Below are 540750 nucleotides of genomic sequence, written 5' to 3'. Positions count from 1 at the left end.
ATGAGAAACATCTGATTGGGCAATAGTCATCAGGATTGATTCAAAGTAGGAGAATCAAGTTGCAGTGAGGATGTCTGTCTCCGTGCTGGAATAGGAAAAGGTAAGTTAAAAGGCCTTTTTAATGTTTTATTTTAAAGAGAGGCCCTTATCAAAACAACAAATGGAACATATCGAATAAAAAAAATAAAAAATACATTCATAGGAGTAGTAGCACAAACTGAATAAAATTTCTGAACATATTTACATAGACTTTCAATCCCTGAACTAAATCCACCAGCCAGCAACAGTATACTGAAAGTAAGAACTCCAATAAATATCAGCCAAGCCTGGACACACATTTTGAAGTCCGACTGAGATGAAGATAAAGTGGAGATGAAATATGATCTGATGAAATCATTTATGTAAACTGCAAACCTCAATGCTTTTCATTTCAATTGACTTCAGTAGTGTTTATAATGTCCTCTGGTTCTCCAACTTATATTGTTAGAAAAAGAGTTAAGGGAATTGTGTAAAGTTGGGAGAAGTATGAATGGGGGGTAACCCCAAAATTATTAGAAAAGAAAAGACAAACGCACTTTTATTTACATCAGCTAAAAACAAGTTCTAAATTTCAATCATTACAACGTATCTACAGTACAGTGCATAGAAAGTGGTGTCAGCCTCAAGTGAATCCTAATAACTGTGTGGAAGAGACTGTAAAATGTAAATACAAATTAGATGCAATAGTATATCTGCTGTATAGCAGAGCGTTTAAAAACTAACCATACTTTGTTAATAATTAAATTTTACCACATGATTGAAGTTATTAGTCTTGGTAACCTTGTCTTTATTGAAGTCTTAAATTACTCTGTTTCAATTACCTTTACTGTATGGGGGTGGGGTTCATTGATAAATCATGTACTATTGAGCACTCCACTTGTTCTTGTATTTAAGTAACTCCCCGTTATAATAATTTGGCTTAGCACCTTTACAGTGCCAAGATATAACTTAGCTGTGACTAGCTCTACAACCATTGAGTTTCATAAGATAGATTCTCCAAATAAAGACATCACTCACGTTGCTGTACTATATTCTATCTGAATTTCTTTACTCCTCCCACTTTCATTTAGGGACATCTGAGTGGTTAGACTCAGGAGAAAGCACTATTTTTAAAGAGATGCAGTACTCTTCTCAGTACCCCCTTGAAGAGCCATTTGTAGGTGAAACGCGCGTTGGGGCTCTCTGTGTATGCTGTAGGCAGAGAGGCCTAATATAATCACAATTAGGCTTTCCCTTGATGAAAGCGTGAGGATTAGGCAACCACGGAGCACACTGCATATGTTATATTGTGGTAGACTGCTTTAAATAGCTCACGCCTTTACCATAAACCAGTCTAATTAGCCACATTACTTTTGATAGACAGGTACCTTCAAAGGCAAGATAACAGTGATATAGATTAAAGGGATTCTATAGTGCAAGGAAAACAAAGCCGTTTTCTTGGCACTATAGGTGTAAAAGGTCCCTCCCTCGTGCTCCCGCGGGGCTGAAGGGGTTAAAACCCTGACCCTCAGCTGTTGGTCAGGCTCTGCCCCTCCAATGCCAGCTGGTGGGGGAGACCCAATGCGCATGCGCACATTAGACCTCTCCATAGGAAAGCATTATTTAATGCTTTCCTATGGGGAAAATCTAACACATGAGGGCCTCATGCAGAGCGTGAGGATGTCCAGCGCCCGGTAACAGACCAAAGGTCCATTTCGATTCCGGAAGCGCTCCCAGTGAGCCACTGAGGGCAGACTTAGAGTTGCAATGGAAACATTGCAGTTCTCTGGAACTTCAATGTTTAACATTGCAGCACTAGGTGCAATAGGGTCACAGCACCCAGACCACTTCAATGAGCTGAAGTGGTCTGGGTGCCTACAGTGCCCTTTAAGGACATGTTGGGGTGATTCCTCCTCTTTCAGGGTTAAATTTTCTTTTTTTACAATACAATGAATTTCACGGTTTAGTTTTAAAATAACATCTATTCTTATAGGACTGTTTTATTTGGGACTTTGTAATTAATTTGCAACTGACTCTTTTTGCCTGCTAATTGCTTAATATCAAGCCAAATATGACAGTAGTTGAAGAGGTTCAGGATACCAATTATAAAAGCTCTGTAGTAGTTAATTGAAATGTAATTTTTCATTGCAACCAACTTTGTCAGCTTGTTAGTCATTTACGTTTAAAGTCTTATATAAAATATGGCTACAGTTTGATATATTTTAGGTTATTAATGTTCTAATATCTTACATAAGTTTTTGATACTATTTGCTACTCCATATAATTTATGTTTAAACAAAGGGCTCGCAAATCTATTACCACTTGACAATGAAATTCTCTAATAAAAATGTATTTTTCCAACAATCTCTGCCTGCTTGCTAAATATTAGGAACCAAGTTCAACATCGTGCTTAGCTAAAGGCACTGATTGAGTGCATTATCCTTGTTTATCCCGTTTGATCTTAATGTTTTTATTATTATTGGTATTTGTATAGCGCCAACTAATTCCTCAGCGCTTTACAATATTATGAAAGGCGGGGAAATTTACAATAAATGAGACCATTACAATGACACAGGAACAATAGGTAGATGAGGGCCCTGCTCAAACAAGCTTAAAATCTAGAGGATGTGGGGTACAAATGCACAACAGGGCAGCAAGTGTGACAGACACCAAACAAGGTGGAAGTGTAGCAGCACTGAAGGTGAGAGTGGAGTGTGGCTCTTTAGGAGAGTAAGAGACAGATTTGGATAAGTATAGATAAGTTACTCTGGGAATCCATAAGCATTTCTGAACAAATGTGTTTCGAGGGACTTATTAAACAATTGAAGACTAGGGGAGAGTCTGACGGGGGTAGGCAGGTTGTTCCAAAGGAAGGGAACCGTCCGCGTGAAGTCCTGCAAATGCAGTAAGGGTACGGACAGGAGAAGGTCACCTTCAGGGCGGAGAGACAGAGAAGGGACATATCTATGAATCAGTGAAGAAATGTAACACGGGCTAGAGTTGGTTAGAGATAAGGGTTAGTATTTTGAATTGACACCTATAGGATACAGGAAGCCAGTGTAAGGATCAACAGAGGGGCAAAGTATGTCAGGAGCGACAGGTGAAAAAGATCAGTCTGGCAGCAGCATTTATCACAGATTGTAGTGGGGCAGTTTGGCTTCTGGGGAGACCAAATAGGAGAGAATTACAGTAACCTATGCAAGAGATTACCAGAGCATGAACAAACTCCTTGGCAGCATCTTGCGTGAGAAAGGGGCGGATGCGTGCAATGTTTTTAAAGTGGAATCGACGACAGGTTATAGCAACATACTGGATATGTGGCGCAAAGGTGAGGCCAGGATCAAAGATAACACCAAGAAAATGAGCTTGCAAGGATGGATTGATGCAAGTACCATCAACTTCCAGGAAAAGCAAAAGAGGAGGATCAGCATTATGGGGGGGGGGGGGAGGGATAAGAAGCTGAGTTTTAGAGAGATTGAGTTTCAGAAAGCAAGAGGATATCCAATCAGAGATTGTAGAAAGGCAAGCAGTGACACGTTGTAGAATTGTGGGGATCGATCAGGGAAGGAAAGATATATCTGGGTGTTGTCGGCATACAGATGGTAGCGGAATCCAAAGGAGTTAATGAGTTTGCCAAGAGAATATAAAGAGAGAACAGAAGGGGACCAAGAACAGATCATTGGAGGACTCCAACCAAGACAGGGCGAGAGGAGAAGGTGTCATTGCAAAAGAAGACACTGAATGGAAGTTTGAAGAGATAGGAGAACCACGAGTGGACAGTGTCACAGAGACCGAGGAATTCAAGAGTTTGGAGAAGGAGGACATGATCAACAGTATCAAAGGCAGCCGAGAGGTTTACATAAGATTCTTGCATTAGCAATCAAACATTTACAGTCACCATTTTTTTCTTAACATTATTTAAATTAAAAAAAAGAAAATTACTCTGTTTGCTAATCTTATCACTCCCCTGTCATGAACGTACCCTACTTCAAGAGTGTGCATGACGTAGTTGTGGTGGTGAAAGGGCTAAAGTTCACTTTTTGTCTGCACTAGACCGGAAATAATGACAAAATCCCTGTTAACATCCACCCACACTTAAACATAGCTCCTGAAACTTTACTTAATTTAAGCTCCTAAAAGCCGGCAAAATTCTCACCCAACAACTGGCAGCTGAGCACCGGTGCAAGAAGCAGCCCTGGTCCCGAGGAGAGGCTTGCCGCGAGGTTCTAGTCCCTCGGCGGGGCGATCCACATCAAGTAGGATGGGGACCGCTCGAGCGGTGAGCGGGGTGGACGGCCGCTGCCCAGCTATCCGGCAGAACCGGGAAGCTAGGGGGTCCGGCCCTGTTCCCCCCCCCCCCTCTGGGCTGGCGGGGGTGATCCCGGCCTCCACCTTGTGACCCATCGGAGCGCCACGAAACCAGCGAGTACCCGCTCCCAAAATGGCGGAGACCGCATGGCGAACAACCCTGGCGCGTGAGCAACCGCACGTACCTTCCTCTCCTGATACCGCACTCTGCATGAGAAGTCTCCGGTGATTAAGTGCCAAAGCCCGCAAACAAGGGAAGAGCAGCACTAATACCCGCAAAGCCAGAGGGTAATAACCCCAACACGGGACAGCGCTACCAAGCCCTACCATGCCGTTCAGCCTCCTATGGGAGGGTAGAAATAAAAAGCCTAACACCCTAAAGCCACCATGCAGGGACTCTCCCCTCGTCTGAGACAGGCACCAGGAAGGACAGCATTCCCTCAAGAAGGAAACATTGCCTCACTAAACGGACACTGAACAGAAGTATAACTACTACCAGAGACATCAAACCTTCTGTCCCATCATGACAGGCTGCAGACGGGCTGCCCGACAAGCCACCACGGACGATCGCCCGGCTGATATTGGGCTGACATGGGGTGGACATTCTAGACAAGCAAAGCTTGTTCTCAATGTTGATGTTACTGATATGATCTGCTCTATATGTTTAAGCTACTCATACTTTATAGATAACATGACATGCAATTATTTAAGCACTGCTTAGGCAGACAAGTGAGACATATCACCGTTTAGCCAATCAGCCTAGCAGTGTCAGGGTCTTACCTGAGTTGGGAGTCTGTAGCGCAGATATGTTGCTCACCCTTGCAGATAGCCACAGGCAGAGGTGGTCAGGTAAGAATTCACCTGGCCTGTGGGTCTGTGCACGGGGGCTGTGCAGGATGCAGTACCAAATACGCAGGACAGGCAAGGACAGAACCAGCAGGATAGTCGAGGGATAGCCGAGGTCAAAGGATGCCAGAGGTCAGGAACAACGAGGAGTAGCCGAAGTCAAGGGATGCCAGAGGTCAGAATAAACGTAGTCAGAAGCAGAGGTCAAATATACGAAGCAGATAAACTGGAACACTGGTACGACACAGGAACACTAGATCAAAGACTTGACACTGAGCACAGGGCGAGGCTGGGTTTAAATACCCTGCTGATGATCGATCAGAGTCAGGTGAGACACAGACAAGTCAAGGTGCAGCCCCCGGTGTAGTAGCCATGCCAGGATGAACAAGACCGGAATCAGTAGTCTCTGTGTAAAGCTGCTGTGGCTCAGAGGCAGAAAGCAGGACTAGGATTGATAAGTTCCCCGGTTCAAGTCCCCTGTTGGGAATTCCAGGAGCGACCACGTCTGGCCGTCTGTCTCACAGGTGAGAACCCTGACAGTACCCCCCCCCCCTTTAAAAACGACCTCTGGGCGTAAGTAGGTTCTCCATCGAAATAATCCGCATCTCCAGAGTCACTATCAGAATCCATTGAGTCCCATAGTGAAAGTCCTCAGTATGGAATCCCTTATTAGCTCGGGATTTCCCAGTACCAGCTTCTGGTACGGCTGACGATCTGTCCAGGTTTTTTAGGTTCCGGGTACAGGTGGCAAGAACTTCCACAACTTCGGCAGGAACAGTGCTCGTAGCTAGCAGTGCTTTTTCGAACACTTCTAGGTCTTTTTTACAGACCGTAGTGCCATTAGAAGCAATGACACAATCCATAGGTAAATCCTTTTCAAGTGGGCAGGAAGTAGTGGTGGTACTACAGGAAGTAACTTTGGTAGTAGATGCAGACGACTCTGGAGCAGGAGGTGTAGTATTTTCCATGGAAGCCAAGCCTGGGCAGGAATAACGGCTCCCTTGTAGCTCTTTAGGCTGATATGCGGTGTACACTGGACGAAGGATATTATTACCCAGTCGGAGAGCTGGAGGTCTAGGAGGGCGAACAGGACAAAGCGTGATGAAGTGCCCTCTTTCTCCACAGTAGAAACACAGACCATGGCTTCTCCTTCGGTCCCTCTCCCTAGGTGTGACTTTGCAGTGGACAAGTCCAATTTGCATAGGTTCCTCAGGGTCAAGTGGAACACAGGATACCTCTGGAGTTTTCCTGGGAACTGGATCATAAGAGGGCATCACTGGGGTGTGGTGATAGTACTCGGTTCCTTGGTTACGTAGACTCCGCGATTTTTTAGTAGGTGGAGCTGGCTTGGGCTTAGTGGTCCTGCACTGTGAGTCCATAGCAATAATAAAGGATTCCCAGCTGACAAGGACAGGACTCTTCCTCTGCAACATTTGGTAAGACCAAACTTTGATGCGTCCAGACAACAGGTTGATAGCCGCTCTGATCTGATGAAATCCGTGGCGTAAGTTCGAGGCTTTAAAGAAAACAATACCTCGCAATCCATCCTGAATGACTGAAAGGACGTGTAGTTACCATCAAATCTGTCGGGCATGATGACAAAGGGTTCCGGAGCTGGATGTACTGCGCCTTTAAGAGAAAAAATTTCTTGCTGCAACTCCGAAACAGTCTGGGCCAGGCTGGACACTTGCTGGAGTGAGGGTGAGCACATTTCTGCGGACTCCATATTGGTCAAGTCTTTTGTCAGGGTCTTACCTGAGTTGGGAGTCTGTAGCGCAGATATGTTGCTCACCCTTGCAGATAGCCACAGGCCGAGGTGGTCAGGTAAGAATTCACCTGGCCTGTGGGTCTGTGCACGGGGGCTGTGCAGGATGCAGTACCAAATACGCAGGACAGGCAAGGACAGAACCAGCAGGATAGTCGAGGGATAGCCGAGGTCAAAGGATGCCAGAGGTCAGGAACAACGAGGAGTAGCCGAAGTCAAGGGATGCCAGAGGTCAGAATAAACGTAGTCAGAAGCCGAGGTCAAATATACGAAGCAGATAAACTGGAACACTGGTACGACACAGGAACACTAGATCAAAGACTTGACACTGAGCACAGGGCGAGGCTGGGTTTAAATACCCTGCTGATGATCGATCAGAGTCAGGTGAGACACAGACAAGTCAAGGTGCAGCCCCCGGTGTAGTAGCCATGCCTGGATGAACAAGACCGGAATCAGTAGTCTCTGTGTAAAGCTGCTGTGGCTCAGAGGCAGAAAGCAGGACTAGGATTGATAAGTTCCCTGGTTCAAGTCCCCTGTTGGTAATTCCAGGAGCGACCACGTCTGGCCGTCTGTCTCACAGGTGAGAACCCTGACAAGCAGGAGCTTACTGGCATAATCTTGGTGTATAGACCCTGCTTAACACTAACTACAAGACACACTATGATGTTCCCTATGTTTTAGTATAACTTGGATTACTTTTTCATATTGTTGAAGCATGTTATTGAAGTTTATGTTTGATCACCAGACTAATACTTCTAAGCAATACTTTAACCTGAAACTGAGTAGCTTTAACCTCACGCTGTAGTGGTCAAACACATTCTTCACATAGTCCTGCATGCAAGTCATGCCACAATACACTGCTAGACCAGTCGAGATAAACTTAATGTGCGAGCACATAGCAACTACATAAGCGACTAAAGTACTGACTTAGCTAGCATATAATTTAACATATTGTTCTAACTACACTAACACAGCTAAACTAGCATTGTTAAGCATTAATTGTTTTTATTTGTCACATTTACTTCTACTCAGACAATATAACCGTTTAGTTAAGCTGGATAAATATAAAAAAAAAAGTGTGAATTCTCATGCCACTGCCTCACATGTACTAATCTTGCAATACGCTGTTGTGGCGTCTGTCGATACCATGTAATCACCTGCACAATAAAAATAAAGAATTTAAAAAACGAATTATTTACACCAACAACAAATAAAAACAAAAGGGGTAAAATAACAGAAGTTCTAAACACTTAAGGGACTCTCCAGTGCCAGGAAAACAAAACATTTTCCTGGCACTGCAGGTCCCCTCTCCCTCCCACCCCCCATCCCAAGTTGCTGAAGGGGTTAAAACCCCTTCAGTGACTTACTGGTATCCAGTGCCAATGTCCTTCGGCACTGGTTCAGGGTCCGCCCACGCTCCTCCCCCCGCCGACGTCATCTGGCGGGGGAGACCGATTGCGCATGCGCGGGCAGCGGCGGGGAGAGACCTAATGCGCATTAGACCTCCCCATAGGAAAGCATTGAAAAATGCTTATATTGCTTTCCTATGGGGATTTCAGCGACGCTGGAGGTCCTCACATAACGTGAGGATGTCCAGCGATTCTATAACACAAATGTGTGCTATAAACCCGGAAGTGCCCTCTAGTGGCTGTCTAGTGCCCCTTTACTCACCCCAGGGGGTCTCCGGCAAGGAAGATGGTGACTTACTCAAAATTAGATTTTGGCCCCAAGCAAGGACACAGACATTTCAGTATTATTGGATATATAACCTGTGGATTACAACAACTGGTCTAGAGGTGGAGTTAAGGCGTATCTAAAGAGATAATGAGTGATCACCCCCTTGTGTTCCAGACAAACCTCAATCCAAATGGAAACATTTGGTTCTATCTTCTCTTATGTACCTGCCACAGAAAGAATAATTGCATCTACAAATTTATTATTTTCCCATTGTATAGATATGTTGCACGCCATACTATGCGACCCAATATGGCAGACATCACAATTCGTTTACCTATAGTTAAGTTATGCAAATCATGTTTGGGCTTGTTTAGAAGATGGCGCTGGTCACATTCCAAATATAACAAAAATGAGGCTTAATTATTCTGTAGGAAAATGTTAATGTTTTTTTCGATATGATACTGGAACAAGGCTAATGGCCATTAACATATCAAAGAGATTGACTCATCAATTAAGAGTTACATGCCATATGCCTGAAGCCAGACCTTCTGGCTTTTTAAGTGTAGAATCTCACATCTTGCAGGGCCTTTGATAAATCACAGGATACATACCCATCTTAACCCTCCTACATTTCAGCTGAATTCCTTTCTATAATAGATATATTGTCTTTGTTCTTAGTAGAAAACTTCCCCTTTTCTTGATGTTTAGCAACTACTCTAGTCTAAGTGGCAGTTGCTTATTGATTATAGACACTGTTGTAGAGTGTCAAATTTCTATCTATTTGGCTAATCTTGATATGTTTCTGGAAAAAAAAACATTTAATTTGCAATTGCTTTTGTCTGATTGTAAATATTAAGAACCTGGTCTATTATTAAAGATATATTTTATAGAGTGCTGTTAAACCAATATATTTTCACCAATATACAATTCAATCTCCTATATAAATACTAGGCAAATTGACCAGAATTGACCCCATATAAAAGATGGTGAGTTAGTGTAATTCTCTTGTGTAAACATCTTACCTCATCATTAGTGATGTCGCGAACATAAAATTTTCGGTTTGCGGACGGCGAATGCGAACTTCCGCAAACGTTCGCGAACCGGCGAACCGGGCGAACCGCCATAGACTTTGTGACAAAACGCATTTTAAAACGCACGAAAGCCCAGCGGTGTTCAGCACGGATTTCATGGAACTAAAAACGGACACTCGTTCTGCCGAACACCGCTGAACCAACGGGTCGCTTGGCTGTTTCGACGATCACGCACGAACACCGGCTGTTCGGGAGTTTTACTGCATACGAAAGTACTGACCTCAGGTAGCCTTCCCATGGAGTCAATCGCATACCGAAGGACTGTACGAACTTTGACTCCATGGCGATTGAACTATACGCATGGGATCTGAGCGCTATTCGTCAATAATATGCCCTCAGATCCAGGCTATCTGGGGATATGTGATACGAATGTAGAATATTCGGTTATTATAAAGTTATATATTTTCATGTACTTTCTGTGTTTATGTTTAAAATGGCGATGTGCCTTTGTCCTGGAGATAATTGCATTACTTCCCAATTATCTCCAGGGCAGAGGGGAGGGAAACATAATGCATTGTGGGAGAAGTCTGTGACTGTATGTCTGAAATGTACTTTTGTCCTACTGTAATTACAGTCTTCCATTTGGTCCCCTAGGGGAGTGTCCACCAAGTGGGAGACCCGCATAAATACGGGCGGGTAGCCCACAGTAAAGCCAGATCTTGTTTGACCCTCAATACGGAGCTTCTGTCTCGTTTGTGGGGAAGGGGAATTACAATTGGAACAGCGCTTTCGTTATTTTTAGCTGTGGAAGGAGTTCGACTGGATTGCTGATCGGGAGTTGCCGTGTTCGTATGCTCCGTTCGGGAGTTTGACGATCGGCGGAATTAAACTGCATTTCTGGAAAAAGGGGATTATCTACTACACGACGGCTTTACCTACCTGGCGGTGAGTGTCGTAACAGACTTCAATGGGCAGGCGAATTTTAAAACCCACAGGGACTCTTTCTGGTCACAATAGTGATGGAAAAGTTGTTTCAAGGGGACTAACACCTGGACTGTGGCATGCCGGAGGGGGATCCATGGCAAAAATCCCATGCAAAATCACACAGTTGATGCAGAGTCTGGTTTTAATCCATAAAGGGCATAAATCACCTAACATTCCTAAATCACAATGGATATGGATTGACACCTGACATATGACATATTGACCCCTTGACATATGGATCGACACCTGTCCTCAGAGACCCTGATACACACTGACACAGAGCAGAATAGGAACTGTTCCCCCTACATAGGGTCACTTGGCAGATATGGATTGACACCTGTCCTAAGGATCCCTGATACACACTGACACAGAGCAGAATAGGGACTGTTCCCCCTACATAGGGTCACTTGGCAGATATGGATTGACACCTATCCTAAGGATCCCTGATACACACTGACACAGAGCAGAATAGGGACTGTTCCCCCTACATAGGGTCACTTGGCAGATATGGATTGACACCTGTCCTCAGGGACCCTGGTGCACACCGGGGGGAGGACCTACTGTCCTCCCCCCGCCCCCATCCCTGCGTGGTGGGTGGGGGCCATAAAAATAATGATGGGGGGACCTACTGTCCTCCCCCCGCCCCCACCCGTGAGTGCTGTCCTCCCCACCCCGGCCCCCACCCCTGCGCGGTGGGTGGGGGCCATAAAAATAATGAGGGGGACCTACTGTCCTCCCCCCCGGCCCCTGCGCGGTGGGTGGGGGCCATAAAAATAATGAGGGGGGACGACCTACTGTCCTCCCCCCCCTGGCCCCCACCCCTGCGCGGTGGGTGGGGGCCATAAAAATAATGAGGGGGGGACCTACTGTCCTCCCCACCCAGGCCCCCACCCCTGCGCGGTAAGTGGGGGCCATAAAAATGAGGGGGGGCCTACTCCCCCCCCCGGCCCCCACCCTTGCGCGGTGGGAAGGGGCCATAAATCACAATGGGGGAAGGACCTACTGTCCTCCCCACGCCCCTACCCCTGCGCGGTGGGTGGGGGCCATAAAAATAATGAGGGGGGGGACCTACTGTCCTCCCCCCCTGGCCCCCACCCCTGAGCGGTGGGTGGGGGCCCTAAAAAAAACAATAAGGGGGGACCCCACCTCCCCACCCCAAAATAAGTTACCCCCTACCTACCCCTTCTCTTTGTCATTTTACACAGCGTAGGAAAATTCTAAAGAACTTTCCCACGCTGTGTAAAATGACACAGAGCACTCTGATTGGTTAGATTCCAAGCCCACCAATCACAGTGCCCAGTGTGTATCAGGGTCCCTGAGGACAGGTGTCAATCCATATCTGCCAAGTGACCCTATGTAGGGGGAACAGTCCCTATTCTGCTCTGTGTCAGTGTGTATCAGGGATCCTTAGGATAGGTGTCAATCCATATCTGCCAAGTGACCCTATGTAGGGGGAACAGTCCCTATTCTGCTGTGTCAGTGTGTATCAGGGATCCTTAGGATAGGTGTCAATCCATATCTGCCAAGTGACCCTATGTAGGGGGAACAGTCCCTATTCTGCTCTGTGTCAGTGTGTGTCAGGGATCCTTAGGATAGGTGTCAATCCATATCTGCCAAGTGACCCTATGTAGGGGGAACAGACCCTATTCTGCTCTGTGTCAGTGTGTATCAGGGATCCTTAGGATAGGTGTCAATCCATTTCTGCCAAGTGACCCTATGTAGGGGGAACAGTCCCTATTCTGCTCTGTGTCAGTGTGTATCAGGGATCCTTAGGATAGGTGTCAATCCATATCTGCCAAGTGACCCTATGTAGGGGGAACAGTCCCTATTCTGCTCTGTGTCAGTGTGTATCAGGGATCCTTAGTATAGGTGTCAATCCATATCTGCCAAGTGACCCTATGTAGGGGGAACAGTCCCTATTCTGCTCTGTGTCAGTGTGTATCAGGGATCCTTAGGATAGGTGTCAATCCATATCTGCCAAGGGACCCTATGTAGGGGGAACAGTCCCTATTCTGCTCTGTGTCAGTGTGTATCAGGGATCCTTAGGATAGGTGTCAATCCATATCTGCCAAGTGACCCTATGTAGGGGGAACAGTCCCTATTCTGCTCTGTGTCAGTGTCTGGGGGGAGTATCTGCAGTAATACAGAGTGTCTGGAGGGAGTATCTGCAGTAACACAGGGTGTCTGGAGGGAGTACCTGCAGTTACACAGGGTGTCTGGAGGGAGTATCTGCAGTAACACAGAGTGTCTAGGGGGAGTATCTGCAGTAACACAGAGTGTCTGGAGGGAGTATCTGCAGTAACACAGAGTGTCTGGGGGGAGTATCTGCAGTAACACAGAGTGTCTGGGGGGAGTATCTGCTTGTAACATTTATATGCACTGAAAAAAAAAAAAAAATGAATGAATGCAGCTTCCGAATGAATCTTAAATGGATGCTGTCCAGGAGGTGAGAGGGTCTTGAAGGGAGGGTCTGCTGCTGATTGGCTGGATTGTGTCTGCTGAATGTGAGGTACAGGGTCAAAGTTTACTCAATGATGACGAATAGGGGGCGGACCGAACATTGCATATGTTCGCCCTCCGCCGAGAACACGCTATGTTCGCCGGGAACTATTCGCCGGCGGACCGTCCGGGACATCACTACTCATCATGTATTGACTAAGCCACAAAGGGCGCACACCTGTCATTGTTAACATGTCAGCAATTGGCAGGATGAATCACAGAAAAAAAACAAACCCAAACAAACAAGATTACTGTATACATTGATCAAACATCCTGCAAAATTAACCCATAAGTACCTTATATAAACAACATATATACCAGTAAGTCCACCTACTCCATTGCAATTACACTCTACTATACTGTGGCCCTGTATGAACAGATGGCTCACTCCTGATTGACACGGGTCCCTCTTATCGTTAAGCATGGCTCCTTCATAAACAAAGGCCCGCCAACACTCCAATAATTGTTACCCCTAAGTCAAAAGGAGATTCATTTGTTATTTATTTTGTTTTAATTCCGATCTAGAGTAAATTCTAAACTACATAGGTAATATGGTAGCATAGTGAAAATGTACACAGCATTATCTTAAATTATTTATTTTGAAAAAAAAATCAAAACATTGTGAATTATTTAATATATTTTTTATTAGAAAGTAACTACTTATATGGGCAATGTTCAGCATAAATTAATACATAAACTTACACTGCATGCATGTAAGGTAGGCAAAATTTAACAAGAATTCATTATTTCAGCTATATCTTTATCAACACTCCTAAAAATACCATAAATAAGTACCTTAAAAATAAATTAATAGAAAGTTGAATATATTTCAAAAACGACATTTTCTTTTTAAAACATGAATACATATTTACATGAAAAAGATGCATTTTAAAGTTGTATTTTAGAACAAATAAACAAAAAACATATGTAATATTTAAAATATCATATGTATTGTATACAGTTAAAAGTTTAAACATTTAATAACTATTATATACACATTAATAATGTTTTAGCGTGTATAAATACATACACACACCCACATGTCTTGGTTAAAACTATTTTTAAATATTGTGTTATCATAGAAAATTAAGTGTGTTTTTAAGACAAATGTGGAAATAGGCAGGAAATTAAAAGGTTATTAATCTGTTCATATACAGCAAATTGATCATTGGATACAGTTACAATTTGTCTGAGCAAAGCTATACTGTCCTTACTTAAATAGACACTGTAGGCGCACAGTCCAACTCGGTTCATGACATTCGACGTCCTCACACATTGCATGAGGACTCAAACATTCAATCAATAATTCTCACAAAGAAGCATTGGATTTAATACTTCTCAATTGGAAGCATTTGATTGAACAAGATGTTGGCAAGATGTCGGCATTCTTTCTGACACAAAAGAGATTAGAGTCTCTTTTGGGTCCCTCTTGAGTATGTCTCTTTTAATCCTTTTGCTGTTTGTGTGTCTCTTAACCCCACCTTATACTACCTCCAAAAATAGTACGGCCTCCCAGTACCACGTTTAAGGATCTCCATTATCCTTTGTATGGTCCGACAGACAGCTGTTTGCAGTGTGTAGATATAATGTTCATTCATATACCTTCCCCCTTTATTCTCTATATGCCTGAAGCAGCACCAGGTCAGAGGAGGCAGATGATAATAGAGATCCTCTACTGCGGTACACGCAACGCCAGGCGAGAGAATTAGTGCTTTATGCACTCCCTCCCATATGTCAAAAAGGGTGGATCTATTCCTATGCCACCGACTACAATTTACACCGTACTTTGCTTCCTTTTGATGCAACATGTAAAACTGGAATTTCACATGTGCAACTTAACATTATTACAAAGTTTATGGTGTGGAACGTAACCAACACTATTCCCCAGGCCTAAGCATATATCTGCAGTGATTTTAAAACATCACTGAGACTACAATTCAGCCCCATGAATGTACCTGCCACAGAAATAATAATTGCATCCAAGGAGGGATTTTCTTTCTACGACATGTCAATTTATGACCAACTTGTTTGTGGCAGCTATTCATTTATAAAGCAGTTCCATTCAAAGTGATTAGTGTAACTTTGATTGGAGATAAACTACTTATCCAGCAAACTGCTGGACCAGAGTTTATGGATTAAGACCTGACCTTAAAGACAAAAATGAGAGAGGCTGGAAAACAGTGGAGGGTAGGATTTGTCTTAAATAGTAATCAGCTTCTACAAACAAATGCATAGACCTAAACTGTTTTAGGTTTTTGAATATAATATATTTTCTACATATATAATATAATATATACTAAATTTCACACTAGTATACACTATAGCTATTAAAATCACAAAAGCTACATTTACAGTACTATCCTCCTAGACACACTCAAAAATATTTATACGCTTTATGAAGAAAGTATTTACCAAAATCTTCTATATCTACAGAAATTTTTTTTTTTTATTTTTTTTATGGACAACATGTCTTATTATTTAAAATAAGCTCAAAACATACCCCCAATATTGGGACTCTGACAAAAGTTTGCAAAAATTTGACTGTTTTTAAATGTAAAAGAGATGTAGTTGGATTTGTTCCTGACTTCTAGAACATGTTTAGCTCTTTTTGACTTTTATGCTTATAGCATGGCTTCATCGCTTGCAGTGCACACTATGGGTTCATGTTTGACTTGCCATTAAGAGGGTTAATGCAGCATTTCACATGGTCTGTTTCACCCACTGCCTAGGACTCAAGTGTCCACTCACAGTTCATCATCGTCAAATGTTTCTGTACATCTTAGCAGCACTGTCTCATAGTCATACTGCAGAGTGGCATTCTATGCAAGAATAAAAAGTTACATATTAATATTTTTTTCCCCAAACTTGCTCAACAAACATTACATGAAGAAATAAGTGACAAAACTGGAGATGTCATACTCCCAAAGACAGTTCCTTCATAAGCTAATGGTAACCATTTATGTACTTCAGTAAGTCAATTATAGAGAGATAATGTGTGTTATGAATATGCCAAATATCTCTTTTTATTAGTGTATCATCAGCAAGTCAGGAAAATTAACATTTCGGTCCTCAACGGGGACCTTTTATCAAGGTATCTGGAGGGACAGTGCCAATGGACTCAATGCACTATAACCAATTCATTGGGATGTAATGGTTAGTGTCCATTTAATATCATTACACAGCATCACTCGACCAGCACTGTGGGCTTCAAAAGCTGCTAAACTGCACATTTCAGGGAGTCTGATTAGTTGCAAACAGCATTGCTGATATCAGCTGCTTGTGAAAAGTGTAATAACTTCCATCTCTATAAATTGCATCCCCAGGCAGGCATATTTTGCCATATTTTTCTTCCTGTAATATTTTTGGGTTTGTCTATTATATCCCCCACCATCACCTCTTGTGTTATCTTTTCATCTTCACTTTGTGCTCAATACCATGCTGCCATCTGTCAGTCACTTTGATACTGCAACAGATGAAACGAATACTATACTATAATACGATTAGGAGGGTCTAAAGTAGATTTTAAAAAACACTTAACGCGTTTTGCCAAATCACAGGCTTTCACTTTTGATAAAGCCTGTGATTTGGCCAAACGTGTTAAGTGTATTTTTACATTTTATGTAATAAAAAGAGCATACTTTTTTTTTTTTTTTTGACGATGATCACATTTTAATGGGTTATATAAAATGCCAAAATATACAAGTAAAACCATTTGAATAACAACATTTAAGTTTAGTAAGCTGCAAAGGAACTTGTTAGAGTAGCTTTTCTTTTTTTTTTTTTAATTCTTTATTTTAGGTGTGCACAGAATAAACAGGCAGCCGGTATGCGCCACAACAGCGACATCCAGTAAAATCGGAATACATGGGTAGTACAAGTCGTGGCATACGTTATACAGGCACAATTTTATAGTTATTATAAAGCATCATACGATTAGACATCGTGTTTGTAATATAACTTGCTAGGCTAAACATGCATTGAACAGAACCAGTTGCTCTTCAGGTGATGCGTGTGTATCTTGGCTGTAGCGTGACATATAGGCCTTAGGAGCCCAGTGATTGATTTAACTAGACATGTAGTTAGCAGAGGTAACAGTGGGTGTATGCGTACTCAGCGCTTTAAAAAATAAAAAGAAAACTAAGTTATTAACAGTTGCGTTAACAGGTTAGAGTCAACGAGTTAAGTAGTCAGGGAGGACGGAGACAAGTGCTTAGTAGTGATAAGCGGTTTTGGTCCGCAGCGGGCAGACAGGTATAAGTAGGGGATACAGCCTAAATATATGTGATATAGATATGTGGTATCCTATCCCTCAGTGCGAGTGTGTAGAGGCTGGGTAGCGTTAGGTGAGGGGCGTTGAGTATGCGCTGGCACCCCTTTTGGTAACATGAGTAAAATTAAACACATAGCTGCTTCCTAAAAAAAAAAAAAAACAGAAACAGACATATTATTTAGGAGATAGGCATAACAGCTGACTGAGTGCTATACATGTTTCACGGACGTGCGGTTACTAAGAAGGACGTGTGTCGCTTTTATGCTAGGGCTAGTTAGGTCATTGTGGTGACGTTAGCTGAAATAAAGCTACACCTTGCATCCCCAAAGCTCTTCTCTGTATCCTCAGAGCTACATTCCGCATCTTCAAAGCTGTACTGTATGTAAAGAGTAAACTTGAAGAAAAATCATACATAAGGAAAATAGTGATACTGCATAAAAACAGGTATTATAAACAAGTATAGTGGAGTCTCTAGCTTAGTAGGGACTTTACTGATCAATGATCTGTGTCCAGTCAGCCAATTCCCAAGTCTGGGAAACAGAAACCTTGAAAGTGGGGGTTCAGTAAGGCGATCATAGCTTCCCTGGGTGTGAGTCCCTCTCCGGTTTGTTGTAGATCAGAGTGCATGAGTATGCAGGGACACTTCAGGTTTTGGGACCCAGGTGAGAGACGGCAGGTTGGATCAGAGACCGTGAGCAGGGCTCTCCATGACACCCTCGGCTTGTTGCTAGTTTCAGACTTGGACTGTGATATCTGTGACCACCGCGTTGCTTTTAGTGCGCGTAAGTTCCGTCGCTTGCGTCTCCACCATTTTGGGGCCCACACTGCCGGTACTATTGTGGATGCCCGGTGGAGCTTTGATGCCCGGGGACTGTGTGGAGGACCCTGCGGCTGTCTCCGCCGGTGTCGGGCTTTAGTCATCCCCAGTGGCCTCTTTCTCGTTTGTGGTACCGGTCGGCTGTCAGTGAGGTGGGTCGCAGTGCGGCTGGGTAGTCGCAGGTTCCTCTCTGGGATGACGGCACTGAGTAGTGGGGCAGGTATGTGTAGCCTGCGCTCCAGCTCCCTCCAGAACCTTGCAAAGTGTTTGTCAAGCCTTGCTTGTATGTCGTCTGCCTCTTTGATGGGACGCTCGGTATCTGTAGCGTCGGCCATCTTGGCTGAAGCTTCATGCTCGTTTTCTTCCCCCAAGGCATTCTGTGACACCTCAGCTCGCCTGGGGTAGCCTCTGCTGGGCGGACCGGGATCTCCCCCACCGGTCCATGGGGGGGGTGACGGGGCTTGCTTGTGCTATGTGCTTCGTTGGAGTGCCTCCAGGTCGGGAGAGCGGCCGTCTCACCCGCCCGTTGCATGTTAGGCCTCACTATCGGTCCCAGTGTCAGCGGGCCTCTAGCGAGTCTCTCATCTTCCCCCTGCCCTTCCACTGTTGCAGGGTGTTTATTGTCGTGCGGTGTCGCTTTTTTCCTCCGCAGATGCAGTTTTCCGTCGCTTATTATATCAGCGTTAAGCAGGAGCTTTTGAGATGCACGTCTAGTCGCCATGATGGTTAGGCCCCGCCCCCAAAAGAGCATACTTTTTATCCACTTGCGACCCTCCTAATTGCTTTTACTAATTCTTTATTTTACCGTGCATGAAAAGTACAAAGCAACAAGCAATGCCACAACGGTGATTGCAATCGTAATGGTCAACATATTAGAGACATTTGTTTGGCATAATATAACATTGCACATTTTATATATTAATGTAGATTTATCCAGAGTGGAACCAACATGTCAGCTAAATGATAAGACAGGCGGGTTATTCATTTAGCATAAACAAGCTGGCAATATTGAGGTATTATGGGGTTGCATGCTTAACAGAAACATATCTTATCTGTGCGCTGTCTAAAATAACATGGCTGGACAATTTGCTGAATCTGCTCAAGTTCTAAAATAAAATAATAATACTGAACATATAGGCAACAGGCTTGTTCATCGTGTCTAGAGACATAGTGGAGGATAAGCTGACTAGTATGGCTAAAAATCTTAGTAGATAGGCGTTAACACTAGGGACTCTCCAGACATCGAGCTCTAATGCCACTTGGTGTTCAAGGTAATTGGGAGGTGCTGCATTCTAAGTAAAACAAATTAAGACTTAGTAGGTGGTAAAGAATTTGATGGCCTTGTCACGCTTAAGCAATCCAGGGAACACAGTGCTAGTGCTGGGTTATTAAGAGTTATCATACTAGAGATTAATGCATAGGCACTGGCTGCATAACTTAGATGAAATAAGGGCTCTATGCCCACGAGTAAAGTATGTTAATGCCATTGAGAGATAAATAAAAATCACTGGATGCATATCAGACTGTAATTGCTTCTACATTTAGAGTATGTGACTTAAGAACAAACTATAGAAAGGCATAAACAATACATTAGGCAAAGCGTAAGTAGCGTCTCTAAACAAGCTTGAAACGGCTGGGTTTGTAGTATATGGCACAATAGCATCTGCTGGACTTGAGAGAGTCCCAGGATGTGAGCCGGTGTGCTGCCTCCCCAGCAATCTGTTATTCAGCCGATGCCTGCGCTTGGGAGACTGGGGGCATCTTGGTCGCTGGGTCGCTCGAACCTCTGCAGACAGTCTCTATCCAGAACAAGGATGGGATATGCAAGGTGGCTGGATCTTTCTCGGGTTCCATGTCCCACCGCCACCAACTGTCCTCGCCTGCCACCCTCTCTCCATGTAGCTTTTGGGCGAGATCCTGGTGCTTTCAAGTAGCCCCGATCAGCTTTGTAGCCAAGGCCGTACGTGGCTTGGTGGGTCTGTGGAGGACCTCCTGTGGGGGAGAGTCTCTGCGGGGGGGCTCTGCGAGCAGGCCTACCTCCAGGAGCTTGTCGCTTGGGTGATCTCCTCTTCCGGCACCTGGGTGTTTTACCGTTCTCCCTTGGAGGTCTCGGCACGGACCGCTGAGCTGCAGGAGGTGAGTGATGTATCAGAGTTTCCTCTCTTTGCCTCTGCTCGAGCTTTCGCCAGAAGGCTTCAAAGAGTAAGTCGATTTTCGTTAAGGTTAGCTCCATCTGGGTTAGTGGTGCGGCAAAATGCCCGGCATCCGCCATCTTGGGTCGGCCGATAGGGCAGGCTTAATGCCACTGCATATGCTTGTGCCTGGCCTCAGCTCCACCAGTGACCGGGAAGCGTGGCTTAGGTGATGGGGCCGGGATAACCCCCACCGGCAGGGGGGGGGGAAACGGGGTCCCGTGCTTTGTCAGCTTATTCTGGTCGGAGAGGTAGCAGAGAGAACGGCCGCTTCTCCCATGCTCTCACCTCCAGGTAGGCCTCAGTAGTGGTGCGGGCTCAAACTGCTTGCCGGGCGCCTGTAAACCTTTGGGCTGAAGCAGAGTTGCTTGTAGGTGAACACCAGCGCATAGATTGTCGTTTGTTAGCTCTGAAAATACAGATTTTGGGTTAATTTTGTTAATTCTTTGTCAGAGCTCACACTGCATGCGGCCATGCAGTTTGGCAGCTAGGCCCCGCCCCCCTCCTAATTGCTTTTAGAAGATTTTTTCCAAGACGACTCCAGAAATATCCCTGCCACCTATGCTATTTGGATTGAGCAAAACCATTTTGTTCTCCTTTTGTGAATACCCCTTTATTTTTGTTGTGCGGGTGGGTACAACATTTTCACAACACAAACGCCACAACAGCGTATATCAACATATATCAACATATACAAAGAATATGTCAGTGGCTTGCGTGGTCGCACATTTTTTTTTCTCTATACGTAAGCAGGGTTACAATTATTGCCTGTAGTCGGTTCATCATTTAGCATTAGTAGTTTAGCTTAGCAAGGCAGTAACTCAGTTTGTGTATTAAGGCATTGTAGTTGCATGCAAAAGTATCATCACATGGCAGGAGCTAGTTATGGCAAGCTAGGCCGCATTACTGAGTGACCCCCTAACTTATGCGCTGTAGCATGAGTTCAACTAGTTTAATCACGTTAATGCCAGGACATAATTATACTTAAGGCCGTAAAGATAAAATAGTTAGTGCTTGGTAAAGCTTAGGCACTACAACTATTGTTAACTACACTGAGTTTTGAGTGATAGTATGAGGCTTTCCCCATGCTTAGCACACTTTAGTAGATATTATAATTCTTTTTTCATAAATGCACAGTAAACAGCAGGGTAACAGTAGCTTTAACAATTATTGAGCAATTCTTATCATGGTTGTCATAGCGATAAGCTCGTTGTGTCTAATCAGTTGAGTAATATGCTTATTGTGTAAGACTGACTCGTGTGCGTCCTAGCAGTGTTCGTGTGTGGTCAGGTGTGTAGCCTAGGGCTGGAGTAGTGGGTTACTATGTAGTGCACATCTGAGTGTTGCGGACCCAGTGCCAGTCCGGCAGGGCTCCCCGTGGAATGAATGGAGTGATCTTTGCTGGATTCCAAGCGCGTGAGGGACCTGGAGCGGTGGTGGGTTCTTTATTGCTCAGACTGTCCTGTGGTAGGCCCAGGGCTTGTAGTAGTACAGTTGCTTCTTGGTTGTCTTGTAACAGGTGCGTGGAGTCTCTGTGTGTTACCATGAGCGTGCGAGATATGCGTATATTCTTTTGCTGAAGCGTATATTCTTTTGCTGAAGGAGGGAGGTGAGAGGCCTGAGGGATCTCCGCCAGGCCATGGGGCTGTTTGAGAGGTCCTGGTAGAAGGCCAGCGACATACCTTCCATTTGGTATGAGGACGTTCCCTTGAGGGCCATAAGGACTGTTACTTTGTCAATTCCCGATTTAAATTGGACCACCAGGTCCCGCGGGACTGTTGCCGGGGCCTTGGCCGGTTTGGGGATTCGGAATAGGCCGTCCAGTTGTATAGCTTTAGCCTGCCGTGGGGGAAGTAGTGCAGCCATAAGTCTCCTCATTAGATGTGGTAACTCGGCATCAGGTATGTCCTCCGGGATACCTCTAACTTTCAGGTTATTCCGGCGTCGGGCGTCTTCTTGTGCCGCGAAGCACAAGAAGACGCCCGACCTCTTGTTGTAGTGTGACCATGCTTTGTGAACCTGTGCGTGATGCTCCGATGCCTCCGATGCGGCCTGTCAGGCCTTGCAGGCCACTGCGGATCGTGGCTATGTCTGCCTGCAGCGTTGTTTTCAGATCAGCCAGGAGCTTCTTCAAAACTGCCGTGGTGACCGGAGCTGCGTCTGGTGTCGTCAAGCCAGGTTTCGGTTTTGGGGTTGCAGGTAGGATTTCGTCATCCCCGTCCATGGATAGCTCATCGGAAAAATCAGAACAGCCCCCACTGAGGGCGGCCATTTTAGGCCCGTACGCTCCCTGCGCCTGCTTCCACATTTCACCAATATTCATTCCCATGGTCAGTTTTTCCGGCTTGGGCTTTTTGGATTTGCGCCCCATGATGCCTGTGCGGACCGGTACTGCTCTCCTGGTACAGTTAGTGGTGTTTTTAGTGGCTGAAATTAGGCTTTTTGTGGCATAAAGCTCGGAGCTTCAGGGACATGCGACCAATTGCTTTAACAGCTTGGCTCCGCCCCTCTCGAGTACCCCTCTTTTTAATTTGTTTTAATACTGATTTTTTTTTTTTTATCAGTGAGCTCTATTGGTTGTTTTTATATTCATTTTATGCACCATCTGCTGATGTAGAATTATTTAAAAATCTTTATTGCACCTGTATTGAATTATTGTACTAACTCCATTTTTTTTTTTAATTCTTTATTTTATTCGTGCTTAGTATAACAACAGACGTGCAAGGCCACAACAGCCGTTGCAGGCATAGTATCAGTATTTCAAATTGTGGCAGAGTAGACAGCACATTTTTATATATGAGGTTAGGGAATGACAAGTTATAAAACATACGCAGTGAGTAGTATATTAAGGTTAGAGAGTGACAAGCTATGAAACATACGCTGTGAGTAATAGGCACGCTGAGAAATAAGCCTAAACAGTTATGAGACTTTAGCAAGTTACAGTGAGTGTGCTATTACTTGTGGATGACATGCTATAAAACTTCAATGGTTAATCTTTAGATATGAGTATGCTAGTCTAGATATACAAGCTAACATAGTACGTTTAAACTTTATGCTCAATTCTGGTTGCTCAGTAAGTGTGCTCCGGTCGTATCGCTTAGTGGCAGGCTCAGGAAGCCATGGCCTCCGTCCCGCGGTTTACGCTAGTGGGAGATTTGGGTCTGGCCCGGTGTCCCCTGTTCAGGCTTACAGTGGGTGCGATGAGTGCGTGTGGATGTTTGTGGTCAGCTGGGTAGGTAGATGGCTTAGCTCCGTTCGTTTCGTATGCGTGAATTAGTGGCATGTCATGTATGGTCTGGCACTAAATATGTTGCTTATTGGTGAGTCGCTTAGGTAGTTCACACACACATTAAACATACAGCATCAATTGCCTAAATGTGCGCTCAAAACAATTATACACTTTCAGGGTACTGGTGTCAGAGTTTGTTAGGAGTGTAGCCATGTGCAGGGCTGGAGCGAAGGCAAGATTGGCATTAGTGGGTAGTTAGTCCCGTGTACTATGGCTGTCTGTGCCAGTGTGCTGCAGGGTCTTGGGTCATCTTATGCTCAGTGTCCGGCTCGGGGGATGATGTGAGGGCAGCGTCCAAGCAGTTTCCCCCCCAGAGTCCCGAACTGACTGTGAGGCCTGCTCCTCTTGGCCTTGTACCTGGGACCTCGAGCAGGAGATCGCGGCTTTCCCTTTCACTTGTTCTCGGCGTTTTGTCGCCGCCAGCGGTGTCCGGTCTGTAGCATTAGTGGCCGGTGCTCTGGGATTGCGTCACCGGTGGCCTTCAGCCCGGAAGGGTCTGGTGAGTAGGACCGTGGTGAGAAGGGCGCCCGGGAGGTCCTGGTCAGTCTCTGCCTCCTGTTCAGCCACTGGGTTGTACTTTGTGGTGTTGGTGATGCCAGAAGTTCCAGCGGCTGTCAACTGCCTCAGCTCTGCCGTGTCGCCCCTGATCCGCACTACCTAATACACGAGGTAGTCGATCGGCAGCCATCTTGGGGTACTGTGTCCAGGCCGCGTTCCTCCACAGGGTGGGTGAGTTTGAACGGGTGTAGCGGCGGTTTACCATGGGGACCGGGATAACCCCCACCGGTCCAAAGGGGGGGGAACGGGGCAGCAGAGCGCCGATCGGAGAACTGGGAGAGCGGCCGTCTCACCCCAGCTCAAGCCTTCCTAGGCCGCAGTCCTCAATCGGGTTACTTTGATCTCGGGTAGGGACTTGAGGGGTATTCTTGTGTTCAGCATCAGCCCGTGAATGTTGTGAGTCCAAAATTAGGGCCGTAGCTGTGTTCGGATCGCCGTTAGCGCCGATATTCCGGTTCTGGTGCAGGAGCTCAGACGAGATGCGTCTGATCCGATCGGCGGTCAGGCCCCGCCCCCGTACTAACTCCATTTTAATCTCACATAACCTCACATTATGACAGACCCTCCATTTTGTCTACATTACATGACAGAATTTCCCAGCAACATTTAGTACAATGAACAGAGACTGTATTTTCTATAAAGACATGACTAACCCCGGAATTGCTGAATCTCCTGTAATTTGCAACATAGTATAATCTGAAGGCCATGAGAACACTGTACTAATGAAATGTTCTATTCATAAAAAGAACCCTGAGCCTGATCACGAGTCTGACATCACTAACTACCCAAAATGGCTAGCCGCCAGATTACCCCCCCCATCGAGTAAAGACGACATCCCATGATGGGAGGGTGCCCCACTAGTCACTCAAATCCCTGAGCCAATTAATAATATTGATGGGTGGACACTGACATAAGCCACTTAACATTTAATCCAATTAATGATGTTTATTTGTTATTATCTGATATTCAATGATGATGTCATTTTGCCTTTAAAAGGGTCTGCATACACGTTTTCTAACCAGATGCCATTAAATTTTCTGAAGTGCTTTTAACCTGAACTCCATGTGTCAGTGTGAACTTACTTCTGCGTATACGCAATTTAATCATCTCAGATTTGGACAGGAACAGATAGACATTTAAACATATTTGTTTATTTCTAAATTAATCTACATCACTGCATTGGTGAGCTTCTACTACCCACGCCAGGACTCCCATACAGTACATCTGGATCCTGACACACTTCCCGGGAAAATGGTTGCTGCACCAGTATATGCACAGGTGGGAATCATACCGCCCAAGTGCTACTATTTGGAGCTGATCAGAAGCTTCAAAAAACTATTAGTGTATTTATATATTTTCTTCACCAAGCAAAAGTACCTACTACACTATATTATGTCTCCTGCTCTTTTACATGCACTGAGCACCATCTGGATCAGAAGACACTCACAAGGCGCTACGACCCTCTTTCTTCATCTTGCATCTTACCTACTACCAGAAAGAAGAGACTCTGGCTTGTGTTGTCCTAGCTGCCTAATAACCTTATCGGAAGCACTAGAAATGATTTTTTATTATATTTGGAATCGCCTGGGCACTGCAGACATCATAATCACTATAGCATGCTGAAGTAGTTATGGAACTTGTAGTGCTGCTTAAAATAATATTTTTAAAGTTCAGTATGATCATTTGTTCAATTCAGTTTTCATAGAATGCAAAATTAGCCCGTTTTCATCTTGTGTAACTATTGTCCATTCTAGAGGTAGCGGGGAGAGTGAGAACTAGGTCCCAGATCCAGACTGATCTATCGGACAGTTGGGAGGTATGCAGTCACAACAAGCATAGCTGACTAATCAAGGAGACAATTGTTTGAGGGTTATCAGTCTTGCTTCATAAAAAGAGAGTTTCAAAAAACTTTTTCTTTCATTTTACCACTTTTTTTTTTGAGTGTGAGGCAACAGACAAATTTTGTTTCTTAAATACCTATTGATTGAGAGGAATATTAAACATTGTACATTACCTTGTTATCCGCGTGGAAATGAGAGCGCAGAAAGCTAGTGATCTGATCATAGAGCTGAGAATCATTTTCTGGACTTCCCCAGGAAGAACATTCATACGTAGAGCTTCAGAAAGACAGTGCATGTTTTAATGTTCTGGAGGCTACCAGGGTCCTATATGGGACCTACTTTTGGATATTTTATAATTTACTTACTAAATACCAAATTGTAGTGCATTGAAAAACAACACAAATTAGGCAAATTTAAAAGACAAAAAATAATCCAACTTGTCTTAATTTTGCAATTTGGTACAATACATTGCTTATTAAATAAATGTTTGAGCAGGTCATTCACTTACTTATTCTGAGAGCCCTGACACAAAACTAAACTGAATTATCACTTTAAGTATGAAGGTGGGTGAAGCAGTTTTAACAGAGCTTAGACTCAAAAATGAATGTTTCACAAAAAAAATAATTAATAATTATAGGTTGTATATCGGTAATATAATATTAGTACTTCACAATATTAAAAAAAATTGTAGTGATTATACTAATAACAAATGGCTTACCAAACCATGATATATTTATTACACAATCCAAAAACACTTGGAATGTTACATTAGGCCATGCTCCATGAACATGCAGATTTTAAGTGTAGCAGGTTAACAGCAGATAACAGACATCTCATTCTATTCAGGGAAGCAGCTTTCTGTTCTCATTTTGTCAAGGGAAGCTACTTTCTGTTCGCACATGCACAATTTGACATCTCTTTGTACATCACTTTACACCCCCACTTGAACCCTGTGATGTTTGCCAATATTTTCTGAAACCAAAACTTTTTTTTTGTATTCTTTTTTTTTTTGTAATGGCATAGACTGTATTCTTCAACTTTATAGACACTGTAGTGTCCAGTGCGTCAGGGGAGGGGATAGTGCAAGTCATTTTGTGTATCGACCAAGGGGGGTGGGGTGGGCTTGATAGGGAGGGGGGAGGATGAAGATAGGCTCGAGGAAGGTAAAAAGAGTGAAGAAAGTGGTGTAGCACTTTGTGCGTCTGGTCTTATTCGTCGCCAGACTAAGGGGAGGTGCATAAATCCCTGGTTCCATTGTGAGGGAAGCAGTGGGTCATGAACCTCGTCACCGGGGTTGTCCTCCGTATTATCTAAACAAGGTTTCTTGCAAAACTCAAACAGCATTTGAAACATAGTAAATTTTGATATAAAATAACAGTATGACGATGCACTTTGTGTTAAATTGTCATTGTGGGCGGTCTGTAAGCTTGTTTTGCTCAGTAAGCTGCGTCCACGAATTGGTGGGGGGGGGGAATTAAGGAATTAAGGAGATGGGAGGGGGTATGTCCTTGTGGGTTGTGTGAGGACCTTAGGTGTATCTTTGTCAGTCACAGGGGTCCGATTCCCATTTGGATATCTGAGGTGAGGGAAAGGTGGGTAAATGGGTGGTAATTGTGTCCTCTTCTTTGTGTTTGGGTGTTCGTTATTGTTGTTTGTACCCATAATTTCATTTGTTTTTGTTTTTTTTGTTTTGTTTTTTCTTTCTATTTGTATATGTTATTCTTTTTCTCTTTTTCTCTAATTGTATTCTGTTTTCCATAGATTGGTAGTGTTGTGGTACTGTGTTTGGCGTGGTGGTAACGAAGAGGTTTGGGTTCCAGTGGTCGTCTGTCTCCCATGTGGGTAAGCTAGCAGGGGGTCGGTGAGCCTCAGTGAGTTGGTGCCCTTCTGAGTTTTCTGGGGGGGGTATCCATCTGTCTCTGTGGGTGGTTTCCTACCTGGGCCATAGTGCGTATCGGTGGGTCTTCACGTTGTTGGGTATGTGTCAGAGTTTAACATGCGTGGTGCACACTGGGGGTGCGGTCCTTCACGAGTGGGGGATGCGGGGGGAGGTCATGTCGTTGGGTTGTCAGCACTTAATGGTCATGAGTTTCGGGGTTTCTTGTCCCCTGTGGTCATGGGGTCTGTGTGGTGTATACATAACATATAAGTATTGCATTTAGTATAGAAGGCGTTATATTCACGTTGCGTCCTGTTGAGGGGAGCCTTTGGTCTGTAAAGTCTTGAACAGGTTCAATGTTAGGGGTGCCAGTCCTGAGGTGGTCACATAACAGAGCAGGGCCAGAGAGGGCGGTTGGTAGGCGACAGTGGGGGGCGGGGGGGAGATGCGGTCTTTCCTTACTGGTGACTGGTGCCAGTTCTTTTGGGTCAGTAAGTCTCTGGGGGGTTCTCCGTTCCTGCTGGAGTTGTAGTCCCAGGGGTTGGGGGTAGATCCCTGTACCTGTGTGCTCTTTCTGTGGCCAGGCTGTGGGTCCGTGTCAGCTAGGCAGAGTCGTCTCTGTGGTTGTCGGTAGGTGTGGGGCAGTGGGGTTTGCTGTTACTCTGTGGCTGAGTACCAGTCCCGTGGCAGGGTTGGCAGGGCGGGAGCAGCAGCTGTCGGCAGGGTGATGGTGTCCATTGTTGTGATTCCCAGGATTTATAATAAGTGATTTGGATCCGCGCCTGGTACGAGGATGTGGGGTCTGCCATTTGTGAAGATGAGCAATTTAATGGGGTGGCCCCATGCGTATTTCACCGCGTTGGCTCTAAGTACATCGGTGACAGGCTTCCATTCTCTCCTGCGCTGGAGGGTGATGGGGGCGAGATCCTGGTAGAAGGTAAGGTCTCTGTCATTATATATTACTGGGCCTTCGCGGGCTTTCCTCAGCACTGCCTCTTTGGTTTGAAAGTGCAGGAAGCGCACTATTATATCTCTCGGTTGTGTAGTGTCCTCTCTTCTCGCGCATAGGGGAAACCATAACTTTTAAACATGTTTTTGTTTTTTTAAAGTGGTATACTGATGTAAGAACAGTGCTTCAAATAATGTTTTTAAGTAAGAATATTTTATAAAATGGCCCATCTGACACTAAATGGGAGCAGCAATGCAGTATCATGCACAAGCACATGATTTTATCTAACAACATTTAATTAGTCTAGACACTGAAAAATGTTGGGAAATTACTTTGCTTTTAGATTTTATATCAGAACTGTCCCTCTAATATTCAGCTTCTACGCGCACCTAGAAATCTAGGTTAAAGTGAAAAAAAAAATCTACTTACCTGATATCGCTCGTATATTCATTGAATATACCAGAAGTCACAAATGTACATGATGTCTTCAATGTAAAATATAGAGATTTACTTACCTCTCCATCATTCTTCATGTAACACCCACTCCATGCTGTCCTCCACTCAGTTCTTCTTTGTTTTGATGTTTTCAGCCATGCCCGGATAGCCCTTCCTCAAACTGCACTGCTGACAGGAACAAACACTGTGAGGCAGGGGCATTGTTGCATCAACTTTGTGGTTAAACCATTGCCAAATGGTTTAGGCCCTGAATGCAAGAGAGCGCCTGAACATTCATGCCCCCTTAAAGGGACACTCCAGGCACCCAGACCACTTCTGCTCATTTTAAAAACTGCAATAATTACCTTGCAGGGTTAACTCCACCTCTAGGGGCTGTCTACTAGACAGCCACTAGAGGTCTCTTCCTGGTCCATAGCACAGGGAAACCTGTGCTAGAGCGTCGCTGGACGTCCTCACGCTGTGTGAGGACCTCCAGCGTCGCTCAAATCCCCATAGGAAAGCATTGAAAATAGTTTCAATGCGTTCCTGTGGGGAGACCTAATGCGCATGCGCGGAATTGCCGCGCATGGGCATTAGGACTCCTCGGCCGGTGGGCGGGATCAGTCTCGCCCGCTGGCCGACGGAGCCAGTAGGAGGAGCGGCGCGGAGGAGGAGACAGCGGCGAGGGACATCGCCGCTGCCTCAGGTAAGTGACTGAAGGGGTTTTTACCCCTTCAGTAACTGGGGATTGGTGGGTGGGAGGGAGAGGGACCCTCCAGTGCCAGGAAAACAGATCGTTTTCCTGGCACTGGAGTTTCCCTTTAACAACTTGGGGCATGAAGCTGTGGATCCTTTCAGCCAGTGGGCCAGTGCTTAGTTCAGGGTAGCTAACAGAAGATCCTTGCAAGAGGAGGCAACTAGTGCCCAGCAGACCCCAGATAAACTGTCAAACTCCTGACACCATAAACACTACAGAGGCTGTATTGGTTATGGAACCCGCAGTGTTCCTTTAACATTAATGCAGGGAAATCACCCTTGTGGGTTTTGCAATTTCCATTTTTTTACTAAAGTTTTTACTCTTCCCTACTGCACAGAATGTTTACAGTTCATTGCCGCATTTCAGTCAGCGGATACTTATCCTTTAGTGGTATTCAACATACAAGACTCACCATCTATGTATACTACAACATGCACTTTAACGTACCAAAACAGGAGGTGCATCAACAACCTAATTTACTTCCAAACATTCAAAGCTGAGTTGGTGATATTTTTTTCCCCCCAAATCAGCTGCTGTGACATAAGATTTGCAACTGGGTTATCAATTTGCTACAAATCTGTGCTAAGTGCATAAATGTAAAATGTTTTATGCTACAGTTTTGCATAGTTTGTTGCTATTTATCTTTTGCATTTATTGTGCAGAATAAAACTGAAATATTTCAGCTACTTTAGGATCTATTTTGTTGTCATAGCTTTTTGTTTTGCCCTATATCTTTTTCTCTGGTAGGCTTGTGTTATTATTTATAGGATATTTTTACACGAATGGTGTGCATTCCTTTTCTTAAGATATTCATTTTGTTACCTGGGACTGGTTGTGTTTTGAGCTGTGCTGTGGTCCAGTATGCTAGCAGCTAGATCAAATGCATCTTCAAATAGAATCTAATGAAAAAAGAGAATAATGCTAAATATAACATGCTAAATGCTATCCAATATCCCATAATCTGGACATACTGACATTGCTATGCCTGTCTATCTAAGTCTCACAAGCTTACAATGCAGCAAAACAGCTCAGAGATTAGATTTATTCTCTTTTACCTCTTCTGGAGTAGATGACACTAATGAGCCACTGGCCTCCTGACTCTCTGTTCCACTGTCCCTTATGCAACTATAACCACAGCTTGGTTCCTTGGGGCAGGATACGAAACATGCAGTGCTGCATTCTTGCTGCTGGCAATGATAGTAGAGATCTGCTCGGCCTTTCTGTGATAGCTCTTGCCATAGATTGCAAATGGCTTTAGACACCACAGGGTGGGTGACATTCTCCATAATTACCACCCCATTTTCCACTAACATATCCACTGTTTGCTTGTAGAAGCTCAAATACCTGCATGCAGTCAATGTAAAATCATGTAAGAAGATGAACAAATGCACATTAGACAAGTAAAAGTGACACTCCACTGCCCAAATCTAAAAAATAATCACTATTCAGTATATATACTCAGAAAAAAAAAACATTTAATAATAAAAAAATTGAATTGGGTGTATATCTAAAATCAGCTTGAAAAACTCCAGTTGTCTTGTCTGCTGCCTTTTCAAGCTCTCCCCTTTGAACCCCGCCAAGACTTTCTGAAGCTTTTTCCAATCACAGACTTCCCAATACAGCTCCATGAGAAGTGTTTCCAAGGCATGTACTCTGAGCAATTGATGTATCTTGAGTCTTGCTCCACTGAGCTAACCAAACCAGAAAGTAACAGGACCAGTTGTCTGATTGACAGTCAGTGGGTATAACAAGTTTAATTTATAAACCTCTCAATTTCTATTTAAATTGTCATATAAAAAAGAGGACATTAAGCTAAAGTGCTTTAGGTATTTGGAGTGTACCTTTAATGTGCGTGTATGCGAGTCAAATACCTAAAATAATGTTAGGATTTTTTATTTTTTTTAATTGACAAGAGTGATTTGTAATTACGTTCATGTATAAAGGTCTTCTCTTATCTCAGTTTTATAGATACAATGAAAAATTATCTTATCTTACTGTTTTATGGCACCTAACAAAATATCTGGAACTGCATTTCATAAATAAAGGCCTGTTGGGAAGGTCTTTCAATTTCTGCCTTACAGCAATGAACTAAGCAGTGAATCAATGTGCTTTTAAAATGGAATTGTTAAATTGAGGACAAAGTAATTTAGTTTGAAAAGCCTTCAAATGTATCTTTTTCCCAGCTTCCCTAATATAATTTATCTTTTTCCCAGTTTTACTATTTTAGTCTAGTTTTAGCATATTGCTTTTCAATTCCCACAATGTTTTCTAATAGAGTAGTATAATATCGGAGTCATTCACTATATAGTGAATTGCCAGGAATTATAGTAATGGCTTGAAAATATCAAGGCCCGGTTATCGGTAAACATAGCTGACTGACTGACAATGCACTGGTGAATTCTTAATAATTAACAATTTTGTGAATAGCCCTGCCTGTGTGTATTTCATGGACAGTGGGTGGTTGTAAATATGAAATTTGCAAAACAACTCGTTATGATGAAATGAGGATAAAGAAATGTAGAAGAGTTGGAGAGTTCTCTAAATGGGACTGCCCTGTTAATACTTAATAAAAATGGTAGGTGAATTCCCCCTCTTTCACATGTCCTTTAAATATTGGTTTGTTAAAAAAGGAAAGTCGATGTGGATCCAGTAGCATAGAGACCATACAAACAGGTTTATTTTTTTAAACAATGTGTTCCAATACAAAGCCAGCTGGAAATGTACAGAGTGGAAGATTTTTGGGGGCCAATTTTGTGATACTGGCCTAAATTTTGAAAATCTCTCGTCCATTTAATACAAATCGATTTCAGTTTTCATACTGACTAAAAGAGAGGATTGAAACAGCAGTTCAAGTTGTACAATTGCACTTTATCTCAACTGTTAAAAAAAAAAATCATTATTTATTTAACTAAGGTAAAATTGCCTTTAGCAGCCCCCCAGTGCATCATCCAAATTTATTAAATGTGTTTTGTAAATATGTTTTAATAAAAGTTTTCAAGATTTATGACAGGCTGTATGTGTGGCATAATTAGGTGCGTGTATGCTTACTAGCATGACACAAAGCATAAGAGTGCATGAAAAATCCATAGTAAAGCATTTACAATAAAAAAAAAAATTGTATTTCTCTAATATGAAGAAACAAGGTACATTCCAATAACAATGGAGTTATTTACTAAACTATGAATTGCAAGGCACTGACCAGCTAACTGGAAATCATCTTAAGCCAAAAACAAATGAAATAAAATAAATGAGTTGGAGATTTTTTTTTTCATTTCTGGTATTTTAATCTGAAGTGTGAATTGCCATATTCTGATCCTGGTGTTAATGAATAACCATGCAATGTAAGAATCAACAGGAAGTAACATAGACAAAACAACCCACAAATTACCTAAAACTATCCTTAACTATTTTAAAAAATAAGAAGACCTTTATCAAACAGAGTTATTAATTTTAATTAATATCAAATGTAAGGCCATAATGGATACAAAATTGATTTGGAGATTTGTTCCTGTATGTCTAACCTCTGTTGTTGCAGATGATTGTTGATGATGTGTACTTTTCCCCAGTCTTACTGACCATACACCTGTAGGTGCCCTGCTACAAAACAGGCCTCTGACCTTTAACTATAATCAAACAGTTTCCACTAGCCACTGGTAAGTAAAAATGTAGTCTTAGCAAGTACAAATACAACCCCAGTAAATGTGACAGGAACCCTCCAGGCTTGAGGTGGCGAGTAACCTTTAAAGCCTGGTGCTTTTTTTTTTTAATTTTAAATCCTAATCCAGAGATGATTAGCCATGCCTCTTGTTCTACATATTCAGAATGCTGTGGATATTCCCTACAAAAGAAGTACAAATATGACTAGTTACCTAAAGCCATTTAGGGGAATTAGGGAAGTCTGCTATTCTATGTCACAGCCAGGTCTTATAAGGTGTCTTTGCTACAGATAAATTGTGATAATTACACACATATAAAGCATTTGTTCTGTACCAGGTGTACAGCAAGAGATATGAAAATTGTTCTAAACTCTTTTATGCAAATTGATGCTTTAATCAACAAAAGTTGAGATGGAAGGTGTAATCAAACTATAATTTCTATAGTTACGCCTACCAACCACCCTTTACAGTATTTTAATGCCCCACCGGTTCAGAGCCCAGTGAAAAGGTAAGTAGCTTGAGTATAGATCTAGCATGTAGTTTCAACCATAATTGTGAGCACAGTTTTGTGGATTAGCTGCTATAGGCCTTATATTCATCACGATTGCCTCCTTCAGCAAGAAAATGCAATACACTGCAATCTTAGTTCCCAGAGCCCCAGAACCATAAATGCCTCCGTGGTGTGGACCATGATAACCGGTGGGTCCAAAGGTGGAGGGAAGCAGGAGAGCCATACCACACAGAAAAGGGATGCCTCAGGTGAATGGATCATCTTCCTCCCCCACCGTAAGTTCTGATTAGGTACTAGACCAGTGGTAGTCAACCTTTTTTCTACCTACCGCCCACTAATGCATCTTTCTTGATGGAAAAATGTCCTTACCGGCCAGCGGTTTTCGCGCAAGTGCAGAATATTTTTTAGAAAGGAGGGTGTTTTAAAAAAATAAATAAAAAATGTACGTACATTTATCTTTTTATTTCTACTTTATGCATGTTTATAATGTTTTTAACTTTATGAAGTTTAATGAGAAAACAAAGTAAATTGAAATTACCTTTACTAGTGATTAATGAGATCCTTGAGGTTGATGCTGCGAGACTAAATATTTGATACCTGGTTCGATTTTCGTAAGGAACAAAGGAAGGTCTCCTCTTTCGGTGATATTCAGACGATTTCTCTGTTTGCTCATAATATGGTTTATCATCTGTGCACCAGCTCCTCTCCTCTCCCTCCTCAATTCCCCTCCACACCTATTTTTTCTTCCTTTTTTCTATTTTTTAACCTTCCTTATAGCAATGCCCAGTAGGAAGGCTGAGCTACGCAGCCCACTTACTATTATTAGCCAACAACAATTCTCTCCTTTTCCTTTTTATTTTCCTTCTTTCTCCTATTCTACAAGTACTCTGCGCCTTCTTTCTCCTTTTTACAAATACTCTGCTCCTTCTTTCTTCTATTCTACAAGTACTCTGCTCACAGACAAACACACACACACACACACACACTTACAGACACACACATTCACAGACAAACACACAAACATACACACACACTCACAGACAAACACTCACACGTACACTTACAGACACACATATACACTTACAGACACTCATAAAGAAACACATACACACAGACAAACATACACACACTCACACATACACTTACAGACACTCACACACTAACAGAGAAACACATACACACAGACAAACATACATACACTTACAGACACTCACACATACACTTACAGACAGACACACATACATACACACACTTACAGACACACACACACACACACACACACGCACTTACGGACACACATACACTTACAGACAGACACACATGTACTTACAGACACACACACATACTTACAGACACACACACACACACATACATACACACATATACTTACAGACACACACATACACACACACACACACATATACTTACAGGCACACAGATACACACACACACACACACACACACAGATATACTTACAGGCACACACATACACACATATACTTGCAGACACACACACACATACACAGATACACTTACAGACACACACACACACAAATTATTAATATTAAATGTCTACCCAGCCTCCCTACCTGGAGAGCTGGTGTGGATCTGTCCCTGGGGTCCAGTGGGGCTTCACTTCGGCGGGCGGCAGAGTTCTAATCCGAGGCGCGAGGGAGCTCTAACCTCTCTGCTCTGCTCCCTCGCGGGCTGTCTACTGATGCCAGGAGCTGGAATATGACGTCATATTCCGGCTCCCGCGGCATCAGAAAACATTGCGTGAGGAAGCAGAGAGGTTAGAGCTCCCTCGCCGTGTCTGATCTTACCACTGCCGCACGCCATGCCGGGGGGTTCAGAAGGTGGCCTGGCAGGAGGAAGCGCTTCCCTCCTGCCGGTCACTGAAATCTTGCACCCGCATAGCCGCTCGCGCCCGCCCAAAAGGAGAAATCCTCTAAAAAAGAGGATTTAGCCGCTGAAATCCCTACCGCCCACCTGGAATCCTGAAATGCCCACTAGTTTGCAGTAGGGACCAGGTTGACGACCCATGTACTAGACAATGGAACTACCAAATACTGTAGGAAGGTAGAGGAAAGTGGAGGTGCTTGGTACTCCTATGGATATGATGATCCCAGACAGGTATTAGTCAGTCATTTTATAACAGAGATAAAGTATGCAACCATCTGGCATGACGGTAAAGGACTGTTCTTTTTATTTTTAACTGTTTGTTGGCGTAAATAATTTGTTTATCAGCTATTATTTGGTGTAACTATTTTTGTTCCAAATACATATCCCTTTACTAAGGAGATACCTAGTTAATAGTATTCTTTATTACATGGATATTTTGTTATGTTTTGTGTGGTAAATCTTGCTTATTGGAGTAATTTAAGTCATCCCATTTATACCTTGCCTTGGTGGTGAAATCTTTTATATGTGTGGGTGGTGTTAAGAGTGATTTGTTTATCATTAGTTTTGGTCTATTGCAGACAAGTATTGATTTATTTTTTTTTAACCCTTTTGCTGTCAGAACCTAGTTGCCGGCACGCTTGGAGTAGTGTGGTCCGTGACAAACTTTCACTACCTTTTGTTCCTGTATGTCCAAACTGTCTGGCTGCTGGTACTGCTACTATGGTCATCTTTCCTTAAGAGAAATCTGACAATTATTTACTAATTTGAAAAACGCTTTTATAGTATTTGACATCTGAAGATGGCATGACCTTTAAATAAGTAAAACTATGCTGCACTGAATGTAGAGTTAATTTGTGGACTAAGTTGAGTTTAAGGTTAATTTTGAGTTTCTGAAACTAAAATTATTTGGAAGATATTTAGTCCTGTGCAAACTTCCATGTGACTTTTTAAAAACTGACAATTCAGCAAAGCTCATCAGCACTGAAAGAACTCAACAGTCTTTGAGCAGCTAGCTTGTATCCTGACCATATCTAACACAATTGTCAGCCACTAGCACCCGTGCTGCCCTGTATCTGTCACAATGACTTCCATTACTTTGCACCTTCACCTTTCAAATTCCTTCAAGCCTGGCGCTGAGAAGCCAGGGGACTGGCCTAACTTAGTCTTTGCTTCCTCTGCAGTCTCCTGGAGATTCTGCTCATGTCTTTGCTGGAAACACCAAACTGCAGGCTCGCTCTCTGATCTCACTTCAATTCCTGATGTGCTGTTAAAAGATGATTAATACATATTACATATGCATTCAAATGGTGATATATATACATGCATAGATCCAGTATTTTCTTTAAAGGGTTACTCCAACCCTTTTTTGCTAGTTGAACATTATTTATGAGGTCCCTCCCCAATAAAACCTAAAATGAGTAAAAATGAAGCTATAACTTACCTGGGATCCAGGGAGGCAGGAAGGTTTCAAGGTAGAAGAGAGAGGAAGTAAATACTTGAAGTTCATTACATCTGTCGCAGGTGCACTGACGACAAACGTAAATTTTGCACAGAATTGATATTAGGCAGTCCAGAAAAGAGTTTCGGGCTGCCTAAGTCATGTGTGCCCTGGGTGCAAATTGTCCCCTTGTACACAAGTGTAAATGTCTCTGGAGGCATGCTAAAAGAAATTCAGAAGGGGGAAATTGGATAAAAATCGCACCTTTTGAATAATAAACCTAGATATACAAATAATTACAATAAAATATCTCTAAACCATCTATTTAAAAAGTGTTTTGGTGTAACAAACAAATGTTAAGAAACTGCTTCACACTTTAGTGCTATACCCCAATACATATAAACCATACAATAAAAACAAATAAGTAGTCAAACCAATTTAGAACAGTTAAACCCTGCACTGCCAAGCTTAGTACAGGCCGAGAGCTTCCAGCTCTACTGGAAGCTGCAGAGAGTCTGAAAGTGGTACCCAGTAGAAAGGAGGTAAGAAGTCTAATCGTTCCAGTACATTTTGGCTACTTATATTGGGTGGGTGACAGGGTCCTCCCGGCACCATAACCAGTACAGTGCACTACAGTGGTTATGATATTTAGAGTGTGTCTTTGAATGGCCACAATTCGAGTCTTAGAGTTTAGCAAAACTGTCACTTCTATGCATGTGTATTTGAATTTTCTACATGTTTATCCCACCTGAGTTCACAGCAATAAATCCGTAAATAGTCCTCCTTCACTTCCTCCAAGCTGCAAGGAATTCTTTCTTCTGAGTGGATATGATCTATCTCAGAACAAAGAGACAGAAGAAGAGATTAGCAACAAACATATGCGTATACTCTATCTGAAGTTAGACATTTACCGGCACTATTTAAAATATACTGTGCCTGAAACATGAATATACAAAATAATAAATGGTAACAGTTACCATTGTAAGACTACAACTTCACTCAATTTTTATATGTATTTAATATATCTTATTCTACCTAGTTTGATGAAATATTGACTTTACGTATGGTTTTGTAGAAACACGGACTAGTCTAGAGTGGAAGTAGTGAAGATTATCAAGGAGTGTTTTAGATATGCCTATGGCTAATACTCAAGTGAAAAAAGACCCAGGTACTCTGATTGTAAGCTCTGAGCAAGAGACAACTTGAAGGGATAGGAAATGTTAACTGTGAAATAGTTTTCTTTACTTATGTGCTATAAAATGGTCCATCTTAGCGGCACCATGTAAAAAGGGAACATACATTTACAAAGGCACATTCTATTTACAGGAGGAGTGAAGGGCACTTTCTCATAGCAATGATAAAAACCCAACAGGAAAATAGATCTAGTTTCTAAATCTAATTTATTAAATGCACATATAAAAGTTTTTCTATAATAGCTATAATTAAAGGGACACTATAGTCACCCAGACCACTTCAGCTCAATGAAGTGGTCTGGGTGTCAGGTCACTCAGGTTTTAACCCTTCAGATGCAAACAGAGAAACTGCTTTGTTTACATTTGGGGTTAAGCCAGCCTCTAGTGGCTGTCTTCCGGACAGCCACTAGAGGCGCATGTGTGACGCTGGAGGCATATTATGCCTCCATGGTGCAGAATGTCCATAGGAAAGCATTGAGAAATGCTTTCCTATGGACACTTTGAATGCGCGCGTGGCACTTGCCGCGCATGTGCATTCGGCTCCTGTGACGTCGGACGGGGGAGCTCACGTCGGAGTGGGAAGAGAGGTCACCAGTGCCGAGGGAGCCCGGTGCTGGAATAAGGAAAGCTGCTGAAGGGGATTTAACCCCTTCAGCGCCAAGGGAAGGGGACCCTGAGGGTGGGGGCACACTAGGGGCACTATAGTGTCAGGAAAACCGCTTTGTTTTCCTGACACTATAGTGATCCTTTAAGACTAATTAGTTTCCCAAAAAAAATTTTTTTGTCAAAGTTTCAACCCATCATACAAATGGTATGCAAAATATAACAAAATGAATTCTAAAAAGCACCCTCAGTAGATTATTTCTAGTATAACAAGGATCTCCACTGCATTCTTGAAGCCAGCATTGCTATTGTAACCATTTTAACCAAATAGCTTGTTTTAAAAAGTGGGGAGCCACCGACAAGGCATGGGGATCCTTTGCTTAAACAATAGTAGATCTTTGATTAGTTACAAAAAAAATCCCACCTCTCATTTTCAGCAAGCCTTCCAGAGTATTTTCCAGCTCCTGAATATAGTTTTTGGTTTGGTGTAAAACCTGGTGCTATAGATAAGGAATTTGTAGTTAATAAAAGTAACTGTTGACAAAGTTGTCTATGAAATATGCTGTGCTTTTAATACACAGGTAATTGCAGTATGATGTAGAATTATACTAGCTGCAACAAGAGGATATAACCCAAAGTTGGAGAGGTAACATTTTTCATAATCAAAATTTTTCAAAATTGCCAGGATATTGAAGGGGAGCTGTCACTTCCAAGGATTACTTCCCACGTAACAAATTATATTCAATTAGTTATTGAATGGTTTATTTTGAAGAAAAAGTTCAGTTTTAACCAGTTCCAACACATCAATGCCAAAGATCCCAGCTATAGGAAGCCCAGGCAAAGGTCACAATTTGTATCAGAAATCTGGTAAGAGCCCCACTACCTAAATATATCCTCCTGGAGAGAGACTGGGAGAGGCCAAATTATCTTGGACCATTAAATCTATAACAGATGCAGACTTGATATTACACTGCAATGTGATGAGCCTCACAGTGGCCCAAGAAAATTAAAGGGACACTTTACACCATAACCACTTCAGCTTATTTAAGAGGTTGTGGTGCCCAGACTGTGTTCCTGCAGGCTTTCGTTTGACATATCTGTCAATCTTATAAAACAGGACTTTAAGCTCCACTGTCTCCAAGAGGCAGGAATTACACCTATGGGCTCTTAACATTCATAGCGTGCTGAGAGCAAGGACATGCATGCACTGCTCCAGTCTCTCTGATAATTGGTGTTTGCAAGAACCAATTCCTGGGGAGCATCACCTGCAAGTTCTTCTCATGTCAGCACTAACATAACATCTCACTGGTATGAAAGCCAGAATGTATAATTGTCAGGTCTTTGACAGTGCTTTAAGGTGGAGCCCTGATTTACACTTTCAATACCTATTTTGTCAGTATGACAAATCTCTCAAATAATAAGCTGTAGGGACAGGGCCCTGGCACCATAAACACGTCAACAATCAAAGTGGTTGCAGTCCCTTTAATGGATGACTTTGACTAAGTCCAACCTTTGTTTTGTGTTTATCAGGATCAGTGAACACAGTTTCTCTAAGTTGCTTGATGAGATGTGGCACAGATTTAACTTTCTGTGTGCGTCCCAGGCGTCTCCTTGCAGGCCCTTTGATGTATTCGTGGTTTCGTCTCACAGATCTACTGGTTCCTTCACCAGATGCATCCATTCAAAATTATACACGTGATGTATGCATCACATGATGTCTGCCTCTGGAATATAACAGATAAATTAAGGAGAACATGCACTCCAAGTGTGTGGCTAGGTGCAGATCCCAGAGGTTATCATTCAAATGCCTTGCAAATAATAGAAAATAACAATAATTGGAAATGCAACAAACAAAAAATATATTTATTCTGTAATGGAGCACCTGTACTCAGTGTGGTACCTCCGTTGTAGATTCTCCCAGATCCCGTAATGAAGCAGTTATCTGACACTGGACGTCCTCACGCTATGCATGAGGACCTCCAGTGTCAGATTTTTTTAACACATGCCGCATATGTGTATTATGTCTCCCCCGCCGGCACGGGAGAAGTGTGGGCGCAGCCTGACCCAGTGCCGAGGAACATTGGCGCTGGATTCAGGTAAGTGACTGAAGGGGTTTTAACCCCTTCAGCCACGCGAGGGAGGGGGGCACTGCAGAATTCTAAAGTGCCAGGAAAATGGTTTTGTTTTCCTGGCACTATAGTATACCTTTAAACCCATCCAGGCGTCTCTGTGTCTGTGAGATAATTGAGTTGATAACCGGTAAGCTAATTATTTCCCAGACACAAGGTACAACACAATAATACCTGCAAAATATCCCTTAAACATTAAGTTATCCCCAAATGCTATATGTCATTTTAAAGGGCGGAGCCGCCTATTCTGAGAAAATAGCGCTCGGATCTGTGCAGAATTCTTCAAACGCCACACATTCAAAGTTTCGCCCGATAGTTTCAATCCTCTGTAATTTACAGAAGCTTCCCTCCAAAAAGCGTTCTTCTGGGTCACTGGGAAAGTGGAGAAAGTGAAGGTACAAGATGAAATCCTGAATTAAGTGGCCAGGCCGAAGTTCCAGATCAGTTTTAGGTTTGTCTGGTTAACAGCGTCTGGACACTCCAGCTCTCAGTGAGGGTTCAAAGGGTTAGGGAACAGGACAGTGAGGTAGGAGCTTAGTGGATCATAGTCTTTTACCAGTGAGTTCATCACATATTCCACTGTGTTATTTTATATACTAGTATATAATATGACACGTAATTCCTTTTTTCATGGAAATTTCAATCAACATACAGGTGAGGAAACAGAAGGCAGCTTAGGTGTCCCTCCTGGAAGTGTACTCTTTATCATTGTGCAAAACAAACAAAACACTTGAGGAGGAAGTGTGATCAATAAACATTTATAATAATCAAAAGCAGCTCTGAAACACTTGTGTAGGAATACCCTCTTACCTACACCAATAAAATATTACAAATTAAAAAAAAGTGTAATATTAGTGGTCAAAAATTGCACACGTTTTAAATCCATACAAATAGTGGAGTGCTTTAAACCATACAAATAAAAGTTATTATTACCCTTGTGATATGGATAAGTGGGAGTATTCACCGATATGACATAAAAATTAAAATAAACAGAAAAGTTATATAGTGCAGGTGGTATTGGAAGAGTAATTGTTGTAAATGTGAGTGGTTCTCAATATAATTTTACAACTGCTCTTTCGATACCATCTGCACTATATGTTTTTTTCTTCTTTTTTTATTGAAATTTTGATGTCATATCAGCTAGTGCTTCAACTTACCTATATCACAAGGGTAAGAATAACTTTTAGTTGTATGTTTTTTAAAGAGCTCCACTACCTTGTATCAGTTTTAACTACTCTTGATAATTATTTATTAATCTGCACCCACTGGACATAGGTAATTGGATATAAGGGATCATTAATTTGTTGGCGCTATATAAATAATAATAATAATTAAGAACATTCCTATGAAGTGTAGAGTATCCAATGAATATCTCATAATAACTGTCAAATATAAATGAGAGAATGGAATACCATTATCCAAGAAGATTAAACTTATGTTGTTCTTGGCTAATTCAGAAATTGCTTAAAGGGACACTCCAGGAACCCAGACCACTTCCCATTGGAGTGGTCTGGGTGCCAACTCCCACTACTCTTAACCCTGCAAGTGTAATTATTGCAGTTTTTTATAAACTGCAATAATTACCTGGCAGGGTTAACTCCACCTCTAGGGAACTTCCTGATTTATTGCAAAGATTTTCTTTGCTAGAGCGTCGCTGGACGTCCTCACGCTGTGTGAGGACCTCCAGCGTCGCTCATTTCCCCATAGGAAAGCATTGAAAATCTTTTTCAATGCTTCGCTATGGGGAGCGCTAATGCGCATGAGGTCTCCCCGGCCGATGGGCGGGATCAGTCTCGCCCTCCGGCCGACGGAGTAAGTAGGAGGAACGGCGCGGAGGAGGAGGCAGCGACGAGGGACATCGTCGCTGCCTCAGGTAAGTGACTGAAGGGGTTTTCACCCCTTCAGCAACTGGGGTTGGGGGGTGGGAGGGAGAGGAAACCTCCAGTGCCAGGAAAACGGATTGTTTTCCTGGCACTGGAGTTTTCCTTTAAGATGTAATTTTTGAGAAAATACTTAGCTTTTTGTACAAGCTTAGCATTCCTCTACATGTCTGCTAATACTCCCACTTGACATTAATATCAATGCTAGCACCTCTCACTTACCGCTAGTCCCTCCCATTGGACTCCGCTGAATCTTGTGTTTGTCCAAATTCCATGTCAGTCTAAATGCGCAACTGAAAACATACTAAAGTTAAAGGACGGACTTCTCTGAGGACCAAAATTGAATCACCCAAAGTGCAATGCCACATATGAGATAAAATTTCACTTTATTCCAAGTATTAAAAAGGAGTATTCACAAGTAATACCCAGAAACGAAGGGGGAACAAAAAGACAAATTAATAAAGCAACCTAAAGTGTTTCATAAAAATAAACGTACTTAGTCAATCTAATTGTTTGGACCCGTTCAGGTGAGTTTATTATTTATATTTTAGTCATTTTGCAAATTGGATTTCACTTCAAGATTTCAAGAAAACTCTTATGTCACAGCAAAAAAAATTATATAAAAAAATTTCAATAAATAAAAAAATAAATAAATAAATAAATATATATATATATATATATATATATATATATATATATATATATATATATATACACATACACATATACATAGTGTAGATTGGATTAGCCGTATTACCGGTAGTCCAGTAGACAAGATGGCAAAATACCAGAGTATTGTAGTATGTAATGATACCTTTTTTATTGGACTAACATAATATTTCAAAGACAAGCTTTCGAGAGTTTCCTATCTTCCTCGGATCTGAACAAACACTGATCAATCTGAAAGAGTTTACACACAGAACAGATTGATCAGTATTGCTTGATAGAATTGCCCAATGTTACAAGCCATGAAACCAAAAGTGGAAAAGTGGTGTTGAGAGGCATTTCATACTGTCTTATAAAATATGTATAAGCTGAAAGGTAAACTATATGTCTAAAAATGTATATTTGAATGCATATAATTAATCATTACAAAAAATGTGTTTACTAAAATACATTTGCTCAAATAATTTGCTAAAAACAAGCCCTGATAACTTTTTTTTTTCATAAGATGCAAAACTGAATTCTACAGCTACCGAAGATCTTTCCACCTTAACCTAGCATTTACTTCCTTGTAAATGTTGTTGGATATGATCCATTCAAATGCTTCTTATATGAAAAATCTCATAAAGATGAGTGGTTATATTTAGATGTATATAAAAATAAATCATACTTTAGGGCTGTATGAGTAAAAGTGCTGTTTTTAAGTATTCATTTTTCATTCATAAATGCCCATCGGAGAGGCTGATCCATTCACTTAGAAAGAGAACAAAAAACAGAACTGACATATTTTTTCTTTATCAGGGAGTAAGTTACATTGCCTGAGAGTCGGTAGTTATGTACAAAAAGTGCCACATTCACTTTTAAAGTTGGTTTTCTCATACTTTTCCTATTGGAGCTTATTTATTCCAAAAAAAAATTATTTACTGCACCTTTTCTATCATTTTATTTTACTATGCCATTATGTAGTTTTTGTGTGTTTGGTTTTTGTTTTTTTAATTCACACATTTCGTACTTTCAATGTATTAAATAAAAGTGCAAAACTGAGCATTTTTCTGGAGAATTTTCCTTCAGACAGATGTTCCCACACTGTCAGAATGGCAGGTTTTCTCTGACAGGTAAGCAACTGTCAATTTCTTATGCATCCTTTTAATGCATAACAAAAGCCTACCAATCGAGAGTGTGCTTTTTTCAAGTAATATTACTCATTTGTGTTATTTTGTGTAAGTAATCAAGGATACACTCATCAACAAAATAAAAAGCAAAAAATCCCAAAAGAGGAATAAAAAGTGGGGGGAAATGCATTATTTTGGCACTCTAGAGTAGAGGTGCAAAAAGGGGATACCAACCTCTAAAGGATGGAGTAAGAGTTTTATACATAGACAAATGTACACATGCAGAGGTCTGGCACAGCCATGAATTACACTTTGTATCATAACTCACTGTGAGGGTTACTCACCTAACTATGGGCAGTTTATCCAAAGAGCTTTGTGTTAGCAGGCTGTGGGTGCTGACATAAGACACAAAGGTTGGACAAAACTGATATTGCCATACAGAGAGAGATTTTTTTCTGGCGGCTGACTGACAGTCCAGGGAGGTGGCCAGCACATGCACAAAATGTTTTTCTCAGACATCATTTATAAAAAGAAGGGTTGTAGGGACAGTGCATTTACGCCATAACCATTCACTCTCTATGGGTTATAATAGGCAGTATAAAAAAATCAATGATATGGCTCCTCTTTATAAGCAGCCAAGATCAAATAAAAATAAATACTACCGAGCGACTTGTTTCTATTGCCTTGTTTGCGTTTTACTGAATAGTATTTTGAACTGCCTTTTATATTTTATTCTACTGCTGCTTTTTCCCGCATAAATCTGATTATAGTTTCCTGTCATATTCAGTAAAATGATTTACAACAAATATGTGTATAGTTCAAATGTCTCATGTCACTTAAATAGGTAGCAATAATGTAAATTTAATTATCTATCTTGAAACATACAATTTTAAACAATATAGTTCAATTACTGTTCCTCCTATCCACCCCGTCTCCTCAGAAGTAAGCACTGAAACCATGTGACTTTCCATCATATTTAAAATGATCAATACGTGAAAACTTCTGCCCCAGAGCCTAATTAAAACATAGCACCCATAACATAAAATTACTACAATAATGCACAGTATTAACCTAGATATTGACATAGCTGACTGAAAAGGTTCACATAATGACAGAAAACAAACAAACACTAATCAGGCAGAAGAGCACATAAGAATACAAAAACATTGTTAAGTGCCTTGTTTAAATTCTAAACAAAATCTTTATAATTGCTACAAACACATTCAAATCATAGATTTCATTTTAATATATTTTTACCAAAACTCCTTTTTGCCGACTGTGAATATCTTGATAGTATCAGAAACGACATAAAAATCACAAGAAATATAACCAATAAATAAGTAAGTGAATATCTCAAGACTGCAGCTCCAGAGGTCAAACTGAGTCACCTGGGGGCTATCTCCAGCCAGAAGGCGCAGTATTCGAGCCAATCAGATTGCTCATGCAATAAGGGAAACCAATCGCAACGCAGGGTATCAGAAGCAGTTCGACCAATCCGAAGAGAGCAGTTATTAACAAAGTAGCACGTTCTAGAAGGCAGCGGCTATAGAACGTTTGGAAAGGGCGGGAGATTCAGAGGGTGTGAGGGCGGGCAGCCGGGCATGGAGTTTAACCCTCTCATGCTCCTTAGGTAAAAACACAGCGATATTACATTCTGACTTAAAGTACTTATTATTACAAATAAAGTAAGACAATCATTAGCTGTCAGATCGTAGTTCTACAATATAATATAACATGTCCTAATCTGCTATACCACATTTCCTTGCCATTTTTTAAACTAAATGTGTATTACACGTGTTTTTACGTCACAGTATATTTGTTCTTTCGTTTAGTCACTATTTACATTCACAAAATGGTATCTATGAATTTTATATACAGTACTGTAAATTAAGTAAAACTCTGGGTCTATTCGCTAAAATTGGAAGACCACCTTTAGTCATGGAGACCTAACAGAAGGGCAAGTGAAAAACAAATCCACATTTAAACTGATTTGAAGATATATTTTCCTCTCAGCTGTGGTGTAAAGTTGGAAAGGCATTATTTATATTCCCAAACAGATTCAGTGGGACAGTCACAAAGTTTGGGTCCCTCTTTCCTGCCATCTCATGTTTGTTCTATGATGTCCATTGGGAACCAGAGAAGAGTACCCGTTAAAGGGACACTATAGTCACCCAGACCACTTCATTGAGAGGGTGGAGTGGCCCTGTCATTTTAACCATGCAATATAAAAAAATTGCTTAAAAAAAAAAAAATTAAAAAAAAGGACAATGCTTACATTGCAGGGTTAAGTCCACCTCTAGTGGTTGCACAAAACAGATGGATAAAAGAAATTGGATTTCAAAGTAAAAAGTTCATCTTTATTCTACCACATATGGGTGTTAAAATGAATTCAGCAACATGTGGCATGCAAAGTGTCAGATAACTGCAGTTTACACATGATAGCCATAAGAGGCGCATCTGCTGAACTGACCAAGTAAAACTCGGTCACATGGGGCGGAGCTAACTAGCCAACGGAGCGGTCGCATGCACCCTGAGCTCTGACACCGAAAACTCTTGAAACCCCAATTTACCCTAATCGACACAACGGGTTTGCACTCCAAAAAACATCAATTGGAGCAGGAGAACATGGGCAAACACTCCCGCAAATCTCGGGCAACACCCGGGATATCAGCTTTTTACTCACCCAGACACCCAGGCCTAAAATGACGGATCGCATGGCAGAGACACCACGCGGCTCCACATCGGCCTCCGAGGGGGAAGATCCGGAACAGACTCAGCCGCACACTCGAAGTGGCAGAGTGGCCCCCCAGCGGCAACCCGACCCGCAACTGGCCACAAAAACAGATATAACCGCGATGGTGGCGGAGCTCAAAGCCTACATAGCCTCTGAAATGGCGGTCCTGAAAACAGACCTCAGCACTCTAGCAGGCAGGATACAATCCACGGAGGAAAATGTCCGCGGCCTCGGAGTTAAACAGGACATCACTACAGCCCAACTGCAGGGGGTAACCCTTGCATGTGCAGAGCTGACAGCAAAAGTGGGACAGATGGAAGACGCAGCAAGACAGCGCAACCTCTAAATCAGAGAGATTCCAAACGCCATTGATGCTGGAGAGCTCCCACAGTACGTCAGGAGATTACTCTCCACTACTCTGACACCCAAACAGGCTAAAGGTATGCAACTTGACGGGATATACCGCCTCCCGGGAAGCCTCACAACCAAACCCTCGGGGTCAAGGGATGTCATTATTTGCTTTGGGTCACAAACTGACAAGGACACATTTATGGCACAGATTAAAGGCCAATCACCATTCATCTTTGAACAGCACTCACTGTGCTTTTTCCAAGACCTCAGCAGATCCACACTGCAGTGGCGCGCCACATTGAAGGAGGTGACCTCGCAACTGCGAACAGCAGAAATTCCGTACAGGTGGGGGACCCCGCGGGCACTTGTGGTAGAGAGGAATGGCAAAAAACACAGACTCACCTCAGTGTCCGATGCCAATGACTTTCTGCACTCCCTGGGACTGAATGCTACTACCACCGCCAGGCCGAACGGATCAACACACGCGTGGAATGTCGACAACGTTGCGTTTTTTACGCCCACCTACTCAATGGCCCCAGGATGAGGTGCCTCACTGAAAGACTCTTCTTTTGCTGACCTACAGCCCACAGTTATACCTGCTTTATGTTCTGTTGTACTTATGCATTTTGTTTCGTTGATGTTCTTTTTTATGTTCCGACTTACTCTCCTTTAGATAAGTCCCACGGGACTTTCAGACCTACATGGTCATTCATACCTTTGCGCAATACGCTAATACTAGCAATCGCTCCTCAAACGCAACCCCCCCCCCCCAAAGCGCCGGGGATATGGAGCTTACTTAACTCTCCATTGGGCTCAATTGCACCTCTGCTGATAATAAGCACAACGCAGCCCATTAATGCTGACAGATCACCGCTATATTTAATAACCACCCGCAATAGGGATCCTAGAAACCAATTCTCTCTGTCACCCACCTGTCACTAACCTTACTCTTCCATGCCTTGGTATGGCTCATTCGCCGAGCTAAAATTTGGCAGCTACGCTGACTACTATTTCTCTTAAGACAAATCATCTTGCGGCTGGCTATCGGTGGCAAACGTACAAATGTATATATCGTGATAACCCCTAGCCTGTTTCTCATGTCCTTGCTGGCCTTCTTTAAGTGAAGGGTAGTACTGGAATGCACTTGCTCTATTATCACAGCACTCCTTAGCATTACTGCGTAATGTACAGTTTTCACCAATGTCTCGTGTTATTAACATAAAAGGTGCCCTACCGATGACATATGTTGACAATGCAGATATTAACCTCATTATATATAATATTTTTTTCTCTCACTAACTGTCATTATATCCTTGTTACCCATCTTAGCACTACAAAAATAAAGAATTTAAAAAAAAAAAACTCGGTCACATGACACTGAACCACCAATAGAAAAGCATCAATTCAATGCTTACCTGGGGGGGGAAATTTCAATGTGCTTGCCAAGCATGCACATTACGTTCCCAATGCTCCTCTATGAGAAGCATTAGATTTGACCATCGCGGAGGAGGCCATGCCTCCTTTGTGAGGTTGCAGGAGGTAAAGATGCAAGGTTTCCTCCATGAGGTCGTGGGAGGTGGAAAAAGGTAAGTCTAACTTTTTATTTGAATTCCCGGGACGGGACACCTTAATACAAGTAAGAAAGGACAAGGACACTATAACAAGCAATGAAATGTTGTATACATTTTTTTTTTAATAAATAGTATGTCTCTGGACATACTTTGTTCGGATTAAACTAGACCATTATCTTACCTATTGTTTCCTATCTGGTTGTCTGTAATATCTCATATCATCCATCATTGAACTTTGTTGGATGTAGCTCAGCATAGACAGAGTATTCTTTAGTCTCCCTTCAGTTCCCCTTTACTATACTCTGCCCCCTTCATGTAATCTTTGTTATCCTTGGCTTTGTTTTTGTGAAAAGAGTGCCAACATGGGAAAAATGAACACACAGCTATAAAGGATCGTGTCACCGCCCTATTAACAATTTATTGCAGGCAAGGAAATAGGAAGTAGTGGGTCAGATAATGCCTTTATCCTGCTAATGGAGAAAAGTAATCAAGGTTATTATTATTAGAAAAAATCAATTTACAATATAAAAAAAAACAAAAAAACACTTCCCTGTTATCATAGTTTATCAAGGTAAAATCAAACTTCACAACAATCTTCCTCTAAGTAATTTCTTGATTTCCCTTCTTCAGTATATAAATTGTATGTGATTTGGTGCCTCACTTGTCATGTGTTGGCTGCCAGGTTGAAAAACTAGCTTGTGTCCTGGAATAAGTGGAACTGGTGACCCTAGTTACAAAGCAAAAGTTATTGCTTCTCAGCAGTATGCAGAATATATAAGCGTTCAAATGAGATCAATCAACTGCTGTTATTAATTAACAGATTTTCCTCTTGCAGCAGGAGGTGTCTACATATATTGTATATGCAGTCCAATATTTTCCTTTTTTTTTTTTTTTTTTTTTTTTTTTTTTTTACTATGGACATATAAACCCCCAAAATCTAGAACAGACAGTAATTTTCCAATAACATGTGAGTCCATCCTTACTGAGACAGCAGGCATCAAATGTGGTTTTGTGCAAGCAAAAATACACACAATGCTTTATGCCATGTATATACTAACTACACAATTGAGTAGGTTTACTAAAAAGTAATTGTTATGAACGGAAGAATCAGTTTTAAAATTCTAACCAAAATAGCCGAAATAAAAATTCACCAACGAAGCAATTTCTGTCTAAAACTTGTAACTCAATATCCCACTATTATTGATACAAGGTAAATAAATATTCCTGTGTGTATTTTTATGAGAATGATAGGAGGAAGTTGACAAATATACATTTCTATATAAAAGAAACCCTTCACTCACCATAACCACTATAGCACAGTGTAGTGGTTATGGTGTCAGGAGTTTCCTGGTAAACCCCACAATGTAAGTAGTGAAATGTTTTGCTAATAGTTTGACTTCATATCTGGGGTTTACTTAGTTCTGCTCCCTATCTGCCTGTATTTATGGGCAGTTGATTTTATTCTATTTACTCAACACAGACTTGCCTTGTTTCTAGATTCTTACATATATGCATTGCTCAGAGCTGTGGTCAGAGGAGAATGTGTCTAAAAATGCCAATCTGCACAGAGCTCCTTTGTTTACTTGATTGAAAAATATGCTTTCTCCTTTGCACAGAGCTCCCTTTTTACATTATGTTAAGATATTTCCATTTTACAATGCACAGAGAAATTTTGAAATTTTAGCTATATTGCACTCTATCCAGAGCTCCATTTTGAACGCATAGTATGTGTTTTACACTGTGGATCAAGCTTTTGAGAGAAATCTGGCTCAAAAACGAGTGGTGGCCCTATTACCCTAACCAAAAGGCAACCTGGATGCTACAGCAGGGTTACTTGATATATGTTATCTAATAATGGTGTTAAAACTTACATATATTTTCTAACATACCTTTTTGTGGTGTTAAACTATGAAATGGAAAATTCTCTTATTCCAAGGTAATCTAACAGTTTCTTTTCTTATGCAATATTTTTCTTTGTATATGATGATCTGGACTTTACTAGTACATTTTAGACTTTTTAACATAGTGTTCATAGTGTTTCAGTAGTAATAATTATAAAAGTATGGCAAATGGCTATTGCCAAAGAGCGCTGGGATAGCACATTAAGGGCTGCCATTTTGAACCTCTGTACAAAACCACTGTTTACCCCTCCAGCATGATTCCATAAAACATAAGACAAAACTGTATTCCTAACGCTATAATATCCCTCTGACTCCACTTCACTTACCTCTTTCTAGTGCTGAGGTCCCTCTGCGCTGGCGTGGTCTCCTCCTCCAGTTGCATCACACCATTTGAGGAACCTAATGCGCATGCACAGAGAGCACTGTGGGCTCGTTAGACCTTACACATAGGAAAGCCTTGAATCAACCAGGAAGAGAACTAGAGGAGCAGTTAACACTGCTATATAATTATTTTAGTTTCTTCAAAACTACAGTAATTAACATTGCAGGGTTAAAGAGACAGGGATACTGTACCCAGACCGCTTGAATGAGATGAAGTGGTCTGGGTGCCTATAGTGTTCCTTTAACTGGGGGACTACTGTACGGCCAATCTCCCTCACTTTGTATGTTTTGGGTGGAAGATATTATTAAGTATTCCTTTATCCCATGGGTGAGTAGCTAGACTAGTGGGTAATGTTACTGTGGCACCATTACACAGCTGTAATGTTTCAAATAGTATTGTAGCAAGGTGGTTAAAATGTTGCAAACTCCAGAGGAACATCCATCTTCAATTGGAAGCACAGTAGACATAAAATAAACTGTTTTCTAACATACTCCAAATTACTTTATTTAAAAAAAACACAACATCCAGCACTAATTTTTTAAAATAGCTTTAATTTATTCGCCCAAATATGGGCTATTAAAACAACATAACATTTGTAAGTTAAGTTCAACAAAGGAAGAGTAGGAGAGAGCAGATTTACATTATTAGGGTACAGTTCCTCAACATGACCCTCAGCCATCCATCTCCCCCCTTAATAGCCAACAATCCACACGTATTATCACCAGCTAAACATCAACACTCATAATCACAGCCACATGCATCAGCCCTAGCCATCCATATGTACCCATTAATCCCAGGCAACCTTCAACAACCATCACACCAACACACCCAACATACCTTCCATAATGTTTGTTGAAATGCTGGCAGACTTCACCTACCTGCACCTCCAGTTCAGCTTCTTTGACTGTTTCCTTTCCTTTACTGCTGGATCCACTGCATTGCAATTTGAGGCATCCATTCTTTTCATTCAGGAGTGAATCTGTTACAGATTTGTAAAAGGTCTACTGACATGTGCACAATACTCTCAAGCAGTGATCATAGAATTTAGTCATGAGTAAATGTGGCCTAAAATGAAAGTAAAATTTCAAGTACTTTCAAAGGAGTTTGTTATTGGACATAAATCACATGTAATTGAGTAATCTACTTAAGGATATTTATCACACAACGTATGTACTTATGTAAAAAAAATCCTCTTTCAATTCAAAGATCATGCAAAATGGAAATTGCTCACTTTTCTTTACTACAGGATTTAACTGAACAAGTTTAACTCTGCCCCCATAGGAAAGCAGTGATACAATGCTTTTCTGTAGGGAAGTTCGAATGCAGCAACTGCATTCACTTTGCAAGTTGTGGAAGACCTATTTGTGACTAGGAACAGGGACACTAAGCGTTATGGATTGTAAGTTGGCCCTGCTAGTAGTAGTCAATAGGTGTCAATACAACTCCTCAGCAAAACATGCCCAAACACCCTGTGAAGGTAGCCCCTGCTAGCCAATAGGTGCTCTGGCATCCCTGGTAAGGGCAAATACTTTTGCTTGGATACTAGTTAGGCAAAATAATTGTGTCTAGACACATGATATTTTAAAAGCTTTTGGATGATATTTTAACAACTTTCATTTCTTTTTAAAAACAATTTTTTTTGTGCATCAGGAGAACAAACAGTCTTGCGCTGCCCCCAACAGCAGTGGCAAGAAAAATAGCATACATATTTCAACAGTAAAGGGCAGTCGATAGTACAGCACATTTTTTGTCAATAAGTGTTGACAAAAGCAGGTAATTACAGGATGGATCGTTAGTGTGTCATCTAAATAATGTCATAAGATAGACCGCAAGACTTATTTTCTGTTAGTTACTAATATAACATGCAAAGAACGTCTGCACAGTTTAATCAGCAATTAAGCAATGGTGTCACATTAGCTAAAGGGTAGCCACCAAGCCCATAGTAAGTGCCCTGGGAGTAAGCCATCACTCAGTGTAGTGTAAAAACAAGATAGGCATAGTGTTAGCATGATGGTCAGTAATGTGGATAGATGTATAGGTGGTGGTACGTGGGGGAAACTGTGCAAGCACATATTAATGACTGAACCACAGGACATAAGAGGGTAAGCATAGGGGATCACCGATTATTGCAGGCAAGTCAATGCTGCTCTCCGAGGAAAGTTAGTGTGTCAGAACAAGACAGGTGGCTATGGTAAGTGTAACGGACCGCCTGGCACCCCGACCGGGTACCTCAGTCAATCGCTGCTTCCTAGTACTTGTGAGCACCATAAGCACTGTAGTGGAACACCATAACCTCCGTAAACCCCACAAACTGACGCAGCTTGATTGGGGTTTCACCGTCCTCCACCCACCCTGGACCCAAGACCAGTATCCAGCTTCCAGTGGGTAGACTTCTCCTAGTCCAGAGAGCATAGCAGGAACACTCCCATAAATGCCCGACACTCCCATAACAAACATACAATCTCTCCTCCCTGCTTGTGAGATAATTGGATCAGTAACTGTACTAATTTTAATCCAATTATCTCCAAGCACAGAAAAACACAATTTTTCTCAAACACACCAAAAGTATCCCAAAAACATATAAAACCCCACAAATGTTACATCCCCTGATAGCCCTAATCTGGGTGACCAACATATCTAAAAATTACCCAGATCAGTTCATGGGTTCAGAAATTTTATGGAAGTCATAGTTTTTACCGACTGCAGGCACAGTCCCATAGCCGAAAATAGTTCTATAGAATCGCAGCTAAGTGCCACTGGAGGACCGACCGAGAACCGCAAGGTTTTCATGCCCAGGGCATTCGCGGCTAAGTCCCCCTGAAGTCTATTCACGTTTTTGTCCATGCGAACAAGATGGGCGCCACCTCGTTGTCGTCCATAGGAATTGCGGCCACCCAGACGAACACTTAGACCACAGAGGTGAAAATTGCAACCATGTATCAATTAAGCTTAACGAGCTCCAGGGAGGTCTCTGGTTCATGCGGCTGTTCGGTAAACGAACCATACAGTCCCAATTGCATGAACGGAGCCTGTTATAAGTCCAAGAGGCACAATTGGGGTTTTCAAATAGGGTTTAACACAGGGGCCAAAGTCACAGGGTAGGAGTCTGGCAAACAGGCCCCTCCAAAAGCTAGTGCCAAAGTTACTTTCGTCACAGTAAGTAACCCATAGAGCTCAGCTGTGCAGGCTAACATATGGCTGCGCTGATCATTAGCACTGGTCCGTTCAGCCTATGCCAATCGCTCTCCTGCGATTCTCAGTCGGAGTCAGGGGTGTTGTAGCCGACATCCGTGCCTCCAAGGCATCCCAAAAGAGGTCAAAAAGGTTGAGTCGTTTCAGGAATAGGTCCCCTGTGTGCGGTTGCATCAGAGCCAGCTGCACAGGCCTGTCTGCCCTAGATGAGTACTCAGCCGCAATCTTGTCTGATGTTGCGGCCACGCATGGCAGATATTGTCCGTGTGTTTGTGCATGCCGTGTGCACTGACAAAAGCAGTCTTTTTCTCTGGATAAGTTACCACCACCAGCAGCCCATTTAGCTTACCATCTATTTGCCTTCACTTGGCAACTTGATGAGAAAGAACCTCCTAGGCAAGCCACAGTACGGACATGGATGGGTCTTGGGGCTGAGAATTAGTCCTAACCGGGGGGATGTACCTTGTTCAATGACATAACGTCTCACATCTGGCAAATCTACCCAGGACAATACCTAGTTCTCCTCAAAAGTTTGAAGCATTGTACACAATCCATGTATGTATCAATTGCCAAGAGATGTAATATGATGTGTACCTAAATGATATATAGTATACTCACTGTTTGAATATGAACACCCTCTTTCATTCTGTACCCAACTGCCTCTTCATTGACTCAATAAAAATTGTCAAATAAAAAAAAAAAAAGAAAAACTGGAACATAGTGATCACGGAGTATGAGTTTTTACTTCAATAATATTGAATGATATTCTATTCCATCAACTGTCAAATAAACTATTAATGAATAGTCATTTAAATTATGTATCATCTTACTTGTTCCCAATAATTTAGGTGACCAGATCCATTATGTTTTCAGGGACACATACCACATATACATATTGATGGGCAGCACGTCATAAGGGATACCCTGTAATATGTAGAATCAGAAGAATGTGCATACAATTAAGTATTTGGCAATTAAGCATCCTGCAGATTATTCATTATACATACTGCAGGACAACATAAAAATGACAAAACTATGTGTCCTTGAAAACATGGTGGATCTGGTAACTACCTATAATAATTATAGACAAAGACAAGCTAATAGAGATGCGTGCCGCTTTCATATGTAGCTGCTCTATTGATGTGCGTCTTCACTGAAGCCTCCAGTTGCTTTAAATTGAGCTTTTGAACATGTGTAAATCAATGCAAAAGCTAAACTAGACTAGCATAGTTATTCACCTAAGTGAGAATTCAAAGTGAATTTCAAAATTAAAGCCAAATTAGCCAAAATTAAGACCAGATTAGCTGACTGGGATATTTTTTCCAGTTTGGCTATTTTTACCTTAACCCCTTAAGGACACATGACATGTGTGACATGTCATGATTCCCTTTTATTCCAGAAGTTTGGTCCTTAAGGGGTTAAAGTTGAAATTCACCCGAATTCTCACTTTAGTAAATAACCCTGTAGAAGACATTCTCAACCTTTGGTTCTTGCAAGAGCGTCTATTGAAAGGCTACTCACTGCAGATATGCTTCTAAAGTGGCAGAGATATACATAAATAGTAAATTATCCTACAAAATAAACCTTTGTAGGCCATGCTGGTCCATCCTGATTCACATTTTAAAATAGCCAGTACCTCAATATCTATGGCAGGGTTCATGCCTTTAGTAAAACTTGACAAAATGAACCCCTAAATCGTGCTCAACATAATCCTTCCCATAGACAGATTTGTTACATATATTGATCTCTTTGCACATTAGTATTTAGTAGCTTGTGAGGTCAGATAAAATGGCAGATTGAAAGAAAAGTATCCATCCCAAATTTCACTCATGAGAAGCAGAGAAGCACCCAGATAACTCATTCAAACACAGACTGCATGTGATCAGGGCCAGATTAACATAGGGGCTGATGGAGCTGCAGCTCCAGGCCCAGGCCCAGGCCCAGGCCCAGGCCCATAGGGCCCATTGATTTGAAGAAAATTTTTAAAAATTTGGAACTTTTTTTTTTTTTAGACACTTAGGGTTACCATCTGGCTGGTATTTTATGGTATTTGAGGCTCCCTGGCAAGTGTCAGTATTGCAGTAAAACCGGCAATACAAATCCCGGCACATTTCTATGTATAAACAGAGATTACTCTGCAATATCTGTGTCTGCCAGTAGGGGTCGCTTTGTGTGTGGAGAGAGGCAGGGACAGAAAGTTACAGCTTCTCCCTGCATCTCTCTACTACTCACTGATCTACACAGCACAGAGAGTCCAGACAGCAGCTCCCAGCCTGCAGAGACAGCCTACAGCTCAGGGAAGTGAGGGATGGGGTAAAGGCTGCAGGGAGACATGGGGACACTGAGACACTAGGGGACATTGGGTGACCTGGGGACACTGGAAGATCAGGGGACACTAGGGGACGCTGTGAGACACTAAGGGACGCTGAGGCACTTGGGGACACTGGGAGACATGGGGACACTGAGACACTGTGTCCCTAGCATCTGTGTTCCCATGTCTACCAATACAGCGCTCTGGAGCACCCTTGGCCGTTGGGACTGAGTGCTGTTCTCATCACTTACTCTGCCCATGTCTACCAATGTCCCCAAGTCTCTCAGTGTCTCTATATCTCCCAGCCAGTGTCCCTAGTGTCTTAGTGTCTGCATGGCTCCCAGTGTCCCTATGTCTCAGTGTCTCCCAGTGTCCCCTAGTATCCCAATGTCTCACAGTGTTCCCATGCCTTTTAAGTGTCCCCTGGTGTCCAAGTGATTGGGCAATATGGACACATGGGCCACTGAGACACATGGGGCACTGAAAGACTGTGATACATAGGGGACACAGACACTATGGGATACTGGGAGACATGAGGACCCTGGAAAACCAGGAGACTAGGGAACACTAAGACACGGGGAGACAGGAAGACACGGGGAGCAATCCATATTTTATTCAGCAGAATAAATGTAAGTAGTTTTTTTTGGTGATTTTACAGAATTTTCTCTTAGGTCACTCCTTGCGATTTACACGCATACATAATTAATTATGAAAATTAGTAAGGCTGGTATTTTTTTTTTCCAAGAAAGGTAACTATCCTTCACATACTCTTGCTTAAATATGGAATCTTGTGTGGAATCTAAATATGGAAAACTTGTGTGGACTGGCTGACAATGAAATTAGTAAAGCACAATGCAAATGCTCTTGCTGCTTCAGTCTCTCTAACACTGTGGCATGTTCCCTTTCTTCTACATTCACTACATACACCTTTTCTCTGTCTAAGACTATATACCAGGAGCTTCTACCTGCCAGTAAGGAGGTAAGGAGAGGAATGGACCAGCGAGTGCTAGGGGACAGTCCTTAGAAAGCGTGGAGGAAACTCATCATTAGATGCATTTATGCCAAGCTCAGGGTGCTGTCTGCATAGTATGCATTCATGCCAGGCTAGCCTTCCAACTTTTTTAGGCAGACATGCCCCCTTTTTAAGACATGTTAGCCTCTTTTGGCAGTTCTGATTACATGATTTGCGTCAGTGGCCCACCCTTTTACCCCGCCCATTGACTGCCTGCTTCACTGGACACTGCTGTTAGGGGGTATGGATTTATTTGAAAGATGAAAGCATAAATTAGAGAGAGATTAGCATAGAGTGTGTGTTTTCTCATAGCTGCATCCTATGAGTTTCCCTTCAGCAACACTTCCGCCAGATACATGACGATTGGGGGTTATGACTGTTTTAGAGTTTTTGGTCGATAAGATTCTGTAATTAGGCCCATCATAATTGTCAGCACCAGGCCCACCCGGCTCTTAATCTGGCCCTGCATGTGATGTATTGAGGTGTCAAGGTGCAATGGGGACTACGTATTGGGCTGTCTCAGTGTAATTGCTACAGTTTGTGTGTCATACATTTGGCTGTCTGACTGTAATGGGGACTAGATGTGATGTATTATATTGTCTGTGTGTGATAGGAATAGTTTGTGTGTATTGAGATGTTATTGAGTAGACATGTGCAATTCGTTTCAGTCCGAATAGGAATTCGGACGAATTTCAGACAATTCGGACATTCGGGTACTTCCGAATGTCCGAAGTTCCGAAATTACCGAATTTCCAAAGTGTCGAAATGCCAAAGTGCCGAAGCGTCAAAGTTCCAAAGTGCCAAAGTGCCAAAGTGCCGAAGTTCTGAAGAACAGTATTGCCTAAGTGCTAATATACTTACCCAGTGAAAGAAGAAGAATGTTACATTGTATACAATTTTAAATAAAAAGTATACAAACATAGCCAGGATTCAGCTGTAAGCATTTGCAACACTTACAACAATCAAGTAACATACATTCATATAAAATGTAAGTAACTTGGCCAGTCAGTGTAATGACAGGAATGAATAAGTAGGTAACTCCCTAATTCCCACGGTATTAGGGAGCTATCTACTAAAAGGCTGAAAGACCTAAATTGGTCTTTCAGACAAATTTACTAATACTAAGTAAAGATTACTTAGTATTAGTAAATTATGCCCCTACTCGCTATACCGCGAGTAGGGGCATTTCTATTAAACAGTGAGCAGCCTGTGGCTAAAATTTAAAATAACAAAAATAAGGTCCCCCCTCCCGAACACCCACTCGCACATCAAACTAAGGGGGGGACCTATTGCCCCCCCAGCCCCCACCCCTGAGTGGCGGGTGGGGGCCCTAATGTAAAATAATGGGGGGGACCTATTGTCCACCCCCTGGGCCACCACCCCTGAGCGGTGGGTGGGGGCCCTAAATTGTAATAAGGGGGGGACCTAATGTCCTCCCCCTGGCCCCCACCCCTGAGCGGTGGGTGGGGCCCCTAAATTATAATAAGGGGGGACCTAATGTCCTCCCCCCTGACCCCCACCCCTGAGCGGTGAGTGGGGGCCCTACATACTAATAATTACCCCTGAGCGGCGGTTGAGGGCCCTAAATCAGAATAGGGGGGGGGGGGGACCTAATGTCCTCCCCCCTTGCCCCCACCCCTGAGCGGTGGGTGAGGGCCCTAATGTAAAATAATGGGGGGGGACCTATTGTCCTCCCCCTGGGCCACCACCCCTGAGCGGCGGGTGGGGGCCCTAAATTGTAATAAGGGGGGGACCTAATGTCCTCCCCCCTGGCCCCCACCCCTGAGCGGTGGGTGGGGGCCCTAAATTATAATAAGCGGGGGACCTAATGTCCTCCCCACTGACCCCCACCCCTGAGCGGTGGGTGGGGGCCCTACATACTAATAAGGGGGGGGACCTAATGTCCTCCCCCCTGGCCCCCACCCCTGAGTGGTGGGTGGGGGCCCTACAGTAAAATAAGGGGGGGGACCCAATGTCCTCCCCCCTGACCCCCACCCGTGAGCGGCGGGTGGGGGCCCTAAATTGTAATAAGGGGGGGACCTTGTGTCCTCCCCCCTGATCCCCACCCCTCAGTGGCGGGTGGGGGCCCTAAATACTAATAAGGGGGGACCTAAGGTCCTCTCCCCTGGCCCCCACCCCTGAGCGGCGGGTGAGGGCCCTAAAAAATATGTCCCCCCCAGGTGACTAGGGGTCCCCAAATCTCTAGTCACCCCCTCCCCCAATACAACTTATCCCCCTATCTACCGCCCTTACCCTAAAAACTAGCCCCCCCCCTTATTCTTGTTTAGGGCCCCCACCCACTGTGGTGGGGGCCAGGGGGGAGGACACTAGGTCCCCCCCCTTATTACAATTTAGGGCCCCCACCCGCCGTTTAGGGGTGGGGGCCAGGGGGGAAGACATTAGGTCCCCCCCTTATTAGCATTAAGGGCCCCCACCTGCCACTCAGGGGTGGGGGCCAGGGGGGAGAACACTAGGTCCCCCCCCTTATTAGTATTTAGGGCACCCACCCGCCGCTCAGGGATGGGGGCCAAGGGGGAGGACACTAGGTGCCCCCCTTATTAGTATTTAGGGCCCCCACCCGCTGCTCAGGGGTGGGGGCCGAGGGGGCACTATTTTTTTTTAAACAGTGAGCAGTCACAGGCTGCTCACTGTTTATTAGACATGCCCCTACTCGCGGTATAGCGAGTAGGGGCAAAATTTACTAATACTAAGTAATTTTTACTTAGTATTAGTAAATTTGTCTGAAAGACTAATTTAGGTCTTTCAGCCTTTTGGTAGATAACTCCCTGATACCGTGGGAATTAGGGAGTTATCTACCAAGCGGCTGCAAGAGAAGTCCCGTGCTTAAGTGCTTATGTGCTTAAGTGCCGAATTTCCGAAGTGCTTAAGTGGTTAAGTGCCGAATTTCCGAAGTGCTTAAGTGCTTAAGTTGCCGAATTTCCGAAGTGTCGAATTTCCGAAGTGCTTAAGTGCTTAAGTTGCCGAATTTTCCGAAGTGTCGAAGTGTCGAATTTCCGAAGTGCTTAAGTGCTAAAGTTGCCGAATTTCCGAAGTGTCGAAGTGTCGAATTTCCGAAGTGCTTAAGTGCTTAAGTGCTTAAGTGCTTAAGTGCTTAAGTGCTTAAGTGCTTAAGTGCCGAATTTCCAAAGTGCTTAAGTGCTTAAGTGCTTAAGTGCTTAAGTGCCGAATTTCCAAAGTGCTTAAGTGCTTAAGTGCTTAAGTGCCGAATTTCCAAAGTGCTTAAGTGCTTAAGTGCCGAATTTCCAAAGTGCTTAAGTGCTTAAGTGCTTAAGTGCCGAATTTCCAAAGTGCTTAAGTGCTTAAGTGCTTAAGTGCCGAATTTCCAAAGTGCTTAAGTGCTTAAGTGCTTCAGTGCTTAAGTGCTTAAGTGCTTAAGTGCTTCAGTGCTTAAGTGCTTAAGTCCTTACGTGCCGAATTTCCGAAGTGCTTAAGTGCTTAAGTGCCGAAGTGCTTAATGCTTAAGTGCTTAAGTGCCGAAGTTGACGAATTTCCGAAGTTGCCGAATTGCTTAAGTGCTTAAGTGCTTAAGTGCCGAAGTTATCGAATTTCCGAAGTGTCAAAGTGCTTAAGTGCTTAAGTGCCAAAGTTGCCGAATTTCTTAAGTGCTTAAGTGCTTAAGTGCTTGAGTGCCAAAGTTGCCGAATTTCTTAAGTGCTTAAGTGCTTAAGTGCTTGAGTGCCAAAGTTGCCGAATTTCCGAAGTGCTTAAGTGCTTAAGTGCTTGAGTGCCAAAGTTGCCGAATTTCCGAAGTGTCGAAGTGCTTAAATGCTTAAGTGCTTAAGTGCTTAAGTGCCGAAGTTGCCGAATTTCCGAAGTGCTTAAGTGCTTAAGTGCCGAAGTTGCAGAATTTCCGAAGTGTCGAAGTGCTTAAATGCTTAAGTGCTTAAGTGCCGAAGTTGCCGAATTTCCGAAGTGCTTAAGTGCTTAAGTGCTTAAGTGCTTAAGTGCTTAAGTGCTTAAGTGCTTAAGTGCTTGAGTGCTTGAGTGCTTGAGTGCCAAAGTTGCCGAATTTCCGAAGTGCTTAAGTGCTTAAGTGCTTAAGTGCCAAAGTTGCCGAATTTCTTAAGTGCTTAAGTGCTTAAGTGCCGAATTTCCGAAGTGCTTAAGTGCTTAAGTGCCGAAGTTGCCGAATTTCCGAAGTGCTTAAGTGCTTAAGTGCCGAAGTTGCAGAATTTCCTTAGTGTCGAAGTGCTTAAGTGCTTAAGTGCTTAAGTGCCAAAGTTGCCGAATTTCTGAAGTGCTTAAGTGCTTAAGTGCCGAAGTTGCCGAATTTCCGAAGTGCTTAAGTGCTTAAGTGCCAAATTTACGAAGTGCTTAAGTGCTTAAGTGCCGAAGTTCTGAAGTGCTTAAGTGCCGAATTCCCGAAGTGCTTAAGTGCTTAAGTGCTGAATTTCCGAAGTGTCGAAGTGCTTAAGTGCCGAATTTCCGAAGTGTCGAAGTGCTTAAGTGCTTAAGTGCCGAAGTTGCCGAATTTCTGAAGTGCTGAAGTGCTTAAGTGCTTAAGTGCCGAAGTTGCCGAATTTCCGAAGTGTCGAAGTGCTTAAGTGCTTAAGTGCTTAAGTGCTTAAGTGCCAAACTTGCCGAATTTCTGAAGTGCTTAAGTGCTTAAGTGCCGAAGTTGCCGAATTTCCGAAGTGCTTAAGTGCTTAAGTGCCAAATTTACGAAGTGCTTAAGTGCTTAATGCTTAAGTGCTTAAGTGCTTAAGTGCCGAATTCCCGAAGTGCTTAAGTGCTTAAGTGCTTAAGTGCTTAAGTGCCGAATTTCCGAAGTGTCGAAGTGCTTAAGTGCTTAAGTGCTTAAGTGCCGAAGTTGCCGAATTTCTGAAGTGCTTAAGTGCTTAAGTGCTGAAGTTGCCGAATTTCCGAAGTGCTTAAGTGCTTAAGTGCTGAAGTTGCCGAATTTCCGAAGTGCTTAAGTGCTTAAGTACAGAAGTTGCAGAATTTCCGAAGTGTCAAAGTGCTTAATGCTTAAGTGCTTAAGTGCCGAAGTTATCGAATTTCCGAAGTGTCAAAGTGCTTAAGTGTTTAAGTGCCGAAGTTGACGAATTTCCGAAGTGCTTAAGTGCTTGAGTGCCAAAGTTGCCGAATTTCCGAAGTGTCGAAGTGCTTAAGTGCTTAAGTGCTTAAGTGCTTAAGTGCTTAAGTGCTGAAGTTGCCGAATTTCTTAAGTGCTTAAGTGCCAAAGTTGCCGAATTTTTTTTTTTTATATATAATTTATTTGATTTTAGTTGTCAGACATACAAAAACATACAAAAAGACAGTACACACTACACAATGCATTACCATCAACAGGAATATATATATATATAAAGTGCATAATTAACAATTTCTCTCTCCTTTGAGAGGATATTACTGCCTTATCCCTAATTCAAAATTAATCCGCCTATCTTGTACTCAGAAGTGTCATTACATCGTGAATCGATTCTTAGAGTTAAAGTGGAGTTATTTCTATATATGTGAATTTCTCGTATTCTTTTTTTCGTCTCTCTTTCCTTTCTCTCACTTTCAATGCTCTCTTCTCCTCCCTCTTTACTTCACTCTTTATTCCTCTCTCTCCCAGTGGAGGCACTTCTTAACTATCTTATTTCATGTGCCTTCATTACTGTGATGGACTTAACATACACATAACACTAATATGCATTGCAAAACCCTTCTTGGGGAACATACGTGGGCCGCTGTATCTTAGTCTATGTTCAAAAAAGCAAAAGAAAAATGATGTTATCCTAATTGTTTTGTCCAGGAATTTGTCTAATCAATCTCTATTTTTTCCTTCCAGAATTTACTGACTTTTTTTTTCTCTTCCTTTTTTATATAAACACTGATGTAATAGAAACCAACAGTATTGATAATTGGTAATATGCACAAGTAGTAGGGGAAGAACCAGGGGCGTATTAGCCGCGAGGCAAACAAGGCATTTGCCTTGGGCGGCATTTTCCAGGGGGCGGCAAAAAAAGCCGCCCCCCAAATGCCCAAGGCAAATGTCTTGTTAGCCTTGCGGCTAACAGACATGCTGGGCTGCTTCTGGGCGGTCGGGCGGCGCTGCTGGGCGGGCGGCGAGGGAGCACTCCCCCTGAGCTGTCTGCTCAGCTCCCTCGCGCGCTGCAGAGTGAGGCTGGGAGCCAGAATATGACGTCATATTCCGGCTCCGCCTCCCAGCCTCACTGTGCGGCGCGCGAGGGAGCTGAGCAGACAGCTCAGGGGGAGTGCTCCCTCGCCGCCCGCCCAGCAGCGCCGCCCGACCGCCCAGCAGCCACTGGACCACCAGGGAGAAAGATGACCCCCCCCCAGCATTCCCAAAGGTAAGGAGGCTGGGGGGGTTAAAGTAAAAAAAAAAAAAGGTGTTAATGTGAGTGAGTGTGTGTGTGTCTGTGAGTGTGTGTCTGTGAGTGAGTGTGTGTGTGTCTGTGAGTGAGTGTGTGTGTGTCTGTTAGTGAGTGTGTGTGTGTCTGTTAGTGAGTGTGTGTGTGTGTCTGTTAGTGAGTGTGTGTGTGTGTGTGTGTCTGTTAGTGAGTGTGTGTGTGTCTGTTAGTGAGTGTGTGTCTGTTAGTGAGTGTGTGTCTGTTAGTGAGTGTGGGTGTCTGTGAGTGAGTGTGGGTGTCTGTGAGTAAGTGTGGGTGTCTGTGAGTGAGTGTGTGTTTTGCCTGTGAGTGAGTGTGTGTTTTGCCTGTGAGTGTGTGTGTGTTTTGCCTGTGAGTGTGTGTATTTAGAATGCGGGGCGGGGTAAAGGTTGGATGGGGGTGGCGCGCGGGGGGGGGGGGCGCCTGAGTTTTGTGCTGCCTAGGGCAGCACAAAACCAGGATACACCACTGGGAAGAACTATTACTATTACTATTAAAGGATTGATTGTGTTACACTGTGGGGAAAACTATACAGTTTTTGGGTGGATTGGCTATGCGTTTCAGTAGACTTAAATTCATACGAATATAGTGGGGGTATACATAAATTTGAGGAATATATATGTAAATAAATCACGTTTCTTTTTTTTTTTTTTTTTTTTTTTTTTAAAGGGAAAAGGGAGAAAAAGAAAAAGAGGGGAAAGGGAGGAAAAGTAGTCATCCGAGATGGTAGAGTGTTCCCAAATTAAGGAATAGGATAGGATTTTTGGTCATCCCGATACTATATCGCCCCACCAAGTGTCAACTTTTCGTTGACACAAATACCGAGATATGGTAACTAAAGATATCATATCACGTGGACATAGATGGCCCTTTGGGGGCAGGTTGAAAGACAACCCTCTAGGAGCTAGGCTGTTTTGGGTCAGACTGGGTGTATTGCCCATAAGGCTATTTTTGGTCTATGATAAATGGACTATTTGTGTTCTATGTAAATGCATTGAAACTCTCTTGGGGACAGTGGTATTTAGGGTCTATGATTTAAAATGGTTAAGATGATTTCGGTTAATGTCCAGGGTCTAAATACTGCAAATAAAAAAATCTTTAATATATAACTACATGCTAAGAAATAAAGTAGAAGTGGGTTTCTTTCAAGAAACCCACTGGTCAGATACGGATAATCATGGTTGGGGGGGTGGAAAATTCCCTACTGTGATACATTCCTCATTAAGTGGGAAAAAGCAAAGAGGTGTAGCAATAGTCTTTTCTCACACACTAAAAGTAGACATATTACATCAAATTATAGATAAGAACGGTAGATATGTAATAGTTTGCTGTAAATTGAATGAGATACCATATACACTGACGAACATATATCTTCCTAATGATTTTCCCGCCCCAACCCTAAAAAAAGTTCTGGGTTTAATGGAACCTATTAAAATAGGCATGTGTTTGGTAGCTGGGGATTTCAATAGTGTATTGGACCCGATACTAGATAAAAAGACAACAGTAACTTTATTACATCAAAAAAGAACAGATAAGTTAGCGAAATCTATTAAGAGAAACATGATTAACTTTGACTATTTCGATCTATGGAGAACGATTAATCCTGACTCATTGGAATATACTTATTTTTCCCATGTGCATCTGTCCCACTCCCGAATCGATATGGTCTGGGGTAACATAACAGCATTATCAAATATCAAATACTGTAAGATATTGGATAATACCTGGTCAGACCACAGTATTAATATGTGGGAGACGAAAAATCAATGGACCAGGATTAATCGTGAAACCTGGCGCATGAATGATAATTTGTTAAAATCTAAGATCCATATTGATATATTAGAAAAACAAATTGAAACTTTTTTTCTTGAAAATGATCCAAATGACACTTCATATACAAACAATTGGTGTGCATTTAAATCTACCATTAGAGGCAATATAATAAGTATACAAACAAGGTATAAGGCACAAAATAATAAATTTTTTCTGGAACTTCAAGAGGAATTAAAAAAGGCTTCGAATGAGAATAAGCAGTCTCCTTCTAAATTAAATGCAGATGCCCTGAAAAAAATCCAAAATAAAATTAATAACTTCCTTATAGAAAAAAACTCTAAGGTTATGAAGAAACTGAAAGCGAATTACTATTATAAAGGAAACCGAGCAAACAGGATTATGACTAAAAAATTAAGAGATAAAATCAGCTCCAATAAAATAGTAAAGATAGTGGATGAGGAAGGAGTTTATCTAGATCCAAAAAAAATAGGTGAGAGATTTAATAAATATTATGAGGCCCTGTATAATTTAATTCCTTCGAAAATGAATGATGAGGATTTTTTGAGTAACAGTAATATACCTAAACTTAAGGAGGAGCAAAGAAATAAGTTAAATGTTCCTATTACAGTCCAGGAAGTGGAGGCAGCAATAAACAAGTTAAAACCAGATAAGACGCCAGGCCCAGACGGTTTTGTAAATATATTTTATAAATCCTTTAAAAACCAGATAGTTTGTCATTTAACCAATATGTTTAATGAAATAGTCTCAGTAGCTAAATTTCCTCCTGAGATGTTAAGAGCAAATATCCTTCCAATCTTAAAAGAAAATAAGGATCCCTTAAAGGTGGAAAATTACAGACCTATTTCTTTAATCAACACGGACGTTAAGATTTTTTCATCAGTTTTGGCCAATAGACTAAAGGGACTCATGGATAAGATTATAAAAAATGATCAAATTGGCTTTATACAGGGGAGAGATCCAGTTGACAATTCTAGAAGATTACTCGATTTGATAGATGCAGCTCAAAGGAATAAAACTTCTCTGTTTATTTTGGCAGTAGACGCGGAGAAAGCTTTCGACAGGGTCGGTTGGGTCTTCTTAAGGAAAACTATGGAAAAGTTCGGCATACAGGGGTGGATGCTTAAAGCAATTCTGGCACTATATGAAGGTCCAGAAGCAAGAACAGTGGCTCCAAATATATGCGCTGACTGGTTCACACTAAAAAATGGAACGAGACAGGGTTGCCCCCTATCGCCCATTTTATATATTATGACAATGGAGATACTAGCTATTAATATAAGAAATAATCTTCAAATAAAAGGCTTTAGCTATAGAGAGAAAGAATTCAAATAAAATCTATATGCAGATGATCTGATTTTGACCTTAACCGACCCTGTCGAATCGCTTGGTGCCTTGATGGAAGAGGTAGATAAATATGGTTTGATTTCAAATTATAAAATAAATGTAAATAAATCCACTTATATAGCTATAAATATCTCTAGAGAATGTTGCCAATATATAAGAGACAAATATAAATTTAACTGTAACAAAAACATAATATCTTATCTGGGAATAATGATTACTGATGACTTAAAAGATACAATGCAAATAAATCTTTTAAAAACATATAGATCAACCCACGAGTCATTAAAAATATGGAGACAAACTGAACTGTCCTGGTGGGGTAGAATTAATTTGGTCAATTCATATTTACTTCCCAAATGGTCCTACTTATTCCGCATGATCCCCTTGAGAATGCCACAACCATGGCTATATATGATACAACGAGATATAAATAATTTTATCTGGAAAGGAAAAAGGCCGAGGATGAATAAACAACTTTTGATGCAGAAAATTAGGAAAGGAGGGATAAATTTTCCGAATATTAATACAATCTATGTAGCTAATATGATGTTTCATATTTATAAAACGCAACTCTTAAGTTCTGAGGAACTGGGTTGGTACCAATTAGAAAAGGAGATGACAGAAACAGATAATTTGTACCAATTAATCTGGTTAACCAAACAAGATGAAAGAATTAAGAAGGTGTGTTCCTCAAATAGTTGTTTGCAATCAATTCTGATGGAATGGGAAAAGTTGAGGACGAAATGCGGAATAAGTAATAAAATATTTGGAAATTTTAACTTCAATATTATTCATCTAAGGATGAAGGATATAAATATAAGTGCATGGACAACGAAGGGTATTAACTTTATAAATCAAATAATATTGGGAGATAAAATCAAACCATTCGAAACCCTGGTACATGAATATTCGCTACCCAGGCAGGAGTGGTATAATTACCTAAGAATCAGAGGTTTTATCCAACAATTTTTGTTATATCGACCCATAGAGGGAATAGAAAATTTGACAGCTCTATTAAAAAATGATAATGTACCGCAAATAGTGTCGAAGGCAAGAAACGCGCTCCTACAAATTGAGGCACCTAGTAGGAATGTTAATATGCAGAAATGGAGTAGCGAAATGAATGTACAGATTTTCAAGGTTGAATGGGATCAAGTAATATTTCAAACAGGCAAAATAATCCACTGTCTGAATCTTCTTGAGGTATTATTTAAATTAATGAATCGATGGTATTTAGTTCCCACCAGAATGTCCAAAATGAATACCTCTAACTCTTCATTGTGTTGGAGATGTAACGAAAAAGAGGGGTCTTTTGGTCATATATGGTGGGAATGTAGTAAAGTTAAAAATCTGTGGTACATGACCTTTGAATCTTTGGAGTATATTACAGAGACAAATATTCCTAGAGGTCAGCATAACGGCCTATTCCATTTAAACCTACAATTACTTCACTTTAAAGAAAGATTTATATACTTTGTGGCTGCAACAAAAATAATAATCGCAAGAAATTGGAAGAGTAGTGCGATTTTTACACAGGACCAATTATATTCACAAGTCCAATACCAATTAACTATGGAGGCCTTGGGGTACCAGTCTACAAAAATCAAAGTTGCCGAATTTCTTAAGTGCTTAAGTGCTTAAGTGCCAAATTTACGAAGTGCTTAAGTGCTTAAGTGCCGAAGTTGCAGAATTTCCGAAGTGTCGAAGTGCTTAAGTGCTTAAGCACTTCGGAAATTCGGCACTTAAGTGCTTAAGTGCTGAAGTTGCCGAATTTCCAAAGTGTTACATAGTTACATAGTTACATAGTTAGATAGCTGAAAAGAGACTTGCGTCCATCAAGTTCAGCCTTCCTCACACCTGTTTTTTGCTTTTGATCCAAAAGGCAAAAAAAAAAACCCTGTTTGAAGCACAATTTTGCAACAAGCTAGGACAAAAAATTCCTTCTTGACCCAGACCCAGAATGGCAGTCAGATTTATCCTTGAATCAAGCAGTTATTACCCTACATTGAAAGATTATATCCTTGAATATTCTGTCTTTGCAAGTATGCATCTAGTAGCTGTTTGAATATCTGTATGGACTCTGATAAAACCACTTCTTCAGGCAGAGAATTCCACATCCTGGTTGTTCTTACAGTAAAAAAACCTTTCCTTTGCCTTAGACGTGTTGAAGTGCTTAATGCTTAAGTGCCGAAGTTCCGAAGTGCCGAAGTTCCGAAGTGCCGAAGTTCCGAAGTGTTGAAGTGCTTAAGTGCTTAAGTGCTTAAGTGTTTAAGTGCTTAAGTGCTTAAGTGTTTAAGTGCTTAAGTGCTTAAGTGTTTAAGTGCTTAAGTGCTTAAGTGCCGAAGTTGCCAAATTTCCGAAGTGCTTAAGTGCCGAAGTTCCTGAATTTCCGAAGTGTCAAAGTGCTTAAGTGCTTAAGTGCTTAAGTGCCAAATTTCCGACGTGCTTAAGTGCTTAAGTGCCGAAGTTGCCGAATTTCTGAAGTGCTTAAGTGCTTAAGTGCTTAAGTGCCGAAGTTGCCGAAGTGTCGAAGTGCTTAAGTGCTTAAGTGCTTAAGTGCCGAAGTTGCCGAAGTGTCGAAGTGCTTAAGTGCTTAAGTGCTTAAGTGCTTAAGTGCCGAAGTTGCCGAATTTCCGAAGTGTCGAAGTGCTTAAGTGCTTAAGTGCTTAAGTGCTTAAGTGCTTAAGTGCCAAAGTTGCCGAAGTTGCCGAAGTTGCCGAAGTGTCGAAGTGCTTAAGTGCTTAAGTGCCAAATTTCCGAAGTGTCGAAGTGCTTAAGTGCCGAAGTTGCCGAATTTCCGAAGTGTCGAAGTGCTTAAGTGCTTAAGTGCTTAAGTGCTTAAGTGCTTAAGTGCTTAAGTGCCGAAGTTGCCGAATTTCCGAAGTGTCGAAGTGCTTAAGTGCTTAAGTGCCAAATTTCCGAAGTGTCGAAGTGCTTAAGTGCCGAAGTTCCGAAGTGTCAAAGTTCCGAAGTGTCAAAGTTCCGAAGTGTCAAAGTTCCGAAGTGTCAAAGTTCCGAAGTGTCGAAGTTCCGAAGTGTCGAAGTTCCGAAGTGTCGAAGTTCCGAAGTGTCGAAGTTCCGAAGTGTCGAAGTTCCGAAGTGTCGAAGTTCCGAAGTGTCGAATTTCCGAAGTGTCGAATTTCCGAAGTGTCGAATTTCCGAAGTGTCGAATTTCCGAAGTGTCGAAGTGCTTAAGTGCCGAATTTCCGAAGTGTCGAAGTGCTTAAGTGATTAAGTGCCGAATTTCAGAAGTGTTGAAGTGCTTAAGTGCTTAAGTGCTTAAGTGCTTAAGTGCCGAAGTTCCTGAATTTCCGAAGTGTTGAAGTGCTTAAGTGCTTAAGTGCTTAAGTGCTTAAGTGCTTAAGTGCCAAATTTCCGAAGTGTCGAAGTGCTTAAGTGCCGAAGTTGCCGAATTTCCGAAGTGTCGAAGTGCTTAAGTGCTTAAGTGCCAAATTTCCGAAGTGTCGAAGTGCTTAAGTGCCGAAGTTGCCGAATTTCCGAAGTGTCGAAGTGCTTAAGTGCTTAAGTGCTTAAGTGCCGAAGTTGCCGAATTTCTGAAGTGCTTAAGTGCTTAAGTGCCGAAGTTCCTGAATTTCCGAAGTGTCAAAGTGCTTAAGTGCTTAAGTGCTTAAGTGCCGAATTTCCGAAGTGTCGAAGTGCTTAAGTGCTTAAGTGCCGAATTTCCGAAGTGTCGAAGTGCTTAAGTGCTTAAGTGCCGAAGTTGCTGAATTTCCGAAGTGCTTAAGTGCTTAAGTGCCGAAGTTGCTGAATTTCTGAAGTGCTTAAGTGCTTAAGTGGCGAAGTTGCCGAATTTCCGAAGTGTCGAAGTGCTTAAGTGCTTAAGTGCTGAAGTTGCCGAATTTCTGAAGTGCTTAAGTGCTTAAGTGCCGAATTTCCGAAGTGTCGAAGTGCTTAAGTGCTTAAGTGCTTAAGTGCCGAAGTTGCCGAATTTCTGAAGTGCTTAAGTGCTGAAGTTGCCGAATTTCTTAAGTGCTTAAGTGCTTAAGTGCCAAAGTTGCTGAATTTCTTAAGTGCTTAAGTGCTTAAGTGCCGAATTTACGAAGTGCTTAAGTGCTTAAGTGCTTAAGTGCTGAAGTTGCCGAATTTCCAAAGTGTTGAAGTGCTTAATGCTTAAGTGCTTAAGTGCCGAAGTGTCGAAGTTCCGAAGTGCCGAATTTCCGAAGTGTTGAAGTGCTTAATTGCTTAAGTGCTTAAGTACCGAAGTTGCCGAATTTCCAAAGTGTTGAAGTGCTTAATGCTTAAGTGCTTAAGTTCCGAAGTGTCGAAGTTCCGAAGTGTCGAAGTTCCGAAGTGTCGAAGTTCCGAAGTGTCGAAGTTCCGAAGTGTCGAAGTTCCGAAGTGTCGAAGTTCCGAAGTGTCGAAGTTCCGAAGTGTCGAAGTTCCGAAGTGTCGAAGTGCTTAAGTGCTTAAGTGCTTAAGTGCTTAAGTGCTTAAGTGCTTAAGTGCTTAAGTGCCGAAGTTCCTGAATTTCCGAAGTGTTGAAGTGCTTAAGTGCTTAAGTGCTTAAGTGCTTAAGTGCTTAAGTGCTTAAGTGCTTAAGTGCCAAATTTCCGAAGTGTCGAAGTGCTTAAGTGCCGAAGTTGCCGAATTTCCGAAGTGTCGAAGTGCTTAAGTGCTTAAGTGCCAAATTTCCGAAGTGTCGAAGTGCTTAAGTGCCTAAGTTGCCGAATTTCCGAAGTGTCGAAGTGCTTAAGTGCTTAAGTGCTTAAGTGCTTAAGTGCCGAAGTTGCCGAATTTCTGAAGTGCTTAAGTGCCGAAGTTCCTGAATTTCCGAAGTGTCAAAGTGCTTAAGTGCTTAAGTGCTTAAGTGCCGAATTTCCGAAGTGTCGAAGTGCTTAAGTGCTTAAGTGCCGAAGTTGCTGAATTTCCGAAGTGCTTAAGTGCTTAAGTGCCGAAGTTGCCGAATTTCTGAAGTGCTTAAGTGCTTAAGTGGCGAAGTTGCCGAATTTCCGAAGTGTCGAAGTGCTTAAGTGCTTAAGTGCTGAAGTTGCCGAATTTCTGAAGTGCTTAAGTGCTTAAGTGCTTAAGTGCCGAATTTCCGAAGTGTCGAAGTGCTTAAGTGCTTAAGTGCTTAAGTGCTTAAGTGCTTAAGTGCCGAATTTCCAAAGTGTCGAAGTGCTTAAGTGCTTAAGTGCTTAAGTGCCGAAGTTCCTGAATTTCCGAAGTGTCAAAGTGCTTAAGTGCTTAAGTGCCGAATTTCTGAAGTGCTTAAGTGCCGAAGTTGCCGAATTTCTGAAGTGCTTAAGTGCCGAATTTCCGAAGTGTCGAAGTGCTTAAGTGCTTAAGTGCTTAAGTGCTTAAGTGCTTAAGTGCTTAAGTGCCGAAGTTGCAGAATTTCCTAAGTTGCCGAATTGCTTAAGTGCTTAAGTGCCGAAGTTGACGAATTTCCGAAGTGCTTAAGTGCTTAAGTGCCGAAGATGCCGAATTTCTGAAGTGCTTAAGTGCCAAATTTCCGAAGTGCTTAAGTGCTTAAGTGCTTAAGTACAGAAGTTGCAGAATTTCCGAAGTGTCGAAGTGCTTAATGCTTAAGTGCTTAAGTGCCGAAGTTGCAGAATTTCCTAAGTTGCCGAATTGCTTAAGTGCTTAAGTGCCGAAGTTGACGAATTTCCGAAGTGCTTAAGTGCTTAAGTGCTTGAGTGCCAAAGTTGCCGAATTTCCGAAGTGTTGAAGTGCTTAAGTGCTTAAGTGCTGAAGTTGCCTATGCGTTTCAGTAGACTTAAATTCATACGAATATAGTGGGGGTATACATAAATTTGAGGAATATATATGTAAATAAATCACGTTTCTTTTTTTTTTTTTTTTTTTTTTTTTTTAAAGGGAAAAGGGAGAAAAAGAAAAAGAGGGGAAAGGGAGGAAAAGTAGTCATCCGAGATGGTAGAGTGTTCCCAAATTAAGGAATAGGATAGGATTTTTGGTCATCCCGATACTATATCGCCCCACCAAGTGTCAACTTTTCGTTGACACAAATACCGAGATATGGTAACTAAAGATATCATATCACGTGGACATAGATGGCCCTTTGGGGGCAGGTTGAAAGACAACCCTCTAGGAGCTAGGCTGTTTTGGGTCAGACTGGGTGTATTGCCCATAAGGCTATTTTTGGTCTATGATAAATGGACTATTTGTGTTCTATGTAAATGCATTGAAACTCTCTTGGGGACAGTGGTATTTAGGGTCTATGATTTAAAATGGTTAAGATGATTTCGGTTAATGTCCAGGGTCTAAATACTGCAAATAAAAAAATCTTTAATATATAACTACATGCTAAGAAATAAAGTAGAAGTGGGTTTCTTTCAAGAAACCCACTGGTCAGATACGGATAATCATGGTTGGGGGGGTGGAAAATTCCCTACTGTGATACATTCCTCATTAAGTGGGAAAAAGCAAAGAGGTGTAGCAATAGTCTTTTCTCACACACTAAAAGTAGACATATTACATCAAATTATAGATAAGAACGGTAGATATGTAATAGTTTGCTGTAAATTGAATGAGATACCATATACACTGACGAACATATATCTTCCTAATGATTTTCCCGCCCCAACCCTAAAAAAAGTTCTGGGTTTAATGGAACCTATTAAAATAGGCATGTGTTTGGTAGCTGGGGATTTCAATAGTGTATTGGACCCGATACTAGATAAAAAGACAACAGTAACTTTATTACATCAAAAAAGAACAGATAAGTTAGCGAAATCTATTAAGAGAAACATGATTAACTTTGACTATTTCGATCTATGGAGAACGATTAATCCTGACTCATTGGAATATACTTATTTTTCCCATGTGCATCTGTCCCACTCCCGAATCGATATGGTCTGGGGTAACATAACAGCATTATCAAATATCAAATACTGTAAGATATTGGATAATACCTGGTCAGACCACAGTATTAATATGTGGGAGACGAAAAATCAATGGACCAGGATTAATCGTGAAACCTGGCGCATGAATGATAATTTGTTAAAATCTAAGATCCATATTGATATATTAGAAAAACAAATTGAAACTTTTTTTCTTGAAAATGATCCAAATGACACTTCATATACAAACAATTGGTGTGCATTTAAATCTACCATTAGAGGCAATATAATAAGTATACAAACAAGGTATAAGGCACAAAATAATAAATTTTTTCTGGAACTTCAAGAGGAATTAAAAAAGGCTTCGAATGAGAATAAGCAGTCTCCTTCTAAATTAAATGCAGATGCCCTGAAAAAAATCCAAAATAAAATTAATAACTTCCTTATAGAAAAAAACTCTAAGGTTATGAAGAAACTGAAAGCGAATTACTATTATAAAGGAAACCGAGCAAACAGGATTATGACTAAAAAATTAAGAGATAAAATCAGCTCCAATAAAATAGTAAAGATAGTGGATGAGGAAGGAGTTTATCTAGATCCAAAAAAAATAGGTGAGAGATTTAATAAATATTATGAGGCCCTGTATAATTTAATTCCTTCGAAAATGAATGATGAGGATTTTTTGAGTAACAGTAATATACCTAAACTTAAGGAGGAGCAAAGAAATAAGTTAAATGTTCCTATTACAGTCCAGGAAGTGGAGGCAGCAATAAACAAGTTAAAACCAGATAAGACGCCAGGCCCAGACGGTTTTGTAAATATATTTTATAAATCCTTTAAAAACCAGATAGTTTGTCATTTAACCAATATGTTTAATGAAATAGTCTCAGTAGGTAAATTTCCTCCTGAGATGTTAAGAGCAAATATCCTTCCAATCTTAAAAGAAAATAAGGATCCCTTAAAGGTGGAAAATTACAGACCTATTTCTTTAATCAACACGGACGTTAAGATTTTTTCATCAGTTTTGGCCAATAGACTAAAGGGACTCATGGATAAGATTATAAAAAATGATCAAATTGGCTTTATACAGGGGAGAGATCCAGTTGACAATTCTAGAAGATTACTCGATTTGATAGATGCAGCTCAAAGGAATAAAACTTCTCTGTTTATTTTGGCAGTAGACGCGGAGAAAGCTTTCGACAGGGTCGGTTGGGTCTTCTTAAGGAAAACTATGGAAAAGTTCGGCATACAGGGGTGGATGCTTAAAGCAATTCTGGCACTATATGAAGGTCCAGAAGCAAGAACAGTGGCTCCAAATATATGCGCTGACTGGTTCACACTAAAAAATGGAACGAGACAGGGTTGCCCCCTATCGCCCATTTTATATATTATGACAATGGAGATACTAGCTATTAATATAAGAAATAATCTTCAAATAAAAGGCTTTAGCTATAGAGAGAAAGAATTCAAATAAAATCTATATGCAGATGATCTGATTTTGACCTTAACCGACCCTGTCGAATCGCTTGGTGCCTTGATGGAAGAGGTAGATAAATATGGTTTGATTTCAAATTATAAAATAAATGTAAATAAATCCACTTATATAGCTATAAATATCTCTAGAGAATGTTGCCAATATATAAGAGACAAATATAAATTTAACTGTAACAAAAACATAATATCTTATCTGGGAATAATGATTACTGATGACTTAAAAGATACAATGCAAATAAATCTTTTAAAAACATATAGATCAACCCACGAGTCATTAAAAATATGGAGACAAACTGAACTGTCCTGGTGGGGTAGAATTAATTTGGTCAATTCATATTTACTTCCCAAATGGTCCTACTTATTCCGCATGATCCCCTTGAGAATGCCACAACCATGGCTATATATGATACAACGAGATATAAATAATTTTATCTGGAAAGGAAAAAGGCCGAGGATGAATAAACAACTTTTGATGCAGAAAATTAGGAAAGGAGGGATAAATTTTCCGAATATTAATACAATCTATGTAGCTAATATGATGTTTCATATTTATAAAACGCAACTCTTAAGTTCTGAGGAACTGGGTTGGTACCAATTAGAAAAGGAGATGACAGAAACAGATAATTTGTACCAATTAATCTGGTTAACCAAACAAGATGAAAGAATTAAGAAGGTGTGTTCCTCAAATAGTTGTTTGCAATCAATTCTGATGGAATGGGAAAAGTTGAGGACGAAATGCGGAATAAGTAATAAAATATTTGGAAATTTTAACTTCAATATTATTCATCTAAGGATGAAGGATATAAATATAAGTGCATGGACAACGAAGGGTATTAACTTTATAAATCAAATAATATTGGGAGATAAAATCAAACCATTCGAAACCCTGGTACATGAATATTCGCTACCCAGGCAGGAGTGGTATAATTACCTAAGAATCAGAGGTTTTATCCAACAATTTTTGTTATATCGACCCATAGAGGGAATAGAAAATTTGACAGCTCTATTAAAAAATGATAATGTACCGCAAATAGTGTCGAAGGCAAGAAACGCGCTCCTACAAATTGAGGCACCTAGTAGGAATGTTAATATGCAGAAATGGAGTAGCGAAATGAATGTACAGATTTTCAAGGTTGAATGGGATCAAGTAATATTTCAAACAGGCAAAATAATCCACTGTCTGAATCTTCTTGAGGTATTATTTAAATTAATGAATCGATGGTATTTAGTTCCCACCAGAATGTCCAAAATGAATACCTCTAACTCTTCATTGTGTTGGAGATGTAACGAAAAAGAGGGGTCTTTTGGTCATATATGGTGGGAATGTAGTAAAGTTAAAAATCTGTGGTACATGACCTTTGAATCTTTGGAGTATATTACAGAGACAAATATTCCTAGAGGTCAGCATAACGGCCTATTCCATTTAAACCTACAATTACTTCACTTTAAAGAAAGATTTATATACTTTGTGGCTGCAACAAAAATAATAATCGCAAGAAATTGGAAGAGTAGTGCGATTTTTACACAGGACCAATTATATTCACAAGTCCAATACCAATTAACTATGGAGGCCTTGGGGTACCAGTCTACAAAAATCAAAGTTGCCGAATTTCTTAAGTGCTTAAGTGCTTAAGTGCCAAATTTACGAAGTGCTTAAGTGCTTAAGTGCCGAAGTTGCAGAATTTCCGAAGTGTCGAAGTGCTTAAGTGCTTAAGCACTTCGGAAATTCGGCACTTAAGTGCTTAAGTGCTGAAGTTGCCGAATTTCCAAAGTGTTACATAGTTACATAGTTACATAGTTAGATAGCTGAAAAGAGACTTGCGTCCATCAAGTTCAGCCTTCCTCACACCTGTTTTTTGCTTTTGATCCAAAAGGCAAAAAAAAAACCCTGTTTGAAGCACAATTTTGCAACAAGCTAGGACAAAAAATTCCTTCTTGACCCAGACCCAGAATGGCAGTCAGATTTATCCTTGAATCAAGCAGTTATTACCCTACATTGAAAGATTATATCCTTGAATATTCTGTCTTTGCAAGTATGCATCTAGTAGCTGTTTGAATATCTGTATGGACTCTGATAAAACCACTTCTTCAGGCAGAGAATTCCACATCCTGGTTGTTCTTACAGTAAAAAAACCTTTCCTTTGCCTTAGACGTGTTGAAGTGCTTAATGCTTAAGTGCCGAAGTTCCGAAGTGCCGAAGTTCCGAAGTGCCGAAGTTCCGAAGTGTTGAAGTGCTTAAGTGCTTAAGTGCTTAAGTGTTTAAGTGCTTAAGTGCTTAAGTGTTTAAGTGCTTAAGTGCTTAAGTGTTTAAGTGCTTAAGTGCTTAAGTGCCGAAGTTGCCAAATTTCCGAAGTGCTTAAGTGCCGAAGTTCCTGAATTTCCGAAGTGTCAAAGTGCTTAAGTGCTTAAGTGCTTAAGTGCCAAATTTCCGACGTGCTTAAGTGCTTAAGTGCCGAAGTTGCCGAATTTCTGAAGTGCTTAAGTGCTTAAGTGCTTAAGTGCCGAAGTTGCCGAAGTGTCGAAGTGCTTAAGTGCTTAAGTGCTTAAGTGCCGAAGTTGCCGAAGTGTCGAAGTGCTTAAGTGCTTAAGTGCTTAAGTGCTTAAGTGCCGAAGTTGCCGAATTTCCGAAGTGTCGAAGTGCTTAAGTGCTTAAGTGCTTAAGTGCTTAAGTGCTTAAGTGCCAAAGTTGCCGAAGTTGCCGAAGTTGCCGAAGTGTCGAAGTGCTTAAGTGCTTAAGTGCCAAATTTCCGAAGTGTCGAAGTGCTTAAGTGCCGAAGTTGCCGAATTTCCGAAGTGTCGAAGTGCTTAAGTGCTTAAGTGCTTAAGTGCTTAAGTGCTTAAGTGCTTAAGTGCCGAAGTTGCCGAATTTCCGAAGTGTCGAAGTGCTTAAGTGCTTAAGTGCCAAATTTCCGAAGTGTCGAAGTGCTTAAGTGCCGAAGTTCCGAAGTGTCAAAGTTCCGAAGTGTCAAAGTTCCGAAGTGTCAAAGTTCCGAAGTGTCAAAGTTCCGAAGTGTCGAAGTTCCGAAGTGTCGAAGTTCCGAAGTGTCGAAGTTCCGAAGTGTCGAAGTTCCGAAGTGTCGAAGTTCCGAAGTGTCGAAGTTCCGAAGTGTCGAATTTCCGAAGTGTCGAATTTCCGAAGTGTCGAATTTCCGAAGTGTCGAATTTCCGAAGTGTCGAAGTGCTTAAGTGCCGAATTTCAGAAGTGTCGAAGTGCTTAAGTGATTAAGTGCCGAATTTCAGAAGTGTTGAAGTGCTTAAGTGCTTAAGTGCTTAAGTGCTTAAGTGCCGAAGTTCCTGAATTTCCGAAGTGTTGAAGTGCTTAAGTGCTTAAGTGCTTAAGTGCTTAAGTGCCAAATTTCCGAAGTGTCGAAGTGCTTAAGTGCCGAAGTTGCCGAATTTCCGAAGTGTCGAAGTGCTTAAGTGCTTAAGTGCCAAATTTCCGAAGTGTCGAAGTGCTTAAGTGCCGAAGTTGCCGAATTTCCGAAGTGTCGAAGTGCTTAAGTGCTTAAGTGCTTAAGTGCCGAAGTTGCCGAATTTCTGAAGTGCTTAAGTGCTTAAGTGCCGAAGTTCCTGAATTTCCGAAGTGTCAAAGTGCTTAAGTGCTTAAGTGCTTAAGTGCCGAATTTCCGAAGTGTCGAAGTGCTTAAGTGCTTAAGTGCCGAATTTCCGAAGTGTCGAAGTGCTTAAGTGCTTAAGTGCCGAAGTTGCTGAATTTCCGAAGTGCTTAAGTGCTTAAGTGCCGAAGTTGCTGAATTTCTGAAGTGCTTAAGTGCTTAAGTGGCGAAGTTGCCGAATTTCCGAAGTGTCGAAGTGCTTAAGTGCTTAAGTGCTGAAGTTGCCGAATTTCTGAAGTGCTTAAGTGCTTAAGTGCCGAATTTCCGAAGTGTCGAAGTGCTTAAGTGCTTAAGTGCTTAAGTGCCGAAGTTGCCGAATTTCTGAAGTGCTTAAGTGCTGAAGTTGCCGAATTTCTTAAGTGCTTAAGTGCTTAAGTGCCAAAGTTGCTGAATTTCTTAAGTGCTTAAGTGCTTAAGTGCCGAATTTACGAAGTGCTTAAGTGCTTAAGTGCTGAAGTTGCCGAATTTCCAAAGTGTTGAAGTGCTTAATGCTTAAGTGCTTAAGTGCCGAAGTGTCGAAGTTCCGAAGTGCCGAATTTCCGAAGTGTTGAAGTGCTTAATTGCTTAAGTGCTTAAGTACCGAAGTTGCCGAATTTCCAAAGTGTTGAAGTGCTTAATGCTTAAGTGCTTAAGTTCCGAAGTGTCGAAGTTCCGAAGTGTCGAAGTTCCGAAGTGTCGAAGTTCCGAAGTGTCGAAGTTCCGAAGTGTTGAAGTTCCGAAGTGTCGAAGTTCCGAAGTGTCGAAGTTCCGAAGTGTCGAAGTTCCGAAGTGTCGAAGTTCCGAAGTGTCGAAGTGCTTAAGTGCTTAAGTGCTTAAGTGCTTAAGTGCTTAAGTGCTTAAGTGCTTAAGTGCCGAAGTTCCTGAATTTCCGAAGTGTTGAAGTGCTTAAGTGCTTAAGTGCTTAAGTGCTTAAGTGCTTAAGTGCTTAAGTGCTTAAGTGCCAAATTTCCGAAGTGTCGAAGTGCTTAAGTGCCGAAGTTGCAGAATTTCCGAAGTGTCGAAGTGCTTAAGTGCTTAAGTGCCAAATTTCCGAAGTGTCGAAGTGCTTAAGTGCCTAAGTTGCCGAATTTCCGAAGTGTCGAAGTGCTTAAGTGCTTAAGTGCTTAAGTGCTTAAGTGCCGAAGTTGCCGAATTTCTGAAGTGCTTAAGTGCCGAAGTTCCTGAATTTCCGAAGTGTCAAAGTGCTTAAGTGCTTAAGTGCCGAATTTCCGAAGTGTCGAAGTGCTTAAGTGCTTAAGTGCCGAAGTTGCTGAATTTCCGAAGTGCTTAAGTGCTTAAGTGCCGAAGTTGCCGAATTTCTGAAGTGCTTAAGTGCTTAAGTGGCGAAGTTGCCGAATTTCCGAAGTGTCGAAGTGCTTAAGTGCTTAAGTGCTGAAGTTGCCGAATTTCTGAAGTGCTTAAGTGCTTAAGTGCTTAAGTGCCGAATTTCCGAAGTGTCGAAGTGCTTAAGTGCTTAAGTGCTTAAGTGCTTAAGTGCTTAAGTGCTTAAGTGCCGAATTTCCAAAGTGTCGAAGTGCTTAAGTGCTTAAGTGCTTAAGTGCCGAAGTTCCTGAATTTCCGAAGTGTCAAAGTGCTTAAGTGCTTAAGTGCCGAATTTCTGAAGTGCTTAAGTGCCGAAGTTGCCGAATTTCTGAAGTGCTTAAGTGCCGAATTTCCGAAGTGTCGAAGTGCTTAAGTGCTTAAGTGCTTAAGTGCTTAAGTGCTTAAGTGCTTAAGTGCCGAAGTTGCAGAATTTCCTAAGTTGCCGAATTGCTTAAGTGCTTAAGTGCCGAAGTTGACGAATTTCCGAAGTGCTTAAGTGCTTAAGTGCCGAAGATGCCGAATTTCTGAAGTGCTTAAGTGCCAAATTTCCGAAGTGCTTAAGTGCTTAAGTGCTTAAGTACAGAAGTTGCAGAATTTCCGAAGTGTCGAAGTGCTTAATGCTTAAGTGCTTAAGTGCCGAAGTTGCAGAATTTCCTAAGTTGCCGAATTGCTTAAGTGCTTAAGTGCCGAAGTTGACGAATTTCCGAAGTGCTTAAGTGCTTAAGTGCTTGAGTGCCAAAGTTGCCGAATTTCCGAAGTGTTGAAGTGCTTAAGTGCTTAAGTGCTGAAGTTGCCTATGCGTTTCAGTAGACTTAAATTCATACGAATATAGTGGGGGTATACATAAATTTGAGGAATATATATGTAAATAAATCACGTTTCTTTTTTTTTTTTTTTTTTTTTTTTTTAAAGGGAAAAGGGAGAAAAAGAAAAAGAGGGGAAAGGGAGGAAAAGTAGTCATCCGAGATGGTAGAGTGTTCCCAAATTAAGGAATAGGATAGGATTTTTGGTCATCCCGATACTATATCGCCCCACCAAGTGTCAACTTTTCGTTGACACAAATACCGAGATATGGTAACTAAAGATATCATATCACGTGGACATAGATGGCCCTTTGGGGGCAGGTTGAAAGACAACCCTCTAGGAGCTAGGCTGTTTTGGGTCAGACTGGGTGTATTGCCCATAAGGCTATTTTTGGTCTATGATAAATGGACTATTTGTGTTCTATGTAAATGCATTGAAACTCTCTTGGGGACAGTGGTATTTAGGGTCTATGATTTAAAATGGTTAAGATGATTTCGGTTAATGTCCAGGGTCTAAATACTGCAAATAAAAAAATCTTTAATATATAACTACATGCTAAGAAATAAAGTAGAAGTGGGTTTCTTTCAAGAAACCCACTGGTCAGATACGGATAATCATGGTTGGGGGGGTGGAAAATTCCCTACTGTGATACATTCCTCATTAAGTGGGAAAAAGCAAAGAGGTGTAGCAATAGTCTTTTCTCACACACTAAAAGTAGACATATTACATCAAATTATAGATAAGAACGGTAGATATGTAATAGTTTGCTGTAAATTGAATGAGATACCATATACACTGACGAACATATATCTTCCTAATGATTTTCCCGCCCCAACCCTAAAAAAAGTTCTGGGTTTAATGGAACCTATTAAAATAGGCATGTGTTTGGTAGCTGGGGATTTCAATAGTGTATTGGACCCGATACTAGATAAAAAGACAACAGTAACTTTATTACATCAAAAAAGAACAGATAAGTTAGCGAAATCTATTAAGAGAAACATGATTAACTTTGACTATTTCGATCTATGGAGAACGATTAATCCTGACTCATTGGAATATACTTATTTTTCCCATGTGCATCTGCCCCACTCCCGAATCGATATGGTCTGGGGTAACATAACAGCATTATCAAATATCAAATACTGTAAGATATTGGATAATACCTGGTCAGACCACAGTATTAATATGTGGGAGACGAAAAATCAATGGACCAGGATTAATCGTGAAACCTGGCGCATGAATGATAATTTGTTAAAATCTAAGATCCATATTGATATATTAGAAAAACAAATTGAAACTTTTTTTCTTGAAAATGATCCAAATGACACTTCATATACAAACAATTGGTGTGCATTTAAATCTACCATTAGAGGCAATATAATAAGTATACAAACAAGGTATAAGGCACAAAATAATAAATTTTTTCTGGAACTTCAAGAGGAATTAAAAAAGGCTTCGAATGAGAATAAGCAGTCTCCTTCTAAATTAAATGCAGATGCCCTGAAAAAAATCCAAAATAAAATTAATAACTTCCTTATAGAAAAAAACTCTAAGGTTATGAAGAAACTGAAAGCGAATTACTATTATAAAGGAAACCGAGCAAACAGGATTATGACTAAAAAATTAAGAGATAAAATCAGCTCCAATAAAATAGTAAAGATAGTGGATGAGGAAGGAGTTTATCTAGATCCAAAAAAAATAGGTGAGAGATTTAATAAATATTATGAGGCCCTGTATAATTTAATTCCTTCGAAAATGAATGATGAGGATTTTTTGAGTAACAGTAATATACCTAAACTTAAGGAGGAGCAAAGAAATAAGTTAAATGTTCCTATTACAGTCCAGGAAGTGGAGGCAGCAATAAACAAGTTAAAACCAGATAAGACGCCAGGCCCAGACGGTTTTGTAAATATATTTTATAAATCCTTTAAAAACCAGATAGTTTGTCATTTAACCAATATGTTTAATGAAATAGTCTCAGTAGGTAAATTTCCTCCTGAGATGTTAAGAGCAAATATCCTTCCAATCTTAAAAGAAAATAAGGATCCCTTAAAGGTGGAAAATTACAGACCTATTTCTTTAATCAACACGGACGTTAAGATTTTTTCATCAGTTTTGGCCAATAGACTAAAGGGACTCATGGATAAGATTATAAAAAATGATCAAATTGGCTTTATACAGGGGAGAGATCCAGTTGACAATTCTAGAAGATTACTCGATTTGATAGATGCAGCTCAAAGGAATAAAACTTCTCTGTTTATTTTGGCAGTAGACGCGGAGAAAGCTTTCGACAGGGTCGGTTGGGTCTTCTTAAGGAAAACTATGGAAAAGTTCGGCATACAGGGGTGGATGCTTAAAGCAATTCTGGCACTATATGAAGGTCCAGAAGCAAGAACAGTGGCTCCAAATATATGCGCTGACTGGTTCACACTAAAAAATGGAACGAGACAGGGTTGCCCCCTATCGCCCATTTTATATATTATGACAATGGAGATACTAGCTATTAATATAAGAAATAATCTTCAAATAAAAGGCTTTAGCTATAGAGAGAAAGAATTCAAATAAAATCTATATGCAGATGATCTGATTTTGACCTTAACCGACCCTGTCGAATCGCTTGGTGCCTTGATGGAAGAGGTAGATAAATATGGTTTGATTTCAAATTATAAAATAAATGTAAATAAATCCACTTATATAGCTATAAATATCTCTAGAGAATGTTGCCAATATATAAGAGACAAATATAAATTTAACTGTAACAAAAACATAATATCTTATCTGGGAATAATGATTACTGATGACTTAAAAGATACAATGCAAATAAATCTTTTAAAAACATATAGATCAACCCACGAGTCATTAAAAATATGGAGACAAACTGAACTGTCCTGGTGGGGTAGAATTCATTTGGTCAATTCATATTTACTTCCCAAATGGTCCTACTTATTCCGCATGATCCCCTTGAGAATGCCACAACCATGGCTATATATGATACAACGAGATATAAATAATTTTATCTGGAAAGGAAAAAGGCCGAGGATGAATAAACAACTTTTGATGCAGAAAATTAGGAAAGGAGGGATAAATTTTCCGAATATTAATACAATCTATGTAGCTAATATGATGTTTCATATTTATAAAACGCAACTCTTAAGTTCTGAGGAACTGGGTTGGTACCAATTAGAAAAGGAGATGACAGAAACAGATAATTTGTACCAATTAATCTGGTTAACCAAACAAGATGAAAGAATTAAGAAGGTGTGTTCCTCAAATAGTTGTTTGCAATCAATTCTGATGGAATGGGAAAAGTTGAGGACGAAATGCGGAATAAGTAATAAAATATTTGGAAATTTTAACTTCAATATTATTCATCTAAGGATGAAGGATATAAATATAAGTGCATGGACAACGAAGGGTATTAACTTTATAAATCAAATAATATTGGGAGATAAAATCAAACCATTCGAAACCCTGGTACATGAATATTCGCTACCCAGGCAGGAGTGGTATAATTACCTAAGAATCAGAGGTTTTATCCAACAATTTTTGTTATATCGACCCATAGAGGGAATAGAAAATTTGACAGCTCTATTAAAAAATGATAATGTACCGCAAATAGTGTCGAAGGCAAGAAACGCGCTCCTACAAATTGAGGCACCTAGTAGGAATGTTAATATGCAGAAATGGAGTAGCGAAATGAATGTACAGATTTTCAAGGTTGAATGGGATCAAGTAATATTTCAAACAGGCAAAATAATCCACTGTCTGAATCTTCTTGAGGTATTATTTAAATTAATGAATCGATGGTATTTAGTTCCCACCAGAATGTCCAAAATGAATACCTCTAACTCTTCATTGTGTTGGAGATGTAACGAAAAAGAGGGGTCTTTTGGTCATATATGGTGGGAATGTAGTAAAGTTAAAAATCTGTGGTACATGACCTTTGAATCTTTGGAGTATATTACAGAGACAAATATTCCTAGAGGTCAGCATAACGGCCTATTCCATTTAAACCTACAATTACTTCACTTTAAAGAAAGATTTATATACTTTGTGGCTGCAACAAAAATAATAATCGCAAGAAATTGGAAGAGTAGTGCGATTTTTACACAGGACCAATTATATTCACAAGTCCAATACCAATTAACTATGGAGGCCTTGGGGTACCAGTCTACAAAAATCAAAGTTGCCGAATTTCTTAAGTGCTTAAGTGCTTAAGTGCCAAATTTACGAAGTGCTTAAGTGCTTAAGTGCCGAAGTTGCAGAATTTCCGAAGTGTCGAAGTGCTTAAGTGCTTAAGCACTTCGGAAATTCGGCACTTAAGTGCTTAAGTGCTGAAGTTGCCGAATTTCCAAAGTGTTACATAGTTACATAGTTACATAGTTAGATAGCTGAAAAGAGACTTGCGTCCATCAAGTTCAGCCTTCCTCACACCTGTTTTTTGCTTTTGATCCAAAAGGCAAAAAAAAAACCCTGTTTGAAGCACAATTTTGCAACAAGCTAGGACAAAAAATTCCTTCTTGATCCAGACCCAGAATGGCAGTCAGATTTATCCTTGAATCAAGCAGTTATTACCCTACATTGAAAGATTATATCCTTGAATATTCTGTCTTTGCAAGTATGCATCTAGTAGCTGTTTGAATATCTGTATGGACTCTGATAAAACCACTTCTTCAGGCAGAGAATTCCACATCCTGGTTGTTCTTACAGTAAAAAAACCTTTCCTTTGCCTTAGACGTGTTGAAGTGCTTAATGCTTAAGTGCCGAAGTTCCGAAGTGCCGAAGTTCCGAAGTGCCGAAGTTCCGAAGTGTTGAAGTGCTTAAGTGCTTAAGTGCTTAAGTGTTTAAGTGCTTAAGTGCTTAAGTGTTTAAGTGCTTAAGTGCTTAAGTGTTTAAGTGCTTAAGTGCTTAAGTGCCGAAGTTGCCAAATTTCCGAAGTGCTTAAGTGCCGAAGTTCCTGAATTTCCGAAGTGTCAAAGTGCTTAAGTGCTTAAGTGCTTAAGTGCCAAATTTCCGACGTGCTTAAGTGCTTAAGTGCCGAAGTTGCCGAATTTCTGAAGTGCTTAAGTGCTTAAGTGCTTAAGTGCCGAAGTTGCCGAAGTGTCGAAGTGCTTAAGTGCTTAAGTGCTTAAGTGCCGAAGTTGCCGAAGTGTCGAAGTGCTTAAGTGCTTAAGTGCTTAAGTGCTTAAGTGCCGAAGTTGCCGAATTTCCGAAGTGTCGAAGTGCTTAAGTGCTTAAGTGCTTAAGTGCTTAAGTGCTTAAGTGCCAAAGTTGCCGAAGTTGCCGAAGTTGCCGAAGTGTCGAAGTGCTTAAGTGCTTAAGTGCCAAATTTCCGAAGTGTCGAAGTGCTTAAGTGCCGAAGTTGCCGAATTTCCGAAGTGTCGAAGTGCTTAAGTGCTTAAGTGCTTAAGTGCTTAAGTGCTTAAGTGCTTAAGTGCTTAAGTGCCGAAGTTGCCGAATTTCCGAAGTGTCGAAGTGCTTAAGTGCTTAAGTGCCAAATTTCCGAAGTGTCGAAGTGCTTAAGTGCCGAAGTTCCGAAGTGTCAAAGTTCCGAAGTGTCAAAGTTCCGAAGTGTCAAAGTTCCGAAGTGTCAAAGTTCCGAAGTGTCGAAGTTCCGAAGTGTCGAAGTTCCGAAGTGTCGAAGTTCCGAAGTGTCGAAGTTCCGAAGTGTCGAAGTTCCGAAGTGTCGAAGTTCCGAAGTGTCGAATTTCCGAAGTGTCGAATTTCCGAAGTGTCGAATTTCCGAAGTGTCGAATTTCCGAAGTGTCGAAGTGCTTAAGTGCCGAATTTCCGAAGTGTCGAAGTGCTTAAGTGATTAAGTGCCGAATTTCAGAAGTGTTGAAGTGCTTAAGTGCTTAAGTGCTTAAGTGCTTAAGTGCCGAAGTTCCTGAATTTCCGAAGTGTTGAAGTGCTTAAGTGCTTAAGTGCTTAAGTGCTTAAGTGCTTAAGTGCCAAATTTCCGAAGTGTCGAAGTGCTTAAGTGCCGAAGTTGCCGAATTTCCGAAGTGTCGAAGTGCTTAAGTGCTTAAGTGCCAAATTTCCGAAGTGTCGAAGTGCTTAAGTGCCGAAGTTGCCGAATTTCCGAAGTGTCGAAGTGCTTAAGTGCTTAAGTGCTTAAGTGCCGAAGTTGCCGAATTTCTGAAGTGCTTAAGTGCTTAAGTGCCGAAGTTCCTGAATTTCCGAAGTGTCAAAGTGCTTAAGTGCTTAAGTGCTTAAGTGCCGAATTTCCGAAGTGTCGAAGTGCTTAAGTGCTTAAGTGCCGAATTTCCGAAGTGTCGAAGTGCTTAAGTGCTTAAGTGCCGAAGTTGCTGAATTTCCGAAGTGCTTAAGTGCTTAAGTGCCGAAGTTGCTGAATTTCTGAAGTGCTTAAGTGCTTAAGTGGCGAAGTTGCCGAATTTCCGAAGTGTCGAAGTGCTTAAGTGCTTAAGTGCTGAAGTTGCCGAATTTCTGAAGTGCTTAAGTGCTTAAGTGCCGAATTTCCGAAGTGTCGAAGTGCTTAAGTGCTTAAGTGCTTAAGTGCCGAAGTTGCCGAATTTCTGAAGTGCTTAAGTGCTGAAGTTGCCGAATTTCTTAAGTGCTTAAGTGCTTAAGTGCCAAAGTTGCTGAATTTCTTAAGTGCTTAAGTGCTTAAGTGCCGAATTTACGAAGTGCTTAAGTGCTTAAGTGCTTAAGTGCTGAAGTTGCCGAATTTCCAAAGTGTTGAAGTGCTTAATGCTTAAGTGCTTAAGTGCCGAAGTGTCGAAGTTCCGAAGTGCCGAATTTCCGAAGTGTTGAAGTGCTTAATTGCTTAAGTGCTTAAGTACCGAAGTTGCCGAATTTCCAAAGTGTTGAAGTGCTTAATGCTTAAGTGCTTAAGTTCCGAAGTGTCGAAGTTCCGAAGTGTCGAAGTTCCGAAGTGTCGAAGTTCCGAAGTGTCGAAGTTCCGAAGTGTCGAAGTTCCGAAGTGTCGAAGTTCCGAAGTGTCGAAGTTCCGAAGTGTCGAAGTTCCGAAGTGTCGAAGTTCCGAAGTGTCGAAGTGCTTAAGTGCTTAAGTGCTTAAGTGCTTAAGTGCTTAAGTGCTTAAGTGCTTAAGTGCCGAAGTTCCTGAATTTCCGAAGTGTTGAAGTGCTTAAGTGCTTAAGTGCTTAAGTGCTTAAGTGCTTAAGTGCCAAATTTCCGAAGTGTCGAAGTGCTTAAGTGCCGAAGTTGCCGAATTTCCGAAGTGTCGAAGTGCTTAAGTGATTAAGTGCCAAATTTCCGAAGTGTCGAAGTGCTTAAGTGCCTAAGTTGCCGAATTTCCGAAGTGTCGAAGTGCTTAAGTGCTTAAGTGCTTAAGTGCTTAAGTGCCGAAGTTGCCGAATTTCTGAAGTGCTTAAGTGCCGAAGTTCCTGAATTTCCGAAGTGTCAAAGTGCTTAAGTGCTTAAGTGCTTAAGTGCCGAATTTCCGAAGTGTCGAAGTGCTTAAGTGCTTAAGTGCCGAAGTTGCTGAATTTCCGAAGTGCTTAAGTGCTTAAGTGCCGAAGTTGCCGAATTTCTGAAGTGCTTAAGTGCTTAAGTGGCGAAGTTGCCGAATTTCCGAAGTGTCGAAGTGCTTAAGTGCTTAAGTGCTGAAGTTGCCGAATTTCTGAAGTGCTTAAGTGCTTAAGTGCTTAAGTGCCGAATTTCCGAAGTGTCGAAGTGCTTAAGTGCTTAAGTGCTTAAGTGCTTAAGTGCTTAAGTGCCGAATTTCCAAAGTGTCGAAGTGCTTAAGTGCTTAAGTGCTTAAGTGCCGAAGTTCCTGAATTTCCGAAGTGTCAAAGTGCTTAAGTGCTTAAGTGCCGAATTTCTGAAGTGCTTAAGTGCCGAAGTTGCCGAATTTCTGAAGTGCTTAAGTGCAGAATTTCCGAAGTGTCGAAGTGCTTAAGTGCTTAAGTGCTTAAGTGCTTAAGTGCTTAAGTGCTTAAGTGCCGAAGTTGCAGAATTTCCTAAGTTGCCGAATTGCTTAAGTGCTTAAGTGCCGAAGTTGACGAATTTCCGAAGTGCTTAAGTGCTTAAGTGCCGAAGATGCCGAATTTCTGAAGTGCTTAAGTGCCAAATTTCCGAAGTGCTTAAGTGCTTAAGTGCTTAAGTACAGAAGTTGCAGAATTTCCGAAGTGTCGAAGTGCTTAATGCTTAAGTGCTTAAGTGCCGAAGTTGCAGAATTTCCTAAGTTGCCGAATTGCTTAAGTGCTTAAGTGCCGAAGTTGACGAATTTCCGAAGTGCTTAAGTGCTTAAGTGCTTGAGTGCCAAAGTTGCCGAATTTCCGAAGTGTTGAAGTGCTTAAGTGCTTAAGTGCTGAAGTTGCCAAATTTCTTAAGTGCTTAAGTGCCAAAGTTGCCGAATTTCTTAAGTGCTTAAGTGCTTAAGTGCCGAAGTTACGAAGTGCTTAAGTGCTTAAGAGCCGAAGTTGCTGAATTTCCGAAGTGTCGAAGTGCTTAATGCTTAAGTGTCGAAGTTCCGAAGTGTCGAAGTTCCGAAGTGTCGAAGTTCCGAAGTGTCGAAGTTCCGAAGTGTCGAAGTTCCGAAGTGTCGAAGTTCCGAAGTGTCGAAGTTCCGAAGTGTCGAAGTTCCTAAGTGTCGAAGTTCCTAAGTGTCGAAGTTCCGAAGTGTCGAAGTTCCGAAGTTCCGAAGTGTCGAAGTTCCGAAGTGTCGAAGTTCCGAAGTGTCGAAGTGTCGAAGTTCCGAAGTGTCGAAGTTCCGAAGTGTCGAAGTGTCGAAGTTCCGAAGTGTCGAAGTTCCGAAGTGTCGAAGTTCCGAAGTGTCGAAGTTCCGAAGTGTCGAAGTGCTTAAGTGCAGAATTTCCGAAGTGTCGAAGTGCTTAAGTGATTAAGTGCCGAATTTCCGAAGTGTCGAAGTGCTTAAGTGCCGACGTTGCAGAAGTGCTTAAGTGCTTAAGTGCTTAAGTGCCGAAGTTCCTGAATTTCCGAAGTGTCAAAGTGCTTAAGTGCCGAATTTCCGAAGTGTCGAAGTGCTTAAGTGCTTAAGTGCCGAATTTCCGAAGTGTCGAAGTGCTTAAGTGCTTAAGTGCTTAAGTGCCGAATTTCCGAAGTGCTTAAGTGCTTAAGTGCCGAAGTTGCCGAATTTCTGAAGTGCTTAAGTTCTTAAGTGCCAAAGTTGCCGAATTTCTGAAGTGCTTAAGTGCTTAAGTGCAGAAGTTGCCGAATTTCTGAAGTGCTTAAGTGCTTAAGTGCCGAAGTTGCCGAATTTCTGAAGTGCTTAAGTGCTTAAGTGCTTAAGTGCTTAAGTGCCGAAGTTGCCGAAGTTGCCGAAGTTGCCGAAGTGTCGAAGTGCTTAAGTGCTTAAGTGCTTAAGTGCCGAAGTTGCCGAATTTCCGAAGTGTCGAAGTGCTTAAGTGCTTAAGTGCTTAAGTGCCGAATTTCCGAAGTGTCGAAGTGCTTAAGTGCCGAAGTTGCCGAATTTCCGAAGTGCTTAAGTGCTTAAGTGCTTAAGTGCTTAAGTGCTTAAGTGCCGAAGTTTCCGAATTTCTGAAGTGCTTAAGTGGCGAAGTTGCCGAATTTCCGAAGTGTCGAAGTGCTTAAGTGCTTAAGTGCCGAAGTTGCCGAATTTCCGAAGTGTCAAAGTGCTTAAGTGCTTAAGTGCTTAAGTGCCGAATTTCCGAAGTGTCGAAGTGCTTAAGTGCTTAAGTGCTTAAGTGCCAAAGTTGCCGAATTTCCGAAGTGCTTAAGTGCTTAAGTGCCGAAGTTGCCGAATTTCTGAAGTGCTTAAGTGCTTAAGTGCCGAAGTTGCCGAATTTCTGAAGTGCTTAAGTGCTTAAGTGCTTAAGTGCCGAAGTTGCCGAAGTGCTTAAGTGCTTAAGTGCTTAAGTGCTTAAGTGCTTAAGTGCCGAAGTTGCCGAATTTCCGAAGTGCTTAAGTGCTTAAGTGCTTAAGTGCCGAATTTCCGAAGTGTCGAAGTGCTTAAGTGCCGAAGTTGCCGAATTTCTGAAGTGCTTAAGTGCTTAAGTGCTTAAGTGCTTAAGTGCCGAATTTCCGAAGTGTCGAAGTGCTTAAGTGCCGAAGTTGCCGAATTTCCGAAGTGCTTAAGTGCTTAAGTGCTTAAGTGCTTAAGTGCCGAAGTTGCCGAATTTCCGAAGTGCTTAAGTGCTTAAGTGCTTAAGTGCTTAAGTGCTTAAGTGCCGAAGTTGCAGAATTTCCGAAGTGTCGAAGTGTCGAAGTGCTTAAGTGCTTAAGTGCTTAAGTGCCGAAGTTGCCGAATTTCTGAAGTGCTTAAGTGGCGAAGTTGCCGAATTTCCGAAGTGTCGAAGTGCTTAAGTGCTTAAGTGCTTAAGTTTCCGAATTTCCGAAGTGTCAAAGTGCTTAAGTGCTTAAGTGCCGAAATTCCGAAGTGTCGAAGTGCTTAAGTGCTTAAGTGCTTAAGTGCCAAAGTTGCCGAATTTCCGAAGTGCTTAAGTGCTTAAGTTCTTAAGTGCCGAAGTTGCCGAATTTCTGAAGTGCTTAAGTGCTTAAGTGCTTAAGTGCTTAAGTGCTTAAGTGCCGAAGTTGCCGAAGTTGCCGAATTTCCGAAGTGTCGAAGTGCTTAAGTGCTTAAGTGCTTAAGTGCTTAAGTGCTTAAGTGCCGAAGTTGCCGAATTTCTGAAGTGCTTAAGTGCTTAAGTGTTTAAGTGCCGAAGTTGATGAATTTCCGAAGTGTCGAAGTGCTTAATGCTTAAGTGTCGAAGTTCCGAAGTGTCGAAGTTCCGAAGTGTCGAAGTTCCGAAGTGTCGAAGTTCCGAAGTGTCGAAGTTCCGAAGTGTCGAAGTTCCGAAGTGTCGAAGTTCCGAAGTGTCGAAGTTCCGAAGTGTCGAAGTGCTTAAGTGCCGAATTTCCGAAGTGTCGAAGTGCTTAAGTGATTAAGTGCCGAATTTCAGAAGTGTTGAAGTGCTTAAGTGCCGAAGTGCTTAAGTGCTTAAGTGCTTAAGTGCTTAAGTGCTTAAGTGCTTAAGTGCCGAAGTTCCTGAATTTCCGAAGTGTTGAAGTGCTTAAGTGCTTAAGTGCTTAAGTGCTTAAGTGCTTAAGTGCTTAAGTGCCAAATTTCCGAAGTGTCGAAGTGCTTAAGTGCCGAAGTTGCCGAATTTCCGAAGTGTCGAAGTGCTTAAGTGCTTAAGTGCCAAATTTCCGAAGTGTCGAAGTGCTTAAGTGCCGAAGTTGCCGAATTTCCGAAGTGTCGAAGTGCTTAAGTGCTTAAGTGCTTAAGTGCTTAAGTGCCGAAGTTGCCGAATTTCTGAAGTGCTTAAGTGCCGAAGTTCCTGAATTTCCGAAGTGTCAAAGTGCTTAAGTGCTTAAGTGCTTAAGTGCCGAATTTCCGAAGTGTCGAAGTGCTTAAGTGCTTAAGTGCCGAAGTTGCTGAATTTCCGAAGTGCTTAAGTGCTTAAGTGCCGAAGTTGCCGAATTTCTGAAGTGCTTAAGTGCTTAAGTGGCGAAGTTGCCGAATTTCCGAAGTGTCGAAGTGCTTAAGTGCTTAAGTGCTGAAGTTGCTGAATTTCTGAAGTGCTTAAGTGCTTAAGTGCTTAAGTGCCGAATTTCCAAAGTGTCGAAGTGCTTAAGTGCTTAAGTGCTTAAGTGCTTAAGTGCCGAATTTCCGAAGTGTCTAAGTGCTTAAGTGCTTAAGTGCCGAAGTTCCTGAATTTCCGAAGTGTCAAAGTGCTTAAGTGCTTAAGTGCTTAAGTGCCGAATTTCTGAAGTGCTTAAGTGCTTAAGTGCCGAAGTTGCCGAATTTCTGAAGTGCTTAAGTGCTTAAGTGCCGAATTTCCGAAGTGTCGAAGTGCTTAAGTGCTTAAGTGCTTAAGTGCTTAAGTGCTTAAGTGCCGAAGTTGCAGAATTTCCTAAGTTGCCGAATTGCTTAAGTGCTTAAGTGCCGAAGTTGACAAATTTCCGAAGTGCTTAAGTGCTTAAGTGCCGAAGATGCCGAATTTCTGAAGTGCTTAAGTGCCAAATTTCCGAAGTGCTTAAGTGCTTAAGTGCTTAAGTACAGAAGTTGCAGAATTTCCGAAGTGTCGAAGTGCTTAATGCTTAAGTGCTTAAGTGCCGAAGTTGCAGAATTTCCTAAGTTGCCGAATTGCTTAAGTGCTTAAGTGCCGAAGTTGACGAATTTCCGAAGTGCTTAAGTGCTTAAGTGCTTAAGTTTCCGAATTTCCGAAGTGTCAAAGTGCTTAAGTGCTTAAGTGCCGAAATTCCGAAGTGTCGAAGTGCTTAAGTGCTTAAGTGCTTAAGTGCCAAAGTTGCCGAATTTCCGAAGTGCTTAAGTGCTTAAGTTCTTAAGTGCCGAAGTTGCCGAATTTCTGAAGTGCTTAAGTGCTTAAGTGCTTAAGTGCTTAAGTGCTTAAGTGCTTAAGTGCCGAAGTTGCCGAAGTTGCCGAATTTCCGAAGTGTCGAAGTGCTTAAGTGCTTAAGTGCTTAAGTGCTTAAGTGCTTAAGTGCCGAAGTTGCCGAATTTCTGAAGTGCTTAAGTGCTTAAGTGATTAAGTGCCGAAGTTGATGAATTTCCGAAGTGTCGAAGTGCTTAATGCTTAAGTGTCGAAGTTCCGAAGTGTCGAAGTTCCGAAGTGTCGAAGTTCCGAAGTGTCGAAGTTCCGAAGTGTCGAAGTTCCGAAGTGTCGAAGTTCCGAAGTGTCGAAGTTCCGAAGTGTCGAAGTTCCGAAGTGTCGAAGTGCTTAAGTGCCGAATTTCCGAAGTGTCGAAGTGCTTAAGTGATTAAGTGCCGAATTTCAGAAGTGTTGAAGTGCTTAAGTGCCGAAGTGCTTAAATGCTTAAGTGCTTAAGTGCTTAAGTGCTTAAGTGCTTAAGTGCTTAAGTGCTTAAGTGCCGAAGTTCCTGAATTTCCGAAGTGTTGAAGTGCTTAAGTGCTTAAGTGCTTAAGTGCTTAAGTGCTTAAGTGCTTAAGTGCCAAATTTCCGAAGTGTCGAAGTGCTTAAGTGCCGAAGTTGCCGAATTTCCGAAGTGTCGAAGTGCTTAAGTGCTTAAGTGCCAAATTTCCGAAGTGTCGAAGTGCTTAAGTGCCGAAGTTGCCGAATTTCCGAAGTGTCGAAGTGCTTAAGTGCTTAAGTGCTTAAGTGCTTAAGTGCCGAAGTTGCCGAATTTCTGAAGTGCTTAAGTGCCGAAGTTCCTGAATTTCCGAAGTGTCAAAGTGCTTAAGTGCTTAAGTGCTTAAGTGCCGAATTTCCGAAGTGTCGAAGTGCTTAAGTGCTTAAGTGCCGAAGTTGCTGAATTTCCGAAGTGCTTAAGTGCTTAAGTGCCGAAGTTGCCGAATTTCTGAAGTGCTTAAGTGCTTAAGTGGCGAAGTTGCCGAATTTCCGAAGTGTCGAAGTGCTTAAGTGCTTAAGTGCTGAAGTTGCTGAATTTCTGAAGTGCTTAAGTGCTTAAGTGCCGAATTTCCGAAGTGTCGAAGTGCTTAAGTGCTTAAGTGCTTAAGTGCTTAAGTGCTTAAGTGCTTAAGTGCCGAATTTCCGAAGTGTCTAAGTGCTTAAGTGCTTAAGTGCCGAAGTTCCTGAATTTCCGAAGTGTCAAAGTGCTTAAGTGCTTAAGTGCTTAAGTGCCGAATTTCTGAAGTGCTTAAGTGCTTAAGTGCCGAAGTTGCCGAATTTCTGAAGTGCTTAAGTGCTTAAGTGCCGAATTTCCGAAGTGTCGAAGTGCTTAAGTGCTTAAGTGCTTAAGTGCTTAAGTGCTTAAGTGCCGAAGTTGCAGAATTTCCTAAGTTGCCGAATTGCTTAAGTGCTTAAGTGCCGAAGTTGACAAATTTCCGAAGTGCTTAAGTGCTTAAGTGCCGAAGATGCCGAATTTCTGAAGTGCTTAAGTGCCAAATTTCCGAAGTGCTTAAGTGCTTAAGTGCTTAAGTACAGAAGTTGCAGAATTTCCGAAGTGTCGAAGTGCTTAATGCTTAAGTGCTTAAGTGCCGAAGTTGCAGAATTTCCTAAGTTGCCGAATTGCTTAAGTGCTTAAGTGCCGAAGTTGACGAATTTCCGAAGTGCTTAAGTGCTTAAGTGCTTGAGTGCCAAAGTTGCCGAATTTCCGAAGTGTTCAAGTGCTTAAGTGCTTAAGTGCTGAAGTTGCCAAATTTCTTAAGTGCTTAAGTGCCAAAGTTGCCGAATTTCTTAAGTGCTTAAGTGCTTAAGTGCCGAAGTTACGAAGTGCTTAAGTGCTTAAGAGCCGAAGTTGCTGAATTTCCGAAGTGTCGAAGTGCTTAATGCTTAAGTGTCGAAGTTCCGAAGTGTCGAAGTTCCGAAGTGTCGAAGTTCCGAAGTGTCGAAGTTCCGAAGTGTCGAAGTTCCGAAGTGTCGAAGTTCCGAAGTGTCGAAGTTCCGAAGTGTCGAAGTTCCGAAGTGTCGAAGTTCCGAAGTGTCGAATTTCCGAAGTGTCGAAGTGCTTAAGTGATTAAGTGCCGAATTTCAGAAGTGTTGAAGTGCTTAAGTGCCGAAGTGCTTAAATGCTTAAGTGCTTAAGTGCTTAAGTGCTTAAGTGCTTAAGTGCTTAAATGCTTAAGTGCTTAAGTGCTTAAATGCTTAAGTGCTTAAGTGCTTAAGTGCTTAAGTGCTTAAGTGCTTAAGTGCTTAAGTGCCGAAGTTCCTGAATTTCCGAAGTGTTGAAGTGCTTAAGTGCTTAAGTGCTTAAGTGCTTAAGTGCTTAAGTGCTTAAGTGCCAAATTTCCGAAGTGTCGAAGTGCTTAAGTGCCGAAGTTGCCGAATTTCCGAAGTGTCGAAGTGCTTAAGTGCTTAAGTGCCAAATTTCCGAAGTGTCGAAGTTCCGAAGTGTCGAAGTTCCGAAGTGTCGAAGTTCCGAAGTGTCGAAGTTCCGAAGTGTCGAAGTTCCGAAGTGTCGAAGTTCCGAAGTGTCGAAGTTCCGAAGTGTCGAAGTTCCGAAGTGTCGAAGTTCCGAAGTGTCGAAGTTCCGAAGTGTCGAAGTTCCGAAGTGTCGAAGTTCCGAAGTGTCGAAGTGCTTAAGTGCCGAATTTCCGAAGTGTCGAAGTGTCGAAGTGCTTAAGTGCCGAATTTCAGAAGTGTTGAAGTGCTTAAGTGCCGAAGTGCTTAAATGCTTAAGTGCTTAAGTGCTTAAGTGCTTAAGTGCTTAAGTGCTTAAGTGCTTAAGTGCTTAAATGCTTAAGTGCTTAAGTGCTTAAGTGCCGAAGTTCCGAAGTGTCGAAGTTCCGAAGTGTCGAAGTTCCGAAGTGTCGAAGTTCCGAAGTGTCGAAGTTCCGAAGTGTCGAAGTTCCGAAGTGTCGAAGTGCTTAAGTGCCGAATTTCCGAAGTGTCGAAGTGCTTAAGTGATTAAGTGCCGAATTTCAGAAGTGTTGAAGTGCTTAAGTGCCGAAGTGCTTAAATGCTTAAGTGCTTAAGTGCTTAATTGCTTAATTGCTTAAGTGCTTAAGTGCTTAAGTGCTTAAATGCTTAAGTGCTTAAGTGCTTAAGTGCTTAAGTGCCGAAGTTCCTGAATTTCCGAAGTGTTGAAGTGCTTAAGTGCTTAAGTGCTTAAGTGCTTAAGTGCTTAAGTGCTTAAGTGCCAAATTTCCGAAGTGTCGAAGTGCTTAAGTGCCGAAGTTGCCGAATTTCCGAAGTGTTGAAGTGCTTAAGTGCCAAATTTCCGAAGTGTCGAAGTGCTTAAGTGCCGAAGTTGCCGAATTTCCGAAGTGTCGAAGTGCTTAAGTGCTTAAGTGCTTAAGTGCCGAAGTTGCCGAATTTCTGAAGTGCTTAAGTGCCGAAGTTCCTGAGTGCCGAATTTCCGAAGTGTCAAAGTGCTTAAGTGCTTAAGTGCTTAAGTGCCGAATTTCCGAAGTGCTTAAGTGCTTAAGTGGCGAAGTTGCCGAAGTTGCTGAATTTCCGAAGTGCTTAAGTGCTTAAGTGCCGAAGTTGCCGAATTTCTGAAGTGCTTAAGTGCTTAAGTGGCGAAGTTGCCGAATTTCCGAAGTGTCGAAGTGCTTAAGTGCTTAAGTGCTGAAGTTGCCGAATTTCTGAAGTGCTTAAGTGCTTAAGTGCTTAAGTGCCGAATTTCCGAAGTGTCGAAGTGCTTAAGTGCTTAAGTGCTTAAGTGCTTAAGTGCTTAAGTGCTTAAGTGCCGAATTTCCAAAGTGTCGAAGTGCTTAAGTGCTTAAGTGCTTAAGTGCCGAAGTTCCTGAATTTCCGAAGTGTCGAAGTGCTTAAGTGCTTAAGTGCTTAAGTGCTTAAGTGCTTAAGTGCTTAAGTGCTTAAGTGCTTAAGTGCCGAATTTCCGAAGTGTCGAAGTGCTTAAGTGCTTAAGTGCTTAAGTGCTTAAGTGCTTAAGTGCCGAAGTTCCTGAATTTCCGAAGTGTCAAAGTGCTTAAGTGCTTAAGTGCTTAAGTGCCGAATTTCCGAAGTGTCGAAGTGCTTAAGTGCTTAAGTGCCGAAGTTGCTGAATTTCCGAAGTGCTTAAGTGCTTAAGTGCCGAAGTTGCCGAATTTCTGAAGTGCTTAAGTGCTTAAGTGGCGAAGTTGCCGAATTTCCGAAGTGTCGAAGTGCTTAAGTGCTTAAGTGCTGAAGTTGCCGAATTTCTGAAGTGCTTAAGTGCTTAAGTGCTTAAGTGCCGAATTTCCGAAGTGTCGAAGTGCTTAAGTGCTTAAGTGCTTAAGTGCTTAAGTGCTTAAGTGCTTAAGTGCCGAATTTCCAAAGTGTCGAAGTGCTTAAGTGCTTAAGTGCTTAAGTGCCGAAGTTCCTGAATTTCCGAAGTGTCAAAGTGCTTAAGTGCTTAAGTGCCGAATTTCTGAAGTGCTTAAGTGCCGAAGTTGCCGAATTTCTGAAGTGCTTAAGTGCAGAATTTCCGAAGTGTCGAAGTGCTTAAGTGCTTAAGTGCTTAAGTGCTTAAGTGCTTAAGTGCCGAAGTTGCAGAATTTCCTAAGTTGCCGAATTGCTTAAGTGCTTAAGTGCCGAAGTTGACGAATTTCCGAAGTGCTTAAGTGCTTAAGTGCCGAAGATGCCGAATTTCTGAAGTGCTTAAGTGCCAAATTTCCGAAGTGCTTAAGTGCTTAAGTGCTTAAGTACAGAAGTTGCAGAATTTCCGAAGTGTCGAAGTGCTTAATGCTTAAGTGCCGAAGTTGCAGAATTTCCTAAGTTGCCGAATTGCTTAAGTGCTTAAGTGCCGAAGTTGACGAATTTCCGAAGTGCTTAAGTGCTTAAGTGCTTGAGTGCCAAAGTTGCCGAATTTCCGAAGTGTTGAAGTGCTTAAGTGCTTAAGTGCTGAAGTTGCCAAATTTCTTAAGTGCTTAAGTGCCAAAGTTGCCGAATTTCTTAAGTGCTTAAGTGCTTAAGTGCCGAAGTTACGAAGTGCTTAAGTGCTTAAGAGCCGAAGTTGCTGAATTTCCGAAGTGTCGAAGTGCTTAATGCTTAAGTGTCGAAGTTCCGAAGTGTCGAAGTTCCGAAGTGTCGAAGTTCCGAAGTGTCGAAGTTCCGAAGTGTCGAAGTTCCGAAGTGTCGAAGTTCCGAAGTGTCGAAGTTCCGAAGTGTCGAAGTTCCGAAGTGTCGAAGTTCCGAAGTGTCGAAGTTCCGAAGTGTCGAAGTTCCGAAGTTCCGAAGTGTCGAAGTTCCGAAGTGTCGAAGTTCCGAAGTGTCGAAGTGTCGAAGTTCCGAAGTGTCGAAGTTCCGAAGTGTCGAAGTTCCGAAGTGTCGAAGTTCCGAAGTGTCGAAGTTCCGAAGTGTCGAAGTTCCGAAGTGTCGAAGTTCCGAAGTGTCGAAGTGCTTAAGTGCAGAATTTCCGAAGTGTCGAAGTGCTTAAGTGATTAAGTGCCGAATTTCCGAAGTGTCGAAGTGCTTAAGTGCCGACGTTGCAGAAGTGCTTAAGTGCTTAAGTGCTTAAGTGCCGAAGTTCCTGAATTTCCGAAGTGTCAAAGTGCTTAAGTGCCGAATTTCCGAAGTGTCGAAGTGCTTAAGTGCTTAAGTGCCGAATTTCCGAAGTGTCGAAGTGCTTAAGTGCTTAAGTGCTTAAGTGCTTAAGTGCTTAAGTGCCGAATTTCCGAAGTGCTTAAGTGCTTAAGTGCCGAAGTTGCCGAATTTCTGAAGTGCTTAAGTTCTTAAGTGCCAAAGTTGCCGAATTTCTGAAGTGCTTAAGTGCTTAAGTGCAGAAGTTGCCGAATTTCTGAAGTGCTTAAGTGCTTAAGTGCTTAAGTGCTTAAGTGCTTAAGTGCCGAAGTTGCCGAAGTTGCCGAAGTTGCCGAAGTGTCGAAGTGCTTAAGTGCTTAAGTGCTTAAGTGCCGAAGTTGCCGAATTTCCGAAGTGTCGAAGTGCTTAAGTGCTTAAGTGCTTAAGTGCTTAAGTGCCGAATTTCCGAAGTGTCGAAGTGCTTAAGTGCCGAAGTTGCCGAATTTCCGAAGTGCTTAAGTCCTTAAGTGCTTAAGTGCTTAAGTGCCGAAGTTGCCGAATTTCTGAAGTGCTTAAGTGGCGAAGTTGCCGAATTTCCGAAGTGTCAAAGTGCTTAAGTGCTTAAGTGCCGAAGTTGCCGGATTTCCGAAGTGTCAAAGTGCTTAAGTGCTTAAGTGCTTAAGTGCCGAATTTCCGAAGTGTCGAAGTGCTTAAGTGCTTAAGTGCTTAAGTGCCAAAGTTGCCGAATTTCCGAAGTGCTTAAGTGCTTAAGTGCCGAAGTTGCCGAATTTCTGAAGTGCTTAAGTGCTTAAGTGCCGAAGTTGCCGAATTTCTGAAGTGCTTAAGTGCTTAAGTGCTTAAGTGCTTAAGTGCCGAAGTTGCCGAAGTGCTTAAGTGCTTAAGTGCTTAAGTGCTTAAGTGCCGAAGTTGCCGAATTTCCGAAGTGCTTAAGTGCTTAAGTGCTTAAGTGCTTAAGTGCCGAATTTCCGAAGTGTCGAAGTGCTTAAGTGCCGAAGTTGCCGAATTTCCGAAGTGCTTAAGTGCTTAAGTGCTTAAGTGCCGAATTTCCGAAGTGTCGAAGTGCTTAAGTGCCGAAGTTGCCGAATTTCCGAAGTGCTTAAGTGCTTAAGTGCTTAAGTGCTTAAGTGCCGAAGTTGCCGAATTTCCGAAGTGCTTAAGTGCTTAAGTGCTTAAGTGCTTAAGTGCTTAAGTGCCGAAGTTGCAGAATTTCCGAAGTGTCGAAGTGCTTAAGTGCTTAAGTGCTTAAGTGCCGAAGTTGCCGAATTTCTGAAGTGCTTAAGTGGCGAAGTTGCCGAATTTCCGAAGTGTCGAAGTGCTTAAGTGCTTAAGTGCTTAAGTTTCCGAATTTCCGAAGTGTGAAAGTGCTTAAGTGCTTAAGTGCCGAAATTCCGAAGTGTCGAAGTGCTTAAGTGCTTAAGTGCTTAAGTGCCAAAGTTGCCGAATTTCCGAAGTGCTTAAGTGCTTAAGTTCTTAAGTGCCGAAGTTGCCGAATTTCTGAAGTGCTTAAGTGCTTAAGTGCTTAAGTGCTTAAGTGCTTAAGTGCCGAAGTTGCCGAATTTCCGAAGTGTCGAAGTGCTTAAGTGCTTAAGTGCTTAAGTGCTTAAGTGCTTAAGTGCCGAAGTTGCCGAATTTCTGAAGTGCTTAAGTGCTTAAGTGTTTAAGTGCCGAAGTTGATGAATTTCCGAAGTGTCCAAGTGCTTAATGCTTAAGTGTCGAAGTTCCGAAGTGTCGAAGTTCCGAAGTGTCGAAGTTCCGAAGTGTCGAAGTTCCGAAGTGTCGAAGTTCCGAAGTGTCGAAGTTCCGAAGTGTCGAAGTTCCGAAGTGTCGAAGTTCCGAAGTGTCGAAGTTCCGAAGTGTCGAAGTGCTTAAGTGCCGAATTTCCGAAGTGTCGAAGTGCTTAAGTGATTAAGTGCCGAATTTCAGAAGTGTTGAAGTGCTTAAGTGCCGAAGTGCTTAAATGCTTAAGTGCTTAAGTGCTTAAGTGCTTAAGTGCTTAAGTGCCGAAGTTCCTGAATTTCCGAAGTGTTGAAGTGCTTAAGTGCTTAAGTGCTTAAGTGCTTAAGTGCTTAAGTGCCAAATTTCCGAAGTGTCGAAGTGCTTAAGTGCCGAAGTTGCCGAATTTCCGAAGTGTCGAAGTGCTTAAGTGCTTAAGTGCCAAATTTCCGAAGTGTCGAAGTGCTTAAGTGCCGAAGTTGCCGAATTTCTGAAGTGCTTAAGTGCCGAAGTTCCTGAATTTCCGAAGTGTCAAAGTGCTTAAGTGCTTAAGTGCTTAAGTGCCGAATTTCCGAAGTGTCGAAGTGCTTAAGTGCTTAAGTGCCGAAGTTGCTGAATTTCCGAAGTGCTTAAGTGCTTAAGTGCCGAAGTTGCCGAATTTCTGAAGTGCTTAAGTGCTTAAGTGGCGAAGTTGCCGAATTTCCGAAGTGTCGAAGTGCTTAAGTGCTTAAGTGCTGAAGTTGCTGAATTTCTGAAGTGCTTAAGTGCTTAAGTGCTTAAGTGCCGAATTTCCGAAGTGTCGAAGTGCTTAAGTGCTTAAGTGCTTAAGTGCTTAAGTGCTTAAGTGCTTAAGTGCTTAAGTGCCGAATTTCCGAAGTGTCGAAGTGCTTAAGTGCTTAAGTGCTTAAGTGCCGAAGTTCCTGAATTTCCGAAGTGTCAAAGTGCTTAAGTGCTTAAGTGCTTAAGTGCCGAATTTCTGAAGTGCTTAAGTGCTTAAGTGCCGAAGTTGCCGAATTTCTGAAGTGCTTAAGTGCTTAAGTGCCGAATTTCCGAAGTGTCGAAGTGCTTAAGTGCTTAAGTGCTTAAGTGCTTAAGTGCTTAAGTGCCGAAGTTGCAGAATTTCCTAAGTTGCCGAATTGCTTAAGTGCTTAAGTGCCGAAGTTGACGAATTTCCGAAGTGCTTAAGTGCTTAAGTGCCGAAGATGCCGAATTTCTGAAGTGCTTAAGTGCCAAATTTCCGAAGTGCTTAAGTGCTTAAGTGCTTAAGTACAGAAGTTGCAGAATTTCCGAAGTGTCGAAGTGCTTAATGCTTAAGTGCTTAAGTGCCGAAGTTGCAGAATTTCCTAAGTTGCCGAATTGCTTAAGTGCTTAAGTGCCGAAGTTGACGAATTTCCGAAGTGCTTAAGTGCTTAAGTGCTTGAGTGCCAAAGTTGCCGAATTTCCGAAGTGTTGAAGTGCTTAAGTGCTTAAGTGCTGAAGTTGCCAAATTTCTTAAGTGCTTAAGTGCCAAAGTTGCCGAATTTCTTAAGTGCTTAAGTGCTTAAGTGCCGAAGTTACGAAGTGCTTAAGTGCTTAAGAGCCGAAGTTGCTGAATTTCCGAAGTGTCGAAGTGCTTAATGCTTAAGTGTCGAAGTTCCGAAGTGTCGAAGTTCCGAAGTGTCGAAGTTCCGAAGTGTCGAAGTTCCGAAGTGTCGAAGTTCCGAAGTGTCGAAGTTCCGAAGTGTCGAAGTTCCGAAGTGTCGAAGTTCCTAAGTGTCGAAGTTCCTAAGTGTCGAAGTTCCGAAGTGTCGAAGTTCCGAAGTTCCGAAGTGTCGAAGTTCCGAAGTGTCGAAGTTCCGAAGTGTCGAAGTGTCGAAGTTCCGAAGTGTCGAAGTTCCGAAGTGTCGAAGTGTCGAAGTTCCGAAGTGTCGAAGTTCCGAAGTGTCGAAGTTCCGAAGTGTCGAAGTTCCGAAGTGTCGAAGTGCTTAAGTGCAGAATTTCCGAAGTGTCGAAGTGCTTAAGTGATTAAGTGCCGAATTTCCGAAGTGTCGAAGTGCTTAAGTGCCGACGTTGCAGAAGTGCTTAAGTGCTTAAGTGCTTAAGTGCCGAAGTTCCTGAATTTCCGAAGTGTCAAAGTGCTTAAGTGCCGAATTTCCGAAGTGTCGAAGTGCTTAAGTGCTTAAGTGCCGAATTTCCGAAGTGTCGAAGTGCTTAAGTGCTTAAGTGCTTAAGTGCCGAATTTCCGAAGTGCTTAAGTGCTTAAGTGCCGAAGTTGCCGAATTTCTGAAGTGCTTAAGTTCTTAAGTGCCAAAGTTGCCGAATTTCTGAAGTGCTTAAGTGCTTAAGTGCAGAAGTTGCCGAATTTCTGAAGTGCTTAAGTGCTTAAGTGCTTAAGTGCTTAAGTGCTTAAGTGCCGAAGTTGCCGAAGTTGCCGAAGTTGCCGAAGTGTCGAAGTGCTTAAGTGCTTAAGTGCTTAAGTGCCGAAGTTGCCGAATTTCCGAAGTGTCGAAGTGCTTAAGTGCTTAAGTGCTTAAGTGCCGAATTTCCGAAGTGTCGAAGTGCTTAAGTGCCGAAGTTGCCGAATTTCCGAAGTGCTTAAGTGCTTAAGTGCTTAAGTGCCGAAGTTGCCGAATTTCTGAAGTGCTTAAGTGGCGAAGTTGCCGAATTTCCGAAGTGTCGAAGTGCTTAAGTGCTTAAGTGCCGAAGTTGCCGAATTTCCGAAGTGTCAAAGTGCTTAAGTGCTTAAGTGCTTAAGTGCCGAATTTCCGAAGTGTCGAAGTGCTTAAGTGCTTAAGTGCTTAAGTGCCAAAGTTGCCGAATTTCCGAAGTGCTTAAGTGCTTAAGTGCCGAAGTTGCCGAATTTCTGAAGTGCTTAAGTGCTTAAGTGCCGAAGTTGCCGAATTTCTGAAGTGCTTAAGTGCTTAAGTGCTTAAGTGCTTAAGTGCCGAAGTTGCCGAAGTGCTTAAGTGCTTAAGTGCTTAAGTGCTTAAGTGCCGAAGTTGCCGAATTTCCGAAGTGCTTAAGTGCTTAAGTGCTTAAGTGCTTAAGTGCCGAATTTCCGAAGTGTCGAAGTGCTTAAGTGCCGAAGTTGCCGAATTTCCGAAGTGCTTAAGTGCTTAAGTGCCGAATTTCCGAAGTGTCGAAGTGCTTAAGTGCCGAAGTTGCCGAATTTCCGAAGTGCTTAAGTGCTTAAGTGCTTAAGTGCTTAAGTGCCGAAGTTGCCGAATTTCCGAAGTGCTTAAGTGCTTAAGTGCTTAAGTGCTTAAGTGCTTAAGTGCCGAAGTTGCAGAATTTCCGAAGTGTCGAAGTGCTTAAGTGCTTAAGTGCCGAAGTTGCCGAATTTCTGAAGTGCTTAAGTGGCGAAGTTGCCGAATTTCCGAAGTGTCGAAGTGCTTAAGTGCTTAAGTGCTTAAGTTTCCGAATTTCCGAAGTGTCAAAGTGCTTAAGTGCTTAAGTGCCGAAATTCCGAAGTGTCGAAGTGCTTAAGTGCTTAAGTGCTTAAGTGCCAAAGTTGCCGAATTTCCGAAGTGCTTAAGTGCTTAAGTTCTTAAGTGCCGAAGTTGCCGAATTTCTGAAGTGCTTAAGTGCTTAAGTGCTTAAGTGCTTAAGTGCTTAAGTGCCGAAGTTGCCGAATTTCCGAAGTGTCGAAGTGCTTAAGTGCTTAAGTGCTTAAGTGCTTAAGTGCTTAAGTGCCGAAGTTGCCGAATTTCTGAAGTGCTTAAGTGCTTAAGTGTTTAAGTGCCGAAGTTGATGAATTTCCGAAGTGTCCAAGTGCTTAATGCTTAAGTGTCGAAGTTCCGAAGTGTCGAAGTTCCGAAGTGTCGAAGTTCCGAAGTGTCGAAGTTCCGAAGTGTCGAAGTTCCGAAGTGTCGAAGTTCCGAAGTGTCGAAGTTCCGAAGTGTCGAAGTTCCGAAGTGTCGAAGTGCTTAAGTGCCGAATTTCCGAAGTGTCGAAGTGCTTAAGTGATTAAGTGCCGAATTTCAGAAGTGTTGAAGTGCTTAAGTGCCGAAGTGCTTAAATGCTTAAGTGCTTAAGTGCTTAAGTGCTTAAGTGCTTAAGTGCTTAAGTGCTTAAGTGCCGAAGTTCCTGAATTTCCGAAGTGTTGAAGTGCTTAAGTGCTTAAGTGCTTAAGTGCTTAAGTGCTTAAGTGCCAAATTTCCGAAGTGTCGAAGTGCTTAAGTGCCGAAGTTGCCGAATTTCCGAAGTGTCGAAGTGCTTAAGTGCTTAAGTGCCAAATTTCCGAAGTGTCGAAGTGCTTAAGTGCCGAAGTTGCCGAATTTCCGAAGTGTCGAAGTGCTTAAGTGCTTAAGTGCTTAAGTGCCGAAGTTGCCGAATTTCTGAAGTGCTTAAGTGCCGAAGTTCCTGAATTTCCGAAGTGTCAAAGTGCTTAAGTGCTTAAGTGCTTAAGTGCCGAATTTTCGAAGTGTCGAAGTGCTTAAGTGCTTAAGTGCCGAAGTTGCTGAATTTCCGAAGTGCTTAAGTGCTTAAGTGCCGAAGTTGCCGAATTTCCGAAGTGTCGAAGTGCTTAAGTGCTTAAGTGCTGAAGTTGCTGAATTTCTGAAGTGCTTAAGTGCTTAAGTGCTTAAGTGCCGAATTTCCGAAGAGTCGAAGTGCTTAAGTGCTTAAGTGCTTAAGTGCTTAAGTGCTTAAGTGCCGAATTTCCGAAGTGTCGAAGTGCTTAAGTGCTTAAGTGCTTAAGTGCCGAAGTTCCTGAATTTCCGAAGTGTCAAAGTGCTTAAGTGCTTAAGTGCTTAAGTGCCGAATTTCTGAAGTGCTTAAGTGCTTAAGTGCCGAAGTTGCCGAATTTCTGAAGTGCTTAAGTGCTTAAGTGCCGAATTTCCGAAGTGTCGAAGTGCTTAAGTGCTTAAGTGCTTAAGTGCTTAAGTGCTTAAGTGCCGAAGTTGCAGAATTTCCTAAGTTGCCGAATTGCTTAAGTGCTTAAGTGCCGAAGTTGACGAATTTCCGAAGTGCTTAAGTGCTTAAGTGCCGAAGATGCCGAATTTCTGAAGTGCTTAAGTGCCAAATTTCCGAAGTGCTTAAGTGCTTAAGTGCTTAAGTACAGAAGTTGCAGAATTTCCGAAGTGTCGAAGTGCTTAATGCTTAAGTGCTTAAGTGCCGAAGTTGCAGAATTTCCTAAGTTGCCGAATTGCTTAAGTGCTTAAGTGCCGAAGTTGACGAATTTCCGAAGTGCTTAAGTGCTTAAGTGCTTGAGTGCCAAAGTTGCCGAATTTCCGAAGTGTTGAAGTGCTTAAGTGCTTAAGTGCTGAAGTTGCCAAATTTCTTAAGTGCTTAAGTGCCAAAGTTGCCGAATTTCTTAAGTGCTTAAGTGCTTAAGTGCCGAAGTTACGAAGTGCTTAAGTGCTTAAGAGCCGAAGTTGCTGAATTTCCGAAGTGTCGAAGTGCTTAATGCTTAAGTGTCGAAGTTCCGAAGTGTCGAAGTTCCGAAGTGTCGAAGTTCCGAAGTGTCGAAGTTCCGAAGTGTCAAAGTTCCGAAGTGTCGAAGTTCCGAAGTGTCGAAGTTCCTAAGTGTCGAAGTTCCGAAGTGTCGAAGTTCCGAAGTTCCGAAGTGTCGAAGTTCCGAAGTGTCGAAGTTCCGAAGTGTCGAAGTGTCGAAGTTCCGAAGTGTCGAAGTTCCGAAGTGTCGAAGTGTCGAAGTTCCGAAGTGTCGAAGTTCCGAAGTGTCGAAGTTCCGAAGTGTCGAAGTTCCGAAGTGTCGAAGTGCTTAAGTGCAGAATTTCCGAAGTGTCGAAGTGCTTAAGTGATTAAGTGCCGAATTTCCGAAGTGTCGAAGTGCTTAAGTGCCGACGTTGCAGAAGTGCTTAAGTGCTTAAGTGCTTAAGTGCCGAAGTTCCTGAATTTCCGAAGTGTCAAAGTGCTTAAGTGCCGAATTTCCGAAGTGTCGAAGTGCTTAAGTGCTTAAGTGCCGAATTTCCGAAGTGCTTAAGTGCTTAAGTGCCGAAGTTGCCGAATTTCTGAAGTGCTTAAGTTCTTAAGTGCCAAAGTTGCCGAATTTCTGAAGTGCTTAAGTGCTTAAGTGCAGAAGTTGCCGAATTTCTGAAGTGCTTAAGTGCTTAAGTGCCGAAGTTGCCGAATTTCTGAAGTGCTTAAGTGCTTAAGTGCTTAAGTGCTTAAGTGCTTAAGTGCCGAAGTTGCCGAAGTTGCCGAAGTTGCCGAAGTGTCGAAGTGCTTAAGTGCTTAAGTGCTTAAGTGCCGAAGTTGCCGAATTTCCGAAGTGTCGAAGTGCTTAAGTGCTTAAGTGCTTAAGTGCCGAATTTCCGAAGTGTCGAAGTGCTTAAGTGCCGAAGTTGCCGAATTTCCGAAGTGCTTAAGTGCTTAAGTGCTTAAGTGCTTAAGTGCTTAAGTGCCGAAGTTTCCGAATTTCTGAAGTGCTTAAGTGGCGAAGTTGCCGAATTTCCGAAGTGTCGAAGTGCTTAAGTGCTTAAGTGCCGAAGTTGCCGAATTTCCGAAGTGTCAAAGTGCTTAAGTGCTTAAGTGCTTAAGTGCCGAATTTCCGAAGTGTCGAAGTGCTTAAGTGCTTAAGTGCTTAAGTGCCAAAGTTGCCGAATTTCCGAAGTGCTTAAGTGCTTAAGTGCCGAAGTTGCCGAATTTCTGAAGTGCTTAAGTGCTTAAGTGCCGAAGTTGCCGAATTTCTGAAGTGCTTAAGTGCTTAAGTGCTTAAGTGCCGAAGTTGCCGAAGTGCTTAAGTGCTTAAGTGCTTAAGTGCTTAAGTGCTTAAGTGCCGAAGTTGCCGAATTTCCGAAGTGCTTAAGTGCTTAAGTGCTTAAGTGCCGAATTTCCGAAGTGTCGAAGTGCTTAAGTGCCGAAGTTGCCGAATTTCCGAAGTGCTTAAGTGCTTAAGTGCTTAAGTGCTTAAGTGCCGAATTTCCGAAGTGTCGAAGTGCTTAAGTGCCGAAGTTGCCGAATTTCCGAAGTGCTTAAGTGCTTAAGTGCTTAAGTGCTTAAGTGCCGAAGTTGCCGAATTTCCGAAGTGCTTAAGTGCTTAAGTGCTTAAGTGCTTAAGTGCTTAAGTGCCGAAGTTGCAGAATTTCCGAAGTGTCGAAGTGTCGAAGTGCTTAAGTGCTTAAGTGCTTAAGTGCCGAAGTTGCCGAATTTCTGAAGTGCTTAAGTGGCGAAGTTGCCGAATTTCCGAAGTGTCGAAGTGCTTAAGTGCTTAAGTGCTTAAGTTTCCGAATTTCCGAAGTGTCAAAGTGCTTAAGTGCTTAAGTGCCGAAATTCCGAAGTGTCGAAGTGCTTAAGTGCTTAAGTGCTTAAGTGCCAAAGTTGCCGAATTTCCGAAGTGCTTAAGTGCTTAAGTTCTTAAGTGCCGAAGTTGCCGAATTTCTGAAGTGCTTAAGTGCTTAAGTGCTTAAGTGCTTAAGTGCTTAAGTGCTTAAGTGCTTAAGTGCCGAAGTTGCCGAAGTTGCCGAATTTCCGAAGTGTCGAAGTGCTTAAGTGCTTAAGTGCTTAAGTGCTTAAGTGCTTAAGTGCCGAAGTTGCCGAATTTCTGAAGTGCTTAAGTGCTTAAGTGTTTAAGTGCCGAAGTTGATGAATTTCCGAAGTGTCGAAGTGCTTAATGCTTAAGTGTCGAAGTTCCGAAGTGTCGAAGTTCCGAAGTGTCGAAGTTCCGAAGTGTCGAAGTTCCGAAGTGTCGAAGTTCCGAAGTGTCGAAGTTCCGAAGTGTCGAAGTTCCGAAGTGTCGAAGTTCCGAAGTGTCGAAGTGCTTAAGTGCCGAATTTCCGAAGTGTCGAAGTGCTTAAGTGATTAAGTGCCGAATTTCAGAAGTGTTGAAGTGCTTAAGTGCCGAAGTGCTTAAATGCTTAAGTGCTTAAGTGCTTAAGTGCTTAAGTGCTTAAGTGCTTAAGTGCTTAAGTGCCGAAGTTCCTGAATTTCCGAAGTGTTGAAGTGCTTAAGTGCTTAAGTGCTTAAGTGCTTAAGTGCTTAAGTGCCAAATTTCCGAAGTGTCGAAGTGCTTAAGTGCCGAAGTTGCCGAATTTCCGAAGTGTCGAAGTGCTTAAGTGCCAAATTTCCGAAGTGTCGAAGTGCTTAAGTGCCGAAGTTGCCGAATTTCCGAAGTGTCGAAGTGCTTAAGTGCTTAAGTGCTTAAGTGCTTAAGTGCCGAAGTTGCCGAATTTCTGAAGTGCTTAAGTGCCGAAGTTCCTGAATTTCCGAAGTGTCAAAGTGCTTAAGTGCTTAAGTGCTTAAGTGCCGAATTTCCGAAGTGTCGAAGTGCTTAAGTGCTTAAGTGCCGAAGTTGCTGAATTTCCGAAGTGCTTAAGTGCTTAAGTGCCGAAGTTGCCGAATTTCTGAAGTGCTTAAGTGCTTAAGTGGCGAAGTTGCCGAATTTCCGAAGTGTCGAAGTGCTTAAGTGCTTAAGTGCTGAAGTTGCTGAATTTCTGAAGTGCTTAAGTGCTTAAGTGCTTAAGTGCCGAATTTCCGAAGTGTCGAAGTGCTTAAGTGCTTAAGTGCTTAAGTGCTTAAGTGCTTAAGTGCCGAATTTCCGAAGTGTCTAAGTGCTTAAGTGCTTAAGTGCCGAAGTTCCTGAATTTCCGAAGTGTCAAAGTGCTTAAGTGCTTAAGTGCTTAAGTGCCGAATTTCTGAAGTGCTTAAGTGCTTAAGTGCCGAAGTTGCCGAATTTCTGAAGTGCTTAAGTGCTTAAGTGCCGAATTTCCGAAGTGTCGAAGTGCTTAAGTGCTTAAGTGCTTAAGTGCTTAAGTGCTTAAGTGCCGAAGTTGCAGAATTTCCTAAGTTGCCGAATTGCTTAAGTGCTTAAGTGCCGAAGTTGACAAATTTCCGAAGTGCTTAAGTGCTTAAGTGCCGAAGATGCCGAATTTCTGAAGTGCTTAAGTGCCAAATTTCCGAAGTGCTTAAGTGCTTAAGTGCTTAAGTACAGAAGTTGCAGAATTTCCGAAGTGTCGAAGTGCTTAATGCTTAAGTGCTTAAGTGCCGAAGTTGCAGAATTTCCTAAGTTGCCGAATTGCTTAAGTGCTTAAGTGCCGAAGTTGACGAATTTCCGAAGTGCTTAAGTGCTTAAGTGCTTAAGTGCTTAAGTTTCCGAATTTCCGAAGTGTCAAAGTGCTTAAGTGCTTAAGTGCCGAAATTCCGAAGTGTCGAAGTGCTTAAGTGCTTAAGTGCTTAAGTGCCAAAGTTGCCGAATTTCCGAAGTGCTTAAGTGCTTAAGTTCTTAAGTGCCGAAGTTGCCGAATTTCTGAAGTGCTTAAGTGCTTAAGTGCTTAAGTGCTTAAGTGCTTAAGTGCCGAAGTTGCCGAAGTTGCCGAATTTCCGAAGTGTCGAAGTGCTTAAGTGCTTAAGTGCTTAAGTGCTTAAGTGCTTAAGTGCCGAAGTTGCCGAATTTCTGAAGTGCTTAAGTGCTTAAGTGTTTAAGTGCCGAAGTTGATGAATTTCCGAAGTGTCGAAGTGCTTAATGCTTAAGTGTCGAAGTTCCGAAGTGTCGAAGTTCCGAAGTGTCGAAGTTCCGAAGTGTCGAAGTTCCGAAGTGTCGAAGTTCCGAAGTGTCGAAGTTCCGAAGTGTCGAAGTTCCGAAGTGTCGAAGTTCCGAAGTGTCGAAGTGCTTAAGTGCCGAATTTCCGAAGTGTCGAAGTGCTTAAGTGATTAAGTGCCGAATTTCAGAAGTGTTGAAGTGCTTAAGTGCCGAAGTGCTTAAATGCTTAAGTGCTTAAGTGCTTAAGTGCTTAAGTGCTTAAGTGCTTAAGTGCTTAAGTGCCGAAGTTCCTGAATTTCCGAAGTGTTGAAGTGCTTAAGTGCTTAAGTGCTTAAGTGCTTAAGTGCTTAAGTGCTTAAGTGCCAAATTTCCGAAGTGTCGAAGTGCTTAAGTGCCGAAGTTGCCGAATTTCCGAAGTGTCGAAGTGCTTAAGTGCTTAAGTGCCAAATTTCCGAAGTGTCGAAGTGCTTAAGTGCCGAAGTTGCCGAATTTCCGAAGTGTCGAAGTGCTTAAGTGCTTAAGTGCTTAAGTGCCGAAGTTGCCGAATTTCTGAAGTGCTTAAGTGCCGAAGTTCCTGAATTTCCGAAGTGTCAAAGTGCTTAAGTGCTTAAGTGCTTAAGTGCCGAATTTCCGAAGTGTCGAAGTGCTTAAGTGCTTAAGTGCCGAAGTTGCTGAATTTCCGAAGTGCTTAAGTGCTTAAGTGCCGAAGTTGCCGAATTTCTGAAGTGCTTAAGTGCTTAAGTGGCGAAGTTGCCGAATTTCCGAAGTGTCGAAGTGCTTAAGTGCTTAAGTGCTGAAGTTGCTGAATTTCTGAAGTGCTTAAGTGCTTAAGTGCCGAATTTCCGAAGTGTCGAAGTGCTTAAGTGCTTAAGTGCTTAAGTGCTTAAGTGCTTAAGTGCCGAATTTCCGAAGTGTCTAAGTGCTTAAGTGCTTAAGTGCCGAAGTTCCTGAATTTCCGAAGTGTCAAAGTGCTTAAGTGCTTAAGTGCTTAAGTGCCGAATTTCTGAAGTGCTTAAGTGCTTAAGTGCCGAAGTTGCCGAATTTCTGAAGTGCTTAAGTGCTTAAGTGCCGAATTTCCGAAGTGTCGAAGTGCTTAAGTGCTTAAGTGCTTAAGTGCTTAAGTGCTTAAGTGCTTAAGTGCCGAAGTTGCAGAATTTCCTAAGTTGCCGAATTGCTTAAGTGCTTAAGTGCCGAAGTTGACAAATTTCCGAAGTGCTTAAGTGCTTAAGTGCCGAAGATGCCGAATTTCTGAAGTGCTTAAGTGCCAAATTTCCGAAGTGCTTAAGTGCTTAAGTGCTTAAGTACAGAAGTTGCAGAATTTCCGAAGTGTCGAAGTGCTTAATGCTTAAGTGCTTAAGTGCCGAAGTTGCAGAATTTCCTAAGTTGCCGAATTGCTTAAGTGCTTAAGTGCCGAAGTTGACGAATTTCCGAAGTGCTTAAGTGCTTAAGTGCTTGAGTGCCAAAGTTGCCGAATTTCCGAAGTGTTCAAGTGCTTAAGTGCTTAAGTGCTGAAGTTGCCAAATTTCTTAAGTGCTTAAGTGCCAAAGTTGCCGAATTTCTTAAGTGCTTAAGTGCTTAAGTGCCGAAGTTACGAAGTGCTTAAGTGCTTAAGAGCCGAAGTTGCTGAATTTCCGAAGTGTCGAAGTGCTTAATGCTTAAGTGTCGAAGTTCCGAAGTGTCGAAGTTCCGAAGTGTCGAAGTTCCGAAGTGTCGAAGTTCCGAAGTGTCGAAGTTCCGAAGTGTCGAAGTTCCGAAGTGTCGAAGTTCCGAAGTGTCGAAGTTCCGAAGTGTCGAATTTCCGAAGTGTCGAAGTGCTTAAGTGATTAAGTGCCGAATTTCAGAAGTGTTGAAGTGCTTAAGTGCCGAAGTGCTTAAATGCTTAAGTGCTTAAGTGCTTAAGTGCTTAAGTGCTTAAATGCTTAAGTGCTTAAGTGCTTAAATGCTTAAGTGCTTAAGTGCTTAAGTGCTTAAGTGCTTAAGTGCTTAAGTGCTTAAGTGCCGAAGTTCCTGAATTTCCGAAGTGTTGAAGTGCTTAAGTGCTTAAGTGCTTAAGTGCTTAAGTGCTTAAGTGCTTAAGTGCCAAATTTCCGAAGTGTCGAAGTGCTTAAGTGCCGAAGTTGCCGAATTTCCGAAGTGTCGAAGTGCTTAAGTGCTTAAGTGCCAAATTTCCGAAGTGTCGAAGTGCTTAAGTGCCGAAGTTGCCGAATTTCCGAAGTGTCGAAGTGCTTAAGTGCTTAAGTGTCGAAGTTCCGAAGTGTCGAAGTTCCGAAGTGTCGAAGTTCCGAAGTGTCGAAGTTCCGAAGTGTCGAAGTTCCGAAGTGTCGAAGTTCCGAAGTGTCGAAGTTCCGAAGTGTCGAAGTTCCGAAGTGTCGAAGTGCTTAAGTGCCGAATTTCCGAAGTGTCGAAGTGTCGAAGTGCTTAAGTGCCGAATTTCAGAAGTGTTGAAGTGCTTAAGTGCCGAAGTGCTTAAATGCTTAAGTGCTTAAGTGCTTAAGTGCTTAAGTGCTTAAGTGCTTAAGTGCTTAAATGCTTAAGTGCTTAAGTGCTTAAGTGCCGAAGTTCCGAAGTGTCGAAGTTCCGAAGTGTCGAAGTTCCGAAGTGTCGAAGTTCCGAAGTGTCGAAGTTCCGAAGTGTCGAAGTGCTTAAGTGCCGAATTTCCGAAGTGTCGAAGTGCTTAAGTGATTAAGTGCCGAATTTCAGAAGTGTTGAAGTGCTTAAGTGCCGAAGTGCTTAAATGCTTAAGTGCTTAAGTGCTTAATTGCTTAATTGCTTAAGTGCTTAAGTGCTTAAGTGCTTAAATGCTTAAGTGCTTAAGTGCTTAAGTGCTTAAGTGCTTAAGTGCTTAAGTGCCGAAGTTCCTGAATTTCCGAAGTGTTGAAGTGCTTAAGTGCTTAAGTGCTTAAGTGCTTAAGTGCTTAAGTGCTTAAGTGCCAAATTTCCGAAGTGTCGAAGTGCTTAAGTGCCGAAGTTGCCGAATTTCCGAAGTGTCGAAGTGCTTAAGTGCCAAATTTCCGAAGTGTCGAAGTGCTTAAGTGCCGAAGTTGCCGAATTTCCGAAGTGTCGAAGTGCTTAAGTGCTTAAGTGCTTAAGTGCTTAAGTGCCGAAGTTGCCGAATTTCTGAAGTGCTTAAGTGCCGAAGTTCCTGAATTTCCGAAGTGTCAAAGTGCTTAAGTGCTTAAGTGCTTAAGTGCCGAATTTCCGAAGTGTCGAAGTGCTTAAGTGCTTAAGTGCCGAAGTTGCTGAATTTCCGAAGTGCTTAAGTGCTTAAGTGCCGAAGTTGCCGAATTTCTGAAGTGCTTAAGTGCTTAAGTGGCGAAGTTGCCGAATTTCCGAAGTGTCGAAGTGCTTAAGTGCTTAAGTGCTGAAGTTGCCGAATTTCTGAAGTGCTTAAGTGCTTAAGTGCTTAAGTGCTGAAGTTGCCGAATTTCTGAAGTGCTTAAGTGCTTAAGTGCTTAAGTGCCGAATTTCCGAAGTGTCGAAGTGCTTAAGTGCTTAAGTGCTTAAGTGCTTAAGTGCTTAAGTGCCGAATTTCCGAAGTGTCGAAGTGCTTAAGTGCTTAAGTGCTTAAGTGCCGAAGTTCCTGAATTTCCGAAGTGTCAAAGTGCTTAAGTGCTTAAGTGCTTAAGTGCCGAATTTCTGAAGTGCTTAAGTGCTTAAGTGCCGAAGTTGCCGAATTTCTGAAGTGCTTAAGTGCCGAATTTCCGAAGTGTCGAAGTGCTTAAGTGCTTAAGTGCTTAAGTGCCGAAGTTGCAGAATTTCCTAAGTTGCCGAATTGCTTAAGTGCTTAAGTGCCGAAGTTGACGAATTTCCGAAGTGCTTAAGTGCTTAAGTGCCGAAGATGCCGAATTTCTGAAGTGCTTAAGTGCCAAATTTCCGAAGTGCTTAAGTGCTTAAGTGCTTAAGTACAGAAGTTGCAGAATTTCCGAAGTGTCGAAGTGCTTAATGCTTAAGTGCTTAAGTGCCGAAGTTGCAGAATTTCCTAAGTTGCCGAATTGCTTAAGTGCTTAAGTGCCGAAGTTGACGAATTTCCGAAGTGCTTAAGTGCTTAAGTGCTTGAGTGCCAAAGTTGCCGAATTTCCGAAGTGTTCAAGTGCTTAAGTGCTTAAGTGCTGAAGTTGCCAAATTTCTTAAGTGCTTAAGTGCCAAAGTTGCCGAATTTCTTAAGTGCTTAAGTGCTTAAGTGCCGAAGTTACGAAGTGCTTAAGTGCTTAAGAGCCGAAGTTGCTGAATTTCCGAAGTGTCGAAGTGCTTAATGCTTAAGTGTCGAAGTTCCGAAGTGTCGAAGTTCCAAAGTTGCCGAATTTCCGAAGTGTTGAAGTGCTTAAGTGCTTAAGTGCTGAAGTTGCCAAATTTCTTAAGTGCTTAAGTGCCAAAGTTGCCGAATTTCTTAAGTGCTTAAGTGCTTAAGTGCCGAAGTTACGAAGTGCTTAAGTGCTTAAGAGCCGAAGTTGCTGAATTGCCGAAGTGTCGAAGTGCTTAATGCTTAAGTGTCGAAGTTCCGAAGTGTCGAAGTTCCGAAGTGTCGAAGTTCCGAAGTGTCGAAGTTCCGAAGTGTCGAAGTTCCGAAGTGTCGAAGTTCCGAAGTGTCGAAGTTCCGAAGTGTCGAAGTTCCGAAGTGTCGAAGTTCCGAAGTGTCGAAGTGCCGAATTTCCGAAGTGTCGAAGTGCTTAAGTGCTTAAGTGCTTAAGTGCTTAAGTGCTTAAGTACCGAAGTTGCCGAATTTCTGAAGTGCTTAAGTGCCGAAGTTGCCAAATTTCTGAAGTGCTTAAGTGCTTAAGTGCCGAAGTTGCAGAAGTGTCGAAGTGCTTAAGTGCTTAAGTGCCGAAGTTGCCGAATTTCTGAAGTGCTTAAGTGCCGAAGTTGCCGAATTTCTGAAGTGCTTAAGTGCTTAAGTGCCGAAGTTGCAGAAGTGTCGAAGTGCTTAAGTGCTTAAGTGCCGAAGTTGCAGAAGTGTCGAAGTGCTTAAGTACCGAAGTTGCCGAATTTCTGAAGTGCTTAAGTGCCGAAGTTGCTGAATTTCTGAAGTGCTTAAGTGCCGAAGTTGCAGAAGTGTCGAAGTGCTTAAGTGCTTAATTGCCGAAGTTGACGAATTTCCGGTGTCGAAGTGCTTAAGTGCTTAAGTGCCGAATTTCCGAAGTGTCAAAGTGCTTAAGTGCCGAAGTTGCCGAATTTCCGAAGTGCTTAAGTGCTTAAGTGCTTAAGTGCTTAAGTGCTTAAGTGCTTAAGTGCCGAAGTTGCCGAATTTCCGAAGTGTCGAAGTGCTTAAGTGCTTAAGTGCTTAAGTGCCGAAGTTGCCGAATTTCTGAAGTGCTTAAGTGGCGAAGTTGCCGAATTTCCGAAGTGCTTAAGTGCTTAAGTGCTTAAGTGCTTAAGTGCCGAAGTTCCTGAATTTCCGAAGTGTCAAAGTGCTTAAGTGCTTAAGTGCCGAAGTTGCAGAATTTCCGAAGTGTCGAAGTGTCGAAGTGCTTAAGTGCTTAAGTGCCGAAGTTGCCGAATTTCTGAAGTGCTTAAGTGGCGAAGTTGCCGAATTTCCGAAGTGTCAAAGTGCTTAAGTGCTTAAGTGCTTAAGTTTCCGAATTTCCGAAGTGTCGAAGTGCTTAAGTGCTTAAGTGCTTAAGTGCTTAAGTGCTTAAGTGCCAAAGTTGCCGAATTTCCGAAGTGCTTAAGTGCTTAAGTTCTTAAGTGCCGAAGTTGCCGAATTTCTGAAGTGCTTAAGTGCTTAAGTGCTTAAGTGCTTAAGTGCTTAAGTGCCGAAGTTGCCGAATTTCCGAAGTGTCGAAGTGCTTAAGTGCTTAAGTGCTTAAGTGCTTAAGTGCCGAAGTTGCCGAATTTCTGAAGTGCTTAAGTGATTAAGTGCTTAAGGGTCTTAAGTGCCGAATTTCCGAAGTGTCGAAGTGCTTAAGTGCTTAAGTGCTTAAGTGCTGAATTTCCGAAGTGTCGAAGTGCTTAAGTGCTTAAGTGCCGAAGTTGCTGAATTTCCGAAGTGCTTAAGTGCTTAAGTGCCGAAGTTGCCGCATTTCTGAAGTGCTTAAGTGCTTAAGTGGCGAAGTTGCCGAATTTCCGAAGTGTCGAAGTGCTTAAGTGCTTAAGTGGCGAAGTTGACGAATTTCCGAAGTGTCGAAGTGCTTAAGTGCCGAAGTTGCCGAATTTCCGAAGTGTCAAAGTGCTTAAGTGCCGAATTTCCGAAGTGTCGAAGTGCTTAAGTGCTTAAGTGCCAAAGTTGCCGAATTTCCGAAGTGCTTAAGTGCTTAAGTGCTTAAGTGCAGAATTTCCGAAGTGCTTAAGTGCTTAAGTGCCAAAGTTGCCGAATTTCCGAAGTGCTTAAGTGCTTAAGTGCCGAATTTCCGAAGTGTCAAAGTGTCAAAGTGTCAAAGTGCTTAAGTGCTTAAGTGCCGAAATTCCGAAGTGTCGAAGTGCTTAAGTGCTTAAGTGCTTAAGTGCTTAAGTGCTTAAGTGCCAAAGTTGCCGAATTTCCGAAGTGCTTAAGTGCTTAAGTTCTTAAGTTGCCGAATTTCTGAAGTGCTTAAGTGCTTAAGTGCTTAAGTGCTTAAGTGCTTAAGTGCCGAAGTTGCCGAATTTCCGAAGTGTCGAAGTGCTTAAGTGCTTAAGTGCTTAAGTGCCGAAGTTGCCGAATTTCTGAAGTGCTTAAGTGATTAAGTGCTTAAGGGTCTTAAGTGCCGAATTTCCGAAGTGTCGAAGTGCTTAAGTGCTTAAGTGCTTAAGTGCTGAATTTCCGAAGTGTCGAAGTGCTTAAGTGCTTAAGTGCCGAAGTTGCTGAATTTCCGAAGTGCTTAAGTGCTTAAGTGCCGAAGTTGCCGCATTTCTGAAGTGCTTAAGTGCTTAAGTGGCGAAGTTGCCGAATTTCCGAAGTGTCGAAGTGCTTAAGTGCTTAAGTGGCGAAGTTGACGAATTTCCGAAGTGTCGAAGTGCTTAAGTGCCGAAGTTGCCGAATTTCCGAAGTGTCAAAGTGCTTAAGTGCTTAAGTGCTTAAGTGCCGAATTTCCGAAGTGTCGAAGTGCTTAAGTGCTTAAGTGCCAAAGTTGCCGAATTTCCGAAGTGCTTAAGTGCTTAAGTGCTTAAGTGCAGAATTTCCGAAGTGCTTAAGTGCTTAAGTGCCAAAGTTGCCGAATTTCCGAAGTGCTTAAGTGCTTAAGTGCCGAATTTCCGAAGTGCTTAAGTGCTTAAGTGCCGAAGTTGCCGAATTTCTGAAGTGCTTAAGTGCCGAATTTCCGAAGTGTCGAAGTGCTTAAGTGCTTAAGTGCTGAAGTTGCCGAATTTCCGAAGTGCTTAAGTGCTTAAGTGCCAAATTTCCGAAGTGCTTAAGTGCTTAAGTACAGAAGTTGCAGAATTTCCGAAGTGTCAAAGTGCTTAATGCTTAAGTGTTTAAGTGCCGAAGTTGATGAATTTCCGAAGTGCTTAAGTGCTTAAGTGCTTGAGTGCCAAAGTTGCCGAATTTCCGAAGTGTCGAAGTGCTTAAGTGCTTAAGTGCTGAAGTTGCCGAATTTCTTAAGTGCTTAAGTGCTTAAGTGCCAAAGTTCCCGAATTTCTTAAGTGCTTAAGTGCTTAAGTGCCGAATTTACGAAGTGCTTAAGTGCTTAAGTGCTTAAGTGCTGAAGTTGCCGAAGTGTCGAAGTTCCGAAGTGCCGAATTTCCGAAGTGTCGAAGTGCTTAAGTGCTTAAGTGCTTAAGTGCTTAAGTGCTTAAGTGCCGAAGTTGCCGAATTTCCAAAGTGTTGAAGTGCTTAATGCTTAAGTGCCGAAGTGTCGAAGTTCCGAAGTGTCGAAGTTCCGAAGTGTCGAAGTTCCGAAGTGTCGAAGTTCCGAAGTGTCGAAGTGCTTAAGTGCTTAAGTGCTTAAATGCTTAAGTGCTTAAGTGCCGAAGTTCCTGAATTTCCGAAGTGTCAAAGTGCTTAAGTGCTTAAGTGCCGAATTTCCGAAGTGCTTAAGTGCTTAAGTGCCGAAGTTGCCGAATTTCTGAAGTGCTTAAGTGCTTAAGTGCCGAAGTTCCGAAGTGTCGAAGTGCTTAAGTGCTTAAGTGCTTAAGTGCCGAATTTCCGAAGTGTCGAAGTGCTTAAGTGCTTAAGTGCTTAAGTGCTGAATTTCCGAAGTGTCGAAGTGCTTAAGTGCTTAAGTGCCGAAGTTGCTGAATTTCCGAAGTGCTTAAGTGCTTAAGTGCCGAAGTTGCCGCATTTCTGAAGTGCTTAAGTGCTTAAGTGGCGAAGTTGCCGAATTTCCGAAGTGTCGAAGTGCTTAAGTGCTTAAGTGGCGAAGTTGACGAATTTCCGAAGTGTCGAAGTGCTTAAGTGCCGAAGTTGCCGAATTTCCGAAGTGTCAAAGTGCTTAAGTGCCGAATTTCCGAAGTGTCGAAGTGCTTAAGTGCTTAAGTGCCAAAGTTGCCGAATTTCCGAAGTGCTTAAGTGCTTAAGTGCTTAAGTGCAGAATTTCCGAAGTGCTTAAGTGCTTAAGTGCCAAAGTTGCCGAATTTCCGAAGTGCTTAAGTGCTTAAGTGCCGAATTTCCGAAGTGTCAAAGTGTCAAAGTGTCAAAGTGCTTAAGTGCTTAAGTGCCGAAATTCCGAAGTGTCGAAGTGCTTAAGTGCTTAAGTGCTTAAGTGCTTAAGTGCTTAAGTGCCAAAGTTGCCGAATTTCCGAAGTGCTTAAGTGCTTAAGTTCTTAAGTTGCCGAATTTCTGAAGTGCTTAAGTGCTTAAGTGCTTAAGTGCTTAAGTGCTTAAGTGCCGAAGTTGCCGAATTTCCGAAGTGTCGAAGTGCTTAAGTGCTTAAGTGCTTAAGTGCCGAAGTTGCCGAATTTCTGAAGTGCTTAAGTGATTAAGTGCTTAAGGGTCTTAAGTGCCGAATTTCCGAAGTGTCGAAGTGCTTAAGTGCTTAAGTGCTTAAGTGCTGAATTTCCGAAGTGTCGAAGTGCTTAAGTGCTTAAGTGCCGAAGTTGCTGAATTTCCGAAGTGCTTAAGTGCTTAAGTGCCGAAGTTGCCGCATTTCTGAAGTGCTTAAGTGCTTAAGTGGCGAAGTTGCCGAATTTCCGAAGTGTCGAAGTGCTTAAGTGCTTAAGTGGCGAAGTTGACGAATTTCCGAAGTGTCGAAGTGCTTAAGTGCCGAAGTTGCCGAATTTCCGAAGTGTCAAAGTGCTTAAGTGCTTAAGTGCTTAAGTGCCGAATTTCCGAAGTGTCGAAGTGCTTAAGTGCTTAAGTGCCAAAGTTGCCGAATTTCCGAAGTGCTTAAGTGCTTAAGTGCTTAAGTGCAGAATTTCCGAAGTGCTTAAGTGCTTAAGTGCCAAAGTTGCCGAATTTCCGAAGTGCTTAAGTGCTTAAGTGCCGAATTTCCGAAGTGCTTAAGTGCTTAAGTGCCGAAGTTGCCGAATTTCTGAAGTGCTTAAGTGCCGAATTTCCGAAGTGTCGAAGTGCTTAAGTGCTTAAGTGCTGAAGTTGCCGAATTTCCGAAGTGCTTAAGTGCTTAAGTGCCAAATTTCCGAAGTGCTTAAGTGCTTAAGTACAGAAGTTGCAGAATTTCCGAAGTGTCAAAGTGCTTAATGCTTAAGTGTTTAAGTGCCGAAGTTGATGAATTTCCGAAGTGCTTAAGTGCTTAAGTGCTTGAGTGCCAAAGTTGCCGAATTTCCGAAGTGTCGAAGTGCTTAAGTGCTTAAGTGCTGAAGTTGCCGAATTTCTTAAGTGCTTAAGTGCTTAAGTGCCAAAGTTCCCGAATTTCTTAAGTGCTTAAGTGCTTAAGTGCCGAATTTACGAAGTGCTTAAGTGCTTAAGTGCTTAAGTGCTGAAGTTGCCGAAGTGTCGAAGTTCCGAAGTGCCGAATTTCCGAAGTGTCGAAGTGCTTAAGTGCTTAAGTGCTTAAGTGCTTAAGTGCTTAAGTGCCGAAGTTGCCGAATTTCCAAAGTGTTGAAGTGCTTAATGCTTAAGTGCCGAAGTGTCGAAGTTCCGAAGTGTCGAAGTTCCGAAGTGTCGAAGTTCCGAAGTGTCGAAGTTCCGAAGTGTCGAAGTTCCGAAGTGTCGAAGTGCTTAAGTGCTTAAGTGCTTAAATGCTTAAGTGCTTAAGTGCCGAAGTTCCTGAATTTCCGAAGTGTCAAAGTGCTTAAGTGCTTAAGTGCCGAATTTCCGAAGTGCTTAAGTGCTTAAGTGCCGAAGTTGCCGAATTTCTGAAGTGCTTAAGTGCTTAAGTGCCGAAGTTCCGAAGTGTCGAAGTGCTTAAGTGCTTAAGTGCTTAAGTGCTTAAGTGCCGAAGTTCCTGAATTTCCGAAGTGTCAAAGTGCTTAAGTGCTTAAGTGCCGAATTTCCGAAGTGCTTAAGTGCTTAAGTGCCGAATTTCTGAAGTGCTTAAGTGCTTAAGTGCTTAAGTGCCGAAGTTCCGAAGTGTCGAAGTGCTTAAGTGCTTAAGTGCTTAAGTGCTTAAGTGCCGAAGTTCCTGAATTTCCGAAGTGTCAAAGTGCTTAAGTGCCGAATTTCCGAAGTGCTTAAGTGCTTAAGTGGTTAAGTGCTTAAGTGCTTAAGTGCTTAAGTGCTTAAATGCCGAAGTTGCCGAATTTCCAGTGTCGAAGTGCTTAAGTGCTTAAGTGCCGAAGTTGCTGAATTTCTGAAGTGCTTAAGTGGCGAAGTTGCCGAATTTCCGAAGTGCTTAAGTGCTTAAGTGCTTAAGTGCCGAAGTTCCTGAATTTCCGAAGTGTCAAAGTGCTTAAGTGCTTAAGTGCCGAATTTCCGAAGTGCTTAAGTGCTTAAGTGCCGAATTTCCGAAGTGCTTAAGTGCTTAAGTGCTTAAGTGCTTAAGTGCCGAAGTTGCCGAATTTCCAAAGTGTCGAAGTGCTTAAGTGCTTAAGTGCTTAAGTGCCGAATTTCTGAAGTGCTTAAGTGCTTAAGTGCCGAAGTTGCCGAATTTCCGAAGTGCTTAAGTGCCGAAGTTGCCGAATTTCCGAAGTGTCAAAGTGCTTAAGTGCTTAAGTGCTTAAGTGCCGAATTTCCGAAGTGTCGAAGTGCTTAAGTGCTTAAGTGCCAAAGTTGCCGAATTTCCGAAGTGCTTAAGTGCTTAAGTGCTTAAGTGCAGAATTTCCGAAGTGCTTAAGTGCTTAAGTGCTTAAGTGCCAAAGTTGCCAAATTTCCGAAGTGCTTAAGTGCTTAAGTGCCGAATTTCCGAAGTGCTTAAGTGCTTAAGTGCCGAAGTTGCCGAATTTCTGAAGTGCTTAAGTGCCGAATTTCCGAAGTGTCGAAGTGCTTAAGTGCTTAAGTGCTGAAGTTGCCGAATTTCCGAAGTGCTTAAGTGCTTAAGTGCCAAATTTCCGAAGTGCTTAAGTGCTTAAGTACAGAAGTTGCAGAATTTCCGAAGTGTCAAAGTGCTTAATGCTTAAGTGTTTAAGTGCCGAAGTTGATGAATTTCCGAAGTGCTTAAGTGCTTAAGTGCTTGAGTGCCAAAGTTGCCGAATTTCCGAAGTGTCGAAGTGCTTAAGTGCTTAAGTGCTGAAGTTGCCGAATTTCTTAAGTGCTTAAGTGCTTAAGTGCCAAAGTTGCCGAATTTCTTAAGTGCTTAAGTGCTTAAGTGCCGAATTTACGAAGTGCTTAAGTGCTTAAGTGCTTAAGTGCTGAAGTTGCCGAAGTGTCGAAGTTCCGAAGTGCCGAATTTCCGAAGTGTCGAAGTGCTTAAGTGCTTAAGTGCTTAAGTGCTTAAGTGCTTAAGTGCCGAAGTTGCCGAATTTCCAAAGTGTTGAAGTGCTTAATGCTTAAGTGCCGAAGTGTCGAAGTTCCGAAGTGTCGAAGTTCCGAAGTGTCGAAGTTCCGAAGTGTCGAAGTTCCGAAGTGTCGAAGTTCCGAAGTGTCGAAGTGCTTAAGTGCTTAAGTGCTTAAGTGCTTAAATGCTTAAGTGCTTAAGTGCCGAAGTTCCTGAATTTCCGAAGTGTCAAAGTGCTTAAGTGCTTAAGTGCCGAATTTCCGAAGTGCTTAAGTGCTTAAGTGCCGAAGTTGCCGAATTTCTGAAGTGCTTAAGTGCTTAAGTGCTTAAGTGCCGAAGTTCCGAAGTGTCGAAGTGCTTAAGTGCTTAAGTGCTTAAGTGCTTAAGTGCCGAAGTTCCTGAATTTCCGAAGTGTCAAAGTGCTTAAGTGCTTAAGTGCCGAATTTCCGAAGTGCTTAAGTGCTTAAGTGCCGAAGTTGCCGAATTTCTGAAGTGCTTAAGTGCTTAAGTGCTTAAGTGCCGAAGTTCCGAAGTGTCGAAGTGCTTAAGTGCTTAAGTGCTTAAGTGCCGAAGTTCCTGAATTTGCGAAGTGTCAAAGTGCTTAAGTGCCGAATTTCCGAAGTGCTTAAGTGCTTAAGTGCTTAAGTGCTTAAATGCCGAAGTTGCCGAATTTCCAGTGTCGAAGTGCTTAAGTGCTTAAGTGCCGAAGTTGCCGAATTTCTGAAGTGCTTAAGTGGCGAAGTTGCCGAATTTCCGAAGTGCTTAAGTGCTTAAGTGCTTAAGTGCCGAAGTTCCTGAATTTCCGAAGTGTCAAAGTGCTTAAGTGCTTAAGTGCCGAATTTCCGAAGTGCTTAAGTGCTTAAGTGCCGAATTTCCGAAGTGCTTAAGTGCTTAAGTGCTTAAGTGCTTCAGTGCCGAAGTTGCCGAATTTCCAAAGTGTCGAAGTGCTTAAGTGCTTAAGTGCTTAAGTGCCGAATTTCTGAAGTGCTTAAGTGCTTAAGTGCCGAAGTTGCCGAATTTCCGAAGTGCTTAAGTGCCGAAGTTGCCGAATTTCCAGTGTCGAAGTGCTTAAGTGCTTAAGTGCCGAAGTTGCTGAATTTCTGAAGTGCTTAAGTGGCGAAGTTGCCGAATTTCCGAAGTGCTTAAGTGCTTAAGTGCTTAAGTGCTTAAGTGCTGAAGTTCCTGAATTTCCGAAGTGTCAAAGTGCTTAAGTGCTTAAGTGCCGAATTTCCGAAGTGCTTAAGTGCTTAAGTGCCGAAGTTGCCGAATTTCCGAAGTGCTTAAGTGCTTAAGTGCCGAAGTTGCCGAATTTCCAAAGTGTCGAAGTGCTTAAGTGCTTAAGTGCTTAAGTGCCGAAGTTGCTGAATTTCTGAAGTGCTTAAGTGGCGAAGTTGCTGAATTTCTGAAGTGCTTAAGTGGCGAAGTTGCCGAATTTCCGAAGTGCTTAAGTGCTTAAGTGCTTAAGTGCCAAAGTTCCTGAATTTCCGAAGTGTCAAAGTGCTTAAGTGCTTAAGTGCCGAATTTCCGAAGTGCTTAAGTGCTTAAGTGCCGAAGTTGCCGAATTTCTGAAGTGCTTAAGTGCTTAAGTGCTTAAGTGCATAAGTGCCGAAGTTGCCGAATTTCCGAAGTGTCGAAGTGCTTAAGTGCTTAAGTGCCGAATTTCCAAAGTGTCGAAGTGCCGAATTTCCGAAGTGTCGAAGTGCTTAAGTGCTTAAGTGCTTAAGTGCTTAAGTGCTTAAGTGCTTAAGTACCGAAGTTGCCGAATTTCTGAAGTGCTTAAGTGCCGAAGTTGCAGAAGTGTCGAAGTGCTTAAGTGCTTAAGTGCCGAAGTTGCCGAATTTCCGGTGTCGAAGTGCTTAAGTGCTTAAGTGCCGAATTTCCGAAGTGTCAAAGTGCTTAAGTGCCAAAGTTGCCGAATTTCCGAAGTGCTTAAGTGCTTAAGTGCTTAAGTGCCGAAGTTGCCGAATTTCCGAAGTGTTTAAGTGCCGAAGTTGCAGAAGTGTCGAAGTGCTTAAGTGCTTAAGTGCCGAAGTTGCCGAATTTCCGGTGTCGAAGTGCTTAAGTGCTTAAGTGCCGAATTTCCGAAGTGTCAAAGTGCTTAAGTGCCAAAGTTGCCGAATTTCCGAAGTGCTTAAGTGCTTAAGTGCTTAAGTGCCGAAGTTGCCGAATTTCCGAAGTGTTGAAGTGCTTAAGTGCTTAAGTGCTTAAGTGCCGAAGTTGCCGAATGCTTAAAGTGCTTTAGTGCTTAAGTGATTAAGTGCTTAAGTGCTTAAGTGCTTAAGTGCCAAAGTTGCCGAATTTCCGAAGTGCTTAATTGCTTAAGTGCCTAAGTGCCGAAGTTCCTGAATTTCCGAAGTGTCAAAGTGCTTAAGTGCTTAAGTGCCGAATTTCCGAAGTGCTTAAGTACTTAAGTGCCGAAGTTGCCGAATTTCTGAAGTGCTTAAGTGCTTAAGTGCTTAAGTGCATAAGTGCCGAAGTTGCCGAATTTCCGAAGTGTCGAAGTGCTTAAGTGCTTAAGTGCCGAATTTCCAAAGTGTCGAAGTGCCGAATTTCCGAAGTGTCGAAGTGCTTAAGTGCTTAAGTGCTTAAGTGCTTAAGTGCTTAAGTGCTTAAGTGCTTAAGTGCTTAAGTACCGAAGTTGCCGAATTTCTGAAGTGCTTAAGTGCTTAAGTGCCGAAGTTGCCGAATTTCTGAAGTGCTTAAGTGCCGAAGTTGCAGAAGTGTCGAAGTGCTTAAGTGCTTAAGTGCCGAAGTTGCCGAATTTCCGGTGTCGAAGTGCTTAAGTGCTTAAGTGCCGAATTTCCGAAGTGTCAAAGTGCTTAAGTGCCAAAGTTGCCGAATTTCCGAAGTGCTTAAGTGCTTAAGTGCTTAAGTGCCGAAGTTGCCGAATTTCCGAAGTGTTGAAGTGCTTAAGTGCTTAAGTGCTTAAGTGCCGAAGTTGCCGAATTTCTGAAGTGCTTAAGTGGCGAAGTTGCCGAATTTCCGAAGTGCTTAAGTGCTTAAGTGCTTAAGTGCTTAAGTGCCGAAGTTCCTGAATTTCCGAAGTGTCAAAGTGCTTAAGTGCTTAAGTGCTGAATTTCCGAAGTGTCGAAGTGCTTAAGTGCTTAAGTGCTTAAGTGCCAAAGTTGCCGAATTTCCGAAGTGCTTAATTGCTTAAGTGCTTAAGTGCTTAAGTGCCGAAGTTCCTGAATTTCCGAAGTGCTTAAGTGCTTAAGTGCTTAAGTGCTTAAGTGCTTAAGTGCCGAAGTTCCTGAATTTCCGAAGTGTCAAAGTGCTTAAGTGCTTAAGTGCCGAATTTCCGAAGTGCTTAAGTGCTTAAGTGCCGAATTTCCGAAGTGCTTAAGTGCTTAAGTGCTTAAGTGCCGAATTTCCGAAGTGCTTAAGTGCTTAAGTGCCGAAGTTGCCGAATTTCCCAAGTGCTTAAGTGCTTAAGTGCCGAATTTCCGAAGTGCTTAAGTGCTTAAGTGCTTAAGTGCTTAAGTGCTTAAGTGCCGAATTTCCGAAGTGCTTAAGTGCTTAAGTGCCGAAGTTGCCGAATTTCCCAAGTGCTTAAGTGCCGAAGTTGCCGAATTTCCAGTGTCGAAGTGCTTAAGTGCTTAAGTGCTTAAGTGCCGAAGTTGCTGAATTTCTGAAGTGCTTAAGTGGCGAAGTTGCCGAATTTCCGAAGTGCTTAAGTGCTTAAGTGCTTAAGTGCTTAAGTGCCGAAGTTCCTGAATTTCCGAAGTGTCAAAGTGCTTAAGTGCTTAAGTGCCGAATTTCCGAAGTGCTTAAGTGCTTAAGTGCCGAAGTTGCCGAATTTCCGAAGTGCTTAAGTGCTTAAGTGCTTAAGTGCTTAAGTGCCGAAGTTCCTGAATTTCCGAAGTGTCAAAGTGCTTAAGTGCTTAAGTGCCGAATTTCCGAAGTGCTTAAGTGCTTAAGTGCCGAAGTTGCCGAATTTCCGAAGTGCTTAAGTGCTTAAGTGCCGAAGTTGCCGAATTTCCAAAGTGTCGAAGTGCTTAAGTGCTTAAGTGCTTAAGTGCCGAAGTTGCTGAATTTCTGAAGTGTCAAAGTGCTTAAGTGCCGAATTTCCGAATTGCTTAAGTGCTTAAGTGCTTAAGTGCTTAAGTGCCGAAGTTCCTGAATTTCCGAAGTGTCAAAGTGCTTAAGTGCTTAAGTGTCAAATTTCCGAAGTGTCGAAGTGCTTAAGTGCTTAAGTGCTTAAGTGCTTAAGTGCTTAAGTGCTTAAGTGCCAAAGTTGCCGAATTTCCGAAGTGCTTAATTGCTTAAGTGCTTAAGTGCTTAAGTGCCGAAGTTCCTGAATTTCCGAAGTGTCAAAGTGCTAAGTGCTTAAGTGCTTAAGTGCCGAATTTCCGAAGTGCTTAAGTGCTTAAGTGCCGAAGTTGCCGAATTTCTGAAGTGCTTAAGTGCTTAAGTGCTTAAGTGCCGAAGTTGCCGAAGTTGCCGAAGTGTTGAAGTGCTTAAGTGCTTAAGTGCTTAAGTGCCGAATTTCCGAAGTGCTTAAGTGCTTAAGTGCCGAATTTCCGAAGTGCTTAAGTGCTTAAGTGCTTAAGTGCCGAAGTTGCCGAATTTCCAAAGTGTCGAAGTGCTTAAGTGCTTAAGTGCTTAAGTGCCGAATTTCCGAAGTGCTTAAGTGCTTAAGTGCTTAAGTGCCGAAGTTGCCGAATTTCCGAAGTGCTTAAGTGCCGAAGTTGCCGAATTTCCAGTGTCGAAGTGCTTAAGTGCTTAAGTGCTTAAGTGCCGAAGTTGCTGAATTTCTGAAGTGCTTAAGTGGCGAAGTTGCCGAATTTCCGAAGTGCTTAAGTGCTTAAGTGCTTAAGTGCCGAAGTTCCTGAATTTCCGAAGTGTCAAAGTGCTTAAGTGCTTAAGTGCCGAATTTCCGAAGTGCTTAAGTGCTTAAGTGCCGAAGTTGCCGAATTTCCGAAGTGCTTAAGTGCTTAAGTGCTTAAGTGCAGAAGTTGCCGAATTTCCAAAGTGTCGAAGTGCTTAAGTGCTTAAGTGCTTAAGTGCCGAAGTTGCTGAATTTCTGAAGTGCTTAAGTGGCGAAGTTGCTGAATTTCTGAAGTGCTTAAGTGGCGAAGTTGCCGAATTTCCGAAGTGCTTAAGTGCTTAAGTGCCGAAGTTCCTGAATTTCCGAAGTGTCAAAGTGCTTAAGTGCTTAAGTGTCAAATTTCCGAAGTGTCGAAGTGCTTAAGTGCTTAAGTGCTTAAGTGCTTAAGTGATTAAGTGCTTAAGTGCTTAAGTGCTTAAGTGATTAAGTGCTTAAGTGCTTAAGTGCTTAAGTGCCAAAGTTGCCGAATTTCCGAAGTGCCTAAATGCTTAAGTGCTTAAGTGCTTAAGTGCCGAATTTCCGAAGTGCTTAAGTGCTTAAGTGCCGAAGTTGCCGAATTTCTGAAGTGCTTAAGTGCTTAAGTTGCCGAAGTTGCCGAAGTTGCCGAAGTGTCGAAGTGTCGAAGTGCTTAAGTGCATAAGTGCCGAAGTTGCCGAATTTCCAAAGTGTCGAAGTGCTTAAGTGCTTAAGTGCCGAATTTCCAAAGTGTCGAAGTGCCGAATTTCCGAAGTGTCGAAGTGCTTAAGTGCTTAAGTGCTTAAGTGCTTAAGTGCTTAAGTACCGAAGTTGCCGAATTTCTGAAGTGCTTAAGTGCCGAAGTTGCCAAATTTCTGAAGTGCTTAAGTGCTTAAGTGCCGAAGTTGCAGAAGTGTCGAAGTGCTTAAGTGCTTAAGTGCCGAAGTTGCCGAATTTCTGAAGTGCTTAAGTGCCGAAGTTGCCGAATTTCTGAAGTGCTTAAGTGCTTAAGTGCCGAAGTTGCAGAAGTGTCGAAGTGCTTAAGTGCTTAAGTGCCGAAGTTGCAGAAGTGTCGAAGTGCTTAAGTGCTTAAGTACCGAAGTTGCCGAATTTCTGAAGTGCTTAAGTGCCGAAGTTGCTGAATTTCTGAAGTGCTTAAGTGCCGAAGTTGCAGAAGTGTCGAAGTGCTTAAGTGCTTAAGTGCCGAAGTTGCCGAATTTCCGGTGTCGAAGTGCTTAAGTGCTTAAGTGCCGAATTTCCGAAGTGCTTAAGTGCTTAAGTGCTTAAGTGCCGAAGTTCCTGAATTTCCGAAGTGTCAAAGTGCTTAAGTGCTTAAGTGCCGAATTTCCGAAGTGCTTAAGTTCTTAAGTGCCGAAGTTGCCGAATTTCTGAAGTGCTTAAGTGCTTAAGTGGCGAAGTTGCCGAATTTCCGAAGTGTCGAAGTGCTTAAGTGCTTAAGTGCTTAAGTGCCGAATTTCTGAAGTGCTTAAGTGCTTAAGTGCTTAAGTGCCGAATTTCTGAAGTGCTTAAGTGCTTAAGTGGCGAAGTTGCCGAATTTCCGAAGTGTCGAAGTGCTTAAGTGCTTAAGTGCCAAATTTCTGAAGTGCTTAAGTGCTTAAGTGCCGAAGTTGCCGAATTTCTGAAGTGCTTAAGTGCCGAAGTTGCAGAATTTCCGAAGTGTCGAAGTGCTTAAGTGCTTAAGTGCTTAAGTGCTTAAGTACCGAATTTCCGAAGTGTCGAAGTGCTTAAGTGCTTAAGTGCTTAAGTACCGAATTTCCGAAGTGTCGAAGTGCTTAAGTGCTTAAGTGCTTAAGTGCCGAAGTTGCCGTATTTCCGAAGTGCTTAAGTGCTTAAGTGCTTAAGTGCCGAAGTTGCCGTATTTCCGAAGTGCTTAAGTGCTTAAGTGCTTAAGTGCCGAAGTTGCTGAATTTCTGAAGTGCTTAAGTGGCGAAGTTGCTGAATTTCTGAAGTGCTTAAGTGGCGAAGTTGCCGAATTTCCGAAGTGCTTAAGTGCTTAAGTGCTTAAGTGCCAAAGTTCCTGAATTTCCGAAGTGTCAAAGTGCTTAAGTGCTTAAGTGCCGAATTTCCGAAGTGCTTAAGTGCTTAAGTGCCGAAGTTGCCGAATTTCTGAAGTGCTTAAGTGCTTAAGTGCTTAAGTGCATAAGTGCCGAAGTTGCCGAATTTCCGAAGTGTCGAAGTGCTTAAGTGCTTAAGTGCCGAATTTCCAAAGTGTCGAAGTGCCGAATTTCCGAAGTGTCGAAGTGCTTAAGTGCTTAAGTGCTTAAGTGCTTAAGTGCTTAAGTGCTTAAGTGCTTAAGTGCTTAAGTACCGAAGTTGCCGAATTTCTGAAGTGCTTAAGTGCTTAAGTGCCGAAGTTGCCGAATTTCTGAAGTGCTTAAGTGCCGAAGTTGCAGAAGTGTCGAAGTGCTTAAGTGCTTAAGTGCCGAAGTTGCCGAATTTCCGGTGTCGAAGTGCTTAAGTGCTTAAGTGCCGAATTTCCGAAGTGTCAAAGTGCTTAAGTGCCAAAGTTGCCGAATTTCCGAAGTGCTTAAGTGCTTAAGTGCTTAAGTGCCGAAGTTGCCGAATTTCCGAAGTGTTGAAGTGCTTAAGTGCTTAAGTGCTTAAGTGCCGAAGTTGCCGAATTTCTGAAGTGCTTAAGTGGCGAAGTTGCCGAATTTCCGAAGTGCTTAAGTGCTTAAGTGCTTAAGTGCTTAAGTGCCGAAGTTCCTGAATTTCCGAAGTGTCAAAGTGCTTAAGTGCTTAAGTGCTGAATTTCCGAAGTGTCGAAGTGCTTAAGTGCTTAAGTGCTTAAGTGCCAAAGTTGCCGAATTTCCGAAGTGCTTAATTGCTTAAGTGCTTAAGTGCTTAAGTGCCGAAGTTCCTGAATTTCCGAAGTGCTTAAGTGCTTAAGTGCTTAAGTGCTTAAGTGCTTAAGTGCTTAAGTGCCGAAGTTCCTGAATTTCCGAAGTGTCAAAGTGCTTAAGTGCTTAAGTGCCGAATTTCCGAAGTGCTTAAGTGCTTAAGTGCCGAATTTCCGAAGTGCTTAAGTGCTTAAGTGCTTAAGTGCTTAAGTGCCGAATTTCCGAAGTGCTTAAGTGCTTAAGTGCCGAAGTTGCCGAATTTCCCAAGTGCTTAAGTGCTTAAGTGCCGAATTTCCGAAGTGCTTAAGTGCTTAAGTGCTTAAGTGCTTAAGTGCTTAAGTGCCGAATTTCCGAAGTGCTTAAGTGCTTAAGTGCCGAAGTTGCCGAATTTCCCAAGTGCTTAAGTGCCGAAGTTGCCGAATTTCCAGTGTCGAAGTGCTTAAGTGCTTAAGTGCTTAAGTGCCGAAGTTGCTGAATTTCTGAAGTGCTTAAGTGGCGAAGTTGCCGAATTTCCGAAGTGCTTAAGTGCTTAAGTGCTTAAGTGCTTAAGTGCCGAAGTTCCTGAATTTCCGAAGTGTCAAAGTGCTTAAGTGCTTAAGTGCCGAATTTCCGAAGTGCTTAAGTGCTTAAGTGCCGAAGTTGCCGAATTTCCGAAGTGCTTAAGTGCTTAAGTGCCGAAGTTGCCGAATTTCCAAAGTGTCGAAGTGCTTAAGTGCTTAAGTGCTTAAGTGCCGAAGTTGCTGAATTTCTGAAGTGTCAAAGTGCTTAAGTGCCGAATTTCCGAATTGCTTAAGTGCTTAAGTGCTTAAGTGCTTAAGTGCCGAAGTTCCTGAATTTCCGAAGTGTCAAAGTGCTTAAGTGCTTAAGTGTCAAATTTCCGAAGTGTCGAAGTGCTTAAGTGCTTAAGTGCTTAAGTGCTTAAGTGCTTAAGTGCCAAAGTTGCCGAATTTCCGAAGTGCTTAATTGCTTAAGTGCTTAAGTGCTTAAGTGCCGAAGTTCCTGAATTTCCGAAGTGTCAAAGTGCTAAGTGCTTAAGTGCTTAAGTGCCGAATTTCCGAAGTGCTTAAGTGCTTAAGTGCCGAAGTTGCCGAATTTCTGAAGTGCTTAAGTGCTTAAGTGCTTAAGTGCCGAAGTTGCCGAAGTTGCCGAAGTGTTGAAGTGCTTAAGTGCTTAAGTGCTTAAGTGCCGAATTTCCGAAGTGCTTAAGTGCTTAAGTGCCGAATTTCCGAAGTGCTTAAGTGCTTAAGTGCTTAAGTGCCGAAGTTGCCGAATTTCCAAAGTGTCGAAGTGCTTAAGTGCTTAAGTGCTTAAGTGCCGAATTTCCGAAGTGCTTAAGTGCTTAAGTGCTTAAGTGCCGAAGTTGCCGAATTTCCGAAGTGCTTAAGTGCCGAAGTTGCCGAATTTCCAGTGTCGAAGTGCTTAAGTGCTTAAGTGCTTAAGTGCCGAAGTTGCTGAATTTCTGAAGTGCTTAAGTGGCGAAGTTGCCGAATTTCCGAAGTGCTTAAGTGCTTAAGTGCTTAAGTGCCGAAGTTCCTGAATTTCCGAAGTGTCAAAGTGCTTAAGTGCTTAAGTGCCGAATTTCCGAAGTGCTTAAGTGCTTAAGTGCCGAAGTTGCCGAATTTCCGAAGTGCTTAAGTGCTTAAGTGCTTAAGTGCAGAAGTTGCCGAATTTCCAAAGTGTCGAAGTGCTTAAGTGCTTAAGTGCTTAAGTGCCGAAGTTGCTGAATTTCTGAAGTGCTTAAGTGGCGAAGTTGCTGAATTTCTGAAGTGCTTAAGTGGCGAAGTTGCCGAATTTCCGAAGTGCTTAAGTGCTTAAGTGCCGAAGTTCCTGAATTTCCGAAGTGTCAAAGTGCTTAAGTGCTTAAGTGTCAAATTTCCGAAGTGTCGAAGTGCTTAAGTGCTTAAGTGCTTAAGTGCTTAAGTGATTAAGTGCTTAAGTGCTTAAGTGCTTAAGTGATTAAGTGCTTAAGTGCTTAAGTGCTTAAGTGCCAAAGTTGCCGAATTTCCGAAGTGCCTAAATGCTTAAGTGCTTAAGTGCTTAAGTGCCGAATTTCCGAAGTGCTTAAGTGCTTAAGTGCCGAAGTTGCCGAATTTCTGAAGTGCTTAAGTGCTTAAGTTGCCGAAGTTGCCGAAGTTGCCGAAGTGTCGAAGTGTCGAAGTGCTTAAGTGCATAAGTGCCGAAGTTGCCGAATTTCCAAAGTGTCGAAGTGCTTAAGTGCTTAAGTGCCGAATTTCCAAAGTGTCGAAGTGCCGAATTTCCGAAGTGTCGAAGTGCTTAAGTGCTTAAGTGCTTAAGTGCTTAAGTGCTTAAGTACCGAAGTTGCCGAATTTCTGAAGTGCTTAAGTGCCGAAGTTGCCAAATTTCTGAAGTGCTTAAGTGCTTAAGTGCCGAAGTTGCAGAAGTGTCGAAGTGCTTAAGTGCTTAAGTGCCGAAGTTGCCGAATTTCTGAAGTGCTTAAGTGCCGAAGTTGCCGAATTTCTGAAGTGCTTAAGTGCTTAAGTGCCGAAGTTGCAGAAGTGTCGAAGTGCTTAAGTGCTTAAGTGCCGAAGTTGCAGAAGTGTCGAAGTGCTTAAGTGCTTAAGTACCGAAGTTGCCGAATTTCTGAAGTGCTTAAGTGCCGAAGTTGCTGAATTTCTGAAGTGCTTAAGTGCCGAAGTTGCAGAAGTGTCGAAGTGCTTAAGTGCTTAAGTGCCGAAGTTGCCGAATTTCCGGTGTCGAAGTGCTTAAGTGCTTAAGTGCCGAATTTCCGAAGTGCTTAAGTGCTTAAGTGCTTAAGTGCCGAAGTTCCTGAATTTCCGAAGTGTCAAAGTGCTTAAGTGCTTAAGTGCCGAATTTCCGAAGTGCTTAAGTTCTTAAGTGCCGAAGTTGCCGAATTTCTGAAGTGCTTAAGTGCTTAAGTGGCGAAGTTGCCGAATTTCCGAAGTGTCGAAGTGCTTAAGTGCTTAAGTGCTTAAGTGCCGAATTTCTGAAGTGCTTAAGTGCTTAAGTGCTTAAGTGCCGAATTTCTGAAGTGCTTAAGTGCTTAAGTGGCGAAGTTGCCGAATTTCCGAAGTGTCGAAGTGCTTAAGTGCTTAAGTGCCAAATTTCTGAAGTGCTTAAGTGCTTAAGTGCCGAAGTTGCCGAATTTCTGAAGTGCTTAAGTGCCGAAGTTGCAGAATTTCCGAAGTGTCGAAGTGCTTAAGTGCTTAAGTGCTTAAGTGCTTAAGTACCGAATTTCCGAAGTGTCGAAGTGCTTAAGTGCTTAAGTGCTTAAGTACCGAATTTCCGAAGTGTCGAAGTGCTTAAGTGCTTAAGTGCTTAAGTGCCGAAGTTGCCGTATTTCCGAAGTGCTTAAGTGCTTAAGTGCTTAAGTGCCGAAGTTGCCGTATTTCCGAAGTGCTTAAGTGCTTAAGTGCTTAAGTGCCGAAGTTGCCGAATTTCCGAAGTGCTTAAGTGCTTAAGTGGCGAAGTTGCCGAATTTCCGAAGTGTCGAAGTGCTTAAGTGCTTAAGTGCCGAATTTCCGAAGTGTCGAAGTGCTTAAGTGCGTAAGTGCCGAAGGTGCCCAAGTTGCAGAAGGTGCCGAAGGTGCTAAAGTTGCCGAAGGTGCCAAAGTTGCCGAAGGTGCCAAAGTTGCCGAAGGTGCCAAAGTTGCCGAAGGTGCCAAAGTTGCCGAAGTTGCGAATTGTGAAAATCCCGAATTTCGGAATGCCGAACCGAACCGAAATTTTTTCCCATGCACATGTCTATTATTGAGCATTGAGCTGGCTGTGTGTGATGAGAATGTGTGATAATGTCACGACTGCTACTGTGTAGCATCTACATAGAAAGAACATAAAGGACAGAACGTAAACCGGTCCTTAGAATGGCCGGACTAATAAGTTAAGACAGAGAATGGTAAAGGGATAGCTGAGGTCAAGGAAGCCAGAAATACACAAATACCGTTAAACAAGCCAAGTCAGGGGAACCAGAAATAGAGTAGTCAAGAATAGCCAAAGTCAAAATACCGGGAATAACAATAACAGGAAAAGTAAACGCACTCTCGGGAACCAGGACAGGAAACCATGACAAGGCAAAGAACTGGGAAGCTTTAGGGATTTATATATCCCTCCCTAGACTGCAATTGGTCAGAGGGTGACCTCTGACCCTGAACGTGCGTTGGCGTCGTAACGTCACACGCACATTCGTATAACCCTTGGGGGCGTAGTCATTGATGGCCGCGACTGCATGGTCGGCGCCATCTTTGTTTTTGGCAAACTGCCCAGAAGATCCAGAGGAGCGGTTCCTGGCTCGCCGCTGAGCAGGTAAGCTCCGTTTGTCGGCGTGTTAGTGCCAGTCGGGCGCGAATGTGCCTCGCGGCAAGCCAGGAGCCATGACAGATGGGGACTGCTTGTGTTTGTGATGGTTTTGGTATGGCTGTGTATGGTAGGACTAACTGTATTTGTCTTTGAATGTTAGTAATAACCACTGAGGAGTAGATAGCATCATGTAACTGGTCATCTGTGACCTGTATAAAAGTTGGTGAATCCTAGAGCAACACAAACTAAAATTACATGTTTCATTCTCACACAATATGTAATCTTGGGTATATACACAGGGCCGGACTGGAAACTAAAAGCAGCCCTGGAAAAAAATTCTATACCAGCCCAATAATGCGTCGCGCCAGCATAGTGTGCTGATATAGAGGGTGAAAAAATAACTTGAAATTGAAAACTCTTACTCCAACGAAAGAACGCATATAGGGCTTCAAAATAAACAAAAAAGAGTGCCTTTATTTTAAGTAGACGTACATTTGCATGTAATCAATGTTTCAGTACAACTACTTTGGCCTATTAAGGACATTTTAGTAATGATACTGAAATGCTGAATGTCTGCAATTGCACAACTAAACAAAAATGAAGTTAGCTTGTTTATTTTGAAGTTCTATGGGTGCGCTCTTCACTTTAAATATGTTATGGTGCATGAGTATGCAACTAGCAACAAGACTGGGCCAATACGTGCTCATTACACACACACACACATATATATATATATATATATATATATGTATATATATATATATATATATATATATATATTAATGACATTTATGTGTGTATTATGCATATATAAATGTATATTACTATATGTGTAAATATTATAGGCATAAATATATGTTACTAATATATATATATATATATATATATATATATATATATATATATGTGTGTGTGTGTATTACTGTCAGGATCACATCAATTTACATCTATTACCTTTACCTCGTTTAGTGTATCTTGTCTCCAATTGTCTCCTTTTTTTCTCTTACAGCGACCCTTGTGCATCTTTTACTTCATCCCAGTCCCTGTGTGTTTCTTTTTACCCTTCTCCAGCCTCTGTATTTCTCTTTCCCTAGCCCCTTTTGTGTTGTTCTTAGCCCCAGCCAACAAACCTTCTGTGTCTCTTTCTTCCCTCTCCTCCCTGTCTCTCTTCCCCCTCTCCTCCCTGTGTCTCTCTCTTACCCCTCTGTCTCTTTGTACCCCCATCCCATGTGTCTCTCTATTACCCCTGTCTCTTTGTCCCCCTTCCCTGGTGTCTCTCTATTACCCCTCTCTTTATTTCCCCATCCCCTGTCTCTCTATTACCCTTCTGTCTCTGTGTCCCCCCTTCCCCAGTGTTTCTATTACCCCTCTATTTGTCCCCCTTCCCCTCTTTTTGTCCTCCACTTCCCCTCTATTTGTCCCCCCTTCCCCTCTATTTGTCCCCCCTTCCCCTCTTTTTGTCCCCTTCCCCTTCCCCTATTTTTCTCTGTACCTGCTGCTGCTACAGGAGGACTGAGGGAGGGGGCGGAGCTAACTACCATGCTCCCTCCCGGTTCCCATAATTCCCAGCATCTACAGATCATAGAGTAATCCCTACTCTATGATGTGTAGATGCTGGGAATTATGGGAACCGCGAGGGAGCTTGGTAGTTAGCTCCGCCCCCTCCCTCAGTCCTCCTGTGCTGACAGCTATGCTGCTGTCAGTATCAGTGAGTGTGCTGCTGCATCGCTTAGGCGGCCGCCCGGCACTCTCACTGATACTGACAGCAGCATAGCTGTCAGCACAGGAGATGGGGCTGCCGGCCGCAAGGTGAGTAATCACCTCAGAGTGTGCCGCCGGACCGGCCACCCGGCGGCACTGACATGCGGCCGGTGGCCGCGATTTTATTAGACAGCAGGGCTCCCTCTCACTCTCCAGCCCCCCAGGTGCCGCGGCCCACCGGGAAATTTCCCGGTATCCCGGTGGGCCAGTCCGGCCCTGTATATACATACAATTTATTCAAAAGCTTCACTTCGATACCTACAGGGCCGGTGCTAGGATTTTTGACTACACAGGCAAAGATGCATTTTGACGCCCCCTCCCACCCCCCAAAATAAACAATTCATCTTCACCTCTGTGTCTAGTAGCCCCCTTTTGAATTTCTTACCCCCATTAGTGTTGCATTTCCACTCTCTTGAATGTCTTACCCCTTTGGCCCCTTTGTGCCTTACACCCCCCTTTAGTGTGTCTCCTACAACCCCTCTTATGTATTTCTTACTTCCCCGCCAGCCCCTTTCTTCCCCCCAGCCCCTATCTATCTCTCTTTTTCTCCCACATAGACATAGATACAGGCAAAAATACATACATGCACAAATACACAAACATACAGACACACAACCATCCAAGCACACAGACATAATTATTCAGGCACACAGTCACAAAGATATACAGACACACAGTCATAAAAGGCACACAATCAAACAAACACAGTCATACAATCTACACATACAGGTACATTGTAGTACAAACACAGACATACATTCATACACAGGCACACACAGAAATACAGACACAGACATAAAGAAACATAGAGATAGGCATATAGAGACATACATACACAATGATACAGAGACATACATACACAGACAAACAAAGAACCTTGCACACTGATACCGTGTAAATGCTCCGGCCATCCACAGTGGTGGATGCTCCGTGTCAGGCGGACGTCGCTGGATCCACCAGTAAAGTCTTCAAAAGGAATAAACGCAGGCAACACTCCAATAGTAAGGATGGTATATTTATTGGTAGGTGAACCACTCCATAGAAAGTGTGACGTTTCAGCTCATGCAATAAGGCTCTGCTGAGCCAAAACGTCGCACTTTCTTTGGGGTGGTTCGACCAATCAATAAATATACCATCCTTACTATTGGAGTGTTGCCTGCGTTTATTCCTTTTGAATACATACACAGTCATAAAGAGACATACAGACTGTATGTCTCTGTATGACGGTCTGTGTATGTACACAGGATGGCTAAAAGATAGATCCCCATCTGTCGTGCAACTTCAACAATGCTTTGAAAGCTGGGGCTCTACCGATTCCCCATGCTTGCAGGAATGATAGACATACACAAACACACAAAGACACACTGACAGACAGACATATACACACACAGACACACAGACACACTGACAGACAGACATATACACACACAGACAGACAGACATACACACACACAGACACACTGACAGACAGACATATACACACACAGACACACTGACAGACATACACACAGACATATACACACACAGACACACTGACCTGACAGACTGACAGACAGACAGACACACACACTGACAGACAGACATACACACAGACACAGTGACAGACAGACATATACACACACTGACACACTGACAGACAGACATCCACACAGACACACTGACAGACAGACATCCACACACAGACACACTGACAGACAGACATATACACACACAGACACACTGACAGACAGACATATACACACACAGACACACTGACAGACAAGTTCAGGAGGGTGGCTTACCTGGGATCCAAAGTGCAGCCTGAGGTAGTTGGGAGTTGGAGGAGCTGGTCCTGCCTAGCCCCCCTCCTCTCTGCCTTCTCTTGCTCTTGCTGCACGAGTCTTCTTGGGAGGACTTCCTCCCATGCTGGCCAGAAGGTGGCCGGCAGCAGCTCCGCCCCTGCTGGGCGCCAGCCGCGCCGTGTGCTACAGAGGGAGCAGGGATATGACATGTCATATCCCCGCCCCCTCCACACAGTCGGCGGCGCTGCATTTGGCGCTCGGTCACGCTAAAAGAAGTGACCGGCAGGAGAGGGGAGCTGTGCGCTTCCCTCCTGCCGGTCACCCGGACTTTTGCGCCCCCCGGGCCGGTGCTGTCTTAGTAGTAATGCCATGGTCTGGAATTTCCACTCCACACGCTCCCTTAGTCCCTATGCCAACTGCAGTCTCAGCCAGGTAGGTAAAATAACAAACCTTAGGTGTAGCCACATTATCCACTCCGCTCGCCCATCCCTAGTCCCTCTGCATTCTCCAGGCAGGGTAAGATGTGACTGCACTCTCCACTCACTTCTACCCCCTCCCATCCATGTCTCTTCTACCCCCTTCCGTTCTCTGTTCCATGTATCTTATCTTCTATCCATAACTCTCTCCTCCTTCCATGTCTTTCCTACCTTTTATTTATATCTCCCCCCTTCCATCCATGTCTCCCCATCCATGTCTCCCCCCCCCTTATGTCTCTCTTCCATCCAAGTCTCCCTCCCCTGTTCCATCCACTTCTCTCCCCCCGTTGCCAACCTACCCCCTTTCATCCATATCTCCCCCCTTGCTATGTTCTTTCTATTTATTATTTTTTAGGTATATCAGCTGAATCCCATGTGTATTGTGTTTTTTGGCTTGTTTAGACAAAACACTATTTGGCAGGTGTTCGGTGGGAAGCTGTTTCTGTTAATTGATAAGTATATGTTTTTATATTTTTGTTTGTTTTTTGTATTTGATATGCATAATGACTCCTTGCATTTGGTATCAAATCATTTGTTAGTAGCTCTTCCTTCAATATTAATTGAACCATCATCTTATCGAACAAATGATTATAAAGTATTGAATATAAAGAACAAACTCTTTCAAATAAGAAAACACTTAGTGTTGGTGAATTTGCTCAGAATTTAAATGTTTTGTATCTTTTTTTGTGTCCCATTTAAATTGACTCATTCCATATCCCCCTCGCCACAAATCCCATTGAAAATAAAGAAATAGCAGCTTAATTGTCTGCTATGAGGAATCACTGATATATCATCATATCAAATATATGAACTGCATTTTACAGATGTTTCCATTTGTTCATGTTAAAGGAGCACTATACTGCCAGGAAACGAAACCTGTTTTCCTGGCACTATAGGGTTATTAGGTCCCCCCCTCCCTCGGGGCCCCTTCAGCCACTTGCCTTAATCCAGCGCCGGGCTCCCTCGGCACTGGTGACCTCTCCTACCCCTGTCGACATCAGCTCCAATGCTTTCCTATGGGGATCTGAACTCATGCTGCGTGAGTTCGATGCGATTTTCACACTGAGAATCGCGGAAGCGGACAGATTTCCTTTTTATTGCCTTTTTATACATTACCAATAAACCTGTTTTCAACTTATCTACCTGTCGGAGTCCTGCATGGTTCCTGCTACTGGGTGATACCTGATCCTAAGAGGGATCTATTAGCCCCCCAAGACATCGGGGCTGGCACCATTAGAGTGCATATAACATCAAATTCTTGTGAGTGCAACCTTTAGCAGGGAATATTATATTTCCACTAACTATATTATGCTGTGCTCTTTTTATTAATTATTTTTTTTAGGTATATCAGCTTAATCCCACGTGTATTGTATTTTTTTTGGCTTCTTTAGACAAAACACTATTTGGCAGGTGTTCGTGGGAAGCTGCTTCTGTTAATTAATAAGTATATGTTTTTATATTTTTCGTTTTTTTGTTGTATTTGATATGCACAATGAGTCAGGGAGACAGCCACTAGAGGCTGGATTAACCCATATGTAAACATAGCAGTTTCTCTGAGACTGCTATGTTTTCAGCTGCAGGGTTAAAACTAGAGGGACCTGACACTCAGACCACTTCATTGAGCTGAAGTGGTCTGGGTGCCTATAGTGGTCCTTTTAAAGGTAGAATATTAATTAACAATCTGATATCTAATTAATCATCTTCCATGTGAAAATAAATTATTAGTTTCAGATTTGAGGGACAATTAAAACTCTGCAGCACTTTTTTTCCCTGAAATATTGTAACTTCAGAGGTTAGAAGGAGAGACTTGAAGTTCTGTATCTGATGTCAAGGCAAGAGATCTAGAGCTCTGCAGACAATTTTCACTCTTTCACTTTCTGGTGGAACAGATCCAATAAAAAAATAACAAAATATCAATCACTTTAAAACTTTTATAACAAACTAAATAACTTAAAATGTTTAATGAGAGAGTTGTGATACAAGGGGGAACCATATGTTGCGGTACTACATAGGCACCCAATGTTTTTCTAATTAAAATAAAAAATAAAGGAAAATCAACAAAATAATAATTAAATAATAACTTGTCACCAAAATCCAGACATATCAGCTCAACTAGTCTTTCCTCCTCCCCACCAATCGCAAGAATTATATTATCAAGGCAGGTACCTCTAAAAGAGAGATAAATGCGCAGCTTTAGTAAAATATATAACGTGCATTGAACTTATTCCTAAATTGCATATTTTATTTTAATTATTTGAAATAAATGAGTTGACAATTATTTTGTTTCACATTTTCAAAAGAAAAGAAAATGGGGTCAATTAGACCCCTGCCCACTATGTACCTCTTACCACTTACACCCCCATTAACAGATATCAAAAAAGGAGGTTAAGTATATAACTTATAATTTCAGTCTAATAATCAGTCTTCTTTATTCATTGTTTTTTCTTCAGCCAAAATTAGAAACATAGAATATGACAGCAGATAGAAGCCATTCGGCCCATCTAGTCTGCCCAATTTTCTAAATACTTTTATTAAACTCCTATATCTAGGATTGCCTTATGCCTATCCCACGCATGCTTGGGTACTCCCTCACTGTGTTACCTCTACCACTTCAGCTGGGAGGCTATTCCACATCCACTACTCTCTCAGTAAAGTAATGCTTCCTGATATATTAAACCTTTGCCCCTCTAATTTAAGACTATGTCCTCTTGTTGTGGTAGTTTTCCTTCTTTTAATTATACTCTTATCATTTACGGTGTTGATTCAGTATATGTATTTAAATGTTTCTATCATATCCAACCCTCCCCCTCCCCCCATCTTGTCTTTCCTCCAAGCTATACATGTTAAGATTCTTTAACATTTCCTGGTAAGGTTTACCCTACAATCCATGAACCAGTTTTATACCCCTTCTCTGATCTCTCTCCAAAGTATCAATATGCTTCTGGAGATACCGTCTCTAGTACTTCATTCAATACTCTCCCTATACAGCCAAGCACTCTGCTAGCATTTCCTCCTGCTCTATTACATTGTCTGCCTACCTTTAAGTCATCTGAAATAAATCCCTTTCCTCAGGTGTTGAGTTTAGGACTGTATCAAATATTCTATACTCTGCCCTTGGGTGTTTACGCCCAAGAAGTATTATCTTGCATTTATCCACATTAAATGTCAGTTGCCACAACTCTGACCATTTTTCTAGTTTACCTAAATCATTTGCCATTTGGCTTATCCCTCTTGGAACATCAACCCTGTTGCAAATTTTTGTATCATCAGCAAAAATACATACTTTACCATCAAGAATATCTGCAATATCACCTGTGACGAACTGAGCCTCTTGCCTCAGGACTATGGGCCCTGCAATATACCTTGCCCAATGCACTTGTTCATGTGAGATATATACTTTTGTACTCCAGACAGAGAGACCGACCGTCAACTCTGATTCCCTGGAACTGTTTTGTGCATAGGACCATGTGCACGGTCGGTCAAAAATAAGACTTCCAGGAAATTCCTGAACCCCTGAACTGATCTGGGTGATTTTTAGATATGTTGGTCACCCAGATCAGGGCTATCAGAGGAAGTAACATTTGTGATGTTTTATGTATTTTAGGGTACTTTTGGGGTGTTTATGAAAAGTATGTTTTCTCTGTACTTGGAGTTAATTGGATTAGAATTAGTACAGTTACTGATCCAATTATCAATGACGCCTAGCCTCAACATTTCTTGTATCTTCCCTCTCATCCCTTCCCTGATGGCGTTGGGTATCCGGTAAGGGGGCTGTCTAAGGGGACTTTGTCCAGGTGTCTCTACCTTGTGGGTGGTGAGGAATGTAAAGCCCAGTTCCTGTGAAAATGTCTGGCGTCTACTCGCTAGCAATTGGAGCATCTGCTCCCTTTCTGTGGGGCTTAGTCGGTCCCCTAGCTGGACTTGGCTTATATGGTCAGTCTGGGGTTTCTTCTCTAGGAGGTCGGGTAAGGGTAGATTATCTTGGACGTTGGTAGCTGGGGCACATACAGTCCTACGTCCTCCTGCCTCTCCTGGTATTCTTTCAACATATTTACAAGAAAAGAACCTTCTTATTGTCTCATCCTTGCAACTAGCAATGACATATGTAGTGTCACACAGCTGTTCTACCACTTTATATGGGCCTTGTCAGGCTGCTTGTAACTTATCTGTCTTGACAGGTTTCAAGACTAATACTTTTTGCCCTATCTGAAACGTGCGCTGATGGGCACCTCGATCATACCATACTTTCTGTCGCCCCTGGGCCGCCTGGAGGTTCTACCTTGCAATCTGGGCTAATTGCTCCATGCGGTCCCTGAGCTCCACTACATAAGATACGATGGGAGTCCCTTCCCTCTCGGTCTCTCCCTCCCAGTGCTCTCAGATGAGATCAAGGGGACCTTGCACTCTTCTCCCATAGAGCAGTTCAAATGCTGAGAACCCAGTGGATTCCTGCGGCACCTCTCGGGCGAACAAGAGGTGTGGTAGGAATCTCTCCCAGTCCCAGTAGGTGTCTGAAGGTTTTCAACATTTGTTTGAGGGTCCCGTTGAATCATTTACAGAGACCATTGGTCTAGGGTGGTATGGGGACCACAAAGAGAGGAGCGCGCAGGAAAGAAGAGTAGGCAGAGTGGAGTGGGGCTGACCGAGAGAGCCAGACCTCAACTCCCAACACCTACAGCCACCAGCAGGAAAGGTAGGAAACTGGAGGGTGGGTTTTAAAGTGTAAATCTTTTGTGTGTCAGTATGTCTGTGTCAGTATGTGTGTGTGTGTGTGTATGTATGTCTGTGTCAGCATGTGTGTGTGTGTATGTCTGTCAGTATATCTGTGTGTCAGTATATCTGTGTATGTCAGTATGTCTGTGTGTGTCAGTATGTCAGTATGTCTGTGTGTGTGTATATATCTCTCTGTGTGTGTGTGTATATGTGCATACATCTCAGCATTCACACAAATACACCCCTGCATTCAAACTTCAACACTACGTACAAACACATGTCTGTGTTACACAGCAAAATGATATGTAAATACACCCCTGCATTCAAAAACCAACACTACACAAATACATACTTGCAATCACGCCAACACCACATACAAACATATTCCATACAAAAACCTGTTTACAATAAAACACACAAAAACTGCTTAGTGCTAAATACAGACCTGCAAACATGGGTAAATGGTAGAGCCCCAGCTGTCAATGCTAAATGGGGATCTACCTTTTAATCACCCGTGCGACAGGGAGGCCCCCAAAAATTATTGCACCTCTCTACTTTAGGTCCACCACTGCATTGGGGTGGAGGACGTGATTGCATGTCTGGGGAGGGGGGACAGGGTCCAGGGGGCCCCAAGCAAATGCTTTGCCCAGGGTCCAGTCAATATTAACCCCTTAAGGTCACATGACATGTGTGACATGTCATGATTCCCTTTTATTCCAGAAGTTTGGTCCTTAAGGGGTTAAAGACGGCCCTGGTCAGGGGCCTCCAGTCCCATTCTCTTAATTCGGGTTATAGAGTTGAGAAAATGTTCCAGAAGAAACAGGTGCAATACGTCCTCCGCGGTCATGGCTTGGCATCCCTTGATCCAGTGTGATGCTGTACGGTGCAGGCAACATGCCCACTCCGTGTAGGAATCTCCCCCCTTCTTTTTGGACTCCCAAATCGGCATTGGTAAGCTTCAGGGGTAACAGCGTACCGGGCTAGTAGAGCTTCTTTAACAATGTGGTACTGTTGTATGTCCTCAGAAGGAATAGCACGGAAAGCATCAGCGGCTTTCCCAGATAGTTTTCCCGACAGGATGGTAACCCATTCCTCAGTGGGTACCCGGTGTAGGGCACATTGCCGTTCAATTTCCTCATCATTTTCATGGAACTGTTTAAACACTGCAAACTGAATCTTTTTCCCCTCTGTGGGACCCAGGCTTGGGGACACAGGAGCGCTGACAGGTTCCTGGGCTGTGAGTTGGTGTTGCTGTTCTTCCCTGCGTCTACTTGCGGTGAAGACTTTATCGATGATATCCTCAGAGGGGTTCGGGCCATATACTGCCAATCTTTTTCGAACAGCTTGGATGAGCTCTTCATCTATCACTCGGCACATCGGTTTCGGTCATAGCTGCTACACGATCCATTTCGACCAGCTCAGCTATCAGTCCCCACCATGAACGGTTGCTAGTGTGCCTCCCTCGGCTCTCAAGTAAGTCTTTCAGAGTCAGCCTTTTCAATTTGTCATACTGAGTCTCCATCAGGGTAGCACTCTCTCGGTGCTGTAGTAATCCCAGAGTCATCTGTAGGAGAAGCAGGAACAGCTCTTACACGAGCTAGTGATTGTGATATAGCAGCTTCACCTCAATAAGAGACAGAACTCAGTATTGAGGGTGAAGAAATCTGAAGGTTTAATGATACAGGTTTGATTTATATACAATTTTCCCAACGAGGTTGACGCCCAGCTGGACCTTGTTGGGCACCAGACATAAAACATACAGGCCAATCAGAAACAGTGTGATCATGAATAACACTCCCACATACTGTACACAATCCCTCCCCTCTGCCTGTGATATAATTACTGAAGACAAAGGACTAACTCAATTAACTTTAACAGAAAAAACACACATTTTTAAAATATGGCACAAGTACCCCAAAATTACACATATTACCATAAGTTATATCCACTGATATCCAAAAATCACCCAGATCAGAGCAGGGGTTTAGGAAATTCATGGAAGTCCTATTTGACCGATCGCAAGCATGGCTCCATGCCCAAAACAGTTCCAGAGAATTAGGCTGTGCGGCCGGTGTATTTTCAATGTCTAAGTTTAGTTCGAATAGTCGAACAGGAACCATTCGTGCACATAGTCAATGTTAATGTGCCGTTCGAATTGATGAACGCCGTTCGATTCCCGTCGAAGAGTCGAAGTCCCGGAGAAGGTAAAGTTCAGCGGTGTTCATGCCATCGCGTGTCCAATTTAAGTTCCATGAACTCGATGACAAAACACCGCTGACCTAGTTTGACTAAATAAAATGGCCACCGCCATGTGTTCAACTATACGAATGGCGGCCACTTCGACATTTCGACTGTATCCGAAGTGCAATTTTGTTGAAGTTTTTTTTTTTTGGTGAATAAACAAACAAAGAAATTGACGAATTTCTAACCCAGAGACAAAGGAACAGTCACATCAGTCTACCATTTGGTCCATGTGGGCGTACCCCTTGCATGGGGATTGTCATATAAGGCCAAGTGTGGCTCCCATTAAATAGAGATTTGTTTACCCCTTCATGAAGTCTTGGCTCATGTTTGGGGGATTGGAGAACTACATTCACTCTGGGGATTGCTATATCACAATACTCCCCCGAGTATAATCACTAGCTCTTATAAGAGCTGTTCTTGCTATGCTCTCTGGACTAGGAGAGATCTACCCACTGGAAGCTGGTCTTGGGTCCAGGGTGGGTGGGGGATGGTGAAATCCCAATCAAGCCGCGGCTATTTGTGGGGTTTATGGAGGTTTTGATGTTCCAGTACAGTGCTTATGGTGCTCACAAGTACTAGGAAGCAGAGATTGACGAAGGTACCCAGTTGGGGTGCCTGGCGGTCCATCACATCACCAATACAAATATTAAAGACAATGGATCCAAGTAGAGATCCCTGAGGTACCTCATTGGTAAGAAGACCTTGCTTTGAATATAATTCATTGACTACAACCCTCTGTTGTCTGTCACTCAGCCACTGCCTCATCCATTCAACAATATTGGCAAGCAAACTCAAATATTGCAGTTTATCAATAAGCCTTTTATGTGCGACAGTGTCAAAAGCTTTACTGAAATCTAGGTAAGCAATGTCTACTGCACCACCTCGATCTATTATTTTAGCTACCTAATCAAAAAAATCAATACGATTACTTTGGCATCATCTCCCTGTTGTCTCTGATCTTAAAATCCATGTGATTTTACTATAGATGTTCAACAATTGTATCCTTTAACATGGTTTCCATTACTTTCCCCACTATTGAAGTAAGGCTTACTGGCCTATTGTTGTCTGACTCATTCTTACTACCTTTCCTGTGAATTGGCACAACCTTTGCTAATTTCCAATCTGCTGGGACTACTCCTGTTAACAATGATTGTTTAAATAAATCAGTTCATGCATTTGCTAGTATACTACTAAGTTCTTTTAATAACTTTGGGTGTATCATATGAGGCTCCATTTACTTATTTGTCTTTACTTTAGACAGCTGAAATAGAACAACTTTCTCTATAAACTCCCATGTAACAACTGACTCAGTCTTATTTACTAATTGAGGTCCCTTTTCTTTCATTGTCATCTTCAAATACTGAACAAAAATATTAATTGAGAAAGGTCAGCTATACCTTTATCCTCTTCTACATACCTTTCGTCTTTTGTTTTTAGTCTAACTAATCCTTGTTTTAGTTTTATTTTCTCATTTATATATCTAAAAAATGTTTTATCATGTGTGGTCCAGACCTAGGTCATTAGGGATTGAGCTGTACAGACCCTCTACATTGAGACTACACAGTTTGGCACCAGGAGGAATATTAATTTTAGAGAGCTCGAATAATGTCTGCTGGTGTCCTGGAGGTAGGAGGGCAACTTTCCACGAGGGGTTTTAAAATCTTATCCACATAAACACTGATGTTCTGTGTTAAATTGCTGTTCACTGAGACTATGGGTCTCCCAGTCAGTCTGGCTTGTTGTTTGTGGACTTTAGGTAAGGTGTAGAAAGACGCAATTCGTGGAGTGGTGTTCAAAAGAAAAGACATCTCGTCTTTACTAATAGATTAAGGCCACTAACTAAAATGGTCTTTAACCCCTTAAGGACCAAACTTATGGAATAAAAGGGAATCATGACATGTCACACATGTCATGTGTCCTTAAGGGGTTAACTTATCCAAGAAAGTTTTGGTCGGATCAAATTTGAGGACAGTGTACAGTTGCAAGAAAAAGTATGTGAACCCTTTGGAATGATATGGATTTCTGCACAAATTGGTCATAAAATATGATCTGATCATCATCTAAGTCACAACAATAGACAATCACAGTCTGCTTAAACTAATAACACACAAATAATGAAATGTTGCCATGTTTTTATTGAACACACCATGTAAACATTCACAGTGCAGGTGGAAAAAGTATGTGAACCCCTAGACTAATGACATCTCCAAGAGCTAATTGGAGTGAGATGTCAGCCAACTGGAGTCCAATCAATGAGATGAGATTGGAGGTGTTGGTTACAGCTGCCCTGCGCTATAAAAAACACACACCAGTTCTGGGTTTGCTTTTCACAAGAAGCATTGCCTGATGTGAATGATGCCTCGCACAAAAGAGCTCTCAGAAGACCTACGATTAAGAATTGTTGACTTGCAAAGCTGAAAAGGGTTATAAAAGTATCTCCAAAAGCATTGCTGTTCATCAGTCCACGGTAAGACAAATTGTCTATAAATGGAGAAAGTTCAGCACTGCTGCTACTCTCCCTAGGAGTGGCCGTCCTGTAAAGATGACTGCAAGAGCACAGCGCAGACTGCTCAATGAGGTGAAGAAGAATCCTAGAGTGTCAGCTAAATACTTACAAAAGTCCCTGGCAAATGCTAACATCCCTGTTAGCGAATCTACAATATGTAAAACACTAAACAAGAATGGATTTCATGGGAGGATACCACAGAGGAAGCCACTGCTGTCCAAACAAAACCTGGATGTTCCACAGCAGTACTGGCAAAATATTCTGTGGACAGATGAAACCAAAGTTGAGTTGTTTGGAAGAAACACACAACACTGTGTGGCGAAAAAGAGGCACAGCACACCAACATCAAAACCTCATCCCAACTGTGAAGTATGGTGGTGGGGGAATCATGGTTTGGGGCTGCTTTGCTGCATCAGGGCCTGGACGGATTGCGATCATCGAAGGAAAAATAAATTCCCAAGTTTATCAAGACATTTTTCAGGAAAACTTAAGGCCATCTGTCTACCAGCTGAAGCACAACAGAAGATGAGTGTTGCAACAGGACAATGACCCAAAGCATAGAAGTAAATCAACAACATAATGGGAAAATACGCCTTCAGAGTCCTGACCTCAACCCGACTGAGATGCTGTGGCATGACCTCAAGAAAGCGATTCACACCAGACATCCCAAGAATATTGCTGACCTGAAACAGTTCTGTAAAGAGGAATGGTCAAGAATTACTCCTGACCGTTGTGCACGTCTGATCTGCAACTACAGGAAACGTTTGGTTGAAGGTATTCCTGCCAAAGGAGGTTCAACCAGTTATTAAATCTAAGGGTTCACATACTTTTGCCACCTGCACTGTGAATGTTTACATGGTGTGTTTAATAAAAACATGGCAACATTTCATTCTTTGTGTGTTATTAGTTTAAGCAGACTGTGATTGTCTATTGTTGTGACTTAGATGATGATCAGATCACAGTTTATGACCAATTTGTGCAGAAATCCATATCATTCCAAAGGGTTCACATACTTTTTCTTGCAACTGTAGGTGAAAGTGTCTGTGAGGAGTTGCATGCAAAATGTTGACATACTGTTGTCTATTAAGAAGAACAATGTTGCCCCCTTTATCAGAGGGCTTGATGACTATATGATTGTTATCCTGCAGTCAGCTATACCTTTATCCTCTTCTACATACCTTTCTTCTTTTGTTTTTAGTCTAACTAATCCTTGTTTTAGTTTCCTTTTTTCATTTATGTATCTAAAAAATGTTTTATCCCCCTGTTTTACTGACTGAGCTATTTTTTCTTCTGTGTGTTGTCAGTATATTTTCACTGGCAGACATTTTGGGGTAAGATAGAATTTAAAAATGTATACTGTAAGTCACCACTTAGCAGATGTGACTCCATTTTGTAACAAAATGCAAAGACAGACACATTTTATTTCTCTGCAACGTTGTTCTCGTTCAAACTCTAGAATGTGGTTAACATAAACATTGGCCAGAGATAAGGCTCTTCTTACAAGAACTTATGTCTGCAACAAGGGGGTAGAAAGAGCCCAGCCCAGACACATATTAGATATATAACCATATAGACCAGTGGTAGTCAACCTGGTCGCTACTGCCCACTAGTAGGTAGAACATATGTTAATAATGTTGAATCAGATTTCTAACTTTTGAAAACTTAAATTAGCTGAGGAAATATATGGCTCCATATTCTATTCCTGCAGGTGGAATAAATTAACAATATTTGCCAAGTTTAGCATATCAAGCCATTATCCAGATATATTGACCTACCTGAATTTAGGGTTAGTTAACCTTTAATCAGAAAAGGTATTCATGTAAAATTTTGGTTGCCTTATTCTTTTGAGTTACTGTATGGGAAATGAATATTTGAACTGATTCTGGTGTGAGAAATATTGCATTTTTTAATTGCAATATTAAAGGTGTTTTTCCTGTGAGAATTTGTCAGGATTACTATATGATCCAGCACATAGAATTGTGTTACACAGATGACTAATAGGTAACGTATTAGTCATGAGAATAGGTAATAGGTAACATATTAGTCATGAGAATGGCTGGACTAACGTACCAAAGAATAGTCAGGGTACTAGCCGAGGTCAGGGGACACAGCTAGGGACACGACGATAAAGGAAAGCCAGAGGTCAGGGATACCAGAAATAAAGGGAAGTCAAAATCAAAGCCAAAGTCAAAAACAAGAAGAAACTTGAATCAGGAACGCGCTCTCGGACAACCACTAGGGAAACCACGACAGGGCAATGACGGTTTAAATACCTGCGTCACCTTTCCGATTGGCTGAGATCGCTCTTTGACCCCAAAACATGCGCACGCTGCGCTTGACGTCACGTGCAAGTCAACGTCGTCAATCACGTGAGCGGATACGGGGGTATAATTGTCCATTAACATGCCGCAAGTGTTATTCATGCAGATGCATGGCCGCTGACCGCAAGGTGAGGAAGAATATATTACACTGAGGAAATGGATCTGACCTATCCTAACCAAAGGGGATAACCAGCCAGGTTACCCAGGTCCCGCTACAGTCAGCTTTAACGTTGTTGGGACAAGGTCTGTAAGTGATAATAAAGTTAAAGCGGGACAACAACAAAGACCACCTAGCCTGTCTAGAAGACAGTCGTTTTGCATCACTAATATAAGCCAAATTTTTGTGATCAGTTACAGTCAGGTCCATAAATATTGGGACATCAACACAATTCTAATCTTTTTGGCTCTATACACCAACACAATGGGTTTGAAATGAAACAAACAAGATGTGCTTTAACTGCAGACTTTCAGCTATAATTTGAGGGTATTTACATCCAAATCAGGTGAACGGTGTAGGAATTACAACAGTTTGTATATGTGCCTCCCACTTTTTAAGGGACTTCTTCTCTGCTGGTTACTCCAACAGCTGCTCAGGAATACACAGGATAATTCAAGAAGGCAGACATAAGCATAAGATGATCCACGAATATCCCATCACCCTTCCCAATAACTGCATGACACTCCGTATTAGGAGCAGAACTGAACTTTTAATGGCCAGGCTGGCCTTTTATGCTGGTTTTGCCCAAAATGTTACCACCCAGGTGGACCTTGTTGGGCACAGGTAAAAACAGAAAACAACAAATACGCACAGAGTCAGGCAATAAGTCACTCCCATATTTCACACAATACCTCCCCTCTGCTCAGGAGATAATTGAGTTAATTACTGTATCAACTCAATTATCTCCAAACAGAAAAATCACAATGTTTTATACATTTCTAGAAGTACCCCAAAAACATATCATATTCCCACAATTCAGGCATCCCCTGATAGCCCCTAGCTGGGGGAGCAACATACAGAAAAATCTCAGGGGTGGGGTCCCCCCCTTATTAGTATTTAGGGTCCCCACCCGCCGCTCAGGGGCGGGGGCCAGGGGGAGGACACTAGGTCCCCCCCTTATTCTTGTTTAGTGCCCCCACCCATCGCTCAAGGGTGGGGGTCAGGGGGAGGACATAAGGTCCCCCCCTTATTCTAGTTTAGGGCCCCCACCCATCGCTCAGGGGTGGGGGCCAGGGGGGAGGACATTAGGTCCCCCCCTTATTAGTTTTTAGGGCCCCCACCAGCCGCTCAGGGGTGGGGGCCAGGGGGCAGGACATTAGGTCCCCCCCTTATTAGTATTTTTTAAAAGAGTGAGCAGTCACAGGCTGCTCACTGTTTACTAGACATGCCTCTACTCGCGGTATAGCGAGTAGGGGCAAAATTTACTAATACTAAGTAATTTTTACTTAGTATTAGTAAATTTGGCTGAAAGACCAATTTAGGTCTTTCAGCCTTTTGGTAGATAACTCCCTGATACCGTGGGAATTAGGGAGTTATCTGCCAAGTGGCTGCAAGAGAAGTCCCGAGGTGCCGAAGTCCCGAAATTCCGAAGTTCCAAAGTTGCCGAAGTTCCAAAGTTGCCAGAGTTCCAAAGTTGCCAGAGTTCCAAAATTGCCAGAGTTCCAAAGTTGCCAGAGTTCCAAAGTTGCCAAAGTTCCGAAGTTGCCGAAGTTCCGAAGTTGCCGAAGTTCCGAAGTTGCCGAAGTTCCGAAGTTGCCGAAGTTCCGAATTTCGGAATGCCGAACCGAAAGTTCCAAAAGTTCCAAAGTTGCCAGAGTTCCAAAGTTGCCAGAGTTCCAAAGTTGCCAGAGTTCCAAAGTTGCCGAAGTTCCGAAGTTGCCGAAGTTCCGAAGTTGCCGAAGTTCCGAATTGCGAAAATCCCGAATTACGGAATGCCGAACCGAACCGAAATTTTTTCCCATGCACATGCCTACTGGCCATGCATCATGAGTAATAGTACCACCCAGTGTCCATCTGTGAACAAAAGCCCAGTTGGAAGTCACAACCCTTTAACAGTGCAGTGGACTCATTCCCTGTCAGATGATTGTTTACCCACATATGCTTGAAAGAGATGATCACAGTTAATTTTCTCCTGCAGCAAACAGCAGATGCACGGAGAGAGAGGGAATTAGAACAGTCCACTCCCATCAGCCAATCCCTGTCCCATGTGCTGCAGACGGCTCCCTCTAGATCCTAAGGAAATCACCTTCATGCACCCAAAAAGGACATTGGATGTGTTTTTTGTCGCCCCCTAGATAGTGCCGCCCAAGGCAAATGCCTAGTTTGCCTTGGGCAAGAAACATCACTGCTGGTAGGATGCGATCCAGCAGCCCCTGGGTCTTCATTCGATTCCCGATCAGGGAGCGAGCATGCCATGGGCACTTTGTGGACCAGTTGAATTGCCAAGGTTTGCCAGGTATCGCACTCCACAAGCATAGAAAGCCACAGCTGCAGATAGGGCTGTTGGTTTCAGTCCAATATTGCCCTTGTACTCCACTACTCCAGGCCCAGAGTGTTACAAGAACTGGCACATAGCTTCCACTGACCTCTAAATGTCATGCCACGGCAACTAGGAATTTTGTCCTGGCCCTGGGTGTTTGCCAACTTGTTCAACCCTGCACCGATGGCTGCAGGAACGCAGGGTTCACAAATGCAACTGGGCCCTGTTTGTTTTGTCTGTCATAGAGGGCCCAAGAGCTAGCCAGCTGGTCACCTTAGGGACCCCCCCAATGCAGGAAGCTGTTCAATGAATGTAATCTTTTTGCTCTGCTCCCTCACATGCCCAGCTGTGATGGGAGCATGAATATGACGTCACTCCTGCCCCGGTATCACTAAACAGCATGCGAAGGAGCAGAGAAAGAAGGGCTTGAAGCTTACAGGGTCAGAGTAGCTCCACTGGACCAAAGCAAAAGGATCCACTCCAGCTCTCCCAAAGGTAGTGAGGCTCTGTGGACGTAAATTAAAATAAAACAAATAATAATAATAATGAAACATAATAATTTGTTAGTGTGTAAGAGAATGTTTGTGTGTCTCTCAGTGAATGTGTGTTTCTGTCAGTGAGAATGTGTCTGCGTCTGCAAGCAAGTGTGTATGTGTCTGTCAGAGAGTATGTGTGAGTATCAGTACTTTATTTCTAAAAAAACAAGGCATGTTCATGGCCACAAAAAGCCAAGTGAAGAAACCCGATACGTTGCATAAAACACCTGGTGTGTCACATCAGAATATATTATTATCTGCATAAGTTAAAGGAACACTATAGTCACCTAAATTACTTTAGCTAAATAAAGCAGTTTTAGTGTATAGATCATTCCCCTGCAATTTCACTGCTCAATTCACTCATTTAGGAGTTAAATCACTTTGTTTCTGTTTATGCAGCCCTAGCCACACCTCCCCTGGCTATGATTGACAGAGCCTGCATGAAAAAAAAAACTGGTTTCACTTTCAAACAGATGTAATTTACCTTACATAATTGTATCTCAATCTCTAAATTGAACTTTAATCACATACAGGAGGCTCTTGCAGGGTCTAGCAAGCTATTAACATAGCAGGGGATAAGAACATCTTAATTAAACAGAACTTGCAATAAAGAAAGCCTAAATAGGGCTCTCTTTACAGGAAGTGTTTATGGAAGGATGTGCAAGTCACATGCAGGGAGGTGTGGCTAGTGTTCATAAACAAAGGGATTTAACTCCTAAATGGCAGAGGATTGAGCAGTGAGGCTGCAGGGGCATGTTCTATACACCAAAACTGCTTCATTAAGCTAAAGTTGTTCAGGTGACTATAGTGTCCCTTTTGCACATGTGTGGCAAAATGTCATGCTGCTCCAATCAGCATCTCCTTATAGAGATGCATTGAATCCTGCATCTCTTTGGGGAGCGTTCAGCGCCTCCATGCAGGGTGTGGAAATGCTGAATGCCAGTGCTGCACACTGCAGCACCACCCAGGAAGCTCCTATACAGGCAGTGACTAGGCAGCATTGTAAACACTGCCTCTTCTCTGAAAAGGTAGTGCTTACATTAAAAAGCTTGCCGGGACAGAGTATAGACACCAGAACCACTACACTAAGCTATATTGGTTCTAGTGACTATAGTGTCCCTTTAAGACCTGTTATTTTTGTGATTGAAAATAAAGCTCTTATTTTTAAAAAGCAGGCTCCTAACTGTTTTAGAGTCAAAGCAAATTTACCAAGCCCTGTTAGAAGTGTTTACTGTTCAAGCACAGTAACAGAGAATGCAGTCTTTGTAAAATAAAAAAATATATATACGTAAATATGTATATATTTATATAATTTTCCCCCACACTTGTTATATGCTATATTTACTAATTTGTATATAAGTATTTTACTGTTAAAAGGAAAAAACAGTCCTGGTGTATACCGTCAATAGGGCAGGTAGTATAAACAAGTAGTTTTGTGCTGCCTCGTTTTGGAACAAACATGGCGGATGTGAAAGCTCTTTATCTAGCCCACGACCTCGTTTTGAAGCACTAACGCAGGCTATTGATATAGGGGACTTTCACATTCCCTCGTGACCAGCGCTTCCTCTTTGTGTCATGTGATTTGAGCCGCCCGAATTGCACAGTGACAGCATCCTGAGGAGTTCAGATGAGGCTGTAGTGGCATAGTAGGTATCGTCTAATCTTAGGGTGCAGTGGGGTGTGTGTTATAGGGACGTAAATCGTAATTCAGTCGTGTCTTTTGAAAATATTTTTTTTCTGGTGTTTTTTTGGTTGATTACATAATCCTGCATTAGATCTCAGATACATGAAAGTGGAAATTCCTTGGAGAATACATAACATATTACCCAAGAAACTTACCTTATTAGATACATAAACTACTTTTCACAATAGCCTGCAGCAGTTTGCATGTATGATGTTATTTCAATTTATTGTTTTTAATACCTTTTCAGTAAGTGCATTCTTAATCATTCATTACATGAGAACATAATCATGTAAATGTGTTTTTGTTGTTGTTGTTTTTTTATTCTTTTTTTTTTTATTTAAATGTATTTATTTTTAGTAAACTGGCGGGTCCACACATACAGTGTGATGTGATGACGTCTGCAGTGGAACGCACAGATGACCTGGTCAGAGAATACCTCACCTTCAGAGGGTTCACCAACACTTTGAAATTCTTTGAAGCTGATATCAAAGCTGACAAAGAGAAAGGACTCCGGGTAAACCTCTTCATATGTGATAAACGCATCTCTTTACAACTGATGTAGACTTGTATATATGTTACTCTTCTCAAGATTTCAATAGTGTGTTAAGTAAATAGCAGACAATGCATTAAATAGGGAAATAGTTGAAATAATTGTCTATGCAAATCACTGAACTGTATATGGTAGTTGTAGTCAAAACTTTGCTAAGTCTAACTCAAGTGGCTATTCCCAAAAACATGTAGTTGTTCAGCTGTTTTTGCACTTCTTTATATAGTTCTATAGGTCTCAATGGATTTGTTAAATGCATACAGAGAAGAATTGCAACTGAATTAACTTAATTATTTTGATTCAATGCGATTAGCGATTAGGGGAATTGAACCTACAATCCAAGATTACTTAATGCATGTGTTCCTAACCTCCCTCCCCCCATGATGGTATACTAACCCTAAATCCCACCCTCCTTCCAAAAACTCTACTTGTACTCCTGTGACAGTGACTGACATTCAGTAGTATTTGGTTACAGTTCCACTGTAAAATCAATTGGAGTACTATTCAGTGAAATCTTACTGCTGCCGCATCCAAGCCATAAAGTTGAGAAAGTGACCTGTCACCTGGTCTCACATAACTGGGCCTGACGACAACACATTTCCATTGACCAACTCTGACGGCAGGTGTGCATGCTCACTTGTTGCTACGTCGAATTTTGTAAGCTGTGAGCCAGTGGTCATGTATTCCTGACCGGATTTTGCCTGGCTGCAGGAGGTTGTGCACCCAGTGTCTCTGATGTATAAAGTTTATAAATGGTTACATACTCCTGGCAAATACTGCAAAGCTGTATAATTGGAAACTAAAACAAATCAAGCAATTAATAAATGATGCCCAAGAAGTTAGCGTGGACATGACATTTAATAATAATTTAAGAAGGCACATTTATTGTAAATCGTACTCCGTCAATATAAATCAAACAGTCACAGTACATTTAAAAAAACAAAAACAAACAAACAAAAAAAAAATGTAATTTTTTACATTTACAATTTTGTCCCTAACACCCAGGACAGGGGTCTGTACAGATAGTGTGGAATGATATGAATCTAGGACTAAACGCTTAAGTAGCTAGAACAACAGTAATAGGCGAATAGCCAAGAAAAAGTATTTTGTATAAACTCTTACTGATTAGTGATTGATTGGCCATTTTTATAATTTAATCTGTTTTCTGTCACGATGACTTCCAGCAGTCTCCATCGTTTAAGGGAAGCAGTATTGCACTAGGTTAATGTTAAACGTTTTATGAAGATCTTGAAATGTATTGGTACTCTTCTCTGCACCTCCATCTCAGCTGCATTCATAAAATGTGAAATTAACACTTGAATGTAACCTGTAAAATATTGATTTAACCGTGCGTGTCCCTTTATTAATTTTTGGTGCAGCACTGTCCGGGACTGAATCGGCACAAATCCTTCTTTGTTTATAAATACAGGAAGTAAAGTTTTTGCAGAATATCTTGCATATTTTAATTATGTATATAAATGTTCACCAACAGTTTCTGGCTGTAGCTGGCAGGCGTTTTAACTTTTTTAGGTGGTATACTTTTAAAAAGACCCAGAGGTATGAAGGCCACCTTAAACCGTCCTGCAGCAGCTTGTCAAGGTCGCCAAAATAAGATATTTGCCTAAAGGGGGTAATCTGAATGGCTTGCTCTATAATTGTATGACCATATGGTAGTTGATATATGCAATATATAACTGTTTGTCGGGTTGGGTTAATATCATTGGCAGGTGGATAGAATTGTGGATCAGCTCCTGCAGTTTATCCAGAGTTATGATCTGAATGGCTTGCTGGATTATTGGGCTTATCTTGAAAGACGTCTTTTCAGCCGCCTCGAAGATGCGTATCGTCCAACCATCCACAAACTGAGGACCAGTCTGTTCCGCTATTATCTTGTCAACACAGTGCAGGTGGGTTAATTAATCTTCTATTGATACTAAGGTCTCTGCAGCCAACCATTTATGATGTAATACATTTTTTTTTTTTTTTTTTTATCTTTGCCCTCCCTCAGATTTAGGGCATCCTTCACCATAATTCTGTTTTTAGCTACAAGGCCCACCTAATTTGCCTTCAATATTAAATGTGAATGTCATAGGAACCTCTGCTTAATGTATTATTACTGTATCTGGTTATCTTTGCATCACAGACCAGCCGGACAGATAAGGCACATGACTTCTTCCAAAAACAAGCTGCAGAGTTACAAAATCAGCCTGAATGGAAAGAATGGTTTGCCTTACCCTTCCTGCCAACCCCTGAAGGGAATCCAATCTTTGCCTCCTATTTCTCCCGAAAGTGGGCAGACAATTTCACGGTATCACTACATAACTTCCTCAGTGTCCTTTTTCAGTGTATGCATATCCTTTTATTTGCTATTGTTGATTTTCTGTGGAGGAAATTTTTTTTTGTAAAGAACATATCTGGAAGTAGCTGAAATTGTATTATCAAGCAAACTGTACATTAACCTGACACTAGTGTTTTTTTTTTCATTTAAAAGCCTATAGAGTAGCTGTTCAGAAATAGGTCAAATGTATGTATGCTGTGAAATATGATTTTAGTGAGAACATTTTGAGGTCAAAGTCAACAAATTCTATTATTTTAAAAGATTCATGTTTGAGAGTCTTATTCATAGTTGTCAGTGTGCACTATAAAGCATTTATCACAGATCCTCTCATTTTATTGAATTGAACTTGTTATGCTGACTTATCTTGTAGGCTTCCATACTGATGGCATGCAATTATTTTATTATTTATAAAATACCTGTATCTTTGTAGTGCTGTACAGTGGGTGTTCATGGTGCTTGGATTTTATGTTGAACCCAATTGTCTTCTGGAATGCATGAGTGAACAGTGGATCAATTGTTCTTGGATTTGGTTTATTGAGTAAACCCTTAAAAGGTTACTGTAACCTTTTATTTATAAAGAAACAAAAGTTTAAAGTTACTATGCCCTACTGACAACTGTTTATAGGTGAAATACAACACGCAAAAAAAGTTTTTATTTTACTTACTTGGAATACAGATCTAGGCAAAGCTCCCAGACTGCATTTTTTTTTTTTTTTTTTTTTTTTTTTTTTAAACTCTTCCGATGTCACCAAGTTTCTTGAGTGGTCCAGTTGATGTGGAATGTTTTGTTGGCTCGGAGCTCGTGCGTGCCTTCTGATCAGGGGAGGGAAGGGATTTAAAGAAAACCAAACCATATATCAGCTATAGAGTAAGGGAGAGCAAGTAATCCACTTTTGGTTTTACCTTCTTTAACCTTCTTGCACCTGTGCCTACAATCTTGAACTTTGACACAGAATTTCAGAAAATTGTCCACATGCAGGAAGAGAATGATGTCTTGAGACAAAAGGTCAGTAGAATGTTATCCACTCATTTCTCAGTGAAGAGCCTGTACCCTTATTGATTTTATCTAAACCTTTCTTCTATTCGTTCAGCTTTTTGCTCTGCAATCTGAGACCCAACGAACAAGGAAGGATGGTGACGATGGGCCCTTAGTCCACCACAAGCTGCCGCACTATGTGTCAAATATGGATCGGTTGGGGGATTCAGAGCTGTCAGTATGAATAATTTGCACAAACAGCATTCAGTATACCAGTGATGGCTAACATTTGCCACTCCTATTTTGAATTTTGCTTACCATGGTGATCAGCCTTCATTTTGACCAGGAAAGCCTCGTGAAAAATAGTGTCCAGAGAAACAGGTGCTTTGTAAAAAGAAAAGAAGAAAAGGAAAATTATGATAGTCTACTACTTGTACTGAAACTTTAAAGGACAACTGTCATTAAATTCTTACATTTAAATAGATTTAATGATATATATGAGAGAGAGATCTCATTGTGTTTATCTAAATGTAAAAAAGAAATGAAAAATGGTGTGTGTGTGTGTGTGTGTATGTATATATATATATATAGTCTGAGAAACTTTGGCTCTGCAGTCATGTTGGGTGAGTCTGTACTGTTATCTGACAAACTGCTGCTCATTAACTAGCCTGCTGCAGCAGTTTCACACCGTGCATTCACAGCAGGCAAGTTAGGTTGAGCAGCAGTTGGTCAGATAACCGGACACAACATGGCTGTTCAGCTATGTAAGAGTAAAATATTCTCAAAAATGAAAAACAAAATCAATATACGTCATGAGGATTCTTTAAATGTTCATTAAATTACAGTTGTCCTTTAAATAAATGTACATGTACATATCACCATATAGGTGGCGGCGATATGGAATAGCTCCCCAGAATTCCAAGGAGAGGCACCTTAAGGTGATATACTCATCAATCATCTAGTGCAGGCATAGGCAACCTTCGGCACTGCAGATGTTTTGGACTGCACCTCCCATGATTTGCCATCATTATGTGTGTAAGAGCATTATGGGGGATGTAGTGCACAACATCTGGAGTGCCGAAGGTTGCCTATCCCTGATCTAGTGAGTGTATTTTTGGCAGCGCAATTTTATGTCTACTGTACTGTATCACTATGTCAGTTTTTTTTCTTAAATTCACAGCTGCATCCACTATTTTGGTTCTGTCATTAATGAGTATTACAGATCGTGCCATTTTGAACAACCATTTTGGTTGGCAGTGATAGACTGGGGCCTGGGCTAATCCTGTTTTTCATTGCCAACCAAGGTCTGGAGACTTGTAAAATCTGTGTGTGTGTGTATATGTATAAATATAATTATGAAGAATGGTGAGCACTCACGGTCTTTAGAAGAGTTTAAAACTTGTACGTTTATTAAAGATTCATTTAAAAGGAGATTGACGTTTTCAGTCCATGTACTGGTTTGGTGTGCAGGCAGATCCCTGCTTATTTTTATTTCTCATTATAATATATTTGTATTGGGGTTTGCTTTGTCAAACCTCTCAAAGCTGTTTAACCCCTTAAGACCGGAGGGCGTACTATTACGTCCTTTTAAAAGCGGCTCTAAACGCCGCAGGACGTAATAGTACGCCCTCCGGTTTTTTGTAACTTACCCGGTCGCCGGCGATCTCACGCCGGCGATCGCGGTTGGGGGGACTCCCAGGGAGCCCCCCACGGCACGTCTGCTCTCTTCAGCCCCCCGGGCCATGTGAGAGTGAGGTCCTTGCGAGGACCTCACAATCACATGACCGGTATAGCTGGCTGCAGAAATGCCAGCAGGGGGACTAACTGTAATGACAGTTAGTCCCCCTGCTGGCTGGAAATCAAATTCAAATTAATTAAAATAAGTGTAAAAAAAAACATATATACTTAGATCATATATATAAGTATATATATATATATACACATATACACACACACACACACACACATAAACCGTCTAGGTGTATTTTAATATTAATATATATATATAATTATATATATATATTAATATCAAATTACACGTAGACTGATACTGATTAAATATATATAATTATTGTTATATATATATTTATATATAATATAAAAAATATGTAAATACGTAAATAATAAAATAAAAAAATTATTACAAATAAAATATAAAAAAATATATAGATGTGTTTTATTTCGTTCTAACTGTATTGTGATATTAATATATATATATATATATATATATATATATCTATATCAAAATACACGTAGAACGAAATAATATATATATCTATATACATAAATATATACGTATATATCACTATATATATATATATATCTATATATAAATACAAATATTTTAAAAAAATTATATATATACGTATATATACATATATTTATGTAATAATTTTACATAGTTAGGTATCCTAATGAATTACAATTAGCGGGACCTGCCTGACAACCCATGCCGAAAGTATAGGGAATTTAATTTGCTAGCACTATATTTAACCCTATAACTTTCCAAGACACCATAAAACCTGTACATGGGGGGTACTGTTTAACTCGGGAGACTTCGCTGAACACAAATATTAGTGTTTCAAAACAGTAAAATGTATTACAACGATGATATCGCCAGTAAAATGAAGTTTTTTGCATTTTTCACGCACAAACAGCACTTACACGGACGATATTATTGTTGCAATACTTTTTACTGTTTTGAAACACAAATATTTGTGCTCAGCAAAGTCTCCCGAGTACAACAGTACCCCTCATGTACAGGTTTTATGGTGTTTTCAAAAATTACAGCGTCAAATATAAGGCTTGTGTTTCATTTTTTTCACATTAAAATTCGCCAGATTGCTTACGTTGCCTTTATGACCCTATGGTAGCCCAAGAATGAAAATTACCCCTATGATGGCATACTATTTGCAATAGTAGACAACCCAAGGTATTGCAAATGGGGTATGTCCAGTCTTTTTTAGCAGCCACTTAGTCACAAACACTGGACAAAATTGGCGTCTTTTGCATTTTTCACACACAAACAAATACTAACGCTAACTTTGGCCAGTGTTTGTGACCAAATGGCTACTAAAAAAGACTGGAAATACCACATTTGCAATACCTTGGGTCATCTACTATTGCAAATGGTATGCCATTATGGATGTAAATTTATTTCCTGGGCTACTATACAGTCTCAAAGGCAACGTAACCAATCTGGCGAATTTCAATTTCAAATGTAACACGCTATATTTGACCCTGTAACTTCCCAAAACATCATAAAACCTGTACATAGGGGGTACTGTTTTACACGTGAGACTTTGCTGAATACAAATATGTGTATTGTATTGCAGTAAAAGCAAACAGTATTATGACATTGACAGTTAAAATGTCATGTAGAACAAAAAAAAATAAAAAATAAACGTATTTTCTCCCATTTTTTTCATATTAAATTATGTTTCATAGCTAAATATTTGATATTAAATGAAAGCCCTGTTTCCCCTGAATAAAATGATATATAATAAGGGGGGGTACATTTAATATGAAAGAGGTGAATTACGGTTGGACAGGCATATAGCGCAAATGCCAGGTTTTGTTTACATTTTGTTTCGTTCACAACTTGTACTTTTGGCTGCGGTCTAAAGGGGTTAACAGAATGTCAGGGGACAGTACCCTCAGACTCGCGGCACATTAACCATTGCAATGAGTTTAGTGGATGTTACTTAACGTAGCCCTTTACAAATAATAAAAAGACAACAATTGACGTGAGTAATAGATATCGTATAATGAAAAAACAAAACAATCCTTTTTTTTTTTTTTTTTTTTTCTCCACTGTTTTAATGTGTGTTTTGTTTATCTTGTGATCTGTTGCTGCAGTAACATGGTATCCAGTCAGAGGAATTCAGGGCTGGCTGTTCAGTCTCCAAAAACAACCAGCTTCCTTTCATCCCTGCTTCCACAAAGCAAGAAACCTCCAGCCAGACCAACTCTTCAGCCCTCTGTCTCTTCACCAACACAGAGTGTGGCTGCCTTGCCTCTAAAGAAGGAGGCTGCTAATAATCAGGTAATGTTAGATAAACACTAGAGTGTAGAAAATGTGTTGTGTGTATTTATTACTTATATTTTGCACATGTGGTACTCTTGATGGAGAGATTATCATCAGTGTTAGAATTACACTAGTGTTATGTGGTGTGAATTAAACTTAGGACAAACTTGTAGGAATGTGGCTGTTCTTGTTTAAGGTATTGACTTGACTTGTGAATAAAAAAATAAAAGAATAATTTTTTATTTTTTTTTTAAGTATTTATGAGAAGTAATGCTGAATGAACCTGTCCTCTTCCACAAAATATTATTTATTATCACATAGATTGAACTTTAATTCTACTTTAATTATGTTTACCGTGCCATGTACACTTTGTAACAAAATTGTAAATCTAGTAATACACAGTCTGCATTTTTTTTATCTATCAATACTGTTACCATGATGCTCATTATCATGATGTATGATGCTCATTATCATATTATTCATGTGTCACACTTCAAGCTTTATTAACTGGTTTGATAGAGCTAAGATAGAGCTAAGATGTTGAGCTATCATGCAAGGGGCATACCGGTCTTGGTAATGTGTTCATTTATATACACATTTAAGTTTCATTGTGTTGTTGTTTTTTTTTTTTTTAGAAAGCAAAAGAGGTTGTGACGGCACCTAAAGAAGCCAAGGCTGTCCAAAATGTTCTTGTTGTGCCAGGATCCACTGAAGCTAACCTGGCACGGCAGAGGCGTTTACAAGAGAGGAAAGAGCTCCTGTCTAAGGGATCGTCGCAGGTAAACCTATTTTAAATTTCCTGTACACGTCCACTCACTGTTACTTTATTACCTGTATCCATGTACAAATGGACCTGGTTTACGTGCTTTACTGTTGATACATTATATCCCTTACTTAGGTCAATGACAAATCCTAGGAGGCAGGAAGCCTTGGCGTCAAAAGAATATTACAGCATTTTTATTTTTCTTTTTGTGTATTTTACAGTTTTCTGACTGTGGTAGAAGGAAACCTAGGTGGTTTCGTTTAAATTAAAAGCTGTATCTGGTTTATAGACTGTCTAAGGTCATTTGTCAAGCACTGGGCTGTTTCAAAATAATTAGCAAAGACATTTTTTATTCGTTGTTTCCTTTAAAGACTGATTATGGCAACTGACCATTTCTTGTCCACCAAAGTGTTACATTCCAATTGGCCTTATTCTGTCCACACAGTACTGTGCAGTTTGTTGGAATCCATTTTGAGTGGGCATAGGATTTGGCAGCTTATTTGTTATTATATGTAATATAATGGCCCAATTAAGAGGGAGGATTAGGGTTAAATAGGCCATGGAACCCAACCCCCAATTACATGCATTTTGCCCTAAAACATATGTATATATGTATTTATTTATATTAAAGGGATCCTATAGTGCCAGGAAGTTTTCCTGGCACTATAAAGTTAATAGGTCCCCCCCTTCCTCGTGCCCCCCTCCTGTGGAGCTGAAGGGGTTCAGCCACTTGCCTAAATCCAGCGCCGAAAACCGGTTTGGATTCCAGAAGCCCTCTAGTGGCTGTCTAACATAGATGGCAGACTTAGAGCTGCAATGTAAACATTGCAGTTTCTCTGGAACTGCAATGTTTTACATTGCAACACTAAGTGCAAAAGGGTCACAGCACCCAGACCTCTTTAATGAGCTGAAGTGGTCTGGTTGCCTACAGTGTCCCTTTAAGAAAAAAAGGTAAAGTCGGATTTAAAAGTTGATTGTAGTTTACATTTGTACAGCTGCCAGGCGGGCCCCAAGTAAGCTGTCAAGACATTCTTAAATGGTTTGCCTACTTAGACTGGGAGGGCAACAGGGCACACATGGCACCATAATCACTTAAAGGACCACTATAGTGCCAGGAAAACATACTCGTTTTCCTGGCACTATAGTGCCCTGAGGGTGCCCCCACCCTCAGGGTCCCCCTCCCACCCGGCTCTGGAAAGGGAAAAAGGGGTAAAACTTACCTTTTTCCATCGCTGGGCGGGGAGATCTCTGCCTCCGTTCCGCCCCGTCGGCTGAATGCGCACGCGCGGCAAGAGCTGCGCGCGCATTCAGCCGGTCGCATAGGAAAGCATTTACAATGCTTTCCTATGGACACTTGCATGCTCTCACTGTGATTTTTGTGAATCACACAAGCGCCTCTAGCGGCTGTCGGTGAGACAGCCACTAGAGGATTTGGGGGAAGGCTTAACCCATTAATAAACATAGCAGTTTCTCTGAAACTGCTATGTTTATAAAAAAAAAATGGGTTAACCCTAGCTGGACCTGGCACCCAGACCACTTCATTAAGCTGAAGTGGTCTGGGTGCCTAGAGTGGTCCTTTAAGTGGACTGTAGTAATGATGCTTTGGAGAATTCCTTTGAAGCCTTTTTGTGTTACCCTTATTGATGTTTGCTCATTTTTGTGATATCAATATGCCCGTAACTGTCTAAAGCAGGCTTCCCCCAACTCCGGCCCTCCAGATGTTGCTGAACTACAACTCCCATGATTCTTAGCCGATCTATTTCATTCATAGAATCATTGGAGTTGTAGTTCAGCAACTCCTGGAGGGCCGGAGTTTGGGGAAGTCTGCTCTAAAGTGATGAACGTCTGAAATGTATTTCTTGCATGTTTCTACAATCCTGAATTCAGAGCATTGAGAAGAAGTTGGACTCAGTAGATGTGGATCCTGATGTCCGGTCTGAAACACATAGTGATTCAGGAGATGCACTAACCAGAGTTCTGGGAGCTGGTACCTCAGGTGCGAATGATAAACCAGAGCAGCCTTTTATAGTTTTGAGCCAGGACGAGTATGGAGAACATCACTCTTCGATAATGCACTGCAGGTACTTGGCATTTTATTTATTGACCACCGTTTACTTATTCAGAACTAAAACTATCATGCAAGGCTGGATGATTTCTCATAAAGCATAGTAGACCGTTTCAAAAGAAGACGTGCAGGGAGAACGTCGTACAAGTTTGTGTTTTCCAAATTCAAGGTAATGTAACAAATGTGGTTGGAGGAATGGGAAATCAAAATATGTAACAGCCTGTATACAATTTGAATTCATGGACCAAAACTAATCTAGTTTATTGTAGTGGTTACCTACCAATCTTTGCACATTTTCTTTATTTCTCCTTAATGACTTACTTCAAATACCATGTCCACTTTTAAATGTGGTGTATGTGGGGAGGGGGTAGGTTGTAGCTAAGCCTATTTAAGGGATGAGGAGGGGGCTACTGGCTTGGGACTTATAGCCATCTAAAGGCTAGATAAGGGACCCCTCGCCCCCTGTAATTTACTAGCCCCATCCTAATTGTTTTCTTTTCCAATCTTTCTTTTATTGAGGCATAAAATTTACGGGTACAGAATAAAGAAAGGGAGACACTTAGAAGTCATACAGGATGGGGTATCACAGTTCACTATAAAGGGAGTGCAGAATTATTAGGCAAATGAGTATTTTGACCACATCATCCTCTTTATGCATGTTGTCTTACTCCAAGCTGTATAGGCTCGAAAGCCTACTACCAATTAAGCATATTAGGTGATGTGCATCTCTGTAATGAGAAGGGGTGTGGTCTAATGACATCAACACCCTATATCAGGTGTGCATAATTATTAGGCAACTTCCTTTCCTTTGGCAAAATGGGTCAAAAGAAGGACTTGACAGGCTCAGAAAAGTCAAAAATAGTGAGATATCTTGCAGAGGGATGCAGCACTCTTAAACTTGCAAAGCTTCTGAAGCATGATCATCGAACAATCAAGCGTTTCATTCAAAATAGTCAACAGGGTCGCAAGAAGCATGTGGAAAAACCAAGGCGCAAAATAACTGCCCATGAACTGAGAAAAGTCAAGCGTGCAGCTGCCAAGATGCCACTTGCCACCAGTTTGGCCATATTTCAGAGCTGCAACATCACTGGAGTGCCCGAAAGCACAAGGTGTGCAATACTCAGAGACATGGCCAAGGTAAGAAAGGCTGAAAGACGACCACCACTGAACAAGACTGACAAGCTGAAACGTCAAGACTGGGCCAAGAAATATCTCAAGACTGATTTTTCTAAGGTTTTATGGACTGATGAAATGAGAGTGAGTCTTGATGGGCCAGATGGATGGGCCCGTGGCTGGATTGGTAAAGGGCAGAGAGCTCCAGTCCGACTCAGACGCCAGCAAGGTGGAGGTGGAGTACTGGTTTGGGCTGGTATCATCAAAGATGAGCTTGTGGGGCCTTTTCGGGTTGAGGATGGAGTCAAGCTCAACTCCCAGTCCTACTGCCAGTTTCTGGAAGACACCTTCTTCAAGCAGTGGTACAGGAAGAAGTCTGCATCCTTCAAGAAAAACATGATTTTCATGCAGGACAATGCTCCATCACACGCGTCCAAGTACTCCACAGCGTGGCTGTCAAGAAAGGGTATAAAAGAAGAAAATCTAATGACATGGCCTCCTTGTTCACCTGATCTGAACCCCATTGATAACCTGTGGTCCATCATCAAATGTGAGATTTACAAGGAGGGAAAACAGTACACCTCTCTGAACAGTGTCTGGGAGGCTGTGGTTGCTGCTGCACGCAATGTTGATGGTGAACAGATCAAAACACTGACAGAATCCATGGATGGCAGGCTTTTGAGTGTCCTTGCAAAGAAAGGTGGCTATATTGGTCACTGATTTGTTTTTGTTATGTTTTTGAATGTCAGAAATGTATATTTGTGAATGTTGAGATGTTATATTGGTTTCACTGGTAAAAATAAATAATTGAAATGGGTATATATTTGTTTTTTGTTAAGTTGCCTAATAATTATGCACAGTAATAGTCACCTGCACACACAGATATCCCCCTAAAATAGCTATAACTAAAAACAAACTAAAAACTACTTCCAAAAATATTCAGCTTTGATATTAATGAGTTTTTTTGGGTTCATTGAGAACATGGTTGTTGTTCAATAATAAAATGAATCCTCAAAAATACAACTTGCCTAATAATTCTGCACTCCCTGTACATCATCTCCGAAAATTGTCTGCCTTTTTTTTTTTATAAAGTGTATTAACCACTTAAGGACCAAACTTCTGGAATAAAAGGGAATCATGACATGTCAGACATGTCATGTGTCCTTTAAGGGGTTAAAGGCATTGTATAGCATTGTAAGTGTGGCAGTTGTTGCGCGCGTGTCAGCAGTGCAGGCTCTGCAAAGAAGCTAACCTCGTCCGAGGAGTGTGAGGCATAGATCTCGGGCGCCATCTTGGACTCAGCAGGCCGCGATGCGGCTTGGAGAAAAGCCCCTATATCTCCGGATCCCGTGCCCGGATCCACTCTCTGCTTCTTGCTCTTCTTCCCCATATTGTCGGTAAGCTGTGAGCCTGTTTAGGGGTCCAGTATGTGCGGGGATTATGGCTCCGGGCGAGTTAATTGAGCGTGTGTTTAATGCTGTGAGCAATGACTGGTTAATGCAGTCTGACTGGCCCTGTACAGAACCAGATGTTTTTTCTCCATTCCGAATTTGGCAATGTACCCATTACTGTTTGAATTTTCACCTCCCTCTCTCTGAAACTACAAACCTATTTTTTGGTGGAACCCAGCTAAATGTATTTGCATGTGTTATGTCTAATTTCTGCCAGGGTGGACTGCTCAGGGCGTCGGGTGGCCAGTCTGGACGTTGATGGGGTGATTAAAGTTTGGTCTATCGATGGCATCATGCAGACCAAAGCTTCTTCCATATCAAAGTCTGCTCTTCTATCTCTGGAATGGGCGACAAAGAGGGACAGGCTGGTGAGTGTTACTTACAATTAGACCTTCGTATTACATTCACATTGGATTGCATATGAATTGGAAGAAAATATCTCTCCTCTAGCACACACTTTCATGGATTAGTTTTCCATCTTAACTTTTCAGCAGTTTTATTAAAGGGACACTATAGGCAACAAGGCCACGTCAGTTTATTGAAGTGGTCTGGGTGCAGTGTCCCTATTGCACTTAGAGCTGCAATGTTAAACATTGCAGTTTCATAGAATTGCAGCACTAAGTCTGCCTCCAGTGACTGTCTGAGATTCACTTCCTGAATCCTAACGGACCTTTGTTCCGGTAACTAACGCTGGACATCCTCACGCTCTGCATGAGGACCTCCTGCGTCAGAGTTTTCCACATAGGAAAGCATTGATTCAATGCTTTCCTATGGGAAGGTCTAATGCACGTGCAGCATGTACATTAGCGCCCGCTCATCAGGGGACGGAGAAGAAGCCGCAAACCAGCGCTGAGGGACATCTGCGCTTGGATCAGGCAAGTAAAGGGTATTTAACCCTTTATTCACTGACTGGGGGGGGGGGGGGGGGGCCAGATGGAGCTATAGTGCCAGGAATACGGCTATTAACAACCATTCGGTCAAAGGGGGATAGTTCTGTAAAACACGGTCATCTTAAAAGTGAAATAATCTCCAATAGTATTCGCATTGTGATTCTATTTGGTTTCCATGATGACTGTACCAAACATTACCACTTTTAAAACTTGGCACCACTTTTCAGATCATGACATAAACCCTCATCAGCATGTTTACAGGAGTCTACTATACCATAGCATGCAGGTTGAACACTGGGCTTTGAATTAATATTTATAGCCTGGTATGCAGTAGCAGAAGAAATGTTTGAAGTATAATTCTTTCAATTGACCAGCAAAATAACTATGCAGTTGCACTAAGCACAGTAAGTGAGCCAAACTCTTTTTCACTGTAGTTAGATCCAATACTAACATTGTTGCTCTTTTCTCCTATGGTTGGTTGGAGCAGCTCTTGCTGGGCAGTGAAGTAGGCACCGTTCGGCTGTATGACACAGAAGCAAAGAAGAACTTATGTGAAATTGGAATTGCTGATGACATGCCCAGGTTATATATAAAAAAAATGTTTTTTCTTGTTGTAAATGAAGACAATAAAAGGTACAAGTGAAATAGGCATACATAACCACAAATATTACTGATCCAAGGCACCGACATGTCACCATCAATTAATGCATAAGAAGAACAATGCCAAAACAAAAAATATAATTATAAAAAAACAAAGTAAAAAAAAAAAAAAACTAAATGGAGGGTGTGCATCTATTGTACTTCTCCCCCCGCCCTTCCCCCATCTGGCCCCCACCCATGGGTGGGGGCCCTAAATGAAAATGCTGGGGGGGGAATACTGTCCTCCTTTCCTCCTCTCCCCCATTGGAGACGGGTGGGGGTTAAATCTGAAAATACTCACCCCCCCCAGGTGATTTAGGGGTCCCCAAACCCCTAGTCACACCCTCTCACCCCAAAAAAACATTTAAAGTATTACCTACCTCCCTCACCCTAAAAATAGTGAGGGGGAGACCATAAATCTAAATCCCTGTAAATAAATAAAATCCTTACATTATTTGATCCTTAATCCTTATTTGATGTCTTCTTTTTTCTAAAACCTTATTTTTTTCAGCCCCCAAAAAGGTCAAACAAAAAAACAGAATACCCGTCAAATTTATAAAATAAAAAAAATCAGACAAAAAAGAAAAATCCAGACGCTAAAAAAAGAATCCATCTTCACCCATGGAGGGCACGGCGCAGACTGAGCTTTCCCACGCCCTGCAATTGGGCTCAGAGCGCTTTGATTGGTTGGCTTGAAATCCAGAGTGCTCTGTTTCATTTTACACAGCGTGGGAAAGTTATTTTCCCATGCTCTGTAATTTGACTCATAACCCTCTGGTTGCTTTCAAAAAGATGGGTTGTGGGGATATTTATGGGATAATAATAGTAAACAGTTGAGAATTGCCCACTATTTCAATTCTCAGATCCCAAAGATCGTTATTGTGTAAGTGAAATGTATTCCATATAAATAAAATAACAATTTGTTATAAAAATAGATACAATTTATTGTGACAATTTAAATAATAATAATAAGTAACATGCGTGACAATAATCAATGAATATTCAGTATAACATGGTATGCAATACAATGGTAATACGCTTTCCAATGGTTAATATAGCTTCAATTGTCAAGACAAGATTTATGACTGTCTTTCACAGAGCTTCGAAAGTGAAACTTGCACACAGACCTTGCAGCTTAAGGCTATAAAACTTTAGCTGACAGTTAAAATAACCCTTTCAATGCTGGCTAGACCTCCTAAGTAATTAAGACCTATTCTCATGTGATTTTAAATAAAATAAAATTTATACCAGCTCATTAGTCATTTCCTGGAACCATCCAATAAGAGTAATCTACCATGTTCTATAAGCAGAATTTTAACTTGCCTAAACAGATATTTTATCTTATTTTAGAGCAAATCAATACACCTGGATAAATATCACGATATGCTAACATGTGATATGTCACATTAAATACATCATTAATCTTTTCTATCTGCAGAATAGAATGTTTAATCATATACTTCTTAGTTAACTAAGATTTCTAAATATCAAAATCTGATCGTGATTTATCCAGTCATATATCATGCTATTAGAAAATGTTTAATTAATTTTAGATGAATTAAATGAAACCAGTATAATTACCAGTTGAGTAGATATTTTCATCAGATTAGTAGGTAGTCTCAGGAACTGAATGGATTTCTTGCTCTGACTCTGCTTTTCTTTCTTAGCCTGCGATCCTGACTGCCTTGCCCCCTTGCTTTGCTTTGCTTTCTCTGCATACCTCCGCATACCTCTCTCTTCCCTTTGTCTTTGTCCATTAACATTTAGCTAACAGTCTGTCCATCCCCCGTTCTCATTTCTTATCACTCGATTTGTATATACTAAGCATTCCTTTAGCTTCTGGCAAAGTGGTTAGTTTTACAGAAGGGATAGAAATCTTGTGTCTTTTGTTAACTTGACAATAACAAAATGGAGTCTGCTCTGTTCAGATTGACTCTGACGATATACATTTTAATTTCTATCATAGCACAACATGTCTGCCGATATAAATACCCTGACAGGGTGGGGACAATTGGTCCCCCCTACCCCCCCCATTTTCATTCAGGGCCTCCACCCGCCGCTCATGGGTGGGGGCCAGTAGGGGCATTCAGGAGATTTTAATCTCCCTTATACTATTATGGGGGTCATATTAACCCCCACTGAGTGAGGGAGGACATGGGGGCTTAGGAAGTGGCGGGGAGCACTGCTCCCTGCCGCTTCTATTTTTACATATTACAAGGAGGGAGCTGTGAGAAGTTACTTGTCCACCGGAAGCTAGAGCATCCCATATGTACTGCCATGATACTAAGGCAAATCTAATCCACGTTAAGTAAAATTTTCTGTTTTCTTTCTTTTTTTTTTTTTTTTTATTCTTTTTTTTTTTGTGGTGCAAATAATAACAGATTCTTGCATTGACATGTTATAAACAACTTTGTATACGTTTTTGAGTAGAAAGGTCCAGTAACAGGTTATAATAAGCTGCACCATTTTTTTGTTAGAAAACATATTAAAGGATTATACATGCTGATAATGACTTTAACCCCTTAAGGACACATGACGTGTGACATGTCATGATTCCCTTTTATTCCAGAAGATTGGTCCTTAAGGGGTTAAGATCATTTGAGGGTTATATATGCTAATAACTTATGGTTTTGAGAACATTTAAGGATTACATATGGTGATAATGTACGACTTTACTAACATTTAAGGAGTACATTTGCTGATGATACATTACTTTAGAAACATGTAAGGAGTATATATGCTGATAATGTATGACTTTGAGAGCATTTAAGGAATACATGATTTAGAAACATTTAAGGATTATATATGCTGATAATGTGCAACTTGAAGAACAGTTAAGGAGTACCTTTGCCGATATTAAAAATTTCTGTTTTCTTAAAGCAGAGGTTTATTCACTAAATTCTGATTAGTGGTGAATTAAATAAAAATCTGTAGTTTTGTGTTTTTAATTTTTTTTTTTTGTGTGTGTGAATTGGCTATTGTTGCCTACATTGTGCAATTTTGTTTTCAATTAACTACAGTTGAGTGTTTAATGAATGTATAAAAATAAACTGGATAACCTATTTAATAGTGTGTGTGTGTAGATGTGTATATCACGTTTTGTGATATTATTTTGCTTCAGTAAATTAAAGACTTTTTCTTATACAGTGTGAACTAGTGGATATATTGATATGGGATTTTATTCCCTCTTCTTATAGTACCATGTGAATTTGTTTATTTTTTTTAATTTGATTTTTGTTTTATATACGTCTAGGCTGTAGTAATCATTTGCAAGCAAATTACATTCATTTTCCTTTGGTTATGAATAAAAGGGATATTCTTACCTTTTTAGGATACTTTCTTTAGCCTGCAATCCTAGCGGCACGTCGTTTGTCTGTTCAGCAGCAGCTCCAAATTCTCCTAGTAATGTGGAGCCAGTGATTCCTGGTTCTGGGGAATATGGTGGAAATCAGGTTGCTGGGAAACTCCTGCTGTGGGATACAAAAACAATGAAACAGCAGGTACAATCCAACTTTACGGAATACCTCATCTCTCCTTTTAGTTGGGCGTTACAAACTGCCATTTAGAAATGCAAGAAAATGAAATCATCCCTTTTCTTCTGTCGCTAAAGTAAATATTTTGCCTTGTCTAAAGTTTGCTTCTTGCATCAGTCTTGACAAAGCTAGCATTCTTATTGTCCCCCACTGCTTTATTTCACCCTTTTCATAGAAGCTCTGCTTTGGCAGCTTCAAAATAAAAAAAATAATAAGTGAACATCGAGGTGGCTGGTGGATAGAGAATTCTGCAGCATTTATCGCAAGGGGGACAATACAATGTGAGGCAGAGGTTTAGAGTACTAAACTAATTAGACTAAGGACTCCAAAACTATTTCACTGTTTGGAGGGTAGAATACAAATATCACCGGAGAGAGAGATTTTACATTTAATGTAATCAATATATGAAATTAAACACCATGAATTAAGGTTAAAATCTACCCCTATCACTCTTATTGTGGCAATGCGTTCTCCCTATACAGCATTATTTGGGAATTACAGCTGGAAAGTGAAGGTTCTGCAAGGGCTGTGTCGGAATGTTAGTCATTGATGTAGTACTGACACATACCAAATAGAAATTCACTTATCCTATTGTGTAGACTAAAATGTATTGCTCCAATCACTACAGAGACCTTTATTTCTACATTGTTGGTGTTTGGGGAGAAATAAATGATCACTAATTATTTCAGTAGATGAAACTTTCACGCCTTCAATTACAGTTATGTAATAAAACTGCATTCTTAATAAACCGTAAAAAGGTTGTGTTTTTACTTTTTTTTTTTTTTTCTTTTTTTAGCTCCAGTATTCCTTAGAACCTGTACCCATAGCAATAAACTGTACCTCTTTCAACCACAATGGGAACCTGCTGGTAACGGGAGCTGCTGATGGGTTCATTCGTCTTTTTGGTAAGTTTGGTTGGTTGTTTATGTTTTGTTTTTTTGCTTTCCTTCTTCCATGGCTTTGTAGTTGTATTTATACTATGTACACTATTTAAGTGGGCATTTGGGAATTTTGTCCTCTGATATTTGCCTACAATAAGGCCAATGTGCACTACCTAGAAGATGGTTTCCATTTTGTATTATTATTATTACCATCACTGCTAACTTCATAAATCTAGAAATCCTAAATACAAACCTGTCCATAGTTAATATTTCAGACATTATGTATGAGTCCAAGGCAGGGCAATACTACAGTGCTTATATTTAGTCTCTTTAGCTTTCCCAATCAAAAGCTCTGTGAATTAATTCTGAGTTATGGCAAAAATAATATGTGCATTCTGGATTTACCAACACCATGCCACGCATGGATACTGGAATTCTTGGCTTTATGGGCAAACGGAGAACAACTCTAGAAGCCAATTTCACATGTGAACATCAAATGTGGCATATACCAAGGTGATGTCATATCCCCCATGCTGTTCGGCATAGGCCTCAACACCCTCAGCCAGATCATCATGAAGAGAGGAAACCGGTTCAAGAGTGGAGATACGAGGGGGCGGGCTGAGCTGAGAGGACGCAGAACAGAACTGCTCCTGCTCTTACAGGCAATAATCACTACATACAAGCCACAAACCGTTTTCAAACGACCCAAATGGGTTACCATTTGAGAGGTGATCTTGCGGGGCACACACTGACACCAAATATGCTGCCATCCCTGCAGGAATCACCGGAGCGACATTTGCGGCCTACAAGCTTGGTCGGTGCTGGGGAGACTGCCGCTTCCCGGTTGCCCCCAAAGGCAAAAGCTGGCACTTGGGCCCTCGTTCCTCCCCCTATGGACTGGCGGGGGTTATCCCGGTCCCAGAAAGACCCCTACAGGCTCGGAGGAAGCATCCTCAAGTGGCGCTTATCAAGCCCAAAATGGTGGCAAATGCCACTGGGCCACGAGACACAGCACAGTGGCCCGACATTCTAACACGGCTGGATGCTATATTTGCAGCCTTCTGAAGGAAACTGACAGAACAGCAAGCACTTAACGATGGCACCCTCCTCGTGCTCCCGACTACAAAGCACACCTCACAGAAAGAAGCGAGCACAAAAATAGTGCCGCCGACAGCGACACCTACAGCATGAGTACATACCCACTCGGCTGCGACAACAGACTTGTTTCACGCATGAACAAACCACCTACATCAAAGCACACCACCATGTTTTAGCTCAACATGAGATCCATGGACTTGGCTATCATAGGTTCCCGAGACGGCTGTCCAGGGCTGCACGCCCTCTCGCAAGCCTGGAGTTGGAGGTATCCTTTGCCCTGCTACACTACAGCTGATCCAAGTCCAAACTCTCCTACACGACACGGATCGGCTGATCTGTTACTTGAGCACACATCCAGCACTTTAGTCTATGTGAGGGGGCGGCAGACTGGGAGTCAAGCTGTTGAAACATAGTTACTTTTCTGTTATATGCCTGCTCTAACATATCTATTCAGGCCCTATGTATAGCACAATAGGGTGTAGTGTCTCATTACTTCCTAGATGCCTGTAGCTCTATACATACAGCACCTGGTTTAGCTATAAAGCATGTTACTAATCTATGTCAGTCATGTGAACCTATTTCTTGTAAACCTACTTCTAGCTATTGTTCTTCATCTCCTGACCTAATTAGCATTACTCTTTAAAAAATGTGCAGTTCAGTCTTATGTCACAATACTGTCCGTTTTAAATTGTCTGTAAACGCTATTGTGGAGTTAAGCGTGGAGATACCATACATGGTATAAATTTTTACTATACATGGAAAAACCTAAATCTTTATGCCAAGAGTTACCGGGACATAGACTCACTGGTCCACTTAACTAGGATATATAGCAATGTTGTTCAGACGATATTAGTGTGGGCAGATGACCGCAAACAGAGAGAAGATCATCAGGACTAAAAGAGCTAGTGTGCCAGTTGGCCAAATAGGAGATGTAGAGATCAGCTACAAGTACCCCAGGATACCACAAACACATGGCAACTATTATTTATTTATTTATTTATTACTGGTATTTATAAAGCGCTAACAGATTCTGCAGCGGTGTACAATTAGTGGAGGACATACAAACACAGACAAATACAAAAGCTAGTGAGGACCCGTAAGCTGATATCTAGCCATTTAAGCTCTTTTCTACAAAGTGCTTAACTATGAGGAAGAGGCAATGAGCACAGAACATCCAAGTGCCTTCAGAGAGTCCCAGCTGAATGGCAAGAACAAGGTTCACTCAATCAACACATACACCCTACCAGTCATCCGGTATTCAGCTGGAATAATAACCTGGCAAAGAGAAGAGCAGGACACCATAGCCATCAAAACCAAGAAACTACTCCCTATGAATGGAGGATTCCACTCAAAATCCAGCTCCCAGAATGTACACCAGCCAGAAGTAAAGAGGTTGGGGTCTGATGAGTGTCAAAGCCATTGTTCTGGATGAAACACAGAGCATTCACATGTACATCACAAAAATAGCCCCCAAAGAGAAACTCTTAATTAAGGGAATGCTACAATGGATAGAGGATGCAGAAAAAAGAGGTGTAATGGCAAGATAAATCTCTCCATTGAATGTTCCACTGGAGATAGTAAATTTGGCTCATATTCCGAAATCCTAGCTGTGGTTGGGAAAAGCAGGACTAAAAGATGGTACTCTGGCACTAATCCTGGCAGCACGGAAAAAAAGGCCAACACCACCAGATCAATAGAAGTGTGAAGTCTAACATACCAAACAGGAGCCAATGTGCAAACTGTGCATAGACGCCTCAGAGACAGGCCAGCAGATACTGTTATGGATAGAAATTAATGTTGGTAAAATGTATATTTACTTAAAATGGCTGCTAGACCATCCCCTCCCATCCTGTGTTTAATAACTACTCAAAATGGCTGCTAGAGCACCCCCTCCCATTGACTAAAGAATGTCATGTATTAAGATGGCATCTCCCAGGGAGAGCTGCACCCAGGATGATGGTGACATCACACTTTGGAGGAAGGGCATTAGATAAGACACATGACCAATTAAAGATGTATTCTCTCTGTTATCTTGCTTTCTGCATATGATGTATTTCTGCTTTTATAAGGGGCTCGCCGCCCCCTTGATTAAACATTCCAAAGTTTTTCATTAACCTGAAACCTGTGTCTCAATGTGATTTACTTCAGAGCGTGCGCGCTTTCTATTTTAAGCAATTTGGACAGGAGCAGATACTCAGATAATCAAACACTTGGTTTGATCCACAACAATACTATTTGGAGTAACTAGTAAAGGCAGTAATTTTCACAAGAGCACTTGGGGGTGTAACCCTCAAGTGGAAAGTGGCTACAACAGATTCCAGGTGGGACATCTGAGATCTCTGTCCAGAAGAGTGCATTGCTAAGAACCCTCAGAATCCAACTCTGGTAGAAGACCTGAGAATGGAGAATACACAAAAAATACCACCTGGAGGGATGAGACAGTCAATATTTATATATGTAAATAACCGTTGGTCATCTGCAGGGGTTAGAAAGAAGCCAGTACAAAGATTGTTGTCCATTATGTAACTTTTAAAAGATTTAAAACAGATGGGCCTTGAAAGGTGAGGCCCTAACTATAACCCTAAGATCCTGTAATAACACACCACTATACACAAAGCAGGGCTGTCCAACCTGCGGCCCCCCAGGTGTTGCTGAACTACAACTCCCATGATTCCCTGGCTATCTGTTTCATTGAAAGAATCATGGGAGTTGTAGTTCAGCAACATCTGGGGGGCCGCAGGTTGGACAGCCGTGCTTTAAAGGATTCAATAAGACGTATAGCTGTTGAATAAAAATGTCTTGTTAAAGTCCCCAAATGACTTAACACCACAAGCAAAGAAGATAGATGTTTATTTTGATTACTCTTCAAATGTTCTAAGATCATAAACCTCTGTGTAACCACTTACACCGAGCAGAGCTGCCCCCAGGCTCTACACAAAGAGCTACAGGATGCCTACATAGACTATGGATCTTGTCTTAAGGGTAGTTATATACAGGAAACTGTCTCCAATAGGAATTATAATCTTTACTTGCCACAGTGTGACAAATGCATACAAAAACAATCAGGCAACCATCGCTGTACTATGGTACAAAGTAATAAATGCAGTTTCTTTATCAAAGAGGATAAAACACTGTACATTCATCGTCCTGATATGCCCATAAGTTCCCAAGTTCTATCATCCACAAAGGCCCCTAATATCTAGTTCATGGCCTGTTCAAATCCAGACTCCCTGCAACGCCCACTTCCTTCCATCACCTGTAAAATTCTTCACATCTGGCCTACAAGATTGCAGAACTCGCGCTCTTTACAATGGGCTGTTGAAGTCTTCTTTTATTGAGCAATGTCCTTTCCAAAGAAACAGAATCAGAATTTCTTCATCCTCGACAAACCTCAGGCCTGTCCATATTACATAAGGTCAACTTGTACTTGTTTTATACGTTATTGCCCTCAATGTCTTGAGGGAGGAGGAACTTTTGCATAAAAACATGAAATAGAACAGCTTGCCCAATAAACTGCATTATTTTTTATTTATGTTTTACAAGAAGTCCCTAGAGTGCAATTTATTTTCAAAGTGTATTGTCTACTTAATGTAAACCGGGCTGTAAGCTAAAAAAGGGTGTGTGTGTGTGTGTGTGTGTGTATATGTATATGTGTATACCCAGGACATACTTGAAAACTAGAGAAATCTCAATGTATCTTTCCTGGTAAAATATTTTATAAATAATTATATATCTATATCTCTCTCAATCTCTGGCACTCACCATAAAGCAAACAATAAATCCAATATTGCCCGGGTGCTTCCCAGTGCAAATACGAAATAGGTTGTGACAGAACCATCTGCCTTGGAATTACTTGTATTATCTGCTCATTCGTCTGTTTGTTTGTGCATTTCCCTGTCCGTACGGTCCCCATGTTATTTCCCCGTTTCACCATGTTATTTCCCCGTTTCACCTAACTATTTGCCGAACGGCCGGCCACCCAGGGGGGGAAGTGGGCTGCTTGTTAACCTCTTGGCCTCATTCGAACGTTGTGGTTAACCGCAGACACTTCCCCTTGTTAATGGTTGGCTGGGTGGTCGTCGTTCGTATGAACAAACACGAGGTGGCGGCCATCTTGGACATGCGAACGCCCAGCGGCTACTATTTTCAGACGAACACCGCTGAAAGCCGCCGACCTCCCTTCATCTGTTTCCTCTTCATACGAACACCGTCCGTTCGGTACATTTTTCATACAAACAGAGCCACCCCCAGATAGCTATCCCATGGAGCCCATTCGTATAATGAAAAGACTATGTGAAAGACTTTGGCTCCATGGCGATTGAACTGTATGTATGTGATCGGAGCGCCATTCGGTAATAATGTGCGCTCAGATCTAAGCTATCTGGTGATACGTTAAATGTACCTATTTCATTCAGTAGTTTTTATATTAAATATTTTTATATGTTTTTATTACCATGTGTAAAATTGAGTTTTGCCTCTATCCTCGGAGATAATTGAGTTACTTCCCAATTATCTCCAGGATAGAGAGGATGGTCCAATACAGCTAAAAGGGAGTGATTATGTCTGTAACCCTGTGATTGGCTACTGTATCATTATTGTCACAGTTTTCCACACGGTCCCCTAGGGGAGTGTCGACCTGGTGGGAAACCTGCATAAATACCGGGCAGGTAGACCACAATAAACCAGATTCCTGCTTGACGCTCAATACAGAGCCTCGTCTCGTACTTATGGGGATAATTCGTATGGTTTTCCTGTTCGACTGTTTGGAGTATGGATTTCGTATGATTGCTTGTTCGGCTGATTGGAGTGTTCGGTAGCTGCCTTTGTATTCGGGAAGGGAATATCTCAAACGGCTTAACTCCTGCTATACTAGGGTAAACGGAGCACTCCAAATGAATTTTTAAACGTGTAATGAAAAAAAACTAAATCAACGTTTTGACCCTCTTGGGTCTTTATCAATATTTGTTTGTGTGTGTGTATAGAATACATAAATATTTTATAATCTATGAATAAGGGGCTGCTAATAACATGCTACTTTATAAATGACATTCAAATTTGCAATATGGATAGAAAAATAGATGTATAAGAAATATTTGAACACCAAGACTCCTACTCTCCCAGATTTTCATAAATTTACCTATAACAATAAATAATAGTATAAAGTTTGTCCATGTATATATGTGTTTTTTTTGTCATTTTGTTATTTTTATATATTTATGAAATATTGTTCTAAATATTTGATTGTTCTCCAGCCTGTTGGCCAATTTCTATTTCAGTTTAATAGGACATTTTTGGTATTGAGAGACGTCTGGCTGGAAATATCCCCTTGTTACGAGTTGTGCACTAAATACATTGACAAAAATAATTAATTAATACAATGTTAAACAAAAATCTGCACACCAGTCAAGCCCTAAGACTTGTTTTTTCTCACAGAAATCACAAATTTGCAGTGATGTTACTACCGCAAAGGATTCTGGGTGGGCATATTCATATTAGTTCAACAAAGAATCACATTTTTGCCTCATTCCATTTTAAACATGGATTCCTTTGAGTCTGTGTTTGTATACAACAGCTTTGAAACACAACTTGGGAAAAGATGCAAAGCCAGTAAACCACTCATGGACAGCTGTGTCATCGTTAACGTAAATCATCAGCATGAGGTTGGTTTCTGGCTTGCTAGTGTGGCTTGGTAGTGCCTGGGGAACAAAAACCAAAAAGGTTATGGGGTGGGGGGAAGTGTAATTGAAAACCCCTTCCATCTGACGTCTGTGGAGAGTGAATACAATGTTAAACAAAAATATGTAGATATTGTCCTTGACAAAAATATATAGATAAATGCAAAATCAATATACTAAAATGTCTCTTACAAGCTGTAGCGTTTGATACTGCTTACTTGGCAGGAGCATTGAAGTTTCGGAACATTTTCAATCTGTTCGCACAAATGTATGGGAGAACCATTGAGTATGTATACTTGATGTGATGGATCATTACATCTCACAAATGTTTGTACTAGTATTTTATTTATTTATTCCTCGCCTCAAATATTTGACATTGGCAAGTTTTAAAAAATAAATAAAAATTACAGAATATACTGTGAACTATCAGAAATATTTGAAAATGTCTAATGCAGCACAGCAACACATTATGTGCTTTATATGAAGATGGCTATAGGTTTGTTTACAAGGGTGATTATCCTATTAGCTGATATTTCTGTGTGACCATTTGTTTAATTTAGACATGCAGCAACATCAGTGCGCCATGAGTTGGAGAGCTCACAAAGGAGAAGTCTATTCCGTAGACTTTAGTTATGATGAAAACGCAGTGTATAGCATTGGTGAAGATGGGAAGGTAGGCTGGCAGAGAATCGCTTTTGTGTATAATGTCCATGTAATACATATCATTGAAAGATGTGTTCATATGTATAACATACTTTTTTTTTAAATTTATTTTTTGTGTGTGTTAATTTCTAGTTTATTCAGTGGAATATCCATAAAAGTGGACAGAAAGTGTTGGAATATTCTCTGCCTCCTGATGCTACTGGTCCTTTTATGCTATCTGGTTACAGTGGATACAAGCAGGTCCAGTTTCCCCGTGGCAGACTGTTTGCATTTGACTCTGAAGGGAACTATATGCTGACATGTTCGAGCACAGGGGGAGTCATTTACAAGGTGCGCATTGCTCCTACTAGTATACGTTTCTTCTCTATACCTTTTTGTTACTGGAAATTAAAACTCAATGTGTACTTCTTGTGTTAAGCAAAAAAAAAAAAAAAAAAGAATTCTCTAGTAGTTAAAATGCAATTTTGACATTTGTTTTCATAATTTCAATTGTTGAAAAGTGTATGCTCTTCAAAGTGTCACGTTTGTTAAACTATTTACCTTTAAACACAAATAGTAACATGGTGGCATGCTGTCAGCTTAATGTTAACACACATTAATCATGAAACTGCAGCAATCTAATATTTTAAAAAGCTGTCACTTACCAGGATGTTTGATATTATGTTTACTTATCACTGTATTCAAAACATTTATTTGTGAGGTCAGGATATGTAAAATTAAAAGTTGAAATCTACCCCCTCTTTATCCTACAACAAGACAACTCCGCCTTAGCTCCCTGCCAATCATAGTTATAAGCGTTTGTACCTAGCAGTTGGCATAGAGAAAGCTTACAGAGTCAGGAGAAATGAAACAATGTTTCTATTTCTCCTCTCCATTGCAATACTTGCCTTGTCTGAACTGGATTGTGATGTCATTGCTAAATCTTTACTATAACTGTCTTTAAAGAAAACTGAGCATCTCCTGAATAAGAGTTAAAGAGACACTATAGGAAACCAGACCACTTCAGCTCATTGAAGTGGTCAGAGTGCAGTGTCCCTATTGTACTTAGTGTTTACATTGCAAGCTCTACGTCTGCCTCCAGTGGCTGTCTACCAGACAGCCACTGGAGGCTTTTCCTAATGGACCTTTGATCCGGTAAATACACCATCCACTTTTTCCCCATAGGAAAGCATTGATTTAAACACAAAAGCAAAAAAAAGATATATGCCATACAAACTTTTATTTACATTTTTTAGGGTGACCATGAAAGTAAATGTATATTTCCTGGGAAAGGCAAAATACGATCAATCAATTAATTAATTAAAAATAGTTTTCTTTTTAAAGGGACACTATAGTTGCCAGAGTAGCTACAATTTAATGTAGTGGTCCTGGGGCATGTAGCCCTGCAGGCTCCGCATTGTATACACTGCCTTTTCCAAGAAAAAGCTGCGTTTACAAGGCTGTTTAAATCCACTTCTAGTTGCAGCCTGCAATGCTTTGCATGGAGATTCTGAACACTCTCCATAGAAATGTCTTGAATCCGTGCATCTATATGAGGAGATGCTGATTGGCGCAATAAGGTGATTTCCCGTGCAAGTGCAGCAGCCTACCAATGCTTCTCTTTGGATAAGCATTTCATTGAATGAGATCATCTGCTGACAGCCTGGCACAACGGAGAAAGTTAGAGAAGTAAATCTTACCTTCTTACTTTATTTTGGGGGCTGGAATCCAAACCAATAAGTTGGACACTATAGCAGGAATACATGTTTGTATTCTTAAAGGGACACTATAGTCACCCAGACCACTTCAGCTCAATGCAGTGGTCTGGGTGCCAGGTCCCTCAGGTTTTAGCCCTTCACATGTAAACTTAGCAGTTTCAGAGAAACTGCTATGTTTACATAGCAGGGTTAATCCAACCTCTAGGGCTGTCTTCCTGACTGCCGCTAGAGGCGCTTCTGCAACGTTGGATGCGAAATTCGCATCCAACGTGCAGAACGTCCATAGGAAAACATTGAGATATGCTTCTATGGACTGTTTGAATGCTTTTCCGCGCATATGCATTCCGCTCCACTTGGGAGCTGACGTCGGCAGGGGAGGAGAGGTCACCAGCGCCGAGGGAGCCCGGTCCTGGATTAAGGTAAGTGGCTGAAGGGGTTCTAACCCCTTCAGCCCAGCGGGAGGGGGACCCTGAGGGTGAAGGTCCCCCAAGGATGATATAGTGTCAGGAAAACAAGTTTGTTTTCCTGACACTATAGTGATCCTTTAACAATATAGTGTGCCTTTTCTATAACCGGCATAGCTTATTTGCAGTTAAAAAAAAAAACACCATCAACTTTGCAGATCAACTCAGAGCTTTAATGTCATTTTATCTTCTATGGATTTACATATGATCGTGTGAAACTGATTTTTTTTTAATTTAATTTTTTGTGGCAAAAAAAATAATTAGCTGCTCATGGTAGAAATAGACTTTTTTTAAAAAAAGTTTTGGAACCCCTAAATTGTTTTCAATTTTTTTTCCTGTTACAGCTCAACAATGGTGGTGGTATGGAAAGCTGCCTCTCTCTGGGGGGCCATAAGGCCCCTGTGGTCACTGTGGATTGGAGCACAGCTGTAGAATGTGGTACTTGCCTGACTGCTTCGATGGATGGGAAAATTAGACTAACCACTCTCTTGGCACAGAAATCCTAACAAAGCCATGTCCAATTAAGTTTGTGAATCAAGCCTGAAAGATCAGTAAAGTGCAAATTTCTTTAAAAACTAATGAATTTTTGGACTTCCTAAAACCGTTTTGAGGATTTATATGTAGCAATCTATTTTATGCACATGAAGAGATCCATTTTTTTTTGTTATCAAGATCCTGGAGTATATTTATTCCACAAGATTAATCCAGGACATTGCCAGTTCATATTCCAGTGCAGGCACGTCTTGATCACCGCTGTTCCAAAATATGCTCTAACATCTTTGATGTGGCAGAGGACAATTAACTTCCAAATACTACTATTTGAACAGCACCAGTGTAGAGCTTGGCATTCTGGTAGAATTCATAGGGTGACCTTATGGAGTATTTTGTTTCATTTATATTGGGTACCACATACATTCTGAATGCAGAAAATTAGCCATGTGCTCAGATACCAACTATGCTTGGCAGACCACATTGGCTGTAGTATTCATCAGCCCAAATGCATGAACAATATAAAAATCAAAAGAAAGAAAAAAAGTTACATGCGCACTATCCCGTGTAGGTTTTTGGTAGGCTATTAAAGCGTAAGATCTCCTACCTTACACCAGTGATGCTAAAACCATTCTGATTAAATGTACATGGAGATTTGGAATAGTATTCATCTAACCTTTAAAACTATATTTCTATTTTTTTTTTTTTTAAACTTCTACCAGTTCTTCTTTGCAAAGGCTTCCAGATGAATAAAACATGCAAATGTGTGTTAAATTCGCAACAATTTTTGAAAGAGGCTTTCCAGAAACGTGTTTTATTTTATTTTTATTTTTTTGTTCTGGGTTCACTTTGGCCTTCTTTTATTTTTATTTTTTTGATATATTTTTTGTTTTAAACCTCGATATCCATGTATTTATATGTCAAAGCCTTGTGGATTAAAAGTGTAACTAAGGGATTAATGCGTCCATACAAATTACATAGTAGTCATCTTACCCATGAAAATGGAAGCACTGGCACTAATTGCAAAATTGTGTAGCCACATAATGACAAGATTTTTATACCATCCTGCACTTTTTATTTAACTCTATAAACTTTATTTGATTGTGTTATGCAGTAAGTGCGTTTAAATTAAAAAATGTATCCTGTGCTCTTATATACAGTAATATTAAAGGGTTACTCCAAACAAAAGAAAAAAAGTAACTCTAACCATACCAGTGGTTACCCCCCTCCCTTGATCCCCCCAAATGAGAAAATAACAACAACAAAAATAGACATTAAAACTTATCTCCATTTATATCTGAGTTTAAGTTCTCCCCTCTTTGGCTTGTGTTGCTCCCATCTCTGTATGGGGAAGGGGGGGGGTCTTTACTGCCATTGGCTGTGCGTGTTGGCATCAGATGTAAATTTTGCACAGAATTGACAATAGCCAGCCCGGAACTTTGTTCCTAGCTGGCGTATGACACTGCTGAAGGTGGAGTTGTATCTCTGGCAGCTAAGGGTTTACTCTCTATATGTGAAGCATTTGAAAGTGAAATGCACATACAGCCTCCAGGCACCATGGACATTTGAAATCACTAAAGTGATCATGGCACTGGAAGTAACCCTTTAATATTGCTGTCATGTTATTGCCAGAAACTTTGGCTTTAATAAAATTGATCAGAAATGCATCACCAAATCTAGAAGAACACAAGTTGCTAATACAGGTGAGATTGGCTGCCAGTGTGCCTTTAATGAATAACCGTGTCAGACGACTTCAGCTCATTGAAGTGGTCTGGGTACAATGTCCCTTAACCCTACAGTGGTAATTATTGCAGTTTCTGAGAAACTTCAATAGTTACCTCTGAGGGTTAACTATTCCTCTGGTTGCTGTCTACCAGACCGCCAATAGCAGGACTTCCGGAATCGAAATGGACCTTTGGTCCATTATCTGACGCTGGACATCCTCACACCTTGCATTAAGGACCTCCAGATTCTTCCCCGTAGGAAAGCATTAAATAATGCTTTCCTATGGGGAGATACTAATGCGAGCGCATGGGCATTAGATCTTTTCTGCAGGCTGTCGGTGGGTAGAGGATCATGGGCGGAGTCTAACCCACCGCCGAGGGACAAAGGCGCTGGATTCATGTAAGTCACTGAAGGGGTTTTAACCCCTCGAGTGCCGCGGGATGAGGCACTGCAAGAGCCTATAGTGCCAGGAAAACGGGTTTGTTTTCCTGGCACTATAGAATCCCCTTAAAGCGAGATTTACCAGGAATTAAAGTTGTACTACAAATACAACTCTAAAATAGCCAAACTGAAACAATTCTTCAAGTCCACTATGTTTTCAGTTTGTTTTCTTTGGCCTTAAATTTGAAATTCATTTTGGATTCCCCAAAATTTTAACCCTGTGAGATTTGGTTTGGATGCCAAAGTTGTCAATCCCTGGAGGAAGTGAATATTGTGCTGACTTCGATGTACTGCAAGGATTGGCTTTTTTATTTTTTATTTACTAAAATGATCAACTTTAATTATTGTTAATGTGCAGATGGAATGTGTGGAAAGCAAAGAATGTCAAACAGGATTTATGTTGTTTTTCTTGCACATGTTACTTTCCCCCCCTCCCCGTGCACAAACCTATACAAATTTATTGTAGACTGTATATCTTGAAGTTTGTTAGTTTTTAATTTCTACTTTAGATCTGAGTGTATGCTGCAAACTACATTTGTAAATATTCAAGTCGTGGGAAGGAAATCCAAAGTCAGTATTAAAACTGCCAAATACTCTACTGCCTCTCACTTTTTTTTTTTTTTTTGTGCTGCTAATTGTGTGAATTTTAAGCTTATAAAAGTCCTCCTGACTTCTTGGGGTCTTCTTAAGATCTTGGGTTATAGATTAAAATATTGGAGTTTAAATACAAAGGTTCTGTATCAAAGGTAGCAAACCCTTCGGGATACATTGTTATGTTTGGGTTAAAGGACCACTCTAGTGCCAGGAAAGCATACTCGTTTTCCTGGCACTAGTGCCCTGAGGGTGCCCCCACCCTCAGGGACCCCCTCCCGCCCGGCTCTGGAAAGGGGAAAAGGGTTAAAACTTACCTTTTTCCAGCGCTGGGCGGGGAGCTCTCCTCCTCCTCTCCGCCTCCGTTCCTCCCCGTCGGCTGAATGCGCACGCGCGGCAAGAGCTGCGCGCGCATTCAGACGGTCACATAGGAAAGCATTCATAATGCTTTCCTATGGACGCTTGCGTGCTCTCACTGTGATTTTCACAGTGAGAATCACGCAAGCGCCTCTAGTGGCTGTCAGTGAGACAGCCACTAGAGGATTAGGGGGAAGGCTTAACTAATTGATAAACATAGCAGTTTCTCTGAAACTGCTATGTTTATAAAACAATTAGTTAACCCTAGCTGGACCTGGCACCCAGACCACTTCATTAAGCTGAAGTGGTCTGGGTGCCTAGAGTGGTCCTTTAACTGTAGTGAATAAAATGCACAAAGTAGTTCAAATGGTTCACTGGTAAAGGGAGGTCCAGTTATGGAGCCAAACCAAAAGGGTTTTGTAGACAGCATGGTGTAGTAATGGAGATAATGTTTGGTCCTTTAACTTGTTACAAATCTATGTTTGTTTAATAAACTCTTAAGCATTTCCAGTCATGTTTCAAGGGACTGGAGTTCATTTTTATTATGTCAACTTCAGAATGATATAAAATCGCACTTGTGGCAGTATTTCCCCCTAACCATTCCAATGAGCTCATGGTACCCTTCCTATCTATCAATGCTGCATGCTTTAACATTTCGCAATCGGCTGCAGGACTCCATTTCCCCATAACACCCGGGCCGCCAGCCTTTACCGGTAGGTGTGTTAGACTGTCGCGGAGGACTCTGGGACATGAAGTCTAAAGACAAGGCGGAAGTGAAGAAGACCAGCGTGCTCGGTTGGTAATGCGGAAATGCTGCTGAGCCGTTGTTTGGGTTTTTGTTGCTAGATAGATATCTGACCAAGTGCTTTGTGTTAGGCTCTTTTGCTTACACGGAGTGCAGCTCTCATGGTGCTCAGCCATCCACATGTGTGCATTTTTAGGAGGTGCATTTGCTTTCTTTTTTTAGTAAACAGTTATTTAATATAACAATGTGCATTTAGACCGGCGATTATCTCCTGTTTTACTACAGAATTTCTGACAGTGACGATGTTGGGCGTTAGATGGGTTTTAGGGCATGGTAACTGGATAAGAACAGTAGAGGTAGCAGGTCAGTTGGGGATCATGGGAGTTGCAGTAAAGCTAGAGAGCTGCCTTTTTATATTTTTATGCATTTTAAGTGACACATGGATACACCTAAAGCTCCATATATAAAGACTCAAATATACATTTGTGTGTAATCTCAGAGGACATTTGTGTATTTGAATGAAAAATCATTATTTGTATTACTAGGATTTCTAAAGTGCCAACATATTCCACAGTGCTGTACAAGTTGGAGAAAAGACAGTACAATATATATATATAATCGTTTCAGGAAATGTATAGAAATTTTCAAAGGACCTGTCACTTCCTCAAATTTATCAAACAACATATTTGCTAACTAAATTGGTTTCGCATATTTTTATTTTTTGTTTCTTTTATTTTCATTTACATGCTTGCCAGACAAATCTAAAGGAGTTAAAGGGTTGTAGGAGTCTGTATGTGAAGAGTTTGTGCTTGAAGTTCTGCACATCTTTGCAGTTGTGTACCAGGGACTTGTTCAGGGGTAGGTAACCTTTAGTAGTACTAAAATAAGAGCTTTAACCCCTTAAGGACCAAACTTCTGGAATAAAAGGGAATCATGACATGTCAGACACGTCATGTGTCCTTAAGGGGTTAAGTCCCTTTTTTTTTTTTTTTTTAATTGAGGTATGTAGGTTGCCCCATTTTTCTTGTTCTTTATGAGTGCTGTATCTAGTTGCTTTGTAGTGTTCTGTTTGTAGTTATCTGGGTTTTTACATTGTATATATTTATGAGTAGTTTGTGGCATTGTGTATGATACCAATGAATGTTGGGTGTGTATGGTGGCTGCTTGTGGAATTGTGTATGTGGGTGATATGTCATCCACATACACAATTCCACAAGCAGCCTTAATGTATGTGTGGGGCTGCTTGTGGAGTTGTGTGTGTATTGTCGGTGGTGTGTGTATATGTGGGGTATGTTGGTGGTATTTGTACGAGGTGAGGCTTATTCTGCAGCTCAGTGCATATCTTGCAGTGTGGGTGGCTTCCTTGGGGACCGACCCGGCCAGGTACAGGTCATGGGCAGGAGCTGCAATAGCTGCTGTGGGAAGCTCTACTCCAATGTGGTTTCCAGTTCCAAATTATTGGGAGGAAGTGATCTTGGACCGTGCTGTAATGCATAAATGCAGGATTGTCCCTCACCACCTTTTTTCACGAACAGATATCTGAAGTTCCACTGGGACTCCTGACAGGCCAGAGCCTATTTAGCTCTAAAAGTCTTGAGGGCTGTGCATGGCAACACCATAATTATTACTTCCACCTTACTCCCCTCCCCTCTCTATTCATCCCATGCACTCTACACATACCTTTCCAGCCTATCTCCACCAACTCCTCCCAAATCCTCTACATACATACCCTCTTACAAAACTTTCAAATCCTACTCCCACCTTCACTTCCTTTCTATCCTTCTGCTCCTAGCTGCTGGTGATGTCTCTCCTAACCCCGGCCCCCTCGCAACAAACTCAGCACATACTAACCCAAGGATCCACACTAATCTCATACCCATCTCATGTTCCTCTAAATCCTCCTTCAATACTGCCCTCTGGAACGCACGCTCTGTTTGCAATATAACTAAATCCACTGCTGTCCATGACTTCTTCATCTCTCGTTCTATAGATTTACTAGCCATAACAGAAACCTGGCTCTCCCCCTCTGACACTGCCACCCCTGCATCTTTGTCCTTCGGTGGTCTCCAACTTACCCACAACCCAAGAAACTCTGAATGTAAAGGTGGTGGTGTTGGGTTTCTCCTCTCCCCTCACTGCTCTTTTAAACCTCTTCCCACCCCCCCTTCTCTATCTTTCCCATCATTTGAAATACACTCAATTCGCCTTTTCAAACCCTTCTCTGCTAACATTGCTGTTATTTACCGTCCCCCTGGTTCCCCTCTTCTCTTCCTTGACCACTTTGCTGCCTGGCTACCCTATTTCCTCTCTTCTAACATTCCATCCCTAATTCTCGGGGACTTCAATATTCCTATAAACCCACCTTTGACCTCTGCAGCCACTAAACTACTTTCAATTACTTTCTCCCTCGGGCTATCGCAGTGGGCAAATTCTCCCACCCATGTAGCTGGCAATACCCTTGACCTAATCTTCACTTATGCATGTACAGTATCTAATATCTGCAACACTCCATATCCACTCTCTGATCACCACCTCTTATCATTTGCTCTCACGTACCCCCTCACCCAAAAACCTCAGCCTAACCCCCCTCAACTCAGGAGGGACCTTAATTATCTTGATCTCCAACAGTTGTCAGCTGACATTGATTCACAACTGCTGTCCATCCCTTCCCTCTCCTGTCCTTCACAGGCCATCTCCATATATAACTCTACTCTTACATCTGCCTTGAACACTGCAGCGCCACTCCAAACAAGCACCTCGAGGAGGACCCGCCCCCAACCATGGCATACTAAATCAACGCGCTACCTGCAAAGATGCTCCCGTTGTGCTGAACGCTCCTGGAGGAAGTCTCGTACCCAATCAGACTTTCTCCATTATAGATTCATATTGTGTTCATACAGTGCAGCCCTTGCCCTTGACAAACAGTCCTATTTTTCCGCTCTCATTAGTTCATGTTCCTGCAACCCCAGGCGTCTCTTTCACACCTTTAATTCTCTTCTTCGCCCTGCTGTGGCCACCCCCAAAACTAACCTTACTGCTGATAACTTTGCATGTTACTTCACTGACAAGATTGAACAGCTAAGGAAAGAATTCTCCCCTCCTTGCATTTCGGTTTCTCAATCACACATAGATCATGCCTTTCCTACCCTTCAGACATTCTCCCCAGCTACTGACCAAGAGGTGGCTGCTCTTCTTTGCTCCTCTCGCCCCACCACTTGCCCGCTCGATCCTGTCCCATCTCACCTTATTAGATCTCTCTCCACTTGTCTTGTGCCTTCTCTAACACACATCTTCAACTGCTCGCTCTCTTCTGGCATCGTCCCTGCTGACCTTAAACATGCCACTGTAGTACCTATACTAAAAAAACCATCCCTCGACCCATCCACCCCCTCTAACTACCGTCCCATATCCCTGCTCCCTTTTTCCTCAAAGCTTCTGGAAAGACTTGTCTTTACCCGTGTGTCTCATTTCCTCAATTCCAACTCTCTCCTTGACCCCCTTCAATCTGGCTTCCGCCCTCTCCACTCTACAGAGACTGCCCTTATCAAAGTTACTAACGACCTAATCGCAGCTAAATCCAAAGGCCACTACTCCATACTAATTCTTCTTGACCTCTCAGCGGCCTTTGACACCGTTGATCATGCTCTCCTTCTTCAAACTCTTCAATCACTTGGTCTCTGTGACTCTGTCCTCTCATGGTTTTCCTCTTATCTCTCCCAACGCTCATTCAGTGTCTCCTTTTCTAATGATACCTCCTCCCCTTGCCCTGTCTCAGTTGGAGTTCCCCAAGGCTCCGTCCTTGGTCCCCTTCTATTTTCTCTTTATACTGCCTCTCTTGGCAAACTTATTACCTCTTTTGGATTTCACTACCACCTGTACGCTGATGACACCCAGCTATATCTCTCCTCCCCGGACCTCTCCCCTGCCGTCCTGCAACGTGTCACTGCTTGCCTTTCTTCCATCTCTGACTGGATGTCCTCCCGCTTTCTGAAACTCAATCTCTCAAAAACTGAGCTCCTTGTCTTTCCTCCTCCTAATACTGATCCTCATCTTTCGCTCTCCCTCCAAGTTTGTGGTACCAACATTAGTCCATCCTTGCAAGCGCGCTGTCTTGGCGTCATACTTGACTCTGGTCTCACCTTTGAGCCTCACATCCAGCATGTTGCCAAATCCTGTAGATTCCATCTTAAAAACATAGCCCGCATCCGCCCCTTTCTTGCACCAGATACTACCAAGGAGCTTGTCCATGCTCTAGTAATTTCCCGCATGGATTATTGTAACCCTCTCCTGATTGGTCTTCCCAATAGCCGTACTGCACCCTTACAGTCCGTAATGAATGCTGCTGCTAGATTGATTTTCCTCTCTAGTCGTTTCTCTCACACCTCACCCCTCTGCCAGTCCTTACATTGGCTTCCTGTATGCTATAGGAGTCAATTCAAGGTACTAACTCACACCTATAAAGCACTGAACAACTCTAGCCCCTCTTATATCTCCTCACAGATCCATAGGTATGTCCCTTCTCGGTCTCTCCGTTCTGCCCGTGACCACCTCCTGTCCGTTGTCCGCACTCGTACGGCCAACTCGCGCTTGCAGGACTTCTCGCGGGCGGCTCCCTTCCTATGGAATAGCCTGCCTACCGCCATCAGACTCTCCCCTAGTCTTGCATCTTTTAAGAAGTGCCTTAAAACCCATCTCTTTAGGAAAGCTTATGGCCTCCAAGACTAACCCTTACCTCACATACCTGTCTCTTGCCCTCTCCTAAAGGGCAGCCCACCTTATTTGATTGTTAATTCCTGTCCTAATGTGTTTTACACCCCACCTCCTATAGAATGTAAGCTCGTTTGAGCAGGGTCCTCTTCAACCTATTGTTCCTGTAAGTTTATTTGTAATTGTCCTATTTATAGTTAAATCCCCCTCTCATAATATTGTAAAGCGCTACGGAATCTGTTGGCGCTATATAAATGGCAATAATAAATAATAAATGGCACACGTGCCATAGGTTGCCTACCCCTGCTAGTTATTCCCCTGGCACATGTGACTATGGCCTGGGCTGCCAAATATCAATGCTATGCAAAAATTACACTTGTCGTCATCACGCTAGTGACAGGCGTAATGGAATCTTGTATCTGCTCTCTGTCCATTCCTTCCTGCTCCCCATACCCTCTGCTATTTTTAACTTCTTCTCCCAACCCTCCCTGTCTCCCTCCCCCTACCTTCACCAGTACAGAGCATGCGCATGAGTTCTGGCTCTGTTAAATGGTCCAATCAAAGGCTTCTCTATGGGAAGCCTTTGATTGGACATCTGCGTGGCTTCTGTGATGTCAGATGATTTAAGGTAAGCAAAACCTTATTTTAAAAGTTTTCTTTTTTTTTTTATTAAAAATAAAATAAAGCCAAAAAGGGTTTGGATTGATCCTTTAATTATTGTAGTCTCTTATGTATGGCGCTACTGGACAAAATGTAGAATGCTTATGTTGGTGTACAGCATTTCTCTTTGATGATCAATGTGTGCAAAACATGTGCCTGAGGCGTCATGGGATGGCAACACTGCTGCAATGCAGTGAATATTGTTTTTCCTTCCCTCTGCTGCATATTGGTTATTCTTATCAAGTAAACCATTATAGCTTTGGTAAACTCTTATTTCTACTCTGTGTAGCTCACAAATGCCTGGTACAGTCTTGTCTGGCTAATCTGTCTCTCCAATGCAGTAGACCAGTGCCTTATACTTGCCAACTTTTCAAATGAACAAAGAGGGGCTGTCTTATATTAGGAGTGTGGCTAGGGGCTGGCCTGTTCTGAGAAAGTTTAGGTGACTTACTAATAATTTTTGTAACATGTAATTTAAATGAAGACGTATTTTATTAACACAGACTAGTTTCTAAACAAATGTATTGTAGTTTAATGGCAAATTACTAGCAGTATTATTTCTATGGAGCTCTGTTTTACACACAGACGCATCAACAATATGGAGCTCCCTGAAAATAGGTATATTGACTCCAAATAGGGAATGTCCCTTCTAAAAAGGGATATGTGGGACATATAGTACAGAGAGCAAATTAGGTAAACATATTTTTGAGCACCTTGGTTAGAGGAAGACTAATCATTCATTTGTTCAAATATAACCCCCACTGATTAGTAGATATACCCTCAATGAAATAAATGCACAACTAATAATTGAAAATATGCATATTTTCAGCGAGGGTATGTCTAAAATCAGATTGCTAAAGCTTCATATCTCTTGTCTGCTACCTCTGCAAGCTCTCCCCTTTCTAACTCTGCCATGGCTTCCTGTCGCTGTCCAATAACAGACTACATTAGAAGCCGTTGCAAGGCACATGGTCTGTGCAATTGCTGCCTCTTGTGTTTATGCTCACTTAGCAAAACAATCAGGAAATAACAAGACCATTTTATTGACAACCAGGGAATGTAACAAGGTTAATTTATAAAAGTGCTGTTTACTGCTGAAATCTGCACTTTTTGTAAAATGGGGGGGGGGGGGGGGGAGAAACACACACACACACACACACACACAAAACCTAAGTACAACTCAATGAGAAGTCCTAGCTGAGCAAATGCCATTGAGGTCATGTACTAAATTGGTGAGCTATGTGTACCTGTGCATGGCTCTGTGGTGGCTGCCTTGGAGGAGAAGGAAGATGCACTCTATTAGAACTTGCCTTCCACTTCCATTAGCTCTGTGGACTCCACACATTTATAAACTGCAATTAGAATGAGATTATCCTGACACATGTAGCACTTCAGCAAGCTATAAACCTGTAAATTACCAGTTTAATGTGTGTTCCATACTTAACATGTTATCAATTTATCTATTCATGTCAACCTTCTGTTTAACCCCTTAAGGACACATGACATGTGTGACATGTCATGATTCCCTTTTATTCCAGAAGTTTGGTCCTTAAGGGTTTAAGTTCAACAGTATCACAATATAACTGTTCACCTAGCGTGATGGTATGAAGTTATGGCACAAAAAAATTCTTAATGGGGCACTCCAGACCAGAGAGTATGTGTGAAAAGTGTGTCCTCTATTTATTTCATTTCAGTTTACAACACTTGCTAATTTCAATAGTAATTGGCATTTCATTAAATTACCCTTGTTACAACCCCTTGGCTGTCAATCGGATAACCAGTCCTATTATTTCCTTGTTGTTTAGCCTAATGGAGCTAAACTCGAGAAGTAGGCAATTGCTCAGAAGAAGCAGCTTCATGTTGAGCTGCATTGGTAAGTCTGTGATTGGACAGCCACAGAAAATTTGGGCTGGGGAATAAAGGGAGAGCTTTCAAAGGCTTCAGAAAGGAGATCTGCAGCGTTTGCAAGCTGATTTCACATGCCTAATGAAATGCATGCATTTTTTTCTGCTGACTTTCTTAATCTATTTTGTATAACATCAGCTAGTTTATGCACCCAGCAATTGGACAATAAAGCAAGAGTGCCAGGACTTTTAAAATAAATAAATCTATATATGGGAGAGACTTTAATTTTGTATTGGGGTAGTGGAGTGTCCCTTTAACTCCATAAGCTCATGCAAAGTTCCTGTTCTGCACGTCAAGGAGGGAAAGTGGAAATCTGAAGCCAAGGAAGAAGCAATGCACATTTTTAAATTACACCCATGTCATGATTTCTATTATAATTTGTTTTTTGACACTTAATTCTAACTTTATTCTGTTGTATTTTAATATCAGAGTAAGTAATGGAAGGGGATGAATCCATCGTTAAAAAGAGGGTTCTTCCGCAGTGGATGACAGAGGAGAAGGTGAACAGAACGTCACAAAGAGATGTAAAAAGAAAAAAAATAATGTAAGAAAGTTAACCATTTAGCATGTCTCCATTATATACAGTTTTCAAAGAGATCTAAATGTTTCATATTGAGAAGGGACTTGGCAATAAATGATATAATAACCAAGGATTCAAATCTTATCCTTGAAGGCTACCAGCTTTTGAATTTATCCATTGAGAAAATTGCTTGTAAAAGTGTTCTTTGTGTCAGGATATACTCGTTTTAATTGCAGTTTATAAAATTGCTGATGAATAATTTCAGAAACGTCTCCCTGGTTGTCAGTCATACAGCCGGGGAGATTATCTTCTTCTTCTGCTGCTGCTGTTATATGCACAGAGTGCAGTGGAGTTTCTTGCTTGCCCACATAGATCGATAAATAGCAATCTGCATGCACGCTTGGGGCTTATAATAAGAGCTGTTTTTGAATATATGCCTGGTGAAAAAAATACGTAAATAAATGCATGTTTTTATTGGTGGTATAACTGCTAAATAATGTTATTGGGGGAGGGGGGTAGGGTTCCTTTGTCAGGAGTGCCTGAAAGTTAGCCCCTAAGTTGACCAAGTTTTACATTAACAAGGAATCTACATTCAGTCATCCCAATATAAAGGGATAACTGGTATTAGGTTATTGCATATTCTTCAAAGCTTTCCCAAGGGCACATATCCACTTGTATGGTAGCATCTGTGGGGTCGGGTTTTGTTAATGAAATAATTGTATCTAACACTTTCCCACCTTGGCAGCTCCATTTGTGCTATCACATCTTTTGCCATAGCCATGTCTATTGTATACTTCCATGCATGCGCAAAAGTATAAAATGTGGGTCATAGGCATATACTGCAAGTCACTGCATGTTCTCAGCTGCCATTACTCACAACGGCTTCTGAAAAAGAGCAGGATATGGTGGAACAAAATCCCAATTTCCACATTTAGCCTAAAATGGGTTTCTGCAGTTCTTCGAACATTATTAATTTGAGTTTTTCTTAAAGAATCTATTGTGACAATGACAGTGCTGCGTTAAGGGTTAGCCTGAGAATCCCTTAATGCACTCAATTGATTTTGTTAACATTTTACAGGCATTTATAATCTATCTATTGTATGTTTATTGAATGTAAGAATAAAGTGAGAATATAAGGTGGTTAGGAGTGAGTTTATGACTTACTTGGGGGGTGTTAATTTACATAAAATGTCAGTCAATGTTATAAAACACCAGTATTTTATGTTTACTAAGACGACTAGCTGACAATTTTTTTTTACTTTTTTAAACTAACATCGATAAAAATGTCTGTTTCACAACAAATCTAGTTCCAAATCAGCCAAATTGTAAAACCCCCGTTTTTTGTTATGTTATATCATCATAATGTTTGAATCTAAATAAGATGTATATATTTAATAATAATGATGATTGAAATAAGTTCTAGAAAAGCATGTAAAACAGGTTTAATAGCTATATGGCAACAAAATATAAAATAAGAACTCAAAATACACAAACAAACATAACAGATGAACTATATCACAAAACATTAAAGTTTCTACTTTTTATGTGGCCCTTCTTCTGCTCCGAAGAAACCAACAAAAATTGCCCATCATTGCTTGGTCCAATTGACCTTGGTATCTTCTTTCCTGTCACTTATATGCAAGTTAAAGGGACACTATAGTCACCTGAACAACTTCAGCTTAATGAGGTTGTTCAGGTGAGTGCTACAGCTACCCGGAGCCTTTTTCTTGTAAGCACTGTATTTTCTGAGAAAATGCAGTGTTTACATTGGAAGCTTGGAACACCTCTTGTTGCAGTCAATCAGACGGCCACCAGAGGGACTTCCGAGTTCAGAGGCCCTAAAAAGGCCTCTCGTCCAATGCATTCTGGGTGAATGCATCAGACGGGCTATCAGCACACAAAGCACTGTGAACGCGCTTTGTGTGCTGATAGCCTGTCAGCACTGCTGTGGGCGTGGCTTCAGCTGACAGCTTCAGCTTCAGCTGACAGCTGAAGCCCGAACCCACAGGGACGCTTACGGTCCACAATAGTGGTTGAAGGGGGGGGGGAGACCTACTCTCCTTCCCCCCCCCCCCCCGGCCCCCATCGCTGTGCGGCAGATGGGGGCCCTAAAATTATCAATAAGGGGGGGACCTATTGTCCCCCCCCGGCCCCCACCCCTGAGCGGTGGGTGGGGGCCCTAAAATTATCGATAAGGGGGGGGACCTACTGTCCCCCCCCCCCCCGGCCCCCACCCCTGTGGGAGATATTTTTTTTTGGGGGGGGGGAGGGTTAACTAGGGTCCCCCCCCCTTTGTATTTAGGGCCCCCACCCACCGCTCAGGGGTGGGGGCCGGGGGGGACAATAGGTCCCCCCCCTTATTGATAATTTTAGGGCCCCCACCCGCCGCTCAGGGGTGGGGGCCGGGGGGGGGACAGTAAGTCCCCCCCCTCATTGATAATTTTAGGGCCCCCACCCGCCGCACAGGGGTGGGGGCCGGGGGGGACAGTAGGTCCCCCCTTATTGATAATTGTAGGGCCCCCACCCGCCGCTCAGGGCCCTACAATTATCCGCTATTGATAATTGTAGGGCCCCCACCCGCCGCTCAGGGCCCCCACCCGCCGCACAGGGGTGGGGGCCGGGGGGAGGACAGTAGGTCCCCCCCTTATTGATAATTTTAGGGCCCCCACCCGCCGCTCAGGGGTGGGGGCCGGGGGGGGCAGTAGGTCCCCCCCCTCATTGATAATTTTAGGGCCCCCTCCCGCCGCATAGGGGTGGGGGCCGGGGGGGGACAGTAGGTCCTTCCCCTTATTGCTAATTTTAGAAAGCGAGCTGAGCTGTCAGTCAGACAGCTCAGCTCGCGAACGCGCATTCCGCGCACATGCGCGGTAAAGCGCTCAGGTTCTTCATAGGGCGGCATTCAATGCCGCTCTATGAAAATCGCGATTGGTGCAGCGCGAAGCCGTCCCATTGGGCCCTGCGATTTCGTCATTTTGACGAAAAAGGGGGCGCGGCCGAGCGGGGAGCTCGGCGCTGGAACGGAGGTAAGTTTTTCATATAAAAACACCGATTTTTTTTTTTTTTAATGAATGAAAGTTCATATAAAAGCAAGAAGGAAGGCTGGGGGACCTGTCTTTCTTGCTTTTATATGGTGACTATAGAGTCCCTTTAAGGATGCTACTTTATCCGATTGAAGTGGTCTGGGTACAGTTGCCCTATCCCCCTTAGTCTTGCAATGTAAAACATTGCAGTTTTTGAGAAAAAGTACTAAGACTGCCTCTGGTGGCCGTGTACCAGACAGGAACTAGAGACACTTCCTGCTGTTTTATGGAGTTTGACTCCATAAAATGATGCTGGACGTCATCAAGCTCTGCATGAGAATGTGTAGCATGAGACAACACACGATAGGAAAGCATTGGGGCAATACTTTCGTATGAGGAGGCCCCAGGGGCGGACTGAGAACCCTCAGGGCCCCCGGGCAAAATAAATCAAGGGCCCCCTTACAGGCCCCACCCATACTCCGCAGCAAGTGCCACCCATGTCCCGCCTCCATGCACCGCCTCCAGCCACACCCTACACAATCTTTAGACACAAGGAACAAAAGTGCAATAATCCCTTCAAGGCCCCAGTAGACACTACAATTGAGGGCTAATGGGCCATGGAGGGGGTCTTTCTAGCAGAGGCTATCTCAGTGTCCTTTAGAGAGTGTGTTAGAAAGAATTTCCTCCAGGTCCCATTAGAGACTACAATGGAGTCTAATGGGGCCTGGAGGGGGGTCTCTCCAACACTCTGGTTCCTATTCACAATATAGCAACACAACATAGCTCGCTGATACCTAGGCCAAGTTGGCTCCTCTTACCTTAATTACTGTTGCTGGCTGGCAGTCTGTTGGCTTGCTGGAAGGCTGTGGGCTTACTGGCTGCGGCTGGCAGGCTGTGGGCTTGCTGGCAGGCTGTGGGCTTGCTGGCTACTGCCGGCAGGCTGTGGGCTTGCTGGCTACTGCCGGCAGGCTGTGGGCTTGCTGGCTACTGCCGGCAGGCTGTGGGCTTGCTGGCTGCGGCTGGCAGGCTGTGGGCTTGCTGGCTGCGGCTGGCAGGCTGTGGGCTTGCTGGCTGCGGCTGGCAGGCTGTGGGCTTGCTGGCTGCGGCTGGCAGGCTGTGGCTTGCTGGCTGCGGTTGGCAGGCTGTGGGTTTGCTGGCTTTAAGCCTAACTGGTGGCCTGTGGGCTGGCTGGCTGGCTGGCCGGCCTGTGGGCTGGCTGGCTTGCTAGCTACTGGGGCACTCATAGATTATTTAAAGAAATAATCCATGCACAATAACCACTACTGCTCTGTGTAGTCGTTATGGTGCCAGGAGGGCCGGGCCCTCCTCCCAGAGTAAGTAGTCAAACCGTTTAAGAACAGTTTGACAACTTACCTGGGGTCTGCTGGGATATGAGGCTGTAGTAGGGTATAGGAGCAGTGGTGCAATGTGTAAGGGGTGCAGTGTGTGTGAAAGGTTCAGTGTGTGTGAGGGGGTGTAGTGTGTGAATGTGTAGGGTGTGTACGAGGGGGCTGTGTATGTGTGTGGCAATGTTAGTATGGGGGGCTGTGTGTGTATGGGTGGGCAGTGTATGTGTGTGAGGCAATGTGTGTAAATGTGTATGGTGTGTGTGGGGGCAGTGTGTGTGTATGGGGGGCAGTGTGTGAATGTGTATGGTGTGTGGGGGCAGTGTGTTTATGGGGCTAGAGTTCACTCTCACCACTGTGACCACCAGGAATACCTGGTGGTCACAGTGTTGAGAGTGAACTGTAGCCCTTAGCTCCAGGGCTAGAATTTACTCTCGCAAGAGCCTGCCGTGGTAACCACGGCAATGATCTGTGCTCGCGCAAGAAGGACCCAGAGGAGCTGCAGGCTGAGCTCCCGGGTCCTCTCTTCCTCCCTCCCCTGCCGGCTGGCCGCACGGTGCCTGCGGACAGGGGAGGGGGCAATTGCCCTCCTCTTACTCCCCCTCTTCTTACCCCCCTCCCCCTCTTCTTACTCCTACTCTCTTCTTACTCCCCCCTCTTATTACCCCCCTCCCCCTTCTTCTTACTCTTCCCTCCTCCCTCTTCTTACCCCTTCTTACTCCCCCCCTTCTTACTCCCACCCTCCTCTCTTCTTATCCCCTCTCTCTCTTCTTACTCCCCTTCCCCCTCTTTTTACCACCCCCTCCCTCTCTTCTTACCCCCACCCTCTTCTTATCCCCCTCCCCCTCTCTTTTTACCCCCATCCTCTCTTTTTACCCCTCCTCTCTCTCTCTTTTAACACCCCCTCTTTTAACACCCCTCCCTCTCTCTTTTAACCCCCCTCTCTCTTTTAACCCCCCTCTCTCTTTTAACCCCCCTCTCTCTTTTAACCCCCTCTCTCTTTTAACCCCCCTCTCTCTTTTAACCCCCCTCTCTTTTAACCCCCCCTCTCTTTTCCCATATATAATCTTTATTTTGCCAACAGCATGAACAAACATACATTGCAGACATTGTCAGTTATAGCAGGTTTACATTTCAGTAGGAAATCCGTAACAATGCCAGTTGAGCAGTACAATTTATGTATCACGGAACAGTGAGTATATGCACATTACTTATAAACATCAGATAACTTTGTGCTCCTGAGTTGGTGGTGCCTTATACCTAGGTTCCAACTTCGTTCCTTTGGTATTGTGTCGGCAGAATTTGGGGGGAGGTCAGGAGCAGGAGCAGATTGGGGGGGGGGAATAAACTTGGAATGGAGACTAAGAGTCCCCAGCCTTGCTACCCTTTTCTTGCTCGGTCTAGTTAGCCTCTCATAAACACTTTTAGACTTTCTCTGGGTGCTATAACATCAGTTAAGTGGGTCTGGTTCGTGATCGTTCTTGAAGCCTGGGGCGCATTCCTATACATTGGGAGTCAGGGCCTGAGGTTCCAGCATGCCCAGTCTTTTTCATATCTGCTTCCCCCACCCCAGATCCTGCTGGGCATGCGCTCATGAGAACTTATAACATCCACTCTCTCTGTGATTGCCTCTATTGTGGGTATCCCTTTGCTTTTCCAATGTTGGGCTATTAAGATTTTTGTCACTGTGAGTATGGTTATTAGTACATTCTTGTGGGGGTGCAATGAGAGCCCAGATATCATATGTAGTAAGTAATGTTCTGGTGTCATCGGAATCAGGAGGCCGGTAGTTTTCTCAATAAGACCTTGTATTTGTTTCCAGAGTGCACCTAAAGCCTGGCATTCCCAAAACATGTGTAGCGTGGTGCCCACTCCCCCCTCGCAACGCCAGCAAAGCTCAGAGGAACCTGTGTAGATACGTGCTAGTTTGTGTGGTACCAGGTACCATCTCATGGCTATTTTGCAGTATGCCTCCCATAGCGAGAGGCCCTTGGAGGCTTTTTTCGTGATTGTCAGTGCCTCATACCATTGGGCCAGTGTCAGTTGGTAGCCTAGTTCCCCCTCCCATTGCGTCATATAGGATCGTGCATCACCTGCCTGACCCTCCAGTAGGGCATTATAGCACATAGACAGGGGCTTCCCTAGCTTAGCGGAGAGGACCTGAGTGGGTAGCAGGGGTAGGTCTCGGGATATCTCTTTTGTTCCGCACACATGGGATAGCAGAATGTTTTTTGTTCTGAGATACAGGTACATGTCCCTCTGGGGTAAAGAAAACTTTTGTTGGAGATCAGGGAACGTTTGAATCTTGTCCCCCACCAGTAGGTCCTTTACTTTGTAAATGCCCCTAGCTATCCAGCTCGCCAGGGGTAGGTCTGGAGAAAAAATGGTCATGGTTTCCAGCGGCGCTTCCCTGAAGAGCAGGCGCTGGTCCACAATCAAGTGGCTCCAAGTCCGCCATGAGCCCAACAGGAAGCGGGAACAGTGTGACAGTTATGCTCCCTCAGGCTTAGCCGGGGCATTGGACCATAGCATGCGGGAAGTGTTATGTGGGTGTAGGTAGGCGTCTTCTAGTGGCATCCACAGAGGTTTGTGAGAATCATTTTTGAGTCTCAGGATGTGTACTCCCTGTGCTAGAGTTGTAGCCCTATAGTATGTTCTAATGTCCGGAAGGCCCCTTTAGTGAAGGGGAAGCCTAGGTTGCGCTGGGCTATTCTTGGGGGCTTTCGTTTCCAGACGTGAGCGTTAATAACCGATTGCATTAGTTTGATCAGCTTATTGGGGAGGGAAATTGGGATCGTACAAAAGAGGTATAAGATATGCGGCAGAGCCATCATTTTTATTGTATTGACTCGGCCCAACCAGGAGATCTCTAGGTTCTCCCATTTTTCCAGGGTGGTACGCAGTTTGTGTACGACAGGATAGTGGTTATCTTTAGGGATGGATTGTAGATTTTTGGTCAACTTGATCCCCAGATACGTGAGGGATGTTTTGCGCCAGTCAAAGGTGTATTCGGAGGTTAGTTGCGTTTGTGTTTGGTGTGGCAGGTTGATCGGTAATGCCTGAGTTTTGGCGGTGTTGTTTTTATAGAAGGAAACCTCCCCGTACTCCCTGAGTAGCTTTAACAGCGCTGGAATAGAGCTGACGGGATGAGTTATGAACATGAGTATGTCTACGGCAAACAAAGCCAACTTCTGTGTCCCTCCCGGGGTTGACAGACCCTGAATCGGTGTACTATCCTTTGAGTCGTGTTAGGGGTTCGAGGCATAGAATAAAGATCAGTGGCGATAATGGACAGCCCTGGCGTGTGCCATTGTGTATGGTGAAGGGCGCTGACAAGAAGCCAGTGCTAAAGACCTTAGCCGACGGACTTTGATAGAGGGCCAGGATACTTGTCAGGAAGGCTTGCGGGAGGCCCATTTTAGTCAGTGTTTGTGTCATATATCCCCAGTGCAAGCGATCGAACGCCTTTTCGGCGTCCAACGCCAGCACCAGGCCCTGTTGAGAGGAGTGGCCTGCCCAGTCTATAAGATTTAGGAAGTGGCGTGTGTTGTCCCCTACTTGTCTGCCCGGCACAAACCCCGCTTGTTCAGCAGAGATGAGTGTGGGAAAGAGTGCTTTGATCCTTGTAGCCAGCAATTTGGCGTACAATTTAGTGTCCGTGTTGAGGAGCGATATTGGTCTTAGGTTGGCGCAGTGCGTGGGGGGTTTATTGGGTTTAGGCAGAGTGACAATAAAAGCTTCTAGCATTTCACGGGGCATTCTGCCAGATTGTTTAATATCGTTGAACAGTTTCAATAGGTGGGGGGCTAATTGGTCGGTGAACTTAATGTAATAATAATTTGAGAGGCCGTCTGGGCCCGGAGATTTGCGTTTGGGGAGCGATTTAATTGCTGCCCTGAGTTCTTCGTCGGTGAAGGGACTGGTTAGGTATGCGCAAAGGTCTTGGGATATGCAGGGGAGGGTGACTTTGTTCAAAAAGGATTCTATTCTTGCCTTAGTAGGTTGAGGTGTCTCTGGGTCTGTATGTAGTTGGTAAAGCGATGCGTAGTAGTCCGCTAAGGAATTCACTATGTCCTGGGGGTTGTAGAGTTTGTCCCCATGTTTGGAAACAATGTAGGGGATCTTGGTCTGGAGGTATTTTTGTTTCAGGCGGCCAGCTAGAAGTTTGCCAGCTTTGTTCCCCAGCGTGTAGTGAGTTTGTTTCAGGTATCGCATGTGTTTCTCAGTGGTTTGTAATTGTAAGTCTCTCAGTTTGGCCCTGAGTGCTCGTAGCCGTTTGTGTGTTTGTGTGTTTGTTTGGATGGGTTGGATTTGTGGCCAGCCTCAGTGTCAGCTATGTCACTAGTGAGTTTGGTTTGCTCCATGCGTGCTGCCCTCTTGGTGTTTGCTCCCATCCTTATAAATTCCCCCCTCATAACTACCTTGTGGGCTACCCATTGTGTAGCAAGTGAGGTTTCGCAGTGTGCATGGTTTGCAAAGTATGCGTCTATTGTAGCGCGTATGTGTTCGAAGTGGAGAGGTGTCTCCAGGAGGGTCTCATTGAGTCGCCAGGCTCCTCTCCCTCTCGCTGGGTGTGGTACTTTCATTGTTATCAGCAAGGGGGCATGGTCCGACCATGTGATGGGGCCTATTTGCACGTCCATGGCATGGGGCAGAGTGGTTTTATCAAACAGGCACAGGTCTATTCTGGAATAAGTCATGTGGACAGGGGAATAAAATGTATAGTCTCTCGCGCTCGGAAAGAGGTTGCGCCATACATCGTAGTAATCTGAGGAGTTCAATAATTTCGCTAGGTGTCGGCCCATAGCCAATGATGGCTTTTTAGGGGGTCGGTTTTGGGTCCTCTGCATGTCTACATGTGGGTCAGGTGTGCAGTTAAAGTCCCCGCATACTATGGTGTGCCCTGACTGGAAGTGACCTAATTTGCGGAACGCCCTAGTGAGGAAATCTTTTTATGTGTCGTTTGGGGTGTACAGGGAGGCAATAGTCACTTGGAGGCCGTTGAGAGAGCCTACCAATATGAGCAGCCTGCCGTCTTTGCTGATGTGTTGTTTGGTGGGTGTAAAAACCCAGTCCCTGTGAAAGTAGATTGAGACCCCTTTTGATTTCGAGCCGGACATGGCATGAAAGGCCTGGGGGAAGGATTTGACCCTGAAAGTTGGCGGTTTGCGTAGGTGAAAATGAGTCTCTTGTAGACATATTATAGTCGCCTTGGATTTGGCCATTTCCTGGGCTGCCAATCTGCGTTTGTGTGGGCTATTGAGACCCTTAACGTTCATGGAAAGGATTTTTAAAGTGTTATCCATTGATTACAGGTAATGGTATGCTAATTGGTAAGAAGCTAGTTTGGCGTGGTGTAGGCATAGCTCGGCTTAAGGAGGGTAGGATATGGGAGATAGGGGTTAATACAGGGGATAACAATGACAACCAATTCCTAATTAAACTAAAGTATTTACATAGTGCCCTCATAGCGATCGGCGCCTTCACTGGGTGAGGCGTAGGCCGGCTCTCCCTGCCTATGCCCACGCTCATCCTTGGGGTACGCTCGGTGGTAGGAGCGAGATATGGATGACTTACATGCTAAATTCGGTTACATAGCCCTCACATGAGTACAGTGCTATATACACATATACCTTACGACATAATAGCATTCTAACAGTATAACATTAGAGCACTCCTAGGAACCCCACCCTCCCCCCGACATCATTATACACATTCAATTTCAACACGTGGCCCAGTTTTAAGCAGCCGTGTGCAATTTTCCCATGTCATGTGTGTCGGATAGTGTTTCTCATAGTTACGTGGGATTAGGTGGAACAGTGTCCCCAATTCAGCTTATCGGTGGAGGAAAGAGTCCCAGGAGCACAGCCATTTAAGATTTAGCCGGCGATCCCGCCATACGCCATTCTCCTAGCGATCCTTGCTGTGGTGCAGTAGCGGCCGCTACCGTCGGTTGTGTCGGGAACAGTCCCCATTCTTTGATAAGGCGCATGCCTACTTCCGGTTCATTCACCATGTGGTTTTTACCGTTCCTCCATACGAGTAATTTCGTTGGATAACCCCATCTGTATGGAATATCATGGTTCCGCAGCGTTTTCGTCACCGTGATGAAGTCTCTTCTCCGAGCCATTGTTAAGGCCGACAGGTCCGCATATATATTAATGGAGGTATATGGTGCTGGTAGTTTGTCAAGTTTGCGTGACGCTGTGAGCAGTGCGTTCTTTGAGGTGAAGTAATGAAATCTCGCAACCACGTCTCGAGGTGTATCTGGTGCCAACCTCGGTGGTCGTGGTAGTCGATGGGCTCGGTCCAGGAGCCACGCCCCATCTGCTATGTCAGGTTGTAGAGTTGCGCAGAGTCCTTTAAGAAATGTGGGTAGTTCATCTGTGCCCACTTGTTCAGGTACCCCGCGGAATCTAACGTTATTCCTACGGGACCGGTCTTCTAAGTCAGCTAACTTACGTTTGAGCTGAGTCTGTTCTTCCATCAGTTGTTGCACAGTGTTTGCCAACGCATTGTGCTCGGTGGATATGTCTTCCGTGCGGGCTTCCAGCTGGTTTGTGCGTTCTCCCAGGTCAGAAATCTCCTTTTTGATCTCACTGGTCGCCTTCCTGAGATCTGATTGCAGGGTGACCCTAAAGTCTTGCAGCATTAGGTACAGCCTTTTCTCCGTTACCGGAGCATCTGTGTACGGGCAGGGGTCCCCCTCAGGGTCGGGCGTGTTATCAGCAGGCTGTGAGCTGGCGTGGCCGTCGTCGCCATCTTGTGTAGGCCGCATGCGGTCCTTTCTGGCGGGACGGATCTGGTCCGTCAGTTTCGTTTGTTTTGCTGGCGCCATCATAGGGGTAAGGTCCGCAAGCTTTGCAGTCAATAGTATTCCTTTAAAGTGAGACTGTTGAAAGTGGACTTTTAGTGACATTCAGCATCCTAATTTCTTATAGTTGTTGATTAGTTTCCCTATTATTCTTGTATACTGTTCACCCTTTTTATTGCCAAACAGAATTTTTTTTTTTAAATCCATGCCACTAATTCTGTTTAATTTTTGGAGAAACATTTCATATTTTGGTAATTTTCTAATCTGAGGACCAACAACTATAACTTCTCTGATTTATGGCATTGCTCTGTTAGGGAACTGTCTATTTTAAATATTGAAATAATCCATTTTCTTTATTTAAGGCTTTTACATATTGCTTCATAAGTCCTAGTTTTCTATGAAGCAGTGGAGTAAGTACCAAATTTGGATCGACAAGTGGTTTATATTTAACGTTATATTTGTCCTGAAATAGACTGTTCTCTTGAAGACCATTCTTTTACATCATAATGCTGGTAGACAGCTCGACTATCCCACAAATATTAGTCGATATTTCAGAAATGTGTCGTGATATAACATTATGTTCAAATTTGTAATTGTCATTTAGAAACATTGTCGGCTAGGGTCATTGTAATACTTACTTGTATTAACTTTTAACACGAGCGGCAAGAAGGTTTTATTTTCTCTTCTAATCAATTTGAAAAAAATGGCTCTTAAATGGTTCTCATAGGGACTGGATTAATTGCCCTCCACAACAAAGCAGTGGTTTCATGCAAGTTCATTTTAATATTAAAGGGACACTTTAGGCACTGTAACTGCTTCATTTCAATTGATTATAGTGTTAATGCTAAATGAAAGTCCCCAGCAACCTCTGTGCTGGACTAATGAGAAAGCATTTGCCTGTACAGCAGTGATTGGCTGAGAGTGCCACCTGGCTGTTTCCAGCACATCATAGCCACCCATTGCTGGTATGAATGTATTTGTATGGCTAAGGAAAAGTGTAGTTTTTGCCCTAGCCATACCTCCAGTAAGGACAGAGGCTGTGAGTGTCAGGGACACTTATTCAGTGTTAAACTGAGGGATAGCAGCAGAAGAAGCTAGGCAGTATGACCAATTTAATGAGATTCAATGGTTGTAATGCCCATAGTATCCCTTAACTCGCTGTGATCCTTGCCTATTAACCTCCAACAAACCAAGAAATGGTGCATATATTTCAACAACCTTTAGGTTTTCTATTGATATAAAATATAGAGTAAGCACTGCACATACTCTGGTCTAGAAAGCATATGAATGTGATCAATTTGTGCAGAGTGGTTCACTTGAATGGAAGTCATTGGAGCTTTATTGTAATTGGCTCCCATTCTTTAAAATGAGAACATTCTACGTGTATGTATATATATATATCAGATAAAATACTGCAATAACATAGTTCCTACTGGTTATCTTGAACTTTTTAAGTGTTTTATTTAGGTTCAAGTACAGTAATGCAATAATCTGAATGTTAAAAGCATACTATTTTTACTGTTTGAAAGTATCCCTTCAAAGTATTACTCGAATGTTAAAAACAAAATGTTGATGTCCAGTCATATGCTTCTGAGAAATCACTGGGACATACAGCACATGTAGAGGAGCAGTGAATCCAATCCTTCTTTATAGGAAGCAGTAGCCACATTTGGAGTCACCGTGCTGTGTATAATAATGCCAAATGAGAAGTACTTCTGAAATAGAAGCATCTAAAGGTTGACAGCCACTAGAGCTGCATTATTAGTAAAATATAAACATTGCCCTAGAAAAAGGCTTCTTACTCCAAAATCACTATATTAAAATGTAGGGATCGACTGATATTGATTTTTTAGAGCCGATACCGATAATCTGTGAACTTTCAGGCTGATAGCCGATAACTTACCGATATTCTGTACATTTACCATTTAAAAAACAAACTATTCCTACACAAATCTACTGTTAACTGAACATGTTTATTATTTATTTCTTTTTTTGCAAGTCTTTTTTTTTTTTTTAATTAAGGTAAATGCGCAAAATATACATGCCAGTCAGAATTTTTTTATGTTTTCAAGAACATGTGTGTGTGTTTAGTGAATGCAGTGAGCGTATTTGATAAGTTGATGCAGGGTGTGTGTGTGTGTGTGTTTGTGTAATGTGTATATAGTGATGCAGGGTGTTTGTGTAGTGTGCATAGTGATGCAGTGTGTTTGTGTAGTGTGTATATAATGAATGCAGAGTGTGTGTTTGTGTAGTGCGCGTATAGTGAATGAAATGTGTGTATTAATGAATGCAGAGTGTGTGTTTGTGCAGCGTGTGTGTATATAATGAGTGCAGTGTGTTTATGTACTGTGAATATATAATGAATGCAGTGTGTGTTTGTGTAGTATGTATTTGTACCGTGAGTGTTTTTGTAGTGTTTGTATATAATGAATGCAGTGTGTATTTGTAATGTGCAGTGAGTGTTTGTGTAGGTATGAACATTGTTAAGTGTGTAAAATGGGGGGGGGGGGGGGCACATTTTTATTGTTTTAGAAAAAATATATAAAATTATGTTTTAGTCCCCCCTCCCTGGCCAGGTAAGAAGCAGGGAGGGGGGATTAAAACTTAATTTACTAATTTTGTATATTTTTTCTAAAACAATAAAAATATGGCATTCCCTGGTGGTCCGGTGGCATGGACTGTGCGGAGGGGGGCCCAGCACACTCTATTATCTACCTTCAGCTCCCCTGTCTAATTTTCGCGGCCTGTGTGCCGCGCGGAGCATTGCCATGGTAACCAGTGGCAACGCTCTGATGGCTGCGGGACTTGCAAGATTTAGCCAAGGGAGCTGCTGGGAAGGCCCCTGTCTGCATTATCTGCAATATCGGTATCTTTATTGGCCGATACCGATATTGCTGAAAATACAGAATATCGTCCAAATCGATAGTCGGTCTATCCCTATTAAAACTACGCGGTTATTGAGCTTAGAATGTAATAAGTGAACAAATACACCATCTTAAAGTGTTAAAACATTCTGACATGTCAATACAATATAAAGTTCAAATAATATACTTTGATCATCCCCCACATCCTTTTACAGAGCCATGAACTTTACATGACTGGTTGCCCGGATTATAGGACGTATGATGTTCAGCATGAGGAAGGGTGGGCCATGTGCATGCAGAGTGAATACTAGGTTGCACGCTGATTATACAAGTTATCTAAACACCAATGTCCAGTTAAAATGTTTATTTGACCGTGAAGGCATTTTACTAAAATATTTGCTTTCTTTTGCAATTTCTAACACTAGATCTTCCAGGAAGCGGACTGTGTATTGTTTAAATGAAATGGAGCTTGTGGATTATGCTGTAGAGATAATTAATAAGGTACATTTCAATATGATAATTCTCTCTTTTCTGCTCTTCGTATTTTTGTTTAAAGGAACACTACAAACATGTATTCCTGACCCTATAGTGTTACAACCAACATCAAGCCCCCTTGGTCACCCCTTGCCCTCCCTAAATATAGCAAAATCTTAATCTTATTTCAGTCTGCGGTTGCTGGCTTTACCCCTGATCTGCCTGCTTGGCTGACATCTTGAGAAGTGGTGTTCTGAGCCAATCCTCCCTCCACTCATCCACTCCACCATCCACGGCCCCCCAAGCCTCTCTTCTCCTGCCTTACAATTTGCTGTCTGTCCTTCAGTTCCAGCTCCAGCCCTGGTGAAGCAGGCCAGACTCTGGCACTGCGAGCAGGAGGGAAGGGGGAGTGGCTGCTCTGGTCTACTCAGCAGACAAACAGCCACTCTGCCCTCTTGTGGCTGGGAGAGCAAGAATCCAGGAAATATTTTTCCTGTCTTGCTGGTCACAGCCACAGCTGAAAGCGGCCCCAGGGCAGGCGGGCAGCAGATATGTTCACTGTGGGTCGCAGGCCGCAAATATGTTCACTGTGGGCTGCGGGCCGCATGTTTGACATGCTTGGGCTAAACAAATACTACTTTAAGTCTAATTTGGAATTTTATGGCAGTTTTGCAATGGCTGTTTCACTGACTCATGCGCACAATCTGAGCCGACAAAAGGAGGGAGAGATTCTGAATTAATCAAAACACCAAAATAAAGTACCTGCGGGAGAGAGTGCACAGTGGGAGGGGAAAGCAGTCTTCCCCTTGCAGATACTCTGCCTGCAAGGGAGAAGATCATTACGTCTGTTGTCAGTGTGCAGTGTATGTTGACAACAGAAGTAAAACATGCATAGAATTCACATTAGGCAGCCTGAGTCATGTGAGCCGAGGATGTAACTAGCCCCAGGCACACGTGCAAATAACTCCGAATGTACAGCATTTTAAAAAGCAAACAAAAAAAACTGCACTCCTGCGGCTCCTACCACCAAGACCACTTCAAATCACATGGAATAACCCTTTAAGTGAAATTACCATTTTTCTAAATCTAAGTAGCACCATGCCAGCAGTGAGTGTGCTATTACCTGTTCATGATCCCCACCTCCCAATGCTTCTATGACAAGCTTTGAGAAACACTGTAGTGGTTGGTGAGAGAACCTGTTGCAATTGGATTAGAGGTAAGGAACAGCTTTATGTCTCAGGAAATATATTTATAATGCTCGGATGTTTCTGTAAAATTCCTAATGCTATATTTAATTGGGAAAATGTGATATATATATATATATATATATATAGCCCAATAACTTTAATTCATCAAACATGTGGATTACAAAATCCTCTTAAATAGTATGCATGTAGACCCCAAAACAAGTTTATTTATTAAATTGTGTGCCAAAATATCCAAATTGGGAAAAATATCCAGCTCATATTTAGGCATACAATTTGAAATTCTCTGGCCAATTACAAATAAATCACAATTCCTGAAACTATTAGAACTTATACTCACCTGAAAATCACTTCTGCACATGTTTAGGTGATCTCTTCACATTCTTGCACACTTTCTCTCTTTCAAACTATTCATACAGCCAGGTAAATATCATTTGGAGATAGTCACAACATTCATCTTCAGCAGCAACATAAAAGTACTTTGATTTTTTTTTTTTTTTTTTACTAATAAATTTCTGTTTCAGAGTAAAATGCAGTTGGGTAAAGAAGAGAGAAATACAAAAATGATACCTGAAGATGTAGAGATTGCCGATACACCACCCAGTCCAGTTTTAGTGTCACAAAGCCCAAAACTTCCTGTTTCACCTGCCACAAATTGTGAAACAACCACAATGGCATCTAGGACTCATTCTGAGAACGATGACGACCCATTGAAATTTGTCAGAGAAATATTTTTTAGTTGATCATAGCAAGAAGACAATCAAGTCTACAGAACCCTCCAGTTTGTTTTAATTTTTTTTTTTGTGGAGTGTATTTTTTTAAGAAACTCTATGGACACTTAGTGTTTCAGTATTAGAGACATTTAATTTATAAGTATTTATACTGTGCATGCAAAAAATGGTTCAATTTACAGACGTGTTTTTACGTGTTTGTAATTAAATAATGTTTTGCAATAGATGCGTCACTTAAAAATTTATACCCAGATATCCAGTTTTCATAAATACACATTAAATGTAATTAGATCGGATCTGTCACTCTTGGGGGTGTTTTTGCATTTCACAAAGATCCCTTGACAGTGACAGATCCAGTGCCCATGAAGTGCAGGGGAGGTAAGCTTCAAAGGGACACTATAGTCACCTGAACAACTTCAGCTTAATGCATGGGCGTAGGAACTGGGGGAGATGGGGGGGACGCATCCCCGCCAGCAAATCATGCGGGGGGGGGGGTGGTTATAGAGAAATCCCCCCCAGCTCCGGGTGCCCTCAGCTTGCGTGCGGCTCCATCAGGGAACCGCACGCACTGCAGACTGGGAAGGGGGAGCACCTCCCCCTCCGTGCAGGAGCGCCGGGTGTCACGTGACTACCCGGCGCTCAGTCTGACACTGCGCCCGCCAGACGTCCAGAGGTCCCCCTGCTATGTCAGGTAAAAGGGGGGGACAACAGTTTGTAGGGGGTAGAGCAGAGCGAGGTCACCTCTGAAAAGAAAAAAAACAGCTGCCTGAGGGTTAAAGAAGAGGAGAGGTAGAAAAATGAATGTAAGCGGTTAGGGGGGCTTCTAAAATGGATGGGAGGAAGGGGGAGGTAGAAAAATAATTGGAAGGGTTTAGGGGGCTACTAATATGGATGGGTGGAGGGTTAGGTAGAAAAATAATTGGAATGGTTTAGGGGGGCTACTAATATGGATGGGAGGAGGGGGGAGGTAGAAAATAATTGGAAGGGGTTAGGGGGTACTAATATGCATGGAAGGGGTGGGGGGTTAATGTGCATGGGAGGGGTAGGGGTGGTTCTAATATTCATGGAAGAGGTAGGTGGGGTTCTAATATAAATGGAAGGGGTAGAGACGGGTAGTAAAATGTATGGAATGCACTTCTGAAAGTTTCACTGAATGGCAGTTAGGAAATGTGGTCACCCTAAGTTAGGGGCAGTATTACACAATCTGTATATGTATAAAAAAAATATAAAAAGTAATCTGCAAAGTACAAAATGTTTGTGTCATATGTCGTGCTAATTATTAAGCTAGGAATGTGCATATTTTTTTTATTTTTTTTAAATAATTTTTCGAATAATGATACAGACATTTTATTTCTTACATTTGTGATGATTCTTTTTCCCCCTCTAAACGTAGCTAAACGTAGTAGTTCTGGTGTCTATAGCATGTCTTTGCAGGCTTTTTAACCCCTTAAGGACCAAACTTCTGGAATAAAAGGGAATCATGACGTGTCACACACGTCATGTGTCCTTAAGGGGTTAATCTAAGCACTGCCATTTCGTAAAAAAAGGCAGTATTTACATTGCTGCTGAGGAATACCTCTAGTGGACACTCAGATGGCCACTAGAGGTGCTTCCTAGTCGAGACATGAATGCCGCCCTATGAAGTATCTGCGCATGTGCGGCAAAGCTGCGCATGCGTACCAGAGAGCAATGACACTTCTGAATAGAAGCGTTTTATTGCTCCCTGGTCGCACCCTCCTATTTCGTCATTTTGACGAAATAGGGGGCGCGGCATCAGGAGGATCCTGGCGCTGTATCCAGGTAAGTAAAACCCCTTCCCTGTAGTGAACCTTTAATGTTATTATTTTATCATTTATATAGCGCCAGCAAATTCCGTAGCGCTGTACAATGGAATAAACAACTCCTAGTTTACGGAATAAGAATATACCAGGCGAGTAAAAATGCTATACCCCACCAGATTTTTTGGGGGTTCCTACGCCCATGGCTTAATGAGGTTGTTCAGGTGAGAACTATATCTCCCTGCAGCCTCTCTCATGTAAACCCTGTATTTTCAGAGAAAATTGGAAGCTAGGAACAAGGTGCCACCAGAGGGACTTCCGAGTTGATGAATGCCTAATTCGCATTTGTCTTCACGCTTGGGTGAAGACATCAAATATGCTATCAGCAGACAGGAGATAGGAGGCGCGTTCACGGTGCCTCCTATGTCCTGTAGTAACCGCGGTGCCTGTCAGGCTGAGAGACGACAGTGTGGGAAATAAGATCGGCTCTCAGCTGACAGGCTGAAGACCGGAGACCGAGCAGGAGGATCCAAACTGTAAACAGTAAGTATTTTATGAGTGGGTGGGTGGGTAAGTGACTGATTGTGAGTGAGTGACTGAGTTTGGGTGGGTAGGTAGGTGAGTGTGGGTGAGTGATTGATATGTTTAACAATATTTATTTACAGTGTGTGTTTGTATATCAACACTATATATATATATATATATATATATATATATATAGAGAGAGATATCTCTATAGTTTTTTGCATATTTACTTTGGGCTGGAGGGTTGCCGTATGAGGGGGGCAGGCATAGACACCGAGCTGAGTTGTCGCTCAGCTCGCGAATGCACACACCACGCACATGCCGCTCTATGAAGAACCTGATTGGTGCTGCGCATGCGCACTGAGAGCGCGATAACGCTTCTCAAAGAGAAGCGTCCTATTGGGCCCTGCGATTTTGTAATTTTGATGAAAAAGGGGGCGTGGCCTGATGTGGAGTTCGGCACTGGAACGGAGGTAAGTTTTAATGATGATAAAAAAATAATTTCGAGACCTTTTTATTAGGGGGAAGTTCATATAAAAGCAAGAAAGACGGCTAGGTGACCTGTCTTTCTTGCTTTTATATGTTGACTATAGTGATCCTTTAACGTTTTTCAAGCGGTCCCTCATGGCCACCTTAATTTTCATCCTGCTGTCCTCTTTGGCTCCTGGCACTTAATTTGCCAAGAGGTGCTTCAGTGCTGTACTCTCATGCACATGCAAGATTACAGCACTGAGGTCTAAGGGGGATACCAAGAGATCGCTGTCTGAATCCTACAGCCATCAATTGTTGACGGGGTAGCTCTGCCTTTTTTGCCAACCTCCGATTTTTTTTTTAGTCCCTACTTTGTCTTGTAATATTTTTGGATTGATTAAGATTATATCTTTATAAAATGCTAAAATGTGAGTTGATTTAAGTTAAAAAAAAAAAAAAGCATTCATTTGTTGACAGATATGTCATCTACAGACCTTTTAAAGTATATAAATAAATAAATGCACACTCCTGTGTGACCCTCTTATGACCAGACTGGTACAACATTTCAACCCAGGCATTTACAGGCAGATTAGGATGAGAGTTGGGAGGTGGTGCCTGGTAAATACATGTAAATGCTGTAATTCAATCCAGGGAGCATGCACTTGGTCTGCATCTGGTGGAGATGCAAACTGCACACTCTTGAGATTACTTAGTATTTGTAATTAAGGGAGATTAAAATATCACTTCTGTCCCTACTCGCTATACTGAGAGTAGGGTCATGTCTACTAAACAGTGAGCAGCCAACGGGGGCCCTAAGTTACAATAGGGGGGGGCTATTCTCCCATGCCCCTCAGCCATGAGCAGCAATGGGAACACACACACACCTATGTTTACATTTAACCCCCACCTGTCACCCATGGGGGAGTAGATCCCCCCCCATTGTAACTTAGGGCCTCCATCTGCCGCTAATGGATGTGGGTTAGGGGAAGAGGGGAGACAATAAGTCCCCCGAAATTGTCATTGAGGGCCCCTACCCACCACTCATGGGTGGGTGCCGGGGGAGGCAGTAGGTCCCCTCCCTATTGTAACTTAGAGCCCCCACCTGCCGCCTCACGGGTGGGGGGCGTGGGGAGTAGTAGGTCCTCCCCCCTCCTATTGTTATTTAGGCCCTCCACTCACTGCTTATGAATGGGGGCTGAGGGGGGACACTAGGTCCCCTGTTTAGTTGCCCCCACTCATGATGCACGAGCCCTCCCCCCCCCACCCCCTTGTTGGAGCTGTCTAAGCCGAATCTCGTGTTAGCTCTCCAGTAGTGGAAGTGGGGAGCGGCATCTGATGGACCCCAATTAAGAAGGCAGACCATTCAACGTGCACTCTTAGTACCATAAGCACTACAGTGAGCTGTATGCTGTATGGTGATTTGAGTGTTCCATAAATCTTTTTTTAAATAAGAGAGCACAGAATATTTTGATAAAATGATGACACCTGACATTTGTGCTGTCAGGGCTTGTCTGACTTGCCTTACCATAGGTTATTTGTGTGCCATTAAAGCATAAGCAAATCTGACAATTGCACACAGCCTCAGATTAGGTATGGCATTTGATGTAAAGGTGCTTTTTGTTCCCTATTTTCTACACTGCATACACATGGCTTATCCCTAATCTTTTCAAAGCATATCCAGATTTTCCAACAAACCCCCAAAACACTTAACATCCCACAAAATAAAACTAAAAGTAGGTACTACATGGAAAAGAGACACTGCAGGTCAGTTACACTACCAGATTCTGGCAATTTGCTTGGATAGAAAGAAAAAAAACAATCAAGTCTATCTTTTTCAAAAATATACATTCTTTTATTTATAATTTGGCAATATTTGATTGAAACGTTTCAAAACTATTGAGAATACAGTTTTAAAATCACCACTGATTGTTTTTTACAACAGTGTCTGAAGTAGGGATGGTTAAGAACCATGACAGCGAATAAATGTCTAAAGTGCTTTTTTTTTCCTTTCACAGCAGAGTGTGATTTAATGTTCAGTAGCAGAAGTTGTTTATTTTTAAATAGTAAATTAAGAACAAAAATTCTAATTTCATATAGAAATCTATGAAATCAAATATATGTGTAAACATTTCCTTAATACAAGGTAACACTGAAGCAGAATGAAAATCAAAGAGGTAATGTATATCTCTTTCACACCAACACATTTTATTTATATTTCTGAATATAGTCTGTTACACAGTGGTTAAATATGAAGCCCGGGGGCTGCAAAAGGTAAGGTCAAAAGAACTTCTTTCCTTTGTATCACAGTTTTCAGGCGTTGAGGGCTCTTTTATCAAATTACTGTAATGTCTCATAATGGAGTAGAGCACACACAGGCCAATAATAGCCAACATCAAAGCCAAGGAGCCCATGCTTAGGTGAGAAAGATCAAGCAGTGTCCATATTAATAATAGTTTCAGAATCAGCCCCAAAAGGAGTAATGTAAAGGTGATGGCATTACATCCCAATGCAAACATCCACAGAGAACCATCACCGAGACACTGTGCAAGCACCAAGGTGAGAAATCCAATAAAGAATACCACTAGGGAAGAGTATGTCAAGACAAGTGCCAAGATAACTCCTTCTGGGAATGCAATACCTGCCTTGTGTAGATCCTGGGAATGAGTGATACAGAAACATAAAGTGCTAGTTTCATTTAGAAAACAGTAGTTATAAAATCCGATCTTCTTGCAGCCTGAAGTAATAAGGTCACCAGCTTCAAAAATGAGTGCGTAGACTAGGAGACAACAAACCATTACATGGAGAAACAGCGTGCAGGCAAGCACCATCACCCGGTGACCGTCACGTAACTTTAGTGATGCAAACATTCTCGCCAATTTAACACTAGAATAGGAGGGAAAAAAATATAGAAAATTAATCTAGGAAATAGAACAAAAAAATGTAAGAGGTCTTTCTAGTACCTTGGTCACAGAACCTACAATAATTGAAATGAACACTGAAGACACCTAAAACATTTCAGTTTGCCGAGTAAAGATTATGTCCTTTCTTTCATTTTACAAGAACTACAGATTTCAATAGCTGTAGGCACTTTTATAAATAAACCCTTTTAACCCCCGGCTGTAAGACAACCAATCTTATTACTTCCTGGTGTGTTTAGCTCAATGAAGCTAAACTCAAAAGCCAGGCGATTGCACATAGCACCTGCCTTGAAAAGACTATTCATTGGGAAGTCTATGATTGGATAGCCACAGAAAGTCTGGGCGGAGGAAGAAGGGAAGGGCTTGCAAATGCTATGCAGACAAAAGATATGCAGCATTTGCAAGCCGTTTTTAGTTATACCCGCAATGCAAACATGCATGCATTTAATTGTTAATTTTTCATCAGGGTAGTGGCAGAATTAGCGCAGTCGCAACTGCAACCAGGCCAGTCACTCCAGATGGCTCGGCCGCACTCGGTTCCTGCGACCGCATGCCGGCAAAACTTCAAAGCTGGTGTACAGCTGCACCAGCCCGAGGCACGCTCTGTCTTGGTGACAGGCAGGAAGGAAGCCCACAACACAGCGCTTCCCCTCCTGCCTGTCAATGCATGTAGCGAGACTATGTTCCGACAGGAAGTGCTCTCAGTGAAAGCAACGAGCACTTCGTGTCAGACAGAGTATCGCTCAGCCAAGCTACATGGAGTCAGAAGGTACATAAGTGGGGATAAAACGGGGGTATAAGACATATGAAAGGGCTGAGGGGTGGCGGATTTGGGGAATAAGACACATGGAGGAGATGGGGTGGTAGGGGTATAAGACACATGGAGGAGCTGGGTGGGTGGGGTTATAAGATGCATGGAAGGGTTGGGGGTGTACCATAAAACCTGTACATGGGTGGTACTATTTTACGCGCTGAACACAAATATGAGCGTTTTATAACAGTAAAACGTATCGCAACGATGCTATCATAAGTGAACGTGCCGTTTTTGTGTAAAAATGCAAAAAAAACAAATCTGAATGCCAACTGGGGCTAGGGTTTGTGACCAACGAGCTACCAAAAAAGGACATACCCCATTTTAAATACCCTGGGTTGCATTTCTATATTTCACCTACAAACATACACATTTGTACTTTATACATTTAAATAGATACACATTTGGAAAGGTATAAAAAATAAATTCTTAAAATATAATGTATTATGTGTTTAAAAGTTTTAGTTGTAATTGTATCAACTAGACACTAGAAATGTGCATTCATTTTCAGATGAATGGCAAAATTAATGCAAAAAGTTTTTGTTCATTTTATCTGAAAACAGAATTGCCATATAAATCAATTATCAAAGGGGTCACTGAACAAATTTAATTCAACACCATTAGTTCATAGCATGCAGTACACTGCTGCCAATGACAGTGCAGCAAATATTTCTTGTGCACATTTTCTGACCAATCCTGTGACCACAATCATAGACCAAATATCACATAAGTGGTATCTGAAGTTGATTGCTTATCAGCCAGTCAGATAGTAACCCTCAATCAGTGCTGTCACTGCTCGTCACAGTGAATCATTGCAATCTGACTAAATCAATGGTGGATTGCGGTGAGTGCTGCACAAGTTCCTAAAGTCTCCAATGCTCCTCTATGAGCATTGGATTGGACTGTCATGCTGAAAGCAAAGGAGATACAGCACTAAAGAAAAGGTAAGACAAATATTAAATTTTTTTTATTACAATGCACACAGGATGGAGCGAGGGTAAAACCAACCCTAATAACTAGCGACAGGTATAGTACAGTGTTAGGAATACTGTCCTCTCTCGCCTTGACTACTGCAATCCGCTTCTAAGTGGTCTTACATATTTCCATGTAAGACCACTTTCTAAAATGAATGCGGTGGCGAGGCTCATCTTCCTGTCTGCCCGCAACTCCCACGCCTGACCCCTCTCAGGGCTAGAGCGTCCATAAGGCAGCACAGGCGGCCGCATTGGGGCACACCGGCTCTGGGGGCTCAAGATTTCAGTGACTGGCAGTAGGGAAGTGCTCCCGCCTGCCAGGCCACCTTCTGGAACCCCGGTGCGGCTGTGTTCTAGTCAGAAGTGGCGAGGGAGCTCTAAACTCTCTGCTCTGCTCTCTTGCGTGATGTTTGCTGATACCGCGGGATCCGGAATCTGACATCATATTCCAGATCCCGGCATCAGTAGACAGCACACGAGGGCGCAGAGAGGTTAGAACTCCCTCTGATTAGAACTCTGCCGCCCGCTGCAGTGAAGCCCCACTGGACCCCAGGGACAGATCCTCGCCAGCTCTCCAGGTAGGGAGGCTGGGTGGACATTTAATATTAATCATTTGTGTGTGTCTGTAAGTGTGTGTGTGTCTGTAAGTGTATGTGTTAGTGTGTGTGTGTTCGTGTGAGTGATTGTATGAATGTGTGTGCATGTGAGTGTATGAGTGTGTGTTTGTGAGTGTCTGTCAAATCAGTGAGAGTATGTTTGTCATTGAGTGTGTGTGTGGGTGTCGGTCAATGAATGAGTGTGTGTCAGATCAATGACGTCTGTGTGTTTGTCATTGAGTGTGTGTGACTATTAGTGTGTCACTGAGTGTAGTGTGGCGGAGCGGAGCACGGTACAGGAGCTTCTGTTTCCTGTACACGGCCAGACTTACAGCAGGTACTCACTGAGAGAGCACTTCCTGTCAGTCCACCTTGGTACAGAAAACTGAAGCTCCTGTAGAGGATCTGCTCCGCTTGGCAATGCTACAAGAGAGGTAGGAGGCACACCAGGAAGGGGAGTGTGACCACTAAGGGGGCGGCATCGATGCAGTGTTGAACGGGCTGACAAACACTCAGATTTGTGGAGCCCTGCAGTAACATGCATAATATTGTATACACATGACACACAAATTAAAGGAACAATATAGAAACCAGAACAGCTTAATGTAGTTGTTGTTCTGGTGTCTACTGCCTGTCCCTGGAGGCATTTTAATGTTAACACTGCCTTTTCAATGTGCAGCACTGAAGTTCAATGTCTCCATGGCACATTGATTTAATGCATCTCTATAAGGAGATGCTGATTGGCACAGCACTGTGTTTTGCCACGCATGCACAATAACCTCCCAATGCTTTCCTATGCGAAAGCATTGGATTGGCTGAAATAGTCAATTCTGATGATCTCAGCCAAAGAGGAGGAGCGGGGTAGAACCAGCTGCAGCAGACCCTAGAAGAAAGGTACATTTTTAAACGTTAACGAAGATAAGGGGCCTCCGGTCACCTAAATAGTGTTTTTTTGGGGTTTTTTTACACTGTAGTGTCAGGAGTACACATTTGTATTCCTGATACTATAGTGTTCCTTTAACATTTCACAGAACATAATTACCACAAAACTTCAGAAAAAACATTCTGGCACAGTTTGACATCTATACATAGAAATACACGCATGTTTTAAACATGCTCATTATTAGTTTATTAATTAACAGTTTAATCCTCCTCCCTGTCCAAAGGTCATAATATTTCAGTTTATGATCTGGTTCAATCAAGGGCAAAAATCAGGGATAAATATGAAGAGCATTGACGTTAATTAAATTTCTGAATTATATCAGTTCTAATAACCAGCCTTGATCTGCATTGTCATGATTCTTCTTCTTTGTGGCAAATGGTAAAATCTAAGGCATGGTACATATTACAAAAAGAATGACTATAATATGACAGTAGATATGCAGTATATGCAACCATTTATCACAATTTACCATACTGGTGGCCAGCAGAAAATACCAGTGGTTTCCTAGTAGACGTACCACCTCTACACCTAAATACATACAGCATCCCCTTCTATAGTTGATGGCCTAGGTATCCAAAGTATCCCAGCTGCTTATCTATGAGCAAAAATTTCAGCTACAACCAGAGATTCTAATATATTGGGCTCTCTAATAACTCAAGAAGACACCAGTGATAAACGGACTTGTGCTGACTACCAAAACAAAATCTATGTAAAAAGGAATATCAAAACCCAATTTTTCAGCAGAAATAAATACCTTTGAGATCAGCTGAAGTTCAGTTTTCCACTTAAGACTATACTGCTAGATACACTTTTAGTTTCACTTTATAAAAAACAGAGCAGCTGACCACAGAGCTTTGTCAGGGCTTGTCCTTGGGTAATCAAATATATTAAAGGAACACTATAGTCACCTAAATTACTTTAGCTAAATAAAGCAGTTTTAGTGTATAGATCATTCCCATGCAATTTCACTGCTCAATTCACTGTCATTTAGGAGTTAAATCACTTTGTTTCTGTTTATGCTGCCCTAGCCACACCTCCCCTGGCTATGATTGACAGAGCCTGCATGAAAAAAAAACAACTGGTTTCACTTTCAAACACATGTAATTTACCTTAAATATTTGTATCTCAATGTCTAAATGGAACTTGAATCACATACAGGAGGCTCTTGCAGGGTCTAGCAAGCTATTAACATAGCAGGGGATAAGAAAATCTTAATTAAACAGAACTTGCAATAAAGAAAGCCTAAATAGGGCTCTCTTTACAGGAAGTGTTTATGGAAGGCTGTGCAAGTCACATGCAGGGAGGTGTGACTAGGGTTCATAAACAAAGGGATTTAACTCCTAAATGGCAGAGAATTGAGCAGTGAGGCTGCAGGAGCATATTCTATACACCAAAACTGCTTCATTAAGCTAAAGTTGTTCAGGTGACTATAGTGTCCCTTTAACTTAAACCATAGTTAACAAGTTGGTCCCTCCTGCTCTTGTTGAATTACACCAACCAATGGCTGGCAGAGAGTTACAGGAGTATTGGTCCAGAGGTCAATAAACCTACTTTAATGCTGCTCCCCAAACAAACAGTTTGTCACTGTTATTTGAGGTGTATTCCCTATATTTAAGAAGTGGAATATTTTAATTTTTTTTTCACACCTCTTTATCCTGCAACTGGGCACCTCCATGTTAGCTCCCTATAATTCACCTTTATACGCTCTGTCCTTTTTACCTGACAGCACACAGAAAGTCTGAGAAATAAAACAATGTTTCTATTCACCTCTTCTGAAATCTTGAAGTTGGCTTTGTCTTGTCTGAACTGGATTATCGTGTAATTTGCTAAATCTTTAGTTTAACCCCTTAAGGACCGCGGACGTACTAGGTACGTCCGACAAAAACGGTCCTTATGGTATTGCTTAAAGGGAATCAGTTTTCCTGGCACTGCAGGATTCCTCTCTCCCTCCCACCCCCTAATCCCCGGTTACTGAAGGGGTGAAAACCTGAGGCAGTGACATGTCCCACGTCGCTGCCTGCTCCTCCCCCGCCGCTCCACCTTCTGACTCCGTCGGCCGGTGGGCAAGACTGATCCCGCCCACCGGCCGAGGAGACCTAATGCGCATGCGCGGCGATGCCGCGCATGCGCATTAGCGCACCACATAGGAAAGCATTGAAAGCTATTTTCAATGCTTTCCTATGGGGAATTGAGCGACGCTGGAGGTCCTCACACAGCGTGAGGGCGTCCAGCGATGCTCTAGCACAGAAAACCTGTACTATAGAGCAGGACGTTCCCTCTAGTGGCTGTCTGAAAGACAGCCACTAGGGGAGCACTTAACCCTGCAAGGTAATTATTGCAGTTTAAAAAAAACTGCAATAATTACACTTGCAGGGTTAAGGGTAGTGGGAGTTGGCACCCAGACCACTACAATGGGCAGAAGTGGTCTGGGTGTCTACAGTGTCCCTTTAATACTTACCAGATCGCCGCAGATCTCCTGCCGCCGATCAGTGTTCCTCCCTGACTGGCAAGTCCCTGGACATTCCCCTCCTCGGCAAATTAGGCCGTACCTAAAAGAGCGGTCACATGGCCGCAATAGGCATCCATAGTGCTGCCTGCAGGGGGACTGCCTGAACTGACAGGCAGTCTCCCTGCTTCTGTTAAAATAAAATAAAAAAAATATATGTCAATAAATAAAAAAAAAAAATTATATATATATATATATAAAAAAAATCATACTAAGTGTATTTTTTAATTAATATATACATATAGTAATATAAAAATACACTTGGAGTAAAATTACACACACACACACACACACACACACACACATATATATATATATATATATATATATATATATATATATATATACACACATAAAGCTCTCCCCGGCTGTTCCCACCCCCTATAACCTCCGATCCAGTACTAGCACAATATTTAGCATACCGCAATACAAAAATAAAGTGTCTCGATCCTCCTTTTCCTACAAAGCACCACAATTATGGAATAACCTCAGGGACATAGTCAAATCTTCATTCAATCTAAAATCTTTTAAGAGATCTATGGCAATATACCTCAGCACAGAATGCACCTGTCAAGGTTGAATATATTTATTACCCGTTATATATACACTGTGTGCAGAATTATTAGGCAAATGAGTATTTTGACCACATCATCCTCCTTATGCATGTTGTCTTACTCCAAGCTGTATAGGCTCGAAAGCCTACTACCAATTAAGCATATTAGGTGATGTGCATCTCTGTAATGAGAAGGGGTGTGGTCTAATGACATCAACAACCTATATCAGGTGTGCATAATTATTAGGCAACTTCTTTTCCTTTGGCAAAATGGGTCAAAAGAGGACTTGACAGGCTCAGAAAAGTCAAAAATAGTGAGATATCTTGCAGAGGGATGCAGCACTCTTAAAATTGCAAAGCTTCTGAAGCGTGATCATCGAACAATCAAGCGTTTCATTCAAAATAGTCAACAGGGTCGCAAGAAGCGCGTGGAGAAACCAAGGCGCAAAATAACTGCCCATGAACTGAGAAAAGTCAAGCGTGCAGCTGCCAAGATGCCACTTGCCACCAGTTTGGCCATATTTCAGAGCTGCAACATCACTGGAGTGCCTGAAAGCACAAGGTGTGCAATACTCAGAGACATGGCCAAGGTAAGAAAGGCTGAAAGACGACCACCACTGAACAAGACACACAAGCCGAAACGTCAAGACTGGGCCAAGAAATATCTCAAGACTGATTTTTCTAAGGTTTTATGGACTGATTAAATGAGAGTGAGTCTTGATGGGCCAGATGGATGGATTGGTAAAGGGCAGAGAGCTCCAGTCCGACTCAGACGCCAGCAAGGTGGAGGTGGAGTACTGGTTTGGGCTGGTATCATCAAAGATGAGCTTGTGGGGCCTTTTCGGGTTGAGGATGGAGTCAAGCTCAACTCCCAGTTTCTGGAAGACACCTTCTTCAAGCAGTGGTACAGGAAGAAGTCTGCATCCTTCAAGAAAAACATGATTTTCATGCAGGACAATGCTCCATCACACGCGTCCAAGTACTCCACAGCGTGGCTGGCAAGAAAGGGTATAAAAGAAGAAAATCTAATGACATGGCCTCCTTGTTCACCTGATCTGAACCCCATTGAGAACCTGTGGTCCATCATCAAATGTGAGATTTACAAGGAGGGAAAACAGTACACCTCTCTGAACAGTGTCTGTCAGGCTGTGGTTGCTGCTGCACGCAATGTTGATGGTGAACAGATCAAAACACTGACAGAATCCATGGATGGCAGGCTTTTGAGTGTCCTTGCAAAGAAAGGTGGCTATATTGGTCACTGATTTGTTTTTGTTATGTTTTTGAATGTCAGAAATGTATATTTGTGATTGTTGAGATGTTATATTGGTTTCACTGGTAAAAATAAATAATTGAAATGGGTATATATTTGTTTTTTGTTAAGTTGCCTAATAATTATGCACAGTAATAGTCACCTGCACACACAGATATCCCCCTAAAATAGCTATAACTAAAAACAAACTAAAAACTACTTCCAAAAATATTCAGCTTTGATATTAATGAGTTTTTTGGGTTCATTGAGAACATGGTTGTTGTTCAATAATAAAATAATAAAATTAATCCTCAAAAATACAACTTGCCTAATAATTCTGCACTCCCTGTGTATATATATATATATATATATATATATATATATATATATATATTTATTTGTGTAAGGGGCAAATAGCCGTATATGGAGTAAGGATCCAGCATAAGCGTAGTATAAAGGGAGCAAGTCGGTTGTGGTATGCCGAGACCGACGATACGGCAGGCCTGTAAATAAAGAGGGCCCACCAAGGAGTAAGAAAGTAAAGTAAATGGAAAGAAAAGAGAAAGTGTTGAAATGCGGAGTGGGTGGGAGGGTCATTCTGATACTCACCTCAAGCGATATGAGTCAGGTAAGGGGTGTCCCGTATATAGGGGAGTGAATTAATTTAAGCCCCTCCCACAAATACAGACCAAACTGCCTTAATACTTGTTTAAGGGGCAAATAGCCGTATATGGAGTAAGGATCCAGCATAAGCGTAGGATAGTATAATGGGAGCAAGTCGGTTGTGGTGTGCCGAGACCGACGATACGGTAGGCCTGTAAATAAAGAGGGCAAAAATGAATAATCAAAGATTTAATACAGTCAACAAATATATACAAATTAACCAGACATTTCCTTAAATGCATTACAGTATTTAATTCCTGGAAGTATTTTGAAGGTAGGAATCTAGGACCGAAGGTGGACACCATTTGTTGTGGGTAGGATAGTGTGACGGTAGTAGAAAATATCCCCGTCAAGCATTCCCTTCTTCCCATAAAAGAAAATCACCCAATATTCCACGAGTAGAAATATCCCTGGAATCGCCGAATAATCTACACATGAGCCAAAACTTAATGCTGGAACAAGACTGATTTACTGGCACACAGAACTCACAATTTATGCAACACAAAACTCCTCCTCTGGGCCAGGCTAGATAATTGAGTTTAAACAATACACAAAGCTCAATTATCTGCTGGCCAGAAACATTACAATTTATAACAATTTCAGAAACATACTTTCTATAAGACATACAATTATATTTTAACATCCCTGGATAGCTGAGGATACTGGTAGTCACATATCCAAATCTCACGAATTTCCGTTTGGTAGTTTCCGTGTCGCATTGTGTGGAAGTTTGACCGGCTTGCCATGTGGAGGTATCCGGGTTACAGTTCCATAGAATCAGTAGCAAGAGCCGGTCTCCATTCGCATCTAACTACACGAAAACTACCGTTCGTATGGTTCAGCTGGTTACCTGTGAATGTTCCCCTCATCCGGCAGATACCATCTACCGAACGCCAGTTTGATTCGTGGAGGGGAACGTATTCATCCAGGACTTCCATGGGGGACCGGGCGTTCGCATGTTTCCCGTACCGAAAACCGTTCCATGCAATTCATGCGTAAGCCCCGCTGACCGCACTCGTGAGTTTTAAGATGGCCGCCATCCTTTGTTCTCGCCACGTGTTCGTATGTCGAATGGCGGCCACCCAGTAGCAATTAAGTTGCGGTTTTCTCTGTGTTCTAATTGCTACTTGCTACCCAGGGTGTGTGGTCCCCGTTCGGTACACGAATACATTCATTCTTGACATTTGGAACCGAACAATATAGACCTTAAAATAGCAGGGAGAGAATTAAACTGAAGCATATAGGCAATTGCATAAAACTCCTTCACAGATAGTATCTTATCTCTACTGTTGGTGCGTGTTGACTAGTTTCGGAATGTGGTAGAGCCAATAGGTAATGATATATGATTCCTGAAACCTCTGAGTATATTCTTGTCTGGTATGATAGCATGCAGTTATGGTAGTTTTGGCCATAGGTTATCCTGTGTTGTTGAATGCCTGTAAAATATATAATTAATGGTGTGTGAGATAGTTTAAGTTTAAGTTTAAGGTGGCAAAAAGAAGCAAAACCTAGGAGAAATGTTATGACACAGGTTGAACTATTCAAGAAACAAAAGGAAAGAGCTGTCCCTAGGTAATATCAGAGAGAGTCAGAGAACAATGTAAATACTTTAATAGATAAAACTAGAAACACACACTGACATAGACAGAATCGCTAGTCACTCCTACCACAGTAGTGGATACCTGGGGTAGAGAATTAGACTGCAACTAGACGAACAGAGTGAGGAAAATATACAAACGAGGAGTGGATAAACAAAATGTACATGGACACATACAGGGCAAAAAACTAACCCCAAAGTAGAGGTTTAGTTGATGCGCCCCCACTGAGATGGCTGTTCGCTGCACATGATACAATTGCCTAAGGATTACTAAATGGCAAGATCATACAGTGTGGGTGCAGTGTAACAACCTATCAATATATACAGACTGGATACTGAAATGGCAAGATCGTACAATACGGGTGCAATATAACAACCTATCAATGTACGTCAAGTGGATACAATATCACAGCTGATGTCCTATAGTGTGGAGGGCTTGTATACCCAGCTAAGTGGTAGCTGGGAAAAATCAATAGCAAGTGGGGACGATAATATAGGTAAAAGCCCAAACGAAAAAGAAAAAGACCAAACCTAATATCCTCCTTAGGACAAGACCACTCGAAACACCGAGGTCCTAGGTGGTCTAGCGGAGGATATAACTGTTGGTGTGCACACTAATAATGTACGAGTTAGAAGACAGATACGGTCAAGACATTCTGAACTCAAAAAAGCATAAAAGCAGAATCTTAGTCTGGAGAGTACCGTAGACTGTGCCTTCGAGGGCACCTACCTAATCACAGAATGATAGTAGTGCTAGCTGGTCTGTGCGTTCTTAGGTACCTAGCAGTGCTCGTCGCAAGATAATGGTAGTGCTAACAAAAGCCCTAATCTGTGCCTTCAAGGGCACCTAACAGTGCTGATCAAGAAAGATCACAGGGTAGCCGTAGTGCTAACAAATACCCTAATCTGTGCCTTCAAGGGCACCTAATGGTGCTAATCGCTAAAGTCCTATTGTGGTGGCATCTCGGTAAAAATAAATTTAGTAGGCCGAGATTACCACGTGGCATGTGTACGTGCATATGCTGACGTATCGGTCGGTTGGTTGCACGTGGCAAGATACGATCAGTAGTGTACGGAGCATGTGCGAGAATACAGGATGTAGTATTCCCCTCCTCCATTGTGCTGGACAAGCCATGCGGTCAAGCAGGAAGTTAATTCTTATTTGTTTTGATTGGTTAAGAGAATGTGCGGGTGGAGCTTAATATGGGAGGAGTTATATGCCTATATAAGGAGCCTGCACTATTGCCCGGGGCTCAGAACTTGTTGTATTTTGGTGACATTAGTCCCTCTGAGTCCCGATCGGTGAACCGAATCAAGAATCTCTTCCTTCCTGAAGAAACCTGTGTCCATCTCTCTGTGCTTGGCTTCCGTCAGTTTCTCCGGTATCATTTGGTGCATTGGCCGGGAAGCTCATCGTTCAACGGTAGCTGAGAAGCAGAGGCGTGAGACGGTCTATCTTTGCCCACGTTCTCTACGGCTGCACCCCTGAACTTCTGCGTGGACCTCCCTTCATCTCGGCGCCACTGGTCTGTTGTCCAGGAGATCATCGGCCTCTACGTAGTAAGTGCTGGGGTGTCCCCGTCGATGAGTGTGAACTCAGGTTCAGGAACGAGGAGGTAAGACGACCGCTGTTTTAGACGGCGGACTCACTAGGGGTATACCGATTGTGCGGTAGGCCCATAAGGGGTTTATCGTGTATGGAATCTGCCCCCTCTGTCGGAGGGAAGGAGCGAAGGCGCACCGCTCAATCGAACGCTCTTTAGTAAGACCGTTTGATTTGGTTTGGAGTCAGGCGGGGTTCTGTGTAAATAGCCCTAGCCGGACACCGGTGTCTTGTCTAGACTAGCGTTCTAGGGTGTACAATTTGTTCGCTAGGTCGGAGGGACCGGGAGACTAAGCGGCGTCTGTGTAAATTCGGTCCGCTAGCTCTCAACCTATCTTGGCTAAGTGGGAAGGCGTGTAAATTTGGAACCCACTAGACTATTGATAGAGTAGAAAGACTAAAAGGGTTCTGTTGTAAATTCCGCCCTCTAGTTCGCTATATGTGGTGCTTGGGCAGTGTGGCTAACCAAAACGGATGTAGATAGTTTTAGGTAGTCCATCAAGGTACTGGCCAATAGATTAGTTGGGATTGTATATGTGATAAAGATTGTTTAGTAACGTGTATATCTTGTTAGATAGCGTGAGCTCTGCCGTCTAGCGAGGGTGTTAATAGTGTGTTGCTGTATTATAGTGCACGGTACCATAACCCTGTATATTTACTGACACTGTATATAAGTACTAATCATTGTCGTCTATTGCATGTCTAACACCATAACCACTAATAATTGTATTGTGACCTTAAATTGTACTTTGACCTATGCTAACCGTACTGTAACTGCTGTTTGTAAAAGACGATGTTACTGGGGTGTGTTATAGACGGGTAATTCATATATAGAGAATTATAGCGTGGGTGACGGTATAGTTTCGCCAAAGGGCATAATATTGATTACTTAGTGACTGGTGTAACAGCTGTGTGTGTACGGGAATTCCCTGAGTGTTTTTATTGTGTTACTGTGTACGTTTCACTTGGTAACTGTACCACGTGGTGCTGTTGCCGGAAGAAACGGGTGTGACTGTTGAATAAAGCGTGTGTATAGCATTCGTTGTCAACGACGCTCCATTGATAAGTATGGGCGCGTCGGAGTCGACGATTTTGGATCCCTTAGGATGTATGGTAAAGAATTTTAAAAAGGGATTCACAGTATGTGATTTTGGGGTTAAAATGTCTCCTGCCCGTTTGATCACTTTGTGCACTAGGGAATGGCCTACTTTGGTTGCGGCATGGCCGCCACGTGGCAGTTTGGATCCAAATCTGGTACAGCGTGTACACGTGGCTGTATCAGGTAGGCCTGAACTTTACGGACAGTTTCCATACATTGATTGTTGGAGGCAGGCCGTAAACGACTTGCCAAGATGGGTCCGAATATGCCACGAGGAGCAATGTCGCCTCATGGTGGCCAGGACTTGTTTGTCCACTAGGACCACGGTTAAGCCCATTTTGGACACGCCCCCTGAGTCCGAGATCCCTATGCCGCCCCCTTATTTCCCTATAGAGGAAGGTGATACAAGTACAGGAAGTTCCACACCCCCTCACCCATCTACTTCCTCCTCTAGCTCAGAATCCACCCCACGCCATAATAAACCTCCCCTTCCGACACCAGCCCCTGTTAAGTCCATCTATTCCGATTTGGCGCCATTTCAAGCTTCCAGTCAGGCTTCCTCTAGCCCGGCCTGGAATATTTTATTCACCGGCCTTCCCCATGATGAAGCTTCTCTATCCCCACGCCTTATTACCCCCCGACCGGAACCTCTAACCGACGCCCCTCCACGAAGCCCTATACTAACCCGACAACTGACCGGTACCCAACAACCCAAACATTACCAGATGCCTCTTCGTTTGAATCCTGGGTCAGCCTATCTTAATGCTTTAGGTCAAATGGTGTATGCTGACCCAGTCTTCGTATATGTCCCGTTCACGACTACCGATCTCTTGAATTGGAAGACCCACAATTCCTCGTATACTGAAAAGCCACAAGCCATGACCGACCTGTTCACCTCGATAGTCCAGACGCATAATCCAACTTGGGCTGATTGCCAGCAATTATTAATGACATTGTTTAATAACGAGGAGAGGACTAGGATAAACCAAGCGGCTATTAAAGCACTGGAGGAAGAAGCCCGTACTTTAAACCAAGCAAATCCAGCAGCATGGGCCGCAACTCATTATCCTAATACCGATCCCGACTGGAATGTTAATGGCGTAGATATGGTTCGACTAAAAGCCTATAGAGACGCTATAATTGCTGGCATGAAAGCCGGAGGGAAGAAAGCCATAAATATGTCGAAGACGGTTGAGGTGATTCAGAAAAGTGATGAAGCGCCTAGTGTCTTTTATGACCGATTATTGGAGGCATACCGCTTGTATACCCCCTTTAATCCGGAAGACACTGATAATTCCCGAATGGTAAACTCTGCCTTTGTCAGCCAAGCTTATGGAGATATTAAGCGCAAGCTACAGAAGTTAGAAGGGTTCGCAGGAATGTCCATCACCCAACTAATGGAGGTAGCAAATAAGGTGTATATGAATAGGGAATCAGAAAGTAAGAAAGAGGAAGAGCGCAAGATGCGTAAAAAGGCGGATATGCTAGCGGTAGCGATCGCAGGCGTAGGTAGACGGGGCCCAGATAGAGGCGATAGTAGGTGGAATAGGGAACCCCTGAGTAGGAATCAGTGCGCGTATTGTAGAGAAGAAGGGCATTGGAGAAGCGAGTGTCCAAAAAGAGAGCAATACGAGAGAGACCCACCCAGGGCAGGTTATGGAAACTTTAGAGGCAGAGCGAGAGGTAGAGGAGGTCCCGGAGGGAGTAATAGTGGTAACAGAGGAAGTGTAAGAGAAGATAGATACTATCCCGCAGCGCAAAGGTCCCGCGATAGAGAAGATAGGGACTTTGTAGGATTGGCTGACACGGTCATGGAGAACTATTGATACCGACCGGGCTCCATCCCCCTTGGTCGAGCGGAGCCTATGGTCGATGTATCAATAGGGGGAAAAAGGAGTGCATTCATGATCGTCACTGGTGCTGAACATTCGGTGGTGACTGATCTGGTTGCTCCTCCATCTGGAAGAACTATTACCGTAATAGGAGCAACTGGAAGGAGTGCTGCAAAACCGGTTCTTAAAAGTCGACTCTGTACATTGGGAGGCCACGTAGTAAAACATCAATTCCTTTACATGCCTGAATGTCCAGTCCAATTGCTGGGACGTGATATGCTATCCAAATTACAAGCGCAGATTACGTTCCTACCAAACGGAACAACATCCTTAAAGTTTAATGGACCTTCAGGTATTATGACATTATCCGTACCAAAGGAAGAAGAGTGGCGACTTTATACAGCGTTGACTAGCCAAAACCCTAAGAGTGATGAATCCTTATTCAACATACCAGGAGTTTGGGCAGAGAACAACCCACCAGGACTGGCCCGCAATATTCCACCCATTCGAATCGAACTAAAGCTTGGGGTTTATCCAGTGAGCCTACGGCAATATCACATCCCGCAGAAGGCTAAGAAAAATATTCAATCTTATCTGGATAAGTTCATACGGTATGGTATCCTAAAATTCTGTACTTCCCCCTGGAACACCCCATTGCTGCCTGTTCAAAAGCCCGGTACAGATGAGTATCGTCCTGTGCAGGACTTGAGAGCAGTGAATGATGCGGTTGTTGGTATACACCCAGTTGTGCCCAATCCGTATAACCTGCTTGCTTTAATTCCGGGCGGGGCTACTTATTTTACAGTCCTAGACCTTAAAGATGCCTTCTTTTGCCTTCGAATTGCCGCAGAAAGCCAATGTATCTTCGCTTTCCAATGGGAAAACGCTGTAACGGGCTCAAAATGCCAGATGACTTGGACAAGACTGCCCCAAGGGTTTAAAAACTCACCGACCCTATTTGGTTCAGCTCTAAGTCAAGATCTACTGGATTTCAAGTCCATCCCAGGAGAGTGTGTACTATTACAGTATGTAGACGACTTGTTGATAGCAGCAGTTACAATATGTCAGCAAGCCACACACGATCTACTACACATTCTCTGGAAGGCAGGATACAAGGTGTCTAGGAAGAAGGCCCAGTTGTGTCTGCCAACTGTCAAATATCTGGGATTCCATATCTCTGAAGGTCAAAGGATAATGGGGCCAGAGAGAAAAGAAGCTGTGTGCCAAATACCAACACCCAAGAATAGAAGACAAGTGCGAGAGTTCTTGGGGGCAGCAGGCTTCTGGAGGATATGGATTCCCAGTTATGCGATATTGGCAAAACCTCTGTATACAGCTATCAAGGGTACAGAACACGACCCCTTCCTATGGACCCCTGAACAGCAAAAGGCATTTAAAGATGTGAAGAGGGCTTTGATGAGTGCCCCAGCATTAGGCCTACCTGATCACACACGACCATTCTACTTGTATGTACACGAGCAGAGAAGAATGGCTGTGGGAGTATTGACACAGTACTTGGGATCATGGCAAAGACCTGTTGCCTACATGTCTAAGCAACTGGACTCAGTGGCCAGCGGTCTTCCACCTTGTCTAAGAGCCGTAGCTGCAGCCGCCCTGCTGGTAGCTGAAGCCGATAAACTCACTCTTGGTCAAGAACTTTATGTACGAGTTCCACATGCAGTACAGACGTTGTTGGATTACAAAGGAAATCATTGGTTTAGTAACATCCGTATGACCAAGTATCAAGCAATGTTGTGTGAAAACCCAAGAGTGCATTTAGAGACTGTAAATACCTTAAATCCAGCTACCCTTCTGCCGCAACCTACTGAAAGTCAACACGATTGTTTGGAAGTAATGGATGAAGTATTTTCAAGTAGACCAGATCTTCGTGATTTTCCCATCCAAAACCCTGATGTCCAATATTATACAGACGGTAGCAGTTATGTGAAAGAAGGGATTCGCTATGCAGGATACGCAGTAACAACGATAGATAAGGTGATAGAAGCTCGGCCACTGTCAAAAGGAACATCAGCACAAAAGGCAGAATTGATTGCACTGACACGAGCGTTACAATTGGCTGAAGGTTTAAGAGTAAACATCTACACGGACTCCAAGTATGCGTTTTTAACCACTCATGCCCACGGAGCTTTGTATAAAGAAAGAGGACTATTGAATTCAGAGGGCAAAGAAATCAAGTACGCAGCTGAAATACTACAACTATTGGAAGCAGTATGGGGACCGAAAGAAGTCGGTATTATACACTGTCGAGCGCATCTGAGAGGAGATGGTTATGTAACCAAAGGAAATCGGATGGCAGATAGTGCAGCTAAGCGTGTCGCTGAATCAGGAAGACAGGAATATGTGGAACATATAGCTGCTCTTATTCCAACTCCACTGTCTCAATGGACTCCGGTTTATACAGCTCAAGAAGAGGAGTGGTTAAAGACTGAACCTGGAAAGTATTTGGAGAACAAATGGTATCAGTTAGAAGATGGGAGAATAGTTATTCCAGCATCACTAGCGGTAGAAATCGTCCAAAACTATCATAACGGGACGCATTCTGGAAGAGATAGTACAGAAGAATCTCTCAGAAAACATTTCTACATACCAAGATTGTCCAACTTAACTCAAGCCACTGTTCGAAGATGTGTAACGTGTGCTAAAAATAATGCAAGGCAAGGACCAGTAAAGCCACCAGGAGTTCAGTATATGGGGGGACTCCTTATGTCCGATCTACAAATTGACTATACAGTAATGCCTAAATCTGGTGGACATCGCTACCTACTAGTAGTTGTGTGCACCTATTCAGGCTGGGTAGAAGCATGTCCTACTCGTACAGAGAAAGCAGGAGAAGTTGTGAGATTCCTGCTACGAGAAATAATACCCCGATATGGACTACCCTGCTCTATAGGATCGGACAATGGTCCAGCTTTTGTTCATCAGTGCCTACAACAACTGACTCATATGCTTGGTATAAAGTGGAGACTTCATACGGCATATAGACCTCAGAGTTCTGGTAAAGTAGAGAGAATGAATAGAACTATTAAGAACCAGTTGGCAAAAATGTGTCAGGAAACCCAACTTAAGTGGAACGTCCTTTTGCCTATAGCTCTGTTGCGAATTCGCAGTACACCTACCAGAAGGATGGGTCTCTCTCCTTTTGAGATCATGTATGGGCGTCCACCTCCCGTACTTGGTAACTTAAGGGGGGATTTGAGTCAGTTGGGAGAAGGAATTACCCGGCAGCAGGTTGTAGAGTTGGGCAAGACTATGGAGGAGGTACAGAAATGGGTACAAGATAGATTACCTGTGAATATTTATCCCCCAGTTCATAGTTACCACCCAGGAGACCAAGTGTGGATTAAAGAGTGGAATAATGTACCGTTAGGGCTCAAGTGGAGAGGTCCTTATGTTGTTCTTTTGTCTACCCCTACAGCGATAAAAGTGGCCGAAGTGACTCCGTGGATTCATCACTCCAGGGTTAAACTTCGAGGGCACCTACCTAATCACAGAATGATAGTAGTGCTAGCTGGTCTGTGCGTTCTTAGGTACCTAGCAGTGCTCGTCGCAAGATAATGGTAGTGCTAACAAAAGCCCTAATCTGTGCCTTCAAGGGCACCTAACAGTGCTGATCAAGAAAGATCACAGGGTAGCCGTAGTGCTAACAAATACCCTAATCTGTGCCTTCAAGGGCACCTAACGGTGCTAATCGCTAAAGTCCTATTAGTGTGCAACAATAAGTCTAGTAGTCTAATGTCATAGAACTACTGAAATAAGTCCAAAGGTCCTGGGTGTAGATTAAGTGTCTTGGGTGTAGTCAAAATCACTACACAAATAGACATGTCAGGTAACACGGAATTTCCCAAGGAAAATATGACTCTGGACAGGACCAAATATCAAGCTGCTGGCTCCTATATAGTGGTCCCAGTACAGGCAAAGGGGGATCTGGACAGCGGTACGCAGAGGGCGGCCATTCCAATGGCCAGGTCGGGGAGCATGACGGAGGGCGGAGAGAGGGGGCGCAGCAGGGTCAGCCACAGTCTGAGGAGCACGGCGACAGCCAGGGAGTTTATTAGTGGTCAGTCGGTGGAAGTAAGCGCTGGGAGGGAGACGACGTCCAACGGCCAGCCGGGCGGGGAGGTGCAAGGGTTCACAGCGGCGGGCGGAAGCAGGCAAGGCAGAGAGGTGCGGGAGGGACCGACAGGCAGCTCCCAGGGGGGTACGATTGGCGGGACAGGCGTTTGGAGGGGAATAAGCGAAGAGCGACGCAGCGTTAGCGCCAGGCGCAGCAGAGGCAGGTGCATGGACAAGGGTCAGAGGAGTGGTGGTAGGAGCCCGTCGCGGGACAGGCGCAGCGACTCCAGGTCCAGTTGCGGAGTCAGGCAGCGGAGGTCAGTTTCCAATAACTGGAGGAGGAGTAATCGGCGTAGTGCGTCAGGTTCATCTGACAGGAGTCGCCAGGAACGGCGGCGGAGGTCTGACAGCAGGGATAGTCGAGCAGCGAGGAGGAGCTGGGATTGGGAACGCAGAGAAGAGCGTAGGGAGGATGGGCGGGCAGGGGACCGATCAAACAGACTGCCCAGGTTGTCTTCTCCTTACAGGTCGCGGAGTCATACCCCTGCGGTTCCACGGAGGGACCAGGCGATCAGGAGTCGGCGGTTAATGGACGCTCCAGGGCCTGACAGGGCTGGAGGAAGGACGGCATCCCCGGGGCCTGCTGCGGCCGGGGGCAGCAACGGTGAGTCGAACTCTGCATTACATCCAGGAACACTCATAGGCTGTTTAAAATCCTTATTGGACACTTGGGAAGAAGGTAGGGAGTCGCTGAAGTTTGGTAGAGTATGGGCCGCAGAAGGGGACCAAGGTAAGGTAGCTACTGGTATGGGTTTGATCGCGGGGGGGGTTGGTGGTGGAGACGTTGGAGACGCGCCTCCGCCTGTTGACTCAACCGAAGGGGTGTCAGAGCAGGCAGTGGGGTGCGGTGACATTTCGGAGGCAGCACGGCAAAACGTGCACGTGTCCTTCGCGGGGCCCCTGGGGTGTCACTTGAAGGGGGAGGTGAAAGAGAAGATATGGAAAGGTGAGTTTGTAGAGATCTTTTCCCTTCTCCCCCTGGAGGAGTTCTTGGACCTCAAAGAAGAAGACAAAAAAGATGCCAAGAAAGAGGAAGAGGAAAAGAGGCGTAAGTATCGTAAAATCCCAAAAACTTTTGGGAATTGGTTGAGGGCATTTTGTATCCTGGCGAGCGTTATAGGCGAAAAGCGACCGGATTGCTGCTCTCAGCTATTTTGCTATCTCGACGGGATAGGAGATGCGTACCGGACTTACGGGGGGCTGGCGTGGTGGAAGTACGGCGAGCAATTTCGACAACGTCTGGCAGCGAATGCATCCATGCGGTGGGACCAAATGGACTTGCCGCTATGGATGCGGCTGATGATGGCGCAGAAATCTGCTCCCTTTCCAGGGACAGCCGGCGCTGCCACTGGGAGCGCGGTGTCGGCGGGCCCAAAAAAGGGGTTTTGCTGGGCGTACAACGAAGGCCAGTGTAAATGGGGGGCTTCGTGTAGGTTTAGGCACGAATGTTCGGGTTGCGGCGGGAGCCACGGGGTCAAAAGATGCTTCAAGAAAGGGAAGAGTAGTACAGGTGGAGGAACGACAGGGGCAGCTGCCACAGCAACTCCCGCTGGGGCGGTCCCCGGTGAAGGTCGGCGCGATGTTGCCATGGCTAAGGCAATACGATAGCCAGCACGACGCTGAGTTTTTATGGAAGGGTTTCACGGAGGGCTTCAGGATCCCCTTCAAAGCCAAAGGTCCGAGTGGGGTAAGCGCGAATCTTAAATCAGTGCAGGAACACCCGGGGGTTGTGGGGTAAAAGTTGTTTAAGGAAGTTTCCTTGGGGAGGATGGCGGGGCCGAATATATCTACGGATATCCCCTTTGGGGGTGATTCCCAAGAAAGAGTCGGGTAAATTCCGTATGATTCATCATTTATCGCACCCAAAAGGGGCTTCGGTAAATGATGACATTGGCGCGGACCTGTGCTCGGTCTCCTATACATCATTCGACAAAGCCGTCGAGCTGGTTCGGAGAGCAGGGCGGGGGGCATTAATGGCGAAGGTGGATGTGGAAGCAGCGTTTCGGCTGCTCCCCATACACCCGGACTGTCATCACCTCTTGGGTTGTTATTTCGAGGGCGGGTTTTTTGTGGATTTGTGCTTGCCTATGGGCTGCTCTGTGTCCTGCGCCTATTTAGAAAAGTTCAGCACGTTTTTGGAATGGGTGGTGCGCAAAGAGTCGGCGGGGGGCTCGGTGGTACACTATCTGGTAGACTTTTTGTGCGTCGGCCCTCGAGATTCGGAAAGGTGCGGTCAGCTGTTGGGGATTCTGCAGTGGGTGGCGCATTCATTTGGGGTGCCTTTAGCTGCGGATAAGACGGTGGGCCCCACCACGTGCATTTGTTTTTTAGGTCTAGAAATTGACTCGTGTGCCGGGGAATGCAGGCTGCCGGTTGATAAGCTACAGAATTTGCGACACTTGGTGGTCACGGTCAAAGGGGCAAGGAAGGTTAAGTTGCGGGGCCTGCAATTACTTTTAGGGAGTCTTAACTTTGCGTGCCAGGTCATTCCCATGGGTAGGGTATTCTGCAGGCGGTTAGCTCAGGCAACGAGTGGGGTTCGGCGGCCGTCGCACTATGTTAGGGTGTCAGCCGACATGAAAGAGGACCTAGGGGTGTGGGATCACTTTTTAAGCAACTTTAATGGGACGGTGTTTTTCAGGGAGCTGGCGGTGTCGTCTGATGCTATAGGGTTGTTTACGGATGCGTCGGGTAGCATTGGTTTTGGTGCTTATTTGGCGGGGGACTGGTGCGCTGAAAGGTGGCCAGAGGCGTGGATGGTGTCCCCGCTTATCAGAAACATGGCGTTTCTGGAATTGTTTCCCGTGGTGGTCGCGGTGTCGCTCTGGGGCGGGGAGCTTGCCAACAAAAGGGTCACGTTTCATTCGGACAACATGTCGGTAGTGCAGGCGATTAATAGCCTGTCTGCTAGCTCACCACCAGTGGTGCACTTGTTACGGCGGTTGGTTCTGCTTTGCATGTCATCTAACATTGTGTTCAAGGCTAGGCACATTCCGGGGTGTAAGAATGTGGTGGCTGACGCTCTGTCTCGTTTACAGTGGGAACGTTTTTGGGAAGCGGCTCCTGGTGCAGCGAAGATAGGGCGGGCGTGCCCGGTCGAAATGTGGCAACTCGGGATGGCCTGCTTGGGGAGTGCATAAGGAAGTCGCTGCCACCAAGCACCTGGTCGGCGTATGTTAAGGTCTGGAAAGTATGGGAGGACACGGTGAAACAGGTAGGGGGAGAGCTTTCCGGGGATCGGAGGCTAGATGTTTTGTTATGGATACTTTGCCAGTTGTTTGTTAAGCAGGGCTCTCCGGCCATGGTTGACAGACACATGTCTGCCTTGGCGTTTCTATTCAAGTTTAATGGGTGGGAAGATGTTACTAAACATTTTTTGGTTCGGCAGGCAATCAAGGGCTTCCGGAGAGGGAAGAAAACAGTCGATGCGAGACGACCAGTGTCTTTTGGGATGCTTCAGGGTTTGGTACAGTTGCTGCCCTCGATATGCCGCTCGCCTTATGAGGTTGCGTTGTTTGCAGGGGCATTTGTTTGGGCCTTTTTTGGGGCTTTTCGGGTGGGTGAGCTGGTAAGCGGGAACAAGGCAGGGGTTGGGGGGCTGCAACGAGAAGATGTGGTGATCAATGCTGACAGGCTGTGCCGGTCAAAAACGGACGTTTTTGGTAAAGGCTGCACGGTGGTCTTGTATGGGCTGCCAGGGTCCGAGGTTTGCCCAGTGCTGCGAGGAGCAGGTTACCTCGCGCTCCGACCAGAGGGTAAGGGCTGTTTTTTCGTGCACGCTGATGGGACAGCGTTGTCACGTTTCCAGTTTACCAGGGTCTTTCGGATGGGACTGTTGAGAATGGGCCTGGAGCCTATGCAGTTTGGTACTCATTCGTTCCGTATTGGGGCCGCAACGGAGGCGGCGAGGTTGGGTTTGGGGGACGAAAGGATCAAACGGATAGGTAGATGGGAATCCTTGCGTTTCCGATCGTATGTGAGGCCCGACAGGTTGGTGTAATAAAAAAATAAAAAAAGGGGGGGGGGGTTAGGGAGTGATAATGGGACTGTGTGTTGGAGGCCAAGGTACTAACATTTGTTTCGTTGCAGGTTGGAAGGTGTGGGTGATCGGCCATTCGTTTGTGTATTGGGCACAGAAGAGAGCTGCAGCTAGAAGAAGCGGAACACAGCTGGGCTTTCCTCGGGAGCGGGTGGCGATCTCATGGTTTGGTTTTAGGGGGTTTGGTTGGCAAGGTTTGAGCAGTGTATTGTTCAGGAAATTGTACGGGGGGGCGAAGCCAGATGTGGTAGTGTTACATGGCGGGGGGAACGATTTAGGGCTTGTCCCTCAGAGGGAGCTAGTGAGACGAATGAAGAGGGACATGGATCGGCTTTTGGAGCTGGTCCCTGGCGTGGTGGTGGTTTGGTCTGAGATGGTCCCCCGTTTTGCTTGGAGGCACGCTAGGGACCCGGCTAGAGTGGCAAGGTTAATAGGGCCATGTCAGTGTTTATTCGGCGTCTGGGAGGCGTAGTGGTTCGGCACAGGGAGTTAGAGGGCATGTTGCCTGGTTACTTCAGGAGGGACGGTGTCCATTTGTCAGATGTGGGGAGTGATTTACTTAACCTAGGCTTTCAAGAGGGTATTGATAGGGCCCTGTTTTTGTGTGGTGGGGGTCGCACATGTCCTTAAGGGGTCAAGGCATGTGCTATGGCAGAACAGGGCATGGTAAAGTCGGAAGTTGGCTGGCTTTGGAAGTGGATAGGCCAAGGCCTAGGCTGGAGTAGGCCAGATGAATAAGAGTGTTGGTAGGTTCAAGCTCTTCGGTGGCTACGAACCTAGGGGGTAGGGGTGTCTGGGTACACCCCTACAGTAACGTTTGGTTGGGGCCTCTTTGGTAGGCCGTGTGTTATAAGTTAAATGTTATTGAAATGTTATTTATCGTTTAAGTGCTAGGGTCATTGTCAGGGGTATTGTACGGGGGGATAGTAACGAAATGTCAGAAATGACAATGACCCTAAATATGTTAATTTGTTTAAGATTTAATAAAAGCTGTGGACGTTATACTCCAACAGAATAACTGGTGTCCGAGTCTTATTAAAGGTTAATTAAACTAACACCTGCTGAATAACGACGGTGCCTATGTCATGTTAAATTGTGATTTATATTACAGTTCTAATTCACTAGTGCGCCCTCCCTATGAATAAGATAAAACACCAGTGCTTTTGCCCAACAAATTAAAAAGTCTATATCTGGGTTTATAGAGTGGTCTCTTAATTTAGTGTAAGGTTTTATAAAATAATAAAAATATTGCCTACCGTGCATAGGAGTCTGGCATTAATGTCTCTACTGGCATCACAGAGGCACCAGAAAAAAAACTAATAACAGAGCAGGGATTCCCTATGTGGTCTGTCTTGCTAGATATGGGACAATGGTGTGGTTGATGGTGGACCATAAACTGTCAAGGAAGGCCAACCACCAACCCCTCTGTCATTAGCATTTATTTTTCAAAATTTGCATGACTTTGTCTTTATCAGGTATACTATATCACAGGTTTGCACAACTTGTGTGAAAAACAGGACTACTTAAAGAAAAGTTAGTTTGTATTTTTATTTGCGTTGGAAGTTGCAGTTAACCCCTTCCCGACCGGTGACGGAAATTTTCCGTCAACCTTGTCCTTCAGTTAAGGACCGTTGACGGAAAATTTCCGTCATTTTCTAAAGTTAACCCCAGATCGCCGCAATCGCGGCGATCGTGGGGTTAACGGTGCTCCGGTCTGCCTCTGTATTAGAGGCAGACCGGGAGCACCCGATCGGGCTGCCCCAGCTCATGTGCCCGCTCTGACAGCATGTCAGAGCGGGCACATGTGCTCAATGTACTTACCTTCCACCTCCCTGCACTTCCGGGTTCTGTGTGAAGTGCAGGGAGACGGATCTTCAATGATCCTGCCCCCTAGTGTAAAAAAAAAAAAAATTAAAGTGAAATCCCACCCCCCCTTTCCCCTGTTTTAATAAAATTAACCCCTTCCCTGTCAATTGATCACTGACTACAGTGATCAATTGGCAGGGTATACATTTTAATGTAATCTGATTTTTTTTTAACCCCTGAGGGTTAATTATTATTTTTTTTAACCCTCAGGGGTTAAATTTATTGTATTAATTAATTTCAATATTTAAAAATTAACTATTTAGGTGGAAGTTAGTGGGGAATTGGGGAATTTGGTGTTAGGCTAACTAGGGGTTAACGTTAATTTTTTTTTAAAATAAGCTTTAAAAAGGTAAAAAAAAAATTTGTTTTAACTGTTTTAGTAACGTTTAAGTAAAAAAAAAAATACCACCCCCCTTTACCCAGTCTAAATAAAAATTAACCCCTTCCCTGCCAGTTGATCACTGCCTACAGTGATCAACATACAGATCGCAGTATTATACTGTAATCTAATTTTTTTTAACCCCTGAGGATTAACTTTTATTTATTTTTTTAACCCTCAGGGGTTCCATTTATTTAATTAATTCATTTAAATATTTTATAATTATATATTTTGCTAGCTGGGGTGGGAGGGAGTTATGAGAAAATGGGGAATTTACTGTTAGTGCTGCTTACTGCTAGTTAGGGGTTAACGGTAAAAGAAAAGTTTAGAAAAAAATGTAAAAGTGTAAAAAAAGTTAAGAAAATTTAAAACATTTAATAAATAAAAAAAAGTTTTAAAACGGGTTTTGCAAAGTAAAAAAAGTTTTACTAAGTAAAAAAAGATTTACAAAGTAAAAAAATACATTAAAAAAATGCGTATTACCACTACACTTGGTACAAGCTAGCGGAAAAATGATCCCACGCTAAGGTTCAAAATATGCCTTTTGAATTACCCTGGGATGTCTTCTTTAAGAAATGGTATGCCTTTATGGGGTAATTGGATTATATAGCCTTGTAAAATACTCTAAAATGGGACATGGACACAGCGTAAAAATTCAAATTTTGAAAAAAACTGGAATGGCTGTGTCTCAAATGTGCCCCTACAATGTCCACATATACCTGGCAAAGGTACATACGGGGGTATTGCTGTACTCAGCCGACATAGTTGAGCGACATATGAAGTATTATACAGTCGTAGTACACATAAGGTTTGAAAAATATACTGTACAAACTCACTTTGTGTGTCAAAAAGGCAGAAAAAATGCGTTTTACCACTACACTTGGTACAAGCTAGCGGAAAAATGATCCCATTCTAAGGTTCAAAATATGCCTTATGAATTGCCCTGGCATGTCTTCTTTAAGAAATGGTATGCCTTTATGGGGTAATTGGATTATATAGTCTTGTAAAATACTCTAAAATGGGACATGGACACAGCGTAAAAATTCAAAGTTTGAAAAAAACTGGAATGGCTGTGTTTCAAATGTGCCCCTTCAATGTCCACATATACCTGGCAAAGGTACATACGGGGGTATTGCTGTACTCAGCCGACATAGTTGAGCAACATATGAAGTATTATACAGTCGTAGTACACATAAGGTTTGAAAAATATACTGTACAAACTCACTTTGTGTGTCAAAAAGGCAGAAAAAATGCGTATTACCACTTCACTTGGTACAAGCTAGCGGAAAAATGATCCCACGCTAAGGTTCAAAAAATGCCTTTTGAATTGCCCTGGGATGTCTTCTTTAAGAAATGGTATGCCTTTATAGTGTAGTTGTAATATGTAGCCTGCTCAAGTGCTCCAAAGTGGGACACGGACGCATCAAAACCCTCCATGAAAATTCACACTTAAAAAACGTAACTTGTTATGTCTCTTTTACAGCAGTGTAACTTCACAAAATAGTGTCTAGGTCATACATTGGGCATATTGTTTTACTCAGAAGGCTTAGCTGAGCATAATTTGGGGGGTTTGAACTTAGTGGCCCATATGAAATGTACGAAATGCCCAGCAAAAATGTAATCCATATGTAAAAAATGCCCAAAATTATATTTTACCACATACTTTAGCATATATTGGTGAAAAAATGGGGGCATGTTAAAGCACAATATGCACCATATGAGATACCCTGAGGTGTCTACTTTTACAAATGGTAGGCCTTTGTGAGGTTTTTTTGAACAGTCAAACTGCTATAATACCCCAAATTGAAGCATAGGCCCATTAAATCCGCCTCTCAAAATTCTACTGTAAATGTTGAAACGGACAGGTCTCCTATATGGCACTGTAGCTTCACAAAATAGTGCCAAAGACATACAATGGGGGTACCGTTGTACTCAGCAGAAGTAACTGAACACATAATAAAACCTTGTACAGGAATAGCACACACCAACTTTACAAAATACTCATGAGAAGTTCTTTGTTATAAGTTTGTGTGCCAAAAACCCCAAAATACTAAATTTTACTCCAATATTTAGCAGAGATTGGCGGTGAAATGGCTACTTAGAAAGTGTCAAAACAACCTTAGGACAATAGCCTGTGATGTCTACTTTATATAAATATATACTTTTGTGTGGCAATTTTGTTTTCTTTTATGGCTATTAAGCTTACAAGACAAACATACCAAATTCTAAAATCGCTCCATATTAAAAGTTTATTTTACTCCTTGTGCTTTGTGACCTGTAACTACCAAAAAAAAACTGAAAATCCCAGACACATTATATATTCTGCAAATCAGAACAACTAAATGAATTTATTTTTAATTACTTTCTTTAACCTGCACTAATTAGGCACACATTATTATTGCAAAAACTGTACAAAAAACACAAAATTTTTCATTTATTTTGCATTTTTCTGTATTTTTTTAATAATAAATAAGCATTTATATATATATATATATATATATATATATATATATATTACATCAAATTAAAGCCCTTTCTGTCCTTTAAAAAACAGTATATAATATGCGTCAGTGCAATAAACGAGAGAGATGCAAATTGAAGTTGAACGCAAACAGCAAGAAAATGCAAAAATTGCTTGTGTCATTAAGCGTAAGACAAGCTTCTGAAGCTGTGTCCTTAAGGGGTTAATAGAGTTTAGGCACAGTGTTATCTCTATGGGTTTATATAAATCATGCTAAGTTTTTTGGGTCAATATGATGGACTACCCTCTATGCCAGGGATAGGCAGCCTTCGGCACTCCAGATGTTGTGGACTACATCCCCCATAATTCTGACAAAGCATCATGGGAGGTGTAGTCCAAAACATTTGGAGTTCTGAAGGTTGACTATGCCTGCTCTCTGCAATGACTGGAGGATCAAAGATACTAAATAGAATATTTTTAAAAAAAGGACAAGGTACTTTGGAATGGGATGCATGGCTTAGAACAAGAGATTAAAGAAACACTAGAGGGTCAGGAACACAAACATGCATTCCTGACCCTATGTCTATGTTTCAATAATGTTAAAACCACCACCCTCCTAAATATAGTAAATGTTACTTTTATCCAAGTGTGCAGCTGCTGTCTCTGCCCCTGATCTGTCTGCTTGGCTGACATAATCAGAAGTTTTTCTTTGAGTCAATCACAATGCTTTTCCATAGGATTGGCTTAGACTGTCAATGAGGCAGATCAGGGGCAGAGCCAGTGGTGTATTTTAGATTTGTGCTGCCCTAGGCATGACAAAACTCTGGCACCCCCCTCCCGACCCCCCAAATGTATTTTTACCCCTCCCCTTCCTGTCAAGGCAACACCTTGTTTGACAGACACCCACAAACACACAGTTTGACAGACACCCACTGACAGGCACACACTCTCAGATACATATATAATTACATACATTCACTGACACACATTCACTAACAGACGCACACTCACAGGCATACTCTGACAGACACACACATTCACTAACAGGCACACACTGACAGACACACACATTCACTAACAGGCACACACTGACAGACACACACATTCACTAACAGGCACACACGCACTCACAGGCACACACTGACAGACGCACACATTTACTCACACAGACACACTCACTAACAGATACACACTCACTCACAGACATACACTGACAAACACATTCATTCACAGACACAAACATTCACTAACTCACAGACACACACACACACACACATTCACTCACTCACACCTTGATACTCACACACTTACAAATTAAGAGGATTTGTAAGAGTTAATTCTTCCCTGGGGTCCAGTGGGGTTGGCTGCTGCTGGGCAGGCACAGGCTGATGGTCAGTCAGCAAATGCAAGAGGCGAGGGGGCTGTGATCTTCCTGCTCAGCTCCCTCGCGCTGCTTAGTGATGCTGGGAGCCGGAGTGATGTCATATCATTGAGAAAAGCCCAGGACACAGTGCTCCCTTGCCGCCCGCCCATAATATTAGCAGCTGAACGCCTCAAGGGGGTCCTGAGCTGGCCAGTTGGTCAGCTCTCGGGTCCCCCATGAAAGAGGCTAACAAGGCCTTGTTAGCCTCGTTAACCATACAGCACAAGCCAAACACAGCCCTGGCTCTATGAGCATCTCATCATAGAGAGGAAAGTTCAGTGTCTCCATGCAAAGGGTGGAGGTTCTAAATGACAGTGCTGCACTGCCCCAGGAAGCACCTCTAGTAGCCATCTGAGGAGTGGCCAGTGGAGTTATCACTAGGCTGTAATGTAAACACTGCATTTTCTCTGATAAGACAGTGTTTACTGCAAAAAGCCTGAAGGTAATGATTCTACTCAGCAGACCAAATTCAATAAGCTGTAGTTGTTCTGGTGACTATAGTGTCCTTAAAGGGAGCATGACAAAAACATGGGATGAGAATTAAAAATGATGTGTGGGTATTTTCACATGGTTAGGTTTAGGGATATGTCTGTGCCCCCAAACTGAAGAGTGACACTTTCTAAACTTCATAGGTTTTAACCCCTTAAGGACCAAACTTCTGGAATAAAAGGGAATCATGACGTGTCACACACGTCATGTGTCCTTAAGGGGTTAATGTATTTTCTTTTCTTTTTTATTTTTAATCAGTTTTATGAAAGTGTAATTTGTATATATTTCTGTTACACATCATACCTTAATGTGTTCCATGCCCTTCCTCACATTTTCTTTCTCTGGATCCTCTTGCTGTGTCTCCAGCCTGCTGCCTTCAGCTGCCAGTCAGCCAGAGCCAACGCTGTGTGTGCAGGAGATATTATGTCCCACAGTATAGGCTCTGACCGCAGACAGCCCCAGGGGTTACTATAGGACACTGCCGGCGCATTCACAGTGCATGCAGTGTCCTGATACTACGTTTGAAGTCTTCAGCTAAACGTGAAGACCTCAAATGTGAGTGCTGCACATCAGGCAGTACTTAACTAGGAAGTCCCTCTAGTTTCTCAAGCAGGGCAAATCAAAGAAGACTTCAGGAAGAGCACAGGCGGTGCGGAGGACATCCAGGAGGTGGGTGTTACGTGAAGGGTAACACCCATGGAGCATGATGATGGCGGCGCTGGAACGGAGGAAAATGAAGTAAATCTCTCTATTTTGCATTGAATATGTGATATTTGGTGTATTCAACATATACCGGAGCGATTTTAGGTTAGTTTTTTTCACAACAAGTTCACTTTAAATAAATCCTTCCACTCACCTCCTTGTTCTCCTAAATCTGAGCCTCTTTCAGTCTTTCCTCTTGAGGACTATAATGCATTTAAGTACTGTAAAAGAAGAACAAGTAGTTATATATATTATATTCACTGCATAGATCAGTTGTGAGATAAATATGTTATAAAAAAGGTTTTCTTTATAAATGTGAAATTCTGAAAATTGCACCCATTTTTAGAACCACTCTATAATGCATTTGCAATGCATATTTGCCACGCTAGTGTAGAATCAGTTAATAAAATAGTAATCTAGTTAACTGATCTAGTAAGTTAGAATTGTGATGATATATGCTTCATTTTCTGTTATGATAAAATGATCAAACTTTTAGTGGAAGATAGAAGTAAAGGAAAATCTTGTGGGGCTGTGCAGACACCAGAGAATGAAACTGTACCATAGAGAATCAAGGCAAAAGGTCTCGCTGGGACATCTGATTGGATGTGATTCTCTGACAGATTTCATGAACTTGTTTTCCAGCCAGAGAGATTCTATTTATAAGCAGAGAATCCAAGGAGAAGTTGCTGACATGGCTAATTGAGCTTTCAACAGCGTGATTAGTAGCATATGATCCTTTCCTGACTTTCTCTATATGCTGCAGTTCCACTCTGTGTGCAGTAAATAAGTCAACAGGTATAAATTGGAACTTGTTACAAAAACAAATATGACTTTTTCTACTCTGTAACAGGGACCTGGATATATTTTATAAATATATACATTGGCAACCCAGACTGGATTACCCTGAGGGCTAGCTAGGCAGCCATCTACAACCCTTTAATGCAATTTTGTAGTTTGTTTACGGTTTAAAACTCAAGAATCATTTGTCCTATGATAATGACTGAATTCTGTTCCAAATGGCAGTTCGCCAATATCAGTCGATTCAACCAAATCTGTAGAATTTATTATTCAGTCGGAAGTGTTCAGAATGTGGAGAGAATGTGGAGAGAATCTGGACCAAATGCAACCAGCAGGATGCATTACAGCAGAGGCATGCAAACTTTGGCATTCCAGATGTTGTGGACTACATCTCCCATAATGCTCTTAAAGGGGAGATGAAGTCCACAACATCTGGAGTGCTGAAGGTTGCCTACTTCTGCACTTCCTGAGCAACAACAGAGTAAAGCCCTGTCATGCAACGATGCAGCTCAAAGAAAAGCATTTACTTTCCTATGAGAAGCATTTAGATGGGCATGCACATCAGTCCTCAATGCTCCTCTATGAGGAGACTTGGATTTGTCATTGGTAAGAGAGCTGGATGACACAGGAGAAGGAGTTTCACTGTAGTAGTTGAGGTAAGTAAAGGGAGACTTAAAACAAATTCACAACTAGGACACTATAACTACAGGTTTGTATTCCTAACACTATAGTGTTTCTTTAATGGAAAAAAAGCTTCCGTGTATAGATTATGCCTCTGCTCAATTCTCTGTCATTTTAGATTTTTGCCATTAAAAAATAAAAATAAAATAATAATAATAATAATAATAATAATATATATATATATATATATATATATATATATATATATATATATTACCCTTTTTGTGCACTTGAACTTTTTGCTGTTTTCTACAGTGTCTATGATCAGACTGTTCTGTTTGATCAACCTCACCTGTTAATTTTTTATAAATACAAAATAAAAATTAACCCTCTCATTTTATCATACTCTGGTCTGTAACTTCAGATATTTTTAGGTTATTTTAGGATTTTTCCCTTCAGATTAGAGGCAGTGCTTATACCAATGGGATTTCATCTAGAGGGATAAAAAACAGGCAGGCAATCTCCAAAACTTTTCAAGGACCTCCCCCAATTAACCTTTGGCCTTATAAATAGCTTCCTATCCAAGACATCCCCAGTTATTTGCCTGCCTCCGGCAGAGGAGGGTGTAAGGTCAGGTTTCTCCCTAGAAGTATGGTGAGAGGGCTGAGGCTCTGGAGGCTCTACTTCTTTTAATTAAATTTTTCAGAGATCAGCCAGGGTTTACACTCCAGACGGCTGTAGCCCCCAGGTCGTATTAATTCCGTCTATACCGAGCCAGGTGCCGGGCAGACGATGGTGCGCTTTTGGGCACTAGCTGGGAAGTCCTGGCAGTGGAACACTCATACAGGTTATGTTTATTTCCACCGTGGAATCACGGAATGCAGGACATGCGTAATGTGATTTTAAAATTCAGGCGCCAATATCTTTGTTTTTTCTCTCCGGGGTCAAGATATTGGTTTCCAGGACTTAGAGAGGCTGTTTACCCAGCAGCAACTAACTGTTTGCCAGGTGCACTCAGAATCTGTTGCAAGAGTGTTCACACCAAACCTCCTACACACTCTGAGAACATTTAAGGTAAGACTTTTTGCTTTATCTTAAATGACTCTAGCCTGAATAAGTTAATTTTCAGTGTTGTAAGGTAGATAATGTTTTTTTAACCCCTTAAACTTCTGGAATAAAAGGGGAATCATGACATGTCATACATGTCAGGTGTCCTTAAGGGGTTAAGGATTATTACTAAAGTCTTCAATCCTATAGCGCTTTGCAAGGGTAAGCACTTAGTAGATTGGGTCCAAAATAGATTATTCTTTGAGTAAAACCTATAAAGGATATTAGCATATATTTTTACATAATTCTTTTGGGAAACTTTAAGTTTCTTTTCTGGCTCAAATCAGCTTCTGCTCGGTGATTAGTTATTATGGCTTTCAATAATCGCTAATTACTGCAACAGGGTCGGCAATTAAAGTGAAGTGGTATATACAGGGGCGTACCTAGAGCATTTGGCACCTGGGGCGGATCCTCCTTATGGTGTGATGTAATTCCAGTAAAATACAAGTTTAGCAGGCTAAGATTGCCACAAGGCATATGTATGTATATGTGTTTGTAGTATCTAGTTAATTACACGTAGCTAAGATACTGTCATCACTGTACTGACCAGGTGCAGGAATGTAAGAACTGGAATTACGCGTCCCTCTCCTTTGTATCAGATGAGCCACGTGGTTAGACCGGATGGATGAGTTTAGACTCTATTTATTAAATAGGTTAAGGGTATGTGTGGGTGTAGTTAATTGTGGGAGGAGCTACAGTGCTATATAAGGAATGTACTCTATGTATTCAGTACTCAGACTTTGCTGTATTTTGGTGACGCTAGTCCCTCTGAGTCCCGATCGGTGATCCAATAAAGAATCTCTTCCTTCCTGAAGAAACCTGTGTCCATCTCTCTGTGCTTGGCTTCCGTCAGTTTCTCCGGTATCATTTGGTGCATTGGCCGGGAAGCTCATCGTTCAACGGTAGCTGAGAGGCAGAGGCGTGAGACGGTCTATCTTTGCCCACGTTCTCTACGGCTGCACCCCTGAACTTCTGCGTGGACCTCCCTTCGTCTCGGCGCCACTGGTCTGTTGTCCAGGAGATCATCGGCCTCTACGTGAGAAGTGCTGGGGTGTCCCCGTCGATGAGTGTGAACTCAGGTTCAGGAACGAGGAGGTAAGATAACTGCTGTTTTAGACGGCAGGACCCGCTAGGGGTATACCGATTGTGCGGTAGGCCCAAAGGGGTTTTTGAATCTGTATCTGCCCCCTCTGTCGGAGGGAAGGAGCGAAGGCGCACCGCTCGATCGAACGCTCTTTAGTCAGACCGTTTGATTTGGTTAGTCAGGCGGGGTCCTGGTGTAAATAGCCCTAGCCGGACACCGGTGTCTTGTCTAGACTAGCGTTCTAGGGTGTATATTACGTTCGCTAGGTCGGAGGGACCGGGAGACTAAGCGGCGCCTGTGTAAATTCGGTTCGCTAGTTCTCATCCTATCTGGGCTAAGTGGGAAGGCGTGTAAATTTGGAACCCACTAGACTTTTGATAGTACGACTAAGAGGCGCCTGTGTAAATTCGGATCTCTAGCTCGTTGTATAGTGCGACTAAGAGGCGCCTGTGTAAATTCGGTTCTCTAGCTCGCTATATATGTGGTGATTGGGCAGTGTGGCTAACCAAAACGGGTGTATATAGTTTTAGGTAGTCCATTCAAGGTACTGGCCAATAGTTTAGTTGGGAATTGTAAATGTGTTAACGATTGTTTTAGTAAAGTGTATATCTTGTTAGATAGCGCGAGCTCAGCCGTCTAGCGAGAGTGTTAATAGTGTGTTGCTGTATTATAGTGCACGGTACCATAACCCTGTATATTTACTGACATTATATAATAAGTACTAATCATTGTCGTCCATTGCATGTTTAACACCATAACCACTAATAATTGTATTGTGACCTTAACTTGTGCTTTGACCTATGCTAACCGTACTGTAACCGCTATTTGTAAAAGACGATGTTACTGGGGTGTGTTATAGACGGGTAATTCGTATATAGAGAATTATAGCGTGGGTGACTGTATAGTTACGCCAAAGGGCATAATATTGATTATATAGTGACTGGTGTAACAGCTGTGTGTGTATGGGAATTCCCTGAGTGTTTATTGTTATTGTGTACGTTTCACTTGGTAACCATACCACGTGGTGCTGTTGCCAGAGGAAACGGGTGTGACTGTTGAATAGTACGCGTGTATAGTATTCGTTGTCGACGACGTTCCATTGTTAAATATGGGTGCGTCGCAGTCAACGATTCCGGATCCCTTAGGATGTATGGTTAAGAATTTTAAAAAGGGATTCAAAGTTTGTGATTTTGGGGTAAAGATGTCTCCTGTACGTTTGGTCACTTTGTGTACTAGGGAGTGGCCTACTTTGGTTGCGGCATGGCCGCCACGTGGCAGTTTGGATCCAACTCTGGTACAGCGCTTACACGTGGCTGTATCAGGTAGGCCTGAACTTTACGGCCAGTTTCCTTATATTGATTGTTGGAGACAGGCCGTAAATGACTCGCCAAAATGGCTCCGGACATGCCACGAGGAGCAGTGTCGCCTCATGGTAGCTAGGACTTGTTCGTCCACTAGGACTGGTGTTAGGCCCATTTTGGACACGCCCCCTGAGTCCGAGATCCCTTTGCCGCCCCCTTACTTTCCGTTAAGAAGAAGTGACGCAAACGCAGGAAGTCCTGTAACCCTTCCCTCATTACCCTCATCCACTTCCGCTTCCTCCTCCAGTACAGGATCCACCCCCCCCTCGTACTAAATCTCCCCTTCCGGAACCAGAATCCACCCCCATTAGAAACGAATATCCTGATTTGGCGCCACTTCAGACTTCCGGTCAAGCTTCATCTAGCTCGGCTCGAAGTGTTTTATTTACCTCCTTTTCCCAAAACCAAACTCCCACATCCCCATACCCTATTTCTCCCCGACTGGAACCCATGACTGACGCCTCTCTACGTAGCCCCATCCAAACCCGACAGTTGACTGGTGCCCAACAATTAAAGCACTATCAGATGCCTCTTCGCCTAAATCCCGGGTCAGCTTATATCGATGCCGCAGGTCAAATGGCACACGCTGACCCAGTCTTCGTATATGTCCCATTTACCACTACCGACCTTTTAAACTGGAAGACCCATAATTCCTCGTATACTGAGAAACCACAAGCCATGACTGATCTGTTCACCTCAATAGTACAGACGCATAATCCGACATGGGCTGATTGCCAGCAGTTACTAATGACTTTATTTAACAATGAGGAAAGGACAAGAATAAATCAAGCAGCCATTAAAGCATTAGAGGATAGAGCCCGTGCTTTGAACCAAGCTAATCCAGCAGCATGGGCCGCAACACATTATCCCAACACCGATCCCGATTGGAACGTAAATGGTGCTGATATGGTTCAACTCAGAGCCTATAGAGACGCTATAATTGCTGGCATGAAAGCCGGAGGAAAGAAAGCCATTAACATGTCGAAGACAGTTGAGGTGATCCAGAAAAGCGATGAAGCGCCCAGTGTCTTTTATGACCGATTATTGGAGGCATACCGCTTGTATACCCCCTTTAATCCGGAAGACGCAGACAATTCCCGAATGGTTAACTCCGCCTTTGTCAGCCAAGCATACGGAGATATTAAGCGCAAGCTACAAAAGTTAGAAGGGTTTGCAGGTATGTCAATCTCCCAACTAATGGAGGTAGCTAATAAGGTCTATATGAATAGGGAAACAGAAAGCAAGAAAGAGGAGGAGCGCAAGATGCGTAAAAAGGCTGATATGCTAGCGGTAGCGATCGCAGGCGTAGATAAACGGGGCCCAGATAGAGGCAATAATAGATGGAGTAGGGAGCCTTTGAGTAGGGATCAATGCGCGTATTGCAAGGAAGAAGGGCATTGGAGGAACGAATGTCCGCAAAGAGAGCAGTACGAGAGAGACCAACCCAGGGCAGGCTACGGAAACTTTAGAGGTAGAGCGAGAGGTAGAGGAGGCCCCGGAGGGAGTAATGGTTATAGAGGGAGTAATGGGAACAGAGGAAGTGTTAGGGAAGACAGGTATATTCCAGCAGCGCAAAGGTCCCGCGATAGAGAAGGTAGGGACTTTGTAGGATTGGCTGACACTGTCATGGAGGACTATTGATACCGACCGGGCTCCATCCCCCTTGGTCGAGCGGAGCCTATGGTCGATGTATCAATAGGGGGGAAAAGGAGTGCGTTCATGATCGACACTGGTGCTGAACATTCAGTGGTGACTAATCTAGTTGCTCCTCCATCTGGAAGGACTATTACTGTGATAGGAGCAACTGGAAGAAGTGCTGAAAAACCGGTTCTTAAAAGTCGACTCTGTACATTGGGAGGCCACGTAGTAAAACACCAATTCCTTTATATGCCTGAATGTCCAGTCCAATTGCTGGGACGTGATATGCTATCCAAATTACAAGCGCAGATTACGTTCCTACCAGATGGAACAACATCTTTAAAGTTTAATGGACCTTCAGGTATTATGACTTTATCCGTACCAAAGGAAGAAGAGTGGCGACTTTATACAGTGTTGACTAGCCAAAACCCTAGGAGTGATGAGACATTGTTTAACATACCAGGAGTTTGGGCAGAGAACAACCCACCAGGACTGGCCCGCAATATTCCACCAATAAAAATTGAACTGAAACATGGGGTTTATCCAGTGAGCCTAAGACAATATCACATTCCGCAGAAGGCTAAGAAGAACATCCAATCCTATCTGGATAAGTTCATACGGTATGGTATCCTAAAATTCTGTACTTCCCCCTGGAACACCCCATTGCTGCCTGTTCAAAAGCCCGGCACAGATGAGTATCGACCTGTGCAGGACTTAAGAGCAGTCAATGATGCGGTTGTTAGCATACATCCAGTTGTACCCAATCCATATAACCTGCTTGCTTTAATTCCGGGCGGGGCTACTTACTTCACAGTCTTAGATCTCAAAGATGCCTTCTTTTGCCTCCGAATTGCCGCAGAAAGCCAATGTATTTTCGCTTTCCAATGGGAGAACGCTGTAACGGGCTCAAAACGCCAAATGACTTGGACAAGACTGCCCCAAGGGTTTAAAAATTCACCTACCCTATTTGGTTCAGCTCTAAGTCAAGATCTACTGGATTTCGAGTCTATCCCAGGAGAATGTGTATTGTTACAATATGTAGATGACTTGTTGATAGCAGCAGTTACAAAAGAAAAATGTCAGCAAGCAACGCACGATCTACTACATATTCTCTGGAAGGCAGGATACAAGGTGTCCAGGAAGAAGGCTCAGTTGTGTTTGCCAACTGTCAAGTATCTGGGGTTCCATATCTCTGAAGGTCAAAGAATTATGGGGCCAGAGAGAAAAGAGGCTGTCTGCCAAATACCAATACCCAAGAATAGAAGACAAGTGCGAGAATTCTTGGGGGCAGCAGGCTTCTGTAGGATATGGATTCCCAGCTATGCGATACTAGCAAAACCTCTGTACGCAGCCATCAAAGGTACAGAGCACGACCCCTTCTTATGGACCCAAGAACAGCAAACGGCATTTGAAGATGTGAAGAAGGCTTTGATGAGTGCCCCAGCATTAGGTCTACCTGATCACACACGACCATTCTACTGATATGTACACGAGCAAAGAAGAATGGCTGTGGGAGTATTGACACAGTACTTGGGATCATGGCAAAGACCTGTTGCCTACATGTCTAAGCAACTGGATGCAGTGGCCAGCGGACTTCCACCTTGTCTAAGAGCCGTAGCTGCAGCCGCCCTGCTAGTAGCTGAAGCCGATAAACTCACTCTGGGTCAAGAACTTTATGTACGAGTCCCACATGCAGTACAGACGTTGTTGGATTACAAAGGAAATCATTGGTTTAGTAATAGCCGTATGACCAAGTATCAAGCAATGTTGTGTGAAAACCCAAGAGTGCATTTAGAGACTGTAAACACCTTAAATCCAGCTACCCTTTTGCCACAACCTACTGAAAGTCAACATGATTGTTTGGAAGTAATGGATGAAGTATTCTCAAGTAGACCAGATCTTCGTGATTTTCCCATCCAGAACCCCGATGTTCAATATTACACCGACGGCAGTAGTTATGTGAAAGAAGGGATCCGCTATGCAGGATATGCAGTGACAACAATAGACAAGGTGATAGAAGCTCGGCCACTGGCGAAAGGAACATCAGCACAAAAGGCAGAATTAATAGCACTAACACGAGCGTTACAATTGGCTGAAGGTTTAAGAGTAAATATCTATACGGACTCTAAGTATGCGTTTTTAACCACTCATGCCCACGGAGCTTTGTATAAAGAAAGAGGACTACTGAATTCAGAAGGCAAAGAAATCAAGTACGCAGCTGAAATCCTACAACTATTGGAAGCAGTGTGGGAGCCGAAAGAAGTCGGTATCATACATTGTCGAGCGCATCTGAGAGGAGATGGTGATGTAACCAAGGGAAATCGGATGGCAGATAGTGCAGCTAAGCGTGCTGCTGAATCAGGAAGACAGGAGTATGTAGGGCATATAGCTGCTCTTATACCAACTCCACTGTCCCAATGGACTCCAGTTTATACAGCTCAAGAAGAGGAGTGGTTAAAGACTGAACCGGGAAAGTATTTGGAGAACAAGTGGTATCAGCTAGAAGATGGAAGAATAGTCATACCAGCATCACTAGCGGTAGAAATTGTCCAAAATTATCATAACGGGACACATTCTGGGAGAGACAGTACTGAAGAATCTCTTAGAAAACATTTCTACATACCAAGATTGTCCAACTTGACTCAGGCCATTGTACGTAGATGTGTAACGTGTGCTAAAAATAATGCAAGACAAGGACCAGTAAAGCCACCAGGAGTCCAGTTTATGGGGGGACTCCCCATGTCCGATCTACAAATAGACTTTACAGTGATGCCTAAGTCGGGTGGACATCGTTACCTGCTGGTAATTGTGTGCACCTATTCAGGCTGGGTAGAAGCATGTCCTACTCGTACAGAGAAAGCAGGAGAAGTTGTAAGATTCCTGCTACGAGAAATAATACCCCGATATGGACTACCCTGTTCTATAGGATCGGACAATGGTCCAGCTTTTGTTCATCAGTGCCTACAACAACTGACTCATATGCTTGGTATAAAGTGGAGGCTTCATACTGCATATAGACCCCAGAGTTCTGGTAAGGTAGAGAGAATGAATAGAACTATCAAGAACCAGTTGGCTAAAATGTGTCAGGAAACCCAACTTAAGTGGAACGTTCTCTTACCCATAGCTTTATTGCGAATCCGCAGTACCCCTACCAGAAGGATGGGCCTCTTTCCTTTTGAAATCATGTATGGGCGACCACCTCCCATACTTGGTAACTTAAGGGGGGACTTGAGTCAGTTGGGAGAAGGAATTACCCGGCAGCAGGTTGTAGAGTTGGGTAAGACTATGGAGGAGGTACAGAAATGGGTACAAGATAGATTACCTGTGAATATTTATCCCCCTGTTCATAGTTATCATCCAGGAGACCAAGTGTGGATTAAAAAGTGGAATAATGTACCGTTAGGGCCCAAGTGGAGAGGTCCTTATGTTGTTCTTTTGTCTACCCCTACAGCAATAAAAGTAGCAGAAGTGACTCCGTGGATACATCACTCCAGGGTTAAACCAGCAGCAGTCGATTCTTGGCAAGTTACAGCAGATCCAGAGAATCCCTGCAAGATCCGGTTAAAACGCACTACTCAGTCGGAGTAACGAGGAATTATTGTGGATTACAAATTTTATTGTTACAGGTGTGAGTGAGAAGGCCATAATAAAGCCTGTCCGCTTACCATCACATAGTGTATAAGCCAGGAAAGTCTCGAAGGGACACCTGTGAAGACGAGCAGAACTCCATTCCCTGCAGCCCTCACATCCTGGAAGCTGAGGTTCCATCGCACGGACGAAGACTGAGGATGACGGCGAAAGATGTGCTTTTGATTGTGTTTATTTATATGTGTTTTTATATTCAGGAAGGTAGAGGTACCGACACTCCTAGCTGTGAGGTATGCATTAAGACTACGAGAACAGGTAACCATATTTCCCAAACCCTAATTTGGCATTCACAATACGAATGTAAAGGAGATGTATCGAGATGTAGATACTTAAATATAGACTATAGTGTGTGCCATTTAGGAGTAGGAGAACCTAAGTGCTTCAGTCCGGAGTATCAGCCTCGTACAATTTGGTTGACTCTCAGGAATGGAGATCCTCAGGGGACCCTAATTAATAAGACGGTGTTAGAATCCGTACATTCTTCGGGTGTTCTGCTATTTGATGCATGTAAGGCGATATCAAGTGGTAGAAAACCGTGGAATGTATGTGGGGATCTTAGATGGGAGAGGACGTATGGGTCTAATGATAAATATATTTGTCCCAGTAGTAAAAATAAATATGTGAGTCCTAGATGCCCAAATAAAGACTATAACTTTTGTCCATATTGGTCTTGTGTGGGGTGGGCGACTTGGGGACAGACAGTAGATAAAGACATGATAGTGACTAAGTTGCCGACTAGCCCTTATTGTAAGTCTATGGAATGCAACCCAGTCCATATACTTATTAATAACCCCGACAAGTTCCTAGATAAGTATGGAAATTTATTTGGGTTTCAGATATACGGGACGGGTTTAGATCCTGGGACATTATTGTTTATAGGAATAGAGACTGATACGGTATCCTCCCAGACTCATCAAGTATACCATTCCTTTTACGAAGAGATGAGTATAGATAATAAGATCCCCCATAACGCTAAAAACCTGTTCATTGACCTAGCTGAAAGTATTGCCGGTAGTCTTAATGTTACCAACTGCTATGTGTGTGGAGGTACTAACATGGGAGACCAATGGCCTTGGGAAGCAAAGGAGGTAATGTCCGGTTCTGAGGCAGTTGACCAACTAATATCTACACAAGCCGATTATCATTTGAGTGTTAGAGGTAAATCTGAGTGGAGATTAAAGACCTCCATCATAGGTTATGTTTGCATAGCAAGGAAAGGAATGATGTATAATACTTCTGTAGGAGAATTAACTTGTCTAGGGCAAAAAGCTTATGATGATGATACTAAAAATACAACTTGGTGGTCGGCTTCAAATGTCTCAGAACCATCTAACCCGTTTGCTAGATATGCCAATTTAAAGGATGTGTGGTTTGATCTATCCATCACATCTATTTGGAGAGCCCCAGCAAATTTGTACTGGATCTGTGGTAAGAAAGCCTATTCGGAGTTGCCACAGGACTGGGAAGGGGCATGTGTGTTGGGTATGCTCAAACCATCCTTCTTCTTGTTACCGATTGAAACAGGTGAGACTTTAGGTGTTAAAGTGTATGATGTGAATCATAGGAAGAAAAGGGGACCCTTAGAGATAGGCACCTGGGAAGATAATGAATGGCCTCCCCAGCGTATCATAGATTATTATGGGCCAGCCACGTGGGCAGAAGATGGTACCTTTGGTTATAGAACCCCTATTTATATGCTCAACCGTATTATAAGATTACAGGCGGTGGTTGAGATTATCACAAATGAGACATCACAAGCGCTCAATCTTCTAGCGAAGCATAATACCAGGATGAGGACAGCAGTGTACCAAAATAGATTAGCCTTGGATTACCTTTTGGCAGTAGAGGGAGGTGTATGTGGGAAGTTTAACCTGAGCAATTGCTGTCTTCAAATAGATGACGAAGGGCAAGCAATAGCTGAGCTTACTAGCCATATGGTTAAACTAGTGCATGTGCCTACTCAGGTATGGAAAGGGTACAATCCAAGTAGTTGGTTTGGTAGCTGGTATGAGTGGTTTGGAGGGCTTAAGGCAGTGGTAGGTGGAGTCCTACTGATTTTACTGTTGTGTCTACTCCTACCGTGTCTTATACCCTTAGTAGTTAGGTCTGTGCAAAGCCTGATAGGAAGTATAGCAGAGAGGAAGGCTGCTGCACAGATAATGGCGATATATAAGTATAAGGCTCTAGATCAAGGAGAACCAATGCAGGAAGATGAGTGTTAAAAGATTCACATCATAAGATAAGTCTGGTCTGGTTCATGGTAACCTGAGGTATATGCAAACCAAGGTTAAGTGATGCCTCAAGTAATTGTGAAATATCAGAGGCATCAAAGGGGGGAATGTGATGTAATTCCAGTAAAATACAAGTTTAGCAGGCTAAGATTGCCACAAGGCATATGTATGTATATGTGTTTGTAGTATCTAGTTAATTACACGTAGCTAAGATACTGTCATCACTGTACTGACCAGGTGCAGGAATGTAAGAACTGGAATTACGCGTCCCTCTCCTTTGTATCAGATGAGCCACGTGGTTAGACCGGATGGATGAGTTTAGACTCTATTTATTAAATAGGTTAAGGGTATGTGTGGGTGTAGTTAATTGTGGGAGGAGCTACAGTGCTATATAAGGAATGTACTCTATGTATTCAGTACTCAGACTTTGCTGTATTTTGGTGACGCTAGTCCCTCTGAGTCCCGATCGGTGATCCAATAAAGAATCTCTTCCTTCCTGAAGAAACCTGTGTCCATCTCTCTGTGCTTGGCTTCCGTCAGTTTCTCCGGTATCAATGGCACCCCCCTCCCCCCCCATAAAATGTAAAACACCCACATTTCTTTACAATGAATGTAGCACTGAGCAGTGTTTGTGCATCTAAATGTAAGCATGGGTTTTTGTATGGAAAATGTGTGAGTGAATGTAGGGGTGTGTAGTGTTGGCGTTTGAATGCAGGCATGCATTTGTGTGCAGTGTTGGCAGTATAGGGCAGTGGTGTGGTTATATCAAAAACATGGTGATGTTTTAAAGGTGTGTTTGTTTGTAGTGTTGTTTGAATGCAGTGGTGTGCTTGTGTGTAGTGTTGGCAAAATGCTAAGATGTATACACATACACAAATATATACACACAATCAGACAACACATTTGCATAGAATTCATACTAGCCACCCAGATTTCCTGTTCTGCGCTGGCTGACACCTCTAAACTTCGATCTTTGTTTAGCAGATAACTCCTCTATTTGATATCCCTATGTGAGATTGCCATATTTAGATCTAAAGAGCACCCTAATTTGGCATATTTAAATATGGAAATCTCACATAAGAGCATTAATTTAGGGAATTATCTACTAAACCGCTAAAATCAAAATTTAAAAGCCTTTTACTTAATTTTAATCTTTCAGTTGTTTAGTAGATAACTCCCGTATTTGTTATCCTTCTGGGGATTGACATATTTAAGGACACCAAATAAGGGAGCTATCTACTAAACACATACACATTTATATACACACAGACTTGTACATCTGTGGTTGTGTGTGTATATAAATACATACACCTAATCACAGACACACAATCACAATAAACACACACTTAACGACAGAGATACACACACACACACACACATCACATTCTTACACACATTTAGTAATTAAGATGTCCACCCAGCTTCCCTACCTTGCTCTTGGATCTTCCCCATAGTGATTAACGGTTGCTGCTGGGCGCTCTTCCTGCACAGCTCACTTGTGCTCCCAGTAGTGATGACGATGCCATCTTATCCCAGCTGCCGGTTCACTGCAGGGCGCGCACTAACCTCACTGCCTCCCAGAATATATCTGTCCTTGTCCCTTGTGTAAAAAAATGTGTTTGTGACAGCGTATGTATGTGCATTGTGTGTGACTGCATATGTATTTTGTGAATGTGAGCCTGTGTGTAATGTGTCTATGTGACAGTAGGGGAACAGTTGTATGTGCCTGGGTGGGTCGGAGTAGATTGGGGTCTGGGACTTCGTGTGTGATATTCAGTGGGGGGAATAGGGCAGGGATGGTGAGGGTGAGGGTATAATGGCATGGAGGGTGGGGGATATAGGGCAGGGGGGGTTATAGGGCGGGGGGTATAGTAGTACCTTACCATTTAGGAGGGTGCAGGATCAGAAGGGTCTGTTTCACCATTTGGTGGCTGCTCTGGGGTTATAATGGCAGTGAGGTGGGGTATAGGGCAGGAGGGGTGGGAGTATAATGGCAGGGGGGTTATAATGGCAGTGAGGTGGGAGTATAGGGCAGGGGGTGTGGGGGTAAAGGGGTGGGAGTATAATGGCGGGGGGTGTTATAATGGCAGGGAGGGGGTATAATGGCAGGGGGGGTGGGGGTATAATGGCCGTGGGGGTGGGGTATAGGGCAGGGGTGGTAGGGTATAGGGCAGGGAGGGTGGTGATATAATGGCAGGGGATATGGGGCAGGGGCATAGGCGTGCGCACGGGGTGTGCCGGGTGTGCCTGGGCACACCCTAATCCCCGCGGCACGCCTATGCATTGAGACCGGCAGGGGAGATCTCAGGATCTCCCCTGTCGGTCCATGCAGAGTCGGCGCTATCCGAGCGCCGGCTCTGCTCTCAGCCTCCCCTCACCGGCTCACAGGCAGTGAGGGAGGCAGGAGAGGACCGGCGGAGCTCTTGCCAGCAGCTCCGCCGGGTTCCTCTCGCGAGATCTGAGCGTTGCCGCGGCAACGCTCAGATCTCGCGTGAGTGAACTCTAGCCCTGCGGGGCTAGAGTTCACTCTCCACTGGACCACCAGGGATGGATGGCGGCAGCAGGATCCCCCCTCCCAGGCATAAGGTAAGAAGGGAGGGGGGATAACTGATCTGCCCCCACCTCCACTGGACCACCAGGGAAAGCAGCAAGGAAAGATCCCCCCTCCCTACATAAAGTAAGAAGGGAGGGGGGATATTGAGTAATGTACCCCCACCTCCACCCCCCACAATCACCCACACACACATATACACAGCACCCACAGACATACACAGCACCCACAGACATACACAGCACCCACAGACATACACAGCACCCACAGCACCCACACACACACACACACAGCACCCACACACACACACAGCACCCACACACACACACAGCACCCACACACACACACAGCACCCACACACACACACAGCACCCACACACACACACAGCACTCTCACACACATTACACAAACAGCACTCTCACACTCACACAGCACACTAACAGTACCCTCACAAACACAAACCGGACCCTAACAAACACACACAGCACACTACCAGTACCCTCACACACAAACATCACCCTCACACACAGTACATTCACAGCACCCTCACAAGTGCACACACACACACAAACAGCACCCTGACACACAGTACATTCACAGCACCCTCACAAGCACGCACACACAAACACCCTCACCCACATAGTACACTACCAGCACCCTCACACACACATCACACTAACAGCACCCTCACACAGCTTTGTGTCTGTGTGTGTATATATATATATATATATATATATATATATATATATATATATATATATACACGCCGCTTGTGCTTTAGGGTGCACACCCTAATGCAATAGGCTGCGCACGCCTATGGGCAGGGGGGGTGGTGGTATAATGGCGGGGGGTATAGGGCAGAGAGGGTGGTGGTATAATGGCAGGGGGTTATAGGGCAGGGAGGGTGGTGATATAATGGCAGGGGGGTATAGGGCAGGGAGGGTGGTGGTATAATGGCTGGGGGGATACAGGGCAGGGAGGGTGGTGGTATAATGGCAGGGGGGTATAGGGCAGGGGGTGATATAATGGCAGGGGGTATAGGGCAGGGAGGGTGGTGGTATAATGGCAGGGAGGGTGGTGGTATAATGGCAGGGGGTTATAGGGCAGGGGGGGTGGTGGTATAATGGCAGGGGGGCATAGGGCAGGGGGGGTGATATAATGGCAGGGGGTGATATAATGGCAGGGGGGTACAGGGCAGGGAGGGGGGGTTATAATGGCAGGGGGGTATAGGGTGATGTAGATTAATTTAGAAATAAACAAATATGTTTAAATGTCTATCTGTTCCTGTCCAAATCTGAGATGATTAAATTGCGTATACGCAGAAGTAATTCAGACTGACACACGGAGTTCAGGTTAAAATCACTTCGAGGAAATTTATTAGCATCTGGCAAAAAACAGGCTTGCAAGCCCTTATAAGAGAAAAATGACATCATCATTGAATATCAGATAATAACAAATAAACATCATTAATTGGATTAAATGTTAAGTGGCTATGTCAATGTCCACCCATCAATATTATTAATTGGCTCAGGGATTTGAGTGACTAGCTAGGTGTCCTCCCACCGGGAGGTGGTATTGTTCTGGACATGGGTGTGGACAGATGGCTCAAGCGCCATCTCTCCCAGCATGAGGCTTACTCGGTGGGAAGGGGGGCTTGAGCGTCATTTTGGGCAATTAGTGATGTCAGACTCGTGGTCAGGTGCAAGGTTCTTTTATGAATAGAACATTTCATTAGGCCGGCGTTCTCATGGCCTTCAGATTATACTATGTTGCAAATTACAGGAGATTCAGCAATTCCGGGGTTAGTCATGTCTTTATAGAAAATACAGTCTCTATTCATTACACTAAATCAGGGGTAGGCAACCTTTTAGCAGCACTGTGCCGATATAGGATTGTGATGTCCCGTAGCGTGCCGATCCTCAGGCCGTTGCTACCAGACAAGCTAACCAAGCAATTGCTTGGGGCCCCGAGCTGGCCTGGGCCCCCAAGCAGGGCTGGCCATTTCTATAAGGCTGCAGCCGCCTGAGCGCTCTATAGAGAGCCTCAGGCGGCTGCAGCACTGCCTCTCTCGTCGTCTCCCCTTCCCTGTAGCGTGGCCGAGCTCCTCTTCCTCCTGTCAGTCCGGGTGGGTACCACGCGGTACAGGAGATTTAGTTTCCTGTTCCCGGCCGGACTGACAGGAAGTGCACCCTGAGCTCGGCCAAGCTACAGGGAAGGGGAGGTGAGAAGAACATAGGGAGGGAGGGAGGGAGGGAGGGAGGGGGGGAGTAAAAAGAACATAGGCGGGGGAGTAAGAAGGACACCTGGGAGGGGAGTAAAAAGGACACGGGGGAGGGTTGTAATAAGGACACAGGGGGAGGGGAATAAGAAGGACACAGGGGGAGGGGAATAAGAAAGACACGGGGAGGGTGGGAGGGGAGTAAGAAGGACATAGGGAGGGGAGTAAGGAGAACATGGGGAGGGGGGAGAGTAGTAAGAAGAACATAGGGGGGAGTAGTAAGAAGAACATAGGGAGGGGGAGGAGTAAGAAGAACATGGGGCAGAAAGAAGAACATAGGGAGGGGGGAAAGAGTAAGAAGAACACGGAGGGGGGAAGAGTAAGAAGAACACAGGGGGTTGAGGAGATGAGGAGAACACAGGGTGGGGGGAGGTGAGGAGAAGGGGAGATTAGGAGAACACAGGGAGGGGGGAGGTGAGGAGAAGGGGAGATTAGGAGAACACAGGGAGGGGGATGGTGAGGAGAAGGGGAGATTAAGAGAACACAGGGAGGGGGTAAGGAGAAGGGGAGATGAGTTGAACACAGGGAGGGAGGTGAGGAGAAGGGGAAATGAGGAGAACACAGGGAGGGGGTGAGGAGAAGGGGAGATGAGGAGAACACAGGGAGGGGGTGAGGAGAAGGGGAGATGAGGAGAACACGGAGGGGGGGGTGAGGAGAACACAGGGAGGGGGGTGAGGAGAAGGGAAGATGAGGAGAACACAGGGAATTTTCAATTGTTGAAAATTTTCAAGTTTTATGCACATTATATGCAACAGCAGTATTTGCACTGTAAACCTTTTTTATTTATATAAAGTGTGGGTGAACTTAAACTGTATGACTATGCTGTGGTTCTTGTAGGCTTTGCGTGCAGGGGTGGGGGGGAGGGGGGTGGGCACCATGTCCATTTTGCTTGGGGCCCCCAAATTCCTTCAAACGGCCCTGCCGATCCTATTTTTTTAAATTGAGGTGTGTGTGCTGCCGTATTCTGCTTGAGTTATTTATACTGTAATTGCTTTGTATCGTTGTATTTGTGCGTATATGAGCTATTATATTGTATATGTTCATTAGTAGTTTATGGTATCGTGTATGATACATATGAATGTGGGCTGTGTATGAGGGCTGCTAGTGGAATTTGTGTAGATGGATATGTCACATTGTGTGTTAGGTAGTGAATGGGGGCTGTTTGGGGTTTTGCACGTGAGAGGCTGCATGTGGGATTGTGTGCATGTATTGTTAGTGGTGTTGCGTTTGTGGGGATTGTGTGTATGTTTGTGTGTGGGCTGTTCGTATTATTTGTATGAGGGGAGGCTTATTCTGCAGGTCTGTGTATATCTAGCAGTGTGGGTGGCTTCCCTGGGTTCCAGTGGGGACCAGCCTGGGCAGGTACAGGTCAAGGACAGGAGCTGCAACATCAGCTGTGGGCTGCTCTACTACAGTGTGGATTCCCATTCACAAGTGCTGGGAGGAAGTGATCTGAGATCACTTCCTCTATGTGCTGCAATGCATAAATTGAGGATTGTCCTTCACTACCTCTTTGTATTAGCAGATATCTGAAGTTTCACTGAGACTCCTGATAGGCCAGACCCTGTTTGGCTCTAGCAGCCTTGAGTGCCGTGGAAAGACACCTCGAGTGCCGTGCATGGCACTAGTGCCGTAGGTTGCCTACCCCTGCACTAAATGCTGTTAGGAAATTCTGTCATGTAATGTGGACAAAATGGAGGGTCTGTCATGTAATGTGGGTTAAAATGGAGTTAGTGCAAAAATTCAGACACAGGTTCAATACAGGTTTTTAATAATTCTACATCATAGGGCGGGGGGGTGGTGATATAATGGCAGGGGGATATAGGGTGGGGGGGTGATATAATGGCAGGGGGGTGATATAATGGTAGGTATAGGGCAGGGGGGTTATAATGGCAGTGGGGTATAGAGCAGGGAGGGTGGTGGTATAATGAGGGGTGGGGATATATTAGTTACTTACCATTTAGAAGGGTGCAGGGGCAGCAGCTCCTTCCCAGGCAGGCAGCAGGTGCAGGGGATCTGTACAGAGTGACCGCGGGGGAGCAACCTGGCTCTGCGCCCCCTGCTGGTACACTCCGAAATAGCCTTCCTGCAGCTCAGTGTGTGAGTCAGAACACAGGCTGGGAATCCCCTCCTTGTGCTCTGACTCACAAACTGAGCGCCGGTCTGCCGGAGCTGCGGGAGAGCAGGAGGTACAGAGCCTGGCACCCCCTTGCTGAGTGGCACCCGGGGCGGACCGCCCCCCCCTTAGTACGCCACTGGGTATATATTCACAAGAGCATGACCCGTATGACTATTGGATGATTATCCTCGCTAGGTTATGCTTAGGAGGCTTATATTTAAAATCTGGTTAAGTTATTTTCTGTTATAGCAGAGGGATTCTTTAACCCCTTAACGCCGTTACGGCGTTCTATGCCGTCGCGGCTTTAAAGGGCTTTAAAGCCGTTGCGGCGGCATAGTACGCCGTAACGGCTTGCAGCCCCAGGAGCAGAGGTGTACTCACCTCCGCCGCGATCCTCTTCTGGGGGGCTGTCTGAGAGCCCAGGCAGCCCCCCTCCGCCAAATGAGGCCCCCGGGGGCCATGTGATCGCTCTCAAAGAGCGATCACATGGCCCCCTATAGCTGGCTATGGATCTGCCAGCAGGGGGACTGTCTAAAATATTAGACAGTCCCCCTGCTGGTAGGTAGTGTAAAAAAAAAATATTAAAATGTTATAAAATAAATTAAATGCCTTTTTATATATATATATATGTATGTATGTATGTATGTATGTATGTATGTATGTATATATATACATATTATATATGTAACGTCATACGTAATGTATTTTAATATTAATATTAGTATATATATTAATATTAAAATACACTTGGAATGACGTTACATATATATAATATGTATATATATATATATATATATATAATAGATCTACATATATATATTATATATATATATACGCACAATTACAATAATAAATCAATAAAATAATTAAATAAATAAAAATATTGAAACAAAATATAAAATAAATTATATATTCATATGTAATTTCATTCTAACTGTATTTTGTTATTAATATATATATATATATTGGAAACAGAATACACTTAGAATAACATTCTATATATATCTATCTATATATATATAAAATACAAATAACCGCAAATATATATATATAGAGATAAATACATATAATTACATAAAAGATTACATTAGTATACACGTAGAATTTATATACCTATAAATGCATATATATTAAAATTCTACGTGTATATTTAAGTAATTTTTTAACATAATTATGTCATTTGATTAATTAAAATTTGATTGACATGCCTGACAACACAGGGAGAAAGTGCAGAGAATTTAATTCGCAAGCACTATATTAGACCCTGTAACTCTCCAAGACACCATAAAACCTGTACATAGGGGGTACTGTTTTACTCGGGAGACTTCGCTGAACTCAAATATTAGTGTTTAAAACTGGTAAATTGTATTACAACGATGATATTTTAAGTAAAAGTGACGTTTTTTGCATTTTTTACAAACAAACGGCACTTTTATGGACTATATTATTGTTGTAATATGTTTTACTGTTTTAAAACACTAATATTTGTGTTTAGTGAAATCTCCCGAGAATAACAGTACCCCACATGTACAGGTTTTATGGTGTTTTGGAAAGTTAGAGAGTCACATATAAGGCTTGCATTTCATTTTTTTGACATTGAAATTTGACAGATTAGTTATGTTGCCTTTGAGACCGTATGGTAGCCCAGGAATAAGAATTACCCCCATGATGGCATACCATTTGCAAAAGTAGAAAACCCAAGGTATTGCAAATGGGGTATGTCCAGTCATTTTTAGTAGCCACTTAGTCACAAACACTGGGCAAATATTAGTTTTTTGCTTTTTTCACACAAAAACAAATATGAACGCTAACTTTGGCCAGTGTTTGTGACTAAGTGGCTACTAAAAAAAACTAAACATACCCCACGTTCAATACCTTGGGTTGTCTACTTTTTCAAATGGTATGCCATTATGGGGGTAATTCTCATTCCTGGGCTACCACACCGTCTCAAAGGTAACATTACTAATCTGGCAAATTTCAATTTGAAAATGGAACGTTCTATATTTGACCCTGTAACTTTCCAAAACACCATAAAACCTGTTAATGGGGGGTACTGTTGTACTCGTGAGACATCGCTGATTACAAATATGTGCATTTTGTTGCCGTAAAACCTAACAGTATTATGACATTTACAGCTAAAATGTGAGGCGGAACTACAAATTAAAAAAAAAAAAAATTAAAATTTCTCAGTTTTTTTTTATTTTATTCATAATAAATTGTTTCATATACAAATATTTTATAAGAAATGAAAGCCCTGTTTCTCCTGAACAAAATGATATATAATAAGTGTGGGTGCATTTAATATGAAAGAGGGGAACTACGGGTGAACAGACATATAGCGCAAATTCCAGTTTTTGTTTACGTTTTGTTTTGATCAGAACGTGTACTATTGACTCCGTCCTGAAGGGGTTAAATGCCAGAATCCTAGCTACAGTATTTATTTGCTTAACCCCTTAAGGACCAAATTTCGGGTATAAAAGGGAATCATGACATGTCAGACATGTCATATGTTCATAAGGGGTTAAACTTGCAGTAGGTTTTTAGCAATTGCTGTAGACAAAGCTCTGTGCAATTAGCATTCTCTCCACCTCAACTAGTTTCACCTGATATCAGTTTCTAATAAGGCAGTCTGTTTTTTAGCTGAGGCAGAACTTTTTCTGTGCTTCACTCCATGGTTGCACATTTTATGTTTTTTTCAATTCCAAGTTTGATAGGTTTCAGCAATATGACTGTTGGAATGGGAAATTCAAGAAAAGGCTTCCTAATTTTGGTTACTGCAGGGTTTGCAGCAAACAGGTTTTTGTAATGCAGTTGCAGCTATTCTATCTGCTCTAGCCTCTGCTCCCCAAATACAGCTAAGGAAAGCCTCTATCAGGTAAGGCTGCTGGTTGGAATTGCAATTTTAAGTATTACTTCTGATATTGATTCCAGCGGAGTCTGCATCAAACAGGGTTTGAAATTCAGTTGCAGATATTCTGTCTGCTCTAGACTCTGCTTCCCAAATATGCTAAGGAAAGCCTCTATCAGGTAAGATTGTGGGTTGGAATTGTAATTTTAAGAATTACTTCTGATATTGATCCCAGCGGAGTCTGCATCAAACAGGTTTTGTAAATTCAGTTGCAGATATTCTGTCTGCTCTAGCCTCTGCTTCCCAAATGCGGCTAATGAAAGCCTATAGCAGGTAAGGCTGTTGTTTGGTATTCCAATTTTGAAGTACTTCTTCTGCTTTTGATTCCTGCAGAGCCTGCATCAAACAGGTTGTAGTACAGTTTGCCGTTATTCTTTCTGTTCTAGCCTCTGCTTCCCAATTACGGCTAAGGAAAGCCTGGATAGAAGCATGGGATGTGAGGGCAGATAAGAACCATTCGGCCCATCTAGTCTGCCCAGTTTTCTAAATACTTTCATTAGTCTGGCCGTATCTTATAGTTAGGATAGCCTTATGCCTATCCCACGCATGCTTAAATTTCTTTACTGTGTTAAATCAGGGGTATTGTCTTATTCTGACTGTATATCTATGTAACCAGTCTTGCTTCCGCCATTAAAGATGGTAACTTGTATGAACTAGTCTTCATGAGAAAGTATTTCTTCCTCGTGTTACTGGGCTTGAAGAAAATTCTAGTACAGCTGCAAACCTATGGATCATGGTGTAGTCTACGACCATACCAGTCTGTAAATGCCTGATTTGGTCAGTTCTCAGAAGCTGTCCAGTCTTGGGCCTGGTTAGTACTTGTATGGGAGACCAACTAGGAACCTCAGGTGCCGTGAGTAAATTCCACCAGTTTCAATTTGTTCCCTGCAAATAGGTTCAATATGACTGAGATGTTTTCTGCCTAGGTTTGTCTGCATTTTTCAGTTTTTTAAGTAAATGTTTTTTAAGAAAATGCTTATGGCTATTGCCGCTTGAGATGCTCTCACTATGCAAAATATTGCCATCCATAAATTTGTTGAATCTCTACAATTCTGCATCCTCAGGGGCATCTAATGAATTTTTGTACACCAGCCCCTAAAGGTTAGGGTGTTTCGACAGCATACAGATGGATGCTAATCAATCTTCTGATAACTAATTCCCCTTTCAGGAAGTGTGCGGTTCTGGTGTTTGTCAAGGAACAGTTCAGGTGTAAATATTTTGACAAGGGTCTTGACTCTCAGAGAATGGTAATTCCCTGAGGGAAAAATTGTGGTTCTCTCTGGCATTAACACCTGAAATCTCTCTGCTTCTTCAGTAGACAGATTCTTGGGAAATAATATTGGTTCCTGTCTTGTAAGAACCTGCTTGGTCTCTTCAGCTTCTTTAGGTATAGCTCTGTTTACAGGTCCTTCAGTGGCCAGTTATGGTTACTAATCAGATTTTGCAGTAAAATCCTATTCTTCGGTCATTCCTTTCTGAACCAGGCAGAAATAAAGGATGCCAGACGATTCTCTCTTTGGTTCTAGTTCTCAAATCGATCGTCCACAATTTTACGTCTGATGTTTCAGGTAATTTGTAAAATCTTATCCGACTACATAGGACTGAAGGCTAGCTGGATAGCTCTTTGCCTTTCAGATAAAGACCAGGTATTTTCTTATCCGGATCTGGTCAGATAGTTCCACATTCGGTAGCAATTATGTACATACTAGGTCATCTTGTTTGAAAAATCTTGTTCCTGGATTTGCTTGGATTAGTTTTTCTTAGATCTGTTCACTTATGCATAGAACTTAATATTCCTCTGTTTAGCTGTAACATTAATTAGTCAACATTTATACAAAGCAGATTGGTTCAGACTCCTTAATCTTCACTCTAACGATAGTAAGAATTTGATTTTCCAGTTATGTAACTGGGACTTCTAGATCAAACAGCATGAAGTGTTTCATTGGACAAGCTTGGACAGATCCGTAAGCTTTGGTTGGTTTCCTTTTCTTTTTTGTGTATTCCAGTCTAACCTATAGTTTGCTCTTGGTTACCTATTCCCTAAGATCCTATAGGATGGGAAAGGTGAGAATGTTAGTCTTCCTCCCTTGGTGGCAAGTAGCTGTTTCACCATTCATCAAGAATGTTCTACAGGTATCTTTGGGGACCGTAACTGTATATAGTCATCCTGGAATTCTCAAGGGTACCGCTTCTCAAAATTGTTGTAATTCAATTACCTGGTTTATGTATACCAGATACTGAAGGATAAGGTTTTGTCTCAGGAAATTATTGACAAGTTCTTTTACTATAAATGGATCTTGTTCCAAGATGTATTCCAAGTATGGAAGGTGTTGTTTTTTAGGATATTGGTCCTTAGAAAAACAGGCGTCCGCTTCAAAGTTTTAACCTCTTCTTTCTTCTTCGGATGGGCTTTGCGTATGGTTTAAAGCCAGAGCCCCTCAAGGTCGAATTTCAGTTATCAGTTGATATTTAGAGGTTGGTCTCCAGATCACAAGTTTCTGCTAGGCTCTTCGTGGTTTGTTCCTATCTTCAGGGAATCTTTTCCGCAAGGGATCTTCTTTTGGGGTTTGTTACTCTGCTGATTTGAGTTTTCAGTCTAGGTCTTTGGGGGTAGTCGCCCAAATTATTTTGGAAAAGACTTCAAGTTTCTGTTTTCAGCAGGAGTAAGTGGAGTTAAATTGGATTCGTTAAATTTTCTCTATCTTCCTTCTAACTTTTCCCAACAGCGTTCTAGGGTCTTGGAAGTTTAATTCCACTGCCTGGGCGTTTAGTTTTCGTCTACGTTGCCTTAAATGTCTGCATTCGTTAGAGTTTTTCTCATCTAACGCCTTTGAGGCTCCTTCGATCAGTTATGTTCAGATCGGTTGCCTGAGGGTTTCTGCTATACGTTCTCTCGTTCTCATAACAGCCACGAGGTGTTCTCTTCACTCACTTTGGTCTGTTGTTCTTGGTAGATGCATCTTTGGTTGCAGATTTTTTGCAGTGAGACTTGAGTCCCGCCCGAAGGGATTGCTTTTGGATATCCCATTGGTATAAGCACTACCTCTAATCTGAAGGGAAAAAAACTAAATTTTACTTACCATAAATTTCTTTTTCCTGAAGATTAGAGGCAGGGCTTACTTTCCCCCCCATATTTGTTCATAGTCTGAGTGGTACGGTTGGTCGGCTTTTGTATTTTCTGGGGATGTCTTGGATATGAAGCTATTTATAAGGCCAAAGGTTAATTGGGGGAGGTCCTTGAAAAGTTTTGGAGATTGCCTGCCTGTTTTTTATCCCTCTAGATGAAATCCCATTGGTATAAGCACTGCCTCTAATCTTCAGGAAAAATAAATTTACGGTAAGTAAAATTTATGTTTTTTTTTTAGTTTGTGCTGTGTAGGAGGAGAAAATAAAAATTGCCTTTTGCATCATGGCACATAATTATTCTCCAAATGAGATTTATGACATTATAACAACATGTGAATAAGAGAGAAATACTTTGGACACAATTTATAGTGACACTCTTACATTCTCCGCTATAGAGCCCAGAAGTGAGGCTTTTAGTTATGGTGCTCCCAGCTTACCACCATCAGTAAGGAGGTACGCATAATCAGTATCTGATGAAAACTGTGTACGCCTAAAATATACCCACTTATGGCAACTCCCAGCATTACAACAGCATGGAGGTTTATGAGATAACCTGTTCTACAGCTACTCAAAGCAATTTGTATGCCAGACAATATCTATCAGCTAATCCAGGTTCACACCAATGTAAAAGAAACACTTGGAAACCCACTGACCTGACAGAGATGAAATTTTAGCAAAAAAGAAAAAAAAGCAATAGAGGTATAAATTATATATATCATATATATGGCTATCCATCTTTTCCCAGTGATTTTAAAGAGGGATAGATAGAAGGAACTGCTGTGAATCCTCCATTTTAATAATGATGCCCAATGCCCCCCTTATAAATGATCCACTGTATGTCAGATTATACAATATACGGTCCAATATTTCATACCTGCCTGATAAACTTTCTTAAAATTACAACCCTGACCAGGGCATATGTATAGAAGAATCCTTGATGAAATCAAAGCAGTCACACTAGGGAAGAAAATGTAACAAATGCACTACAGGACATGAGGGCAGGTTACACCTGGGCATTTTCTATCTATGAAGCAAAATTCACCAGATTGCCCTCCTTCTCTGGGTACAAATGGCAAGATTGTGTGTGATCTCCACCCAACCTTGCTTAAAAAAAGACTACTATGCAGCACTGGTTTGTTAACAATAAAAAATAAAAACTGGGGGCGTGGCCGACCAAGAGACCGAGCGGACGCCTAAGTGAGAGGCTCCGTATCAGACAAACAAAAAAACGCAGATTTGGCCAAAAACAATGAAAATAATCAGACAGAAACATCACCCTCCACCAGAAGGAACAATGGGGCACAAAAACAGAAAAGCTCAGCACTCAGAGACGACCCAATTACCCGATATCCGACTCTCCTTTGAAAGGCCAGTGCCGCGGCTGCAAGCCAAGATGGCGCCCGAGGCCAGAGTGGAACAAGCACTGTCGGATGATTCTCCAGAGGAGGAAGAACCCTCCACGCCGCTAAGGTCAGGCGGGGAATCCACTGCATCAGAGTCTGATGAAGACTCAGCCCCCTCCACGAAGGGAGACATAAAGAAACTCCTGCTAGATCTCAGGAGGGTGTGGAGAGAGGACCTGCAAGTGGTACAGGCCGAGGTGGGGACAGTCCACACCAAAGTCCGAGCCATGGAGGAGAGAGAGACTGCCAGAGACGCCCAAATACAAGAGACTGTGGTACAAATGGAAGACCTAGCCACGCAGGTACAGAGGCTAAACCGAACTGTGACGGTGCTGGAAACATGACATAGGTGCAGGAACATACACCTCAGGGGGATCCCAGAGGCGATTGGGAACGAGAGGCTACTACTATACACTCAGAGCCTCAGACACTCATAGACACTCTGGGAATTGAGGGAGGAGCTGCCCCACCACACCTCGGCATTCAGAGTCCGCAAATCCCCAGCGGCACCAGAGGGGACCACCAGGGATGTCATAGCGGTGACACGCGATGTAAGTGTCAGAAACGCAATCATGAGCCGCTCCAGAACGCAAGGGGCTATAGCATTCGAGGGTACTGGTGGAGAAATGGAAACTGGCACCGGTGGCCAGGAAACTTAGAGACTGCTCCATAAAGTATCGTTGGGGAATGGAGGGGTCCCTTGACGTGACAGTGGGGGACACATCCCACACCCTGATGGCGACAGAAGACCCTGAGGCATTTTACAAACTCCTGGGCCTGCAGCCCCGGACCACAACAGAGACACCCTCCAAGCAACACCAAGCACGCGGATCATAGACCGGCCCCATTACAGTGCAGAGTCTGAACAGACTGGTAGGAGGAGCCTCATGGCGCTGGACCCCAGACAATATAGCACACAACACGAACCAGTCCCATACAACCCACAGACAAAGAGACTAAAACAACACCAGTCTGAGCCCAGACATCCATCTGAGTCCATAGAGACATATGCCCTTACCTAATAGCCACCAGCGGACCCCACAGAATGCTTCCCAGCTATTTGCCCCATGTCAGTGGCTGATTAATGGACACATGCATAATACTTATATAAAATGGAAATGTTGTATATCACTTGTGATAACTCAATAAAATACAAATTTAAAAAAAAAAATGCAGTGGCACAACAACATATTTACACCAGGATGAAGTGCAGGTGCTTTGGTACACTGACAAAAAAATAAAAACGTGGTATACATGTTGTTCACAAATGCACAATGAAAGTACAGTGCTTCTGTCTGTCAAGGGAGGGAACAAACAAATCAAAAAAACAAACGTTAATAGCCAAGTACAAGAAATTATATGGCTGATCAGTGTATACAACCACATCTGGTTCACTGCAAGTCCAAAGCCTGGTACAAAAAAAAGTTACCATATACCCAACAGATTGCAGTCTACAATTCAAATATGCCATTTCTGGTCACTGGTTCTTTATTAAAACCCATGCTATTGTTTACACAAACCTGTGTTTAACAGTGTAAATTTTTAAGGGCAACTGCAGAAATTGGGAGTAAAGTGTGAAACACAATATGCTTATTTGCATATCAAACATGGAAGGAAGTCTGATTGTTCTGGAAACATGGTTTTTGAGGACTATTCAAAGTCCAGCTTGAGATCTGCAGGTGATGTATAACAGTGATTTTTCTATTGGCACCGTGGGGAGTTTTATTGTGTTTGGTTTAACCACAATCTTTTTGGCACCTAGCTGTGCAAACGTGCAGGTAAAGAGAAGCAATACACCTTCCTGTAATTTAAAATAAAGCCATAAGGGGGGGGCGGGGCCTGACAGCCAAGATGGCCAGCCGCATGTCCTAGGCACTCCTGCAACAATTGGCAAACTTGAGTTGAAACCGAGCAACAATATTACGCTGGAGGCAGAAAGTGACCGGGAACAGACCCAGAGCAACATGACAAACGGAATGATACCAGTCCGGTACCGGTGCACCACGGAAAAACCTCCGTCGGCCATGCGGCCTAAACCAGAGCAAAGCCTGAGGCCTGGGGGAGGCGTCCGATCTCCCGGCGCAGGACGAGAGCAAAAGCAAGTGTCTACCACAGCCCTGCTACCCCCCCCCCCCCCTCTGGACCGGCGGGGGACATCCCGGTCCTCGCTGGGGACGATCACCCCCACATCACCGCCTAACCAAGCGATTAAACCACCAGTCAAACGAGACAAATTGAGCCCGGACAAGATGGCGGCTCAGGAGCAACCTATTGCCAAGCAAACACCCATTAAGCCACCTAAGCACACAATGGAGTTTGTGACCCGGCTAAGCCCCTATCTCTGGACGAAGTTTAAAACCCAGAGACAAACCTACAAGCTAGCGATGAGAGAAGTAAAGGCGTGGATACGCCCAGCCACCCGGCGCCATCTGCAGGGTAACCCACCTTGTAACCCACGAGCAGCCTTCGGACAGAAGAAACACCGAAGCTCAGCATGGCGGGAAACGGCACCGGGGCCCTCACACAGCAGCGCTCATGACCCCAAGCCTCAGAGTAGGACCCGCCGATCCACCCGTCCAACCTGCCACCCGGCGGCACAAACAACTCTAAACCAGCACAGAGGAAACCCTCACGACACTGACCAGTCTCACAGACTTCACTCCTGGGACGCACGGGACCAGCACTCAGCAGCAACACCGGCAGACCCGATGGCACTGGCCTCACGCAGGGGCATCGGCTGAATGGGTTCACTTGGCCTATCCAGCCAGCCCCAAGCATAGCATACAAGGACACAACGCCCATACCTCATCCATACTGAACTGTGAAGCTGCCGTAATATGCTGAGACTTGGGTGAATGCTAGCTGACGTTATACCATCAGACCCAGTGGTTTCAGTATACCTTGCAATCTTACCAAGTTCCTGCGGACTCCCTCTTTATTACCTACAGTGAACTGAGTACCTGAGGTTTTTCATACTACTAACCATATACAGAGCGCATTTAAACTATGTTTATATCTAGTTTGTATTTACCTTTGCTCATCACTCCAACCAATAACTAGACAGGAGGTAACCCTTTGACAAGCGACATTAACCTATAATCTGGGTGCCTGTTTGTCTTCTTTTGCAAAACCCAGCCTATAACCTATGGCGCACACTAATATTGTATTCCCCTGAATGGTACTTAATGTCAGTTAATAGGTTAAATAAGCTGGTTACTATTCTTGAAACGAGCGAATACTTATGCTAATGCATAACATGCGAGAATCTTGCAATACGCGCAGCTTGCTCATAACTAAACTGGGGACCTAATCTCCTGCTACTTCATGTTATTCCATGTTTGTATATATTACTTGCTCAGTTGACGACAATATGCCGTCTGTTTAATGCCATACGTACGAGTAACCGAGATAATACTCTCAGCCAGTCAGGCAAAAGTTAGAACGGCTCTAATTGCTATTGTACAGGTTAGAATCATAGCTTGTAGTATGAATGAAGCACTGTGACCCACCTCAATAGACAGGCCCTGCTAGCCAGCACACAAAATGTATATAAACCTAAATGTGTCACTAACCTGTGTTTTTCTATCCTTAAGAAAAAATTGTGCGGTTAAGTTATGCCATGACTATGTATGCCAATGAAACGCCTGGAAACGCTGTTGTGGCGCTACAGGTATCTCTGTGGTAAACTCTAATGCACAAGAATAGGCTCAGATAGATTATTCTAATGATTATAACTATCTTAGTACTTCCACTAGCCATGTCTCCAGATAGACGGTCACATACTGGCCTTAATACTGACCTGCTTAATTGCCTAACAATTACTCCCTCCCAACTAGTATCTTATAAGCATGTTGCTAATCTAGTTCATTTAACCATTCACATGTCCAACTAACCCACACTGAAGATAGAATCTATAGTACAATAAAACAGGATATACATGAATAGTCTAAAACCCAGTCACTTAACTAGAAATGTGTGCAATAACACTATACTGTTGTTTAAGCCAACATCTATCTACTATACCTTAACACGCAGACTCACCTTGGCTACTCACTTTCATGCTGTCAGCTAGAGTTTTTAGAGCTTAGCCTACTGTCTTACTATTGTTTACTGACACGTTTTTAACGTGTCATCTTCTCGCTATATACTTAAAAATTGTGTCAAGCCTGCTTCAACATAACTAAAAATGTGCAGATTCCAAGTGCCTAACTAAATGTTTATTACTTAATCTATGCGTGCTGTTGTGGCACTTCACAAATGCCTGTAATTTTCTCGCACAGAAAAAATAAAGAATCTAAAAAAAAAAAAAATAAAGCCATAAGATATTTTATTTAACCAGTGTAGTCAGGGCCAGTGCAAGGATTTTTGGCTACAAAGGCAAAGGTGCATTTTGCCACTTCCCTAACCCTCCTCCCTCCCCCCCCCCCCCAAAAAAGGAACCTTTATCTGTGTGTCTGTGTGTCCCTTAATCCCGCTCTTGAATTTCTTACTTCTTTTTGTGTTTCTTATCCGCTCTTACCCGGTCTGACAGGAAGCTTTTCAGCACTCTGTGAGCACTTCCTTTCAGAGGATACAAAAGCTGCTCTACCGCGATCCACGGCTCAGCCACGCTACAAGGAGTGACTGGCTGGAGGGTACCGCTGTGCTATGTGCTCCCCTCCTGCTGGTCAAACAGATCTTGCACCTCCGAACTTGGAGCACCCTAAGAGAGCCACCTGTGCCACCTTATGGTAGCGCTGGCACTGAGTAGAGTGTCCCTTTAATTATGTGGTTTTGGTGCATAGATCATCCTCTTGCGGTTTCACTGCTCAATTTCCTGCAATTTAGGAATTAAATCACTTTGTTTATGCCCTAGCCATACCTTCCCTGACAGACTTATACAGCCTCCATACACAATTCATATAAAGAGAGATATACAGGGTTATTCATATAGTGAGAATTCAAAGCAATTTTAAAATGTATGGTAATAATAGCCAAAGTCAGTTATGCTATCACTTTGGCTACTTTGGGCTTACATTTGTCATTTACTTTGAATTCTCAGTTTAGTAAATAACCTTGCTAAAGTTTAAACCTTTATCACACAGTGTATTTAATTCAGAGTTTCATATCTCTTGCTCTGTTAATAGCATCCAAGATTCAGCAGGAGCCTTGTGTGTGATTAAAGTGCTACTCCCAGTGATTTGAAGTAGTCATGCTGCCTGGAGCTTCACCCCTCTGTTGCTGGAAGTGTAAAGCCATCTCTGGCAGCATCATTGGGGTGTCATCAGCCAGCTCGGAACTAGAGTTCCAGGCTGGCTAATGTCAATTCTATACAAATTGCGGTGCACAGTCATTAACTGAGAGTGGGCAGCTGACGCTCTAAACCAATGAATGGTAATGGCCACGGCTTCTTCAACTCTACAGAAGTGCATCACTTAACCACCAGAGAGCCTCGAGTCAAGAGGTGAAGTAGGTAAGGGGGAAAACTGTTCCTATATGTGTTGTAACCTGGTCCAATTTCCATTACCAGGAAATCGGCAGGTTACTGCTGGCATCATAATACCTTTAAGGATGGAGGCAATTGTCCAAGTTTGGAACCAAAACAAAACCTAAAATCTGACCCATATGTCTGCTCAACCATCATTTTTCCTCTTTACTATATCATATGTGCACCAACACTTATTACACATCATTTTGTTCAGGAGAAATAGGGCTTTCATTTCACATAAAATATTTATAAATGGTACACAATTTAATATGAATCCAATCTAAAAAAAGTTTAAAATATTGTTATACTTTAAGCATTTAGTGCAATAAAACACACATTTGAATACTTTTATGTCCCACAAGTACAACGGTACCCCTCAAGTACATGTTTTATGGAGTTTTGGAAAGTTACAGGGCCAAATAAAGAGCTTGCCCATTTTAGTTGTTACACATCTATGTTGCCTTTGAGACCGTTTGGCAACCCAGGAATGAAAATGAACCCCATCATAGCATGCCATTTGCAAAAAATAGACACTTTTTTTTTTTTAGTAGCTACTTAGTCATAAACCCTGGGCAAAATTAGTGTTCATATTTGTATTTTTTTGCATTTTTCACACAAAAACAGCACTTTTACTGATGATATAATCGACATTAAATATTTGTATTGCTCTAAGTCACTCAATGTCTCGCGAGAACAGTACAGAACATGGGAAAGTAAAGGGTCAGATACAGGGCATGCAAATTTAAATTTCTGTTATTTCTGTCTGGGTTGTCATATATAACATTTGTAATATACGTAAATCGGGTTAATACAAAGTTGGTTGGGGTGTGCCATAACCAACGTAAGGGTAGGCCCGTAATAAAAGAGGGCAAAAAGTTATCAAAGAAGAACACACTTTAATGCTTCACATTTACAAGGTCAAACATTTAAAAGCTTTCCTCATTTCTTTCCGGGATGAGGTATGTACTGATTGTAAACTGAGGCTTACCATCTCCCCATTTTTTAAGGATATATACTGGAGTGTTAGTGCTGAAAGCAATTGGTGCTGCCCCTATTGTAAATGAATGACCCGAAAAAGAGGCCGGGTTGAAACCCAATCTTAAGAGAAGTGTTCTAATGTAGAATATGAACTTAGCAGTTGTCAGAGAGATTCCTGGCAGTGAGAGAAGTGGTGAATTGTGTGTGACATGACTGTATGTGGGTAAGTAGGAATCAAGTATTTTTACTGGGCACCACTTGTTCTCGGTGGGATAAAGTGGCATAGTGGATGTATGAGTCATTTGGTTTGTTTTAGAGGTTAGTAGAGCGAGTATATAGTGATCGTGATGTTTAGAGATATCAGATATTTTTAATCTAGAGATGATGTCTGTCTATCTAGCTACTGTAAACTCTCTGGGTTTAAAAAACATAAGTTATAAAACTAGTGGTTTTAATTACTTGATTTGTCGGACTGTCGAATGGTCATGTGTCCAGTAAATTGCAGAGGAATCTGAGTATTGGACCATCGATTGGTAATCTCGATGAAGTTTATCTGTATTATTGATATCCCGCAATAAAAACTTTTAATAGGATAGGACGTGATAAAAGGTATATGATTGCTATGATACTTGACGAGTACGTGATGTTGACTCATCGTGAGATAAATTTTTAATCGTGTTGTGTGCTAATTTAAGGTGAAGGTGGCAAAAAGAAGAAAAAGCTAGCATGGATTCTATGGAGAAATGCTCCTGGACGTGGAATTCCATGGCAAAGCTATGATAAATTTTAAGAGCCCTATCATCAGCCGTTGTGTGATATCAGAGAATATAGAACGTGATAGTAACCGGGCATGAGAAAGAAGGCTGGCTTGTCCATCACAAGCTTGTGAAATAGAGTTACGGATGGGAGCCTCTCTGATGTGTGGATTGAGAGCGTGATGGTGAGAAAGAGGTGAAAATAATCAGAGAAATATCATTCCAAGAAACAAGAAAATGTTGCCTCATTAGTAAATCAGCTAAGGCAGGGGGTCAAAGAGAACGGTTGTATTATCAGACAAGCCGGGAAGTAGACAAAGAAGCCTATAAATGAATGCCCCTCCCCGCGGGATGATTCACATGGCAAAATTGAGTGATCCCAGTAAGAACTGAAGCTCCCTACAAGTACATGAAACAGCCCGGAGGAAATGGTCCACTTCCTTACTAATGTGTACCAGCTTCTCCTCTGAAAGGCTTGCCTGAAAAACAACAGTGTCCAAGGTGATGCCCAGGAACACCAACCTAGTGGAGGGGACAAGAGTCTTATCAGGTGAAACAGAGATACCAAATGTTGTGAAACAGGCAGTAGTGCTAAAAATACAAGGTGTCTGTGTACCAGTTTCTACCAGGAGAAAGTCTTCAATGTACTCAATCACCGTGGGACATTGAACGACAGTCAGAAGCAGCCAGCAGAGTGTTTTTGTGAAGATATCGAACAGTTTTAACCCCTTAAGGTCCAAACGTCTGGAATAAAAGGGAATAATGACATGTCACACATGTCATGTGTCCTTAAGGGGTTAAACTGCCCCTAGGACCAAAAGTAAGTCTAGTGTAAAAGTTATCCCTCCACTTAACACCATGAATATGCCATAGGGATGGGTGAATTGGTAGCAGCTTGAAAACTTTAGAGATGTCAGTTTTGCTAAGCCAAGCCATGCGTGTAAAATGGCCTGGATGGCATAGTCGACGGTGGCATAAGGGAGGAAAAATTCTTCAGCAGGAATGAGAGAGGTAATGCTTGGTGTGTGTGAAGAATGAGTAGCCGAAAGATAAATGATAAGCCTTTATATTTGCAAATTTGTGAGTCTAAACACCGATGGGATTCGTGTGCCAAGTCTGAAAAGGTGAATGAGAAATGGGCCTAACACAAAACCTAGATGGATTTATTTGTTCAGTAGAGCGTCTACAGTTAAGGGATCGGAATAGGCTGATAATATTTGGGGCATTCCAGTGTGCCTGAGGGAAGTGCCACGAGAGACCTGTTTGAAAACAAATGGAAAATACAGAAAACAAGTGGCGTGAGGGGTGCAAGCATAAGTGATAGCTTAGATTGGTCCGATTAACTTCCGTAAGTCACTGAGTTTGCATGTGCCCTGAAATATATAGAGCAGATGTACAACAATCTACAGGCACTGTAATTGCAGGTACCAGCGTTAAAATTGTTGCACACCTATATACATGGTATATGTCAAATGTTTGTATTAATTATTTAAAGGTGTATATATATATATATATATTTATTTTTTTTCTCATTGAAAGAAGGGTATAGGGTTAAGAGAAGGCGAAGGAAACTAAGCTAAGGGGAAAGAAAAGGAAAAGAAAAGAAAAGAGAGGGGAAAAAGTGTGTAAAAGGAATCATTACAAAGTAAGCAAAGACCCCCGAAAAAGACAGATAAAAGATATATAAGCTAAATTTGTAACTCCACACTATAAAGGCTAAACAATATTTGTAATTGATTTTAACAACATCTTATAATAATTTGGCAAAGGGTTATACCAGCAATGAAGAGAAGATGTAGATATCCCTAAACCCCTAAGCTAGTGAAATAAAAGGAGAAAAGGATCCAATAAAAAGATACACAAATATAGTTTATTGATAGAAGCAGTAAATAAATACAGTCCCCTCTTGTTCCCAATAGTTAATAGGCTAAAATATAGGGAACCTAGACAGTTGAAAATTGATAAACAGCAGAGAAAATAATAGCATCCAGCAACCTCCTTCCCCCAACTCCTTGCTAGACACAGAGTAAACAGTCAACCCAAGAGAGAGGCATTGCAGTCTCTGTTTTCTTTTTTTTACTTTTCTTTCCTCTTTTCTGCGAGTTGAGTTGTCTCCCCCCACAGGGTACTGAAGGATAGTACCCAGACCTTGGATCACACACGGTTATCCAAGAGATTGTTGAATGAGTATTGGGTAATGAATGGAATAAATGTTTTTGTGTATTCAGCATATGTTTTAAAATTATGGGTTAAACTCTCAGGAAGTTCCAAAACTCTAAAAGATTCATGTTTAGACTAATTTCTATAAATGCCCAAGGTTTAAATTCCCATGTTAAAAGAGGTTTTTTATATGACACATTGATTAGAGAGAAAGTTAATGTGGGATTTATTCAGGAGACTCACTGCATAGCAAATAAAGGCTTATGGCATTACAAAAAATTTCCTATACTATATAATGCATCCCAACAAAGAAAAAAAAAAAGCGGAGTTTCTATAATTTTTTCCAAAGACAAAGTATTTGAATGCCAATATCAAAAGGCCGATTTAGAAGGAAGATTTATAATACTGATTGGTTTGTTGAATGGGGTGATGTATACACTCGTGAATGTATACTTGCCCAATAAACACCCAACCAGAAAACTAATAAAGATTTTGAGACTGGTGGAACAGGTAAAAAAAGGAAAAGTAATAGTGGCTGGAGATTTCAACTGCATACTTGACCCCTCTATGGATAAACAACTGAGTGGAAATCAAAAAATTAACCAAAATTTAGTAAAACAGGCCAAAGAAATGAATAAAACAGTTAATACATTTGATTTAATTGACTGCTGGAGATTGATGCACCCCAACGATAAAAATTATACTCACAGATCTGCCCCCCATGGCACAGCCGCAAGAATTGATTTAATACTTGGAAATATAAACTTTTCTAAATTTTTGACCTCAATTAAGATATTAGGTAATACTTGGTCAGATCACGATCTAATACTAGCTGAAGTGGCGGAAGACATAAAAAGAAATCCCCCATTATGGAGATTAGATGATTGTCTCTTGGAAGAAAAGAAAAACATAGAACATATGACTAATATGATGGAATTATTTTTTAAAGAAAACATAACGGTAGAGACTACTAAAGAATGTCTTTGGTGTACCTTTAAAACTGTAATAAGAGGGTATTGGATCAAGTTGGCAAGTCAACAAAAAACTAAAAGAGAGGTTAATATATCAGATATGTATATTGAATACTATAACTTATCAACTTTGAATAAAAGCAATTTTTCAATAGAAAGACAAAAAAAGATCAAGACTTGCGAAATAAACATAAATAAGTTAATTGAGGCCAGAGTTCAAAGAAGTCTTAAAAAACTAAATAAAATAAAATTTTATTACAAAAACAACAAAGTAGATTCTATGCTAACAAATAGACTAAAAAAACAAAACTTAGAAAGAAAAATCTATAAGTTACTTGTAGGAGGTGAGAATATTATAAAATCGGAGGATATAGCCGAGGCTTTTAAGAAATTCTATGGCAAATTATATAATTTACATTTAAACCCTCCAATAACAGCTATGGAAAGATACCTTGCAAAGATAAAAATGCCAAAAATCTCTTCAGACCAAAAAAGGAAGCTAAATAAACCCTTTACTATAGAAGAACTAGAATGGGCAATTAATAACTTAGCAAAAAACAAGGCCCCGGGCCCTGACGGATACACTAATCAATTTTATAAGAACTTTAAAACTCAAATTATTCCAGTGCTAACAGACACATTCAATGAAATATCAAACAAAGGCCAAGCCTCTATAGATTTCTTGAGAGCACACATTACTCCAATACTAAAACCAGGTAGATCCCCGACAGAACTATCAAATTACCGCCCAATATCATTAATAAACGCCGACGTAAAACTCTATTCAGCAATTTTGGCGAACAGACTTCAACTAGTAATGCCAGAAATCATACACAAAGACCAGATAGGTTTTGTGGCAGGGAGACAATCTAACAATAACACTAGAAGAATGATAGAGATATTGGACTGGGCTCAGAATAGTGGGATGTCCCAGCTGACCCTGTCTATTGACGCCGAAAAAGCGTTTGACAGGGTCAGCTGGGATTTCCTAAAACAAACTATGCAAAAAATGGGTTTTGAAGGCTGGTTTACGGGGGCAGTGGAGGCCCTTTACTCAGTGCTGTCTGCCAGAATCATAGGTAGAGACTTAAGATCAGAATGGTTCACAATCCTTAACGGCACGAGACAGGGCTGTCCACTCTCTCCGCTGTTATATGTCATTTCAGTAGAACCTCTGGCATGCAGTATCAGACAAAATACAGGCATAAAAGGAATTAATATTCCCAATGAACAACTCAAAATCTGTCTCTACGCAGATGACGTAATACTGACCATTACAGACCCAGAAAACTCGCTACCACAGTTGTTACAAGAGATAACACAATATGGGGAGGTCTCCAACTTTAAAATGAATATCAACAAAACCTCAGCTCTAACCATAAACATAGATAAAACATAGCTACAAAGATTAAGACAAAAATACCAATTTAATTGGTCAATTACACAGTTACCATACTTAGGCATTCTGTTAACATCCGATGTAGACCGTTTAATGGAAATAAATTTTATGAACCAATTAAAAGAAATGAATAGACTTTTGAGGGAATGGAGGCACTACGAAATATCATGGTGGGGCCGGATAAACACGATTAGGGCCTATATAGTCCCAAAATGGATCTACCTGTTCCGTATGATACCTCTCAAGATCTCAACTCACTGGCTAAATCTAATACAGAAAAGTTTTACAGATTTTATATGGAGGGGCAAGAAACCCAGAATTAATTCATTAACATTAACGAATAAAACTCACCGGGGTGGCTTGGGATACCCATTAATAATAAATACCCATCATGCAATTATGATGTCACATGCCCTAAACATACAAGCTAAAGATTGCAAAGAACAAGCATGGTACAAATTAGAACTACACAGAGAGGAGATGACAAATTTAGAAATATTACTCTGGGCCAACATAAATAAAAGGGCCTGTTTACCAAAAACCAAAAGTAAAATTATCTCACAAACAATAAATGAATGGTATAATATAAAAATAAAACTGGGAATAGCGGATCTAATCCCAGACACTTTATCTATAAAATTGGTAGAAAATATTATGGAGGATATAAATATGGAAAATTGGTATAAAAATTTCGATACCTGTATCAATGACCTATATAGAAATGATCAGATAGAAGACTACCCGACCATAAGAACAAGATTAGACTTACCATCTAGAGAAATTTTTAGTTAGTTATTTACGTATTAAAAGCTTCCTAAAGATGCACCTGATAAAATACAATGGGGATATAGGAAAATTACTTAGAAAGATCCTAACCAAAGAAACCATGAATAAAAAATACTCCACAATATTAGAGTTACTTAATCTTACAAACCAACCAAATACTCCCGTGATCTTTAAAAAATGGGAAAGAGAAATGGATAGCAAAGTTGACTTTAATTCATGGTGCCAAGCTTTTCAAAAAATTAAAAAAAAAACTCCACTCCCTAAATATATTGGAAAACTTTATTAAAGTCAGTTACAGATGGTATATGGTTCCAAAGAGATTAAATAAAATTTGTCACACTAACCCTCCAAATTGTTGGAGATGCTTTAATCTAGACGGCTCTATGCTACATATATGGTGGAGCTGCCCAAGAATTCAACCAATATGGGAGCTTATATATAAAATAATAACACAGATAAGTAATATACATCTAAACTTTATACCAGAAACTGCTATACTGCATATTTATAATAACAAATTAAACAAAAAAAATGAAATATTAGTCATTCACTGTTTTATGGCCCTAAAGTTGTTGATTGCAAGATCATGGAAAAAAATAGAAATTCCTAACTTACACCACATAAAAGAACAAATTCTGAACCAATTAGAGATGGAAAAAGGAACAACCTGGTATAACGATAACAAAAACCAAAACCTGCTAAGAGAGATATACAACTCTCTTATAATAGACATAAATCAAATAGAATAGAATAGAACTGGTCTAAAATTACAACGAATTAGAGATTACCCATTATATATTGTAGGTTTTCGTATATGCTGGATAGTATGAATGTAGATAAACTAACCATAGATAAGAGACAATAAATGCAATTAATAAAAATTCTTTTTTTTTTTTTTTTTGTATATGGAATAAAAAATATTCTATGGTTTGGATATAAATGTATGATAATGTTATGCATGTTGGATTCACAACAGAATCATGTTTTATGGATTAAGTACAAATGTTAAAATTTAATGTTTTGTAAAAAAAAAAAGTAAAACTTAATAAAAAGAAAAAAAAAAAATTGTTGCACACCTGTGCTTTCCCCAAGAAAACTTGGGGTCTGCCCAACTTGTCCTTCTGACCCCAATCTTGACCCACGGAGAAAACAAGAGTGGTATGTGCAGGGGTGGTGGATATGGATGGGTCAGCTTTGCAGGGGCAAAAGTTGGGGAAATGGGAGGAGGATGAAAAAACTGCACAAGCTGGGGGCTTCAAGCCGGGGAAATGCTTGCAGAACAGCTTAGTATCCAAATCACTCCAGTCGGTTTGAATGTTAAACTGGGCCAGCGCTGCCGTGGCTTTAGCTGACACCGACTTGTGATAGTCATAAAAAGAAAAGCCCCCGTACTTGTACCCTAAATCCACCAACTTGTGTAAGTAGATATCCAGTTCCTCTCGCCTCTGGGGATACATGGAACATAATATGTCTGTGTAGAGACCAAAGGCAAGTACGAATTAGGGTATCGATCCCTGGCTTTAAGGACCCCTGACAAATCCCTGTAGTTATAGATCCTGTTCTGTACAATGTCCTACGAAGAAATCAGTAGAGATACAAAATTAACATCCTTACCCTCAATGATGTCTTTCCTAATGGAGGTGGGGATCAAATGTGCTAGTGTGACAATGTGAGATGTGGAGGGAAGGGGAGAAACTGTGCACAAGCTATTCTGCGAGATTGCCACCGTGAGGGTAGTAGCCATTGCCGGACTTGCTGCAGTGGCTGGGGAATAGGGTGAGCTGTTTCAAGTACTGATCGCTTATGACTTGCATGGAGGCAATCAATATGGACATCCTGCCCTGCACTTTCTCAATGTCATCATCACTTCTTTACCGAGAACTCATACTGGGTCTGGGGTCATTGGACCGAGTGGATAGAGCTTAAAGAGTTCCGCCTTTCTTTAAGTGGCAGAGAAGGGGGTGCATCTCTTGCACAGCTCGGTGGCCAACTTGGGTATAGTCCATGACCTCAAGGACCTGGGAGTGGCAAGGGTGAGTGACTCAGCAGGGGAACTAGGGCGAGAGGGAGTGCAGGGCCTAGCTGAAGTATCAGGAAGAGGCAGGTTGTCTTCAAGGCTTGAGACATGCTAAAATAATAAAATAAACAATCAATGACCCATATCACAGACTACTGACTTGTAGAACTGGCTGGCTGATATAGTGCCATTAGGTGAAGAAATATTCTACCCCGTGATAGGCGAGGCCCTGCTAGTTGCCAAGTGGCAGAGAGAGGCTCTAGCTATGATTTCATTTGATGGGAACGTGGCCACCGAAACGCTGTGGCAGGGTGTTGGCCTCTTGGTGATGTTAAGAGAATCAATACGTATGGCCGTGATAGGTGACTTTTAACTAATTAACACCCTAAAGAAGGGTCTGTGAGACAATAACTGTAACGTTTCCACGAACACCGCAAAGGGCACGAAAGCTCGTATGATGCACCGAACACCGTACGTATGAATATGAAATAGCACGTTCGGTAAAAAGCCTTGCGTTACCTGCGAAGACCGTGAGACCGGAACCCGGAAGCAGACTGGCAACAAGACTCTGATGCTGTTTGAAGTAAGCTGGTAGCCCAGAGTGGTCGGATTTCATGGCTGAAGGCAAGTACAGGAAAAAAAAAATATGGCTGGAAGAGCAGCACTGGAAGTCCACGTGGTAGCAATGGTAACATATCACCTGAACGAGAATGGCCCAGGTAAGAGGGTTGTGGGAGTTTTTATAGCATAAGATAGATTCAAACTTCTCCCACAAATACAAGCCTTTGGCCTTAAAACATATATATAAAATAAAAAAAATAAAAATTTAATTTCTGGCACTCGTCCCTTTTTGATTGAGAACCTCAATACAATAACAGGGTGCTTCCCAGCGCAAAAAGTAAACGAGCACTCAATGGTTTTGAAAGTGAAAAAAAATGTGTATTCAACTCCTAAAATTACATCCCCCATCACCCCACTACAACTTACTACCAGCCCCCCTCCCAAGATTAAGTTCTGGATCTGCCCCTGCTCTGTATACCTATGTCTGTATGACTATATGACTGTAAGTATGCCTGTGTCTGTATGACTCTATATGACTATGTCCGTATGTTTCTGTATGCTTTGTTCTGTATGTCCCTGTATGACTGTGTCTTTATTTCTCTATAGGAGAGTGTCTGCACGTCTCTGTGTGTGTCTGTATGACTGTATTTGTATGACAGTGCACCTGTATGCGTGGGTTGTATGACTGTGTACCTGCATGTGCATGTTGCTAATTATCTATGTCTATATGGCTTGCAAGGGAAAAGATACACAAAAGGGCCCTAAGTTGAAGAGGGACACACAAAAAATAGGCTAAGGGGAGAGACCAACAGAATAGGGCTATGGGAAAGAAAGAGAAACACAAAGGGGCTGAAAAAAAGAGAGACACAAGGAGGGTTGTAAGAGACATATAAGGGGGTGTAAGACACACTTAAGGGGGATACAATACACTAAATGGGGAAAGAATTGCAAAAGACTGGATACAAAACACAGCTATAGATGATTTTATTTGTGTGTGGGGGAGGAGGGAGTGGCAAAATTAATCTTCGCCTGTGTACCCAAAAATCCTTGCACCGGCCCTGAATCTAATAGGAGGGTGGCTGCAAATATAAACCTGTGTGTATGTGTTACTGTGTGTACCTGTCAATGTGTGCATTGTGCCAGTGAGTATATCTGAGTGTTTATATCTGGCAGTGTGTGTATATATCTTTGTGCCAGTCTGTAACTGTGTGTGTGTGTGTGTGTGTGTGTGTGTGTATCTGTGGTTTCTGTGTGCGTGTATGTGTGTGTATATCTGTGTACAAGTCCCAAAGTTGTCACTGGAGCAGCGGAAGAAGATCAATGGCCCTTGGGTGGACTCTTCTTCAGGAGAGAAAATATGTCAGTGTTTGTATGTATATATATATATATATATATATATATATATATATATATATATATATATATATATATAGAGAGAGAGAGAGAGAGAGAGAGAGAGAGAGAGATACAAGGGCAACCAATAGTGTAATAAGTAAAATCCAAAAGGTGATATATTAAAAAGATGGTAATTCACTCACATTTAAAAGAGCTATGACCAGCTCTAGTATAGATGGCATACAGCGGTATAATCCCCGCTTATAGGATATGCAGTAAATCTTTTATTCCATTTGAAGAAGCCACATATGGTGAAACACGTTATGGTTATTTTAAACAGTGTATTTTATCAATAAAAGTTTTTTGGTCACTCAGCTGTGCCAATCTTTTTATTGTATTTTAGATACACCTTTTTTATTTTATCCTTTCCTGGCATTTTTACTGTTCCTGTACTCAAAGCAATCCGAGGTGGGGATCATACCGCCAACGCCTTATATATAGAGCAGTGTTTCCTGCTCTAGACTTGTGAGTATAATCTTATTTATTTTATATTGTTTTTTGTTTTTTTTAATAAAATTGAGAGCACTATTGGTGCCTTTTTATTTGATTTCTTGGAGCATTGAAGAAATAGATTATACAGACTGACACACTTTTCCTGCATATCCCATAAGCGTGGATTATACCGCTGTATGCCATCTATATTAGAGCTGGTCATAGCTCTTTTAAATGTGAGTGAATTACCATCTTTTTAATATATCACCTTTTGGATTTTACTTATTACACTATTGGTTGCCCTCGTATCTCCTTCTTGTGTAATATATATATATATATATATATATATACACACACACACACACACACATACACATACACACACACACACTTGGACGTATTCCCTCCTGAAGAAGAGTCCACCCAAGGGCCTTTCTTCCGCTGCTCCAGTGACAATTTTGGGACTTGTACTCAGTATAGGCGCGTCCCTGTATGGTTTCTTTTTGATTTGTTGAAAGGCATAGAGGGATCCCCTTCGCAAGGGTTGCTGCTGCTCATTTTTTGTTTGTAGATTAGCGCTGACCTTCTGTTGTAATGTGTATATCTGTGTATGTGCCAGTGTGTATATTTGTGCCAGTGTGTGTGTGTGTGTATCTTTGTGCCAACATGCATCTGTGTGTGTATGACTGTATGTGTACGTATATCTGTGTAAGTGTGTATGTGCAGACATCCCAGCAATCAAACACACCCCTGCAAACACTAACATGACATAGAAAGACATCCCTTAATGCCAACTCTAACATTATTTACAAACGAACCCTTCACTCAAACACCAATACTACACACAAATGTACATGTGCATTTAAAATTCAACACTACATCTAAAAACACACCACTGCATGAACAAACAACTACACACAGAAGCAAACTTTCTCCTAAGTACTACGATCTGTCTACTATCTGTAGAACTTTGCCAAAAAAGAAAGCATATTGCTGTTAATTAAAAGGTTTGTGCTATGGTGCAAATTTTTTTGGGGGGGGTTCCACGATGTTGGTAAACTATGTCAAAGGGTTCCACTGGAAAAATGAATTGGGAACCCCTGGTTTAGAGTATCCATTCAATTTAATAAAAAATAAATCTTACAATACTGTTGCTAGTGAGAAATGCCCATCGTTAAAATCCTACTGTTTATAAAATGTATTGGAGATGGGGGCGGGGCTTACCGGCGGAGCGAGACGGACGCCATTTCTAGCAGCTCTGGGCGACTCAAACTGAATCCGTCAAACATCACCGAAACTACATGCCATCCACGCAAATAAATACTTGCATTGCCCGGGGGAGATCATTCTGCATCGCCCGATGCCATTTAAGTACAATCCGAGGCAGGCAAAGCCCAAAACGAAAATCCGGGCCTACTACACGCCAAACTACCGCGGCCTGGAGTACTTGTGGGGCGGAGAGAGCCTGGGAGACCCAAGCAACGATCATCCACAGGACCCTGACCAATCCCATGAGGAGATGGGGCGCAGATCACAAAGACCACACCAAGGTACTGCCACAGCACAGCCTGATATAGGGGCACTGCTACAGAAACAAACCCCAGCCAAAATGGCGCCCGACCAGGGCTCAGACCCCCCACAGGCAGACACCTCACCTGCACAAACCACTCAGGGGGACACTCAGAGAACCCCACAGCCCATACAGATCACAACCCCTAAACCCATACCCCCACAGGGAACAGCAGACCCAGCCACCAAGCAGGACCTGCAGCAGATGCAAACTATGCTGCAGGATATACAACGCCTGCTGGCAGCAGACCTACCTGCGCTCAAAATTAGCATGCAACAGATCACAGAAAAAGTGACAACCACTGAAAACCAAGTCAAAACAATACAGGGAGAAATCTCTACGCTACAAGACTCGTTCCACCAACTACAACACGACCAGCAACACTTAGCAATACAAGTGGCGGCGCAGGAGGATAAAAACCGGCGCAACCACATCAAAATTAGAGGCATCCCGGCATCAGTGAGCAAAGAGGATCTACCGCATTACGTGAGGCGACTCACACAATCATTACTCCCTACTGCAGTAACAAAGAAACTCGCCTTTGCAGGGATTTACCGCCTACCCACGCCTCCCAGAGCCGCAGCAACGCTAGCCGGAGACGTCATCGTCCGTTGCATCCTACCCCAAGACAAGGGGCACATCATGAGCGCAATCAGGGGTAAGACCCCGCTTGACTTCGAGGAAGCCCAATTAACTTTTTATCAGGACTTATCCAAGGCCACCCTCCAGTGGAGAAAGTCGCTGACAGAACTAACCGGCCACCTACGCACAGCGGGGATACCATATAGATGGGGAAGCCCTCGCTCCTTGCTCATCACCCACCAGGGGACCACCCATAAACTCACCTCAGGGACTGAGGCCCCTACACTGCTTGCAAAATTGGGCCTACAAAACTTGCCCAACCCGGGCACTCCCCACGTCTGGAATCCAGATGTCTCGGAAACGTTCGTGCCAAGAGGGCAGAGAATGGACACGCAAGCCACCTGACGGACAGGGGGAGAGAGGTCTCTTACCCATGCCCGCTCAACGGCAATACCCATATGCCTTGCCTAACACAACCTGTATTCTCCCCACCTTCCCCGCAATACAATGCTGAAGTTTACGTTACTACCCGTTTACCGCAAGTTAGAGGAGATAGCCGGTGACGCTGGCGCGATGCCTCATTACCAGACCACAAGCCATAGCCTAAGCCAAAACCTACCCCCCCCCCCCCCGACAGCCCCTAGGTTAGGGCCACCACCTCTCACGAGTGGTCTCCAGTGGAACTAGACGACCAGGCCACTTCAGAAAGTAGAAATGAGCACCTGTACCACTCACCAGACTACCTGACCGACAAAACGACACCCAGTGCACCCACATGGGCCCTAGCACCACTACGCACCTCCACGCAACTACTTTCTAACACTTATAGGGTCACGCCTCCGACACTGACCCATGACCTAGGTACCGCACCCGCAGACGAATTGCACGACTAAACCCCTATACGACCCCAACCTCGACCTAGGATCTTACGCATGTTATACTAAACAAAAAAAAAAATTGTGCTAAAACTTATCAAATGCATTATTTAACCAATGTTAAAGCCTGTTACCCTCTCAAACGATGCATATGTTGCACCATGTATAAGTCTTGTGCACGCAAAAATAAAGAATTTAAAAAAAAAAAAAAAAAAAAAAAAATGTATTGGAGATATATTTGGAGATGAACTGGAGAGCAAGGTCCTAATGATTTAAGACACTTTTTGATCTACAGCGAGTTCTATGAAGCATCTGCAAATCATGAGGATTTACAGTAAAGCATGAATGTCAATGAAAAATCAATGCTGTAATGTATATCTTCCTATTTCAACCACTTATAAAGGAAAAATCATACTAATTTGTAGCCTTGTGCACAAATCCCGTTCATCTGCACAGGATAAATCAAGTGTCCGTTGGACAAACAAAATCAATTTGTTCATTAAAACAAAAATGAGTCGATCAGTTCATATAGCAATTAACAGACAATTGAAACGTTTTGAACGCAGCTGAATGGCATTTGCGCACAAGTCTACTGATTGTATTCTATTTATTACAAAGAAATGGGAGAACTGTACTGTCCCTGTATAGTATCAGAGAAAATATCAGAAAATAGTTAATCAAATTAATCCTTTATTAGTTTAATTCTCAACACACGCACTGATAACAACAAAATCAGTGGTCATTGCTGCCCCAGTGATGGATAACTGAGGTAGAAACAAATGACTCAAACTTAATCGTACTAAGTGAGGAATATGTAAAAAAGGGAAGTGAAAAAGACAAAAGATATATATATACATAAAACAAAAAACGGGGGCACGAGTCACCGTAAACGGTGAAGCCGATAAGTCCCTAAACCAGGTTACTAAGTGTACTGAGTGGTATGTATAGGCCCGAGAGTAGCAGAGTAACTTATTGTCAGTTCCTCTTTATTCCCGAGAGTAACAGAGTAACTTATTGTCAGTTACTCGTGTTAATACTGATCTGAGCCCTATTTAGGCTTTCTTTATTGCAAGTTCTGTTTAATTAAGATTTTCTTTTCAAATAATTTTTATTAAAGTTTTACATATTTGTATAACAACAAGAATATAAACATTGTATTGGGGGTAGGAAGGGAAGGGGAACTTGGAAATGGAAAAGAATAACCATCCAATATTAAAATAGGCATAACAGTGTATATGGCAAAAAAAAAAAAATAATATGTTTTTACATCAATGCACTTTAATAACAAATATGTCAAAGACCATATGCTGTTTTGATTTTTTTCTTCCCACTTATCCCAATTGTATTTTAATATTGGGAAACCACGCATATTAGCTCTATGTGATAATTCGTGTGCCTTGTTTTCTAGAATCAAATTAAAAACTTCCCTGAGAGATGGCACATCTTGGGACTTCCAATGTCTAGGTAAACAGGATGTAGCAGCGATCAAAATGTGACCTATGATTATTTTGTCTGATCTATTAATGGACTCCGGGAGTTTTTTTAATAAGGCTAGTTCCGAGGTTAAAATGCTAATGGTTCTATCCACTTTAATAATTAGGTTGTGAATCAATTTCCAATATTTAGTTAATTTAGGACAGAACCACCAAATATGGGCCATATTGCCCACACCCCCACAATCTCTCCAACACCGGTCAGAATATCTATTGTTCATGTTGTGCAATCTAGAAGGGGCCAGGTACCAACGATATAAAATTTTATAATGATTTTCAAAGTGGTCGGTGCAATACGAAATACCTTTTAAAGCTTTAAAAAAAACGAACCATTCTTCTAGATCGTACTGGGCACCCAACTCCGTCTCCCATGACAACATGTGTTTTAATTTAACTAGGGGCTTGGCGTTATAAAACGAGTAGCATAAGGATATCATGCCTTTACTAGTGGGGCTGCATAAAAAAGCTTTCTCTAATGGAGACATCTCAAGCGCTTTATCTCTAATGGAGACATCTCAAGCGCTTTATAATTAAGATTTTCTTATACCCTGCTATGTTAATAGCTTGCTAGACCCTGCAAGAGTCTCCTGTATGTGATTAAAGTTAAATTTAGAGATTGAGATACAATTATATCTGTTTGAAAGTGAAACCAGTTTTTGTTTCATGCAGGCTCTGTCATTCATAGCCAGGGGAGGTGTGGCTAGAGCTGCATAGACAGAAACAAAGTGATTTAACTCCTAAATGACAGTGAATTGAGCAGTGAAATTGCAGGGGAATGATCTATACACTAAAACTGCTTTATTTAGCTAAAGTAATTTAGGTGACTCTAGTGTTCCTTTAATTAAATATTACTCTGAAACTATATATATTTCAGACATGCCAACAATATGGAGCTCCTAAAAAGAGGGATTTGGGCCCAAAATAGGGACACTTGGGATTAATGCTCAGATTTTGGTGAGAATCAACACAAAAAGTCTTGACATTCTATCCAAAGAATGTGCCCAGTTTGCACTGGGTATGTAAGCCTGAAATATGCCCATTCACCTTCTTACTTTAGAATCTACTATTAAGCCTAAAAGATCTGTTCACCACAAGACCACCCATTAAATCGAACATCATTGCCATTTTTGCTGAAAAGCTGCTCATTTCCCCTGGAACTCCAGTAATATCCCTATTTACCCGGAGTTTGGAATACAAAAACTGCTGCACTAAGATTATGCCAATATATATTGTGAAAATAAACAAATAAATGCAACCTTTTGGGTCTGGAAGTTACAAATGAGATCAATTGTTTAGTCATAAACTTGCAGCAATATATTTGGTACAAGTTAAAAGTCTACAAGATATGAGCCTGAAAGCTTAGAAAATAGCATGAGGAATACAGTTAAATAGAGGTTACTCACAAAGGAGGACAGACACTTTCATTTCTAATGGTGAGTTACACAACCAACTGCAGCATTCAACAACAACATTCAGTCAGCTTACCTTAAGGTCATGTGACAGTCAGCTGACCAAGTGATCTATGAACCTGGGTAATATTTGGTTACTTGTTTTTGTATTACACAGATAAATACACCAACCTTATATAACTCCTTAAGGACACAGCTTCAGAAGCATGTCTTACGCTTAATGACTCAAGCAATTTTTGCATTTTTTTGTTGTTTGCGTTCAACTGCAATTTGCATTTTACTTATTTATTGCACCGACATATATTATATACTGTTTTTTAAAGGGCAGAAAGGGCTTTAATTTGATGTTTTATATATATATATAAAGATGGGGTACATTGACGTTGTGGCAGGCTTATGCAATGTATGATCATATAATGTAACTAAATCCCCATTTTTTTTGCCTAGATTAGGTGTTTTTAAAAAAAACTTTTACAAACTAATAAAATCTGTCAACATTGAAGTTGCTGTTTAGTAGATAGGAGAGTGCGCTGGATCTTGTGTATTGTTTATTGTATAATATGGCCCCCAGCAGCACCCCATTTAAGCATGTTTAGGTGAGTGCAACCATCCCGCCATGTTTCCTATATATATATATATATATATATATATATATATATATATATATATATATATATATAGAAAAACCAGAACTTTTTTTAACCCATCATTTATTTCTTGTGGGGAATCTACTTATTAATATAAATTTTGTTTCTGGTAGTAGCTACTATTAAGCAAATTGAGACCTCTAGGGGACTTTTTTGAAATTGCATTCCTTTTGGTGCTTACAGTATACCAATTACAACAAGGACAAGTATGTAACCTGAAGACATAGAATTTACTTTTACTTATATGTTTATTTTAGTGTCACACACATTCACATTTAAATCACCTTTACAGTTTCTGTAACTTAAGTCCACGATTTTTGTGCTCTATTTTTAGTTTTATTTCTTATGCCATCACAATATTATCTGTGACATTTTTCTTTCATGGCAGCAAGAGTCTCTGGAGATGGGGCAGATACTGGGTTTACAAAATGCCTTTAATTAACCCCGAGTCCCAGGGACAGATTTACATGTCAGACACCTATAGGTACAGAATTCTAAGGTGCTCCATGCTCCCCAACCCAGCAAAGTATAATAACGATAAAGAAGTATAATGAACGTATTAAATAGAAATTGCAGGCCTTTGATAAAGACCTCTTTGGTCAAAACGTTGATCCATATTGGCAACATTCTGATACATTATTTTGTTTTGGAAATCCATTGAGTGCCCTAATCTTCATTACATATGTGACAACTGCATATGTCTGTGTATATAGTAGAAAATTTATTCATACTTACTGTAATTTTCTTTTCCTGGCTATTATTCATGGAAGCATAATGGGTTAGCTCCGCCCCTTACAGCCGATAGGACAAGAAAAACACCAAAGGCTTTAAAAGGATCAGTTTTGCACCGGGGCCCAATGGATTGTGCGTATGCCACTGATAGAGACATTAATGGGTGGGTAGTATATGCTGCTATGAATAATAGCCAGGAAAAGAAAATTAAGGTAAGTATGAATACATTTTCCACTTTCCTGGCTAATCATGGCAGCATATACAAATGGGAGTACCCAAGCTTCAAAAGGAGGAATAAAAACGTAAATAACTGCCAAATAATCAGAATAATTCAGAACATTCGCAAATTGCGCCTCATTCACTACTTTAATGTCCAGTATGTAATGCCAGATAAACGTGTTCAAAGAGGCCCAAATGCCAGCTTTACAACAAGTGTCAGTAGAGACCATTGCCATGGAAGCCCAAGATGCTGCAACTGCACGAGTGGAGAGTGCCCTGATACCCTTCGGTACAGGTAGAGAATGGCATTGATAAGCTTTCGCCTTAGGCAGAATCTCTGGTATTAAATGTAAGATAACCATATCCTGTTGAAAATTAGTGAATGTGGGTTCACAGGACCAAGCCTGGAGTTCACACATTCTCCTTGCTAAGGTACTAGCCACCAGCAACAGGACTTTCTGTACTAACACCATGGAAGCTTCTGCTAGAGGTTCGAATGATGGTTTAGTCAAAGCCTGTAAGACCAGTGGTAGGTCACATATTGGCATGAACACCCTCAGTGGAGGCTTGAGTTTAATCACTGCTTACATGAAGCAAAGCACCAGGGGCTCCAATGCTCAATGGGTACCTATAAATGTGGAAAGTGACGATATGTGCTCCTCTAGAGTGTTATAACTCTTTCTAGGCCTGTTTGAGGAGTAATTCCAACCTCTATTCTTGAGACCAACAGACAAATGCACGCCAAGTTTTGTAATATGAAAAGTATTAAATATAAAAGGAAGTATTACTTTACTGAAAGGGTAGTGAATAGCCTTCCAGCGGAAGTGGTAGAGGTTAACACAGTAAGGGAGTTTACGCATGCGTGGGATAGGGATAAGGTTATCCTAGACTTAAGATAAGGCCAGGGACTAATTAAAAGTATTTTGAAATATTGGGCAGACTAGATGGGCCGAATAGGTCTTATCTGCCGTCACATTCTATGTTTCTATGTAGGACTGTAAGAGGATCTTAATGACCATCTCAGGGATGCCTAAACTTATACAAACTCCCGTATCAACATCAGAGCTTAAGGATCTGGGTGTGTCAAGGGACCTTGTAATAATAGGCCTGAATGTACTGGAATTTCCCTTGGAGTTTCCAGATTCATCTTACTCATCATAGGGGTTAAGAGTTGACGTGGCCTTCCACTGTCTCCTTTTGAATTTTCTTTAGGAAAGTTGAAAACAGGAAAAATATGTACATCAGACTGAATTTTCAAATTTAAGTATCCTGACCTTGAACATTCTGGTCCTAAAATGAAAGAAAAATGAAAAGAAAAATGCTTCTGGACCTGGTAGTTTTGAGAAGTGGATGTCAGATCTACATAGGGTATCAGTCAAATCTGAGTCAACCCTGAGGATACGTCGTATATAGTTCCATTCCAACTTGTCCACTGTTACTCGGCTCAGGTAATCAGCTGTTGTTCTTCTGTGCCCTGATCATCATGGGCTGTAATTCCCTCATCAGTAAGTGGCTGTGTGACCCACCTAGATTATTGATATAGGATACAGTTACATTGATATTTGAGCAAATTCAGACCCACTTATTCTTCAGCAACCCTCTGAAGTGAAGAAGAGCCCTGAAAATAACTCGTAATTCCATAAAATTGGATGGTAATATTGTTCCTTCCCTTACCAACAGACCTTGTGTAACATGGTCCAGAAAATGCACATCCAATCCTTGAAAACTGGAATCTGAGCTTATAATTGCTCAATGAGGTTCTTTTCACTGGAAACCCAGAGATACATTCTCTCTCTTCAGCTACCAGGTAAGGTGTAGCTCCACTGATGGTGACATCGTCAGTGGCTGGCTCCAATTTAGCTTTCTCTTGGTGAACTGAGACAGGAAGGACCTTTGAGGAATCCTGAGATGCCATTGAGCCCATCTGACACGTCTGATGGTGGAAGACAGGATTCCTAATAGTTGCATTTACTTTCTTGCTGTTAGAAGCGAAAATGAAGAAACTGGAAGATAAAACTTACACAATCTGTGGAACTGTTCCTGAGATAGGAAAAATGCAGAGTATAGAATTCTCCACCCAGAAATGTCATCCTCAGAGCTGGTGTGAGACTGCTTTTCTTGATATTCATCAAGCAGCCAAACTTCAGGAGTTCTGAAAGAACTATATCACTCTGTGCGCCTGCCTCCTGTTGGTCTGAGGTTACCAGAAGTAGATCGTCCAGATAATGGAACCAGGTGATGTTCTAGACTCTCAATATCAATATAATCACAACCAGTACCTTGATAAAAGGTTCTTGGGACTGCAGTGAGGCTAAATGGTAGGGCGTGAACTTGGAAGTTCTCTTCTGAGATAAACAAGAAATGTACTATAACGTAACCTAAGAAGTGAAGATGTGCTATCACCAAGAGTGTACCTCACTCACTCAAAATGTATAAAAGAACAACAGATTAGCTGATATAGCTGCAGAAAACCATAAGAGCTCAAAGGTGGGATAGCACATACAATATAACAGGTGCAAAATAAAGATACAACCTGTATAACAGGACGTGATCTGGAACAAATCTAAAAGATAATAAGTAATATATAGTGAAGTATGTAAATGTTTCTGAACCAGTTCTATGTTTTATGTATATAGATATTGGTTGTATTACGCTCTATACTTGGTGTTTTCTGTGATTGTACTGTACATGTATGTGGACTCACATGACACCTAATATAATTTTTCTAATATATATTTACATTTATTTTATTTTTATATTTATTTTTACTTTTTATTTTTATTTTCATATTTATTTTTATATTTTTATTTTATTTTTATATTTATTTTTATTTTTATTATTATGTTTATTTTTTTAATTTTTTATATTTTTTATATTTATTTTGATTTTTTATTTTTGTATTTATTTGTTATATTTATTTATATTTTTTTCATTTTTTCATGTGTTCATTTTTTTATTTTTATTTTCATTTTTTTATTTTATTTTCATTTTATTATATATTTTTATTTAATTAAATTTTTATTATTTTTATATTTATTTTAATTTTAATTTAATTTTATTTTTATTATTATTTATATTTATTTTTACTTTATTCATTTTATTGTATTGTATGCATTTATCATATATTTTTATATTTATATTTTTTGCTTCACTCTTTTGTTTTGTTTTTTGGGGGTCTCCTGTGAGTCCATCTGCATATATATACCTTTTCTGTATATGGGTTGTCTTTGGGAATGTATGTGGATTCAAGGTGAGAGTGGGTTATATGCTTCTTGTACCCACTCTCACCATGCTACACGTGTAGGTATTTACATTGGATGTATGTCCCGTTGTGGGACACTGTAGTTTCACATCGCATCATAGTTCCGGCATGCGTTCCATGCTGGAACGTGGAAGTTACAGACGCAATGGAACGTCATATGACGCTTCTATGGATTCGACCAATGAGATACGACTGACGTCGGACCCCGGAAGTGAGAAACACCGCGGGAAAATTTTGATTGTCTGATGAGCAACACCGATATCTGAGGGTATATAAAGAGATGGTTCTGAACTGCACTCATATCCCTGAGGAAGTCACCTTTGACGAAACGCGTTGGATTGAGTATTCTAAAGACATTTTGTTCTTATTTTATTTTATTTTATGATTGTATTTGTTTATTTATTATTATTTTTGGCACTTAGTGGTTTGTGACCAGCTGCTGTTCCACCTTCTGCACAGATTCTTTTACCATCCTGTTTTACTTGCTACTGGAGATGTGCTTGCTGATTGCTACCTGAATGTAAGTGCAATCAGTGCAATAAAAATTGTTTTACATTTTAACAGTACTACTCTATGTATATATTTTTATCCTTTTGAGGATTTCCACTTGAAGAGTTCCCTGTATACAGATACCCCTAAGGGGAGATGAGCGCAGACCATCAGTACTTCTTGTAAGTTCTCTACCTCGTGGGTGCTGTTTTCACTTGTCATTACATACTTTACTATATATGACTTATTATCCTTTAGATTTGTTCCAGATCACGTCCTGTTATACAGGTTGTATCTTTATTTTGCACCTGTTATATTGTATGTGCTACGCCCACCTTTGAGATCTTATGGTTTTCTGCAGCTATATCAGCTAATCTGTTGTTCTCTTCTGAGATAATGCTAATGATCTACGGCTATTGGAATGTGATAGTAAGCATCCTTGAGATATATAGAAATAAGGCAATTGTTCTTCCAAATTGCTAGGGATATGGATCTGATTGACTCCATCCCAAAAGCTCTGACATTCAGCCTTTTGTTGGCCCTTCTAAGGTCAATGTACCTTTTCTTTTTGCACCAGAAGAGAGGTGAATATTGTCCCTGGAACCGCACTTGTTATGGGACCCAAGAAATCACCTCTTCATCCAGAAGGTTTCTTACATATTGCTTCAGTACTATACCTTTTGATTCATCTGTCTAAATTATTGGTATAGAGACTCCCGTGTCTGAAGAAAACTCCAGTCTATATCCCATCTGGTCTATGGATACCACCCAAGTCCACACAGCACTCTGATCAGAAAACGTATGTCTGATCAGAAAACGTAAGGCCCCTTGTACTTAAGGACAGACACAAGATCATTGCTGAAGAACGAAATGACGGCTTCATAACTCTATTAGAACTTTGAAAGGCGGGTTTACCAACTGCCACGAGTTACCTCTGGAGTATTCCCTGCAGGGTCAGTAACGCCATGTATCTCGGAAATGCCAGTCACTGGAGGTACTCCTGTCTGACCATGAGGAGCTGGGCTTCTTGGATCTTCAGTCCTGAGGTACAAATACCTTGCAACCTTTAGCCGCCCTTTTAATGGATTCATACAAAGCTTTCCCAAACAGCAGCTCCCCTTCAAATAGAATGGTGTAGAGGGCAGACTTGAAGGATGAGTCATCATCCCAGTAACAGAACCATAATGCTTTCCTAGCTGCTATAGATAAAGCCATTTGTTCGAGAGAATATCCAAGTTACAACTATGGAAGCTTTTGTGAAGTACTCAGTTGTAACCTGAAGACTCCAGACTGCATCTTCAATATTGGCTCGTAATATCTAGCATTTAGATCTTTAATCACACTTTTCATGGCTCTAGAAATATCAGTGAAAGCTACAGCTGGATGACATCCTGCATCAGAAGGCGAATTAATTTGGACAGGTCTGTGTCCACTTTTGATCCATAGGTTTGCATAAAAAAGCTGTCACCCTGGAAATAGGTGCATCCACCTTAGGTGGTGTAGTCCATGGGGTGGAAGTACCTTAATCCACAGGGTAAAGTTTGGCCTCTTTTTCTTACCTCTAAGGCCTCTGAAATACATTGGAACTTCCTTTGTAAGCCATGCCAGCATGTCATGTGGCTGCACAGGTATAGGTGATGCTGAAGCGGCTACCTTCTGGAGACAGTCAGTGCATAACTGATTCCCTTCCACTGCTTTCCCATAAAACCAGAACATGGTGTAGATTCAGACAATACCTTGCAACCTCCTTTGTAAACTATACCAACATGTCCTGTGGCTGCACGGGTATAGGTGATGCTGAAGAGGTTACCTTTTGGAGACAGTTAGTGCATAACTGTTTTCCTTCTACTGCCTACTCATCACAACCAGAACATGGTGTAGATTCAGACATCATACAATAAAATAAATTAAAAATAAATATTACCTGTGGCAAAGTACTAAAGTACAAAAGGGCACTGTCAAATTCTATTACCAAGAAAACAGTCAAACAGATTTAAACTGGCTGAAAACAGCAGTGAATGTATGCAGCTGTGTAAATGCATATACAATGTTAAAGATAATGTTAGAAGTGGTTAGTGTAAAAGGGAGTTCAAGGTTAGAGAGGGGTAATATTAGAGTTAAATTACATAGGGTGTTTAGTGTTAATAAAATTAACAGCTTGAGAGGGGTTAAAGTTGTAGTACAAGGGCTGTTTAGGCTTATTTGGTTTAGTGTTTGAGTGGGGTTAAATTTTGCATTTCAGTACACAGTGCATTTAAGATTATTTAGCTTAGATTTGGGTTAAATTTAGTATTGGGGAACATGAGATGTTTAGTTTTTAAGTTAAAGGGACACTCCACTGCCCAAATAAAAAATAAATATCACTGTTTAGTAGATGTACCCCAAATTACATAGTTACATAGGTTGGAAAGAAACATATGTCCATCAAGTTCAGCCTTCCTTACATCTGTATTTTGCTGTTGATCCAAAAGAAGGCAAAAAAAATCCACTTCCACTTTTGCAACAAACTAGGAAAAAAATCCTGCTTGACCCCAGAATGGCAGTCAGATTTATCCTTGGGTCAAGAAACTATTGCACTTCAATTGAAAAATTATATAATTTAATATTATGTTTTTGCAAGTATGCATCTAGTTGCTGTTTAATACATCTGTACAGACTGATAAAACCCCTTTATCAGGCAGAGAATTCCACATCTTTATTGTTCTTACGATAAAAAAATATTTTCCTTTGCCTTAGACTAAATCTCCTTTCTTCCAGTCTAAACGCATGACCTCGAGTCCTATGTTTAGTCCAGCTTGTGAATAGATTTTCATACAATGGTTTGTATTTGCCCTGGATATATTTGTATAATGTTATCATATCCCCTGTGAGGTGCCATTTTTCTAAACTAAAGAGGTTTAAATTTGTTAACCTTTCTTCATAGCAAAATGTTCCATTCCTTTTATTAATTTTGTAGCCCGCTTCTGCACTTTTTAGAGTGCCATAATATCCTTCTATAGAACAGGTGCCCAACCTTGCACAGCATATTCAAGATGTGGTTTTACCAGTGATTTATAAAGAGGCAAAATTATATTCTCATCCCAAGAATGAATGGCCTTAGCCACTGCTAATTGGCATTGCACATTGTGGACTAAATTGTTGTAACAATAACAATTCCCAAACCCTTCTCGTGTGTTGTTATCAGTCTAATTCGCTTCCATTAAGGGTATAAGTTGCTTGTGCATTCTTTACCCGGAAGTACATAACTGCATTTGTTTTACATTAAATTTAATCTGCTATTTGAGTGCCTAGTCCCTCAGTCTATCTAAATCCCTCTGCAGTAAAGTAATATCTTGCTCACATTGTATTACTTTACAGACTTTTGTGTCATCTTCAAACACCGAAATATGACTTTCAATGCTTATTTCAATATAATTTATAAATATGTTAAATAGAAGCTGTCCCAAAACAGAACCCTGAGGGACACCACTTACCACTTTTGTCCAGTTTAAAAATGCACCATTAATGACAACTCTCTGTGCTCTATTTTCTACCCAAGAACAAACATTTTCATCTACACCAATTTCTTTTAATTTTGAACACTAACCTATTGTGTGGAACAGTAAAAAAATCCAAGTAGATCACATCAACTGCAACATCCTGATCTATATTTCTACTTACTTCTTTGTAGAATGCAATTAAGTTAGTTTAACATGACCTGTGCTTCATAAAACCATGCTGATTTTTGCTGATAATCACGTTCTTCTCAATGAATTATTGAACATTATCACTTAAAGCGGCACTGTCATGCCGAACTTATCCTTCCTCAATCGCTTCCTCTTCTCTTCTTCTCTTAGGATCTGTTCTTCTTTTCTGATCTAGTTTTCTTTAAAACATAAGACAAAGTAGGGACTACTTTGTCTTATGTAATTTTCCTACGATTGACCAGCTTTTATCCACTTTCTGTAGGTCAAATACATTTTCCCACAATTCTCACCCCTTCCTTCAGGATCTTGCAATGCCTCCTTTCAGTATTTCCAAACGTCCTGTCATTTAGACAGGACGCCGGTGAAACTACCGAATTTTGTCCTAACAGAATGAGTATAGTTTGTTCATTTGTGTAAGGACACCATTCGGTACTTTTAGTTCAGTTCAAAATTTAATTCGAAATTATTATTATTTGAACAGGTGCCACACAATGGGACACTTTATTGAAGGGGAGTTTTTTCTTTTATTTAACAATAGTGAGCAGCCGCAGTTGTATTGACCCCTATAGAGTGAGGGAGGACAATGGGGGCTTAAGAAGTGGCGGGGAGCATTGCTCCCCGACGCTTCTATTTTTACATATTACAAGCAGGGAGCTATAATATTACAAGGAGGGAGCTGTAATATTATTTATATTATCATGAATCACTTGTATTTTATGTGAATTTTTATTACTATTACATAACTTCTCTGTTCTGATCGTACCCCTCTCCCATCTCCACCCCTTGTACTGAGCTAAATCCCATCTCCTTTCTGTACTTTTTCCATTTTGTATATTACTATGTCCCTTCCCCCCACCACTAGTTTTAAATCTCCTCCAACCATCTAGCCATGCTGTCCCCCCAGCACTGCAGACCCTCTACTGCTTACGTGCAATCCATTAAGGCTATAAAGATTGTACCCACGCGCAAAAACGTCCCAGTGCTGTAAAGTCCTCCTTCCTGCACCAAGATTTCAGCCACACATTGACCTCTATAATCTCCTGCTGCCTTTCCGCTGTAGCGCGTGGCACAGGTAATATCTCAGAAAATACTAACCTGGAGGTCCTTTTTTTAAGTTTGCTACCTAATTCCCTATAATCATTCTTTAGGACCTTCCATCTTCCTCTAACTTGGTCATTGGTACCAACATGAACCATGACCGCCGGGTCATCCCCAGCAAATCCCAATAATCCATTCACTCTGTCAGCAACATGCCGAACCTAAGAACATCCATTCACTCTCTTAATCCCCTACCATCAAAACCTGTCTAGCCTTCTTTACATTCTCATCCCCACCCACATAGCTACTCTTGAACTGATGCTCCCAACTTCGTCACTCAAATAGGCAAATTTGCTAGGTTGCACAAAGTCAGGTGTGTATTTAAATAATCTGTTGTAAGAGAATTGTGAATATTTAATGCAAAAAAAAAAATGCTGTTACTTAATCTGTATTATGTATAAATTGGTCACTATGGCAGCACTATACCTGCGAGATGCACGTCCCTTTTGTCTTTACTGTGTATGTCTTTGTGTGGCAGTATCTGTGTGTGGCAATGTGCATCTGTATATCTGAACATGCGCCTGCATCCAAACACTAAAACTAAACCCAAACATACCACAGCAAACACTGACACTACAATAAATACACCCCTGTATTCAAATATCAACATTAAAAAAACAACAAAACAAAAACAACACACCACTATGTTCAAACAACAACACTGTACACAAAAAATTGTCTTGGCTGGAAATACCAACACTACACACAAACAAATCCCTGCACTCAAATACTACCACTACAATAACACACCCCAGCATTCAAACGTCAACACTACAATAAATACTATTTTTAAAACAGGTTTTGCTCTTAAAGAAGAAAAAGTAAAAATGTATTCAGCAAGTTCAAAATAGAATGTTATTTCACAAGTTTTAATAACAGTCCACACATCATTGTTCTTGTTACCATACATATTTAATGCATTATAATTCTACATGACTTCTTTGCGATGATAACTCTGTTGAGTGATTTCCAGAGGAGCCAGGCTAAGTCTCGTATTAGATATCCTGTTGTCATTTAGGTTACCATTATATGTTTTATGTTTTAAAGTGTCTTTTTTACTTTTGGTTGCAGTATCTGTCAAGCGTTGCATTTCAGAGAGTTGAGGGATGTTGTCTGCAGGTTCCCCTTCCTTGCTGGATTCTAGTTCCATCAGGACATCTTTCCATGTACCCACCAAGGACTTTTTACATTCTGCTACTGCTCTGTTGCTCTTGATCTGCTCAGACAACAAATTGCTTAACTTCTTCTTATTCAGTATCACCTTACCATTGATGGCAGGCTTTTCTTTTAACTTATTAAAAGGTTGAATACTGGGGATGATAGAAACCTTTCCCGTGACAGTGTTGGAAGCCATTTTAGGTAAAATATTATGAGTCGATCTGTGAAGAGGTGAAAGACAAAATGTATATATTATTTATTTTTTCTTTTTTATTTCTTTTCATATTAGTTTTAAAGTAATCGACTACCTATTTTCAGCTTGTTAGTGTAAAGTGTACATACCTTCTACAAGCTGCTGTGGATAACTAGTTCTCATTTAGGTAGGTATAGACTTAGGGTTTCCTTTTTTGGAAAATAATATCTGCCATGCTAATTTGCATAATTAATTATATATGCGTGACATCACACCACACGACATACATAAACGAATGAGAACATTTGGATGGAGAGCATTTCCTAAATCACTAATAAAATACTTACAATGATTGTACTTTGTTGGACTGTGGGTATAGTATTGTGTATGTAAGGCAGTGTGTCATTGTCTAAATGAGTATATACAAACACACACACAGACTGCTAAATACACACACATATGCAGACAGCTGGATACACATACACAGACTGCTAAATATGCACTCAGTACACACACACAGACAAGGCAATAGAGATACCCCAACCACTAAAAAACAAACAAAGACAGCAAACCTACTAAAAAGTGTGCCCTCTTACAACACCAAAAAACAATAATATAACAAATGGAGAAGTAGGGATGCAAAACCAGAGATACACTTCTAAGGTGCAGATATAAAAATATATATGCATACAACCTTTCAGTAACGAAGTAGGCGATATCTATAAAAACAAATCGCACATAGTGTATTACATAATAAACATAGAGGACACGCAGGATGATAATGTGGAACTCACAAGATTGTAGTGATAATCAAGCCCATCATCCTCAGTCAGAAAGTATCTTCAGAATATATGAGATAAAATCTTCTATTTTTCCTTATAGGGTAAAAGAGACCAAATAATAGTGCAGGTGTAAATAAAATATGACAAAATTTATTATACAATGCACTTACAACAGGGTCCAAATAAAAACGCATAAAAATCCACTCCGCAAGGTGGTAATGACAGCATACAAAGTGAGTCCCCCAAACAGTGTAATCCGACGCGTTTCGTCTAGATGACTTCCTCAGGGATTCTGTTTCTCTGTTCTTAGATCGCCGTTTAAATATGCCGCCAGAATACCGGAATGTGTTTCATCTGTGTAAATTCTCCGTCGCGTGCGTTTCAGTTTGGAACGCACTACCTCCGTCCGGCGTCACTTCCGGTTCCGGTTTAGCGATGTAACACTTCCGTGCGTTCCATATTGGAACGCACAGGCGAAAAAACGGAACATAAAAGAAAAGACCTATTTACATAGTTACAATAAGAATGTCCCATCATGAAAAGATATCCGGCTGTTATTAGTATGGAAAATATCTGACTGAAAAATGGATAGCTCAAAAAATAAATGAATAAAAATGAATGAATTACATAAAATAAAATAAACTAAAATAAAATAAAAATAAAAATGTAATGTATCTAATAATCATGGGACACCTTTTGACATCCATATCAAATAACTATGTATCACAATACTGTTTTCCCAAAAAACATATGTATCTATTATAAATCCAATATGTATATATATATGGGCACTCCAATACAAATATTTATTAGTTGCTATTAATGCTCCAGTTGGGAGAATAAAAAAATATAAATATAAATATAAAATTGTTGCTCCAAAAGACATCTCTGAAACTTAAGAGACAAGAATTAGAACCAAAAACCAAAAATACATAATTATAAATAAAATAGTATCTTATATCTAAAAGGAGGAAAAGAGAAAAAGACAGAAAGAAAGTAGAAAAAAATTAAGTAGAAAAAAATTAAAAAGAAAAAAATTAAATTAATCCTGTAAGATCTATATCCATATTTAGGCCTTGCTTAAGGGTGCCCAAATTATAGATCCACTGTGCTTCCTTTTTATTTAGTAGTATCGATCTGTTACCTCCTCTCCAATTTTTTTCCGCTCTATCAATCCCAAAGGCCAAAAAATTCTCCCATGCAAAAGACGGACAAGTGTTGCAGTGTTTGGGAACACTATGTTCCGTTTTATTGGTACGGATATTATAAAAATGTTCCGCCAGTCTAGTATGTAGTTTGCGTGTTGTTCGTCCTATATATTGTGCACCACAACCGCATTGTAAAAGGTAAATGACAAACGTGGTGGAACATTGAATAAATTTTTTTATATCATACTTTTTATTAGTATACGTACCAGTAAAATCATGTGTGGATCTTTTTTGGAATTTACAAGTGGAGCATTTCCCACAACTAAAAAAACCTTTTAAATCAAATAAACGGGTGTTGACTTTTTTTGTGCGCAATAAACTAGGTGCCAAATGGTTTTTTAGATTTTCTGCCTTTTTGTATATCACCATTGGTTTTTCTGGAATCACTTTTCCTAATATGTCGTCCTTCTTTAGTATGTGCCAATGTCTTTTTAGAATTGTTTCCATTTTTTTGGCCTGAGGATTAAATCTGGTGATGAAAGCATATTCAAATCTGTTGTTAGTTTTCTTTTCTTGAAAAACATCTCGGTTTCTCAATAAAGATTGTCTTTCCAAACTTTTTATTTGTTCCTCATCCTGATTCATTTTATTTAGGTCATAACCCTTTTCATAGTATCTTTTTTTAATTATCTGATTTTGTTCCTCAAATGTTGATATATCTGTACAATTGCGTCTTAGACGCATCATTTGGCCCCTAGGGACATTAGTAAGCCACGGACCGTAATGTGAGCTGGACTTGTTAATTGCTGTATTGCAGTCTGTGCTTTTGAAGAAGGTTTTGCTCTTTAATTGTTCTTCTTCAACATAAAGGGTGACGTCCAAAAAATCAATGGAAGTAGGGTGTATGGCTGATGTAAAGTGTAAATTGTAATCGTTATTGTTGATATTATTAATGAAAGATATCAGTTCCTCTGTCTGACCTTCCCATATGATTAGAACATCATCTATGTAGCGTCGCGTCTTGTCCTATGGCGACGCTACATAGATGATGTTCTAATCATATGGGAAGGTCAGACAGAGGAACTGATATCTTTCATTAATAATATCAACAATAACGATTACAATTTACACTTTACATCAGCCATACACCCTACTTCCATTGATTTTTTGGACGTCACCCTTTATGTTGAAGAAGAACAATTAAAGAGCAAAACCTTCTTCAAAAGCACAGACTGCAATACAGCAATTAACAAGTCCAGCTCACATTACGGTCCGTGGCTTACTAATGTCCCTAGGGGCCAAATGATGCGTCTAAGACGCAATTGTACAGATATATCAACATTTGAGGAACAAAATCAGATAATTAAAAAAAGATACTATGAAAAGGGTTATGACCTAAATAAAATGAATCAGGATGAGGAACAAATAAAAAGTTTGGAAAGACAATCTTTATTGAGAAACCGAGATGTTTTTCAAGAAAAGAAAACTAACAACAGATTTGAATATGCTTTCATCACCAGATTTAATCCTCAGGCCAAAAAAATGGAAACAATTCTAAAAAGACATTGGCACATACTAAAGAAGGACGACATATTAGGAAAAGTGATTCCAGAAAAACCAATGGTGATATACAAAAAGGCAGAAAATCTAAAAAACCATTTGGCACCTAGTTTATTGCGCACAAAAAAAGTCAACACCCGTTTATTTGATTTAAAAGGTTTTTTTAGTTGTGGGAAATGCTCCACTTGTAAATTCCAAAAAAGATCCACACATGATTTTACTGGTACGTATACTAATAAAAAGTATGATATAAAAAAATTTATTCAATGTTCCACCACGTTTGTCATTTACCTTTTACAATGCGGTTGTGGTGCACAATATATAGGACGAACAACACGCAAACTACATACTAGACTGGCGGAACATTTTTATAATATCCGTACCAATAAAACGGAACATAGTGTTCCCAAACACTGCAACACTTGTCCGTCTTTTGCATGGGAGAATTTTTTGGCCTTTGGGATTGATAGAGCGGAAAAAAATTGGAGAGGAGGTAACAGATCGATACTACTAAATAAAAAGGAAGCACAGTGGATCTATAATTTGGGCACCCTTAAGCAAGGCCTAAATATGGATATAGATCTTACAGGATTAATTTAATTTTTTTCTACTTAATTTTTTTCTACTTTCTTTCTGTCTTTTTCTCTTTTCCTCCTTTTAGATATAAGATACTATTTTATTTATAATTATGTATTTTTGGTTTTTGGTTCTAATTCTTGTCTCTTAAGTTTCAGAGATGTCTTTTGGAGCAACAATTTTATATTTATATTTATATTTTTTTATTCTCCCAACTGGAGCATTAATAGCAACTAATAAATATTTGTATTGGAGTGCCCATATATATATACATATTGGATTTATAATAGATACATATGTTTTTTGGGAAAACAGTATTGTGATACATAGTTATTTGATATGGATGTCAAAAGGTGTCCCATGATTATTAGATACATTACATTTTTATTTTTATTTTATTTTAGTTTATTTTATTTTATGTAATTCATTCATTTTTATTCATTTATTTTTTGAGCTATCCATTTTTCAGTCAGATATTTTCCATACTAATAACAGCCGGATATCTTTTCATGATGGGACATTCTTATTGTAACTATGTAAATAGGTCTTTTCTTTTATGTTCCGTTTTTTCGCCTGTGCGTTCCAATATGGAACGCACGGAAGTGTTACATCGCTAAACCGGAACCGGAAGTGACGCCGGACGGAGGTAGTGCGTTCCAAACTGAAACGCACGCGACGGAGAATTTACACAGATGAAACACATTCCGGTATTCTGGCGGCATATTTAAACGGCGATCTAAGAACAGAGAAACAGAATCCCTGAGGAAGTCATCTAGACGAAACGCGTCGGATTACACTGTTTGGGGGACTCACTTTGTATGCTGTCATTACCACCTTGCGGAGTGGATTTTTATGCGTTTTTATTTGGACCCTGTTGTAAGTGCATTGTATAATAAATTTTGTCATATTTTATTTACACCTGCACTATTATTTGGTCTCTTTTACCCTATAAGGAAAAATAGAAGATTTTATCTCATATATTCTGAAGATACTTTCTGACTGAGGATGATGGGCTTGATTATCACTACAATCTTGTGAGTTCCACATTATCATCCTGCGTGTCCTCTATGTTTATTATGTAATACACTATGTGCGATTTGTTTTTATAGATATCGCCTACTTCGTTACTGAAAGGTTGTATGCATATATATTTTTATATCTGCACCTTAGAAGTGTATCTCTGGTTTTGCATCCCTACTTCTCCATTTGTTATACACACACACAGACTACTGAATATACAGAGACGGCTGAATACACAGACTTCTGAATACACATCCCATCTCAGCCCTCTCCACACAGCTCTAGCACCAACGAGTTTTCCTAGCACGGCCTTAGAGCACTGCACACACTGGTGGCCTTTGCCCATATTGCAGCACATTCGCCTCACGTCCACATATGCATTACATTACACCTCAAACATAATACGACCAAAACCAACCTTATTACACAATACCACACCACAATGAGCTTACTCTACACACACGCAATCCCACAAGCAGGCTCCAAATACATGCACAATACTCTTTCCTGGCCCTTTTGTCTCCTGGTAACCCATTTATAGAGACACCAGACACAAGTTTCAAGAGAAACACAGCGCAAGCATGTTATTACATTTGCTTGCACTGTGCAGAACAAATACAGGGCTTTTTTTCCTCATGCTAGAGCTCTTCAGCAGAGCTCTGCGCTTGGTCTGCCCTGGAAGAGCATTGAACCAACATGCTTACTTTGAGAGGGGGACGTGTTTGTCATTGGTGGTGACAAAACACACCCTCTCTGCCCCGCCCCCTTCTTAGTGGGCCGCTGTGATAAAAAAATGCCCAGGCTGAATTTTTTTCCCAGTCCGGCCCTGCACTCATCTGAAGATCTCAGATAATGTGTGAAACATTTCAGGAGTGTACTGTTAGAGTTGTGGGATGCTGCCATGTCACTCTGCCAGAGGCAGGGCGAGATTAAGAGCCCAGTGGACCTGGTGCTGACAATTATGAGGGGATCTTATCTTACAGAATCTTATCGACCAAAAACACTAAAACTGTCATACCTCTTAAGCATTATGTATCTGGTGGAGATGTTGCCGTAGGGAAACACATAGGACGCAGCTATAAGAAAACTCAGATTCTCTTAAAATATGCTAATCTCTCTCTAATTCATGCTTTCATCTTTCAAGTAAATCCATATCCCCTAACAGCAGTGTCCAGTGAAGTAGGAAGCAAATGCGCAGCATAAAAGGGTGGGCCACTGACGCGGATCATGTAACTAGAACTCCTGAAAGGGACGAACATGCCTAAAAAGGAGACGTGTCTGCCCAAAGAATTGGAATTTTATTAAAGACACGGAGGCTCATATTATGCATAACTCTTTCTTTATTTCCTCAGCAGCAAAGATAGAGGAATATAAATATATAAAAAAAATGAAAGAAAAAACTGTATAGGTACACAGGCAACCAATCACATAACAGAGGAAGTGACTAAATAAGGCCTGTATCTCCCACAATCCCCCTCTTTCTTTGCTGCTTCCTCAGACAGCTAAGTATTTTGCTCCTGTTATTGGGTTTTTTCCTGATATTATTGTTTTCTTGTTTAATGTTTATTATCTTCGCTCATTATTATTGTGTGTAGTTGCCTTATCTGTGCAGCTGTTTTTTTCTATTTCTTATGTCTGCCTTCCGCTGGTGTGCTCGGTCTAGCCCCTAATTTGTGCCCTGGTTTTTCCCCTCAACCGTTTGCTTTCCCCTGCGCTCTCCCTGCGGGTGCCGCGCGAGACCCTGTTGCTGTTTTCCTAGCCGCGGCTGTTCTACTCTGCCGCGGCTGTTTATTGCTCTCCTGCTTTTCTCCTCAATCGCGGGCTGCCCGCGCGGGTAGGGTGCACGCGCCCCTTCCCCCGCCGGGAATCAGTCCGCGATCGATCTTCTGCACGTGCGGCGGCCATTTTGGGCGGTCATTCAGGCTGATCGGTCGCTCACTCTGCTGCCATGCGGTCTGGCTCTCGGTCTCTGGGTCCCCTGAGTGCACCAGCGGGCAGGTTTTCTTTTTCCCTGTGTTTTTCTGTGGGTTAATCAACCCTTCCGTTTTTTGCTCATTTAAAGGTATATTCCCTAGTCTTTTATACTTACCTATTTAAAGGTATATTTCCCTAGTCTTTTATTCTTTACCTATTACTTTGTCAACATGCAGGAGAGGGAGGAAGGGCCTGAAGGCCCCACTGGTAATTTTAATATTGACAATCCTGAAGGGGCTATGGCCTCCCAGGAATTCCAGGCCCTGCTGGATGCCACTATGGCATCCTCCTTGCAAAAAGCTTTTGCTTCAGCTATGGGTGCTGTTTCTTCCTCCTTCTCCCAGTCCCTGCATTCCATGCTTATGCCCTCACTAGCGACCCCTGCCCTCCTGGGTGAGGGGACCCCTTCCTCTGCCCAGACTGTGCCTGGTGCCCGTAAGGTAAAGGCAAAGTCTAAACACGTTGACTCCCACTCCTCGATGCAGGTTTTACCTGCCATGACTGACACACTGGAGGTGGTCACAGACAGCGCACATCTCACACGCAAAAGAGCCCCTTGCAGGGCTAAAAAGGCTAGATCATGGAAAAGGGCTAGAGCCCTAGATAATGGGTCGGATACAGACCGGAGTGTGGAGAGTGACTCTGACCTTATGGAGTATGACTCCTATGATGAGGGCGAGTCGGGCGAGGATTTACCCATTACGGGTGTAACCCCCTCTGGATCCTCTGCCGCTACCCGAGGTCAGGTTCAGTGTCCTGCTTGGGATAGTAAGGCACTGTTTGATCCCCAGGGCAACCCCCTGTTCGACCCTGACGACCTTCGCCATCCACGGTCAGCAGAATGGGTCCCTCCGGACCATATCGCCCAATATGTGGCTAGGCGCCTGCGGACCCCCCTGTCCAAGGAGGGTCGCAACAAGTTGCACGCCGAATGCCCCAGGCCCTCCCTCCCGGGATCGGCCTGCAAGACTCCTGACATTGACCCCCAGATTGCCCAGTTCCTGAACAAATCAGGCTGGAAGCCCAAGAAGGGGCTGAATTACTCCCTCAAGGGATGCCAGGACAAAATATTGGATACCCTGGGCCCTCTGTCGAAGCTGTACGAGCTGCTGGATGCCGCTAGGGCTGTTGACTCAGTTTTGGACGTTGATGTGGCCATTGGATGGGTCCAACGGGCTATCTGCCTTTTGTGGAATGCGAATACTGCTATGTCCTCAGAGAGACGTAAGGCGATTCTCCTTAAGATCGACCCTAAATTAACTGCCATGACAGTGGCGGAACCAGGTCCATCAGACAAGGGGATGTTGTTCGGTACCTCCTTTGTAAAGGACCTGGGTTCGTATGTGAAGACCTTTACGGCCATAGACAAGGCCCAGGCGAACATGAAACGCATGTTCGCAACCAAGGTTTTCGGAGGGGCCGGGCGTAGCAGGAACCGCCCACCCGGACGTGGTTTCCGAGGCTTGTTTCGTGCCACCATAGGTTCCTTTTTTCCTTCCCGAGGATTTCATGATACAAGGACACCTCCCTTCTTCCCAGCCAGAGGGAGATCTTGGGGCTCCAGATACCCCCGTGGTGCCACTTCGGGCAGACGTCCTTCCCCTCTCGATCATGTACGGGTGGCAGGGAGGCTGGCCTTATTCTACCAGGGGTGGGCAGATATAACTTGGGTTCTGCAATGTGTAAAGGGTTATCAACTGGAGTTCGTTTCTATACCTGTCCAAGTTTCCACCCCCAGAGAGTTATCCCTCCCGTCGGATCAGGACGAAATGATTTCCGCGGAGTTAGAGGAGATGTTCGCGAAAGGTGCCATAGAGGAGTTGCCGTTTGCCACTCCGGGCTTCACGAGCAATCTTTTCCTGGTGCCAAAGAAAGGGGGCGGAGTCTGCCCCGTGATAAATCTCTGTCCTCTCAACGCGTTCCTCCGCTATCAACACTTTCAGATGGAAGGCATACATTTCCTCAGAGACCTCCTTCGGCAATCGGATTGGTTGGCCAAGTTGGATCTGAAGGACGCATATTTTACGGTCCCCATCGCGTTGAAATACAGGGATTACCTCCATTTCACCTGGCACGGGAGGCGTTGGCGCTTTACCTGCCTGCCATTCGGTCTCTCCTCGGCTCCTTGGTGCTTCACCAAGCTCATGAAGCCAGTGGTGACGTTCCTCCGTACCCGTGGGGTACGCCTGATTATTTACCTGGACGACATTTTAATCATGTCCCAATCCAGGGACTCTCTACTGTTACATTTGGATTGGACAATCAACCTACTTCAGAACTTGGGTTTCCTGATCAACTGGGACAAGTCGGTCATGATCCCTGCACAATCGATGGAATTCTTGCGTTTCCAGGTGGATTCCATCAGACAATTCCTATACTTACCGGATTCCAAGATGAAGACCATCCAAAAAGAGCTCCGGCGAGCTCTTCGAGTGTCCATCAGGCAGCTGGCAAGGATTATTGGTCTTCTGGCAGCCTCTATTCAAGCAATATTCCCAGGCCCGCTACACTTCCGTGCCCTTCAACGGCTCAAAGGTTCGCACCTCCGTTCGGGTCATTCATACGAATCCCGGATACGGCTGGATGAGGAATCCAGGGACGAACTAGTGTGGTGGTTGGCTCACATGGAGGCCTGGAACGGAAGGGCCATCTTCGGTTCGATCCCGGATAAAGTGATAGAGTCCGATGCCAGCTTACACGGCTGGGGTGCTCGTTGTGGCGCCGTTTCCACAGGAGGCAGATGGTCCGACATAGAGAGGTCCTTACACATCAATTGTCTGGAACTTCTGGCAGGGGCCTTCGCGATCCGCAGCCTTACCCCAGGTCGAGCAAACTGCTGCGTTCTCCTCAAGATGGACAACGTGTCGGCAGTCCGGTACATAAATCACCTGGGGGGAACCAATTCCAGGATGTTGGCGCTGTTGGAGAAGGACTTTTGGCAATTTTGCCTTTACAACAACGTCTCGGTGCAAGCGGAACACATTCCAGGTCTGGACAATTCGGGAGTGGATTGGAATTCCAGAAATTTAAGAGACTCGGGAGATTGGCACTTGCACGTTTCGGTATTCCAAAGTCTGTACAGACTGTGGGGACGGTTCGAGATGGATCTATTTGCTTCACGCCTGAACACTCAACTACCGGAGTTTTACAGTTGGAGGCCGGATCCGGCAGCGGTGGCGACGGACGCTTTTCTCCAGGAGTGGCCGCCGGGCCGCCTGTATGCCTTTCCCCCATTCATCATGATTGTTTGCACAATCTCAAAGTTGATCCGTCACGATTGTTGCCTGGCGCTGATCACGACTCTGTGGAGATCCTGACCATGGTTCCCACGCTTGATGGAGTTGTCGATAGACTACCCCCGGCTGATCCCGAACTTCCAGGACCTCCTTCTGGATCCGGATGGGAACTCGCACGGACTGGTGCTAATACACCAATTGACTCTGATGTAGTGGCTCCTTTCAAGGGAACCTGGGCTGTACCGAACGTTCCGCGCACAACTCTCCTGCTCCTACTTAATGCCTGGGCTCCAGGTACGAGATCAGCCTACCGTGCTTCATGGAACTCATGGTCTAGTTGGTGCATGGAACGGGCAATGGATCCCGTATCTGCCCCTCTCCATCTGATTTTGGAGTTCCTCACGCTCCTGTTTGATTCGGGCAAGGCGTACCACACTATCAACCTTTTCCGCTCAGCTATTTCAGCCGGACATAATGGTTTGGATGGTTCGCCCGTAGGCAGACACCCTTTCTTTTTATAAATCTTTTATTGTGATTTTTCTTTTTGTTTTTTTAAAAGATAGTACAAAGGAATTTAATACATACGTTTTCGTGGACGTTTAAGTCCCATTTTCGGTTAAACACAGTTTACAAATGAGTCAATTATTCTATACAATCATAATCGTGCTATGGTAGATTGCAAGATAGTTGGCGTGTACAGATGCATTCAATATTCCGTATTACAGTTAACGGGTTACAGGTGGGAGCTGTGTGTCTTCGGGTTGCAACTTATCGCTACCCTTGTAAGTGTTGGTCGTCAGGTATAGCCTCTGTTAGAGCGTTGGTTATATGTTGTATGGTTAACAGACAGTGTGTATCAATATGTCGTTACTGTTACCTGATGAGATCTCAATGTGTGTGTTATGTGTGTCTCGTCAGTTTTTGTTGGGCGCTGGCTAATGCTGTCAAAGTTTGTGTTGGCTCGTCCAGACGTGTGCCTGTCGCACATATGTGGCAAAAGTCTTTGTGTGCAGTTGTGGATAGATGGATTGTATGTCCGTCCATCTAGATATGGGCCGGAATCTTCCGGCTTGTCTTTTATGTAGGTAAAGAAAGTGAGAGGGGGAATGAGGTTTAGGAATAGGGGAGGGGGGATGGGGTGGTAGAAGAGAGAAGAAGAGAAGAGAGGGGTGGGTGGGTGGGTGGGGATTAAGGTCGGAGCCACCCATTCCCGCGTCCCCGCCACTCCGATCGGCCGGGGCCCGTGGACCAGGCCATCGCTTGAAGCCATTCCTCTCACTCTTGGTGAGCTCTGCCGTCGTCCACCTAGAGGCCCCCCAAGGTGAACACAAACCAAGGCGCCCAGGTCTCTGCGTGTTTGGTGGTTCTGCTCAGTAGAGATGCGTGTATCGCCTCTGCTCCCCGGATTTCTTCTACTTTGCGTATCCATTCTTCCCTTTGCGGTGTTTCTGTTTTTTTCCAATATATGGGTATAAGTGTTTTGGCCACGTTCAATAGGTGTCGTAAGATCGATTTTTTATATCTGGATATTGGCATCGGTGATATGTGGAGTAGGGCTAGTTCGGGTGTCCATTCAGTCACTTCTCCTAGGATCTCACGTATCTCTGCTCTAATCATTTCCCAGTACGGGATAATCATGCTGCATTCCCACCATATGTGGATCGTAGTGCCCTGTTCAGTCAGACACCTCCAGCATAGTGGTGAGGTAGCTGGGTATATTTTATGGAGGAGTGAGGGTGTTCTGTACCATGTGGCCAGCAGCTTATAGTTAGTTTCCTGGAATTGTGAACTAATGGTGCTTTTATGGTGCCAGAGCAGCGCTTTGTCCCATTGTTGTCGTGTGAGTGGTTTATCAAGGAGCTTCTCCCATTTGCCACGATACGTGTCATGTTCAGTAAGGTGTCCGATTAGGAGGTGTTGGTATAGTTTGGAGATTGTTTTGTCAAGTTCGACAGCATTCGTGCAACATTCCTCGAACCATGTGAGTTCCCTATTCAGACGTTCTTTATTGCGGAGCGAACTGTGGAAATGTTTCACTTGGAGGTATCTGAGTGTTAGTTGCAAAGTGCGCGGTCTGCCGTTTAGCAGTGAGTCCAAGGAACAAATCTGTCCATTGTGAAGTACCGTATGGATAGGAACATGTCCCTGTTCTTCCGAGAATGGTCCAGTTCGTATGGGGATTCCACCCCCTATTTTGCGATTATAGGTAATAGGCAGTAATGGGCTCGGTGTTGGTGATATGTGTTTTTGCTCCCTTAGAGGTCTCCAGCCACGTATCGTCTGTGCTACCGGTCCATCATCATCCCCGCGTGCCGGTGCGCCGAATCCCTGTGTATCCCATATGATGGAGTGTAGAGCCGCGCTGTTCCCCTCTGTATTCAGGGATACCCATTGTTTTTGTTCTGTTTGGCAGACACCCTTTCGTGTGTCGCCTTCTCAAGGGTATTCGCCTCGCTCGCCCGCCCAGGGCTCGTTTCTCTGCCTTCTGGGATGTTAACGTGATGCTACAGTTCCTGTCGTCCTGGTACCCTAACCAAGGACTGACTCTCAAGCAATTATCCTCCAAACTAGTAATGTTACTTTGTTTGGTTTCGTGTAAGAGGGTTTCTGACGTTAGGGCCCTTGATTGGGACACCATTGTTTTCTCTCCTGAAGGTGTGATTTTTAACATTTCCAGGAGGACTAAGTCAGCGTACAAATTGTTTGTGTACCCCAGCTTCCCGGGGTGTCCAGCATTCTGTCCAGTGGAGTGTCTAAAAGCTTATCTGGAAGCTACGCAGTCTTTTCGCTCGCCAGATCTACGTCCCTTGTTCATTTCTTTTAGAACGCCTCACCGGCCTGTTTCGACACCGACTCTGGCACGTTGGCTTTTATCTTCGGCTGGTATAGACACATCTATCTTTACGCCCCATTCTGTGCGAGGTGCTATGGCTTCGAAAGCATCGGCAGTCGGCTGTCGGGTAGAGGACATCATGCGAGCAGCGGATTGGTCTCGAGAGTCGACCTTCCGTAACTTCTACTTCAGACCTATTGAGCACATCACATCTCAGGTGATAGCACAGCTTTAAACTTGCATAATACGAGCCTCCGTGTCTTTAATAAAATTCCCAGATTTTACTATTAACATGACGTAAAATCATGATTTTAATAAAGAAACGGAGGCGAGTATTATTCCCTCCCATCCTCCCGGTGTGGGGTATAGGGATGAGATGCGTTTGGCATATTCAGGTATGTTGAGATTTGGTCTGCCTTCTGTGAATTACATGTACTATTTATGAAAATTTTTATTAATTATGTTTATTATATTTTTCAGATTTCGGCTTTCCTACGAATAATCAACAGTTTTTTGTTTGGTAAGTCCACAGTTTGGAGTTTGGTTATTACCATATTTCTCTCTCTTTTTTAGCTTGAAGTTATTAAATTGTTTCCGTTTCCTGTTTTGGCCAAGTGGGATATCGTTCATCTTACCTGGTCTTCGGTTTTCGCAAGAAAGAGGGGGATTGTGGGAGACACAGGCCTTATATAGTCACTTCCTCTGTTATGTGATTGGTTGCCTGTGTACCTATACAGTTTTTTCTTTCATTTTTTGATATATTTATATTCCTCTATCTTTGCTGCTGAGGAAATAAAGAGAGGTATGCATAATACTCGCCTCCGTGTCTTTAATAAATCATGACTTTACGTCATGTTAATAGTAAAATCTGGGAATTGTCTCCTTACCTTCTTACTAGCAGACAGAAGCTCATGGTATACAGTCTGAGACAGAGAAAATGTGGATGTAGTGAGTGTAGAAGAAACGGAACATGCCACAGTCACAGAGAGACCAAAGCCACAGAGAGACCAAAGTCAGCATTACCTTAACTAGGTAATTTCAGCTAGTCCACATAAGTTTTGTTTCCATATATCCGTCTTACGTTTCCATACTTAAGCAAAAGTATGTGAAGAGTATTTAGGGTTAGTAGTTAGGGAAAAAAATACAGGCCTTGCTAATTTGCATAACTAATTTGCATTACAAGGAGTGACACAAGAGAAAATTCTGTAAAATCATCAAAAAACTACTTACAGTTTGATTCTGCTGTAAAGATGGATCGCTCACAATGTCTCCCTGTCTCCCCATGTATCCCAGTGTCCCCTAGTGTCTGTGTCCCCATTTCTCCCACTGTCCCAATGTCACTAGGGGACACTGAGACACTTGGGGACACAGACTATGTATCACTATGTATCACAGTGTCTCAGTGCCTCATGTCTCCCAGTGTGCCCATGTAGCTCAGTGTCCCCTAGTGTCTGTGCCCCCATGTCTCCCAGTGTCCCCATGTCAAGGGAACATTAAGACAGTTGGGGACACTGGAAGACATGTGGACACAGACACTGGGAGACATGTGGACACAGGGAGACATGGGGAAACTGGGAGACATGGGGAAACTGGGAGACATGGGGACACAGACACTAGGGACACTGGGAGACATGGGAACACTGGCTGTATCCCTAGTGTCTGTGTCCCCATGTCTCCCAGTGTCCCCATGTGTGTCTGTGTCCCCATGTCTCTCAGCTGCCCCTAGTGTCTCAGTGTCCCCTGGTGTCTCAGTGCTGCCAAGTGACTGTGTCCCCATGTCTTCTAGCGCCCCTAGTGTCTCAGTGTCCCCATGTCTAAGAGTCCCCAAGTCTCAATGCCCCATGTGTGTCTGCATCCCAGTGTCTCCAAGTGTCCCCAAAGGTTTCCCTGTGTCCCCATGTCTTACAGAGTTCCCTGGTGTCTCAGTGTCCCTATGTCTCCCTGCAGCCTTTACCCCATTCCTCACTTCCCTGAGCTGTAGGCTGTCTTTGCAGGCTCAGAGCTGCTGTCTGGACTCTCGGTGCTGTGTAGCTGCTCCCCCATGGATCAGTGAATAGAGAGATGCAGGTATATGCCGTAACTTCCTATCCCTGCCTCTCCACACACACAGCGACCCCTACGGTGCTGGTAATGCAGAGTAATCTGTTTAAACTGAGAAAAATACCGGCATTTGTATTGCCAGTATTACTGCAATATCGGCACCGGCCAGGCAGCCTCAAATAAATACCGGCCAGGTGGCAACCCTAAGAGTAGTGTGTAAAAAAATATGATTTTTTTTAAAAATCAATAGGCCTATTCCATGGGCATGGGCCTGGAGCTGCAGCTCCATCAGCACCTGTGTTAATCCTGTCTTGGCCAGAGGCATACATAGAAGTTTCTGTCCTTCATGTTTTGTAGTCTTTCCTGCTATGCTTACAGAATAGTAATAAAGACTATAGCTGTTAAAAAATGTTTTATCAAAAATCACATATATTTTAAATGTTTATTTGCTAGCAATTTGGCTAAATGTATAGGAGATACTGTAGTCTTTATAAATGACATGAGGGCATGTTTGTCATGAGGGGTGCATTTTACAATTTTTAAGGTGTCTAAGTAGAACACAGAACACAAGCTATAAGGCAGACAAAGCATCACTTAAGATGTAGATCTGCAATAGTGATGATTTACTGCCTGGCCACCCTTGTTATTAAAGCACTAACTGCTTTAATAACAAGGGTGTACATAGTTTTAAAAATACTGGCATACTAATGTTTCCCTACATATAATATATACAAATTATAAAAAATATAAAAAATGTAAACACAGTACCGAAAATTCTTGGCAGTTGTAGAGTGTGTATCATCATTTTTATATTGTCCTTTTGATGTAGTCACAGCAGGAAATGAAATTGTTCCACTTCCTTGTTTCTGTGAGGCCACACCTTTCTTCTCCCTACTGCTCCCACTATGACGGCTCTGCCTCTGAGGAGCGGAACTACTCTGAAAATAGGTACTTCTGGAAATAGGAGATCTCCCTGGAGGACCTAAGAGAGTAGCAGACACAATGGTAATAAGGACACAATATGGAAAATATAAGTGCAAAACATTAGTTTTATGATTTGGCAACTATCCTAGATATAAAGACGGCATGTCTGTCTATCATAGTGCAAACCTAACATTTATAATAGAGTTAAATTGCAGTTATTAAAGATATCTCTTTTAAATATGGTATATATGGGTATTGTATTAAAATACAAGTTAAAATAATGCATACATATAATTAGGATTTTGTTTTTGAAAAGAATACACCATGATGTCTGTATTTTCCCAGATCTGAAGAGCGCATTAAACATGGGGCATTTATAATCTCTCCACATCTCTCCACATACTGGACTAGTAAGCACCTCTAGTGGTTGTCTCAGAGACTGCCACTAGAGGTGTTCTTAGGTACCAATGTAAGCACTGCCTTTTCTCTGAAGAGGGAGTTTTTACAGTGCTCAGCCAGCAGGGACAGGCTATAGACACCAAAACCACTACCGCTTTTGAAATTGACACTTACGAGATACAACTTGCTCTGTAGTATGTGTTGCGGTGGCAGGAGCTGAAATACAATCTTTCTGATGTACGGGCAGTACGTGGTGAATCAGTGTATCATTTCTGGTGTCCGTTTTCTGTTGGGTTTCTATATCCTTGAGAACCTTGGTGCTAGAAATATATAGCATATTATTCAATGTACATTATATGCCACTCCTTGTGTGCAGTGGATCAAGCATGTCAAACTTGCGGCCCATAATGAATAAATTTGCGGCCCGTCTGCCCTGGGGCTGCTTTGTGCTGTGGCTGCTACCAGCCGCAAGACAGGAAAGATCTTTTCTGTCTGATCCTTGTCTTCCTTCCCACAAGCACAAGAGCACAGAGTGTCTGTCTGCAGAGTAGGCCAGCCACTCCCCCTTCCCTCCTCCTCGCAGTGCCAGAGGAGCATGTGGCCTGCTTGAGCAGAGAAGAGCAGAGCTGTAAGTGGAGGACGGGCAGCTCATCTTAAGGTAGGGGAAGAGGGGCTTCGGGGACCTTCCTGTGTGTGTTAAATTGGGGAGGGGGTGCAGTGTATTAATTTAAAGGAGGGGGGGACCAGTGTATTAAATTGGGGGAGGGAGTGGACATTGTAATTATTTGAGTGAGGGAGGGGGCACTGTATTAATTTAAGGGAGGGATTGTATAAATGTAAGTCTCCAATCTGTTTTTGCTCCCTGGTGCTATTGCGAAGAGAAACAATACCATTTGCATATCAGACTGATCCCACACATAAGGGCAGTCTATTTTAAATGTGATTTTTAATAAAGGTTACATTTTAATTGCTGTACACCACATTCCTTAGTTTTTGATCTGTGTATCTGTGAGTGCAATTGTTCCCCAAATTAATACAGGGAAGGGGCCAGTGTATTAGAGTGGTCGGAGGGGGCAGCCAATTAAATTAGGGGGAGGGAAGTTGTGGCACCAGTAACCCTGCCACGTGTTTTTGGAGGGGCCTGTTTGCCAGCCTCCTGCCTCAGGACTATGGGTCATTAACAAAGGCTCATAAAAGACCTTGTTAGTGCCTTCTTGGCTATTCTGTTCGGTAGTTTGCATTCCCCATCTATTTTAAAATTGTCCCGTTCGACTACTGAACAAACGCACGAACCAGGGACCACCTGGGAGCTTGTTAACACCTATTAACAACTTGGAACGTTTCTCACCTCAGTGTTCTAATTGTTAGTCTGGGTGGCCGAATTCCTGTGGACAACCACGAGGTGGCAGCCATCTTGTTCGCATGAACGTCGGCAGCGGTGTTTGGGCATGAATCTCATGGAACTAAAATCAGACACAGAAACTCCCGAACACCTCTGGACTACCGTCATCACCTGTGTTCGGTTCTATCGGTTTGAAGGGCACTGTTCGGTGGGATTGTTCGTCTGGATGAGGGAAACAAGCTCCAGGGCAAGAACCTTGACTACTTTCAGTAGTTTTTTTCGTTTTTAAACTACCGAACTAGACTGACCGCAAGCCCTGATTCTCTGGAACTATTTTGGGCATGGGACCAAGTGTGTGGTCGGTCAAATCAATGACTTCCAGGAAATTCCTGAACTGATCTGGGTGGTTTTTGGATATATTGCTCATTTAGATCAGGGCTATCGGGGGATGTAACTTGTGGAGTTTTATGTGTTTTTGGGGTGCTTTTGGTGTGTTTGAGAAAAAGTGTGTTTTTCTGTACTTGGAGATAATTGGATTAGATTAGTACAGTTCCTGATCCAATTATCTCCCAGGCACAGATGAGGGATTATCCGTTTATGTCTGGGAGTGTCATGTATTGTAACACTGTTGTCATTGGTCTGTGATTTTGTAATTCAGTCTTCCATCAGGTCCAGGTGGGAGTACCCTTGCATGGGGATTGTCATAAAAGGCCAAGTGTGGTCCCATTAAAATGAGTTCCTGTTTATCCTCAACATAGTTGTATATACCCTGGGGATTGCTATATCACCAGGGCCAGATTAAGAGCCCAGTGGGCCTGGTGCTGACAATTACGATGGGGCCTAATTACAGAATCTTATCGACCAAAAACACTAAAACAGTCCCAAGCGTCATGTATCTTATGGAGATGGTGTTGGAGGGAAACTAAAAGGATGCAGCTATAAGAAAACACATACTCTATGCTAATCTCTCTCTAATGTATGCTTTCATCTTTCAAGTAAATCCATACCCCCTAACAGCAGTGTCCAACGAAGCAGGAAGTCAATGGGCGGGGTAAAAGTGTGGGCCACTGACGCGAATCATGTGACCACAACTGCCAAAAGGGGCGAACATGCCCAAAAAGGGGGCATGTCTGTCCAAAAAATTGGAAGGCCAGCCTGGCATCAGTGTATCACAGTGTATCACAGTGTCAGTGTATCACAGTATCAGTGTCCCCATGTCGCCCAGTCCCCTAGTGTCTCAGTGTCCTCATTTCTCCCCATGTCTCAGTGTTTCCCGTGTCACTACGATACTAGGGGTCACTTTGAGACATAGGGACACTGTGAGATATGGGAACACAGACATGGGGACACAGAGACTGGGAGACATGGGGACACAGACACAGATGGGGACACAGACTGGGTGACTAGGGGACACATGGGGAAACACTAGGGACACTGGCTGGGAGGCATGGGGACACTGAGACACTAGGGACACTGGCTGGGAGGCATGGGGACACCAACACTAGGGACACTGGCTGGAAGGCATGGGGACACTGGGAGACATGGGGCACTTGTGTACATAGACATGGGGGCACTGGGAGACATGGAGACACTAAGGACACTGGCTGGGAGACATGGGGACACAGACACTAGGGACACTGGCTGCGAGACATGTGGACACCTGGAGACCGATATTTGGGGACATTGGGAGACATGGGAACATTGAGACACTAGGGACACTGAGAGACATGGGGACACAGACACAGGGAGACTAGGGGACACTGGGAGCTGTGGGGACACTGAGACACTAGGGACATTGGCTGGGAGACATGGGGACAGTGAAAAATTTGGGAACACTGGGAGACATGGTGACACTGAGACACTGGGAGACATGGGGACACTGGGAGACAGATATTTGAGGACACTGAGAGACATGGGGACACTGGGAGCCATGGGGACACTGAGACACTACGGACATGGGGACACTGGGAGACATGGAGATACTGTGTCCCTAGTGTCTCCATGTCCCAATGTGTCTCCCAATTTCCCTATGTCTCACAGCGTCCCCATGCCTCAGCATCCCCATATCTCTCATTGTCCCCTAGTGTCTTAGTGTCCCCATATTCCCCTGCTGCCCCCCATCCTTCACTTCCCTGAGCTGTAGTCTGTCTCTGCAGACTGGGAGCTGCTGTCTGAACTCTCTGTGATGTGTAGCTGCTCCCCCGCACATCAGTGAGTAGAGAGAGGCAGGGAGGGATATGTTGTAACTTCCTATCCCTGCCTCTCTCCACACACACTGGCCGGTGCTGGTATTGCAGATTAATCTCCGTTTATACTGAAAAAAATATCTGCATTTGTATTGCCGGTATTACTGCAATACCAGCACAGCCAGGCAGCCTCAAATACTGTCTGTGCTGGTAAAATACCAGTCAGGTGGCACACCCAAAAGTATGGGCCTATTCCATGGGCCTGGAGCTGCAGCTCCATCAGCCCCTATGTTAATCCGGCCCTGTATATCACTATACTCCCCTGGGATTATAATCACTAGCTCTTATAAGAGCTGTTCCTGCTATACTCTCTGGAGTAGGAGAGGTTCACCCACTGGAAGCTGGATTCTGGTCTTGTGTCCAGGGTGGGTGGATGAAGGCTTGACGTGGGGACTACGGTGCTGATGGTGTCTGGTGGAGTGCTTGGAGTCCTCGGAGAGCATTAGGAGCATCGATTGGCGGAGGCGCCAGGTCGGGTTGCCAGGCGGTCCGTCACAGCAGTGTATTCATTTTGGGAGGCAGGGGGCAGTGTATTAAATTGGAGGATGGAATGGGCAGTATACTAATTTGGGGGAGCACACACTGCATTCATTTGGGGGGTGGAGGGGTCAGAGTAATAATTTGAGGGAGGGGGCAATGTATTGGATTTGGGGGCAGTGTATTAGATTGAGTCTGCATGGAGGCGCTGAACGGTCCCCATGGAGATGCTGATTGGCCGTGCAGCTTTTTTCCACACATGCACAATAGCCTCCCAATGCTTTCCTATGGGAAAGCATTGGATTGGCTGAGATCATCAAGTTGAAGATCTCAGCTAAAGTGAAGAACAAAAGAACAACTAAAAGTGGATGGGTGGAGTGAGTGATAATAATTAAGTGCAGGCAGGCCTCTGTCTAAAGGTCACTCCCAACCTTTGTACACATAGAAACACAAAGTAAAGAAAAAAATCAATACAAAATGGCAGGGAGCCACAGACACGAATATATACCAGCTTAGTATGGAATATCCTAAAACAATAAAGAGGAAACAGAAAAAGATATAATTAGTAAAACCAATAAACAATTTATTGAAGACAAAGATAAAATTAAAACAAATATGTTAAATATTGGCACAAAATATGTGTGCAGTTATCAATAATAAGCCTGAGTAGGCTTGGAACCCTTAAGGCTTAAGCAGCTTTTTCACAGCACAGAATGCATAATATGCAGAGTACAGTGCAAGTGTTAAAGTGCAGATCAGATAAAGTAAAGGGCAGTGTAAGGTGCTCCAAATAACTGCTCAAAATCAATTCATAGTTTGCTATTGAATATTTCTTTTATACACTGAACTTGTTCAATTTATATTAAATAACTTATAAAGATGTATTATATGTTCATTTCTACTTTAAAGTATGGGATTTCTAAATTATGGAAATATTACTACTATTCATTTACACGTTCTTGTTTTTATGTAGAATGCCTCTAATGTTTTACTACTACTTTATGTTGTTATAGGACCTGAGTTTTAACATATTCATTATTATTCAAATCTACCTGTCCACTCCTGATCTCTCCCCGTCCCTCTTGACTAGTGTCTCTGACTGCTTCTCTGCTACTTCTAACTGGATGGCTGCCCACTTCCTTAAACTCAACTTGACCAAAACTGAAATTCTAGTCTCTCCTCCCTCAAGTGTTGCTACTCCTGTGTCTGTCTCCCTCCAAGTCAAAGGTGCTACCATCAGCTCCAACACGCAGGCTCGCTGCCTGGGTGTTCTCTTTGACCACGACCTCTCCTTCACGCCCCATGTTCAGTCTATCGCCAAATCCTGTCGTTTCCATCTCAAAAACATTGCGCGCATCCGACCCTACGTAACGCCATAGAAACATAGAATGTGACGGCAGATAAGAACCATTCGGCCCATCTAGTCTGCCCAATTTTCTAAATACTTTCATTAGTCACTGGCCTTATCTTATAGTTAGGACAGCCTTATGCCTATCCCACGCATGCTTAAACTCCTTTACTGTGTTAACCTCTACCACTTCAGCTGGAAGGCTATTCCATGCATCCACTACCCTCTCAGTAAAGTAATACTTCCTGATATTATTTTTAAACCTTTGTCCCTCTAATTTAAGCCTATGTCCTCTTGTTGTGGTAGTTTTTCTTCTTTTAAATATAGTCTCCTCCTTTACTGTGTTGATTCCCTTGATGTATTTAAATGTTTCTATCATATCCCCCCTGTCTCGTCTTTCCTCCAAGCTATACATGTTAAGATCTTTTAACCTTTCCTGGTAAGTTTTATCCTGCAATCCATGAACCAGTTTAGTAGCCCTTCTCTGAACTCTCTCTAAAGTATCAATATCCTTCTGAAGATACGGTCTCCAGTACTGCGTACAATACTCCAAGTGAGGTCTCACCAGTGTTCTGTACATTGGCATGAGCACTTCCCTCTTTCTACTGCTAATACTTCTCCCTATACAACCAAGCAATCTGCTAGCATTTCCTGCTGCTCTATTACATTGTCTTCCTACCTTTGTCATAATAATCACCCCTAAATCCCTTTCCTCAGATGTTGAGGTTAGGACTCTATCAAATATTCTGTACTCTGCCCTTGGGTTTTTACGTCCAAGATGCATTATCTTGCACTTATCCACATTTAATGTCAGTTGCCACAACTCTGACCATTTTTCTAGTTTGCCTAAATCATTAGCCATTTGGCGTATCCCTCCTGGAACATAAACCCTGTTACATATCTTAGTATCATCAGCAAAAAGACATACCTTACCATCAAGACATTCTGCAATATCACTAATAAAAATATTAAAGAAAATGGGTCCGAGTACAGATCCCTGAGGTACCCCACTGGTGACAAGCCCAAGCATCGAATATACTCCATTGACTACAACCCTCTTTTGCCTGTCACTCAGCCACTGCCTTACCCATTCAACAATATTGGAATCCAAACTTAAATATTGCAGTTTATTGATAAGCCTTCTATGTGCAACAGTGTCAAAAGCCTTACTGAAATCTAGGTAAGCAATGTCTACTGCACCACCCTGATCTATAATTTTAGTTACCCAATCAAATAAATCAATGCGACTAAGGTGCTGGTCCTTTCTATTGTCCTTTCTCGCCTTGACTACTGTAATCCGCTTCTCAGTGGTCTTATGTGCTCCCAACTTGTGCCGTTACAGTCTATAATGAATGCGGCGGCGAGGCTCATCTTCCTGTCTGCCCGCACCTCCCACACCTCACCCCTCCGTCAGTCCCTACATTGCCTTCCTGTAAGATATAGGGTTTCATTTAAAATTCTGGTTCTTGCTTTCAAATCTCTACATAATTCTGCTCCCACCTATTGTCAGGATTATTGTTTGATCCAGCACGTAGAACTGTATAGCACAGATGACAAATAAGTAACGTATTACCGGTCCTTAGAATGGCCGGATTTAACGTACATAGAATAGTCAAAAATACTAGCCGAGGTCAGGGAACACAGAAAGGGATGCAACGTTGAGGAAAGCCAGGAGTCAGGATGCCAGAATATAGAGAAGTCAATAAACAAAGCCAAAGTAAAAAACCAGGTAGAAAACTAATAACAGGAAAGCGCTCTCGGACAACCACAACAGGGCACTGAGCAGGATGAGAACTGGGCCTAAATACCCCTCCTTTAGTTCTGATAGGCTGTAACTGGCCTTTGACCCCAAAGTCAGTTACCAGGTTTCATTTGCATAATTGCTGCTCAGCATTAACCCTTCTGTGGATTAGGTTGCTGCTCGGCACAACTTTTCCTGTGTGGACAGTAAATGTCATTAACCACATTTCTATAAGCGGATGAATATGTAACACCTATCTTGCATTACTAATACACAATTATGTCCCGTCTAGGCCCTTACTCTCTGCTGAAGACTTAAATCTTCTATCTATACTCCCACCTCAGATGCTCGCCTTCAAGACTTCTCCAGGGCTGCACTGTTCCTGTGGTGGATTGCAGCGCATGCGCGAAGCAGCCGTTTCTGGCGTCATTACTTATGGCGTTACGTTCAATGTGGTTCGCGCATGCGTGGTCACCATACAAGACGCGCACACCGGCGGATTTAAAAGGAAGAAGACCGGAGAAGACCATGGGTGAGCACTTTTTGAACGATTTATGCACTTTATATTTATTTTCACTCTAATTCTGTGCTATGTTGTTATGTGCTGTGAAGGGAAAGTGGGTATTATCTGTTTTTTTTTGGCAGTTATTTGGAGCACCTTACACTGCCCTTTACTTTATCTCATCTACACTACACTTGCACTGTGCTCTGTGTATTATGAATTCTGTGCTGTGAAAAAGCTGCTAGCCTTAAGGGATCCAAGCCTACTCAGGCTTATTATTGATAACTGCACACTTACCGTATATACTCGAGTATAAGCCGACCCGAATATAAGCCGAGGCCCCTAATTTTACCCCAAAAAACTGGGAAAACTTATTGACTCGAGTATAAGACTAGGGTGGAAAATGCAGCAGCTACTGGTAAATTTCTAAATAAAATTAGATCCTAAAAAAGTTATATTAACTGAATATTTATTTACAGTGTGTGTATATAATGAATGCAGTGTGTGTGTGTGTATGAATGCAGTGTGTATATGAATGCTGTGTGTGTATGCAGTGTGTGTATGAATGCAGTGTGTATATAATGAATGGAGTGCAGTGTGTGTATATGAGTGCAGTGTGTGTATATGAGTGCAGTGTGTGTATGAGTGCAGTGTGTGTATAATGAATGCAGTGCAGTGTGTATGCAGTGTGTATATAATGAATGCAGTGTGTGAGTGCAGTGTGTATATAATGAATGCAGTGTGTATATAATGAATGCAGTGTGTATGAGTGCAGTGTGTATGTATGAATGCAGTGTGTGTGTATGAATGCAGTGTGTATATAATGAATGGAGTGCAGTGTGTGTATATGAGTGCAGTGTGTGTGTATGAGTGCAGTGTGTATATAATGAATGCAGTGCAGTGTGTGTATATGAGTGCAGTGTGTGAGTGCAGTGTGTATATAATGAGGGCAGTGTGTGTATGAGTGCAGTGTGTATGTATGAATGCAGTGTGTATGCAGTGTGTGTATGAATGCAGTGTGTATGCAGTGTGTGTATGAATGCAGTGTGTGTATATAATGAGTGCAGTGTGTGTATGAATGCAGTGTGAGTGCAGTGTGTGTGTGTGTGTGTGTGTGTGTGAGAGTGCAGTGTGTGTGTGTGAGTGCAGAGCATTGGTGGGGGTGGGCATTTTATTAATTATTATTATTTAATTATTATTGCAATATATATTTTTTTAATGTTATTATTTTTTTTTTATTATTATTATTTTATTTTATTATTATTTTTTTATTTTTTCCCTTGTTAGCTGGCCAGGGAGGGGGGCTCTCACTCCCTGGTGGTCCAGTGGATGGGCTGTAGGAGGGGGGCTGGCAGGAAGCTGTAACTTACCTTCACAGCAGCTCCTGTCAGCTCCCTTCTCTCTCCTCCGTCCGTGCAGCTCCCAGGTCAGCTTCCTCTGCAACTCTCGCGAGAGCCGCGGGGTCAGAGCATTGCCATGGGTTACCGTGGCAACGCTCCGCGCGGCTTCCTGACAGCCCCCGGTCCTTGTCTGTATTATGGCAATGAAAATTGCCATAATACAGACAACTGACTCGAGTATAAGACGAGTGAGTGTTTTTCAGCACAAAAAATGTGCTGAAAAACTCAACTTATACTCGAGTATATACGGTATATTTTGTGCAAATATTTAACATATTTGTTCTTGTTTTGAGATATTCCATATGAAGCTGGTAAATATTACCTGTGGCGCCCTGCCATTTTGTATTGATTGTTTCTTTACTTTGTGTTTCAAAGTGAAGAACACACTCATAGGACTTCAAAATCCGCAAGATCTTGTGTTTTATAGCTGTGCAACAGCATACATCACCCATTACCAAACTTTTCTTAATATGTCAAGGTAGTTGGACTGAAACACTGGTTATGTGCAAATGCACTTCTCCTTAAAATAAATTTGCTCTTCTGTTTACTTTTAAACCCTACGAGCGTGAGAATGTCCAGTGCCAGTTATACTGTACTTTTCTAAATAAACCTACATTTCTATGAAAACTGAAGGTTTTTTTTTTTTTTTGTGTGGCCCATATAGGTTTATGTAGGTTTATTTGACCTGTGGTAGCCTTTGAGTTTGACATGCTTGCATTGGATACATTTGTTTAAGCCATGCTCAATGCTAACACGTATGTAGAATGAAGAACACAGTAATATAATACCAAAAAGCAACCATTGACAGTAAAAAGATCTGCAATGGAAATGCATCGTCTGGTGTGGTGACATGTGCTTCATCATTCAACGTGTGACTCAGGCTTTGGCAAATATCAAAAGAATGCCTAACTGAACACTGACAAGTATAACGTGTCTGAGGATAAATAATGGCTATCAGTTGTTTTCATGTTTTGGGTTAAGCTTCTTCATCTAGGGGATGGACCATCTTAATGCTATAGCAAACAATAAAATTCTAGGCAATTTTAAGATACATCAGTATCTTTGTGGCAAATGTTTTACTGAAGGTTTTTTTCCTGTTTTGACATGACAATACCTTATACAAAAAGCAAGACCCATAAAGAAATGGATTTCTGAGATTAATGTAGAAGATTTTGCCTGGGTTGCACAGAGAGCACTGGTATGTCACACAGATTGTGAATTAGGACTAATCACTGAGCATTGGTGTCTGTAATCACAATAGCGTTTGTAGCTGAGCAGAATCAAATCCCTGTATCGATGTTACAACATTTAGTGGAAAATATTGGGAACATGACAAGAATGTAGGTTTAGTGTGATTGAGAGGTGAAATATAGATCATAAATATGTAAACATAATTCACTATGCCCCATTTTCAAGATGACAAATAATTTCAATAGTATATTCGTAGTTCTCCAGCTTTTGTTGGACTATAATTTCCTGCTAGCATCTGATCCATTTTGGCTATACTTAAGTTAGGAGTTTTCAATCTCCAAATGTTCCTCTTTCAATAATTCTACCCTAAACTGTGGTATTTAATACAGGTTTAAAATCAATACCTCTAGTTCTGTAAGTCTACCAATAATTTGATCCCATTATGGAAACAACTCATTCCAGCAACTGACAGTAAGTATTAAAAGTTTTTATAAAGGACTTTGTAATTAGTTTTGCTGGTTCTCAAAATAAACTGAAGGCCAGCTTTCATAATGACACACATTTAAAATGATAATAAAGAATGTACAATTCAATCAACATACCTTGGATGTTTTGCTTGACTGTGCAATAAAGGCGAACATTCTATTTTCCCTAAATGGAATAAATAAATCAGAAATTGTTAAGAGCAAAGAAGGACTATGATGTACTAAACAACTAAGACAAGGGAGCGAGGTCACTGCAGTGCCAAAACAATATATATACAATTCACCTAGTGCAGCCAAAGTGTATAAGGCTGCTATGGACCATCTTGATGTGGAAGCTTACTTCACAAATTAGTAGTGGCAAGAGAGAGTGAGTGGAAAGATTTATGAGAAAAGCTGTAAAGAACATAGAAAAGATTTTTTGAGCATTTCTGAGCAATCTAACAACTGAAACCACTGCATATTAATCTGGTGATCTGAGTAAATAAATGCTGTCCCTGCATTGTGACAAATGAAGTATTGCTGTTTATGAGAAATGGCAATGTTTACATTTGTCAGTTAATGTGTTTCTAGTGGCTGTCAATCAGACATCCTTAGAGGCACTCCTGGTTAAGACAGTAAAACATCTCCAGCTTTTATGTTTGGCCTTATGACAACACCAAACACAGTATGGTCTCCCCATTGAGAAGCATTGTAAACAGTCAGGTAGCTCAGTGGATCAACAAGGTGTTACCAAGCATATTAACTATTATAACCTTTAAAATAATGTGACTGAAGTGGTCGCATGGTACTGAAGCTCCTGTAGGAAATATATTTATAGTACTTTAAACTGGGCTTAACTACTCTTCATTGGCAGAAATTAGGCTCTTCTACATGAGATGCACAAAGCTTAAACCTTATGACTCCTGCCTGCAGCTGACAGGCACAGACTTTGCAGGACTTCACTGCGGCCTACTGCTGGAATCGAGGACGGGGAGGCGGACGATCCTAGGCCTTGATTTGCAGTCTGCTTGTCTTGCACCCTGTCCCCCCTCTCCCCCCTTGGGACCGGTGGGGGACATCCCGGTCCCCACTGGTGTGTCTAAGAGGTCATACCTCCAAAATCTACAGCCACCCGGTCAGCTGAAGGGCCGAAGCCTGGCAATCAAAATGGCTGCTCCACCGAGTCTTGCAGAAACAGAAATCTCTCTGCAGACGCGCACGCATGTAGACAGGTTCCTCATGGCATTTGACTATATATGTGAGCGCTTTTGGGCAAAGCTCAAGGATGGGAGACCTACCCACGCTCTTGCCGCCCCAGCCGAAGCCCCCCTGAGCCATCCCGTGCGCAGAAGTCGCAAGCCTCCACGCTCCCCAAGGGATCCAGGAGGAGGCGCGTGAAACCATTGCGGCGGCCAACCATCACCACCCGCACTGACCTTCCTGCCTACCGCAACTCACATCACTTATGGCAAAGCGAACCCCTCCACCCGCAGTACAACCAGCCTCATAGGGAGGCATATACTCCAAGCCACATGACCAGAGAAGCAGAGATACCAAAACATCGACCCCCAGCTATCACAGAAAGACACATACCACAGGACTGGTTGGCTGTCTGGAGCGGATGGGGCAGCCTCCTGGGAATAGCTGACAAAGGGGACAGATGGGACTCTCTTGGCATCGGCTGAGGGGTCCACAAGACTCTCCAGTACTCTAGCAGTTATCTCACTGATTGCATAAGTACCATGTTAGCTGCAGCCCTGATACTTACGTCTTTCTTTGCTTTGACTACAAAAATCACTCTACCTACCCAGTGGAATATTCTTCTTGTTATCTCATATAGCTCTATCCTACACCTCCTCTTACTCTCTACTCGTTCAATCTCACAGAATGGTGCTCATCCTGTCTTCATATGTTTACTCTTCATTAATTTAAAATATGCACAGTTATTCATGCCAAACAATTGCCTTTATACTTCTATCGAAACACTGGCAACAGCTGTTGTGGCATAGCTAGCTTATATGTAATATAACCTGTCATTAAATATGCGTTATAATACAGCCAGTTAGAATAACCAGACCGCTGTTACATGACTCCATATTGAACTATTGACCATTCTGTTTATTGTTCAGCTTGATTTACTTTTAAAAGTTGTGCAGTTACTTCATATACCATGTCAAAACTATATCTAACCTGTAACATGAATCGCTTGCTACTTCTGTTGTGGTATTCGTAAGTCTATATGTAACCACATGCATAAACAAAAATAAAGAATTTATAAAAAATTATGTGATCATGGCAAGAGTTGTGCCAACCCTTCATTCAATGCAATGACAACAGTGTGCTTTAAAATATACTCAAACATTATCAAGAGCATTTAGAGAGATCTGCACATACACATGGAAACTGTGAGCCGCAGGGTTGGAATGAGAACAGTGGTTTGGATTATCAGTATTAATTCAAACATTCTAATATATACATTTACATTTATATATGTGTAAAACTGTTTGTATGATGTACAACCTGGATCATCTGCTGTTTTCTCTTCTCCCGACCAATAGCCACACTTAATATAAGAGTTATTACCAGTGCCTAGTTCAACATTATAGTAACAACAATGCTGAGACACGCTACTAAGAGGGAATCTTTCGGACATGAAACTTCTGAATAGAGGTACTGGCTTCTTCCATTGGACTCCTAATGGAAAGAAAACGATTACATTTCAAACCAACTGGGTATGTACAAACACATTGTACTCTTAAGGTGCACCTAAGGATTATGAACACAAGAGTACCTTATTCTCTTAATGTTTAAGGGAAATTGAAGATCTGTAGGTTTAAAACTTTAACATATTTTTCAAGGTGGATCTTAGCACTTGCATACTAAACATAATTAATAATACAAAATAATAAACATGAAACAGGTTTAGAACATTTTAAGAAGTATTCTTGTAGTTTAGGGTTACCCGAAGAACCACAGTGAAAACCATGAGGTACAGTGTTGCATTGAACGATTTAACCCCTTAAGGTGAGCAAGTGCCAGGGACCTCCTGGTACCATAACCCTTAATTTGATGAAGTTGTTATGGTGCATGGAGTGTTCCTTTAAATCCTGCAAGTTGGGGCCTCCATGGATCAGATTTGTTGTTCTACCACATCCTACAGATGCTCAATCGGATCGAGATCTGGGGAATTAGGACTTTAAAGCAACTCTTGAACTCTTTGTCATGTGCCTTAAACCATTCCTAAACATTTCTTGCAATGTGACAGGGTGCAGTCTCCTTCTGAAAAAGGCCATTGCCATCAGGGACCACCCTTGCCATGAAGGGGTGTACACAACAACTCTAGATAGAGTAGGTGGTACATCTACTTTAATGCCAGGACCCAAGATTGTCATGGGCACTCTGACTGACCTGTAGCTACGCAGCAAAGTGTGATGTACTGTGTGTTCTGACACCTACCATAACCAGCATTAAGTTTTAGAACAATTTAAGCTACAGTAGCTCTTCTGTGTGTTCGGGTCAGACGGGCTAGCCTTTGCTTTGCACATGCATCAATGAGCCTTGGGCGCCCAGGACTGTGAAGCTGGTCCTTCTTTGCACCACTTTTGGTAGGTACTCTAATATCACAAATATAACCGTACTAACCACTGTATAACAAGAACACCCCACAAAACCTGCCATTTTGTAGATCTGATCCAGTTGTCTAGCCATCACTGTTTGGCTCAGATCTTTTCACTTGCCCATTTTTCCTGCTCCCAACACATGAAATTCAAAAACTGGCTGTTCACTTGCTGTCGAATATATCCCCGCTCGACAGGTACCAGTGTAACAATCTAATCAATGTTATTCACTTCAACTGTCAGTGGTTTTTATGTTGATCAATGTATATCTTTAGAAATAAATCATAAGACATATAAAGCACTCATCTTTTATCTCTCTAAATAGGTTAGAGAATGTCATTATTACACTGTTGGAAACAGACTGGGTGTATAGAAATGTAACCCATACTGCATCAATACATCTCTTTTTTTCTAACCTTTGGTGCTGCAGTTGTGGACGACTATGTGCCCAAAACTATTAAGCTCAATCCGCAGAGAGACATACGATAGGAAGTCTAGATGCATTCAGTGCCAAATGTTAAGCAACGCTGCTTAGATTCTTTTGTGTCTACAGGACTTAAATATACTCGGTAAAATAAAATATAATTTGGGAACTTGCTGATTATTCACTTACCATCAAATTTCTCTGCAATTTCCATTATGTTTTCTTTCCTAAGTTCTGAGTGAGACTAAATCAAACCAAAGTAAAAACAAACAAACAGAATATCCGTTATTTTGAGAGTATTACTGTTTGCAGTGATCAACAGAATAAAAACTCTGTATGATAGCATTCAGGCAGTGAAAACACACATTTTATTTACTGTGAATGAACTTGCACGTGTATGTAAATGTAGGGTTTTAAAATGTGAAGAATGATCTGAACTTGTTTATATTAAGTAGGGTACTGCTGATAAGACCAAAGGTTATCTAGATAACTTGATATGAAATTATATTGAGTATCAGGGATATGAGACATGCACAGTCCTTCCTTGAACATGCTGAATTTAGATTAACTACCAAGCAGAATAGAGACAGATTGGCCTATGTTATTACCTTTTTATGTGCTAAACCAAAAATGGTCTTCTGATTTGGCCTGCTAGACTTACTGTAGGCCAAGTCTACCCAAACACCATCCAATTCTATATACGGGTTCTGCAGATGGAGAAGACTATGTGGTAGCGTAAAAGGTTACTGCAACACTTTATTTTCTGTTTAATTCCCTTATTGGGTACTAGTTAATTAGTTCTGTCTTTACTGTTTAAAATTCTGTAAACTAAAGTTTTAATATACCTGATATCCAGGGACATAGAGAAGCATTGATTGGATCATTTAAGCAGCTCAGAATGCATATGCACGCCCTGAACCAGTGAGGCCACGGACAGAGTGGGGGTGGACAGAGGAAGGGAGAGAGGGCTTGATTAAATAAAATCAGATTCATAACAAAATGTAGAGAGGCAAGCAGGACTATAGAGAGGCAAGGAAACTCAGGGAGGTCTAAAATAAGGCAGAGAGGGAGAGGAGATGGATGTTTCCCCTTTCATATGCACTCCCAGTACTGCTTGCAAAGGAGATGCTTACTACGCCAACACGCTGCAAGAGAGATAAATTAGATCGGCTTATAACTGCAGAGATTTCAAAAAAGTAGTCAATCAGGCAGCCAGAACTCTCTGAGCAAAATTAATTTAGGCAGCCCAGAACAAAGAGTGCATTCAGTGGGGGCACATCACACGCATAACTTGGACTGAGCTCTCTTCTTGTCTGCAGATATCTGCACACAGTGTAATTCACAATTCACTAAACAATTAAATCTACTGTGTGTAAATTGTAGGCTGCTATAAGTTTAGAGAACAGATTCACTCATCTTATGTTATCAGGAAAAATGCTCCTGGGCAGGGGTGTCAATAGTGTGGGATTGGGGAGGGGGCTAGAAACCATGAATGTGATGCCTTATAGCTTTGGATCTTTCATCACTGGTCTACTGCTTTTTATGTACACTCCCGTTAAATAGGACCAATCCGGGAGCAGAAGCAGTGCAGAGATAGAGATACAGGGAATATGACACTCCTTATATTCATATTCCCAGTATGTACCTGTCTGTATCTGTTTGTACCTCTCCATGCCTGTTGGGAGCATATATACCTGTCTGTGTCTGTGTGAGCCGGTCTGTGTCTGTCTATGCCTGTGTGCATCTCTATGTAGTTGTTTGTACCTATGTATGCCTGTCTGTATGTATGAGTCATTGCCCCGCTGTGCCTGCCTATGTCTGTGTGTGCCTTTCTGTGCATGTTTGTCTCAATCTGTGTCTTTGTAGGCCTGTCTGTGTGTATGTGACTTTTTGTGCACCGCTATGTGTCTGTAAGTAACTGGGAATGTGTCAAGAGTCGTGTAATAGGAGTGGAGTTTCTGGAGTTTTAGGAAGGGGGCTACCATATGATTTTTGGGCTCATGGTCCGGGTGTTTCCCATTCCTTGGGAATAAATTACTTGTTTCGTAATTCCTGGACAGTGGTTTATGGAATGAAGTAGATCCCAAAGACCAGAATGAGTGGCTCCTGATTAGTGAGATTCACCTTTGTGACGGAGCAGTTAAGTTTCTTCTGACATTTGTGAAGCTTCAGAAATCTATATAAATGGATATTTTTAAACTTTTGTTTTGCATTCTATAAGCATGATACATTTAATGCATTAAAAATAGATACATTTTTACCCCACTTTTTCTTAATTTTATATTAATTTGGCATTCTAACACAGGCCTATCGTCGATGACACCCCAAATTGCATGAGGTTTTATTCCAAGTACACATGAGCATAACAAAACAGGCACTACACTTGCACATCATGGGTGTGTTGGGATGGATTTTTTTGCAATTGTAGCATGACATAACTGGATCCAACCACATATGTAGGTTTATCTACCATGGCTCTTTTAATGCTGGTAACTATCTTTAATTGTATATAACAATTTGCAAATACAGTTAAGAAAACCTTTTAAATGGGTGTAAAATGTGAATTTGTTTTACCAACCTTTGTTGAAATTACTTCTCCATTGGAGTTAAACACAAGGTAGATCCTCGAGACCTTAGAACAAAAACATTTAAATTGATTAAAAATATTTATTATATTTAGACTTATTATATTAAACAATAGGGGTTGGCAAGACTTTTAGCAAGACTATTTTCCTACAGACCAAATACCATAGATGGAATTATACTATATTTAGCCAATTTTAAAGGGACACTGTACTTCCCAAATAAATTTTTTTTAAATCACTGTTAAGTGATATACTGCTAATGAAAACATGCATGCATTTAACCCCTTAAGGACTGAGCCAAATGTACACATTGTGATCAAAACAAAACATAAACAAAACCTGGCATTTGCGCTATATATCTGTAAAACCGTAATTCACCTCTTTCATATTAAATGTACCTACACTTATTATATATCATTTTATTAAGGGGAAACAGGGCTTTCATTTAACATCAAATAATTAGCTACAAAACATAATTTAATATGAATAAAATATAAAAAAATGGGAGAAAAGAAGATTTACATTTTTTTTTTTAGTTCCATGTGACATTTTAACTGTGAATGTCATAATACTGTTTGCTTTTACTGAAATAAAATACACATATTTGTATTCAGCGATGTCTCACGTGTAAAACAGTACCCCCTATGTACAGGTTTTATGGTGTTTTGGGAAGTTACAGGGTCAAATATAGCATGTTACATTTTTCAGTTTTTTCACATTGAAATACGCCAGATTGGTTACGTTGCTTTTGAGACCGTATGGTAGCCCAGGATTGAGAATTACCCCCTTGATGGCATACCATTTGCAATAGTAGACAACCCACGGTATTGCAAATGGGGTATGTCCAGTCTTTCATTCCTGGGCTACCATACGGTCTCAAAGGCAACGTAACCAATCTGGCAAAATATATATATGTGTGTATGTATATATATATATATATATATATATATATATATATATATATAAATAATTTTTTTCAATTATTTTTATTTATATATAGGTATCTATATAGTGGTATATACTTATGTTTATAGATATATATATTATTTCGTTCTATGTGTATTTTGATATCAATATATATATATTAATATCACAATACAGTTAGAACTAAATAACACATAATTATTTATTTTTAATAATTTTTTAATGTATTAAATTTTTTATATTATATATAACTTTATATATATATATATATATATATAATTAGAATTATATATATATTTAATCAATATCATTCTACGTGTATTTTAATATTAATATATATATATATATATATATATATATATATATAGATATAATTATATATATATTAATATTAAAATACACTTAGGCAGCGTATGTGTTTGAATGTGTAAATGTGTATATATATATATATATATATATATATATATATATATATAGGAAACATGGGGGGATGGTTGCACTCATATATATATATATACAAAACCTGGCATCTGAGTATATATTATGTAATTTTACTACGGCGTTTAGGACCGGGTCCCCAAGGCCAGCATAGAACGCCCACCGTCCTTAAGGGCGTAAATATGCATTTTTTTCATTGGAAGTATATCTAAAAAGAGTATGTTAAAGCTGCAGGTCTCTTGTCTGCAGCCTTTGCAAGCCCTTCCCCTGTAACCCAGCCCAACTTTATGTGGCTGTCCAATCACAGACTTCTCAATGCAGATCAATGAAAAGTCTTTGCAACACAGGTGCTCTGAGTAATTGCTTGCCTCTCGTTTTCAGCTACACTGAGCTTAACAACCAGTAACAGAACCAGTTGACAATCAAGAGGTGTAACAAGGTTTATTTATACAAGTGCCAATTTCTATTGAAATCTGCACTTTTTGTAAAATGAAAAAGGAAGATAGACATAAAGCACGTCGGCAAGTCCCTTTAATCATAATTGATATGGACAAATTATTTAGTTGAGGGTCCTATGAACCTTTGACTTAGGCTTGTCATACTGCTGTATCATTCTACTGCAATTTATGGCTTGGAACTCAACTAGATTGGGAAAGTGCTGGAAATCACATATAGGTTTTGTGACAGACCGCCTGGCACCCCGACCGGGTACCTCCGTCAATCGATGCTCCTAGTGCTTTCTGAGGGCTCAAAGCACTCCATCAGACACCATAAGCACTGCAGCCCCCACGAACCGCCGTTGCTTGGTTGGGGTCTCACTGTCCACCACCCACCCTAGACCCAAGACCAGGATCCAGCTCCCAGTGGGTAGACCTCTCCTCCTCCAGAGAGCGTACCAGGAACAGCTCTTAGAAGAGCTAGTGATTATAGTCAGGGGAGTATAGTGATTATAGCAATCCCCAGAGTGTAGTTCTCCAATCCCCCAAACATGAGCCAAGACTTCATGACGGGATAAAGCAGGTCTGTTTAATGGGAGCCACAGTTGGCCTTTTATGCAAGTCCCCATACAAGGGAACACCCACGTGGACCTTGTGGGGGACAGGATGGCAATTGTTACAAGCCAAAAATAATGCAGTACAGTAGGTGAGTCAGTGATTGTATCTGGTTCGGTAGATTGTTTCTACCAAATGGCGCTCCGTTCGTGCAGTTAGCTGGAGGTGGAAGTCCCAGCGGTGTTTGTGCCGTCGAGTGTCTGATTTTAGTTCCATGAACTCGACGACAAAACCCTGCTGAACACGTTCGACTAAACAAGATGGCCGCCGCCACCACGTGTTCGACTATACGAACGGCGACCACCCAGCCGTTCGTCAATTTGGCTACAGTTAACTACCAGTCTGGGAGGTAAATGGGCTGCACACTCCACTTTGTTCGGTTGTTTGTTCGGTAAACGAACACCATAGGCATAATCCATTTGGTAGTCCCATATACTGAACTGTAGAAGGGAAAAGGCACAAATAAAGCATTTCCCCAGTCCTGAATCCAGGTCTAATACATGGGCCATAATCCTGGGCAAGAGGCTGGCAAGCAGGCCCCTCCAAGTACCAGTGGCAAGGTTACTTTCACCACATGTGCAGTCACTAAAGTCTGCATTGTAGAAAATGAAATGCAAACTGCAAAATCAGAATAACATAGCTGGTTTGGAGACATAGTTCATCTCAGTTATAGGCATAGCATGGCTAATTTTGTTTAAATTTTTTCCATTCAGATTTAGTTTGCCTAATTTAGATAATAACCTTGAGCAAGGGTACAAAAACGTCTGAACCAAACTTCCTGTATTACACACAAAAAAGAAGAGTTTTGTATTCTCTTAACTAGTTGTAGTACATGCTTTATATATCAGATTGGAAATATAGTACATATTGGAACAGCAGTACATAGTTACATAGGCTGAATAGAGACATCCGTCCATCAAGTTCAGCCTTTCTCACATCTGTTTTTGCTGTTGATCCAAAAGAAAGCTAAAAAGCAACAAACTAGGAATGAATTTCTTCTTGATCCCAGAATGGAAGTCAGATCTCTCTTTGGATTAAATAGCTGTTAAATAGTATATCCCTGAATATTAGGTTTTTGCAAGTATTCACCCATTGCTGTTTAAAATCTATACAGACTCAGGAGGAACCTTAATTCTATTGACCTCCATCAGCTGTCAGCTGATATTGATTCACAACTGCTATCCATCCCTTCCCTCTCCTGTCCCTCCTGTCCCTCACTGGCCATCTCCACATATAACCCTCACCTCTGCCTTGAACGTTGCAGCCCCGCTCCAAACATGCACTTTGAGGAGTACACGCCCCAACCGTAGCATACTAAATCAACACGCAACCTGCAAAGATGCTCCCGTTGTGCCAGTGGCGTACACACGATCCATGGGGCCCCAGTGCGAAAATTGATCCGTAGGTCCCCCCCCCTCCGCTTACTCTGCGCGGCCCGGGGCCGCAACACATGGCCGGCACCTGGTCGCAGGGCTGTGACCCCTTCGACCGCGTATGTACGCCACTGCATGCAGATACATACACCTAAAGGACCACTATAGGCACTCAGATCACTTCAGCTCAATTAAGTGGTCTGGGTGCTAGGTCCCTCTAATTTTAACCCTGCAGCTGAAAACATAGAAACTGCTATGTTTCACTTAGGGTTAATCCAGCCTCTAGAAGCTGTCTCACTGACAACCACTAGAGGCGCTTCCTCGATTCTCACTGTGAAAATCACAGTGAGAAGACGCTGGACGTCCATAGGAAAGCATTAAGAGGCGGATCGGGGCAGAGAGATCCCCAGCGACAAGGGGGCCCGGCGCTGGAGAAAGGTAAGTGCTGAAGGGATTTTAACCACACACACACACTCTCATAAACAGACGCGTACACACTAGCTAACAGGCACACACATTTACTGACAGACACACACTCAGTGACAGACATACATACACACTCACTGACAGACAGACATAAACACTCACAAAGCATACACTCACACTGACAAACACACACTCACTAACAGACACCAAACAGACTCACTAACAGACACACACAAACTAACACGCTTAGTAAGAGACACACACAGTAGCACACACACTAACACAAACACACTGACCCTCACTAGCAGACACACTCAATAACACACAGACACACACACACACACACACACACAAACTAACACACAGTAACACACACACACACACAAAACTAACACACTAGCAGACACACACTCAATAACACACACAAACACACAACTAACACACACAGTAACACACACATTAACACACATATACACACACACTCATATTTTTTATTTTTTATTTAAACCCCTCAGTCTCCCTACCTTTGAGAGTGCTGAGGGGATTTCCTGGGGTCCAGTGGGGCTGCCTGGCGGCCGGTCCTGCAGGTGGCGAGGGAGCACTGATCCTCCTGTTCAGCTCCCTCACACGCCGCTTACTGATGCAGGAGTCGGAATGACATCATATTCCGGCTCTGGCACCAGTGCGCTGCGCGCGAGGGAGCTGGGCAGAGAGCGCTTAGGGGAAAATGCTCCGTTGCGTGCCCGCCCGGTGACAACATTGCCAGCCTCGGGGGGCCCCCAGGAAAAGAGGCCGGCAAACTGGCGTACATACCCAGTTGCAGCTGCGACCCCTGTGACCGCAGTATGTATGCCAGTGTGTACTGCTGAACGCTCCTGGAGGAAGTCTCGCAACTAGGCAGACTATCTCCAATATAGATTCATATTGTGTTCATACAGCGCAGCCCTTGCCAGACAGTCATACTTTTGCTCTCTCATTAGTTCATGCTCCTGTAATCCGAGGCATCTCTTTGACACCCTTAACTCTCTTCTTTGCCCTGCTGTGGCCACCCCCCAAACTAACCTTACAGACGATAGCTTTGCATGCTACTTTACCGACAAGATTGAACAGCTAAGAAAATAATTTTCCCCACCTTGCCGTTCTCTTTCTCAACCACACGTAGATCATACCTTTCCTACCCTTCAGACTTTTTCCCTGGCTACTGAACAAGAGGTGGCTTCTCCTTTCCTCTCGCCCCACAATTTGCCCACTCGATCCTGACCTTATCAGATCTCTCTCCCCCTGTCTTGTGCCTTCCTTAACACACATCTTCAACTGCTCTCTCTCTTCTGGCGTTGTCCTTGCTGACCTTAAACATGCCACTGTAGTACCTATCCTGAAAAAAAACATCTCTTGACCCGTCCTCCCCCTCTAACTATCATCCCATATCCCATCTCCCTTTTTCCTCAAAGCTTCTGGAAAGACTTTACCCGTGTCTTTACCCGTATGTCTCACTTCCTCAATTCCAACTCTATCCTTGATCCTCTTCAATCTGGCTTCCGCTCTACTAAGACTGCTCTTATCAAAGTTACTAACGACCTAATCACAGCTAAATCCAAAGTCCACTACTCCATACTAATTCTTCTTGACCTCTCTGCTGCCTTTGACACGGTTGATCATGCTCTCCTTCTTCAAACTCTTTAATCACTCGGTCTCTCTCTTGGCAAACTTATTTCCTCATTTGGATTCCACTACCACCTGTACGCTGATGACACCCATCTCTCCTCCCCGAACCTCTCCCCTGCTGTCCTGATACTTGTCACTGCTTGCCTTTCTTCCATCTCTGATTGGATGTTCTCCCTCTTTCTGAAACTCAATCTCTCTAAAACGGAGATCCTCGTCTTTCCTCCTTCTAATACAGATATTATCTTATCGGATCTTTCGCTCTCCCTTCAAGTTAGTGGTATCCACATAAGTCCATCTGTAACGGATCCACTATACTCTAGCTGAGTATATCTGTGCAGAATCTCTGAAATCCAAGTATAGCAGAAGGTGTAGTGATTATGAAGGGGTAAAACGATCTGTTTAATGGAGGCCACAGCTTGGCCTTTTATGCAAGTCCCCCAGCAATGTATACTCCCACAGAGACCTTGTGGGGAACAGGGACACAATTACAAGAACCAATCAACATACAGTTACAATGTAAAACACACCCACGTAAACAGTATAATCCCTCCTCTCTATCCTGGATATAATTGGGTTAAGTGGCCGTAGTAAACTTAATTATCTCCAGGTACAGAAAATGTTTCAAAGTTATAAAATGCACAAAACACTTTGAAATACATAAAATCATATTTCACATAACCGAACCGCCATAGTCTACATATCCCCATATATCTTGGACCTGAGCGCCCAATATATCCGAAAAGCACTCAGATCCCACGAACACAAGCAAATCGCCATGGGGTTAAAGGATTTGACCGACAGCTCTGAATAATTCTGTCCAGAAATAGTTCCCTGATTTTAGCTATAGGGATCGGTCTACAGGGAGTGCAGAATTATTAGGCAAATGAGTATTTTGACCACATCATCCTCTTTATGCATGTTGTCTTACTCCAAGCTGTATAGGCTCGAAAGCCTACTACCAATTAAGCATATTAGGTGATGTGCATCTCTGTAATGTGAAGGGGTGTGGTCTAATGACATCAACACCCTATATCAGGTGTGCATAATTATTAGGCAACTTCCTTTCCTTTGGCAAAATGGGTCAAAAGAAGGACTTGACAGGCTCAGAAAAGTCCAAAATAGTGAGATATCTTGCAGAGGGATGCAGCACTCTTAAAATTGCAAAGCTTCTGAAGCGTGATCATCGGACAATCAAGCGTTTCATTCAAAATAGTCAACAGGGTCGCAAGAAGCGTGTGGAGAAACCAAGGCGCAAAATAACTGCCCATGAACTGAGAAAAGTCAAGCGTGCAGCTGCCAAGATGCCACTTGCCACCAGTTTGGCCATATTTCAGAGCTGCAACATCACTGGAGTGCCCAAAAGCACAAGGTGTGCAATACTCAGAGACATGGCCAAGGTAAGAGGCTGAAAGACGGCCACCACTGAACAAGACACACAAGCTGAAACGTCAAGACTGGGCCAAGAAATATCTCAAGACTGATTTTTCTAAGGTTTTATGGACTGATGAAATGAGAGTGAGTCTTGATGGGCCAGATGGATGGGCCCGTGGCTGGATTGGTAAAGGGCAGAGAGCTCCAGTCCGACTCAGAAGCCAGCAAGGTGGAGGTGGAGTACTGGTTTGGGCTGGTATCATCAAAGATGAGCTTGTGGGGCCTTTTCGGGTTGAGGATGGAGTCAAGCTCAACTCCCAGTCCTACTGCCAGTTTCTGGAAGACACCTTCTTCAAGCAGTGGTACAGGAAGAAGTCTGCATCCTTCAAGAAAAACATGATTTTCATGCAGGACAATGCTCCATCACACGCGTCCAAGTACTCCACAGCGTGGCTGGCAAGAAAGGGTATAAAAGAAGAAAATCTAATGACATGGCCTCCTTGTTCACCTGATCTGAACCCCATTGAGAACCTGTGGTCCATCATCAAATGTGAGATTTACAAGGAGGGAAAACAGTACACCTCTCTGAACAGTGTCTGGGAGGCTGTGGTTGCTTCTGCACGCAATGTTGATGGTGAACAGATCAAAACACTGACAGAATCCATGGATGGCAGGCTTTTGAGTGTCCTTGCAAAGAAAGGTGGCTATATTGGTCACTGATTTGTTTTTGTTTTGTTTTTGAATGTCAGAAATGTATATTTGTGAATGTTGAGATGTTATATTGGTTTCACTGGTAAAAAAAAATAATTGAAATGGGTATATATTTGTTTTTTGTTAAGTTGCCTAATAATTATGCACAGTAATAGTCACCTGCACACACAGATATCCCCCTAAAATAGCTAAAACTAAAAACAAACTAAAAACTACTTCCAAAAATATTCAGCTTTGATATTAATGAGTTTTTTGGGTTCATTGAGAACATGGTTGTTGTTCAATAATAAAATTAATCCTCAAAAATACAACTTGCCTAATAATTCTGCACTCCCTGTAGATCGTGCGTTTTCATCCGAACGGAAAGTAGTGAAATCATCCAAAAAGGTGAATGACTCCCCTGGCTCATATTATAGTGGTGTTCGGTAGTTTTAGTCAAACAAACTGTCGAATCAGGTTCTCCAAGCTTGCCGCAGCCAGAAGCAGGCATTTGTGTGTTTTGACCGGTGTTCGGGTCGTCGAGTGGCCGCCTCAGAATTCCAGGCATTCGACGACCAAGTCCCGCTGCCTGCGTTCATGCGACAAGGTGGCCGCCGTTTTCTTCACCATGTGGCGTTCGGCTATACGAATGGTGGCCACACAAAGAGAACATTACATTCTTGTGGTTTCTTTCAACTTAATGAGCCAGGAGGGTGGTCGGTGTTCAGTGTTCAAATTAGTTTGGCAAAACAAAATAAGAAGGGACATAGCACCAAATGCTCGAACGGAATATAACAAGGGCACTGGTACACACAAAATAGGGGATTTTGTCACACTATCCATGCAAGCGCGCTGTCTTGGCATCATACTTGATTCTGGCCTCACCGTTGAGCCTCACATCCAGTATGTTGCCAAATCCTGTAGATTCCATCTTAAAACCATAGCCTGCATCCGCCCTTTTCTTACGCAAAATGCTACCATGGAGCTTGTCCATGCTCTAGTACTTTCCCGCATGGATTATTGTAACCCTCTCCTAATTGGTCTTTCCAAAAGCCTTATTGCCCCGCTACAGTCTAATGAATGCTGCTGCCAAACTGATTTTCCTCTCTAGTCGGTCCTCTCACACCTCACCCCTCTGTCAGTCCTTACATTTGCTTCCTGTATCCTATAGGAGTCAATTCAAAGTGCTAACCCATAACTATAAAGCACTGAACAATTCTAGCCCCTCTTATATCTCTTCACAGATCCATAGGCATGCCCCTTCTCGGTCTCTCTGCTCTGCCCGCTGCTCACACGCATACGGCTAACTGACACTTGCAGGACTTCTCGCGGGCGGCTCCCTTCCTATGGAATAGCCTGCCTACCGCCATCAGACTCTTCTCTAGTCTTCAATCATTTGAGAAGTGCCTTAAAAGCCATCTATTTTGGAAAGCTTATGGTCTCCCATAGTAATCTCTACCTCACACACCTGTCTCTTGCTCTTTCCTAAAGGTCAGCACTTTACTCGCTTCTCCAGCTCTGCTTCACTCCCACCTTATTTGATTGCTATTTCCTGTCCTAATGTGTTTTATACCCCACCTCCTATAGACTGTAAGCTCGTTTGAACAGGGTCCTCTTCAACCTATCGTTCCTTTAAGTTTTCTTGTAATTGTCCTATTTATAGTTAAATCCCCCCTCTCATAATATTGTAACATGCTACGGAATCTGTTGGCGCTATATAAATGGCAATAATAATAATTAAAAAATCCTCTTGTAGAGGATTCCACATCCTTATTGTTCTTTCTGTATCAAACTACACACTGAGGAATCAGGCCCCAGATCTACATATCCATCAGTGGGGATTGTACCGCTGCAAGCTGCTAAACTCAGAGCTGGTCTTATAGCTCTCTCAAATGGGCAAAAAATTAGGTTCGGTCCGGCACTTCTGAAATTCAGGACTTCGGCAATTCCCTAACCCTACCCTTACTAGGGTTAGGGGTAGTGTTAGAGGAAGGTTGGGGTAAGGGTTAGAGGAGGTTGTGGTAAAGGTTAGGGCTAAGAGTAGGGTTAGATTCCTGTCATCATTCCCTTAATTTTCCCTCCCTCTCCTGTTTTGCCACTTTTTAGAAATCCGAAGCGCTTCGGCACCATCAAAATTCAGCACTTCGGAAGCATCCAAATGTTCGAATTGCCGAAATTTGTTTGAATGTAAATTTGGACCGAAACGAATTGCACATGTCTAGTGATATACCATATACATTATTGTTGTATATCCTGCACCTAGTTCCATCCGCTTTGCACCATCACTGGTTATTTTCTGCTTTAATTTCATATAATCCCGCCATTGGAAGTCTGGACGGTTACTAGTTGAGAACAAACTCCAGCAATTGTGGACTAATTGGAGATTATATTGGCGCAATTTGTATTTTGTACATATTGTTTTCTCTATATCTTTCAGTGAGGGGTTGAGCGTGACCCTTACTATTAGTGTTTGCTGCCCGCTATCATATATTTATACTCAGTTGACACTCTAGCGCTTATCCTATCTGTATATTTATTGTACATTTTTTTGCCAAGTTTGTTGTCTATAACAATTCCCAAATGTTTCTAGTTCATTGTTTACCCAATTCATTACTGATTAGGGGGTAGGGTGCTTGTGCATTCTTTGCCCCAAAGTGCATAACTTTGCATTATCTCCATTAAATTTCATATACCATTTCAGTGCAGGTCCACCAATCTATCTAAATCCATCTGCAGCTAAGTAATATTCTACTCACATTGTATTACTTACAGAGTTTTGTGTCATTTTCAAACAATGAAACCTAAATTTCAATGCCTATTTCTTGATAATTTATAAATAGGTTGAATAAATGTGGACCCAGAACAGAACCGTGAGAGAAACCACTTTTAACCAGCTGGAAAATGTACCATGAATGCCAACTATCTGTACTCTATCCTTAAGCCAATGTTCAACCCAAGAAAAAGACTTTCCATCTAGACCAGGGGTTCCCAATTAATTTTTCCCGTGGAATCATTTGACACACCATAACAATGGATACTGACTCCAAACCTTGGAAGGTGTCTTCATAGAGGGGGTGAGGGGAAGGCAGGCTGCCAGTTACGTGTCTGAGGGCCGTTGGCCGGAAGCTTTTCTCTGTATAGCATACAGAGCGAAAGAGCATAGATAGTGTGGCTGTCAGAGGAAGTATGCCTGCTACCACCATAAGTTCAATGAACAGTGCTGCATCATTTGTTGAGTCGGACCAGTACAGACACTGCTCCCTCAAGGAAGGCTGAGACATCTGCCAATGCATCTCTTCCTGAGTTGTGTTTCAAAGCTGTTTTATAAAGCAAACAAACGCCAAGGAATTCATGTTTAAAATTTAATAATGAGGCAAAAATGTGACAAAAAAAGCAAGTCTTATGGCTTGACTGGTGTGCAGATATGTGTTTAACAATGTATTGACTATCCACTGACTTCAGATGGAATGGGTTTCCAATCACTTTTTTCCCCACTATAACTTTTTTTTTTGGTTTAGATAGATAGATAGATAGATAAAGCTATATAGGTAGTCTAGAGGAGTTTGTCTGTCTCTTTATATTGTGTGTGTGTGTGTGTGTGTAAGTTCTAGTGTCTGAATGCTGTATTTGTGGTGTAACTTAGGTTGAGTACTTCTTGGGTAGGTATTGTGGGCATGTGTTGAGTGATGCAAATTGCATTACTAAGCTCTGGCATGCCCCAGTAAGGCCTATCATTACTAATTCTCATAGAGAATCACTGGAGCATGAAAATCAGTCTATCTGAAATAGAGAGCAGGGAAAAAGCAAAGGGGGGCAAATGACATGCAATCAGAGGAGGAACAGAAAAACTGATCAATGTAAAGTTTATAAAAGGTATTATTATTATTATTATTGCGATTTATATAGCGCCAACAGATTCCATAGCGCTTTACAATATTATTAGAGGGGGGATTTGACTATAAATAGGACAATTACAAGAAAACTCACACAAACGAAGGGTTGAAGAGGGCCCTGCTCAAATGAGCTTACAGTCTATAGGAGGTGGGGTATAAAACACATTAGGACAGGGAATAGAAGTCAAATTAGGTAGGAGTGGAGAAGAGCTGGAGGAGCGAGTAGAGTGCTGCCCTTTAGGAGAGAGCAAGAGTCTGATGGCGGTAGGCAGGCTATTCCATAGGACGGGAGCCGCCCGCGAAAAGTCCTGCAAGCGCGAGTTGGCCGTTTGGGTACGAGCAGCGGACAGAAGAAGGTCACGGGCAGAGCGGAGAGACCGAGAAGGGGCATACATATGAATCTGTGAGGAGATATAAGAGGGGCTAAGATTATTCAGTGCTTTATAGGTATGGGTTAGCACTTTGAATTGACTCCTACAGGATACAGGAAGCCAATGTAAGGACTGACAGAGGGGTGAGGTGTGAGAGGACCGATTAGAGAGGAAAATTAGTCTGGCGGCTGCATTCATTACAGACTGTAGCGGGGCAATACGGCTATTGGGAAGACCAATTAGGAGAGATTTACAATAGTCCGTGTGAGAGATTACTAGAGCATGGACAAGCTCTTTAGTAGCATTTTGTGTAAGAAAGGGGCGGATGCGGGCAATGTTTTTGAGGTGGAATTGGCATGATTTGACAACAGACCGGATATGAGGCTCAAAGGTGAGGCCAAAATCAAAAGTAACACCAAGACAACGTGCTTTCCTAGTTTGTTGCAAAATTGGAAGCGCTTCAGACTGGGTTTTTTGCCTTCTTTTGGATCAACAGCAAAAACATATGTGAGGAAGGCTGAACTTGATCGACGCAAGTCTCTTTTCAGCTATGTAACTATGTAACTTGTAAGGATGGGCTGATATGGGTACCACCAATCTGAAGGGAGAGCGAGAGAGGAGGATTAATATTAGGAGGAGGTACTTCTAAAGCTAATTTTAAACTATTTAGGGGAAAAGGCATTTAGTGACAGTATGTTTACTATTGGGGGGAGGGATGCAACACTCTCAGACATAAGCTGATCGCCTTCAACGTCATGCATGGTTTCACTAATATGTCACTACAAGCCTGTCTGTTAAACACAGTGTGGTTTATTGATGAAAGACTGACTTAAAAATAAGATTGCAAAATATAGTTTAGAACAGTCAAGCAGTAACTATAACTGGGTTGGAAGATTTTTTCCAAAAACAGCACTTTTCAAAATGTTTTTCCATTTAGACTTCAGTTCACTACATTTTTGCATTTAGTGGAGAACACCCAGTAAGGGAATTTAAAGAGGGAAGAGAAGCAGCAGGTTTTCGTCATAACAAGGGATTATTCAGTATGCATTGCTAACCCCCTATGCGCATTTGTACAACGACTCACAGGCATCATTCATGATAAAAGATGGCTAATGAAATGATGGAACCATTAATGCCAGTAATTTAGCATATTTTCCTGGCGGACTGCACTACTTGAATTATCATGACCGGTTTCAGAATACATTTTGTAAACTACCAAGCAAAGAAAATAGTAGGATGATGCAGAGCAGCCTTTGATAAACGTATCAAGTGCATATATTCCAGTAATTTCAAGATCAAATGGAATTTATAGTTAAAGTAATGTATTCATTTAGTTCATCTGGAATATGATAACGGCTTTAAAAAGGCTCCACTCAATTATTCAGCCAAAGATTATGGAAATTCACCATAAATATAGAATATTGACGTGTTTCTGCTATTTTCAAACTATTTGATAGAGTTACTTTATTCTCTTAAATTACTAACTTCAAAGTTTTTTTCTTTTCAAAGGCTATATTTAAACATCATAGCAGTATTTTTATATTTATCACATCATGAGGAAGCTGAAAGGCAAGCTCTGTGAATTCTTATAGCCAATGATATTCTCTGTCAGAATTTGAAGGGGTTCAGTCAACAAATTGAAAATAATGATGGTGAATTATCAAATGCTACAATCCTACCTGAACAGCAAAGTAGGACATCTTTTGATTGACACTGCTTTTTTACAACTTGTATATTCTGCCCAAATATTGAATGTTGGTTGTCAACTTACTATTCAAATTAACTATTAACTATTTAATTTAAACCCAACAATTTAACTCCTAAACTCCAGAGAATTGAGCACCGAGACTGCAGGGGCATGATCTATGCACCAAAACTACTTCATTAAGCTTAAGCTGTTTTGGGGACTATAGTATCCCTTTAATACTCTCCTTCATCCTTTGGATCACATACAGCTCAGGATTCCTGCTTTGATCCACTGGAAGTGGAGATATGATCATATTACTGATTATCCTTTAAGTGCAATTCTATATGCACTATATTTCTCTTATATTTATTTCATGCTTATGAAGACCTGCACTCAAGATTGAAACACTTTTAGGGGTGATAAGCTGACACATCTCCTGGCTCTGGTGAGTTTTCTCCCCCTTATCTTGCTTATCCTTCACCTATTATTACATATTACACTGTGTACAGTTTATCTTTTTAGGAACTCCAGATTGCTTCTATTATTGAAGATTGTATTCCATTTTATATCTTCACACTTCATAAGGTGTCACTTTGTTAATATCCTACACCTTGTATGTTTTATTTGTGTATATTGGCGTTTAGGGGTACACCATTCTGTAAGTTTTCCTTTTCTTGCACATAGCATAGATATTTTATATAGATTTCCCTTTAATGTGACTTTTGATAATTATATTCTAGATTGAGGCACTCGATAATGTGGACTAATTACCATCATTCTAAATAATGGAATGCTAGTATGTCTCAATTGCTTGCATTGATTGCGCTCAAGCAGAACTGGTTTACATTGCAAATTAAAAATGATAACAATTGGAAATTATTTAATTAGACTGACCTTCTGAGTTCAAGAATGGAAATATCTCTTCAAAAGCAAGAGACGTCTTTTATGGTTATTCGACTTAGTGTAATTATTAGTTTAATTCATGCAAGAAAAAACTAAGATAGAAAAATACATAATAAATTAACATTTACCTTTTTAGCATCTGAATCTTTGAAAAATTTCTTTTTAGGTGGCTTGGAGACAGTGTTCTGGAGACTGGACATCTTCTCTATGTTATCTGTCTTCTCTGGAAGGTTTATATGCTTCTAAAATACAATTTATTAAGTTTAATAATTTGGACAAGGACAACTGTCATTGATCCATCTGTGTTTGCCACATATCACAGTAAATTCTATGTATAATTTGTTACATGAACCAATGTATTAAGGGTTTGAAAGGGGGTATTTACATACCTTTATAGTATTATCCCTTCTGACAGACTATACATTAAAATGATATATGGCAGTTATTTACGAAATATTAAGTGCAGTATTAGTAATCGAGAAGCTCATATTGTTTTATTGTGAAACCATTTGTCAAACATTATCAGATAAAAAAAAAACGTGCACACACAAAGCTCAATATTTGAAACAAGACACAGGAAGACGCAAATACCAATCGTTTTTAAACAAGTCTACTTACTAAAATCTCTTAAATCAGGGAACACAAAGTACAAAGGAAGCTAACATCAGTATTCTCTTTCTCTTGATAACAAATGACAGCCAATGTTTGACAAATACAAGCAAAAGGCAACATAAAAATTACTTTCAAAGCAACAGGAAGACAAGGAGGACATAAGGAGGACATTTGTGATTCACAGTCACAGAATGATTAATGAAGATAGCCAAAGGATTTTGTTAAAAAACATAAACAAAAAACTATGTTAGATGTAACCAATACAGCTTGTCACCATACCCAAACTAACAAAGATCTAGACATCTAAATGTTTTTTTTATTCTGTATTTTGAATCTGATAGACCAAATCTATCTGAAGTTACTGTAAAAGTACTTTTGACACACAACGTTAGTCTCTTCCAGAATGGCCCAGCACATAGGACACTTTAGCATTCTTATAAATGGCTATATTAATAGTAAACAAACTATTTTAGCACTGTATCAAACTGCATCCAGTACCCTTTAAAAGGGGGCTATTAAACAGCACACAATAGTTTGACTAGCACAATATAAACGTCTACTAATGTATTGTCATTGTAAAATGGGCTACATAAACAGCACATATACTACCTCATCATAAGTTGGTTAACACAATTAATATATACCACTAATCCACATTAAAGGGAGCTGAACAGACAACAAATAGATTTTCTTAAATGTAAAAAAACAAAAGTGCACCACTAGAAGGGTAACTAAAAATACAATATAGTAAGAATAAAAAAAGCTACTGATTCAGAGAACATTCCCAGGAATTCCTCCTAATCCATAAACTAAAAAAAAATGGCAAAGCTAAATTTCTTTAAATACATTCCTTTAGCTAAAAGTGTTTAACCTCCTTCTTTAATATTGACAGTTTTAAAGTTGTATAGAAACCTAAGTCTTTCTCTATCCACATAAAACAAATTTGTAAGCGCAACTGCAACAATATATCAATAACTTTTAACAATATAACAATAATGTATCTGTTTAATTGTATGCATCTAGTGTCGATACAATATATTGATACAGTATTATTATATGGTTAACTGATATTGATATATTGTTGAAGTCGTGCTTACAATTTATTTTTGTGTGGACAAAGGGAAGGTTTAGATTTATATAAACTCAAACTCCTACAGAAGTTTTGATATTTTTTTTATTTTTTTTTTAGAAATAAAATATTATAAATAACACTTTTATTTAACAGAATATTAAAAAAATAACATTGCCATTTGTATTAGTTTACATAGATTTTCCTGACAAAGTCTGACTACTCCAATTCACAGACATGAAGCAATTAACAAGGCTATTTAGAAGACATATAGCAAACGTATGGATAGGATTTAGGTACTGATATGTGTTCTTAAATAAACTCACCAGTAGCCATATGCAGAACTGCAGATAAAAAAAAAAAAAAAAACTATTTGCCAACATCTATAAAGGAATTTAGAGCAGTCTTTGAAAAGGTCATTTACTTGCTAGCGCATTCCTGTAAAAGTAATTTTTTTAGCCCATCACGGCATTGAATAAATAATTAACATGGAATATATAAACCTGCAAAGTCTAGTTTCAAATATTGGAGAATGCATTCTCAAGCACTGCAAAATCTGCTGGCACAGTATAAAAATAATAAATATCAGCACTGCAATCATTTCCAATTATGCCAACACGGATACCCTCTTGTATTTAGGTATTGTGTTTTGAGACTCATAGTATGTTTGCTCTGGCCATGTGCTTGCGTTCGTTGTAGATCCACGTAACATTCTTTGTTGTGTGATTGTCTCTGCCTTCAACATTAACAAAACAAATTCACCATTCAAATATCCCATTCATTAAAAAATAAAAACATTATTAATTTGTCATACTGTAACAAAGAGTGTCACATAATTAGATATTCATTATTAAAAGATGATCACCACATATGTTAAAATTAAGACAGGCTTTCAGATACAATGTGTTGTAAAAAATCTAGAAAAATATGATTATCACATAAGCAGCAGAACAGTGGCCATAACTGACACTATGCAGAAATAAAGACTAATCACAATATACATGGCACTATGCAGTCAAGCTTGGCTATCACATATGCTGCCTTAAGAGAGAGGATATTTAAAAGCCATTATTTATTATCATGCCTTGGGTTGCCTGATGGTATATTCAGTTGACTGCATTTTTAAAAGGACCAACGCTTTTTTCCGGCTTTGTTTCTGTATTTAATGAATAGGTCAAGCATTTTTTTCCTGCAATGCCTACATCTCCTTCATTTCCCTCACAACCCTAGTCCAACTCTCGTTTCTACCTTACTGAGCGAGATTAAATAAATTGTTAAAGGAGAGGAGTTCACCAATGAAATCTTCTTGTTGGTTCCACTGATTTCCATGGTGACTGCCTCACTTTCAGTACTTTAGACTACTTTTAAGAATGGAACACACTGATAATTCCCCCTCCCCCCTTTGTATCTGTTCCCCTCGGAATCAGATGACTTCTCCCATTATTTACATCAAACATTATCTCAACTCTTGCTTTCCCCATTTCACATATAATCTTTTCAATTTGAAAGCCTCTGTGTAAAGCCAATGTCATGTAACATTTTGCATTTTATTAAAATACTTTGCTTTATTAATGAGGATCTATCATGGTTGTGATTAGGTTATATTAAATTTGGTCCAAAATTTATGTGTTACATTTGTTGTCAGATTTTTTATAGAACTTTTTGCCTCTTTAACTTAGTTTCTAAAATAGCACAGCAAAGAATTTGATGCATATATCAGTTAATATATCATGATCTCTATGATTTCTCACTCAAGTGCACACTTGCATTTCACAGTGAATTGGAGTCACAAACCCCAGTTAGCAGTGAACTGTGACAAGCTCTTGACCCATTGACTTCAGTGTGGTGCAATCTTGCACGTGCAGAGTGCTAAATCTTCCCTACATGACACTTGCATGTAAACTGTTCAATAATCTTCCTTATGTGTACGGGAACATTGTGAAATATCAATCAGTTAAACAGCAGATAATATCGCATTTTTGCATAATTGATCCTTACACTGATTGCTCTCATTCCTCGGTCCACAGTGAATAATTGATCTGTTTCCCCTGTGCTTTCATCTTCATCCTGGTTAACAAATATAACAAATGTTCTGTTTGCTAATAAGATTATTTCCATTAATGCAGCAAGATGTCCACATGTATTATAAGAAAGCTTCAGACCTCAAAATGATGTAATTAGTCTGAGAGCCTTATATTTGGATTCTGAACAGAAAATGCTTCTCTGCAATTATTCATTGACAAACAAACATACCAATGTCAATACCACTCACTTACTAATAGACCATGTGAATTCTTTCTAAAATGAATGCAAAATTAAAATGAGGAAATAGTTTCTTGCAATCGTGTGCATCGGAGATGTTTTCCATTAAAATGGCAAATGGCTGCAATTACAGCAAATAATTACACTCCAATCAAGTGTCCTATTTTAGAATGCAGAGCCCTTGTATGGTTTATTTATTTGTATAAGACCCAAGTTTCTTGTGTGCGTAAATCAGGGGTAGACCATTTCTTCCATTCTAAAGGATGCAGAATGCATCTCCCATAAAGCTTTTCTTGTCAAACAATGGTAGATGCAGTCTTCACGTAGTTTCCAATAAATGAAATGGAAGAATAAGTCCACTTTGAGGCTAATTGGGTGGGGACCTGTTCTTTTATAATTTTTAGTAGTTCATGTAACTCCTCTTTGATTACCTAGAGTCAAACCAGATGGGGTGATCACCCTAGTACTTTGGATCAATATGCAGTTGAACAGATAGCGGTTATGGGTATGATGCCATATTCATCCGCTTAATCCAGTTTACAAACATTTACAAACATTTAATCCACTATACAAATGTAATATCTGTCTATACAATTTTTACAGAACACATAAATAATATATCACATTTTATGATAAAATGAATCTGATATTGATTACACATATTTAAAAATATTAAATGTAATATTTTATTAATGGTGTAGGAAAGCTTTGATAACATATTGTAATTCATAATAATTTAAATAGCTTTTCTTTCAACATAACATTAGGTTCCACAGAATCTTTGACTTCATTAGACGCGACCAACATCACACACAGTGTGTGGGTACGTAGTGACAGGAGTTCATCACCTTACCAACTTATGGGCTTGCTGCTTACATCACAATTTTTGACCATGAGTTGATCACTGGATGGTGCATCTCACTCTCCTTTCTTTACCAGAAAGCTCTTTTTATGGAGTACCTTTAGCTGCTGTTTTACCACTGTCCACTAGATGACATTATAATTCCATTTGTCTGTCTCTTAGAGTAATACTTAATAATTTGGGTATTGATATCAGGGTTTTATAATTAAGTTAGTACTGCAACGATATACTTGTCTTCAACATTATCTAGGGCAAAATATTAAGTACTGTACTTAATATTTAAGGGGAACTGTCACGTCTCTGGCTTATTCCACCACTGAAAACCACCAATAACTTGCTTCACATTCCTTTAAAGTCATATTAATGATTCAGCAGTATAGGCACTGACAGGTAACACACTGCAATGTTTCATTCCTATTCTTCTCTGACAGGGAGCTAAGATGGAGGCGCAGATTTCTATTTATACATATTTGACAAATATAGAAATACATAAAGATAATATAAAAATCCTAGGAAGTTTTATAGCATTGGCAACATTTTTATTCTTATTTGTATAATAAATATGTATTCTTCTTTAACACTGCATAGACTTCACTTGTGCATTTGGGCCATTTGGCTGTTTGGCAAAAGTGCATATCTTTGAAGCTCCATGTGGACGTAATACCAAGGAAATGACAAGATGATGCCCAAACATGTTTGGATGTATCAGGATTAGTGGTTCCACATTTTCAAGCAGGATTGTTTCATACTACAGCATTTGAGGCAGATAGACTAGCAGGCAGGGATTGCCTGCTTTTACCCTTGCTGTGCCTGTGTGTGTGTTGGAGATAGGCTGTGTGATTCATCCTAATGTGTGTCTGCCTAGCTTCTGCCAGTGCCACTTAGTAGGAACATTAGTAGTAACATTAACCCCTTAAGGACACATGACGGAAATATTCCGTCATGATTCCCTTTTATTCCAGAAGTTGTGTCCTTTTAACATACAGATAGTCTGGGACATTGAATCTAGTGTGAGACTGGTTAGGTTCTTGTTGTGCCTTGCTCCTGCCAGTGCGTGCCACTTACATACACAAACCTTTATTTGGAGATACATATATTCTGTTTAATAATAGATTAATTGATCCCAGTGTGAAACTGGTTACTGTGCCTCGTCACTGCTACTTACATGAAGTTTAACCTACTGATTTAGAGCTAGACGGGTAATTTGTTTGTGGCTTTTAAAGAACATTTTGTGTTGAAGCCAATGTGTGCTGTGCAAGTACTGTGTGTTGTGTCAAAGACAATAACCTAACAGTACATACATATAAAACATCTATTTGGGGTGAATTAAGTTGTGTAACTTTACAAAATAAACATTTATATCCCAGTTTATTTGAATAATAAAACAAACCTACCAACATCAATGGTATGTTATGATCCCAAAAAATATTAAGGGGGGTAGGGGTTGTTGTGTTGAGGCAAATGTTTTGTGATTAGGGACAATTTGGGATTATTTTGAGGGCCTCCAAGTAGGGCAATTTGCAAAGAGCAAATTGTGCAGCAAGAAAGTGAGTAGTAGGCGTCTCACTAGTGCTATTATGCTGAACCTACATTTGCAAAGACATCACAAGTCTGTATTACTGAGGAAAGGATCAGAAAGAAAAAGTAGTAGGACAAGCAGGAAGTCCAATAGTACTGTATCTGATTCTGTGCAACCACCTACCACCAGTTATGTCTCCTAAACTACTATCAACCTTAGCAGTGGGAATGTTGTGCAGAGTCTCAGTCTTCATCTTCCAAGATACGTGCCTGCCATCCCATCATCTTATTATTGCCCAGCTAATCGTTGTAGTGGAAGCTTAATTTTCCATGATAGAAGGGGAGCCCTCTAAACAGCTGATATGTTGTTCCTTCATGATAAACTTTCAACAGGATCATAGTCCCATCAATGTACTGTTCCTGCATGGTAATATTGAAGGAACAGGTGGCTAAGGCTGTAGGTAGGTCATTGAGTGCATTTCACCACATATTTATGGAGTGGTCCTAGTGGGCAGCATGTCTTCCTCTCTTTGACAACATATTGGTGGCAGCTCATGGTATTAGGTATGGTGGTGGTAGTGGAGGAGGATCAACCTCAACAGTATGGCACCCTGGCAGTGGATCTGTAGGACAGGCTATGGATCCCTCCTGCTATATAGTGAAGTGATGGAAGAAAGCATCACATCAGCGAACATCTTGCCAACAATCAGAAAAATAATGAGAGATTGGTTGCAGGCAGGTACCCACCTGCAGAGTGGATTTGTGGTCAACAACAGAGCTAGTTGAAAGCCAACTGGCAACTCACCTCTCCCTTCAAAGTGGTTTTAAAATATATAAAAGTATTCTGGCAGTGAATAACAAAAATTACATGACTCCTGTTGCTGCTGCAGTGCCCCCCCCCCCTTTTTTTTAAATGCCTATCACTGTAGTCATTTGGTTGTGCCCTGCCTGGCTGAGTCTTGTGATGTGACTATACCTGCAACCAGAACAGGCACAGTTGGGAGAAGCTAGTGATCACGCTCTGAAGGATGGTCTCTTATGCTATAGACTGGATGTATGGGAAAGCTTTGTTTTTCTCAGGGTGGAACGGTAAGTGGTTCATCAATTGCCCAGTTCCCATTGACTTTTGCCTTTAATTTTTTTAAATATTTCCCTGGTTGAGCTTTGTGGTGTAGCTATGCCTGGTACCTCTGCAGATGCAGTTGGGAGAAAGGAGAAACAAGTTTCTTTCAACACTGAAGGACGTTCACTTATTTTCCTCAGGAAAACGTGAGTGGGGATGGCTGACTGACGACCCTCTAACGTCTCCCAACCTCAGAATAAAGCTTTCCCAAACATCCATGCTGTAGCATTAGTGTTTGTCCTTTAGTGTGGAAAAAAGTAGTGTCCTATCATCAGCTTCTCCCAACTGTGTCTGCGGAGAAAGGAAGACTCCACCAAGCAAAGCGAAACTGATAAAGGTTTTTACTTAGCAGTTTGTTTTCTTAAAAGGGTTAGCAGCAGCAGGACTCATTTAAATTGAAAGAAGGGGATTTAAAAAAATTAAATGAAAAAGTGACAATAATGACCAACAAACTAATTTCACCCAAAATCTCCTTTTTGTTCAACTACGGCCTTGTTGGATAAGATTTTCAAATAGTTACAAAACATCTAATATTTTTGAATAAACTTTTAAAATTATTTTACATTATGAAAAATGTTAGAATTTTGCAATATTTTGTTTTCTTTTTTGTGTGTGTATTATATATCTTTTTGAAATATTAATATCTTTAAAAATAATTTTAAATGTTTGTCCAACAATATTAAAAAAAGAGACCTAAATGACCCATGTTTTTTGTGTGGGAAAGCCTTGTTCTTATGGACGTCCCAAACAAAAAAAGCTAAAGAAGAAGAAAAAAAATAATAACATCTATTTTAAATGCTCACGATTCAATACCTAAAGGCTGCCTAACCGTGGTATGCAAATGACAAACTATATTGTGGATAAAAGTCTCTAGAAAGAGGAGATTGATATTTAAATATAAATGTGGATGCTGAGAGAAGACACAGAAATCAGAATACAAATTGAATTATGATTAGTTGATTTGTGCCATGCACATACCTTTTAATCGGAAAACAATTGAATGTATACATTGTACTAGTTAAATGGTTAATATGTATACATAGGTATAAAACGACCACCATACCTTCTTTTTCTATTCATTTGTCATTTGTCTTGTAGATGGGGACGAAATTACTTACAAAATACAATGCTTTGGACTTATACAAGATTGTTTCCAAAAATACATGTACAAATGGTAAACAGTAGGTAAGCAAATTGAATTACAGTAGAGTTGAAAAATAAATCCCAACAACATATTGACCTTGGGCTCACCTAGGAGGTTAAACGTTGAGATCAGAGATGTATTTTCTTAATGCAGTTAAAGCATGAAGTCAACTGAGAAGAGGTAAAAGTAGAGTAAAAAAATTACACAGAAGAGAAAGAGGTTGACTTATATGTAATTAGTAAGTAATAGCTCTTCACTTTTTGAACAGTGGCAATTGCATAATTTTTTTTACTCTACTTTTACCTCTTCTCAGTTGACTTCATGCTTTAACTGCATTAAAAAATACATCTCTGATCTCAACGTTTAACCTCCTAGGTTGTTGTTAGGATTTATTTTTCAACTCTACTGTAATTCATTTTGCTTACCTGCTGTTTACCATTTGTACATGTATTTTTGGAAACAATCAATGCTTCTTTTTAAACTCATCAGCTTTCAGTCCTCAAATCCACCTTCTATGATTACATGATGTTATTATCAATACATTTGTCTACATTTCTGCCACACTATGATTGTTGCATTAGTTGCATGGATGGACATGCATTGGTTTCTACAATGTTTTTACTTTGTAAAAAATGTGTGAAAAATAAATTTAAATTGTACCTCTTTAACATGCTCTGCCATTTAGACCTCTTTATTACTATATACTTAATACATATCAACTATGACCATCCTTACCAGCACATAATGATTTCTGTTCATCCCCCAATTCTTGCTAAGAGTATTCCTCTCTTTTCTTGATTTCATCAGCTTCTTCCTGGGCCTCACCTACAAAAACACAAGGAATTCTTATTTCCTATGAGTATGGTAAAAATAAAAAATAAATTATATATATATATATTTATTCTACAACAGAAGTGCATACACTGCTTACCAGGCTGCCAGATGCCATTACATAAATTACATAAATTAGCACCAGTACAACTTATTGTAGTGGTTATGGTGCAAGGAGTCTTTGGGTGCAACCCCTTGTTTTTTTGTCAACTGCATTATGTCACTTGCATATAGAATAGGTTGAAGTTACTCTTCTACAGTATCCAATCTGGTTGGCAATGATAGACTGTGAGTACTGGTTAATCCACACCCAATGCTATCATGCCCCAGTGCACAAAGTCTGGCTTTGTTGCCCATGGTTGGACACCTTTGGATTGATACACCCTAACTCTTCTAATTTATCTGAGCTACTGTAGCCAGAGACAGCCACTCCAAAATGATTTAACACAAATAAGGAAGTGGCACTCAAAACTCATAACAACATGAACACTGCACAGGTTGTAGTGGTTATGATGCTTATTACATATATATTCATGCTTTTATAAAAATACATTGTAATAAGAAAACAGAGGGCAGTCTCTATTACTTATTTTTTCAAGTACATCTCTGATCAAAGTATTTTTTAAAAGCACCTTCAATATTCATGACATGTGGTTGGTAATCCAATGTTTATTAGAATTTCAAGGGCATAAACAATGTTTCACATGGGACACCTAACTTAATAATATGGGGTGATGATTACTATGTTGTCTTATGGGTCCCATCAATGGATCAGTACAGACACTAAAGCACCATACTAAGCATGCTTGGATGATTATGGCTACATAGAAATATATACCCTGGACAGGTCATGGACACAGGGACGTTTAAGAATACATTTTTTGAGACGGACTACAAAATTGATAAAAGGAATGGAGCATTTTAGTTATGAGGAAAGGTTAAAAAATGTAAATCTCTTTAGTTTGGAAAACGGCGCCTCAGAGGGGGATATGATAACATTATACAAATATATTCGGGGCCAGTACAAACCATTATCTCGAAATCTATTCATTAACCCGGCTATACATAGGACACGAGGTCATGCATTTAGGCTGGAAGAAAGATGATTTAGTAAGGCAAAGAAAGGGTTTTTTTTACAGTAAGAACTATAAGAGATGGTTTTATCAGAGTCCATATAGATGTTTTAATAACAATTGTTGCAAAAACATAACATACAGGGATATCATTTCTAATTAGTGTGGTAATAGTTGTTGATTCTAAGGAGATATCGAACTGCCATTTTGGAGTCAAGAAGACATTTTTTCCTAGTTGTTGCAAAATTGGAAGTGCTTCAGACTGGGTTTTTTGCCTTCTTTTGGATCAACAGCAAAAAACATATGTGAGGAAGGCTGAACTTGATGGGTGCAAGTCTCTTCATCTAGATATGTAATACATGGGAAACCTTGCAAAATAGCATCAAGACAAGCCTTTGCTAATTCACAATCACAGTGAAATGTTATTTCACACACATACATCACAATGTATAAATATATAAGATAAATAAATCCTCCAGTCAAGCAGAACATTCAGTAAAACAAGATGACTGTGCTTTGGGCTAATGGTGACCCTGAATCATTTAATTTATTACCACCTATGAAGCAGGCATAGTTGGTTAAAAATATGCAATCATTGATTAGGTTTATTGATGATGAGTATGAGCAGAATGTATTTAGGGGTCTAATTCAGAAAATGTGGCTTCATCATGTCTTTGTAATAATCCTTATCAACTCAAATATGTACCTTAGCAGCCAGCTCCATCAGGTGGGCAGGGGGTCCATTGGAATCTGAGCTATCTGATCCTCCGCTGCTGGAAATCAAAGAACATTAAGGTAAGTTAATTGCAGTTCTAGTTGTAATGAAAGCAGCTGTTTTGTGATCAAAAATAAATGTTTAAAATAAGCTGGGTGCTTTAATACACACCACTATTGCTTTGTGAGAGAGGAACCACCAAAAATGTGTAAGGTAGTAAATGTCTTTATTTAACATTACATATATCTATAGATACATACATATACATTGTGAGACAGCAAAGGGAAAAATACCAGTGAAGATTTATACTAAACTGGTGTGATTTGAGATGTAATAATGTGGTAGACGGAGGTTTAGTGCTTATTTTAGGAGCAGTTATATGATATTCACAGCATGAGGCTAGCAGGCTGCCAATCCATTTAACATGTATTACTATGCTTAATTGTATTGGATAAGAAGAATATGATTGAAAAAAGGCTCCAAAGCAAATAGCTCACCTAGAATCTGACAGAACACTTCCAAAAAACGAGTCCAAAGGTAGTTTGTCCTTTTTGCAATGCACCGTCTGTTTTACCATCACCTCCAGTTCCTTGAGACAAACGTAAAACTAAAAACATAACATGAATAATAATAATAATAATAATTGAAAGGACCTATCCATCTGACCCAGAGGACCCTAAAAAAAAAATTCCTGCTTAACTCAAAATCTCAGGAGTGAGTGGCATTTAGCTTTTGCAATTTTTCACCTAATTCAGCTCAAGTCCTATTTCTTTTAAATGTACCTTTGCCTACACCACCAAAATGTCCACTTCTTCCTCATCTTAATCCCCATAAAAAAATGATAGGGAAAGACATCCTATAAGGGAATATAGGCCCCACATATGTCCAGTTCTGCTGCAGAGTGATACAGTTCCTCGTTGATACAAGTTAATAAATTATATGTTTGCATTCCATAATGCACCTTTCATATGTTCAATATGAGAATTCAGCTTTATTTCACAGGGCCTTCTTAACTGTTTTCCTTGGTACTGTTGCCAAGCAAAGAAAAGTTGTGCAGCTGACACTGTGAGCTAGAATGTCATTAATAATTAACCCTAACCTAAATCAGATGAACCTATAACAAAACCATATTTCCCTGGGGCCAGATATACTCTGAAAAAGACTTTGAAAGAAAAACAGTCAAGAAATCCCAAGACATTTCTACTGTTCCAGTAATGTTTGAGTTTATATTACAAGCTTTAGACCAGGCTTCCCCAAACTCTCCAGATGTTGCTGAACTACAACTCCCATGATTCTATGAATATAATAGATAGGCTGAGAATCATGGGAGTTGTAGTTCAGCAACATCTGGAGGGTCGGAGTATGGGAAAGCCTAATTTAGACAGTCTCATTTTACCAATGTCAAATCTAGATATAAAATGGCCAATGCTATGAATGTTTGTTATCTCTGCCTTAAAGCATATTAGTGAACACTCAAGTTAGTGATGGCACCCCAAGGTTTTTGTAAATTAATTTTCGCATAATACCCAGCTAACCATTCATGCTAGTCAAAACAAAAGTAAATGGTCTAGGTCCCTGGTTATCAAAACTAGGTATGTGCTCTCCAAGGGGTATGTGTATCACGGGCAAAGGGTTCAGGCATGGACTCTGTGATCACTGTGTCTATAGGGGTATCAGCTACATCTCGCTTACGAGGCTCAAAGAAGTCAATATGATCGTCCGGGGTTGCTGTATCTCTCATGCAAAGAGAACTTGCCAACATTTCAGTTCTGAACTGCCTTTATTGGTGGGATCAGTCTGATATGCAAATGGTACAGGTACTCTCTGTAATAGCACAAGTGAGCAAAAAAAATTTTGAGACCAGAGCGGGAACTATCCACAGGGCAAGCTACTAAGTTTCTCTAAGCTTTTGCCCTTTCTCAGTTTTCTCATATTCTCTATTTTTGTTGCAGTGCATTTGCTTTGGCTCTCAATAAGCTAAAAGGGTAATCCAGATGCGGTCCCTATGCTTACTGTGCTTAGAGGGGTATTAGCTACACCTTGCTGATGAGGCACAAAAAAGGCCAAAACGATCATCTGTGGTAGTTGTATTTATCAAGCTTTTGCCCATTCTCAGAGTTATTATATTCTCTGTTTTGATGCAATACATGGAGTGCAGTCTCATAAATGTAGTAGATATGAAATCTTACAAACACACAGAGCCTCCCAAAATGCACACAAACAGCTCAAACTAAAACATAGCAGCCTTCTCACAAACATAAGCACCAAACAAATCCCTTATTCTCACTGTATTTTGACATCCATATTTTAATTGTACTCATATCAAGCTTCCAGCAACACAATAATAACAGTTGTATATATTGGTGACACAGTAAGACTCATATTGGAGCCTTTGTCAAGCCTAGCATACAGTAATCAGCAGGGCTGCCATTGAGGTGACAAGCGTGATGGTTGTCATAGGTCTGGCAGTCCTAGGGCCCCCCACATACCCAATATGTACACATATATACCGATTATCTGAGTGTATGTGTGTGTAACTATGTGTCAGTATGTGTATCTTGTTTGTAACTGTGTGTCTGTATATTTGCATGTATGTCAGTGTGTGTGCATGTATGTGTATCAGTGTGTGTGGCAGTCGCAATACACAACTGCATGTCTGCAATCAAACTCCAACATTCACATGTGGGCACGGTGTGCAGATTCATGGGTGGGCCCTATGGGCAGACTCTGGGGGCCCATGCCTTGCGCTTTGTCTGTGGCCTCAAAATTCCTAATGGCAGTACTGGCAATCAGTGCTGTGTAAAACAGTTACGTTTTCTGAACATTAATCTCCAGTGAGAACTAAAATTTTACTCTTGTACCAATAAAGCTGCATACAAAGGTAATTGGTGTGCTTGGTTCTGTATGTGCTTGCGCTACTGTAAAAAGCCACTACCCATCACTCTGGGTCAGTCTGAAACTTTCTGGCATTTATGGGAGTTGCAATATGACCACAGAATGATGGTCATGTTGTCTGCAATTTGTAAACCAAGTCTAGAGCTTTGATGTACAAAATGAGGGTACCTACTTGTCACAGAATTTTTTAGTATTTTTTCTTGCAGTTGGAGAGTTTGGCTGCTCCAATCCATTGGCATTTTTGTCCTTTTACTATATAACACGTGTCTTCTATTTTTTGTTTATACTACCAATGAGACAAACCTGATCTGGATAGTGAACAAATCAATAAAGAGCCGCAAATAAAGAGTTTTAAGTAAAGGAGATTTTATTCCAAAAAAAGTGGGAGCTTTGTTTGCTTGCTGTTGGTGGCTATTGCAAAGAGGCCCCGTGGGAACACACCTAGTTCAACTAGTAGCTGATCCCTCTCAACTATTTCTTGATCTGCAGAGTCAGACTGTCCTTACCTTACTTTTGTCTGGATCACAATAATCCAAGAGTGTGTCGCAGAAGTGATATCCTAGGGACTGCAAATCTTTTGTGCTGAAATGGGTTCCGCGTCTGTTACCTTTAATTAAAAATGCAATTTGAGATACGTGACACCCAATTTAATTTCCATTAAAAAAAACAGCTTCTCTGATACAAGTACAGAGAGAATAGTTTAATTTGCCAACATTTTTCTGTTTTCCTTAAGGTCTATAAAATCTGCTTTTGAAAAATGTTAAATGTCACACAATGTTTAATCTGCAGATGAGTATTTCGGTTAATGGAGCTTACAGGATATAAGAGAATGGAGATCGGGAGATGATAAACCCTACAGACACCTCCAGGGATTCATCAGAGTACAGAAGAGAAGCCAATTTCAAGATAAACTACCCTGTTTTGTAACTGCAAGACAGCATGCTAATGAAGTACTATATTAAAGGAGCCATTGGGAAATATCACGTGATGGAACCTCTTGATTACAGTACGACACTGCTTGTATTGCTCTGTAGAGGATTTATCCAGCTGCGGGAATTCTATTACAGACAGGAACAATACACCTTCCACAAGGATGGCTAAGATCGTTTCATGTTTTAATATGTGTAACGTTCCGGAACATGTTGGCACCATATCAATAAATAACAATGTTGATGTTAATAAACAATGTTTTATGGACCCATGAGTTTCTTCATTAGAGGACAACCAAAATACAATATGTAGGACAAAATAACCCTGTGAGAACAATTTACTAAACCGGTTGTCAAATCACTTTTTCTTAGTTAAATGCAAAACTGGCATAAGACCATACCCCTAGCCATGTTAAGATTTTCTGGGTCTGCATGGGGTGGGGGTGGAAAGTCACAATTCTTGGCATGAACCAAGTGACCCTTTCCCACCCTTAGAATGGAATAACATTGCACAGGGGTTCAAATGATCTTTTTGTAGGCAGGTGGACAGGGGTTCATTTAAAGCAGGGGTGGGGAACCTTAGGCCCTCCAGATGTTTTGGACTACATCTCTCATAAAGCTCTTACAGCCATAATGCTGGAAAAGCATCAAGGGAGATGTAGTCCAAAACATCTGGAGGGCCGACGCTTCCCCACCCCTGACTTAAAGGATAACTCCACACCAATAATGGGCTTTGTGGGTGATGAGTATCCCATAATAATGAGATTATTAAAATGCCGATTTGTATTTGAAATCGGCTCTTTGATAAATAATTAATGAAACATCTGCGGAAGTGGCAGACGCACTCTACTTAATTGATCAAATCAGATCACTATGTAAATCAAATCAGTATGCTGCCCATACATACACAGTTGTGTGTACACGGAGGAGACCTTCCGAGGCTTTTCAATGAGAAGCCTCTGATAGGCTGTTCCGGGGGAAAAGGGGATGGCTTGCAAAGGCTGCAGTTTATAAGAACTGAAGTTTTTGCAAACTGTTTTAAGATATGCCCCCAATGAAAAACTGTGTTTTTTGACAGTCGACCCTGGTTCAGTCCCTCACCACCCCAATACAGTTTGCCATTGTCTGGATATAGACCTCCCAGGATTTCTGAAGTCACACTTTGGCTTTGGAATGTCAGATCTTGGACACTCTGTGTCTCGTCCTGTCTTCTATGACTGTCATTGGACAACTGTATCAAGAGGAGGTGTCAGACCTTTTTAAAGTTGTTGTTGCTTTCCAAATATGTGTATCTATAGGTTCATGATGTTGTCGAACACATTACCTGGCATTGGGTCAGATTGAGTACATGGGGTTAAATTGACAGAGCCACACAAGCAAGTGGGTATAGTTAAAATCCAAGAATAGTGTAAAACATCTCCATTTAACCTATCTAGCCACCACTGGTTTAATATAGATTTGTATGCCATGGAGTGGGTTTAATAAAATAGTAGACCGTTTATTAAGCAGGAGTTGTGTAATTCCAAAGTAGCCATTCCCCATACACACATTAAAAACTCTGGCTGTTGTGCCTCTCCCAATAATAACAGGACGAGGGGAAGTTAAGCCTGAATGACACCCATCTTATTCACATAGGGCGTGGCCAGGGGGTTCCCAAGACTCCTTGACATATTGAATGCAAATACATGCTACCAAAGTCCTAACAGGTCCACCAATAAAGGATTTAATGTTTAATTATGCAGTAAAGATTACCCATCTGCACTGTAAATATAAGACAGTGGAGGAATCTACTCTAGCTTTTAAAATCATTATCCCAATGGTTGTAAATAAAATGAGTGAGGTCACACTGATGGCACAGGGGCTGGGCACATCATCCAGCTGGCCCTCTTCTTCTTTGTGTTCTATATTTATTTATTTATAAAATATTTTACCAGGATGGATACATTGAAATTTCTCTCATTTTCAAGTATGTCCTGGGTCTTTGTCCACAAAACATTGCATTGTTACAATAGGATACAATATTACAAAAATAAAATATACAAACTAGTAAATACACACATACATACATTTAATACATAACAGGTAACAAATATATTCAACCATGACAGGTGCATTCTGTGCTGAGGTATATTGCCATAGATCTCTTAAAGGGTTTTAGATTGAATTAAGATTTGACTGAGGTTATTCCATAGTTAAGGTGCTCTGTAGGAAAAGGAGGAACGAGCCACTTTATTTTTGTATTGCGGTATGCTAAATATCGTGCTAGTACTGGATCGGAGGTTTTAAGAGGTGGGAACAGCTGGGGAGAGCTTTCTACTCAGGTGGGATGGGAGCTTCCCAGAAATGCTCTTATTCACAAGACTGGAAAGATGAAGAGTGCATCGGGATTCTAGCGACAGTCAGTTTAGCATGTCACAGTGGTTGGGTAAAGTAATTACATTCTAGTACAAAGCGGCAGAATGAATTATATAACGTATTACGTTTATTAAGGTGGGTTTGCAGTGCGGGTGCATACACTACATCCCCATAATCAATGACCGGCATTAGCATTTGTTGCACTGCTTCCTTACTTTAGGGCTTAGGCAGAATTTGTTTCTGTACAGGGCATCTAGTTTTGGGTAAAGTTTTGAAGATATTTTTTCAACGTGAAGGTGAAAAGGTAGATTGGGATCTAGCAACATACCTAGATATTTAAAAGAGCAGACTGCTGTCAGTGTGCTATTTGAATTTGTTCTGATACACAACTGTTGATTTTGTAGTTTACATAATTTAGATACAATTCCAAAGATCATTGTAAGCGGTAGCTTGGGTTTACTAGCGTAGATTACAGTGTCGTCTGCATACATATGTACAGTTGAGGATTTGCATACATTAGGCAGATCATTTATAAATAATGTGAATAGCAGGGGGCCGAGTATGGAGCCTTGGGGAACACCACACGTGACTGGAAGAGGGAGGGAAGCGCTATCAGAAATGGCCACATATTGCAACTGGTCTGAAACATACGATAAAAACCAAGTTAGCGGACGATCACAAATGCCTGAGTTTTTAAGTTTTTGCAAAAGAATGCCATGGTCTACTGTGTCAAAGGCCTTGATTTGGACAAAAGCCTGATTGATCAGGGGTCAGATAATTTGAGCGTTGATAATATTTACATAGTTGCGTGTGGACGCATTTTTCCAAGATTTTTGACAATACAGGGAGCAATGATATCGGGCGATAGTTAGATATCAAAGTATTGTCACCACTTTTAGGGATAGGTACAACTTTTGCAGTCTTGCAAAGTTTGGGTGTGTATCCTGACACCAGGGATATCAATCAATATGCAGCACAAGGCAAACCATGCAAATAACGCTCAATGGATTTCTCTATAGGCTTCAAAGTGCAAACTGGAATGTATAATATATATATATATATATATATATATATATACATTGTAGTAGCTTGCACTCCAAGAAGACTTTTGTAGTGCCCGGTGTGCTGGTTGTGGCAAAGGTAGATATGGGTGTAGAAACAATCGCACTCCTGGGACTTGGTTGAAGTAGTAAAATTTAGCTTTTAATTATTCCATATAAAATCTCAACGTTTTAGCTCCAACATGGAGCTTTCATCAGGACAGGTAACCATATATACCTATATATTTATATACTAAAACTCATGTCACTGTATTTTTTCAGGCTACATTACATTGAATTACAAGAAAAAAACATAAATTATAGGCATAACCATGTCTAAGGTCCATAAGTTATTTGTCATTAGGGAAAAAGTTACTAGAAGAAATAACATAGGTCAAGTTCATAGGACTGCAGCTCTAATAAAAAAAAATATCAGATTGCCTTTGTGGCTCCTAAAGGTTAATGAAAGTTAAGATCTACATTGGACTGGCCATGTACTGTGGTGTCTCTTACCCAGTGTTGATCCACAGAAAGTGACCTCCAAAGTATAACTATTCTTGACTCCTAGCTTCCACATCACAACACGTCCTGTACCTTCCTTGCTTCTCTGGACTTTGAACTTGCAGGCTGAGAAAGAAAACTAAATGGGGCATTGGTAAGGTCCATTATGAGTGAAATGTAGAATGTGGGCTTAAACAAGTAACTACACAAGCAAAGCTACATGAATCTATATATTCAGTGTACGATGACTCTGACATTAAATTCAAGTTCTGTTTCAAGAATTCTTCTAGTTAATAAGCAGCCAAAAGGAATTTTCAAAGTACATTTGTTGGTTATTTCCCGGTTACAAATCCCATGAGGTTTTCAACATCTTCATAGTCAAATGGTCGCTAATAATTGAGGATAAAGGATCAACTGGATAGTTAACTCTTAGCTACTCCTGTTCTAGTTATAGCACTGAGGTTGCTAATACCAATGTCAAATCAACTCACTGTTTTGGTGAGAATAACGATAACTGCGAACTTTAAAATGAAGATTTTTACAGGTTAACTCAGAGATCACCTGACAATGCTTCCAAAAATCATTAATGTACTAACTAAGGTTCACCTATCAGAATTATTAGATAGTAACAATAAATAAATATGTAAAGGTTATGAACCATCTCTATTTCTTTATCTGTTGATCCAAACAATATTTTATGTATTACTGACATAAAGCTGCTCATGTCCTCTCCTTAGCCAGTCCCCCTTCTCCCAGCAACTAGGGTGAGTGATGTCAATGTAGAAGGTTTGGGATGAGGGGAGAACTTGGCATTGGTGCTGGAATGCAGGTTAGTTTTAATGTTATTTTTTTCCTTTTACAATTTTGACCTGGGGGACCAGGATTGCAAGGATCACTCAAACCAACACCAAAGTTTTCTTGACTGATCCTTTACCCCTTAAGGACACAACTTCTGGGGTTAATAGAGTAACACTTCAAATACAGGTCTGCTTACAGCTGTAACACATTACATATAACTGAACAATTGTAGTGTGTTTCTTTAAATAACTGCTATTTATATGAAGGCATTTCTGGACAAAAGGTTTATAGTGTGCCAGCACTTGCAATCTGAAATGTCCTAGATACAATCTAGATAACTAAGCATATCTTATATTAACTGCTTGCCCAGATAGCACAATAATTACAAACTGTCTATTCACTTTAGCTGTTCCTTTGGGCACTAGGGCTCCACTTGTTGTAATGCTTTGTTCATGAAGGTTTCTCCTCTATTATAAATCATCTCCAGAAGGATTTGTATCCTTTAGCAGTTTAATGGCTTGGTGTCATGCCAAGTATTTGCTAGGTGTCAAGTGGAAATGATAACTAAAACTCTGGTGAACTATATAGAATGTTAATTGTGGTAATAAGCTTCCATCATATTATATTTCCAGAAGGACATTTGCCACCAGCGGTTCAAAGGACTGTAACTGTAAAACTCTTCACTTTCCATGAAAACAGAATAGGGACCTAATAATTTCTAATAACATTGCACCTAAAGGGGCAAATGTACATGTCAAAGTTCTACTACCCAGAGGATGATCCCTGCTCCAGAAAACAGTCATATTGTCCAAAAGCAGTCTTTCTCAATCACATATATTTACACAGACTTGACGGTTTCTCTTCCAATGCAATGCACTTAACAGTGAAGAAGTCAATAATCGACTCCTTTGTTTTAATATTTGACACATCTCAATCGAGTGTTCCATTTTGCAGCATTGAGCCCATGTTCTAATTTATACACAGTCGATATGTCAGCAATATCAAGCGAGTCCAGAGGGGTTTTAGTGAGGACCAAATGTTCAGACACTGCTTTGAAGGTCTAATTCCATGGGACATTAACTGATCTTCTGGTTCCTGAAGTGGTGTTAACCTGCACATTTTTACTGACATGGTAACCACACTACCATGGCAACAGGTACCCAAATACCTGGGATATTTTCACAGTCATTCTGATAGCTCTATGTGCTATGAAAAATTGAGATAATCACTGAATAGTCCAATGGATGGTTTGGAACAAAACACATCAGCTTTAGAAAATTCAACCAATGGTGTTAGTGATGCTACAGGATATTCATCCTACAATGCTCTTTGCCTTTTTGAAAGGGTAATAGATTTTTATGAACATAACACATTTTCTATGCAATTAAAGGAAGACATTTTGTTTTTTTATTATATTTTGAGAATGACACTAACAGTGTTATTTAATAAAGTGAGATTTGAATGTGAATTCAAAGTACATTTAAAATTTAAGGTCAAATTAACTGAGCTACATTGTAAAAATCTACTATGTTTTTTTTTTTCTGTTTTACTGGCCTTAAAGGTTCACACCAAGTACCATGACCACTTCAATGAGTTGAAATAGTCATGGAGCCTAAACTCTGTATGTGCAGCTTTTTGCTTTGAAAAGCTGCACAGGTAAGTTTTATCTTTGATTTTGTTTTCATGGTTTGAGTTTTAGACCACCTCACAATGGATTACTCTAACCAAAATCATTGTTTTATGAAAACAGTTTTTTGGTTGGAGTAACCCTCTAAGTTTAAAATGTAATTTTAATTTACTTTGAATTCTCATTTTAGTGAATATCCTTGAACGAAAGTAAAAATAGTGTTAGGCTGTTAGAACATTAATTGAATTACCTTTTCAGGAGAGTTCTTGCTAAACATTAACGGGAAAATTCGCTCACTCAAGTCGCTATCTCCAGCATGGACACTTTTGCCCTTGCACCCGTACATGAAGACATTTTGCTTCTTGCTGTGCCCATGCATGTCACAGTAGAGAAGTACCTCCCGCTCCTCCATCACACTGTAAGATGGGAAAGGAATTTATTATCATTATTTATTTAGCGGCAAAATATTCTGCAGTGATTTACAATGAGGGAACAAAAGTAAAAAACAAAAACTAAATAAGGTAATACTCCTGTATTTACCCCCTTAAGGACTGAGCCATTTGTACAAGTTGTGATCAAAACAAAACGTAAACAAAAACTAGAATTTGCGCTATATGTATGTTCAACTGTAATTAACTTCTTTCATATTAAATGCACCCACACTTATTATATATCATTTTGTTCAGGAGAAACAGGGCTTTGATTTCACATTAACTATTTATATATAAAATATAATTTATTATAAATAAAATCTAAAAAAGTGTGAGAAATTAAGATTCTTAAAAAGTCTTTTTAGTTCTGTGTGGCATTTTAACTCTGAATGTTATAATACTGTTAACTGTTACTGCAATAAAATGCACATATTTGTATTCCGCGATGTCTCCCAAGTACAACAGTACCCCACATGTACAGGTTTTATGGTGTTTTGGAAAGTCACAAGGTCAAATATAGCACGGTTCATTTTTCAGTTCATGCACATTGAAATTTGCCAGACTGGTTATGTTGCCTTTGACACTGTATTGTAGCCCAGAAATTAGAATTGCCCCCAGGACAGCATACCATTTGCAAAAGTAGACAATGCAGGGTATTCAATATGGGGTATGTACAGTCTTTTTTAGTAGCCACTTAGTCACAAACACTGGCCAAAGTTAGCGTTTATATTTGTGTGTAAAAAATGCCAATTTCAATGAAAAAAATAAAATGGGCAAGCCTTATATTTGACCCTGAAACTTTCAAAACCACTATAAAACCAGTACATGGGGGTTACTGTTATGCCTAGGAGACTTCGCTGAACACAAATATGAGTGTTTTAAAACTGTTAAACGTATCACACCAAGGATATCATCAGCGAAAGTGATGTTTGTGTGTGAAAAATGCCCAAAACTTCACTTTTACTGACAATATTATTGTTGTGATATGTTTTACTGTTTTAAAATACTAATATTTTTGTTCAACAAAGTCTCCCAAGTAAAACCGTACCCCCAAGTACAGGTTTTAGGGTGTCTTGGAAAGTTACTGGGTTAAATATAGTGCTAGCAAATTAAATTCTCTGGACTTGCGGCCTGGGTTGTCAGACAGGTCTTTCAAATTGCAATCAATAAAATTACTTACTGTATTTACTGTAAAAATATTACATAAATATGCACGCAGAATTCAAATATATATACATATTTATATATTTGAGGTCTACCTGTATATTTATGAAATTATTTATGTAATTATGTATATGAATATATATATTTTGTTTTATTTGTATTTTTTTATTTATATATAAATATAAATTTTATTCTAATAAGTGTATTTCGATAAAAATATATAAATATATATTAATATCAAAATACAGTTAGAATAAAATGACACATAAATATAATTACAAAAAATATTATATATATTATATAATATTAATATATTATATATATATATATGTGTGTAATTTAATTCTACGTGTATTTTTATATTAATATATGTATATATTAATATAAAAATACACTTAGTATGACACAATATATATATATATATATATATATATATATTTTTTTTTTTTAATTTACTAATCATTATTTTTTATTTTTTCAGCAGCAGGGAGACTGCCTGACAGCACAGGCAGTACCCCTGCAGGCAGATGTATGAACTCCTATTGCGGCCATGTGACCGCTCTTTTTAGAGCGATCACATGGCCCGTGGGGGGGGGGGCTAATTTGCTGAGGGGGGACTGTCTGGGCTGTCAGGCGGGGGAACGTCGGGGATCGGGTAAGTGGGGTGGACGTTCTATGCCGCTCGCTGGAGTTTAGGCTCGGCTCCTTAAGGACGGCATAAAACGCCTGTTGTCCTACAGGAGTTAAACATCAGTGAATATCCAATACAATAGGCACAACTGATCACACTTGTTGGTCCTTTTTGATTATTATGTAAGCATGTTACAGTTTATTTTCTGCTGATTAAATATTTTCATATAACAATTCCTGCACAAAGTGCTTTTCATGTACAGTCCAGCATCTCAGCCCACATACCATATGTAATCTGCTAGCAGGCATAGGCAACCTTCAGCATGCCAGATGTTTTGTTTTAAATGGTTTTTATTGTGCTCACAAAATAACGGCAAAAACCTCTCAAGGGTGAAGTTGAGTGCAATGTTGCCTGCGCAGAGGCATATTATTCAGAAGGATTAGTAATGTACATGGGCCTGCGCAGAGGCCAATTATCACTTTATATTATATCAGAAGCGAATAATGCTCAGTTATCATGTCCTAATGTATATTAAACGTGCATAAACTTTATAGGTATTTATAAATCTGAACTTAAATCAAACATAGAAAGCAGCGTTTAAGTGCTGTGTTCCAACAGTTATAGCAGTATAAAGGCAATTGATAACATTTATCTGGCTCATTTCTCGGGCAAGGTAGTTGGTGTGGGATTTCACATCATGAAAGAGAAAAAAAAAAAAAAAAAAAAAAAAATGAAAAGAAAAAAAAAAATATATAAAAATATTTTTTATAAAAAAAAAAAGAAAAAAAAAAAAAAAAAAAAAGAATGATTATCGACTAAGTCTTGACTGAGGTATGTATATTATGGCACTAACAGGCCTACCTTAAGTAAAGCAATCAATAGTCCAGGTCAATTCTTAGTGAGCACTTAAGTGAAGGAAAATAATAGTTGCATATGTGCCTGCGCAGAGGCTAAATACAGTTGTACCACACAATATCAGTCATCTGTATGTTCCATGCTTATAAATTCTGAGCCGCTGACCTGCGATGCACCTTGTCTAGTGATGTTATTGCTAATTTTATGCAGTGTGGAATGCACTACATGTATCGGGCAGGTCAACGTGAGAAGCCCTTGGGTGCCTTCGCTGAGGCTTGCGTGACCTCTCATGTACACAAGATGGGCGCAACATGTAAAGGGAGCGGATATGTGCGTTGCGGATTGACAGACTGAATGCCGGGAAAAACTAAAGTGTAGTGCTGCGCGTCTGGATAATTGCACCTATGCATCCTTATAGTAAAAGCGCCTGTATAAATAATTGGGCTCCTGATTAAAAATGCTAAAACTTTAGCTCATGCAGGTATTACAGCATAGGTAGCGTGTACTTGACTAACGCACTATACTGGGCTGCTGTCAGGAGGCAATGAGGAGTCATCGCTGTCTGTTGTGTGGCAGCGCCCAGTATAGTGGTGCATAGTGGACGCATAGTTACACCGTATTATGTAAAGAGACTAGAAGGGAACGCAAAAATTAAAGGAAAGAAAAAATAATAATAATAGTTTGCTAGATTTGAGCTATTCTTTCAGATTGGGGCCTCTGGTTTTTGGTTACAGGTCTATACATGCATCCATATAGGTATCTTGCGGAGATTATGCATAAGTTCAGTCATTGAATTTTTAACAAGTATAACATCTATGTCAAACCGAAGAAGAACATCCAATTATGCGGAATATGCGATAAGTAGAGAGGAATGCATAGATATGTAAACAAATTAAATAAAATAAAAAGAAATAAATAAAATAAAAACAGAATAAAATAAATAAAAATAATAAAAAAAAAAAAACACGAAACAAACATGCTATATATGGAATTCCTAATGGTTTCCTTCCTCTATCCCTTTCCTTTTCTTCTTTGCTTTTTGATCAAGTCCACTGGTTACAGGGGGGCCGTAGGTAAGACACACACGTGCAGGGGAACCACCCGTAGCTGCTGCCGCGGGAGGCCCGTGGGGGCGCCAGCCATCAGCCAGCATCTCTCCAGGCCCCGCCATATTACCAGCCGAGAGCTCAATAGCGCGGCGGGCACTCGGAGACCCACCAGTCCACAGGGCCCCCCCACCTAGGGTCTGCGTGTCAGTCGGCTCCTGCACCCCCACCTCGCCACCAGAGTCCCAGCTCAGCGGGGCGAAGGCCGACGCTTGTCTCATCCAACACCGGCCTCTCAGGGCATGTGACGACTGTCCTCTCAGCTACCGGTCTGCCGGAGGTCGCAGTGTCCCAGATCCCCAGGGCTCACAGCGCTGGGGACAGCTGCCTCCAGGCCCCCCTCAAAACCCAGGGGCAACGGCTCCTCGTCCCCGGCATGGCGTAGTCCCAGAGCCGCCACCTCAGGCCAGCACATCTCCCGGGCATCGCAGCAGCGTCCCATCGGGCCCCACCACTTGCGTGCATCTCCCCCAGCGCCCCACCTGTCCTGCGGGTGCCGGATCAAATGCCAGATGTTTTGGACTACACCTCCCTTGATGCTTTGCCAATGCTCTTATTGGTGTAAGAGCATTAAGGGGGATGCAGTCCACAAAATCTTGAGTGCCGGAGGTTGCCTACCTCTGTGCTAAAGCATGGTGATCTAACAAAGCAAATGTACATGAAAAATACATTACTTATATCAACTCCTAATGCACTGATGCAGAAACTGATAAAATATATAAGTATAAAAAAATTATACTTACGTAAATAGAGTGCGTAAACACCAACAGAGCCGTGACTAGTTAGTTATACACAATGTTGAAGGTTTAAAAATGATGAGATTATAAACTATCTGACCACTAGAGAGCGTTAAGGGACTACATAATCGAGAGAAATCTCAATGTATCTTTCCTGGTAAAATATTTTATAAATAAAATAATACAAATGATTGCTCTCTTTTCTTTTATGCAGTGTAAAAAAATACAAAATAGTTTTTTCTTAAATATTATCAAGTAAAATAATCTTTGCTGTGATAAGTGCCTGGCTGCCATCAAACTGACTGACAGAATAAAATAGGCCATTAAAGGTAATCATTCCTACATTGAGAGATTTAAACTGTTCAAGTGGAAGGGACACTGGCAGCACAGACTTTGCATTATTATTACTATAATAATAATTATTATTATCTTCTGTTTTATTTATAATGCACTGAAAACTTGTCTTCTATTTTTCAAGGCCTACTGCAAATCCATGAAAAATATGTTACTGCTGAGAAAATGGTTATGAGTGGTAGTGATTAGACATGTGCAATTCGTTTCGGTCCGAATAGGAATTCGGACAATTCGGACATTCGGGTACTTCCGAATGTCCGAATTGCCGATGTCCCGAAGTTCCGAAATTACCGAAGTGCCGAAGTTCCGAATTGCTGAAGTGCCGAAGTTCTGAAGGTGCCGAAGTTCCGAAGTGTCAAAGTGCCGAAGTTCCAAAGTGTCAAAGTGCCGAAGTTCCGAAGCACAGTATTGCCTAAGTACTAATATACTTACCCAGTGAAAGAAGAAGAATGTTACATTGTATACAATTTTAAATAAAAAGTATACAAACATCACCTGTAAGCATTTGCAACACTTACAACAATCAAGTAACATACATTCATATAAAATGTAGGTTACTTGGCCAGTCAGTTTGATGACAGGAATGAATAAGTAGATAACTCCCTAATTCCCACGGTATTAGGGAGCTATCTACTAAAAGGCCTAAAGACCTAAATTGGTCTTTCAGACAAATTTACTAATACTAAGTAAAGATTACTTAGTATTAGTAAATTATGCCCCTACTCGCTATAGCGCGAGTAGGGGTATGTCTATTAAAATTTGTGTATGTGTATGTGTAATTTGACTCATAACTCTCTGATTGGTGGATTAAGTAACCAATCAGAGAGTTATGAGTCAAATTACACAGCGTGGGGAAATTCTAAAGAACTTTCCCACGCTGTGTAAAATGACACAGAGCACTCTGATTGGTGGATTTCAAACCAACCAATCAGAGTGCTGTGACAGGTAAATGTAGAGACTTACCTGTCAGTCTCTTCATTTACCTGTCAGAGCACTCTGATTGGATGGCTTAAACCAATCAGAGTGTACTGAGCCTAATTGCAGGGCGGGGCAAGGCTTTATAAGCCTTCCCCCGCCCTGCAGAGCTCAGTCTGCGCGGAGCCCTCCATGGGTGAAGATGGTTAAAAAAAAATTGCGCTTGTTTTTTTTGTTTTTTTTTATAATTGCGGCGGTTATTATGGTTTTTTATTTGGCCTTTTTTGGGGCTGAAAAAAGAAGATTTTAGAAAACATCAAATGATAAGTTTTATTTATTTTTTTACAGGTACTTAGTTAAAGGTCCCCCCCTCATTAGTTTTTAGGGTGAGGGGGATAGGTAGGGGGATAAGTTTTATTGGGGGGGGAGGGGGTGACTAGGGTTTGGGGACCCCTAGTCACCTGGGGGGGGGGGAAACCGCCGTTCAGGGGTGGGGGCCAGTGGGGAAGACCTTAGGTCCCCCCCTTATTAGTATTTAGGGCCCCCACCTGCCGCTGAGGGGTGGGGGCCAAGGGTGAGGACACTAGGTCCCCCCCTTATTACAATTTAGGGCCCCCACCCGCCGCTCAGGGGTGGGGGCCAGAGGGGAAGGACATTAGGTCCCCCTTACTAGTATTTAGGGCCCCCACCCGCCACTGAGGGGTGGGGGCCAGGGGGGAGGACACTAGGTTCCCCCCTTAGGTCCCCCCCTTATTAGTATTTAGGGCCCCCACCCACTGCTGAGGGGTGGGGGCCAGGGGGAAGGACATTAGGTCCCCCCCTTATTAGTATTTAGGGCCCCCATCCGCCGCTCAGGGGTGGGGGCCGGTGGGGGGCACTATTTTTTTTTTTAAACAGTGAGCAGTCATAGGCTGCTCACTGTTTACTAGACATTCCCCTACTCGCGGTATAGCGAGTAGGGTCAAAATGTACTAATACTAAGTAATTTTTACTTAGTATTAGTAAATTTGTCTGAAAGACCAATTTAGGTCTTTCAGCCTTTTGGTAAATAACTCCCTGATACCGTGGGAATTAGGGAGTTATCTACCAAGCGGCTGCAAGAGAAGTCCCGAGGTGCCGAAGTCCCGAAATTCCGAAATGCCAAAGTGTTGAAGTGCCGAAGTTCCGAAGTGCCGAAGTTCCGAAGCTGCCGAATTTCCGAAGTGTCAAAGTGCCGAAGTTCCGAAGTGCTGAAGTGCCGAAGTTCCGACGTCTTGAAGTGCCGAATTGCCGAAGTCCCGAATTGTGAAAATCCAGAATTTCGGAATGCCAACCGAACCGAATTTTCTTCCCATGCACATGCCTAGTAGTGATTAAAATTGTGTCTTTTTCTAGCAATAGTTTCACCAAGGGGTTAAATAGGTAAAACAGGGATTATGGAGAATGCAAATTTTAGGCCCAAATTGAAAAGTATGAGAAACTGCACACATTTTCAGTTCATTTGCTTGGTCTAAATTTTGCAGTTAAAAAAAAAAAAACTCTCAGCAATTTACATGGACAAAGAGGGGCACATTCATTTTAGTGGTGTAAGTGAGGGTGCGGCCAGTGGCGTGGCTGTTCTCAGACATTTTAGGTGCATTACTAATAATTTATGCAACTAAAATATCATTCAGATTACAAATGACATATCTAATTAACACAAACTGATTTCTAAACACATGTATTGTAGTTTATATTCATATTACTGTGAGTATTGCTGTGGAAAATTGCAACTCTTTTCTAACACCGGGGAATTAATCACTACACAAAGAGATGCAGTGAATTGACAAATAGTATCACTAACCTGCCAAATTTGGCATGACTAAAATCAGGAGAGAGAGAAGTGGGTGGTTGTGCCAATGACATAATTAGGGTCACAGAAAATGGGGTTGCCTATAAAAGAGGTGTGCCATCTCAGCAACAATAAATACCAGAATAACATCTTTTACTTAGGGTGAATTTTGCCAAAACACTAGAGCAGGGGTAGGCAACTGTTGGCACTCCAGATATTGCGAATATTATCTCCCATAATGCTCTAACAGCCATAACAATATAAATATCATAATAATAACAACGCTGGCAAAGCATTAAGGGAAATATAGTTCACAACATCTGGAGTGCCAAAGGTTGCCTACGTCTGCGACTAGTATATGATCTTAAATGCCCTAATATTAATCACTAATCCAGTGAGAGAGCCTTTAAACATGTGCTGCACTTTACAACAAACCTCCTGAGAATAGGTGAAGGAGCAGAAGGTGTAACTTTATATTGTGTCATTGAAATTGTAGGACAAAATTGTGTTTTTGGTCAAAATAGACAACTAGAAAATTATTCAGTTGTTACTTTTTTAACCCGGTTGTTATTTCCTCATAGTTGTTCACTGTGTTAATCGAGGTAAAGCTGGAGTAATTCCATGGTAAAGTGGTAGAGTGGAGATAGAAAAAACATTCCATTGGTTTCTATGGTGATTGTGCTAAATTTAGATGTTGCACCAGAATGTATGCAGTCCTGCCTTAAATGGATGCTTCAAGCAGTTCACTGTAGTTAATATGATGCCAGTAGTACCCTTGCTCGGCTGGTGAGTGAATAATTTTTCCTCAATCGTGTAATTATATAATATCAAGCCTTAATTATCATAGGTTGTTGATAAGCACACAATTAAACCTTGATGATTAAACCTAAACAAATAATTAAGAGTAAGTATAGCATTCAGCAGCATTCACAATATTGCTGGCGAGTACAGCATTAATCAATTCTCAAATCATTAGTGGTGACCATAATATGCAGCCTTGACATTATAGACTGCTAAGGGCTGACATAGTGCAGGGGGCTATTTCTCCAAAGGCTACAAACATGCAGTTGTTATGAACTGCAGCCTCAATATTTTGCAAGCTACGTGTATATATTGTTTATTTATGGTGTCAATGGTCCCCTGGCAGAGATCACAAAGTGAAATTCATAACATAGTCTGGGTGGCAATGGAGTTCCAACAAACAAAATCTGCATCTTTAAGGCATGCACAGCTCCCTGTGAATGCTACCTCACCTTGTGCTTGTCATACTGGTGGTGGCTGCAGGAATAAATAATGTGATACCTCACAACTCAAGCAGCTTTCCATTTATTGTATATCAATATATGGGTGTTAAGTTCAGCCACAAGTGTATGAACCACCCTCTTCTGACTGTAGCTGGCCATTCACTCATCCTCAAAAATAATATTTTCTGTAAGCATGAATACTTACCGACTGATCATTTTACGGGTAAACCATATGCAAGGAAAGGAATCTTTCAGTCTGGTTTTGTAGTTGCGGTTTAGATCTCGTCCACTAAGAGAGCAGCGGTAGTTTCCCACAATCACACCATCTGGATTTAACATGGGAACCACTTTAAACACAAATGTGTCTCTCAGAAGACAGGCATCTCTCTTGGTGCTCAATATGTAATCCAGAAACCCTTTCATCATCCATGAACTGTTGGTCTCACCCGGGTGAACACGAGCTGTTACAATTATAGCCCTTTTCTTTTTTAGTTCTCCTGTGGTTGAAGGGTTGGTGATGGTCAGCACATAAACCATGTTCCCAGCTAACGAATGGCACAGAACTCGGATCTTGCAGTACTTTGAACGTTCGGGGTCATTAGCAATGTTTGCCAAGTAGTCCTGCAGGTTGGAGTAGGTGTAAGGATAACAGTAGGCAAAGTAGCAAGTGTCCATACTGTGTGGGAATGTGAAGGTCCATGAAAGAGAATAATACAGCTTTTCATCTTGTCCAAGGTTATTCTTGTAGTACTTTATTTCGTCCCCAATTCTGTGCCAACCAATGTGGTGTGTTTCGGCTTCCTTCTCCGAGTACATGAGAGGCTGCATTCCATGGTTGTAAAGGCTGGTGGGTTTCATGAAGTTGACGATGGTGAATCGGTAGGGAATGCTGGCTCTTGTGTTCCTTACTCTGAAATAGTACCACTGGGTATGTCGCGTGGTGTAGAGGTCTGTACGAAGAGTTATCTGGTAGTCAAATTCACCACTGCAAGATGTAAGTCAAGGAAACTCAATGTTACTTATAGAGTGGTACATATATAATCACCTATTATATTTCTAATAATCCTATTAAACATATGTGAATCTGATAAATATAAAGCATATCATTTTAAACTGTTTTTATTTTGCCATAATGATCCTTTTGAAGTTTAGTAGGAACATTTAAACTATTTTACTGTAGGCTTGTTGGTAAAATGGACAGGTCAACCTGACATGATTTCAAGCCAGACTCCCTGCCAATCAAGTAGCTTAGCCCACTGAGAAGAGTGTTTCAGGGCTTTCTGCAGGGTCCTGGACCCTCAGGGTAGCACAATCGCGTCTAATGTTCCACTCACGCTACACATATTGGTAGAATTTTTTGGTGTCCCCAAAAGACAGACACCAGAGAACAAAGTCCGGATTGAGGGCAGGACCAGGAAATCAGAACTGTCTCACTGAACCGGGGACGAATGGGAGGCATGTAATTTGTTTACAGGAGTTAAAGGTTAGGAGCCAGAAGTAAGGGTACATGCTGTATATAAGTGGTGATCCAAACTATGCATTGTGGCATTTAACACTTGCTATTGGGATAAGTACTAATAATGGCATTTAAATAATAGTAAATCATGATTTATTATAGCAGTCTATTGCAAGTTCCCTCCATGTCCAAGACATGGGGAGATTTATCAATGCTTCCTGTTCTACAAAGTGGTCTAAATTACTAAAGTGGAGTAATCACAATGGAAATCAGCTAGCACATTACAGTGGTTACTACTCCCTTTTTAAATTTTTGGACATGTTGGGGAGATGTTTGCTAAATCTCCCAACATCTCCTCAACATGTCCAAATGCTGAATTAAGCTAAGGAACAATCAGAGTGGGGCATGAACAAAGATGGGATCAACCACTATAGGCTGCATTGTAATGTAGCAGCACCTATGATCCATATAATGAAATGCAGAGGCATCCACTCATTATTATTATTATTATTTTATTATTTATATAGCGCCAACAAATTCCGTAGCGCTGTACAATGGGTGGACTAACAGACACATAATTGAGATCAGACCACTGGACGTACAGGAACAGAGGGGGTTGAGGGCCCTGCTCGATGAGCTTACATGCTAGAGGGAGTGGGGTATAGTGACACAAAGGGTTAAAGTAGGGGGATTAAATAGTTTGTTAGAGAAGGGAGTGGGGTATAGTGACACAAAGGGTTAAAGTAGGGGGATTAAATAGTTTGTTAGAGAAGGGTTTATTGAGTGCTTGGTATGTAATTTTTGACAGTCTCATAGTATAATCTTCCTTTACAAGTAACTGTAATGCATTCACCAAAGTATTATCCTACTTGATTTTAAAGAACTCAGGAAAAGCTTATTCACTGTATGAAAACAAATCAGGATGATCAGGAGCGGCCTTGGTAATGTATAGTTTGTCAAGATAGAATATTGCCTATTTCTAACATGATTCCTGAAAAACTAAGCGTCTTTGTGAAGAGTTATTATATACATATACATGATAGTGTTTTCTCTGTAAATTCATCTTAACTTAATTCTAGTCAATATGTCCTCATTTTCTCTCTTACCTTATAATGTGGGCCTGAGCGTAAATCAGGCAGGCGGTAAACGTAATATGGATTTCATGAAACACATACCCTCGTGCCGACACAGAAGAAGTCTGTCAGATGCCAGCGTATATGATATATCCCATTATTATGCACAGCTACTAAGTGAATTTATGGCAATTTATTCTATGAAAAGCAGGCAGTAGCTCAACTGACTAGGGAAAAAAAAAAAAATCTTTCCCGCTGAGAAAATAAAAATGCTAATGTGGGTAATAGATTTTTGAAATGGACCTGACTCTTTTGGGTACATGTGTATAGAATTAACAGCAGTCTGCAAGAGAAAACTGGCTATGATTTGCTTGTAACAGTTCTGCATTCAGGGTGGACAATGAATTTGCATAAATTGTTGATGTTACACCACAGGGCACCTCTAGTCATCTGGTCACACAGCTCGCAAAAATGTTAAAGAGCAGAGATCACAAGCAGCAGCCTATTTAGACGCCTGAACACTCTTTGTACTGACCACCATGGGGTGTTGCACAGTACAGTAATCAACAAAAAAAACGATGAAAGGTAATTATGAATCAAGATTTTGTGCGATTATATTTCCATTCAATCCTATATATGTCCCATATCCAGCCACGTGTGTCAAATTGACAAACTAGCTTGTTTTTGTCTGCTTAGCTCTAAGAAGTAATTTAGTGTACAATTTATATATTTTTGCAAACCTCTCGTGAGAGTCATTTAACCTTTTTTTTTAGAATAAGTGTTGCAAATTTGATTCATTTTTTTTTTTAAATCAATAAAGTGAATTAGGTCCATTTTGTTAATAGTCAGCACAGTACCAAGGCATTATATTACATCCCAAATCCATGCTGTATTCTGAATGGTGCTTTCAGTCAACCAGAATCCAGCTAGAATTCAACATATGATGAGCAAACATTATGACAAAAAGCCTGAAGGTAATGATTCTACTCACCAGAACAAATTCAATAAGCTGTAGTTGTTCTGGTGACTATAGTGTCCTTTAATGGTTGAGCTTGAGGAGGGGAGGTAAATAAATAATTTATTAAGGAAGCAAAAATTTCAGATCAATAACTTAGAATAAAAATTAAAACGCTTTCCAGACAGTTGCCTCGAGGAGAGACATGTCAGTTTATTATAATGTATCATTATGTACAAACTAATTAAACCCCAAGTCTTTGTTCAATCTCTGTTCTGTTTTGTGGATGCTTAGGTTCTAATCTATCATATTATAAACTACAGAAAGATGTAATGCAGATTTAATTGAAGAAGTAGTGATACTTACGTTTGAAAAACTTTTTGTAAATTCCCACTCTCGAATCTAGCCTCAAAATCCAAAGTGGTGTCACAGTATTGTGGGATTAACTCATTAGCTAGACTGCGATTCCCACCCACACGGGAGCACACAAAACAGGGTTCCTTGCTTCCTAAGAGTCAAAGGAAAAAAGGGAAGTTTTTCAGTAAGTTGTTACAATGAGTGAACGTGAAAAGTCATAATATCAAAACTAAAGCTTGACCTTATTTTGACAATGGAAATCACAATTGGTACCAGGAGAAGTATCAAAAGATCATGCTTTCAAACCCTGTAATTCATGGGGATGACCTTTAGAACGTTAGCTATTCATATTTCAAATGTACGCCATGGCATGGGTCATCATTAAAGAAAGGAAAATTTCACTCCACACTTGCTCCCTCCTTTCAACATTTTGCATTTTTGGTGTTGAAGCACCACATCCTCTTCATCAGGATTCAGTGGAATTGGACAAACCAACAGTGCTGTGAATAAATATACACCGATCCCCTATGACATTTTGTAGATTTTATTTTTGGTGTGATATTAAACAGAGATTTATACTATTTGATCTAATTATTTGGAAAACAACAAAGTAGCTGGCAAAAAAACACTCCAAGTAGAATCTGAGTTTTTTTTTTAACATTTTGGATGCATGGTTCAAATCCTCAAATCTAAAAGCACTACTCATACATCAAATGTAGTTTTTCACTTAAACATTGTGTAACCTAAATGTTGTATATCATTAAAAAGCAGTTATGGTGGTTAGCATAGTGTGGTTTGATCTCAATTTAGGATGTTTCTCCTAAATTCTCTCCCGCCTTGCCAAGGAAAAAAAGCAGACTACTTCACAGCATATGTGTCATAAACTAACAAGTAGAGCTTAACCCTATTCTACCCTAACAGTATAACAAGGGACAGCAGTGTATTACAGGTCCTTAGGATGACCAGGCTCAATGCAGTGCCTATAGTAGGCGAAAATAGCAAACGCAAGGTCAGGGATTCCAAAGATACATAAGAACGTAATGGCAGGAGCACATAGATCAGGCTAGCCAAACAAGTTGAGTCTGTATGTCACTCCATTGTACAACTATATAATGTCACAGTAAAATAGCTCAGTGGGCTAATGCATCGACACTTGAATCTGTTCATCTCTTGGTGTCAGGTTCAAATCCCAGCATGGTCAACTCAGCCCTTCATCCTTCTGAGGTAGATAAAATGAGCACTGTTAAATTTGGTAATAGTGACTTCCCCATGTGAGGCAAAATTAACATCCTCAGGACATACTTAAAAACCAGAGCAATCTGGTTAAATACTTTATTATTAAATGTTTGCATACCCTTGGAGAATTGATAATATATTTACCATTTTTAAAGAAAACATGCGTGAGCTGGCAAAACACATTTCTTTTATTTCTTATGGGATTCATATTCAACTGTAGGTTATAGCAGAATGGCATAATCATTAAACTCAACATGGCAACAAAGAAGAAAATTAAATGACCCCTGTTCAAAAGTTGTGCATACCATCAGTTCTTAATACTGAGTATTGCCCCCTTTATCATCAATGACAGCATGCAGTCCTTTGTAATAGTTGTCTATGAGACAGCTAATTCTTGCAGGTGGTATACCTGCCCATTCGTCTTGGAAAAATGCCTCTAGGTTGTGCAAAGTCTTTTGTCGTCTTGAATGAACCGCACGTTTGAGATTTCCCCAGAGTGGCTCAATGCTATGAAGATCAGGAGACTGTGATGGCCACTCCAGGACCTTTTTCGGCTGTAGCCACTGCAGGGTCAACTTGGCCTTGTGCTTAGGGTCATTGCCATGCTGGAAAGTCCAAGAAGAATGTAAATTGTGCAGAAGAATGCTAATTTTCTGTCATTTTTTTCTAATAACATGCTGCATTCATCTTGCCATCAAATTTCACAAGATTCCCTGTGCCTTTAGAGCTCACACACTCCCCAAGTGAGCGACCACCATGCTTCACAGTGAGGATGTTATTCTTTTCACTATAGAGTGTGTAGGGAACCGCACTCACTCCCAACAGTCTGGGCCAGGGTGCTTAGCTGTACCAGAACCAAACACCAGATTCCCATGAAAGTAGTAGAATAAAGGAAAGAGGTCCAGGCACTCCTTGGTTAAAAATAGGCACTTTATTAGAACCGCAGCAACGTTTTGACCATCTTGGTCTTTTTCACAATCTCATCGTATTGTGCTCCTTGAAACAACCGCACCGTCTTTTTCCAGAGCAGCTTCTATTTCTCCTGAAGTTACCTATGGATTTTTCTTTGTATCCCGAACAATTCTTCTGGCAATTGTGGCTGAAATTTTTCTTTGTCTACCGAACCATGGCTTAATATCAAGAGATTCCTGAATTTTCCACTACTTAATACGTGATTTAATAGTACTGACTGGCATTTTTAAGGCTTTGGATATCCTTTTCCATTTTTATAAAGTTCCATTATCTTGTTACGCAGGTCTTTTGACCGTTCTTTTCTGCTCCCCATGGCTCAGTATCTAACCTGTTTATTGCATTCACGTAAGAGCTAACAAACTCATTGACTATTTATACACAAACACTAATCCCACAGGTGTGCAAAAATGTACTTTTAAATGTTATTTTAACCTATGTGTTTTACCTTTTGTGTCTGTAACAAGGCCAAACATTCAAGGGTATGTAAACGTTTGATCAGTGCCATTTGGATGATTCCTTTTACCATTATGATTTGGAGCCAAATAAGTATGTGATAATAAATGGCTTCATATGATCACTATCCTTCAATAGAAAAATGTGTTTTGCATGATCAGTCATATTTTCAAAATCAATGCCAACATTTCTGTCAGAGTATGCAAACTTTTGAGCACAACTATATGTACTTGCAGAGGTGCATTTACATAGAGTGTCAGTATATGTGTACAAATGCATATATTAAGATGGGGGCCCAGTGTGCATGTGATTGCAGAGGTGTATATATACACACTTCCTCTACCTATGTCAGTAAAACATTGCATCTTCATGCTACTAGTCAACTCACTTTATTAGCCTATTTACATTCCCATGTGAAAAGCCAACCCCTTTATGCCACTAGCTCCATAGATAATTTGTCTATCCCTAAATCACATGTTTTCCCTCTCAGAGTAAATACATCATGCAAACTGCTTTTATTATTAATATATATGGTCTTTCACAAAATAGTGAGATTATTAAAATTTACACACTGTCCTCTTTGTGGTATATAGACTTCCCTTCTATGATAGCATAAATCACAAAAATAGTACCTATTTTTTAAATGTACATTCCACATTATCATTTTCTGGATGACTACAGGTCACTTCTAAAAAATAATTAATGAATTCAAGTGTAGCAGACCACGGGTAACCCGACTGCTTACCTCCACGAATTCCTTCACTCAGCCAATCTGGAACCATTAAAAACAGGCAGACATCCATTCTCCCAGTAACCAGACAAAACATAGTTCTGGAAGTCAACTGCTTTATTTCAGACCACACACAGCTTTTTTTGCACAGACCCCTACATGGGGTCTCCAACACAAGAATGCAGGGTTTTCATTCTCAGGATCCTTTGTGCCTGAGAGATAATTGCATGAGAAAAACCTATAACTCATTTATCTCTCAGGTACAGAAACTATCCACAAAATATACAGTACCCTAAAAGTGCCCCCACCATAACTAGGAACCCCACAAAAGTTACATCCCCGGATAGTCCCGTCTGAGTGTATAATGCCCCTTTTCCACTGAGCGGTACGGTTCGGGTCGGTATGGTCTGGTACGCTATTTTGAATGTTTCCATTATGAAAGTGGCCCATACAACCGAACCAAACAGCACCATTCCTGGGCCCACATCAGCTGTAGGTCCATAGGAAATTGTACGGTATGGTTAGGGCGGAGCTACTGGCGTCATACTATACAATTCATTGCTTGGGGCACAGGAAAACATCAATGCTCACGACAAATGACACACTAGGCATTTGGTCTAAACCCTGCATGCCCCCTGGCGGTCCAACTTGCAGTGGAAACGCTCACCTGAATAGGCTGGACCATTCTAACCCTTCCTAACCGTACTGACCCGAACCATATCGCTCAGTGTAAATGAAGCATAAAATATCCAAATATCACTTAGATTGGTTCAGTGAAACAGGAATGCCATCGAGATAAAGTTCTGACCGGGCCGGTCTCTGTTCGGGAGGTTCCTATGCGAACACCATGCAAAGGATTGTCTTAATTCCAGGGTATGAATGCTCCACCTATTCGGTAGTTCATATTTCCTGAACGTCTTCTCATAGTTGGTCGGGAAGTAGAATGGGCAGAGGTCTAAGCTTTACCAGAGTTCGTGCGAGTTCCTAGCCGAAAAGTTATATGCATTCGGTTATATGATATGGCGGCCACCCAGGGGAAGCATTCATTAAATTAATTACTTCCCTTGCGGTTTCGCACTTAAGTTGCTGGTGTGAACATTCTAATAGGGGAACAGGGGTGGTCCTCGTTTGGGAGACGAATGGATATAGTTAGCATGCAATAACTCCCAAACAGAAAAAGGACAAAGTATGCGAAATGGGAGAAAAACATGGAAGTGGTGGTAGGTTCTGCCACATCAAGGCATCACATTGAATTTACACATCTATGTGCCTATGTAAGATATAAAGTTATTCAGTAAACAGTAAGTTCGTTCACGGCTAACTTACAAAATTTAAGACAAAATAACTGAAACGGGAAAAAAAGGATTTTAGGTTTTTGTCTACAAAGCTAGGAATGATTTTTACAGTGGGACATTAACTGTTTTACTATCAAAGAACAATGTAACATCTTGTAGATTTGTTCTGCCCTTATTTTGCAGAAAATGGTTTAAGTGTGCCTTTTCTCCCCATCTTGATTGCAGAAGAGCTGGATATAAAATCTGAACACACACCGTGGCTCAGCACGCAAACGTTTTTTTCTTAGAACCAGCTCATATCTAAGCATAGAACGCTGCAGATGCTGTGCAATATTAGCAATTAGGGCACAGTTCTCAAAGAGCAGCGAGAAAATTCACAATTGCTGACATTTTCAACCAGTGTTTAAATAACCGATCAGTTTAAAAATAGAAAAGGAAATAGCAGAAAAACAAATGAATGGCAATGGAACATTTCTCGCTTATAGTGAGTCATGTATAAATCTTGCAATAATAAACCACCATGGAGGATTTAATAGGCTTATGAACCAAACTAATAACTTTACATCTCCAAGCATAAATTGGTTCAGAGCTTATTATCTATATAGAGAGAGCAAACAAAGAAACTCTTAGAAAACATATGCTAAAAGTTTTTTTTAACACAAGGAAAAGTGTAACTAACCCCTCTATTATCATGTTCAGTTAAACAAAAAAAAAAACAGTATAAGATCAGAATCACAGGATGACAATTAATGTATGATAAAATATGGTATTTACATTGCATTTATATAAGTTGACACCCTACTTGGATGTTTTCAAATATTGTTCTGATACAACCTGAAATTGCATCTTTAGGAGATTTTTTTTAAAAAAAAATGTTATACCAAACATATCAAACACGTTAAAGGCGCAAATTATTTTGTAATTGTGAAGTAGAAATTATTTAAACAAAGCAACAGACAATTGTTGGTTTATGGCTATGAAACTCCTAAATTCGGTCCAGTTACCTTCAGACTGTATATTTAGATATGTTTGTTTATGTAAGGCCCCAAATTTGTTAGAAAGCATATCTTGAAAAAATAACATAATAGCTGGCAGGGTTATTCACTGAATTGAATTTCAAATTTACGGTCATAATAACCAAACTGTATGTCTATTATGCTTTCAATTCAGCGACTCTGGCCTTACGTTTTAAATTCACTTTAAATTCTCACTTTCATAAATAACCTTGGGAGTTCCAACAAAACAAAGTCATAACAAAGTTGTTGGGATGTAATGGTTATAAAAAACATATAAAACTCCACTATAAATCTAAAAATCATATCATATTTTCCACTATAGATCCATTAATAAAAAATGTCAATAGTATGGTACAACCTCAAGAACATCCACTAAAATTCTCTAACAAGGCAAACAAGAGCCTATGGTAATACTAAAGAAGTTGTAGACATCTGTAGCTGCGGTGGGAAAAACGAAATGTTCCAGACCTACCAACTTTGACAAGTCTTAATATCAAATGAGGTACGGTGTAGGCTGGGTAAAGTTAATAGCATCATGGACAACATGCATGCCCACAGTCAGGGTTGCCCATACACAGAGCGTTGGTGCAGTGTTCATGTTTGACTTAAAATGCACTGAATTTAGCTCTGTGAGTGTGTTCAAACAGGTGGTCATTGTGAATTTTCCCTCAGTTCTCCAAACACGTGTTGACAGTGCTGAGCTGCCGTGATCGGGAGAATTGAGACTAAATCACATATCACACAGACAGACTGAATACTTGCACATAAAAGAACTGTCTGTATTTTTATTCAACCATCACAACAAAAATAGTCTGCACCTACAAAATGCTATATTATTGTCAATCAAATGCCTAACCCCATAAGGACACATGACATATGTGACATGTCATGATTCCCTTTTATTCCAGAAGTTTGGTCCTTAAGGGGTTAAAATGCCACTAATATCTACAAATTGCGGCCCAGGGTCATACAGTGATCAGCCACAACATTAAAACCATCTACTTGATATCATGTAGGTCCCCTTCGTGCTGCCCAAACAGCTTTGATGTGTTGAGGCATGGACTCCACAAGACTGCTGAACATGTCCTTAGGAGTAGATCCTTTAGGTCTTGCAAGTTGCGAGATGTGACTGTAGTTTCAGCATATCCAACAGATGCCATGAAGGAGTGTACAGGGTACAGGGTTTGCAACAATCTCTTGGAAAGGTGGTACATGTAACATCATGTGGATGTAGCATCCATATGAATGCCAGGACCAAAGGTTTCCCAGAAGAACATTGCCCAGAGCATAACATACCTCCACAGGCTTGTCTTTTTCCCATAGTGCATCCTGCTGACATCTCTTCCCTAGGTAAAGAAGCACCAGGCCATCCACCTGCTCGAAAAAAAACATCAGACCAGGCAACCTTCTTCCATAGCTCTATTGTCCAGTTCTTATACTCACGACCCCATTGAAGGCACTTTTGGATGTGGCCAGGGGTCATCATGGGCACTCTGACCAGTCTGCGGCTATTCAGCTCCATATGCAACAAACCGCCATGCACAGTGTGTTCTGACACCTTTCTGTCATGACCAGCATTAAGGTTTTCAGCAATTTGCGCTACAGTAGCTCATCTGTGTGATTGGGTCAGACGGGCTTGCCATTCGCTCACCACGTGCATCAATGAGCCTTGAGCGCCCATGACCATGATATAGGTTCACCCATTGTCCTTACTTGCACCTCTTTTGGTAGGAACTAACCACTGCATGCCAGGAACACCCCACAAAACGTGCCTAGCCATCATTATTTGGGCCTGTTCAAAGTCACTTTCTTTTATCTCTCCCATTTTTCCTGCTTCCAACATCTGAAATTCACAAACTGACTGTTCACTTGCGGCCTAATATATATCCACCCCTTAACAGGTACCATTGTAATGATATAGTCAATGTTATTCACATCACCTGTCAGTGTTGCGGCTGATCAGTTTATAGTTCCATAACTTGCTATTCATTTATTAATTGACCTTATAAGGAAATATTGAAAAGATAACAAGTTGTAAAGACAATATGGTGTCCCTTATCTTGAAGTATTTCAGATACCATATACAGATAAAAATGAAAGATGACAAAATTAAACATGTAACAAGGAGGGAAGGAGTTAAAAAGAACCACAAAACCATTTACAATAATAAATATTTAGAAAAATTCACATTTCATGGGCTCGCAATTTTTGGATTAGGATTTTACAAATGATTACATTTTACTGATTACTAGTGAAAGTGGAGTAATAGACAGTAAAGTCTAATTTCCTGTCTAATAGATCTCTTTCCTACTTACCAATACAAAATCATTCCACATTATTTGATCTGATTTTGAGTTTGCATCTGTATTCAGAATACAATTTGGTTTGCAACAGGGGCGTACCTAGAGCATTTGGCACCCGGGGCGGGTCCTATTTTTGGCACCCCCCTGCCCCCCCCCCCCCCCAAATTTAAATATAAAAACAACCAATTTTTTTTTTATGTATTTAGCACTACGCAGTGTTTGTGTGTTTGAATGTATGCATGTTTTTGTATGGAGTATATGCGAGTGAATGTAGCGGTGTGTTTGTATGTAGTGTTGGCGTTTGAATGCAAGCATGCATTTGTGTGTTGTGTGGTATTTGAATGCAGTGGTATGGTTATATATAATGGTGGGGTGTGTATGTAGTGTTGACGTTGAAATTCATGAGTGTATTTGTGTGTAGTGTTGGCGAGATTGTTAGATGTCTGCACATATACACATACACGGACATACACACATGCAGATACATATACACAAAACACAGTCACACACAGATACACATTGACACACATGCAGACATCGTGGCGACTCTAGGAACAATATATATGGGGGGGGCACATAAGATACCACAGTCAAAACAGGAGGGGGAGCAGTAAAACTTCTCACTAGGGGATGGGGTAATATGCTGCCATTGGCTGTCTGATGCCAGCATGCTGTGTTCTGCATGCTGGCATCTGACTACACATTTGCATATTATTCACATTAGCCACCCAGATTTCTTGTTGTGGGCTGGCTGACACCTCTTAATTGCAATCTTTGTTTAGCAGATAACTCCTCTATTTGCTATCCTTTGTGGGATTGCCATATTTAAGGACACCAATTAAAGGAACTATCTGCTAAACAGCACCCTCATTTGGTATCTTTAAATATGGAAATCTCACATACGGGCACCAATTCAGGGAATGATCTACTAAACAGATAAAGGATAAAAAAATGCCCTTTTCTTATTTTCAGTTGTTTAGCAGATAAATCCCTTATTTGTTATCCTTATGTGGGATTGCAATATTTAAGGACAGGAAATAAGGGAGCTATCTACTAAACACATACGCAGAGATACACACAATCACACATAATCACAGATTTACACAAACACAATCACTGACCCACAATCACATACACACACACAAATATTACATACATACACACATTTAATCATTAAGAGGTCCACCCTGCCTCCCTACCTTGCTCTAGAAGGGCTGGAGTGGATCCTCAGTCCCTGGTGGTCAGTGGTTGCTGCTGGGATCTCTGTGCTCTTTCTGCACAGGTCCATCGCACGCCCTGTAATGATGCCGAGGCCGCGATGACATCATATCCTGGCTGCCGGCTCACTGCAGGGCGAAGACCGTCAGACACAGTCACTCACACACAGTTACAGGCACAGTCAAACATGCAGGCAATCACACAGGCAGACAGTCACACATACACACACAGATTCACAGACAGTCACACCCACAATCACAGGCAGACAGTCACACATACACACAACACAGTCACAGGCAGTCACTCACACACACACACAGTCACAGACAGTCACTCACACACACACGCACACACACAGTCACAGACAGTCACTCTCACACACACGCACACACACACACACACAATCACAGGCAGACAGTCACACACAGTCACACAGACAATCACAGTCAGACAGTCACACACACAGTGGCACACACACACACACAGTCACAGACAGTCACACACACAATCAGAGGCAGACAGTCACACATACACACAACATAATCACAGACAGTCACACACACACAATCAAAGACGGTCACAATTAGGGATCGACCGATATTGATTTTTTAGAGCCGATACCGATAAGCTGTGAACTTTCATGCCGATAGCCGATAACTTGCCGATATTCTGTACATTTACCATTTTGAAAAAATAAACTCTTTCTAACGGTAAATGCACAAAATATACATGCCACATGTAGTGGATGAAGTGTATTTAGACAGGGGAGCTGTGTGTGTAGTGGATGCAGTGTGTATTTGTGTAGTGTGTATATATAGTGTATGCAGAGTGTATAGTGAATGCAGTGAGTGTTTGTGTAGTGTGTATATATATATATAGTGAATGCAGAGTGTGTATAGTGAATGCAGAGTGTGTATAGTGAATGCAGAGTGTGTGTATAGTGAATGCAGAGTGTGTGTTTGTGTAGTGTGTGTATAGTGAATGCAGAGTGTGTGTTTGTGTAGTGTGTGTATAGTGAATGCAGAGTGTGTGTTTGTGTAGTGTGTGTATAGTGAATGCAGAGTGTGTGTTTGTGTAGTGTGTGTATAGTGAATGCAGAGTGTGTGTTTGTGTAGTGTGTATGTATGTAATGCAGTGTGTGTGTATGTATGTAATGCAGTTTGTGTGTGTGTAGTTTGTGTATGTAATGCAGTGTGTGTGTGTAGTTTGTGTATGTAATGCAGTGTGTGTGTGTAGTTTGTGTATGTAATGCAGTGTGTGTGTTTGTGTAGTGTGTATGTATGTAATGCAGTTTGTGTGTGTTTGTGTAGTGTGTATGTATGCAATGCAGTGTGTATGTATGTAATGCAGTGTGTGTGTTTGTGTAGTGTGTATGTATGTAATGCAGTGTGTGTGTGTTTGTGTAGTGTGTATGTATGTTATGCAGTGTGTGTGTGTTTGTGTAGTGTGTATGTATGTAATGCAGTGTGTGTGTGTGTTTGTGTAGTGTGTATGTATGTCATGCAGTGAGTGTGTGTGTGTGTGTGTTTGTGTAGTGATGTAACTTGTGTAAAATGGAGGGGGGGATTTTTTATGTTTATTATAATTTTTTTTATATTTAAATTGTATTGTTTTTGTTTCTTTTAGTCCCCCCCCCACCCCCCCACCTGCTTATTACCAGGGAGGGGGGGATATAGTATTCCCTGGTGGTCCGGTGGCTTGTTAAGTACTGTGGGGCGGCTGGCAGCAAGCGCTAACTTACCCTCCCAGCAGCTCCTCCAGCTCCCCAGTGTAAATCTCGCGTCCCTTAGTGCCGCGCGGAGCGTTGCCATGGTAACCCGTGGCAACGCTCTGCAGCCGCGGGTCTCGCGAGATTTAGACATGGAGCTGCAGGAGCTGCTGGGAGGGTAAGTCAGCGCTTGCTGCCGGCCCCCCCAGGATCGCCGGGCTTGTAATGAGCCTGGCGGTCCTAGGAGGTATTATCGGCAATATCGGTAGCTATATTGGCCGATACCGATATTTCCGAAAATAACGAATATCGGCCGATTATATCGGTAAAACCGATAATCGGTCGATCCCTAGTCACAATCACAGTTACACACTCACAATCACAATTACACACTCACACACAGTCAAAGACAGTCACAATCACAGTTACACACAGCACACACAGTCAAAGACAGTCACAATCACAGTTACACACAGCACACACAGTCAAAGACAGTCACAATCACAGTTACACAGAGCACACACAGTCAAAGACAGTCACAATCACAGTTACACAGAGCACACACAGTCAAAGACAGTCACAATCACAGTTACACACTCACACACAGTCAAAGACAGTCACAATCACAGTTACACACAGCACACACAGTCAAAGACAGTCACAATCACAGTTACACACAGCACACACAGTCAAAGACAGTCACAATCACAGTTACACACTCACACACAGTCAGACAGTCACAATCACAGTTACACACAGCACACACAGTCAGACAGTCACAATCACAGTTACACACAGCACACACAGTCAAAGACAGTCACAATCACAGTTACACACTCACACACAGTCAGACAGTCACAATCACAGTTACACACAGCACACACAGTCAGACAGTCACAATCACAGTTACACACAGCACACACAGTCAGACAGTCACAATCACAGTTACACACAGCACACACAGTCAGACAGTCACAATCACAGTTACACACAGCACACACAGTCAGACAGTCACAATCACAGTTACACACAGCACACACAGTCAGACAGTCACAATCACAGTTACACACAGCACACACAGTCAGACAGTCACAATCACAGTTACACACAGCACACACAGTCAGACAGTCACAATCACAGTTACACACAGCACACACAGTCAGACAGTCACAATCACAGTTACACACTCACACACAGTCAGACAGTCACAATCACAGTTACACACTCACACACAGTCAAAGACAGTCACAATCACAGTTACACACAGCACACACAGTCAGACAGTCACAATCACAGTTACACACAGCACACACAGTCAGACAGTCACAATCACAGTTACACACAGCACACACAGTCAGACAGTCACAATCACAGTTACACACAGCACACACAGTCAGACAGTCACAATCACAGTTACACACAGCACACACAGTCAGACAGTCACAATCACAGTTACACACAGCACACACAGTCAGACAGTCACAATCACAGTTACACACTCACACACAGTCAGACAGTCACAATCACAGTTACACACAGCACACACAGTCAGACAGTCACAATCACAGTTACACACTCACACACAGTCAGACAGTCACAATCACAGTTACACACAGCACACACAGTCACAATCACAGTTACACACAGCATACACTCTCTCACTTACAGTAAGATTGGGCTGGAGTAGGAGTGGATTCAGTCCCTCCTGTGCTGTAGTTGGGGAAGCAGGGACCCCTTCCTGCTTCCCCTCTCTCTGTGTGCAGCAGTATGAGGCTGCATTTAGCTCCGCCCCCGCATCCGGCTTGGCTCCGCCCCCACGGCCGTTTTAGCTCCGCCCCCAAATCTCCGTGCAGGTTTCCTGCTTCCAGCCCCTGCTTGTGAGCTGTGTTGGCTGCCCGGCGCCCCTGCTGCTACGGCACCCGGTGCAGCCACACAGCTCACAGAATAGCAAGCCTGGCCAGCCCTGGTGGCACCCCCCTGCCTGATGGCACCCGGGGCGGACCGCCCCCCCCGCCCCCCCCTTAGTACGCCACTGGTTTGCAATTACCTTAAACACCGTTCCAACATGAGTCCCACATGCTAGAATGCAATGACTCCCTTAGTGTGTAACACCTCATACAAGAATGTCATAACATTGGTTATTACTTGTACTCTACCAAAAAGCATAGTTTAATAAACTTTAGGAGATTTTACTAAGAGAAAAGAAAATACTTAGGGGAAGGTGCTTTGACCCCTATGAAGTGGTACCCACCTTCCCTTGACTGATAGATGACTTTGGCAGTTGAGGGATCCACATTTAGCTGTTCTTTCTCTAGGCCAGTTGCTTTGTACATTGGCTCCGGAGTGGATGGACTCCACTCTAACAAAATAAAATGTAAAAAAATAATAAGTTCAACCACCAAGACGAATAAAATTATTTAGAACCATAGAATAAAGCAAACATTTAGATGTTTCTACTACAAATTAACGACAAGTACAAGTTTCTTTTATGCACATTTTTATTGATTTTGAATCCCCTTTTTTGTAATCTATATCTTTTTTTTTCATGATAAATGCAAAATATAGAATATAACCAAGCTGCCAACCTGGTCTACTCGAGATTTTGCACTTTTCGGCTGATGTGTTATTAGCTGCTTAATTTCAATTTGAAATTATTATAACTCTCATTACAATATGGTTTCAACCCATATTCAATCTAAATCATTAGTTCACATTTTAATCTTAATTCTAAGTTGTATTGCGTTTACAATTGAGATATATAATTTAGACTAAATGTGATGGATTGGAAATTAGAGAGGACATTTTTCTAATTTTAGCTACTTTGGAGTAGAATTTATTTCTCAGTTGTAACTTGTATTAAAACTGCAAAAATACCTTGGGTCAAGTTAACTAACTCAAACAACAATGCTAATCCTAATATAGATAGCCATGGATTCAAATGAAACATCTATATATTCAAACTCTCTTAATGGGAATGAGTATGCATTAAAAATATGCACGTAAAGTATAAAACAGGTAGATCAGAGCAGTGGTAAATTGGTCAGTCCCCACATGCATTAAAAGCATCATGGGAGTTGTAGTTTTGCAACAGCTGGGGATCTATCTTTTGGGCATCTCTAAGGCAGAGACTAAAACAGAATTTTAGGATTTTTTAAAAAAAATATTTACTCTTGTGTAAACCCTGAGATGCAATCCTCTCCTCCTGTTTTCATATTTAGGTTTGTAATAACTCTTGCAAGTCATTTTGGATTCTGTTGCTGTAGCAGATAACATTTCTTCTGCCAGAAAGACACATATATACTGCACTTTAAATGATTTCTGACATATCCCGAGAGCCTCAGCTCATACCCTGTAGTTTTCGATCATCTCTTCTATTTCAAAGAAAGAAACTAATTACTGAAAGTTTTTTTTATGTGGTATCTAGCAGAAATCTTTAATACAATTACAAGTTTGTACATCTGACTTGGTCCTTTCGGAAAATAAGTTGGCTTCACTTTGAGTATTTAATTAAAAAATATATCATCTTGTACTGTATGCTTACATAGTATTATATCTACATATATGACACACACACACGTAAGTTATATGTGTGTTTGTGTGTGTATTATTTCTAGTTAAGTATAGTAAATTCATAGCGCTTTATTCCTTTCAGGCTCTTCACAGTAAACACTGTGTTTTCAGAGAAAAGACACATTACAGCCTAGGGATACCTCCACTGGCTACTCCTCAGATGGATACTAGAGGTGCTTGCTCTGTGTCTCCACCCTCTGCTCAATGCATTTCTATGAGGACATGCTGATTGGCCAGGGCTGTGTTTGGCTTGAGCTGGCTCTGCCCCTGGTCTGCCTCTTTGACAGTTTCAGCCAATCCAATGTGAAAGAATTGTGATTGGCTCATAGAATCACTTGTGATGATGTCAGCAAAGCATGCAGATTAAGGCAGAGCCAGCAGCAGCAGCAGCAGACTTAACTAAAAGAATGATCTTACTATATTATGGAAAATGGAGGGCCAGGAGGGCTAGATGGCGATTTTAACACCATAGGGTCAGGAATAAATGTTTGTGTTTCTGATCCTATAGTGTTCCTTTAAGTTAGAACATATTTGCTGTTATTATATATTATCTATTTTAAAAGTACATTCCAGTTATACTCTGACATTAGGAATAAATAAATAAATACTATTAATATTGATAAAGTCAACTGACCAATGTGATGAATTTTTTCCTTGAGCACTTCACACTCTAACGGCCATCTTGCCATATGGAGGAAGCTGCTAGATGACACTCCATATAGATCCCGGGGTTCTCTTAGTCGGGCAACTTTTTTACCAGACTGGTCTTCATACACTATTTGCGTGGTCCTATTATAGAATGAATTACATGCAGATTCTGCTGATGGGGAAAAAGAAGCACAGTTAAAACCTCCACTACCAGACAGTAACGAAACAAAAAAACATAGACATATATCTAACAGAGTTTTAAATAATACTGTAATGCAAAATCGGTAAGGTATATGAGCATATACCTTACATATACTATTCTGTTAATTGTATAACAAAAATACTTATTTATGATATATGTAATCTGAAAGATTTGTTGCACCCAAATCAATTAATTAATGAGTTGCTATACACAGAACAGGTCAGGTCATCTGCCTATGAAATAGAAGTTTTAAATATATGTGGATATGTTAAAAATGCAAATTGTGTTGTTAGCATTTCAACCTTTAGATTATAAGCTTACGGGTAGGGTCCTCTACCTGTTGTATCGGTCTGTTCTTATTGTGTTTGTCTTTTTTCCAATTGTACAGCGCTGCCGAACATGTTGGCGCCTTATAAATGCCAGTAATAAATAAATAAATAAACAAACTATATTATGACCTTGTTGCAGTCACAATACTTAATGACCCTAGTTTTTCCTACCTGATTAACTGCCCACTATAAAATAGACACTTTCCATTACTTAGAAAATATACATCTGGACATCTATATTTACCCTTCTGTAACCCAGGAACCATAAACTACTGTTTATGTTCTGTATCTACAGTACAATATTATTCGATTCAATCTACATTACAATATTATACAATATTATTCACCAGCTCATAAGACTCTTAAGACCCCAGACCCATTAATGTGTCACTTTGTGGTATGTCTTTTGTATTTGCGTCAAGAAAATAGCATACCAGGTCACTCTTGATACAAGGGGAAACAAACCTAGTGCTGTCACCAGGTATACAATATCATCTAAGCCACTGCTGATATCATGAATTAGAGATACTGTCTACATTCTGCCTAGTGCTTGTAATTAAAAGAAATGAATTATTTAAAAGGTGTAGAAACTCATCCTCAGTCAAATTAGATGTTTTTTGCATTAAGAGAGATCTGATCATGTGAATTGCTTATGACATGATTAATAAACAAAATATCTTGTTTAATAAGTGGGGTGTACATAATTATATCTAATAGGAAGCAGGCATATATTTTAGCGCATAGTGAGAAATAAAATATTGTGATTTATTAACTAAGCTCTGAATATGGCCAATTTAGTTTGTCTGAATTAATTTCGGTTTGATAAAATTCAATTGGGGTTCACTGTATTCTTTTGTGACCAAATTGAAACTGCACTGAATAGGAAGGGTCACAGCTATTTTTAAGGGATCTCATGACAGCAATACGATTAGTTTGGAAATAGCATGTACCCTACATCAGTTAAATGCTAAATGGATATCAGTTAAAGTAAGCTTTGTCCCTGCTGGTGTTTGTGAATAAGATCAGATGTCATAGACCAGAAGGAGAGGTTGCAGAGTGGTGTAGTCTCTCCCTGGTATGGGAATGATTTACCTGAAACTGCAGTCAGCTATGCTGTTTCAGGATCTTGGAAGGCAACATTATCTGTACAACATTAAAGGGACACTATAGTCACCAGAACAACTACAGCTTATTGAATTTGTTCTGGTAAGTAGAATCATTGCCTTCAGGCTTTTTGCTGTGGACACTGTTTTTTTTCAGAGAAAATGCAGTGTTTACATTACAGCCTAGTGATAACTTCACTGGCCACTCTTTAGATGGCTGTTAGAGATCCTTCCTGGGTCATGGCTGCCTAAAATGCATCCAAACATTCAGTGTCTCCTCCCTCTGCATGCAGACACTGAACTTTCCTCATAGAGATTAATTGATTCAATTCATCTCTATGAGGAGATGCTGATTGGCCAGGGCTGTGTTTGAGTTGTGCTGGCTCTGCCCCTGATCTGCCTCTTTGTGAGTCTCAGCCAATCCTATGGGGAAGTATTGTGAATGGATCAGGCTAACACTTCTGCTGATGTCAGCAGGCAGTGGGTAGGTCTAAAGGAAACAGGGACATGTAAGCAGCTGCAGACTTGAATACAAGTACGATTTTACTATATTTAGGGAGGCATGAGGGCACCAGGGGTGCTACATGGTGGTTTTAACCCTATAGGGTCAGGAATACATGATTGTGTTCCTGATCCTATATTGCTCCTTTAAAGTGAACCTGTTCACATAAGTCTATATTATTATTGAGAAAATTATAAATTTAGTAGCTTTGAGAGCTATTATAACATTACTTATCTGCAGTGACACAATGCAGGACCATTGTCCATGCTGACACCAACATGCTGCATTCATTGCTAGCATGTCTGTGTCAATACATCCTGTACTCTCCTAGCAAGCATAAGAAATGCCTACCTGGGGGAGTAAGAGTGTGACAGTAAGCAAGAGACTGCCTTGGAGATTGTTTTCTTGCTTCTATTTTACGGTTTTCGATGACACAGAGGGTGGCAACATTTTAAAGGGCTTTATATTAAAATATATACATTTGCCAACATTTCTACCTGAAAACTTTAAACCTAATGAACCTACTTAGTGTGTACCGTGAAAGGGACACTTTAAAAAACAGAGTTCAATTTTACCATTTTGCTTCCCTCTAAAGTAATAATCTAGGCAACAAAACAACTTTATCTTAATGAAGCAATTTTGCTGTATACATCATGCTCCTGCTCAATTCTCATCTATTTAGGAGTTAAATCAATTTTGTTTCTATTTATGAAACACCTCTGCTGGCTCTGAATCACACAGCCAAAATCTAATTTTATTGCACAGTGTTTTCACTTTATACGTTCTTATCTGCTGCTCTGTTAATTGAACTTTAATCACACACAGCAGACTGCTGCAGACTCTAGCAGTCAATTAACAGAGAAGAAGATATGAAATTCTAAATAAAACACACTGCACAATAAAGGAAGTTTAAAAATGTGATCTCTCTTCACATGAAGTCTTTAGGAGGGTTGTGTAAGTCACGGTCAGGAGAGGTGTGACTAGGGCTGCATGAACAAAGTGATTTCACTCCTAGATGGCAGAGAATTGAGCAGTGAGACTGCAGGGACATAATGTATATATCAAAACCTCTTCATTAAACTAAATTTGTTTTGGTGTTTAAAGTGTCCCTTTAACTAAGTCCCTTGATGTCTGAATACTTTCTATAATACAGAACATGTTCTTATTATTGTTTTATGAAGTACTCTTGTTATGGATCAGTTTATTCTTTTGTTTTTGCAAGTGAAGCGTTTGGTGTCATCCCAATTTAGAATTAAATTGGTAAGCACAAATTATATATTTTTTCATCATACTCCCTTTTAATATTCTTTCGAATAATTTGCTAATCATTGTTTACATAAGAAGCTAAATTAGAGCATTACTTTATACTGTAGCTAGTAGATAAAAATATTACGCTACAATTGCAATATCCTTGTCTCCTCACTAAATGAAGATCTATGGAGAATTAACACCAGTGATGATGACACTGATTATTATTATTATCGAATGAAATAAAACCAAATAAATTACTTTAGAAAAATATCAGCCATCTGCCCCAGTCTGGATTTTATTGAACCCTGGCTTCTATGGAGAATATTTGCATCTTCCGTGCTCATCTCTTCTCATATACAAGTGATAAATTGAGCCTGACACTGCTCTCTCTCGCTAACTACATACTATGTCTCACAGCAGTTGGTTTATTATTATTATTATTATTGGCATTTATATAGCGCCAACAGATTCCGTAGCGCTTTACAATATTATAACAGGGGGAGACTTAACAATAAATAAGACAATTACAAAAAACTTACAGGAACGAAAGGTTGAAGAGGACCCTGCTCAAACGAGCTTACAGTCTATAGGAGCCGGGGTAAAAAACACAAAAGGACAGGAGACAGCAATCAAATAAGGTGGGAGTGAAGCAGAACTGGAGGAGAGAGTAGAGTGCTGCCCTTTAGAAGAGAACAAGGGACAGGTATGGGAAGTAGAGGTTACTATGGGATGCCATAAACTTTATTGAAGAGAAAGATTTTAAGGCACTTCTTAAAGGAACACTATAGTCACCTAAATTACTTCAGCTAAATAAAGCAGTTTTAGTGTATAGATCATTCCCCTGCAATTTCACTGCTCAATTCACTGTCATTTAGGAGTTAAATCACTTTGTTTCTGTTTATGCAGCCCTAGCCACACCTCCCCTGGCTATGATTGACAGGAAAAAAAAAACTGGTTTCACTTTCAAACAGATGTAATTTACCTTAAATAATTGTTTCTCAATCTCTAAATTAAACTTTAATCACATACAGGAGGCTCTTGCAGGGTCTAGCAAGCTATTAAGATAGCAGGGGATAAGAAAATCTTAATTAAACAGAACTTGAAATAAAGAAAGCCTAAATAGGGCTCTCTTTACAGGAAGTGTTTATGGAAGGCTGTGCAAGTCACATGCAGGGAGGTGTGACTAGGGTTCATAAACAAAGGGATTTAACTCCTAAATGGCAGAGGATTGAGCAGTGAGGCTGCAGGGGCATGTTCTATACACCAAAACTGCTTCATTAAGCTAAAGTTGTTCAGGTGACTATAGTGTCCCTTTAAAAGATGGAAGATTAGGGGTGAGTCTAAAGGTGGAAGGCAGGCTATTACAAAGGAAGGGAGCTGCCCACGAGAAGTCCTGCAAGTGTGAGTTGGCCGTAAGTGTGCGAACAGCAGGCAGGAGAAGGTCATGGGCAGAGCGTAGAGACCAAGATGGGGCATACCTATGAATCAGGGAATACATATAGGAGGGGCTAGAATTGTTCAATGATTTATAGGTATGGGTTAGTACTTTGAATTGACTGTTTTTAGGTTTAAGCAATGGTCAGCCAGAGACATCTACCACACAGAGGCCAAAGACTAATGTTTGCGTTCTCAACAAGACATGCCTTCAGCACACAAAGCCTGTTCTTGGGACCTTTTTTGAGCAATATTTAACAACCTGGCATTCAACGGGTTAACATATATGGCAAACCAAACCTATGATTAGATACGAATTTCAGATAACAGTATGAAATGACGAATGTTGATGCATATTTATTTTTGCATTAGTAACCAGAGTGCTTGAATTTTTGCGTAATACAAACACTTACAGGAGACTTGTATAAAGGATATTATTCACTCTTGAGTATTACGTTACCAAATGGAGCAGAAGCAAGAAACAGAAGTCAATTGGGCTATTGTTCAAGAAAAGCAAAGCACTGCACATTCGTATTATGTTAAACCTATTTGTATTTGTTCTGAATTGCTATTCGTTCCTCATACACAGACAGCTTCTAATTCAATGTCTAAGCATAAAACAGAGAGGTTTCTAAACTGCAGCACACTGATGGGATGCACAGATAAAACATGTCAAATAAGATTCATATTACGTGGCTGGTGATCATATTTTTAGTTCGTTGTCTGGCTTGTCGTACATGGAGACTGTGAAAGAAGTTAACCTTTTAAAAAATCTCTACATTCACTTTGACAATCTGCCCGTTCACCTTACTAATCTGTTCCTTAACTATCACATTCTGCCCATTCACCATAAAAATAAGCACGTTAAAGTATGTCCATTCACCCCCAATAAGCTGAAGCAGGCTTTCCTCCTGTGTAGATTTAACCATGTACCTGTCGGAATCCTATCAAGGAAAAAATAAGAAAATCCAGGAGATAAAAACAAAACATTTATTTAAGTCCAATAAGTGGAATACAAAGCACACAGGTCACCCACCCTGCACATTGTATTCCACTTATTGGACTGCAAATAATGTTTTACTTCCTCTTTCTCATTAAGAATGAGGAGGGTCTCACATTTATTGTGGATATACTTTTTTCCTTGATAACTATATAGTTAAAGCCCCTTCACCCCTGGCAAATTAAACAAGAAACAAACCAATAATACAATTTGTTCATGTATATATGAATGGTCATTCCTCCTCTGCCTTTTCTATTTTTGTAAGAAACATTCTTATGTCAGCATTCATTTTTACTCTGTACTTTACCTCCCTAACCAATTTCGGAGTTATTCACTATAGTGACAATGCACAATGCAGTGAATTTTAAATTAAAGCCCAAAATAACCAAACTGGGGAACTTTGTTAAGTCAGCTATGCTTTCCATTCAGCTACTCTGGCCTTAATTTTGAAATCCACTTCGAGTTCACCTTATATTTTCACTTTAGTGAATAAACCGGACTGCCTTTCTTTATCTTATTCAGCCACATCCCAATCTATTTCAGTTTCACTTTTAACCAGCACATTCACCTATTGTTTCTAGAGATTCCTGTATCCTCTTTTCCTATCTCAGTATTTAACACACATTTTTGTCATCCTCCTTTTGTTTCTTCATCTATTTGACATAGCCTGTATAGTTGCTATCTTACTCCTCTTTAATCTTGAGCTCTCCCTCTTACATTATAGGTTGCTAGAAAAGTATTCACTGAGAACTTAGTATGTTATTTTTGACAGCTGCAGGAGACGAGTCATGGGGGGTGGGGTGAGGAATGAAAACCCGCTAGCAGTTTAAATTATATGCTTTCCTGAAGAAGTGTTGGTTTTCAAAGATTTTTTGAAGGAGTGGAGACTGGTTGAAAGTCTAACGGAGAAGGGAAGGGACTTACACAGAAAAGGTACAGCCCTGGAGTGTCAGGATTACTAGTTGATCCAGCATGTCACATAGATAAATAGATAAATAATAGGTAACGTATTACTGGGCCTTAACGTACCAAAGAGTCAAGATACTTGCCGAGGTCAGGGGATACAGAAAGAGACACAACGATAAGGGAAAGCCAGAAATCAGGGATACCAGAATACAGGGAAGTCAAAATCAAAGTAAAAAAACAGAAGAAACTTGAATCAGGAACGCGCTCTCGGACAACCACTAGGGAAACCACGACAGGGCACTGAGCGGGATAAGAACTGGGCCTAAATACCCCTCCTCTGGATCTGATAGGCTGTAATCGCCCTTTGACCCCAAAGGCAGTTACCAGGTTTTCATTTGCATAATTGCTGCTCAGCACAAACCCTCCTGTGGATTTGATTGCTGCTCGGCACAACCTTTCCTGTCAGAACAGTAAATGTCATTAATCACAATTTTATATGCGGATGAATACGTGACATGGAGAAGTCTAGACCTGTATTTACACAATCCCTTCTAATTTTGCTGCACTAGTCTTTCCGTCCCTTACCATTTTCCACCAGAAAAATCTCTCTTCCTTATTTTTTCATACCATGTAATCAATTGTTGTGTTGTCCTGAACTTCAACACTCTTCCTCTTTCGTCACTTACTTATTTATAGTCTTTCTACAATTTCTCTATTCATTCCTTCCCGTTCCCCAGCCTTTCCCTTCTCGCATATATTTTTTGTCTTTTTTTTTTATTATCCAGCCCTTCACACTACTCTTCACCCACATCCATGCATACAACACCTTGCAGGTGTTTTGTTAGATTCTCTTCTTTTATAGAATGCAAACCTATATTCATATATTCATGCGCACACTCGTATATTAACAGACCAAGACATTCTTGAGCATTGTAAGATGTCTACACTGGCTTCTTGCCTCTAAATCTCACGTTCGGATCGGCAATTCTGTTATAGAACATGGTTCTGTTATATTTGTAACTAATTTATAGTCCATGTGGATATGGTGTTATCACTGTCAAGCTATTGAAATGCTACACCTACGCTGAACCAAATAAATCACTCTCTCCTTTAACGCAGAGGCAAATGAGCACTACATTACAAACCAGAAAAGACCATTAATCACTCTGTTACAAACAATAAATAAGGGAAGTATATCCATCCATCTCTGGTGCTGTCTCCTGGCTTCGGGTGCACACACTGCGGGTTTCAAATTAATGTGTTGAAAGAAAAATAATAATAAATAAGGTGCATTTCAACCCTCACCCTTTAAGTGCCAGGCTGTGTGCAATCTGATTTACAGATTAACAAATGAGAATGCAGGGTTGCTAGGTCTGCCAAGGGCTCAAGTATTACACACACGCACCCACAGACAAATGCGCCCATACGTGTACAATCACACATGTAACACAATCTGTTTATCTATAAGTCAAATGCAAATAGTACATTATCATTGATTGTAAAAGATACGTAAAATATCTTGTAATAGAACTTAAACATGCAAAGACGTTAGTCATGAGTAGGCCAAATATTATAACCAAAATTTCTAATTTCGAATATGTTTAAATACTTGGTACCAGGGCCGGACTGGGAGAAAAATTCGGCCCGGGCATTTTTTATCACAGCGGCCCACTAAGAAGGGGGCGGGGCAGAGGAGGTGTCACCAATGACAAACACGCCCCCTCTCAAAGTGAGCATGTTGGTTCAATGCTCTTCCAGGGCAGACCATGCGCAGAGCTCTGCTGAAGAGCTCTAGCATGAGAAAAAAGCCCTGTATTTGTTCTGCACAGCGCACGCAAATTTAATAACATGCTTGCACTGTGTTTCCTTGCAATTTGTCTCTGGTGTCTCTATAAATGGATACCAGGAGACAAAAGGGCCAGGAAAGAGTATTGTGCATGTGTTTGGAGCCTGCTTGTGGGATTGCGTGTGTGTAGAGTGAGCTGATTGTGGTGTGGTATTGTGTAATAAGGTTGGTTTTAGTCATGTTGTGTTTGTGGCGTAATGTGATGCATATGTGGCTAGGGGCTGTAGAGAATGTGTGTGTATAGGGGATATAGCAAGTGTGTGCATACAGGCTATAGTGTGTGTGTGTGTATAGGTGATGTAGTGTTTGTAGAAAGTATGTGTTTAGGGGTTTAGTATGTGTTTGCTTACAAGGAATCTAGTGTGTGTATAGGGGATCCAGAGTGTGTGTGTTAAGAGTGTAGTGTGTGTGTGTGTGTGTATGTATATATATATATATATATATATATATATATATATATATATATAGTCTAGTGTGTGTTTGAAGGACCCAGAATGTGTATAGGAGATCTAGTGAGTGTGTATTTATAACGGATTCAGAGTGTATATAGGGATCTAGTGTGTGTATATGATCCAGAGTTGGGTAAGGGATCTAGTGTGTGTCTGGAATGTAATGTGTTTGGGGTGCAGTATGTGTGTGAGGGGTGCTGTGTGCGTATGTATGTATGCATATATATAGAGAGAGAGATATAGATAGATATATTTGGAAGTAGTGTGTATGTAAGGGGTGCAGTATGTGTGTGTGAGAGTGCTGTGTGTGAGGGGTGCGGTGTGTGTGAGGGTGCGGTGTGTGATGTGTGTGAGAGTGCTGTGTGTGATGGGTGTGAGAGTGCTGTGTGTGACAGTGCGGTGTGTGAGAGTGCGGTGTGTGATGTGTGTGAGAGTGCTGTGTGTGATGGGTGTGAGAGTGCTGTGTATGATGTGTGAGAGTGCTGTGTGTGACAGTGCGGTGTGTGAGAGTGCTGTGTATGAGAGTGCGGTGTGTGAGAGTGCTGTGTATGAGAGTGCTGTGTGTGATGGGTGTGAGAGTGCTGTGTATGATGTGTGAGAGTGCTGTGTGCGACAGTGCTGTGTGTGAGTGCTGTGTATGATGTGTGTGAGAGTGCTGAGTGTGATGGGTGTGAGAGTGCTGTGTATGATGTGTGTGAGAGTGCTGAGTGTGATGTGTGTGAGAGTGCTGTGTATGATGTGTGAGAGTGCTGTGTGCGACAGTGCGGTGTGTGAGAGTGCTGTGTATGATGTGTGTGAGAGTGCTGAGTGTGATGGGTGTGACAGGGCTGAGTTTGATGGGTGTGAGTGCTGTGTATGATGTGTGTGAAAGTGCTGTGTATGATGTGTGTGAGAGTGCTGTGTATGATGTGTGTGAGAGTGCTGAGTGTGCTGTGTGTGACAGTGCTGAGTGTGATGGGTGTGAGAATGCTGCTGTGTATAAATGTTAGAATGGATTGTGTGTGTGTGTGTGGGGGGGTAAATAAACAAATAAAATAACTGGCATTATGTCCCCCCCTCCCTTCTTACCTTTTAGCCTGGGAGGGGGGGACCGGCATGGTAGTATCTGGGAGGGGGGACCGACACTCTTTCATCCGTGGTGGCCCAGTGGTGAGTGAACTCTAGCCTGCAGGCTAGAGTTCACTCTCACGCGATCCGGTCGTTGCCATGGCAATGCTCCGGATCTCGCGAGAGGAACCCGGCGGAGCTGCAAGATAGAGCTCCGCCGGGTTCCTCTGCTGGTAGGCTGGCTCCCTCCCTCTCTCCCCACCGGCGGCCGCAATATCCTGCATGTGGGCCGGTGAGGGAGATCTTTGATCTCCCCACCGGCCCGCCATGGACTACTGCAGGGCCGGCGATAGGATAGTGCCGGCCCTGCATAGACCGGCAGGGGAGATCCTGTGATCTCCCTGCCGGCCTCAGCCCCTGGCCACCACGGCCCACCGGGCATTTGCCCGGTGTGCCCGATGGCCAGTCCGGGCCTGCTTGGTACTATGAGGCAAACAACTTGACATCATTAGTAAACCATTGGGCCTTAAAGGGGAACTGTTGCTTCTCTGGAAAATAAAACATTCAAATCCACCTCTAATTTGTGTAACCTTTTATTTTCACAAGATGCTCAGGTTCTTATTTTTTAATTTAAAGATTTAGAAAATTACATCATAATCCAATTTCAGACAAAGCAAAGCCATGGGAAACATTACAAATAAGGAGGAGAAACAGAAACATCATTTTATTTCTCATTTCCTCTTTTTGTGTGAAAAGTGCAGATTTCAAAAGAAATGTCGATTTTTATAAATTAACCTGGTTACACCTGCTTGGCTTTTAAGCAGACAGCAGGTAATGTTACTTCCTGGTTTGGTTAGCTCAAATCAGTTGACCTCAAGAGGCAGCAATTGCCCAGAGCCCCTGGTTTACAAAGACTTCTCATTGAGTTGCATAAGGAAGACTGTGATTGGACAGTCATAGAAAGTCAGGATGTGGTTAGAAGGTAAGAGCTTGCTAACTCTGCAGGTAAGAGAACTGCAGATTTTGCAAGTTGATTTTATTTTTTTTTTTTAATATTTCTTTATTCAAAAAAGTTTTCACATTTTATATTACAATACAATTCGAAACATACATTATACACATACATAATGCATATTGCCCCAAATGCTGTAAATAGATCCTACTATATAAAAAGAATGCATTCATTAAGGAGCAACAAGCCATCCCCCACATAGACACAAAAAAAAAAAAAAAAAAAAAAAAAAAAAAAAATTAACTGAGGAAGTCGTTATTATGTTATATACCCAAAGTCTGTGGAAATATGACAGGGAGTATATCCCTAGAAGATGACCACAGACTAAAAAAGCTATTGTCCATACAAGTATATCTACTGAGTGATTTGGGCAACTCCTTCAGACCCCCGTCCCCTCCCCCAACACATGAAAAATTTATAAGTTGCCATATAGTAGGGAACAGGTGTTTAACCAAGATGAATACCAGTCTCTTTTTTTTGAGGCCAGTGACCAGGTATTAAGAATATCATTTTCCATTGTTAATTGAAGTTTAACTTGTTTAATTAGAGAGGCCTTCTGGAAAGGCTCGGAAGATTTCCATTGTCTTGCAATGGTAACTTTGGCTGCAATAAAGCAGTGAGTAGCTAAACATCTGTATTTACTTGATTTGAAAGGCCAATTCAAATGCAGGAGGGCCGAGGCTGGATTTTTGTTTATATCATTAAACGAAGCCTCATTCATTGATATTTCCGAGAAGATATTGAAGGTCCAGGCCCATAATGGCTTAAGTGCTGGGCAATACCACCAAATATGAATGTATGTGCCTGAATAGGTGCCACATCTCCAGCAAGTTGAGTCTTGAGAAGTGTACATTTTAGCCAACCTTGTTGGAGTATAATACCACCTATATAAAAGCTTAAAGTGGCACTCAGTCAGGTTCAATCCATGAACAAATTTGTTTACCCAAATTAAGGAGGAAAACCAGTCGTTTGGGGAGATCGCTAGATTAAGTTCCTTTTCCCATATTTTAACCAGTCTATGCGGGAAGGGATCTAAGCCTTTAAGTAGCGAGTTGGCAACCGAGATAATCTTGGGTACAGTTTGAAAAGAGAATAGAGTTTGCAGCTCTTTAACACATGGGAATGTAGATTGAACAACATGTTTCTGGATATAGTGTTTGATACGAAAGTAAGTAAATATTTCTTTAGGTGGAATATGCAGATTATCTACCAACTGTTGAAAGGGTAAAATATTATCACCCTGCATAATATCCGCTATGGTTAAAGTGTCCTTATTAGGCCAGTGTCTCAATGATAAATCTTCTACATTAGCTTCTAATATATTTAGTTTGCAGGTTCTAAGGATTCGGTTGGTTAAACCCAAGATTTTCTTGATTTCTGTCCATATTTCCAAAGTGTGGGCCAGCGATATTGGGGAGTACGGTAGCACTCTCGAGAGCTTACCAGTATCTGACCAAATATAGGAATAAAGACTAGAAGCGTGTATAGCTTCGGATTCCATTTTATACCAGGGTTCAGTAAAAAATTGTGGTTCTTGTAAAATGTAAATGTGTCGTATAATGTTCGCATGATAAAGATTTATGATATTTGGGAAGTTTAGCCCTCCCTGGGACAGTTTTCTTGAAATATTTTTTTGACTTATTCTAGGCTTTTTATTGTTCCAGATGAATTTATTAATAGCCGATTGGATCATTAAAAGCCAACTTTTAGGGATTTTGAGAGGGACCATTGAAAACAGATACAGCCATTTCGGTAAAATATAGGAGTTAATAATATTGATTCTACCTGTCCATAAGGTCTCGAGGTTTTTCCATTTTTTAAAATTTTGATTCATATCTTTCATTAAGTACATTACATTCCTCTCCATTATGTGCGAGGCATTTGCTGGAAAACTAAGACCCAGATAATTAATTTCTGTGTCAGTCCAAATAAACTGGTATTTTTGGGATAGTGTTTCAACCTGTGTCGAAGATAAATTGATGGTTAAAGCTGTGGATTTAGATACATTTAACTTGAAATTAGAAATATTAGAAAATGTATCTATTTCTTTCATGAGTGCGGCTAATGATTCCTCCGGAGATATAAGAATAACCAGGGCGTCGTCCGCGTATAGTGCAATCTTTATCTCCTGAGTTTTAGTGGGGACCCCCTTAATTAAATGGTTGTTTCTAATGTTAACCGCAAAAGGTTCGAGAGAAAGAATATATAAAATCGGTGACAGGGGACACCCCTGTCTTGTACCGTTTTTAAGATCGAACCAGGACGAAGTAATATTGGGACCTACAGTTCTGGCCGAGGGGGAAGAGTACAGTACCATAATTGCAGTATATATCCAGCCTTTAAAGCCGTATGCCTTAAGGAGTTCTCTGAGGTAGTCCCACCCGACCCTGTCAAACGCTTTTTCTGCATCCAGAGACAGGGCCAGGAGGGGCTCCTTATGGTCTTTTGCTGAACCGATAACATCTATAAGCTTTCGAGTATTATTTGATGCCCATCTTCCGGGGATAAACCCTATTTGATCTGGGTGGATCAGTTTTGTAATGACCGATTTCAATCTCTCAGCAATAATGGCGGAATATATTTTCATATCTACATTGATTAATGCGATCGGTCTGTAGTTTCTTGGGTCCCTACTATCTTTACCAGATTTTAAAATTGGGACGATATTTGATTGTAATAATTCCTTAGGTATGGCTTCATTTTCTGCAAGTTGATTAAACATTTCCATAAGGGGTTTTAAAAGATAGGATTTCATATATTTGTAATATAAGTTTGAAAAACCATCAGGGCCTGGGGTTTTATTTGTAGCTAATCTCTCAATTTGAAATTGTACTTCTTCGGTTGAAATCTTTCTATTTAAATTGGTCAAATCCTGGGAAGAAATTCTCGGCAATTGGGAATTTAATAAATATTCCTTGATGTCTTTGGTTTCTGGGGATAGCCTTAGATTGTAAAGGTCTTGGTAAAACTGGTTAAACTTTTGTCCAATCTCAGATGGAGTGGAGTATACAATGTGGTCAACCACCAGCTTTTCTACCCTGTTTTTTGCTTGTTGGTTGCGTAATCTCCTAGTTAGACCTTTACTCGCTCTGTTACCCGAGACGTAATGATTTAATTTTAGTTTATATATATTTTGCTTAATTTTTTCCTCTTCTTTTAAGTTAATTTGAGTTTGTAAAATTTTTAATTGGGTTCTCAACTCCGGAGAAGATTTTAATTTATTCTTTTTAGAGCATGAGTAGAATTCAATATATAAGTCAGGCAGTATTGTGCCGTTCTTTTTCTTAAGGAAGTGGTCTATTTTAATTAGATAGCCCCTCATTACCGATTTATGCGTGCACCAATTTATTAACGGAGAGGTATCTCCCGGGTTGTTTTCTGCCCAAAAATATTTCAATAATTTGGTGAGGTCCTCCCTATTACTAGGGTCTTTTAAAATGTTATCATTTAGTCTCCAAGTATTACGATGTAGAGGGGGAGAATCCCCGAGATCAAATAGGACGAAACTATGGTCTGACCAAGTGTTTTCCCTTAGATTAATATGGTTAAAGAGCGGGATGGTGTTGGCATTTGTTAAGCAAAAATCTATCCGGGAGTAAGTACCATACACCCCGGATAGATGGGAAAAATCTTTTTCAGAAGGGTGTAATAGTCTCCACATATCGTATAGATTATATTGTTTACAAATATTATTCAATTTTTTTGCTTGTTTGATAGCTCCTTTGTTGTTTGATAAGGGAGATAAAAAAGTTCTATCCATAGCTGGATCACTAACACAGTTAAAGTCCCCGGCAATGATCAAATGTCCCCTGCAGATTTTATCAACTTTGTCCATTATCAGGGAAAATTTGGTCATTGGGTCGACATTAGGTAAATAGACATTAACCAGAGTAAAAACTCTATCATCAATCTTACATAATAGAATAATGAACCTCGCTTCTAAATCCAATTCAATATGGAGAATATCCAAGTTAATATCTTTTCTGAATATAATTGCCACACCTCTTTTTTTTTTTTCTGTTAGTGAGGCCTGAATCACCGTTGCAAAATTTTCTCCACCCCAAGTTTGTTTAGTGTCTTTAAGCCAGTGCGTTTCTTGTAGAAACGCTACCTGTATGTTTAGTTTCATCAACGAATCATACAGTCTGTGCCTTTTCTTATTTGTATTAAGCCCCTGGACATTCAGGGATAAAAAGTTCAACATAGAAATACATATAGACAATATTTTTTAACTTCCTGAAAAAGACAAAACCAAAAATAACTTGTCACACTATCATTAAAATAAAAAAAGAAAATACGACACCCAACATGTATACCATCAGATGGAGGGCACTGAATAAGCCCCCCATCTACATTCAACCGTTTAGGTAAAAACCTAATGCTATTGTAGTCATTGAAAGCCATATAGGTACAATGAAAATCGAGTAGCATAGCTACACAAGAGGGGAACCCTGAACCATGCCTGAGTTAGAAACCAGCCCCTGAATTGCCCTCCCTTTGTTGTGTTGCTTCTCTCCCATTATATAGCAGGGGGAGGGAGACAATGAGAGGGAAAGAGAGAGAGAAAAAAAAAAAAAAAAAAAAAAAAAAAAAAAAATATCCCCAAATTTTTATTTAATTTATAAATATCTTAATTAGTCTATCATTATTTATACATAGTGCACACAATAAGAATATTTTGTGTGTAAACGTTAATTGCTAGTGACTTAAGCTTGTGGAGAGATTAGTGAATTTGTGGTGAATTATCTCACTTGGGACAACTCCCTAGTGTTAGCTTTTAAAGTGTTAATTGTTTAGCAGCAGTTTTACATAAGACCTATAGAGTGATAGTGAGTTTAGTTAGACATGGGTATCCTTCTACTAATACAACACCTATAGGATACCTATGGTGACTAATTTATATTTTTAATACATTAATACATTATGCAATATGTGAGCACAAAAAGTGATATCCTATGTTATTTCCCCCTTTTCTTTCCCTTTTTCTTCCCCTTCTCTCTTCCTTCCCCCTTCCGGGTGGTTTTGCCCACGAATATAGAATAAGGGCAAATATAAAAAAAAAAAAAAAAAAAAAAAAAAAAAAAAAAAAAAAGGCAGAGCATTCTTTTATCTATCAATACCTTAATCTCAATGCCTATAATATATGTCTAATTTGTTCTTGCAATTGCTATATAATGTGTTACATTTATATATACATTCACAAATATGTACCATATACCACCGCCTAGGGCATTGAGAACAGCATTACCTGTCCCTTTCTCTTTTTTTTTCTTTTCTTTCCCTTTTTTTTTGCCTTTTGTTACCCCCTTTTTTGACATATTAATTAAATCAAATAAGATTTACTTTAGTACATGTAAAATAATATTGGAGTTATTTACACATGGATATCCATCTAGTGGGGGACGCCCAGGCAGTGTCTACATTTTCAAAGAGTAAGATAATTAGTATATTTATAGAGGCCCAATGAAAACAAGTGAATGTTGCTTTTTCATATGTTAACTTGTAAAAAAAAAAAAAAAAAAAAAAAAAAAAAAAGTTGCAAGTTGATTTTAGGTATATCCTCAATGAAAATATACATAATTAAATGCAAGCACGTTAGAAGGGGAGAGCTTACAAAGGCAGTAGGCAGAAAACTGCAGGTTTTGCAAGCTGATTTTAAGTATATCTCCAAAGAAATAATACATATTTAAATGCATCCATGTTTTCATTTGGGGTATATCTATTAAACAGTGATTTTTTAAAATTTATTTTGCAGTGGAGGTAGTTGAGTGTCCCTTTAAATATAAGGGTAAGTTAACATGTTATTCATTTATAAACAAAATCTTGTGAAGTGACAAATCGTTTTTGGGGAGTTAACTATGTAAAGCCTTGTTCTTTTCGTATATGGATTATTTTGAGTAAGCAGTGCAACTACCAAAGTACCGTACGCTTGGCAAAATTACAAATTAGTATTGAAAAAATGGTTGGCTCTGTGTACCTCACAATACGATTGATACACATTATGAAATCTAAAAGGAAAAGATGACCAGATATTCTACCAGCTATGGCCAGGTAGGGTGTAAGGCTGAGATCTAGAGAATCGCCAATCAATATTCACCGTCAGTCACTAAATGTTACATTTCTTTGATTTTCGAGTACTCCCATAACATTCTACACCTTTCCCCCTTAGTCACTTACCAATTTTCCTTCTTCTCAGTTGAATTTTTACACATGACCTCCATGTCCTGCTCCCATGTTAACTAATTTTCCCTTTAACCATACATGCAAAGATTCCACACCAAATAATATAAACTATTCCATGCTAATAACTCCTTGAACATGCACCAATAAAACACTTTTTTTTAAAAAAAACATCCATGATACAGTGATGGCTTTGTTTAGCAGTCCAGTTACTCTGGACTATGGTGTCTCCACATGGAAAGCAATCTATCTGTAAATTTGCTCCACTTATTTAGACACTGATGGCTGTTGAATGAGCAAAGTGGAAAGGGGAGATCCCTATGTGGTTTCATGAGATTTATTAGCCTCAGATGGAATTACTCTGTGACAGTTTATGGAGGACTTTCATGCTGCAAGAAGCACTTAAGAAATTGATGTCACTGTATGAATGCTTTGGTCAAGTTACAGATGCTATTAATATTGAAACATGCCATCATTTATATTCATTCTATCTCTGCAACAAGGAACAGTAATTCAGCAGCAACGCTCTGCTGGGCATTTCCTCCGCAAAGAAATTAATGTGACAAAAAAGTGCTGCAGAATACATGTTTTTCGCTTCAAAACACTATACTTAGAGAAGACTTAGAGCAGTGGGGTTCTCTGTGTAGAGGGAACAGTTGTCCAACAGTGAGCCAGGCAGTTTGTAAGAATCTTCTTGTATTTGGGGGTAGAGTGTGTCAAGCAATGTGAGTCAGTCTGTGTGTGGCTTTCTGTGCTATAGGAAGGAAGATGTGTCAAACTATTTGTGAGGTAGTCTCTGTGGTGGAGGAATGCGTGTCGAACTGTGAGACAATAAAGTGTGTATGGTATATGCTGTAGCAGAGGGCAAGGGTGGCAAACATCATAACAATATGAAGCAGTAAACAAAGGGAAAAAGAAAAATACATATAAGAATGACAGATGTTAGCAGAGCTTTCATTCATACAGTGAACACTGTATGCATCCAGAAGATAGCAATACCATTTCTGTAGCAAAATCACACACAATAACAGATACATAACTGTGACAATCCTCTTAAACAGGGACAGAACTACTATAATTTTATCACATGACAGGAGGCTTCCTATTTTGCATAACTGTTGCCCAGTTCATCCATTTCTGGCTGAGAAAACCAATGGAAAAAGAAGTGAGGGTGAGACTACGGGCAGAATGCCCAAGACCCATGCTACCAGACAAAATTGCACACACCCCAGAATTTGACACTACCATGTCCCTGTTCATGTCCCGCGCGGGCCGAGACCCACGGAAAGGGATAGAGAAGGGCCTTAAGGAATCCCAGGACAAACTCCTGGACATCCTAGGCCCTCTGGCGAAAATACTATACCTGGCCGACCTGGCCCTCTCCCAGGGCACCGCTCTGGATGCCCACATGATACGCGAATGGGTACAGCGAGCCATCTGTATCCTGGGCAACACTAACACGGCGATGTGCGCAGAACGCCGCAGGACAGCGTTACTGAAAATGGACCCCAAATTAATGGAACTGGGGAAGAAAGAGATGGGACCACTGGCGAACAGCCAGCTTTTCGGAGACTCGTTCATAACAGAGCTAAAAAAGCACGTGAACCTCTTCACTGCGCTTAACAAGGCACAGACGTCCATCAAACAAGTATTTCACACACCAGTTTTTGGCAGGGCTGGTCGCCAAAGGGGCCGAGCCACCAGCCGATTCTGGCCTACAGGCCCCAGAACTCAAACATCTCAAGCGTTCTTCCCATCTACAAGAACCAACTTCCCACAGGGTTCATTCCGTTCCAGAGGCACCCGCACCCGCGGACGCTTCAACGCAGGTGAGCAACCCCAACACAACCTCTTTGTACTCTCATATGACTGCAGGCAGACTGTCTCTCTTTTCACAGGAATGGGGGAAGATATCTTCGGACAACTGGATCCTACGTACGGTGGCTGGCTACGAGATCGAGTTCTCAGACACCCCGGTACAGAACCGTCGCCCACCGCCAATAAGAGCGTCGGCACTACACACCAAAATCATAGACAAAGAGATCCAGGCCCTGTTCGACAAAGGGGCTGTGGATATCGCCCCGGACGATACGGGTTTCTTCATCTTCTTAGTCCTAAAAAAAAACAGGAGACTACAGACCGGTCATCAACCTGCGCCAGCTGAACGGTTTCGTCACCTACAGGCATTTCAAAATGGAAGGGATCCATCTTCTCAGAGACCTATTGCAAAAACACGACTGGTTCACTCGGCTAAACTTAAAAGATGCCTATCTCTCGGTACCGATAGCCCACGTCAGCCGACTCTTCCTCAGATTCACCTGGAAAAACCTCACATGCCAATTTACTTGTCTCCCATTCGGCCTCAGCTCAGCACCATGGTGCTTTACAAAGCTCATGAAGCCAGGATTGGCATACCGAAGGGAGAAGGGCATCCGCTGCCTAATCTATTTGGACGACATCCTAATATTCTGCGAGACTGCATCCAGACTTCGCTCTCAAACAAGATCCATAGTGCACTTATTGGAATCATTGGGCTTCATCGTAAACAGAGAGAAATCATCACTCCAACCAGCCGAGGTGGTACAATTTCTAGGATTCGAAATCGATTCAAGAACGTGTACCCTACGGCTACCCACGACAAAAATTGCGACGATACGGAAAGAAATACGCCGGGTACTCCGAAAAGACTCAATACCACTCCGCCTACTGGCCAGAATGGTAGGCCTATTATCATCTTCCATACAAGCGATCTTCCCGGGACCACTACATTACCGAGCCATGCAACGGGCGAAGGCCCACCACCTGAGACAAGGACGTACATACGACCACTGGATTCCGGTGTCACCAGAAGTACGGACAGAACTTCGATGGTGGCTCCTCCACATGGAGGCATGGAACGGCAGAGCCATATTCGGACCAAACCCGGACTTCATCCTGGAATCGGACGCCAGCCTATGGGGCTGGGGAGCCCACTGCGCACGGGCATCCACCAGAGGCCCGTGGTCAGAGGAAGAGAAGCTCCTACACATCAATTGCCTTAAGTTGATAGCGGGATCCTTTGCGATACGCAGTCTGGCCAAACACATGTCCAACTGCTGCATACTCTTACGCATGGACAACGTATCAGCAGTACATTACATAAACCATCTGGGCGGAGCCAGATCACGAGCACTAACAGAAGCAACGAAGGACATCTATCGATTTTGCCTGCCCCGCAACATCATGATCAGGGCAGAATACCTACCCGGGGTCAACAACCTCACGGCGGACTGGTTCTCTCGACATTGGCGAGACAGCAGCGATTGGCGCCTAAGCACCACCATCTTCCACAGGATAAGAACGGTAAGAGGTCCCCTACACATAGACCTCTTTGCGTCACGGACATACACGCAACTACCGAGATACTACAGCTGGCTCCCGGATCCACAGAGCCAAGCGGTGGATGCGTTCCTATAACAATGGCCACCGACAGGAGCGTACGCGTTCTTGCCATTCTCAATGCTAGCACCTACGCGGATCAGGAACATCACTGATACTAATCACTCCATTGTGGAAGAGACAAGCATGGTTCCCGGACCTACTAGCGCTGTCACAGGACCATCCACTAGTCCTACCAGTGTTCCTTCTAACGAACCCGGAAGGGGAACCTCATCCACTAGTAACACAGGAACGACTGGAGCTGGTGGCCTGGAGTCTTTCCGGGGATCCTGGAATGTCTCAGGCCTATCGCAGACGACTAGAGACCTACTATGAGACTCATGGGCACCTGAGTGCGCAACTACCTATCAGCATGGAACACATGGAATCGCTGGTGCATGGCGAGGGACCTCGATCCCTTTACAGCACCTATTCCCTACATTCTAAATTTTCTGTCAAGCTTATTCTCGGAAGGAAGAGCATACAGGTCGATTAATATCACCCGATCCGCCATCTCGGCGGCCCACATTCCGATAAACAGAACACCAGTGGGTCAGAACGCTTTGATATGCCGTCTACTTCGGGGTATCAAACTGTCCAGACCTCCGGCCCCGAAGTATAACAGTCTATGGGATGTAGATCTAGTTATCAGATTTCTGAAAAATTGGCCCGACAATGAGACCTTATCACTAAGACAACTAAGAGCCAAGCTGATGCTCCTGCTATGCTTAGTTTTGTTTCGAAGAGTCTCGGACGTTAGAGCTTTCGACGTGGACGGTTTCACGGTAACACCAGAAGGAGTTACCTCACGGTGTCACGCAGGACCAAGACGGACTCTACGTCCATGTCCTATCCCTTTTTTCCAGCGGTTCCTCGTCTATGCGTAGTGAACACGCTTCTACGGTACGTTGAAGTAACCGAACCTCTTTGTTTTTCCCAATCGGGTCAGCTACTGGTGTCGTACACCAAACCATACAAGCCCATAACTAACACCACGCTGGCTAGATGGGTATGTTGGCTCTTATCCCTGGCAGGGGTCGACCCAAAATTTGGGGCCCACTCGGTATGAGGGGCGGCGGCTTCACGCGCATATTCGGCGGGAGCATCGTTAGCGGATATTCTACGCTCGGCAGACTGGACTAGAGAAAATACCTTCAGGGTTTTTTACTTTAGACAGACATCACACGCATCTTTTTCGTTGTTACCGCAGCGTTAAAAATGCAAAATAGGAAGCCTCCTGTCATGTGATAAAATTGTAGATTATGCTAACGTAGTGTACCTATAATCTTAATTTTAATAATGACAGGAGGCGAGTATTTTCCCCCCACATAGATTTTCGGTTGGTCCCTCCCTAATACTCGCCGATTTCAAGTATATTTACGATAACATTCTATTATTGGTAAAGGGGGAACACCGAGGTTTACAGTTCTGGTTAGTATATAGTTATGTATTGTAGCATTATAGCCAATAACTACATATCGTTGAATGTAACTTAGGTAGACAGTAAAGAAATAAGCTTCAGTCAAGAGCCATAATATGCATCCTGATGGGATAGCCTATCACAACAAGATATATTGAATAAATAAATCAGGTCTATATGTTACATGCGGACAACAGTTCACTTCCACCACCTTTCACCTATTTCAGTTTGCATAATCATTACTTTCAGGGAATTTGAAGATGCTTACATGGTGGGGGCAGGCTCCAAGCTAAAGGGAGTATACATGCTCTTTGACTCCAAACCTGTTAAATCCTATGTGGCCTTACTGTGGTAGAAACTAAGGGCATTACAATGATGTCAAAAGTACAACATTTTATTTCAGCACTGGATAGCTCCACATGTTCAACAGCAGGAGGAAATAGAACAGATGTTTTAATATAAGATATACAAGAAAATAAGGCACACCATATGACTTCAGCTATATTTCCCAAAATTCCAGTAATTGGAAAATGCAATTGAACAACAGTTGTAGGTGCAAGGCTACAAACACCTACATTTTCAAAGTAAATTGTCCTTTTATTTTACATTAGTTAAAGTTACATGGCATATAGATTATATTTAGTATGATAATTAATATTACAGAAAAAATCCCATACTGCCAATATTCCAATATTCCAATATGTTGATTCCCATGATTCCTATTATATCACAGACAGTAACAAGAAACATGTAGGAATCATGGAAAAACGAAATACATTTTCATATAGAGCTGGAACATTTAAACATTAATAATTCAAAATGATGGCAATCATTATGTGCTTCAGTTGTCAGATGTTATTTGATTTTAATATATATATATAACTCTGCTTGCTATTTGACAAAACCACATAAATCAATAGCATTTACTAAGATGAATACAGTATATTACATTAGAAAGTGACATTTCCCGTTTAAGCCCCTGTGCTATTGGAGACCTCTCAATGCTCTCATATACCCAGAGTAAAATCAATAACATATAACTGCTCAACTAGCGTATCACAGAGCTGAAATATTAGGTGATATTCACTAATATTTGTGATAAAGCCCACACCATGACTTTATATAGCATATAACAGTTCTTATGGCATTTCTTAGTTGCGACATATTCTTAAAAAAACTAAATAATATGTCTGAAGATTCTACAATCAGATTTTTTACTCTGTTACCTATTTTATTTGCAGTGACTGCTTTTTAGTACCCACATAATGTGCCTTCAGCCTCTTCCATTATTTTATATCCTAGTTTACATATATTCAAAACATACTCTAATTACACCAACGAAACCAATATTATGTTATAACCGCATACATTAGGTAAACTTGCTAAGTACTAAACACACTTAACAATGTTTTAAATAAAAGTGAGTGTTCATCACTGTTTTTGTTTTAAAGTTTGTTGCTTAAATACTACCTTATGTAAACATTGTCAAAATGTTCACCTACGCTTGTTAGAAGGAATGGAAGCAATATTGTGACTGTAAAGATGCATTCTCTATCCATAGACATTGCAATAAAAAACGGTGTGCTTATCTGTTTGTCATTGTCTGTTTTAGATACACTGAACACAATTATAAACGCAACACATTTGTTTTTGCCCCCATTTTTCATAAGCTGAACTTAAAGATCTAAGACTTTTTCTATGTACACAAAAGGCCTATTTTTCCCAAATATTGTTCACAAATCTGTCTAAATCGGTGTTAGTGAGCACTTCTCCTTTGCCGAGATAATCCATCCACCTCACAGGTGTGGCATATCAAGATTCTGATTAGACAGCATGATTATTGCAAAGGTGTGCCAAAGGCTGGCCACAATAAAAGGCCACTCTAAAATGTGCAGTTTTAACACAGCACAATGCCAGAGATGTCGCAAGTTTTAAGGAAGCGTGCAATTGACATGCTGAATGCAGGAATGTCCACCAGAGCTGTAGCCTGTGCTCTGAATGTACATTTCTCTACCATAAGCCGTCTCCAAAGGCGTTTGCAGAGAATTTGGCAGTACAGCCAACCGACCTCACAACCGCAGACCACATGTAACCACACCAGTCCAGGACCTCCACATCCAGCATCTTCACCTACAAGATCATCTGAGACCAGCCACCCAGACAGCTGCTGCAACAATCGGTTTGCATAACCAAAGAATTTCTGCACAAACTGTCAGAAACCTTGGTGAGGTGTTCTCTTCATGGATGAATCCCGTTTTTCACTGTACAGGGCTAATGGCAGACAGTGTGTATGTCGTCGTGTGAGTGAGCAGTTTTCTGATGTGAACGTTGTGGATCGAGTGGCCCATGGTGGCGGTGGGGTTATGGTATGGGCAGGCGTATGTTTTGGACAATGAACACAGGTGCATTTTATTGATGGCATTTTGAATGCACAGAGATACCGTGACAAGATCCTGAGGCCCATTGTTGTGCCATTCATCCACAACCATCACCTCATGTTGCAGCATGATAATGCACTGCCCCATGTTGCAAGGATCTGTACACAATTCCTGGAAGCTGAAAACATCCCAGTTCTTGCATGGCCAGCATATCACCAGACAAGTCACCCATTGAGCATGTTTGGGATTCTCTGTATCAGCGTATACGACAGCGTGTTCCAGGTCCTGCCAATATGCAGCAACAGCCATTGAAGAGGAGTGGACCAGCATTCCACAGGCCACAATCAACAATCTGATCAACTGTATGCGAAGGAGAAGTGTGGCACTGCGTGAGGCAAATGGTGGTCACACCAGATACGGATTGGTTTTCGAACCCCCCAATACAGTAAAATTGCACATTTTAGAGTGGCCTTTTATTGTGGCCAGCCTAAGGCACACCTGTGCAATAATCATGTTGTCTAATAAGCATCCTGATATGCCAGAGCTGTGAGGTGGATGGATTATCTCAAGAAGTGCTCACTAACAAAGATGTAGACAGATATGCGAACAATATTTGAGAGAAATAGGCCTTTTGTGTACAAAGAAAAAGTCTTAGATCTTTGAATTCAGCTCATGAAAAATGGGGGGAAAAACTAAAGTGTTGCGTTTATGATTTTGTTCAGTGTATATTTGAAATTTAGATCGAGCACAAATATTACAGGCAGATATTGAGGAAGTTTATTTGTGTAGCAGACATCATGCCATTTCCAGCACAGGGGATTTAGATGCCAGAAATATCCCATATTGTATTTTAAGCTGATTGAAAATGGTTATCTGGTTATCTTGCTTATGCAGACACTAGAGAATTGTGATCATATCATTAGATGCATGTGTTTCGCAACATGAACGCAGAGAGCCCATTAGAGAGTAACAGTGCTTTGTGCATTAGCAATCCTGAGGGAGGTTGGCTAGCACAGGGGACCGGCCCTCCTTTTGACAGGGGAAACTCGCTGCTACATCCCCACTGACGCACACCATCACTTGCTGCCCCCTACTCCCTTCCTGCATACATTTATTTCAATGATGGGAGGTACGATAAACAAAAATATAAGTCAGATATATTTCTATTTTTTTTTAACTTTCATGTTCAGACTATGTATGAAACTATTGTTTGACTTTATTTGAAGGAACACTAAAGTCACCCAGACCACATCATCTCAATGAAGTGGTATGGGTGCAGTGGTCCTTTGCTTTGAAACATGCAATGTAAAACATTAAGCCACTACAGTAAAACTTGGTCACGTGACATGGAAACTCTTAGCAAATCAGTTTCCAACACTTCTCAACGAGGAGCATGGAATTACCATCAGCTAGAGAACCAGATAATGTTGTTGGTGGCTGAGCGGCTGGTAGTACAGAGGGAGTTTTTACTGGAAACCTAAAACAAACCAGCAAATACAGGATTGTATGCCTAATGCTATGGTGTTCCTTTAACATGCTAGCTATGTCCATCACATTTCAAATAAACGTTAAACATTATTTCATACTTTGAATTAGTGAAGAGGTTAACTTAATTCAGAGGCCCCATTCCAATGGATTCTGACATTTCTAGTGACTGGGCAGCAATGGCTGCCCAGTCACTAGTTTAAGATGTAGTAACATATATATAGTAACATGGGGGTATCAATAGCCCCCACAAGTCTTTTTATTTATTTTGTCAAACAAAAGAGAGGTTTAACTATTTGTCCACTGGCTTACATAAAAATGAGAATTGCCATTGAGGTAGAAATATGTTCATCTTCACTTAATTTTGTCCATCTGGACCAGTGTCTTTTTCCCACAAAAAAAAAAATCAATTATTTTTAGAGTTGTTATAGTCACCTGCACAATATTCATATGTATTAACATCTTCAGATTCATAAAGGTCTTCTTCCTGCAAAAAAAAATTGCAAGTAAAATGTAAAGGGTGAAATGCTTTCTTTTAAAAAGTCAGTAATGCCTTAATATAACTTTTAAAAATTATTTTTATTTTCATATTTCTATACAAATCACATATACAAAAGGACAAACAAACATTATTATAAGATCATTTTCATACATGATTAACCTATCAATCTAAAAGATGATCATTTTATAGCGTTACAATAACAACATACATGTCATACATCCTAGAAGTAGAAAGATTCAAGATCAAATGTTCCGAGGGAGGGTGGAGGTAGGTGAGAGAAAGTAGGGAGAGCTTGATTTGCTTCTTTCTCTCCTCTTCTCTCTCCGCTGCCCCCACTACAAAGTATACAAATAAATATTTAACTAAATGAAACGTTGGTGGAGAAGTAGTGTCAGATAGCATATTTCTAAGACCAGAAATGGAGGAGTTAATGTAGACTCTGGCTTTCTCACACACTATCAAAACTTTTTACTGATTTTTTTTTTTTGGGGGGGGGAGGTTATTTTTTTCTTTTTAACTAGCTTATTGACTCTCCTCTTTTTATTTACCTTTTTGGGCTATTCTCAGCCAACCTGCACCTTTCACTTTCAGGCACATCTTCTGCTATTCATAATACCCCCCTAGCTCCCGCTCCCTCCCCTTCTCTAACATCAGTTGTTTTAAGTGTTAAACTCTATTAGATTGATCAGTATTGCTTCAGACTTGAGGAAGAGAGAAAACTCTTGAAAACTTGTCTTTGAAATATTATGATAGTCCAATAAAAAAGGTATCATTGCATACTCTGGTATTTTGCCATCTTGTCTACTGGACTAATCCAATTTACACACACACACACACACACATATATATATATATATATATATATATATATATATGTATATATATATATATATATATACAGGGAGTGCAGAATTATTAGGCAAGTTGTATTTTTGAGGATTAATTTTATTATTGAACAACAACCATGTTCTCAATGAACCCAAAAAACTCATTAATATCAAAGCTGAATATTTTTGGAAGTAGTTTGTAGTTTGTTTTTAGTTATAGCTATTTTAGGGGGATATCTGTGTGTGCAGGTGACTATTACTGTGCATAATTATTAGGCAACTTAACAAAAAACAAATATATACCCATTTCAATTATTTATTTTTACCAGTGAAACCAATATAACATCTCAACATTCACAAATATACATTTCTGACATTCAAAAACATAACAAAAACAAATCAGTGACCAATATAGCCACCTTTCTTTGCAAGGACACTCAAAAGCCTGCCATCCATGGATTCTGTCAGTGTTTTGATCTGTTCACCATTAACATTGCGTGCAGCAGCAACCACAGCCTCCCAGACACTGTTCAGAGAGGTGTACTGTTTTCCCTCCTTGTAAATCTCACATTTGATGATGGACCACAGGTTCTCAATGGGGTTCAGATCAGGTGAACAAGGAGGCCATGTTATTAGATTTTCTTCTTTTATACCCTTTCTTGCCAGCCACGCTGTGGAGTACTTGGACGCGTGTGATTGAGCATATTCCTGCATGAAAATCATGTTTTTCTTGAAGGATGCAGACTTCTTCCTGTAACACTGCTTGAAGAAGGTGTCTTCCAGAAACTGGCAGTAGGACTGGGAGTTGAGCTTGACTCCATCCTCAACCCGAAAAGGCCCCACAAGCTCATCTTTGATGATACCAGCCCAAACCAGTACTCCACCTCCACCTTGCTGGCGTCTGAGTCGGACTGGAGCTCTCTGCCCTTTACCAATCCAGCCACGGGCCCATCCATCTGGCCCACCAAGACTCACTCTCATTTCATCAGTCCATAAAACCTTAGAAAAATCAGTCTTGAGATATTTCTTGGCCCAGTCTTGACGTTTCAGCTTGTGTGTCTTGTTCAGTGGTGGTCGTCTTTCAGCCTTTCTTACCTTGGCCATGTCTCTGAGTATTGCACACCTTGTGCTTTTGGGCACTCCAGTGATGTTGCAGCTCTGAAATATGGCCAAACTGGTGGCAAGTGGCATCTTGGCAGCTGCACGCTTGACTTTTCTCAGTTCATGGGCAGTTATTTTGCGCCTTGGTTTCTCCACACGCTTCTTGCGACCCTGTTGACTATTTTGAATGAAACGCTTGATTGTTCGATGATCACGCTTCAGAAGCTTTGCAATTTTAAGAGTGCTGCATCCCTCTGCAAGATATCTCACTATTTTTGACTTTTCTGAGCCTGTCAAGTCCTTCTTTTGACCCATTTTGCCAAAGGAAAGGAAGTTGCCTAATAATTATGCACACCTGATATAGGGTGTTGATGTCATTAGACCACACCCCTTCTCATTACAGAGATGCACATCACCTAATATGCTTAATTGGTAGTAGGCTTTCGAGCCTATACAGCTTGGAGTAAGACAACATGCATAAAGAGGATGATGTGATCAAAATACTCATTTGCCTAATAATTCTGCACTCCCTGTATATATATATATATATATATATATATATATATATATATATATATCAAATACTGTCTGGCACTCAATGCTGTGATATTCTTAGTGCCGGTGCTTAGTCCTAATTATGGTCTCAGCATCCACGTAAAAATAAAAATAAACTTCATTTATCTGTGGGTTTAAAGTAACATTTAGTTATAACCTCATGAAAAAGGGTTAGATCCAGAAAGTTGATGTTATTTTTATCCCATATCGGAGTACTACCTTGGGAAGCTGTTTTTACAAGTTAAGTAATATTTTGCATTTCTTTTTATATCTTCTACTAACCATGCTTTATTCAAAAAAAGTCACAAAGTTAAGAGTGTGTGTCTGCACCATTGTTCGAAGATTAAAAGAGATATGTGGAGAGATTATTTCTGCACCTCATTACCTGAATATTGATGTATCAATCTGCCCAACATATCTCACATTATTCTCCACACCTCTCAAATACCCTTGTTAGCCTGTTATCACCATTATTTATACAATTCTAGCATACGATAATATGATGTATATTGGAGGAGATTATCAGAATATATATATATATATATATATATATAAAAAAAATCCAAAATCCCCCGCACTCACGCTTTAGTTGATTGCCACTGTGCCGGGTGCCATAGCTCGGACTCCAATCGTATAATCCACCAAAAAACAGCTGCTCACCGGTCTCTTAAAAGTTCAAAATTTTATTAAATAAAGATTAAAAGAGACCAACGTTTCAGTCCCAGCTCGGGACTTTCCTCAGGGCTGGGACTGAAACGTTGGTCTGAGGAAAGTCCCGAGCTGGGACTGAAACGTTGGTCTCTTTTAATCTTTATTTGATAACATTTTGAACTTTTAAAAGACCGGTGAGCAGCTGTTTTTTGGTGGATTATATATATATATATATATATATATATTTTTTATTTTTTATTTTTTTTTACATGAGATAAAAGTACCTGAGCTGCAGACATTACAGCTTTTGAACCCTTTGGTATTTGGTGCAGTGCAACCCAGGAATAGTAAAGCAGAACGCTCAGAATGCCTTACTACATTTAAAAATCTATATTTTAAAAAAATTTAATAGTTCAAGAAAATGTTTGTTGCCATATTATCATCTTGTCACCTACTGGACTAAAAATAATATGTCCTGGAAATATTTTTTTGCTTGCTTATATAATCATTTATATTATTTTGTTCAATTCCTAGGTGAAGATCATGTTGTCATCCAAAATGTGTGTCTGACAGCTCTGCTTTATTTTAGCTTATACTTCCATGTTGTTGCCAATTTATGGTAACCATAGTAACTTTCAACCTTTTCGGATTGAAGTTTGTGTAGCTTCACTGAAAAAGTGTTTCTGCTTCATTGGAAACATACGATTCCACCACCAAGTAGCACTATGTAATATTTTGGGAGTTTTACATTGGGGAGATGTATTTAACTTTTTATTGATGACATTATTAAAATACCCTCAAATACTAATAACAGATGGATTTGTTTCTAGCTACAGAGAGCCAACTGTTAACCCCCTCCATGACTTAGCCTTTTCCCAAGTGCTGGCATTTTGTGACAGAGACCTTTTTTTTTAAAGGACAAACAGCACTCTCTTTAATCCTTTTGTTTCCAAAGTTTGACAATAACTTCAACAACTAGTGCAAAAATAACTCTTAATAGATTAACCTATTAGTCTAAATTGTGAAAATGCATCATATTGCTAGAAATTAAATTCATTTGCGGCAGCTATAGGACAAATACGGCAAGCAATAAACTGTGGTTTTAAAACTAGACTTTAACCAAATTAGGCATGCTGATATTTTAACTTTAACAGCGGTGCAAAGACAATATAAAACAATTATACAGTGTAAATCAACCCAAATTATAATTATACAATGTCACGAGTGTAAAGTACACAAAAACAGGGAGTCTATATTATACTTCAACTGAGAGGCGGTGCAGCATATGAAAAGGCGATTGGTTTAAGGGCATATTTCAAAAATGCCCCATCAGGGCTATAAAAAAGGGGCTTAACTAAATTGAGGTACCCCTAACCAAGCTGGTGAGGGTGAGGGGGCGGGGGGTGGGGAGGAGATGGTTACAACATTATAAAAAGCATTAGTAAACTTTAGAAAAACTAGCATTGTGTAAGATTTGTAACCGTAAAGCCACAGGGCCACCAGCTGACCATCAACAGTGGGGTATATTCCCCATTGAAAACTCAATGAAGAAAAACTGTGTAACATAAATACAAAAAAACAACAGCGACTAATAGGCTTAAGTCAGGTTGTGGATCCAGGACGCTCTCCTTTTCTTGGAAGAAATGGGACCACTGTACGAAAATCCCATCAATGTGTTGGCCCAGTAGCTGGTACACAAAGTATCAGGGCAGTAAGAAATGCTATGCCTCCTCTGAAGATATTATGGTTAGGACAGTTCAATCTTTGGTCACTTATCAAGATTGTGAAGCTGTCCAATGATATTCTATGTTTGCTTCCCTTAACGGTCACGTGACTCTGCTTAGGGATCTTCTCCACTGCAGTGTTGCTCTAAGCAAGTCTTGATAAAAGGTAAGATGACTAGCTTCAAATTTTTTGTTGTTGAACCTTTGGGATATTACATCCCTAGTAACCAATGAGGATGCCTTCACAGACTTATTGATGCAGTATTTTTCATGCAGAGTAAGCTTTTTAGCAAGATTAGAGAGAAGAATAGATGACATTAGACATCTCGTGTAGTGTGCAAGCTCTCCCATGGTGATATCATCTGGGGCACCTCTGATTTCTATGTTTTTTCCATTTACTACTTTCTTGCAAAATGTCTACCTTGAGATTAAAAACTTTTTGTGTAGTTTGTATTTGTTGAATGGCCTAATTAACTGAGGATATACCTTGATGGAGCTCAAGGATATCTTCCTCTGTGGCCTAAAGACCTGTTTCTGAAACTTAATTAAACCTAGATCTGCCTAGAATAAATTTTTGATGTTCGTAAAAAGAAATCTGAATTTCCTGCTTTATGGCCAGCGTTGCAGCTGCTGTAGCTCATGTTAGAGCAGGTAAGAGTGGTGTTTCTGAGTGAGCTAGTGTAGATAGCTCCTCATTAGTGTTGCCTGCAGAGTAGGCCAGACGACTCTCCACCATTTAGACAGACGAATGGTGCTGAAATAATGTGCACATATCGTGATTATGTCCTGGGGTACTTCTAAGAGGTTTCTGTGACCGGTGTCCCATCATTATTGCAGGTTGTGTGATGTCAACAAGATATGTAAGTAGGGTTGTATTCCCTCCACAGGGTACTCGAGCGGAATACATGGCTCCTCCAGGAGCGTTGCTCCTTGTGAGCAGAAGTAAAAAGAAAAAGCATCTGGTTGTAGCTTGGGATGATTAGAGTAGGGGGCCAGTAAAGTAGGATCTGTAGCAAATTATTCAGCCTCTTTAATTGTCAGATTTTGGCCAAAATTGCAGGAGCTGCACAGCATGTCATCTGATTCGGCTCGGTGCTAGATATCATTATTTTGACAGTTTTCATTTAACCTTTTTGTTATTAACCAAGTCAAAACTGTTGGGTATATTTAATTTTTTGTGATTTTCAGGATTCATAGACCATGTATGTCACACTACTGTAAAGACCCCTGATTTGTACAGCAATACCACACATATATATCTTTGCCTGGTTTAGAAGAAATTTACTTGCTTCCCAGATATGCTTTTTGGTTGCAACACTATCTGTGTCACCATATTGACCAGAATTACACTTTGATCCTATTTGTAAATTCTCCCTTAACCTAAATTGTAACCCTAACACTAACCCTAACTATGCACTGACCCCCAGGTTGGCTGATCACCCTTGGAGCCTATCACAGTAGTGACATGCCTTAACTTTAATGACAGGCCAAGCAGGGACTACTGGTGGACTGCCTTATTGTGTCATGTACAACTTCTAATAGCAGTACTGGAACAATCACAACGATCATTTAAGGCAGGGTTTGGAAACATATGGCCCATGGGCCATACAAGGCCCAACCTTTGCAATACACCAGTATAAAACCATGGCATCCAGCCCACCATCTGTAAATGCAGTACAATCAGAGATATAGCACAGTATACCAGAGGTATAACTCCAACTCTGGCAACGTCATTAACCAACACGGAACAAGAGTTCGAGTCTGTCTAATGTTAATTCTGTGCATTAAAAGCAACTGTTATCATAGCATGCTGGTGACAGACAACCAATGGCCATACACTGCGCCACCCAAGTTCCCGCCTCACTTCATACTCACTCAGAAGTTATTTAATCTGTCCCATTGTGCTTTGCGTAAGTGGGGCTGGGACTTCAGTGCTGATAGTCTAGAGCCAACAATTATTATTATTATTATATTTATATAGCGCCAACAAATTCCGTAGCACTTTACAATGGGTGGACTAACAAACATGTAATTGTAGCCAGACAAGTTTGATGCACAGGAACAAAGGCATTGAGGTCCCTGCTCAATGAGCTTACAATGAGCTAGAGGGAGTAGGGGGAATTGACACAAAAGGTAAGGGAAGTATTAAGGAAGTAGATTGGTAGAATAGTATTCACTGAACATTTTGTGTTTTTTGTTGTTGTTTTTTTTAAATGACAGTTGCAGGAGATGAATCATTTGGGAGCCATTAACATTTTAATTGATATTCTTTTTTTTTTTTTTTTAATTAGTTTTTAATGATTTTTTTAAGGATTGGAAACTGGGTGAGCGTCTAACAGAAAAGGCAAGAGAGTTCCACAGAACGGTGCAGCCCTAGAAAAGTCATGAAGGCGAGCATCAGAGGTGGGAGTACGAACAGAGGATAGACGTAGTTCTTAGGCAGAGCGTAGGGGCCTGGACGGAACATACTTGTGTATTAGGGAGGATAGATAGGTGGGAGTAGCATTATGTAGAGATTTCAAAGCAAGAACAAAAATGTTATATTGAGCCCTATATCTTACGGGATGCCAAGGCAGGGACAGGAAGATAAGCCTCGCCGCCGCATTGACTGCATAGACTGCAATGGGGCAAGTTGGGAGCAGGTAAGACCACTGAGAAGTGGATTGCAGTAGTCAAGGCTAGAGAGGACAGTGGCATGGACCAGCAACTTAGCCGCATAGGGCGTTACATAGGGGCGGATGCACGCAATGTTTTTGAGATGGAAATGGCACGATTTGGCAATCAACTGGATATGAGGGGTGAAGGAGAGGTCGGAGTCAAAAAGAACATCTAGGCAGCAAGACTGCGTGGTGGAGCTGATGGTAGCACCATTAAAGTACCCACATTTCAAACAGAATCAAAATCAGCTATATAGCTAGTTCCAGCATCCATCCGCCATCCTGGGAGCTCCATCCACTTCCTGGTTCAACAAAACGTGCGTGATGACATCAGACATTGCGTCCCCAGCACGTGACGTCATCACGTCCGGTTGCTAAGAGACGGGTAAACATAAACTTGTTCTAATAAATAGTGTCAGTTTGACTATCCATAACTGAAGCTAGGTTCTGCATCTTAATAATTAGAATCAGTATATAGCATTGCAATACCTATATCAAGCATATAAATGTAAGAAAAAGAGCGAGGATAGTGGGAGAGAATCTAGCACAGCTGATGTAATTATCAAAACATAAAATAAGGCATCATTATTTACAGTAAACAAAGAATAAGCATAAAAACAACTTCACCAAATCTGAGGATATTCAGCATGCCACCTGAGATGTATCAATCGATGTAAAGGGATTGATAGTCAAGACAAGAGCAGATAATCAAGTAAATATTGTACATACCCAGATCCAGGATGCATCCCTTGACGGGCACCAGATGGAAGCACTTACAGGAACCAGTGCCACTCTAGTTTCTCATTGAGACAATGAGAGGACACTGTGTCCACTTGGTGCATCCAGCGGGCTTCCATCTGTAGCAATAGCTTCTAACTATTACCTCCTCTAGTCAAAGGGGGCACCCTTTCCAGAACTTGGTACCGCAACTGTGAAGCTTTGTGTCTTTTTTCTCTAAAGTTCCATGCGACTGGTGCATCTGAGTTTGCACTGTGGATTGTGGTTTTGGGTTGTCTTGTCTTTTAGAGCATGTTTTGTTTTACCCACATACCCCAAGCCGCAAGGACACTTTAGAAAGTATACCACATAGTCAGTCTGACATGTAAAAAAAAACCTTTTAACTTAATCTGTTGGCTTGTTCTAGGATGTGTGCAAATAGTTTGCTACCAGTAAATAGTTTTCATTCTCCTAAACAAATCTTTTCAATCCCATAAGCCAGTTCCTGCGAGTACGCCGTATAGTCAGCGATGACAGCATAGTCGATACCCACTTTGCAGATCTCTCACAGAAATTCCTGGATAAGGGATATAGTCCCCGACTGTTACAGAAAGCAAAACCAAAAGCTAAAGACATCAATCGGGAGGAATTACTCTCTACAACTAATAGACCCAAACAAGACAGAATACCATTTGTGAGTACTCATTCATCACTTACAACACAAATCTAGAAAATCATATGTAATAATTGGTTCATATTACAAACAGATAAGCACTTATTTAAGAATCCTCTCTGTTTGCAAACAAACGTAGTCATTCCACAAGAGACAAGGTGAGGTGGTTAGGGCTGACACCCAGACTAATACCAGACAGGCGTTCCTTTCAAAACCCGTACATGGGACTTATCCCTGCCTAAGTTGTAACCACTGCAGCGGGATCATTAAGGGTGAACTTTGCACCCATCCTAGAACTGGCCAACAGATTAAGTTAAAGGTTTTATTTAAAATACCAGACTAAGTATGTGGTATACTTTCTAAAGTGTTTTTGCGGCTTGGGGTATGTGGGTAAAACAATACATGCTCTGAAAGATTGGGTTTCCCAACACAAAACCACAATCCGATGTGCAAACTCAGATGCACCAGTCGCACGGCACTTTAGAGAAAAAAGACACAACGTTTCACAGTTGCGGTACCAAGTGCTGGAAAGGGTGCCTCCTTTGACTAGAGGAGGTAATAGAGTGAAAATATTGCTACAAAAGGAAGCACGCTGGATGCACCAACTGGACACAGTGTCCCCTCATGGTCTCAGTGAGAAATTTAATTGGTACTGGTTACTGTAGGTGCTTCCATCTGGTGCCCGCCAAGGGATGCAACCTGGATACTTGATTATCTGCTCTTGTCTTGACTAGCAGACTCCCTTTTTATAGATTGATACATCTCATGTAGCATTATGTATATCCTCACATTTTTTTTTGTAATTCTTTATTTTTGTGGCTAATCATAAACATCATATTACACCGTGTGTGCGATAGGTATTCAGCATTTAGTACATTTCACGGTAAGAACAGCATCAGCGTCCGACTTGTGTGTTAGGAGGTGCATCTTGCCTGCTTTGTTTGCTGTCAGTCGGTGCTGCCCCCATTTGTATGTAATGGAGTTCTCGCGGAGCAGTTGAGTGATCTGTCGAAGAGATCTCCTCCACGTCAAGGTGTGCCTGGAGATGTCCCTATAAAATGTTAATTGTGCCCCCTCAAATTGAATCGTGGGTGAGCCTCTTGCGGCTCCCATGAGCACCCCCCGATCAGAGTCCCGAACAAACTTCACGAGTATATCGCTGGGAGCTTCTTGGGGAGCTTTGGTGGCTTTGGGTAATCGGAAGCAGGAATCTACCCCTATTTGCTTTACTTGTTTGGGTAGTAACAAAGTGGCTATCAGCCTTCGGCAGTAGTGGGTCAGCTCAGGGTCGGTAACCAATTCTGGCACCCCTCGGATCCTCACGTTCCGTGCCTTCGCCCTGTCTTCCTGATTAGCTAGTTGTGTTGTTAGGGTGCTGCATTGTGTTTGCAGCGACAATAGGGCTGCATCTGTGGCAGTTTGGGCTGCCCCTGCGCCCTTTGAGGCCCTCTTCCACCTTCACCACCCAGTTTGTGAGTCTGGAGACTTCCTCCCTGACCAGCGCCATGTCAGCTTGGAACATCATTTGGATCTCTTTCACGAGTGCCTTTATGTCGGCTTTTGTGGCAGGGGCAGAGTCACCCAGGTCCGGGGATGTCATGGTTTTTGCTTGTACCTTTTTTGTTGGTGAGTAAGTGGCTGTTGGGCTCTCGTCTTCCGACGATGGGGAGGTGTAGGTCCCGGTCGGCGCCATCTTGAACGGGTCCAGCCGCGTGGCTGTGCACAAGAAAGCCCCGATATCTCGGGAACCCGAGCTCGGGTCAGCTTTGTATTTATTCGCCTTCTTGCCCATGATGTAAGGCACTTGGGAGGCTTATGGTGGCTCGGTAAACTTGCTGTTTTCCGCCTGTAGTTAGCGATATGTTTATTTTCCTCGAGGAGCTGCTGCAGGCTGCGTCCAACTCGCTCGGGCGCTGGCTCCGCCCCCCCTATATCCTCACATTTTAGTGAGGTTGTTTTTATGCTTATTCTTTATTTACTGTAAATAATGATGCCTTATTTTATGTTTTGATAATTACATCAGCTGTGCTAGATTCTCTCCCACTATCCTTGCTTCTTTTCTTACATTTACATGCTTGATAGAGGTATTACAATGCTATATATTGATTCTAATTATGAAGATGCAGAACCTAGCTTCAATTGTGGATAGTCAAACTGACACTATTTATTAGAAAGAGTCCATGTTTACCCATCTCTTAGCAACCAGAGGTGATGACGTCACGTGCTGGGGATGCGAATCTGACGTTTTGACGAACCAGGATGGCGGATGGATCCTGGAACTAGCTATACAGCTGATTTTAATTCTGTTTGAAATTCGGGTGGTGGCACTGGAGTTAATGTGAGCAATTGTATGTATATATATTTATTTTAATTCATGGTATAACTAAGGACTGAGCATTGATAAAGGGCAATTGCTTTGCAACTTGTACATTGTCCTTCAAATAAATGTGGTAGCACCTGAGTGTGCACTTTAAATATCAGATGCGCATTACTCCATTTTTTACTTTCTTGGCCAGTTAGAAATAGCAGAGAAGCAGTTAGAGACACTAGTCAAGCGGGGCGGGAGAGATCAGGGGAGGACAGATAGATTGCGTGTCATCCGCATTGGGGTTACAGAATTGGGGTTACAGTTGCATATTTGAAGGGTGATGGAAATATGCCAGAGGAAAGAGTTGAGAATTTTTAGTGAGAGGCAGAGCAAGAGAAGGAGACAGAGAATGAATGAGATGCGAGGGAATAGGATCAAGGGAGGAGGTGGTGGGGCAGGAGGACCGGAGCAGAGCAGATACCTCTTTCGCTGTAGCAGGTGTGAACAGTAGAGGGAGTAAGGTTGGAAGTATTGTAAGGGGAAAGAGAGATCTCTTCCCTGATTGTAGAGATCTTGTTAGTGAAGTGAGTTGCAAAGTTTATGGCGGTTACGTTTGTAAGAGGAGCAACATGGCTAAGAAGAGAGTTAAAAGTTTGAAATAGTCGTTTGGGTTCGCGGTAGAGTGTGGTTATGAGGGCATTGAAGTAATTTACTTTTGCAGAGGAAAAAGCCAAGTTGTAAGAGCGCAGCATAAATTTATAGTGGAGAAAGTCAGAAGCGAAGTGAGACTTTCTCCAGCAGCATTCAGCAGTTCTGGAGCATTTTTGGAGGTTTCAAGTCAGCTTGGTGTGTCAAAGTTGTAGTTGGGGGCGCTTGTTGTGTTTAAGTGTAGGAGGTGCCATGATGTCTAGTTGAGAGGAGAGGGTGGAATTGTAGAACTAGATTGCAGAGTGGGCAGGTGAGATTTGAGATAGATTAAAGGAGAGTTTGGAGGTTAGTGGAGAATTGCTCTAGGTCAAGACATTGGAGGTTTCTGTGAGATTGATGTGCTGAGGGTGGTGTCAGTTGGGTCCTGGTTTGCTGATGTCAAAAGTCAGCAGATGGTGGTCAGATATAGGAAAAGGAATATTGGAGAGATTAGAGGCAGTACACAGGATGGTAAAGTCGAGATCAAGAGTGTTTCCCGCTGAATGGGTTGCTGAATTAGACCATTACATGAGGTGAAAGGATGAGGTTACAGAGAGCATCAGTGCAGTTGGGATTGTTGATTGGGATATTGAAATCCCCAAGTATAAACATGAAGGAGTGCTAGAGGAGAGGAAGTGAGATAGTCAGGAAGAAAAGTGCTAAATAAATAGCCTAGGCTAACCAGGGGAGCGGTAGATGATAGCAAAAGTAAATTACTTCTTAAAAGGAGTGGGTTTAAATAGGCAGACAGTGAGAACATCAAAGGAAGTAAAGTATAGGTAAGGGGAGATTGGTACATTGAGGGGAGAGAAGGATGCCTACACCACCTCCTTTACAGTTGAGTCTGGGAGTGTCTGAGAATTGTAGCCCACCAAAACATAAAGAGGCAGGAGTAGCACTATCAGAGGGGGAAAGCCAAGCCTCAGTCAGTGCTACTAGTGTGAATGAGTTTGAGATAAATAGGTCGTGTATGGCTGTTGATTTCAGATTGCTGCAGATGGAGCAGGCGTTCCAGAGTGCACACTGAATGTTAGCAAACAAGGGTATCGTGGTGAGGTTTGTGGGGTATCTGGTTGTCTAAGTCTGTGCAGAGGAGGTGAAGGGCCATGGGTTGGGAGAGACATCACCAGCCACTAGAAGCAGGAGGAGAAATAGTGACAGGAGGTGTGAGTGGGTTTTATGTGCATGGGGTCTAGTATGAGATTGATTGTGGGTAGGAGAAAGGAAGCAGAAAAATGAGCGCAGAGCAGGAGATGAGAGGAGGGGGGAGTGTAGCAGAGATGGGGAAATGTAAAGGTTGTTGGGGAGAGTGAGGAAAGTGGGTGTAAGGAGAGATTTTGATACTGAAGGAGTAGGAGGAAATGAAGACAGAGCATTGCTAAACAGGGTATATGTTCACAGGAAAACAGGAGTGTTTTGATAAAACGTTTTGTCTTGAAAAAGTCCCGTGGGAGGGATGAAACGCATAGACACGTTGTTTGATACTTTGTTTCAGCTGATCCTCTTATCTGTTATTGCTTGGAGCGTTTGTGAGCTATTGAGAGTGACCGCTCCTGTTTTCCTGAGAACCTATACCCAGTTGAAGTTTATACCTCTGCTTCAGTGTTTTGTACACTTAGTTCCAGCGGTTACTGTACTTAGAGTCCGGAGGTAGATGGTCGTTGCCTGCTCGTTCTGGGAGTCTGCTTCAACTACACCACGGTCTTTTTTGAAGATCCCGACCGCGGTGCAAGATATAACCACCCGTCTACTGATCCTCCCTGGGCCTGACGATATTCCATCTAATACCGTCCACCTTTCATCCTTCTGAATATATCCTTTCCGGGACTTCATTTACATTTTTATTTTTTACATACACCTCGGTGGGGGCCCACACCGAGGCAAGGTACTTTTTGTATATTTTTCATTCTTTCTAGAGTTACAGTTTTATCCATTAATTTTTTTACTTTTTTCTTTCACTGGTGTATATGTATTGTAGGCGTTAGAGCCTTGAGATTCATTGTTATTTACTGTATCAGTGGTGGCTTTATATGCCTACTGTTGTAGCAATATTTCCGCGGCTTTGCTTTTCCATCCTTAAATAGCTCTCCACCAACCAGTAATAGATCTTTGTGGTCATGTTTTTATTTATGATTTAATTAACTTATATGCATGTGTTTCATATTAATAAATTTATTTGTTTATTTCTACAGATTTATTTTATACTTAGGAGCGCACATACCCCTTTTTTTCTGTTTTATGAGCTTACACTCATCCAAGACGCTTGCTGGTGTATGTAGCTGCCCATTTTTATTATATCATTTATTACACCGATTTTTGTTAGTTCTGTATAGTTATCATTCAGAAACTGTCACTTTAAACAGAGGGGGTCTATGATTACCCTATCCATAGCCAAATGTAATATCAAATTTGCTTAATGGAATATTTTCTAAGGCTTTGCTATTTGATACACTGTGTATGTTGTAAACATTCACAAACATGACAGGCTGGAAGCAGGTATTTTCACGCTTTACTGACTGCTGACTGGTGTAAGAAAGGGTTATGTACAGTTCAGTTACAGTTTGTGAACCTTTGTGGCTTTCAGAGGAAGCTATTTGAACCATACCAAATACCACAATCCAACCGTGAAGCTTTGAAAATATAGATTAACAGTTAAAGGGGCACCGTAAACAACATAAGCATAAGCATAAGCTATAGTTTATTGCCTCTATGGTGATAATGCAGTTACACATCCATGTACGCATACATATCTGTCCAAATTTGTGTTCTAGGAAAGTCATTGCTTTTCTCAAAGCACAGGATAAAATGTGTGAAAAAAGTAGGCACTACGCCCAAGGACTCCTTGCACCAAAACCACTACAATCAGCTCTTGTGGTTATGATGCTAAGCTTGCCCCTTTAAAGTCCTTGTCACCATTTAGGTGTCCATGCCAGGGCTACCAGTGTTAAGAAGGTAGTTTACTCAACTTTGTTTCCTTGTCATACTGGTGCCACTGCTCAAGCTCCACCTCTTTGGCTGAGATAGCTAAGCCAATCCAATTCTTTCCAAAAGGAAAGAACTGGGAGGCTAGTGTGCAAACATGGCAAAACATTACCCTGCGCCAATCAGATGGTCTCTCTGAGACCATCTGACTAAAATAGGAGAGTTTTACTATTATACGGAAGTGGCTCTAGTGGCTGTTAGTATGACAGCCACTAGAGGCAGGTTAACCCTGCAATATGAACATTTCCATCCTGCAGCATGGCAATGTTTTCAGCTGAAAGGTTAAAATGGGGGCACATAGCACCTAGACCACTTCAGTGAGGTGAAGTGGTGTGGGTGCTTATAGAGTTCCTTTAATGATATATAATTTGGAGTCAAATTTCACTAAAGTGAAAATTCTAAGTGAACTTCACATTTATGGCGAAAGTAGCCAAACATGAAGCATTGTCGAATTTTGTCATTACGACTATTATGACCTTAAATTTGAAATTTACTTTGAATTCTCTCTTTAGAGTGTGCACACTTAGTAACTGTCAGGGCTTGGCAACCAAGCGGCAGAATCCTTATACCAGTCTGACAATATAGGGACAGAGGTCTAACAGGGTAACTAAAACAGATGCTGATAATGATGACAGCCAATGTATGCTATAGAGTTGCTTTAAAGTTAATGTTGTCCTGCAAGTAGAAAGTATAAACCCTTGTGAACATTTCTGCCATGCACAAGGCTAGTTTAAATAATAAAGAAAATATTTTTTCTTCATGCAGCACAGCTTCCTCAAAGTAGAAAAAAAAACTGTAACTTTGCATAAGCTATATTAATTTTTTTTTTTTTAAAGATAAAGCATGTCAGTCACATATGGATTTTGCAGAAACCAACTAACTATAGTTTGTGCTCTTTTTTATTCTTAATACTTATTATTTTATAGTTTACACTGCATGCTGGCTATCTAGCCAAAAATAGTTGACATAAAATAAAAGGTAGTGTCTGGAAGCAGTGCCTGTGGTAGTCTTCTCAAGCTCAGGGAAATATAGGGGAGAGAGGAGAGGACACGGATATAGTGTGGTATGTTAAATTGCTGATAGTGGTATTACCACTATCACCACTATCAGCAATTTAACATACCACACTATATCCGTGTTCTCTCCTCTCTCCCCTATATTTACCACTATCAGCAATTTAACATACTACACTATATCCGTGTCCTCTCCTCTCCTCTCCCCTATATTTCCCTGAGCTTGAGAAGACTACCACAGGCGCTACTTACTGACACTACCTTCTATATCTACCGTTCTGCCAGAAAAGAAGAGACTCTGGTTCCAGGAAAGTTCTTGCAGTCATATAACAAGCACTGATAAATTCCACCCCTTACTTACTTATTTGATATAAAATAAGTTTAACATTGATGTGGGCACATACTACACAAAAACTTAAGTGAACACTGAGGTGCAGGAGAGGTAAGCACAATTTGACTTGCCTCCACTGCAATCTTTAGCAAGCACATCAATGGAATTTTCTGGAGTAAGGGAACAAAGAACTGTAACGATCATGGAAGTGACAATTCTGCTTTCAGTATTAATCAAAACCACATTTATATATGATTTTATTTTGAGGCATTTGTATAATGTTTAAAAGAATACATAAAAAGATTTAAAAAAAATACACACCGACTCAGACTCACTACTGCTTGTATGTTCAGAAAGTGGGTCTTCCTTTCCTGTGTCATGAGACATGATGAATCAATGGCAATTACAATTTATCTTTGTTATTAAGGATGACAAAACCACTGATCTAAAATAAAAAATAATAATTGCAAATTAGTATAAGTAAAGAACACCAAACTATTTATGATTAAATATTTGAGAATTACTAATACGTGAATGTATCAATAAATAAACTAAACATCAGATAAGCACAAGGGGATATACCACAATTCAATCTTCCAAGCATTTTTTCCCCAATTGTGGATCCATTCACTAATACATAATAAAAAGAAACAGGATGGAGTGATTTTACTCCTACATATACATCTCCTCAATTACTATAAAGAGAAAATTAAGAAGGCAGTAGCAAACATGACCGGACTAGGAAAAAAAATTCAACCTGGGCATTTAAAAGGCAGATCAGTCCAGTAGGAGAGAGCAGAGAAAAAGACATGCATGCCATGTCATCAACAATGACAAACATGCCAGCTCAAAGTGAGTATGTTATCAAGATCATCTGATGTGCTGAGCCCTGCTGAAGAGCTCTTGCATGGTAACAATGCCCTGTGTTTGTTTTACATGGCACAGGTCTGCATTTTTTGGTGACTTGTCTCTGTGTACCTATAAGAGGGATACCAGAGGACAAAAGTGGGACATGGCCAGTAAAGGGTGTTGTGCATGTGTGGGGAGGCTGTCTGTGGGGCTGTGTTTCCTATTTCTGTTTATAGATTTGAGCATATTGAGTAACTATGCAATCACAAGTCAAACAAACTTGTACTGTCTGGAGTGGTAATTTAAATGGAATGTGCATATACCAGTTGAGATGAAACAAGCACAATATGTTTGCTTTTCTTGTTTGTAACAATTAAGCTCTTTTGCCCAAAGTCATGCAAACCTTTGATAATTAGCTACAGCCCTCTGGGAATTTAAATTGGAAGCCTCTTGTTGGCCTATCCTTTCACTATGTCTTGCTTGTCTCCTTATTGTATTGCTTTCAAAATGTCAGATTTTTTACTTTAAATTCAAGAAGACAAACTCAAGAAAACTTGTTATGAAATTACATATTCAGAACTGGGTGAACTAAATGACCAAGTAATCTAGAAGAAAACTGTTTTTTATTATTATTTATTTCAGTTTTATCCAAACATTTTCTCACCAAGTAAACAGATATTGAGATGTTTTGCAAAAGTAACCTTTTACTATCAACATTGGTGAACATGTTCTACATACAATACAGGACATTTCTGGACTCCTGTGCTCCTAAACACTTACTTGTTTACCACTATGCTCCTATATTTCTAGTCTACCTGAATAACACTCTGCTTGTATGACCTCCTCCTAATTTCCCCTTTCTCTTCATTTTTACATAATTCTCCATCACTCTCCATCCCGTGCAGTGTACACAAGTCTCAGTGCCCTTTTCTCTCTTTATCTCTCACCCAAATCCCTCTCTCTCTCCTCTCCCATCACTTTGTGCACTGTGCCCCTCTCCATGCATTACTCTGCACCAATACCATCACACTCACATTCCTGTGTCCTTACTTCACTACCAAGAATCTCACCTCACCCAACTCTGTGTGTCCCACGACCGTCTATTTACCAATCTATAGTGCCCTCTCTCCCTCTTAACCTGACTGTTTATTATGTCTCCGCTGATCCAGTATGTATCTCCATTGCTCGCTCTCTGTGGAAGGATCAGTTAGTTAGTATCACACTCACCGGGATCCCCGTAGCATCTCTCTGGATACTTCCCTTTGTCTCTCCTCCCATGGGTCCTCCTCCGTCTCTTACTTTCCGGGCTCACGGCCAACTCGGGCCTCCCTGGGAGTCTGTGAGTACCCGTTCCTATAGCAACTCTGTAACCATAGCAACCGGGAAACTCTGCGTTCCAAGCCTCTATCTGGCGCGACTGCTTGATTGGCTGAAACAGGTTTAGTTCAGCCGTATTTAGACTAGAGCCAGGCCAGTACAATGATTCTTATGGGTAATTAATAAATGAACTGTGGACCGATAACATAGGATTTTGCTCTAGTAAATAAATTGGTAATTGTTCAGTCCATTCAAACGTTTAAAACAAAGTTGATTTATATGACTGAAAACGCATTTTTTTTTTTTAGAAGTCTGACACATGAGTTGCCAAAAGTAAATTTAAACCAGCCATCCACATATAAAAATCTTGTTTTTGTCACACACGGAATTATTGCTTGCCACATAAACATAGCTTAATTTAAATTTGGGGAAGGCATTATAATACCTGTCTGTAACATGCGATATCCAGCTATTGTTTATGTCCTTTTTCTTCAGTTGAATTGACTTCAGACTCTCCAAACCTGCACCATACCACCGCTTCATTAGTGCATCAACACACATGCATATTCTTCAATACTGATGCAGACTTCTTACCAGGGCCGTCTTTAATATCACTAGGACCCTGGGCAAAACATTTTCTTGGGCCCCACGGGCAAGGCATTTTCTTGGGCCCCATGGGCACCCCCACTCCCTGGCATGCAATTGCACTTTTCACATACATACTTACACAGACATACACATGGACAGACATACTGACACACACACATATATACTGAGAGGCATGCTGACATCACAGACACAAACACACAACCTGACAGACATCCTAACACACAAACACAAAGACATACACTGACAGACATACTGAGATACAACCTACTGACACACATACACTGTCAGACATACTGAGACACACAGACAGACACACATACATACTGACAGACAGAAACACAGACATACTGACAGATTCACACTTTTAAATCTACTCCCTGTTTCCTACAAACGCCCACCGGGTGGCCCTTACTGCATGGGCAACCCAGTGGGCCTCCTTAATGTGCGTCCCCAAGATCCTGTGGATACTTAAAAGATCACTATAGTGTCAGGAAAACAAAGCGGTTTTCCTGACACTATAGTGCCCTGAGGGTGCCCCCACCCTCAGGATCTCCCTCCCGTGGCGATGAAGGGGTTAAACCCCCTTCAGCCACTTACCTTAATCCAGCGCTGGGCTCCCTCGGCACTGGTGACCTCTCCTTCCGTCCAACGTCAGCTTTCCGGTCCAACGTCACTGGAGCTGAATGCGCACGCATTCAAAGCGTCCATAGGAAAGCATTTCTCAATGCTTTCCTATGGACGCTCTGTGCGATGGAGGCAAAATTTGCCTCCAGCGTCGCAGATGCGCCTCTAGTGGTTGCCTCTAGTGGAGGCAGGCTTAACCCCAAATGTAAACATAGCAGATTCTCTGAAACTACTATGTTTGCTTCTGAAGGGTTAAAACCTGAGGGACCTGGCACCCAGAACACTTCATTGAGCTGAAGTGCTCTGGGTGACTATAGTGTCCCTTTAATATCAAGGAAGCTGCAATCCAAACTGATTTTGGGATGCTTATGGTTGTGTGAGAGTCCCTTACAGCATGTGGCCCTTTAAGTGCAACATATAGCTCTGCATTTAATACTGAAAATGCTTAGAGAGACATTTTGTAAACCTGAGTTAACCCCTTGAGTGCCAGAGGCATGCCCAACGTATTGCAAAACATGCATAGGGCTAATGTTTAGTTGCCACCAGATTTCCCCTTTGAATTGCAGACTCCCATGCCAAGCCTAGGGGTGGGCAATGTGTTGTTTTGCGGTTTAATCTGCACTTTTTATTATCTGAACTGAAATCACTGCTGCTGTTTTGCAAATTTTTTTTAACCTGTTCAGTGCTGGAAGCCACTGCAACTAAGTCTACCCATTACATACCCTAAAAGTTCCTGCCAGGCAATGTTTCACCAGGCGTTCTCTTAACCACTAAGTGACAAAGAAACATGTTAACTATTTGTGCACTGCTTGTTATTGTGCAGGGAGCACACTGACACTTGAAGGGTTAAAGCCACTATCAGTAAATACTTTGCTTGTATGGAGAAAAGGATATCTACTTTCAAAATGAAAAAAATAAAATAAAAATGTATGTAGAACCTTAAAGGAAGAACAAACACATTGTGATCTATATCCTAAGCAGTGAATTAAAAACAGAGAATGATTTACATTTTTTTCAAGTTTTGGCCCCAAATATAGCATATTCCAATTTACACATAATCCCAGCTTGAATATTTCAGACTGAACATTTGCAAATTAGCTTTTCAGTGAAATTCACTGTTTAGTGAAAATACCCCAAAGTGATTTGTGATGCTTATAGGTTGCAAACACTGCAATAAAATGGCAATATTATTAAAAATAAATAAAGGACTTGCTCTAAGCAATATATATATATATATATATATATATATATATATATATATATATATGAATGATCATGAGATGCTTGCCAGAACTGGTAGAGAATTTTGCTTCAGTAATAAAATAGCATTTATATTTGTTTTAACTCTTAACTTGAGTGTCAGAGAGTGTGAAATGCTTTTCTCAGACACCTGGTACATACAGGGTTAATAGTGACTTGTTTATAAACTGAATATAGGAGGATTATATTAGGAATATTGGTCTTACTGCATGGTACAATAAATACATTTACATGGTCCAAATGTTCTTCCCCCAGCACTACACAATCCTTCTCTTTTCCCCTTTACATAAAATCTTTTTAAATGAAATCCTGATTAAATATGGTGTACATCACTGGGTTCAAAGAGCTGTTACAGTATCCAAACCAGAAGAAAAATTATCAGGGGTGAACAGCTCGTACATATAGCAGAGAGGGTGTATATAAAAAAGAAAGGGAACCAGCAGATGACAAACACCTGAATGACTACAGACAAGAAAAATGTGAACCTCTTCTCACACTTTTAAGTTTACTCCCCGTTTCCTACCTTGAAGGATTGCTTCCCTGGTGGCCAGAGTGGTGGCTGAGGCTGTTGGGGGTTGCAGACTGGCAGTCTGGACCAGCCCTCCTCCTCTCTGCTTCCCTGGTGTGGTCACTCCCGCGCGGCTCTCTCTGGGAGGAAGTGACTCACGCAGTCACTTCCTCTCATGCTGTCGAAAGGAAAAGGGGCCCGGTCGTGCTGTTAAAGGGCCACAGAGTGCGACCGGGCCCCTGCTTACAAACGCCCACCGGGTGGCCCTTACTGCATGGGCCACCCGGTGGGCCCCTGTGTGCGTTCCCAAGATCAGCATGCACTGGGGGCCCATGGGTGGAGGGCTGGAGGGAGAAAGTTGTTAAGGGCAGCGGGGCCCACGTGGCAGCTGCCTTGGGCCCCCACAGGTAAAAGGGCCCGGGGCAGCTGCCCCGTTTGCCCCGCGTTAAAGACGGCCCTGGTACTTACCTCACCCCAGTTTGGTTGCCCTTTTGTGGCCTCTGATACTTGCTAAAATGTTCTTGTACTTCAGAAGTGATTTGGTTATGACTCCTTGCTAATCTGGCTGAGTAAACTTGTCGGCACTGCAGCAGAGTTTCGGGAGACTCCTGCACGTTGAATGCTGCTCCCTGACACCCGCAAGTTATACACAGTATCCCGGAATTCACACACACAGTCTGATGTGTGTGATTTTCATTATATTGTGTATGAGTTGCACCCTCATCAGAGCCTGATCTCGGGAGGGGCACTTGTAGCTTATTTAAAGAAATAATCCATGCACAATAACCACTACAGCTCTGTGCAGTGGTTATGGTGCCAGGAGTGCCAGGTCCCCCTCCCAGAGTAAGTAGTCAAATAGTTTAATAACAGTTTGACAACTTACCTAGGGTCTGCTGGGATATGGGGCTGTAGTAGGGCATAGGAGCAGTGGTGTGTGTGTGAGTGGTGCAATGTGTGAGGGGTGCAGTGTGTGTGAAAGGTTCAGTGTGTGTGTGTGTGTGTGTGTGTGGGAGGGGTGTAGTGTGTGAATGTGTAGGGTGTGTGGGGCAATGTTTGTATGGGGGCAGCGTGTGTGGGGAGCAATGTGTGTATGGGGGGCTGTGTATGTGTATGGGTGGGCAGTGTGTGTGTGTGAGGGGCAGTGTATGTGTGTGTGGGGCAATGTGTGTATGGGTGGGTAGTGTGTGAATGTGTATGGTGTGTATGGGGCAGTGTGTGTATGGGGGACAGTGTATGTGTGTGGGGGGCAATGTGTGTATGGGGGGCCAGTGTGAGAATTTGTATAGTGTGTGTGGGGGCAGTGTATGTGTGTGGGGCAATGTGTGTATGGGGGCTGTGTATGTGTGGGTGGGGCAATGTGTGTATGGGGGACAGTGTGTGGGGGGGGCAGTGTGTGTGGGTGGGCAGTGTATGTGTGTGTGGGGCAATGTGTGTATGGTTGGGCAGTGTGTGAATGTGTATAGTGAGTATGTGGTGGCAGTGTGTGTATGGGGGGCAGTGGAGCTCCCAGGTCCTCTCTCTCTCCCTCCCCTGCCGGCTGCCAGCATGGTGCCTGTGGACCGGGGAGGGAGATCTCTGATCTCCCCTCCGGTCTTTGAAGGCACATTGCAGGGCTGGCGCTTGGACAGTGCCAGCCCTGCATTAGCCGGCAGGGGAAAGCTTGGGGGGGAGGGGGGCAATTGCCCCGTTGCTCCCCCTGGATTCGCCAGTTACTATAAAAAATAATTTACTCACTAAGCAGGGCCTGTGATATCAGCTGGCAGGGAGGAAGTGACAGCTATAACCTCCCTGTTTTACAGAGAGCTGCCCGCCCAGGAGGAGTGGAGGAAGGAGGCAGCAGAGGAGAAGAGAGCAGCATAAAGGTACAGGAGAGGATGGAGTGAGCTGCGGCAGCATGATCACTCCCATCAGCCTCAGCCAGCACCATAACTTTAAGTAAAGCCATCTTCCTGGACACATTAGTAAGCTAACAGGAGGGTGGCTGCAAATCTGTAAAGTGTGACTTGTGTGTGCCAGATTGTGTATGTGTCAGTGTGTATCTGAGTGTATGTGCCAGTGTATGTATCTGAGTATATGTGCCAGTGTGTGTATCTGAGTGTATGCACCAGTGTGTGTGTGTTAGTGTGTATCTGAATGTATGTCAGTGTGTATCAGAGTGTATGTGCCAGTGTGTGTCTGTATGTCAGTGTGTATATCTAAGTGTGCCAATGTATGTATCTCTGTGTATGGGCCAGTGTGTGTCTGTGTGTCAGTGTGTGTATCTGAGTGTATGTGCCAGTATGTGTATCTGAGTGTCAGTGTGTGTATCTGTGTGTCAGTGTGTGTTATCTGAGTATATGTGTTGGTGTGTGTCAGTGTGTATCTAAGTGTATGTGCCAGTATGTGTTTCAAAGTGTCTATCTGTATGTCAGTGTGTATGTGCCAGAGTGTGTGTATGTGCCAGTACACGTCTGTGACACGTCTGTGTCTGTCTGTGTGTGTGTTTGGACCAGTTGAGCGCATGAGGAGGGGGCTGGAGGGTGGGGGAGGGAGGTGCAGTATCTTGTTAAGCCACTTCCCTGAAATCCAACATGCATTTTTGCATGTTGGGATGTCTGCTTTAGTTCTGGATTGACTTATGGTTTGGGATAAGTCTAACATGCAGTCGAATAGGTTCACTCGGTAATGGCACAAGTGAGCAAAAAAGACCTGAGGGGGTATTTACTAAAAGGGCAAGCTATAGAGTTTCTCTAACCTTTTGTCCATTCTCAGAGTTCTCATATTCTCTGTTTAAGTTTTATTGATAAACTCAGTTGGTGCAGTAGAATATACAGTTGCAAGAAAAAGTATGTGAACCCTTTGGAATGATATGGATTTCTGAACAAATTGGTCATAAAATGTGATCTGATCATCATCTAAGTCACAACAATAGACAATCACAGTCTGCTTAAACTAATAACACACAAAGAATGTTGCAATGTTTTTATTGAACACACCATGTAAACATTCACAGTGCAGGTGGAAAAAGTATGTGAACCCTTGGATTTAATAACTGGTTGAACCTCCTTTGGCAGCAATAACTTCAACCAAACGTTTCCTGTAGTTGCAGATCAGACGTGCACAACGGTCAGGAGTAATTCTTGACCATTCCTCTTTACAGAACTGTTTCAGTTCAGCAATATTCTTGGGATGTCTGGTGTGAATCGCTTTCTTGAGGTCATGCCACAGCATCTCAATAGGGTTGAGGTCAGGACACTGACTGGGCCACTTCAGAAGGCGTATTTTCTTCTGTTTAAGCCATTCTGTTTTTGATTTACGTCTATGCTTTGAGTCATTGTCCTGTTGCAACACCCATCTTCTGTTGAGCTTCAGCTGGTAGACAGATGGCCTTAAGTTCTCCTGCAAAATGTCTTGATAAACTTGGGAATTCATTTTTCCTTTGATGATAGCAATCCGTCCAGGCCCTGACGCAGCAAAGCAGCCCCAAACCATGATGCCCCCACCATCATACTTCACAGTTGGGATGAGGTTTTGATGTTGGTGTGATGTGCCTCTTTTTCGACACACATAGTGTTGTGTGTTTCTTCCAAACAACTCAACTTTGGTTTCATCTGTCCACAGAATATTTTGCCAGTACTGCTGTGGAACATCCAGGTGCTCTTGTGCAAACTGTAAACGTGCAGCAATGTTTTGTTTGGACAGCAGTGGCTTCCTCTGTGGTATCCTCCCATGAAATCCATTCTTGTTTAGTGTTTTATGTATTGTAGATTTGCTAACAGGGATGTTAGCATTTGCCAGTGACTTTTGTAAGTCTTTAGCTGACACTCTGGGATTCTTCTTCACCTCATTGAGCAGTCTGCGCTGTGCTCTTGCAGTCATCTTTGCAGGACAGCCACTCCTAGGGAGAGTAGCAGCAGTGCTGAACTTTCTCCATTTATAGACAATTTGTCTTACCGTGGACTGATGAACAGCAAGGCTTTTGGAGATACTTTTATAACCCTTTCCAGCTTTATGCAAGTCAACAATTCTTAATCGTAGGTCTTCTGAGAGCTCTTTTGTGCAAGGCGTCATTCACATCAGGCAATGCTTCTTGTGAAAAGCAAACCCAGAACTGGTGTGTTGTTTTTTTATAGGGCGGGGCAGCTGTAACCAACACCTCCAATCTCATCTCATTGATTGGACTCCAGTTGGCTGACATCTCACTCCAATTAGCTCTTGGAGATGTCATTAGTCTAGGGGTTCACATACTTTTTCCACCTGCACTGTGAATGTTTACATGGTGTGTTCAATAAAAACCTGGCAACATTTCATTCTTTGTTTGTTATTAGTTTAAGCAGACTGTGATTGTCTATTGTTGTGACTTAGATGATGATCAGATCACATTTTATGACCAATTTGTGCAGAAATCCATATCTTTCCAAAGGGTTCACATACTTTTTCTTGCAACTGTATATATGCGGTCTTTACAGTAGTAGGACAAACCAGGACAGTCAAATTCATCAGGAAACTGAAATATGTGTGATAACAGACAATATGTAAGTGATGCATGTGTTTTAAACAACACACATTTTCAAATGGTCTAGGAGAGCATTTTAAGAAGCATTACTATTTATTAGTTAAAGGGCCACTAAAGGCAAACTGACCACTTCATTCAGATGAAGTGGGCCACGTGCTGTGGTCCTACTGATTTAACCATTCAATGTCAATCTCTGCTGTTTTGTAGAAACAGCAATGTTTAAACCCTTAGTGACCAGACCGCTTTGTTTTTACATTTCTGCTGTGTTTGTGTTTAGCTGTAATTTTCCTCTTACTCATTTACTGTACCCACACATATTATATACCGTTTTTACTCGCCATTAAATGGTCTTTCTAAAGATACCATTATTTTAATCATATTATATAATTTACTATAAAAAATTCTAAAATATGATGAAAAATTTAAAAAACACACCTTTCCTAACTTTGACCCCCAAAATCTGTTACGCATCTACAACCGCCAAAAAAACACCCATGCTAAATAGTTTCTAAATTCTGAGTTTAGTAATACCCAATGTTAACATGCTCTTTGCTTTTTTTGGAAAGTTATAGTGCTATAAGTACAAGTAGAACTTTATTATTTCCAAACCATTTCCCCCCCCCCCCCAAATTAACGTATGTTACATTGTAACACTGATATCGGTCAGGAATCCCTGAATAACCCTTCACATGTATATCTTTTTTAAAAGATGACAACTTAGGTATTAAACTTGGTGTATTTTGACTCTTTTAATGCAACCATTTTACCACCAATCAATATACCCATTTTACCCATTACATAATTACCCATTACCCATTTGCAATACCTTGGGTTGCCTTCTTTTGCAAATGGTATGCCATCATGGAGGTAATTCTCATTCCTGGGCTACCATACGCTCTCAAAGGCAACATAACCAATTTGGCAAATTTCAATGTGAAAAAACAACTTTATATTTGACCCTGTAACTTTCAAAAACACTATAAAACCTGTACATAGGGGGTACTGTTATACTCAGGAGACTTCGCTGAACACAAATATTAGTGTTTCAAAACAGTAAAACGTATTACAAAAATTATATCATCAGTGAAAGTTCCGTTTGTGTGTGAAAAATGCAAAAAATGTCACTTTCACTGATAATATCATCTCTGTGATATGTTTTACTGTTTTGAAACACTAATATTTGTGTTCAGTAAAGTCTACCGAGTAAAACAGTACCCCCCATGTACAGGTTTTAGGGTGTGTTGGAAAGTTACAGGGTTAAATATAACGCTAGCAAATTAAATTCTCTGGACTTTCGGCCTGGGTTGTTAGGCAGGTCCCCCAAATTGCAATCAATCAAATTACTTATTATTTATTTATTTATTTATTTATTAAAAATTCTTAAGAAACGCAGTCTTATTACCCATAGGGTCTCGATGCGCATACCAGCAATAAAAAACAGACAAAACAATATCCAGCAAACAACAGCATTATAATCACATGCATTTGGACCAGGTTAAAAATTTTCATGTCATCCCGTACGCCTGAGCAAATAAAGCTGTTTTTAAGCTCCGGCGGAACTTCAGTAGATCATTCTCAAGTCTTAATGTCAGAGGCAGGGAGTTCCAAAATTGCGCTCCCTGAACTTCACTCGTTCTCCCTCCGCACTTTTTCTTTTTAAAATTTGGAATCTTCAATAAGGCTAAATCAGCCGATCTCAAGGATCGACTGGGAGCATAACGTGTGAATTTATCCTTCAGATAGTCTGGTCCCATACCATGGACTGCCTTAAATACCAAACAACCATTTTTAAACAGAACCCGTTCACGAACGGGCAGCCAATGCAAGGCTCTTAATGATGGAGTGATATGGTCATTGCGGGCCACACCCGTAAGTAGCCTTGCAGCTGCGTTCTGTATCAACTGTAGCTTGTGTATGATGTTCTGAGGCAGTCCAAGGTACAGAGCATTGCAGTAGTCCAATCGGCTACCGATGATGGCGTTGACCACCGAGATTTGATCAGAGGAGGCAATGAATCTAAAAATAGACCTCAGAAGCCTCAGGTGGTAGTGGCAAGAGCTTACCACCTGATTAATCTGGGGCTTCATTGTCAACCTGGAGTCGAAAATGACTCCCAGATCTCTGACCTTGGTGGCAGGACTCGGAGGTGGAGAAAACGAGTCCGGCCATGAGGGAAAGATACTATTCACCTCCTGGTTACTGAAGATGATGCATTCAGTTTTGGAGCCATTAAGTTTTAGATAATTGGCTCCCATCCACGACTGGATATCCTGTAGGCAGGAAGAAAGATTGATTTGATCCTCCTTTTTCTTGGCCAGGCGAAAATACAACTGGGTATCGTCGGCATAGATATGATAGGGAAGCGTGTGGCGGCGGATGATATGGGTCAGTGGCCTCATATAGATGTTAAACAGGATTGGAGATAAGGCCGAACCCTGGGGGACTCCACATGTCAGGGAGATGTTAGAGGAGAAAAATGTCCCCAATTTTACCCTTTGAACCCTGTCGTGGAGAAACGAGGTCACCCAAGCCAACGCCCTGTCATCCACACCAGCCACAGTAAATAGCCTCTCTGTCAATCTATCATGATCGATAGTATCGAAGGCCGCCGATAAATCCAGGAGTACCAGGGCAATTTCCTCCCCTCTGTCCAAGGCCCACAGGAGATCGTCGTGGACTTTAACCAGGGCAGTTTCTGTCCCTCTGCCAGGTCGAAATCCCGATTGGAAGTCATCCAGAATGTGATTAGACTCCAGGTGAGGCTGAATTTGCCATACCGCCGCTCTCTCGATGATCTTGGCCAAAAAAGGCAAGGTGGAAATAGGTCGATTGTTGCTCAACTCGGAGCGTGGCACAGTTGGTGTCTTCAGCAGAGGGATAACCACAGCCTGCTTCAGAATGCCAGGCACAACTCCGGTGGCAAATGACATACTAACAATGTCTGCAATATAAGGGGCCAGAACATCAGCGGCATCCTTCACCAGCTGAGCAGTGCAGGGATCCAGCGATGAGGACGATGCCCTGAGAGACTTGAGGATGATCAAAATCTCGGGTGTACTAACGGGTTTAAAATTCGAGAACATCGAACCATCATAGGGTGTAAAAGTTTCTGCATCAGGTTCCACCACTATGTTGCTCCTAATTAGATCTATTTTTTGTTTAAAAAAGTGAGAAAGGGATTCGCAAAACTTTTGAGATGTTTCTTCTTGGGGAAGCGAACAGTTAGGATTTGCTAGGAGGTTTGTTGTGCGAAAAAGCTCTGCCGCTGAGTTTTTCGCTTTTGTAATCTTATCTGTGAAATATTGTTTTTTCGTATTTTTAATACTAGATTTATATAATTTTAAAGATTTTAGATATTCCAGTTTAAGGTCGGCATTGTAATCTTTTCTCCACCGTTTTTCAGCTGCTCGACATCGCCATTTCATCTCTCTGGTCACCTGATTAAACCAGGGAGGGTTTTTATCTACTTGTCTTACTAGACAAGTTTTTTTCATAGGGGCTAGAAGCTCTATTGATTCTTCAATCACTGAATTAAACAGTAAGATTTTCTCTTCTACTGTATGGGAATCATGAAATTTAATGGGGTCCATTTTGCTGGAAAAAGTTGTGCTAAGAAGAGGTCCGGTGACTTTGGAAATATCTCGAGACCATGTGCAGATATTATTTCTTTTTGGGATGTGGGGGATTTTCTTCATTTCAACACCTACTGCCTCAAACTTGATCAAATTATGATCACTCCAGGCCGTGGGTTGAGGAGTAGCAGTCGAGGAAATCAACCCATTGTGAAAAATCCAATCTAGTGTATGTCCGGTTCTATGTGTAGGGCCGGATACTGCTTGATTATACCCTATGGTTTTAGCGTAGAGTATTAAACTCTGGGCATGAGAGTCCGTAGGAGAATCAGCCCATAAGTTAAAGTCTCCCAAAATGATGGAGGAGGTAAACTTAAGACTTATAGTAGTTAGCAGTTCAGATATCTCCTCCATAAAGACGGGGGTACTAGTATTGGGCGAATTTCATGTCCTGTGCCCCACAAGGTCCACCTGGGTGGTAACCTTGTGGGGAAAAACTGTATAAAAGAGCAGCTGTACCATTAAACCTTCAGTTCTTATTTTACCCTCAATCTACAGTCTTGTCTCTTATTGGGGGAAACTGCTACAAGGCATTGCTTTAAGCACTATACTCCATTGGATAATCACTAGCTCTTGTAAGAGCTGTTCCTGCTTCGCTCTCTGGAGAAAGAGAGGTTCACCCACTGGAACCTGGAGCCTTGTCGTAGGTCCAGGTTGGGTAGGAGACGGCGAGACCCCAACTAAGCTGCGCTGGTTAGTGGAGTCTGCAGTAGTTATGGTGTCTGGAGAAGTGCTTGGAGCCCTCGGTAAGCACTAGGAGCATCCATCGGCAGAGGTACCCAACGGGGATACAGGAAGCTCTGTTACACATGGGAACACAGACAATGGCATACTAGGGGACACTGGGAGACATGGGGACACAGAGACACTAGGGACACTGGCTGGGAGGCATGGGGACAATGGGAGACATGGGGGCACTTGTGGACATAGACATGGGGGCACTGGGAGACATGGGAACACTGAGACACTGGCTGGGAGACATAGGGACACTGAGACAGTAGGTACACTGGCTGGGAGACATGTGGACACTGGGAGACATAGGGACACTGGGAGACATAGGGACACAGACATTTGGGGACACTGGGAGACACGGGGACACTAGGGGCCATGGAGACACTGAGAGACATGGGAACACAGACAATGGGAGACTAGGGGGCACTGGTAGCCATGGGGACACTGAGACACTGGCTGGGAGACATGGGGACACTGGGAGACATGTAGACACTGTGTCCCTAGTGTCTCCCAATGTCCCTATGTCTGCCTTTTCCTCCCATCCTTCCCTTCCCTGAGCTGTAGTCTGTCTCTGCAGGCTGGGAGCTGCTGTCTGAACTCTCTGTGCTGTGTAGCTGCTCCCCCATGGATCAGTGAGTAGAGAGAGGCAGGGAGGGATATGCTGTAACTTCCTATCCCTGCCTCTCTCCACACACAGTGACCCCTACTGGCTGGTGCTGGTATTGCAGAGTAATCTCCATTTATACTGAGAAAAATATCTGCATTTGTATTGCCGGTATTACTGCAATGCCGGCATGGCCAGGCAGCCCCAAATACTGGCTGTGCTGGTAAAATACCAGTCAGGTGGCAAACCCAAGAGTAGTGTGTAAAAAAATAAAAAAATAAAGTAACATTTGTTTTTAAAAAATGGGCCTATTCCATGGGCCTGGGCATGGAGTTGCAGATCCATCAACCCCTATGTTAATCCGGCACTGGACATGACATCTCTCGTTCTTTCCATCTAATGTTTTCTATAATTGTGCCAGCTGAATTTGAATTATTTGTATGAAGCATTTATTATGTATATATCACCCTTTATGAGACTGCATTTACTGTTTCTGCTTAAGTTGGGGAATTTACATGCTTGCCCAAATAGAGTCAACAAGCTATCAATATTATCTTTTGGCTAAATGAATGGTCAATTTGTTTTATGGATTAAATTGCTATACTATGGTGAAGGTGGGGCTGAAGCTTCGTGGCAAAGTTCATAGGCAACATGCTGGAACAGTTTTCTTGAAAATATTTAATTGTGTGTACCCTTGTCTGCGCAGTGGTCATCTATTGCTTTCTATTGACTGTCTGACGGACCAAAATGGGCATTAGCAATAACAGAACAAAATGGGCCTTAGTGTTATTAGCCATAAGAGACTGTATCAAAATTATCAAGAAACAATTTCAGGTTTACATTTGCACTAATGTTCACTAAGCACAAAATGTTGGATCAGGAAAATGTTTTGCGCACACCAACTAAGAAAAATTAGACAGAACATTGGCAGTATTCAAAAGTTTTAAAAGGGCTTTTGTTGATGTTTACAAAAAATAAAAATAAAATAGTAATAAATAAAAGATGGTTAGTAGCAAAAGAAGTAGTGTAATAAAAATTGGCGCTGAATATAAAGTGCAAACAAATACCATAGAGTGTGGTGTTATGCAGCTTGTTACCACAGTGAAACCCATCACTCCAGTTCCACAATTAAAACATAGACAAATACAGAGTAATGGTGAACAGCGCAATAAGAAGGTGAACCAACAATGTACCACAAGTGATGTAAATACAATAAAAATAAGTATATGCCCTTTAAGGTTTCCTGGATATTTCCTAGCAAGAATCAGATATAAAATCTTATAGGGCAATACAGCTAGTAAAATCAGTAAATGTCAAAGGAAATCTCATCTATACTAAAATTGACCTATTCTTCTCTAAAATCCAGCCTCACAGCCTTTATGATGTTCTATGATGGTGTAGAAACTACTCACATCACACGTTTATTATAGATGGGATTTCCCTTATTTTACAGAATAATACTCTTTATTGGGAAAGGGAGCCGTGCCTCACATGAATCATTTTTAACTTTTCTAAACTCCAATTCCTGGGGCATTAAATTAAAGGGACACTATAGTCACCCAGACCACTTCAGCTCAATGAAGTGGTCTGGGTGCCAGGTCCCTCAGGTTTTAACCCTTCAGATGCAAACATAGCAGTTTCAGAGAAACTTCCAGACAGCCACTAGAGGCGCATCTGCGACGCTTGAGACATATTATGCATCCATCGCGCAGAGCATCCATAGGAAAGCATTGTGAAATGCTTTCCTATGGACACTCTGAATGCGCGCGCGGCACTTGCCGTGCATGCACATTCGGCTCCTGTGACGTCGGACGGGGGAGCTGACGTCGGAGTGGGAGGAGAGGTCACCAGCGCCGAGGGAGCCCGGCGCTTGGTTAAGGAGTGGCCAGTGAAGTTTTCATTAGGCTGTAATGTAAACACTGCATTTTCTCTGAAAAGACAGTGTTTACAGCAAAAATCCCAAAGGTAATGATTCTACTCACCAGAACAAATTCAATAAGCTGTAATGAGCACATTAGGAATATAAAAAATAAGGTCTTGGGGGGACGTGGCTTGGACTCCGAGAGTGATGGCAGCCTGACTCCGGAGCTCCGCACCAGAGGCTCAGCAATCCGCCCGGTAATCAGCTATTTACAGCCGAAAAAAACCCTGCACATACCGCCGGTATCGGCAAGCCCACAGTGCTTCCGGCGCAACATGTCCCAAAGGAAGGCGACGGGGAAGAAGCAGAGAGGCGGCAATCCCTCTGTGGCAGACATGCTCGCCACCATTAAGCCCCCACCACGTGGTGCACATGGCGCGGAAAGCCTGACGAGCACCTCCACTTCTGGTTCACCGGCCACACCGACAGCCTCATTATTTGGGCACACAGAGGACCCCCAAGATCCCCAGAACGCCATCCTACAATCTCTTGAAGAGGTAAAGGGGTACCTGGCAGGGGAGATAGACAGATCAGCCAGGGGGGTGAAGGCAGAAATCCAAGCCATAGGCATACATACAGAGGCCTTAGAGAGCAGACTAGAAGATGTGGTAGCAGCACATAATGTAAACACAACAGCCACCAACGCACTACTCACCAGGGTAGCTGAACTGGAAATGGAGCTGGAAGACAGCTCAAACAGAACACGGCGCAACAATATGCGCATAAGAGGCCTACCAGAGGAGGTCAGGGATGGCGACCTTGAGCAACTAATGGCGGGGATTTTTTGCGCCAGCCTACCACAGATACCAGATCAGCTGTGGCACATCGACAGAATACACAGGGCTAAGGGACCGCAAAACAGCCCTCCCAGAGATATCATAATCAGGTGTCATTTTTTTTCCACAAAAGAAGCAATTCTCAAGCAAAGCAGGATCCAGCAATACTTGTATAAAGGTACGGCGCTGCAGATATACCAAGACATCGCTCCAACTACCCTCGCAAGAAGAAGAGAATGGAAACCCATCGCTGACCTCATCAGAGCCAAAGGCCTGTGCTTCGCATAGGGCTTCCCCTTTAAGATGCTCATCTTCAACGGCCCAAGACCTACAGTGCTGACACCATCCATGGACCCCAGAGGCATCCTCCAGGAGCTGGGTATTGAGGTACCAGGAGATCTGGCCTTACCCACGAGGGGCCCCAGAGCGCTGGGTCTGCTCCCCAGGGAATGGCTGGAACACAGAGCAAGACCGGCATAAGTAACAAGGATGGCGACCCGCACCAGAGGATGTGTAAAATAACACTGTAACACGCAAGTTGATATATACAAGGCATCACATAGAAGGGACACTGTGGTTATAGTTAAAGCTGAAATGTTGTAGGGGACAGAGGGGACGTGGGGTCTGACGAAAGGCGGGGGGGAGGGAGGGGAAGATCACACAAATGGAGAAGGGTACGAGGATAGCCACACCATAAAGGGGTTAACCTCACAAAAAAAAAAAAAGTAACAGGAAAACTAACTATCTCTAAGAGGAAAGCTCTAATTAGCAACCCGCTTGTGGTTAACAACAAGCTATCCTACACATACTCTGGGAGGTATCTGAATAAAGGGTAAAAGGCGTAGGCCAAACCAAACAACCGGGCATAGTCTCAAATGTAAAAGGCTCCCTATCTTGGTAGACGCACTTGTCGGCCATGACCTGACTGTTTTAAGGTCCTTCTCCCGCAGGTTATTCTCTTGCTCCCCTCAAACCAGACGGATACAAGAATAACCACACACTGTAAGCCCTCACTTCTACAGTACCAGTTGGCTTAGTATCTAAGGCGTACAAATCAATCAGAGTTTATGGCCATTGTCCTATAGCCGCACCATATTCAATTTCTCCGCTAGGGGACGCTTCCGAAACTGGGCAAGGACTCTAGAGGCAAAGAAAGGTTGCACCAAAATTAAAAATATAATCAATAAAAGATATACAATAAGAATAGTAAAAAATAGTAGTAAAATAATAGTAATAGTAGATAAGTTCCAATGAGTATCAGGAGATCAAATGGTTTTAGTCTCTAATTCCGCTATGGGGGTGACTTCTCTTGTTGTAGTGGTTCATACCGTCTCGTGATATGGAAGACACAAGAAGAGAGGACCAATCGTGCAGAGTGTATTACAGTAAATATAGTAGTATTAAATCATATGTATTTCACTCACATTTAGATGAGCTATAGCCAGCTCTGGGTTTGTAGGCATATAGCGGAATAATCCCCGCTTACAGGATGTGTTGGTGCTTGTCCTCCAGGGGTTTTGTCCAACTTTCAGAAGAAGAAGATAAAAACAGCAGATAGTGCTCTCTGATGGTATTATTGAGGTAGTGAATAAAATAAGATAAAATATACTCACAAAAAGAGTGCAGGTCACACTGCACTTTTAAGGTAGCGTTAGTGGTATAATCCCCACTTCAGGATATATAGTATAAAAATGCCAGGAAAAATAGTTGAAATGATAAAAATTATAGTAGTGTGTAAAAAATGATAATGGTGCATATATCTAACCAAAAAATCATTTATTCATATAAAACACAATATAAAATAACCATAACGCGTTTCACCGCTGGGGCTTTATCAAAATGGTATAACATATAACCTGGCACATGAATAGTATATATAGGTACACTAGTACTTTAAAAAATGGCGCCAAAATGACATCATTGTTTGGTGGCCAATCAGAATCATACACTGTACATTTAAAAAAACGGATTTAAAATTGAATTTAAAATTTCAACCAAAGGTGTGTATCTTTAATAAAACGTTTGTTTTAATCTTATCAGATCGTTATTTCTTAAAAACGAGGTTTTAAACCTTCAGTGGAATAAAATTACAAAATGGCGCGTCACGTGACCCGCACAGCACCATGGGAAATGTAGTGCGCGGGTCACGTGATCGGCCTCTGCAGAGTGGGGAGGTCTGGTAGGCAATGCTGACGTCCCGTGAGTGGGCGGCGTCCATTGCATGAGGGGCGGATCGTGAAACAACACGTGACCTGCGGCCAATAGGAGGATGGCACGCGGGTCACGTGATCGGCAGATCGGCGCTTGGGGGATGTAGTTTTGCGCGCCCTTTCGTCAGTAAATCGTTATGGATTAGTAATTCTCAAACAGGACATGTAATATATGTATAACAATTAGTTAAGGGAGTAAATAAATGAATGATTGAATGAATTAATTGAGTATAGCATAGACTGGCTGATTATAAATAAATGAATGAATGAGTTAATTGAGTATAACATGTACTGGCTGATTAGCATATCATATATAATGCACATATAAGAGATTGGATGGAATAGTGCAAATAGGGAAAATAAAATGAGTACCGTATTTATTTGAGTATAACGCGCACACGTGTATAACGCGCACCCCTAATTTTCGATTAAAAATAAATTAAAAATTTTATACCGATTTTAAATCTAAAATTAGGGTGCTTGTTATACTCGAATAAATATTCGAGTGGGTGCTCGATAATACCGACCGCCGGGCTCATTACAAGCCCGGCGGTCCTGGGGGGGCGGGCAGCAAGCGTTTACTCACCTCCGTGCAGCTCCTCCAGCTTCCCAGTTTAAATCTCGCGAGACCCGTGGCCAGCTCTGACGACGTCAGAGCGTCAGAGCTGGCCGCGGGTCTCGCGAGATTTACACTGGGAAGCTGGAGGAGCTGCACGGAGGTGAGTAAACGCTTGCTGCCCGCCCCCCCAGGACCGCCGGGCTTGTAATGAGCCCGGTGGTCCTGGGAGGTATATTTATTCGAGTATAACGCGCACCCCTAATTTTAAATTAAAAATCGGTAAAAAAAAATGCGCGTTATACTCGAATAAATACGGTATATAGACATCATAAACATCACATATAGAAACTTTTAAAACCAAAAAGCAATAGGGATAATTTACTATTCTGGACACTTATATAAAATAAATAAATAAAATAAATAAAATGAAATAAAATAAAATAAAGTCAAATAAAATAAAACAAAGAGACACATCTTAAATGAGTATAGGAAAGCTATATAAAGAGTAACTAGTAGTGGAAGCCTTAAATATTAGGCTTTCATTAAGGTGCATAAAATAAACACATTTGGGCATATATATTAATGGTATATATATTAATGATGAACATATTAGTGATAATGCAGTCAGGCTGGGGGTATCCCAGACTATAATGCCGTAGGTAACAACTATGAATGGGATAGCCCCAGACTGACTGCACCATACATGATAAAATGACATTTATTAAAAAAACAATCATATTATTATAAAAAAATAAATAAATCAAAATCAGCGTTTAAGCCTTGGGGGGTTAGAGTTTGTAGATTGAACACCCACTCCATTTCTGATCTCCCTAAGATATTTTTTATGTTGCCCCCTCTCCATGGCAATTTACAATTTTTGATTCCTATACATTTTAAAAATTTGGGATCCCGATTATGTTTAACAAAGTGCTTAGACACAGAGTGATTGGGGTATCCGTTTTTTATATTCCGGCAATGTTCTGCTAATCTGGTTTTAAGACATCTGGTGGTCATACCTACATATTGGAGGCCACACGGGCACTCCAATAGATAAATGACGTTGGTGGTATTACATCCAATAAAATCTTTAATGGTATAGTTTTTGTTGGTGATATTGGATTTAAAATTAGTAACTTTACAGTGTGTAGAGGGATCAGTGCTCTTACACACAATGCATCTTTTGCATTTGTAAAATCCTATAGCTCATCTAAAAAGGTGTGTGGTGGATTTGTGATTTCTTTAGTATAGTTATCAGTTAAAATGGATCTAAAATTTGGTGCACCTCTAAAAACTATTTTAGGTTGTATTGGTAAGATTTCTTTCAGGAGATCGTCTTGTCTTAAGAGATGCCAGTGTTTTTTAATTGTTTTTTTGATAAAACCATTTTTGTTATTATAGTTAAAAATTATAGGGAGGGTGGGGGCTTCCATGTTATTTTTATCCTTATAGGTGAGGAGGCTCTCTCTAGGTTTTTCTTTCACTGATAATATAGTGTTATCCAATTTTGTGGGTGAATAGTTTTTTTCCATGAATTGTTTTTTTAAAAACAGTGATTGTTCGTTAAAATCATTAATATGGGAACAGTTTCGACGAATTCGTAAAAACTGACTTTTCGGTACACTCTCCAGCCATGGCTTGTAGTGACAACTGGTGTGATCAATTGCAGTGTTAGTGCATACTTTTTTTTTAAAAATGTCTTAGTGTGTATTGTACCTCCCTTGATAAAAATACTTAAATCTAAAAAATTGATTATCTCTTTACTATATTCACATGTTAAAACAATCCCTCTGTCGGGGGCGGGGTTTGCCTGCAGAGCGGAGCGGTCGCATGTCGTGGCTGCTCCCGCTTCTAAAAGCACTTACCGGCAATTACCGACGAGCTGAGGCCTCGAATCAACTCCTAATCACGCCCAAGCGACAGAGGTCACCGAGACCTACGAGCCGACACCACACAGGTGGATCTACGCTCCGGTTTCGACCCTCCCGAGGCTGCGGCCTGCAAGCATGGCGGCGGTGGGGGAGACGGCCACTCTCCCGCCGCGGCAACACTCAGCGAAGCGCAGTTCGGACCTCCGTTCCCCCCCCTATGGACCGGAGGGGGTTATCCCGGTCCCCAACGACTGGACACTCGCAACAGCACGGGCTGAAGTTTCCCGCTCAGGACTGAGCTCCGGATACCCCGGGCCCGGCCTAATCAATCGGACTCAAAGTGCCCCTGAAATTGCTGCCGTAGTAACGGCCACGCCACTCGGGGAGAGCACAAAGGGCCCAAGAGACTACCATGCTGAACAGGCCGCACAGGCCGCAAGAATAGAAGCCAATATTTGAGGAGTTCTGGACCAAGCTGGAGCGGCGCATGCAGCAGCATGCCGTACATGCACATAGCGCCCGCTCACCAAAGCACCCACGAAGAGAGCACAAAATGGCCGCTGTGAGACGACCTCAGCGTCCGAAGGGCTCACTCACTCGCCCAACATCCCACAAACAAACAGGGACTACCATTCCTCACCGTAACGAAGGCCTCCAGGCTCAAGGCCCACAAGCACCAGCCCTCATGCAACCCCGAGGCAGAAGAGAACTCCCGCCTCCAAAACGCAGCGACTCCACACAAGTGAGACGGCACCCAGGAGCGAGACCCGCACCTGAAAGAAAACGGATGACCGGTCACCATACAGCCCATCACAACAGAGCTCCACTTACGGTACACGCAAAGAAAGTGGTGCTGCAAACCCAGCAGAGCCAGAGGAAAGCCATGCCACACAGAACCCTACTGAACAACGGCAGCATCTACCTAATAGCCCTGTTCTCACACAGGCTACGGCAATCGGCGGACTCAGGCACCACCTACCCGACCGGAATCGGCTGAAACACGGCTTCACGGCAGGCTATCGGACACTGAACTCAGCAAGGCAAATTCACACAAACAATAAGTTTGTTCTTTCTCAGTTCCCACCTGTATGCCATGTGTTTCCCCTTATTTTTCCATTGTGCTCCTCTTTGCCTTTCGTTCTTATTCTATGCCTGCGAGTACATGTCAAATGTAACCTGTTTAAATGAGTATACTGTATACCCTTCTCGAAACTGTAATTTCACATACCTTCTCATAACTTGAGGCGTTATTAACAATCTCATAAGTCTACCTAGCCTAGTATTTATATAGAAAAGTTCATTTGTTTAGCGGGCGATTTGTTCAGTGTGAGATCTAAGCAAATAATGCACAATGTACCAATACCACAGATGAAAAGAAAAAGCCTAACTACAATATGTTTCTGATATGTGCCGCGCCGTCACAGTCCTCACCCATGGAAATTCCCATGTACAATAATGTTGCACATACTGCCTTAGCCTCCCACCCCTAGATATTGCTTCAGCAACCTTGGGAATAACCCACGGTTCTCTTGAAACAAGGTGGGCTGTATTTGCCTAATAGCTTAGCAATAATGTTAGGGAAGCACTGTGCAGTGGAGACTACCTCCTTTTCTCTGCTTGTATGATTTGAGGTTCTAAGTGGTTACTATCTCTTGTAAATCTTGTTTAATCATTTTGATCCCTACCTAAAAATACTATTGTCATAACGTCAGATACTTGCATGTTTGTTTAAAAAAAAAAAAAAGTGCTGTTCAATCTGCCACAATTTACTTTGTAAAAATGCTCTGAAAAGCCTGCAGCTGCTATTGTGGCTCTGCTCGCCTATTGTTATTTCATGCACAATGAAAATAAAGAATTTAAAAAAAAAAAAAAAAAAAACAATCCCTCTGTCATTGGAGTTAAGGTGTGATATAAAAGAGTTAAGTGATTCCTCCGGGCCTTTCCATATAAAAAACAGATCATCAATATATCTAAAATAGGAGACCAGGTTATGCTCCCAGGCATGCCGTCCCCAAATGGCACTGGATTCCCAGTCAGCCATAAAAAGGTTGGCATAACTGGGAGCAAACCTGGTCCCCATAGCTGTCCCCCTCTTCTGAAGATAAAAAGAGTCATAAAACCAAAAGTAGTTGTTAGTTAAAATGATGTCTATACCTTCTACAATAAAATTGATCTGAGAATCTGGAATTCTTTTTTCGTTAGATAGCATTGTTTTAACAGCATTGCATCCAAGTTGGTGGGGGATAATGGTATACAGTGAGGTGACATAAAATGTGACAAGTGTAAAATCTGGTTCCCAACAAAAACCATTTAAAAATCTCAGTAGTGACATTGAATCCTTCAAATAAGATTTCATAAGTTTTACTGCTGGTTGTAGTAGGGTATCTATGTATTGGGACAAATTACATAACGGAGAGTTGATCCCGGACACAATGGGTCTGACGAGGGGGGAGGGGGGGGGGGTGTTGGGCGATTTTGTGTATTTTCGGTAAAAAATAAATTACTGGGATTTTAGGATTTTTTACAAACAGGTAATCAAATTCTTTTTTGTTTAGAATATTTTCATCTAGTCCTTTTTGTAGAAAGGTAATTATTTTTTGCTGTATAGATGATGTGGGATCCCTAGATAATTTCTCATATATAGCAGTATCGTTCAATTGCTTATAGGCTTCATTAATATACATTGAACTCAATTGGATAACTAGACCCCCGCCCTTGTCAGCAGGTTTAATAACAATATCTTTGTCTTCTTGCAATTGTTTGATAGCTCTTTTTTCTAGTGCATTTAGGTTCTGTGCATCATATTTATTATATTTAATTTTATTAAAATCTCTTAGTACAGACTTCTCGAACATCACAAGTGGGGCTGATTTAAAATGATAGGGATAAAAAGTAGATTTTGGTTTGAGGTCCGTGCTGATGTAAGCAGATTGCTCAGTGGAGGTAGGGGGAGGGAGGGATAAAGGGTTAGGGGGATTGGTTACTGAGTTATGTGCATTAAAAAATCTCTTAAGTGTAGCTTTACATACAAATTTATTGACATCTAAAAATGCTTCAAAAGGTTTAAAAGAATTAGTTGGGGCATATTTTAGTCCTTTGCTTAAAACTGAAATCTGTGCTGCATTTAAAACTTTTTGTGATAAATTAAAAATACCAGCATCTGACTCTTTCAGAGCGTTTTTTATCTTTCTAGTCTCTTTTTTTTGTTGTCTTCTGCCACTCCGTTTGCCTCTGGGCTTAAGGTTCTTTTCTTTGCTCTTGTTGGGTATGATGTATTTACAAAAGTGTTGGGGGTGTGTCTGAATCTCTAAAAAATGAGATTTTTTAGACACCCCCAGCCACCCCCACACCGGGGCACGGTTCAAGTGGACACAATTGTACAACTAGCACATCCACATAAAGGGGCACACATGGATGGATGACAGGTAATCAAAAAGGGAGACATAGGGAAGATCAGATACCTAAGATACGAAGGGAACACCACGGGACAGGCAGAGGGTCACACACACCCCCTCCCGCAGAACAGACATAGATAGATCAGCAGGCAGGCTCACAGGTGCCGGTGAGCATCACACCCCATGTCGCAGACACCCACGTAAAGTTAGACACAAATTTAGAGCCTCGCAGGGGTGCTCGAAGGCTGTACACCCGCCCCGTTTGAGACAATATCTCGACGCGGCGAGTGGCCACCCCCGATCGACCTGGCTAGAGATAAGACTGGGATCTCGGATCCAATAGGTATAAGGATCACGGAGGGACATCCTCCACCAAGTTGGGTTAACTGTTCTTTTGGTTATGTTTCAAGGATATCATTGTCTGTTTTCATGACCTGTTTTCTTTCCTTCCCCACCCTCGCCCACAAATCCGCTGAGCCAAGGCACATTCGGCAACCACCCTGGGGGGACCGCCGGGCAGCGCGCGACAGCAAGGTGGACACACCGCAACACGTACCAACAGTGCATGGAGGCTCAAGGTACACCAGCACACCACCCACATTGACACATGGAACTTAAAATCACATCACTGAATGTCAATGGCCTTAATGTGCCAAACAAACGCAGACTCTTACTCAGGGAATTACACAGACAGAAGGCAGACATAGCGTTCATACAGGAAACCCACCTCCCTAGGACCTCCAAGATACAAATCATAGACCACATATATACGAAAGGATATGCGGCCTGCACGCTCCGCAAAACAAGGGGGGTAGAAATAGTCATCCACAAAAGATGCCCATTGGTAATACAGTCCATACACAGAGACACGGACAGAAGGTATATAATACTAACGGGGACGATTAACGCCACCACATACCACCTCATAAACGTATATGCCCCTAACATACCTGACGCCAACTTCTGGAAAAGCTCACAAACTCACTGACGGGGGGCATACTGATCCTGGGGGGGGATCTGAACGCAGCGCCGTGTCCCGCGGTCGACCGCAGTGGCAAACCAGGTCAACCCAGATCACAGGGTAAGGGAGGTCAGGATCGCTTACTAAATAGATTCCTACAAAACACAGGGCTTCTGGACCCCTGGCGGTTGCAACACCCAGGCACACTAGATTATACCCACTATTCGGCAGTACACTCCACATACTCCAGAATAGACGTATTCCTTACGAATCAACAAGGTATGAGATGGGTCAAATCGTCCGCCATAAATATGATATCCTGTTCAGACCATGCTGACCTGGCCCTGACCCTACAAACACCGGGCCTGGGGCCCCATGGAGATGTAGGCTTAACAACTCTCTCCTTAAAGACCAAGAGACCCTAGAGCTACTTAAGACAGAAGTGAACAATTACTTTGAATTAAACACCACAGAAGGAATATCCCCCACTATGACATGGGCGGCCCACAAAGCCGTCAAACGGGGGACCCGGATAAAAATAGCGATGCGTAACAAAAAACAAAAAATGAAAAAGTTAACTGAACTACAAAAGGCCCTACGCAAAGCGGAAATGCAACACAAACAAAATCCGACACAGCCCACACTAGATGACATACAAAACATCAGGCACGCGCTGAAGAATCTCCTCCTGGATGAGGTGAGCAGAGATAAACCACCGATCGAGACGACTTTTTTACGAAAAGTCCAATAAAATGGACACGTTATTAGCTAGAGCCCTAAGACCCAAACAAAAACATAAACACATCACATCCATAACCAACGACAGGGAACAACCCCTCACTTCTCCACAGGACATAGCCGATGAATTCACCAATTTCCTACGGCAACTATACAACCACTCCCCGGGGAAAGATGAAACCAGCAGGGAACACGTAGAGGCAGTCGCAAACTTCCTAGACAACATAAACCTACCCAAGCCAACTAGGGAAGACCTAATAGACCTAGAAGCACCAATTACGATAGATGAAGTAGACAGGGCCATAGGGATGATAGAGGGCAATAAGACACCGGGACCGGATGGGTTTGACGGGGCCTACTATAAAGCAATGCGAACAGAACTAGTACCTCACATGACAGCAATGTACCAGGAATGGATGGAGGGGGGAATTCCCAATGCAGAGCTGGCCACAGCAAACGTGGTGCTTATCCCGAAGCCGAGACGGGACGAAACGAAGGTGAACAATTACCGCCCCATCTCCCTGATCAATGATCAAAAATCAACTCCAAAATCTACGCCAAGATCCTGGCCATCAGGCTGGGTCACATCCTGCCCAGGCTGGTCCATGCGGACCAGGTGGGCTTTGTGCCAACGAGGCAACTGTATGAGAATACTAGACGTGCAGTGGACCTGATCTGGTGGGCTGGTAAAACTCGGACGCCTTCTCTCGTCCTATCGCTGGACGCGGAGAAGGCCTTTGACAGGATACAATGGTATTGCCTATTCGCCCTACTACGTCACATAGGCCTACCAGAAAACTACATTACAGCGATCAGAGCACTGTACACGAACCCACAGGCCCAAATAGTCATCCCAGGAGCGATCCCAAAACCATTTAAGTTAAGCAATGGTACGAGGCAGGGCTGCCCTCTCTCGCCGCTCCTCTTTATACTAGCCCTACAAGATTAGGGAACACCCAAACATAAAGGGACTGACAATAGCAACAGAGCAGTATAAGGTATCTGCGTACGTGGATGACGTCCTGCTCACACTCACGGACTTGGGGAACTCCCTACCGAGCCTCGTCGGGCTGTTAGAGGAGTTCGCCCAGGTAGCGGACTATAAAATAAACATGGAAAAATCAGAAGCCATGCCACTGGGGTTGACGGTGGAAGACGCGGTGCTGATAGGGAGGACGGCACATGTAAAACTAAACCACCAACATATAAAATACTTGGGGGTCAGACTGACAAAAGAGGTGTCACGACTGTATGTGGAAAACTATACACCAATGATTAAAACACTAATAAAAGACTTAGAAAAATGGCATGAGAAGCCGATCTCATGGATAGGTCACCTACACGCAATTAAAATGAATGTATTACCGAGGATGTTGTTCCTCTTCCAGGCATTGCCCACGAAAATCACGAAAGGGGACCTCCAATCCCTACAAACCAACATAAACCGATTTATCTGGGCACACAAAAGACACAGGATAGCCCGACACGTACTCTACCGACCAAAGGGACTAGGGGGACTGGGACTTCCCAATTTTCACCTGTATTACCTGTCAGCACAGCTGGCCCAAATAATAGAGTGGCACTCACCCCCAGATAGACGCAGATGGGCAGACCTGGAATCCCTAGTGATGGGAAGAGATCTTCCCCAGTATTTGGATCTGGGTACCAAAAACAGACAGACCACCTTTACTCACAGACTGCAAGCTATACTCAACTCCATTAAAACATGGGACGCCAACGCTCAAAAATACGCTCTAACCAATCTACCCTCGCCTCTCACCCCATATCTGAGAAATAGGGCATTCACGCCGGGAATGCGGGCGAGGGACTTCAAAGGACTAGAATACACAGGCCTGCAGAGATACTATCGCCTATACGACGGAGGCACATTCAAAACCTTTGACGAACTAAAACAGGCAGCACCACTACAGACTAGAGACCTTTTTAGATATATACAACTACGGGACTTCGCTAATCATCCTAGGGTAAAAGAGGCAGCTAAGGCCCCAATGACTAGTTTTGAAAGATTATGCATGACAGAAACCACACGTAAGGGTCTGATTACTGGGCTCTATGCTTGGCTCCGGCTTGTTTGCTCTATTCTGCTTATCTCTGTTACCCTTGATTCGGCTTGTCTATCGCTTACCTGTCTTCTGTTACCCTCGACCTCGGCTTGTCTTTGACTATTCTCTACTGTACTACTTACGTTAGTCCCGCCATTCTAAGGTCCGGTATACGTATCTGGCTACTGTTTGTACTCTGCGTGTTGGATCCCTGTCCCGATCCTGACATTACGACAGGGCCAATGGATCCTGCAAGTACAAACAGTCAGCTTGGTTCTCCTGATCCTAGGTTTGAAGCCATGGATCACAGAATGGATCAGATGGCGCTAGCGCTACAGGCGTTATTATCTCGTGCCAATAATCCACCAGAGGAGTTACGTACTACTCCTATCTCTCCTGTAGGTTCAGGCCTAGAGGTAGCCACTGTAGGTGCTTCTTCTCGCATTACCCCACCAGTACGTTATGGTGGTGCTCCTGAGAAGTGTCGTGGTTTTTTAAACCAAATTAGTATCCACTTTGAATTGCAACCTCGCTCCTATCCTACGGATAGGGCAAAGGTGGGATTTATTATCACCTTACTCATTGAGAAGGCTCTGAGATGGGCCAATCCACTATGGGAGAACGATAACCCGTTAGTATATAACTATAACGCATTTGTAGTTGCTTTTAGAAGAACTTTTGACCCTCCAGGTAGAAAGGTTAATGCAGCCAGATTACTGTTACGCCTGAGACAGGAGAACCGAACACTTGTGGATTATGCACTAGAGTTCAGGTCTCTGGCGTCAGAGGTCAAGTGGAATGAGCAGGCGTATATGGACGTATTTTTGAATGGGCTATCAGATGTAATCCTTGACGAGGTTGCTACTAGAGAACTTCCTGAGAATTTAGAGGATTTAATTTCGTTCATTTCTCGTATAGATGAACGTTTAAGAGAGAGACAGAACACTCGAGAGAGGAACCGGAGACCTTCCTTTAGGTTAGCTCCCGCATTTCTAAGTCCTGACTCCACGGTTTCATTGCTCCCTGAACCTATGCAGGTAGGCTATACCCGCCTCTCTGAGGAGGAGAGACAGTACAGGAGAAAGGAGGGGTTATGTATGTACTGTGGAGCCAGAGGTCATTTACTCTCGAACTGTCCTAACCGCCCGGGAAACGCTTGCACCTAAGTTTCTCTAGAGGACAGGCCTTGGGTGTTTCTATTTTGTCCTCTACTCCTAATTATAAAGATCGCAGGCTTCTGCTACCAGTTTCCTTAACCTGGGAGAAGGAAGTGGTAAAGGCTATGGCCTTGATAGATTCCGGAGCTGCTGAGAATTTTATCGACCAAGCCTTTGCTACTAGACACAATATCCCATCCCAGTTAAGGGAGACACCCTTGGCCGTTGAGGCCATAGATGGTAGACCATTACTGGACCCCGTTATCTTTCGTGAGACCATACCCATTAACTTAAATGTTGGTATCCTACACGTGGAGAATTTATCTCTCATGCTCTTTTTGTCCCCTTCTGTTCCCATAGTTCTGGGGTATCCATGGTTGAAGAGACATAACCCTATTATCGATTGGGAATTAGGGGAGATACTTTCGTGGGGTCTGAGCTGCCAGGAGAAGTGTTTACGCAGGGTTTCTCCATTGGCCAATATTAATACACCAGGTAGTTCTACTCAGTCCACAGAGAGACAGATACCGCCCCTGTACCAAGACTTAAAGGCAGTATTCGACAAGAAGAATGCCGATTCATTACCTCCACACAGGTCATTTGATTGTAAAATTAAGCTTCTACCTGGTACTATGCCCTCGAGGGGTAATGTATATCCTTTATCTGTTCAGGAGAACTCTGTTCTAGAGGAATATATCCGTGAGAATTTAGAGAAAGGATTCATTAGGAGGTCTTCTTCTCCTGCCGGGGCTGGGTTTTTTTTCATTAAAAAGAAGGATGGCACGCTGAGGCCTTGTATTGATTACCGAGGTTTGAATAAAATAACTATCAGAAATGCCTATCCTATCCCATTGATTACCGAGTTGTTTGATCGTCTTAAGGGCTCCAAAATCTTCACCAAATTAGATCTCAGAGGGGCATATAATTTGGTGAGAATCCAGCATGGACACGAGTGGATGACGGCGTTCAATACTCGGTATGGCCATTATGAATACACAGTTATGCCATTTGGACTTTGCAATGCTCCTGCAGTATTTCAGGATTTGATTAATGAGGTACTTAGGGAGTTTCAACATGATTGTGTTATTGTCTACCTGGACGACATACTGATACACTCTAGGGAGATTGAGACTCACCATAGACAAGTCAGAAAGGTACTACACAAACTTCTGCAACATGGTCTATACTGTAAATTGGAGAAATGCAGCTTTGACCAGTCGCAGATAGACTTTCTTGGTTACGTGATTTCTGGGGAAGGCTTTAAAATGGACCCTGACAAACTCCAGTCTATTTTAGATTGGCCGTTGCCTAAAGGACTCAAGGCTATTCAGAGGTTTATTGGTTTTTCCAACTATTATAGGCGCTTCATTAAGGGATACTCTTCTATCATCTCGCCTATTACCAATATGACCAAACAAGGGGCTGATACTAAGACTTGGTCTACGGAGGCTCTTGTTGCGTTCAAGACTCTCAAAGAACTTTTTGCCTCTGCTCCCATTCTAGTCCACCCTGATACGACTCTGCCGTTCTTACTCGAGGTCGATGCCTCTGAGACGGGAGTTGGTGCTGTTCTGTCTCAAAGGTTAGGGGTGGACAAACCGTTACACCCTTGTGGGTTCTTCTCTAAGAAATTATCTGGGCCTGAAAGCAGATATGACATCGGTGATAGGGAACTGTTAGCGGTCATTAAGGCTTTAAAGGAGTGGAGACATTTACTAGAAGGGACATTACACCCTGTTACTATTTTAACGGATCATAAGAACTTGTCTTATATTGGGGAGGCTAAGCGCCTGTCCGCCAGGCAAGCTCGTTGGTCCTTGTTCCTTACTCACTTTAATTATGTACTTACTTATAGACCTGGTTCTAAGAACTCTAAAGCCGATGCTTTGTCTCGTCAATATGAACCGTTCACTATAACTGAGCCAGTCCTTTCCTCGATAGTTCCTAAGGGTAACATCATCGCTAACACGAATCTCAGGATTCACTCTCCGTTGCTTACTGAGATCATGAAATTACAGCATCTTGCGCCCAAACAGACTCCTGGGGATCGACACTTCGTTCCCGCCACTCTCCAACTAGAAGTGTTACGCTGTTTCCATAACAGCAAGGTGGCTGGGCATCCTGGCATTCGCAAGACGTATGCTTTGATCTCTAAAGATTTCTGGTGGCCTGATTTACGTAAAGATATTAAAGAATTAATCGGGGCGTGTGAAGTTTGTACCAAGACTAAGCTACCTCATTCGCTCCCATGCGGATTTCTGCACCCTTTAGAGGTTCCTGAAAAGCCATGGTCCTGTTTGGCTATGGACTTCATTGTTGATTTGCCTATCTCTAAAAAGCAGACTGTTATCCTCACTGTGGTGGACAGATTTACTAAGATCGCTCACTTCATTCCCTTACCTAAACTCCCATCTTCGCCCGAATTAGCAGAGATATTCGCTAGGGAGATCTTCCGTTTACATGGGATACCTTCCCAAATTGTATCTGACAGAGGTTCCCAATTTGTTTCCCGTTTTTGGAAATCCTTCTGCTCTCAACTAGGCATCAAATTGAATTTTTCTTCTGCCTACCATCCTCAGTCCAATGGAGCTGCTGAACGCACCAACCAAAAGGTTGAACAATATCTACGTTGTTTCGTTTCTGAACACCAGGACGATTGGGTCGGTTTGATTCCTTGGGCGGAGTTTGCACACAACAATCTCGTTTGTGATTCTACGCATTCTAGCCCCTTCTTCATGAATTATGGCTTTCATCCTTCCATTCTTCCTTCGGAGTCTTCTTCCCAAGGGGTACCGTCGGTTGATGTCCATGTTGCCAATTTGAGGAAGTTGTGGGACCAGACTCGACAAATTCTTCTGCACAATTCTATGCTGGTGAAAAAACACGCTGACAAACGTAGAAGGGCAGCACCGGTGTTTGTTCCAGGCGATAGAGTATGGCTAAGTACTAGAAACATTCCGTTAAAAGTGCCTTCCATGAAGTTCGCTCCTCGGTATATTGGACCTTACAGGGTGTTGGCTCAAATTAACCCAGTTGCGTATCGTCTAGCTTTGCCTACTACCTTACGCATTCCTAACTCGTTCCATGTTTCATTGCTGAAACCACTAGTTTGTAACAGATTCTCCTCCACGATCGCCCCTCCTCGCTCTGTTCAGGTGGAGGGTCAGGAGGAGTATGAGGTCAATTCCATCGTCGATTCTCGAATCTCCCGGGGGAAAGTACAATATCTGGTCGATTGGAGAGGATATGGTCCTGAGGAGAGAAGTTGGGTACCTCAGGAGGATGTTCATGCTCCCCGTCTCCGCAGGGCATTTCACTCTCGCTTCCCTTCTCGTCCTGGTTACTTCCGCCTGGTGGGCGTATCTGAGAGGGGGGGTACTGTCAGGGTACCTGAGGTCTCTACCTCCGAGAGAGGTAGAGACTTAGTCGTTCATCCATCCGGACGGCCTGATTTCCCTCTTCCTCGCGGTCCATCCGGTCATGCAAAGCCGGCCGCGAGGGAGTGACTCCCTTTTATAGCATGACGCCCGGAGGTCGACGTCAGGACATCAACCCGGAACGACCTGTCACTCAATTGGTTCAGGACCAATCAGGACTCGTCGGAGGTGTGTCTACTTATCTGAACAGGGCATTTAACAGTGCTTCTTTCATTAGCTCATTGCCCTGTCGTGGTTCTAGCTTGTTCTAGTCACTCAGTGCTCGTGTTTTCTAGTTATCCCTTTTGGTTTTGACCCGGCTTGTTTGCTCTATTCTGCTTATCTCTGTTACCCTTGATTCGGCTTGTCTATCGCTTACCTGTCTTCTGTTACCCTCGACCTCGGCTTGTCTTTGACTATTCTCTACTGTACTACTTACGTTAGTCCGGCCATTCTAAGGTCCGGTATACGTATCTGGCTACTGTTTGTACTCTGCGTGTTGGATCCCTGTCCCGATCCTGACACAGGCATATAAAACCCTCCTGAGGTGTACGCCACCCCGGCCAAACTATATAGAATGGGGAAAACCACTACAGATACATGCTGGAGGGGCTGCGGGGAGAGAGGATCATATATCCACATGTGGTGGACGTGTCCCAAAGTAGAGAGATTCTGGTCGGAAATAGAGACATTAATGACAGCAGTCCTGGAGAGACCAATACGCAGGGACCCATGGACATTCATACTAGCCAAACCACAAGACGACCTCACGACAAAGGAACAGAAACTGGTTAACAAACTGACTTTAGCGGCCAGAAGAGCACTGACCCAACAATGGCTCAGCCCAGACACCCCTCCTAAGAGTAAAGTCATACACAAAATAAAGGACAATTTCCTCATGGACAAACTGACAGCGCAGGTACGGAACAGCATGGGCACCTTCTCAAAGGTGTGGCAACCGTTGGAGGAATACCTAGAAAGAATGGCGCGCACACCATGAGACAAGAGAGCCAACCTAGGAGGCACTAACCGCCACGCACACATGCAACGGGCGCGCCCGGCGAGTCCCCCCTCCCCCTTGGGGCACGATGCCTCTCCGCCCCTCACTGATACCCTAAAATAACATTGCCCTCCTCTTTCTCTGTCTTTCACTTACAAAGGAGGGATACTATAAACACAAAAAAGGGGGGAGGAAAAAAATAAATAAAAAAATAAAAAGGGGCGGGGGAGAGAGCTAACAGAAGTGGCACAGTAGGGAGCGTACAACATGCAAGCCTAAAGCCATACGACAATCTAGGAGTAGGAGGGCCAACAAGAGCAAAATAATAGATATCTATCACGCTCTACAAAAGGAGGACATACAGTCGTGAAAATGGGTAAATGTAAGTTAGGAGAGCGGCACGGTAGAAGGCACAAGGGCCCAACTTTGAATAGGACAAAGGGTACAAGATTAAACAACGAAAAGTCAGCACACACATGGCTCACGCAAGAAAAGCAACGCTCCACTTGGGTGCTCACGATTGGGGGGTGGGGGGGAGAGGGAAGGGGAAGGAAAATACTAATAACTACAAGACGAATAGAATCACAGGTTATGATACCAAGTTTAAAACTTTCGTGTTATCTTAAGGAAAACACCACTTATGGTGTTTCTAGGTTTCAAAGTTTACTTAGTTTACAAAAATTGGAAAAACATTGAGGAACGGCGGTTTCAGAAAACAATGCAAAAAGTAGCGTCCGAACAGCGATTGAACGTCTAACAAAACTATTATCCTTTTTTTTCTGTATCACTGAAATACCAATGTACATCATGAAGCTAGGCTTTTGCACAAGCCTCAATACTGTTTGCGAGCTGTACTGTCTGTCAAAGAATTACAAAAAAACCAAAACAATAAGGTCTTGACACATTCAGTTTCAGCTCATTTTAACGTGATTCATAATGACGATTTTAGCTCATTACATTTTATTGGTATTCAGAAGTTAGATAAACCCTGGAGAAGGAATGACCATCTAAAATTGCTTAACAAAACAGAAATGAAATGATTATTGAGTTGGAAACCCTCTCTCCATAAGGTTTAATTATTGATTTTGAAATGTATAATTATATTAGATTTTGTTTTAAATTAGTTTTTATAAGGTTTTAGTATGTTCTCATTTATGTGTATATTTTTAACTACAAACTGTGTACAAACCCATTTTTTCCGTCTAACTGTTTACCCTTTTTCTCCCCCACTCTTTTTATTCTATATGGACACTTGAAACTTTATTATTATGTGTGGACTATATCACTGAAAATATATGAATGTAGTCCCAATATGGTGGATGTTATGTGTAATCAGCAATATAAAATACCTGGGAGGTGAACCAAGGTGGCCACTGCGTTATTTCTGGAAGAAATTACAGATACCAGTAAAGGTTATGATGAGAATGTCTAACAGCCTATAATACAGTGACACAGGAACAATAGGTATATAAGGACCCTGCTCGAACGAGCTTACAGTCTAGATGAGGGGGGGGGGGGGGTACAAATACACAACAGGGCAGCAAGGGTGACAGCCACCAAACAAGGTGGAAAAGTAGCATAACTAGAGTAGAGAGTGGAGTATGGCTCTTTAGGAGTATGGCTCTTTAGGAGTGCAAGAGAGAGACTTCGGTAAGTATAGATAAGTTACTCTGGGAGTCCATAAGCATTTCTAAACAGATGTGTTTTGAGGGACTTCTTAAACAATTGAATACTAGGGGAGAGTCTGACAGGGGTAGGCAGGCTGTTTTAAAGGAAGGGAGCCACCCACGAGAAGTCGTGAAGAGTTATTAGTAGGGGTGCGAGCAGCGGACAGGAGATGGTCACCGGCAGAGCGGAGAGACCGAGTAGGGGCATATCTATGAATCAGGGAAGAAATGTAAGAGGTGCTAGAGTTTGTTAGAACTTTATAGGTAAGGGTTAGTATTTTTTTTTTTTTTTTAAATTCTTTATTTTTGTAGTGCACATAGATATTACAGGCAGGCATGAGGTGCCCCAAAAGCAGTCCTCAGGCATTTTCCTCGCGCAACATGCGGGACAAAAGATTAACAGGCACAATTTTTTAGCATTTTATGCAGCTTAAGTTAGGTTTTTAAAGATGTACTGTAAGAAGGCTTGTTCAATGCTTATTCTATAGATGTTACAGGTTATGCATGCATATTATGAGAGCTGTGTTAACATATTGGTACAGTTTGGTTACAGTAAATGGTCAGGCTAGATTTCAGTTAGTCGCTTTAATACCATTCTTAGTCGATTAATACTATCATGCTTTGATACTATAGCGGTGTAGTTAAACAGGCTTTTGACTGACTAGGCTTTGACTATGCAAGTGAATGTTGTGCTTTAACCTAGACATTTAGTAGCTGGAGGGCAAAGGCAATAAAACAGGGGGAGCATCAGCTTTCGAGATTGCCCTGCAGCTTTACCACCCCCAATTGGACTCCATGCCAGCAGGGTGACGATCCGTGGATGTACATTTAGAGACCTTTCGTTGGTCATGAAGGAGGTTTAATTTTGGAGAGGTACAAAAGGTCTGGAGACTTATGTTTATTCTAGTCCCGTTAAGTGGCAAAGTAGCATGGCGGTATGGCTCTTTAAGGTTGACCTGTGATCCAGTCGGGTGCCTGTCTTCGGCGGCAGACCAGTCGGCTGTTGATGCAGATCCTTCTGTTTCTGTCCCCCTGTGATGATCTGGGCGGTGTGGTAGGTAAGGCCAGTGCACTATGGTAGTGTCTCACTCCGTGCTTCATGGCTTTGGGCTCGATCGGTGTAGCGCATCTCCGCCATAGCCTGGCTTGTGGGGTCATGGCTTGTACTTGCTTATGCCCTTGCAGCCCGCATCGGCAGTCCGCCCGTGTGGAGTCAGTAGAGGAGGGGGCGCCATTCGGCTTTTGATCGTGGGTGGCTTGTCGTGCCGTCTCCGCCATTTTAGAAGCGGCCTCTTTGCGCTGTGTCCGCTCTGCTGGCGCTTTGAGTGCCGTTGTTGCTGCGCTCTGATGGGTCGCGGGGTGGGGACCGGGATCACCCCCGCCGGTCCAGAGGGGGGGGAACAGGACCGGATCCGCCGAGCCTTGTGCTTCTGCCTTGCCGCTGGCGGGCAGGATAGCCGGGCAGCGGCCGTCCACCCCACTCACCGCCCGAGCGGTCCCCATGTGGATGACGGGGATCGCCCCTCCGAGGGACTTAAACTTCCCAGCAAGCCTCTCCCCGGGGCCAGGGTGGCTTCAGGCACTGGGTCACAGCTACCAGTCTTCGGATGAGTATGCAGGTAGTTTTAAAATTGCCAAAACTGGAGAGTATCTCAGGAGCTACTCCATTGTGCGTCCGTTCGGCATGGCGGCCCGGCCCCGCCCCCGTAAGGGTTAGTATTTTGAATTGACACATATATGATACAGGAAGCCTGTGTAAGGATCGACAGAGGGGCGAGGTATGGGAGGAGCGACGGGTGAGAAAGATCAGCCTGGTGGCATCATTCATTACCGATTGTAGCGGGGAAAATTAGACCAACTAGGAGAGAATTACAGTAATCCATGTGAGAGCAAACTAGAGCATTAACAAGCTCCTTGGCAGCATCTTGCGTGAGAAAGGGGCTGATGTGGGCAATATTTTTAAGGTAGAATCAACAGGTTTTAGCAACATACTAGATATGTCGGGCAATGGTGAGGCCAGGATCAAAGATAACACCAAGACAACAAGCGTGCAAGGATGGACTGATGCAAGCACCATCAACTTGCGGGGAGAGTGAAGGAGGAGGATCAGCATTATGAGGGGGGGGGGGGGAAAGGAAGCTCCGTTTTAGAGAGATTAAGTTTCAGAAAGCGGAAGGACATCCAAGCAGGAAAGGCAAGCAGCGACACGTTGCAGGATCGCGGAGGAGAGATATATCTTGGTGTCGTCGGCATAAAGTAGTAGCGGAAGGAGTGAATTATTTTGCCAAGAGAGGCAGTATAAAGAGAGAGCAGAAGGGGACCAAGAACAGAACTGAGACGGGGGGTGAGAGGAGAAGGTGTCATTTCAAAAGGAGAGATAGGAGGAGTACCACGAGAGGACAGTGTCACAGAGGCAGAGGGATTGAAGAGTTTGGAGAAGAAGGACATGATCAACAGTGTTGAAGGCAGCATAGAGGTCAAGAAGGATTAGTATGAAGTAGTGATCTTTGGATTTAGCTGCGATGAGGTAATTTGTAACTTTAATAAGAGCAGTCTCAGTAGAGTGGAGGGGGTGAAAGACAGATTGAAGAGGATCGAGGAGGGAGTTAGAATTTAGGAAGTGAGTCATACTAGTAAAGACAAGTCTTACTAGAAGTTTTGAGGAAAAAGGAAGCAGCGCTATGGGACGATAGTTGGAAGGGGAAGACGGGTCTAAGGATGGCTGTTTTAGAATGGGTACGACAACAACTGTTACTTCACTTTCTTATTGCGCTGTTCACTATTACTCTGTATTTAAAATATGGTTAGTTCTGCCTCTTTGAAGAGAGTGCCACGTTAGCATTTCCCGGAAGCTGTGCTCACTCCTTGTTGTTGTTCGGCCATTCACGCACCATGTCTTCCTTGAAGGCTTCGACTAGTTAATAGGCATCATCCACCAGGTACATAACATGGGCCATTGACCCAATAGCATCCAGGAGCTTGTCTTGTGAACTTTTAAACCACCTTTCGACCCCTTAGTGTGGGACCCTGCCACCGCAAGACATAAAGGCCAGCATCAACTGGTCGTATGCCACTTTGTCAGGCAGTGAGGGGTGTGGGCATTCCAACTTTAAACTCTTCAGCCGCATAGAGGGCACAATTAGAGGCATGTTCAGTGAGTTTAGAGTCTGCTGGGAATGCTTTGGTAAGTGCCTTCTTAACTGATGTGGCGACAGCCATGTGAATCATTGAGGCTCTAAATGGCCGCTCTGAATCACGCAAAACGCCATATCCAAGAAGCCTGCCGCTATCCCACGACGAGATTCGTGGGGCTGCAGTTCGGTTGGCGCTGAACAAAAAATTGTTTAGCATTGCAAGCAGAGCTGCGAATGTAAGCATTCGGCCATCTGTGGAAGAATGAAGAACACACAATTGGGCAAATTAGTCTGTATCCGAACATACAGAAGCATGGGAAATCAAGTATGGCACTGCAAGAGAAAGTGAAGTAAAGGCTTTAGGAGGGAAGTGAATGCTGAAGGGAGAGCCATAGGCCGGGAGAGGATGGGAACAACTACCTCTAGAGGGACCCACAAAAGAGGGGAAAAAGGGGGAAGACAAGGGACAATACACAGAAGACCCACAATCGCCCCTTAAAGGGAAACTCCAGTGCCAGGAAAACAATCCGTTTTCCTGGCACTGCAGGTTCCCTCTCCCTCCCACCCCCCAATCCCTGGTTGCTGAAGGGGTGAAAACCCCTTCAGTAACTTACCAGAGGCAGCGACGATGTCCCACCACTCCTCCTCTGTATTACGTCGGCTGGTGGGCGAGACTGATCCCGTCCACCGGCCGGGGAGACCTAATGGGCATGCTTTTCAATACTTTCCTATGGGGAATTGAGCGAAGCTGGAGGTCCTCACACAGCGTGAGGACGTCCAGCGACGCTCTAGCACAGGTTTTCTGTGCTATGATGCAGGAAGTGCCCTCTATTGGCTGTCTAGTAGACAGCCACTAGAGGTGGAGTTAACCCTGCAAGGTAATTATGGCAGTTTATAAAAAACTGCAATAATTACATTTGCAGGGTTAAGAGTAGTGGGAGTTGGCACCCAGACCACTCCAATGGGCAGAAGTGGTCTGGGTGCCTGGAGTGTCCCTTTAAATAGCAACTTGCAATAACTGGGTCTACCTATGGTCACTAGAGTAACAAAATGCCCGGCTGACACCCAGGGACTAGTTGGTGGAAGATCTTGTGATGTATTATGTAGATAAAAACAGAAAGTAAAAAAAATATAGTGCTCACTTTTATAAATAAACAATAATAAAAGTATTTAAATGGTAGTTACTGCTTTGAAGCAAAATACAGGTCTTACTCAGACCTCAGTGTTCAGGGAATGTTTTTTCCCACCAAAGTAATAGGATTTCTGTCTCCAAAGGTCCAGGGTTATTATTAAAATAAACTGATTAATTTTAAAAATTTTAAAAAAAAATATCTAAAAAATGAATACAATGGTAAAAAAAAAAATACAATAACAAATAACACTGACACATTTCACAGACACAGAAAGTCAAGTGGACTTGTGTTGAAATGGAAGAGACCAAACAATTGAAGAGACCAAACATATATTCCTGGCCTATTGGCATTGAAGGGCACGGTAGTGAAGAGGTGGATCAGAGCCGTTACCACAAAGGATTACCACTCTAAGGACAGAGGAAGCATAGAAAAAGAGGTAGGAGGAAACCAGAAACCGTTTTATTTTCTTCTCACATATCTGGCTAATGGGAATTTTGTGCATATTGGATGTCTGACATCATCAATCATGCATAGGATGCTGGCTACGGGCATCCAATGGCCATTGTCACCTATTCATCCCTTCCAGCAAAGGGGAGTGACATCAGTATAGGCAAGTGGGAGAACTTGTCCTCGGCGATGGATCAGTGTGGGAGGAGGGAATGGTTTTTGATCTGAGTAATCCTTCAAGACAACATGTGCCAAGTGTAATATATAGGTTAATAAGTTGTGCTTTACAATTATTGTTTTTCTCCTATCGAAAGTTGTGTTTTCCTCTAAAACTAATGTTTTAGTAGTGTTACACCATAGATTTGCATTTTTTGTATATTAAATGAAATGAAATATGTGTTAGATTCTTGTTGGGAAGTGAAAGTTCTGTTTATGAATTCAGAACAAGCCGTAAGAATTCTAGGAAGCAATTTTTAAATAGAAGCACCGTTGAATATTTTAATGACTTAGTGCACATTTAGGTGTTTATGCATTCTTCTTTTTATATGACTCTCAGTATAAAATCACCCTTTAACCTTTTCATTGTTTAGTTTTTTATTACTTTGTATTTTTTCTCCTAAATCCGAGTTGAAACACAATGATTATTTTACATTAGTTGGGTGCCATCATCTGCTATCATAGCAGCACAGAACTTTGAAAGTGCTAAACTAATCCACAATTTGTCTTTGTGTTTGTAAAGGCTTGAAGCTATGTGGTTGGTATTTTGGAACTCTGGCATAGAGAATCAGAAAAATCTGAGCTGTTGAGTGAATGGAAATGGTATAGAGAGGACAGATCCACTCAGGATTAAAGGAGTAGACTTTTGAACCAAAGAGAAAACTAGGTCAGATTTCTGTTTATGAAACATGGCAACATAAAATGTTTGATATGGCTAGTATGCAGGAGAAAGGGATTCAGAATATCTGCCTAGAAATCAGCAATTATAGCAGGCATTTGGCACAAGCACTATAAAGAAAACCACTTAGTCTCCTAAAATATGAAGTTGGAACTACCAGCCTTATTCTGGAGTTTACAAAGTACTTTTTTCAATGATGCACAGGATTAATACTTGCATGGTGGCATAAGCCGCACTCTCAATATGCAAGATCCACAGTATAATGGAAATCCATCAATCAAAGTCACTGATCATAAGTAAGTCCCAAGTAAGTGGTCTTGTCAGACAACTTGCCCAAAAATTATACATTATTACAGCAGCCGATGGTGACCAAACTTACATCAAAGAAGGGAGAGCAAGTCTAGCTTTTTTTATATATATGATCCAAATAAAAGAAAAAGTATACAACTGTGAAAACACTCTCGGATTATTCACCAAATCGTTGAAAATTAAGATAGTATTGTACATTTTATGCCAAAAATGACCAGCCACAACATTAAAGCCACCTGCTTCATATCGTGTAGGTTACACTCATGCTGGCAAAACAGGTTTGATGTGTCGAGGAATGGACTCCACAAAACTTCTGAACGTGTCCTGTGGTAGGCACCAAGACATTAGCAGCAGATCCTTTAAGTTCTGCAAGTTGCATGGTTGGGTCAACATGGATCAGATTTGTTGTTCCAGCACATCCCACAGATGCTTAGTCAGAACATTGCCCAGAGAATAAAACTGCCTTCTTCCCACAGTGCATCCTACTGCCATATAATATATTACCACTCTTAGAATTCTTGATTATAATCTGCAATATATAAATGAAACAAAGACCATAGTGTAGTATATCCAATTCTTTAAAGAAAACTAATAAAATGTGGTTATCCAACTCACATGCTGCTGAGCCACATATAGTAGGCTCAGATTATTAGACTACCCCTGTGGTGTCTTTTATAGTAGTCGTAGTGGATCCTGTTCACAGCAGAGATTGATGCAGAGACTCCTAAAACATTGTAAAATCCAAGGTCCAGAGGTCTCAATAATACCAGACTTTATTAAGTGATTTACAGGTAAAGTTCAGATAAAAAGGCAGCCCACATAAAATGACACAGTAAAACACATACACAGCACTGATGCTTTTCAACCACTCTTTGGACTTTATCAATGTGCATATAATAAAGTCTATTCAAGTTCCCGACTTTATAGTGGTGCGCTATAGGGGGAAACTTAATAAAACAAAATGAAATAATGAGAAAAAATCACTACCCTTTTCCCTTTTTAAGAATAAATAAATCAAAATATAATTATCATGCCTATATAGGGGAGAATATAACAAGGGGGTATTTAATAAATGAAATAAAATCACATCAAAAGTACTATTTCAAATTTATTGTTAAGACCATTGGGTGTAATAGTGTCTAAATAAAAAATCCACCTTATGTCAGTCTTACTAAGACTTCATTCTTTATTACCGACCCCTTCAGTGGGTCTTAACTTGTTCGATCCCCAAAAACCTTAAACTACTACTATCACCATTGTGACACTCAGCGAAATGTTTTGACACATTATTGGTTAAAAATGTCATCTTAATGTTACCTATATTTTCTCTTATTCTCATTTTAAAACTCTTGATAACCACATGGACAAGTTAATAAATATATAATGTTTTTCAACTTACATGTAATAAAATATTTTATATTATACAACTTATGTGTCTTGAATGATTCAAAATGTTCACATTTTTTAAAATTTGTTCAGGTTGTAACAATATTATCAGGTATTCACTTTACCTGTGGTTAAATGTTATGAATTATCAGTGCATTTGATTTAGAAGCATTCTCCCACTATTCTCGAGAATTACAAGCGCTAGCAGTGAAATTTAAACTACTAGGGCAGCAACCTATTGTCCCCTTTAAGTGCCATCTGGGTCTACTTATTGTCCAATAAGGCGGCACCTAATAGAAAGAACAGGGGCAAAAATTGGTAGAAAAATATACAACACAGAGCATACACCTAATTCTTGGCATGTAAACGTGGAACAAAAAAAAACCCAAGATTGTTTAACAGAGAAAAAAACAAATAATCACATAATACTTTATTGGTACTAAATGTTACTGAAATGTTTTAACCCCACTACTGGATGTATGTCCTACATTTTTATAGAATGTATGTGCTGCATGTATATATGATGTATGTGCTGCATGTATACCGAATGTATATGCTTTGAAATAATGTGTTTCAATTTGTTCCGAATTTGTTTGTTGTTTGTTCATTGTGTTCATTGTAGGATGCTTCCGAAATTGCAGACTTCAGAAGAAATTAAATTCAGAATAAAACAAATTGCACAGGTCTAGTAACTAGTCTCCCAGTTTTTTCAAAATCAAATCATATAAAAACTTAATTTCTTGAATTAAGTGTGGTCCAAATACTCCCAGATTCTTTCAAGTCCTCAGTCGTTGTCACACTGCATCACTGTCCTTTTCCCACTCATTGATCCAATCATGTGCAGGTTCCTCCGACAGAGAAGCATTAAAGGGACACTATAGTTACCTGAACAACTTTAGCTTAATGAAGCAGTTTTGGTGTATAGAACATGCCCCTGCACCCTCACTGCTCAATCCTCTGCCATTTAGGAGTTAAATCCCTTTGTTTATGAAACCTAGTCACACCTCCCTGCATGTGACTTGCACAGCCTTCCATAAACACTTCCTGTAAACAGAGCCCTATTTAGGCTTTCTTTATTGTTCTTTTTAATTAAGATTTTCTTATCCCCTGCTATGTTAATAGCTTGCTAGACCCTGCAAAAGCCTCCTGTATGTGATTAAAGTTCAATTTAGAGATTGAGATACCATTGTTTAAGGTAAATTACATTTGTTCAAGAAACAAAGAAAATGGATCCAACAACCAAAAAGGTTCAGGATCCACGGTTTGGATATAGCAGAGTTAACTGTTAAAAACCTAAAGTTTATTGACACATCTATGACACTGACAAAAAATAATAATAAATCAACCCAAGTAACAAAGATGGGGGTAAATTATAAAGGCTTGAATAGTGGGGAAGGGAGAGCCAAAATGCATATGAGGGTAGAGAGACAGGAGGGAGTAAAAATATGACTTCTACAGTATCATAGGCAGAGTCAAACAGAAGGCCTAAATGTACTAGGAATAGTCCTCCCTGGACTATACTTAATCCAAGATAATGTCTTTAACCTAAATAATGTAGGGGGATAAGTATAGAGTCTGAAAACCCTATATAAACACAGCAAGAGGATAGGGAGGATATGTAGTAATAGGTGCTAATAGTCAGCTTTCAGGAGACAAGTCCCTATATTGCTAAGATATTCAAAAGTGCTAAAACTAAACACTGCTAATCCTCTATATAGCTAGTATAAAGTCTGTATACTTGATAGAAACAAGCTGGGGCAGAGGGTGGTGGGGTGGCTGGGGCAGAGGGTGGTGGGGTGGCTGTGGGTGGCTGGTGGGGTGGCTGAGGCAGATGGTGGTGGGGTGGCTGTGGGTGGTGGGGTGGCTGGGGCAGAGGGTTGTGGGGTGGCTGGGGCAGAGGGTGGTGGGGTGGCTGTGGCTGGTGAGGTGACTGGGGCAGAGGGTGGTGGGGTGGCTGGGGCAGAGGGTGGTGGGGTGGCTGGGGCTGGTGGGGTGGCTTGGGCAGAGGGTGGTGGGGTGGCTGTGGGTGGTGGAGTGGCTGGGGCAGAAGGTGGTGGGGTGGCTGTGGGTGGTGGGGTGGCTGGTGGGGTGGCTGGGGCAGAGTGTGGTGGGGTGGCTGGGGCAGAGGGTGGTGGGGGCAGAGGGTGGCATAAATACCTTATGTTTCCCTGGTGGTCCAGTGGGCGGCCAGGCTGTTTCCCTGGTGGTCCAGATGGCGGCCAGGCTGTTTCCCTGGTGGTCCAGTGGGCGGCCAGGCTGTTTCCCTGGTGGTCCGGTGGGCTCCCTTTACAGTCTGCAGCCCTGCCGGGTGCAGAGCTGCAGACCACGTGGTGAGTTTAGTCTCGCGATCTCAGTCAGTCAGAGCGTTGCCGTGGTAACCCGCGGCAACGCTCTGATTGGCTGAGATCGCGAGACCCACTCAGTCTGCAGCTCTGCACTCGGCGGACCTGCAGACAGGCTGGCTCTCTCCCGGGCAGGCATAGGAGGGGCCTCGCACCCGGCGGCATTAAGGGCAAGCCGCCGGGCCCCATCCTGTGTCGGGTCCTCGGTCTCTGACCGAGGACCCAACCTGTCACACTGCCCTAAGGCGATTAAATCGCCTAATTAGAGAGCCGCCTCTGGCTAGAGGGTAGGCAGGATAGATATCAATAGATACTAATAGTCAGCTATCAGGAAGCAAGTCCCTATATTGCTGAGATATTTACAAGTGCTGAAACTAAACATTGCTAATCCTCTATATATAGCTAGTATAAAGTCTGTATACTTAATAGAAACACAGCTAGAGGGTAGGTAAGGTAGGTGGCAATGACTGTCTGCATGTGTGTGACTGTCTGCCTGTGTGTGTGTGTGACAGTCTGAATGTGTGTGTGTGTGTGACTGTGTGTGTGTTTATTTGCCTGTGTGTGACTGTCTGTCTGTGTGTGTGACTGCCTGTGTGTGTTTGTGTGGCTGTCTGCCTGTGTGTGTGTGTGTGGCTGTCTTCCTCTGTGTGTGTGTGTGTGTGTGACTGTCTGCCTCTGTGTGTGTGGATGTCTTTGTGTGTGTGTGTGTGTGTGTATGGGTGTCTGCCTCTGTGTGTGTGTTTGTGTGTGTGACTGCCTGCCTGTGTGTGTGTGACTGCCTGTGTGTGTGTGTGTGTGTGTGTCTGTCTGCCTGTGTGTGTGTGTGTGTGTGTGTGTGTGTGTGTGTGTGGCTGTCTGCCTTTGTGTGTGTGACTGTCTGCATGTAAGTATGTGTGTGTGTAAGACTGTGTATGTGTGTTACTGCCTGTACCTTTGTGTTTCTGCCTGATCCTGTGTATGTGACTATCTGCCTGTGACTGTGTGCATGTGGTGGTATATGTATAACTGTGTGCATCTGACTGTGGGACTGTGTGCACATAACTCTGCAAAAATATACACATGCATTCACACATAGGCCTAAATGCATATTTGTATCTTAATTAAATACCCATCACACACAGTCAATAAACCCAGCACAGATATCAAATACAACCAATACACGCATATCACACACACACTTAATGCACCCATTACAAATATCACACACAGCCAACACACCTATCACATACACAGACAACAAAAACATTACATCATATTATAGTGAGATGTATTACAGTGGATCTCTGGTATAAAAAATGCACATTACTCTGTGTTTTATAGCTTGGTGATACACTAATAGACACATTACTTAGAGTTGTATTGTTGTGTAGTGTGTGATCTTGTCACAGTGCTCCACATTACTGGGAGTTTTATTGTTGTGGAGCTCTGTGATAAATGGAGAAGTAGCGCATTACTACACATTTTTATTCCAAAGAGGTCAAGGTAAATAAGTATAATCCAGAGCTCCAAAGCAAAACCACTCACAGTATTATTTGACATACTTAGTCTGCTCCTCTGTAATGTAGGGGAGGCAGTCTGGCACTTCTGGCCTGCACTTCTGTTGGCTGCAGTCCATAACTAGCTGTCTTCCTAGCTCGGGTTAATCAGAGCGCCTCCGCAGATTACCACAGGATACTTACTGCAAGACTCTGAACTTGTGAGACAGTTACGCATGGTCTGTACCCAGTGGAGGGGCAGACCAGATTCAGATCAGGATGCCCCTCTCTCAACTAGGTAACCACAGGAAAGAAGGAATGAATATTTGTTTTTAAATCATTATGAATTTAATAAATCTCCTATACAATCACTACACTCCTATACACACACACTATACATGGATAAAGGGGGGTGGGGAGGAATAGGGAGGGTCCGTGAAGATTTTGAGAGCCATTTGAGAGCAGAAACATACTAATGGGGGGGAAGGGGCGTGCGGTCCATCCCGAGAGACTGGCAGCAGGGGGGTGCACAAAATAAAACTAAACCTTAACTATTTTTTATCGAACTCTTCTCAGATCACTCAGTCAACCATTTCACTAGTTATGGCTCATGGGATTTACAATTCACATAGCATGCTAAGGTTTATAGATCCCTGCTCTGAAATGTAAATGATTATAATTTCCCTGATATTTATCAAGACACTTTAGTTTCAAACCAGACAAACAGATGTCAAGCCGATGAGACTCACAAGAAATCAGAGCTGGTTGACAAGCCCAATGTGGTGCTCATTAATCTTTCAGTTATGAGAAAGAAAAGGGAGGACACATGAGTTCCTTCATGCATTTTATTTGTTCCTATGGAAACCTGTTAAATAAACATATTCATTGCAACCCACATACCACCAAAGCATATGGAAAATCTATGAAGACAATCTATACAATTTATATTGGGGCCTTACAATTGCAGGTCGAGGGTTCTATACTAAACAGTGAGCTATATATTTAGTAATTTAAGCATAATTGCGGATGTACAGAAATGAGTTGACGAGCGCTCTAGTCTTTTAAATTTAAGGTGAAGCAAGTTAAAGAGGAATTATCTCTTACCAGGATTTTTAATACTATATTTTCTTATCCCTATATTTAATATATATGTATTTGTGAGTTGGGGAAAAAAATTAAATGCTGGAATCTATATCTCAATATTCTTCAACTGGGTTCCTTCACACTGACTCGCTGTCAATCATTGTTATAAACTCTATCCTTTGCACATATCAGTCAGCATAGAAAATAGCATACAAAGAAGGTGCACAATGAAATAATGTTTTTATTTCTCCTTTTCATTTGTAATGTTTGTCCTGATTTTGCGTTGTATGAACTTGATTATAATGTAATTTGCCAAATATTTAATATAAGAAAACAATGCATATCTTGAAAAATGTTAACACACGTTATAGGTGATATTCAATGTTTTATTCAATAGTATAAATTCTTGGGAGGTGACGGTTCCTTTTTAAGAATGGCTACAAAAGTTAAAGGAACACTTTAGTGTTAAGAATACATAAATGTATTCCTAACTCTCTAGTGTCCCTGTCCCCTAGCTTTAAAGGTTCCCCCACCATCCGATGATTAGAGGGTTCAAAAACGTTTTTTTTAACTTACCACTTTCAAGCTACAAAGTTTCTTCTTTGCTGGCTAGTTCTCCTCGTCTTGTGATGTTATGGCGATGGTGGGACATAATGTGCATGCGCGACAAGCACCATGTGAACACTAAAGCTTCTCCATAGAAAAGCAATTTATCACTGCTTTATTATGGGGATTTTGAAGATGCTAGATGTCCCCATGCAAGGCATGAGGGTGCCCAACATTTTTTAATGGAGTAATACTCCTTCAGGGACCTAGAAACGGCTCAAGTGGCTGTCTACCAGACGTGGAGGTAACCATGCAAAATATTTCTTCTACTTCTTTTAGACTACTTCAATGAGCTGATGTAGTCTAGGTGCCTATAGTGTCCCTTTAACTTAAATGTATCCATAGGAATGCTATGTTTCTCAATGTGCTAACAGTACTTACATTTTATACAAAATTGAGTGACATACTGAAGCTGTGTGTAAAAATGTCTTATCTGGTAAGTGCGGTCGATAAGAGCAGAGGAAATATTTTCTTAGTTAAGACAGGTGTAGACTACTAAGCATGCTAACACTAAATGCTGGGTGTGCATCTATGAGAAACATTTAGCTGGCACATCACAGCGATTACTAGGCATTTAATGTATGTCCTCAATGCTTCATATTGGACAAAGTCATCAATAAAGATAACTACAGAGGAGCAAGATGAGGCTTAGAAGAGGAGTCTGTCCCACTGTTGGAATACAGGTAAATTGAATGTTTTAGAGGATTTTTGGTTAAAAAAAAAAAAAATTGGCCTCAGTTGACAGAGCGGAGCCCCAGGTTACATAGTTACATAGTTAGATAGCTGAAAAGAGACTTGCGTCCATCAAGTTCAGCCTTCCTCACACCTGTTAAACACCAGGTACTGATTGAAACCTGCAACTTCCTGGTGTGAGCTGGTATTTAACCCTGCTAATACCAAACTTTCAAGAATAAAGTCCACTTTAATGGCTGTTGTAACAAACCCAGAAGTGGTAGCTATGGGTTCGTTTGATTTGAGCCGAACGGCCGAGAGCCAGAGTGATTATAGCTCGCCGTTCAGTTCTTCTGGTCGGTAGTTAAAGTCCAAAGAAACTAAATCCTCTAGTACAGCTTTCCCCAAGTAGTAATCAGGTACCAAAAAACACCAGCCGAAACATGAAGAAGGGTGTAACAAGACTGATGTTTATTTAGACCACCCTGGCTTTTATGGAATTCCCCTTGCAGGAGGACCTCCCACAGTACACAAACCAAATAGCAAATCATAAGGTACAGTTACACTTAAACACTCCCTGTCTCCGCCTGTGAGATAATGAGATAAGATAAGGAATAACCCAATTATCTCCAGGCGAAGTGTACACATTTTCCCCAAAACTCAGAACACCCCTTTATGCTTAAGGTATCCCCACAAATGTCACATTCCCTAATAGCCCCGATCTGGGGGAACAACAAATTTCACCAAGATCGGTTCAGGGTTTTTTTAAAAGTGTGGAAGTCTTAAGTTACCGACCGCAAACGAAGCTCTTGCCCAAAATAGTTCCACGAATTCACTGTGTGCGGTCGGTCAATTCTGAAAATGTCAAATAACTTCATAAACCACGAACGGAGCCTCCTGGCTCATAGGTGCGATTGTTCCCCTCATATGAATGCATACAGAAAAGCGCTCTCCTAGCTGTTCGGGAAATAAAGTTCCATCGTTTGTATGCTTGAGACCAGTGTTCGGGAAGTCGAGTGTCCGATTTTAGTTCCAGACACTCGACAACCAAGTCCCGCTGCCTTTGTCCCAAACAAACAAGATGTCCGCCGTTTTCTCCGCCACGTAGCATTCTTATATACGAATGGCGGCCACCCTGAGAGAGCGCTTAATTGATGGGCTTCTTTGAAGTCAATGAGCCAGGAGGGTGGTCGGTGTTCGGTAGTTTCAATCTACCGAACCAATGTGGCAAAAAATAAACGAATAAACCAAATAGACGAATGCTCAGAGAAAACCCCTAAATCCCGGTGGGTTTTCTCACAGCTGACAGCTGTATTCAACACTCTCTTTAAATGCTACATACAGAGCATTTGTAAATGCTGACAGAGGACATGTATTATCTACATCTCCTTGTGTGATCAGGGATTTAACTCTGCTCATACTAAAAAATTCAGATATGTCAATTCATTCTAACAGAGTTAAAGCCCAGTATTTTAAGGACATAGTGAATCATTCTAACTTCATAAATGGATTAAAGAGAGGCCCAGTATTCTGTCATATAGGAACACATTTTATTAAAAATATACAGTATGTATATTTTAATGAATGTGTCTCTTTCAAATGAAAACACAATGTGGAATTTGGCTGGATATAAAATATAGGAGAGATCAGAATCAAATAAGAAGCTAAGATGGCAAACTTATAGAGCAAGGTTGATGATATCTATTTGCTAAACCATTATCTCTGTAGATATAACAAAATAAATCAATAGTTATAGGTGATAAATGTCCAGCTGGAAAAGGGCTAATTCCAATTATGCAAGTTTGATTTCAAATTTCTTTGTCTTTTCTCTGCAATTACTAGTTTTGTACATAAGCACCAATGGCTTACAGATAGTGAGCAGGATATTTTGGAGGAGAAAGAGTGGGTGGTATGATCTACGAATTAGGACAGCATTTGGGTGAAGAGCGTAATATCTGAGCAACATTTGAGAATTCGAACAAATCTCTAATTCAGATGAAATATATTATAATATATTATATTTTTTTTCCCAATTTGGCTACTTGGATATTTTATTATAAAAAAAATCAAAAATCGACTACTTATTCTTCAGGTTGGTTTCAAATCGTACACTGCCATCGCACTGTTTAGTGAACAGATCCCTTTTTTAAGTTAAACACCATCACCTCTATTTTGACAGATTTAATATTTATATAATGTGACCCATGAAAGTAAAAATTTATCTTGCACTTAAATCCGATGAGAGAACAACCTTTAATGCAGTATGAAAAGGGCAGGAGGTTAGAAGAGCTGTTTAACAATAAGAGACGGAATGAAATGTTTTATGTGCCAACTAGCTTCCGAGATGATAGCTTTACTATCTGCTATTTGCTGCCAGTTGCCTATGGAGATGGACTTTTTAGCTCAGAATCATACTTCATTTGAAAAGGTTTGATCTAGTCAGGGGCCAGAATCATGGGCCTACATCATCATATCATTCTTTACTTCAGTCATGGATGTATTATTTTGCAATTCATCATGCTGCCTCCTATTAGGTTGGATATAGCTTCTTAGTGTATCTGGATTGCAAGTTCTTCAGACAGATACCAGCTAACACAGTCAAAATTAGAAATAGATAACAATTTTGCATCTCTTCCAAAGTGTTTTCTTTGTGTTAGCTTTCCCCTATTAATGTATATAACATTAAAGGGACACTATAGTCACCTGAACAACTTTAGCTTAATAAAGCAGTTTTGGTGTATAGAACATGCCCCTGCAGCCTCACTGCTCAATCCTCTGCCATTTAGGAGTTAAATCCCTTTGTTTATGAACCCTAGTCACACCTCCCTGCATGTGACCTGCACAGCCTTCCATAAACACTTCCTGTAAAGAGAGCCCTATTTAGGCTTTCTTTATTGCAAGTTCTGTTTAATTAAGATTTTCTTATCCCCTGCTATGTTGATAGTTTGCTAGATCCTGCAAGAGCCTCCTGTATGTGATTACAGTTCAATTTAGAGATTGAGATACAATTATTTAAGATAAATTACATCTGTTTGAAAGTGAAAACAGTTTTTTTTTTTTTTCATGCAGGCTCTGTCAACATTAGCCAGGGGAGGTGTGGCTAGGGCTGCATAAACAGAAACAACGTGATTTAACTCCTAAACGATAGTGAATTGAGCAGTGAAATTGTAGGGGAATGATCTATACACTAAAACTGCTTTATTTAGCTAAAGCAATTTAGATGACTATAGTGTTCCTTTAATGTATATTAAGTATATAAAGGAGACATATTAATGTATATAATATTAAAGTATATAAAGGAGACCAGCAGCTCAAGATTTTTCCATGACCCTTTCATCATAACAGACATACTGGATCAGCTAATGGTTTTTAGTAGACAAAGGTTATAGGCACTTCATGTGCCTTTGGTGGCTGGCTTATTTCACTGGTCAACAATCTTTTTTCATCAGACATGATTGTATGTGGACTCGGTAGATTTTTAAATGCTGATTTCAAACCTGTTTTTAGTTTTTTTGCAGCAGATCTAGTTTTTGTGATGAGATGCATTATGTTTCAGCATTATTTGTGATTTTGTTACAACTAAAACAATATTTCTTCTCATTTCAGATTTGATTTTGTTCAATGTAAATTGACTTATCAGCATGCCTAGAAAATACAAAACTCACCCCGACACATTTTGCTATGTATGTGGCTTATTTGCAGCTTCAGGACAGCAACGTAAAATTACCAAAGACCTCTTGAAAATCTACAAATTGTACTTCGGGTGCCCACTAGGTGATCAGGATAAAGCATGGGCTCTGCACGTTATTTGCACTGCATGTTCTAGCAGTTTACGTGATTGGCTTCACAGTGTTATGGTACTTTTTGCAGTAAACCAAAATGTTTAAATGTCTATCTGTTCCTGTCCAAATCAATAAAATAAATTGCGTATATACGCTGAAGTAATTAAGTCTGACACACAAGGTTCAGGTTAAAATAACTTCGAGAAAATTTATTGGCAAGTGATTAAAAAGCGGACACGCAGGTCCTTTTAAGAGACATTTTACGTCATCATTGCTTATTAGAATATCAGTAAATAAACATCATTAATTGGATTAATTGTCAAGTGTCGGGATTAGTGTCCACCTATCAATATTATTAATTGGCTCAAAAGACTAAGTGGTTAATCCCGTGTCCACCCACCAAGAGGTGGGATTGTTCTGGACACGGGTGGGGGACAAGGGGTTTTGAGCGTCATTTTACACGGTCGGTGATCTCAGGCCTCGTGGCCAGGTGCAAGGTCTCTTATGAATAGAACATTTCATTACTACTGTGTTCGCATGGCCTTCAAATTATACTTTGTTGCAAATCTAAGGAAAAGTCAGCAATTCCTGTGTTAATCATATCTTTATAGAAAATACAGTCTTTGTTCTATTGTATTAGATGTGCTGGGAAATTCTGTCATGTAAGGTGATTTTAAAATAAACAAGTTAGGTTATGAGGACAAAATAGAGGATTGAAGAAGTCAGGTTAGGGGGACAAAATGGAGGATTGTCACAGTATAAGGTTAGAATGGAGTTAGTGCAATAATTGAATACAAATACAATAAGGTTTTTTAAATAATCCCACATCAGTCCCCCCTATGAAATGTTAGATTCTAAGAGATAAAACTTTATTAAGTTAGTACCAGGAAGACGTGTTAACCCAAAGGCACAGAAACCCCGTGGCCGCTAGCTAGGTGTTAATGCAAAGTGCAAGGCTGTCCCTAGATCTGACCCTAATAGGCTAACTCATCCGTCAGTATGGCTCTCGAACACTTCACACCCAAGGGTATCCCATGGCAGCTAACCCACCACTTCTCCACATGGGGCCTTTACCATTCACTGACAGATGCTGTCCCTGAGCTAGTCCCTTCCTAGAATTCCTGCACTTTATCAACAAAAGGGATTGTTTGCAGCGGCAGACAGGGTGAGTTGATGTCTTGGAAATCTTGGTCATCAACTTCAAGATGGGCGAAAGTGGGTGCCGCTTGGTCAACAGTCTTCAGGAGGGATTTTCTCAGACATGGGAGAATACAACAAAAGAGAAGAGCAAAGAGAAAAAGAAAAATTAGTATAGCCATACCAATATGCATTAAAGCCTTTTGCCATCCCGTCATCCAGCCAAACCATCTTTCCCAGGGATCTTGTATCCCAGAATTCCTTTTCAACTCTATAGACAGGTCATTTAATTTCTCTATGGCTAATGTAACTTTACCATTAGGGCCTGTGTTTTCTGGGATATAGGTACAACATGTCAAGGTGTCGGGCAAAATTTTACAAACTCCTCCTTTTTCGGCTAAGATCATATCTAGGGCCATTCTATTCTGGAAAGCCATTTGGGATGTGGCCTGCAATTGTTCGGCCAATCCCTGGAGGGCGTCTCTGGTATAATTAACAAAACGCTGTTGATTATAATAAATGTAATTTATCCAATTTAAATTCTTGTTTGTGGTAACTATGGCAAAAAGTGATTCAAATCCTGCAGCAACTTCATCTCTTGCTTTAAATTCATTGGGCACCCCCCTAGGCACCCCAATGGCATCAATATAGACATGAGGATCAAAACTTCCTTTTACTGGGGCATCACGCTTAACCTTAGTGTGTCTGGACTCATGGGTGTTGAGGTGTGTGTCAGAGATGATATGTATAGGCATAATAGCTTTAGCCAAAGTACACTCCCCCCACCACTCCTTGTCCATTCTGGATCTTAACTGTAAATCCCCACACAACCAGTAGATATCCCCTAATGACCTGGTGTGAAACTGCAACAAGTTCATAGAGACACTCCTGTAGGTAGCACAATACCCCTTAGAGAAGTTACCCAAGAATTTACCAATTCCATCATAATTAGCATAACAAGTGTAATTACCTTTATACACGGTAATACCATCTGGGGGTTTGACATCCTTGGTTAGGAGAGGATACTCCTTTGTCCATGCAATACATATGGACCTGTTAAAATCATAGTGATAGGCAAAAAGGCTTAAAACACATTCCTCTATATCTACTGGCAGGATTAGAGGTACAGTGCCCAGGTGAGGCCGGGCACCACCACACACATAGCATGCAGTCTTATTATGCTTATTGGCATTATATTTCATCCATTCTAACCATAGATTTACATCATTAAAACCTGTTTCAGCGGCCATGGTATCTTCAAAAGTGGGGTTAGCAATGGCCATCATGTCTTGAAAGGTCTGGATGTGAGGTTTTAATGGGTTAGGGACCATATGGGTGGCCCCTTGCCACTCAGAAGAGTTGCACATATCTTTTAAGAAGAAATGCCCTAATTTACGGTAGGAACCCTTTTTCCAATACATTCCCATCACATACTGGTCTGCATCCGTTGGGCTTGGATGCTCAATGTTAAGGATTAATTTCATTGGTGTACCCCCCCCAGGCTTTCTTAAAGTCATTCTCTGGAGAAGGGATCTACCTTGATCATCTACTTTAGATAAGGCACTTTTTGGCTTGTAACCCCAGGCAGGCCCGGCATTCCATCCCGCCGCCCCCCAATGATTACAATTGTGCCCCCATTGCTTGTCAACTACACAAACATATGGATCTTTTGAATGAGGGATATCTCTGTAAATACTCTGGATTTGTGATGTGGGGAACGGGCATTCTACAATATCACAATAGTCAAAGGTGTAAGTAGCCACATGGGTGCATGATGAATTGTACCAGAAGGTATACCCACTAATATCTTTGGTGATGGCTACTTGTTGGGCCTTTATGAGGCTGATTAAGGAGAAGATGTGCCAGAGGTACATGCTTGTGCGGTATCTGCTTCCTCTGGGGCAGGAGATTTCTTGCAGTGGGAAGCGTGGATCCAATTTGGCCTACCGGCCAGTTTGACGGAAGTTGCGGTAATCAGGAGGACTTGGAATGGACCGTCAAATCTTGGTTCCAGGGTATTTTTCCGCACAAACTTCTTGACCAGAACCCAATCTCCGGGGAGCAGGTTATGGGCACCTGTATCCAATTCGGGATCTGGAATTGAAGAGAAAACTTGGGCATGTATTTTGTTTAAGGCACTTGCAAGTTCAGTTACATAATCTACTAAAACATCTGATTGGAGCTGTAACTGCTGCGGATAATAACAACCTAGTCTGGGTGCTGTCCCAAATAGAATCTCATATGGGGACAGTGAATGCTTCCCTCTAGGTGTGTGCCTAACACTGAATAAAGCTATTGACAGGCTTTCTGGCCAGGGCATCTTTGTTTCTTGTGACATTTTTAACATTCTGGCTTTTAGAGTGCCATTCATGCGCTCTACTTTACCACTACTTTGTGGGTGGTAAGGGGTGTGGAAGGCTAGGGTCACCCCTAGAGCAGTCCAAATTTCTTTAGTCACTGTTGCTGTAAAGGCGGGGCCTTGATCACTTTCAATGACTTCTGGGAGTCCAAACCTACATACTATTTCTGTAAGTAGGCGTCTTGCGGTTGTTTTTGCAGTGATATTGGCCACTGGGTAGGCCTCTGGCCATCCTGAGAACATGTCCACTATGACTAGTGCATATTCATGGGGCCCACTCTTGGGCATTTGGATGTGGTCAATTTGGATTCGCTGGAAGGGGTACATGGGCTTTGCCAGGTGTTTTGCAGGCACCTTGATTGGTCTTCCTGGATTGCATTTTGCACAAATAACACAGGCCTTACAGAAGCTGTTGATCAATGTTGTGATTCCGGGTGCTTCATAATACTTCTGTATGAGGGCGGCCATCAATTCTTTTGACAGGTGTGCAGGCCCATGTGCCCATTGGACAACTGCTGGATATAAATTTTTTGGAAGGCAAAATTTGAAGTTGTTGTAATATACTCCGTCCTTTTGGACAGCTCCTTTATTTTTCCATTTTTTGGTTTCTTCAGGAGTGACTGCAGCTTGCTGTTCTCGCAAAATTCGCAAATCAGTAGGAAGAGTTTGCAGAGCAAAAATAGGGACTTCTTCTTCTTCTTCTTCTTGTCCGGACACTTCTTCATCCACTTCCTGCAGATCCCTGGCTGCTAGCTTAGCAGCCTGATCAGCCAAATGGTTGCCCTTTGCTTCATCTGTATCCAATTTCCCATGGGCCTTTACCTTCAAAACGGCCACTTCTTCAGGGAGTAGGAGGGCATCCATTAGCTCCTTAATTGCAGTACTATGTTTGACTGGTGTACCGGCGGTGGTAAGAAATCCTCTTGTCTTCCAAATTAGGCCGAAGTCATGTGCCACACCCAGAGCATATCTTGAATCTGTATAGATGTTGGCACGTTTTCCTTCGGAAATTTTGCATGCTGAAGTCAGAGCCTGTAATTCGGCTTCTTGCGCAGACATTGCTGGCGGTAAAGATGATGATTTGATAACTTCGTCTGTTGTGGTTACGGCATATCCTGTATGATATCTTCCTTCTTCATCAGCATATCTTGAGCCGTCCACAAACAGGGTAAAATCTGGATTTTGTAATGGATTCTCATGCACAGTTGGTAGGTGCACTGTCTCCATTTTCATCTGTTCAAAACAGTCATGAGGTGTTTCGGGGTCATAATCATTCACTATGACCAGATCTTGAAATTCCTTTTCTAGGAAGTGGCGTGGCCATGCTTCCAGAAGGTCAGTTGTTGGGTATTTGACAATACCATTTTCCTGTAGCTGTTCTTCATCCATGGTGGCCCATAGCTTTGCCATGGGCCCAAGGTCATTCCATGACCTTGTCTTCAATTTGGTAACAGGAATATGTGGGATAGCAGTATCCCAATGGCGGTAGAGGTAGATAAGTTGTTGAGGTAGTTGGACCAAGACCATGCTATTGCCTTCAGAGTCACAATAGAAATCTTGAGCAGTGAGCTTCACATCAGTCCAGTGGTAAAGCTCATCTTCATAGCAAGGTTCGGGAGTAATGTTTGGTTTGTACCACATGGTACAGAAGGCGTAATCTGGGCCTTCACAGAGAGGCTTCTCATCTTCATAAAATGTCAAATGTGGATGCATGACTTTCTTGATACATCCACAAAGCAGGTAAATGTAGGTTTCATCTGTGACAAATCCATAATAGATACCCCCCTCAGGGAGTGGAAGAAGAGTGGATGGATTAAGAACTTGACATCTTTGAATGGAAATGTTGTCAGGTAGAAGAAGATGACACTGTAGGCGTAGGTGTCTGGCAGGAGACACGTGCTTGAGCTGGACTTGGTTGATGATGGCAGAGATGTCATGAGGGGCCAAAACAACCAGAGGGTGGCCAAGGACCAGGTCTGAGGTTCTTTCTATGAGCTCTCTTGCAGCAAAAACAGCCCTGAGACAGGAAGGGGTCCCTCTGGCCACAATGTCCAGTTGACATGAGAAATATCCAATAGGCCTTTGGCGGCCTCTTAAGTCATTAGTTTGGGTGAGAACTCCTGTTGCATGGCCTTGTCTTTCAGAGACAAATAATTTGAAAGGTTTGGAGTAATCAGGCAGGCCCAAGGCAGGAGCAGAAGCAATGGCACGTTTTAGAGCATTGAAATTGTCTATTGCTTCATTAGTTAAACAGAAAGGGTCAGACTTAAGTGCGTCATAGAGAGGTTGCATGAGCAGGGAGGCCTCTGGGATCCATGCTCTGCAGTAGGAAATAAGGCCTAGGAAGGCATGGAGAGATTTTGAAGTTCTTGGAGTTGGAATATCCAGTACGGCTCTTACCCGGTCCCGGGTAAGATGTCTGGTACCTTGAGATAGGCAATGCCCAAGGAAAATTACTGAGGGTTGGCAGAACTGTAGCTTGATGAGGGAAGCCTTGCATCCTTGTTCTGCCAAATAACAAAGCAGGCTAATTGAGCACTTTTCAGTAGTGGGTATATTATCGCCACAGAGCAGCAAATCATCCACATACTGAAGCAGAACAACTTCTGGGTGCTCGGCTTGCCATGGGTCAAGGATGGTGGCCATGGCCTTTGCAAATTGACTTGGTGAATTTTGTGCCCCTTGGGGCATGACAGTCCAGGTATACTGTTGCATCTCATGGGTGAAAGCAAACAGGTATTGGCAGGATGGGTCCAGTGGAACACTGAAAAAGGCATTTGCTAGGTCAATGACTGTGAAAAATTTTGCAGATGGTGGGACTCCAGAGAGCAGAGTATGGGGATTTGGTACAAGAGGGGTGTCCAGGATGGTAGCTTCATTAACAGCACGGAGATCCTGAACCATCCTGTACTTCTCTGGCTCACCTTTTGGAGTTTTCTTTTTCACAGGGAATAATGGGGTGTTACATTCAGATTTACATTTCACTAGAGCACCCTTCTCCAAGAGTGCCTTGATGTGGGTAGAAATGGCAGCAGCCTGTGCTGGTTTTAATGGATATTGTGGTTTTCTTGGTAATTTAGCCCCTGGAATAAGCTTTACCACCACAGGGGGAACATTTAGGTGACCTATGTCCTCTGGGCCTGAGGACCATAACTTGGCGGGCACCTGTGTTTTTAATGCCTCTGGGAAATTGGACCTTAATTCTGCTGCTTTCTCACGGGGCTTTTCTAAATGCAGCATTAGAGGCAAGGAGCACAAGGCTGAGGTGTCTGATTCAGATAGAGGTGAGGACATTTCTACCTGCCCATCCGGGGTGAAGGTAATGGATGCTTGCAGGCGTGAGAGAACATCAGCACCTAACAGGTTAATTGGGCATGTGGAGGATACCACAAAGCGAGCTAGCAGGCTGGAGCCAACTCGGAGTGGAGTTGTTAAAGGGCTATGTCTTGGCTGGCCATCCACTCCGACACAAGAGACATCAATATTTGACAGAAAGGATGGATCTGGCAGGTCTTGTTCACGGAGAACACTACGGGCTGCACCTGTGTCAACTAGGAAGGTGGTAGGGTGGCCTTCAATGGGCAAAGTCACTGTGGCAAGTGGCCCCCCTTTATCCCCTGTAGACACTGCCATTACAGGGGTTGCAGACACAGGCTTGCCAATTTCCTAATCATCTGGTTCCTCAATTATCGGAACCTGTTTGGTGGCTTTGGGAGCTGGGGCAGGTTTGGAGGGCTTTCTGGGCTCCCTTGGCTCTCTTTTAGGTTCTGGGCAGTCACTTCTAAAGTGCCCCTTGGCTCCACAATTAAAACAATGTCCCCCCTCCTCCGGTCTAGTACCTTTTGGGACTGGGGTGGAGCGGGATACCATGAGAGGCGCTGAAGTGGATCTTCTTGGGGTCTGAGCGGATTCCAAACCTCTAGCAACTAAAAGTAGGGTGTCCAGGGGAACAACCTTATATTCAGGGCGTGCAGCAATGATTCCCTTGCGTATAGAGTCCTTAACACCTTGGACAAACGCACCTGACAGCATTTGTGAATGAATCTTGTCAGTAAGATCAAACCCCAAATCTGTAAACATTTGATACAGTCTTGCATGAAACCTTTCCACTGATTCTCCTTTATCTTGAATAACATCAGTAAGGCCAGCAGCCTGATCTGCAAGTTTGTCCTTAGCCCATTCTTTTAATTGGGTGCAAAAAGTTACTCCAGAGGGGTAATCAACATCACTGTTGAGCTGATCTGTACTGAGGTGTCGGGCCATACTTGGCCAATATGCATCCCCTGCTTTAATAGCACAAATGCTCAATAAATCACGCCATGCGGCTGAATAAGTCTTTTGAATTTGAACTATCCCTCGGTAGAAGGGCATAGGCTGCTTTTCTGGGTCCGGGAGTGATTTCATCAGAGCACTAGCTTGAGTGGGGTTAAAAGCTACATATTTAGGAGGGGCCTGTTCTCCCCGACCCTTGTGGCCGAAGGGATCATCGATAGAACGATGAGATGGGGCTCCCGCAGCAAGTTCCGATGAGACATGGGACACCCTGTCCATCTCGTCATCATCGAATTCTATGATATTGACTCTTCTACGCGGTGCAGGTCCCGCGTGAGGTGAAAGGACCGGTGGTTGGGAATGAGCCCCAGATGCAGGGGTGGCTAGCGAGTCGTAACCTGGAGACAGGTAGTCGCCGGGAATTACTGGCATCAGGGCTGAACTGGGAGCCGCCATATTGGAGGTGGGGAAAGGAGTTGCTTCAGGATTAAGGGAAGAAGCGGCGGCCATATTTGATATGGGCACCTCCGGGGCAGATTGGGCCGGACTGGGCATGACCGGAACCTGGGGAGTGGCTTGGGGAAAGGGAGGGTAACCGGGGTAGGGCAGGGCCATGGGATATGGGAAGGGGTAGGGCCAGGCAGGGGAGGGCAAAAGAGTAGGGTGGGCAGGCACGGTTAAGGAGGTAGGATATTGGACTGGGGCGGAGCTGATTATCGGAGGAGACAGGACAGGATTAGTGGGGATGGATGCAGAAAGAGGAGTTGTAGCATGGGAGGGAGGGGTAGTTAGCTGGACGGGTGCTGATGGAAGGGGATTAACCATAGAGAGGGATTGCAGGGAGGAGGCGGCAGATGAGATGTTAGGATTAGGCATGGAAGGGAGCGTGGGGATGGCTGAGGATGATGGGACCGTTAGAGAAAGGGAAGGGGTAAAGAAAGATCCATCAGAATTCAGGACCGGGCAGACAGGGGAGGTGGTGAGATGGGGTTCGGGAGGATCGGGAGTGGGGAACATAGTCAGCTGGCTATCACCTATGGCTGACTGAACCTTGGGGATAGACATCCCCTGGGCGCCATTTTGGGGCGCTGGCTGAGGATAAACCCCAGCAACACAATTCTTATGATACACAAACAATTTCACACCTTTGTGATTTATTTCTTCCTCAACCCAACCTTCTGACTGAATAGCCTTCGCTACTCTGTACCATGCTTCAGCAGTCTTTAATAAACCATTATCTGTAAGCTTGCCTTTCATTTCTGCTAGTAACTTGCGCCAACTTTCTGGTTGCAATCTCCCACATGTCGGTACAGCAATTTTACATACTTTTGCAATCTTTTCAACACCTTTAACCATCTCTTCACCCTCTCTGTTCTCTACTAAATCACATGCTAACCAGCCCTTGCTGGGCTTATCTAAATCCTGTCCCATAGTCCCTCTACCCCTATACCAGCGTCCTAGATATAGAGAGAGAGAAGGAAAATTGAACAGAACGTCTACAATGCTCGACTGCCACCCGAGAATCGTGGATCTTTCTCAGGTGCGTCTTCCCAAAACGTAGACTAGTCACTGAATCCGCCTACCCGGGGTGGTAGACACGGATTGGAGCGAGGTGAGAAGTGTGTGACCAATCACTTCTCTTTTAAGAGGAATGGGAGTGGATAGTATAATAATATAGAAAGTGTAGAAAAGATGAAAGGCAAGGAAAAAAAATCCTTAGAGACAGACACAGGAGTACATGAGACTCCTCATTAAACAAACAAGACAACAATACAGTTGAAATACAGTGTATGCATCACAGTTCAAATGAAATCAACAGTAATTCCTTTCCTTTACTCATGTGCTTACTCCAAAGTCACCTCCCTCAACCCCGTAGTGCCCCTATAAAACCCACTTATAAGTCTCACTACCACAAATAAACAGAAAAACTGGAATTCCACCAGCCCCCAGCGCTCAGGGCGGCGGTTACCAAGAGAAAACTGGAATCCCCCCAGCCGAAGCTGAGGTTTACCAAAACTGGAATCCCCCCAGCCGAAGCTGAGGTTTACCAAAACTGGAATCCCCCCAGCCTCAGTACCCGGGACAGTGGTTACCAAACTTGGAATTCCACTAGCCCCAGTACTCGAAACTGTGGGTTACCACGTGCACAATGAGGCTAGCTAAGCTCTCAGAGTGTCACGGGAAGGATCACAGGAAATTATGAGTCTACACAAAATCCACAGTTCCAACAATCCCCTTTTTCCTTACAGCCACAGCCACGAGGCTCCTAAAAGAGGTAAACAGGCAAAGAAGACCCCCAGGAACGCATCCACAGGTCAACCCCCCTTTTTCCCTACAACCACGGCACCGTGGTTCCTAAAAGGAGTAAAACAGGCAACAGAAGACCCAGGCAAATCCCCTCGGGTCCACCCCCCTTTATCCCAAAAGGGGCAAAATACAAACAGATAAACAGACAAAACAGAAGACCCAGGCAAATCCCCTCAGGTCCACCCCCCTTTATCCCAAAAAGGGGAAAACAAGCAAGACAGAACCCCAGGCAAATCCCCTGCAGGTCCACCCCCCCTTTATCTCAAAATGGGGAAACAGGCAAACAATTCAAACACAATTCAAACATACCCAGGCAACAGATAGACTAAAATGCAGGTAAACAAATGAGTAACGAGACACCGGGCAAGATATTACCTGTCTTTGATGTCCTCCCGGGAAGCAGTCACAGACACGTGGACGGGTCAATCAAAGGGGCCGGAACATACCGGAGGCTCTGCAGAAGTCTCTACCGTGTATTTGGAGGTGATCAATCTCCCTTCCTTCCCCCTGGATTCCTCCGTCCACCCTTGTCTTCCTTAGGACGCTCACCGGCCGGACATAGCCCGATGCCCCACGTTGGGTGCCAAGTTGTTATGGTACTTTTTGCAGTAAACCAAAATGTTTAAATGTCTATCTGTTCCTGTCCAAATCAATAAAATAAATTGCGTATATACGCTGAAGTAATTAAGTCTGACACACAAGGTTCAGGTTAAAATAACTTCGAGAAAATTTATTGGCAAGTGATTAAAAAGCGGACACGCAGGTCCTTTTAAGAGACATTTTACGTCATCATTGCTTATTAGAATATCAGTAAATAAACATCATTAATTGGATTAATTGTCAAGTGTCGGGATTAGTGTCCACCTATCAATATTATTAATTGGCTCAAAAGACTAAGTGGTTAATCCCGTGTCCACCCACCAAGAGGTGGGATTGTTCTGGACACGGGTGGGGGACAAGGGGTTTTGAGCGTCATTTTACACGGTCGGTGATCTCAGGCCTCGTGGCCAGGTGCAAGGTCTCTTATGAATAGAACATTTCATTACTACTGTGTTCGCATGGCCTTCAAATTATACTTTGTTGCAAATCTAAGGAAAAGTCAGCAATTCCTGTGTTAATCATATCTTTATAGAAAATACAGTCTTTGTTCTATTGTATTAGATGTGCTGGGAAATTCTGTCATGTAAGGTGATTTTAAAATAAACAAGTTAGGTTATGAGGACAAAATAGAGGATTGAAGAAGTCAGGTTAGGGGGACAAAATGGAGGATTGTCACAGTATAAGGTTAGAATGGAGTTAGTGCAATAATTGAATACAAATACAATAAGGTTTTTTAAATAATCCCACATCAACAGACAGAAGACTTCACTTCCATATGGAGAGAGCCAAGGGATCATCATAGTGATTGTTACTTTTGCAACGTTAATAAAACTGGTTTTTCAACAAAATATAAACTTAAAATCGTTTATCCAAATTTGAATTTGGTCATCAGATCAGTTCCTCAAAGAAGTGAATATGAGCCAGGAAGGAACAGTGTCCAAAAGATTCCTTTGGTTGATCTGCAAAACATTTTCTTGCCACCTCTCCATGTTAAACTTAGCTTAATGAGGAACTTTGTGAAAGTGATGGTGAAAGCTAATTCTGCAGGATTTCAGTACTTGGCAAAGAAATTTCCAAAGATCAGTGCAGCAAAATTGAAGGAAGGAATCTTTGTTGGGCCCCAAATTTGGGAAGTTTTGCAAGACACAAACTTCAAAGTTTCTCTCAACGTTCAAGAAAAAGAAGCTTGGAGGCTTTCACGTGGGTTTCACTTTCTGGGCAACCATAAGTCTTCCATGTATTATTATTATTATTATTTTTATTATTATTATTGCCATTTATAGAGAGCAAACAGATTCCGTAGCGCTTTACAATATTATGAGAGGGGGGGATTTAACTATAAATAGGACAATTACAAAAATGTATGAAGCTGGCATTCAAAAGTTGCTCGACGCATTTCAAAAAATGTCGTATGTCTTTGAATTTGCATTTTTACATTTGCACCTCAATTTCTTCCTGAAAATCTCGGAACAGTGAGTGATAAGCAAGGCGAATGATTTCATCAAGACATTCAACTGATGGAAAATCGCTACTAAGGTTTCTGGAATGAAAGCATGATGGCAGATTACTGTTGGATGCTGTATCGTGATGAACCAGATAAAGTGTACAAAAGAAAATGATATACGCAACGATTTTGATGTTTAATTGTAAAGGTGGTGTAATATTGATTACATTGACGAGAAATGTTGATGATATATGTAAGTTACAACAATAATGGATGCACTTTGGTACAACTCTATTTCCTGCAGATTTCTGAAATATACATAAAATCTATCAAACCCAAAGGATGGTCGTATTTCACAAACCAGACGTGATACAGCAAAAGTTAATACATATTTGGAATCCGCATGAAACATTGATCTAGAAAAATATTTTTTTGTTTATGATGAGAGAAAAAAGTTTTGTTGTGTTGACCTGTGTTATGATTGGACTGGTCTATTTACTTTGAAGCATAGATTGAGCTTTTGTGTTTTTGACATATATTTTTTTCACTGACAGCCCTACCCGTGAGAAAATGTTCACAGCATTACAATATTCTCTTTGTCATCCTTTTAAAAATGTTGTTTTAGTAGCAGAGACATTTAATATGTATAGGTCTTTTTATTTAACACAACGAGTGCTATAACGGTTTCTAGGTAATTGTTTTTTTGCTGTCTCCCCACCCCCCTCCCATTATCCCCCAAGGTATTCATCAAACTGTAAAAGATCAATAAGATGGAATTCTATTTCGCCAGTTTCAATTTCCCTTCTTGCAAGAAATGCTTGTAAAATAATATATAAACAGACACGATAATTCCTTAGTTCTATAATTCTATAAGCACTGCAAACCTATATTGCCTTGCAAAGAGTTCAATCTATATAATGAGGGAAGCATTAATTCTTTAGGGTGAGAAATCAGCCATTCTAAAGGACAGAACTGTGGGCCAATCAATAATTTATTCATAAAGATGAATTCTCTCGTTAGAAGATAAATTCCCTATTTATGACGACTCCATATAGTCTCATGAGATTTATCTCTTTCATCCTAGCTATTTATATTAAAGTATGCAGGCAAAAAAACAAGAAAAAGAAATGCGTTCCTCCCATCAGCAACCAGGACATATTTCTTTCATAAATACAATTATTTAAGTATTTTTACTAGATGTATCAATGGCAAGATTTAACTATTTTTTTTATTTTTTAAAACTAGCTGATTTTGTCCTAGTTACAACAGAAATAATGGCCAGTAATCTGCCTTTTCAGTGATCTTCAGTCCAAGTTAGTTGAGCACCGTGGAAAATGTACTCTAAAAAACAATAATGTTTTTTAATTTGAAATAAAAAAATAATAAAAAAAGGCAAAAAACACAGGTATTCCCCCCAAAAAACACACATAGAAGCACAAAAACATATACATAAAGTTGTTTTGCAGTTAATACAGAATTATTTTTTAGAAATATGCAAAAAAAGATTTATTGGTATACTTATGGCAGTAATGTGTCTCGGTATGGTTAACAATCCTCCTGTATATAAAGAGCAGAAAAAAGTGACACATATCGGAGTGTAATATATTAACCAAGAAAATGAATTATAAAATAACAATGTTTCAAGAGCAGAAAATCCGTGCTCCTAGTTTAAGGGCTCTTCAACTATTAAGCTTACATTATGCTCATATTTGCAGTATTAATCTCTGCATGCCAGAACCCAGCACACATCTCAAGCATTGAAGCAGGCTTAGATAGAGAGACAGAAAGACAGACAGACAGACAGAGTAATAGATGGATGGATAGATAGATGTAGATAAAACATTTCTGGCAGCATCCTAAATGGATATACCCCCAACACAAAAACTGAATGAAATGCTGACCATGGGTAGCTGGTGAAAGAAGATCTCCTACATATTACAAGCATCTAAGGGTCTGAACAAGTGGCTATTAATACTGCAGTTTAAAACCTGAACAGTTTTTAGTGTGTTAAAAAAAATGTTATATTTTTAAAATCTTTTTTTATATTTTACATTTTTCTCACTAGTGTTTGTGAGTGGCTGCAGTTCATATTGAACATGGATGCTCTTGAGCCTAAATGGATACTGTTTGCACCAAAACCAACATTTGTTCAATGAAGCAGTTTTGGTGTATAGATCATGCCTCTACTGTCTCAAATCTTCAGTGCAACTTAAGAGTTTATTTAATTTGCTTATGCAGCCCTAGTCACACCTTCCCTGTGACTGACACGTCCTGCATGACAAAGGCTTAATTTTTACAGCACAGTGTGTTTACTTTACAAGTTCCAATCTCCTGCTCTGTTAGTTGAATTTATTCAACACACAAATCTGCTGTAGGCTCTAACATGCAAGTAACAGAGCAGGAGATAAGAAATTCTAAATTAAACACACTGTACAAAAAGAGAATTTAAAAATGTGAGTGCATTTTCAACAAGTGTGTAGCGAGGTTGTGTGAATCATAGCCAGCTAGGTGTATATCTTGTATGCATAAAAAAAAAAAAGACTTGCAGGATTCAGAGTGAATTCAACGTGAATTTCAAATGTAAGGCCAAAACAGCCAAAGTGAACAAATAATTGATTTGGAATTTTTTTTCTAAATAGGCTGTTTTGAAAATTAACTTTGAACTGTACTTCACATTCCAGGCAATTCTAATTTTAGTGAATAACCCTGTAAGCCTAGATACTGTATTGTAATATTAACAAAATGCCTATTTAGTTGTTTGAGGGGTAAGGCATTTTTGGTAGTTACCTGGGAAATTACAATTTTATCACATGACAGGAGGCTTCCTATTTTGCATATCTCTCTTTACTAAACTCCACAGCAGTTAAGAAAGTTAACGTCTAACCCAGGGGTAGGCAACCTTTTAGCAGCACTGTGCCGATATAGGATTGTGATGTCCCGTAGCGTGCCGGTCCTATTTTTTTTTTTAAATGTATGCTGCCGTATCCTGCTTGTGTTATTTTTACTGTAATTGCTTTGTATCGTTGTATTTGTGCATATATGCAGGGCCGTCTTTAATATTGACTGGACCCTGTCCCCCCTCCCCAGGCGTGCAATCACGTCCTCCACCTCAACGCAGTGGCGGACCTAAAGTAGAGAGGTGCAAGAATTTTTTTGGGCCTCCCTGTTGCACAAGTGATTAAAAGGTAGATCCTCATCTGTCGTGCAACTCCAGTAATGCATTGACAGCTGGGGTTCTACCATTTACCCATGTTTCCAGAACTTAGCACTAAGCGTTTTTTGTGTGTTCGAATGTAAACAGGTTTTTGTATGGAATATGTTTGTATGTGGTGTTGGCGTGACTGCAAGCATGTATTTGTGTAGTGTTGTTTTTTGAATTCAGGGGTGTATTTACATATAATTTTGGTGTGTAACACAGACATGTGTTTCTACATAGTGTTGAAATTTGAATGTAGGGGTGTATTTGTGTGTAGTGTTAGTGTGTGAATGCTGAGATGTATGCACATATACACGCACACAGAGATATATACACACTGAAACACACACACAGACATACTAACACACACACACACACACAGATATACTGACACACAGATATACTGACACACAAACATACTGACACACAAACATACTGACACACAGATATACTGACACACACACAGACAGACATACTAACACAGACATGCTGACACACACACTGACATACTGACACACACAGACATACTAACACACACACTGACAGACATACTGACACAGACATATACACACACACAGATATACTGACACACACAAAAATTACACTTTTAGACCCACCCTCCAGTTTCCTACCTTTCCTGCTGGTGGCTAAAGGTGTTGGGAGTTGGGGTCTGGCTCTCTCGGCCAGCCCCCCTCCACTCTGCCTACTCTTCTTTCCCGCGTGCTCCTCTCTTTGTGGGAGGAAGTGATGCACGGCCGTCACTTCCTCCCAGCCTGTTGCCAAAAAGCAAGGGGCCTGCTCGCGCTGTTAAAGCGCCTCAGTGCGCCACCGGGACCCTGCTGACAGAAACCCACCGGGTGGCCCTTTGTGCACGGGCCACCCGGTGGGCCTCCTTAGTGTGCGGATTACCGGCCGGGGGTTAGAAATAGTTGAGGCCAGCAGGGCTCACGGTGCAGCTGCCCAGTTTGCCCCACGTTAAAGACGGCCCTGCGTATATTAGCTATTATATTGTATATGTTCATGAGTAGTTTATGGTATTGTGTATGATACATATGAATGTGAGTTGTGTATGGGGGCTGCTTGTGGAATTGTGTGAATGGATATGTCATATTGTGTGTGTGGGGGCTGTTTGAGGTATTGCATGTGAGAGACTGCATGTGGGGTTGTGTGCATGTATGTGGATTGTTAGTGGTGTTGCGTTTGTGCAGATTATGTGTATGTTTGTGTGTGAGCTGTCCGTACTATTTGTATGAGGGATTACACAGGAATGCAAGATTCTGCATTCCTGTGTATATCTAGCAGTGTGGGTGGCTTCCCTGGGTTCCAGTGGGGACCAGACCGGCCAGGTACATGTCAAGGACAGGAGCTGCAACAGCAACTGCGAGCTGCTCTACTACAGTGTGGATTCCTATTCACAAGTGCTGTGAGGAAGTGATCTGAGATCACTTCCTCCACGTGCTGCAATGCATAAATTGAGAATTGTCCTTCACCACCTTTTCGGATTAGCAGATATCTGAAGTTTTACTGGGACTCCTGATAGGCCAGAGCCTATTTGTCTCTAGCAGCCTTGAGTGCCGTGCAAAGACACCTCGAGTGCCGTGCATGGCACTAGTGCCGTAGGTTGCCTACCTCTGGTCTAACCAATCAAAAATGCAATAGGGAGTAAGGTGTTCCCAGAAAATAGGCTCCTCCCCCTCTTTCTTTACTGCTCCATCGCAGACAGGTCAGAGTTTTGGGGCTCTTCCTTTATACATTTAAATTATACTGTTTATTGTCATATATATTACTAATTTCCTATATTATTAATTTCATATATTTATCTATATTCATATAATTTTTCAGCTAGCAGCATTACTGATGTTCTTCCTTTCTTACTATACTATTGTATACCTCAGTTTTTTGTTCTAAGCTGCAGTATAACTGTCATTCCATTCTAATATTCATCCACTAGCTTTTACTTTATTTATTTATATTTATTTATATCTATTTTATTTTATTTACCCGCCGGGCTCTCCCTCCCACCTACCCAGCCCTTTACCGCTGCACCCATACGTCCTTTTTCTCCCCTTACCGCTCGCGCGGCTTCCCGCCCATTCCCTCTTGCGCATGGCGGCCATTTGCAATCTCGCGTCTCGCGAGATTGCGGCCGCCATTTTGTTTCCCTTAAAGTGCCGTGAGAGACACATACTCACTCGGGAGACCGGCGAAAAACATCACTGATTACTGTTATTACGATCAGAGGTCAGTCCATTCCTATAATTATCACTAAGCTGCAGGGGCGGACTGAGAACCCTCAGGGCCCCCGGGCAAAATAAATCAAGGGCCCCCTTACAGGCCCCACCCATACTCCGCAGCAAGCGCCACCCATGTCCCGCCTCCATGCACCGCCTCCAGCCACACCCTACACAATCTTTAGACACAAGGAACAAAAATGCAATAATCCCTTCAAGGCCCCAGTAGACACTACAATTGAGGGCTAATGGGCCATGGAGGGGGTCTTTCTAGCAGAGGCTATCTCAGTGTCCTTTAGAGAGTGTGTTAGAAAGAATCCCCTCCAGGCCCTATTAGAGACTACAATGGAGTCTAATAGGCTTGGAAGGGGGTCTTTCTAACAGAGGCCATCTCAGTGTCCCTGCTGGAAACAGTCGCCTCCAGGCCCCAGTAGAGACTACAATTGAGGGCTAATGGGCCATGGAGGGGGGGGGGAGCATTCTAGCAGAGGCTATCTCAGTGTCCTTTAGAGAGTGTGTTAGAAAGAATTTCCTCCAGGTCCCATTAGAGACTACAATGGAGTCTAATGGGGCCTGGAGGGGGTCTCTCCAACACTCTGGTTCCTATTAACAATATAGCAACACAACATAGCTGATACCTAGGCCAAGTTGGCTCCTCTTACCTTAATTACTGTTGCTGGCTGGCAGTCTGTGGGCTTGCTGGAAGGCTGTGGGCTTACTGGCTGCGGCTGGCAGGCTGTGGGCTTGCTGGCAGGCTGTGGGCTTGCTGGCTACTGCCGGCAGGCTGTGGGCTTGCTGGCTGCGTCTGGCAGGCTGTGGGCTTGCTGGAAGGCTGTGGGCTTACTGGCTGCGGCTGGCAGGCTGTGGGCTTGCTGGCAGGCTGTGGGCTTGCTGGCTACTGCCGGCAGGCTGTGGGCTTGCTGGCTGCGGCTGGCAGGCTGTGGGCTTGCTGGCTGCGGCTGGCAGGCTGTGGCTTGCTGGCTGTGGCTTGCTGGCTGGCAGGCTGTGGCTTGCTGGCTGCGGTTGGCAGGCTGTGGGTTTGCTGGCTTTAAGCCTAACTGGTGGCCTGTAGGCTGGCTGGCTGTCTACTGGCCAGTCTGTGGGCTGGCTGGCCTGTGGGTTGGCTGGCTTGCTGGCTACTGGGGCACTTGTAGATTATTTAAAGAAATAATCCATGCACAATAACCACTACTACTCTGTGTAGTCGTTATGGTGCCAGGAGGGCCGGGCCCCCCTCCCAGAGTAAGTAGTCAAACCGTTTAAGAACAGTTTGACAACTTACCTGGGGTCTGCTGGGATATGAGGCTGTAGTAGGATATAGGAGCAGTGGTGCAATGTGTAAGGGGTGCAGTGTGTGTGAAAGGTTCAGTGTGTGTGAGGGGGTGTAGTGTGTGAATGTGTAGGGTGTGTGGGGCAATGTGTGTACGAGGGGGCTGTGTATGTGTGTGGCAATGTTAGTATGGGGGGCTGTGTGTGTATGGGTGGGCAGTGTATGTGTGTGTGTGGCAATGTGTGTAAATGTGTATGGTGTGTGTGGGGGCAGTGTGTGTGTATGGGGGGCAGTGTGTGAATGTGTATGGTGTGTGGGGGCAGTGTGTTTATGGGGCTAAAGTTCACTCTCACCACTGCGACCACCAGGAATACCTGGTGGTCACAGTGTTGAGAGTGAACTCTAGCCCGTAGCGCAGGGCTAGAGTTTACTCTCGCAAGAGCCGTAACGTTGCCGTGGTAACCGCGGCAACGATCTGTGCTCGCGCAAGAAGGACCGAGAGGAGCTGCAGGCTGAGCTCCCGGGTCCTCTCTTCCTCCCTCCCCTGCCGGCTGCCCGCACGGTGCCTGCGGACAGGGGAGGGGGCAATTGCCCTCCTCTTACTCCCCCTTCCCCCTCTTCTTACCCCCCCTCCCCTTCTTCTTACCCCCTTCTTACTCCCACTCTCTTCTTACCCACCTTCTTACTCCCCCCTCCCCCTCTCCTTACTCCCCCTCTTCTTACTCCCCCCTCCCCCTCTTCTTACTCCCACCTCTTCTTACTCCTCCCTCTTCTTACTCCCCCCTCTTCTTACCCCTCCCCGCTCTTCTTACCCCCCTCCCCCCTCTTCTTACTCCCCCTTCCTCTTTTTACTCCCCCCTCCCCTCTTCTTACCCCCTTTACTCCCCCCTCTCTTCTTACTCTCCCCTCTTCTTACCCCCCTCCCCCTCTTCTTACTCTCCCCTCCCCCTCTTCTTACTCCCCCTTCCTCTTTTACTCCCCCCTCCCCCTCATCTTACCCCCTTCTTACTCCCCCCTCCCTTCTTACCCCCTCTCTCTCTTCTTACCCCCCTCCCTCTTCTTACCCCCCTCTCTTCTTACCCCCCTCCCTCTCTCTTCTTACCCCCTCCCTCTCTCTTCTTACCCCCTCTCTTTGTACCCCCCTCCCTCTCTCTTTTTACCCCCCTACTCCCCTCTCTTTTTACCCCCCTCCCTCTCTCTTTTTACCCCCCTCCCTCTCTCTTTTAACCCCCCTCTCTCTTTTAACCTCCCCTCCCTCTCTCTTTTAACAACCCCCTCTCTCTTTTACCCCCCCCTCTCTCTTTTAACCCCCCCTCCCTCTTTTAACCCCCCCTGCCTCTTTTTAACCCCCCTCCCTCTTTTAAACCCCCTCCCTCTTTTAAACCCCCCTCCCTCTCTCTTTTAACCCATCTCTTTTAACAACCCCCCTCTCTCTTTTAACCCCCCCTCCCTTTTAACCCCCCTCCCTTTTAACCCCCCCTCTCTCTTTTAACCCCCCTCCCTCTCTTTTAACCCCCCCTCCCTCTCTTTTAACCCCCCTCCCTCTCTTTTAACCCCCCCTCCCTCTCTCTTTTAACCCCCCCTCTCTCTTTTAACCCCCCCTCCCCCCTCTCTCTTTTAACTCCCCCCCCTCCCTCCCTCTCTCTTTTTACCCCCTCCCCGTAGCGTGGCCGAGCTGCTCTGCGTCCGCGGTGCCGGCCGGATTGATAGGAAGGTGCACACACACTGAGTGTGCACCTTCCTGTCAGTCGGCCGGGTACAGGAAACAGAAACTCCTGTTCCGCGCGGACTTTCTGTTTCCTGTACCCGGCCGGACTGACAGGAAGGTGCACACTCAGTGTGTGTGCACCTTCCTATCAATCCGGCCGGCACCGCGGACGCAGAGCAGCTCGGCCACGCTACGGGGAGGGGAGGTGAGAAGCTGCAGCCGCCTGAGCGCTCTTAAGAGAGCGCTCAGGCGGCTGCAGCATTTAAAGGGGCGGCCGGGCCCCCTGATGGCGGGCCCCCCTCCCGGCCGGGCCCTCGGACCATGTCCAAAGTGCCCGACCGGTCAGTCCGCCCCTGCTAAGCTGTATATAGGCACCAGGAATCATTATCCTGTGCCTGTTTGAAGTGCTGCTTCATTATCTGCTGCTTTACTTGGAGGTCGCCCTGTGGTCACCTCTGTCACCCTGGGTGAAGCCCAGCATCATACAAATCCCAATTTGGTGGTGTTTGCCCTGTGAGGGCTCTTTTGTTTGACACTATCAGTGCATGATATTCAGTTATTACTTCTCAGTAGGATTACTAGCATCTGATATTTTAGATCCTGCTGGGATCACCACATACATATACACCACATACCCTGCTTGGGTTATAATCATATTATAATTACTATAATTATAATTTTGCATATATATATCTATTGTACACCACTGCACCTTGCTGGGGTCAGCAAAGTGTTACTTTGCTGCACTGACCTCTATAACTACTTATTTTTGCCCTGTGCCATTCATATATTCTATCTACTGATCAGAACATTGAAGCCTCTCAAAATACCATAGACTTCCAAAATATGATAAATGAGGCAATAGCAGCCTCCATGGAGAAAGCCCTCTCCAAAATGATGGCCTCTAATACTGAAAAGAGGATACCATCAAAAACCCACCAATCCCGACATGACTCAGATTCCGAAGATTCAGAACCACATAAGAGCCAAGAACCCCCCGCTGGCAAACGCCACTGGAAGGGGGAAAAGGAACCCAAGTAAGGGTAAAAACTCAGCTAAAAAACATAAACCCTCAACGGTCGCTACTCCGACCCCACTACTTAACTACTCCTCTGAAGAGGAAGACATGCAGTCCAAGTCTTTAGCCATTCTAGACGAGTGGCAAGCTGAAGAGTCAGATGGGCAACAAGACCCTTGGGGTTCCGACTCCGAGTCCCAACCCGGTCTATTACCACACACATTACTGGGAGACTCCCAAGTGACTGACGTGGCGGATAACCTGCCAGAGGACGAAGACGCCATCTTCGACCCTTCAGGCCAGAGAATATTCGATCCACGAAACCTAAGACATCCTCGCTCAGGGGACTGGACACCCCCAGAGCATCTTGCAAAATTTATGCATCTCTGGACAAGACAGTTCGCAACAGACTACGTTCCGAATGTCCAAGACCCTCTCTACCAGACCACGTAGCGCAGACACCTGAGTTTGACCAGGTGATGACCACCTTTATGTCCCGCGGTGGCCGTGACCCACGCAAAGGCGTGGAGAAAGGTTTCAGAGCAGTCCAGGATAAACTACTGGACTCAGTGGGGCCACTTTCCAGGATCATGTACCTGGCAGATGATGCTCTCACAAAAGAAGACCAATTCGACACGACCATGGTCCGCGAATGGGCTCACGATGTACGGGAGTGGGCACAAAGATGCTTTTGCTTTGTGGGCAACACCAATGCCGCCCTCTCATCCGAGCGGCGCAAAGCAGCTTTACTCCGCATTGACGGAAAGTTGGTGGAATTGGGCACCAAAGAACTAGGTCCTCTGGCACAGGGCAAACTGTTTGGAGACCCCTTTCTCAAAGACTTAAACAAACATGTAAATATATTTACTTCTCTAAACAAAGCTCAATCTTCCATGAGAAAAGTGTTTAAACATAACCCCACCAGGGGTGTTTTTGGAAGGGCTGGCTGCCAAAGGGGCCGTGCTGCCAGCCGATTCTGGCCTTCAGGCCCACGCAATGCAAGGCCCCAACCTTTCTACCCCGAAGTGGGATACTGTCAACAGTTCTCTTACACCGTGGACCACGTACCCGCGGCAGAGCTCGCTTTTCCACAGGTAATCAACTAATTCATTGTCTTCCCATTCGTGTTGCAGGTCGCATCTCCCTTTTCTTTCAGGAATGGCGAACCATTTCCTCAGACAGCTGGATCCTGCAAACTGTACAGGGCTACATCATCGACTTCACGGCCCGTCCACGACAGACGGTCGCCCCATACCCCATCAGATGCTCGACAGAGAACACCGAACTCATTCACAAGGAGCTACAAGAACTACAGGCGAAAGGCGCAATCGAACCTGCCTCCGGACCACAAGGTTTCTTCAGCAACATTCTTGGTGAAGAAGAAAACAGGGGACTTTCGACCTGTCATAAACTTAAAAAGTCTCAACGAATACGTTAAGTACAGGCACTTCAAGATGGAAGGCATACATCTCCTGAGAGACCTATTACAGGACAAAGATTGGTTCACAAGACTGGACCTAAAGGACGCATACTTCTCAGTACCCGTCCACCATTCCTGTCGACAATTCCTATGATTCCACTGGCAGGGACACCCCTGGCAATTCACATGCCTTCCTTTCGGCCTCAGCTCGGCTCCGTGGTGCTTCACCAAATTACTGAAGCCCGTGGTTGCTCATCTTCGAGCACAAGGAATTCGGTGCATCATATACCTGGACGACCTCCTACTGTTCTGCTCCGACAAGTCCAGACTGATACAACACACAAACTATACAACGGACCTCCTATCATCCCTGGGTTTTCTAGTAAATTTCCACAAATCAGCCATGACACCATCTCAAACAGTACAATTCCTCGGATTCGAGATAGACTCCACCACAAGCACCCTACGACTACCGGCGTCAAAGATCTCATACATTCGCAAAGAACTGCGCAAAACCATCCGCACCCACACTATTGCACTCCGTGCCCTCGCTCGAATTGTGGGACTCCTCTCAGCTTCTATACAAGCTATCTTCCCGGGCCCACTTCACTACAGGGCGATGCAACGCCTCAAGGCCTCTTTCCTCAGACAAAACCCATCTTACGATCAACCGATCCCAGTTACGGAGGAAGTCAGAGAAGAACTCAGCTGGTGGCTAGACAGCATGGAAGCATGGAACGGTCGAGCCATCTTTGGGAACACACCCGACATAGTCCTGGAATCGGACGCCAGCCTCTGGGGTTGGGGCGCCACAAGCAACGGTACATCAACAGGCAGAGCCTGGACCTCCCAGGACCTCCACATGCACATAAACTGCCTGGAACTCCTGGCGGGATCTTTTGCCATTCGCAGCCTCGCAAAAGAAAAGACGGACTGCTGCATCCTTCTATGAATGGACAACATCTCAGCGGTCCACTATATCAACCGCCAGGGCGGAGCGCGATCCAGCATCCTGTCAGAGATAACGAAGGAGATTTTCGACTTCTGCTTACCCCACAACATCTCCCTCAAAGCGAAATATCTCCCAGGGGACACGAACCTCACGACGGACTGGTTTTCACGACACTGGAGGGACACCAGCGATTGGAAACTGGATCCCCAAATATTCCAAAGTCTACAACAACATCGAGGTCCATTTCACCTAGACCTATTTGCGTCTCGCAACAAAAAGCAAACAAGGACATATTTCAGTTGGCTACCGGATCCGGAGAGCGAAGCAACAGATGCATTCCTCCAACCATGGCCGACCATGGGGGCATATGCCTTTCCCCCATTCGCCATGATAGCCAGGACCATACACTACCTGAGGCGACAACGAGTGTCTCTTTTACTCATCACACCGCTATGGACAGGACAACCATGGTTTCCAGACCTCCTAGCCCTATCTTACCGGGATCCCCTCCTACTACCCTCACACCAGTATACCCTCAGGGATCCGAAAGGGAGCCCCCACCCACTGATCCTGACCAACCGACTCTATCTGGTGGCCTGGACACTTTCCGGGGTACCTGGCAAGTCGGCGAACTATCGCAGGCTGCTAAGGACCTCCTATGGGACTCATGGGCTCCAGGAACCAGAAGATCCTACTTGTCCGCTTGGAATTCCTGGTCCGATTGGTGCATGGAACGGAACTTCGATCCATTTACGGCCTCTATCCCTTCCATTTTAAACTACATAACCCATCTGTTCTCAACAGGACGATCATACAGGTCAATTAATGTGGTCCGTTCCGCTATCTCGGCGGCCCACGTCCCTATTATAGGGATCCCAGTAGGTAAAGATCCACTGGTATGTCGATTTCTCAGGGGCATCCGCCTACAACGACCCCCCGCACCTAAATATTCACGACTTTGGGATGTCGAGATAGTTCTACGCTTCCTGAGGGAATGGCCGACCAACGATAGACTCTCACTTCGACAACTCTCAGTAAAAATTAGGATTCTACTCTGCCTGGTGTCCTTCCGCAGAGTATCAGACGTCCGGGCGTATATGCATTCTCGGTCTCCCCAGAGAGAGTCACTTTCCACATATCACGCCGCACAAAATCGGACTCTTCTACAGTTTTCTACCCTTTCTTCACCTCCGACTCACAACGTATCCACTCTAAGACGTTATGTGGAGATTACGCTTCCGATTCGGACACCTCCTACCGGGCAACTCCTCGTGTCATATGTTCGACCACATGTTCCCATCACTTCCACTACACTCGCCAGATGAGTTCGCTGGATACTATCATTAGCAGGCGTGGACGCTTCTTTCGGGGCCCACTCGGTACGAGGCACAGCTGCCTCCTCAGCCCTCACAGCGGGCGCCTCCTTATCGGACATCCTACGCTCTGCGGACTGGTCGAGAGAATCTACATTTCGCACCTTTTACTTTCGGCCGAACTCCAACGCGGCCATGTCACTATTACTACAGCGTTAAAAATGCAAAATAGGAAGCCTCCTGTCATGTGATAAAATTGAAGATTATGCTAGCGTCAGTGTACTGATAATCTTAATTTTAATAATGACAGGAGGCGAGTATTTTCCCTCCCTTTCCCACCCTCGGAAGATGGAACTGTTGGAACTATAATTGCGGTTTTCTTCCTCATATTGATCTTATATCTTTCTCTACGCTATCCCTTCACAAACCAGGGACAATAACTGTTATCAATTGATTCTATCATTTACTTATATGTTGTTAATACCATTGCTGGGTCATAGTGATGTCCCGAACGGTTTGCTGGCGATTAGTTCCTGGTGAACATAGCTTGTTCGCGTTCTCCGCGGATGGCGAACATATGCGATGTTCGGTCCGCCCCCTATTCGTCTTCATTGAGTAAACTTTGACCCTGTACCTCACAGTCAGCAGACACATTCCAGCCAATCAGCAGCAGACCCTCCCTCCCAGACCCTCCCCCCTCCTAGACAGCATACAATTTAGATTAATTCTGAAGCTGCATTTTTTTTTGTATTATTTTTTTTTGTGTGTTTGTGTTTATTATACATTATCCTCCATAGCCAGTAACCTGTGTTTATTATACATTATCCCCCATGGCCAGTAACCTGTGTTTACTATACATTATCCCCCATAGCCAGTAACCTGTGTTTATTATACATTATACACCATAGCCAGTAACCTGTGTTTATTATACATTATCCCCCATAGCCAGTAACCTGTGTTTATTATACATTATCCTCCCATAGCCAGTAACCTGTGTTTATTATACATTATCCTCCCCATAGCCAGTAACCTGTGTTTATTATACATTATCCTCCCCGTAGCCAGTAACCTGTGTTTATTATACATTATCCTCCCATAGCCAGTAACCTGTGTTTATTATACATTATTCCCCCACAGCCAGTAACCTGTGTTTATTATACATTATCCCCCATAGCCAGTAACCTGTGTTTATTATACATTATCCTCCCATAGCCAGTAACCTGTGTTTATTATACATTATCCCTCCATAGCCAGTAACCTGTGTTTAATATACATTATCCCCCCACAGCCAGTAACCTGTGTTAATTATACATTATCCCCCCATAGCCAGTAACCTGTGTTTATTATACATTATCCTCCCTGTAGCCAGTAACCTGTGTTTATTATACATTATCCTCCCATAGCCAGTAACATGTGTTTATTATACATTATCCCCCATAGCCAGTAACCTGTGTTTATTATACATTAGCCTCCCATAGCCAGTAACCTGTGTTTATTATACATTATCCCTCCATAGCCAGTAACCTGTGTTTATTATACATTATCCCCCCACAGCCAGTAACCTGTGTTAATTATACATTATCCCCCCATAGCCAGTAACCTGTGTTTATTATACATTATCCCCCACAGCCAGTAACCTGTGTTTATTATACATTATCCTCCCATAGCCAGTAACCTGTGTTTATTATACATTATCCTCCCATAGCCAGTAACCTGTCTTTATTATACATTACCCCCCATAGCCAGTAACCTGTGTTTATTATACATTATCCTCCCATAGCCAGTAACCTGTGTTTATTATACATTATCCCTCCATAGCCAGTAACCTGTGTTTATTATACATTATCCCCCCATAGCCAGTAACCTGTGTTTATTATACATTATCCCTCCCATAGCCAGTAACCTGTATGTAGCGGAGAACTGATATTCCACAGGTATTCTCCACTTAAGATCCCAGTGAGGCTCAGGAACAAGTATTATAAATCCATAAAGTAGTAATTCCAGCAGGCAAAATAATCCTACAATATCCCCACATCAATCCCAATGACTGGACGACACACAGCATCAGGAGCAGAACTGACTTTTATTCCCACAGCCTCCTTTTAAGAGATTCTCCCATGCAAGGGAGGGATTTGCAAACATTAGGACATCAACCAATACAGTGACAGTTAACTCCCACACCTCACCTCCCCTCAGTGTGACTCATAATCCCATTAGTTGTACTGCACTTTTCCCCAAAACCTGGATGTACCCTAAAACAATCAGATAGCTTAATACTCAGGGTACCGCCAGGTAGCCCTGATCTGGGTGACTAATATATCCAAAATTCACCCAGATCGGACCAGGGGTTCGGGAGTTAGGTGGAGGGTGAAGTTTGGCCGACCGCACACAAGGTGGTATCTGGGAAAGGTTCCATGTGTTTTGGCCCTGCGGTCGGTCTCCATTCAGCAGTTAAAACATATGGTAATTCTGACCATCCACAGCTAATGTTAACTTCCTCTGTATTCCCTTATTCGGTACATTGTTTCTACCGAACGGGGGGATGCCTGGTCCCTCCGTTCGGGAGTTATGGCACTCTGGAGGTCTCCGCGGTGTTCGGTTGTTTGAGTGTCCGATTTGAGTTCCAGACATTCGACGACCAAACACCGCTGAGATTTTTATGCGTAAGATGGCCAACGCGCGTGGTTCGTATACCGAACGGCGGCCACCCAGGCACTTAACAGTTACCAATTAAGCTGCGGTTTGTGAGAAGTGTGAACGCTTAACGAGGCGCACACTTCTCACTGGGGTGGTCTGATGGTTCGGTAGTTTCATTTGTATGAGACTATCGAACCCACATATGAAATTACACATCTTTTGCATATACACACAGATACAATAAAACGAATGCAGTCTTATATGGATATTACAGGACAGGTTTAATACAACCCGCTACACCTGGGTTTATTATACATTATCCTCCCATAGCCAGTAACCTGTGCTTATTATACATTATCCCCCCCCATAGCCAGTAACCTGTGTTTATTATAAAGAAGAAATCTTCACAGCGCCCCCCCTTCCTGACCCCCCTACCCCACTCCTTCCCCCACTCCCCCACTCCTTCCCCCCTCCTTCACCCCTCCTTCCCCCTTCCCACACACACACACAAACACACACAGACAGCCACACACAAACAGACACACAGACATAGAATGTGACGGCAGATAAGAACCATTCGGCCCATCTAGTCTGCCCAGTCAGTCACACATAGGCAGTCACACACACAGGCAGACAGTCACACACACACACACACACACACATACACACACTGGCAGACAGTCACACACACAGACAGTGACACACACACACACACACACAGAGGCAGACAACCACACACACACACACACACACACAGGCAGACAGCCACACACACACACACACACAGGCAGACAGTCACAGACAGTCACACACAGAGGCAGACAGTCACATGCACAGTCACATACACACACAGACAGACAGTCACACACACACACACAGACAGTCTCACACACACACACACACACACACAGACAGTCACACACATACACACAGACAGTCACACACACACACATACACACAGACAGTCACACACACACACACACACACACACAGACAGTCACACACACACACACAGGCAAACAGTCACACACACACAGGCAGACAGTCACACACACTCACACACACACACACACAGTCACACAGACACACAGTCACACACACAGACACACAGGCAGACAGTCAAACACACAGACACACAAGCAGACAATTACATAGTTACCTCTGTTCCTTGTGGAGGCAGACAGGCAGTGCAGCTCCTGGATTCTGGTTGTTGGGGGAAGCAGGGACTCCTTCCTGCTTCCCCTGGACTCCTTCCTGCTTCCCCTGCAGCAGTTAGACGGCATTTTAGCTCCACCCCCGGCACACGCTAAGCCCCGCCCCGCCGCACGCTAAGCCCCGCCCCTGCCGCAAATTATTATTATTATTTTTTTTATCATGGCCATGTGTGAGCTGTGCGGCCGCAGGGCGCCCCCTGCTCCATGGTGCCCTGTGCGGCCGCACAGCTCGCACACCCCTAAGGCCGGCCCTGATTATACATTATCGTCCCATAGCCAATAACCTGTGTTTATTATACATTATATATTATCCCCCCACAACCAGTAACCAGTGTTTATTATACATTATCCCCCCAAAGCCAGTAACCTGTGTTTATTATACATTATCCTCCCCATAGCCAGTAACCTGTGTTTATTCTACATTATCCCCCATAGCCAGTAACCTGTGTTTATTCTACATTATCCTCCCATAGCCAGTAACCTGTGTTTATTATACATTATCCCTCCATAGCCAGTAACCTGTGTTTATTATACATTATCCCCCATAGCCAGTAACCTGTGTTTATTATACATTATCCCCCCATAGCCAGTAACCTGTGTTTATTATACATTATCCCCCATAGCCAGTAACCTGTGTTTATTATATATTATCCCCCCACAACCAGTAACCAGTGTTTATTATACATTATCCTCCCATAGCCAGTAAAATGTGTTTATTATACATTATCCTCCCATAGCCAGTAACCTGTGTTTATTATACATTATCCTCCCATAGCCAGTAAAATGTGTTTATTATACATTATCCTCCCATAGCCAGTAACCTGTGTTTATTATACATTATCCTCCATAGTAATTTATCGTTGGACCTAGGCAGCATGATGTCTTAGGCCGGCCCAGAGAGTGAGTGAGTGAGTGATTAATATAATATATATGTTCAGAAACATATTAGTAATATATGTAAATTGGGTTCATGCAAAGAGGGTGAAAAGGTATTAAAGAAAAACACACTTATTTCATCAAATTTACAAAGGCAAACTTTTAAAAGCTTTCCTCATTTCTTTCTCGGGATGAGGAATATATCGGTTGTAGACTGAGGATTTCCATCTGCCCAATCTTTTAATAATATGCACTGGAGTGTCAGTGTTGAAGGAGACCGAAGCTGCCCCTATGCTAAATGAAATACCCGAGACATGGATACAACCCAATCTTAGGAGTAGTTTTCTGATGTAGAAGATGAATTTATCCGTAGTCAGTGGGATTCAGTGAGAGTAGTGGTGAAATGTGTGTGGCATGACTGAGTGTGGGTAAGTAAGAGTCAAGTATTTTAACTGGGCACTAGTTCTAGGTGGGATAAAGTGGTGTTATGGGCAAATGCAAATATTACAAGTTTTAGAATGAAATGTTGTATTTCTTAAACTGTGTACTTTGTCTTTAAGAGATATTGCAAATTGACAAGGTGTTCGAAATGGAACATTGTTTTTCATACATGTTTCTTTAAGCAATAACCTCAGTGCATAATATGTTTGCGCCATTTTGTCCCAGACGAATTACAATAACAATAATGCATAAACAAGCTTCAAGGCTATGCTACGAGCTATGCTTTCAGTACACAATATACTGTGGTAACCCCAAGTTAATGGAACTTCCCCAAATCCGGGAATCTCCCACGACTGTGCACTTATGTCTTAGTATAAACAACAGATAAGCTATTCAGACTTTAAGATGCCATCTTGAACTAAGTCAGGAAAATTTCCATGACGTGTGCACTTGCTTTTAGTTATGGCCTTGTATCTTTGCCAAACTAAGGGAGGTCCTAAATTGATTTAAAGTAGACAAGTCACTTTTTCATACATGAACTATGGTGACCCTAGAATGACGACACCTAAGGTATAAATAGGTGTACTTTTAAAATGTTAATAAAAAGAGAAGAGACTTGGAGACAAAGTACACAGTTTAAGATATACAACATTTCATTCTAAAACTTGTAATATTTGCATTTGCCCATAACAGTGGTATAGCGGATGGATAAGTAGTTTGGTTCGTTTTAGAGGTTTGTAGAGAAAGTATATAGTGATCATGATTTTTAGCGATATCCAATATTTTTAAGGTGGTCTCAAACAAACATAAAATGCTATATAAAATTTGTGGGAATATCGAATAGTCGTGTACAGTAAATCAGAGAGGGCTCAGAATGTAACGGATCACCTGGCACCCCGACTTGGTACCTCCGTTAAAGGATGCTCCTAGTGCTTCCTGAGGACTCCAAGCACTCTGGCAGACACCACAATCACCGAATCCGAGAAACCTTTTAAATTCTCCCAAGCATATGAATGCTGTAGACCATTGAATAGGAACCATACGAATAGACTTGTACTCCTAGCAGTCAACTGGAACAGCATGCAATAAATCCTTCCCCCCAATAATGAGACGACACATCACTTTGAGGGTAAAACAGGAACTCTGGACTGGCTCATCCAGCCAGGCTTTTATTACAATAATACACATACAGTCCACACCCAGGGGGAGGCATAAAATACCCAATCACATACATGGTTCAGCCCACACATCCCCTCCCCTCAGATAACATTAAACCCAATTATCCGGTACACCTTTTCAGCCAAGTTCTGGATGTACCCCAAAACCCGGGGGTACACTTTTAAATCCAGCATCGCTGGATAGCCCTTATTCAGGGGGACAACATATTCAAAATTCAAGTCATTCGGATGAACGGTTCGTGAGATATGGGGTTCCAAAGATTTGACCGACCGCATGGGTAAAGTATCCGAAAACAGTTCCATGCATTTTGGCCCTGCGGTCGGTCACAAACAAGGGAATGAAAACAGGCGAATTGCCTGTGTTATAGAGCCTGGAGAGGGTTTGAATGAATTCCCTTGTTTGTGGGGTTCTTTCTACCGAACGGCGGGTCATTCGGTAGTTTCTATACGAATTTCTGGAAGTATGGAGGTCTCAGCGGTGTTTGCCTAGTCAAGTGTCCGATTTTAGTTCCAGACACTCGACGGCAAAACACCGCTGTTCGGTAGTTTAAGATGGCCGCCGCCACGTGTTTGTTTCCCGAATGGCGGCCACCCAGAGGACAAAGAATACATTACACTGATTGCCAATTACCCGTTTGCAACATTGTTGCAAACTGTAATTGGAGGCACACTTATTCCTGGGTGGTCTGGTTGTTCGGTAGTTTCACTCAATATAATGAATGGAGTGATTCTACCGAACAATCAGGTGAATGCTGCATACATATCCCAGGTTAAACTTAACACACAAATACACATAGAATATTACAGGCAGTACACTAGAATATGTAGCACAGTCTTAAAGGGACAGTAGTCCCAAAAGTCCCAATATGTCCATAGATGCTGTTAAAAGGGCCAATAGCAGCAATATACAGTACAATATGCCCCAAATAACCCAGGGGCCATAGTCAGTAGGTAGGAGGCTAGCAAACAGGCTTCTCCAGGGCGTGGTGGTGAGGTTGGTTTCGCCACACAGAATATCGAACCATCGATCGGTAACCTGGATGAAGTAGGGGGTCTATCTGTTTTATTAAATACGCGGTAATATGCTTTTAATGGGATAGGACGTTAGGAATGGTGTGTGATTGGGATAAGTGGTTGTGGCTGTATTTACCTTATCCTGGGACCAACCTGGCTCCTACGCTTGAGCCGCGCGTGGCTGGATCCCTCCTGCCTCCACACGAGCCGCATGCGGCTTGATCTCCTCTTCTGACACCGCAGTGATCGGTCACGTGGCCCGCCTGGCACTAGGAGCATGGCTCGAGTCACAAGCTCGCTCTTAAAGGGGCAGTGGGAGCCAAAAGTTGATTCAGGCTCCCATTGGCCCACGTCATTCCAGCACCCCCACACACAAACGTTTTGGGGGCATAGGTATGACGTGGGCCAATCAAATGTTAAAGGATATTTAAACTTCCCTAGCCCTATCCACTTTGTCCTATCGTGGTTTCTGTGTCAGTACCCTTTAGTGCGTTCCTTGATCTATTTTGTTTATTTTGGTATTGACCATGGCTTTGTTCTTGACTCTGAATTTATCTTTAACCCGTTCCTGTCTTGTTTGCCCGTGTGACTGATTACCATCTACCTGACTCTGGCTTGTTCTCGTTTTCGTAGTCTCTCTGTTACCATGACCTCGTCTCGTTTCTGATTACGCTTTATCTCTGTCTGACGTTTAGTCTGGCCATTCTAAGTCCAGGTAATAAGTCCTAGTCTTGTCCCTTGCTATCCTAAAATCTGCGTGTTGGGGTATTACATCATGACATTATGATAGGACCATGGGCCCTGCAGGTTTGGGACAGCAAATGGCCTCCTATGAGGCAAGATTTTAAGAACAGGATCACCGTATGGACCAGATTGCCCAGGCCCATCAGACACTTTTGTCCAGAAATGCTTATTTGGCTACTGAGACACTGGTATGCGTACCATCTCAACCCGTATCTCCCATTCCAGAGGCATCTATCCTGAAAACCAGACTCTGCATCAACTATGTAATTTTCCATGGGAGTTTTGCCATGGATCCCCCTCCGGCATGCCACAGTCCAGGTGTTAGTTCCCTTGAAACAACTTTGCCATCACTATTGTGGCCAGAAAGAGTCCGTGTGGGTTTTAAAATTCGCCTGCCTATTGAAGTCTATGGCGGTTCACCCAGTTCGCCCGTTCGCGAACATTTGCGGACGTTCGCGTTCGCCGTTCGCGAACGGTAAATTTTATGTTCGCGACATCACTACTGGGTCACTGTCATTATAACAACCAGTAAGAGACCAGAGTCTAACCCATTTCACACTCTCATTTCAGTTTAACTTCATCAGTTTTTGGAGTTTCGAGAGCCACTTTGGCGAACTGCCAGGACGACTACCCCCCATGAGGACTGTCTCTTCTTACACACTCATCTGTTGGTGTTGATTGCAGTTTGATCATCACACTACTGGTCGTTCACCGTTGTGCCTTCCAGATGTCGTTTGATGAACTTTTCTCTATGTTACGATATTGCACTTTCTCTGTTACGATGTCGCTTCTGAAAGAGGAAGAGGAGCCTATTTTCTGGGAACACCTTACTCCCTATTGCATTTTTGATTGGTTAAACATTTACTTTCTTTACTGCTGTGGAGTTTAGTAAAGAGAGATATGCAAAATACTCGCCTCCTGTCATTATTAAAATTAAGATTATCAGTACACTGACGCTAGCATAATCTTCAATTTCTGTGACATTTTGCCAAGAACGTTTTTTAATGTTAGGCTTAGAAACATTTGCCTCCCTTCCAGTGTCACAGGGGGATTGAGAAAAAAAAATAAGGGCTCTAAATGTCGAGCTCCAGCTACTCTCTATTTTAGTATTAAGAGTCCAAGTGGATGGCAGGTACCCTTTTGAAATTATGATCCCATCACATAGCACAAGTGATGGGAAAATGAGCAGGTGGAAACTGTGGGCTTAGCCTCCGTAAATAATTAACATTGCCAATCATGGTGTGAAGGAGTAAAGGAAGCAAACCAATAGGTTTTCAGACTTTTCCCTCCATTCATAGTGTGTTGCAGGGGAGGGCTGGCAGCCTTTGGCCTGGGGGGCAAATCCAGTCAAGTGGCCCATTGCACCAAGAGGAGAGTAAAAACACCTTTCCCATGTGATTGAAAGGGGGGGGGGGCGGGGGGGAGCAGTCACCTAAACAGACACTCAATGACAAGCACATACACACTTGCTGATTTGGCGCACACTAAAAAACACAAACTCACTGACAGGCACACGCACATACTCACTGACAGGCACACAGACACACACAGAAAGACACACTGACACACACACACACACACAGGCATACTGGCTGACATACACACACACAAACTGGCACACACAGATACATACTTGCACGCACACACAGACATACTGGCGCACACACACACACAGACATACTGACACACACATACACCCAAACTTTACACTTTTAAAACCAGTAGACAGTGTCTGAGTAAAGGGACAGGGCTGTAGTGGGGGGATATAAACTGTAATTGGGGGGTTTAGGAAATGTAGGGGGGGATAGGGGCTTAAGTAGGTTGATGGCTACAATTTGGGAAAGGGGTTGTGGTGTGGGTGATATGGGTTGCAATTGGGGGAAGAGGAGCTGTAGTGGGGATCTTATGGGGCTGAGAAAGGGGGCAGGAGCTGATAGGGGGAAAAAAGGAGCAGGGAAAGGGTGGGACAGAGCCTTACTAAGGGACCAGAGCCTGACTGAGGAGGGGACAGGGGCTGAGGAGGGGGGAAGAGAGGGGGCAGGGCTGAGGAGGGGACAGGGGCTGAGGAGGGGGGAAGAGAGGGGGCAGGGCTGAGGAGGGGACAGGGGCTGAGGAGGGGGGAAGAGAGGGGGCAGGGCTGAGGAGGGGACATGGGCTGAGGAGGGGGGCAGGGCTGAGGAGGGGGGAAGAGAAGGGTCAGGGCTGAGGATGGGACAGGGGCTGAGGAGGGGGGAAGAGAGGGGGCAGGGCTGAGGAGGGGGCAGGGGCTGAGAAGGGGGGGCAGGGCTGAGGAGGGGGGAAGAGAGGGGGCAGGGCTGAGGAGGGGACAGGGGCTGAGGAGGGGGGAAGAGAGGGGGCAGGGCTGAGGAGGGGACATGGGCTGAGGAGGGGGGAAGAGAGGGGGCAGGGCTGAGGAGGGGACAGGGGCTGAGGAGGGGGGGCAGGGCTGAGGAGGGGGGAAGAGAAGGGGCAGGGCTGAGGATGGGACAGGGGCTGAGGAGGGGGGAAGAGAGAGGGCAGGGCTGAGGAGGGGACAGGGGCTGAGGAGGGGGGCAGGGCTGAGGAGGGGGGAAGAGAGGGGGCAGGGCTGAGGAGGGGACAGGGGCTGAGGAGCGGGGAAGAGAGGGGGCAGGGCTGAGGAGGGGACAGGGGCTGAGGAGGGGGGAAGAGAGGGGGCAGGGCTGAGGAGGGGACAGGGGCTGAGGAGGGGGGGAAGAGTGGGGGCAGGGCTGAGGAGGGGGGCAGGGCTGAGGAGGGGGGAAGAGAGAGGGCAGGGCTGAGGAGGGGACAGGGGCTGAGGAGGAGGGGCAGGGCTGAGGAGGGGGGAAGAGAGGGGGCAGGGCTGAGGAGGGGACAGGGGCTGAGGAGGGGGGAGGTAGGGCTGAGGAGGGGGGAGGTAGGGCTGAGGAGGGGGGAAGGGGGGGCAGGGCTGAGGAGGGGAATAAAAAAAAAACCTAAAGTGTATTTCCCCCTCCCTGAGTCTTACCTTAGGCCAGGGAGGGGTGGGAGGCAGCCAGCATACAGCAACAGTCAGTGAAGTCTGGAGCCTGCAGTCAGTGGAGTCGGCCGGCCTCTCCTGATGATGTCAGGATGAGGGGGCGTGGCTTCCTCTGCTCTTCTCCTAGACTCCCCAGCGGTCCTGGGAGAAGAGCAGTGAAAGTCACGCACCCTCCTCCTGACATCATCAGGAGAGGCCGCCGACTCCACTGACTGCAGGCTGCAGGGAGAGTGAGGTAAGTTAAAAAATCTGAGTCCTCAGCCAGAGGCAGGGGATTCAGATTTTCCTTTTTTTGCTGGATGTGGGCAGCCCTGGCCCCTGGGTTTAGGGCGCCCTGGGGGGCAATTGCCTCCCTGCCCCCCTTACCAGCCCGCCCCTGGTGTGTTGGGTGGTGGAGACTGTAATAAAACCTAATTATCATAAAGACCCTTTT

At 42.1% G+C, this 540750-nt stretch overlaps 4 protein-coding genes and 1 long non-coding RNA gene across 8 annotated transcripts; 2 read left to right on the top strand and 3 right to left on the bottom strand.

Moving 5' to 3' along the window:
* Window positions 1-26250: 26250 nt before the first annotated feature.
* Window positions 26251-41099, bottom strand: STRA8 (stimulated by retinoic acid 8). Its single transcript, XM_063446195.1, has 8 exons — window positions 40929-41099; window positions 39843-39918; window positions 38371-38455; window positions 37695-37844; window positions 37293-37448; window positions 31171-31459; window positions 30938-31014; window positions 26251-26371 (listed from the first exon to the last, which is right to left on the bottom strand). The coding sequence occupies exons 1-8, from the start codon at window positions 41097-41099 to the stop codon at window positions 26251-26253; spliced, it is 1125 nt and encodes a 374-aa protein (XP_063302265.1).
* Window positions 41100-155129: 114030 nt separating this feature from the next.
* Window positions 155130-185221, top strand: WDR91 (WD repeat domain 91). 2 transcript variants are annotated; one of them, XM_063447553.1, is made up of 16 exons: window positions 155130-155190; window positions 155586-155742; window positions 157503-157682; window positions 157919-158126; window positions 159037-159119; window positions 159205-159323; window positions 162948-163134; window positions 163752-163895; window positions 165767-165960; window positions 168726-168876; window positions 169886-169980; window positions 173369-173537; window positions 174367-174475; window positions 181785-181897; window positions 182020-182217; window positions 184393-185221. In XM_063447553.1, the coding sequence occupies exons 2-16, from the start codon at window positions 155620-155622 to the stop codon at window positions 184552-184554; spliced, it is 2235 nt and encodes a 744-aa protein (XP_063303623.1). In that variant the 5' UTR covers window positions 155130-155190; window positions 155586-155619; the 3' UTR covers window positions 184555-185221. The 2 variants fall into 2 exon arrangements, with proteins under 2 accessions (XP_063303623.1, XP_063303624.1); XM_063447554.1 differs by having other exon boundaries at window positions 155144-155190; window positions 155611-155742.
* Window positions 185222-188391: 3170 nt separating this feature from the next.
* Window positions 188392-212749, top strand: CYREN (cell cycle regulator of NHEJ). 3 transcript variants are annotated; one of them, XM_063445293.1, is made up of 4 exons: window positions 188392-188446; window positions 196098-196212; window positions 210658-210733; window positions 212436-212749. In XM_063445293.1, the coding sequence occupies exons 2-4, from the start codon at window positions 196106-196108 to the stop codon at window positions 212652-212654; spliced, it is 402 nt and encodes a 133-aa protein (XP_063301363.1). In that variant the 5' UTR covers window positions 188392-188446; window positions 196098-196105; the 3' UTR covers window positions 212655-212749. The 3 variants fall into 3 exon arrangements, with proteins under 3 accessions (XP_063301363.1, XP_063301362.1, XP_063301364.1); XM_063445292.1 differs by lacking the exon at window positions 188392-188446 and adding an exon at window positions 188464-188595; XM_063445294.1 differs by lacking the exons at window positions 188392-188446; window positions 196098-196212 and adding an exon at window positions 188464-188595.
* A 5538-nt stretch (window positions 212750-218287) lies between these two features.
* On the bottom strand, window positions 218288-298033 carry LOC134600912 (uncharacterized). The gene is made up of 3 exons (XR_010090390.1): window positions 297972-298033; window positions 248408-248474; window positions 218288-218299 (listed from the first exon to the last, which is right to left on the bottom strand). It is a non-coding gene; the product is annotated as an uncharacterized LOC134600912 (long non-coding RNA).
* A 10975-nt stretch (window positions 298034-309008) lies between these two features.
* AGBL3 (AGBL carboxypeptidase 3) lies at window positions 309009-452518 on the bottom strand. The gene is made up of 22 exons (XM_063447552.1): window positions 452440-452518; window positions 450685-450808; window positions 434071-434122; window positions 407661-407846; window positions 405708-405815; window positions 392535-392676; window positions 388890-389669; window positions 379688-379853; window positions 377025-377151; window positions 372694-372794; window positions 369790-369881; window positions 369284-369350; window positions 367409-367498; window positions 361763-361831; window positions 358212-358325; window positions 343284-343337; window positions 340895-340949; window positions 339185-339358; window positions 336803-336851; window positions 326128-326273; window positions 325399-325612; window positions 309009-309489 (listed from the first exon to the last, which is right to left on the bottom strand). Exons 2-22 carry the CDS (start codon window positions 450748-450750, stop codon window positions 309039-309041), a joined length of 3303 nt encoding a protein of 1100 aa, XP_063303622.1. The 5' UTR covers window positions 450751-450808; window positions 452440-452518; the 3' UTR covers window positions 309009-309038.
* Window positions 452519-540750: the final 88232 nt, after the last annotated feature.

The sequence above is a fragment of the Pelobates fuscus genome, chromosome 3, assembly GCF_036172605.1.
Source record: "Pelobates fuscus isolate aPelFus1 chromosome 3, aPelFus1.pri, whole genome shotgun sequence".
NCBI lineage: Eukaryota > Metazoa > Chordata > Amphibia > Anura > Pelobatidae > Pelobates > Pelobates fuscus.
Note: the sequence above shows the minus strand (reverse complement) of the source record. Positions and strands in the feature narration are given on the sequence as shown.

Coding starts and splice junctions, on each gene's coding strand:
- STRA8 (XM_063446195.1), bottom strand. CDS start 41,099: ATGGATGCATCTGGTGAAGGAACCAGTAGATCTGTGAGACGAAACCAC. Junction 39,919..40,928: donor CTGATAAACACAAAACAAAG/GTTGGACTTAGT, acceptor CCTTATCTATAG/CACCAGGTTTTACACCAAAC. Junction 31,015..31,170: donor TGTCATCTACTCCAGAAGAG/GTAAAAGAGAAT, acceptor TTTTTTCATTAG/ATTCTATTTGAAGATGCATT.
- WDR91 (XM_063447553.1), top strand. CDS start 155,620: ATGACGTCTGCAGTGGAACGCACAGATGACCTGGTCAGAGAATACCTC. Junction 159,120..159,204: donor ATGATGTCTTGAGACAAAAG/GTCAGTAGAATG, acceptor CTATTCGTTCAG/CTTTTTGCTCTGCAATCTGA. Junction 182,218..184,392: donor CAGGGGGAGTCATTTACAAG/GTGCGCATTGCT, acceptor TTCCTGTTACAG/CTCAACAATGGTGGTGGTAT.
- CYREN (XM_063445293.1), top strand. CDS start 196,106: ATGGAAGGGGATGAATCCATCGTTAAAAAGAGGGTTCTTCCGCAGTGG. Junction 196,213..210,657: donor GTAAAAAGAAAAAAAATAAT/GTAAGAAAGTTA, acceptor TTCTAACACTAG/ATCTTCCAGGAAGCGGACTG. Junction 210,734..212,435: donor CTGTAGAGATAATTAATAAG/GTACATTTCAAT, acceptor TTTCTGTTTCAG/AGTAAAATGCAGTTGGGTAA.
- AGBL3 (XM_063447552.1), bottom strand. CDS start 450,750: ATGTCTCATGACACAGGAAAGGAAGACCCACTTTCTGAACATACAAGC. Junction 358,326..361,762: donor GAGGAATGAGAGCAATCAGT/GTAAGGATCAAT, acceptor ATTGTATTTTAG/AAGCATATAAACCTTCCAGA. Junction 339,359..340,894: donor AATTGCAGAGAAATTTGATG/GTAAGTGAATAA, acceptor TCTTTCCATTAG/GAGTCCAATGGAAGAAGCCA.